Source organism: Pelodiscus sinensis, chromosome 6 (genome assembly GCF_052426305.1).
Source record: "Pelodiscus sinensis isolate ZL-2025 chromosome 6, ASM5242630v1, whole genome shotgun sequence".
NCBI classification, from domain to species: Eukaryota; Metazoa; Chordata; order Testudines; family Trionychidae; genus Pelodiscus; species Pelodiscus sinensis.
Genome location: NC_143057.1, coordinates 117,725,883 through 118,302,598, shown reverse-complemented (window position 1 = coordinate 118,302,598; position 576,716 = coordinate 117,725,883). Strand labels below are relative to the sequence as shown.

Sequence of the window (576,716 nt, the reverse complement as noted above, 5' to 3'; positions counted from 1 at the left end):
AGCACCAACTGTCATCCAATGAAATTAATAGGCAGTGGGTTTACAATGGACATAAGGAGGTACTTCACCTAGCACACAGTCAGCTTGTGGAACTCATTGTCAGCAGATACTGTGAAGGCCAAAATTATAAGCAGGTTCAAAAAATAACTGAGTACGTTCATAGGCTCATCAATGGCCATTAGCCAAAGTAGTTAGGGATGCAACCCCAGGTTCTGGGTGTTCCTAAATTTGTGACTGTCCAAGCTAGAACTGAACAACAGGGGATATCATTATCCTGTTCTGTTCGTTCCCTCTGAAACATCTGGCACTGGCCCCTGTAGGAAGCCCAGTATCTTGTCGAGCGAGATGGACCACTGGTCTGACCGAGAATGGCCATTCTTCTGTTCCTCCATCTCCATCCTAACCAGTCTCCACTCATTTCACAGAAACAAGGATCTGAGTAACTTCATTTGCAGTGCAACGAACTGCTCATACGCCACGAAGGTTACCATGGAACAAATAACTCTGAGTGCTTACCATTCTAGAAACAGCATCTAAATCAACAGGGTGCCTGAGATTTTCAAAGTCAAGATGCTCTGGATTCTAGTATCACCTCTGACACTCACTGAGAAACCATAGGCAGGACAATTCATACCTCTGCACCTCCATTTACTCCTTCCTCTGTACAATGGGTATACAAATAGGTAAGCCACTGCATTTCACAAGCAGATGAAAAGGGCCTTTCCATTATTAAACAGATAATGCAAACATTTATATAGCCTCCCCGCAGAGATGTGTCGAGCAAGCCAGGTAATCACTAAAGGGCGCACAACCATTTTATGGGTCATCTAGTGATAAAGCTAATATGCCGCTTAAGCTCCCTGGGAGGGAGGTCTCATTTGGCAGCATCACGCCATTACCCAGTGCTGTAAAAATGTAATTATTTGATCTGCCTAAATACAGGTGAGAAGTGATAAAACTCCATGATTGCACTCTCTGGCTGTGCTATGGCAATCTCTAGGCAAAGACTGCCCTTTTTATTTGCCTGCCAACAGCACTGTACAGATAACATTTACGCACGTGCATGCACACGCATAATAAATAAAGCTGCAGAGAGGATAGGAGTCTTGTGTGTGGAGGAAGTCCGAGGGTTGTGTTTTATTGTTATGATCTTTTCAAGATGAGTCCTTATAGATCAGGAATGTGTGATCAAATGAAGTTCACATCATCGCTTTCAGATTTGGGGGGGGGGGGGGTCATTGCTTAAAAGAGGGAGTGAATTGGAGGACCTAGCATCCTAGCTCCAAAAGGTCAAAGTCTACAGCAGCCTCCAATATGAAAGCACTCAGCAGTGCAGACAGAGAGAGAGAGAGAGAGAAGGACCTTGATAGTATTACATCTTGATCAAGGAATGACTGATAATATTCCAGTGCACCATCTTTCAGGCCCCTCGTTTGATGACAAAGCACGGCCTATATCCCACATCCATTATCGGCTTCCCTCCCCGAGGCAAAAGCATCAATAATGCTCCCTCTTCCTGGTGATGCTGCACCCCCCCTTATGTGTAGCAGAGAGGACACTGCAGATGGCTGGTGGGCATTTCCACAGAGCAAGTGCACATCATTACAACCCGCCAATCTTTCACAGTTCTTCCAGCGGAGCCTGCTGTTACATAGGAGCATGGGTTTTAACTGTTTTGTGGCCTTTAAAAATGTCCGTCCTGGCAGAGAAAGAGACTGGTGTGATTCTCGGCCTTCTTCAGTGCAAGATCTCCCGTGCACCTGAAGGGGAAAAGCAAGCATTCAATTACAGCAGGTGAAAAATGCTCTAGCAATTTGGCACAATCACCAATGTTTTCTTTGTGGGTTTTTTTCTTTTTTTGCTGTTAATTAATAAGGAGAGTGAACGTCCTCATTCTGTATGGTTCATCCAAGAGGGCTAACAGTTTGAATTTGAATGCAAACATCTTCAAACATCTGTTGCCATAATTTGGCTGGATTAACGGTCTAGTTTGCTAGACCATCTGCCACTCTTCAGGAACATAGTCGGTTCCTAGCATTTTCAGTCCTGTCAGCACTGTATTCTGCATGAGACGCCTGGTAAGTTCTAGGTCTCTGCAATACTGGGATTAATTCCTGAAAAGAACCAATGGGCCTGACCACCTCCCTCCCACCCCCACCCTCACCCCCCCACAAATCCATGGGTGTTTTGGACCCAGGCATTTGGTTCAAACTATGATGGGGCCAGCAACAATGGTTCCTAGTTCTCTTCTGGATTTGAATCCTTTCACAAAATTTGGGGGGAAACATCAGAGGGGTGTCTGTACCAGGCCACGAGGAGTCCTGTGGCACCTTAAAGACTAAGGCCATGTCTATACTACAGACAAGATCAAAGGTGCCAATCAATCTTCTGGGGTTCGAATTAGCAGATCTAGTGAAGACACACTAATTCGAACTGAGAGAGCACTCTCGTCGATGCCAATAGTCCTGCTTCCATGAGTAAGGGAAGTCGAAGGGAGAGCATGTGCCAAAATTCAATTTAAGATACTTCGACTTAAACTACACAATTTATGTAGCTCGAGTTGCGTATCTTACTTCAAACTTAGGATAGGCCTATGCTAGAGAACAACAGATTTATTGGAAATAAGCTTTCATGGGCAAAGACCACTGATGAAGTGGGTCTTTGCCCATGAAAGCTTATGCCTAAATAAATCTATTAGTCTTTAAGGTGCCACAGGTTGCCTCATTGTTTTGGAGGGAAGTGTTCAAATTCAAGATTTTGTTGTGTGTCCATCTCTACCAGAATGTGTTCTAAAGAAGTCAGTTGACTAGATTGATTATAAGCCCTCCTGAGACGGGAATGGGGAAATTTGCGGTTTTGCCATTGGAGGGTTCCATACAAGGAAGATGTGCAAAAAGGGCATGGGGAATGGAGTTAGTGTGATATGGGAGCACATTTTGAAGGAGCTTTGTCCAACAGCAGCAGCAGCAGCAAAATAAAATAAAATAAAATAAAATAAAATAAAATAAAATAAAATAAAATAAAATAAAATAAAATAAAATAAAATAAAATAAAATAAAAACAAACACCAACCAGCCCCTAACATCTCACCCTTCCAAACCGTTCCTAGGAATTGCCCCATCTTTAGCTAAACGTCTTCACCCACTATTTGCTAATTTAAAAAATCAGGTAGTTTATTTGTCAAATACTATTCTGTTTTCTCTGGAGTGGGTCGGATAGTGGAAATATGCATGTGCAAATAATTTATTCAACAAACAACTGAACCAATTATTTGTTATATCATTAGACATGCTGTATTTGCAGAGCATTGTTTGAGTAATGCAAGCAGACTCAACACAAGTGGGCTGTAGGCTTGGCAAAGTCTCGCTCGGACTTTTGGATTTGTAAAACCCAGGAGAATATACGGATAAGAGGTTTTTAAGTCTTGGCTTGACAAAGCACTAGTTGGGTTGATTTAGTTGGGATTAGTCCTACCGTGGGCAGGGGGCTGGACTTGATGCCCTCCTTAGGTTTCTTCCAGCTCTCTGATTCTATAAGTATTTCATCAGAGCCAAACCCTGGATGTTTACTGTACTTGGAAAATACTTCTGTGAGAGTTAATGGACCAAACCCCAAGGTTCTTACTTGACCTATCTCACTGGGCACTTTCCATGGGTAGATCCCAGGACTAGGAATTTTAGGGAAGTCCTGATGACAAGGTGGAGAAGGGGGTGGGCAGACCATCACAAAAGGAGTGTCCTCATCTCTCATGCCCATGACCAAAAGCCATCTCCCCAGTTGTTTATCCACTACAAAATTAACAGTGGACTGGTTTCTGGGCTCAATGTCTGTCCTGAGGGGTATCCTCACACATGACTAAGCCAACAGCTGCCAGAACGGTAGGGAAGCCACTTATTTATCTTGCGACTCAGAACGAAAGCAGACTATAAAGGAGTCCAGGGAGCTGCAGGAGCAAATAAAGAGCCTCCCTGAGGGTAAAGGGACCAGCTAGAAGTTCGGTCAGCTCAGCTAGTCAAACAAAACAAGTTCTGGAAATATGGTAGAGGGACAAGTTTAAGAGCAGCTGTGGCATATAAGTCAGCTCAGGATTGTGAGTGCTGACAGGAGGACTCCATGATAGGACAGGTGTAATGATACAGAGGTTTGTAAGGGCCAAAAGGAGCCAAGCCTTCAGACAATGGAGATAGGATCAGAGAACACATTAGCCAAAATAAATGGCCATTGCTGGTCAAATGGCTGTAGCTAACGGAGTTCTCTTATTTTTTTCTATCATTCATCTATTTAAAAAAAGGTTTTGTAGAAGAGGAAAAACTGATTTGGCCATTCTTGTTTGCCATATATTTCAAATGGTAGCCATGCACGAGAGATCCTTGTGTAACCAATCAGTTGCTTAATGCAAATGCTGAGCAATGGAAACCAGTCAGAGCTTTGTGCTACTCCTTGTTCCTTCTCCTGCTCAAATTGCATTTGGGCTATTAGGGGATACTAACAAGGAAGACATAAGAACATGGTCCATATATAGCCCAGTATCCCAGTAACAGTCACTAATGTCAAGTGTCCCAGAGGAAATGAACAAAGCAGGTAATCATCAGATGCTCCAAACCCTGTCACCCTTCCCACCTTCCAGCAAATGGGGGTTAGGGACACCGTTCCTGCCTATACTGTCCAATAGCCAAAGTCTAGGTGAGAGTCTCTTCTGCATATTGATGACTCTGCTGAAGGTGTAACATTTGTCAGTTTCTCATAGACATTGGGTTGAGGGTCAGTCCAGACACGAATGAGAAAACCACTTGTAGCACAGAAGAAGCAAACAGAGGCACTGTAACGAGTATCCACATCCCTGCTAGTGGAGCATAGCCTATCATTTTCTTACATTGAAAGTTTTTCTGGGCTTGGCCATCTTTTTGTTATGTTTTCAACATCAAGTACAATGGGGTGCTGGCTTCTAGCCACTACCACCATACAAATCATAGTTGTTAATAATTAATACTTCCATGTTTCTAAGGTTCTCAATTTTGAGGGGGTAGAATCTGCAGCTGCTTCTGGATTCCCAGGTAACAGTGGTTTGTCAAGAGCACAACTTCTTACCCACCTTTGGCAACTAAATTGCATCCTTTACTCTTGCAATTTCTCATCTAGAAAGCATATCACACATATTGGCTACTGGTTGACTTCCAGAAGATGTTTGTAGAGTTTCAGAGCCCTAAATGACAGAGGCCCTTGCCATTAAAGGGATAATCTCTTTCTATAGGTCTTACCCTGACAGTTGAGGTCATCTCAAAGACTTGAGCTAACAGCCTATTATGGCCGTCTACACTCCTATTTTCATTCTTTTTACAAGAATGTGATAAATTCTGTGCAAAGTATGCCTTGTAAAATTAGAAAACACAACCTGCTGAATATCATTGTCCTGGTAACATGTGTCAACACTGTAGGTAAAGTTATAAGATTCTACTATACGATGTGGCTGAGATGTTCTGAGATTAGAAAAATAGCTTCAGACCACTTCCCCAGAGACAACATCTCAGCCATGTGCCAACAAAATCAAGCAGACTATCATCTGGTTCAGTGGTCATTTTTTGGGCAGGAAGAAGGAAATGAGCAAAAACTTTACATATTGGCACTGGAACTGCTGGGGATTTCCCTGTAAATAGACTGGCTGGTGCCTGAACTCCAGCTGCATCTGAGTGTCAAAGAGGAGGAAAAGATAAAATGAGGAACGGAGGCCCTAAATCACCTGTCTCCCTTCATCTCTACTCATAGCATCAACGTTTGGAAAGACAAAAGCAGCAGCATTGGACTGGGGGAGGCATCCTGGTGAGAAAGGGTTTTTTTTGCTTTAAATTAAATTTAATTTGTTAAGGTGGGTATTAGTTTGAGTTTTCCCTTTTATTTCCTTGTAGCCAATTCTGGCTTTCGTACCTTATTACTTGAAATTGCTTCAAATCTGTCTTTTTGTAGTTATGTGACAGGGTGTACTAAACCTGCACTAGCAGTGGAGGGGTTAATCAGATTTGCTGGGCTGAAAAGGCCCCTCCCCCAGGCCCTACTGGGCATGCTCCAGTTGCTGGGTCAGTATAAAGACTGGTAGAGCAGCTCAGTCAGGGCTGACCACCAAAAGGGAAGGCTCTCCTGCCCCTGCTGGACCAGGGGGAACCACAGCTGCACCAGCTAGGGCCACAACAGCCACTGCCACATCAGCCAGAGCCACTGCGCCAGCCCTGGTCCAATGCCACTGCTGCAACACTGATCGCCACTGCCACGCCACCTACAGCAGCCATGCCAACCGCAGCTGACAGCACAGCAGTATTCGCCAACCCAGGTAGGGACGGGGCCAGCCAGCGGACGGGGGTTGGAAGCAGCCCAGGGCAGGAGGTATTCCAGAGAGCTCGGTGTGCTTCGGGGGCAACTCCCTGCCAAGCCAGTGGTGGGAACTACTATCTGCTGCTAGGACCCAGTGGAGAGGGAGGGCCTGGGTCCCCCTAAGCTCCCTCACCCACCCTTGCATCCCAGAGAGGGGAGCCATTCTTGTGCATTATGGACTTGGCCACTGGGCCATATTTGCCCCAGGCAGGGGGATTTGTAGACTCAGCCATTGGGCCATATCTACCCCAGACAGGGGACAGTATAGAGTGGGCTGCTGGGCCAGACTTACACAGGATGTGCAACCCCATGACAAGTTAAAATAGTTAAGCAAGTTTATTATCTAAGCAGTGTATTTGGACTGGAGTGTTGAGGAATCTGCATTTGAGGTAATAGGGTTTATGCATATTGTTTTCTAACAACAAAATGACAGACCTTTTATGAGTTTGTATTGGCCAGGAAGTTGTTTGGTGGTACAAAACACACATTTCTGGGGACAAGTCTGGGACTGAGAGTTTGCAAGTATCACTCTAATATAGTTCAGGAGTGGCTAGCTAGAAGCACTTGTAATTTTGCATTCTAAAGGCTGTGTACAAATAGACCAGCTGTGGTAGTTCACACAGCAATGCTGTGTAAGAGACCGTGCAAGAAGGAGAATTATAGGGACACCTCTCCATCAGGCCAGATTGTATCCCGGGGAATGTCTCATACACTTCTCATGTAAATGGCAACTATTCAGAGGGCATTGTAGAGGAGTCTGACAAGGAGAGAGATGGCTTGATCATTACCTGTTCGGTTCACTCCCTCTGGGACAACTGGCATTGGCCACTGTCAGCAGACAGGGTGCCGGGTTGGATGGACCTTCGGTCTGACCCAGTACAGCCGTTCTTATATAAGAGGTTCCATTCCAAGTTCCAGCCTTCTAGTTTCCAAAGTACAAAGAAGCCACCTGGATAGGATCCTTCTTACCTAGAGGAGATGATCCTCTTATTGGGATGTTTGAGCCACTGATTGAGCAGTCACTGTGGCTCAGAGGAATACAAAGTAGTATGCCACAGCTGGTCTCTGTCTCTTGCTGCTGTTGATGTTAAAAGCAGCCAGGATGAAAATAACAAAGGTTTGAGCAACCACATCTATTTAATAAACAACAAATTCAAACGTTGGCCGGGCCACTCAGCCTTCTAAAGTAAGTGCATTAATTTAATTGGGTGGGGAAAATCATTCAATGAAGACGTTCAAAAACAGAAGTAATTTCTGACCTGCCTGAACATGAACGTTTCCCAGCTCTTTTCATAAGGAAACCAGTGCCCTCTTCCAAATTACCAGAGGCTCAGTTACTCTGCTGTAAGTGGGAATGGCAAAAGGTAAGCAAAGACCCATGATCCATAGTGCATCCTTGATATTGCTGCAAAACTCACATTGACATCTCTGGGAATTTTAAGGGTAAAATATGGCTCATAGAGAAACAGAGGCTATTAATTTGCCTAAACCTCCTAAAAATGGACCAACTTTTGCTTTCTGTAGCAGTTATATGAATGGAATGTGTACCTGTGAATTATGAATAAAATTTGGCCTATTGTTCTTTGGGCCATATCTACTCTGTTTTACGCTTTCAAAGGGATCTTCTGAGCACAATAATTAGAGCCAAAAAGAAAAAAAAGGTTGCAGTATCATTCTTTGCCAGTGAGATAAGCTAAGAGATGGAGAATCAATGTCCACACTGAATCTGTGTGTGAGGGTTTGTCTGCCTAACACCTGTTGCCTTCTCCAGTATCGGGGCAAGGAAAGGTCAGTTTCATCAAAGCAGTGAGCAAAGAAAGCCAGTTAATAGAAAACCGGTTTTTAATTGCTTTCTGTATTATAGATATACCTTCAACCACCTGAGACCACCTGAAACCCATTCAAAGCCTGGCTGCCCAGCTTACACACAAGCCTTTCATGTTTTGTTATAAGTCTGTTGATTTTTGCTTTCATTTATGCGTGGAAGAAAATGGGTGCTTTTCTCTCACCAACTCACGAGGGCCATTTTTAACCTTCTTTATACATGCACCAGGCTTGCTTCAGGGAAAAGGATACTCACTGTTCTATGGTTTGATGTTTAGCACATACAGACATCGGAGGAATACACTTCCAGCATGTTCAGAGGTGAAGTTCAATCCTCCCGCTCTTGTTACTATATAGTGATGAAAGAAATAATGTTAGTGTTGTTCATCTCTCTGGAAGTATTTTAAGTATTATGTACATCTTCCCAAAATCCAGCTTTCAGGAGGATTCCAATGAATGTAATGAAAGACTAGAAAAAGGTCAGGAATAAGACATTCATGAGCAGGGCCCTCCAAGAATTAGCTACAAACTTTCTCCCAACCTAATAGCTGTAGAATAATGCAGTGCACCAGGAAACCAGGTCAAATGAAATCACAGCTTTGTCAATGGAATCAATACAGCCACATAGGGTCCCAGACTACCAATAGTCTTGCCATACACACAATATCTGACCTGACAACCATAGCCCCTTCTTCAAGATCCCAACCATGGCCCTGAGTCACACTAGCAGGTCACAGGCTACATTTCCCCTATGACAGTTATCCGTCCTGCTTGGAGAATTGTACTTTAATTACACCGTGGGGCTGATGGTCCATGTCAATGCTCCTTCCCCACTCTGGCACGATGAATGCAGAAGTGGGGGGCCTGCAAAAGTACCCCAAAACCTTATCTTTCCAGGCTTTGGTAAAAAATCTTCCCCCCAAAATCTTAACCTAAATTTTGAGGATAAAAGCTTCACTGCCACCACCCAAGTAATGATAAGAAAACCAGGGGAGAGATCACTTGGGAAACCTCACCCCTAAAGTAAAAACCAGGACACAAAAATTAACCAATACCAGGTTAATAAAAGAAACGAGAACTTTTTTATCACCACAATATTCCTGTTGCAAGCATCATGACTAGAGGGAAAAGTCACGAAGTAATACTGGCGGGGAAACTCCACCATGGGCCAGGAGCTTAGTTCCAAAGGAGAGCAAAGCCCATTTTTAAATGCACAGAGATCAGATCCCATTTCCCAAACCATAAAACAATAAAACCTAATGGATTTATCTAAACTTTACCCTGCTTACAGAAGACTGAAGAGTCTATTCTTGGAGGCAGACATTCTGTCTGACTCCCTCAGTAGCTGGAGAGAAACTGCCCAGGACAAAGGAGGGAAAAACCAAAAATTCCTTTGTCCCAGTTTGAAATTCCTGCCTACATTCCTATTGGCTCAATCTACTTGACTTCAGTAAGGTTAACCCCTTAGTTCCCAGGCTGCTGGCTAACCCCCATGATCATGACAGTCCATGAAAGGATTTTTAGATGCTGCAGAAATTCAAAAGTTGAGGAAGTGTTGTCACCACAGCCTGTAAGGCTAAGCGGTGCAGTAGCAGTAGTCAGCTAAAGAGAGATGTAGGGAGTAGGACAACATCTTGGTTTTGCAGCTGAGGCACTGGATGTGGATGCAGGAGCTGTAGGTTCGATTCCCAGCTCAGTCTCAGACTGTTTAGTGTGATGTTGGACATATTACAATCCCTCGATGAATCACTTTCTTAGCTGTAAAATGGGGCTAATTATCCTTCCTTTCTGCCACACCTAGGGCCAGCCTTCTTCCAGGCTTCAAGCCTCTTTCGAAAGAGCATCAACAACCAGTACTTTCACAAAAGCAAGCCGCTTTTTCGAAAGGGAGCACCCATGCAGTCTGGATGCTCTCTTTTGAAAAAAAAAATCAGTTTGCATTACATTGCGCTTTTTTCAAAAGAACGCTTTCGAAAAAAGGCATTCTTCCTCGTAAAACAAGGTTTTCAGAGGTAAAAAAAACTGCCGCATTCTATCGATTTACTTTCGAAAGAACGCAACAGCAGTCTAAACGCAGGGGCGGTTTTTTCGAAAAAAGGCTACTTTTTTCAAAAAAAAACCTGTACAGTAGTCTAGACACATCCCCAGCGACATCCAGCTATGCCTGCTGGAATTTTAATTCCAACAGGAAATGCAAGCAGCAGCCTGTCTACTCCTTGTTGCCTTGTATACATGTGGTGGCCCCAGCCAGCTACCACACTCTTGAAAAACCGTTCTTGAGCTGGAGCCAGTGACCTTGCACTGTCCTTGAGGCCCGCTGGAATGCAACCTCTTCTCCCTTTGCCAGCTGGCCTTGAGGAAGACAGCAAAAATGTTCCACTTCAGTCCACTGACATTGGGGAAACTAGTTTCTACCATTCCCTTCAGCCAGATGATCTCAGGGAAAGTCACCACCAGCTCTTCAATCTGGGCAACCTACGAGTCTAATTGAGACCAGAGCATTAGCTCTATAGGACAGAACCAAATGTAAATTAACCAGCCACATCTACTGAGCTGGATTAATGCTACAGTCAGATCTTTAGCTGGTATAAATCAGCATTGTCCAAAGGAGCTATGCCAGATTACTCCAGCTGAGAATCTAGCCTGGCCTGATTCATGTTTCCCATGATAGCATATACTTCTGCTTGTTAGTTTCTCATCACTGGCCATTCATATTTTTATACAAAACAACTAACACCTTGATACCAGTGATGGGTGATTTAGGTATGTAGGCCAACTGTCTTTCCACATATTCTAATCCGTAAATAGGTTAGGATTTCTCCCAGAGGTGCTGGAAACAGGGATGTAGGGGATAATATAGCACCCTTTGCTTCAAGTGGTTTCCATTATATACAGGGATTTACGGCTTGGTAAAATGGCTCACACCACCACCCATTATACAAGTTGTTCCAGGGCCCCAATTATTCCTGGTGTCTTAAACCATTTCCTCAGCATGTGGCAAGGTTATTCCAAGAAGCATCCTGTATCCAAAATGTGCAATATTGGCTTTTAAGGCTGATGCAGTAGGATCGTATCAGAGCAAAGGGTAACAGGCTTTTGGGCTTTGCATATTTGGATTACACTTCTACCGTCTTGTCACTCAGCTGGCACCTAACTTTTTTTCCCTGTTATTTAAATGGTTTTAAACGTGAAAGTAGGCCACAAAAAAGGGGGGTAACATTGTTTTAATAATTAGCAATTATGCTCACTGCAATATTAATTGCATATTTCCATAGCAAACACCCCCCTGGAGGGGACAGTGAACAGTGGTTAGAGACTGTCGAAGCCTAAAACTGGAATTCCTAAGAACAGAAGAAAAAAAGAGAGAATGAACTTCTTACATTTGAGTAAATTACTACAGGGATTCCTTAGAAACCTTTAATTAGCCCTGTTCTGCTGTAGCATTGATTGGTCTGCAGCTCATCAATTATTCAAGGACTGTGCTCTTTATTTTCCTTGATTCACCCCTCGCCCCATTATCTTTTAGGGAAAAGAGGATGTTCTTAATCTGCTGGGGCGTTTCTGTTTCTATGTCATGAAGCCACAAGACACACGCCAGAAAGCCTGTCTGTTTCCTATAAATGGCCCAAACCCTGCTGGGATCCAGTCTGATTTTCACAGCTTTCCGACAGTGAAGCGATGAAATGCAGTTCCCATGAGTGCATTTATTTTGCACTCACCTGGATTTTTGTCATGCAGTGAGAGAGTCTGCTTGATAAGAATTGTGTGGTTAACAGAAGATAGAAAACATGCATCTTAAGGACATAACAGCCATACTGGGTCAGACCAAAGGTCCATCTAGCCCAGTATCCCGTCTTCCAAGAGCAGCCAGTGCCAGATGCTGCAGAGGGAGTGAACAGAAACAGGGAATCAAGTGATCCCTCTCCTGTCATCCATTTCCAGCCCTTGTCAAACAGAGGCTAGGGACACCATTCCTACCCTGCCTGGCTGATAAGTATTGACCTAACCTCCATGAATTTATCTAACAGGGTTAGAAAAAACTAAAGTCCTGGTCTTCAAAACATCAACACCTTGTTCCATGCTGGCTATTAGAGATCTCTTAACACTTGTTTTCCTGGTGTTAACTGTGTTGTCCTGGCCAAATTCCAACTCGGAAAATTGTATTTTTCCTCCGATTCCCTTCTACCGCTTCCAGTGAAGAAGGTATTCTTTACTTCCTCTTCTGACCCATGCAATCACCCTGCATAGCAAAACAGGTCTTGAGGTTCTTCCTAAGAGATGGTTTCATTTCTGCTGGAGGAGTGATTCTTGGGTAAGTGTAGATATGGATCCCATTCAGCTGGCAGTCACTGGAGCAAGCATGTCCAGCTTCCACTGGACTCACCTGGAGCTGCACTCTACTCCCGTGCTAAATTTGACCCAGAACATTTGGAATCCTTATGAATGAAAAACTATTCTAAATGGGGGATTCCATTGCACTTATCCCAGGGAAAGGAAAAAAATGACAAGAGCTGTCAGGCACTGGAGCGAGATGCTGAAAGTTAAAACCAAGACTTCTAAGTCTCAACTCTGTCATGGGCACATTGACCAGTTACAATCTGTCCATGGCTGCATCCTGTGTAAAATGGGGAGAATGCTACTTACCCACCATTGATTCTTACTTGTACTACAGCAGTGGTAGAGGCAAGGACACCACTGGGCTAGGCTCTATACAAACATAAGGAGACAGTCCCTAGACATCATACTACTGTCTTATTTGCAAAGGAGGAGATACATGGTATAGAAGTGCAGAGTTTATTATTATTAGTGTGGACTAGCACTCTGCAGTACATGTGGCAGAGTCTGGGGATTTTATAGGCTAAGATTGGCCTCTTACAGAGACTGTACCACGCAGTCCCCTGATTTCTAATGGGATTTACACGTGTTATGGAAAGAACACCCATCCCAGGGATAGGTTCTCCTGTGTCTAGTGCAATGATCACATGCTTAAAAAGGGGGCTAACCAATGGGTTGCAATCCTCCTTCCTTTGGAAACAATGTCAAAGCAGAATTTGGGAGTTGGGGTGATATTGTCCAAAGTGCTTATGGCCCAGATCCTCACAGGTATTTAGGTGCCTTCTGGGTCCAAGTGCCTCCCAAACTCAGCATCCAAATTCCCTTAGCACTTTTGAAAATCCCACTGCAGCATTGGAGGGTTGGCTTCTGCCCTCAGCTCCGTCAGTGCAAATCAGGAATGAATCTGCTGAAGTGAATGGAATTGAAGCAATGCAAGTGAGATCAGCACCAGGCCCTCAGTCTCCAGTGTCAAAATAGCCTCATGGGTTATCACACTGAAGTCAAACCAATAGATACTGCCCAGAATGTGTGTTCAACAGGCTACAGCATTCAGAGATTTCACGACCAGCAGAGACCATTGTGAGCATCAAGTCGGAGCTCCTGTATAACATACGCCAAAGCACCTCACCTAGTGGTTCCTGCATTAAGCTTCTAATGCCCTTTTAATCAGAATATTATGGCCTTCAAAAACAGTCTGTGATGCCCGCATGCTCTCTCTTCCTCATGTTAACCTGGGTTCCAGTCCCAGAGAAGCATTCCGAAAGGGTCCCAGACATCACAGAAATCTGAATCCCCTACCAGATTCTGTACTGTACTATACAAATCCAATGGAGCCATTTCAAAACTGCAGCCTTGAAATGAACCCCCACCATCTCACATCTTTAACCAGCCACTTTTTCCTGTAGAAAATAGGACCTGCAAGAAGCCATAAAAATTCAGTTCTCTTACTATCTTCCACATGCTCAGACAATGGCTTCACTCACTGTGTGCATGTACACATATTAGCCAGAGTATTTCCTCTCCGACTTACCTGTGTGAATTTATTCCAAAAGCTAGCTTTTGGAAACCCATAATTATAATACAGCAAATAATCTAGTAGCACCTTAAAGACTAAACAAAACATGTAGATGGTATCATGAGCTTTCATGGGCATAACCCACTTCTTCAGATGACTGGAGTGTTGGAAGTCCACAGATTTTATGTAAGTGTCTTGCAGTGTAGTTATTCTACAGTAGAGAAAAATACACAGGAGTAGAAGTATGTGTCTATAAATTAGATGCTGGGAAATTACAGCAAACAGCTTACTATGAAAAAAAAATAGGTAGATCCAGGTCTGAGAAATGCCAGCAAGTTTAAGCTTCCACCATTCCCCCACATTTTAAAACTTTGAAAAATGTTGGCCAAGTATTCCCTGCCTTTAGCTGCTCTGTTGTCTAATTCCCTCTGCCAACACACCATCCTCCCACATGTACTCCCATAGAATGCAGGAAGGATAAAATACAACAAGCAGGTGAAGTTTTATAGGAGGCTAAAGCATGAGGAGAAAAGCAGAATCCAGGCCTGAGAATCAGCTGATTGTTTTGAGAGAACGGAGGGAGCAGGATCAGGGTAATATTTTACAATTAACTCTAACATTGCTTCCCATATTCTTCATAGAATTATTATAGGATTACAGTACAACTATGATGTATTTCAATTGCATTTTTACGTATTTGCTCAGAAATCTACTTTGATCCATTAACTATCCCTTATCACTTAAAATGCATCTTTTTGTAGTTAATAAACTTGTTTAATTTGGTCTAAAAAGTGTGTGGCAGTTATAACTTGGGACAAAAAGCTTTTGTACATCCCTTCACACTGACTGAGACGGTGAATTTCATGAGTTTATGCTGCACAAATTTACAGATGCTGTGCAGAGCAAGATGGCATAATATTAGGTTTACACTCCAGGGGGAAGGGGATGCCTTAGGAACTGGGAGGTGCGTTTCAATGCAGAGCTGATCACTACATCTGATGTTACCAGCACACAGAGAAGTACGGTCACACTCAGCTCAAGTAAAGTCTAGTGAGAAGCCTCACTCATCCCCAGGAGAAAAACTGTCAAACAACTCTCCAAGTGAACCATTTTGCTAAGTCAACCCAGTATACAAACCACTAAAATTCAGCTACCTCAGAGTCTTTGGGAGGTGCGGAAGGAAGGGGTTTGAAATGAAAATGTTCTCAACTGCCTCATTTTTCAAAATTTTATTCAATTTTTCTAAATCAAAACATTTTTTGTAGGCCAAAGACCATTTCATGTTTTTCACCCAGAGTTTCTCCTAAAAATGAAAAATAAGGCATGACATTTTTGTTGGAAGAAGTGAAACTGTTAATCCTCCCTCCCCCAAATAAAAATGTTCTTTGGCTATGGTTATTGTCTTGAACTGTCAGACACAGAAACAAGGTGGGTGAGGTAATGTCTTATCAGACTAGCTTCTGTTGGTGAAAAAAATAAACTTTCGAGCTGCACGTCTTTCTGACCTGAAGAAGCGCTCTGCGGGGATCAAAAGCTCGTCTCTTTCACCAACAGAAGTAGGTTCTATATACGATATTATTTCTCCCAGGTCTTGCTAATATCTGGGCACCAACTCAGCCACAACAGCACTTCAAGAGTCATAGTCATATACAGAGCAGAGGCAGCACACAGGACTGGTCCAGGACTCCGGGGGACAGCTCGTCATGAAAGCCACAATTTCTGGCCTTCTATTAGAAAAGATGGGTAAATACTTTGTAGAGGGAGTATTTGGGCTATTGCATGATAATTTAATAGCATTTTGGCTCAGTGTGGGGGAAATGGCAATAAAATGTACAGGATACATGCTATATTTGTGAGAAAGCTTCCACGTGTTCAACCCTCAGTTCATGGGCCTCAGAGATAAACTAATTTGGGTTATACATCTTTCAAGGGAATAACACTCTCCTGTACTTCTGCACCCAAGCCACCTGGACTGATTGGGTCCAACCACCTGAAGTGATTGGGTCCAACATGCCTGCTTACCCTCTCCCAGGAGCAGGTGAGGAAATAGACCATGGGAGGGCAGAACCCTGCTCTGATCCCATGGACCAAACCATACAGCCTGTGAGATCCTTCCATAGCGAATGTCTAGGATTCTGTAATAACAAACCTATGATTTCTCTTTGGCAGCACCTTCCTTTTTTACAGTAGCCTTCAGCATAAAAGGAAGGCAAACAGAATCCCCCCTCCCCAAAATAGTGAGTGCAATAAAGTGTGTCCAAGAATGTCAGTTATGAATTTAACATGTGTCCAGTTCCAGAAACACTAAGCTCCACACACGTTTTAAAATGCATCCTGGATAGTCATAGTGGAATATCACACAGTCCTTCGGTTATTCTCACATCCAGCCACCCCTTCACAGACATTGCTTCCTTCCTACAGAAACGCTGAACCCTTTGCCCCAAGAGGGGGATGAGGGAGATAAGAAATGATCTGTTGACTATGAATTTCATTTATCTTTCCACCTTCCTCTATTTAAACTATATGGGGAACAGCTTTGCTTACTATGTGTGGACACACATATTAGCTTGTGTATTTCCTATCCTACTTATCCCTGGGAATTTATTGTAAAGCTAGCTTTTGGAAACCCAAAGTAGGATGCAGTCTTGTGGATTTTATGTTCTGTTCAATGTTTTGCAAGGTAGTTATTCTACAAGCCCCGATATCTTAGAGGAAAAAATGAAAAACAGAAACCTTACAAAAATAAAAACGTTAGAAACACAGACCACGTGCTTGCCTTGGATACTTGTGCTGCTCTAATGCAGTGACCCTAAATGCATTTGATCCAACAGTAAATACTCTGTTTAGTTGCTGAAGTGAGGATCATGGATCACAAACAGTCCTCGGACTGCAGTTACTCACTACCCCTCAGCTTGCTGGTACCAGCAGGCCGCGTGGGCTAGTGCCATGTTTCTCAAATGTGGCCACTGAGGGGGGTTTCCTGCAGCCACATCAGCTTCCTGAGATGATTGGGGGGGGAAAGGGGAGCATTGGCCCCTTCTTCCTCTCTGATCCTCCTAGATGCACAGCCTTGAATGGAGACATGTAGGGCACAATGCTGCAGGAGCATCGTGAGTTCTCTACCTGGAAGTCAGGGGGCAATGAGATTTGGGGTGGTTGGGAAGGAGACTCCAGCAGTGGGACTTAAGGACCGTGCCTCACAGACCAAGGCTCCAGCCAAGGGGCTTCAGGTGTCAGCGCTAGGCTCTGGCTGCAAGGTTTCGGGCACTGCCCCCCAGCTCGGGATACATGGCCCCAGTCTTTGGCCCCAGGGCTTCAGTTCAGGCTTCAACCCTTGGCCATGTGGCAGCAGAGTCCAATCCCCAATTCTGGCTATGTGGTGCTGGCCCTGAGACATGCTCCCTGGTGGCAGTTGCCAGTCACGGGAACTAGCCACTGAGCCTGGCAGCAGTAACTGGCCCTGAGCATCACCCTGGACCTCACTGCCTTCCTGGCCTCACATCCCCCCCAACCCACACCCATCCCACTATGCTCCCCCTCTCCACACCGGGCTTAATGTGCCATGGGACTCGCTGATATTAACAAACATACAAATATTCACAGTAACATTTGTATTATTGAGTCTGAAAGAACCAGCAGGAATCAATTACAATGACATGGACGTGCTATTAATTAACCCAAAATATTTTAGGAAAAAGTTGAAGTTCAGCCATCAGTGTGGCTACCAGCAAGAGTTGGTAACCACAAGCTGAGGCTACCAAAAAATTTGTTGAGAACACTTAGGCTAGCGAACCCTAACTCACCATAGAGCAAGCTCCCACTTGGAGAGGTCTGGCCTCTGACTGGCTCCCACTCACGGATGCCAGAAAGCAGCATAGGATGTTGTCCGATGAATTAAGTGAATCCCTGCACTATACTGGCCCCTGCATTCTCACCCAACACCTGAGCAATAGTTTGTTTCTGATTAGCGCCCTCCTGTCCTGTTCCAGGTCCCTGCGTTTACGCTCCACCACACAGCAGCCAGGAAATTCAGAGTTGGTGCACACACCAGGGCCCAAATCCATCCCTCCAGCAGAGCCAGCAGAACAGAGCTCATGTGGAGCCATGATGCCAGTTACCAAAATCTTCCCCTCTACCAGCGAGCCTGGAGCTGGTCAAACGCAGAAAACGGGCACGGCTGGCCAGGGAGGGAGGGAGCCAGGATAAGCAGGCAATGCACTTTTTCAGTTCATCACCCAGCAGCCTCCACCAACTTACGGAGCCCAAAGAACTGCAGCTGCCCTGTTAGGCCTTTCGCTAGAGGAAAAAAGTGTGTTCTCAGCTCAAGGTAACGTGAGGTAAAACCCAGTGAAGGCAAGGCCATAGTAGAAGCACCAGAAATAGGATGTTCAGATTTTCAGGGCTCTCTTATATAGGCACCTGTTACCATGCCAACCAATGGGCGGCAGTGGTGGCCAGAGCCATAGGCCCTTTAAATTGCCATGGTAACGATGCACCACACGTTCTAGACAATGCTAACGGGGGTGGAGGTGCACCCTTCTGGCCTAGGCCCTGCCCTTTCTGGGAGCATAGAGCTGCCTCCCCTCTTCCCTGCCCACCCGCTCCCCCCTCCCACACACACACACACACACACACACTTTGCCCCAGTGCCCTACCTATTACCCCTCACTGCTTGCCCCAATTTTTCACACTTGCTGTTTGGCCTAGGGGATACAGATTGGATTACAACCCTGGGGGAGGGGAAATTCTGACAGTCTGGAGCCTATCCATGGGAGTGCAACTTTCATATACCATGGACATGAATCGCAAGAAGCTCATTAACTCATTACATTTGCCAGGGTCTGTAGGGGGCATTTCACAGAGTTTGTCGTCATAGCTGTTATTTCTATTACATTTGTACTGTCCCAACCAAGACTGGGGTCCCCTTGTGCTAGGCACTGTCCACTCACACAGTAAGAAAGAATCTCTTCCCTGGACAGCTTGCAATCAAAATAGACAAAAGAAGAATTACTGAGATAAACAGACCAAGAAACTTGCCCAAGGGCACATAGGAAACCTGTAGCAGAGCCGGGAATCGAGCCTAGGCTCTTGCAAGTCCCAATCCAACACCTTATGCAGAGAGGCCATCTCCATCTCACAGCGCTGTGCTGCACAGCCTACACGCAAGAGGGTATGAGCAGGGGCAGCGATTCAACCTGCCAGAGTTGAAGGCAGACTCAGCAGTCCTTGACAATGGCTCCTTGCAATCCCAAATTTCAGTACCTGCAGGAACCATATTACCCAAGCAAACAAACAGAAAGCATTCCAGTTTAAGGTCGTCTTTGGCTATCTACGCCAAGACAGACTTCAAGGAGAACATACAGCTCATAAAAATTTAATACTATATGTAACAAAGCAAAATGAATATTTAATCGGTGCTTTTATGTGAAACCAGATAAGAAAAACAGTCCCATAGAAAAAAAATAAAAACCCACTAACGTTTGATAAAAACTGGTGCTGAAGCAGTTAAGCTATTGGCAACAAGCGGCTCCTAATAAACACTCAGCTAATTCTGTAGGAAAAGCACTAATTAGAAAAGCAATAATAATCGGTGTAATTGCTCTAAATTACCCTCCTAACAGAGAAGTGTGTTTGGATACGGAAACGCAGCTGCTCCTACTACATACAGTAGCTACTCGCCAAGTCAGCTTTTCTTTTCTCTGCTGCCCTCTTGAGGTCCACGGGAAAAAGTCGCCTCATCCTGAAGAGGACGGAGAGAGACCCTCCAGTGTCCAAACAACTGACTTTAAGAAAAGATGGGTCATGGGACTGCATGATTCACATTAGCAAATTTCCAGCCAAGCAAGCAAGCAAGCAAGAAGTTGATAACATCATTGCTACATTTCCTAGCTAAATATGCACATCTGTGTCTAAAAAGAAGTTGAGATGAACTCCAGTGGGACCTGCCGCTTGAAAATCCAGTTCCTTATATATGTACCTAATATCAGGGTTGGCTTTAGTGCGCATCCCTGGATTCAGTTGCATCCACAGAAAGAATAAAAGCAAGGGGGCCCAACCTGTGATCCTGTGCACCAGCCTCCAATGTGGCCAAGCTGCCCTTTCGTCACAAGAATGTGCCTGACACTGGAATGCCATGCACACAGCACTGGTCACAACACGCGGAGCGGGGAGCCATGCTCAGTCCTGCAGGACGGGAGACACTGCCATAGGCAGGGGTCCTGGGGTCAATTTTCAGCTCTGCCCATGAGCTTCCTGCATGACCACTCTTTGTACTTCATCCTTCAAATGGGACTAATAGTACTGCCCTACCTACTGGTACATTACAGATTATGAGGTGCACTTATATGGGGACCATATAAGGGTCTTTGAGGCACAATTGGATTAGCAGGAAATGGTAACTCATTACATTGGTGAGCTCTGAACTTTTCATCTCTCACATGAGAGACCAACAGACAAGTGGACGAGAAATTCAGAAAAAATGACTTGCGATCTGGACAGCTGGATCTTAGAGGATGGAGATGCATGCCTTTGAGTTCCTGGCCCTTCTAAAAGCTCTCTAGTTAGAAGATATGACAACTTCTGAATAGCTTTGTCATATGTCTATCTACCATGTTTATATCCTACCTCTGACTTGGGGGAAGATTGTCAAACGTGTCTAGGATCTACGTATTAAACTAGAATGTGTTCGTGCTTTCCAGAGACACTCAATTCAGTAGGAGTTTGGGTTACAGAAGGCATCCAGAGCCAGCTCACATCTGCAAGCACAGCACCATTTCAGCATCCAATCTCAGCTTTTACCTGTAGAGTATATGGCAGGAGTGGGAAACCTAAGGCCTGGGGGCTAGTTGCGGTTGCTGGCTTGCCTAAGTCTGGCCCCTGGGGCTCAGGGCTTTCTCCCCCGGCCACCCCTCCAGCATTGGGGAGCCCATCCTGGCACTCTAGTCCCCACCACCCTCCTGTGGGGCTGCACAACATAAAATCTACTAGTCTGGGGTCCCCAGGCTCTGGTGGGGAGTGTCTTTTTCCTTCTCAGTTGGGGGCAAAGCCAGTCCAAGCTACAGGCTGACCAGGCCACGCATGCACCAGGTGCCCGGGGGCGCACAAATGGCTCGGGTCGGCCCTAGTCGGGAGCCATGTCAGTGTAGCCTTTTTTGTATGCATGTATTTTTCTTCTCACTCTTGTGTGTGGCCCAGAGTGATTTTTCTATGGGTCAGCAGCCCCCAACACAAAAAAGATTCCCCACCCTGATACATGGGCAGGACTCATTGAAGGCACCTTGAAGTCAATGACTTCAGTGAGCATAGGAACAAAACCTGACTGAGCAAGTCTTCTCTCTCTCTCTCACCACTAGGATACTGTAGCATCAGAGACACAGCCAGGTCGTCCCACTGAATTGAATAATTTGCCGGAAGGGTTCTATTTTGTGTCCTTCCCTAAACAAAAAAATAGACAATGAGAACTGCCACAGAATGGAGAACTGTTTCCACTGCATGTTTTAAAAAATTGTGATGGTTGGTTAGAAATTTAGCCCAGTCAGTTTCTTTGTAAACAAAGAATCCCCTAAGAAAAATTTAGTACTGGACATTAAGACCAATATCTCAGCAATGCACAAGCAAACCTTGCTGGACTAGTGAGAGCTTATGACAATTTGAATAGTTGATTAAAAGGGTAAGAAGAGCCACAACATACAAAAATATGCATTTTCCATTAAGATTCAGCTGAAAATAAGATCAAGATTAGCATCAGTTCTAGAAGCCTGTCTACAATGCTGCGTTATACAGCAGTGACAACTACTTTATTTTGGACTTTAAAATAAATGATGATATAATCACAAAACATTGATTACAGAATGCCATTAATTGACTTTTTTCCATTGGCACATTTAAGTAAAGAAAAGAAAGTGAGTAAACTAACTTTCACTGATGTTAGTTTATTTTTATTTTCTTCTTTAAGAACTTATTTTCTTCTTTTTTAAAGCATTTGGATAAACAGTGAAATACTTATCAATGTTGACGTTTAGAGGGACATCATTTGCATCTGCATTAACAAGTGTTGCTACAAATGCAGCAGTACACATCTAAGAACAATTGTTTCAGACTTTCTGCAAACTCAGGTGAAGGTATGCGTCTTGGTCAGCTGTTCCAAGGGAAGGGGCTGCTTAATTTGTAAAACCAGGAACTTTCGGATGATGCTAGGAAACAGTCTCAAACCCAAAGCACGATTAGCTTAACAGATTATTTTCTGACAGCATAAACTTAATATCCTCCTGATGAAAACTTGGTAGGCATGTCTGGAATTCCCCCCTCTCCAATTCACTCACCTTGGGTCAGTGGTTCTGAAGTTGTGGGTTGGGACCCTAAAGTGGATCCCATCCTCCTTTTAATAGGACCAGCATTAGACTTGGGCTCCAGCCTCATTCACTGCCCCCAGCCAGGGCAGTGGGACACTGGCTCCAGCCCCCTCTCCTCTGGGGTCATGTAGTAATTTTGTCGTCAAAAGGGGATTGCAGTTTAATGACGTTTGAGAACCCCTGGCTTAGGAGAAATAAATCTCTTAAGGCAGGGGTTCTCAAACTTTGCGATACTGCAACCCCCCTCTAAGTTGCTGCAACCCCCCGGGAGGTCGGGACCCCAGTTTGAGAAGTGTGGTCTTAAGGTGATTAATTTGATTTTTTTCCAAGTCCTCCTCTGGAGTCTTAGGGGCAAATTCTGCCCTGCAATACCACACAGATTTCAATTGCATTGCATAATTGCAACAGGGGGTAGAATGGAGGTTAATTAACCATTGGGACTAGTTAGCAAAGGACAAGGACTTCAAGTGTTGGAGAATCCACCATAAGTCAACTCAGGAATCCCTAACTAAAATCCTACAGCCTGTCTCAGGTAGCTAGAGTACAAGATCACAAGGGGTTATTTTAGATCTTGAAATGCACAAACGCCAAACAGAACAGGGACTGCATGTAAAAAAGAGAAACACAAAACTTAACTCAGACATTCCAAATCTGAATTAAGTGAACTTAAAGCAGCTCCTGAGACAGTTAAAAAAAAGGGGGGGGGGGGTAGACTCATTTCCACTTACATCCATGTAAAGTTAAGTAACTCTAGTGATATCATTGGAGTTATTCCACTTAAATAAATTGAGAATCTGGCCTAGAATTATTCCAATACACAGAAAGGACATATTGTCGAACAATGAGTCCAAGGCTCACCTGGGTTTTATTTCCATGCAATTGTACTTACTTCAGTGGCATTACTCCTTACATACTCGTGCATAAATGAGAGGAGAATGTGTAATTATGTTTAAATCCTTTCATGTATACTTCAGGGTTATTTATCTTGGTTTAATGAGCCATTAAACAAATACTGTACTTTGGGAAGTACAACTATTGCTTATGAAGAGTTATAGTTTCTTTCGTGTTCAACAATCACCATGTGCTCTAGGGCTCATCTGGCTAGGTACATTAAGAGTATACAGAGCAAGGGCAGAGAGGGGCAAAAGTGGGACAGGGTTAGTCAAAGGAAGAACAGAGTGGTAAAGGGATAGGGGACCAAAGGATGTGGAGAAGAAGGAAGAACGGGTAGGGTTATGAAGGGCAAGTGGAATGAAGTCTAGTAGTAGATTTCTTCTCTCCTAATTTATTCATTCATCGGGAAGGTTCCAAAGCCAGATACATAAAATACCAAGAGGCAACTTTGAGCTCTCTTTTGTTATAGGTAGACAGCTGAGTTGCTGGCCTCCGTGCGTTTCATGCGACTGACACCGAATAGAAAGATCAGCAGTGTTATTTTTCCTTTGGCTGACATTTGCTAAGAGAGGTAAGGAGGGGGAAAAAGAAAAAGAGGGACTAGATTCTCTGCTGGTGTAAATGGGCTTTGCTCCATTGGAATCAGCTGGATTTCACACTACCTGAGGATCTGGCCGATAGATAATTAGTCCTAGCGTAGGTCTGTAGTGCATGCTGATTCTTTTATTTCCTTCCTTACCCCCTCCCCCTTTCCAAAGGCCTCTTGTGTCTTAAGATCCCTCTTATTGTGCTTGGTCTGGCAGAGTGGAAAATTTAATTTAAACTAATTAGTTTTAAGTTGGTGAATATCCTCAAGTTACCTGGCTTCACCTTTCCCGAAGGGAGAAAAGAACTCAACTCACCTGTATCCAACATTTGACACTGCTGGAGTTATGAGAAAGAAACAAAGGATTCAAGATTGGTTATTGTCTTGACTCAGAGGTCGGGAATAGTTTACGACCAAGCTCTAATTAATAGTTTATTACCCGTAAATGACCAGGTTCTCCTTTGTTGCCATTTAGTATTATTAGCTAAAGGTTTATTTTGAATGCAGAATAACCTTATCTTTTAAATCAGCTTGTTCTGCTTTCTCTGGTCTTCAAACAACATTGCCCTTAAGGCCTTTACTTCTAAGTTATCTGAGCTCTGACTTACTGATGTCAACATTTCATCGGAAACTGAATCATTACTGTGCTGTCACTCTGATCACTTGGTCACTGAGCAGGCACTTATAAACAGGAATACCATTTTCAATCAGATTATTCTGATAAATGGCTCAGTGCTACCTGGACAAAAGTTCAGTGTAATCTTTAAAGCTAAGATTAGTAGCAATAACCAGCATTTTCTTTTTTAAATTCAGCTGGAGTCTGAATTACTTTGCCTGTAACTGGCCAGGCTAGACAGACTAGGTCCAGAGAGCCAAATGCTAGTGTAAGAAAGTGGAGACTGGCCTAATCTAGCCTCAAATCTAGAATGCAGTCCAGCATGAGGTTTGCATTCTAGCACTACATGAATCAAAATCTTAGTCTGGTTCTTGGATTCTAATCCAACTAAATTCAGAGTCAAGGAGTTGGATTCAGAAACCAGCCTGCAATTTAGATTCTGAATTAGGCCTCATTTGGGGATTCTAAAAATGATTTCAGCCCCCAACGATTAATTAAATCCTCACAAATCTCTCTGACATGCAAGAAATTTGAGATATTAAGCAATGCAAAACCCAAGCAAGTTTTACCTTTGAACTGGTAAACGGAGTCTTGGATCAGCACTCCAGTGTGGTAAGTGCTTTGTAAAACATAGAACAAAGAGGCCATCCCTGCGTGAGGGTTATCATTAATACTGTGTGTTCGGGGCACTATTCAAATTCTCCTACAGTGTCCGAGAATGCAAGTAGGTGCAACAATTTAGAATCGTCGTGCTACAAACAAACATCTGAGCACGAGATGTTAACTAAATGGGCCTGATCCTTCCCTTAAATCCAGGTGGCCCAGGTATGCAAGACACTTTATGTTTGTTTTGACCATTCAGCCAGAGGACAGATTCAGATGCAGCCAAAACCTGGTTCAAGTGTCAATGCCTGAATGGAGGAGGATATGAATTAAGGATGTTAAATTGAGGCTCTGCGCTAATCATGTAGTCGATACAATTTGTATCGATTACATGATTAGTCGATAAGGACCGCTATGCAGAGCTCCAGGAGCCTGGCTTGTGCCAGCTCAGGGAACCACCCACTGCTGCTAGGCTCTCACTACATTTAAAATGCAGAGACGTAGCATCCCGGACGAACACGAGCTGAGACTGCTCAGTCCCGGCTCGCGCCGAGACCAGCAGCCGCCCCCCCCAGCGCTACCTCTGATAGAGGAAACGGTGCTGGAGGGAAACTGATTTTTAAGATGGCTCCCCCCCAGCACTGGGTCCAGTCAACTACCCAGATAAGTTTATGCTTATCGACTGCTTGCTAACATCCCTAGTATGAATCAGCTCATCCATGAGGAAGCTCAGACCGGCATTATACAATGTTCCTGTCAGCAGCACATTGTCTTTCCAGCCAGAGTCCTCACCAGCTCGTCACACTGCTCCCAACCAGTCAGTCCTCAGTCACTGGCATTTAGTGCCAGATGAGAGAATTTTGAAGCCCTGTCCACAATGAAAATTGCCCCCCTCCAACCTCCCTCTGTCCCAACAAGTCCTGCCCTCAGGGGGAGGGAGACGCCAGATGTGGGGACTGGAAAGCCAACCTACCTCTCAAAAGCTCCTGTTCCAAAGGGCTGGTGCAGTTCTCCACTTCAGTCCATTCTAATAATGTGAGGGGGAAGGATAGCTCAGTGGTTTGAGCACTGGCCTGCTAAACCCAGGGTTGTGAGTTCAATCCCTGTGGAGGCCATTTAGGGAGATGGGGCAAAAATTTGTCAGGGATGGTACTTGGTCCTGCTGTGAAGGCAGGGGACTAGACTTGATGACCATCCCTTCCAGTTCTAGGAGATAGGCAATCTCCCCTAATTTTAATTTAATTTAATGTGCAAGTGTGAGTCTCCCACCACAAACCACGATGGCCCACCTCCTCTTAAACCTACATTGGTGATGTGTGTGTGGTGGTGTTCCCCCATAAGCAAAGTACATGGTTTATCCAGTCCTGCTGGGATCAGATGTGCCCTCAGGGAAAAAACATTGGTCATACCTGGGTCTAAACTCTACCTGATTTAAAATGCACAACATATCCCCTGTGAAATCAATGCCCAGCATATAATTTGGGGGCTGAATTCAGCCCTTCATGATACATAGGAAAATACTTCCCTGTGTATTTGTACGTTGCGAACATGAGTGTCGTTTCCTCTGGTTCTCTTGAGAATACCAACTATGTGCAGGTCAGTCCTCTCTCATTCAGTCCCTTAGGTATTCTGCTATACCACCTTTTGGGGAAGTAACAAGGACAAAAATAAATAAATAAAGCCTTCTCCTTTCTGTATTCTGCTATAATACTTTCTGGGGGAGAGAGCCTGCAAAACCCACAGTTGTGAGTTCAATCCTCAAGGGGGCTATTCAGGGATCTGGGGCAAATCTGTCAGGGATGGTATTTGGTCCTGCTGTGAATGCAGGGGACTGGACTCAATGACCTTTCAAGGTCCCTTCCAGTTCTGAGACTTAGGTATAGGTATTTCTCCTGGGGGGGAGGGGAAATCACATCCTACTCATTTTACCATCTATTTCCCTTGGAGCTTAGACCATGCCCATCACCTTCATGAGCACCTCTAATATTGGTCTTCCATTGTTCTGTCTCCCTAGTATCCCACTCTGGCATTGTCTTAGCTACACACAGAAGACAGGAATTACCAAACCAGATCAAACCAGGGGATCCATCTAGTCAAGGGTCCTGTCACTAGCAGATGTCTCTGAGGCAAGGCAACTAGGAAAGGTTTTTCCACCACCTCAAATTGGACCAAATAGTCAAAACCTCAAAAATATTAGAAAAATGTTTTTTGGTTTGTTATTTTGGGTCAAAATTGTGTTTCAATGATTTCAAATGTGCTTTAACCTAATTTAGACTTTATAAACTAGTTGGATTGGGAGCATTTTTATTCTGACAGAAAAAGTTTTAAACCAGAAAACCAGCATTTTGTAATGAACATGTCAAAATGACAATTTTATGAATTGCTCTGACATTTCTTTAGGTCAGGAAATTCACTAAACCTGATCTAGTTTCCCCATAACAGATTGTTTCCACAAATCAACATTTTTCAATTAAAAAAAAATAAAAAAAATTTCCAACCAGCTTTACTTCGGAGGAAAGAACAAGAGACCCTCTAGTGGTCAATGATGATGTAACCTGCCCATACAGTGTCATTTCTTCCTCAACCCAACCAACAACAGGATTGTTTGGGATAGACATTTGAGGTTTCATAACCCTTAGGTGTCTGCGATTGATTTAGTTTTAAAGCTGAAAACAATGAAATTACACTAATGGTAATAATGTATCACATTGTCAAAAAAATTAAGAGAAAATGGCAAAATTCCATTAAAGGAACTTTCAGTGGGATTCTTATCCTCTGAAAGTTACAGCACATATTGCTTTTTCTATACATACACCCCTGGTTAACTCACAAGCCATCTGCAGCAATAGGGCAAGCATCACTTATGTGCTTGCTCCCAATGTAGAAACAAAGGATGCAAATAATAATTTAAACTTATTTAAAAGGGCTTAGGGCATTTTTTTTAACCTATTGTGCTTTACTGTTAATATAAAACTAGTTCTGCTCAGCTTTATTTGGTCACAACTTCAATAACCCTACATAAAACAATCTTTCTAGAAAGTTGCAACACTTTAAAGTAGCCCAAATAAGTAATGAAAATGAATATTAGAAACTGAAATCTGCAATTCCAAGCCCTCTGCATGTACTGGATTGCCTTAAAAATGCCATGCATATCTGCGTCATTGAAAAAAATAAAAACCAAAGCAGTAAGTTAGCATTTTGGACAAAATTGCATTCATTTCTACTTATGTGAATTACCCATTGAAATGCCAGAGAAAATACTGTTAAATATACCCATGTAAATCCAGAGCCACTCTAATATCCGTGAATTTGCTCTAGGTTTACCATAGTATAATCATGAGCAGAAATTGTGCCTATATTTTGCTGTGTTAACAGTTTTCCTGCCTCCCAAACCCCTTTGTTCCCTTTTTAATCAATTCAGCCTTGATTAAGGGAGATCTGATGGATAATTTGGAAGGGATCTTTCCCTTAAATTTCCCACTGGGTTAAATCCCCTCACTTTTGAGGTCAACCAGCGTTTTGCTAATGACATCACTCGGGCCACCACTTCATCCATTGTGTTCAATTTACTCTCATGTGCCACTACTTACAATGCATTGAAAGACAAAAGTAAATAGTCCCAAGAAAGATTGGTGCTGTTTAACATTTCTGTGAATACATCAGTCCTCTAACCCACCTTCCATAGAAGGCTCTCAAAGAACTTTCCAAATGCTAGGAATTGAATTCCCAACACCCCTACGGGCTAAGTATGAATATCATCTTTGGCTGCAGATGGGGAATATGAGGGAGGGAGGAATTAAGGCCTACTTACACATCTGAAATAAGGTATCTACATGCACTACCTTAGACACAGATAGAAGTGGCCTGATCTTAGTAATTAATGGAAGTCGCTGATAGTCTGTACCACTTTCAATTAAGTACCTCAATCTTTAGATGTCTTCTTTGGGTAGCCAAGTTTGAAAGCGTTGACTTCCTTCTCTCATACACATTCTTTGGCCTAAATTATTTGCCCAGCATGAAACAGCACGTCAGCAGCAGAACTCAGGTATTCCTGACCTCCCAGTCCCATGTTTAGTCCTCTAGCTACTCACCCATCACCATCATATCTGAACCCCTCAGACACTTTAGTGTGTATATTTATCAACACAGCATACATGTGAGGCAGGGCACTGCTATTATCCCCATTTTACAGACAGGGAACTGAGGCGCAGGGAGACCAAGTGTCTTGCCCAAGGTCATACAGGAAGTTGTGGCAGAGCAGGAACCAAGATCTCTCAAGTCCAAGCTTAGCGCCATAACCACTGGACCATCTATGCTGCCTCTAGTTTTCAAAGACTCCCAAAAATATTAGAGAGACCACTACAACTGCGCTGCTTCCAAAATGAGAATTCAATTTCTGGGTGTACATATTGGCATGTGTGCATACACACAAAATACCCGACTGCCATTTTTGGTCCTATTTGTGTGCACACATTTTGTGGGGCTTCACTGGGACTATGAAAATTTGGCCCTTTCCATTCAAAGTCACGCAAATAGCATAGCTGAAGCTGACACACTCACCATGGCAGCTTGCATGCAGTAAGGTCGGCGGGGGCTGCTCTCCCATAAACACTGGTTACTCTTGTCTTGGTGGAGTTTCAGTGTTGATGGGAGAGCTCTTGCAGATCAATTTATCCCATCTACGGCAGACATGATAAATCGATGGCCAATGGATCGATTGCTACAGTATCAATCCCCAGTGGAATGTAGACAAGGCCTTAAGTGAGCAAGTAACCACACTAAACTCAGAGTAAAAGAGACTATTCCATATAAGCAACAGTAACAAAATTGGGCCTGCACCAAGAAAAATCTCACACCCATTGATGAAGATATTGATGAAGAAATTACACCCTTTGCTTCCTGCATCAGGCAAAGGTGAAAACAGCATTCTGAGAGTAGCAAGTTTTTATACTGCCAGATTGTAAACACTCCTACCCTTGTTTGTTCTATTCATTCCCACTAATCATCATGGTATCTGTTTGTACAGGGCCTAGCACACCTTAGGGTGCTGAATAACGAATTAATAATAGATGTGTGAGCTGAAACTCCATATTGAAATATTCCAGATGTGCTGGAGAACTATGGACAGTTCTCTCTCCCTAGGCTAGACTGCAGCACTCTTACTGGAGTTGGTTCAGCTATCCCATTGAAAGTAAGTCAGCCGTTGTCTGCATAAAAAAGAATTGTGCAGCCTAGCTCTGTATGATTAAGAAGGGAATTTGGAGGAACAGCGCTGTAACGAACCTTGGGAGCATTCAGAATGGTGCTGTGCTTAGACGCGGGCTAATCATCAGTGATCAGATGCCTGTAAATGACCAAAATTGCTTTTATACTCTGAAATACATCAGTTGTATGTGTAAGGAGAGGATGGACATTGTAAGTTTTCATTCCCTGCTTGTCTTGCTGGAGCTGCTGCAGACTAAGCCTTTTTGACATTCACTGTCATTATTTGCTGTGCCCCACTTTATTTCTATAATGCACTAACACGATGTGGAATATGGCTGGTGTCAGGAAAACAAAAGGGAGCAGTACCTCTCCTAGAATAGAGGGAGCACCACCTAGTGGCATTCTTTAGAACTACATAAGAGCCCCCACAAGTAGCCCTGCTTGCCTCAAGAGAGGAGGTCCTTCTAGGCCCAGACAGTAGCATGAAAGTGCCTGCTTGCCCCATAGTTTCTGAAAGGTTTAACGTGCCCCCCCCCCCCCATTAGAGATTTCAACTTTCCCACGAGCATTTATTCAGCACATGTACCTGGCTATTAGTGCCAGTTACAATAAAGCAAATATTAAAAAGAGAATAAGGGGGGGGGGGGACTTTTTCAAGGTAAACTTGAAGCAGCAGCCAGAGGAAAGGTTCCTTATGAAGATACCAATCCAGCTTCAGACATCGTTCTGATCAAGGGGAAAGACTCTTCAGTGCTACCTGAACTCCCCTTATCTCCTACCGCTAGGAGGTCCCTTGCTGGTTGTTATAGATCTTTGTGGTAGTTAGATTGCTTCCTCCATTCCTACCCCCAACCCCCCCCCCCCCCCACACACACACTCAGCTTCTTTTTCAAGCATTTCCTAATGGCCCAAAAGATCTACCGAGGGGCCAACTAGAACCACAGCCAGAAACAGGCCACAGGGGGCTAGTATACTCCAGTTCTAACCTTCCAAGTGCTATAACCACAAGCAGTAGGTTTCCTCTCGCTCCAGAGGCCCTGTTCACAGCACGTTCAATCCTGGCAAGTGTGCCTAACAGCAAACAGAAGCTGTCCCAAGTTAAGAGACATTAGATAAGTGCCCCAGTGAGCACATGTGAAGTTAGGACATAATCAGGACTCAGAGGCCAACATGTAGGTTTCCATCAAAAAGATTTGTCTGAAGGGTTTAAAAACTCACCTGGAAGTTAGGGGTACAGACAGTGCCATGGTTGGCAGAAAAAGCTTTTACTCCTAGATTAGCAAGAACTCTTTGTATTCTTTCAACAAACAGCCAGCCACTATGGTGGAAAGGCCCTCTGGTCCAGTCCTACAGTAACATCCACAGGAAGCTAAGAGTAGCCCACATATAATTTCTGAGCTATGATCCACATTGTGGCAAGGGATGTTTTGTTGCCAGGTGGAGGGGGCAGAGCGCCCAGCCCACTAAGTGTATGTCTACACTACTCCTGCCCCCTCCCCCCTCCCAATCGTGAGTCTCCGAGCCTTGGTCTACAGACTCAGGCTTACAAATCGCACACTCGTGCACTGACAAGAATAATAAAAGGTCTGGTAGCACTTTATAGACTAAACAAAACAAGTCGACGGTATCATGAGCTTTTATGGCACAGCCCACTTCAGATGATCGGAGTTATGAGTTTAGGATATGCAGACCCAAAATAAATAGGGGAGAAGGGAGGAGGAAAAAGAGAAGGGAGTGGGAAACAAGGAGCAGAGGGAATAAAAATATTAAAGGGAAAAACAAGCAGGCACAGCTGGTGACATTCCTGCTTGGGCTGGAGCTTAGACTCCGAGACCTTGTGAGGGGGCGGTTCTCAAAGCCTGAGCAGGAACATCTATACTGCTATTTTTAGCACTACAGCCAAGCCCTGAGTCCACATCTATAATCCAGATTTCCAGTGCAGTGTAGACATGACCATAAAGAGTGCCTCCATTGTAAAGAAGGAAAAAACCCAGGGATCTGTTTCTGCCCATTGTAAAGCTGGCTTTACAGCTGCTGGACTCCGGTCTCACAGCTATGCGAATAAGTTCATACAGCGCTATACAGGCTGCCTGATTCAAGTCAGGGGTTTGAGCTGCATCCATACTGCCAAATGACAAGGCCTGAACCAGAGTCTCAGGAGGGCTTGATCGCTGACCTAGTCCCCTGGTTGGTTCTAGAACATCAATGGGCAACCTAAGCTAGTGAGTGGTCTGCAAGATTGTCGTAACCAAGACGGTCTCACAGGATAGGGTAGTTTTGCTAACTGTGCTTGCGTACTTAGAACCTCTGGGGTGTGCCGATTGAACCAGAACAGCGCTTTGATTGCATGCAGAGGGAGCACCTGCCTCTCGCAATATTGTCTGCAATCAGCATGCATCTCACTTCACGCACTCTTCCTTTAAGTGTGTGTCACTTTTGTAAGATCAATAGGAAAAAAAAACTAGGCAGATGAAAACCAGCGAAGTCTGACAAGCCTGTGCATGGGCAACAGTAACCAAAACATCTCAAAGGCCACAGAACATCAATGGACTGCAGGCGACCCTTGGGCTGCAGGTTGCCCACCACTGTCCTAGAACATAAATTCTGAATGTTTGCTGACTGGAGTGAGACTGATTTGTGTGTGGGTGGAAGAAGGGTGTGATTTCAAACCCGAGTCAGACTCCAGACATAATGTGCAGTGTAAACGCACCCCAAAGGTGTATAGTTACTCCAGAATCCAGGCCCATTTCTAGCTATGCATCTATTTATAAACAGGCAAGTATTTTGTTACAACAGGGACGGGGAACCTTTTTTGGGTCAGGGGCCGCACACAAGTGAGAAGCATGAAAACCCAAAACAACCCCTCACGGATGTGGCCTCCAAATTGAGAAGAAAGAAAGACACTGCCCATATTCCCCTAGCACACCAGAGTCTAGGGGGCCTCAGGCTAGTAGATTGTGTGCGCTCCAGCCCCAGGAGAGAGGGGGCTGGAGCATTAAGGCAGGCTACCCAATACTAGGACAGGGAGCTCTGAGCCTCAGGGGCCACATTCGGCACCCAGGCCTGATGTTCCCCACCCCGTTACAAGAAAACAGACAAGTTATAATCAAGAAGAAAGTAATAGATGCAGTGAAGGAGCAGAAAAGCTTACTTGGGTGGCAAAGTCTTGTTCCCACCACATGGCAGTCCAGTGTGAAGATATAACTTTGAGGCTGGCATTTGCCCAGCTGCTAGAAAACTGGGCTTCATTATTACTGAGCCCTTGTGCTCCATTTCCAGCAGAGGGTGTGAATCCACAAGCTGGCCGGCAAAAGCTGTAATGGCCATCTTGAGGGTCCAATTCTCCCTCCCACTACATAGGTTTGCTGCCACTGAGGTCAAAGCTGCATAACCAAGGGGAGAATCAGGCCTCCAAATGGGAAGTATGTATAACATGCCCTCGGCCTCCAAAAGGGAAGTATGTGTAACATGCCACTCACACATTATGTCAGTTCATTTGTGCAGGGAGAGGCACCGACGAAACGAGCTGCTGGAAAGAATATCATGCATCCCTCCCATCTGAGAGAAAGGAAAGATGAATTGATACTGGCACTCGCTGAAAAATGAAGAACTGAGGAGGAGGAATGTTGGCTAAGAACTGTACAAAACGGACATGCGATCTTTTATGTGCAGACATAACCTTGGCTTTCAAGGTTTTGTCTGCAAGGTCTCTACTCAATGAGCAAGCAACTCTTTGGATCTAGTTTGAGCTGCCAGCCATTGGTGCTTGTTATACATTTTTAAAAGCCATTTGGTTCTCTCTCTCAAGTATGTGTTTTAAGATAGTTTCCCAATGATTGGTTCTTGGACAAGCACCAGTCCCTGAGTTTGCCCTGACAAAGTTTAAGGCAGCAGCAAGCCTGATTCTTGGAATCAAAAAGGTTGAAAACACTGTGCTAAGATACTAATTGCGTCAACTCTGTCTTTTTGATCAACTAAACAGAATGAACTTCTTCCAGTCTCTCACTAGAAGGCATTAAAAAGCTGGGGAGCCCAATTTATACCATATGGGCCTAATGCATCCCAACAAATCCTCAAGTGTGCTCTTAAGTCACCCTTGCTATGTTCACTACATTGTAGTGGACTGGCATATATGTGTACCAATGCCTTCTGCTGGACAGGAGCAGAACTGCTCTGAGCTCATGCTGTTGGAGCAGAGTTTTACTCACACTGCCACCTGGAAGTTCTGAGCCGTCACCGTGGGACAGACAACTGTGAAGCCCTTAAGGTGGCTGCAGATTTGTTGAGAGATCTGAAAATATGAAGAACACCTACCAGCCACTGCTTTTAACAGCTGTAGTCCAAGTCAGCTATTTCTCTCTACTGGCAAGACGAGATCCTGTGTGTGGTGTTTCCACTGCTCATTGTGAGCTCAGCCAATTCACGAAGCCCATTCACTTTTCAGGCAAGGAAGAATTAGAAGTAAAAGTCACAGGTCTGGGATTATTTTTATTTAAGAAAAATGTAGGTGTGTGTACGTAACCATTGGTCTTCTTGTGCCCCAATGTCGGGCCAGTCCATTGTAAAACCAAAGAACTTTTCATTCCTTATTCTCTGCTGCCACCATGTGGCTATTTCATTTCACTCAGGTGAAAGCTACAGACATTTATTTTTTAAATTCCCACCATTTCCCTCCCATATCTGTAGATTTTAACCCTTTCAGGTAGGAGAGGTGGATTACTTTGACCTTGGCTCTGGGTTTGCTTTCCCATGAACAAAGCGGCTGTGTCTACACTGGCAAGTTATTCCGGAAAATCAGCCGCTTTTCCGGAAAAACTTGCCAGCTGTCTACACTGGCTGCTTGAATTTCCGGAAAAGCACTGACAATCTAATGTAAAATCATCAGTGCTTTTCCAGAAAAACTATGCTGCTCCCGTTCGGGCAAATGTCTTTTTCCGGAAAACTGTTCCGGAAAAGGGCCAGTGTAGACAGCACAGCAGTGTTTTCCGCAAAAAAGCCCCGATCATGAAAATGACGATCGGGGCTTTTTTGCGGAAAAGCACATCTAGATTGGCCACGGACGCTTTTCCAGGAAAAGTGCTTTTCCGGAAAAGCGTCCTGCCAATCTAGATACGCGTTTCCGGAAATACTTTTAACGGAAAACCTTTTCCGTTAAAAGCATTTCTGGAAAATCATGCCAGTGTAGACGTAGCCAGCAAGTTTAAGATACGGCATGATTTATGAACATAGGAGTTAAAAGACTAAGCTCTTGGGGGAAAGGTCATTTATTAAATGTTTGTATAACATCCCTAGAACACACTGCTGGTTTACAAAACTCTAGACATTTCACTTGACCCACCATCAAAATGCAGCCACCTGCAGGAAGGAAGGCAGCAACTGTGACAGGAAGTGAAAGAAAATACATCTCCTTAATACTCCAACAGGCTTTTTTTTTTTTAGATCTACAGAATGGCATCATTATACACAACTGGTCAAGGCACATAAGGCAGTGGTAGACAATTTGTGGCCCACAGGCTGCACATGACTCATCAGGGTAAGCCACTGGCAGGCCACCACAGACATGTTATCTATCTTGTGTTTGCAGGCATGGCCGCCTGCAACTCCCCCCGGCCATGGCTCAGCATTCCCAGCCAACGGGAACTGCAGGTAGCCGTACCTGTGTACACAAGGTATACTGCTTATCTGGGGGCCTGCCCGTGGCTCACCCTAATGAGCCATATGCGGCCTATTGGCCGCAGGTTGCCCATCACTGATACAGGGTAACCATCTTTGCTTGCTCAAAATAGATTGTTTGAGCAATCTCATGTTGTCAAGGCCTCAGTTCTACATCTCATTGAAAGAGAGCCCCTCCGAGCAGCAAAATGTCCCAGGCTCAATAAGACTCAAAGAGAACAGTGTCGTGTACAGAATCCTGTCATTGCCTTCAGATTTCTCCCATCTGACCTAGTTTGATCCTTCTCAGTTCATCTTGTGAGACAAGCACAGCTCAACCCAGAAAGCAGAACAGAGGAGGGGAATATAAGCTGGCGGAATTAGCTTTCTATGCACAACAGGGTAAGGATGTACAGAGATGGTTGAAATCATTAACATTAAGGTGGCAGCTTAAAGAGCAGGGGAGTTGCACCAATATAAGCAGAGTCCTAGCTTCTAAGAGTATAAATTACACCTATATGATGGGTGAATTACACCTATATGAAGACTATATGATGGGTCATATATTTTTCTCTTGGCTTTTGCTATTCCTTTGCCCCTAATCAAATAGGCTACTGAAGCACTGACAAGAATATCAGGGGAAAGCAAGGTTAAAAAAGCAATAATTCAGCCCGTTAACTGCCCTCATTGTTCCTTCCTATCTCTGCATTCTTGATAAACAAATTCATAACAAGATTTTACTGCTCTATTCCCTGAAGCAGTCTATTAGCCCTTCGTTCAACACGTACGACCAGCTGAAGCAGAGCTCCTGCAATACAATATCCCTTAATATGATCTGCTTTGCATTTGCTGTGATGTAATTATGCTAATTATCCCGCCTGCTTTGATAGCCTCCTATTTTCCAGGAGCTTTATGATCAAACCTGTTCCTTTAATTTACTGCCATCAAAGCTAGTACGTTTTTATGTGCTATTGCCACATGTAAATTTCACTGCAGGCTGTTGCTACTTGTCAAGGCTGTTGAAAGCCTAGACATAACTTTGTCCCAGCTGACAAGAATTTTTAAAATCACCTCTCCTGACTAACATTGAGCTGCTTTTGACGGCTTCTCCCTTCTATAACACTGCACTGATAACATTTGTGCATTTCAAGGCTTCATAATTCTGCAGTGTAGTAAATTTCCCAGGAAACCTTCAGCATATTTACTTTACCCTTCCACATGCAATGAGAAACAGCACTGCATTACACTAGATATACATGTTAATGGGGAAAAAGAGCTATGAACACTTTGGGCCAGGTTCTCAGCTGGTGCAGCTTCATTAACTTTGGCTGAGCCAAGTCAATTTTTACATAGGCCCGGATCAGACCTTTGAGTGCTGGAATGAATTGTTGAAATACAATCAAAAAATTGTTTGACATAATAGCAGCTCCTAGCCAACAGCATCAAAGGGTATTGTTCAGGCTGTACCACAGTGGCAGAGAGAAAAATCTTCCTCTTCCAGTAAGTATTAGCTTACTTATGAACACTTCCTTTCATGTTTGTAAAGTTTCAGGGCACATGCTTCGTGAAATACAGATGCAATGCAAAAGCCAATGAAAAACTACACGTGTTTTTCCCCTTTTGAAAAAAAAAAAATTCATTCCAAATTTTCATGAGCTGGAGCTACTGCCATTTTTTCTTCAAACTAAATATAAATAGGAAAAGCCAAGTCCACAATAAGTAAATGAAGTACAGCCTAATGCTAGTTTGGGGCTTTTTTGTTGTATGGGATTGTTTCCTGAAAATCCCTGTGCGCTATGGGAATGGTGGTGGCCTCTAGTACTTCCTCCTTTAAAAATACAAAACCTTTTCCTGTTTTTTCCCCCTCTAGAGTTACTGTTAAATGGAATGACCTCCATCTTTCTGTTACATGGGCAAAGGGAAACATTCTGTTGGCGATCATTGTAAGAACTTACAAACAGTGCTCTGCAGTGCCAGAGTATCTCCCAAAGCAGTCCACATTCATATTCTTCAAGTCAATCTCACATCGCCTTTGTGCATGCCATGTTTAAAAAAAAAAATGGAGAAAGTGAAGCACAATCAAGGTAAGTAATTTGTTCAAAGTCCCCAAGTGAGCAAATAGAGCCAGGAACAGAACAGACAATTTGATTGCCAGCCTCCTGCTCTAATCACTGGCTCACACTTTCTGCAGAGAAAGGAATTAGATTATCAGAGACAAGAACAGCTCTTGTGCAAAAGGCGACTTTTGCACAAAAAAATGGAGCCGTCTACACAGCGATTTTGCACAAAAACCTCGCGCAAAAGGGAAAAGAAATGCAAATGAGCGCTCCATTTGCATTTGCTCTTCCGCTAGAGGATTATAGTTTAGATGTAACCTAGGTGTGGTAGGTAGATGCTTACTTCATTGCCTACATACCTTAAGGTTAAGAAGGGCACAATTTTCTGATCAGGAATCTCAAAACAGTTACAGAAAGAGAGGGAGAGGTGAGAACAAAGAGCCACTGAACAAAACTATCCATTGGCCTCCAACTGATTGGGATAGATAGATTCTGATAAGGGAGCCTTGTACAGTCTTGTCTACAAGACAGCAAATACAGTGTAGTGGTTCCAGCAGGAGTAGCAGCTAGGTCATGAGAAATTTTTTGGTGGCATCAAGACTGCATTCTGACAAATTTTCCTGAAATATTTCTTTAACTCTAGTAAAAAACAAACATGTTCCTGATGCCCAAGATTGTAGCTGCTCTTCAGCTCCCACCCCATTTGACTGCTCAGACAGCAAGAGCCACTCAGGCAGAAGGAACCTGCTTCCCAGGCAGCTAAGCTCTCGGGAGCTGCAACCACAAGAGGGCCTCCCAATGCACAGACCCAAACTATGCCCTCCCTGTACCCTGAGTGGTTTCAAACTTTGAGCTGAGCCCTTTCCTTGAATTATAATTTGTTTGCACCCCTCCCCCCAACCCAGATAGGTTGGGTGGCCTGCTGAGATGAGTCAGGGTGGAGGTCACCTCCCCGGGCCTGGTCCTGCAAAACAAGAATCAAACTATGCCCATGCCTGCCATGATCTAAACCAGTGTTTCCCAATTGGTGACTCTAAAGTAAGGGTTCCACAAGGAACCCCACCCCCGCTTTCATCAAGCAAAAAAGAGACTGAGCTTTTTTGCGTCGGGAATCTTTTTTGCTTTTGAAAAAGCGGCAGCAGGGTTCCCCCACACCTGACAAAAAAGCGGCGGCAGGGTTTTTTTTTTTTTTTTTTTTTTTGTGTGCTTGACAAATCACACCGGGGAGGGGTTGTTTTTTTTTTAGGCAACCCTAGGGGTTCCGTGGCAAATAAAATTGGGAAACACTGATCTAAACAAACTGGAGAAACGGTCTGAAGTATATAGGATGAAATTCAGTAAGTTGAAATGCAAAGTACACCACTTAGGAAGGAACAAAGAGTTGAACACACAAAAAATGGGAAATGGCTGCAGGAGGAGGAGTAATGTGGAAAGGGATCTGAAGGTCACAGTGGATCACACACTATTAAACTCATTAGCTTAACTCTGCTGCAAAACTAAATCCCAGAACAAGGTTTATATTAGGAGTGCCAGAAGCAAGACAAGTAGTAATTCTCCCACTCTACTCCACACTGAGAATTCCTCGAATGGAATACTGTACACCACATCTCAGGAAAGATGTAGAACAATTGGAGAAAGTCTAGAAGAGAGCAACAAAAATGATCTAGAAAACATGACCTGTACAAGAGGATTACAAAAACTGGGTTTGTTTAGTCTGGAAAGACTGAGGGAGGACACGATAAACAAATTTTAAGTATATGAAAGGAGGAAGAAAAATTGCTCTCATTAGTCTTTGAGGACAGAACAAGCAGCAATGGGTTTAAGTTGCAGCAAGGAAGATTTAGGTTGGACATTAGGCATAAACTTCCTGTGTCAGGGTAGGCAAGCACTGGAACAAACTACCTAGGGAAGATGTGATAGTTAGACAACACCTGAAAGGAATGGTCTAGTTATTACATAGCCTTCTTCTGAATGCAGCAGACAGGAATAGATAACATCTTGAGGTTCCTTCAGTCCTACATTTCTATGATGACCTCGTGTTAAGAGAAACACTTGAGAAAAGTCTCATTTGGACAAGTATTCTGAGAACTGGTATTGTTTTGAGCACTCTCTGGTGAGCAGAAACAACAGCAAAATTCTGTTCTTCAGGACCGGTGGTCCTACAGGATTGTAACCAGATCTCTCCTCACACTGGGCTCTACTGGGGATGGATGCTTTGTGAAAATCCTCTGCTTAGGATGGGGAGCACAGATCCTTTCCATTAACAAGTTATACTCCCCTCGCAAATTACAATTGCACTTATTTTAACGTTCTTTAATTAGTGTAAGTTGTTTTTAAGATACTATACAGTAAACTTCCGATAATCCGGCACCTTTAGGACCCAGGGGGTGCCGAATTATCAGATATGCCATACTATCGGAAGGGGGGCTATGAAGGGGCTGGGGTGGAGTGTGGGGGGATGCGCCCCTCGGTGCTGCGAGAACAACCAGGCAGCACCCCAGCTGCTCTGCCCCAGGCATCCTCAAGTCAGCTGCTGCTGAAACTGACCAGCAGCTACTCTTCCCCTGGCTTCCCGGAGTCAGCTGCTGGTCAGTTTCAGCAGCAGCTGAATCGGGGAAGCCGGGGGCAGAGCAGCTCCAATTGTCTGGCTGCCCGGAGCACTTCCGGGTTCCAGATGGTGCCAGACCATCAGGAGTGCCAGACCACTGGAGTTTCACTGTACTTACCCATTTCTGTACTAGTATCTTCGGTTTTTCATTCCCAGACAGGACTGGGTATGCCAGTGAGAAAAATGTAAATTTGTTTTCCATTTGCTTCAGTTTGTTATTGTTTTGTGAACTATATTCCTGTTGCTAGCACTGAAGAGACAAGTTTTGTTAATTCTGTAACTAGTACATGCCAGTTAAAAAGGTGCTCAGGTACTGGAAAAGGTGCTCTGATTTGATTAACCTAGAGCAGAAGTGGTAAATGCACAGACTTGCTGCAAGAAAAACTCCATTCAGCTTCCTTCAGCAACTATGCCACCTTCTCCTCTGCTTTCTTTCAACCCCATCCCTCCTCTTTGACAATTCTGTTAGCCCTTTCCAGTTTCCAACCTGGTTCACCCCCCACCTTCATATTCTATGCTTCATAGTGCCTCTGAGTCCGGGCACATGTTCTTACCTCATTATGAAGGTGTTCTCTCCCCCACCAGTTCTGCCATGCACCTTGCTAATCACTAGCTGTGATTTTCCTCCCCTTGGACACCTGGAGCTGGGGCTCAAGGAGAAATAAAATAATCAGGTAAGAAACTTACAATTCTGCTAATAGCATGTCCCACAAGTCTGTTAAAAATGGTCTATTTGTACTTTCCAGAGGACTGACCTTCCAGAGCAAAGCCGGATGGTTTCTGGCTGCAAAGTAGGAGGCTATGGCCGTGATTGGAAATCTCATTGCATCCATTGTAGCATCTGCCCCAAAGGTCTGTCGCTAGGTCAATTTTCTTAGCATAGAACAGAAATCTGGAAGATCTTTATTCCTGATGGCCTTCAGATCATTTAGCCAGGACATTGCAACTCTTGTGCATACACAACTGCCAGGGATAAGGGTGGCTGGCAAATTGTTCAAGTTCCTTCTGAGTGTGGCTTTCACTTTTCAGTTGCTCTGGTCACACCGCCCCCTCCCAGCAGCAGCGGCCACTATAGAAGTGCCACCTGCACATGTGGAGAGGGAGGAGGCTGCACAGCACCAGAGGCCCCATGGGACAGGGGCCATCCTGCAGGCTGGAGGAGATGGGGGCATCTGCATCAGGAGCGGTCTACAGTCTCTGCAGGTGGCGGGGGAGCAGAATTTTTTCTGTTCTCTGTGGCACACCTCTGACTTCCTCTGGTGTGCTGCGGCAGAACACACTAAGAAATGCTGGTCTAAACGCACCCTATTTCATTATCAAGGAGCAGGAATCATCCTAGCAAAATCAGTGTTATACCTCTGACAGCAATTCACCAGTGATGCCTCCAATGTGAAGTCGTAGGCAGGTTCTAAGCAAAAAAGAGTTTCTCCTCTTCCTGAAAACTTCCTGCTTCTGGCTCCTCTGGTGCAGGGGGAGGTGTCTCCACAGCTGCTGGCTGTGCTCTTTTCTTATGGCTTTAGGGAAACATACCTGGAAGCACACCCACACCTCAAGAAGGGCTGCATATTGAAAGAAGGAACAAGACTGACCCTTGTGTGATTCCAGTCTTTTTAAAAGCAGCTGTCCCTCACCACGCTGGCATTTGTTTGAAAACAGCAATTGGAGCCAATCCGGTTCTTTGCTAGCTACTTCAAGACTCCTAAGGAGGTCAAAAGATCCTGTAATGGACTAGAAAGAGCACTGTGGTATGACCAAGAGGCTATCAACCTCCCTTCTTATTGCAATTGCCTATGCCAGGTCCGGAATTCTGAATGTGACCACCACATAACATCGAAAACGGTTTTCGGTTTTGAAGTCCAAGGTCCATTTTTTGTAGATCCAGTGATTTTTCCAGTAACTTCTACAATAGCCTGGGTGCTTTCCAAACAGAAGGCACATCCCTACCTTGTGGAAATCACAATCTGAAGACAGACAAGATAAAGGTAAGTAGTACAATACCAGCATTGGTTATATGAACAAGAACATTTTAACTGGGAGCTGACAGCAGAGCAAGGAGCCTAGCAGTGGGGCTGCCGCCTGGCAGCACAACCACAAGACCAGCAGCCCCCCCTCTCATCCGCCAGCAGAACTGGAGCCCAACAGCTGGGCTGCCACTGGGTGGTGCAACTACCCAGTGGGACTGGGAGGTGGCAGGACTGGGAAGCATCAGGGCCAGGAGGTCAACAGCTAAGCTGCTCAGTGGTGGGGGTGGGAGCACTCCTGCTGCTGCCTGGCGGGGCTTGAGTCCAGCAGCAGGACTGCTGCCTAGCAGCACAGCTGAATCCTGGCCATGAGGCTGCCACCCAGGGAGCAGGAGGCAGTGGGGATGTCCTAGAGGTCCAAGAGCCCTGTGTGTGGAGGGGCTGGCAGCAGGAGGAGCTGGACAGAAGGCTGGCAGCCAAGCCACGGCTGAGGATGCTGGTGGTGGGGAACAAAAATGACCTCCCAGGGTCAGGCAAAATTCCTCATCCAGGACCAATCAAGCCCCAAGGGTGCCAGACCAGGGAGGTCCAACACATACCAGTGTAAACAGGGATTTGAAGCTGCAGCTTGGGCTGCTTCTCAGGCTCTGAAGCCCAATCCCCAACCTGAGCTGCAACTACAAAGCATTGTCTATATGGGTATTTTTAGAGCAAAAGCCAGTCATCTCATGCTGTCAGGCTCGCTATCCACTGGCTAGATTGATGTACCCCTGGAAGTTCCAATAAGGACAGCAGATCCCTCTTCTCCCCCCCTTTGAGCAAGGCACTACAGAAAGCTACAGTGAGAATCCCTGCTGAAAAGTTTACAATATACATGTAGCATATACAAAGGGAGGGCACAAAGATAAAGCTGTGTTGCTGGTGCTTACAAATTAAATTGAGACTCTCAGGATATTTGATGTTTTTCCTTGAAACGCCAGCTGCAACTACTGGAAACATGTGAGTACATGAGAGTCTAAGCTTTCATTTCCGCTTCCTAGGTCCACTGATAAATTCCTTGTACATTGGATGGGAGCATGTCACCCTCCCCCCCACAAAAAAAAGACTAATCAGTGTTCCTATAATGCAGTTCAAAATGAATTGAGCAATAGTTGTATAAACAAAAGCTGAAGGAACAAAAATACAAACAAACAGCAAATGACCTTAGCATCAGGTCACATAGCTTATCCAAGTTCCAGACCGCTCCCTAAGTGCAATTTTAGTCTTTCACCCAGAAAGTCATTCTTCTTTAGCTACTTCTGATCTAGTACTTGTCTTTTTCAAGAGATATTTTAATCTAATTTGTATTTGGCACAAGGTAACTAAGTTTCCCTTTTATTCACAGCTTGGAAAGCTTTTATCATTAAATGCAGACTAAAAAGAAATCCAGAAATTCTAAGTGGATGACAAAAATCTGAGTAAGTATGACAGCTTGTTCAATGAGATAGTATCCTAAAATTTACCTTAAGCTGTCTAAAACATCCAGCTGGTGTCACAGTGAGAATTCCCCTGCCATTTATTCAGGTTACCTTATATTTAGTCCTCGCCCAGCACAATATATAAGATAGCAATTTTGCTTTTGAACTCATTTTGAATGCTGCATTACTTCATTTCCTCCCAGAAGGAGAAAGGTCATGAATTACAGCAAGTCTGGGCCAGTGTGTATGTTGAGACTCAATGAGTTCTCTTCCATAAGATAATACAGTAAGTAAAGCAGATGAAGGAGGTGGCTGTTGTCAAACATTAATAAAAAACACCATCATGAGAATTAGAATTTTTATTAGTGTATTCACATATTAGGCAAATGCAACACGCATGAAGCTTATTTTCTTAGGTTCACATGTTCTACCAATACATTAGTCTACTGGTAAAACTACCACAAACTGGTAAATGCATTTCCAATTTTTTTTTTTTAATTGCCTGCCCCACTTTTTTCAAGGCTTAATTTTTGGTATTGCTTATATGCCCTGTTCATTCTGGCATAAAAATATCCATCACTATCTTCATAGAATGAACTGATTAAAAGCTGTAACACTGGCCACATTTTGTTCTCAAAGCTAAGTTATCACTAGCTGTACTTACAAAGTACAGTACTAGTGTAATGAAAGAAAACGGGGGGGAGAAAAACAGACAAAAGGCAATCCTGCTACTGCCACAATAACAAAAGAATGACAGACAGCTAGATCATAAGATTGTTAGTAAGATGTATATTTTTCAAGTCAGAGTAACCCTTCTATACAGTTTCCCAACCCTTCCCCAACCCAGACTTATTTGTAGAATATAATTCAGAATATTTTTAGTATGGTGCAGATGTAGTGTCCAAGGGTTCACAATAACATGCACTGCATTGAAGAACCTAAAAATCCTCCTTTGCTGGTCATACCTCAGCAACCACTATCCTATAGATTTTGCAGAAGCACCTACTTTTACAAGGCTCATGAATGCATATGATCTGGTATGTAACTACAAAGTCACTCAGATCAGAGAATTTTACATTCCATCACTAAATATTTTAAAAAGCTGCATCTATTTAAAACCAACATGGAAAGTCTAGTTTGACCATGGGAAAGCTGTTTAAAAGTTATTTGGGTCCAAAATTAAACTCAATATTTAAGTGATATTTAAAATATAGGTGTAAGAGGTAAGCCAATAGCCTGTAGATTTACATAAGTCCATTCAATGCTATTATAAATTTTCATTTCATGAAAGTATTTGCTCTCAATGATTTGAAGTACAAAATAAAAATTCAAACGCCTCAGTGCTGGCTGTGTCAATGCATCCATTGCCAGCAACAGATGCATTACTTTGGATGGGGAGAGTGAGAAGTAGGCTCCTAGTGTGATAGGTAGACTCAGAATTTATAAATATAAATTCAATTTGGGCCCCATTAAGCATACAAAGTGTTTAAGATTTCAGAGATGAAACTTAGGCATTTCTTTCCCCTTTCAACAGAGGGATTTTTCAAGAAGGCAGCAAAAAGTTAAGCTTTTTTCTACAAGGAAAGTCGGCTTTTTTTTCTTTTCTTTTTTTAAAGGACAACTTTAAAACCTGCATATATAAAAAAATATAAAAAGAATATAGGATTAGAGAGAACTTGCAATTTTATCAGACGTTTGCCCAAAACTAAAAAGAGCACACATCTGTTTAAGGGAACTAAAAATTTAGAACAGCACAATACTGTGATATTGGAGATCATGATACATTACCTGTACATATACGTAACTATTCATGTTATTGATAAACCTTTAGGACACTCAATTATACACCCAATGAAAACACCATTAAGAGTCTTTAGAACTGTCCCTTCCTCCTTCAGAAGGTGTTTTTACACACTAAATTTTCATCTAGTTTCAGAGTACAGGAAACAGAATCCACAAGGTGCTTTAACTGATGAGACCTCAAGTGCTGTTTTTTTTAAAAAAAACTTTTTGAATAGTAAACAGTTCATGGGAACCACACACAAATACTAAGACAGACGAGCTGTTATATTAAGTCTGTTGAATGGACTTGATATTTAGCCCACTGGCAACGAAGGAAGGTATTTTACGACATGCTGGAGCAGCGTACTGAAGGAGAGCCCATTTGAGTCAATACTTTGTCCAACCATTGTAGAGGTCCATTCAGATGCAGTTCAATCCAGCAAGGAGTGCTTGTTACTGTTTGCCGTCTGGGGAAGAAGAAAAAAGGAGTTACCAAGAGATTTGAGAGGCCACTAAGGGTGTGTTCCCTCTCCCTTCCTTCCCCCACCCAAAAGAAACCGTCCAAAACAAAAACAAAACAAAAAAAACACACTCCCTCAAGCAGGACAACAACAAAACTTCTTGCTGAGTCTTTGCAAATATGTACAATATACATCTTTAACTGAAAAGGAGATTAATATGATGCTCTCATGTGACAACAGGAGCAAAAGCCACAAAGCCAGTTTAATATGGGTGCAAGTGATCAGCTTTACTTAGAGATTTTTTTTTTTTTTTAAACAAAACTGTCCACCCTACAAACGCAACCTGATAACCACATTTGAGTCAAGCTGATATTTAACTTCTCAGACTCACTAATATTAAAGAGTCTTGCAGGGGACATTAAGCACACACGGAAAAACTTAAGTAATCCCCTTGTTTTCAAAAGGTTTGCACAGGTATGTGACTAGAACTTGACAAACTTTTATTATTTTATCCACAAAGAATAGCTATATTAGCTCTCTGGTTTTAAGTAATAGTAATACTGTCCTCAAAAGAAGAGTAAGCTCTGATGATTATAAAAGTTGCTTCAGAGAAAAATTTAAGGAAGCTGTGCTAGATTTTGTCAGAAACAAGCGCATCATAACTGAGCGTGTGGTTAAAGAGGGCAAATGTTATCTTACAGAAACACCAAACATCATCTGTGCTGATTTCCTGTAGCTTGTCTGTAATGTATTGTGTAAAATTTTCAAGTTGCTTGAAGAAATTACATTATCCTAGTTTACTAAAAGTATACATTTCCACATGGCAAGCTTTTTTTTTTTAAATGTGTAAATCTGTAAAAAAGAAATGCTGCCATTGCTTCGTTTACTTTAAAAGTTGTCATCTCTCAAACCTCACCACTCCTATTTTAGATACCTGCTATTCCAAAGATATGTTCTCAAGAAATTCTGTACGAGAAAAACAGTGGTATCATAGTACTGGATGTACTTATACGTGAAACAATGCTCCCTGTAAGCTGTGAGCTTATGTGGCCACTCAAGAGATTCAAATGCCAGTCAGCTGACTGTGTTTCAACTGATGCTGCACATTCAAACATGTCTCGGTACCCAGACATTAATTTCCAATATGGATGGACAATATCTGCACACGGATGGTAAAAATTAGAGGGAACACTGCCTGAGAGAAGCATTTATTTATTTCACTTCATAGGTCTCAGGCTCAAGTGGATGGAGGCCAGTCTCCATGAGATCTAAGTTTTCCTGACCTAGGACTACAGGATTAGATCCATTGATTACACTGTATAGCTGTAAATATTCTCCTGCCTTAACCATACCACTTCAATTTCATTTAGGGATGTTAAATTGCAGGTAACTGACTAATCGATTAGCATCAACTATTTGACTAATTGATACGGTGTCTCCACCTTTGAAGTGTACAAACAGCCCTAGAGCTGTTGCTACACTTTCAAGGCAAAAGTGCCACATGGAGCCCAGAATCAGTGGAGATGCCTCATCAACTTTGAATTGCTGCTGCAGGAACCTGGCACTAGGCTCCCATGGCAGCATTTCAAAGCAGCAGCATCATGTGGAGCCCGGGGTCTGGCCCCAGGCTCCACGTGGTGCTGCCACTTTGAAGTACTTCCTTCTCCACCTGTTGCCTCTTCCTGAGGGAGGCAGCAGGTGGGAAGCAACTAGTCAACAAGTTTGGCAACTATCAGATAGTCGACTATTCCTTCACATCCCTAGTTCCATTACTGAAGAATTACAGAAAACCCCAAAAGACTTCTCCAAGGCAAATAACTCACATTAAATCCTGTTTTTCCTTTTACTTACAAATAGTCCCAAATAGTTAACTAGTCCATAAACTGGAAATGGCTTAATTTGCTACTAAACAGGGATTAAAGGCTAGATCTGTTCTAGACCTCGAAGGTCAGCTTACGATACACAACACCGACATAAATAACATAGGCCAGAATTGATGTACCTTAAGCCAAGCTTGGTGGCTTCTCCACAGGGGGCAGTCCAGTCGACTTTCCTTACTCACAAATCAAGGAGTACTGTGTCGACTGAGGGTGCCCTCAGCGTTCAATTTAGTAGGTCCCCCACTAAACTGAATGCCAAAAGATCAATCCCCAGCATGGTAAGTATAGATGTGGCCTGAGTCAGTTATCTTGCCTAGAAGTATTTCAATAATCTTGGTATCTTCCCCTTCATATTTATTATCCACATGCCACCAAGAATTTAACATTCTCTGTCAAATATACAGATGCAGAGAAACTAAACTGGAATCCTTTCCAGTAAGCCATTCTCCCAATAACTCTACTGGATCACATAGACCTAAAGTTTATTAGCATCTAAAGTTCAACACACACCCTTTAAAAAAAAAAAAAACCCCACACACCACAGCAACCTTATGAACACCCTTCTCTCTATCAAGTTCTGTATGCTTCAAGTTTTGACTCTCTGTAGCTTGACCTCTAAAATAGTCTTATCTATACTGATTTTTATGTTGTATTTTATTTTGCTTAAGTATACACAGGCCTTTAGACCAACTCCCCTAGCTCCCTCCCTCTCCATACTTCTGTGTCTATCAGAGGCAGCGAGGTGGGGGGCAGGTGGGGTGTTGAGGGAGGCTGCCACAAAGCAGTCTCTGCCCACAGTAGGCCAAGGCTCACCACAGGCAGAGGCCGCTATGGTAGTATCCACAGCCAGCTCCAGCCACCATGGACAGGGGCTACTACTAGAGCAGGTTCTGCCTGTGGCCAGCCCACCACAAAACAGGGGCTGCTAGACGTGGTGTGAGCTGGGACCGATCAGTCCCAGCTTGCACCAGTCCGAGATTGCTGCGGCTCTGAATTCCAAATATATTAAGAGCCAAGCACCTTCCCTTACTGACTAATCATATAGTCGATACAAATCGTATCGATTACACAATTAGTCAATTACCTGCCTCTTAACATCCTTGGACTGGATATGGGAAAGCAGTGGGTGTGATTTGCTTTGACTTTGGCAAAGCTTCACCTTCTCCCACAGTATGCTTGTCATCAAGGTTAAAAAAAAGAATGGATCAGATGAACAGTCTATAAGGTGGACAGAAAGCTAGTTAGATCAGACTCAGTGGGTGGTGCTCAATGTCTAGCTGGCAGCCGGTATCAAGCAGAGTACCTCATGGGTCAGTCCTGAGGCTGATTTTGTTCAACATCTTCATTAATGATCTGGATCATGGGTTGGGTTGCACCCTCAGAAAGTTTGCTGATGACACTAAGCTGGAAGTAGAGGTAGTTACACTGGAGGGTAGGGATAGGGTCCAGAGTGACCTAGACAAATTGGAGGGATTGGGCCAAAAGAAATCTGATGGCGTTCAAGAAGAAAAAGTGCTGCACTTAAGACAAAAGAATCCCATACACTGCTAAATACTGGGGACCAGCTAGCTAAGTGGCAGTTCTGCAGAAGAGGACTTGGGGATTACAGTGGACAAGATGCTGGATATGGAATCAGTGTGCCCTTGTTGCCAAGAAGGCTAACGGGCTGCGTTAGTGGGAGCATTGGCAGAAGACAGAAGGAAATGATTATTCCGCTCTTTCACCACTGGTGAGGCCACATCTTGAGTACTGCATCCAATTTTAGCCCCTCTTGCCATAGTAAGGATGTGGATAAATAAAGAATCCAGTAGAGGAGAACAAAAATGATTAGGGAGCTGAGGTGCATGACTTATAAGGAGTGGCAGACGGAACTAGGGATCTAAAACCCAATTAAAAAGTTAACTGGATAAAATAGAATGTTTAAACACTTAACCATGATCCTGTGGGCGAGGGGCTACTCTGGCTGGGCCTGCCGTGGTGTGCCATGGGCAGGGAGCTGCTCTGGGTGGGCTGGAGCAGTCCCCTGCCTGCGGCACAGTTGGCCCAGCCAGGCTAGAGCATTCCCCCTCTTCTCTCCCCCCACCCCCCATACAAACCGTGCAGCAGTTGGGGTGGCTGCTCCAGCCAGGCCAAGCCATAACAGTCCCACGCTGGTTAACCTGTTACCCAGGTAAGCATAACAGCAAGGCAAATGCTTAACAGATAACCCTTCACCTCCCTAGAGGGAACTGGGCTTTTGTAGTCTTCAGAAAAGATGACTGGAGGGGGGATTTGACAGCAGACTTCAGCTACCTGTACGGATATGGAGGTATGGCAGAACAAGAAGCAACGGGCTGAAGTTGCAGTGAGGGAGGTCTAGGTTGGATATTAGGAAAAACTATTTCAGTAGGAGGGTGGTGAAGCACCTAGGGAGATGGTAGAATCTCCATCCTTGGGAGGTTTTAAGGTCTGGCTTCCCAAAGACCTGGCTGGGATGATTGGATTGGACTAGTCCTGCTCTGAGCAGAGGATTGGAAGGGGTCTCAGGAGGTCATCTAGTCCAACCCAATGTATCATGTACACAATAACCCAAACGGGAACAAAATATCAGTATAACCTATGCAGCATTAAATATACGCCTAAGCCTGAAATAATTCCATTTTACAGTAATTACACTTCAGAGATGTGTGATATATCAATTCCCTATTCTTTTCTACGGACAATTTCAATAGACATTTGAGGTGTTTTTTTTAAAACAGTCACCCATTTTCCATTATAGCTTCTTACCTCATACATGTCAGATACTATTCCTTTTGAATTCCGATATTGTACTTTATAAAAACCCCTCTCCTCTATAAATTCAAATTAAAAAAAAAACCTTTCCCCATTTGTAAAACGGTTCAGTTTAACTACAAACACACAAAGTTATCATTCATATCATAACAGTTGTGCTTTCCACAATGACTTTCAATAAGTGTATTATAAAGAATAAAACAGTTAGGGAATAAATTTGGAATGACTTTCAAACTCTTTCCTATCTCTGATTACCACCATTTGAATTCAGGATTACATCTAAGCAGCTCATCACATTCCATATAGAGCAGCACTAGACAATAGCTTTATGTAGATCTCACAAAAAAGCAAGTAATCGCAGAACAATCTCCAAAGTCACTAGCAGGAACCACTCTTTCCACCACCTTGGTACACACGATCAAATGTAAGTAGTAAACTCTAATATACAGAGCATCACACTTTTGGCAGAACAGTTGGTTTCCAGCTACTTGAGAAATTCAGAGGGGTAGCCGTGTTAGTCTGAATCGGCAAAAGTGGCGAGGAGTCCTGTGGCACCTTATAGACTAACTGAAGTGTAGGAGCATAAGCTTTCGTGGGCATCTGACGAAGTGGGTCTTTGCCCACGAAAGCTTATGCTCCTATACTTCAGTTAGTCTATAAGGTGTCACAGGACTCCTCGCCGCTTTTGAGACAAATTAGCATTGTTCCATAAGGGCTTTAGAACACTCATATAAACAACTGTATTCTCTTTTTTATCTGCTTACAGTGTATTCTTATAATTGATGGCAGTGTAATCTGCCTTTCAAGATGGGGATTAATGTTTAAAAGTAACAATTAATGTTTCATACCTGTATTCAGCCCCCCATCCTTTAACAAAACTCATTCTTATGGTACACATTCTAGTTAGTTGATACACTGCTTCGAAACCCTGATTCACAGATTGAGCCAGAAGAGCAGCAAATTCCTGGTTGTTAAAGATCTTCAGGTTGCATCCTATGAAGAGAAAACAAGTTTAGACTACAGCCTATATGTATTTGCAGGATTTACTATAAGGGCAATGTGAAGAACCAACTTTTAGATGTTAAAAAGACAAAAAATGCATTTCAATTTACTGTCTTTCTTGATTAGTATGCCTTGTACTTGCGCTCTTACCTGGTGGAATTTTGCACACTGTTGCAGGATGCCAGCCATATCTTTGATTACAATTGGGGCTTTGAACAAAGATTGCACTATCACTTAGGCACTCGGCAAAAACTTCCCCACCAATGTAATACAGACGCACTCCCCTTCCTGAAACAAGATTAATAGAAGCTTCACTTGGGACATGACCTGAACTGGTTAACATATTAGAAGTCTGCTTTATTTCACGGAGGGCCAACTTTTTCTTCCTCAGCAATGCCAGCTTAACAGATTTCCCTTGCAGTGTGGCTACATTGCCAGGTGACACCTGTAGCAAGAGCAGGATGTGGTTTAAGAATAATTCCTCCACCCCTAACCCCAGAATATGCTGGTTAGAATGAGAAGAATTTCTTTGTTAAGAACAAGACAGACTTTCTTCCTTCTATCTATTTAGTACTTTGAGACAGTGGTTTGGATTCTGATTGCTTTCTCGAAACAACAATTGCAATTAAAAGATCAGATCTAATAAGAAAGTTAATTCTGTTCATTTTAGCATAAATATGAGTGTGGTAGCTGAAGTAGCACATAGCAAAGTACTCTGAAGACAAGGCTCATGAATCATCTGCTACTTACACTTCCAGGGCCCTCCTCACGCTGCACTGACTCTTGGCCCATCCTACCCCAATGTACCCTTGCTCTTTGGCAAATTTACCAAAGGAGTTCATTTGTCTTACAAAAAGACAGCCCCTTCCTGCTTGTACTTACATATAAACTAGCCCTCCTGTCTAGGAAAAAAAAAGATCTGAATTTTAGTATGAACCAAAATACAAATTTCGAATGTAATAGCTCATTCAGTGAGGAGACTCACTATGAAAAACTGATTTTATTTTTTTTGGAAAATGGAATTGCAAGTAAATAGTTAATTTATTGTTCTAGGGTAGGAGTTCTGAAACTAGGGGTCATGACCCACAAGGGGCTCAATCGTGAGGTTTTTTTACATGGAGGGGGGTCATGAGCTGTCTGCCTCCACCCCAAACTCTACTTATCCTCCAGGATTCATAATAGCATTAAATATAGTAAGTGGTTTTAATTCATAAGGCAGGGGTCACACACAAAGGCTTGCTGTATGAAAGGGGTCACCAACACAAGTTTGAGAATCACTTTTCTAGGGAACCCCAATTGGATTTTTTTCGAGTGATCATTTTGCTTGAGCAGTTACATTGTATGTTGGTGGTTCCCAAAAATCCAAAGTTTTCGAAAACAACTAACTTTTAAACAATTGCTTTTTGATTCAACATGAAGAATTTCACAAAAAATCCACACTGGAATCCAGCAAAATGGAAGTTTTAGTTTTGCAAGTCTTTCCTCCTCCCGCCAAGGTACAACTATCAAAAGGAAGACCACAATCAAGATGGTATATGCTGTACACTTCAATAATTGTTCCTGTGAAATCTAACAATCATGTCAAATTAGCACAGTTAAGACTAGTTTCAGTTTTATTTGAAAGTAGTAAATAATCATTTTACATTCCAAAACTAGGCAAGAATACAATACAGTTCAATACTGCTAGTATTACTTTAAATACTGCTTTAGTGTTGTGCTTTTATATTTTCCCATTCCTATGTTGATTCAATGCAAGTTGTGTCAAAATTTAACTGAATAAATCTGGGTGATTATTGCTAAGTGTCATTACTCTTAAAGAATTAATTATAAGATTTGAAAACATACCTATGTGTCGCCTTGTCATTTCCACTGTGGCATTTCTGTTAACGTTGGAGAGCAAACCTAAACAAAATCTTTCTGAATTTGATGGATCTGTGAAACCATCTACTGTCAGTGAAGGCTGTGACGCGTGGAAGGTTTCTCCCACTCTCTGATTCAGTTCATAATATGCTATTGAACACCAAAATGCAGGCTCTGAATAAGTAACTGGCTGCAAGTCTGAAAAAAAGAGATAGAATGAGCATTCCTGTGATAATGAAACCAATGTTTAAAAAAAAAAAAATCTATCTTTATTGATTCTAACTGATTAGTCTTGGCTGTAGCTCATGAGCTATAATTAATCAGTAACTAAGTTTTCATTTTCCATAGATCATGTTCTGCACAGGAACATAAAAATTTATACTGATCAGACCACTGTCTATCGAGTCCAGTATCCTGTCACTGAGGGACAAGAAACAAACGTTACAAAATTAGGTATAGGATAGCCTGTCCACAAACAAAAAACCAAACAGTTTCCTCTTAAACCAGCCTCAAACTATTGGTGGTTATGTCCTGAAGCAAGTGCTTTTAGTAGCCCTTCACTACGACTATGATTTTCAAGTATGAGAAGTAGCTATCATTGGCTAATCCGGTTATCCATGCGATTGGGTAATACCTTACTGATTTAAAAACTTATTTCAGTTTAAATATCCTCTTTCCCTTGTATTATGAGGAGATAATAGACCCTCCCAATATAGATTCCATGCAAAAAAACACCCAAATCCTTTTATCACATATAGTGTGTATCTTCAAGAATAGGCCCAGTCCCATCAATCTCTTCAGACTCATATTTAATGTCTCACTTTTCTGAACCCTCTACTACTCCAGGTGAGGGAACAATGCTTACTCAATAGAGTTGAGCAATTTTTTTATAATAAAGGAAATAAACACTGGGGTAAAATTTTAATCCAGTAGAGTATTAGTTTACAATTCTATCCCGAGTACAGGGCTACAAGGGTCTTCTGGAGAAACCTTTGCTTTTCACTAGTTTTCCCTTTCTATCCTATTCTTCAGGATCCAAATCTTCCCTTGTACCCAGGGGCGGATATAGGGCAGGGCGAACGGGGCGGCCGCCCCGGGCCCCGCGCTTAAAAAAGCCCCGCACATGTGCCATGGCGCCACCGCGCATGTGCATGGTGTCACGGCGCATGCGCGGTGGCAAAGGGGGGGGGGGGCCGCGGAGTTATGCTGCCCGGGGCCCTGCAAAACAGTCATCTGCCCCTGCTTGTACCTCACAAATCATCTCCCACAGTTATTTTCTCTTATTTCCATATTATGGGGTTGCTCTTCCCAATACAGCTTTTTTATTTTCCTGCCACATGCCTCTTCCCACGTCTGGCCAAGCAAAAGTCTGATACACTCTGCAATTCTTCCGAACGGCTATACAGCTGAGAGATGATGATCCTCCTTAACGCAGTGGTGGTGGGAGGAAATATACCCTTGTGGCCAAAGGCGACACTATTGTGCAGGTGTACTAACAAAGTAGCAGTATGATAACAGTCATGTCTAGGCAGCTAGCACAATGTTGGAGATATTTCTGGCAGACCCTATTACCTGGCAGCTATACCTATATGGAAACATTTCAGCTACCGACACCTTGAAATAATGTATCCTTGTAAGTAAAATCCCCTTCTTGTTCCCACCATTCTTGCATACTCTCAGCCAGTCTATTGTTTCCCTTTGCGAAGATCCCAGCAGTTACAAGGGAACAAAGTACCACAGTTATTTATATTTAACATCTTTGCAATTAAACTTGAGTTTTGGCTAAAACACCATTAATGAAAACGGACCATGACAGCACTTCTGCCACAGATTCCATCCTTCACCCTCCTCCCCCACATCAAAAAGAAAAGGAAGACTTACATGGTCTTACACTAATACATATAGGAAGCACACAATTTAGGAAAGCAATTAAAAGTGAAGTATTTCTAGCTTACCCAGACTATGATTAACTGGGGAGAGTGTACTAGGAGATAACTCTGCTGGAGATCCTGTAGAAATAATTCAGATAAAAATTTTGAGTGTTTCATTTACATTACAGAAGACCATTCTTTTCCATACTCTAGCATTATATCAGGCTATTACTCTTTGCAATGAACTACAAACACTTCTGATATCTTGCAACCAGTTTTCTAGACTAAAATGGACCAGCCTAAAATAACAGACATAATTGCCCAACTACAGTCTATATGCATTTTAGACTCTACTTTTGCTTTGTTAATACAACAAAACTATCAGTGCAATCCAGCCCTACTCCCAGGGAGACATGTATTATAGGCAGCAGCAAGAGTGCCAGGTGGGAGCAGGTCCAAGAGAGGAGCCAGTTTAAAAACTAGCTCTCCGTGCAGACTGGCTGCCTGTCCTGCGCTGCTGCCTCCAATGCAGAAGGATGGAGAAAAGAAACATGAACTCTCCTGTACAGTCTGCTATGGACTGAAGCAAAATTAGAGGAAGAGGCAAAGACAAAAAAACAAGATAACTTCAACTTCTAGCAGGTTGGCCTTCCCCTAAAGCAGGAGTGGGCAATAATTTGACAGGGGCCACTTCACAAAATTTGAAAGTGGCTGCAGGCCAGCTCCGAAAGGGTAGGGCCTTGGGCAAAAGGGGGCTGGATCTCTATAGGTGTAGCCCACCCTGGCAGGGAGAGGAGACTTTGCATGCTACCCCACTCAGACCATGATTGGTCTGGGGATGGGGAGAGCATGCAAAATCTCTTGTCCCCTGCCCCCACACTGCCAGGGGCACATAGCATTTTGAACAGCAGATGGTTCCTTTTAGATGCTGCACGCCCCTGGGGGCAGGAGGAAACTTCGCACACTCCCCCGTCCCAGGTCTCAACTGGCCTGATATGAGGGAGCGACAGGGGGCTGCAGGCTAGAGGAAACAGCTTGACAGGCCGGATACAGCCTACAGACCCCATCTTACTCACCTGTATCCTAAGGCATCAAGCTTGGACTGATGAGGCACTACAGTCTGTACCCAGACTAGAACAGTTGAAGTCCCATTTAAGTGGAAAGGCTTCCAACTTTAGAGAGACAACCTACCATGATAGTCTACTATCATGGAGCTGCTCGTTTATAGGTAATAGTGCTGAGTGCATATTGTCCAAGAGGAAACAAGAAAGACTGTGTAGAAAAATGTTTAGACCTAGACAGTCTTCAGTAGCTTACTTAAACAATAAACTCTATATAATTCAAAGGTTAGACACAGGGCAACAACTGACAAGGTTATTCAGATTATGGGATGGTTCTGAAGCAATAGTGTCACTGACACCAAGTGCCATTAAAGGAGGAAGATTAGTGATTCTCAGTGGACCAAAAGCTTCCTTGACAGTCTTCAGCAGAAGGCACAAGGGACCAGCCTGTAGAAGTTGGCTATTTCATCATATCCTAGGCCACAATTATTCCTGAAGGAAATCTGCATTTGTGCAACCATTGTGCAATGCAAAATTTGCAGAGAATTAATGTTCTGTGCTGTGCCATATTACCATCCCTACTCTCCTACAGAAGGTACTGCAAGAGCTGCTGGTCACCACTAGCAGCTGCTTGACTGCCCCCCTCCCCCGAGCCCAGCTGCCATACTCACAAATTGGAAAGACAGGGGCTGTGGGTTTAGGAGGGGAAGTGGAGGGTAGGGTTCCTGTCAGCTACCATTCCCGTCATACCCTAAAGGAAAAAGGCAGCAAGCAGGAAGCTCCAAACAAATTTAGCACTTAGTTCAGGCTATTTCTTGCTCTAGATTAAGGATGTAAAGAGGCAGATAGTTGGGTAATCGTGTCCTTCATACAATTTGTCTCAATGACACGATTAGTAAATAAAGGAAGGTGCTCAGATGGAGCTGCCCCTGCTGCAGCTTTGCAGTTTAAATATAGTAAGAGCTGGGTGTGCAGGTAGCCCAGACAGAGGCTGCTGCCAGAGCAGCCTCCCCTGCTATCCCCCACCTCCACCTCTGACAGAGGCAGCAGCAAGGGGGTGGGGGAGGGGATCATGCAAGCAGCACAGGAGGGGGTGGGGTGGGGGGTAAGGAGGAGCGAACCGGATTTTAAGCTAGCTTCCCTCAGCACCAGCTCCCGCTCCCCACGCCCTCTGATATAGAGGCAGCAAGGTGATGATGGGGGGGAGGGAGAGGGGGTGCAAGAAGCCAAGTACTCTTTTACATCCCTACTCTGGATCCCTGATCTCTAGGGGAATAGGCAGTGTGCATGCTTGAATTAAGAGTTGTTCTACAGCGAAGCTGTTGGGGTGGGGGGGGGGGGGGGGCACAGCACCAGAAAGATTATAGGCAGGGCTTGACAAACCCCGGCGAGAGCCACTCACCGGCCCTGCACTACGCATGTACCAGACCAGCACTGCTCATGTGCGAAGCGCCGGTGAACAGGGCTCACGGAGCCACCGGCTAAAGTCTACTCACCACAGGCGAGTAGATTCAGCGGTTTGTTGAGCCCTGATTATAGGGCTTTCTTTACATGCTAACCCCAGGGGAAAAGGTGTCTGTATTGCTAAATACATAATTGTTGAAAGGTATTTTGAAATAAATTACCAAAATAACTGAGAAATGCAATCTTATGTTATTTTGATAAAATACGCTAAGATTTAAAATACTGTATGCAGAATTCTCTTCTCTCCCACTCAGCACAAGAGCAAGACTGGATTAGCTTTATGCCCTTTGTTACTGGCCAAATGAGATTAGTGATTGATTTTTCAAATATTCTGTCACCAGCACTGGTAGCATCAAGCACTAATCATACAAAGTTAAGGAGAGGTCTAACAGCCAGTCAAGGAATCTTACAGTTAAGGCAATGTACTTGGACCAGGGAGATCAGAGTCTCTCTCTCTCTCTCAGTTCTACCCAGTCTTCCCACGACACATTGGCCAAATTCACTTAATATCTGCCTCAGTTCCCTATTTAATGGGAATACTTCTCTAAATCAGAGGTATTTGTGAAGACATTCATTGCTGAGGCTGTCACACTGGGGTGATGAGCACAACAGGAAAAAAGCAGCAAATCAGGCAGCCCCCCAACCTTCTGGAAACAAAAGCAGGATGTGTCAACTCCTTCAACTAAAACAAAATTATCTACAAAGATGCTCTTTTCAGGATGGTCTGGATATTGGTAAGTATGCTGCAGTGATTCATCCCTGAAACTACTTGGAATAGTCTAATGTTCATTTGTAAATACTGTAAATGTACTTGAATGAGTGGGAGAGAGAACTGGTATGGAAATTTCAGCAGTCCAAAGAGACTGTACCAGCATGCTTGTATATACCATGAGAACGCCATAATGATTTCTGTTGAAAAGGTGGTTCTTTAATGAAAATGGAATAAAGGACCCAAAACAGCAAATGTGTCAACATGATCCTGAAACTGTCCAAGGATGAACAGTTTTAAAACAAGGCTAAAGGATTTGGCTGGTGTAGACCACAGCTTGCTTTGTACCCTAGCAAATAGAGTAAAATTTATTCTGTAAGACTGAAAAATGTAATGATTAACATATAAATTCAAAAGATTTAAATCAAGGCAAAACAAATTGAAACTGATATTGAGCAGTGATACAAAATAAGCAGTCAATCTACCAATGCCTTTTTTTTTTAAAAAAAAAAAGAGGGTGGAAGAAAATAGTTGTTAGTCTTTCATTCTGCCAAAGACCTCCTTAATGGGGGAGGAGAAAGTAAATTCTGTTGTACAAATCTGAATTCCAAATGATCATCCCTTTCCTGCTTTTGACAAACAGACAAGACAGGAAACTGGAAAGTATAAATGGGGAGAGGAGAGAATAAAGCTTTAGTAGATGTAGGGCAGGATACAGGACAATTAGCTACTCATTCAAACAGATGTTTTTGATTGGCAGATTGGCCACAACTCACATCCCTAGTCAGGAGTATCAGCTGGGTGGTCTAGTCAGATCCCTTTTCTTCATTGGTCCTTTTCAAGCCAAGCAGAGTTAGCTGGAACACCCCATCTCAGCAAGCTGGTGTCAAGCAGCACAGTTAATTTTACAATCCGATGAAAAGTCAAGAGAGTAAGATATAGGACAGGCAAAAGATAGAAAATGGAAAAGGACAAATGGGGGGGGGGGGGGGGGGCGGCAAGACAGCAGGATTTCACAAGTATCAAGCTGAGTCCTCCAGTGATGATAGTCAAGTGTTCCCCCACAGTATTACGGTCGGGTGTCTCAATAATCCTTTTCCTACTGCGACAGTGACGGTAAAGTCGCCTGTCCCCTTGCTTCTTTTTAAAGGGGCTCCAGAAAAAGATGAAGGGAAGAATGGTTTATTCTCATTTTGCCACATTAAGTCTAATTTTTGAAATATGTATTTTAGTCCATTACTTCTACTCCTCATGTATGTCAGACTCTGAAACAATCCTTGAGTGGCATTAGAAAGCCATTTATTTTTAAATTAAGTTCACTAACAAATCATTAACCTATACCCACTTTCCAATTAGGCTTACAATTAAAGTAGGCCTGCCAGTCGGGTTGCCAGGTGTCTGGTATTGTACCGGACAGTCCGGTATTTGCATGCTCTGTCCAGTAAAAAACAGAAAATACCAGAGAGGCTGGGAGTCCCAGATGGGAGGCGGGGCTGCGATTGCTGCCAGGAGCTCTCAGTCGGTTGTGTGAGAAGGAGGGGAAGCCTCCTCCTTGTTCGTGCATCGCCAGGAGCCTGCACAGGACAGGCAGCAAGTGCCTGGGTCAGTCCCGCTCCCTGCCAGCCAATTTGCTCACCCCACTCCCAGGCCAGTTCCCCCCACTTCCCCTTCCTCACTTCCCCGTCGAGCCCCCCTGCACCCCCTCACCCCCAGCTCTGCTTTCCGCAAGCCCATTCCTCTTCCTGATCTCCCACAGCCAGCGCCGCTGCACCTCTCCCGGCCCCTGCCAGCTCTGCTTCCCGCCCCCCCTTCCTCTCAGCCAGCGCTGCTGCCGCCCCCCCCCCGCCCAGCTCTGCTTTCCGCTGGCCCGTTCCTCTTCCTGATCTCCCCGGCCAGTGCCGCCGCATGCCCCCCTCCCCCCCAGCTCTGCTTCCCGCCCCCCTCCCCCTGACCACCCAATCCCCCCCAGCTGTGCTTCCCCCCCCCCCCCACTCCCGGGACAGCACCACCCACTCCCGGCCGGTCCCCCCTCCCCCGATATCCCATGGCCAGCCCCATTGCCCCCCTCTCCTAGCCAACACTGCTCCCTTTCTGGCCGGTCCTTCCCCCCCACCACCCACCCATGAAGCGTGTCATGGTTTTTTTTTTTTTTTTTTTGTTGCGCTCAACAACTTTGGTCTTCCCCCCCCCCCCCTTTTTTTTCCTTTCAACCAATTTTTCTCCCCAGTGGGTTTTTTTTTGGGGGGGGGGTTGGTATTTTTGTTTCAGCCATCTGGAAACCCTACTTGTCAGACCTCCATTACAACCATGGTTGAAAGAATTCATTCCATTGTGTTAGATGATCACACCTAGAAATCCTCGCTCTGAACACATAAGGAAGAGATGAACATTTTTTTACCTGTATCCATGCTTTGGTTCAACTGCTGGTCACTTGTTTCTCCATCTTCACTGATGTATCCTGGTGGTGGTGTTTCTACCAAAAGCAAACAAGTTCTATCAATATTATGTGCGTTAACCCATTGAATACTTCGAAGATTGAGTTTAGGATTTTTATCCTAGACTGTCTGTGCCATACATTTTCTGAGTAGTGACTTAGGATTTCATATTGGTGGGTGTTGTGCGTCACTGCAGCATTTGGAACACCTTCTAGCCTTAAGGATGTGTTTCATGTGAAATGTGTGTAATCTTGTCTATGTATAATTTCTTACACAGATCAAGTGTTCAATGCATAAGTGTATATATAACATCATATGCAACTCTTGTTTGTAGCACATTACAGCATGCTTGCATTTCAGCCAGCTGCAAAATTTTGCACTATTGATCAGCGACTTTCATATTTACTAGAATTATGAGTGAGAAGCCCTGTGGTGAGTTCATCCAGGAGGCTAAACACCTTCATATAAAAAGGTAGCCATAAAGATACCCAAATCCCGTGTTAGAATTTTTTACATTACAGAACCCCAAGCCTCCCCACAACAGTACAGTTTCACTCATCTCTCTAACATCCAAAAGAAGCTTTTGTTTCCCTCCTACTATACCTTCCAATTGACAATCCCATCTATGCCAGTTCCTTTGTAAGATTCTAAGCAATTCCAACTTGTTTTCAAAACACCACAAAATTCTTATGCTTATTATCTTCCTTTGAAGTTCTTAAAAAAAATTAACTTTTTTTCTTTATGTAACATCTTAAAATGTAGAGGGGGTTTGATACCTGAAACAAGGTTTAAAATTTCAGAGTGGAAAGAGTTAAAAAACCACATGCGACTATGGCTGGCAATATGTTTTCTATACTGCTGTGAAAGAATTATCTCCCACACTTCAGGCAGTCATTTTCTATGTGAAATCCTTGAGTTGGGCAAGCCTTCTGCTATCAAGGTACCTACTGATGCCTTTCCCTTTTTAAGGTCTACAAACGAAAGAAGAAGAAAAAAAAAAAATTTCAAAGCAACTAGTTGAGTCACTACTCAACTAGTTGCTTCTCTCCCTGCCGCACCTATCAGAGGCAGTGGGGGGGGGGGGGGGCGTGGAGGAGATGTACAGGAGCCAGTGCTGAGGGTTCCCCCAGTACCATCTCCTTGGGGGTGGGGGAGGCAGACAGTGGGGGACCAGGCATAAGCCAGGACAGCTGAGTCCCAGCTTGTGCAAGGTCCCCTGCTGCGCTTTTGCCTTTTTAAAGGTAGAAAAAGCTGCCCGGTTCTTACTACATTTAAAAATGCAGAACTGCAGTAGGGTTAGCATCTGGGGTGCTAACCCCACTGCAGCTCTGAAGTTCCCCTCTTATCGACTAATCAAGCAGCTGAAGGAATTTCCATTGACTATTCGATTAGTTGATTAAACGCAATTTAACATCCTTAAAATGAACCTTAAATCATTGTATTTGTATTTGATTGTTAAAAATAGATGCATTACTGAGGTAGTGGAGAGATGTTTAACATTGTAATTAGGAATGTTAGCTGTAATTTACACAATTAACTGATAAGCCAGGGCTCCCTACTGGCTCCGAGGAGCTCTCTTCTCCCCCTCCCCACCCTCATCTCTGTATGGGGGGGGGGGGGGGTGAGAGAGTGAGAAGGGGGAGGGAGCCAGTGCTTACAGGGATCCAGCTTAAAAGCGGCTTCCCATGAACATCAGCTCCCACTTACACATTTACATGTAAGGAAGGGGGGCAACTACTGAATTTCAGTGGTTACAAAAATAAACATTTGCTAAATGTGTAACACCCCTAACTGTAATTAAATGAATAGTAAAAAGTTAAGTTCTACTTTTTTTAATAAGCATTGCAAAAAAGATTTCAAAGTCTTGAATTAGTTATGATTGCACTTGGGAGAAATCAAAGGAATCGAACAAGACTAAGTCTGAAATTAAATTTTGACAAATACTAACTACATTTACAGTGAAGTCATAAACTGCTAACATGCATCCTAGAAATCTCACATTCTTATTTCTATGGGACCACAGTTGTAGATATCAGAAACAAAGATTCTACTTGCACACAATAAAGTACCCAAGGTATCTATTTTCTGAACTGTACTATCATTACTACATCAGATCACTAGCAATATTTACAAGGTTAGCAGTCAGGGGTGGCCAACCCATTACAGACAAAGAGCCAAAATAGTTGTGAATATAGCTCAAAGAGCCAGGGGAGGGAAAGAGGTGGGTGGGGGGGGGGGGGGGGAAGAGTTGTCATCAAGCAAAATAAAAGGCCTGCCCCCCTTTAAGAAACATTTTTCCTATTTTGCGTTGCTAACCTTCAACTTTTGTCATTCAAATATTCTATACCTGGTCTTTGCCTTAGAACACAGATTCTACCTAGCACCCAAGTGGTCCAAAACAGCCAACTTAAGTTTGGTATTGAAGATCCTTATTACTAGTCCGAGTGTGAAAGATGAAGTCTTTGCACATGCAGTCATTTTAGAATACATGCACCTATGACTGATCACACAGCCCACATGATCCAGCTCTACCATGTGTCAGTCAGATTTAGGAACATCCACAGCATGGGGTTGAATCTTCCAACCATGAACTTACTTAATTCTGTTATGAACACAGTTATAATTCTGGCTTCCACAATATCCCTTAGCAAATGAGATCCACTGGTTGACAGTGTGCTGGGTGAAAGAACCTACTGCCTATTACTTTAATTTGGTAAATATTCGCTCTTGTTATCTACCCCTGCACATACCACACTTCCCCTAGTTACTTTCTTCACACAATTCATGAGTTTATAGACTTCTACCTTATCTCCAAGTCCTTTTCTCCTTTGATCCCTAGTCATCTATTTTTTACTTCAACAATCCCAGTCTTCAGTTTCTCCTTACTTCCAGTTTTATACCCATAATCATTTGAGTTTCCCTTGTGTACCTTTTCTAATTCTAAAAATATCATTGAGGTAGAGCAACTAGAACTATCTGCAGTTGTGGCAGCCGCTCAATGAAAAGTGGTTTTCACACAACTATCCACAGTGACTCTAAGCCTCTTAAGTGGTAGCAGCCAATTCAGACACCGTCACCTTGAATGTACAGGCGGGATTATGTTTTCCAACATGCATTACTTTGCACATAGCAAAAATGAATTTCATCTGCCATTTTGTCACCCAGCAGTATTAGATTGCTTTATAATTCTTAGCGCTCAACTTTGGACCTAACTATATTAAATTTGTATCATCTGCAAACTTGGACATTTCACTGTTCATCATGCCCCTTTTCCAGATCATTTATCAAATCAGACCATTGTCCTCAATAGCATCTCAAATCCTAGACATGCAGTCCAATAATACATATACGCTGTCCTATCTGCATTGACAAAACTGGCTTAGTTTACTAAAAGCATATTTATAAATATTTCCACTAGAGTTAATATATAGCTTCAAAAAGCTGCACTTTGAAGTTTACTAGAAAGATATGGATATGTTCTTTTATCTGAACACTTAGATAAGCCGAATATCTTTAAAAAATCCTACCTGGTATATAATTGCTCTGTGGTTCAATTCCAGCTGGAAAGTTAGTGTTTTCAGGAATGGAATGAGTATAGTCGTCAAGAGGTGGAAGTTCTGTTAGAATCTCAGTATGTCGTGGCACTAGTACAGGAGGCAAAACTGGGAAAGAACATAAAATATTAGTGAGATCCTGTAAAAACCATTTTACTTCTCTGTGCTATGTGCACCAGATCTTCAGATAGGCTGAGCTGTTTTGAAAATCTCAGGCAAATTACAGAGCAGTTCTAAATCAGTTATCAGAAGCATCAGATTTGCAAAACGCCTGTATAATACTGATCTATGAAAAACCAAGTTGGAACATGGTCATTTATGTTTTTAGTAAAGGCAGGTGATTTCACTACACTAATTGCAGACATTTTCATGATGAACTGGGGGTTACCAGCTTGAAACAATCCAATTCTAGGGATGTAAAAAAGTAGTCTTTAAGCCGAGGCTTATCGGGTAGTTGCCCTCGCACCTTGTTGATTCGACTACTCACATCCCCCCCACTCCCGCTGCCTCTATATCAGAGGCGCAAGAGGACAGGGGAGCACCAACTTAAAAGCTGTGTCCCCTTCCCTCCCCCCCCCCCCCAGCACCGTCTCCGCGGTGGAGACAGGGCAGCAGAGGTGCAGTAGTGCTTCAGCTCTGACTTTTAAATGTAGTAAGAGCCACCTGGTTCTTACTACATTTAAACAGTAGAGGTGCAGCATGGGATCTGGCTCCTACTACATTTGAACTGCAGAGCCACAGCAGCCACTTAACTAACCATGTACTTGATATACATTATATTGAGTACACTATTAGTTATTTATGCGTTACTTAACATCCTCATCCAAGAAAGATTTTTTACAAGATTTACTATACAGCCAGTCTCTGACTTACGAATGAATTACGTACCAAACACTAGGTCATAACTCGATCTGTTCGTAAGTCAGATTACATTCACGTACGTACAGCTGCGCTGTTCATAAGTGTGGATTTTGATCTTAACTCGGGGACCGGCTATATAGGAGGTTAGTCATAAATACAAACGATCGTAAGTCGATGTGTTCGTAACTAGGGCACCGGCTGTATTACAATGGCTGAAAAGTTGCCTAAAAGTCAAATTACTCAAGTTTGCAAGATCTATGCTACGTTTTCATTCAAATCTTGTCACTCCTGGCAACGCAGCATGGACAACCCAATTCTGCTGACTTTTTCCACCTTAAATATTACTAACAGACTCCAACTAATCTATTAAGAGTTTTCTGAGTAAATATTGTGGTGAAGCATCTTTAAGAAGTCTAAGACAAATCTTCCTACCTGGTGTCTCCACTCTCTGGTAGTGGTATGGGTTTACACATACTTCATCCTTTTTAAGATTAAAAGCATATTCACAGTTTTCAATTGCCTTAAGTTCATGGTGACTGTGAAGATCTGGCCAACGCCACAAGCGGCAGTAAATAACATGTGGTAATCCTTTACGATGAGATACTTGTAGGCGGCCATCGAGAGACCTATATAGGGAAGATGTTCAAAAATGTTTACAGATTGTGTCTTAATCATCATAATCAAAAGGTTGGGTAATGGGGGGGGGGGGGAAATGTTTCAAGAATGTTTTCTCCCCCACGAGAAAACAATAGGATTACAATATTTGATCTGCTGTTGCTAGAGAACTTCAAATAGTAATACTTTTAAAGTAGCTTGAGAAGCTCTAGAATAAGTTAGTACCTATGAGTTTGGGGTTCATTAAAAGCCATTACAGCTCTAAGCACATAAGATGAATACTTCATGTGTATTTGACACATACAAGACATGCACATCTTTAACACTCCCTTAATATCTTCCCTCCTTAGGGCTATGCTACAGCATGGATGCTTTAAGCAGAGTACTTTCCAGAAGACTGCAAATGAACAAAGCAGTCAGCTGCTCAGGTGATCCACATGGCAGTACAACGGTAATGCGAAAAGCATCAAAACACATCTTGTAAACGTGTACAATTTAATTATGTTCTTGAGTATTCATGTACCTTGCTACCAGTTGAAAGTGTTTTGCTAGTTTTAAGACAGACTGCATAAGCTTACACAAATGCAGATGTTTATGATTGTTATGGGATGGGAGAGACAAACCTCAATACAAAAAGTAAAGGTGACATGAAAAAATGGAAGCCTATTTAATTTAAACAATAATTCTTTAAATCTTGCTAACTGATCAGCCAATGTGCTTCTAGTTCAAATATATATCTAGCACACAAAGCAATTTAAAAACTTTGTAAGGTTAGGCCTAAAGAGTTACGTGTGCTACCTATTATAAAACACCAAAACACATTAGCGCTTGCATTTTCCAATTCTTCCCATTCTTTCAATGGCATTCATGTGGAAGGAGAATGTTCCAGAATTAGAATTTTCATTGGTCAAAACATCAGCTGAGAACTTTTAAAAGAAATAGTGGCAAGCAATTGTTTTAGAATGCTATACCGTATGACAATTAGGAAGCATTTTAGTATAATTTACAGCAAAAGCATCCCTGTACAGTCCCTCCAAAGCCAATCCCTCCCACAAGATCTCTATGATGAGACAGAGGGCAACATATTCACCTGGTTTGTTCAGAGAAGCTGTAAAGGCCTGTTGTATCCCACTGATCTATCGTATTTGGTGTACTCAGTCCCCAAATTTCAGAGCAAGTGCTGTGCATAAATTGAAAACAAAACAAAAAAATTGATGTGAATATGGAAACATGGTTATTCAAAATACCATGATGTAGAACATGGAAAAATGTACATAATACTTCCTTTCACATAGAAGATACAGCATTAGATATCAGTTAAACCTAACACAAATGCTCTATTTTCTATATGAAGGAGGTCAATAAAATGGAACATGTGACTCAAGGTAAATGATAATGTTTTTAAAAGGTGAACAATTTCTCTGGCTTGAAGTAGTCAGCATAGCTGTAATGTCCCTTAAAACACGCAAAACTTCAACCTGGCTGGAAACAAGATTTACTTTAAAACCAATTTTTAAATAAACCTATTTAAGGAATTCAAAGAAAGGCCATGTGCATCTTAATTTGAATTGCCACAGCATAAGGAAAACAACTTTTAGACATCACCATGTCAGTACCAATCTAATATTGCTGCTCATCTGCTAGCTTACTGCTTTTTCTAAGTTAGAAAACTTCAGCTTGTTTCAGAGAAGCACCTGTCTTCTTGTTAGGACAATTACAGAAAATGGTGAGTAATCTTAAGTAAAGCATATATCAAAATAACGTTTCCTGCTACCAGTGTAGACAAGAAAAACAGTATGACAAAATAGCTTCAAAGTAGCCCATCTCAGGGTTAAAATGTAACTAATGACCGCAAACAATAAATAAATTGGGTAGAGGGGTGGGGGAAAATACCTTTCCTTACCATTCTGTGAAAGACAGTATTTTTTATTAAATCAGTTCTGAGACTTCAATGGATGGATCCATACCAGTGTAATAATAATTACAAGAGTTTTAAGTGAAGAGAAGACAGTGTGCTGTTGTAGACTGGACAGCATAGTTCTGGGAATGAACTATTCCGTCTTCCAGCTCTATCAGATTCGCTCTACAGCCTTTGGAATTAAAAAATTTTACTTTCCCATCTATAAAAACAGAATAACCTTGCACCTCAAACTTAAAGAGAATGTCAGTGTTTGGACACACTGCTTTGAAATGCCAAGCACCAGTTATAAAGACAGTCTGAAGTTTGTTTGCTGTAGTTTTGACGTTAATGCCCCTTAAATATTACCATACATGAGAAATCCAATATTTCCAAACCCTTAAGTATCAAAGCTTGTGCTTGTAACTTAAAATTAGTGTGACATTCTATACTAAGTCAAAGGTAAGTGCTAATAAACAATTTAAAAATAAAATTGCTGCATTTTTACACAAGTGGTTTGTATAGGAGTTCTCTATTTTGCATAAACTCAAACAGCTATCATTCACATACATGCCTTTTACAACCAACTAATTCAATTTATTGAAATTTTATTATCTAGGTAACAGAAAAAAAACAACAAGATGAGGAACTTGAGTGAACCATGTTTCATTTTGTGATCACTTACTCTACTAATGAAATACTGCAGTTTTCAGGCGAAATCATTACCTTTAATATGCATCACTGCTGCTTTAAAGATTGGCCAAGATGCCTGGGTCTAAAGACTTATGAGTACATACTAGGTATTAAGTGACATATGACGTCTTTATGGTTTTATAATTGGTGTTGGTCATCTTTGAGATATGGCTCCTTCAAATTCAGCAGTAATATTTCAAACTTTACACTGGATTACTTAGAGCAGATAAATGCAAGCAGAACTTTAGTCTCTGTACCCATTTAGACTGGTCTGTAAAAGTATTTGGAATATCAAGTTATTAGCTCATCTCAAGTGGCTCAGAAAACAGTGTTCATCAACTAATGTCAGGCAAACACCACTCCAGTTTGATCACATATGGGTCTCTATTTTGCAATGAATCCTGAGACACCATCCTAGAAGGGAAGGATGCTTTTATTTAAAAAAAAGTGAGAATACTTAATCAAAGGTTATCAAGTTTTTCATCTTTCCAACAGATCCAGAATGCAGGGAGTATGTCACTCAGGATCCAGGACACACAGTGGCTTAGATCCGAGGTAATGCCAGTGTGAGCTTTAGATATACTGGGTTTTCATCCCAACTCCAACAATATATGGATAAGCCACTAATGTAGATGTTCTAGTACAAATGTACTATATATTTGAGAGAGTAGGTCTCATGGTCTATTGAGCTTCTCCTAAATGGTAAGACCTAGGACCACCAAATTTGATATTTAGCTTGCTCTTAATTTAAAGCAGGGTTTCCCAACCTATGAGTCGGGACCCAAATATGGGTCGCCATTATATTTCAAAATAGTCACCAAGTGTCTCCCCAGGTGGCTCTGCCCTCCCTCCTCCCTGTGTTTTTGAATTGCCTTGGGTCACCAAGTCTTCCTGAATTGTCAAAATGGGTCCCCATCTAGAAAAGGTTGGGAACTGCTGATTTAAAGCAAGGAAAGAGTTTGGGCCAAGATAATGGGATGTGTCTGGAATGCAAATGATTCTCATAAAACAGAAAGGGAGGGCTCAGGTAGCAGGGACAGCTATAGTGTAATGACCATGGGGGAGCAGCAAGGGGCCAGAGATAGGGACCAGGAGAGCTATCTACTATATACTGGAGAGAGTCTGTCCCCAAGACAGACACACAAACTCTGATATGTACCTCTCCCCCAGTTGTGCCTGCTAGAACTGCAGCAGCCATGGAGAGGTGCTTCTCAGCTGGCCCCAAGCTGCTGCAGAGAGAGATCTGGGGTTGTCCTCTCCTTGGGGCAGCCTACATATTGAACTCTTCATCCCCAGCTTACCTCACAGCAATGATATAAAATGAAGAAAAACAAAAATTGACATAAAGACCCAAGCACTACTGGGTAAAGCCCCAACAATCAAATATAATCAAGGAAACCCATGGCTTACAAGGATGGAGCCTGCTTGAAAACAACCTGTATGATCAATACAGTGGATCATTGTTACCACATCTATTACTGTTCACTGTAGCAAACCTATACTGATATACCACCAAAGTTGCGTCCAGAGGACTTCCCCTTTTTGTGCTCCACCAAGTGATTTCAGAACAGATGGTGTACCAAAAAACACCACTCCAACAAACAGTAAGATTCTAAAATGTTCACTCTTAACCTAGATAAATTAACAATAAAAAATCTTCTTAATTGGAACAGAGGTTTAAAAATAAGACCATTCTGAAGTAAGCCTTGATAAATAAAAATCTAAGATAATCCAAACTGCTAGCCTTCTTGGTTCCAATACCATAAAGTTGAACCAATCCCACAAATAAAACAGGATTAGACTGGAACAGCCCAGTGTTTTTATGGTGTCAGTGCTCTCAACTTTTTGGATGAAAAACTGCTTATAGTCTTGGTGAACAGGGTTTGGTCCACAAAATCTACTTTACTACTGGAGACTGCAAGACAGTTGTTCCTGTAGAAGGCATAAAACATTCTAAACACCAATTATATAAAGCTTGTTATGGGTGTCATCTATAATAATGTCTTGGTTTGGTTTTAAAAGGTTTCAAAGGAGCTGTGGCCAAACATTGCACTGCTTTAGTGATCCATATTTGTTAGGCCACTTAATTTGATTTGAATGGTCTCACTTTTTGGTATATGGTGGTTCCATCTCCACCTTCACCATCCCCATAAGATTAGAGATACAAGTTAGTCATAATGCCATAATTGCTATCACATGTGGTACAGGGGGATGCCTCTTTAAGAACCATGTTTTTCTAAAGTTCTGTTATGTAAACTGATTGCCCCAATGTCAACGCCAATCTTCTCTTTACAGTTACTGAAGGACTTCTCTATTTATAATCTGAGGCATAAATTTAAATTAATATAGCACCAGAATCCAGGCAGATGCATCTCCTGGAAAGGAATTTAAATTAAAACAAAAAGGCATACTTGTACCTTAATAAAAATATCCACCTAGGGGGCTAAATATAATGTTATAACTGCTCACGAATATTTTGATAAGGCCTCATGGTCATCCTTGGTCAGAAATGTAGCTATAAGCAGGCAGAAGCTGAGCTGGTTTCCTCATGGCTTTTAAATTGACCGTATTTTAGAGATTTGCCAAGTGTATCTTTTAGTCTTCATGGAAAGTCCTCCTTGAAGAAACTGGGACTGCTTCTTCTGCATGTAATTGAGACTCTCCATCATGGAGAGAGGGAAGCCAAATTGAATTGCATGACATCTCTTAAATTCCAAGGATTCTGGAGTAGGAGCAAGGGAAAGTACATCCTCAGAGGTTAGCATATTCCTCATATTAAGATAAATTATCCCATTACCCAAAATTCATGGGACAGCCTGGGACATTACCCTGTCTAACATCTGGTTAACCACACTATGGACAATCTGATCCTTTATACTCAAACCACCAAACTGAGCAGAGAACAGATGTGGTTGATAATTGTTACACCTCTTCACCTCAAGATCTCCATTCTTTAACTCAGAAACCAATACACTTTTCACTTGAGGATATCTGTATATCAGAATCTTTCCCCAGAGTTACAAAAGCTGCAAGCTGCCTCTTCCTCTGACTACGAAAAATAACAGTGGTCAGTGCAGTGAGATTTTTTTTTTTAAATGTGTCCACCTTTCTATTACCACTTTCAGCCTTTCCACTTCCTCATTTCCTCCTAAGTGGACATCAGAGTTCCAAATAAAGTTATTCTGGCCAAGAAATTGTCCAAAATAAGCCAACAATTGCAACAAATCTTCCATAAATTTGAAACAGAATGCTAAACCCGCTTCTTTCAGAGAGAAAGGTACACTGCAATGTAATGCAAGAGGAACTGGTAACAGAAGAACGTAACTAGAAAAGAAAGAAAAGCTTCTAATTGGCAAAATTCCGACACGGGGAAACTACCATTAGTCTGCATCAGTGGAACAAATCATGTCAAAAGAGATTGCAATCTGCAGCTTGTAGGAGAGCAACGGATGGAAGAGAATCATTTTGGGCTTGAATACCATGAATGATTTAGCACCAAATAAGAGAGGGGAGTGTTATGATTTGACCTATAATGGTAAGGTGGGAAAAGTTGCCTCCTCTCATTTAATGAGGTGGGCAGGTGTACAGCCCTACATCATATTTAAAAAAATCCATTTTGCATTACCGGATATAAATTGTATAGGAAGGTGGGATTAGTATTAGGGATGTTAAATATCAATAGTCAATTAACCTCATGAATTCTTATTGGTTACTCAAATATTCTATAGTCCCCAGGAATGGGGCCGGTAGCCAGTGTTCTCCGGCCCCACTCCTGAGTAGCCGCCTGCCACTCCATGCTGCTGCCTCTCTACCAGAGAGGCAACAGTGCAAGGTGGGAGCTGGCCTGTGAGGGGAGCCAGTTTAAAAACAAGCTCCCTTTGCAGACAGGCTGCCTGTCGCCCTATGCTGCTGCCTCTGATACAGGCAGCAGTGCAGGGTGGCAGGAGCCCGTTTGGGGTAAGGGTCTGAGCTCCTAGATTCAGCACAAGTCAGAACTGAGCCAAGCTGCCTGCCCACCTTGCTCTTAATATACTTTAAGTCAGTGTCTCAAACTTTTTAAAACCGAGGAACACCAAACAATTTTTTTTTTAAATGAGGAACACACAAAAAGTCAGAGGGAAGTAATTGAGCAAAAAAGTCACCTGTCCCTTTAAGGGCGGCCATTTTTAATGGTTCTACACAGCACACCTCCAACTGCCTCGTGGCACTCCGGTGTTCCCTGGAACACAGTTCAAGAAACACTGATTTAAATGCAGAGCCACAGTGAGGAAGGTCCCAGACCTGGCACGAGCCAGAACTGAGCTGGGCTGCTGGGCCAGTCTGCTGGGGGGCGGGGGGGGAGGGGGGTGGTAAGAGAGCATGTAGTCTATAGCATTAAGCTTTTTCTGATCAGTTAATCGACTACACTATGACATCCCTAATTAGTATGAGGTGGAAAAGTAGCTCTTACCCAAGAGTCCACAGACTCCAATACAAGTTTTGGAATGAACAGACCATATGTAGATCTGGCTCCAAAACCAGGTCATAATCCAAATATTCTAGTAGGGCCATACCCTACCTGCCTCTGTACCAGGAAAAAAAGTGATCAAGTGCAGAGCTGAGAGATTATATATATTGCCTTTCATTTGAAAGGCTCAACAGAACATTACAGGTACTTTCAGAAGTATCTGCATATATACTGGCTATAAACACAGGCGCATGAGTAATAACTAGTAAGTATCCTGAGAGAAGGCTCATGCTAGTGTTTGGTGTTGTGATCATACAATTTAGAAGGGGAGGTGGTTGTAGAAACAATTTTCTAATGTCTTGCCATTTAAACAGGAGTCCTTCAGGACTGAAAGCCAGCTGAAGAAATAACCAACAGAATGCAACAAACAGAAATAAGGAAGGAAGGAAAAGAGAATATGGGAAAGCAATTAGTAGGATCAAAAAAGCTGAAGTAATTCCTAGCATATCAATAGTAACCATGCAAAAATTGTGATGAACATGCCACCATCCTGCAGGGATTTAGGAGACTATGACTACTAAGAAACAACTTTAACATCAATTCCAGACTACAAATTATGGAGTGAGCACACAGGACTTTCCTGCACATAACTGGACAGAAAAGATGTTGGATCTTGCTATTACTTTTAAAAGAGCCTGCAGTCAACATAGCGTTGACATGTTTTGTACACACCCAAAGCGATGGCAAAGTACTGGGGGAGGCAATGATTGTGATCATGTAGTTTAACAGATTTGTCCTTGGGCATTACATAAATATCACTTACAGTATATCAAATCTGTAAGAACCTAGGGTAAACTGTCAGAAGCGACAATCCAAATCAACATTAACATGCCATCACTAGATTGATATGGTGGCAGCATTTGACTTGATGGTTTTAAGCATTTCTGTATCTTATGCTTTAGTCATGATTCGCTAGAGGTGCAAGAATGAGGTGGTTTTGGCATTAGAACAGAGCACAAACTTTAGGTAAAGCTATAAACGCCTCTTTTCTATAAGTGTCATATATATGTATATGAAGTTAAAAGACAGCTACCATACCAAGCAAATTAAGTACACTTCAATGGACTAGATCTCTTTAGCTGAAGTGGAAGTATTGAGTAGGACAGACATAGGCCATTGGTATTCCTACAGTCCAGCCATGGCCAACCCACAGTTCGTGAGTCGCATGCGGCTCTTGCCTCGCAAAAGTGTAGTTTGTGAAGCCGCTCTTAGACCCCCCCCCCCACCCGCCCCCGCAGTGGCCACCGCCCCCTGCCAGATCCCCCAGGCCCTGTGCTTACCAGGTCAGAGCTGCAGGATTTTAAAAATAGCGCCCAAGATGGTGGCCATCTTAAAGGGGTAGCCTCCTTTTAATTTTTTTTTGTTTGTTTTGGCTCCACAAATCTGTTCTGGGGGCTTTTTTTGCACTTGAGAATTCTGGTGTGGCTCTTTGCATTATTTCTGTTGCTGTTTTGGCTCTATTTGTTAAATGGGTTAACTATAGTCATTTGTTTCCCAGCATGCTTGTTACCCAGATTGCTAATTTGTTAAATCTCATTTCAGAACAGAGGTGTCCATTTTATTTCTTTTCTACCTAGAACAATCCTGCATAATTTACTATCATGCCTGAGCTTGTTGTATCCTTTGAAGAAGGGGTGTTAAGAGGCGGGCAATAGCTTACACAATTAGTCGATAAAGAAAGGCATGCTGTCCTGGCTTGCACTGGGTCCAGGAGCAACCCCTGCTGTGGCTCGGTAGTTTAGAATGTAGGAGGAGCTGAGCATGCAGGCAGCAGGACATGCGACAGCCTCTGCTTGGGGAAAGCCTTGGTCTGCCACAGGCAGACGCTGCTTGATGGCAGCCTACCTTGCCTCTACTACACCTACTCCTTTAAGACAGCTCCCCAAAACTGGCTCCTGCGCCCCCCGCCTCACTGACTGATAGAGGCTGAAGGGGGGGGGGGGAGAGGGAGCAGAGAACAACAACAAGTAGTTGACTTGACTACCCAATAAGGCTAGGCTTACCAGGTAGCTGACTATTCATTTAAATCACTACTTTAAAGGTGACCCTTTTGTTCATCCTGAACCTATACATTCAGTAAACGTCTCAAGAATAAGGATGTTAAAATGTGGTTAACTGACTAGTTGATAGGCACTTCCACATGCCTCCTTCAAAATATACAAAAGCCCCAGCAGGGGATCTTGTGCATTTCAAAGCCATGGAGCCCGGGGTCAGCAGGGGACTCAGTCCCCCCCTTGACCCAGAGCTCCATGCTATGCTGCCTGCCACTAGGAGTCCCCAGCTGATCCCGGGTTCTAGGCAACCACCACGGGGAGCCTGGGATCACCAGAGGCATCCTCAGCTAACCCCAGGCTCCACAGGAGCTGTCCCTTTTAAATGCACAGAGGCAGCATTTTGGAGGGGCAGCCGCCACACAGCTGATCTATGGATCAGCTATGCAGTGAGCCACCCCATTATAATGCCACCTCTGCCCAATTCAAAGGGGCAGCCCTGGAGCCTGGGGCCAGTTAGGGACTTGCCAGCTGATCCTGGGTTCCCTGCGGCATTTCCCCAGAACCAGCTGGGGAGTCCAGGCTCCAGGGCTGCCCCTTTAAATTGAATTTGCATTTAAAGGGGCAGCCCGCCGCACAGCTGATCCACGTATCAGCTGTGCAGCGGCCGCCTTGGGTTTCAAAGTGGCAGCACCACTGTGCGGCACTGCCACTTTGAAGTATCCCCCCCTTTCTCCCCCCCCCCCCCCGCCTCCTTTGCTGCCTCTCATATACAGGTAGCAAGGGCAGGGATATTGAGTGGTCAAAAGACTATCCGATAAGCAAATGCTTATCTGATTGTCGACTAGTCTTTTACATCCCATGTAATCAAGAATAGTTTTTGCAGGCTCTGACTTTTCCCAAACATTATATTCATGCCTCTCCACCAGCGTGAGTCTAGTCTGCTTGTCCACACATCTGCATCTATAGTGTTGGAGCAGCAATGAAAATAAAAATAAGTTAACAGTTAACCCAGTAGTACCCTCTCTCTCCTTTTAAATAGTAGAGACAGAATTGAAAAACAACAGCTTGTTAAAGTTCTCATTCCACTCTTCTCTGAAGGGTCCTCACTGGCCAGAGATGGTAAGGACATTAGAATTCACACTCTCTATAATGAGTTGGGACATGGAAGTCCTATATTACTCCAGTAGTAGAATAAAGAAGGCTTGTAGCTATCACTTTATTTCAATTAACAGTTACTAGCTGTAAGCAAACAGCCACACAGAACTTTGCGGAGGAGATCAATGTGAGGCATGGGAGAAGACATCTGTCAGAAATGGAAAAGCTGATTAGTTTGCTGTATTTACTCTATCACTTCACTGCTCCAAAATTTGATTGCAATGCTGGAGAATTTGATTTGAGTTTGTTATAAAACTCCGAAGAGCTGAGAAGACAGTAACCATAACCAACTGGTGTCCCACAAGATTTATAAATCCCTGAGTCACAGACAACAACATCTCTTGCATGGAAAGTCTGTTCAGGCCTATTTTCATACATTAAATAGTAAGATAATAAAATTTAATTCCACAAAGAACAGATAGATGCCAAGAGCAGTGTAAAAACGTAGCCATGTAACCACTAAAATTCCTAGCTGTTACATGCTTACACACCACTGCAGGCTCTGAACTATAACTGTTACAAGTTATACTGCAGCTCCCGCAGCAAAGCCTCCCTGGATGTGGGACCAGCCCACACCAAGGAGGCTTTGCTGCAGGCTGCAGATGACAGCTAGCTCCCCAGGAGTGGGGCCAGTAGCCCCTGCCAGGTCCACTCCCAGAGAGCAGGATACTGCAGAGCTGTAGCAAATCTGCCTCCCCAGTAGTGGGCCAGGGCTTCTTCCAGTCCTGCTCCCAGGGAGGAGACTTCACTGTGGGTCCTGCAGTCAGCTCCCCAGGACAGCAGCTACTGCTGGCCCGCTCCCAGGGTGCGGGCATGTAACCTGCAGGGGAAGGAGAGAGGAGACAGGCTACTCCAACAGTCCAGGCAGGGCTGGAGCGCGCCCCTGCACAGAGCAGGCGGGGAGCTGCTTTATCCCTTACCGGTTAACCTTTTACATCCCTAATAGTAATTATATTTCCTGGTTCCTCATATCGGTTAAAGGATATACAATGAATACTTCATCCATAGTACTCAGTGTATTTTTTTAAAAAGAAATCAAGCATATAGCAAGAAAACAAAATTGTTACTAGGTATAAATCCCTACCTTTATCTCAATATACCTTTATAATTTTTTTTTTAAATTAGTCATTGCTCAGCAACCCATCCAGCTGAAAGGGAGGTCACCATGGGGTATGCCAAGCGTGGAGGGGGAAGGGGGAAAGACTGAATGGAACAAGGAGTTTGGTAGATGCCTGATGTGAGAGAGAGAGATGGAGAAAGAATATTACGAACTGAAGAAGCTACTGGAGAGCAAAAGAACTCCAGAATGGACTACTCCAAAAACACGGTGCAAAATCAGCCCACTTAAATAAAAGGCTGCATATGCAGAGTGTAGAACCAACTATCTGAACTCCTTCCAAAAACACAGCTGGACCACCCTCTCACTTCTTGCTATCTGATAGTAGATATCCTCATACAATGCCTAGTATCTTCTGCTTCCTCTTCTAACCCACTGGTCCACTCAGTGCACTATCAACATTCTCCCAGTCAATTGTCACTTTCTACATGGTGCTTCCACTCTATCCAAGAGCGCCGCTAGGTGCTTCTTGGAGCAGCTGGTACAGGAACCCACAAGGGGAGAGGCAATTCTCGATTTAGTCCTGAGTGGAGCGCAGGATCAGGTCCAGGAGATAACTATTACAGGACCGCTTGGGAATAGTGACCATAATAGAATAACATTTAACATTCCAGTCAAGAACTCTGGCATTCAATTTCAAAAAGGGGAATTAACTAACCACCTTATTTTTGTGTAAACAGAAATTAAAAGGCACAGTGACTACAGCCAAATCCCTGCAAGCTGCATGGAAACTTTTTAAAGACACCATAATAGAGGCCCAACTTAAATGCATATCCCAAATTAAAAAACATAGTAAGAGACCTTTAAAAAAAAAAAAAAAAAAAAAAGGTAGTCATGGCTTAACCACAATGTAAAAGAAGCAGACACACAAAAAGGCATCTTTCAAGAAGTAGAAGTCCAATCCTAGTGAGATAAATAGAAAGGAACATAAACACTGTCAAATCACATGTTAAAATGTAATAAGAAAAGCAAAAAAGATTGAGGAACAGCTAGCCAAACACTCAAAAAACAATAGCAAAATGTTTTTTAAGTACATTAGAAGCAGGAAGCCTGCTAAAAAACCAGTGGGTCCCCTAGACTATCGAGATACAAAAGGAACAATCAAGGATGATGAAGCCATTGCGGAGAAACTAAATGATTTCTTTGCTTCAGTCTTCACGGCTGAGGATGTTGGGGAGATTCCCAAATCTGTACCGTCCTTTGTGGGTGATGAATCTGAGGAACTGTTCTGGACTGAAGTGTCATTAGAGGAGGTTTTGGAACAAACAGAAGAAAAAAAAACAACGTTAACAAATCACCGGGACCGGATGGCATTCATCCAAGGGTTCTAAAAGAACTTAAATGGGAAATTGCTCAACTATTATCCGTGGTTTGTAACCTATCCTTTAAAATTGGCTTCTGTACCTAATGACTGGAAGATAGTTAACGTGACACCAATATTTTAAAAGGGCTCTAGAGGCGATCCTGGCAATTACAGAGCGGTAAGCCTAACTTCAGTAATGGGAAAATTAGTTGAAACAATAGTAAAGAATAAAATTGTCAGGCACGTAGAAGAACAATTTGTTGGACAAATTTCTATAAAGGGAAATCATGTCTACTAATCTATTAGAGTTCCTTGAAGGGGTTAAACATGCAGACAAGGGGGATCCAGTAGATATAGTATACTTAGATTTTCAGAAAGCCTTTGACAAGGTCCCTCACCAAAGGCTCTTGTGTAAATTACATGGCCATGGGATAAGAGGGAAGGTCCTTTCTTGGATTGAGAACTGGTTAAGACTGGAAACAAAGGGTAGGAATAAATGGTACATTTTCAGAATGGAGAGGGGTAACTAGTGGTATCCCCCAAGGGTCAGTCCTGGGACCAATCCTTTTCAACTTATTCGTAAGCGATCTAGAGAAAGGGGCAAGCAGTGAGGTGGTAAAGTTTGCAGATGATACTAAGCGGTTTAAAATAGTCAAGACAGAAGAAGACTGAAGAACTTCAAAAAGATCTCACTGATTGGGCAACAAAATGGCAAATGAAATTTAATGTGGATAAGTGTAAATAATGCACATTGGAAAAAACCCAAACTATAATATACGTACAGTATGATGGGGGCTAATTTGGCTATGACAAATCAGGAAAGATCTTGGAGGTATCGTGGATAATGCTCTGAAAATTTCCACACAGTGTGCAGCACAGTCAAAAAGGCAAATATGCTAGGAATTAAGAAAGGGATAGAAAATAAGACACAGAATATCTTACTGCCCCTGTATAAAACTATGGTACGCCCACATCTTGAATACTGTATACAGATGTGGTCTCCTCACCTCAAAAAAGATATTTTGGCCTTGGAAAGGGTTCAAAAAAGGACAACTAAAATGATCAGGGGTTTGGAATGGGTCACACATGGAGAGGCTAAAGTGACTGGGACTTTTCAGTTTGGAAGAGAGGAGAGTGGAGGCGGATATGAGAGAGGTATATAAAATCATAAGTGGTGTGGAGAGGGTGAATAAAGAAAAGTTATTTATTAGTTCCCTAAATAGAAGAACTAGAGGACACCAAATGAAATTAATGGGTAGCAGGTTTAAAACTAATAAAAGAAAGTTCTTCTTCACACAGCGTGTAGTCAACCTGTGGAACTCCTTGCCAGAGGAGGCTGTGAAGGCTAAGACTATAACAGAGTTTAAAGAGAAGCTAGATAATTTCATGGAGGTTAGGTCCATAAAAGGCTATTAGCCAGGGGATAAAATGGTGTCCTTGGCCTCTGTTTGTCAGAGGCTGGAGATGGATGGCATGAGACAAGTCACTTGATCATGGTCTTCGATCCACCCCCTCCGGGGCACCTGGCACTGGCCACTGTCGGCAGATAGACTACTGGTCTAGATGGACCTTTGGTCTGACCCAGTATGGCCATTCTTATGTTCTTAAAGAGAGAATCCTAAACAGAGTCCAGCAATCACCTTTCCTGCCAAGCTAGAACTACTGTCATTGTTCCAACCGTATCGTGTTGAATCTGCTTGTTGCTCCAAGTAAAAGCTCAGCCACCTCATCATATGAGAAAGTATTCAAAATGAGTTTGTGGGACTGGGTATGGTGCTTCTAGTTTCCCATAAAGACCACCAGCATCTGCATGTGTCTTCATATTTTTTTGTTCCAGAAAACAATGAATGTCAGACAACCTGAAGAAGTCAATCTCTGAAAAAAGCATGCAATTAATCTTTATGGGACATATTTGTACCCAAATGAAGTTTGTGCCATCTAGAAAGTAAAGCAGAGAAAGATTGCCTTAAACAAGAGGTAGGGGGCCTTTTTGGGTCAGAGCCGCTAACCCACATGAGTGGGGAGGGGGTCAGGTGTGAGGCAGCAGGGGCTGGACTGCCAGCATGGGCTCTCCAATGCTGGGGTGGAAGAGCCCTGAACCCCAGGGGGCAGATCCAGGCAAGCTGGGGACCGCATCTGTCCCCTAGACCTTACGTTTCTCACTCCTGCCTTAAACAATGAGCGATGTACTGTGTGATAAAATGTCCCCTGAGTTATCAACTTCCCTTATAATTGCCATTACAAAAGACAGTTACACATGGCTTCAGCCTTGCTCAAAGGAATACCCGTACCTTTGAAAACACGTGTGTTATTGACATGGGAGTTGTAAGAAAATGGAACACTAGTTAGATCAGTTTCCACAATACAAAAAAATGCCACCGTGCCCCAAAATGCCAGATAGTATAAATTTAATTCATGTTCTTACCTATTTTTCCTATCTAGAGGTTATAAACATTTTATTTACAAGTATAAGTGAACTTCATGTAGCATAGAACTGCTACAAGAGACACCATACCTAATGCCATTTTCCATTTGCTAGGGACATTTTCTGTGCTCTGATCCCAACAGTCGGGACAGCTCCTATCGAGTTCCTAGTAGCTAGTGAAAGATCAAGTCAGAGAGCTACTTTACTTTATTTCTAACCACCAGATACTCCTAGAAACAAAGGAACTTTGATCCCCTCTCCCCAGCTATACTAAGACAGGGTAGGAAGGATGGCATTGAGGCTAAGGTCATGAGCTGGATTTCAGAGATCTAGATTCAATTCTTGTTCTGCCACAGACATCCTTGGTAGCCTTAGCCAAGTCAATTAGTTTAGTCCTCAAATTCTGTATCTCTAGAAGTGAGGGTAATACGTTCCTATCTCACAAGGTTGGAGTAGACTACATTCCTGTCTGAATATCACAGAATTATAGTGATGAGGACTACCTAAATGCTTAAAATAGCATCCACAATTTGTACTTTTTTGGAAATGCATTTAGAGTCCTTTTAGAAGTGGCATCTTAGTCATCTGCTCAACTGAGTCCTTGCTAAACTTCCAAAGTAGGTATTGCCTTTTCAGCATATCACCAGGTGGTTATGGGACTGGGCTTTTGTATTTTAGTGGGAGGCCATCAGCCATTGAACAAAGATTCCAAATGTCATTTGGTGAACCTTCTCCCTGTATAGAAGAATTAAAAGCCTGTGTCACTGATTATAAATTAGTTCATTTAGACTAAATTTAGGAGGTGGGAGAGCACTTCAAACCAACAGGAAGAGGAAATATAGTTACTTCTCAGATCAATGACAGTCCTAGAATACCTGTGGCTTTTAACCAAACTAATGAAAACCCCTGCATTAGCACTTAGCTCAAACTAAGTACTACTTTTCAGGTAACTTTAAATCTATTTCCTAACAGACAGCTATCCTTTTTCTTTTGAGCACCACCCCCACAACTTAAAACTCCAGGGCCTAGAAGATGGGTCCCCTCTCAGAACTCTGGGCTTCAGCCACTGGAGGTTCCAGACTTCTGTCCCAGAGGGCTCTTGGGTTTGGGCATAGTTGTAGTTTGACTTATGGGGGAAGGGTAGGGCCTGGTGAAGCTCCATATAGCAAGGCCTGGGAAGGGAGTGGCTCTTCCACTCCCTAACTCAGCAGGCTACCCAGCTTATCTGGAGGGGAAGGATGTAACCAAAATCATCATACAAAAGGAGTAACCTCAGTTCAGAAAGATGGGGAAAAAATTGCTCAGGGTGCACATAAGAGAAATCTAGGGTATGCAGTGAGGGGTCTAACTGCATGAGCAGCCCAAATGAGCTCCAAGTGCTGGCACCAGCAAAAGATCAGGGGGAGCATCGTGGCTGCCCACTTCATGGTACCACCCACAAAAAGAGCAGACTTGCCCTCCTAGGCTTCAGCTCCCCACCTCCACCGTTGCCAGGAGGCAAGGAAGACAAGGAGATATTGATTGGGGGGTGGCACTATCCACAGGACTGCCCCTCACTGGTTAACAATGAAGTGCCCTAATTTTCTTTTTCTACAATTAAAGGGAAATACTTAAACACAAAACCTAAACCAGTAACAACTTTTAGTTCTTAAATTGGTGCTGAAGAATATAAACAGAAACACCTACACAAACTTTCTGGATTGGCTTCTGTGTGAACTCTGAATTCACATTACTATGCTGCATTCTTTCAAGCAGTATTTCCCCAACCTGATTGTTCTTATACTACTTAGAAAGATACAATGAGCTGCGGACACATAGCCGCTCATAATTGTTCTTTTATATCCTGCTGACCTCTTTCACACAATGCTAAATGACAGGAAAACAGATTTAAGTCTTTCAAGATAATAGGCGTTCAATGAACTTTCAAGTTTTCCATCAGTGGATATTGCAGTGGTAGCAAGTAACAGTCCAGTGAACACAGGTTTTTTTTTTTGTTTGTTTTTTTTAAATGCAGTCAGTATTCTAATACTTTTGAATACACTTCTAACACCACACTTTAAAGTGCAAGTATGGCCACAGCATGATCACCTCCATGAGGCGAGTAGCTAATAGGACTGGGAGCGCGACCCAGTGCTGAGAGCCCATTTACAGTGGTGATTTATACTGCTATAATTTGCTGCAGTCAGGAAGGAGGGTTCCATACTCCCTGAACTATGCTCTAACTTTTTGGCTAAGTGGCAATGTAGACTAAAGATGTTACATTTAGATTAATCAACTAATCCAATAGTCAATGCAATTTGCATTGACTATTTAGTCAGTCAATAAGGGCACTTCCACTACTGAAATGTAGCAAGAGCCCTACCAGCTCTTGCTATATTTCGAAGGTGGAAGCGTGGGGGGAGGGAGGAGCAGGAGGCCAGCAGGGGACTGCTTGAGTCTCCTGCTCACCCCCTGCTCCCGTGGCACTTCTGCTTTTGAAATGTAGCAAGAGCTCTCCTCATGCTAGATTTCAAAGGTGGAAGCACTGCCAGTTCCCAGATGCCCCCCATTCCCCCAGAACAGCTGACTAGTCACTTACATCCCTAGTGTAGACTTACTCAAAGTTTGCTATAAACAAAATTAGATAGTGGAGATAATTTTTAAAAGCATAGATTTTACAAGCCTGAATCATTGGTGCCTTTACAATATCAGTATTGCAAGTATCAGTGCCTTTTTTACATTACAACTGCTTTTAGCCTGAGGCCAGGTCTACACTACCACTTACATCATCCAGGGATGTGAATAAGCCACCCTCCTCAAACACAAGTTACATCAACTTATGCACCAGTGTGGACAACAGTAAAGTTGGCAGGAGACGCTCTCCTGCCAGTGCATTCCCTCCTCGGGGAGGCAGATTTATTGTGCCAATGGGAGAGCTCTTTCCCATCAGCAGGTCTTTCTCTGAGGTGTTGCAGTGGTGCAGCTGCATAGGTGCTGCTCCCTGACAGCACTTCTAGTATAGGCTAGTCCTGGGGTGGGCAATAATTTTTGCAAGGGGGCCACTTAATTGTGTTATGTGGTCATGGGCCAGTTTCCCTCTTTCTGGAAGGGCAGGGGCTGGCAACTAGCCTCCCTCAAGAGTTCTGTGGCTAGAGGCTTTGAATTAAAAACATAGCAAATGGCTCCTGGCTTTGCCTCTACCATGTTGCCTGACAGCCACTCAGGGTTGCTGCAGCTATTTAAAAGGCTTGTTGCTCCAGCCCCTGCCAGGGAAGCGCCATGACCATGAGCCATTTAAACAGGATCCTGCTGCCAGAGCCATCACCTGTAAATTCAGTGGCATGGGCAGCAGGATACTGAAAGAAACGGCTAGATGTATTCCATGGGCCAGATCAAAGTGTTAGGAGATCCAGATCGTGGGCTGCATTTTGCCCAGCCCTGGACTAGCTCTCACATTCGTGGAGCTACAGAGTTGGGAAGATATTATAAAACACTAACATTTTTCAATGCATCCTCTAGGGATGTGAGTGAGTCGTTGAGCACTCAAATACACAATTACCCGAAAAAGCATAGGCTTATCAGGCATTGAGTGGAGTACTCGACTACTCCCTCCCCCCAACCCTTGCTGCCTCTATCAAGAGGCAGCAATGGGGGGGGGGGGTGGCAAGAGAGAGAGACTGCTTAAAAGCTAGTTTTCTCCAGTACCATCTCCAAGGTGCTCTCCCTCCTTCACTGTTGCCTCTACCAGAGGCAGCAGAGGTAGTGGGGGGAGGGAAGACTGCCACGAAGCAGCTTCTACCTGAGGCAGCCAGAGGCTCACCTCACACAAAGGCTGCTCCAGCAGCAGACCCTGTCTGTGGCGCAGCCCCAGAGCAAGCTCCCAACCCCAGGAGCAGTTCTTACTACATTTAAAATACAGAGCTGCAGTGGTCCTGGATACAGCATGAGCCAGGACTCCCTGATTCCAGTTCGTACCGGGTCTGTGTACTATCCCCGCTGTGTGTCTGATTTTGAAAGTAGTAAGAGTCAAGCTGCCTGTGCCCCCAGCTCTTACTACCGTGGTCACCAACCAGCAGATCGCGATCTACTGGTAGATCTCGGAGGCTCTAAGAGTAGCTCTTGAGCCCTCTCTGAACTGCACACCTGCGCAGTACATTTACATTAAATTTCCTCATTTGAGGAGCAGCTACTCACCAAGCAACTGCACAGGTGAGTAGCTGCAAGGAATGGTGGGATTTTTTTTTTTAAAGTAGCAGTATAAGGGGATTGGGAATAGCAAGTGATGGAGAGGAGGAGCAGAGAGAGGGCGGAGCTTCAAGGAAGGGGCGGGGCAGTAGATCTTGGCTTGGTCGGTCATTTAAAAAGTGATCGTGAGTGTAAAAAGGTTGGAGACCACTGTCTTACTACATATAAACTGCAGAGCTGCAGCAGGAGTAGCTCCTGGATTGGTGCAAGCCAGGACAGAGTATATTTCCTTATTGACTAATTGTGGAGTTGATACAAATTGTATCAACAATTTGTATCAACAAATTGTATCAACTCCATGATTAGCCAATTACCCACCTCTAAGATCCCTAGCAACCATACAAGCAAAAGCAAATGCATTAGCATAGTTAATGCTTAAGAGTTCGTGTCATGGTATCATGACAATTTGAGCAGCTAGTTTTCATGGCAGTAGTGTGAACACTAGAATCCTGTATACACAAATGTCTTCGTATCAGCCTCAACCATTCACTTGGCCTATGATACAGGTACTAATTTAGTGTAGATACACATTGAATATAAAGATCTAACCCTAAACTACAACAAAATAAAGTTATTTATGAGTTAATTTGGAGCTCCTGTATGGTTTTTAAAGCACAATTTGACAGCCAACTTCTGAGTGAAAAATTGACCTTACATTGGTCACAGTTTGAAGCTGCACTTACACTTCTTCCTAGCTAGAGTACAACTCCCTCCACTAGCATGTGTTAGGAAGACACTTGTCACTAATGGCATCACAAGTGATTTGTTTTCGTATACCTAGCCAGTGGTCTCCAACCTTTTTAAGCATGAGATCACTTTTTTAATTTAAGCGCAATCCAAGAGCTACCTCAAACCCAAATACCATTGCCCCGCCTCCTTTATACCCCTTCTCCGAGACCCCGCCCCTGCTCACTCCATTCTCCCTCCCTCCCCCAACCTCCCTCCCTTTCACCAGGCAGCAGCAATGAGTTGGGGTGTGGGCTGTGGTCTTGGATTAAGGGATTTGGAGTGCGAGAGGGGCTCTGACCTGACCTTGGGGCTGACAGTTGGGATGTAGGAGGGGGTTCTAGGTGCAGGCTCTGGGAGGGTGTTTGGGTGCAGGGGTGCTTGGGGCTGGGGCAGGAGCCTGGGATGTAAGAGGGGGTTCATGACTGGGATAGGGTTTCAGGATGTGGGCTCCGACTGGGTCCTGCTTACCTCAGGTGGCTGCTGGGTGATGGTGCAGTGAGGCTAGGGCAGGCTCCCTGTCCTGGCCCTGCACCACTCCCCAAAGCAGCCAGCATTCTTCATCCCAAGACCCAATATGCCCCCTCTCTGCTCTGTAGTGATAAGGATACCGGGTGGGAGAGGTGTGCCTCTCTCCTCCCTTCCCTGCCCTGCCCAGAAAGCAGGAGGCTCCTAGGGGTGTGGGAGGCAGCTCCAAGGCAAAGGTAAGGAGTTGCGAGGCAGTGTGTGGGGGGAGGGGGGGAGGGCAGCTGAAGTGCCAGCACTTAATAGTTTCTTGGCCAAACTAGTCAAGATTACCTCTCAGAGGCTCCAAGATCTACCAGTAGATCCCAATCTACTGGTTGGTGACCACTGACCTAGACACTTCCAAGCATTTATCTGTACTGAAAGACATGAATTTTTATATTTTCCAGTAGGCCATCTTGTCAGTCAAGTGTTGTTTCTCCTGTCTGACCACCCTTTTGGAGGCTAAGTTTATACTGGCACTTAAGAGCGCTGTAACTTTCTGGCTTAGGGGAGTGAAAAAAATCAGTGAGCACAGAAATTTACAGACCTGTAAAGCATCAGTGTGAACCAGGCCACCATGATAGGAACTGTGTTCCTAGTGCTGTTAGCTGCTCCCCTTGTGAAAGTGATTTATATAGAGCACTGGGCGATCTCTCTGTGCTTGTGCTTAGTTTCAAGGGCCGCCGTGGCTGTGCTTTAAATGTGTTGACAAAGCCTTAGTAATGTGAAAACACTGTCTATTCTCATCTCTCCAGATAAAATTCTAAGTTGGGGGGAAAGTTTTGGGTTCTTCAAATAGGAGAGTGCTCCCTTTACAAGCAACTCCAAGTCATGGGAGGCAGAAGCAGCAATAATACTCTGAAGCCTCTTAAACAGTAACTGGTATTTTGCCTTTGAGGCAAAAGAATGGCCTAATCCAGAGGTGGGCAAAAGGGCCTCTATACTGTCCATCCAAGTGGACTGCAAAGGGCCTGCCACTCCCCCCCGCCCCCAGGCCAATCAGAGCTTCTAAGCATCACACGCTCCTTGCAGGGTGGAGGCAGGGAGGGAGAAGACTTTGCGTGCTTCCTCCCATCCCCAAGCCCTGATTGGCCTGGGGTAAGGGGCAAGCGTGTGAATTCCCTTCCCCCCTCCCCCCCTCCCCCCGGCAAGGGGCTCAGCACAAAGTCAACTACAGGCAGTCCCCGGGTTACGTACAAGATAGGGACTGTAGGTTTGTTCTTAAGTTGAATTTGTATGTAAGTCGGAACTGGCTCCAGATTCAGCCGCTGCTGAAACTGATCAGCTGCTGACTACAGGAAGCCCTAGGCAGAGTTGCTCTGCCCCCGGGCTTCCTGGAATCAGCCGCTGATCAGTTTCAACAGCGGCTGAATCTGGACTCCTGGGACAGAACAGCTGGGGCACTGCCGGGTAGATCCCCGCAGGACCAACCCGGCAGCACCCCAGCTGCTCTACCCCAGGCGTTCCGCAACAAAAGCCTGGTCTGCTGGGGGGGGGGGGGGGGCGCGCACTAGCTGTGTCCCTTTCCCCCCCCCCCCAGCAGACCAGGGAGACCCGAGCAAAGCCATGGAGGCGCAGAGGTCCTGCCGCCTCTGCGGCTCTGCTCCCGTCTCCCTGCTGTGCTGGGGGAGTCCCCCCCAGCACAGCAGGGAGACCGGAGCAAAGCCACACAGGCGGCGGGGTCCCCCGCCTCTGCAGCTTTGCTCCTGTCTCCCTGCTGTGCACAGCAGGGAGACAGGAGCAAAGCCACAGAGGCGGGGGACCCCGCGGCCTGTGCGGCTTTGCTCCGGGGCAAAGGAGCAAAGCCGCATGGGCAGCGGGGTCCCGCGGCCTGTGCGGCTTTGCTCGGGTCTCCCTGCTGTGCTGGGGAGTCCCCCCCAGCACACCAGGAAGACCCGGAGCAGCTTTTCTCACCCCAGAGGACGCGGTGGCGGGACCGCTGCGCTCTGGGCAGTCCCGCCGCCCGCAAGCTCCAGGGCGAGAAAAGCCCCGTTCGTAAGTTGTCGGACCCACTTAAGTCGGGGACTGCCTGTACCAGCTGCTGCTCAGCTGGCAGCTGACTAAGCATGGCGCTCCCTTGCAGGGTGGGGACAGGGAACAAGAGACTTCACATGCTCTCCCTCCCCAGGCCCCAACTGACCTGGGGACAGAAGCGGGAAGCATGCAAAGTCTCCCATTGCCACAGGCATGGGTACCTATAGGTAACCTCCAGCTGGGAGGGAGGGGGAGAGAAGAAGAGTGGCAAAGTCTTTGTGCGCTTCCCCCACCCCCTGACCAATCCGTGTCTGTCGGTGGGGAAGCCCGGAAGTGTCCTGGCCCTGGCCTTTCTGCCTGAGGCCCTGCGCCTTCCAGGGCAACCCACGGCCGCTTCAAAAAATTTCTGAAGTGGCCCCAGTCAAAAGTTATTGTCCACCTCTGGCCTAACCTTTCACTATGAAATATCAGACCCTTGCTTCCTCTGACAAAGTTCTTTTATATGAACAGTGCAAGGTAAGACAGCTAAATGCTAACTCAGATTTACAATATATTGGCATATCAATTAAACTTCATTGCAAATGTCTTTTCGTTCATTTGGTACACCAGCTTGAGAAATCGCTCATCTGCATTACAAAGGAGGTCAGACTAAATCAATGGCTCTCAACCAAAGTAACATTCCTCTTGGTTTGCAGAGGTCTTCCAGGAGTACTATCAACTCAGCTAGATATTTTCCTAGTTTTAGAATAGGCTAACTAAAAGGCACTAGTGAAGTCTTACTTAACTGAAATACAATATTTATATTTATATTCTAATTCTATAATTATGAGAAAATGAGAAAGCAAGCAATTTCAGGTATAGTGTGCTGTGACACTTTTGTACTTGTGTCTGATTTTAAGTAAGTAGTTTAAATGAAGTGAAACTCAGGGATACGCAAGATGAAAATCAGACTCCTTAATGGGGTACAGTACACTGGACTAGGTAACCACACTGGCTTTTTCTGGCCTTGGAAAGTCTATTACTCAGCAGCAGATGCTGTGGTTAGATCACATGACTTCCTAGATACCAGAATCTTAAAATGGGCAGATTTCAGCCTGATAGTTTAACACTAACATGGGGGGGGGGGGGGGGGGGGCAGGATTACCTCAACAGTGATGTCACATGAAGCTTTAACTTTAAACTGTAATTTCAGGGGGTAGCTGAGTTAGCCTGTTACAGAAAAAACAACAAATGGTCTGGTAGCACTTTATAGACTAACAAAACATGTAGATGGTATCATGAGATTTCGTGGGCACAACCCACTTCTTCAGATGATTAGAGTTATGAGTTGGGGATATGGAAACTCAAAATAAATAGGAGAGGGGAGAGAAAGAAAAAGGGAGGGGAGCGGGAGACAGAGCATCATTAAGTATCTGGAGAATAGGTACTTAAACCTAAGCAGATAAAAATCAGTCAATAGATAGATACCTAAAACAGGAAGGTTACCACCCTGGGAGCTGTTAGCACCTTCAGTGGTTATTAAGTAGGTAGAGTTCCCACCAGCCCATATCACAATTGAGTCCATTTGCATGTGAATTGAATTTGGGGAGACCCCTCCAACATATTAAAACACGATCTACAACCCATCTTGGAAAATGATCCCTCACTCTGAGGCCTTAGGGAGAAAAGCTTATTCTTGCTTACAGAAACCCCCTATCCTGAAATGTATTCTGATAACCATGCCAAACAGCCACAACATAAACCTCCAGGAACCCAGCCCTGCAACCAAAAAAGATGCCAACTCTGCCCACATATCTACACTGACGAATTCGTCACTGGAGCAAACATAAGCCACAAAATCAAAGGGTCATTTGACTGTACATCCAGTAATTTGATCTATGCCATCAAATGCCAGCAGTGCCCCGCTGCTATATATTAAAAAAAAAATTTAATATATATATATATATATATATATATATTACACACACACACACACACACAAAACAAAAAATTTTTTAAAACAAAATTTAACACTAGGCGTTCCCACACAGTGAACCTTGGACACAACACATCCTCGCCCCCTCCTGAGGGTCAACCAAGACTGAGCTTGAAAACAAAACTATAGCACAAGTGCAGAAGGCAGAGCAAACTGAAGATACTGACACCATGAATTTCTTCAAGTCAACTCCTATCATCCCTCCAGATGCAGTTTTGAACTTTGACATTTAGTGGTATCTACTCATTATGCCTCCTGTTCTTTTCCTTTACAATTTCTGACTTCTTGTCAGAGGCTGTTAGAGTAAAGTCTATCCTTCCTGCAGGATAACACAGGGAAAGCTGACTGAATACTAGGAACCTCTGCAATAGATGGACGTGATGACGGGGGAGAGGGGGGAGGGACTATGTACAACTTAGTTTTTTAATAAGCAAAATCCTATGTACCTATTAAGACTTAAAATTGCAGTTAATCAGTTAACTGGTTAAATGAAACAGTGTGGTAGGCTTAGCCGGGCTGGAGCGCTCCCTACCCATAACCCATTCGGGGCCTCCCTGCCCCAGCCTACTTGTTCAGGTTCCTGCCACTGAGCCTGGTTCACTGGTTGTCTATCAAGTAAGCATTATGCTTACCAGATAAGCATTTACATCCACAGTACCTATATAAAAGGACTACAAACTCCACTTTGATTGTAAGCAGTCTGCTTTCTCTTCTGTCTTTTGACTTCTGCCTTAGACTGAAATTCCAGCATGTAGTGAAACCATATAGTGTTGTCTATACAAAATGGAAGCACTCTTCGTCACAAGGTCTAGGCTTCTGGAATGATATGGGGCAGGTTTCAACTAAGGATGTGCCAATGTAGTTGAGAACACAGTTAACCAATGAGCCTGTGCTTTTAGGCAACGGGCTCCCACCTCTCTCTCCCCCAGCATATAAACATGTTACCACTGAAAGTTTCAGGAAATACACATTTACAAACACATTTTAATGTCCCTAGTCTCCATTGAGAAAAGGGTGCTACTGAAGTGGAAGTTTACTGTGAGGAACACTGCAATGTATACATAGACACTTATCTGGCAATGACCAACCAGCTCAGGTTTGCAGGACTAAGGCTAAGGGGTTGTTTTAAAGGCAGTGTAACCATTTGAGCTCATGCAGGAGTCTAGGCTCTACGATGCCTCCCCACTCCACCTCCCACTCACACACACTTTGCAAGGTCCTGGATCTATAATGGACACAAGTTCAGAATTTAAGCTTCCCGGCAATTATAGAAGGCAAAACCTCACATAAAAGATTGCATAGTGTTCCTACCTGAGGTCCACTCCACACTTGTAGATGTTGTCACATTCGGGGTGCAATCCAAACCAGAGAGAGGTTGTGTCATCTGTCCTGTAACCTGGGGTAACTCTCACTGCTTTGCTGCTGTAACTCTAAACCTGGACTGCTCAAACAGCCACTGAACACACTGGTCACATTCCAAGTGTCTGTGTATAGCTGTGGCCTCCAGCATACTCATCTCACTCTGGCTAGTGTAACCAGAAGGGTTTCAAAAAATATCGGACACATGGATCTCAGAACTTTTGGGGGGTGGGGAGGGAGAGACTGGCCAGGAGGGGAGCAAGGCCTACTGGGGGAGCCCAGCTGGCATGAAGCAGGGCTGGCCGGGCAGGGGGAAACTGGCCAGTAGAGAGCAGGGCTGACCCGGGTACATGCAGATCCCACGGTGCTGCCTGTCCCGTGCACACTTCCAGAGGGGCACACAGGCAAATCTGGCCCCTCGGATTCCATTCCGTCCTGCCCCGCCCCCCTTCTCTCTACTGCATTGTTGTGTACTGCCTGGCTGATAGACACGCTCACGCAATGTGAGCATGTCTACCAGCCAGGCAGTACACAACTACGTACTGATGCTCATGATACTCAAATTGCATCAGCTATTCAATTAACTAATTAATCTAAATTTAACATACTTACCTCCCTCACCCCAACCAAAAAAAAAAGGTTTCCCACCCCTGCCATAAAGAAAAACATTGAAACCTTGTGTGTTGGACATAATACTTTATTTAAAATGAAGTATGATAAACATGAGTTAACACTTAATCTGTTTAATAATTCAAATTAAACCATTTTCCCCAGCTGTAGCACTAGCAAAATGCCTCAGGTGTAATTATGTAATTAACAGAGAATTTCCATTAGCAACTGGTAGTCCACAGAAAAGTTTGCATTAACCCAGGTGGTCTACAGGATGCATGGTGGAGAGACTCTCTCCCAGGAGAGCAGTATTGCCCAGGCCAGGAACATTAACTCTTAGCATGCCACTTTGGAAAGGTTGCTGACCCCTAGTCTAAGGGTCACCTCCCTCAGTGAAAGAATTACCCCCAAAATCCTCACCATACAGGTATTAGTGCAGTGGCCCAGGAAACTGAGGCACATGCACATGGTTATTGTAGGACAGAAGAACTCACATGCAACATAACAGTGAATACAATCCCCACTTCATCACATTGGGGAATGAGCAACCTGCTCCCTTTCTTATGCTTAAATTTAAAGGGAAAAGATTTGAAGTTCTCTTTACTACTAGAAGGGCTATAGACATCAACTGATTGTAAACCAACGCAATGTTTTTTCCACACACCAGAAAAAAAAGCCAGAAACAGGTCCAGAGAGGTGTCAAGTACTCTATTCATGTCAAAGCCCTGTGGCCTATGTAATTTTACAGCAATGGAATCTGCCATATCACACACACCCCCACCCCAACCCACAAATGTGTAATAATTCATTCAATTTCCCCCAAGGAGCTTCGGGGGAGGGATAGCTCAGTGGTTTGAGCATTGGCATGCTAAACCCAGGGTTGTGAGTTCAATCCTTGTGGAGGCCATTTGGGGCAAATATTTGTCAGGGATGGTAGTTGGTCCTGCTGTGAAGGCAGGGGACTGGACTCAATGACCTTCCAGCTCTAGGAGATAGGCAATCTCCATTACTTTGAAGCCTGTGACTCAGCGACCAGGGAGAGCGCAACCAGTAACAGGAGAGTTTGGAGGGAGTTTAGAGAGAGTTTGGAGAGGGCACTAGTGACTTTGTGTCCTTCTTTAAAACCTAACTCTTAGAATAATCTATACTCCAGAAGTTTAAAAAGAATCCCAGTTTGTACTTACACTTATTCATTACAAACATGGAGACAGAAGCCCGGCAGCAGAATGGGGGCTATCCTGTTTATTGCGTCGAGTGTAACATGTATGATTACCTGCCCTGTGGGCGGGTGGCGTATGTGTGCACCCGTTGCAAGGAGCTCCTGACCATCAGACCGAGTTCGGGCTTTGGAGGACAGGGTGGCTGAACTGGAGGAGCTAAGGGAGGTAGAGAGCTATGTTGATGAGACTTTCCGGGACACTGTAGTACTATCCCACCTCCAGTCTGAGAGCCCCAGTGCTCTTAAGGAGGATGAAAGTCTCAAGGGAACAGAGTATTTAATGGGAGCAGAGGGAAACCATCCCGTAGTTGGGACCCTCCTCCCAGAGGATGTTGCGGTATCCTCTCGCACTGAGGATACCTCTGATGGGGAGGGAATGCCAGTTAGGAAGAGGCAGGTGTTAGTAGTGGGTGATTTGATCGTTAGAAACATAGATAGTTGGGTTTGTGATGACCGGGAGAACCATATGGTCACTTGCCTGCCTGGTGCGAAGGTTGCGGATCTCTCAAGGCATCTAGATAGACTTATGTGTAGTGCTGGGGAGGAGCGGGTGGTCATGGTACATGTAGGTACCAATGACGTAGGGAAGGGTAGGAGAGATGTCCTGGAGGCCAAATTCAGGCTGCTAGGAAAGAGACTGAAATCCAGGACCTCTATGGTGGCATTTTCGGAAATGCTTCCAGTTCCACACGCAGGGCCAGGTAGGCAGGCTAAGCTTCAGAGTCTCAATGCGTGGATGAGACGATGGTGTAGGGAAGAGGGGTTTAGATTTATTAGGAACTGGGGACACTTTTGGGACAGGGGGAGCCTATACAGGAAGGATGGGCTCCACCTAAACCAGGGTGGAACCAGACTGCTGGCACTAAACATTAATAAGGCCGTAGAGCAGTTTTTAAACTAAGAGATGGGGGAAAGCCGATTGGTGCGGAGATGCACGTAAATCGGAGAGAGACTTCTCTTAGAGGAGAATCCATTGATAGAGATTCTCTAAGCTGTAATCGGAAAGAGAGGAGGGGAGAGGCTGCAAACCATGGGCCAGAGCTGACAAACAACCGCATACAAAGGAATCCAATGCATCAGGGAAGGGCAGACAAATAAGCAGTGGCAAATTTTTAAAGTGCTTGTACACAAATGCTAGGAGTCTGACTAATAAGATGGGTGAACTAGAGTACCTCGTATTAAATGAGGAGATAGGCATCACTGAAACCTGGTGGAATGAGGAAAATCTGTGGGACACAATCATACCGGGATATAAAATATATAGAAAGGATAGAGCAGGCCGGGTGGGTGGCGGAGTGGCACTGTATGTGAAAGATAATGTAGAATCAAATGAAATAAAAGTATTAAGTGAATCAACATGTTCCATAGAATCGCTATGGATAGAAATTCCATGCTCCAATAATAAGAAATTAGCAGTAGGGATATATTACCGACCACCTGACCAGGACAGCGATACTAACATAGAAATGCTGAGGGAGATTAGAGAGGCTACCAAAATAAAGAACTCTATAATAATGGGGGATTTTAATTACCCCCATATTGACTGGACACATGTCACTTCAGGAACAGAAGCAGAGATAAAATTTCTCAATGGCTTAAATGACTGCTTCTTGGAGCAGCTAGTGCAGGAACCCACAAGGGGAGAGGCAATTCTCGATTTAGTCCTGAGTGGAGTGCAGGATCAGGTCCAGGATATAACCGTTACAGGACCGCTTGGGAATAGTGACCATAATAGAATAACATTCAACATTCCTGTGGTGGGAAGAACACCAGCAGTCCAGCACCCTGGCATTCAATTTCAAAAAGGGGAATTACACAAAAATGAGGAGGTTAGTTAAACAAATTGAAAGGCACAGTGACTAGAGCCAAATCCCCGAAAGCTGCATGGAAACTTTTTAAAGACACCATAATAGAGGCCCAACTTAAATGTATACCCCAAATTAAAAAACATAGCAAGAGACCTCAAAAAGTGTCACCGTGGCTTAACCACCATGTAAAAGAAGCAGTGAGGGACAAAAAGGTATCTTTTAAAAAGTGGAAGTCCAATCCTAGTGAGATAAATAGAAAGGAACATAAACACTGTCAAATCAAGTGTAAACATGTAATAAGAAAAGCAAAAAAAGATTGAGGAACAGCTAGCCAAAAACTCAAAAAGAAATAAAAATGTTTAAGTACATTAGAAGCAGGAAGCCTGCTAAAAGATCTGTGGGTCCCCTAGATGATCGAGCTATAAAAGGAGCAAATCAAGGACGATAAAGCCATTGCGGAGAAACTAAATTATTTCTTTGCTTCAGTCTTCACGGCTGAGGACGTTGGAGAGATTCCTGAATCTGCACCATCCTTTGTGGGTGATGAATCTGAAGAACTGTCCTGGATTGAAGTGTCATTAGAGGAGGTTTTGGAACAAATAGAAAAACTTAATGTTAACAAATCTCCGGGACCAGATGGCATTCATCCAAGGGTTCTAAAAGAACTTAAATGGGAAATTGCTGAGCTATTATCTGTGGTTTGTAACCTAGCCTTTAAATCGGCTGCCGTACCTAATGACTAGAAGGTAGCCAACGTGACACCAATATTTAAAAAGGGCTCTAGAGGCGATCCTGGCAATTACAGTCCGGTATGTCTAACTTCAGTACCGGGCAAATTAGTCGAAACAATAGTAAAGAATAAAATTGTGAAGCATGTAGAAGAACATAATTTGTTGGACAAAAGTCAACATGGTTTCTGTAAAGGGAAATCCTGTCTTACTAATCTATTAGAGTTCTTTGAAGGGGTTAAACATGCGGACAAGGGGGATCCAGTAGATATAGTCTACTTGGATTTTCAGAAAGCCTTTGACAAGGTCCCTCACCAAAGGCTATTGTGTAAATTACATGGCCATAGGATAAGAGGGAAGGTCCTTTCTTGGATTGAGAACTGGTTAAGACTGGAAACAAAGGATAGGAATACATGGTACATTTTCAGATTGGAGAGGGATAACTAGTGGTATCCCCCAAAGGTCAGTCCTGGGACCAATCCTGTTCAACTTATTCGTAAGCGATCTGGAGAAAGGGGCAAGCAGTGAGGTGGTAAAGTTTGCACAAAAACATAAGTTTTTAAAAAAACAAACACACTGAATTCCTCAAGAAAGTCTTATGGTTTTAAAAAACTAAGGCTTATTAGTTGGCAACACCGGTCTAGTCTAACTGCAAGAACACATTTTTGGAAGGCTCCAGTTTCCTTCCTGAAACGCATCCTGTTAGTGGACAGCAATGAACTCCTCCGACATCAAAACTTTCCAACTCAACAAATCTTAAGTTGGGCAGAAGGTGTGCATTTGTAGTTTCATCCAGTCGTAAGGAGAACCACTAGATGTCCTGAATTGCGGTCTTCAAACATTTTTTACAATCGTGTTATGAATCTGTCAGCTGTCTGAGTGAGAGGACAGGACTGATGACTGCTTTGACTTGGCTGGTCACATTAGTTTCTGAAATAACATTAACAAGATCACAACAGGAGGTGTGAACAACTACCCCAGTTACTACCTATGGTGTTTGGAGAACTTGTACTCATGGTACCCAAATTGACACTTTTGGTATTAGAAGTGTCTCTCCGTATTGCCCAAAATCAGTTTGGGATGTGGAACTCCTGACTCCATCATTTCCTTCTCTACTATAGAGCTCCATAAGTCAAAGGGGGAAAGGGCAGGTAGTGAAGCACCCACAGGGAAACACCTCTCAAATAACCTGTTGAAGAGAAGGTTACTCACCTTGTGCAGTAAGTGATGTCCCTGAAGGTTATCTAGCTGACTGGCAAACAGTGCATCTATGGCTCGGGGGACTTTGGAGTGGAGTCACTGGTAGCAGTAGACAGTAAAGCAAATATTGTGGTATCTGCGACAAACTGCATAATGTTTGGCAAATGTAGGATGACATGCTCATGTAACTTTTTTGCATATGTCCGCCATAGGTACCTTGCGGACGTGCATACAGTGAACCCAGATGCCCTCAGGGACTTTGAGATCCTAGGCTCAATGGCAGGACCTCATGCAGTTTGATATTCACCTGTATCAGCATGGCTTTGAAACAGCCATACCTTTGTATTAGTTTGTAATGGATAGGAAAGTCTTGGAAGTTTGCAGGAAATTTTAGTTCTTTTCAAGGATAATGTCTCATGTCAAGAGTATGGAGCTTAGCCTCTAATGGGCTTTTGTAGGGTTCGGAATAAAATGTAGGAAGGCATAAAGGCTTGTTGAGGTGGAAAGAGGAGATCACCTTTAACAGGAATTTAGAATGCGGTATCAGTGACCTTGTCTTTGGAGACTATAGTAAACAGAGGGCAAGCCATTAGTACAAATTTCACCTTGCCAATGTGACAGTCACAAGGAATGTGTAGAAAGGGAACAGGTGGCTAGAAGTTCAAAGGGATTTTCCATAAGGCTCTGAATGACTATGCCCATATTCCTTGAGGGGAGCAGGTGTGTTTCTCTGGAGAGAAGTTTTGGAAGAATTCCACAGCAAGGTGAGTGAAAATGGAGGTATGCAGTTTATCATGGAAAGCGTAACTGCCATGAGATTAACTGATGAAACTGAGGGGTAGTCCTTTTTTGGAGGCTTAAAAGATAGTCAAAGACATCAGGAAAAGGAGCCTGCAATTTTCTAGGGCCAGAAATGAAGAGGCCAAAAGTATCTCTCAGAGCTAGGTTTTAGAAAACTACACAGAAATAGAGAAGACTAAAAGCGCTGTCTGGGTTCTAGATTCTGACTCTTAAGATAATCGGAAGGGATCAAGCACTTATTGGCATCAGTCTTTTTTTTTTTTTTTTAAATAGAGACAAGCAAATAACAGTCTGAGTGCACTGCATGTTCTGAGTTGATGTGCTAGGGCAAGTCAGCAGCACAGAAGCAGTATAGTCAAGAACAGATCTGGGACTTTCCGAATATGCTAGGTGAACAGCAATACAGAAATTGCACTTCAGTTTGACTTGACAACTGCATAAGGGAACAGATTGAAGAACATCGGAATAGACACACTGGGTCAGAACACCGTCTATCTAACCCAGTTCCCTCTTTTCTAGCACTAGCCAGTGCTAGATACAAAGGGCAATCATCAGGTGATCCATACCCTGTTATCCTGTCCCAACTTCTGGCAGTTAGAGGTTTAGGGACTCTCAGAGCACGAGGTTGCATTTCAGACCATCTTGGCTAAGCCACAGACTGACCGATCTTCCATGAACTCAATTCTTTTTTGAAACTAGGTATAGTTTCAGCTTTCACAACATTCCCGGTCAATGAGTTCCACAGGTTGACAGTGTTGTGGGAAGATTTCTTTATTTTAACTCTGTTGCCTATTAATTTCGTTGAGTAAGCCCTAGTTATGTGAAGTAAATACCACTTCCCTATCTTCACACCATTCAATCATTTTGTAGACACTTCCCCCATCATACCTGCCCTTAATTATCTTTTCCAAGATTAGCTCCATTAGCAGTATTTTTAATCTTTCCTTGGAGAAGATTTTCTATACCCCTCATGATTTTGGTTTTCCTTCTCTTCACCATTCTCCAATTTTAATATGTTTTTGATAAGGGGCAATCACAACTGCATGCAGTATTCAAAATGTGTTCATCCCATACATTTATATTTGTCTTACCTATCCCTTTCCTAATGGTTCCTAACATTGTTAGCTTCTTTGATTGATGCTGCATATTAACCAGATGCTTTCATAGATGCTTTCATAGAAACATCCATAATGACGCCAGGATCTCTTTGAGTAGTAACAGCAAATTTAGACCATTATGCATTTATAGCTGGGTTTATATTTGCCATAGTTCACTATTTTGCATATACCAACTCTGAATTTCATCCACTGTTTTGTCACCCAGTTTTGGGATCCCTTTGTAACAAGTAATTTTGTATCTGCAAACTTCCCCACCTCAAAGTTCATCCTCTTTTCCAGATCATTTATCGATATGTTTCACAGCATTGGCCCCAGTACAGATCCTCAGGGTACCCTTGCTATTTACCTCTCTACATTCTGAGAATGGACATTCCTATCCTTTGTTTCCAAACCATGATAAATCCTTCCCCTCTTATCCCATGACTGCTTACTTTGGTTAAGAACCTTTGGTGAAGAGCCTTTTATCAAGGTCTTCTGAAAACCAAAGTCCACGATACCCGTTGGATCACCCTTTTAAGATTGGTGAAGCATGACGCCCAGGAACGAGAGCAACGCCAACCCTTCTAACATATTGTGGTCATGTGTGCGTCTGATAATTCTGCTTTATCAGTTTCCACTGATCTGCCAGGTGATGAAGTGAAGCCTACTGGCTTTTAATTGCCAGGATCATCTTGAACTTTAATAAATCAGATTAGTTATTCTCAAATCAGCTGGTACCTAAGCTGATTTAAATAGGTTACGTACCAGCATTGTCAGTACCGCAATTTCATATTTGAATTCCTTCAGAACTCTTGGGTGAAAAAAATCATCTGATCTTAGTGCTTTATTACTTTAATTTGTTCCAAAATCTCATCTAGTCAACACTTCAATCTGGGACTGCTCCTCAGATTTGTCACCTAAAAAGTGGCTCAGGGGTTGGGGAGGAAGAATCTTTCCTACATATTCTGCTGTGAAAATTGATGGAAAAAATTCATTCTGTTTCTCTATAAAGGTCTTGTCTTCCTTGAGCACCTCAATTGTGTAGTGCCCCACTCACTGTTCAGCAGTCTTCTTGCTTCTGATATGCTTAGGAAAAAAAATTGCCGGTAGTTGTGTCTCTTGCTAGCTGCTCTTCAAATTACTTTTTGCCTGCCTACTTATGCCTTCACACTTGAAGTGCCAGAGTTCACGTTCCTTTCTATTTTCCTCAGTAGGATTTGGGGTCCAATTTTTAAAGGATGTCTTTGCTTCCAGCCACCTTTTACTCTAAATTTAAAAAAAAAAAAAAGCTATATAGTTTGAATCTCTATTAAATGATTCTTAAGACATTTTCATGCAGTTCAGACATTTTACTTTAATTTCTATTCAACTAAAATCCTCATTTTTGGCAGTTCCCTTTTTGTGCTAAATCTTCTCCTCCAAGGATGTTTACAGGCAGTCCCCGACTTACGCGGATCCGCATTTACGAACGGGGCTTTTCTCACCCCGGAGGACACGGACTGCGGGACCTCGTGGTCCCGCCGCCCGTGTACTCCGGGCCGAGAAAAGCTGCTCCGCATCTCCCTGGTCTGCAGACCAGGAAGACACGGAGCAAAGCTTCCCCCGAGGCTTTGCAAAGCCGCGGAGGGGCTCGGGCAGCCAGGCAGCCCAGGCGCGCCTGGGCTGCCCCGCTGCCCGAGCCCCTCCGCAGCTTTGCTCCTCGTCTTCCTGGAGACCCCCCAGTAGACCAGGGAGACACGGAGCAAAGCTGGGGAGGATGCGGGTGGGACCGCGGCGCATCTCCACAGTCCCGCCGTCCGGGTTTCCCTGGTCTGCTGGGGGGCGCAGCTAGTGCGCCCCCCAGCAGACCAGACTTTTCTCGCCTGGGGTAGAGCAGCTGGGGCTACTGGTTGGTCCTGCAGCGCCGCTTCTCGGCGCTACTGGACCAACCGGGCAGCACCCCAGCTGCTCTGCTCCAGGTGTCCCCAAGTCAGCCGCTGCTTAAACTGACCAGCGGCTGACTACAGGAAGCCCGAGGCAGAGTTGCTCTGCCCCAGGCTTCCTGGAACCAGCCGCTCATCAGTTTCAGCAGCGGCTGACTTGGGGACACCTGGAGCAGAGCAGCTGGGGTGCTGCCCGGTTGGTCCCCGCAGCGCCACCCCTGCGGGGACCTACCCGGCAGCACCCCAACTGCTCTGTCCTAGGCGTCCAGATTCAGCTGCTGTTGAAACAGATCGGCGGCTGATTCCAGGAAGCCCGGGGCACAGCAACTCTGCCTCGGGCTTCCTGTAGTCAGCCGCTGGTCAGTTTCAGCAGTGGCTGAATCTGGAAGCCAGTTCCGACTTGCATACAAATTCAACTTAAGAACAAACCCACAGTCCCTATCTTGTACGTAACCCGGGGACTGCCTGTAATTACAATATAGCTGCACAATTCAGTAATAACAACTATCTTCATCTCTTGACCCAGACCCCAGGCTCCACTTAGGAGAGCAATTCTCAGTTTAGTCCTCTTCTGGGTTCCAGGACTAGCTGTGCCAAGTCATTAATGGTCTTTACTGCATCCTGACCTAAGGTGATATTTACATGGTCAATAAGGGAATACAGGCAGTCCCCGGGGTTACATGGATCCGACTTACATCGGATCCCTACTTACAAACGGGGTGAGGCAACCCCGCGCTAGCTGCTTCCCCCCAGCAGACCAGGGAGACGCGGAGCGGCTTTTCTCAGCAGACACCTCAGCTTGAGAATAAAGGACTGAGGGAAGTAAGGTGTGGGAGAATAAAACTGAGCTCTGGAGAAATGTTTGGCTAGAGAGTTTCCCCTATAATATGTACCAGTTCCGACTTACATACAAATTCAACTTAAGAACAAACCTACTGTCCCTATCTTGTACGTAACCCGGGGACTGCCTGTACTGAAATCCCACATTTTTTTTCAGTTAATCTTAAATGAATCAAACTGTGCCAAAATCTCTATTTAGAAGTCACATGCACACACTAGTATAGCAGTAGGAATATTCTAGTGATCACCTGACCCTGAAGGTGTCTCAAGTGTTCCCAGAGATTAGAGAGGCTACAAAAACAGAACACCCAATAATGGTCAAATATAGTATAATGCTACTCCCTACCAGCAGAGTGTATTTTGCTATACCTGTATACAGGGGTAAGCAACCCCTGGCACGCGAGCCTATTTCCCATGGCACAAAGGGCAGAAGCTCAGCCCCACCCCTCTCCCCTGCAGCCAGGAACTTGTGCTGCAGCTTCAGCCGCAGCCATGCAGCTGCAGGCTAGAGCTGGCTTCCTGCTTGGAGGGGTTTGGGGGGGGGGGAAGAGGAGAGAAGTGCAGCTCCCAGGAGCTATAGGGATTAACTCCTCCTCTTCCTGGCTACAGGGAGGGCACAGGGCTGGGCAGCCAATACACAATGGTACACAGGGCTGCTCCCCACAGGATGTGTGCTGCGTCAGGGAGCCCCTTCCCCAGCACCCATCTGCACCTGGTCTCTTCCTGCTCCAGCCCTGGAGTCACAGCATGCAGGCAAAGGGTTGGTCCAGGCAAGGAAGAGACTTTCCCCTTCCCCACAGGGATATGGGGGCAGGATGGGAGGGGAAAGAGGCTGCACTGAGGGGCATGGGGCAATGCAGAGGATCAGGCTGGGGAAAATAATGGGGCTGAGAGGAGCGAGGATAGAGCAGAGGGCAGATGTGAGGGGGTTAAAGTTTTACTTTGCAGAAGATACACTTTCCTTTTACTCCCCACACCTTTGCCTCCTCTCCACTAGCTATTTGGCAGCACTCACCCTCTCACTACTCTCCCCGACTCCTTCCCACCAAACTCCCTCTCATACCCCCACCCCACATCCTCTCCTACTGCCAAACTCCCTTCCAGACCCTGCCCTCCTCACCCCGTCAAGCATTCCCAACCTGTTCTGCACATCAAACTCCCTCATTTGTTTCCCCTTAGGCTCTGAGGTGGGCTCACAAAATCCATTAACTCTGGAACCCCAAAAAAGTGAATCTGGCCTATTGGAAAGCCCTGAACTTCAGCCCCCACAGGGTGAGGGAAGGAAAGGGCCAGGGAGGACTGGAGTGCCAGACCCGTGAGGTGTTTCAGTTGAGGGTCTCATCAGTGAGGGTTGGGGGAGTTTTTTCTGCTTCTCACTTGTGTGGTCTTCAACTGATTTTCTGTAGGTCAGTGACCCCTGACCCAAAAGAGGTTCCCCACTCCACCATAAAGAAAACAGTGAAACCTTGTGTGTTTGACATAATTTTACTTTATTTAAAATGAATTTTGATAAGTATTTTAATTTTCTCATGTTAGTTTAAGAAGAACTTAAGAATGGCCATACTGGAGCAGACCAACAGTCCATCCAGCCCAGTATCCTGTCTGCCTACAGTGGCCAATACCAGATGCCCCGGAGGGAGGGAACACAACAGGTAATCCTCATATGATCCCTCCCCTATCACCCATTTCCAGACAAACAGAAGCTAGGGACCTGATTCCTACCCTCCTGGCTGATAGCCATTGATGGACCTAACCTCCATGAATCTAGCTAGCTCTCTTTACAAATATTTATTAAATAATTACATTTAATAATTTAATGTTAATCTATTTAATAATTTAAATTAAACTGTTCTCCCCAGCTGCAGCACTAGCAAAATAGTATGGGCATAATTATGTAATTAACAGTGAGTTTCCATTAGCAACTGGCAAACTGTGGAAAGGTTTGCATTGACCCAGGTGGTCCATGGGACATGCCGTGGACAGCTCCCCTCTCCCCCCCACCCGTCTCCTTGCCCTCCTGGGAGGGCAGCATGGCCCAGGGCAGGAGGGTTAAATCTTGGCACGCCACTTCAGAAAGGTTGCTGGCCCCTGCCTATATATTTTACACAGTGTTACTATGGAATTTCAATAAGCACTGATTAATAGAACCCTATGCAGATACAAAATTGGTATCTACAAGAATGAGCTGCGGATATCTGCAGCCACATCTATGCATGCTGATACCATGAATACAAAGTGGATATCAGCAGACTTGCACGGCTGAACAAATTAATTTCAGTTACTACCCTATGCACCCTGTTGGGGAAGACAAGAGAATGGGGAATAAACACAACCTAAGCAATGCAGTGATAAAGTTGATATGCTATTTATAATTGTCATCTTGCACAAAAGTACATAAAGCCACTGCTAGAAAATGCAAGCTAGTTCAAGAGGAAGTTTCCCCAAGTATTAGCAAATCCCCAGTTTGCAAACAGACATCCTACAAGAACCCTGGTGTGAATTCTATCCACATCTATTAAAGCCAAAAAACACCACTTTGTGACTACAATACATATTTAATTTCATTTCGACTAGAGTGCATGATGAAGGGGGTGGAAATCAAGTCCACAGAAGTGAGCTGATGCAGGGAAGAAAAGTAACAGTAGTACTAAAAAAAGGGGAGTATCTTTCCCAAAAGGTTTGCCATATGCAACAAGGGATATAAAAGGTATTCTATATTAATAGCTATAATCTATGCTTGAAATTTGAAAGCCTTGTATTAACAGGCAGAGTTCTGCTGTGCATTATGGTGTTACACAATTTTAAGTTTATATCTACTGCATGAACCCTAATTGAACAGAATTCAACACTTAAACAGGAGCAACACACTTGCTTTAGCAGCTTGGTCTTAAAATAGCTTATGTGCCTACAGACTTCCCATTTCATAATAATCTGTAGTAAGTTTTTCAGAGCAAGAAAAACAAGATATCTGTGAACGTTCCCATATTTAAGTTTCAATAAAGAGTTTAATGAAAACAATGCACATGCCTCAGTGGTATTATGCATAATATAGATCTATAGTAGGCCAGAGTAATATCTACAACAAAATGTGATCCTTTCATGCAGCAACTGCTGTAAGCAAAGCTGAGAAACTCAAAAGGGAGGAAATGCAAGTCATTTCACCTATACAGCAATATAAAGCACAGATATGTATGTCAAGTTAATAACTGCTTTCCTTAACAGCTAACAAAGAATAAAGTATACAGTAAGTTATTCTCATAGCAAAATGCTTCAGGACATAAGATTTCCCATCCAAGGAAGGATGGAGGGCTGCAGGCTGATATGAGTTTACCATATATTTAAAGATGACCTTTACACATAAGTAAGTAGCTGACTGAAGTGTTGACCAAGGAAAAACATACGATTTTACACTGGAAGTACAGGTTCTGTAGAGCCCTCCAGGGCTGTTAACTGAATCAGAAAGAAAATGCTACCAACAGTTCACTGTACCATTCTGCAAAAATGGGAATCAAGACAGTAATTGTAATTGGCATGTTTTAAAATATTTGTCCTATTGAAGATCTAGAGACTTTATGAAGAACATTGTTCAACTAAGTTTTAAAATAAGTACTGAGAGACCAAGTTAAGCCACTAGATTTCAAAGTTAAATATTTTGAAGCATGTTATTTAAACAGTTAATACTTCCTATAGGTACGACTTAAAATAGGTGTTTGATCAGTCATTTGTTAAACCATTTGAAATAATTTCAAACCAGACAGCACTTACCTTGGTATTGTAACACATTTTGTATTGCAGTTCTGAGTGGTGATTGCTTTCTCAAGCTCATCTAGTTGTCCTGTTTTCTTGAGTTTCTTGACTAAGCTTTTCACGGCCTTCTCACACCATTTTTCCTCTTGGCCATTCTGCTCACCACCACCAGCCCCTCCAGAACCACCAGCTGACTTCTTCCACCCCAGCAGTCTCTTCACTACTGGTGGTGTGAATGGCAATATGGAGGACATGTTCTCAGATACAGCACACTGTGTCCAATTAGTTAGCTGCTGTGTCCAATCTAGGGAAATGAAGAAGGATACATTAGCAATTAGTTTAGCAGGGTAGGTGACTGGTAAAACTCTTTACTTCCTGATGCAGCAGAACTTACAAGGCATTCTAGAAGGTCCCTAAAGAACAAAAAACATTTCAGTTTTCTTAACTAGATGGCAGCATTAACTTTGTTAGCTTCACAGACTAGATTCCAGCCAGGTAACAAGTTTCCCTTCTTCCAATATGCAAGTGGTAGCATCTCACCCATACTCTCCCTTCAAACCCACACAATGTATGGCATTTTTACACTGCATTGTAAGAGTTCTAAACCTAAGCAATTTAAAAAAGGCATGAGTTTAACAGAGAAGTGTCAGTTCTGTAACAGTCTGATTAGTGCAGCAATCAGTTTGGTTTTGCATCAGATCTATAGTTTCCCACTTGTGATACTGCTTGTTGATCACTTTTTAAAACAAAGTTAAGCCATTTATTTTAAAGGTAAATACTAGAGATGTAAAATCCTGTTTCACCAGTTAACCGATTAAAGGGAAGATAAGGAGGTTGAAGCTGCTATTCTCTCTGAGCAGTGTCTTCCACGGGCGGGGGGGAAGGGGGTCTGCCATGGACAGAGGCTGCTCTGGAGGCCAGAGTAGTCGGGGCCCACCATAAGACAGGGGGCTGCTCCAGCTGCCACAGGTTGAACATGGACATCCCTAGCAAATACAGTGAGTTTAAAAGGTGAGACTCATCTAAATTCTACTAAAATAATCCTCTGAAACAGAGTAAGTTATACAAACTCAATTAACTGATTATACTTTAAGTGTTGATAAGTTTGACAGCAATTTTGCACATTTTGTATACCTTGGAGTAAGACATAACTAGTTTAATTCATAGACTTGGACATGTCACTGGATCACTGTTGCAGGAAGAAGTCTGCCAACTCTTTAGCTGGCTATGGCTGCCATACCAGAGTATTTAAATAGCTACCACATTTAAGAACATAACATAAGAACGGCCGTACTGGGTCAGACCAAAGGTCCATCTAGCCCAGTATCCTGTCTACCAGGTGCCCCAGAGAGGGTGGACCGAAGACAATGATCAAGCAATTTGTCTCCTGCCATCCCTCTCCAGCCTCTGTCAGACAGAGGCCAAGGACACCATTTTATGCCCTGGCTAATAGCCTTTTATGGACCTAACCTCCATGAAGTTATCTAGCTTCTCTTTAAACTCTGTTATAGTCCTAGCCTTCACAGCCTCCTCTGGCAAGGAGTTCCATAGCTTGATTACACGCTGTGTGAAGAAGAACTTTTACTAGTTTTAAACCTGCTACCCATTAATTTCATTTGATGTCTTCTAGTTCTTCTATTTAGGGAACTAATAAATAAATTTTCTTTATCGGCCCTCTCCACACCACTCACGATTTTATAGACCTCTATCAAAACCCCCCCCTCAGTCTCCTCTTTTCTAAACTGAAAAGTCCCAGTCGCTTTAACCTATCCTCATATGGGACCCGTTCCAAACCCCTAATCATTTTAGTTGCCCTTTTCTGAACCCTTTCCAAGGCCAAAATATCTTTGAGGTGAGGAGACCACATCTGTACACAGTATTCAAGATGTGGGCGTACCATAGTTTTATACAGGGGCAGTAATATATTCTGTGTCTTATTTTCTATCCCTTTCTTAATAATTCCTAGCATCCTATTTGCCTTTTTGACCGCTGCTGCACACTGTGTGGAAGTTTTCCAAGAACTGTTCACTATACCTCCAAGAACTCTTTCCTGATCTGTCGTAGCCAAATTAGCCCCCATCATACTGTACGTATAGTTGAGGTTATTTTTCCCGATGTGCATTACTTTACACTTATCCACATTAAATTTCATTTGCCATTTTGTTGCCCAATCACTCAGTTTGGTGAGATCTTCTTGGAGTCCCTCACAGTCTGCGTCTGTCTTGACTTTCCTAAACAGTTTTGTATCAACTGCAAACTTTACCACCTCACTGCTTACCCTTTTCTCCAGATCATTTATGAATAAGTTGAAAAGGATTGGTCCCAGGACTGACCCTTGGGGGACACCACTAGTTACCCCTCTCCAATCTGAAAATTTACCATTTATTCCTACCCTTTGTTTCCTGTCTTTTAACCAGTTCTCAATCCAAGAAAGGACCTTCCCTCTTATCCCATGGCCATGTAATTTACACAATAGCCTTTGGTGAGGGACCTTGTCAAAGGCTTTCTGAAAATCCAAGTAGACTATATCTACTGGATCCCCCTTGTCCGCATGTTTAACCCCTTCAAAGAACTCTAATAGATTAGTAAGACAGGATTTCCCTTTACAGAAACCATGTTGACTTTTGTCCAACAAATTATGTTCTTCTACATGCTTCACAATTTTATTCTTTACTATTGTTTCGACTAATTTGCCCGGTACTGGAGTTAGACTTACCGGTCTGTAATTGCCAGGATCACCTCTAGAGCCCTTTTTAAATATTGGTGTCACGTTGGCTGCCTTCCAGTCATTAGGTACGGAAGCCGATTTAAAGGCTAGGTTACAAACCACAGATAATAGCTCAGCAATTTCCCATTTAAGTTTTTAGAACCCTTGGATGAATGCCATCCGGTCCCGGAGATTTGTTAACATTAAGTTTTTTTATTTGTTCCAAAACCTCCTCTAATGACACTTCAATCTGGGACAGTTCCTCAGATTCATCACCCACAAAGGACGGTGCAGATTCAGGAATCTCCCCAACGTCCTCAGCCGTGAAGACTGAAGCAAAGAAATCTTTTAGTTTCTCCGCAATGGCTTTATCGTCCTTGATTGCTCCTTTTATAGCTCGATCATCTAGGGGACCCACAGGTTTTTTAGCAGGCTTCCTGCTTCTAATGTACTTAAACATTTTGTTATTTCTTTTTGAGTTTTTGGCTAGCTGTCCCTCAAAATCTTTTTTTGCTTTTCTTATTACAGTTTTACACTTGATTTGAGTGTTTATGTTCCTATCTATCTCACTAGGATTGGACTTCCACTTCTTAAAAGATACCTTTTTGTCCCTCACTACTTCTTTTACATGGTGGTTAAGCCACGGTGATTCTTTTTTAGGTCTCTTGCTATGTTTTTTAATTTGGGGCATACATTTAAGTTGGGCCTCTATTATGGTGTCTTTAAAAAGTTTCCATGCAGCTTTCAGGGATTTGGCTCTAGTCACTGTGCCTTTTAATTTCTGTTTAACTAACCTCCTCATATTTGTGTAATTCCCCTTTTTGAAATTAAATGCCAGGGTGCTGGACTGCTGGTGTTCTTCCCACCACAGGAATGTTGAATGTTATTCTATTATGGTCACTATTCCCAAGTGGTCCTGTAACGGTTATATCCTGGACCTGATCCTGCACTCCACTCAGGACTAAATCGAGAATTGCCTCTCCCCTTGTGGGTTCCTGCACCAAGTGCTCCAAGAAGCAGTCATTTAAGCCATTGAGAAATTTTATCTCTGCTTCTCTTCCTGAGGTGACATGTATCCAGTCAATGTGGGGGTAATTAAAATCCCCCATTATTATAGAGTTCTTTATTTTGGTAGCCTCTCTAATCTCCCTTATCATTTCAATGTCAGTATCGCTGTCCTGGTCAGGTGGTCGGTAATATATCCCTACTGCTAATTTCTTATTATTGGAGCATGGAATTACTATCCATAGCGATTCTATTGAACATGTTGATTCACTTAATATTTTTATTTCATTTGATTCTACATTATCTTTCACATACAGTACCACTCCGCCACCCACCCGGCCTGCTCTATCCTTTCTATATATTTTATATCCCGGTATGATTGTGTCCCACAGATTTTCCTCATTCCACCAGGTTTCAGTGATGCCTATTATGTCAATCTCCTCATTTAATACAAGGTACTCTAGTTCACCCATCTTATTAGTCAGACTCCTAGCATTTGTGTAGAAGAACTTTAAAAGTTTGCCACTGCTTATTTGTCTGCCCTTCCCTGATGCATTGGATTCCTTTGTATGCGGTTGTTTGTCTGCTCTGGCCCATGGTTTGCCCTCTCCCCTCTTCTCTTTCTGACTACCACTTAGAGAATCTCTATCAATGGATTCTCCTCTAAGAGAAGTCTCCCTCTGAATTACGTGCATCTCCGCATCAATCGGCTTTCCCCCATCTCTTAGTTTAAAAACTGCTCTACGGCCTTTTTAATGTTTAGTGCCAGCAGTCTGGTTCCACCCTGGTTTATCTGCACAAGAGATGTTGTCAATTTGAAGTCTTTTTTAAGACTGCTTTATAAGGGGGAAATATAGCTTGCAGAAAACCAGAGCTATCTGAAGTGTCTAAATATGGCAATGGTGTCTTTCAAAATTCAGTAAGGATACCAAGAACCTTATTTGCATGTAATCGAATCTTTTGTCCACTGGAGTTTGCAACACAAGTAGTTAGATTTATTTTTGCATCATATGGTCTTTCATCTGATATCCACTATCCGTTCAGAAAGAAGTCAACAGGATGTCTGTGGGTTTATATAGCTGCAAGACTGGAAGTGCCAATACAAAATCATCAAACAGCATCAGGCAGGGTATTTAAGCCAGGCATACGTTTCAGAGTCTTAACCATTGTAAATAATTCTTAACTAACTGTAACAAATACAAAAATTTTGGACAACCCCATATAAACACAGAACCAACTTCAGTTTGGGGGAAAACACTGGCCAGTGTGACTTTAAGGACAGCGGTCTTGTGAATAAACCACAGGACTGAAGAGAGTCAGAAGCAGGTTTCTAATTGTGTTCTCAGTAGGGACCTGTTTGAACTTCAGCAAACCACTTCACCACTGCCAAGCCTCAAATCCTTCAACCATGTTTACTTATTTCAGAGACCTTTGAGACTTCAGCATTTCCTCCTGGCTCCTCCCCACCAAAAAAACCTCTGACTTAGTGAACTGATTTAAGATCATCTATATCCTTAGTTGGGGGGGGATGTAGATTAACTGTTAATTAGCTAATCAAGTACTTGATGGAATATCCATCAACTACTCAGTAAATAAGAGGAAGCACTCGCTACTGCCACTGTAGCTCAGCATTTTAAATGTAGCAAAAGCCGCTGGGTTCTTACTACATTTAAAGTGCAGAGATGCAGCTAACAGGGTAACACAAGCTGGGACTGAGCCTTCCTGGTTTGCGTGACTTGGATTGCTGCAGCTCTGCCTCTCTTGCCCCCACCCTGGAGAGAATGCTGGGGGGGGGGAACCAGCTTAAGCCGACTTCCCCCAGCACCAGCTCCTGCTCCCTCCCACCTTTCTGCCTCTGATACAGGTGGGGAGAGAGCATGAGTAGTTGCTTACATCCCTAGCCTCAACCAGCACTTGCATGCACACCCTCTCCCTAGAAGGGAAGACTGATTTTACTTAAAAACAAGATTTGTACCATGTGAGCTACCATTATTTGATTTCTTATGCTTCAAACATGAGAGCTTCACATCTCAAATTTAGAAAAAAAACTTTATGAAGATATGGAGAACTGTTGCTTTCACTGAATATGCATGGTTTTTAAATGTAACATTGTTCACAATTCTAACCCAGTGAATATTCACTAAAAGCAATTTCCCAACACTTAAGATTATAATTTTCTAATTTATTTGAATTACACAAGTATCATTGACTAGTTTTGCTGACATCACTGGGTTAAACAAATGTATTTGAAGAGAACTCGGTCTTCAAACTTTGGCTTGTACACACTGAACTCTGTATGAAAAGTATACAGACTCTTCCCGACTTACGAACCAGTTATGGACCAAGCAATCGGTCATAACTCAGTTCGTTCGTAAGTCGAACCCCGTAGAGTTACACACAACCGTGCTGTTAGTAAGCACAGATCACATTCGTAACTCTGGGTCCACCATTTACGACAGCTTTGGTAATAACTGTGAATGGTCGTAAATTAACCATTCGCAACTCAGGGACCGGCTGTATATGAAACTAGGAGAATAGAGGAAAAATGTTCTTTATTAGTCTAGTCTTGATCTGAAATGATAGCACTAATTTTGCAAAACTACCTCCTTCCTGGATTATGATAAAGCCATTCAACTGGAAATCTAGCTCCAATGAAGACTGAACTCATTTGACATTAAAAAAAATTCCATAGAACTGGGCACTTAGGTGCAGAATAAAGAAGGCCAAACTAAGAAAAGAGGTTCCTCACATTATGCAGTAACTGGAGTTTGAGAGGGGTGTCCCTGTGGGTGCTCCACTGTAGGTGTCTTAGCGCTCTTGCGCGTATAAGGGAACTTTTTAGCAGCATTTCCCCCAGGTGCCACCACACACACGCGGCACCACCCATGCTGCAGTAAATGTGCCGACACGTGCGCAAGCCGTCAGCTGTCCCTCAGTTCCTTCTTTACCACAGAGAGATGTGAACTCCAAAGCAGAGAGGAGATGGGAGGGAGGTGTCCCTGTGGGTGCTCCAATACCCCATCTCGAAGAACACCAGCTACTGCACAAGGTGAGTAGCCTCTCTTTTCTTCAAGAAACACCCATGTACACTCCATTAGAGGTGACTCTAGAGCAGTACTGTAAGAATCTGGAAGGATAGGCTTTGGGCCTGACCAGTGGGTGTCAGAGAGAACTGCCACCCCAAACCTGATATGCTTCACAGTGTAAGTATCTACTGTAGAGTGTTTTGTAAACTTATGCGCAGAAGCCCATGTTGCAGCCCTACAAACGTCCACAATGGGCATTTTACAGAGGAAGGCCATGGAGCGTGCTTGCAAATGAATCAGTAGTGCCACCTTACAGATGTCATAGCAAGCTTTAATACAATTTGTTATCAATTCTGAAAGCCTGTTTCAAGATCGTGTGCCCTTTGTAGCAATCTGCTATGGAAACAGGGAGAAGCATCTAAACTGTTTGTTTTTACCTAGATAGAACAAATCTCCCAAACATCCAAAGAGTGGAGTTGTGCCTCAATTAGCATCAGGATAAGGCTTTTGGTGGAAAACAGGTAAGTATATAGGTACGTTGAGGTGGAACTGCAACACTACCTTTGAGAAAAATTTAGGGTGTGGTCTTAGCATGACCTTGTCTTTGTAGTTTGTGAATGGCAGATCCACCACAAACGCAGCAAACTCACTGACCCTTCTGGCTGTCGTGATAGCGAGCAAGAAAGCCACTTTCATAGAAAGGTGACAAGGAGCATGTCACCATCCACTCAAACAGAGCAGGTCAAGGTGTTAAGGACAAGAGTGCCATCTTGAATTTCAACATCAGTCTTATGGGTGGAAAGATCTTAGAGTCCCTTTAAAAATTCCGTGAAAAAAAAAAAAATGTTGTCAGCGGCTATTTCTAGTGAGCATAAGTGGACTTTTATCAATGAATTTGAAAGGTTCTGTTTCTTTAATGAAAGAAGGTACTCCAAGACCATCACCAGCTATGTCTGAAGCTGAAGAGCTCTGTGGGTGTCCCACTTAAGAGAAATGGTGCCATTTCTGCAAATGGCCTTTCTTCTTCTCATGAACTGTTACAAGGAGAATACAATATGGCATTCTCCGAACAGGTGAGGTCCTGCATAAGGAGCCTTGGAGGAGCCAGGCCTTGAGATGTAACTACTAGACATCAGGATGGAAAACCCAGTCCTGAGATAGGAGGTCTGACCATTGTGGAAGAGGAATTAGAGGAGCAGACAGACAGTTGGGACAGGTAAGGGAACCAGGTTTTCCTGGGCCATGCAGGTGCTATTGTGACTACTCTGGCACTGGCTAGTTTTCTTTTTTGTATAACTTTTCTGAGGAGGGGCATGGGTTGGGAGGTGGATAGGAGATTGTAAGACCAGCTGATCATCATGGCATCTCCCATGGAACTCTCGCCCAACCCCGCTCTGGAGCAATACCTGGGGCATTTGGTATTGTGGGATATGGTGAATAAGTCTATTTCTGCAAAGACCCTCTCTGGAGTACAGTATGTAGAGATTGGGGGGGGGGGGGGAGCGCACGCTATCTCCTCTCATACTTTTGATGAAATATACAGTTCAGTTGGTCTGCAGTGACCTTTTGATTGCCTGGGAGATATGCTGATCTGACAATGCTCCACTGCTGCAGCGCTGTGGCTTCCTTGCCAAGATCGTACGACCCGTTTCCCCCCCCTCACCCTTGCCAATTTATGTAAAACATGCAAGAGGTGTTATCTGTGAGAACTCTCATGGACTTTCCCTGAATTAAGAGAAGTACTTGCATGCTCATCTTACCACAGGGGTTCTAGGATGTGGATGCGGAAGCGGAAGCCTGATTCTGAAGGGGTCCATCTTCCCTAGGTGCTGGAGCCATTGATGCATGCATCCCAACCTCTAGGGAAGCATCTGTAGTTATGCATAGATGGGGATGTTTGTTGAAAGGGGACTCCCGAGCAGAGATTGTTGGACTGCAACCACCATTTGAGGGATTCCCTGACCTTGTTAGGACTCAGCAGTTTGCATAAAGGGTGATTGTGAGGCCGAAAGCATGTGTGAAGCCATTCCTGCAGGCATGGCATGTGCAGACATATGACCAAGAAGTTGCAGGCACTGTCTGGCAGATACTGCAGGGCTATCCATAACCGTCTGCTAGTATGGCCAACGCGTGGAACCCTAGTATAGGTAGTTGTGCCTGAGCTTGTACACAATCCAATACGGTGCCTATGAACTCCAATTTGTGAGATGGGGTAAAGTGTGAAGTGTGCATGTTCATCTGAAGGCCCTGAGTGCTGAACAAATGAATTGATTCTGCGGTGTACTGAATGGCCGTGTGTTCCGTAGGAGCTACTTCTATCAGGCAGTTATCTAGGTAAGGGAAAATGACTATTCCTGATTCTTAGATGAGCTCCTGCCAGAGTGAGGATCTTGGAGAACTGAGGATAGGCCAAAGAGTAGGACTCTGTATGGATATTGTTGATCCTTTAGAGAGTCAGAAGTTTTCTGTATGAAAATAAGCATCCTGTAGGTTGAGACATAACATCCACTTGCCTTTTTCCAGAGCCAGAATTATCTTTGCTAGGGTTACTATGCTGAATTGTTGCCTTTAAGTACCTGTTCAGCCTGTGTAAGTCCAGGATGGGTCTCCAACCCCTTGACTTTTTTAGAGTGAGAAAAATACCTGAAGTAAAAGCCCTTTCGTCTCTGAAGTGCTGGTATGAGCTCTATTTCCCCCATCTGGAGTAGTTTGTGAATCTCCTGTTGGGAGCAGAGACTTGTGAGAGGGGTCCCTGAAGAGGGACGCATAAGGGGTTTGGAGTGGAGAAAAAGTAAGGCAGGGAAGCATGAGGCCTTTTGCTATGACTGCTAAGGTCCATCTGTTGTAATCCTGGACCATGCATGGTAGAAAGGTTGAACCAGTACTGATGGAAATGATGTTGAACCCTCGACCAGATGTTCAAAACATCTCCCTACAGCTGGAGGACTGAGGCTATGTCCACACTACAGGGTTTTTGCATAAAACCCCATGCAGCAGCCACACATCAAGTGTTTTTGTGCAAGAGTTTACAGTAGAACAGAAGAACATAGGGTTTTTTGCGGCATAGGTATACCTCTTTCTATGAGGAATAACTTTTGTGCACAAGAGTTCTTGTGCTAAAAGGTGAGAGTGAACACTCAACAGGGGTGTCTTTCACAAAAAGAGCCTGCCAGAAAAAAGACAGGTGCCCTGCTGACCATTCTGTTAATGGCAATCAGAGTTTTCTTATACAAGAGCACCCATGGAGTGTGGCCACTCTTGCACAAAAGTGCATCGCTTTTGTAGTGTGGACGAGCTTTTGCTTAAGACGTTTTTGCAGAAGATCTCTTCCACAAAAAGCTTCTTGTGCAACAAATCCGCAGTGTAGACATAGCCTGGGACGTGGCGGGTTGCTCCTGAGGCTGCCTCCACTTCTGTTGCCTCTGCTGATGTCATAACTATTCTGGGAGGAGTACGATGATGCTCTGCTATGCGGTGTGTAGAGGCAGTTCAATTTCTTTTCGGGCTGAGGAACATACATTAAAAACCTTGGGCATGTAGCATGCGAGTCCTTGAGCAAATGCAGTGAAGTGTCTATGGTGGCAGAAACAAAGCTTCTGTCCCTCGAAGGGTAGGTCCTCAGTGTTCTGCACGTCCCTCAGGAATCCAGAGAGGTGCAGCCAGGAGACCCAACACATGACGACTGATGTGGCCAAAGATCTTGGGGAGCAGATCATGCTTGCAGTGTTGTTTTTCCTATGAGAACTCCATCTATGCTAAACTTGAATGAAGATTTTAGTCCTCAGGCAGCTAACTGAGCAATAAAGGTTTTAGTCTCCTCAAAATGGTGGTATGTGTGTTTTGCTAGTAATGCTGAATAATTCGCTAACCTGATCTGGAGAGATGCTGAGGAGTATCATTTCCTACCCAAAAATGTCTAGTTTCTTCCATTCTTTGTCATAAGGAGTGGATTTATATTGGGTCTGCTTGCCCTTGGTATGGGCTGCATCCATGAGAGAGTTTGTAAACAATAATTCAGCCTCTAGGAAAGGAACATAGTACTACTACCTGTCAGTCCTTTTTCAGGGTGGGGAAATAAGACTGGTGTTTGCTACAAAATCTTTGAAGGGTCCAGCATGGCATCGTTGACCAGCAAGGCTATTGTAGACTATGGGGAAACCTGTAAAATGTCCATCAACTTGCGCTGAACCTCAAACCTCAACCAGGGACATGTTGAGGGAATCAGCCACTCTTGAAAAGACTTGTTGCCCACTGTTGGCAGTGGCAGCATTATTGACTTGTCAGAAGACAATGATATATGTGGAGAAGGCAAGGTGTCTTCCTCTTGTGTCCCCTCCAGATCTTCTATCACCTCCTGTGTAATGTTGGATCTGGTGGATGCAGATGGCTTAGGAGACACTGCCTGAGGTCTTGCTACTGCTGTCAATTGAGGTGCTGGTGTTTGAGCTTTCAGGGAGCTCCAGGGATCCCACAACCTTGTCAGGGATGGAAGTGGGGAGGGAGGGAATCAGGGTCGGCTCTGCTGTTGCTGCAACTGTGAGGATGGCTTCAGGAACAACTGTCGTGGGGAAAAGGAGATTTCTTCCTCATCCTCATTATCAGTGGAGAAGAGAGGGGCCAAGCTTGATGATGTATCCAGTTTGCCTGGGCCCCCCAGAGTAGGTGTAGCATTAGTACCCACACGAACGTCAGCTCGAGTGGTAAATGGCCTTGGAGGAGGCAAGACCAGTGCCACTAGTGTGGAAGGCTGAATTCATTGCAGTGCCGTATCACCCTGTGCCTTCAATGTGATCAGTGCCAGAACTGACTTGATCGACATCTGTACCAGTGGTTCCAGTCGGCCCTTAGCCTGATGTGGTGATTTGGATACTGATGGTCTCAGCTGGTACCCACCGCGCAGGGGCTGTCTTTGGCTTCAGTACTGAAACCGCAGGTTGTATATCTTGAGGACACTGCCCCTTGGGGTTTGTCTGTACTAGACTTCCCTGGTGCCTGAACATCCCCTAAACCCTGTACCTTGGGGGTTGAGGAAGACTTCAGCTGAGGAGAACAACATTTTGGGTGGCCTGTCTGTAGAGGGTGAGGTATGCTTTCTCTTAGCTGTTTTCTTGGCAGGAGGATCCCTTGGTGCACATGACACTTGGTCAGAAGCTGTGTTGGTGGGGTATGGGTTAGAGAGGCCTGGGATACTGGTTCCAAGGCTGGCCTCTCGACCTTCTCCATTGTGAGGTGTTGTAACTGCAGCGCTTTTGCTTTCAAAAACCTTGCAGAGAGCTTCTTACAATGTTAACCGCTCTTTGGAGAATGATCTTGCCCCAAATAACAAATACACTGGGCATGCCCATCAGAGGTGGGAAGAGGAAGTTGCTCACCTGTGCAGTAACAACTGTTCAAGATGTGTGTCCCCATGGGTGCTCCACTGTTGGTATCGGGACATCCCAGCACTGCAGATTAGAGTCATCAGCAGAAGTCAGCTGGACCATACATGTGCAGCTCACGCCTCGTGCCGTTCGCACCTTCATGTGTGGGGTCCAGCCCTGCCAGTACCTCGAGTCCACCTGGATATCTGAAAGATACAACAACAAGCTTCGAAGTGGGGAGGAGGGTGGGTTGCGGAACACCCACAGGCACACATGTCTAAGAACAGTCGTTACTGCACAGGTGAGTAACTCTCTCCTCTGAGTAATGTGCCAGAGGGTGCTCCACTGTTGGTGACTGTAGCAGTACTCAAGAGCACATAGAAGTTGAACCTCAGACTCATGACTTGATCACAGTAGAAGCCACAGTAGTTTCCTTAACTTGAGCCTGAGAGATAGCGTAATGTGTCATAAAGGTGTCATTGGTGGAACATATAGCCACTTGGCAAATGTCTCTGAGGGGGATTCCCTGAAGGAAAGCTGTGGAGGTCATTCAAGCCTTTACTCGAATGCAAGACCTCATCGGTCTTTTCAGCAAACAGCTTTTGCTTACTAAAAGGAGATCCTCCACTTTCGTTTATAGCTTGTGAGGGATCCCGGCGGATTGTAGGCTCTCATAACTAGCCATGTTGCCATAGCTTGAGCTGCTATATTGACCATATCCAAAGCTATTTGAAGGGCCATCCTTGACAAAGCCTACCCTTCTTGTATAATGAATTTCAGTATTGGCCTCTGAGTCTAGCAGGTAGTGAGCTTGGTATAATTATCAAAATTGTTGTTTGACAGCAGCACTGCATAGTTAGCTATACAGAGAAGCAGGGTCGACGAAGAGTAAAGTTTTCTGCTGAAGAGATCCATGCGCTTGTTCTCCTTATCCACAGTGGTGTTTTATAGTGTGGAAGCTTGGATCTTTGTTGAGCAGGGTCTATCTCTAACGAGTTAGGTCGTGGATGGGAAAACAAAGTCAATTCCCTTTGGAGGGACAAAGTACTTCATCTGCATGCTGGTTGGTTGGAGGCACTGATGCTGGGGTCTGCCAAATCTCATCAGCAGCCTGCTGTGAGGGCTGAAGGTTTTTAAGAAGTCAATGTTTTTCTTGCACCTCAGTTAACTGTAAGAGTAGCTGCTAGTCAGGAGAAACAGATCCTGAAACTGCTTCAAGTCATCTGGGGGAGATTGATCACCAGGGATAACTGCTTCACAGGCGATAACGAAGAGTTATCAGTCGGTGAATTATCTGGTGGCTGCTCTTCCATTTCAGATAATTTACCTTCCTCATGTTCAGACTGCTGAGCCATGGAAGGAAAAGTGGGGAGGTATGGCTACCACCCCCTATCTATGAAGTGGTCAGAGAAAGATTGTGGATGCATGAGCTCCTGGATGGCTGTGGCAGCAGAGTGGGCAATATTCAGGTTGTCCATAATGATGTGTCGAACCATAATGGATCATCTGACTCCCATGATGGTCACATTCTAAACACTTAATAGTGTTAAACTTTGAAGCATGAGGTATTATATTCATTTCAAGACGTATCTAACTGACATTCAAATATGGCTCCAATCAGTAGGGAGTTCCAGTGTATTTACAAATTTTATGAAATTTCCTTTGAACATTTTTAAATTTACCATCTTTCAGCAGCTTGAGTAAGAGTATATGGTACAAATGACCTGTGTTTGAACTAAATACAGACTTTTTAAAACCCATTAAACAAAGGAAACTGTGTTCCCTCTAAGCCACAGGGCAGCACAGCTTTACAGGTGATTAGCCAGCCCCACCCACTCAGAAGCACAGGACTCCAGAGCACAGAGCTGACTAGGTGGGGCTGATTAAAGCTGTGCTGTCAGGCAGCTTAGAGGGAATACTGCTGACAATTCAAGTTGATGCCTGAATGTACTAGACAGATAATATTGAACATGTTCACTGCTGAAGTAAAACCACTGAATTGCTGGGAGTTACAGGCTAAGCACCAGGAACTAAAGCTTGTGGAAGTACTAATATAGCTTTTTTGCCAAGTATAGATTCTACTGAAGGTGCTAGGAGAAACTCTTCATTTCAGTTTATTCAACTGGTTCAATTCAATGACTAATTTGTTCAAAGTTAAGAAGCCAATAGGGATCTTAAAAAGACAGGAAATCTTGTTTTCCCCCTCCAACATATGCATAAAAATTGGTGTGATGGTAAGATTAACTAGAACATGACCACCATAAACCATCTGTTCAATTCACTAGCTACATCTCTTGTTATGCCAGTTAGCTAGCTATGCAAACCATAGCTTTGATAAACTTTAATATGCTACATTAAATAATGTTTAAGGGTTTTTTCCATATATTTGAGCGTTACTGTTATCAGACACGTGGCTAGCATTTTGATTTGGCTGGTTGAGTGTGGTTAGTTTGCTTCAGAACTGATTGGACACCACAGAAGTAGAGCCTGACAAGCCACAATAAAAAAAACAAACCATTCACTATTTATTTAAAAAGTTAATAATCTGAAAAAAATAAGTTAAATCTATGTGTGTATTGTCCCCATTACCCAATACTCTCTCTCCTTAAGCATGATGGCTGTATTCAGCTGCAAATCAATACCACGCTTTAGGGAAAATACAATAGTACACATGCAAAATGAGACTGAAATCAACAATTTTCATCAAGGTTTCTTGCTTGCAGATTTAAATCAAAATCAATTTTTATTGCTTTGATTTAAACCAATGTACCTCCCTTTCAAGGTCACTCAAATGTCCCCTTGTTCTTATGTTACATAACAGGACTGAATTGAAGGTAGGTAGTTTGTTCACTATCTACATGCTCTTATGGGCCCATAAGGCAACAAACCCAGTATGTTCCATCTCTTCATAAAAAGTTTTCCAGGTCCCTAATCATTCTTGTTGCTCTTCTAGGAAGCTTTCCCCAACTTTGAAACATCCTTTTTGAAATGGGTAACCATTACCGCAGTGTTTGCCATCAAGATATATCATTTGTAGAGCAATGCTATCACAGGATCAAGAAACTGTATTAGGTCAGAGCTCAGTTGTCTTACTAGACCTATAAAAAAGTTCTTCCCTGCAGGAAGACAGAGTGATGTCAGCACATCACTGTGTCCCACAGCCCTTCCCCTCTCAGCCACCGAGCCTCCTTCCTCCCTGCTACTAACCCCATAATGGGGTCGGCAACCTATGGCTCATGAGCCATAAGCTCAAAAGAGATATAAATATGGCTAATGCCTCAACAGAAGCCCTCACCTTCCTTACACTTTACAAGTAAGCTGCTGCTGGGCTTGTGTGGAAAGGGGGAAGGACCACATGGTGAGTGGGCAGGTGGCGGTGAAGCCCATGATCAGGGTGGGTACTGGGGTACACCCTGGCCCTCTGAACAACTGTACAGTGGTTGACTGAAGCTCCAGCAGCCACCACATGGGAGGGCAGCTGCCATTTTAAAAAACAGCTGATTGGGGTGCCTGCAAGTGGGATTCACATGGGGGAGGTGCCGTGGCAGGACCCATACAGGGGGGCAGGAGGGCTGGGGTACACCCCTGTGGCAGCACATCAGGGTTCCCCCGGCTCCTGCACCCCCGTAGTGGCACAGACTCTGCCAGCCAGTAGAATGAAGGGAGTTTATTGCTTCTCCAGGATACAGCACAGCATAGGTGTCATCTGGTTACAGGGCAGGCCTAGGATGCCTCAGCCCCCCTTGAGATAGGGGAGACTGGGCCCCTAAAATCTCAGATCATTGCTTAGGCTGCTTCCTCCATGATACCAGACAGAAAACTAAAAACCCTCTTACAGCCCTGTCCCCCAGCCAGGTGTTGGTCTCCACCCTCCTTCCTTTGTCTCCCTCCCTGGGAGGCTGAGCCTGGGTTAATACACATTTGGGAGAGTCAGTGAGAATCTCCCACAGTTCAGGGGGACCCTGGGTCACAGAGCAGACAGCACCCCCATTTCGTCACAATCCCAGCCTCCTAAGCCACTGCACAGAGGCTTGATGAAGCTTCAGCAGACACCACATGGCGGGCACTGCTGGTGTTTTAAAACAGCTGATCTATTGTGCCAGCGGTGGAACCTGCATTGGGAGAAAGTACTGGGCGGGGGGGGGGGGGGGGGGGGGGGGGGGAGGTGTCCAGGGAGCCAGGATTGCCTATTCTCCCCTCCACCCTCCAACAGGGGATGTTGATGAGTGCAGTGAGCAGGGATGCAGCCTCCTGGTGTTTCAGTAAAACAGTTTGTCTACTTGTAAGTAGGCATGTTAATGCATTTAGCGTGTGCGTGGAGTTATCTTCTTGGGAGCCCGTACATGCAGGGAGCCAGCATTCAAGTTGGCTCCTGCCTCCCCACACCTTCCCCCCCCCCCCAAATGCTGATACAGGGATCAGGGGGCTACGTGTAATCATGCACATGAGTGCCCAGGCTCATCAGTTAACCATGTACAACAGTTACACCACTTTCACATCCCTACTTGCAAGTTATTCCATCTGTGACCTGCCTTGTTTTTTATACAAAGCACAGAAGTGTGACAAAAGTAGGGCATGAGCATTAAAACAGATCCTGATTTAAAATCATTTTTAATATACTCAACCAACATCTTTAAAGTTATACTCTCCCTCAAATTCAGCAAATACACCACAAAGCAGAGGTCAACACATGAAGTCTTACATCACAGAACTCAACTCTGATAGGAGGGATGCAAACAAGGAACTTGCAGTAAAGGGGGGGGGGGGGAAGTATATTTACTACCATCAAAATGGCTGAAAGTCTGCAAATTTAAAAATAAAAAAGTCATCTTTTGGCTGAGACCAAGCTTTCAGAAATTCCCCTTCTGATATGTTAAAATGTTCAAAGGAATTCGAAGTATGGTTATCGACAAAAGTTCTGCAAATTCTGGAATAGAGCCATCAAATTCTGATCCAGATATCTTATATGTCATTCTCCAAAAGTTACGTTTAATTCCTATTTGGATCACTCACTCACATTCCAAGCAAGAAGCCACAAGTAAAGAATTGCACAACTGTGTCTGGAAAACCGATGCAAATAAAAGTAACAATATGGATGCAGATCCCATACTGTGCTGATGATTATTCTGGCAAAAACTCAACTATAAGTTTTATTCTGTTCCCTTTTACATTGGTTCACGTGGAATCCATAGGGCTCTGTTCTAGATCACTGCCACTTCACAATTCACCCTGCTGAGTACTCTCATCAAGCCACATACATAATAATGTTTATTATGCTAATTATTCAAGTCTACTACCCCCACCATCCTGTCCACTGGATGCTTCGGGGAGATCCCCGGGTCCAATGCATTGGGGTGCCTTGTGCTTCAGGGGGACCTGGGATCAGTGGCAGCATAACCAGCCGCACTCTGCTGGCTCCTGGTGTCACTCCGGAAACAAGGGATCAGGAGCAGGAAAAGGTTGAGGGTTCTCAGGCCCTGCATCACCTCCCCAGATATTGCCCTGCGTGCTATATGCCAATCCACTGCCAATCCCTTGTCAGCACTCTCTCTCCTTGAAGTCCTGTTGTCATCTTAAATATGATTTAAAATAGAAGGTCTGATATTTCCTTTTAATGCAGTCTCATTCTATACAGTCACTGTTGATGTCAGTCTGTCATTTGCTCATGATCTAGGCATCACTTTCAACTACTCACCCCACCTCGAAGTGCAATGCTCCAACTACCACCCTAAGCCTGGGCGGGGAACCTAAGGCCTGAGGGCCAGATCCAGCCCCTGAGGCTTAGGGCTCTCCCCAGCATTAGGGGGCCTGCACTGGTGCTCCAGCAAACCTCCCCCCCTTTGCCCCCCACAGGACTGGAGCACAAAAAAAAAAAAAATCTACTAGCATGGGCTCCTCAAGACTCTGGCATGTGAGGGAAATGTCTCTCCTCGGTCAGGGACCGCTTCAGGTCAGGTTACTTTATTTTATTTGTTTTTCTTACATATGCTTCCCCCCCCCCCATCTGATTTTTCTGAGGGTCAGCAGTTCAAAACAATGAAGGTTCCCCACCTCCAAGAAAATTTCATAAAGCTTCTCTCCAAAGAATCTCACTTATGTCCACACATCTAAAACTCAACCATTTCACAGTTGATTGAAAAATGCAACTAATGACCTGCATAATACTGCAGTCCAGGTGCTGAGATACTTCCCCCTTGATGTGTTTCAGAGCTCATGCTTCAGCCTTAGAAGACAGAGCTATTTTTAACTAGGGATGTTAACATTTGTTTTGGTAAACATGTACCGGCTGAAAATTTCAGTGGGTACAATTTTGCATGCCCAGAGGGTGAGGGAAGGTGGCTCCACAGGTGCTGGTGCACACGAGGAGACAGCTTTTATGTGAGCATTGGCCCCTGCCTCGGATACCATTTACACTGTCATTTTTAGCTCCAGTGCCCAAGCGCTGTGAGCCCAACTCAAATGACTCAGGGTCGTTGTTGAGTCTGAGTATTCCTTTGCAGTGTAGACAGCCAGGAAATTACAATGTAAGGATAAAAGACCATGTTCCTGCATAGGCAAGACCTAGAAACACTCTGCATGCTTCCGCAGTAACAAGCATTCCTCAAGGCTATCTGCTGTAAAACCAAGTTACCAGGAGTTTGCCTACTCGAGGTAAATTATCCATCTTGAAAGTAGTGTTCAAGCTAGTTTTATCTAGCAGCTTTCTAATGTGTACATGAATTAACAGTGCAGACTAAAAGCTGCTAACTGTGGTACTTCTATATCACAAGTTTGAAGTCAAGTCTGCTATTCTAAACTTCAGTTTATTCTGTTGTGCGGATGTATAATTATACAGGTGTTAAAGTCAAGGACCTGGCAACAACCAATCACAGAAGATGAAGAGGGACACCTATAGCTGACATGCAAAAGACCTTTAGGACAATGGCTGTAAATACCTGAATGTCTAGAAAGTGTTTATTAATAAAATTACCTCATTTTTACCATGTAATGGTAAGTTTTGTGGTAAAAAGTGAGAAAGTAAACAACTTGAGTAATAGTGCTCTGACACTTGTGTTCTTCTGTCTGATTTTGTAAGCAAGTAGTTTCAACTCACTTAAGGTTGGGTATACAATACAAATTAGACCTCTGAAAGGGATACAGTAGTCTGAAAAGGCTGAGAACTATTCTAATGTAACCAAGTCTAAATCAATTCAGCTACTCTGGCCTCAAGATCTGTAGTAACTGTCAGTGAGAGAAGCACTACTAGATAATGCAACATTCGAGGGAGAGATGTTAAAATGCCTGTAATTAAGTAACCATGTAATTGCTGAAAATTTCAGTGGTTACACAAAGGGCAGAAGTCTGCTCTGCCCACTCCCTGCCTCTGTATCAGAGGCAGAAGCACAAAGGTGGCTGGTGCACATGGAGAATTGGATTTTATACGGCAGAGGCTGCAGCAAATGTAACCACTAAAAAAAATCTTAGCGGTTAAACAGTAAGGATGTGAAAGTGTAAACATGTACATGGTTAACCAATGAGCCTGAGCACACTGGTTAACATTTATGGTTATACACAGGCTCCTGGTTTGAGCTGGCTTCCCGCACATAAGTCAGCTCCTGGCCCACACTGGCTCTTGGGAAGCTGCCTGCTGTCCTATGCTACTATCTCTGATACAGAGGCAGCAGCACAGGGGGACAAGCAGGAGCTGAATGCCGCCCCGCATGTAACTACATTACTGCTGAGTTGCACAGTTACACACATTTCAACATTCCTATTACACAGTTACCTAATTAAACACCTTTTTAAATCCCTAGTTCACATATGCAATAAAGGAGAGGTGAAGTGAGCATGAGCCAATACAACACTAATTCATGGCATCAGGAAAAGCTCAGCCTGGCTAAATAGGTTTTGAACAGCAACTACACATGCAAGGACAGACTGATGTTCTAAGCAAAAACTTCAGCTCCCTCCCCCTGTCCTCACATTCTGGGCAGGTGTAACAGCTTCACATCCTCCCCTCTTAGTTCCAGCCCCAGTTCAGCTCTTGAGCCAATTAGGTCAGCAATGGGGAGTGTCCCTAAAGCTGCTCTCCTCCCAACAAGCACCATCTGGTTAGCAGCACCATCTGGATAGTTAATGGGCACAGCCCCAGAACCCTGCTCAGCTTTTACATCAGCTGATGAAGGTTAAGGCAGGGTCCCCTCCAGCTCTGAAGGCAGTTTTACTTACAGTTAACCTTAAAGGAATGATTCTGTTTTGGTGGCACTTGCAACTGCCCATGTTTAAGTGTGAATTTTGCATTCCTATTAGGGATATTATATTGTGTAATTCACTAACCATGTAGATGACACTTTTCCTTGATTACCCAGTAACAGGGATGTTAAGTCTTGGTTAATTAACTAATCAAGTAGCCAATGCAATGTAGTCCATGGGGGCACTTCCACTGCAGTGCTGCACTTCAAATGTAATAAGAGCCTGCCATGCTCTTACTACATTGGACATGCAGAGCCACAGTGGGATTCAGCCCCAGCTTGTGCCACACCTGGCACCACTGCTTCTATGCCTTCTCTGCCCCTCTCCACCTCACACTAGGGATGCAAGCAAGTAGTCAAGTGTTTAGGTTTATCAATACTCAAGTCAACTACTCACTTCCCTTCCCCCCTTGCTGTCTTCCTTCCTAGATCAGAGGCAGCAAAAGGGAGAAAAGCAGGAGCCAGTGCTGGAAAAGACAGCTTAAAAGCCAGTTCCCCCCAGCACAGTCTCTGTGGTGCTGCCGCCCCATGTCCCCAGGATGTTTATTCCCCAGGTTCAGGCAGCATAACTGCAGTGGGGAGAAGGCATGCCAGTCAATAAGCACAGGCTCAATATAAGTTACACCAGGAGTGAGGTTACAAGCTCTATGCTGCCCACATCTTTGCACCCGTGCAGCTAGCCACACAGCATGGAGGGGACCATGCAATGCAGGTTTGGTCCCTGCACCCTAGCTAGGCACCCCAAAGCACTCCACCCCAGGCATTCTCTCACCCATCATCTTCCCCTCTGCATCCTTCCCCTTCTCTAGCACCTGGCTAGCTCTCAGGTGTCTGGCTGCTCTCAGAGGGCTGTCTCCTCCTGCCTCTGCCACCCCCATGTAGTTTTTATTAATGGCTGCATTGAACAGTGCCCAACTTTCCTTCCAGCTCCCACAGGCTTGGTGGGGAGAAGCAGATTGTCATGCAAAGTGGCCCCAGCATCAGTTTCCCAAAGTTGCTCTATTTTAAACATGCATGCAGAATATCATAATGCAAATTAGAATGAACTGAATTAGAAGCCAGGCCTGGGCATCCCGAGGAAACCTACATCCTCAGAATGAATAGCCTGATCTTCCCCCTCAGTCTGGCAAGTGAAGGGCTTTCTTCGGTTCCTCACACTTGCTGCAATTTTTCAGTTACTGACTGCACCTGGATAACCAAATCCACACAGGTCAGTTTGTTTGCCCGTGTTGGAAACAAGCCGACCCCCCCACTGTTTGCTCCCCCAGGCTTGCTCACAGCAAAGTTTGCACAGAAGTAGGTGGTTACAGTTCAGAAGTTACAGGCAGCAAGCAAGCCATGAGTGGCAGATTTGCAAGTCCAGTGGGTCAGTATCTCACCACCACCACCACCAAGACTGATCAGGGATGCTGGGTTTGTACCTGCCAGGAGAAGCACAGGGAGGGAAGGGAACAGCGTGACAAAAGAGGAACAGGCAAAGGGAGCCAACCTGCCCCAGCCCACAGTAGCTCGAATCTTTCTTCTCTGCCTAGTATCAGAGGGGTAGCCGTGTTAGTCTGAATCTGCAAAAGTGACGAGGAGTCCTGTGGCACCTTATAGACTAACTGAAGTGTAGGAGCATAAGCTTTCGTGGGCAAAGACCCACTTCGTGGGCAAGACCTGACATGCATCTGACGAAGTGGGTCTTTGCCCACGAAAGCTTATGCTCCTACACTTCAGTTAGTCTATAAGGTGCCACAGGACTCCTTGTCGCTTCTCTGCCTGGTTCTCTCAATAGGGATTTTTTCCCCACAGAGCTTGCAAGGTAAAGGGGAAATGGACAGGGCTGGCGACTGAGGTCTGGGGAGCCGAGTAAGCAGCCAGCCCTCCCTACTTATTCAGCTGCTCCTTTATTGTTTAACAGTGCTCCCAGACTGGAAGGGCCAAGAAAAAAGAAACAAGGCTAAAGTGCAGAGCCACAGCAGGAGCAATCTCTCCTCCCCCACCCCATCAACTAGCAGATGAAATTTCCATTGGCTGCTCAATTAGTTAAGTAACCAATTCTTAACATCTCTACCCAGCACCACAAAGGGGCTGCATCTAGACTGGCATGATTTTGCAGAAATACTTTTAACGGAAAAACTTTTCCGTTAAAAGTATTTCTGCAAAACAGCATCTAGATTGGCACGGATGCTTTTGCGCAAAAGCATCTGTGCCCAGTATAGACGTGCTTTTGCGCAGGAAAGCTTCAATGGCCATTTTAGCCATCGGGCTTTCTTGCGCAAAAAATTAAGGTGCCTGTCTACGCTGGCCCTATTGTGCAAGTATTCTTGCACAAGAGGGCTTATCTCTGAGCCAGAGCGTCCAAGTATTTGCGCAAGAAGCACTGAATACTTACAGTAGAACGTCAGTGCTCTTGCGCAAATTCAAGCCAGCAGCCAATGTAGACAGCTGGCAAGTTTTTGTGCAAAAGCAGGCGCTTTTGTGCAAATCTTGCCAGTCTAGACGCACCCACACTGTGCTGGGGAGAACTGGCAAGCTGGCTCCTGCTGCTTGCCCACCCCCTTGCTGCATACTGGGAGAAGCAACTAATTGAGTAGCCACTTGACTACCCAATAAGCCTATGTTTATCGGGTAGTCAACTACTCACTTACTGGGTAGGGATGCAAGTGGCTCTGCCTGAAAGTACCTAAGGAGTAGGCAGGCAGGTAGGCTGGCTCAGTCCCAGCTAGCCAGCCCACGAAAAAAAATTCTCTTGCAGAGCTGGGAGAGGGGAGAGAGAAGCATCTGGGAGGGGGAGTATACATGTAGACAGGAGTATTATTCATTTAACTGGATACACTATTACATCCCTAATTCTTATACAATGGAGCATTAACTATACCTCCCAAAAACTTGTTTATTATTAGAAACATTGGACTTCTGTAACTCCTGTGAAAGTCTCGAAGCACATTCTGCATTTCCTGTTAAGAGATGGTCCAACTATACTTTTGGCTTAAGTGACTTGACCAAGGACCCAAAGCAAATACTCCTGTGCCAGATCTCCTGGCACATTGTGGGTTGCAGCTCTAATTGGTGCCTCAGGAAACTACTGTGGCAAGTCAATCTCAACCCTACTATATCTCTTCAAAGACATTCTTCATTAATATCTTGATCTTCCTGACATGCTGCAAACTTATGTAATACGTACATGCCTCTAAAGCCTTAAAAAGTGTCAAAGTTAAGCAAGGGCTGGGCAAAATACAGCCCAAGGGCTGGATCTGGGCCAAGGACCACCCTGCCAGGATCCTCTGGCATATAGCTGCTGCAGTTTGAAGTGCAGTCCCTATGTTTCTCTGCTCTGCAGGATGGGGGAAGCTTCCAGTGATTTCCTCACCCCCAGCCCAATCCTCAGCACCTATTAGCCAGAAAGAGCCGGCCAATAAAAAACTGACATCAGCCACTCTCTGCTCCTATTGGCTGGAAACAGCCAGCCAATCGGAGATGAGAGATTGGCCTGGAGGCGCGGGGGAAGGGGGGCGCGTCTTGGGGGGGGGGGGAACAGGGGAAGAGAAGAGGGTGCAGCATAAGCCTCTTCCATCCAGGTAGCTGTCAACTCTGGATTGGGGAACAGCCTGTATTTTCAAGCTGCCTGAGGGTGCAACAGTCAGTGAGCCTGGCATGCCTTGGGGGTGCTGCAGGTTGGAAGATGCTTAGCTAAGTGCCTCCCAGCCAGAGCCTGCCCCTGGCAATCCCTGCCCCTCCCACACTTCAACACCCTCCCCCAGGTGACCATCCAAGCCCTGTGCACCAAGTCACAACTCCTTCCCAGATGCAGTAGCCCATCCTACACCCCTCCCCCAGGCCAGAATCCTCTCTTGCACCCAAGCACCCTACCAGACCCTGCACCAGGTCACAATCCCCTCCTTCACCCAAACAGCCTTTCAGACCCCACACTATCCACTGCACCCCTGTCCCTTACTCCCTGTGCCCTTCTGTACCCAGCCTCCATCCTATACGCCACACCCTCTCCACAGAAAAATGCAGTCCTTAACCATTTACCAAAGTCTTGGAGTGGTCCCCACCAAAAATTATTGCCCATCCCTGAGTTAAACTCTCCACTCTATGTGGGGTTCAAGACATCCCTGTCTTGTTACTGTTTCTTTGAAAATCAAGACAGCTTGTTTTCCTTATCACCCATTCTATGAGCCAAATTCTTGTAACACTTGATATCTTCATTCTAAATATATTAGAAACGCAAGCAGCTATTACAGATGTGAAAGCATAGTCATGCCTACATGCTCGAGTGTAACCAATGAAAAATTTCAGGAGTAATCAAGTGAACATGCAAGACACGTTCTAACATCTAGTTACAGGATACAGAGAAAGTAATGAAGTTTATGATTTATCTTATAAAAGAGAAAAAGTCCTCCCCACCAACACACACTACCCTAAACTTAAGTCTTCAGCCATTAGAGTGTTATGTTCCAGGTTAAGCTGAACCTGTTCAGATAGCAAGAAAAAAAATCCCTTAATTGCCAGCTGTTGTAGGACACAGTATAATCAGTGTTACTGTCAGTTATCAATAAACCATAGTAAAACATCAAAAAGGAATAAAACCTTAGCTTATGTAGGGTACTTTTTCCAGGGATGTGTCAAAGAAAGCAGCGCTTTTCAACTTTCAGAATTACTACCTATGCTTACTCAGTTTCTTCTAGCAAGGAGTACTGAACACAGGACTGTCTGTACTCTTGGTACTACTGAAAAAAAAAAACCCACCACCACACGCTAATCCCATCACATGACCTGCAGCAATTCTGTTTAACAAATTAACAGTTACAAATATTTTGGCAAAGTAAGCTTAGGTATTGTTTGCCTCTAAGCACAGTTGACAAGTCATTACATCCAATCAGAAAAGCAGAATTTACAACTCACTTAGCAACTCAGTCCTATAAATGGATGCTTTCAATTAGAGAATTTACATATACAGCCCATTAAGACAGTGTTAATACATCTGAAAACCTAAAATATTTGTACAATAACTCAAGTTTTATCCTGTACTGTTTTTAGAAAGAATTTGGAAATCTCTTCTCCCTCTGGTACAGCGCTCAAACTCATCACCCTTCAGACATGTTGCAAGGTTTGTTCAAGCCTTTCTTTTGATAAGAGATGAGAAAAGTTTACATCTCTCAAACTTTCAGCAATACTGAACATTTGTAAGCTCCAATTAAATTCAATGGTAACTACAGGTGCTCAGCACTTTGGAAAGATCGAGCTGACATAAGAGGATTGAAAAAGATCCAGCAGGGCCTTTACTTTGGAAATTCTCTTTGTATGAGCAAATTAAATCAACAAAGCGGGTGTTGGGGAGGTTGGAGTTAGAAAGAAAAGAAAGACGTCAATTTAGACAGAACTGAACTCTTACAAATGTAAGCTTTTCAATTACCCTATGACCTTATAAACTTTGCTAGAATTGATTATTCCTACTATAAATTTGACATACAACATCTTTAATTCTTGATAGAGAGGACAAGACAACTCAGTTTAAATTTCAGCACACCATTTTTGATCTGCACTTCCAAGTAGGGATGTAAAACAGCATTTAATCAGTGAAACATACCATTTAACTGGTTAATCACTTAAACGGGCTGCTCTGGACAGGCAGGAGCTGCTCTGGCCTTGCTGGGCCACTGGTTAACTGGTAACTGATAAGCATCGCCCAATAAGCGTGATGTCCACCAGTTAACCATTGACATCCGCAGCGGGTTACTCCCAGATCCTGGACTAGCAGCGACTAAGCAGGGTTGCCTGCCGAATTCAGTAGAAGCCAGCCAGGAAAAGGCAGCCCCGCTCAGTCCAGGCTCTCACTAGGACCAAACCCCACAGCAACTTTAAAAGGCAGTAAGAGCCAGGCAGCCTATCCCCTGACCCCACTGCATTTTTAAATTGCAGAGCCACTGGAGGTAACCTCATGATGAAGTTAACACCAAGATAGCAAGCTTCACAGTTTAAGATAAGCAGAGTAATGTCTCCAACTGATTTTTTTACCTCCCTTGATACTTAAAGGCAGATAATTTTGTGAAAGTAACATGTTAAGATACACTGAAAAGCTAAAGAGCTAAATACAACTTGAGAGGAGAAACAAAAATATGTGAAGGAAAGCCTACAAATCATTACAAACTGGAATCTTATTGGATGGAAAGTTTCTCATTTTTACTTTACACGTGCAAAGCAAAAAAACGTGCATTTTGCTAAATTTGCTACTATAACCACCCCACAATTAACAGTCTGTCAATTTTAAACAGTTGGCAGTATAATCAAGCTGTCCTCACTGCAGCCTATTTTGTTAAGAAGGCAGAAGTTTAAGATTTTAAAGATACACTAAACAAATGCAAAAATCTAACTGGCTTATCTTACTGTAAGCTTTTTGATACAAAATATATCTTCATTATTTGTATACTCAGGAACTGCTTACTATAATCTGAAATAAATTGCATGAGTGATATGTACATCTCAGCACTCACTGAGGGGAGTTTAAGAGTTTCCAGTCATCCACAGAACAGAAACAGAATTTGGCTGCAGTTAAAAGCAGCTCTTAACTGTTAACTCTTTTCTAAAAGCTACAACCATGGTACTCTCCTGCTTCACAAGCCAACATGAACTGAAAACAAGGTATTCTACATTTGAAACTGGATCTCAAACAACCGTCCTACAGACTATGAACTAATGAATTCACTCAGCTGTTTTTCCTCACACATATGCTACACACAGCACTACAAGTGAAAGTTTTGCAAAATTGCTAAAACAATCGCTATTTGCAGTCATTACAGTGCATCAATTATAGCACCCACTGGGTATGATGCTTGCTTACATCCATACAGTTCAGTTACAGGAGAATGAAGAGGATGAGCAGTCACTGGCTGCCAACAGGTGAGGGAGGGTTAACCCCCTAGGAACACTCACTGAAGTTAAGGCTGAATCACTTTCCCTCCCCCTATTTTCAGCTCACAATTTTAGACAATACTGGCTCTCTCTCAGGCAGTAGTTTTCCACTTTTAATCTGTGTGAAGCTCTTCGGGAAAGTCTAAGATCGAGTTTTTCCAAAGGAGGGTGGGGTGGGCAGCGAAGTAGTAATACGCCCACCTCTAACCCCACATCGGTCCCCAGAGAGAAGCTGCCACGGGCCCACCCAGCCACCCCTCCTATTGATATCCTGAGAGCAGGGCCCAGCCTAGGACTGCCAACCCCACTGAAGCTATTCCAGGCGACCCCCCCCCCCCGCACCCCCAAAAAGGGGATGTCACGCCACTGTCGTGGAACGCCCCATCACAGCCTCCAGGGTCGCTTTCCCCCCCGTCCCCGGGAGACTGGTGCTGATTCCGGGAGACTCCCGGCCAAGCCGGGAGGGTGAGCAGCCCTGACCCGGCCGCTCACCCCACTAGGGAAGAGGCGAGAGACTCGGGCCCAGCACCAACCCCCCACTCCCCGCCGGCCTGAGCCTCCGCCCCAAACCTCGCCCCCCCTCACGCGAGCCTCCCCCACAGCCACCGCCTCCCACAACAAAGGGGGGGGGGGCGCTGCCTAGGCCGGCGCGTATCCCTCCCCCCACACACAGGCAGCACCCGCCGGGACTGGCCGGCCCGGCCGATGCCAAAGCCGCCCAGAGACCAACCTCTTCGCCTAGCTACGCCGCTACCACCTCCTCCTCCTCTCCCTCTCGCTGGCTTCCTCTTTGCCGCCGCCCACTCCGCCCGCCATTGGTTAACGAAGGCGAGGCGGCGCACGCCGCGAGCCCCCCCCTGATTGGCTCTGCCTTGGGTCAGTTGTGAGGAGAGCGGGCGGCGAATGGCTAAACGAAGGCTACGTCCCGCCCAGCCAAGCGATTGGCGCGCCTGCCACCCAATCGGCGAGAAACGCCGTGGTGGAGTCCTCGCGACGGAGAGCGTGATCCGCGCGAGGGCCACGGCACTCGTTGATTGGCCGACACTTGTGTCGCTCCCCGCCGGGGGAGGTGGCGCAGGAAGGCGAGCGAATAAAAAAAAAAAAAAAGGCAGGGGGGAGAGCGCCGATCCTTCCGCCAAGCGGCCGCTGAGTTCGCTTAAGAAAGTAGTCGCCTTCCGCGCGGCAGCGGATTCCAGCAGCGAGAAATAGTCCCGTCCTTCCCCGTCACTAGTCCAACCACCTCCCATCCCACACGCCTCCCCCTGCAGCATGACCCGGCCAAGGGTTAAATGAGGGACCATGCACGGGTTAAAAGCCTCCCCCAAGCACCCCCCCAGATTCAGTGCAGTGGGGGGGGCTCTCTTCTGCTTTACAATCTCCCCCCCCCCTCCACACACACCTGTGGTACCAGGGCCACAGCACCTCACAGACCTGTGGCAAGTGCCCATCCTCGTGGCCCCTGCCCACGCTCCGGGAGCCCACCACGCTGGCAGCTACATGGCCCCTCCGCAGGCAGCCCTCCAGCGTCCCATCCAGCGCCCCGCGAGGTGGCGAGCGTGCAAATGCATCACCCACGGGCGGTCCCACGGGGACATGCAAGCGCCCTGCAGGAGATGGAATCAGGATTCAGCCAACTCCACTCAGCTAGGGACCACCTCGGAGCGCGGGCATTGCTATGCCCGATCCATCTCGTCTCTGCTGCTGCACGCAGCCAGATGCTGGAGGTGTAAATCTCCCACTCTTGGCAGAGTGCAATAATCTGCCCTCTTCCTCATCTTACTCTCCATTTAAGACTGGTACAGCCCCCACAACGTGAGGTTTAACATCCCTCTATTTGTCATTAAATATGATAATCTTGAAAAACGACTAACACGGTTAACCCTCTGAGTAGGATAATCGTGGCTATTCTTGATATCCAGAAGGGAGTGCACCCCTTTCTGAATCTGGTTTAAATTACATTAAATAATATAATGTATGTTGGACAAGATTTACATTAGGAAGCTACAGGTGAAAGGCTCTACAACTAATTAATAATGCCTGAATGTGTATGGTCTCTCCCCCCATAAACCCAAATGCAATGCCTTCATGAATGAACCTTTCTGTCTTGAAAGATAAATGTATTAATTTAAATTTTGACCTTTTGTAAGCTTGCATACACAGGGAGGGTCTGACGCTGGACAAACAGGCAAAGTCTCCCACAGACTGCTCTCAAAGTCTGGTACACCCTGCTCTTAAAGAGAGCTCTCATTAACCAACTACAAAAGCTAAATATTAAAGTCAAGGCCCGCTCCTGTATAGCATAAGCCACCAATACCAGCATGCCAATCAAACAACCAAAGTGAGATCATAGTACGATAATCCACAGTGACTACTACTATTCATTGAACCAGTGGAGGGAACCTAATTCTCCTACACTTATGGGAGTACCCTCACCATGAGGCTATAAAGTCAATTGCTCTGGCTACATCCTCAATATGTAATTGCTTGTACAAACTGGAACAGCTCAAACAGAAGAGACTGAAACAGACCCACCCCTGAATAGCTAATAGCCAGGAGATTAAGGCACCTGCACTCAGATCTTGGATATCTCAGGTAAATCCATAAATCAGAGATGTCAACCTTGGTTTTATGAGATGAGGGCCATAACCATTATGCTAGTGAATACTTTGGGTTCTCTGTCTAACGTATATTTTTATACATCAAAATTTCAGTTTTGTCCCAGTGCAGAATGGGAAAACTTGAAAGTTCAAAAATATATTTGGACAGGAAACAAATTTGCCCTAATGATGTGTTTGGCATTTAATCTCTAATCATGTGTTTGGCATTTAAATTCACACCTATAGATCCCCCACAGAGTCTGCTATTTCAGCTCTGGGAGGAACTGACTTGGGGGTGGAAGGAAAGCATGCTGTTACTGTTTCCATTCCTGGCACTGGGAGCAGATTGTGATCTAATGATTACAAACAGCATAGCTAAAATGTAGAAACATCCCTGTATGGGTCATATGTGAGGATGAACTTGGTATGTAGAGATATAAAGAGTCTCTACTATTTGAGGTAAAGAACCAGCTCTTTTACAAAGCAATGTCAGTGTCACAAACTTCTATACGTGATGCAACTGCTTGAATGTCATGCAGAGCCATACTAGAAGTGGTTCATCTGAGGAAGTGGGTTGTGCCCACGAAAGCGCATGATACCATCTATGGTTTATTAGTCTTTATGGTGCTACTAGGCTATTTGTTGTTTTTTAAGTTTTTCCAATTACAGACTAACTAGGCTATTCCTCTGAAGCTCTACACCAGGGCTACATCTAGACTGGCATGCTTTTCCTGAAATGCTTTTAACGGAAAAGTTTTTCGTTAAAAGCATTTTTAGAAAAGAGCGTCTGGATTGGCATGGACACTTTTCCACAAAAGCACTTTTTTGCAGAAAAGCGTCCGTGGCCAATCTAGATGAGCTTTTGCGCAAAAAAGCCCCGATCGCCATTTTCATGATTGGGGCTTTTTTGCACAAAACAAATCTCAGCTGTCTACACTGGCCCTTTTGTGCAAAAGTTTTGCGCAAAAGGGAGTTTTGCGCAAAAGGGACTTTTGCCCGAACGGGAGTAGCATAGTATTTCCGCAGAAAACACTGATTTCTTACAGTAGGAAGTCAGTGCTTTTGCGGAAATTCAAGCGGCCAGTGTAGACAGCTGGCAAGTTTTTCCGGAAAAGCGGCTGATTTTTCGGAAAAACTGGCCAGTCTAGACACAGCCCAGGTGTGGGCAATAATTTTTGCCCAGGGGCCACTTCAAAAATTTTTGAAGTAGCCCCGGGCCCCCAGAAGGGGCAGAGCTTAAACAGGAAGGGCTGGGTCTACCCACCCCCAGACCAAAATTGGTCTGGGGGGTCAGGGAGCCCCTTTGCCCCCCCTTCCCACTATGCTCCCATGTCCTGGAAGAGGCTTGGCATGCTGCCCCACCCCGAGGCCAATCAGGGCCTGGGGGCAAGGGAGCGCAGGTAAGCCTCCTCTCACCCTGCAAGGTGCCGTGGGCTCCTCTTAGGGCCAGGGCAGGGGAAAGGAAGCTTCACACGGTTCCCCAGGCCCTGATTGGCCTGGGGGCCAGGGAGCGCAAGAAGCCTCCTCCCTCCACCGCGAGCAGCGTGCAGCGCGCAGCGCTTCAAAGCACCACATGCTGCTGGCAGGGTGGGAGGAGGCTTCATGCACCCCCTCTCCCCCCGCACCCAAGCCAATTAAGGCCTGGGGGCGGAGGGGGGGGAGCACACAAAGGCTTCTCTGCTCTGCTTCTGCCCTGCGAGCAGCGTGCAGCGCTTTGAATCGCCATGTGCTGCTTGCAGGGCAGGGACAGAGCAGAGAAGGCTTCAGGTGCTCCCCCACCCCAAGACCCTAATTCACCTGGGGGCGAGGGAGCAGCAGGGCCTCCGCAGACTGGATCCAGCCTGTGGAGGCCCTTTTGCCCACCCCTGCTTTAGACGCAGTTAATTTGGCATGTTCCTTCTCAAAGACTAAGGGCAGGTCTTCACCAAGGTGACGTGATTGTATGGATTCACAAAAGGATTCTTCCACTGACCTAGTTACACTTGCATTGGGTCAGCTTAACTATAGCAACTGGTGGTGTGAATTTTCCAAATCCCTGAGTGACACAGGTAGTTTGCTCTAAATGTTAAAGGTATATCTACCAGATGGAAACTGTATTAGCATCGCTATAGTGCCATAACAATGGCAGTGGTACAAGATGCAGTTCTGCCTGAAGCAGGGAAGAAATGTTAGGTCTTCTGGCACTGTGGAGAGAAGAACAATAGAAATATAGACTTGTGCAAATAGATTGCACAAGGGGTGCTGGCAAAGGGGAATAACAGGGTTCATCAGCAGTGCTGCATGAAAGCAAAAGAACTTTGCATGGCATACCACAAGGTGAAGGAGAGCAAGTTTGTTGCTACCAGCATACCTGCTGTTTTTACAGTGAGCTGCATGCCATACTTGGCAGTGATCCTGTGATGGGGTGCGGTCACAGATGACCCCTCGGGGGTGCCTTCTGGGGTGCTGACACAGCCACTGCCACTCGCCTTCCTGCTCTCTGGGGCTCCTCACCACCATGTCCTGCTGTGCCAGCTCCGCTGGACTCCCCCAGCCAAGGCCCCGAGGTGAGGTCCCTGCCCCACCGAAAAGCAGTACAGACACTGAACCACTTCAGGTCCAAGGAGAATGCAGGTTAGGGCCCAGCCACCTGGGATATCACTCCCCAGAAGGGATCAAACCCCAAAGAATTAGGTAAGCCCCCTTTAGCAATGAAAGGGGGAATGCGCACACTGGTTGACTCCCCCCGCCCCCCCCCCCCGATAACAATCGCTTATACTGGGTTTGAGAGAAAATAAAAATGGTTTTATTAAGTTGAAGCAGTAGGATTTAAGTAGTAATAAGTGAAAGTAGGCAGAGCAAAGTAGGTTACAAATCAAAAGAAACAAAACCGCTTGGCTAATTCTCCACTGAAACCTCAGTGCAAACTTAAACTCACCCTAAAACCTCTTTTCCAGCTGCCACTCTAAACCAGGGCTCTCTTCCCCACCCTGGGGTCTCCGGCTCCTTCCTCCAGGTGCAGCTCAGCAAAAAAGACCAAGGCCTCTCCTTTCCTATTCTTTTTGTTAAAGGATTGAGGCCCCTCCCTACCAACCACTGCTCAGGCTGAAGGACAAAAGAGATAGTTTAACAGTTAAGGGTAACCCCTTCCATGTCTCTCATTCATACATTTGAAACTCACCAATTATTCCCCACTCCCTGTGTCTAATTTTACACACACAAATGATACATACAACAGAGTAAGATAAAGAGAACCAGTGGATCGTGACATAAAGATTGATGGGTTACACAAAATGATTTGCTCAAAACACTTTTGAGATATGTATATTCCTGTCCATGAGTCCAGTTCATAAAGCATGGGAGTGGGGGAGTCCATCACAGACCCCTCTAGCATCTTCAGACAACTTCAGACATAGGCAACATTCTCTTCAGACACAGGCCATGGTGGGCTGAGCCTCCCTGAACAACAAAGTGTGGCCTCACCTACACTCTATCCTCTCCTGCTTCCTGTTTTCCCCTAGTCTGATAGAGGGACCAGGCCACTCTTTTTCCTGAGGTGCCAAAGCCATCGTATGTGTGTTTGCACTTTGATTTTGTGCACTAATTTTTCCTCTCAATGAACTTATCTTTTGAGAAATTTCATAGCCTCTGAAAAACTCCCAGTCATATTTATAAGTGTACTGCAAGCACCACAGAATTCATAGTGGCAGACAAAGCTCTGGGCCCGGCAGTGTTTATAACTTCCAGCAGGCACAACAGAATAGATACTCATGGCAAAAAAATCAAATAGTACATAATTTACGGAACACATGACAGAATATACCTCATGGCAGAACATGACTGTGGCTGACTGTAAACCAGAGGTGGGCAATAATTTTTGATTGGGGGCCACTCCAATATTTTGGAAAGTGGTTGAAGGCCACACTCTTTGATTATATTAATGAAAGTGCGGAGTCTGGGATGGAGGTTGGGTGCAGAGGGGAGCTTGGGATAAGGGATTGGGGTACAGAAGGGAGAGTGCGGTCTGGGAGGGAGTTTGGGTGAAGGAGGTGGTTGTGACCTGGGGCACTGGACTGGCCAATACTCATTAGATGATTTAAAGTAACTTTAATTCAGAGAAGTGGCTGAGTGGACAAATAAGGGGCTGACCACTGAGAGCTTGCATATATGGATAAAAGAGGAGGGCAGAGGGTTTGGGTATGTGGAGTAGGGGGGCAAGAGTTGGGGGCAGACAGTTGGAAAAGGGAGAGGCTGGGGTGCCAGAGACAGGCTCTGGCACGAGACTTACCTTGGTGACTCCTGGCCATCACATTTATCAGGCAGGAAGGAAGCCTGCCCTGCCCTGCCCTCACACAGGCTGCAGGGCCATGTGCATATGTGAATAACTATGAGCTGGGAAAGGGAGCATGGTGCTTCATGTGCAGCCTGTTATTCAAACAGGCAGTTCCCATTGGCCAGTTTCTGGCCAAAAACTGGCCAACGGGATTGTGCTGGAGGAGGGGACAGCACCAGAAGCCTTCCCCCTTCCCATCGAGGCTCACAGTTTTAAAAGGGAAACTCCTGGCAGCTGCTTTTCTGAGCAGCGTGCAGCTGGGGTACAGCAAGCAGGGAGTCTGCCTGGGGCTCCCCACAGTGTCCACAGGCCAGATCTGGTGGCTTAACGGGCCATATTTTGCCCAGGACTGGTGTAAACAAACCTTTGAAACTTCTTTCAAATGCATAGCTTTTCCCTAGGCTCTTGCAACAGCCCTGATGTCTAGCTGCTCAAATTCAGATAGTGCTGCTCCACCTCTATTCTGGTAACTGCTTCCCCCACTTTGCCTCACATATGTTATGCAGTACACCAGTGGTCCCCAACACGGTGCCCATGGGCACCAGGGCGCCCGCTGGGCCATTTCTGTGCGTCCGCCAAGTGATCGGAGCCGGCCCCTGGGCGCAAGGGCGGCGCTGGCCCCAGGTGTGCGGCGCTTAGGTAGCCCCACCCCCGGGTACGTGGCGCAAGGGCTGTGCCGGCCCCGGGCTTGCAGAGTATGGGCGGCGCCGACCCGGACACACGGCATAGGGGCGGTGCTAGCCCCGGGCGCACAGCACATGGGCAGCTCCGCCCCCGGGTGAGCAGTGCGAGGGCTGTGCCGGCCCCGGGCTTGCAGCGTATGGGCGGCACCGACCTGGGCGTGCAGCATAGGGGCGGGGCTGGTCCCGGGCGTACAGCACATGGGCGGCCCCACCATCAGGTGTGCGGTGCATGGGCGCTGTCAGCTCCTGGGTGCGTGGCACAGGCGCCAGCTCCAGGCATGCAGCGCATGGGCGGTAATAGCCCCACTCCTGGGCGCATGGGACATGGGCGCCAGTTGCGGTGCCAGTCCCGGGAGTGCGGTGCATGGGTGGATCCCTGAGCCCACCTTGCAAAGAAAAGTCCCCTTGCTACTGGCCGCATGACTGTGTACTGTTCTCCTGGGGGCTGGCTGCTTGGTCCTAGGGGGAGGAGGTTCCTGCTGCTCTCAGAGGGTCAGGTGTGGGCCAGGAGCCATCAGCCTCCAGGGTCTGTGGCTTTGGGGGTCCCCTGGCTCAAGGTCCCCTCCTTTCCTAAATTTTCTAAATTTTGTTCCTCCGGTTTCCCAAGCAACGCCAAGTAAGTCCAACTAGTCTCAAATATATAGTAGAAAGATGTAATGTTACATACCTGTATACATTTTGGCAGGATTGCACCCTGAGATTAAAAAAGCATGCCTTTCACTTATCTATAATGCACTACATACACATAAATAGCACAATATAATAATGTATTAATAACAAATAAATTTTTTAATTTAAATAATTGCATCATGATTATTTTATGTATTTAGAAGACAGACTTACTTTATTAAAGTTCTGAAATATAAACCAGCCAGAGCCTAACAATGCACAATAAGCCCTAAAAAAAGTGGTGACTATCAAGTTATTAGACTAACAGTTATACAATATCTGTAAAAGATGGCATCCATTAAAAGAAATACATAATATATCTTTTAAAAAATCTGTATATTTATTCACCTTTACCATTCTTACTGTAAAATTCTCATGGGTAAATTAACATGACCAATTTAAGATATGTAGATAACTTAGTTCCTAAGACCACATCTACACACACATTTATACTGGATTAACTAAAGGTAATTCAACCGTATTTTGTGAAACCAATGCAACAGTATGTGTGGACACTTTAAATCAATTTAAACAATTTATTTTGATTTAGCTTAAGTCAGCAAGGAACTGGTTTCTGCTAAAGCTAAACCAACATAAAACCACTGTTAAACATTTCACTCTACATAGGGGGTTGCACTGGTTTTCCTAAATCTAAATAAATCAGTACAAATTTGTGTGTAGCTAGGGCCTATGGGACAAATAGCATCTCTTGTGAAATAATATTAGGCCTCAATACTGCAAATAATTATGCATGTTTAACGCACATGCATAACTAGTTCTGCTGAAGTCAGTGTGACTACCCACTGCACAAAATTAAGCATATGCATCAATCTTGGCATGATCGGAGTTTCAGCTTGATTAATCTTTATCACATCTTTATTACTTTTCTATTGCTCCCTTCAGTGACTTGAAATTAATTAATAGTTACAATTAAGTCTATATGATAAAGGAATAGCTTCTGCCTCAGTCGGAAGGATCAGAATAATCCAATTTATGCTGTGATCAGTCAGTTATTGCAATATACTCTATTTCTATTTTATAGTGTGTAAAATAAACTATGCTAATTAAGCATATGTTTTTATGGATTAGTCGTAATTAGATTTACCCCAATTTTCTATACCATCTGGGACAGACTGGTAGTTGAGGTGGATGGAATTGATTTTTGTGTACTGTACATAGTTTGTGAAGTGTTTAGAATTCTTTGTGCTGTTTCTTTTATATTATTAGTAGTATACAAAACTTTAGTTGCAGCTTTTGTGTTTGTTTATTTTTCAAACACCAGCAATTTCCAAGAATACATTGCTTAGAATGATCACTTAAACAGTGTCATTTAAAACACCGTGTGGACCTGGGCACAAGATCTGGAGACCATCCAGTGAGAATTCAAAGACCCACAAAAATATCTTCCCTGCATTATTTGAGCATATTACAGCCCCAGCTAGATGCTGTTAGTTCTTCTATCTTAATGTAAAGACTTCATGTGATAGAAAGTGTACCATTTCCCTCTGGTAAGTTGTTCCAATGGTTAATTAACCACACCATTAAAAATGTGCACCTTATTTCTGTGAAGAATTCATCTAGCTTCTGCACTGAACCATTGGAGCATGTCTTTTTCTGCTAGATTCAAGAGTTTTCCGCACGCGAGTACTTGTTGACCATGAACGAGTCACCTCTTAACTTTCTCTGATATAAACTCAGGGGCTGCGTCTAGACTGGCATGAGTTTGCGGAAATACTTTTAACAGAAAAAAGTGCTTTTGCACAAAAGCGTCCGTGGCCAGTCTAGACGCAATTTTGCGCAAGAAAGCCCCGATCACCATTTTAGCCATTGGGGCTTTTTTGTGCAAAATAGTTCTTCGCTGTCTACACTGGCCCTCTTGAGCAAGTATTCTTGCGCAAGAGGGCTTTTTCCCTAAGCGGGAGCGTGAAAGTATTTGCGCAAGTTCAAGCAGCCAGTGTAGACAGCTGGCAAGTTTTTGAGCAAAAGCGGGTGCTTTTGTGCAAAATCTTGCCAGTCTATGCGCACCCAGGGCTTGTCTACACTGGCAAGTTTGTCAAGGAAAAGTGCCTTTTGTTGACAAAAGTGCATGAGCGTGCACACTGCAATGTGAATTTTGTTGTGAAAAATGGGTGTTTTCACTGATAAAAAAACCTCAAAGGACTTTTTTTCTTTTCCCCTCCCCATGTTGTCAACAAACACGCAGTGTGAACACCTCAAAGCATTTTGTCACAGATTCTGGCCTCCAAGAAGTGGCCCACAATTTCCAATCAGCCCCTCCGGTCAGCAGTTTCCCTGTAGCTAGGTTAGCATAGTGACTCTCAGCCAGGAACACTCTTTTCAGTTAGGCACAGAGGTGAAAGTAAGAAGGCGCGCCCTGGTCCACAGGTCCAGTAAGAGCAGCCAGCACTCCAGCAAGAGCCAGTTGGGGTGTGCTGCTCTACAGGATGCACGCAGGTAATTTAAAGGGACCGGCTGGGGGCGCACTCTGGAGGATGCGTGCACGCTTCCAGCTGGGCTACTGGGAGGGGCTGGCAGCAGTTCTCACCTGGCCACGGTGCCTGGCCCTGTTCCTGCTGAGGGGTGGGGCATGGAATTGACTCTGGTCTGGCCGGGCCATGGCTATGGCAGCAAGGCCCTGGCCCCGCTCTGCTGCAGGAGGGGCTGGCGGCGGCCCAGCTCCTGCTGCAGCAGCCGGGTCATGGCCTCACTTCTGCAAGTGGTGGGAGGGGAAAGAGGTGGACTTGGCCTGCGACAGCCCGACCCCATCCCTGATCATCGGTCAGGCCCCACGGTCTTACCCCCATGTGGCTGCTGCCCCACTCCTACCATGGTGGCCCAGGCCCAGCCTCACTCCTTCTTGGGGGTAGGGCACAGAATCAGCCCCTGTCCACCTCCAGTGGACCAGTTCCAGCCCTGGGCTAGGCCCCACAGTCTGTTCTGCATATGCCACAGGAGGGACTGGAGGCAATGGCCTGGTTTGGGCCAAGTAAGTTAAGTCTCCATACACACATTCTCCCTCTACACACCTGTCTCCTGCACCCCCCAAGCTCCTGCCCTAAGCCCCTAATACACCCCAACTCTGACTCCTGCACTCCCATACATCCCCAGCCCTCAGTCCTGTTTCTTGCACCCCTCACACCCTAACCTGCTGCCCTCAACCCCCCTCACTTTACCCCACACTTACATTTCTTACAGGTACTGTGGTATCACAACCTTCTCTCCACCTTTGAGTGTCCCCCCCCCCCCCAAGATGGAGCAGGTTGTGATAATACAGTATCTGTAAGAAATTGAAGCTATTTTCACCCCTGTTTAGGCACCTCCCATCAGGGACCCCTATTCCCTGTATTACAGAGTATTGTCTTTCTGGCCCTGTGACTTTATGAATTTATCCTTCTACTATGGATAAATTGTCTGAGCACTCCTACCAGATCAGGCCCTGCGTGTTAGGTGGCTGAAGGCCTATATTCCCCTGCTCCATGATACACTCTGGGAGTTAGGCAAAGATAGGTATATAAATGCCACAGGGAAGCAGCAATGTTTATGCCCAGATATGGAAACATAAGCACTCAGGCATATGTGACTCATAGTAGCACTCACTAGGTGCACCATCCAAAATTTTAATTGCTAAATGGGGTATCCCCACATCCTCCTACCCCTCTGGGTGGCCTTCCCTGCACCCCCTCCCACACAGGCACTAGCCAGCCCTGTACCCAATGAATTTTTACCTTGAAAGTTTAGCTGCTAAGTAAGTTTAGGTACATATAGAGATTGGGCAGGAGTTTTGTGCATTGCTGGAGAGCCAAAAAGGCAACATATATAGGAGACCAGGTGCCTAACTTCTTTTGCGCATATAGGGACTTGAATGCTTAACTTTTTTGTGCATTCAGTCCTTTGCTGATATAAGATTATAAGTGTATTTTCCAAACTGAAACTATAGACCCGTGCACACCCAATCCATGCTAGTTAGCCTCCTCATGCAAATTTGGCAGACTTGCAGACAGACTTATTACAGATTATATAGTTTTAGGCACCAAAGATAATGAAGCCAAGAACATATCTGCTGCAACAATCAGAGACAAGGTGGGTGAGGTAAGGTCTTTTATTGGATCAGCTTCTGATGGTGAGAGAGACAAGCATTTGAGCCACACAGCCAGGTATTCAGAGCTAAATGCAAGGTAGAACAAATTGTTTAGCATAGGTAGTTAGCACATATTCTAAGAGATCATTCAAGGCAGACTGGCCCATTAACACCTCTGCAGTTAGTGAGTTATATGGATTGTTATGTGATAAATCCAGTGACTCCATTCAGTCAATGATTTTTAGTGGCTAGCAGAGTTATCAATTTAAGCTCCCAGGCTCGTCTACTTACAACTGTTGTACAGATTTCTGATGAAGATGAGAACTAAGAAGTCAGATATACAATGACCACTCTGTGAAAAGTGTCCAATAAAAGAAAAACAATGAGGTGCCACAGGACTCTTCATTGTTTTTGTGATTACAGAGTGACTCTGCTACCCATCTGAAATATAGCACTTCATCCATCCTGCCTATTATCCTGGGACCAATACCACTACAACTACATTGCATGCAGCAATCAGAATTAGACTAAATCAAGTCATTAATAGATGCTAGACCAGCAAACAAAGAAACAGCTATAAATGTTGGAAGCATTTCAATAGTTGGAAGATGTACACTTCACACAAAGCAAAGAGAAACAGACTTAAAGACGATACAGAGCAATGACCTCTAATGAAGAAGCTTCAGGGAGTAGCCAAGTTAGTCTGTACAGAGTACACTTGAAAAACAAATGGTCTGGTAGCACTTTATAAACTAACAAAACTTGTAGTTGGTATCATCAGGGCTCGCCAAGTGGCGGTGAGCCCCTCTGTAGGGTCTGTGCCTCATGATGGGGAAGATCTGGGCACGTCTAGTGCTGGGGCTGGAAACTGGGGTAGCAGCGTGCAGTACCCTGGCAGGAGAGTGATGTGTCAGGGCTGTTTGCTGAGCAATAAGAGGGTTGTAGGGAAGCAGGTCCCCCATTACTCTTGCTTGGGCCCCAGATTCCTTCTGCACCCTCTCCCCTTTCTGTCCCTCTCCTCAGAGCCCACAGTCTCCTCTGCACCCCTCCCCCTTCCTGCCCCTCTCCCCCATTCATCCTGGCCCCTCTTGCCATGGGAGGCATGCCTCATGGGTCTGGCCAGGGCTAGCACTGGGCCTGGAAACTGGGACCGCAGCACACAGCATGCTGGCAGGAGTGTGGACATTGAGCTGGGATTGGGTGAAGTTCAAGAGCCTGTGGGGTGCCCCTCTGCCTCATGGTGCACCCTGCAGCCTGTGTGCTCCTGGTGGGGGGGAGGCAGGCCCCCCCCATTTCTCCTGCCCCCTTTTGCCAGGGCCCCAGATCCCTTCTGCACCCTCACCCCAGAACACCAGATCCCTCACCTCCCCAGGACACTGGATCCCTCCTAAATACTTGATCCTTCCTGTCCCCCCAGGGCCCTCCATTCCTCTCCCCCCCATCATTGCCCACCCACCTGAAAACTGGGCTCACTCATTTTTCCTCTCCTAGCTACACCACTGCTCTGCACTGATTTAGTAACACCAGCCGATAGATACTGCATTGCTTGCATCGACTGTTACTGGCTTTCAGGCGCCATCCCACAATGCTCCACACAGAGACTAAAATCAATACAAGTGTGCACACACACAAGAAACGTACTAGTTGTGATGGCTGTATATCAAACTGTGCTGGCTGTATATCAGTATAAGTTAGGTCGACATAATTTTGGAGGATAGACAGAGCATGAAGAACTCTTCAGTCAAACTAGGGCCTTCTATGCCATGGATTAGACCAGTGTTTCTCAACCTTTTTTTTATAAAGTACCCCCTTTAAAATATATATATATAAGCAGGGCTCAACAAATAATGTAATCTACTCACCATGGCGAGTAGATTACGACCCGGAAGAGCTGGCGCAAAGCGATCTGCGCATGCGCAGAGCGCAGAACGGCGCGAAACCACGCAGTTGGCAAGCGGGGCTCACCGCCACTTAGCGAGCCCTGTATATAAGTACCTCCAGTACCTACAGTTTTCAGACACAACATTTTTTTTTCTACCATTGCAACACATTTTTTTAAACAACTTCATCGGGCAATGAAATTTTTGGGTGTAAAACGTACAAAAATAATAAAACGCTGTAAAACTTAAAACAAAATTCCATTTTCTCCAAATTTCAGTTGTGTTGACGTACCCCCCAGACTTCTCTCGAATACCCCTAAGGGTACTCAGACCTCTGGTTGAGAAATACTGAATTAGATCAACTTAACTATGTCGCTCAGATGTGCAGGTTTTTCACCGCCCAAGCTTTTTAGTATGGAATTGTCTTTACTCTGGCTACTGGGCAGGTCCAGCAGCAATACCAACAGATGTGGTGGGGGTATCTCCTTTCCCGCTGAACAGAGATGTTGCCTGCTGATTCTTTTCAGTCGTGCTATCTCTTTTACTGATTAACATGTCTTGCAGAATCTGCAGAACAGTATGGCTACGTCTACACTGGCATGATCTTGCACAAAAACTCTTTAGCGCAAGAGTTTTTGTGCAAAAACTCTTCCAGAAGAGAGCATCTACATTGGCATGTGCTTTTGCGCAAGAGCATCCATGCCAGTATAGACGCTCTCTTGCGCAAGAAAGCTCTGATGGCCATTTTAACCATAGGGCTTTCTTGTGCAAGTAATTCATGTTGCCTGTCTACACTGGCCTCTTGCATAAGAACAGTTGTGCAAAAGGGCTTATTCCTGAGCGGAAGCATCAGAGTTCTTGCACACTGATTTCATACATTAGAACGTCAGTGTTCTTGTGCAAGAACTCACGGCCAGTGTAGACAGACAGATCATGCCAATGTAGACACAGCCTATATGTAATTGTTGCAGGAAGCATTCAGGAAAGCAAAACAACTGCTCATCAGCTAAACTCTGGAATTGTCTAGGCACAATGAAGTCCTGTGAAATGCACGAAGGGAACAACATGCAAAACAGAAAACTATTTTTCTCTAATCTCTTCCAGTCATCTTCTCAAAGTTTACTTGTGATAGTGGTGGGGACAATGTTTTCAGTTGGTAGTGACTTCATTCAGTCCCTTTAAGATGTTTTGGGTTGTTTTCTTATGTCCATCTAGGGAAAAAGCTCAGACTTGCAGAAGATTCTAAGACTGCATGTTTTGTGGGTATGAACAAGTATTTTGCAGTTATTTAACAGATAATGTCAGTAGATAATGGCCTCCTGCTGCTAGATAAATTCAGAGGCAGAGTTAAGGTATTTTACACTCCCTCTGATCTGGAAATGAAGTTTAGTTGCTTGGAGAAACAGCTGTTTTGAAACAGCTCCTAGGCAACTGCTTTTTTTTGGGGGGGGGGAGGGGATGTGCACCCAGAGGAGGGGGCATGAGGAGGGGGACCCCATTTAGCCATTAACATTTTGGCAGGGGACACAGTGGGGTGGTGCACTTCACAAGTGCTATCGCAAGTCACCTATGAAACAGGTCATTGGTTTCTTCCTCAGCTCTACAATATCTTCAAAGGGTCTCTGTCATCAGAGAAGGGGAGAAGGAAGTAGAGGCTTGAACTGCCAGAAAAGTTTCAAAAATTATTTAACATTCAATAAGGAAAAGGCTGTCCCCCTATATCTGCCTTTTTATTGCCCTTTAATGAGTACAGTAATACAGCAGTGACTGACATAGCTAAAAATCATGAACAGTGACATGCCTGATTGGAGTCGCAGATGGAACAAAATCAGGGAAGCTTATTTTTTCAAGACCATAAAAGGAATCACCAGAAAGGTTTCTGGGCTTTAAGTTATAGGAACTACATTAAAGAGCCATTGCCTGAGAGAGTGTACAAACCTGTGGATATGGAAGATCAGGGGAACTAGAGGCAGCCTCCATGGCAAAGGCCAGAGTTAGCCCTTCTCTAGGCATAAAAAAAATTTCTGGATTTATTTTACTTTCTATTATAACTTGTATGGAATAGCTATACCAAAGGAATGCAGCCATACATTTTGTTCATTCCAGTTTAAGACACTAACCTTGTGAATCATTGTGCTCCACTCCCAACTTCCCAAACTTTTTTCAATCTAACCACACAACATTCTAGACAAATATCCCATTTAAAATATTCTGCCCCCTAGCTTCCACGAGGAGTAACAGTTAATTCGAACTAAGGGGTTTATCTCGGAATCCCGCTTCTCTGCCTCATATAGACGCGGGCAGTTACTTCGGGCTAGTCAGTTTCCAAAATGGTGACAGGCCAGGAATATGCTAATCAAGCACGGGATATTTAAATCCCACACTTCATTAGCAATTTCGGTCGCCCTCATTAGCCTCCCTAGTTCGAACTAGGGGGCTAGTGTAGATGTACCCTCAGTGATTTTTCTCACAGGATATTTTGGAATCCTTACCAGAATCGACTGGAATTTTCAGATTTAGGCTTAAGTAAACAACTCCCCTGATTCCTCTCCTAGTATCCTATAATTCATCTCTCTTTTGTAAGTAATCCAAGGTCCTTTGGAAAGGTTTACTAGGGCACGTCAACTCAGGAGGGCTAAACTCAAAATACGATACGCAACTTGAGCTATACTGATTGTGTAGCTTAAGTTGAATTAGCCTATTTCAACTTTTGGTGCTGTCTACACAACAGTTATTTCGAAATGGAACATGCTTTCCCCAACATCCCTTACTCATCATGAAATGATGGAACGCATGCTCCTCCTGGGTGTGGTGTACTTTCCCATGGTATAGTGCAGTGGTCCTCAACAATTTGAGGCTGCCGGGTGTCAGAGGGCGGGGACACTTGCGGGCCTGGGGGCGGGGCTCCCCCTTGCGCACCCGGGGGCGGGACCCCCCATAGCCGCATACCCGGGGGCAGGGCCCCCCACATAGCCATGCGCCTGGGGGCAGGGCCCCCCCCATAGCCGCGTGCCCGGGGCCAGTGCCCCCCCCCAAGCACCACGTGCCCGGGGCTGGCACCCCCTCTAAGCGCCGTGCGCCCGGGGCCAGCGCCCCCTGCAAGTGCCACGCGCCCGGGGCCGGCACTCTCCCCCCCCAAGCGCTGCGCACCCGCAGCCAGCCATGTGCCCGGAGCTGGCTCCAGCACCATGGATGCGCCACGTGCCCAGGGCCAGGCCAGCCCCGAGCACTTGGTGGGCGCACACAAATGCCCCCGCGGGCGCCATGGCACCTGCAGGCACCGTGTTGGGGACCACTGGTATAGTGGCACGGAGATCACTTACAGAGAGTATAATGAGTCTGCTCTGCAACCTTAACTAACCTTAACTGGCTTTGAGCTCATGTGGTAGAGATTCATACACTAAACTCCAGAGGTTCCAGGTTAATTCTGCTGATCTGTGTTACACTAAGCATATATATTACATTCCCTAGAATCACAAGTTAAAATCCTAGTGGCTTAATTCAATCCCTCATCCCCTCTATAACAAGTAATTGAGTGTTAAACTTGAAAAATTTAGGCAAAAAAGATATTCCAACCAGTTCTGCTGAATACCAGGAAGTTGATTGAGTCTCCTGTATAAGACTTTCTAAAAGGTGGTCATGTGTCCCCATAAAACATTGTGGCACTCTTTATAGGCATTTGGCCAAGAACCTCTAGCCAAAGTCTCCTTTCCTGTCATGCTTATGTAACATCCTATGTGCCAGTTATCCACCTGTTTCCTGCCCTCCACCTCAAAGCTGCCTGCCTTTCCGTAATGCTGTTCAGTTAATGAAGTGTTCTGTGATCCTGCAGGATGAAACGTCCTGAATAAAATTCTTTGACTTACACAGATTGTGAATTTTTCCATCAACCTAAGGCCATATTACAACTGCCCATCCGTGAGAGCACTGAAGTGAGAGTTCTCCAGGAAATCTTCCTCTCCTTCAACCGGGCACCAGTCAGAATGTTGCCGTTGGCGTTCCCTGAGTGGAAGGGAGTTTCCACTGCCTACAACACCCCAGGATGTTTGAGTTGAGGTAGGATGGTGGAGTGGATTATCACTCTAGTCTGTATTTAGTTTCTACGCAGTAAGGGTACATCTAGACTGCATGCCTTTGTCGATCGAGGCTTTGTCGACAGATACTGTCGACAAAGCCTCTGTTGAAAAAGAGCATCTAGACTATGATCAGTATTGTCGAAAAAGCACGCCACTTTTTCAAAAGAGAGTCTAGACACTCTCTTTCGAAAAAGCACAGTTTCCATGCAATAGCGCCTTTTTTCTAGAGTACTTTCGAAAAAAGGCGTTATTCCTCATAAAATGAGGTTTACCACTGTCGACAAAACTGCTGCGTTCTGTTGACTCATTGTTGACAGAATGTGGTGGTAGTGTAGATGCAGGTATAGTTTTGTCGACAAAAGCCAACTTTTGTCGACAAAATCCTGTAGTGTAGACACACCCTAGGAGTCCACATTTAAATAAAAACAGCAGTGTTTGTTAGCTAAAGAAATTATATGCTCTAGTGTCCGCCTGTTAATCGTTCTAATCTTATATCCAACCACCAGTGCTTTAAATGTGATTAAGGAGGATTAAAGCCCACTTACGGCTTAATCACTTGTCTTTACCTAACTAGCCTTATTTCTGCATGGGTAGGGAAATCTGACCAAACATATTCCACAAGCACAAAATGCCAATTGAGTAAAGAACATTTCAGTGAAATGAGGCAATAGCTGGAAATCCAGTCATGACAGAAAAGATTTGTAAAAATGATAGCCGCTGTTCATAGGAGTTCTAAGGAGGAATGCCAAGTGAGTCTCTTTTTAAGTTGACCATTGAAACAGCTAACCATTTTCTAGCACACTTGTTTTCTAGGAATAAACTCATTATATGCTCCCCTTCTCTCTCACTGGGCTATTTTTTAGAATCATAGGGTTAGTAATGACCAAAAGGGTCATCTAGTTTAACTCTCTGCCCAGATGCAGGATGTATTGTGTCTAAACCATCCAAGACAGATGGCTATCCAACCTCCTTTTGAACACCTCCAGCGAAGAAGCTTCCGGAGGCATCTGTTCCATTGTTCCACTATTCTCAGAGTTAGGAAGTTTTTCCTGAGATTTAATCTAAATTTGATATGCTGAAGTTTGAACCAATTGCCTCCTGTCCTGCTCTGTGGCAAAAGAGAACAACTTTTCTCCATCTTTATTATGGCAGCTTTTCAAGTTTCTGAAACTGCTATCCAATACCCCCTCCCCCCCCCACACACACTTAATCTCCTCTTTTCCTTTAGCTTTCCCTCAGTTGGTACAAATCTCATCCCTTTGATCATCTCTGTTGCTCACCTCTGGGTCCTTCCCAGTTTCTCTATATCCTTTTCTATGTAACAGTGACCAAAATTGGACATAGGCTCCAGCTGAGTGTTAATCAGCACTGAGTAGAGTAGTACTATACATCCTCAAACTTGCATGCTATGCCTCTGTTAATGCAACCTAAAATTGCATTTGCTTTGTTTGCAATAGCATCTCATGGCTGACTCCTATTCAGGTTGTGATCCACTACAACTGCTAGATCCTTCTCAGCAGTGTTGCTGTCAAGCCAGTTTTCCCCCATTCTGTATATGTGCATTTGGTTTTTCTTCTCTACGTGTAATTCCTTACATTTGACCATCCTGAATTTTGTTTTGTTTTCTATAGCCCAGTTCTCCTATTTATACAGATCCCTCTGAATTTTATTTTTTTGCTCCAGAGTATTGGCACCCCCCTCTAGCTTTGTATCATCTGCAAACTTGATCAGTATGCTCTCTCTAACTACATCCTGATCATTAATAAAGATGTTGAATAATACTGGACCAAAAACAGATCCCTGAGGAATGCAACATCATTCCATTAATAGTTACGCTGTGACTGTTTAACCAAATTATTTATCTACTTCATGGTAGTTTTGTCAAGCTCACATTTCTCTAGTTTACTTAACAGAATGTCATGTGGGATTATGTCAAAAGCCTTGTGGAAGTCCAGGTATATTATGCTCCCCCTGTTCCCCCATCCACCAAATCAGTTATCCAGGCAAAGAAGCAAATCAAGCATTATTTGCTCTTGGTAAATCCATGTTAGCTATTAGTGATCATCTCTTCATTCTCCGGGTATTCACAAATTGAGTATTTTATACATTGCCCTAGTAGCTTCCTAGTGATTGATAGGCTATCTAGTCTACCATTCCCCAGCCTCGTCTTTCCTCCTTTTTAAAAGATGGGCACACAGCAGCATTATTTTGGAATAACTGATGTTATTCCAAAATAACAAAAGTGTGTCCACACAGCAAGCCATTATTTCAAAATAATGGAGAGCTGGAGTACTATTGTAACTTCATCTACGCAATTGATGTCGCTGAAGTTGCGTAGCTTAATTCTACTTTTGCCCTGCTGTGTAGACATGCTCCCAAGTTAGCTCTTCTCCAGCCTTCCATGACCTCTCCTGTCATGTATAAGTTTGCAGATATTATTGCCAGTGGCTCTGTAATTTCTTCAGTTAATTCCTTTAGTACCAGCAGGTGGCTAGCATTTGGCCCTGCTGATTTGAATTAATTCAAACTGGTCAGAAGATCTGACATATTCTTGACTTATCCCAAGCTGAATCTCTACTCCTTTATTGCCTACAGTAACTTTGCTAGCCATCTAATCACTTATTTTTTGTGAGAAGACTGAAGCAAAGTAGACAATAAGCAGCTCTGCATCGTGTCATCTTCCTTTATCATCCCTGATCTTTCTTTTTTGTCTCACATATTTGAAGACCATCCTTTTGGAGTCTCTAACTCATTACCACCAATAACTCATTCTTTGCCTTATGTTCTTATGCTTTGTCCCTTTACGCTTATACCATTCCCATGTATATTTACTTGGTGACATGCCCTTCCTTCCATTTTCTGTATGTATCCCTTTTGGGTTTTAGATAGCTAACAAGCTCCTTGTGCAGCCACATTGGCCTCCGGTGGCACTTCTCATCTTTCCTTTGCATCAGGATAGAGGTGATGCTGAGCCTCTAGAATTACCTCCTTTAAGAACTGCCAGCTCCTCACAGTGCCACATGACCAGGTCAGGAGGTATGGGATATAGCAGATAGGATTGTTGGGGAGTGATACACATTGGGGTTCAAAAGGGCTAGTGAGGAGGACAGACTGGGCAGCAGAAGCACAGGCACTAGAGGGGTGACAGCACTGAGGCAACAGCTGAATGGGAGTGGGAATGTAGAGTCACATGTGGATGGGGGGAATCATGGGGCTTTTGCGGGCTGGAAAAGATGGTGCTGGCTGAGTGGGGTGCAGGAACACATGGGGATGGGGTAAATGTGCCTGACTGAATGGGGAAGACTGCATGGGGGAAACTCTCCAACTTCTCCCAAGAACCCTTCAGGCTCATTGTTACGTCCCTGCTTCCCTTACTCTCCCAAGCCTTCAGACTGCTTCTGAAAAGTGCAAGAAACATTTCTACACTAGGCAGAAACATTTACATGAATTATTATTCAAAATTCTGCATTAATGACTAGCAGGAATCTATTTGTCCAAACCATTCCCTGGCTCCTTTTTCCTGTGGTCACAGACATACTCACTGACCTGTATTTTGAAATAAATTACCAAAATAATTGAAACTGGTGTGATTATATTGTATTATTTTAAGAAATAAAATATGAAGAATTTTAAAATGTTGTATGCAGATTTTTTTAGGCACTGTATTTCCCCAGCCATATTTAAAGTTAACGCCCATCCCAGTAAAGGCTAGCTCCTTCGCTGCTGTATGTCAGCATATATAGCTCCATTAGCTTAATGGTGGTAGGCCAGATTAAGCATCTTTGGATTTGGCCTGGTATCCCTGACTAGACATTCCATGGAATGCAGGCATTCCCCTTGTTCCTTCCCTTTTCTTCATACATCCCTCAGTCTGACAACAAGCAAAGCTCTCTATTAGCCAGAGACAATGTGGCAGAGCTGGGTTAAGGTGGTACTATTCAAGCTATTAAATGGAGAGCTGTCAAGTCACAATTGGTCCAAATTTAGTTTTTTTTAAAGTCTTTTCATGGTTGTTTTTATTCCAGAAGTAGTCTTTAAAAACAGTTCTCTTCACAGTTTGTACATGTAGCATTAAATTACAATTCTAGGGCACAAGAAATAGAAAGCAAAAATTATTAGAATCCAGGCATTTAAAAAAATAAGCAAAGCTCACCTGTTTATTTGCATGGCCAATGCTAAGAGCACAAGCATAAGGGTCTGGGACACAAGCAGTTTGTCCTATATCACAGCTGGGGTGGTTTTACCAAGTCAAGGATGTTCATGAGGTGGTAGCCAGCATGAAGGGATCAGAGTAATCACTAGAAAGACAGGGTCAGACTGGGGAAATCAATGAATGAGGCAAGATCTGTCACCAGAAGTCAGAAGCTTACATGGGCGTCCAGAGAATTTCCTGGGCCACCCCTCGGGGTTAAATAGTGAGCACGGGCCAAACAAAAGGCCACAGGGTGCTGTCACTCTGGATACTTTGATTAGTACTTCCTGTGGTGCCCACTGTCCACCATGTTCCTTGTAGAAGGTGCTGCATGACCTCCTTGTGATGCTGTGAGAACGTTAATTACAAGTGCTCCAGTTCATGTCCTGTGGATCCTTACATTACTCCTTACCTTCAGAAGCACCATTCCTCAGGACTGGCACTAGGTCTGGTTTGTCCCGAGGAAACTGTTTTTACCAGGACAGCCATGGCTATGGGAAACAGTCTCCCAGGATCACTCTTCAGAAACAAAGCCCCGATCTATTCAGTAATACAGATTTCCCCTCTTCAGTTTAAAGTGGAGGATAGCATGGATTATACTCATGCCCTGGACCAGGATGACTAGGGGTGACTATTGGACAGACCAGGAAAGGGGTCTTCATAGTGCAGCGTCTGCTGAGCAAATTGCAGAAAATGTTTGCAGGAGTTGATTAAAACTAGGACTCCGTGACTGTCATGGAGGTCGCAGAAGTCACAGATTCTGTGACTTTCCACAATCTCTGTGACTTCTGCAGCGGCCGGCGCAGCTGACCCCAGGGCTGGAGACAGACACCTTGGCCACTCCTGGAGTGGCTCTGCAACCAGCAGGTCAGATGGTTCTGCAGCCAACTGCAGCGGCTTCTGCTAGAGAAGCTGACCCTGGGGATTGCTCAAGCAGCAGCTGGCACAGCTGGCCCCGGGAATCACCTGAGCAGTGGCTGGTGCAGCTAGTCCCAGGGACTGCCTGAGTATCTGTCCTGGGGGATGGCTGGAGCAGCTGCCACTCAGCAGCCCCTAGCAGCTGGTGCTTCTGGCCCTGCCCCACACTCCATGCAGTAGCCTCTGTGGGGCCTTACCCAAAAGTCCCCCTCCCAAGATTTAGTCAGGCATATTTACAGTGTAAATCTTGCTGTTAATTAGGACTACGATTTAATCATGGGTATTTTTAGTAAGCGTCATGGATAGGCCAGGGGCCATGAATTTTTGTTTATAGCCCCTGACTGGCCCATGACTTTTGCTAGAAATACCCATGACTGATTCATAGTCTTAATTAACACCAAGCTGTCCTGCTCCAGTGAGGTGAGGGGCCAATCCAGCACTTCTCCAGCTTGAAAACAGGCCACTAGTCTCACCCTGGCCTGGTCAGTGGGAGGGAAGTAGACCAAACACTCCTGTCCTACCCTTTCTCCAAGGCTCTACTCTGCCCCTTCCACACACACCCCCATCATCTCTTGCTTTCCCCCACCCGCACTCAATTTTACTGGGCTTGGGTAGGAGGCTGGAGTGAGGGAGGGGGATTGGGACACAGGCTCCAACTGGGTGGCGCTTACCTCAGGTGGCTCTTGGTCAACAGCATAGTGGAGCTAAGGCAGGCTCCTGGAAGTGACTACATATTCAGCTCCTAGGGCTCTACGCACTGCCCATGCTTGCAGCTCCCATTGGCCATGGTTCCTGAAGAGACAATGGGAGCTGTAGAGAAGGCACTGAGGGCTGGGGCAGAACACTGCACTTCCCTGATCACTCCTCCACCTCTGGGCTGCAGGACATGCTGGTTGCTTCCTGGGAGCCATGAGGACCCAGGGCAGGCAAGGGAGCCTGCCTTAGCCCTGCTGTGCCACCAACCAGACTTTGAATGGCTTGTCACTAGTGCTGTCCAGGACCACCAGGATCCCTTTTTGAATGTGTGTTCTGGTAAAAAACCAGACACCTGGCAATCCTAGCCACCCTGCAGAGCTAAAGAGTGAGTGTGGGCCAATCAGAAGGTCACAAGGTTCTGTCGCTCTGAACCATTTGGTATGTCCTGTGGCACCTAATATCCACAGAGCTCCTTGGAGCTATGTTATGTGGCTTCCTGGTACATGGGCATGTTAGCTATCCTAGGCTCTGCAGACCTGGGCTCTACTTCTGAGAATCGATAGGGCAAACAGCAACATCAATGAAAATTGTGATTATACTGCATGAAAGAATTTTAAATATCTAAGATGGCGCAACACTGAAGTCAATAGATGCCTTTCCCTTCAGGATCAGAACCTAGGGAGCCAGTTTAGCAAAGGATTAAGAATGTGCTTAAGTGAGGACTAATGATTTCCTCCTCCTAGTTCCATTCTTTTGCTATGTACCATTGTTGACAACACAGCTGAAATGAATGGAGAACATGCAAGAATATCATTTATGGCATCAATTGGTTTGGCCTCAAGACTGTAAACACCTAAGGACCTGCTTTTTTCATAATAGTAGACTCATCAAAATACCATCCATCTCTTATCCTTGCTAATCAAGTGAGTAAACATGAAGTGTGCATAAGTGTTTGCCTCTGAGATGTTTTTGTTTTGTTTTTAAGTGAAAGGAATGTCTGTGTAGTGTAACCAGAAAGTATGCAATTGTGTCTAAGAGAAAAAAAGAATTCAATTGTGTTTAAGTGAAAAGAAGAATTCATTTGCAAAAGAATTGAGATTAAGTCCTGAACATAGAGATGGATCAGTAACAAAGCATAATAATGGAGAAATAGCCAAGGATTTAACGATTCAGGATTGTAAAGAGGATTTTAGTCATTTACATCAAGCCACTAATCCCGAGTGAGCAAGCAATTTAAAGCCATCTAATAACGATGAATGAAATTATGATTTGGATAAGTGATTACTTTATTTTTCTCTCTCTGCCATTCAGGATAGATTTATTTTTCACTGCCTTTCCTTGGAACATTATTTTAAATTGTGACAATTTTAACTGTTTAAATTTAGCAATCTCTCATCCTTGCTGATTAAAAGAAAAATTTACATTAACCTTTGACATTGGATATTGTAAACCTCACTATGTGGAGTGGTTCTAATATAACCCAAACCTGTACTCATCTTTCCGACCCTGATTTGTGGATTTAATATCTTGGCCTTTTCAAGTTGCTGAAGTCTGACACTTGACGCTGAAGCTGTCAGCTCAGATGGACATTTAATTTTTTCCCTATTCTATCATTTTAGAAGTGTAACAAATTTGTTTGTACTATGGTTCTGCTTATCAAGAAAAGTCTTTTAAAAAAATAATATCTAGCAAATAGATTAGAGCTGTTAATCATTGGTATTGTGAAGGCCTCAGTCATGGATCAGGGCCCCATTGTGCTATATGCTGTACAAACCCACATCAAAAGGCAGTCCCTGCTCCCCAAAGAGCTGAATTCTTCGAAGAGCTTTAAACACATGAATGGCTCAATTCTGCTACTGCTACATTAAGCAATACCTTACTTCCCAAATTTATTTTCACACCTTCTCTTTCCCGGCTAGATTCTGACTTTGAGTATGAGACCAATCAGTCGTGGATAATCTAGATCAGTGGTCTCCAACCTTTTTAAGCATGAGATCACTTTTTGAATTTAAGTGCAATCCAGGATCTACCTCAAACCCAAACACTCTTTCCCGCCTCCTTCCCGCCCCTTCTCCAAGGCCCCGCCCCTGCCCACTCCATCCTCCCTCCCCAATCCTCACTCACTTTTGTAGGCTGGGGGCAGTGGTTTGGGATGCAGGAGGGATTCAGGACTGGGGATGGGGTTTGGAATGTGGGCTCCATCTAAGCACCACTTACCACAGGTGGCTTCTGGCTGGTGGTGCAGGTGGATAAGGCAGGCTCAGCCTACCCTGGCCCTGCACCACTCCCAAAAGCAGCCAGCAAACTCCCTCCATCTCTGCCCCCCTTTGCTCTGTGGAGATGTAGTACAGTGTGGAGGGAGGGACACCCTGACATCAGCACCCCTCTTCCTCTTCTTCTTGTGCCCTGCACAGCAAACAGGAGGCTCCAGGGGGTATGGGGCATCTTCAAGGCAGAGGGCAGGAGCAGCACAGCAGTGCTTAGAGGAGCAGACGAAGTGCTGGCATTTGATAGCCTCCCGGCCAAACCAGTCAGGATCACCTTCCAAAGGCTCCAAAGGTTGGTGACCACTGATCTAGATGATGCTTGTTCCTGCCATGAGGTCAGGGGACTGGACTTGATGACCTCTCGAGGTCCCTTCGAGTTCTAGAATTCTATGACTCTATTCTATGATTCTAATCAAAGAAGATACCAGTGGAAACCAGAACCTGGGGCATTTGAGTCACTGGAACTATTCAACTGCTTATCCCCCTTCTAAGCAGGTGAGGTGGTCAATGCGTGAAACGTTGGCCAGCAAGTAAATGAGGTTGAGTCAGAGCATGGAAACCACCCCAATGGGGGATAGTAATTTAAGGTCAGTGTATGAAAGCAGAAAATTAGCCCAGGAGCAAACATGAGAGTGTGCCCATGGCATAATGCTTCCTGTGACTGCTTTTGGGTTAGCGCAGCTCATGCAATTATATCCCCCTTGCTCAGGAAGGTGCCTGCCATTGAAACTAGCCACAGCATAGGTAAGAATGCTCTCCTTTCTGCGAGCGTGAAGGTCTTTGTATGCTTAGTGATGGCTCAGGCAAGCAGTACTACAGCTGCTAGCATATCTGCCTGTGCTCATACATGTGTCTGAGCACCAGGTTCTCCAGTCTGAACATTCCCAAACTTTGCACAAGATCAGAACGTTGTGACTTATCTCTATCTCAGCCTGGGAGGCTAACTGGGAGGGGAACAGCTTCATGTCTTGACCCTATTCAATCTTACTGTCCAACTGCAATTTCTCTGTCAACAAATCCATGACCTATTCTTTTCTAATTAGGGTCAACGTCTCCTGGGCATGTTGTTAGCTTACACAGGTATTCAAGGACAGGAAAATTGTTGTGCTTAAAGAGTTCACTAATTGGGACTTAAAGTCTCTGAGGGAAGAGAGAGTCAGGAAAGGAGACCCGGGAAGTGGAAGGAAATGGGACAAAGGGTTTGGGAGCCCCACAGGGAGTGAGTTTGGAGGTCAGGTCCTGACACAAGTTCAAGACTCTTTATTCCATGCAGCTGCCCAGTTCCCTCCCATGGTGTGTGTGGGAGGGAAAATGCCCAGCTGCCATAGTCACCGCGAGGTCCTCCAATGGGGGGGGGGAGGAGAGGAGAACAAAGGAAGCAACTACCCTGGGACCTAAGGTTTCAAAAGGGCCTTGTGCTCTCAGCTGCCGCCACTGCTACAACGGCAACGGCTGGAGCCCCAGGTGGTGTGCTCCGGGCAGTGCTAAGGGCTGCCTGGGAGAGGCTAGCCCCAGCCCCGCTCCTTCTGCCTGAAGCCCTTCTGGGGCGTGAAGGTGTCTCCCCTCCCCCCACCTTGCCTAGTGGCCCAGAGAGTCTGTCAGCTTCCAGGGAGGGGATTCCAATGGAAAGATGGTGCATTCCAGCAATCTCTGAGCAGTATCATAACCATGAAAGCTTTTACCTTCCTGCACAAGTCAGAGCAGCTGTAGCGCCGTTCTGATGATACCGCAGAGGAAAGGAGAGCGCAGTGACAGCATTCAACCACTTCTGCCAAGTGCAAGTTGGCCAAACCAGAGGACTTGGATGAAGAAGAAGAAGAAGAAGAAAAAGAAGAGATCACGTGATGGGCAAAACAGACCCAAACTGTTTTGTAATTGTTTTTAAAAATGGGGTCGGATTTTTTTCCGCCCCTTTTGGTAGTTAGCTATGTCCGGAATGTGAAGATTTATTCCTGATTCTGCTGGGCGCTTCAGCAATGTGGATTGGGAGCTCCCCGCACACCACAGTCAAAGCCTGTTGAATCTGAGGACTTGTCTTATACAGCAGTTAGCTTTTGAACATAGCTGTGCCAGTGCCAACCCCAAGTGTAGACTGGGAAAGCGGCAATTTTCCCTGGTGGAGCTTGTCCTGACTACAAAAATTGTGCCTTTTCTGATGTATCCTATAACAAGGTTGCCAGTATAGCTAAACCTGTAGAATGATACCAGCAAACATTCCTAATATAAACCTGTTAATACTGGCTTACAGGTCCCACTGCTTCCTCATCTGCACTTTTAAGCTAGTATAAATACATCCACACTGGGGCTTTTGTTGGTCCAGAAATACTGTAAGTAAACAGAAATCAAGAATCACTTCCCTCACCCTCCATACTATACCAGCAAAAGTTTAGCGTCTACATGGTCTAGACTTTGGCCACTCATGCAGCTTGACAAGTGGCTGTGACTGGGACCAATGCCCACTGGAGAATGTCTCTGAGGCTCCTCTTTCACCCTAGTATTTCAATTCACAAGGGTTCAACAGACCCCAAAGAGTCTGAATCAAAACCAGTCCCCAGCTCAGATCTGAACGAGTAAAATAAAACAATAAAAAAAAAAAAGCACAACTTTTTAAAATATTTGATCACGAAGCGGGGAAAATGGCACAACCCTGTTTTTTCCCTTTGAAAGCTGCCTACTACAGTATATAGGCTTACTTCTTGGGTGCTGAAAACACTGCCTTTGTGTGGCAAGGATGTGGCATTGCAAGATTCTACTTTCTTCAAAGACTGGCCCCTAATGCTTTTGCAATCCTTCTGCCAGCAATAACAAAGGCCACGTTCTTACGGGGGGGGGGGGGGGGGGCGAGGTGTCCCTTTTAAGGCTAACAGACACCACTGGCTCAAGATCCCACCCAGAATTTTTGTGATCACTATCCCCTTTCCCAAGACACCCTTAATTGATGACACTCCCCCTCTAGGTTTGCCAAGTGTCCGGTTTTAAACCGGACAGTCCAGTATTTCAGCTTTCTGTTCAGGAAACAAATTGAGAAACTATAACTGAGAAAATATAAATGTCCAGTACAGGCAGTCCCCGGGTTACGTACAAGATAGGGACTATAGGTTTGTTCTTAAGTTGAATTTGTGTGTAAGTCGGAACTGGCTCCAGATTCAGCCGCTACTGCTGAAACTGACCAGGGGCTGGCTGACTACAGGAAGCTGGAGGCAGAATTGCTCTGCCCCCAGCTTCCTGGAATCAGCCACTGATCAGTTCCAACAGCGGCTGAATCTCGAGCCTGGGACAGAACAGCTGGGCTGCCAGGTAGGTCCCTGCAGGACCAACCCGGCAGCACCCCAGCTGCTCTACCCCCCAGGGTCCACAACAAAAACCTGGTCTGCTGGGGGGGGGGGGCGCACTAGCTGCGCTCCCCCCCCCCAGCAGACCAGGGACACGGGGAGCAAAGCCGCAGCGGCGGCGTGGTGCCGCGCCTCTGAGGCTTTGCTCTGGCAAAGCCTCAGAGGCGCGGGACCCCTCCGCCTCCCCGGCTTTGCTCCAGGTGTCCCTGGTCTGCTGGAGACGGTCCCCAGCAGACCAGGGGCACCGGGAGCAAAGCGGCAGCGGCGGCAGGGTGCCGCGCCTCAGAGGCACGAGACCCCTCTGCCTCCCCGGCTTTGCTCCCGGTGCCTCTGGTCTGCTGGGGACCGTCTCCAGCAGACCAGGGACACCGGGAGCAAAGCCGCAGCGGCGGCGGAGTCACGTGCCTCTGAGGCTTTGCCAGAGCAAAGCCTCAGAGGTGCGGGACCCCTCCGTCTCCCCGGCAGACCAGGGGCACCCGGAGCAGCTTTTCTCGCCCCGGAGGTCAAGGTGGCGGGACCGCTGTGCTCTGGGCGGTCCCGCTGCCTGCGAGCTCTGGGGCGAGAAAGCCCCGTTCGTAAGTGCGGATCCGCGTAACTCGGGGACTGCCTGTATTTTCTAAATAAGATGTAATGTTGATTGTGATGTAATGTCAAGCGTATCCAGTATTTTTGTTGAAACCATCTGGCAACCCTATCCCCCGCTTATAAAGGCTAAGCATGGGTCTATATTGAAAAATTAGATATTAGAAAATATGAGGCAGGGGACTGAACTTGATGACCTCTCGAGATCCCTTCCAGTTCTAGTATTCTATGGTTGTACAATTCTATACACCACTGAGCACCGTATTTAGGTCAGCCTCTCTCCCTCCGAACCACTCAGTCAAGACATGGCTATGTCAACAAAAGAATTCTTCTGTCAGCCTAGCTACTCTCTGGTTGCAGTGTGTGTGGAATCTGTAACTGTTTGAATTGCATGTGTGCTGAGAAACCTTGAAAGTAAGGACTCCAGAAGGAAAAGCACAAAGTTCGCCATAGTCTTTTCAGGAAAGGAATAGTGAAACAATGGGAAAGTACATAATGAACAGCTGAAGAAAAAGCATCTGTCTTAGTTACGCAGAGAAAGGCAGATTAATGCTGAGGACGGGATGAAATCGCAGCTAGTAAATTTGCTGTATTTTAATGACCTGTTGAGGAATGACGGTCCTGGTTTGTAAAGAACCTCAAACCTGCTGGCAGCGAGTCCTGCGGATTGGGTTATTGGCTGAGGGGTGAGTCTTGGAGCTAATGCCCTGGAAAGAAAGAGGGAAGAGGCTGACAGATGCAGTAACTAGGTTCCAACCAGACCATACACTCGACTGCAACATTAGTGGGGGACAGCTCGACAGCTGAAGCAGGAAGAGCTGCAGCTGGAGAGGGATCCTGTTTCTGGAAATCCAGCATCTTACAGATTGGAACCAGCAGTCAGGGGCGGCCCTAGACTAGGTGCCAGCAACTGGTGCCCTAGGCAAACCATGCAATCGGCGTCCCTCCTCCCCCCCCCCCCCTGCGTTCCTCCTCCCCCGGGACTTACCCCCCTCCTGGGCACAGGGAAGCCGTGCTCCAGGTAAGGCACCAGAAAGGGAATGGGAAATGGAAGGGGAAGGGTTTGGAATTTGGCACCCCGTGCAACTTGGCACCCTACGTGGCTGCCTAGTTTGCCTATAGGCACAGGCCGCCCCTGCCAGCAGTATCAGAATGCAAGAGGAAAGAAAGAGGAGCAGCGTTAGCATGAAGAGGGAGTAAGGGACAGGGAGCATCAATATGGCTATGTCTGCATTACAGGGTTTTTGTGCAAAACCAGCCATTTTTGTGCAAAAACCTGCGAAGCGTCCACACTTCAAACGCGTTTTTGCACAAGAAAATTTACAGTAAAATGGCAGAACAGAGGGATTTTTGCAGTGCAAGTATACCTCTTTCTAACAGGAATAACTCCTTTTGGAGCAAGAGTTCTTGCACAAAAAGGTGTGGGTGGACACCCAACAGGGGTTTCTTGCACAAAAAGAGCCTATCAGAAAAAGCACAGGCGCTCTGATGGCCATTCTGTGAATGGCCATCAAAGCTTTCTTGTGCAAGAGTGTCCACGCCGTGTGGACGCTCTCTTGCACAAAAGCACATCGCTTTTGCGATGCGCTTTTGAGGTGTGGACGCACTTTTGTGCAAAAAGTTTTTGCGGAACATCTCTTCTGCAAAAAGCTTTTTGCGCAAAACCCCCGCAGTGTAGACAAAGCCTATCAGATGGAGAAACAGCACCAGCAGAATCATTGATCAGTAGGTGAAACTAGTCCTTAGGTATTTGCTCCACAAAGTGTTGCAGGCTCCAGATTACCTCCTTCTTTTAGGGACGGAGATGACATGGATATGCTTTTGAAATAGGGTATGACGGTAAAATACATGGTAAAATACCTGGCTTCCCCGTTGTCTGGGATGAAGGCCTGAAATTTTCACCCTTTATGGGAAGACAGAACGGTGAAGATTATGATTGTTATAAACTGATCCCAGAAGCATGTAGGAGAATGTTTGGGGAGTTCAGAGAAAAGGGGACATGCTGATGAGGTTTCAACTAAACTGAAGGTTTCTGTAAGAAAGGTGATTAGGAGTTACCACGATCAATGAGGTCTTTTTCTTGATCCAGCCAATAGACAGAATCTCTGGGCCACAGAGCGCTCCAGTCCTTCGGGAATGATTGGAAGACCTTGGCCTACGGAGGCCCTGTAAGACTGGATGTTCGGTCTGAGCTGCAACTGTGATGAACTTGTAACCACCAGGAACCCCCAGAGTGGAGAGCTGACAGACTTCTTCAGCCAATGTCTCGGGAGCAGGAACAAACTCTGGTAAGCTTATTAGCATGGGTATCTATTTTCTCTGTAATGGTTTGTGACCTAAGAATAAGTTTAGAACGGGGTGGGGAACCTTTTCTGGGCTGGAGGCCACTGACCCAGAGAAAAATCAATCGGGGGCTGCACACAAGTGGCAGTAAAACCCAAACAAACCCTCAATTATGTGGCCCCCGAGGACCCCAAATGAGAAGAAGGAAGACACTCCTCACATTCCCCTCATATACCAGAGCCTAGGGGGGCCCAGGTTAGTAGATTTTTGTGTGCTCCAGTCCTGCAATAGGGTGGTGGTGGGTCTGGAGAGGGAGACCCAGTGCTGGGATGGGGGATCCCTGAGCCTCAGGAGCCAGATGCAGGCAAGTCAGGGGCTGCATCTGGCCCTCAGGCCTTTCGTTCCCCATCCCTGATTTAGAAAGAACCAACCATGTGATAACGTAGATCTGTAGCAATGAGTGTTGTCGGTCTGCGAAGCAGGTGTGTTTAATAGACTGTCTTTGCTGGGAGTAACACAGTGAAAACAGTTAACTCTTCAGCCAGGACACTTCCTGGTCAAGAGGCAGTCAGCTGTGGGTTTCAGCCTAAGAGAAGCAGCACCTGGATACCTGAGAGTGGTTGTCCTTGCTTGACCATTGAGAGGAAATACAGATACAGTTGCTCTGAATTGTGACACTGCCTCTGAGGGATGAATTAACTATATCTATGGGAAAACCATTTCTGTCAGCGTAGGAAACATCTAAATGACAGCACTTCAGCAGCAGCAGCCTGACTCAGCCTTGCATCTGTAGTGTAGGCCAGCCCTGAGTCTGTGTATGAAAGGAGAAAAGGCTTTGTGAGAGGAAACAAGAACACAGTAGCAATGAATGACAAATGAGATACTGCCTGCCCTCAGAGTAACTTTGGGAGTAGCCCATTACCTTGGCCCTTATCCAATAGGCAAATGTTCCTTTAGTTTGTCACTTTCCTCTTTCCCTTCTACTAATCCCCATGCCAATGTGGGGTCAATGGATATCAGCCCCAGAGTCCTCAGGCAGGCCAGTTTCCAATTACTTGGAAAGGGTTGCCTAATCCAGTCCTGAGGCTCCAACTATTAGCCACGCACTGGTGATTTCAGCTTTATTGGCCAGTCAGGAGGGACTGTTGTGACTATTGAGGCAACAAAGCATCCCCCGTTCTTGTGAACTCCAATGTTAAATAGTATGTAAACATTCATAAGATGTTACGATAACCATGAAAATATAGGTTGAGTTGTTAATGCTGTTGAATGTTGTAGCAAGTACAGAAAACCAGACAAAGAAGCTGGATTAGTCTAAACCAAAAAAGCTACTCTGATATAATCCAAGGACTGTTGAAATTATACTTCGTCCAAACAAAAGATATGGAACTGGAAGTTAATAGACTAAAATTGACCTTATGGATATTGGGCCTAATTGGTGGACAAAATAAGAAGGACAATTAATTGTGATGCCCACTTTTCCCCCCTTTGGGTTCATTAAAAAGATACTTTGAGTGAGTTTAAGGCCAGCTGACTTTCCTCTCAACAAAACATCCTGCCAACGAATTGCTGTACTGCTAGTTTGGGAGATGGGATAGAATCAGAAATGAGAGAGTGAGAAGAACTCACAATGTCTTTTTTTTCAAAGAACTTTGTTTTCACCACCACGTGCTGAAAATCACAACATTTATCGTGACCTTTAGTATTCAGCCATCACAGGGAATTTCTAATGACCACCACTGCAGATGCACGTCCTGCACTGGTTTCCCTTTTCTTCTTGTGCTATTTTCTGCCCCTCCCCATTCTATCCTCTCTCACACTTTCTTGGCTTGTCACTAAATGCTGAAGTCAGTTATGCTGTATTCATCCAAGCTGGCTCTTTTCTCCTTAAACAAGGCAGATTAGGTGACATCCCTAATCAGACTGTAACCAGGATCTAAGCAACAGATGTCATGGTTGATTGGCCAACCAAAATCATCCACTTGTAACTAACCAGCGATCCAGTGTTCCAAAAAAAGCTGTATTTCATCCACTGTTGCTATCCTGCCTCTCTTCTACCTTGTGTCTGTCAATTTATCAACAACAGAATAATTAAATGCTCTCTATGCATCAGGAATAAGAGAAAAATTAACCCTTTCCTTTTTATCAAAGATTGTTCTGAAAATGAGAAACAGATATTTTGTCTCCAAAAGGACAAAAGCTGTAAAAATTTTGACTCTTTGTTTTGCATACTCATTTCCCCAGTTTCAATATAAATGTCCGTTCAGATATCTTATTCTTTCTTGTGAATAAACTTCTAATTTAAATGGTTTTTTAAAGTGTTTGTCAAATAATTGAGTAAAACCAAAGCCTATGTTTAAATAACTCCAAGTCTACTTTCATTATTTAGCATGAAACAGCTATAAAAATTTATAAACACCTTTTATTCTTTTGGCCTCTGAAACTAATATCCATACAACAGGACCTCAAAGTACACTCAGCTTCTCTGCTGTTATTTTCTGCAATTTTTTAAAGAAGTCCTCCAAGTAAATTTCTAGACAAGAGTCTCACTGGAAGGGAACCAGTGACTAGGGATACATGCCTTACTGTAAGGGTGCACTTTTCACCCTCTATTTTTCAGTCCTACTACTCTACCAATTCTGAGTAGGTTATTGTGACTGTCAAAGTTTCACTGGATAAATCCTGGGTAGAAAGCTTATGCAAATGAAGATTTCTGTAGCCATTCTTAACCCTGTTCGCCCACAGATGGGAGCAGAAAGGTACGTCTACACTACAGAGGAGATGGAAGCTGCCACTGTCAATCCTCCAGGGTTCAAATTAGCGGTCTATCTAAGACAGCTAATTCTAAGTGAGAGAGGCACTCCGGTTAATATCGGCAACCCTGCTTTCACAAGGAGTAAGGGAAGGCAAAGGAAGCGTATTCTTCCTTGACTTCCTGCAGTGTAGACAGCACCAAAAGCCGAGTTAAACTACTTCAACTTCAGCTACACAATTAACGTGTAAATGTACCCAAAATTCCCACCCCATAAATCCTTAGGCCGCATGGCATAAATATCTGAATAACATGTTATAAAAGGGTGCCTGAACAGTTCCAAATACAAATTGCATAACTTGTGAAGATCTCTCAGGCAGTGTTGTTCTAACCTGTTTTTTCCCCCATATCTATAACGTTATAAACTGCACTAAATTAAGTGGGATTTTCAAGAGCACCATTGGCTTCCCTGGGAGCAGAGTTAGGCCACATACTTGTAAAAATTCCACCTCTTAGGCATTCTAATACCCTTGGTAGCTGGGCAAATCATTAAGCTCTCTCCTTTAGTTTTTCCATCCACAGAATGAGGATAATAATGCTGACCAGAACTGGACAGGAACCAGATTTTCCATTTTGTTGAATATTTAACAATTCCATTCCAAAAGGGAACAAAAAAAATCAAATTTTCCCCCAAAATAAAAGTCAGAAAGAAGTTTCTGATCCAAGCGTTTCAGTTTTGAAATGTTAAAAATATAATGTATTTTTTTAAATTGAGACCAACACATTTTAAAATAGAAAAGTCAAAACATTCCATTCTGATCTTATTTGAATGAGCTGTTCTAGAGCACTGTTTCTCAATCAGTGGTACGAGTACCGTTGGTACTCAAGAGAAGTCTGGGGGGTACGTCAACACAACTGAAATTTGGAGAAAACTGAATTTTTGTTTAAAGTTTTACAGCGTTTTATTATTTTGTACTTTTTACACCCAAAAATTTCATAGCCTGCCCGGCTATGATTAAGTTGTTTAAAAAAATGCTTTGCAACGGTAGAAAAAAATTTTGTGTGGCTGAAAACTGTAGGTAAATGGGATACTTATAATTTTTTTTAAAAGGGATACTTTATAAAAAAAAAAAGGTTGAGAAACACTGTTCTATAGTTATTGTGTCCCCTCTCCTGCTTCTGTCAAGAAAAATTTTATAGCAGGCTATATGTTTCTGCAAAACATTTACGTTTTAACGAATCATCATTTTCAGATGGAAAACCATTTGGTCAGAAATATTCTGACCAGCTAGAAATACTGGCCTTGCATTTTAAGGGCATATCTCTGAAACACTTAACTTCACTTAATAATAGCTCCCCAAAATAGGATTCCCTTAATCAGCCAAAATAAAGGGGTTTTTATTCCTTCAGGGATGCAGATACTTTCCACTATGAATTCTTATGTCCCCCACTCACTGTCCTCATTTTGTTTAGAAAAGAGTTACTAACGGATTTTTCTGTTCAGGCAAAACCAAATGTTTTACCTTTTTAGATCATTGAAAACACCTCCCCTGTAATACTCTTCAAAGGTTAGCACCTATTGCCATCCCAGCTTGGCTTTGAAGCTATGGTGTCTTACTTCCATTATGTTTTTTCCTTTTGTGAAATAAAGGATCAGCTGACAGACACAAATACATGCCTATTAGTTTGTTCCTGTTTCATTTCAGAGTACAAGAAGGCAAAGTTGATCAGACTAAAATCTATTTAGATAAAATATTAGTCACCAGGGCCTCACAAATTTCACCCTATGTCATAGGCACCAACTTCCTCTCTACTCTAGTGGTGCTTGACACCTTCCCTCTGTGTTCCAGGCCATGTTTCACCTCCACCTCATCCCCCAAATACCTGTCCCCACTCCTTCCTCCAAGCCCCCACTCTGCCCCAATCCACTCCTTCCTCAAGCCCCCGCTCTGCTTCTTCCTGTACCTCATCTGAGTGCACTGGATCCCTGCTCCTCCCGCTCCTTCCTGGAGCATCCTGAATTCTGCAAAACAGCTATTTAGCAGGTGGGAAGCTCTGGGAGGGAGGGGTGAAATAGATTTGCAGGCCTGCAGGCTGGTGAAAAGGTGCTGGGTTCTGGAGGTGGGGAAGGAAACTTGGCTGCTGATGGTTGCTGAGCACCTGATAATTTTTCTTTCCGTGTGCACCAGCCCTGGAGCACCCATGGAGTTGACACCATGCCATAGCATATTTAAGGTATTAGCTGAAAAAGTCTGGGAACTGTTAGCTACTGTCTGCAAGAAATGGAAGAGAGGTGAGATTCCAGAGGACTAGAGAAGGGCAAACATAGTGCTCATCTTTTAAAAGAGGACCTGGGAAAAAAATACTGGCATAATTTATCAATCAATTTGTAAGTGCTTAGAGGATAATAGGGTGTTAAGTAATAGACAACAGGAATTTATCAAGAAATAATCATGCCAAATCAATCTAATTTCCTTTTTCCACAGGTTTACTGGCCTAACAGATGGAAAGGTATTTCACAGGGTCCCACTTGAGATTTTCATAAAGGAGGAAATGTGGTCTAGATGAAATTACTATAAAATGGATACACAACTGGTTGAAAGAATAGTTATCAATGGTTTACTGTCAAACTGGGAGGATGTGTAGAAAAGACTACAGTACTATTCAATATTTGTATTGATGTCTTGTATAATGGAGAGAGAAGAGTATGTTTATGCATTTTTGTGGATGGCCTTAAGATAGGTGAGGTTTTGAGGACTTTGGAGGACAGGATTAGAATTCAAAATAACCTTGACAATTGACAATTGGAGAACTGGTCTGAAATCAACAAGATGAAATTCAAAAAAGACGAGTGCAAAGTACCTCACTTAGCACTTTCATGTAGGTATTTAGATTATTTCCCAAGACTGTTGCACTACCTTCCGACATGCCTCTTTCCTCTGCACACAATCCTTGCAAAATCCTTTTGAGTGCACTGTGACTTTGCTTCTCACTGGGTTGATCAGTATCAAGCATCTGAGCTGCTCTTTCCCTTTTCTCTCCTCTTGACCTCCATTATACACCTTCTTGGTGGCAACTGGAGTTCTTGGTTATAGGAAAAACTCCTCCGAGGACAACATTAAGAAGAGATGAAGATAAACTCATTTGACTATGAAACAAAATACAGGACTATGTAGCACTTTAAAGACTAACAAGATGTTTTCCCCCGCCTTACAGTTGTGTTGTTATCCACAAACAACAAAACGGGACAGTGACATGTTTCCGTTCTGAGTTTGTAGTGAATGTATAACAACTTTTCTCCAAAATACATAACTAAACCAGGTGGAAAATATGGGAGAATCAGGCCCACTGGCTTTGTGCTGTTTATTTCTTCTCCCGGATTGCAAGTCACATGCATACTCCCCCTCTTCCACTGCTATTCATGACGGAAGAATTCTGACTTCCTCTGTTGCTAAAAATCCATTCCGTCACTTTCATCCCTGCTAATAAACCCTGATCTATCCATTTAGCCTGCTCTCCCCTTGACTATCACTAACATCTTCTCTCCAGGTTTCCTCACACCTCATTTTGCCTCCCTGCAGGGCCACTTCTTCAGTCATCATCTGTTCTTGCCACATCACTCTTCTCCTTCACTGGTCTTTTACTGTATTAAGTGGAAGTTGTTTACCCCCCGTTGTCAAGGTTTCATTCATGATGATTCTGATATGTGATTTATTGGGTTGTTTAGTTTTGCTGGTTTATTTTATTTGTTCTATTTCCCTACCAACCAGCATCTTCAGGGCTTGTAATCTTTCTCTGCCACTGCCAGCAAGGGTCATGCCTTTGGCCAGCAAATAATTTGGTTAGTCATGTTTTTGTGTACTAAGCCGAAATAACTTTCCACTAAACACTTGAACAGTGGATTCACAGTCACTAATATTATGGAAAAGCATTTGTGCACATGCTTTCCAAACTTCATCATGGTGTGGACAACATTTGAATAACGAGATTGACCTATGGACAGCTGGCTTCCTGTTAACAATAGGGATGTGAACGGTGTACTCTTGTACACGGTTAATTAATGAACCTAGGCCAACCCCCCAACCTTCACTGATGTGGCCCCCAACTGAGACACCTCACTCCCCTAGTGCTTCAGGCCCATGTGGGAAGGGAAAGGACAGGGAGGACTGAGGTTCAAGGCCTCAGGCCAGATTAACTCTGCTGGGGTTCCAGAGTTAGTGGATTTTGCGGGCCCTCCCTAGACTCTGGGGTGGGGCCAAAAATAAGGGATCCAGTGTGCAGGACAGAGTGGTTAGCGAGTGGGATAGGGACAGGGGTGCAGGATCTGAGTGGGAGGTAGGTGCAGGAACAGGCTGTGGGTGTTTGGCCAGGGAGGATGGGCAGAAGAGGGTGGGGGTGGGTGTCTGGCCAGAGGCAGGGGGCAGGAGCAAACTAGGGGTGCAGGATCTCGACACAGATGGGTGAAGGATCTCAGCTGGGGAGGAAGGGGGGATGGTGCAGTGCCTGGCTAGCATTTATTTTTTTCCCATTGTCTGTTACAGGGTTTATTCACTGTAACAGTTACTCTCACATGGCAGCCATCCATTGCTCCACAGAGGTCACGGAATAAGTTAGCAGCCCAAGAGATGAGTGTGGACTGGAGGCCGCGCCTCACAAGGAGCGCAGGGAGTCCAGCCCGCCGGCACCAGGAAGAGGGTGCTCACACCGATGACGGACTCCAGTGGCCCCACGGGGCTCTCTGGCGAATGCAAGTGCGCAGTGGGGACTCAGCCTTGGCAGTAGCAAGTCCTTGTGGGCAAGATGACGGCCAGGTCTGCCTTTGCCTCCCATGTGGCTCTCAGGCTCCCTGTCCCAGACATGGCTTCCTGCTGCTCCATTGGCTGGAGTCTGGCCAATGGAGCAGCGGGAAAAGCCTGCAGGCAGCAAGTCTGTGCACTGCTTTGTTCCTCCAGCTGGGGGAGGGGGAGCGTGTGCTCCAGCTTTTTCCCTGATCACACAGTGAGGCTTCGGGCTTTCTCCACCCCCGCAGGAAGCCGGCACTGGCTAAAATCTTGCAAAGTGCACAAAGATGTAGCGCCAGCGTGGGCTCCCCATTGAGGTGGGAATTGAGGGGGGCTGAGCTTGAGCCGTGAGCCATATTTGGCTCCTAAGTGAGCCATCTATGGCTCATGAGCCATAGGTTGCCAAACCCGGTACTATATGTTTGAGAGAGCGTCTGTCTATTTGTTCAAGAAATCTTCCAAAACAGTAAGAACTAGGATCACCAACCTTGGCATACAGCTTCCTCCTGTCATTACTTAAAGCAAGGGCAGGGTTTAATTGTGCCAGGAAAATGGGATGTGCCTGGAATGGGATTGCTTTTCATAAAGAGACAGAATCACCAGGCAGACGGTGGCTGGGGTACACCCTCCCCTCTCCATGTGGGACTGCCCAAGCCTTCCACCCTCCTCTCTCCCCCCCGGTGCCCTTAAGGACAATTAGGGGGGCTGAAGCTCACCTCCCCAGGTTCCAACAGGTACATTGCAGGGAGCGAGGTGAAAGTACACAGTTTGCTGCATGCCTCATTCTGGTTGGGGAGTTGCAGAGGGCAGATGAGCTGTGCATTTTGCTCTCCCTCCCTGACAGGAAGGGGAAGAGCAAGCAGTCCTGGTATGAATCTGGGAAGGGGAGGGGACTTTGCACCTCCCCTTCCCGCCGCCGCCTACTCATGCACACAGCTGTCCTGAGGCCTTCCCTAAGGACCATGCACTAGTACCGAGTAAAGAGAAGAATGAAATCTTTTCGGACAGTTTACTGGTGGAGACATTAAAACAAGCCACAAAGGTAGAGAGAACAATACGTGGAGATGAGTCAAAAAGCTAAGGTGGAAAAAATCCATTCCCCTCTGAAGTTTTGATTAGCAGCTTCAGCCATCATCCCAGAGTTAATCTGCAGCAGCTGTGCACAGAGTGCCGGGTCTGCTGCCTAGCAGCCTAATTGGGAAGGCATGTTTAAAGGTTAGGGACAGATTCATATTTGTGCTCATGAGTTTTTTGTTGGGCATGAACGGAGAGCTGTCCGTTCTGAAGCCCAGGGAGCAGCTTGCCAGCTGCTGTTTTAACTCCCTGTGTGCCAAGTAACAAGCTCACTTGTTAGCCAAGATCGTGTCTATGATTTATATAGGGAAACACTGATGAACAAGGATTTTTTCTCCCTGCCTCCCATCCATTGTGAGTGGGGGGGGGAGGGGAGAGATGGGGAGACAGTAGTATTCTGCAGAACCCACAACCCCGTTGTTTTCTTTGAGGATACTTCAGAGACAGGTCAGACGTGGAAATGATTGCTGGTGAGCTGCAGCTAAAAGCATATCTGTTATACACTATTTCAACCTTTCCCAGACACCTGAGATAGAGTTACCCTCAGGCTGGGATTTGACTGGTCTGGCTTATGGGGGGGAAAGTATGAATTTGTCAGCAGCCAAAGGGAGCTGTATCACAAGCAAGGATTTGTGTGAACTAAGCAGCAGGGGGCACTCACCTGTCCAGGACGGCACCTCTAAACATTGCAGTGAGGATGGGATTCAAACCCACACAGGCAGAACACATGGGATTAGGAACCCATCACTTTAACCACTCAGCTATTTCATCTCATTGAGTGGAGGCTATTTCACGCTTCCAAAAGCCAGTGCTGCAGGGACTCTTTTTGCCACTAGTTGGCTAGACAGCAGGGCCATCTGGAGGACAGCATGGGGCCATGGCCAGCACCTTCCCTTCCCCCAAGCAGAGCCTCAGGCCTGGCACAGGAAAGGCCTCTGTGTTGTCAGGAACAAGCCCGCGGAGTCCTGGGAAAGGAGCTGTCTGAGCTCAGGGTTGCGCTTCTGGTCATGTTTGTTCGATTTCCTGGTCTGAGGGGGAGGGATGGGCCTGATGCCACCTCAGCTTGGGTTGTAGCAGCCCCTCCCCAGTTTCCAGTCTCTCTGCCACCCTGTGTGTGCTCCCAGCTGACAGGCGGCCTCTAGCTCTCCAAGCCTCTCCATGCTAGAGAACAAAGCGTGAGTCATTTGGCTAGTGCCTGGGAGAGCTGGTAACCAGGGGAAGCTGCCTCTTCTTGTCTGCTTTGTACCACGCTCGGGCCTAAGGTAGGAATTGGAAAGGCAAAGCTTTGTGACAATCTTTGAAGCTACAGGTTCCTCTTGTGTCACAGTAATAATGATATGGGCAAAGTGACAATGTGGAGACAAGAACAATGGCTATAGACTGGCCATTGTTAGCAGAATGTGAAGTAAATAGGGTAGAGACTCATAATGTTGTTTTGGACCTTGCTTTTACTGTGAACAGGCTGGAGAAGCAAGACAATGTCAGGGAATGCACAAGACAGCCCTGAGGAGAGGGAACAAATCCAGCCAGGGGTCACTATGGGAAAGTGGCAGCTGGAAAGGAGGAGAAGGTGTAAGAGAAGAGGCCAAATCTGCAAAGCACTGAGCATGGCCAGACATATCCCTGCTCCATACCCTGGCCAGCAGGTGGAAAAGGAGCTGTATTGCCCCCACATGAGCAGGGAGGACTCACTAAGCTGAGCTCTCCAGGACAGAGCGGCCAAAGCACACAATGAAGAACACACCTGCAGAACCAATGCCTGCAGAACACACCTGATTAGTAATCCATTGCCTTAACCACTCAGCCACCTCATCTCAGCTGTTGACTGGCATTTTGCACTTCCAAAAGTCAGTGCTGCAGGCAACCTTTTTGCCACTGACTGACTGGACAGCAGGGTTATCTCAAGGACAGCACAGGTCCTTAGCCTGTCCCCCCCAACCCAGAGGCGTAGGGTTGGGGGCAACTCCCCCTTGCCATCGATCTACCCCCATGCCCAGCCCCTACCCTGACTCCGTCCCCATCCCTAAGCAATGTGGCCTGGGGTTTATGGGAGGCCTAGCACGGAGGCAGCAGGGGTCGTACCCACGACATTCTCCACAGTGGCAGGAGCCGGAGTGGCCTGGACTATGCTGTCATTAGGCAACACTACCTGTCACGTTGGAGATAGCTTAGCAAGTGTTGTCTCTTCAGTTGTGTTTGCACAGCACCTGATCAGGGTTCCTGGGAATAGACTGTAAATAGCTCGATCCACCATGATACCTGTCCCTGCTTGTACTGTGGCATTCTCTTTTCTATGGTGACAGGCTAGCTTTTTCATACGTGTGATGGAATCCAGCGTTCAAAACCATTTGCAATGTCACTCATGTTTTCATGCCAGGGTAGAATTTTTCCTGGAATGTTTGAGCCTAGCAGGCCGAAGTTCTGAGTTTGTTCTGAATTCCAGCTCCTCATACCGCAAACCCGGCCTCCCTTCCAGATGTGAGTAGGGCTGGAGTCCACAAATAGCCCTACTGATTTCAAAAGCACTTCTGCAAGTGCCAGGTCCTACTCAGCAGGTGGGAATGTGGCAGAATAGCCCTTGCAGGCTTAGCCTCTGTTGTGCGCACAAAAACTGCCCTAGAAAGTACAAATCAAAGGGTAACGTCACTTTGTCGCCCAAGGAAATTTCACTTCTTTTAAGAAAAGGAGGAGGGGAGGAAACAAAACTGCACCTATGTCGACATTTTAGATCCAAACAAAAATGGGCTGAATCCCTAGGGGGAATTCTGTTTGCTTTTCAATAACTCTGTTCTTCTGGAAATCGGATAAAGAGCCACACTGGGTTAGTGAGGACTGCAACCTCATCTATGGGCTGGTGGTAGCATGTTGGGTATGTCTGTGTGGCTACATACAGTGATGCCCTAGGAAAAGGTATGCTGCATCCACGCGGGAAAGGCTGTGGCGGAGAGGAGGCAGCGAGGAAGCGACAGGACATTACATGGCTTAAAAGAGCAGCATAGACAGGGGAGGTGCTGCTTGCAGGATGCAGAGAGACATGAAGGGAACATCCGGTCAGGTTCTGGCATGAGCAGTGCCTCCCTGGATACTCTGCTATTTATGCCTGTGGTGAGGGTGTGGGTATACCATGTATGCATTAACAGGTGTGTTGTGAGCAAGACACGAGAAGTCATTCTTCCGCTCTACTCTGCGCTAGTTAGGCCTCAGTTGGAGTATTGTGTCCAGTTCTGGGCACCACATTTCAAGAAAGATGTGGAGAAATTGGAGAGGGTCCAGAGAAGAACAACAAGAATGATTGAAGGTCTAGAGAACATGACCTATGAGGGAAGGCTGAAAGAATTGGGTTTGTTTAGTTTGGAAAAGAGAAGACTGAGGGGGGACATGATAGCCGTTTTCAGGTATCTAAAAGGCTGTCGTAAGGAGGACGGAGAAAACTTGTTCATCTTGGCCTCTGAGGATAGGACAAGAAGCAATGGGCTTAAAGTGCAGCAAGAGAGGTTTAGGTTGGACATTAGGAAAAAGTTCCTAACTGTCAGGGTGGTCAAACACTGGAATACATTTCCCAGGGAGGTTGTGGAATCTCCATCAGTGGAGATATTTAAGAGTACGTTAGATAAATGTTTATCAGGGATGGTCTAGACAGTATTTGGTCCTGCCATGAGGGCCGAGGACTAGACTCGATGACCTCTCGAGGTCCCTTCCAGTCCTAGTATTCTATGATTCTATGATTCTAAGAGGTATGGACTCTGAGCTAGGAGGGTGGGCTCTGGGGTTGGGCCAGAAATGAAGGGTTCAGGGTGCAATAGGGCCTCTGGACTCCAGTAGGGCATTGAGAGAGGGTAAAGGTTCCACTAAGGGTGCAAGCTTTGAGGTGGGGCAGGGAATGAAAGGGTGCATGGTGTGGGCCCTGGGCTGGGACTGAGGAGTTTGGCGTCTCAGAGGGAATGTGGGTTCTGGGAGGGAGTTTGAGTGATGAGGGAAGTTCAGGGCTGAGGCAGGGATTTCGATGTGGCAGGAGGTGAGAGGTACAGACTCCGGGAGTTTGAATGCAGGATGGAACTCAGGCAGGGGGTTGAGGGGCAGGAGGGGGCAAGGGGTGCAGGTTGCAGATGGCACTTACCTCAGGCAGCTCCCAGAAGTGTCTGGCTTTTCCCTCTGACTCCCACGCTGCCCCATCTGCAGGCACTACCCTCACAGCTCCCATGGGTTGGGGTTCCCAGCCAATGGGAGCTGCAGAGCCGGCCCTTGAGGGGCAGCATTCAGAGTCCTCATGGCCATGCTCCACCTAGGAGCTGGAGGGAAATTCCAGCCACTTACAGGAGCCACACGGAGCCAGCGCAGGCAGGAAGCCTGTCTTCGCGCCACTGACCAGACTTTTAATGGCTTGGTCAGCAGTGCTGACCGGAGCTGCCAGGATCCCTTTTCAACCAGGTGTTCCAGTCCAAAACTGGACCCTTGGCAACCCTACCTCAGAAAAAATAAGGCTTGAGAACCCCCACATTGCCACAAGTGTAGACCAACCTTAAACCGTCGTTAAAACAGACCCAGGACTTCAGTAAGAGCTTGATCCTGTGCAGCATGGGTGGGGGCGGGGGGCAGTATGTTGGGAGCAGAAGAGCATAGTAAACAGTGTTGTGCTGAAGATGGAATGCAGGGCATTCTGAGCCTGCATTCATGAGAGCACTGCTAGGCAACTGCCAAATTTCTCCTGCCTAGTAGCAAGAGGCATCAGCCTCAAGAGGTAGCAAGGAGCGTTGGCCTAGATTTTTAAAGGTATTTAGGTATTGTGCCATTCAGACTTGGGAGCCTATCCTAAGTCATTTTCAAAAGCAACTTATGCACTTTGGAGCCAAAGTTGCTCTGGCATCCAAGTCCTAGAGACTGGCGCTTTGCTCTGAAAAAATTGAAACATTCAAAACCAAAAATCCCTGACATCATAATGTGGCTTAGATGGGACTTCACACAATCTAACCCCTGCCAAGATGCAGAGTTTGTTGGATTTAAAGATGAATGTTTTTCAATGGTTTAGGCAAACTGAAAAAGGAGGGAAAAATGTGTTTCTTTTACTTTTCTAGATTTGTTTTAACCTTTACAAAATAAAATTGAAGTAAAATTTGACCAGAAAATCACTGATACGGAAAATTGGAAGCTTTTCCTTTAGACAATGTAGAAACAAAATGTTTCAATTTTTTAAAAATTTACTGATTTTTTTTTATTGCACCAATTCGGCGAATTCAGTATGACTGCCTGAAATGTTTTAGTTGATCCTAAATTGCATTTGTTTGTGAAAAAAAAGTTTTGTCTGCAAAATCTTGTGTCGCTCTCGTTGCAACGCCTAGCTGTTACAAAACTGAAGTCTGAGTGCCTGAGGAACATGAGGCTGGTGCTTAAGTTCTCTCAGAAACACCAGTTCTTGCCTCCACCCAAACCTTTTGTGTCCTGTACACATGAGGATGGGAGTGGGACTTCCATTCAGTGCATGCTTCGATGCTTTGCAGAATAAGGTTTGTTTTCTGAATAGGGGCTTGGATCTGCAGGGAGTTTGGGATTTATGATCATAGAGTCATAGAAGATTAGGGTTGGAAGAGACCTCAGGAGGTCACCTAATTGAAACTCCCGCTCAAAGCAGGATCAACCCCAACTAAATCATTCCAGCTGGAGCTTTGTCAAGCCTCTTCTTAAAAACCTCTAACCAACTCTCAAAACTACCCATTCCAGTGCTTCACCATCCTCCTAGGTTTACAGGAGCGGTCGACAAAGGCTTCCCTTGTTGACTGATCCGCATCTTGACTCGCGCGCTGTGCCGACGATCAGCTGAGCCGGCACAGCGCGGCGGCCATTTTTATTTTAATGAAGCCGGGGATATTTAAATCCCCGCTTCACTGACTATGTCGGGTAGCCTATTTTACATTTCTCTGTGGGCAGAGGCATGTATTCTAGACATACCCCTAGTGAGGTCTGGTCTTACCCTAGCAACTTATGTTGATACAGTTACATCAGTCAGGGGGTGGAAAATCCATACCACTAAGCAACGCAGTTATACCGACCTATCTGCCAGTGCAGACCATGCTAAGTCAAAACTACAGCCTCTCAGGAAGATGGATAGAGATTACCTATGCCAATGGGTGAAACTCTCCTGTCAGCATAGGTAGCATCTTTGCTGAAGCACAACAGCAGCATGGCTGCAGTATTTTAAGCGTAGACAAACCCTCAATGTAGAGGACTTAGCTTAACCCTTAAGGCTATTGAAGCCCACATAGGAGCATCTATTGCACCTTCATGGGAGGCTGTACCCTAAGTAAGGACTTGCAAGCTCAAGCCCTAGGTATTGCTGGGTGCTGAGTTGCTCTGCAAAAGGAAGCGGAATGTTCCATGGTGCTGACTGGGGTATTGGGATGCAATGTGGCTATATTCAGACTTATCTAGGATACTGGGTGTTTCAGGTTATATTTTATTTTGTCCAGGGGTGTAAAATGTGCAACAGGTATGTTTGTAGGACTGCCACCTCATTAGCCAATAGGGTTACAACCAAAAATAAATCAGACCTAAGAAATCTAACAATATACTGCTCTACAGCAATTAGTGCAAGTCAAGTAAAACATTGGTTCAACACATAAAAAAAACAATTAAAAAGGCATTTCCAGGCCACAGGTATTATACACTGCGCTGTAAGGAGGTCACATTTTTCAAGGGGAAGAGAGCGTGGGAAAGCACACAGTAAGCATATTTAAGCTTAGCCTGAATTACATTTTTGAACCTTTCCATCAGCCTCCTCCACCAGCCCCCAAAATCACAAATTTGGTTTAAAAAGCACAGGATTTTCAAAGAATGCTAGAAGGTGGGGACTTTTACTCTCTGGTTTCTGAGCCTTGTAGGCAAGGACATTTTGACACTTTTCTCTGCAAGCCTGAACACTACAAACTTGCGGTTTTGATGCAAGCCGAGAGACTCCTGCAATCACCTGACTCCAGGAGCTGGGGCTTCAAGTAAAACACCAACTATCTTGAGACACATGATAAAAGAATGAGCGTTGGAAACATTGGTTCCTTCACCATTGTCTGTGCAGTAGCTCTCTACCTTCATGCACCCGGCCAACTATTCTACCCAGCCAACGGGGAAGTGGCCTGGTGGCAGAGTTGCTCTCACTCTCCAACTGTCCCTGCCCATTTGTGGGGGCTCATGAGAAACTCCTGTCTGTACAGAATGAAACATTCTGCAGGTAAGTTCTCTCTTTTGCCTTTTCACAGAGACAAAAGAAATATGATGACATTACCATTATCAGGCTTACAAAAGTAGTGGAGAGTGCTCAGAAGTTGGCAGAACTGGCTCTCTCTCTCTTTGCAGCACCTGCTTTTAAAAACCGCGGCCTCACGAGACTCATAGACTTTAAGGTTGGGATGGGTATGTTTATACTGCTGCCGGAAGCGTGACTCCCAGCTCGGGGAGACAGACATGCGCTAGCTCTGCATGAGCTAATGTGCTAAAAATAGCCTGGGCCTTTCAGCACAGACTCAGTATAGACCTGGGGAGCTGAGCAGACTTGGATTCGGGTGGCTAGTCTGTGACACAATTTCTATGCTGCTACTTTCTGAGCAGTAGCTCAAGTAGAGCATATCTGTCTACCCGGGCTGGGAAACACAATCCCAGCGGCAGTGTAGACATATTATGCTAGAATGATCTGTCCCATTATATTGTGTAACTATAGTGCTAATATGTTTTGTGTGTATGACTTATCAACCAGTTTATCGATATCTTTCTGGTACTGAGGAGGATGGCTGCCTGAATGAAATTACTGCATGCTTTTTTTAGGAGTTTGTGGCCAACTGGGAAATTTGACCAGCACTTAGCACTTATCCTTTCACCTTATTAACTGAATATCCGGCTACTCAAACATCTGGTGTCTCAAGGTGATTCAACTGGGGCTCTACCAGTTGGACAGAGTTATATGTGGTTTTCTGTATGATTTCTAGTCACTGCTCTTATGAGGAATGTCAAACACTCTGTTGGTTTTAGACTTTTAATGTCTTAGTCCCATTTTTCAGGTTTCTGGCTTTTTCTAAAAAATTGAGAGCTATATCGTTTTTTAGCTGTGACAAGAATGATAGGCCATGAAGTCAACAAGACTATACTACATGTGTAAAGTTAGGCATATGCTTAAGTACCTTTATTATCTGGGCCATAATAACAATGGTGAGAAGTGGAAGAAGATGCTACCTCACTAGCATGACCAGACATCCCAATATTATTGGGACCATTCTGACATTAGGGATTTTTTTCTTAGATACGCAACTATATTGCCTTTCCCCCGATCCCTGAATAAAGGTCCCACTTTTTGACACTTGCTATCTGGTCACTCTACACCTCATCAATAGTTCAGAGAGAATGTCCTCAAACCTATTTCCTGTCCAGGCAAAGGGCTGGATTCAGATCTCACACCAGTTGAAATCAGAAGGGACTTTATTGCAACTAACAGAATCACACTGCTATAAATGCCATCAGCCTCTGACTCTCCAGAAACAGCTGAAAAGAATTTAATTGACAGACACAATTGACATGCAGTTCATGATTAGGAGAGCAGTGCAGAGTTATGGAAAAGTCATGGGGAACGCACAGTGAGTTGCTCACTCTAATGTTTCCCTCCACCTGTATATATATACCTGTGGCCTGACATCACTGCACAACATTGAAATGTAAAGAAACTGCAAGGCAGAGATAGAGTCTGTTATATTCCTCCCACCATGAAATGATCTCAGCCAGCTACATATAACCAAAATGAGCTCATTCGGGGAAAATCAACCTTAACTTCTTACTTATTGTAAATAATAAGAGCAATGGTTTCTGCTAACCATAAACATTGTAGTTAGACAATTAAATAAGGAGTGACTATCTTACAAAAAGCCTTTGGACACAGCCAAATTTGTATAATTCTGCAAACAAACTGGCATTTAAATGTTGCTGTAAATACTTGCCATTGGTTGAACTTCTGGGACTTATCTTTCCAATGTTTTCCACACACACACAAGAACCAAGTCCTGCTCATAATTTAAGAGACTCAATTAATACTGTTTAATAAATATGCAAAAGTAGCTTGTCTTTTTAAAAAATCTATAGGGTCAACAAAAGTTAAGGATGATTGTCCCATGATTAACTAAGGCAAACTTGTTTGTGAATCTTTTTTTTCCCTTTCTCTTTTTGTACATAAAGCAATCACATAAAAATAGTTATAAATAGAAAACTTCCAAAGGTTTTTGCCCCACAGACAAACAGGAAAAAAAATAAAAACAAAAAAACAAAAACAACAAAATTAAAAACAAAACCACACCTTGCTTCAAGTTCTTGTAGATTATACAGTACTCAGCATCTTTGGATACTTTACAAGACTCCAAATCGTAGACAAAAACACCTGAAATAACCAGTTGTCTGCAAAATGTAGTTTGTATAAGAAGTCGGTACATATACAAAAAAAAGTCTGATGCAGTTTTAAAAAGTTTTCTTTCCAGTCCCCCTGTTCATTTCACAGAGAATCTCTGAATTTATTTTTGGGGGGAAGGGAAGGGGGAAAACTCCTGTCAGGCAGTTCATCAGAGTAATTTTTTAAAATGTGTTCTCAAAGCAGAGAGGAACTATTTAGGCTTGAAGTGCTTCTTGACAAAGGGAATCATATGTGAGAATGACTCCGAAAAGGCTACTCATTTTGTCCTCTGGATGTAGCAATGTCAGTGCTCCAGTAGAGAGACCCCCTCATTGAATTGTGACTGAAGAGCAGCACCTTTGATGAATGAACTGAAATTTAAAAAAAAAAGGTGGTCCTCTGCTTCCCTTTGATTCTGCTAAACCCAAAAGATAACAATAAAAAGAAGAGAGAACACACCCTAGTTTTTAAAATTTACATTTTCAAACCTTGGTTAAACTTAAACCAGTCTCTGTATTAGCATCAAACTAACAGCAGCAGACTCTTAATATGAAGTTATCACCACTGTGTAAAAGGTGAAATAAGAAGCGCATTGTTATAAGCTCTGTATTTCTGAGCTGACAAATGCTGAAACATGATTTCTACTAGCATGCAGTGACAGTCTTGTATTGGGGACTCTCTAGAATAATCATTTTCAATCAGGATCCTCGGAGCAATATCCGAATCCTTTTCCCAGGTGATCCTGTACAGCAGGGTCTTTGTATGCGCAGAACTCAGTCAAGAGACATTTGCTAGTAATTGTGAAAGACCCGAGACCAGACCTTCAGCTGCAGTAAATCACCATAGCTGCACAGTGCGGCATTCATTTGCACCAGCTAAGAATCTGGCTCTTTCAGACTGTTTTTGTCATTTGATTACGGGGTTAAAAACACAATTCTTATACCCAAAAGCACCAAGGAATTTAGAAGTGACAAAAAAAAAAAATGGTTTCCCATCTTCACTGATGTTCAAGCTGACCATCTGGAAAGTCATGGAAATCTCCTTCTGAAGTGCTGTCGTGGCCTCCACACTAAGGCCCATGGCTTTCAGAAGCATTCAAAAGACCAGCAGCCTGCAGCCTGAAGCTTGACCCTTCCCACTCCCTCAAAATTGGATTCCGAGAGTTAAGGGGAAGCTCTAGTGTTGGGAGGTGACAAGCTTGTCAGCTGATATGCCAAGCGCTGTACAAATGGTCTAAAGGGACACCGACAGCAGACTGTTGCTGGTGGAGCCACTGATGCACTCAAACCCCATTTCCTAGTGTAAGCATCAGTCACAGACTAATATCAACAGCAGCACTTCTCTCGGAATAACGTCCGTTGTTTGTTTGGGTGTAGCGCTGCAGCACAGTCTAGATTCACATGGGCAACCAATCATTTATTTGGCGTGAGATGATGGGAGACAGCAGGCAGGAATCAGAGGGAGTCATTCACTCTATAAGAATGGTACAGAATGTACCACACCCAATGGATGGGTTGAATTGGTTTAATTGCTAGCCTCAGAAATTGGGGCTACATGGTTTAGTCCAGGCAATCCATTGAACCCTGTGCTCCAGGGGTCCGGGAGAGGGAAGTATGGCCGTGCTGAGATGGTCTCGTTATGGCCCAGGGCAAAGGTAAAGATGCCCCCGTTCCTTTCCATGTCCAAGTGTGTCCTCCCAAACAGCTTCATTTGGGTTTCTTCAAACTGGCTCTCTAGATCTTGCAAGTTTAGCGAGTTCTTGGCCCCACTCATGAAGTGCTTGTGGCTGGGGCCTGGAAGGCACACGGCTGTGGTGCCGAGATGGCTGCTCATCTCCTCCAGAGTCGGAGGCATCATGAAACCTTTCTCATTTGACTGGCCGTTCTGTGCAAACAGTAAGCTGGCCGCCCTCCAGGCTGCAGGCTTGCGCCCTCTCCTGGGCCTGGATATTCGACAGCTCTGTCGCTTGATGTGGCGGTGGAGGTGGTCGGAGCGAGTGAAACTCTTGTAGCAGAATTCGCACTGGTAAGGTCGGACGCCCGTGTGAATGCGCATGTGGTTCTTCAGGTCATAGTTGTGCACGAATTTGGCGTTGCAGTGGATGCAGAGGTATGGCCTTTCTCCTGTATGTTTCCGCATGTGGATTTTTAGCTTGTCCTGCCTACAAAACAAAAGTCAAAGTCACCTGTTGTCACTTGAGCATAAATGCTTAAAGGTGCTGTTACTCTAAGCCCCAGCTTTAACTTTTTTTTTTTTTTTTTTGGTCTCAGAGGGTTATCCATGTTAGTCTGTAACTGCAAAAACAACAAGGAATCCTGTGGCACTTTAAAGACTAACAGATTTATTTAGGCATAAACTTTTGTAGGTAAAAACACTTCATCAGATGCATGACCCAAGCTCCTCTGCTGTGGCTAGCAGGGCTGGCTAAGCTTGCAGTATAGTACCTGCATCCTTTTAAAGGATGCAATGCTGTCTCCCCTTCTAGCAGTGGTTGGGCTACATATTGATGCACCTACTGCAACTTTAGCTTACAGAGTCTTTTAGTTCAAGGAGTAGAGGCTTTAAAACCCCACAGTCCCAGGTTCAGTCCCCCCGGGCTCTCTAGCATGGCACATGCAACAGATGAAAGGTTTGACTCTACCCTGTTACCATCAACTCTGTCTATGAAATTCTGCCTTTCTTGTGTTGTTCCAAAATGTACTTTGCACTTAATGTTTTCTAAGTATTGCATGTTCTGCTACAGCCCCACAATCACATCCTTCTACTTTCAGGTCCTGCATCCGGTCCCTACACCTTCAAAATAAATTGTTTGATTAAAACAAAAAAAAAATCCTTTCCTATAATCAAAGATAGTTTATCTTTTACTGGAACAACCTCCATTGTTGAGAGACAAGTTTTCGAGCTACTCTCAAAAGCATGTCTTTCTCACTAACAGAAATTGGCCCAGTAAAAATATAATCTCACCCTGCTGGTCTGTCCATTATCCTGGGACCAACATGGCTAAAACTGACCTTGGTGAGACTGGCATTGCTAATTAATGCATCTTGGTAAAATATAATTTGGTGCTAAATCATCCCTTCCTGTTATACTCCTAATGACCACTAGGTGTCTCATGAGCTTGCTTTTTAATATGATTCAGTTTAAGATTCTGAGATTGTTGTACAATAGGATATTTACATTTAGCACTAGCTGTTTACAGTGATATTCCAGGTGCTTGCACAAGGATTTACAATTTGTCATATACATGATTTAAATTAAATGGATATTGTGCAGCTCCAAAGTTAGAATTCAGAGAAGATTTTTAAAAGTGCCTATTGGATGTATTATCCAAATGACATTTATTTGTTAAAAGAAAAATATATCCTTTGAAAAAATCTAAGACCAACAGAAACATTTCCATGATTTTTAAAAAATTCCATTGATTTTTAAAAAATGAATAATTCTCCTGCAATGTTTGCAGCATAACTTAAGATCCTAGAAGGGGAAGCTGTGTAGCCCATTTAAATTGGCCAAAGGGAGAGAAAGGCAGAAAGTAAACAAACTGCATAGGAGTAGAAAGTAAATCTGATTTCTGAAATCCTTTTGCTTTTATTTATCTAAAATGTGTGTAACGTGATGAAGATTAAATTATATTTATATATTCAAACAAAAACATGACATTAAAAGAACATTATTAAGGCTGCAAAGTCAAGCACCCAGAAAATTAGGAAATGCCAGAATTAAGGTTGGCTGAGCTAACAGAGTAATTGAGAGCCGTAATTGGCAGGGGCGTCATTTCAGAAAAATTCTCAGAGAGAGGGAGGGGGTCAAACTTATGTATATAGAACATGTATGTGACTATATTATCAGATGTGAGGGGGCACAAAATAAGAGCATATAGACCTATGGAAAATCAGGGGCAAACCAAAGTTGGAAGGGTAGTTGCTCTTTTTGTCCCTTGCAAGTGAGGCCCCTGGTAGTCAGTTATCATCCTCGCATGGACCGGCACTACAGAGCTATGGGCTTCTTTGCCTGGGTTTCACAGATTTTTGCTGACTGCAGGGGAATCTTAGGTTCCCGTGCAGTCTCTGGAGGGCAGTGCGTTCCAGCGGTCACAAACTCTTCTGCCCTTTCCCCACTAAGGGTGACCCCTTCTGCCCAGTTCCCTCCAACAAGTCCCTGTGCTAGTCCTGTTCACCCTCTACCTCAGCTCCTTGTCCTAGCCAGTCGCAGTCTCCGCCCTCAGGCTTCTCATCCTGGCCCCATTCTCCGTGCCCAGCCAGGCTAGTCTCACCGCTCTGGATTTTTTATCTCACCCTACTCCCAGTCTCCTTGCCAAGCCATTCCCAGCTCCTCCCACCTTCACAGCTCCTGTGCCCAGATAGTCTCAGTCTTCCCCTCACTGTCCCTCATCTGATCTGTCTCTCTGTCTCCCACATTCACCATCTCAGCCCCAATCTCCTTGACCACAGTTCCAGTCCCCTCCCTCCCAACTCCCTGTCTGTTTCCCTCTCTTCCACACTCCCACCAGCCTCCAGTGTCTCCTCTACTTCCAGCTTCTTGTCCCAATCTATAGAACTCTACACGGATACAAAATTTTTATCCTCATCCGCATCAGTATCTACAAAAATGAGCTGCGGATAGCTGTACTGACATCTGCAGATGTGGATACCCATGGATATAAAGCGGATATCCACAGATTTGCAGGGCTCTCCCAATCTGTCCCTCAGCTCTCCTGCAGGGCCAACTCTTGTCTCATTTGCATTTGAATCAGGCAACTTCCTCCTCTGCCTAGCAGAGAGGGTCACTGAGAGCACAGGAGAGAAAAGCTCCCTGTTTTCAGTTCAGATGCTCAGCCCTTCACAGTCCTGTTGCGCCCTGGTGGATGGTATCTTTCGGGAAATTTAGCTACCGATCACATATACATTTCTATTTTTCAGAGGCTCGTAGCTTGGCCAAATTGGGGTAGATTTTCATGGGGAAGGCAAAACGCACATCCCTGACAAAAATGCCAAATTTCAAATCCCTCCTCCAAAGCCCAGGGACACTAGAGCTTTGCAAAGAAAAGGTCATCGGAATTTCTTAAAAGAGCAAAAAAATGTATTTTTCCCTAGCCTCATTCTCAGAAATGGCTGGATCATTCGGCTGACATTTTTTCAAAGCTGCCTGAGGCAGACTTCCAGCATGGAAAACTTCACCTCGAGTGTTTAAAGTTGTGCAAAGTTATAAACAATTGAAAATGGGGTCCTATTTTGGGAAGTATCAGGCAACAGTAACAAACAACCACATATCAATTTGGTTCAAATGTCATCGATACTCCTACAACACAATATAATTTTAAAACAATACACTTTAAAAAATATATAATTTTATAGGCTAACCCTAACTCTAACCCTTTTCTTGGATGCTATAATTGCATAATATAGATACAGGCACAATTGATTCAGAACATTATGAACAACTTTCTGCAAGACACAATCTGGATCATTTAACACAATGTGATTGTGAAACATTTAACAGCTCTACAATTACAGGAGAATGTTATGGACAGCTGTTATGGTTGCCAACCCTCCAGGATTGGCCTGGAGTCTCCAGGAATTAAAGATTAATCTTTAATGCAAGACTGTCATGTGAATAATCTACAGGACTACATCCAACCAAAACTGATACCCTAACAGCTTTGAATAGAAGCCAGAGTTTTATACAGTACGGGGGGTTTACAGGCTTCTTTTTCTATTTTTTAACAAAAATTATCAACTTCTTTTTTTTTTAAAGCACTTTCAGATGATTTGGAAGCATTAAGAGATGCACAAACGTAACTTATGGAACCCCATGATCTTACCTTTCTTAGACACCCTCTCCCTTTTTGGTCTGCTAGCACTTTATAGACTAACAAAACATGTAGATGGTTTTGTTAGTCTATAAAGTGCTAGCAGACCATTTGTTGTTTTTCCTGTATAGACTAACTCCGCTACCCCCTGAAGCTTCTCCCTCTTTGGTTTGTCACACTCGCTGGGTGCACCCTTGTTTAAAAGAGGCCCCAGTCCTGCACAGACTTATAGAAGGGTTTGCCTGTGAATAGTACCCTTTGAAGTCAATGGGAATACTCAGTATGTAAAGTTAAGCATGAGTCTTTGAAGAACTGCGGGCTTAAGTTACATAAATTCTCTGGGACAGAAACGTGTCTACCTGGTTGTGTATACAGCACCTCGCACAGTAGGGCCTTGTTTGCTGCCACACCACCATTAATAACAACAGATTAAAACAGGGGTTTTTCTGGCTTGAAAAGTCTGTCCTTGAAAACCGTGTGCCTTGCTGGGAGCAACATGGCTACAATAATTCTGCAAATGGGACAGCTAACACTTTGGCAGTTTTCTCCCCACCTTCAAACCTTAAAAAACCAGACTAGAGACTAGGCGATCTTCCTTTTAAACAACAAATGTCCTATTAATTAGCCCTGTTCCTTGCAATCAGATTTACACAGGAACAAGGGGTCGTAGATCCAGCTGTAGAATCGGGAGCTTAATCTATTCTTTAGCTGGAGGAGAGTCTCTGAGTTCTGCAGTGTTCCCTGAATTCTACAGCACCAGGTGGCAGATGTCTGTTAGGAATCGCAAGAATCATTCGTGGGCATCACACCCACTGTAATCTAGGTTTAAAAAGTCATTACAATCGGTCAACATTAAGCCAATATTCCACTGAAAACATACCTTGCTTTCTTTGTAACAGACCAAAAAAAAACCAAAAAAAAAACAAACCACCTGCATGAGTTAAAGCTGTTTTAAAATTCTTTACAAATATCTCAAGGCTTTTAAATACCCGCTTTATTTAGTGAATCAGAGTGGGAGGGGAAGCCTTTAGTGTTGTGATTAGATAGTATGATCTTGGGGCAGATCCTGCAAAAATTTAGGCCTGTGAACTTAATTCATATGAACAGCAATCAAAGTGCGGTAAATTTACATGCCAGCATAATTCTAGGTAGGATCGGGGCTTTAGTTTTGCTGGACTTTCTTTGTTACTCCTTTAGTTACTTTCTGCTTCTTGGATATTAATTTAGAAGCCATGTAATAGAGAAAATCTGTGTGTGAAAGCAGAATGTGTAATACAGAACTCTTATGCTGCAGTGGTACAGAATCAGAACCATTCATCCAAGCCCCTTTGAACTATGAAGTTGGGATAACCGGGTTCTGGATCAGTTGTACAAAACCAAAGCAGTCTCAGTATGTCTGGATTTAATATCTTCTGAACTTGTCTGTATTAGTGTGCAGAGTACAACATAAGAAAACAGTTAGGGCCCAAGTCCTGAGTTCAATGAGAGTCATACATTCAGAGGGTGTTCAGAATCAGGTCCAAATTGAAATCTACCTTTCACCTTTAAAAGGACAGGTGAGATTTGCAAAAGCACTCAGTCCTGGCCTAATCCTCTGCCCACTGCAGTTGGTGGAAAACACCCTGCATTGACCTAACTCTCTCTGCGTATGTCTCACTAGCCCCCTAGTTCGATCTAGGGAGGCTAATGAGGGCGACTGAAATTGCAAACGAAGTGCAAGATTTAAATATCCTGCGCTTCATTAGTATGTTCCCGGCCGGTCGTCATTTTAGAAATTTACTAGCCCGAAGTAACTGCCCGCGTCTACACGCGGCAGTGAAGCGGGATTCCGAATTAAAGCCCTAAATCGAATTAGCTGTTATTCCTCCTGGAATGAGGTTTCACAGCTAATTCGATTTAGGGCTTTAATTTGGAATCCCGTTTCACTGCCGCATGTAGACGCGGGCAGTTACTTTGGGCTAGTCAATTTCTAAAATGGCGACCAGCCATGAACTTACTAATGAAGCACTGGATATTTAAATCCCGCACTTCATTTGCAATTTTGGTTGCCCACATTAGTCTCCCTAGATCGAACTGGGGGCTAGTGTAGATGTACCTTCTGTTATCAATGGAAAAGCTCCCATTGTCTTCCACAGGGCTGGTGACAGACATAGCAGGGGCCTGGGCAATATGCGTGTGTGAGGCCTTGGCTCTGGGCCCTGGGAATAGGGTTGCCAGATGGTTTAACCAAAAATACCGAACATCCTCCTTCCCAAAAAAAGAAATCACTGGGGAAAACATTCTGTTGAGGAAAAAAGGGGGAGACCAACGCTGTTGAGCAAAAACAAAGGACCCCGAGAGTTATTAAGCTAAAAAAATTAAAAATTAAAAAAATATGTGGCCCCTTTAAGAAATGCTTTAGAGGCTTTTTGGCCCTAACAAGCTGTTCACAGCTGTCCGCCATCTTGTCTTTCTGCTCTGGGCCGGACAGCTCCCCTGCGGAACCAGGTAAGCACCCGGGATTTTCGCCTCTTGGCTGGGGAAAAAATCAGAAAATATCAGACATTTTAGATATCCAGTATTTTCTGAATTTTTTTAATGGACAGGAGGTGAAAATACCGGACTGTCTGGGTCAATACTGGACACCTGGCAACCCTACCTGGGAAGGGGCGGAGTCTTGGGCAGAAGGGACAGGCCTAGGGGCAGCCAGTCCTCAGCACCACCCAGACCATGCCAGGCCTCCCCCAGCCAGCCCTCAGCATGTCCTGGCAGCAATTTAAATCCCCCCCCCCCCATGCCCCGGCAATCCTGGTCTTCTATGAGAGCAAAGTCAGATCAATGCTAAGCACTTTTGAAAATCTCACCCCACAACTTCTGGAAAAGCTACATCCATATTTAAGTGCATGCAGCATGCTGGGACCTGGACTTGGCTGAGCCCTCTAATTGCTACCACACTATAAATGATTAATAACAATAAAGAGACCATTAAGTGTCATGTCTCATTTTACGGGAATTGCTCACTGAAGGGACAAATTCTGTCTCGTCTGTATGCTTAGCTCCCACTGGCATCAAGGGAGAACCGCAAGAGCATCCCAGATCAGAATTTGTCCCAGAATGTTTTTCTAAGGTAGTATCTTCTCCATGAACAAAGCGCCCGGGATGGCACATAAGCTGCCGCAAGCTACAGCATACCAGTTAGGATCAATTGTCACTGAGACTCTTACAGTTGGCTGCAGACAGGTGCGAGTTTGGGGAGAGGTGTGGAAGGGGAAGCAATATGGAGCTTCTTCATGGCTGGCTGTCGGTTCCACCCAACTAGTGGTCAGAGCACTATAACTGGGATGCAGAATCCATAGCTTCTATTCCCTACTCAGCTGCAGGCCTGTGAGGTGACCTTGGGCAAGCCACTTCACCTCTGTTTCCCCATCTGTAAAATGGGGACAACAATCCTGACCACCTTTGTAAAGTGCTTTGAGATTTATGGTTGGTACAGCACCTTGCACAGTGCTGGTCCATGACTGGGGCTCCCACATGCTATGGTACCATAAATAATAGAGATGAAAGCAACGAGTAGTCCTGTGGAACTTTAGAGATTAACAAAAATATATAGGATCATGAGTTAATGCTATACAAGAGCAAGTTATGTCGGATGGTGCATGTGAGGTGTGTCTGAGGTCTTAGCTATCCACAGCACCAGTGCAACCACACCTGGTAGCAAGTGGCATTAGTGATAGTGGTCTAAACAAGAGCCTGGCCAAACACTGGGCCTGAAAATGTAAACAGTCCTGGCAAGACAGGGGTGTGGCATATTTGTAGAGCACATTGGGGAAGTTCGCATTATTGCTCCCTATTTTGTAGCTAAATGGAAGCGGTATGTGTCCAGTGCTAATTCAACATTGTTCAGTAGCACTGACATGTAAATAGGGATGGGGTGACACCAACAGCAGGAACAATGACCCGGACTCATCAATTAACACAGGCAATCAGCCTTCCCTTTAAATGTCAGGGTTAGCCAGACCATGTTGCCAACACTGGCCAGAGGGGCAATGTGCAACCCAGCTGAGTGCAGTATCAGCTGTGTAAATGCAGCATGGCATGGGCATTTATTTTCAGGGGTGAACGTAACTTAAATTTCTTACAGGTACTATTCCATCACAACCTGCCCCCCTTGGAGGGGGGCCTTATACCGGGGGTAGGGGTGGGGATTGCGATACAACAATACCTGTAAGAAATTTAAGTGTGGGGTGAAGAGCAGGGGGCTCAGGGCAAGGGATTACGTATGGGGGATGTGGGGGGGCTGGGGACATGGGGGGTGCAGGAATCAGGGTTGGAGTGTATGAGGGGCTCAGGGCAGGGGATTAGGTATGGGGGGGCTGGGGACATGGGGGTACAGGAATCAGGGTTGGAATGTATGAGGGGCTCAGGGCAGGGGATTAGGTATGGGGGAGGTGGGGGGCTGGGGACATGGGGGGTGCAGGATTCAGGGTTGGAGTGTATGGGGGCTCAGGGCAGGGGATTAGGTACGGGGGAGATGGGGGGCTAGGGACATGGGGGGTGCAGGAGTCAGGGTTGGAGTGTATGAGGGGCTCAGGGCGGGGGGGTCAGATGTATAAAGGGCTCAGGGCAGGAGGTTGGGGTGTGCAGTGGTTCAGGAGTCAGGGCTGGGGTGTATGAGGGGTTCAGGGCACAGGGTTGGGGTATGGGGGATTCAGGAGTGTTAGGGAAGAGGACTGGGGATGTAGGGGTACAGGAGTCAGGGTCGGGGTATATGAGGTACTCAAGGCAGGGGGCTGGGGATGTGGGGGGTTCAGAAGTCAGGGCTGGGGTGTTTGAGGGACTCAGGGCAAGGGGCTAGGGTGTGGGGGGGTTCCAGAGCTAGGGCAGGGGGCTGGAAGTGGGAAGTATTTATGTGTGAGAGCCCTGGGGCAGGGTTACTTTACTTGGCTGGGATGGGGCTGCTGAAAGAGAGGCCAGGCCAGGATTGCCACGGATGGATCGTGGCCTCCCCGTCTACGCCCCACTGCAGCGGGAAAAGGGCAGTTTGCCGCCAGCTGTTCCTGCAGCCAGATGGGGGCCGGATCACAGGGCCTGCTTCAGGATTGGGGCCAGGGAGTGGTCACTGCAGCCAGATAGGAGCCGAGCCCTGATTGAGGCCTTGTTGGCTAGGCTACCATGGCCAGAACTGTGCTACCGCCGCCGAAACCTGAGGTGGGCCACCAATGCCAGGGCTGGGCTGCCGGGCAGGAGCTGGAGCTGGAGCCCGAGCTGGGCTACCAGGGCAGGGTCACTGGGGCCAGCTGCAGGGTCTGCCCCAGGAGCATGGTGGCTGGGGATAGACTGCGGCTGTCAGGTGGAGGCCGGAGCCAGGTCGCCACAACCAGATGGGGGCAGCTGCCGCCACCAGCCCTTCTCACAAACCTGGCTGGGAGTGCACATGCGTCCCCTACAGCGCCCCCAGCCAGCTCCTTTACAAGCAGAGTGCCCCAGCCAGCTCTTGCCGGAGCGCAGCCGGTTCTTAGCCAAGCAAAGCACCAGGGAGCACAGCCTTACCTTCCCCTCTGATAGCCTGCATTTGAATATTAGCACAGGGACAAAGGAAGGAAAGGCAGGCTGAGTGTTGATGCACACCAGGTATCTGCCCATTGTCAGGCACTCTGCTCTTTTGACTGTTCATGTTATTTTCAAACAGCACACTTGCCAGAGCCTAACAGAGATTTCTCTCCCTCACAGCCAGAAGCTGAAATACCATCCTCTTGTCAGAAAGCGTTATTATGGTAAAGATTCTACTTGTGAGATATTAATTATGCCCAGCAAGAACAGATCCAGGAATGTATTTCCTCTGCTCATGGATTTAATTTGCGAAGCTTTTCAGAGAAGAGCTGCATGGTGCAGCATCAATTCTGTGTCACCGACTTAGAGCACAAAGGGCCTTATTCCCCACTCCCCATTCATTTATATCTTCCTAGGGACTTGTTGACGTCAAGGTGCAAAGGGTGTGCACCCAGTCTTTGCTGATTTCATCCTTTTCTCCACTGGAAACATGCACCCTGTTAGAAAACCTGGTAAGTAACATGTTATAATTAGAGAGAGAAGGTGGGTGGGATAATATCTTTTATTGGACCAACTTCTGTTGGCGAAAGAGACAAGCTTTCTAGCTACACACAGCTCTTCTTCAGGTTTAGGAAGAAGTCCGTCTATGTAAGCTCAAAAGCTTATCTCTCCCCCAAACAGAAAGTTAGTCCAATAAAAGATATTACCTCACCTACCTTCTTTCTTTCCTACGACCATCACAGCCACAACATCACAGCAAACAATGTTACAATCAGCATAATTTCAGCCTTCGTATGGACAAGGACAGTCGTGTTTGAACATGTGGTAGCTGGCTGTGGTCCACACCCAAGCCATAATCATGTTTAATCTGGTTCCAATTAGCATGCTTTCTGACATAATGTATAAACAAGGCTTCCTGGGGAAGTACAAGAAAATAGGGTCCTGATCCAAACTCCACTAAATCAACACAAAGACTCCCATTGATTTCAGTAAGTTTTGGATCAGTTTCTAGATTATCCAGATAGCCAAAAACCTTTTAGCCAGAAACATCCATTGATTTGTTTCAGCGACCTTGGTCACACACTTGTTTCTGCAGTGCTTCCCCAGTAGATTCCACATCAGCAAACAATAACCTGGCGGGAAAATGTTATATGCTGTTATTTACACTCTTGACTAGTTAGTAGCTATCTTGGGGTACGTCTAGACTACAGGCTTTTGTCGACAGAGGCTTTGTCAACAGATACTGTCAACAAAGCTTCTGTCGACAAAGAGCATCTAGACTACATCCAGTTCTGTTGACAAAGCAAGCCGCTTTGTCAACATGGGTGTAGACGCAAAGGACAGTGTAGATGCAATAACGCCTTCTATCGACAGAACTCTGTCGACAAAAGGCATTATTCCTTGTAGAATGAGGTTTACCACTGTTGAGTTCTATTGACGTTATGTCAACAGAACTCGGCGGTAGCGTAGACGCAGGTATAGTTTTGTCGACAAAAGTCCACTTTTGTCGACAAAACCCTGTAGTCTAGACAAACCCCTATAGATAACCAGAGGCAGATCCCAAACCCATTAAGATCAATGGGAGTCTTTCCATTGACATCAGCGGGATTTGTGACAGCCCTGTTTCCTTGATATTCACTTTATTCTGTAATCAAAGGCAACATGCCTTAAATGCCTGTGTTTCTATGGAGCTGCTTTGCTGAGATCTTTCTCCTCTTCTGCTTAAGGCCCTAGCGTGCCATAGGCTCACACGCAGGAAGCAGCTGCTGTAAATAGCATTTATGACTAACAACCTGTAGGGCTGGATTCGATAAATCCACCAGCGCTTTATTAGGGTGTTGGCCCCCTTTTATTGCCGCATTGCGAAATCCAGCAATACTACCCGCTGCACACCTGGTAAAGCGAACTTCACAGATAGTGCACATGTATGGCTTTTCTCCCGTGTGGGTTCTCATGTGCCGTGGCAACTTCCCTGCTCCCATGATGACTTTGTTACAGATGGGACACTGCTGAGATGCCTTAGGCTTTATCTTCCTTTCTTCTTCCAGGGGCCATGGAGGAAACATTCCTCCCAGGTGGGTGGCACTTAGAAAGTTGAGATAAGCACTGTAGTCGTTCTCCGCCTTAATGTGCTCTAAATGACCTCCCGGAGTGCCCGCAAACATGTCCTTGAAGAAGTCATTAGGGAAAGGGGCTGGAGGGAGCTCCTCCTTCTCTTCCTCTTTAATCTTCCTCTTTTTGATCACCAGGTCCAAAGGGCCATTGTCCACTTGCTGCTCTTCTAGCGGGGAAAAGGAACTGAAATTTCCATGCCACAGGTGGGGAAAGAAGCCTGGTGGGAAGGGAGATAGGGCTGGCCTCCTTTCTGGAATGTTTGTTTTAGGGTACAAATTTTCCCTTAGTAAGGACTCGATGGAAAAGTCTCGTATCATGCCCAAGTGGCTGGCAGAGCTATTGGCTGGGTAATGGTTTGGGAAGTCTGTAGGTGTTTCTGTGTAGGCTTCCTCAGTAAGGTCTGACTTTGAAGGGCTTTGGTGACAGCGTACTTCTTGGACATCTGGTAGGTTCTCCCGATTCACAAAATCTTCCACTTCTTCCTCCTCCTCCTCCTCTTCCTCATCATCCTCATCGTCGTCATCATCCTCATCTTCCTCCTCTTTATCATCTTCCTCTTCGGCTTCTCTGTCGGGCTCCATGATTTCTAGGCATACATTGATAATGCACTGGATTTCCAGCATCTTGGCCGCATTGAGGATGTGCTTGACGTTCGAGGCGGTGATGGTGAGGGTTGACGTGTAGGCAAACTCTAGGATAGCGGAAAGTGCTTCAGGCTTGACAAAGTCAATCTCATAAACACAGGGCTGGTCTGTTAAAGTGCCAGTAGTGAAGAGTTTTTTAAAGTACTTGCTGCAGGCTGCAAGGACAGACCGGTGGGTCCTGTACTCCTGGTCCTGGACAATGAGGATGACGTCGCAGAGTAGACCATCGTGCCGCTGTTCATTTAATCCGCAAAGAACTTCACTGCTGTGGTTTGGGAATGGGATCCCAATAAGATCTTCAATGCCATTGGCCATATTCTCATTTAGAGCCCTAAAACAAAATACAGACAGCAAGGAATTAGGGAGCAGATATCTTAGTGTCTGTAAAGCTGACTATGCCATAGTCACCTCTTCTTCTCTCTTGCTTCCCCACTTCTCACTTCTCCTCTCTCCAAAAGGCTGCTCACAAAATCATCTGCTTCCACTGCTCCCTACCTGGTATCTGAGAGTCAGGATCTTCACAGCCCTCCATGATCTGGTTTCCACTTCCCCCTGTACTCGCCACTTCCTTCTCCCAGTCCTCTCTCCCTTTGTTTCCCCTCTCCTCCTCCACTTCCAATCCTTTCCCACTGATTTCTCCCCAGCGATGTCTCCCACACCCTCCCAGTCCCAATTTCTTGCCTGTGTTTGTGTTGCCTGAATTACATGCTAAGCTCTTTGTGTTTTGCTAAGCAATATGACTATTTATGTAGCTATCTGAATAAATAGGAATAACAAAAGCATGCCCGGGATGCAATGACCAGCATGGTGTCACCAGTTTTCTTCCTCACATGCAGTGTTATTAGCACTGTAACACTCACCATTACTGAGCCTGCACAGTCAGCTATCCCATACTGCCCAGGCATGGGATAGACAATCCAATGGACTACACAAGGAGAGCAAACAGACACACATTTGGGATGTCCTACCGAACAAATAGCTGGGAGAGAGGAGGACTGACCAACTGGCTAAGCAGCAAACCCAGTTAAGCAATCCCATCACCTACAGTGTATACAGGTGAACATCCATGCACCTGCTTTGCCCACTGGCAAAGGTGCAGCATGATTAGTTGCCCTCGATAGTAACTGAGGGTTAGCTAAGTGGCTTGTGGGCATGCACCCTGCTTAGAACCAACTTAGAATCAAGGAACTCAGATCAGAGTTGCAGCATCAATGGGGATAAAGCTTTTCTATTTGGAGTGATGGCCACATCTCTCTCCCAGAGTGTTATCAAAGCCTCTCTGCTACTGTTCCAAGGCCTTTGTCACCTCCCCCTATGCAGCTTGTGTTTCAAAAGGGCATTTGGGAGAAAAAACCTACACGCCAAACTGAAAACCTGATATGAATAGGTTCCTCAGAGTGTTATCTGTCAGAGATTTCCTCTTTCAAATGGTTCCAATAGAGCCTGGACTTGCACTATCCTAGAAAATAGGAGACACTTCCTCCAGCGGGCTCAAGATATAGTAACACTGTCACATGCAGAAAAGATGTATAAAACAACCAGAATCACTTTGATGCTATTAACCCTTTAGAAACTTGAGAAACAGAGAGAGAGTTAATGCTCCTTCATTCCCAAGGCCCCAACCTTTCAGTCACTCAGGCAATATTTCCAACCACAGGCAGGGGAAGACAATCTGGGGAACTGCTGTCCCACTCCCTTGTTGCTGGACAGCTGTAGAAATGCGGGTGAATTGGAGGTTTCCTCCAGGCACTTTTCCCATCCTGCCTGCACTGACTGCTCTGTCACTGGATTTCTCTCGCAACCTGTTCCTTACCTCCTTGTCTCTTCTTCCACCTCCAGCCAGCCAGCCTTGAAATTCCTCTTCTTCCCTCCCTGCTTTCTATCACCACCCTGTTCCATCCTCATTAGTGTTTCCCCCTTAGCTCTCTGCTAGGTTGACCGCCTCTTCAGCTGCCCTGTGGAGCACTAGGGTCCCTGCTGGCTGTCACTCCAACTCAGCACAGCACCTTGTGCTCCTAGCGCTACACAGCTGAGAGGGTGAGGCTGAGGCTGGGAGGGCAGAGGGGAGCACTCGGCAATCAAAGAAGCTGCTGGGCCTTCTGCCTTCTCCTCACGTTGGCTTAAATTGGTTAGCAAAAGCCTGGGCAGCTGTGGCCCAGCCAAAACTGTTGGCTTTGCCTGAGGAAGGACAGCTGGATCCGGCCACCCGTAACCTTGACCAAACATTGCTTTTTGGGATGTGAACCCAGGGATCAGACTCCCAGCGTGTCTTCCCCTAAGGAGGGGAATTCTCATGCAATGCTGCTTTCCTCCTCCCACCCAGGGGGGATCAATAACCAGTGAGACCTTGTGGTTATCTCTCCCCTCTTTGTCCAGCCCCAGGCCCAAGCCAGTGTTTGGTGGTTACTATGTGGGAGCAGGCAAGCCAAGGCCTTGAGAAAATGATGACACCACTGCTAAGCACACAACAGCTGCCTCTGGACCACCTCCAGCCCTCAGTTCCTTCCTAGTGCCAGCCAGCCTGCTCTCCAAGGCCTGTTTTGGAGCAGGCAAATCCCTCACATCCTCCCAAACTCTTGTTTATATGCGGGGCTGTTCTTTGTCCATGAAAGAAAAGCCATTGCCAAAAACGGCCAGCCCATAGGAAAGCACTGTTGGGAGAGTGCTAAACTCTCACTGCAAAATCTGTAACCTCAGAGCACTTCACTGTTGTCACCAAGCTGTGGCCAAATGAAGCCTCTTGGCAGCAGTGGGGATAGACTTGAGTTCCATCTGTCTCAAAGAGCACAAGCCCCTGCCCTTCAGCTACAGGAAAAGCTCTTTTGCTAGTTAGCAAAACAGCACTGATGACATGAGTCGCAGGGAGGGGTGCACCAGTGTAACGCCAACAGATGGAACCAAACCCGGGGCCTCTGGAACTTAGTGCATGAGCCTCTAATGTTTGAGCTAAAAGCCAGCGGGCTCTCAGCTAAGGCTATAAAGTAAATTCATTCATTCATTCACTCGCGCTCTCTCTCTGTAAGTGGTCTAAGTGCCCGTGCGTGGGACAGTGAACTATACCCAGTAGGTATGTAAGTTACCTCTGCACCAGCCAGGAACTGTGCAGTGCTGACACATCTTCTCTCCTGGAATCCCAAAAGCCTTTAAAAGCATCAGTGGCATGAGACACACAACGCTGCTACCCTTGTCCCAGTTTTACAAACAGGGAAACTGAAGAACAGTGAGGGTGACGCCCAAGATCATACAGCAACTTGTCAGAGCCGGAAATAAAATCTAGGTGCCCTGCTTTCTGGTTAATAGTTTTTAAGGCCAAATGGGACAATTATGATCTTGTAATCTGACCTTCTGTGTCACCCAGGCCATAGAATCTCACAAACGAATTTCTGTATCAGCCCCATAACTTCTGTTTGAGCTAGAGCTACTCTTTTAGAAGGATCTCCAATCTTGATTTAAAGGATGAAAGTGATGCTTGCAACACACTGGCATATCATATGTATGAGTGAATAAGTGATTTTGCTCTGAAGAGGCTGGGCAAAAAGAGAAAACAGGAGTTAATATCATCAAGTGCTACAAGAGGGCTCGTTAGCTCAAATGACAGAGGCTCGTGTTGTACATCTGAAAAATAAGGGTTCTTGTCTGAAATTCCATGATGTTTGTATGATCCAGACAGATCCATGGCTGTTTTTTGTAAGAAATTGCTTTGTTACACAGTTCTGTTTGTAGCCATGTTCAGCTAATTAACTTTCCTCATAATTAACCCAATAATAGAGCCTATATGACATGCTACAAAATTGCCATTAAACAAAAGTGAATCTGCCAAGTTATTCAAACAGGTGTATGATAATTATAGTTTTTAAGAAGGTTGTGAAGATATGGCTTCCTTCTCAGGAATTTGCATGCTAATAACAATTACAGGTAATGAAATTTCTTTTGCCCCATTACATTTTAAAGTTTTGCTTTAAAGAGACACCATCATCTTAAAAAAATCACACTTGTCTAATTTTTTTTCACCTACAACTGGTAACCACTAAGATTACTGTAGCTGAAAGAAATTGGAAAAACCTATTTCAGCTTGTTTACTCGGTTTATTTCAAGACACTGTGTGTAGTAAGTCTCACTGTTTTTCCTGGACAATCCATCAGTTTTCCCTATTTGTGCAGGTCTTTTATGTAGCAGAGAGAGAGAGAGAGAGAGAGAGAGAGAGAGAGAGAGAGAGAAAAAAAAAACAATTAAAGGATAGAGAAAATGTAATTGCAAAACTATAAAAGTTAGCAGGGGGAAGGAGAGACAGATGTTGTACCTGAAACTTGTTATAACTCGCTTTTTAGGAAAGAGACTAGATTTCATTTATTTTAACATTGCATTTCTCTCAAGCTTCATTCCATTTCTGCTTTACTGAAAGCATGTAGGAATGCTGATAACACTTTAGGATCCTGGGAGAGTAGAAGGGGAGCCACATAATTTAAAAAAAAAATAAATGTATAACGTTTGTAGAAATAGCTCTCTAATCCAGCCTGGTAGTTCGACAGTTTTGCAACTCTGCACTGTTATACAGAACACCAATCCTAGAAATGACCTTAAGAGTCTCATGCTCCAGGGGGAACTGACAGAAGCTGGAAGGGTCTGAAGTTGATGCTTTCAGTGAAACGCTTTCCTTCCTAGAGCTCCCCTCCTATTCCTGTCTCTTTCACACACCCCCACCCCAATTAAAGGGTGTTTTCTCCAAGAATAACAGATCCAAAAATAGAATCAGCAGCCTCAGCATATATTCCAAACTATGAATGTCACCCCTTTAAAGAAATGAAAGTGCACACACAAAGGAAGTGGGAGAGAAAGACCAAAAACTGATTACGTGGAGTTTAACAGAAAAATACATTTTATAATAGAAAATTATAGCATTGTAAAAATAGTGAGTTGACTGCTTAAAATAACTGCATTCCAATTAAGCTCTAACTGGTATCTCCAAATACTCTATTTACAAGAGTGCTCAATACTCATTCATCATTTTATTACAACAAAAGCTCAGCTTCTAAAAGCATAATTCTATAATGATTATGTGTCACAGAATTACATTTTCTCCCTGGTAAACAGGTGCATTGCCATCAAGGGATCCCTAGGCCCTGAAGAATGGCTTGTAGTAAAAAGGGCCAAACCCCATTGGGGCCATTCATATGAGCAAGGTTTGGGGTCTACCATCCCCGAATCTCAAAAGTAAAAATATATTCTTTGCCTAGCTAGAGCAAGGCTCCTCTTAGCACCTTGAGGTGCTTCACAAAACTGATTTCTGGCTGACTCCTGCAAGAATGCAAGTGACTCGGATTAAAGGGAGCTAAGCGAGTGCAGGTAGCAGCTGCTGCTACTGGCCACAGTTTCAGACACCCAGCATCACTTTGCTACCTGGCAGCGTGGTTAGTGCATTGGGACCCAGGAGACCTGGTCTCCATTCTCCATTCTACCACCAACTTTCTGTGTGACCTTGGGAAGTCACTTAGGCCCCAATCCTCCCATGGGAGTTAGGCACCTAAGGCAGGGCTGTGGAGAGATATGCTGGATTCTTGCACAATGTAGGAGGGGGCCTGGCTGTCCCTGAAGAAGTAACAGTGCTGGGAGTAGCCTCTGCCAGCCAGTTCTTTAGGAGTGCCTGGAGCTAGGGTTGCCAGATGGTTGAAACAAAACTACTGAACATGCGCCCCCCGGCCCCCAAAAAACAAACCACTGGGAAAAAATTCTGTTGAAGGGGGAAAAAAAAGGCAGGGGAGACCAGAGCAGTTGAGGGAAAAAAAGGATTTTAAGACTTATTAAGAGGAAAAAAAAATTAAAATAAAACATCATTAAAACAGCATGTCCCCTTTAAAGCGTGAGTGCAGGGATAGGAACAGGAGAGCCATTGAGCACTAAGACCCAGGAGAAGCATTGCTTCTCCTAGGTCTTTTTGCCGGCAGCCATTTTATGTCGGCAGCCTTGCGGAACCAGGTAAGCATGGGGGCTGGAGGTGCTGGGGGCCAGGGGAGGTTCGGAGCGAGGGGGAGGCTGGGCGCTGAGTGTTTGTAGGGTTGCCAGGTGCCCAGCATTTTCGCTTCCTGGCCGGGGGAAAAATCAGAAAATACTGGACATCTCAAGTGTCCGGTATTCTCTGAAGTTTTTTTACCGAACAGGAGGTGAAAATACCAGACTGTTCGGGTGAATTCCGGACACCTGGCCCCCCAACCCGCAGCATGCCATGTGGGGCTCTGGTGATGATTTCAAGGGCCCAGGGCTCCAGCTGCTGCAGCAGGAGCCCAGGCCCTTTTAAATCACTGGGCCCTAGGGCAGCCGCTCCCCGCTCTTTCAGTTGACAACCCTGCCTATGAGGATCTGAGCCTTAGGACAAAGGTGGCCAATGTGATGGTAGTTGTAGAAGCTCTGAAAATTAGTCCACTTATATAGATGCCTTGTAGATCAAAAGCATAGCCAAGTCTGAAAAGAGGGTCCTTACTCTCTGTGCCCCTGTTACACAAATTTCCCTAAGGATACCTCTCCATCTTTGTAACACACACTATGAGCCTCAAGCTGGAAGGTGCTAAACAAGTGCACGGCAGTATTTATTTTATACTGGATCCAGAGTTTGTAAAGGCGCCTTAGCAGGAGCCATCTCATCTCCTGTGGTTAACTGCATTTGTGTTACTCTGTGCTTTACTGTTCTAAAGGTGTCCGTGGGCATTAGGAGTGGTGCAAAGAGGCTTCATCTCCAAGCAAGGTCGGCAGTAATACTCTCATGGGCAGGACGCTGAATGCCAGGCAGACCTTCAATCTTCCCTGGCTGTCAAAGTACCTTTCGCCACATCTGCTCTACATTCTGGGCCTCTCCAAAATCAAAGTCTGCTGCCTCAGAGCCTAGCATTCATAATGGCTTGGGGGATTTTAAAATTCAGATTTAAGAGGTAGCTGGGTGGAGACTACCTGAGCCATCTGTGAAACTGCTGCTGTCAGGTTGGAAATCATTTCGGGTCAGTTTGATCTGGCTTAGGTCTGAAATTCAAGCCTGCCATGGGAAAGCCCATAGGCCATTAATCTGCCCTTAGGTTCCAAAGTTTTCCAAATGAGGCGTGCTTTGGCTTGGGATCCTCTTGTATCACTTTTACAGTAGTAGAAGTCAACCTCCCCCCACCCCGCACCCACCCACCCTGCCACACAAACACAGGCAGTGCTGGCGGTGAAATCTAGCGATTGTCTCTCCTTTCAGCAGGCAGAACTCCGGCCAAGCCAATGATTGTAAACCTACCCCAGCCACACCCTAGAAACTATATTTGTGAAAGCGCAGCCAAGCCCATGTCTTGGCACTGACAATCATAGCGTTGCAATCTGCACTCTAGAAGATTTTCTTTTGATTGCTTGCTTCCCCCTCCTCCTATTAACTTTTGACTCTCCACCGCAAAGTATTCTATTAAAAAAACAACAGTGCACAAAAAGGAGACCCCAGAGAGAAAGAGAGAGAAATGTCGTCTTAGCATTTGGATTATTTAAAAAGAAATAATACAAAAAACATCAACATTTACTAATGTTAATATTAGACAACAGGAACGTTTCTTCCCTGCCAAAGTAGTAATGGTAGAAATGGTCTAGACTCTGTGAGGTGAAATGGAAGTCTGGGTTATTCTGCAGAGTTTGCTTAATAGGTGATTATGAGATATCCCGCTTGTGTTCTGCAAGACTGTACATTCATTGTTAATGGTGCCTGGTAAATCACAGATGACTAAATTGCTGAGTGTTGTAAAAGGGCACTTGGAACTGGTCCGTTACCTTACTTATGTTAAGAAAATTTATACTATCACTTTTGTTTCAAGGAGGCTGAAGAATGAACTGGCTAGTGTGTTTGAGTCTGCTGCCCTCTAATGAATCAAATCGGCATTGATCAGCCATGTCTCATATCCCTGTACAGCAAACAAAACAACAAAGGGACTGTTGTACCACCTTTACAGCAGTAGAAGTCAAACTCCTCCCACCCTGCACCCACACACCCTGCCACACAAACACAAGCAGTGCTGGCTGTAAAATTTAATGATTGTCTCTCCTTTCAGCCGGCAGGACTCCAGCCAAGCCGATGATTTTAAACCTACCCCAGCCACACCCTAGAAACTATATTTGTGAAAGCGCAGCCAATCCCATGATTTTTTCTGAAGTAAAAATCTTAAATGAGCCAAAATGTTCCATAGAATCACTATAGATAGTAATTCCATACTCCAGTAATAAGAATATAGCTGTAGGGATATACTATTGACCACCTGATAAGGACAGTCATAGGGTATGTCTACACTAACCCCCTAGTTCGAACTAGGGAGGCTAATGTAGGCATTCAAAGTTGCAAATGAAGCCTGGGATTTAAATATCCCGGGCTTTATTTGCAACTTCGAATGCCTACATTAGCTTCCCTAGTTCGAACTATGGGTCTAGTGTAGATATACCCATAGTGACTATGAAATGCTAAGGGAGATTAGAGAGGCTATCAAATTTAAAAATTCAATAATAGTGGGGGATTTCAACTATCCCCATAATGACTGGGTACACGTCACCTCAGGACAGGATGCAGAGATAAAATTGCTTGATATGTTAAATGACTGCTTCTTGGAGCAGCTGGTTCTGGAACCCACAAAGGGAGAGGCTAGTCCTGATTTACTCCTAAGTGAAGTGCAGGATCTGGTTCAAGAGATAAATATAACTGGACCACTTGGAAATAGTGACCATAATGTAATACAATTTAACATCCCTGTGATGGGAAAAACACCTCAGCAGTACAACACTGTGGCATTTAATTTCAGAAAGGGGAACTACACAAAAATGAGGAACTTAGTTAAACAGAAATTAAAAGGTACAGTGACAAAAGTAAAATCTCTGCAAGATGTTTGGAAACTTTTCAAAGACACCATAATAGAGGCCCAACTTAAATGTATACCACAAATTAAAAAAGTCAATAAGAGAACCAAAAAAGTGTCACTGTGGCTTAACAACCAGGTAAAAGAAGCAATGATAGATAAAAAGATAACTTTAAAAAGTGAAAGTCAAATCCTAGTGAGGAAAATAGAAAGGACCATAAACTTTGTCAAATTAAGTGTAAAAATATAATAAGAAAATCCAAAAAGGAGTTTGAAGAACAGCTAGCCAAAAACTCAAAAAGTAATAGTAAAATATTTTTTAAGTACATCAGAAGCAGGAAGCCGGCTAAATAACCAGTGGGGCCTTTGGACGATTGAGATGCTAAAGGAGCCCTCAAAGATGATAAAGTCGTAGTGGAGAAGCTAAATAAATTCTTTGCTTCAGTCTTCATGGCTGAGGATATTGGGAGATTCCCAAATCTGAGCCATTCCTTTTAGGTGACAAAGCTGAGGAATTGTCCCAGATTGAGGTGTCTTTAGAAGAGGTTTTAGAACAAATTGATAAACTTAACAGTACCAAGTCACTGGGACTGGATGGCATTCTGAAAGAACTCAAATGGAAAATTGCAGAACTATTAACTGTGATTTGTAACCTACCCTTTAAATCAGCTTCTATACCTAGTGATTGGAAGATACTAATGTGACGCCAATATTTAAAAAGGGCTCTAGAGGTGATCCTGGCCACTACAGATCGGTAAGTCTAATGTCAGTACCGGGCAAATTAGTTGAAACTAAAGTAACGACAGATAGATGAATATAATTTGTTGGGAGAAAGTCAACATGGTTTATGTAAAGGGAAATCATGACTTATTAATCTGCTAGGCCAGGATATGTCTACACTAGCCCCCTAGTTTGATCTAGGGAGGCTAATGAGGGCAACCGAAATTGCAAATGAAGCACGGGATTTAAATATCCCACGCTTCATTAGCATGTTCCTGGCCGGTCGCCATTTTAGAAATTGACTAGCCCAAAGTAACTGCCCGCGTCTACACGTGGCAGTGAAATGGGATTCCGAATTAAAGCCCTAAATCTAATTAGCTGTTATTCCTCCTACAATGAGGTTTAACAGTTAAATGGATTTAGGGCTAGTCAATTTCTAAAATGGCGACCGGCTGGGAACATGCTAATGAAGCGTGGGATATTTAAATCCCATGCTTCATTTGCAATTTCGGTCGCCCTCATTAGCCTCCTTTGACCGAACTAGGGGGCTAGTGTAGACATATCCCTAGAGTTCTATGAGGGAATCAACAAATATGTGGACAAGGGGGAATCCAATGGATATAGTATACTTAGATTTCCAGAAATAGTATACTTAGATTTCCAGAAAGCCCTTTGACAAGGTCCTTCACCAAAGGCTCTTAAAGTAAAGTAAGTTGTCATGGGATAAGAGGGAAGGTCATTTCGTGGATTGATAGCTAGTTAAAAGACAGGAAACAAAGAGTAGGAATAAATGGTAAATTTTCTGAGTGGACAGAGTAACTAGTAACTAGTGCAGTCCCACAATGGTCTGTCCTGGGACCCATCCTATTCAACTTATTTATAAATGATCTAGAGAAAGGGGTAAACAGTAAGGTGTCAAAATTTGCAGATGGTACCAAACTGCTCAAGATAGTTAAGACCAAAGCAGACTGTGAAGAGCTTCAAAAAGATCTTACCAAACTAAGTGATTGGGCAACAAAATGGCAAATTAAATTTAATGTTGATAAATGTAAAGTAATGCACATTGGAAAACATAATCTCAACTATATATACAATATGATGGGTCTAATTTGGCTACAACTACTCAAGAGAGAGATCTTGGAGTCATTGTGGATAGTTCTCTGAAAACATCCACTCAGTGTGCAGCGGCAGTGAAAAAAGCAAATAAAATGTTAGGAGTCATTAAAAAAGGGATAGATAATAAGACAGAAAATATCTTATTGCCTCTATATAAAACCATGGTACGCCCACATATTGAATACTGTGTACAGATGTGGTCGCCTCATCTCAAAAAAAGATATATTGGCATCGGAAAAGGTTCAGAAAAAGGCAACAAAATGATTAGGGGTTTGGAACAGGTCCCATATGCAGAGAGATTAAAAAGACTTTTTTCAGTTTAGAAAAGAGGAGACTAAGGAGGGGATATGATAGAGGTCTATAAAATAATGACTGGTATGGAAAAAGTGAATAAGGAAACGTTATTTATTCCCACAATATAAGAACTAAGGGTCACCAAATCAAATTAATAGGCAGCAGGTTTAAAACAAACAAAAGGAAGTTTTTCCTCACTCAGCACAGTCAACCTGTGGAACTCCTTGCCAGAGGTTGTGGTGAAGGCTAGAACTTTAACAGGATTCAAAACAGAGCTATATAGATTCATGCAGGTTAGGTCCATCAATGGCTATTAGATAGGAGAGGTAGGAATGGTATCCCTAGCCTCTATTTCTTTGGAGGTGGGTGACAGGGGAGGATCACATGGGGATTACCTGTTGTGATCCCTCCCTCTGGGGCATCTGGTGCTGGCTACTGCCGGCAGACAGGATACTGGTCTAGATGGACCTTTGGTCTGACCCAGTTTGGCCGTTCTTATGACTGAGGTCCCATTGAGGTCAAGTGACAAGGGGCTGTATTAGAAAAAGGAGGATATGAGTTCTATTCTAGGTATTACCTAGAGGTTCAGAGTACCCTGATGTGCAAAAGTCCCAGGTTGGGTCCTTCAAAGTATTTGAATGCTTCAATATCTTTGATATAGGTGAGAGGATTATTCTAAGAGGGGTGGTGAGATTCTGTGGCCTGCACTGTGCAGGGGGTCAGACTAGATGATCATAATGGTCCCTTCTGACCTTAAAGTCTATGAATCTATGAATCTATAGCTGTTGGCTTGTTCTGCTCTGTCAGATTTCAAACCTGGCTCTGAATTTTCGCAAAGCTTGGGGTTTTGACAAGCAGGGCTGAGGGTTGTTCCTCAAAGTTCAGTGCTGAGTTGGTTTGGGCTAATCTGTGGGATGACTAGAAGCAGCTATGTGTAACTAACTCCCTGTGAGCAGCACAAGGCGAAACAGCACCACCTCAGCATTCTCCTTTGTTATCTTCTTCCTCATCTTCACCATCTCCAGGGTATACATCCTAGAAAGCCAGAAATGAGGCAGAGATAAAAGGCTACCAGGAGCAATTCAAATACAATGCACAGCACCGGTTAGCAGCTAAAAGCTGCAGCAATGGCTTTCCTTGGCTCAGGAGCACTGTCAAAGCTGACAGGCAGTATATAAGACTTCTCATCAGCGTACCATGGGTGGTGAGTCCTGCTTCTTTCCATTTTGCCCGTCTGCTCCAACCCAAAGAATAGGCAAGGTATAAAAACATCACACAGCATCCCGTTGAGTTCATCCTCAAAATACCTGAGACTGGGGAATTTTTCTTTTTTCTCTATCTTCATACCTGCCCAAATTCTGCTTCTCTACCATCCATCCTGTCTAGGCAAGGCAGGATCAAAACTGAATCTCAATGCTGCCTCTTTAAGTACACAATGGTTAAAATTCTAACGGCATGATCCTTTGCCGGAAGTTTGCAATTTTCAAACTTAATAGCATGTTTGCATGTAATATTATTATAATTCAGAACATTTTTTTTTGCAAGCAAATTGTCCAAGAATTCCCTTTTCCAAATTTATATTTCCTGTCTTCTTGTTTGCTATAATTTTACCCCTCAGATCCTGTGAGTGCTGACAGCTGTTTCATTCGGGGAGCATTTTTTATTGAGAAAATGGCAATTAGATGGAAACCAGTTTGTCATGAGACGTTCTTCCGCCAGTGACTATTCCTCCAGGAGACCACATTCTACGGAATACATTCTGTGCAGCAAAGCAAAACCACCAGCAGAGTGAGATGTTAGCCACTGGCCACAACACACACTCATTCTGAATGCTGTTCAGCATATTAAAGAGTCTGACAGTATCTGTGAGAAGTGTCAAAATGACATTTCCTGGCAAAAATGAAAGTTTTCTGTGATTTCTTCCCACCTCTGACCTTCTCCACCATGTATTGCTAAGTCAAAAGCATCAAAACTTTCTCCAAATATAAGAACAAATCATTTTTCAGTGGAAGCAAATGACCGGTCATTTTGGACCTAAATTCCACCCAATCCTTGTCACACTGGGGCTGTGTCTACATTGGCAAGATTTTGCGCAAAAGCAGTTGCTTTTGCGCAAAATCTTGCCGCCTGTCTACACTGGCCACGAGTATTTGCGCAAGAACACTGATGTTGTAATATACAAAATCAGTGCTTCTTGCGCAAATATTCTGACGCTCCCGCTCGGGGATAAGTCCTCTTGCGCGAGTGTTTTTGCGCAAGAGGCCAGTGTAGAGAGGTACATCAATTTCTTGCGCAAGAAAGCCCGATGGCTAAAATGGCCATCGGAGCTTTCTTGCGCAACAGAGCGTCTACACTGGCACGGATGCTTTTGCGCAAAAGCAAATCTTTTACGCAAAGGCACATGCCAGTATAGACATTCTCTTGCGCAAATACTTTTAACGGAAAAACCCTTCTGTTAAAAGTATTTGCGCAAAATCATGCCAGTCTAGATGCAGCCTGACTCTGTATGGTCCTGACAGAACAAAGAGATAAACCAGGGAGAGGCAACCTAGGCTAGTGAGTGGGCTACGTGAGTGGCCCTCCATCTCAGTGGGCCGCAAGATTGTTGTAACCAAGATGGTCTCCCAGGATATGGTAGCTTTGCTAACTGTGCTTGTGTACTTAGAATCTCCAGCTGAACCAGAGCAGTGCTTTCATTGGATGCAGAGGGAGCACAGGGCTCTCACCGTCAGAGTTATGAGCAATCAGCACGCACCTCACTTCACACGCCCTTGCTTTAAGTGCCTATCACTTTAGTAATGCCGGTAGGAAAAAAACCCAAACCTACGTGGACAGAAACGAGCAAAATTGGCAACCTTTGTGTGGGCCACGGTAAACAAAATGTCTCATGGGCCCCACATAGAATCCCAATGAGCTGCATAAGGCCCTTGCGCTGCACATTGTTCACCACAGGGATAAACTCAGCTACCTTGCAGCCGCTCCATATGCCAGTGCTAAAGGGAAGGGTTATCCCTTGGCTGCTTGGGAGAGACAGTGGTGAGAATTCCAGAGGAAAGATTATGGGCCAGACCCAGAAGTCAGAGATCTGGAATGAATCCCCAACTTCAGAGGGGGAGTTTCTTTTTTGTTTGCTCATATTCACTTCCTTTGCTTTCCTCATTAAATAACCTCTCCTGAGGAGAAAACATTGCTGACTAGGGTTTCTGCTGCTGAGTCATGCCACTGTCCTATACACCATCAATCATTCTCAGTGAGTAAGAATTAGAAATACGGCCTCAGCAAGTTGCAGGTCTAAAACCCCAGATATAGACACATGGTTTTAAAAACCAAAACAAACAAACAAACAAACAAACCTGAATCCCACCAATCTGGCAAAGCACTAGGCTTAGAATGTACCTTCCTCACCCTGGCTTTAGCTTGCATGCTGCTGCTGCTGTCTTCCTAGCTCCTAGGGGTAGGAAGCTGCTCTAAGTTCATCTTCCTTCACTGTGCAATGTTGTGGACACTGGTTGTGCCTCATAAATAATAATAGCAGCAGTTCAGTCGCCCTAGCTCTGCCTCTCATTCCAAAGCCTTTCCTCCAGCGTTGAAACTGACTGCTAGATGCAGAAGTGGATGGACTTTCTGAATGCTTCTCCTTCTGTTGTTCTCTGAGCAGACTAGGTTGTTTCTCTACTTGGCCTGTCCCTTTGCTTCACTCCCTGTTACACCTATCAGCCTACAAAGGTATGATTTTGTATTTGTTCATTGTGGTAATGAGGCAATTAAGACATGAATGCAAGAGTAGGCTAATCTGTCAAACTGCAACAGTCACTTTCTAAGGCTATGTCTCCACTTGCCATGCTGGGGATTGATCTTCCAGTGTTTGATTTAGTGGGCCTAGTTAAGACCTGCTAAATGGAATGCTGAGGGCAACTCTGGTCAGTGCTTGTACTCCTCGTGAAGGGAAGCACCTCCCTCTATGAAGACAGCACCAAGGTGGCTTAAGGTAAACTGATTCTAGCTACATACTTTACGTAGCTGGAATTCTGTACCTTAACCCAACCTTCCAGGTATACTGCAGATCTGGCCTAAGAGATATGTTGACTGCAGCTTAATAATTCCTGGTCATCACTTTTAGATTAGCTATGCTGTTGTCCAGGATGGCGGGAAATAGAATTCTGGAGATCTATTCCTTGTTCTGCCAGTGATTTGCTGGGTGCCCTTAGGCAAGTCAGTTCACCTCTCCTGCCTCAGTTTGCCCCTCTGAACAAATAAGGCTAAACACAAGTACAAAGGTGCATTGCTTTGGATAATTATTATAACACTATGAAAACAGTTGCCACTGAAGTGATATGAACGATCTTTGGATGACAGTTTTCATAAATGTGGGCCAGATTGTCACTGGGTATAAACAGGTGTCACGGCATGGAGCAACACTGATCGACACCAGAGGTAAAGCTGGCCCTCTGCCCTTCAAAAGCTAAAATGACAAAGCTCCCTCTGCTCTTTGCTTTCTACACCCTCCCAAAATGCATCTCTTGCCTTACAGAAAAGTATCTTGGAATTTTAAAACACACACCATGAAAGATATTCAGAAGTTATTCAAAAAATCCCCCCAAACGGCAAATATTTCCTTGAGCACACCTCTCTTCTGAACATCTTGTCTCTAGGATAACCTATTATTAAAACCACCCACCCTAATTCCTACTGGTTTTCCCTTAAGGCAAGAAGGTGGTGCAGAAAGCGCTACCTGCATGTTTTTCGCTTACCCGCTGACAAAGAAAAGAAATGGGATAAAACATCGTCTCCCTCACAGCATAAGAATCAGATTTTTAAAGGGATTGATCAAAAATACAGAGATGGGGGGGAGGGGCTGAGGGAGGCTGCATTTAAATCAGCACATTGCTAGATATGCTACCACAAAGTTTTATTGCTGGGTAGGAAGAGAGCAGACTAAAGAAACTGTAATAATATAGTCCAGCCTCCCCCTCAAAGACCAGTTCATCTTTTTTTCCCCCTACGTAGGATGTAATAAACTCATGGCTCATCCACCCGATTATTTAGGTCAAACAAAATGAATTTTAGTGTTTGGCTCAGAGCCTTTACCGACGGGGTGGGTGGAGAAGAGGAAATGAAGATATATGAAATGATGCCTTTGAAGGAAAGGAAGAGAAAACATCGGGTCAGCTGATGAGGTGGTTGTCTCCATTTTCTTTTTCTTAACCTTCAGACTTCAGCACCTAGTCTTTGACTACCGGACACATTCTATATCTGTAGAAGGTGAGAAACAGATTGAGAACTTTCCCCATTGCAGGTATAGAATGCGTCTGGCCGCCAAAGGGTAGTTGCTGAAGTCTCAGTCCTGTGACCAATATCTCACAGCTGCCCTCTGTACCCATACACAGCCCCACTGTATGTGGGTCCAACCACACAGAGTCAAGTGTGTAGCCATATCTGGTAACTCTTTGGGGTGGAATGCTGTTTTCCTATGTGACTGGGACCGATGGACACTGATGCAATAATCATAATAATTAATAGGCGTGGTCACCTCACAAAAACTTCCATCGTTAATTAGCACCATTGCTTTGAGCGGCTCAGGGAGATGTTAGGGTTAAGCATATTGGTAGAGCTGTGTGGATGAGATTATACTGTGTCTGTCTATGTCAGACCTCTCCTTCACTTTCAAATGCCTTCTGCCTGGCCTTTCTCCTAAGCTTTAAATTCACTTTACAGGAAGGCTAGGTATTCACCAGATAGGAACGCCCAGCATAGCTAGAGTACAGGGTTTTAAAGTCAACTCTAAAAAGTTACTATGGAAATCTGGCACTGTCTCCCTCAACCCTTGCTTCTTCATGCCTCTCTTCAGAATCCAACTTAGAGACATTAAGACTAAAATAACGTGTATTATATTTTAATCCTGTTAGCCCCACAGAGCCAACATGACTGAGAGAGAGACAGCAAGCAAGCTGGATTTGATTCTTTCTGTCACAGATTGGTCAATTTTATGGGCAGAAGGGGCCATTATGGACATCTCAGCTGTCCTCCTACATAATACAGATCACAAAAGTTTACTCAGTAACTCCTGCATCAAGCCCATCAATTCAGTTTAAGCTACTGTATATCTTTTTTATGCTTTCCTGTTCACTCAATGATTGCAAGCAATGGAGAATCCACCATGTTCCTAGGCAAGTTATTGCAATGGTGAATTGGTTCTTGCACATCATCATCATTGTGCACACTGTTTCTGTGCACCATCAACAGAATGGCTTGCTATGGTCCAGTGACAGCTCTGCAAATACAGTGAAAGTACAAAGCTTGTACTGTTATCACTGAAGGCATCATTTAGCCTGCTTGACTTTTACCATAGGTGATGATGCACCCAGGGATGAACCTACATGGACCGTCATAGACTAGCTAGAGTTGCCAGGCAGTGCATTCAAAAACACATATTTGATATGGAAATAACTGACATACAAACAACATGGATGCCCACGGTACTGTTTTAACATGGTCACTTTACAGAGTAGAACCTCACTTTACTATTACACACATGCACACACTCCACCCAAAAGCATATATACATACAAAAGCTATGTTAAAAGAACATCGTTATTAAGGTTATAGAATCAGGCATTTAAAAGTCAGGACATGTTAAGAAGTAAACACTGAGAAGCAATATTTGCTATCTACTGTAAGCAACTCTGATCATATAACCCAACATAAGTATATGCTATTTATAAGACTGCCTTATGTTTTCATCCTGCCACTGAAATGCAGCCACCTCTGCAGCAGAGTATGCAGCTTTTTTACCATGCACAACAGCAATGCATTGCAGTTTAGGACAGGAAATGAAGAAAGGTAGCCTGCTTATCTATAATTCCACGGAGAAATGTAGATATGCAGAATGTAATTACCCAAACTGGAATTAGAATAGGACAGAGGGGTGAGCATGTGAGTTTGAAAAGCACGGGTGACCTCCAATGAACGCAGTTGGTCAGAGCTTTGACTGTATCTCTCATCCAAAGGATGACATTGTTAATTGCTTTTCAGTTTTAATGCCTATGATTCAATACAGTTTTCTAACTTCATAGAAAAATTATACATGTAGAGAAGGCAAAAGGCATGTCAATATTGAAGAAGATCTAGATTTTCTATTATAACAGCACCTTGGAAGTATTAGGAGAACTATTTGTTAAAGAAGACAAATAGTGATTACAAATGCCACTCATTCATCCACTAAGGCACGGAGACAAATATATCTGCTATGTCCTTCATAAATTCATCTTTTGGAATCCTTAAAGGCTAGTTAAAGTGATGATGAAACAACATTACATACAAATGACTCTCACCTGCAAATGAGCTGGTGTGATATAGAAGCGCACACAGTATATGCCATCAATGTGTTTCTTTGCAACCATTAAGGCCATAGGTTATCTGAAGATAAAATCAGGAGAACAGCAAATTATGAGCCCAGATCTGCTCAACTCACCCAAAAAGGGCCTGATTTTGCAAGAGGCTGGTCTGGCCTTGAAGAGTTCCGAGGGCCCCAGTCGCCATTGGCTGCAGCCAGATTTAGGAGGCGCTTAGCAACCAACAGGACCTGGCCCCGAGTTGAGTTTATTTGAGTAAAGGTCATGCATTTTGCAAAAGTGACTTACGTTTCTATTTATTTTTATTGATGTCTGTTCCTTCGTCCGTGCATGGAGATTTATATGTTCAATTCCAATTAGCATTCGTCTAGTGTGCCTCTCACTTTCAGACTATTGTCTGAAAATCTTGCAGGCACCCATGACGGCGTACCTTTGCCTTTACCTAAATTTTTCATGAACAATCATTACAACCAAAGGGAATCAATATATAATAAAGTTGGAGTGGATGTTATGACTATTTCGGGTCAGATCACCTGCTCTGTCCCCATCTCCTTTTCATCAGTCCAGAGGCATATTTTAAACAGCTAACTGGGGATTCACCTTCCATCAATGTTCCCTGTTAGCTGAGCACTTTGGCGGCCACCCAGGAGAGATTCAAATGCCGCCCAGCTGATTAGCAGGATGTCCACAGTACCCACAGCTGGTAGCATGTGTTTCTACTGGTGGTGCACATCTGCACATTCCTTGGTGCACATAAGATTACTTATGCTACACATGGATGGAAAACAATTAGAGGGAATATTGCCTTACATGGGGAAATCCGTAGGTGGTAACAAGCTGGCTTAATACTAGACAGTATGTCTGCAGCAGTACGCTGGGGGCTGTTACAAGCTGGAACAATTAAAGCTGCTCTACTTATGTTGTTATTGGGCAAACTAAGGTTGCCCTAAGTTACGACCCCATGAGTAGCATAAAGGTGCCACAAGGCCGCCTGCCCTGTGCTGAGCGTAGCTTTGCCAGACTCCAGGACCTAGTTCCTTGGCTCTCCCTCTTACTCAGAAGTTCCACTGGAAGAATGCAAGGCTGAGATAATCCAGCCGCAATCCTGTACACTTCAATGCCTTCCATAATTGAAGGTTTATTTTTTCGAGTTGGCTCCATCCTACAGGTTTGCTTCCATTACCCCGCTCTCTTGCTAGTTTCTGAGTTTATATACATCTCTGAAATCACTGCCTGTGGGTCACTTGCATTACACAGCTGGATGGCATCCGAGATCTGCTTTGCAAGGGACACTGAAAGTGCTAAACAATGTTTTGGCAAAGGGCGGTCAGGCAGATAAATGGTACCAAGCATACACAGGAAAAGAGGAACAATTAATGGAGATACAGGGATATTACAGTCAGATTCCACATAGCGCTTCAGAGGCTGCATCTACTCACAAGAAAAGGCATAAAATTAATAAATCCCAATTGGAGGAGTCAGGGTCAGTGATGACTGGATTCAGCATTTGCTGGTCATAGTCACATCCATCCAAAGGGCTTTTTCTGCCAATAGCCAAAGTCAACTCCCCGAGGCAGAACTGCAGAGTCTCAACATTTTAATGACACAATGGTGAAGGGAGGAGGGATTTAAGTTGAGTAGGAACTGGGGAGTCTTTTGGAGAAAGAAGGAGCTTCTACAGGAAAGATGGGCTCCACCCAAATTGCAATGGAACCAGATTTCTGGCATGTAAAATTAAAAAAGTCATAGAAGAGTTTTTAACCAAAGGCTGGGGGAAGTGGCCCAGGTGTAGAAGAGCACCCAGTCAGGACAAAGAAATCTCTCAGTGGAGGATTTATTAAAGGGGATACTCTATATCCTAGTAATGAGAAGACAGATGTTGATGAAGGCAGTAACTGAAGAGGAAGGGTTAAATGTAAAAGATCCCATTCAAAAATATTAGCAAAAATGACACAAAGGCACACAACTAAATACTGGCAAATAGTATAAGGGGTTACATGCCAGTGCTAAAAGTCTGAATGCTAAGATGAGGGAACTTCAATTAAATGAAGATATTGATATGAAAGGCAGCACAACTTGGGAAAGGATGATAATCAACGGGACATGGCGATACCAAGGCATAAAATATGCGAGAAAGGCAGAATTGGTTGTGCTGATAGGGGAGTGGCATTATATTTGAAAGAAAGCATAGAGTCAAAGGGTACGTCTACACTACAACGTTAATTCGAACTAACTTAGTTCGAATTAGTTAAGCTAATTCGAACTAACGGATCCAGACTAGCGTTTTGCTAATTCGAACTAGCATGTCCACATTAAGTGGACCCTGAACCAGGCTTAAGGATGGCCGGAAGCAGTGCCGGCAGGGCATCAGAGGAGGACTTAGAGCGTGGAGATGCTGTCTCAGGCTAGCCGAGGGCTGTGCTTAAAGGGTCCCGACCCCCACCCCAGACAGACAGTTCTCAGGGGTGTCCCGCTTGCAAAGCAGTCCTGGCTTGGATTGCCCGGAGTACCCACACTGGGCACATCACAGCACTCGGCCATCAGACCAGCTGCACTTGCCGCAGGCTGCCATCTGGGGAGAGGGGGAAATTGGGGGGCTGCAGGAGAGCTTCCACCCCCAGAAGCCAGCAGAGCCAGCCCAATCCTCCCCATCGGGGGCGCATACCCCATTCCTCCCTCACCTCCTTCCACTTACCCTTCCCTAGCCCCTCTTCTTGATGTACAAAATAAAGGACAATTGTGTTCAAAAATGGAATCTGTCTTTATTGAACAAAACTGGGGGAGACTGGGAAAAGGAGGTGGGAGAGGGGAAGAGAGAGGGTGGGAGAAGGGAGGGCAACTACAATGCTCAGGGGTTGGGAACAGGTCCCATATGAAGAGAGGCTAAAGAGACTGGGACTTTTCAGCTTAGAAAAGAGGAGACGGAGGGGGGACAGGATAGAGGTCTCTAAAAGCAGGAGTTGGGTGGAGAGGGTGCATACAGAAAAGTTCTTCCTTAGTTCCCATAAAGAAGGACTAGAGGACACCAAAGGAAAGGAATGGGTAGCAGGCTTCAAACTAGTAACAGAAAGTTGTTCCTCACAAAGCAAAGAGTCAACCTGTGGAACTCCTTGCTGCAGGAGGCTGTGAAGGCTACAACTAGAACAGAGTTTAAAGGGAAGTGAGATCAAGTCATGGAGGTTGGGTCCATGGAGTGCTATTAGCCAGGGGGTAGGAGTGGTGTCCCTGCCCAAGGTTTGTGGAAGGCTGGAGAGGGATGGCACGAGACAAATGGCTTGGTCACTGTCTTCGGTCCATCCCCTCCAGGGTCCCTAGGGTTGGCCGCTGTCGGCAGACAGGCTACTGGGCTAGATGGACCTTTGGTCTGACCCAGGACGGCCATTGTAAGCTCAGGGCTCAGGGTCGGGGGTCTCAGTGGACCACCTTGATTTTCATGCACACCTGCTCCTGGGTGGCCAGGCTGGCAGCTCTCCTGCCCTAGCCGGCCACTTTCCTGTGCCTAGTGCGGAGGTCGTGGATGAGGTGCCCGCCTCTTGCGGTCCCAGGCAAGCTCCTGGGAGCCGCCAGCTTGGTCCCAGGAAGAGGGAGAGGGCTGGGGGACATCAGGTGGGTGGCTCGATCCGTGCCAGGTGCAGGGTCTGCTGGCTGGGTGCTGGCAGGCTTGCACCTGGCACGGGCACCGTAGCCAGCCCATGCCCCTTTAAGGGGTCCGGGGCCGGGAGGGGGGCATAGAGTTTCCCTGGTGTTGGCCAGAGTGGCCACCAGGGAAACCTGGGGAGGGCTAGCCTCCCACTAGTTCAAATTAAGGGGCTACACACCCCTTAATTCGAACTAGCTAGTTCAAACTAGGCTTAATCCTGGTAAAATGAGGTTTTCCTAGTTCGAACTAAGCGCTCCGCTAGTTCAAATTAAGTTCGAACTAGCGGAGTGCTAGTGTAGCGCCTATGAAAGTTAGTTCGAACTAACGTCCGTTAGTTCGAACTAATTTTGTAGTGTAGACATACCCAAAAGTAGTTTAAACCTTAAATGAGTCAAACAGCACCACAAAATCTGTACGGATAGAAAGCCCATGCTTGCATAATGAAAGCACAGCAGTTGATGACATACAAAATCCTCTGGGAGAGGGTGTACGTCATGCACTGTGTAACTGAGCTTCCATTTATTCAGAGCATCCACATTCATGAAAACTCACACTAAGGATGTTAAATTTAGATTAAACAACTAATCGAATAGTCAATGTAATCGATTAGTCGATTAGGGCTATTAGTCGATAAGGGCACCTCTGCCTTTGAAATGTGGCAAGAGCCCTGGCGGCTCTTGCTACGTTTCAAAGGCAGAAGCGCTGCGGGGAGGACGGCCAGTGGGGGACCCGTGCTCCCCAGCTCACTCCAGGCTCCCCGCAAAGGTTCTGCTTTTGAAGTGTAACAAGAGCCCTGCTCTTGCCACATTTCGAAGGTGGAAGCGCTGCCAGTTCCCCGCTATGCCCCTGCCACTTCTCCCCACGGAGACAGTGCTGGGGGGAGCCAGCTTTTAAGCCGGCTCCCCACAGCACCAGATCCTGCTCCCCCCAACTTGCTACCTCTCTTTGATAAAGGCAGCCAGGGGGAGGGGGCAAAGCGACTAGTCAAGTCACTAGTTGAATATGTGATAAGCACTTGCTTATCAGATAGTTGACTAGTCGCTTACATCCCTAACTCACATGCTATGTGATGCATGTCTCCTCCCGTGTAATAGTCTGTGGAGGGTGGGGTGGGGGAAGAGAGAAAATCCTCAGCTACTTGACCAGGGAGTTACATTTTTAGAAAAAATGAACTGTCCCAATTCATGGTCCAGGTTTGTTCCTCAAGTATCTGAAAATGCACAAAACCACAAGGTAGGCCTTGAAACAACGGGTGGTACGTTTTCACAATACCTGACCCCCTGCTTACCTGACCACTGTACCTGCCCCTCAGTAGACTGGTCACCCCTTACCCTTATTTCATCCATGCTGGAGAGAGACCGGTGTCTCCAATTAAATGATTGCGGATTTGAAAGGACACAAGCGAGATCAAAGTCGGGAAGATCTGAGGGCAGGTTCACAAAGCTGCTAATACAGCAGAAATGGGGCCAGTGGGCAAAAGGGCCAGGCTGCATGTCTCTCAGCAGAACTCTAGAGAAGCTCTGCGCACAGGGTGAGCAGTAGGGGATGTGCTAGCTGTCCTCGGGTACGTGTACACAGCAGCATTATTTCGAAAGAACAAAATGCATGTCTCCACAGCAAGCCATTATTTCGAAATAATGTCGAGCTGGAGGACTTCTTACTCCAACTCCTGTAATCCTCATTTCACAAGGGGTAAGGAAAGTCGAAGGATGAGTGTTCTTCCTTCAAGCTCCTGCTGTGCAGACAGTGCCAAAAGCCGAGTTAAACTATTTAGACTTCAGTTACGCAATTGACGTAGCTGAAGTTGTGTAGCTTAATTCGACTTTGGCCCTGCTGTGTAGATGTGCCCCTAGTGACCAGCTGCATATGGTGGGGAAAGGCATGTTTGTGTCACTACCAGACAGAATCAGGAGCCTTTGCAGATAGCATCAGTCGTTTAGCTTGACTAAACTTCCAGGCTCTTTAGGAAAGGTCAGTAACACACTCAAACCCTCTGTGGAGCAGGCACACAGGGGTAAAAACTGGGTTTTGCTCACATCAAGCTGCCCCGTGCCTTCAAAGTCCAGTTTGATTTCAGAACTGTGTGAAAGGAGGGCTCTCTCTCTCTCCCTGGCTTTTTCTCTCTTCAGAGCCAAAAAAGAGGAAATGGAATAATAATAACACAAATATCCTATTTAGCAGCATGCACTGGGTAGCTTTACTTCCTGACAGAAAACATTACAGGATGTGCCCAGTGTAACCATGGAAAACTGGTTTGGCTCACATCCCTCCAGAATGGACAGGACCAAGGGAATGTGGACAGCTTGCCGGGCCAGCGTGTCACCAGGCTTCATAAAAACTCCATTCTAAAATAACGCCTGGGCCAAAGAAAAAGGAAAGGAAAAAAATCTTAGGAGAGAAAGATGCTCAGCGAAGGTCTCCAGGAGCAAAAATAAAAGGATCGGAGTGTTAACACATTAAATCAGAAACAGATGGGTTTGCGTCATGGCGGCTGCTCACAGTCCGTCAGCCTGAGTCACCAAGAAGGAGGAGGTGCTGGGTGTGGGGGGCAGGAACCAATGCAAACAGAAAGCTGTGCACTGTTTACTCAGGCTTAATATGGGACCAAGGGCAGATAGAGACAGGCAAGAAGGAGAAATGCAGCTCCTTAATCATGGAATTTAAAGATGCATCCACGTCACCCCCGATACGTAATCCCCTGCAGACCTTTCCTCTTTCAAGCATCTGAACAAGTCCAGCTTTAGGGACCCCCACACTTTCCTCGGAAGGGAAATCTTTTTGATCGTACTGTCAGGAAAGTTTTCCCGTTGTTTTCACTTGCTTCTTTTCATCCCATTATTCCTACTCAGCCTTCCCCGACAATTCTTCCTTCCCACCCAGTGATGGGCGACTCCCCTTTAAAAGTAGCAACGGTCTGATTCTAATCTCACACCCACGTGACCTCAAGGAGTCACTTCTAATTTGTAACGCTATACGTAAGAGTGGAACCAGGTCCTATACAAGCTGGTGTCTGTTTGGCTTCACAAGGGGGATGTAGGTGGGATGGTCACTCCCATTCCCATGGCCAGCACACTGAGGCTTATACTAGAGATCTCCATCAAGCATGAACCACTCCAGCTTGAGCTAAAGGCTGTGACAGACTCTCAGCCTTTGTGGATTGGGGACACAGAACACACGCCAAGCAGGGGGGAACCTCAGAGCCTAGCTTTGTAGCCTTGCTGTTGGGCCATTTGCACCACTGAAGACAGGGGAGAGGATGAAATGCTGGAACTTCTAGCTCTCAAAATCTTCATGCTTACAGGGTATCTGATCCATGTGGTGCTCATAAAGAGGGATGAGATGGGCTGCAGAGGCACTGCCCGAGGAAGTATTTGGATACCTGGGTTTTACCAACCATTCTGCCGTTGATTCACAGTCACATGTGATGGTCCTGCCTACACCAAAAAGGCCCAGGTAGAGGCCATCAAATTATGGAGATACATGCGTGGTTGCACAGGTGGTGTCGGAGAGAGGGTTTTGGATTCTTCGACCTTGAGATGTTGTTCCAGGAAGAAGAGTAGCTAGCAAGTGATGGGAACCACCTAATGAAAAGAGGAAAGAGCCTCTTCACAGGCAGGCTTGCTAACTTAGTGAGGAAGGCTTTAAATTAGGTTCTCCGGGGTATGGCGACTCTGCATCCTCAGAATTTTTTAAAACCAGGCTTGACAAAGCCCTGGTTGAGATGATTGAGTTGGGGTTGGTCCTGCTCTGAGCAAGGGGTTGGACTTGATGACCTCCTGATGTCTCTTCCAAGCCTATGGTTCTATGATCTTTATGATGCTTCTTTGTGCCTCAGTTAATCGATCTGCAAAAGGAAGATAACTAGCTCACTCCTGTGAGGTGCTGTTTGAAATTCACAGAAGCCAGGGCATTCACAGCTGAGACTAGTGATCCAAGATTGATATTGCAGCCTAGCTCAGGACTCTTACCTCTCACTATATACTCAGTTGCTTGTGTGACTTCATTACATTTTTGATTTTAGGTTTTAAAGACACATGGGCACTAATGCGGGTCAAAACGCTAACTCTGTTTGCAGAGTTCACCGTGTCCCTCTGTTGCCACAAAACAACATTTTTTCTGCTTGGTTCCCTTTGGATTTTGTTCAGTTGTTTCTTTTTTTTTTTTTTTTGAATGTCATCTCAGGCCTTGTTTATATGGGAAATTGACTAGCTTAGTTATAGCAGATGTAATCGAGATAAGCATCCCATGAGGGCACTCTATTTTGAAATAAAGTGACTTTTATTTCAGAATAAAGTATCCATGCCGGCAGTACTCTGGAATAGCTACAGCAGGATGATTTATTCTGCAATAGCTATGCCAGTTTTCCCATGCAGACAAAGCCTATGTGTATGAAAGTCAGCATTTTAGATCAGAACAGCAGCCCTCTGGACTTGCATGGGCATTATGTAAAGGAGATAACAGGTTTGACACACTTAGAATCATCCTGAAAACTGCAGTCAGGCACAACTTTTGCATCTGGATTTGAAGATCCCCAAAGTTTGGGGATATCTTAGCTCAGGGTTTTGTTGCAGCACATTGCAATGTTAAACACAGTTTAGACCTGGAACAGGTCTATTTGCAGCAAGAGATGGATGCAAAACGGCTTCCATGGCTGGGGATGTATGGAAATAGGGCTTTCATTCTGGGTCCTCTGTAGTTTAAATCTCCCTGTCACAGGTTCTCTAGTTTTTTGTTTGTTTTTTTTTCATTTAAAATGCAATTAACTCATGAAACTCATGTGAATTATTCACAGGCATGGAGGAGAAATCCACACTGGACCTGATACAAAAAACTTTTATAGTCATATGAGTATCCTTCCACATGCAAGTAGTCCTGCTGACAATTCACAGGATGCAGTACGGATGCTATACAAATCCAGGATAGAGAGTCATTGGTAATAATGTGTTAACATCTATTTTCCACCCACTTTTAATAGGAACAACAATCCAGGCCATTTTCCAGCCAAGCAATGGGATCCCAGAATCACACCTCATCTGCCAAATGTCAGTGAGGAGCACAATGCTTATAACCCCCTTGCACGTGGGGTTTCTAATGGAAATGCTGACAGATCCCCATAACCACCCACAGCCTGGGGATGGTGTCACTATTCTTTATAATTTGTATATACACAGATCGGGGTGCCAAAAGAATTGCCAGACTCCTGGGCAAGGTGGGGAGGGTAGCTCTGTGCTCCCAGAAGGGGCAGGGCCTCAGGAGAAGGGGTGGGGCTAGCTTCCCCTTGCCAGCCCGTTAGCACCACCCAGCACCACCACTGGCTGCTGCCATTGCCACAATAGACCAAACAATGAGCTCTCTGCGGGCCACCAACTTGCAGATCCTGGCCTGTCTATTGGTAGATGCAATATTTTCTTGTAATCACATACAGGCAGTCCCCGGGTTACATGGATCCAACTTACATCGGATCCCTACTTACAAACGGGGTGAGGCAACCCCGCACTAGCTGCTTCCTCCCAGCAGACCAGGGAGACACGAAGCTAGTGCCACCCCCCCAGCAGGCCAGGGAGACGCGGAGCGGCTTTTCTCAGCAGACACCTCAGCTTGAGAATAAAGGACTGAGGGAAGTGAGGTGTGGGAGAATAAAACTGAGCTCTGGAGAAATGTTTGGCTAGAGTTTCCCCTACAATATGTACCAGTTCCAACTTACATACAAATTCAGCTTAAGAACAAACCTACAGTCCCTATCTTGTACGTAACCCGGGGACTGCCTGTATAGTGGATGAAGGCCCAACGGACAAGTCCCTCTCTTAAGGGGCAAACGTTAATCCATTCCCAGACTGACAGTGCTATATTCGTGAAAGCTCATGTCCTAATATCTCTGTGAGTCTCTAAGGTGCCACAGGACTGCTCGTTGTTTCTAACGATAATCGGTCAGTTTTTATCTCAGTTCTGTCTTGACCGCTCCTTTGAGGAAAGCTCCGATTTGGATGCCTAGACACAGAAGGCCAAAAGTGTAGCAGAGCTGTTCTTTTAGCCCCAGTTCTGCAATTGGAGCAGTTCCTTTCATTCAACGAGACTACTCATGTAAGTGAGGATTACTCACACCACAAAGTGTGGATAGCACTAGACACACAACTATTGACCATCAAGAAGAAAACGCACCCTGAGAATTATTTTTAGTTAATCTAGAACTGATTGTGAAGTGGGTGGGGGAGGAAGGGGAAATAAATCTAAGGCCCTGATCTTGCATCCCTGACTCAAACAAGAAATTGAAAATCAGTAGGATTACTCACATGAGGAAGGATTACTTACGTGAGTAGGGTACTGCAGGATCAGGCCCCTAAGCCATTCAAACCATTTTTAAAAGCCGGCCAGTCTGCACCCCAGCTGACAACTAGCATATGCCAACTTTCAGCTCAATTCGATTTAGAACAGCTGAGCTGTAAATGAGGCTTATAATGGAATTGGCAAATGATCCTTAAATATGGGATTGTAAACCAGTGGCATAAAAAAATTAACTTGGCTGAAGTTTGTATTTAACTTGCAGTCCTTCCTTCCAGTCCATGCTATAAGCAGAGAGAAGATCACCATGGGCCCTTCACACCACGGTTCTTGAGTGCAAGAAAGCAAGAAACATGCTCTCGGTATTTTAGAAGAATCCACCCTTACAGATAAAAGAGCTGCCTGACTGTGTAGAGCCCAGAGACAGCTTGGTTGATTTATTTTGACATATATTGAATCCCAGGCAGTTTCCAGATGGAACCCTCGAACTGCTGATGGTGTCTGAATATTCTCTGGATTCTTCCCATGACACACAGAGCCAGCGAAGATAAAGGCTTTTTTATTTTTCCCCCTATCAGTTCTATTAACCGCTACATTTGGAACTCACCACACTGTCACTACAATGTCAGATGAAATCACATGTGCAACACCACAACATAAATATACACACAAAATCAATTTGAATGGCTCACAAAGGACTTTACAATAAGAGGTTATAGGGGGAAGTGGGAATTGCTTGGGTGTCTTCAGGCCAGATTCAGAGGGGATGGGCAAGTGAGTCTTGCGATCAATGGAGGCACTCCAGATTTACACGAATGATGGTCAGAATCTGACCCAGCCAGTCTAAAGGCATTTAAACTGATGTAATATGCACTTTCTTCTGGCTCAATTTTGTTTTCAGTTACTGTGGTGCAAATATGGAGTGAGTGCTTTAAATGAAGTCGCTCTGGGTATGTCTACACTACCCCGCTAGTGCGAACTAGCGGGGTAATGTATGCATACCGAACGTGCAAATGAAGCCCGGGATTTGAATTTCCCGGGCTTCATTTGCATAAGCCGGCCGGCGCCATTTTTAAATGCCGGCTTGTTCGAACCCCGTGCCGCGCGGCTACACGCGGCACGGGCTAGATAGTTCGAACTAGCAAGCCATTCCGAACTATCTGTAAACTCGAGGCGTACAGATAGTTCGGAATGGCTTGCTAGTTCGAACTATCTAGCCCGTGCCGCGTGTAGCCGCGCGGCACGGGGTTCGAACAAGCCGGCATTTAAAAATGGCGCCGGCCGGCTTATGCAAATGAAGCCCGGGAAATTCAAATCCCGGGCTTCATTTGCACGTTCGGTATGCATACATTACCCCGCTAGTTCGCACTAGCGGGGTAGTGTAGACATACCCTCTGCGTTTACACCAGTGTAACTGAACATACGGAAGTTATACCTGTCACAGTTCTTGGCAACTGCTGTATTCTCTATCTATGATCTGGTGAGGGCACCCACTCTAGGTTGCTGGCACCTGAGATGTCATCTCTCTGGGACACCTATAGGGAAATAAGTGACTAGTCGACTATCTGATAAGCTTGAATCCCCCGCTGGCCCCATTCACCCCACCTGGCTCCAGAAGCAGCTGGCAGCCCAGTGGGGAGCAGCCCCAGCCGCACAGCAGAGAACTCCTGCTCCAGGGAACCCTGGCCAGGCCAGACCAGCAGCAGGGGGCTAGTGGGGCCAGGCGCAGGCTGTAAACAGCTGTCAGTAGGGAGGGGCAGGGGGCTAGGAGGCTAATGACAGGGAATCTCCCCTGGTCTGGCAAATCCCCTTGTTCAGAACCAGTCAGGTCCCAAGAGTCCTGGACCAGGAAGGTCCATCCTGTATAAATATGCAAACCCTACCCTTTGATTCATGTGAGGTCTATCAATGGGAGTGATATCCATATATCTGAGGACAGGCTGCGTGCTACAAATACATGCACTAGCCATAAACCTTACTTAATGTACCCTGAAAAAAGTCCTGAATTCTTTCAATGCTTCCTAATAGTGCAGAGTGCAATTCTGGGTGTATGTTTATAGAACAAATAACAACTATTAGAGAATTGTTCTATGGGTACAGTATATTTATATGTAATGTGTGTGGGTATTTGATTATATGTATATACACATACCATTATATACATATATATATATACATGTGCAAAACTCAGATTCCATCATAATTTCAACAGCCATCACCCATCCATTAAACTCTCCCTGTAACACTTCCACCCTAGCATCAATTGCCTAGACATCACAATCAGTTTCAGCAATTGGAATTTACAGATAACTATATACAAAAAAAACCATACATAACCATACAGACCTTCACAACCCAGTAAGCATGCAAAACCCACCAGGAAATCTGTGATCCACAACCAGACACTTAGAAACTACTGAATGAGCTGTGAGGAGAAAGTCCAGGATATACAACTTAGCCAAAGCAAAACCGTCAGTGTATCTTTTTTGATGTCACAGATGAGCGCTTTGGAATATACTGAGTGTAATATAGTGGAATCTGATTTTCATGGCCAGCAGGCAACTTTAATGGCAGTGGAAGTACATGTGTAAATCTCTTAAAACAGTTTTCAGCAAGCAAGGACTCTCTACCAGAGAAGTATTTCGGATCATCGCATGAACCACCCAAATACCTCGAACCTGCTTCAGCACAAGCATAAAGTGTCCTCTGCTTGCACACCGCTAATAGTCGCCTACCACCTCACACTGGATCCCATATGGGGGTAAAACCAAACAGTGGCAACCCATCCTTGATGGGCACTACATCCTGAGAGAAATCTTCCTTGTCCCTTCCTCTTCTGAGCTTCAAACAAGCCCAACCTCTTCAAGCTCATCATGAGAAATAAGTTCCCCACAGACCAGGAGACACTAACTCAAACAAGCACCAGACACTGCCAGATGCAAAACCTGCAGATGTACGTCCACTGCGACAATGATTACACCCACACTCACACCTAACACGCTTTTCCAGATTCCTACACACAGCTACCACATGTGGTGTACCTCACCCAGGATGTGTCTAGACTACATGGCTCCCAGGTTTACCGGAGCGGTCGACAAAGGCTTCCCTTGTCGACTGCGCTGCATCTAGACTGCCGCATCAGCTGATTGTTGGCACAGCGCAGCAGCCATTTTTATTTTAATAAAGCGGGGATTATTTAAATCTCCACTTCATTGACTATGTCGAGTAAGCTACTTTACATGGCTCTGTCGACATAGCCATGTAGTTTAGACACACCCCCAGTGTGCCACATGCCCCCATAACAGCCATCTGGCTGAAACCAGACAAAATCACTACCCTCTCAAATGAACTCGCACAGAAAAATGATAAAAGACCAAAACACCCTATCGGCTGAAGCAAAATGCAGGACAATGTAGCACTTTAAAGACTAACAAGATGGTTTATTAGATGATGAGCTTTCGTGGGCCAGACCCACTTCCTCAGATCAAATAGTGGAAGAAAGTAGTCACAACCATATATACCAAAGGATACAATTTAAAAAAATGAACAAATATGAAAAGGACAAATCACATTGCAGAACAGAAGGGGGATGCGGGGGGGGGGGGGGTGGGAAGGGGGAGGAAGGAAGGTAAGTGTCTGTGAATTGCTGATATTAAAGGTAGGGAGAGTGGGATGTTTGTGAGTTAATGGTATTACAGGTGATAATTGGGGAAACTGTCTTGGTAATGGGTGAGAAAGTTCAAAGTCTTGTTAAGTCCTTGTTGGCAAGTGTCGAATTTTAACATGAATGACAGTTCAGAGGATTCCCTTTCGGCTGTGTGTGAATACTTTCCTCAAAGATATCATTCTGTCTCTGGCCTCTCAGTCCTTGTAAGAAATCTGCATAATATCTGTAAAATACGAGCCTTTGCTAGAAACTAAAAATCATAGAACAGAAACACCGGACTTATGGCTTATTACAACAATCTACAGCTCACTAACCCACTCCTCCCCAGCCACCTTTCTCCCCACTCGCTTGAAAGGCTCCTTGAAATAGGTGTTAACTATACATACTAAGCAATCTGTTCCACCTTGCATTTAGCTGTGACATCCGTCCAGGGTGGGTCTTCACCAGAAATTTACATCTTGTGAAGATGTGCTAAGCCGATGGGAGAGGGATCTCCCATTGGCTTAGTAAGTCTACCTCTGCACAACGTGGTAGCTATGTTGGTGAGTTAGATTCAGTATAACTAAATCACTCTAGGGTGTGCATTTTACCACAGTAAGGGCATGTCTACACTGGGAAATTATTTCAAAATGACTAAATTCAACTTAATAATTCCTGATTCTATAAAATCGAAACAGTGTCCCCACTCCAGGGAAGCCTCAAAATTAGTCTGAGGCAGGCTCTGTTAATGTGGATGCACTACCTTGGACTTTGAGCCCCAGGAAGCACTGGGGAGTAACTTCTTCAAATTATTCTGGAGATGAGCTATTTCGAAATAGTGGCACTGGAATGTCCATATTCACACTATTTCGAAATAACTATTTCGAAATTAGCTTTATTCCCCAAGGAAAACAGGAGTACGGATTTCAACATAAACAGCAATAACGGGCTTCGAAGTGTGGACTCTTGGCTTATAAATTCGACCTAAGAGGGGGTTATTTCAAAATAACACCCTACTGTCAGTCTGGGCTAAGTGTATAGTTTCAACCTGACCTCTGAGCAGCGTTCCGTCTAATATTTCCCACCCCTTTGTGGAATGAATTTTGTTATGTGCACCAATATGGTGGTGATGTGGAACATATCACCTTCATAGTCATAGAATCATAGAACTGGAAGGGACCTTGAGAGATCATCAAGTCCAGTCTCCTTTACTCACGGCAGGACCAAGCAAGTCCTATTGGTGCACATAACAACATTCATGTGGTGGGGGTGGGTTCCAGGGGTTCTGAGTGCGGGAAGGGGCTCAGACCTGGGGCGGAGTGTTGGGGTGCTGGAGCGTGAGGGCTCCGGCTGGGGCGCAGGCTGTAGGTGGGGCTGGGGTTGAGGGGCTCAGAGATGGGACAGAGAGTTGGGTTGCAAGGGCTCTGGTGTGGGGCTGGGGCAGAGGGTGAGATGTTGGGCTGTGAGCAGGGGCTCTGGGGCCAGGCTGCTCTGGCTGCAGCAAGGGGGGCTCTGGGGCCAAGCCAAGGCCGGGGGCTCTGGAGCTGGGCCACAGAAGGGGAGCTCCAGTGCCGGGCCGAGGCAGGTGGACACGGCCTCAGTGGCTTAGAAGACTCTTATAGGCCAGATCTACACAGGCAGAGAAAATTGATGCAAGATACTCAACTCCAGATACGTGAATTACACCGGGGTTTTTTTTGGGATGCCTCACAATGGAAGGCCAATGGGAGAAATGCTCATGTTAACTTCCCTTATTCCTTGCAACAGCAAGGAGTACCGGTGCCAATGCCCTCAGTGTTTGATTTAGCAGGTGTTTACTAGGCCCACTACCCCGGAGGATTGATCGCCAGAGTGTCGATAAAAAAAAAGGGATAGAAAATAAGACACAGAATATCTTACTGCCCCTGTAGAAAACTATGGTACTTGAATACTGTATACAGATGTGGTATCCTCACCTCAAAAAAGATATTTTGGCCTTGGAAAGGGTTCAGAAAAGGGCAACTAAAATGATTAGTGGTTTGGAACGGGTCCCATATGAGGAGAGGTTAAAGCGACTGGGACTTTTCAGTTTAGAAAAGAGGAGACTGAGGGAGGGGTATGATAGAGGTATATAAAATCATAAGTGGTGTGGAGAGGGCAGATAAAGAAAAGTTATTTATTAGTTCCCTAAATAGAAGAACTAGAGGACACCAAATGAAATTAATGGGTAGCAGGTTTATAAAAGAAAGTTCTTCTTCACACAGCGTGTAGTCAACCTGTGGAACTCCTTGCCAGAGGAGGCTGTGAAGGCTAGGACTATAACAGAGTTTAAAGAGAAGCCAGATAATTTCATGGAGGTTAGGTCCCTAAATGGCTATTAGCCAGGGGATAGAAATGGTGTCCCTGGCCTCTGTTTGTCAGAGGCTGGAGAAGGATGGCAGGAGACAAATCGCTTGATCATTGTCTTTGGTCCACCCTCTCTGGGGCACTTGGTGCTGGCCATTGTTGGCAGACAGGCTACTGGGCTAGATGGACCTTTGGTCTGACCCAGTATGGCCGTTCTTATGTTCTTATGATCCTCCGGCAAGAGGAGACATGGCCTTAGGTAAGCTGTTGGTCAAGTTCTGCTCTCACCTGCACCTGTACATCACTAATGAGGTTGCAAAAGTGTGACCAAGAGCAGTGTTGTGATGTTTGTCTCTAACAGGCATTTCTGGACACTGACTAAAAAGCAGCGGCAGGGGTTAAGGGCGGGCAGGCCAACCCCAATCCTTGGGGCCCACTCAATTAGGGATAAAAGGCCCAATGCAATGACCACTTGGGACAATGAGTACTGAATCAGGTCTTTTCACAGTAGCCTCCTCTGTCTAGAGCAGTATTTTTAGAGGGACTGGGAGAGGAAACTGCCCATCCAGCTCCAGAGAAGCAGGAGATATTTCATTGGGTATGGTTCCCCACCATTTCCTGAAGTAGCAGGATCTTTGGAAGGCTTATTTGCATAGGTTTTGTCAGGTCATCAGGTAAGGCTGCTTTCCAACCCACCTCCCAAATGAAAAGGTTGAGTAGGAAATGAACACAGTTGCTGGCAAGTTATCTTGGCTGCATGACTTCAGGTCTTTCCCCAGCTTTTTAAAAGCAGCTGATATATGAAAATACATAGTGTAGTTAAATACACATACATTCCTCAGTGCTGCGCTTGTGTGTCTATTTTGTGTGCCCTGAATGCAGACTGCACACAAGACTGAATGCTTTATTCACCACTGCATTTCTCGGTGTATTTTAAGGTGGTTTCCTCTGCTGTATTTTCATGTTATACTTAAAAATAAAAGTTGAATCTACATCAAACCAAATAGCTTCTTGCTCCAGGTGATAAAAAAGCCTCTTCTATATTGAAGCATTGGAAGGGTAACTAAACTTTTTATTTGACCAAATTCAGCCTTTAAAAGCCAAAGCAAAACCATTAGTGTATCTTTTTTGGTGTCTCACTTGAGCACTCTGGAATATATGGAGTCTAATATAGTGGAATCTGATTTACACTTCCAGCTGGGCACTTTAACGGCAGTGGGAGTGCATGTGTAAATCTCTGTGCCTGTAGATAAAAACATACAGGCCTGACCCTTTACATTCCTTCTGCTTTGAATACCATTGAATGAGTTCCTATTTTAGAGCCCTGCAAATCTGTGGATACCCACTTTATATTCATGTATCTGCATCTGCAGATGGGGATGCAGATATCCAGTTCTGTTTTGCGAATATGGATGCGGATACAAATTTTGTATCTAGAACCCTGCAAATCTGTGCATATCTGCTTTTATCCACAGGTATCCACATCCACGGATGTCAATGCAGATATCCACAGCTCATTTTTGCATTTACAAATATGGATGCAGATACATATCCACGTAGTGCTCTACTTATTTTAAAAAGGAGGACAGACACTCCTATCTGCAGAAGATAAGAAAACTACTACTTTGCACAAGTCTTACATCATTCCACAATAATACACAGACCTATGGAAAATAGATATGGGAAACCGACCATTTTTTGGGATGCCTCACAGTCGGACCATTCTGAGGAATAGTGGACATGATCTTCACCGCTCGGCAATTGCAAGAAAAATGTTGTGAACAAAATGAAGCTTTATACGTGAGTTTCATCGACCTGACCAAGGCATTCAATTCAATCAATCGTAGCACCCTGTGGACCATCCGTCAGCATCCTGAGGCTGCTTCATGACAATATGGCTGCCACAGTGCTGAGTAACAACAGATCCCGAAGCAACCCCGTTGAGGTCAAAATGGGAGTCAAACAAGACTGCATCATTGCCCAGTGCTGTTCTGCATCTTCATTGCCATGACCCTCCATCTCATTGACAGCAAGCTTCCAGATGGTGTGAAGAATGCATGAATGGGAAGCTTTTCAACCTCAGGAGATTGAAGGCCAAAAGCAAGACCTCCACGACTTCGATCATGGAGCTCCAGTACGTGGATGACAATATAGTTGCTGGTCTTTCACCATCTTAAGCGCCTTTACTGAAGCATATGAGAATCTCAGCCTCACACTGAACATCAAAAAGACCAAGGTGCTCCATCAACCCTCGCCAACGGGACAATCTCATGTACCATCTATTAAAGTCAGCAGAGAACTGCTGGAAAACATGGAGCATTTCCCGTACCTTGGAAGTCATCTCTCCGCCAAAGTTGACACTGATGCGGAAATCCAATAGCCACCAGCACCTGCCCCTTCTGTGATAAGACCTGCGGCTCCAGAATCAGGCTGGTCAGCCATCAACGAATCCACAAATAGAGGGTGACAGGAAGACATCCTACTCGTTATCAAGTGACCAATGAGAAAGAAAGACATGGGAAAGCTCTTTGGGGCTAAATCTGAATTAGTGCAGGCTATCTTACCATAGGGAAAAATGGGTGTGTACCACAACCTCCCCTTTGTACATTCAATCTTCACATTTGTACCCTTAACCCATGAAGTAACTTGTGCACCTCTGTGCATTGGAAGGTATAATCAGTCATGCAAACTGTCTCCACAAATTCAGTGATTATATACACAACTGCTGACTCATCATACTTGTCCATTCAAAACTTGAATTAAGTTGATCCTGATCTCAAAAAAATTCCTGTAAAAATGGAGTTTGAGTTCTTTAAAAGAAACTTGAATGCTCACCCCTAAGCAGTCCACCCCTACATAGTCCTGTATTTTGTTTCAGCTACACCAGACTAACACGGCTACATCTCTATCACACCCCTAAGCAGAGCATCCTGCGTCCTGAACTGCCACAGATGAACTATTAATTCTGTAAGGCCACCATCTGAGGCTAAGACTAGACTACAGGCTTCCTTCAGAAGAATAATTTTTCGGAAGAGATCTTCCGAAAACACTTCTTCCGAAAAAGAGTGTCCACACTGAAAAAGAGCGTTCAGATTGAATGGACACTCTCACATGTAAGCTATGATTGCTATGGACAGAATGGCCACCAGGCCATTTCCTCTTCTTCCGAAAGAACTCCCTCTTCCTCATCCACACACGCCTTTTTGTGGAAGAGCTCTTTTGCAAAAAGGCTTCTTCCTCATAGAATGAGGATTACTTATGCCAGAAAAACCCCTCTGTTCTTTCAATGTTCTTGTCGAAGAACGCAATTGCAGTGTGGCCGTTTTTCCAACAAAACTCTGTAGTGTAGACATATCCTGAGTCAGTATACTAAGGATGAGCACGCCTTTAGACCACGGAAAGTCTTTTTTTGGGGTGTTTTGTGCTCTTTCCAGTACTGAATAACCCAGGATAAGATTTTGTCCATATAAACAGGGGAATGCCATTTTGAAGAACAAGCACGATGCTCATGTGCAGTCATGCCAGTGGGGATAGAAAGATACGCACTACAGTGTCCTCCATGCAGCGTGACCATGTACGTACTGTGCATGCCAGGGCACATCTGGGGACAGTGGGGTCGCACTGCAGGAGGTGAACCTAATCCTGGAAGGTCTGGGATGTCCTGTGTGCTAGGAATGCATGAGTAGCCACCCCACTGAGAGCTGAACGAGAGACTTCCAAAGCTAAAAGCATGAGCTGCCACAGTTTCGGCTAAAGACTCAATGGTTTCAGACTCCTGGCCTATGCAGATCAGCACAGATGGGGATTGGTAACACCTACTCAGCAGCGGGTTACAATTTTCATTAGCAGCAATATGAGCAACCATAGAAAACGTAGAATGTGTCAGATGCCAATAGCATATAAATTTCTGTATCTAATGCCGAGAAAGCCAATCCTAGTCCCAAAGAATTTACAAATACCAGACAGACAAAGATGAGAAAAAAGGTAACACACCTGGTAGGTGCAGAGGAAGAACAAATGTTTTGTTTAGCCTGGATGGGAGATGCCGTAGGTTAGCATTCGTGAATCCTGAGATGCAACTGTAATACAAATAAATAATATACAACAAGAATAATAAATTCCTGCCAGCTAGTGCCTATGCCTCTCTCCAAATTCAGAGACCTGGCACCTCCAGCAGCCACAATGGAGCCCTAACTCAGTTTTTACTGTCTTCTCTTTCCAGCTTTATCTAGTGCACATGGGCATATCAGAGCATCCACACAGAGTCTGGAAGCACCAAGTAAATGTTTTCAGTGATTGCTGAGGTAATAAAGGTAAGGCCAATTGTGAAAATACATTTTTTCCCTTTGATGGAAAATAAAAGGCATGACCAGCCCTGAAAGAGAAAAATCTTGCTGTAGATTTTTAGAAAAATGCTGTTATACTGTGCTGCTTGCTAAACAGGCAGACGGGGCGTGTATTTCTGCTCTCAAACTTTAATGGAGAAGATCTGATTCTGCTGCAAGCTCATTTTACATGCCCAGTGATTAAAAGGGAAGGGAAGGGTATAATTTATATAATTGTGAAATACACAGAATAGCTTTCTAGGCTACAGTGTTTCTTTTATTTTCTTGTTACTGCTTTTGTGTTCAGAGCTTGTGAAAGGTGATGGACTGACAATGCGGAGAACAGAAATCTTCTATTTACATTTACACCATGTGTAATGACAGCCCCCACACACTACTGAGGGAAGTAGGGTGCTGCAGTTTATCTGAGGGTTTTCTATAGTACTCACCAGTCCATATACTTATCTGGCCAGCATTGCCTCACAATCAATACTGTGAAGCAGAACAGTATTATTCCCATATTGCAGACAGGGAACTCGGATACAGGGTGGATTAAGGAATTTGGCCAAGGGCACACAAGGTGTCCGTGGCTGAGCCAGTAATTCAACCCAAGGCTTCCTGAAATGTCCATTTAGCTATGATTACTGCCATTTATTATGTATACTGCAATAATGCCTAGTCAGGGCCTCATGGTCTGCTGGGTGCTGTACAAACACAGAAAAAAGGCATTTCCTGCTTTAAAGATGTTACAGTCTGAGGCTATGTCTACACTACAGAGTTTTTCCAGGATACATCCAGTATCCCGGAAAAACTCTGCCGCATCCAGGGAATGCGTCTGCTCTTCCGAAATTTTTTTCAGAAGAGCAGATGCACTTTTTTGGTATCCCTGTAAACCTTGTTTTACGAGGAAGAAGGGATGTTCTGGAAAAGGATTTTTTCCCAACATTTGGCCCAGTGTAGACGGGCCAAATGTCGGAAAAGTCTCCTCCGAAAAAAGAAGCGGAAAAAGCTACGCAAATTGCATTTTTCAATTTGCGTAGCTTTTTCTGAAAACGGTGTAGCGTAGATATAGCCTAAAGAAAAAGGAAGAGCAGGCTTGGGTAAACAGGCATAAGAGAAGGTGAAGCTATAGTGGGGGAGGACAGACATATGTTAGTCCTTATCACCAGTCAGGCCACAAATAGTTCTCAAGCCCTATCATTAACAGACAGGTAATACAGTTGTTAATTATAACTCAGTCCAGCTTCTGTTGACTTGAGTGGGAGGAGACACCAACTCACACAATGTTGTAAGTGCAAATATGGCACATTACCATCAGAGAGTAAGATGTGTTCCTTGCCCTGAAGATCTTCCAGAGACAAGAACAGTCAAAGAGAGATGGGAGACAATTAAGATGTAGAGAGATACAAGGTAGGAAGGAGTTCAGGTAAAGAGCTTGGTGAAGAAAACCATAGGAAGACTTTCTAGAAGAGTTGTTTCCTAAGGAAGAGTTGCCAGGAGGAGAGGGGGTATGTCTACAGGATGGGATAAGGTCGAATTAAGAGATACAACTTCAGCTATGTTAATTGCGTAGCTGAAGTCGAAGTACCTTAACTCGACTATTGGCGCTGTCCACACTGGAGGAAGTTGAAGGGAGAACACTTTCCCTTCTACTTCCCTTACTCCTCGTGAAAGCAGGACTACTGCCATCAACCGGCGGGCCGCTCTCAGTTCGAATTTGTGTGTCTTCACTAGACCTAGTGTAGATGTACCCAGAGAAGCTGCCCAGTGGATAAGAAATGACTGTTTCAAACACAGCATAAATGAAGACCAAGAGCAGGGTGGGAAAAATGAAGGGGGCAGTAAAATGAGATTAGAAGTGTGTAAGGATCAAGGAAAAAGATGTGAGAACAGAGGGGAAATATGCAGCGCCTCAAAGGTGAAGACAGTCAGCTTCACATAGATGCCACAAAAGACACAAACCCGACACTTCCAGGTCTGATTATTTAATGTTTGTAGAAAGTTTTGTGTTGTCCATTTTCATACATTCCCAATCCTAATTTGGCACAAAGAAAGCTGAGGTGGAGAGGTGCAGAGAAACGATCCGGCTTCCTTCATTTAGCTCTGGAATGGATTGGAACCATGAGCTACTAAGCCCAAAGGGTAGGCCTGGCCCGGCCCAGCCCCCTGGGCCATTCAAACGACCACCAATATGGTTTTAAAATCATTGACAGCCATGTGGCAACCACCCCAAGGTGGGACACCTGTGTGATGATGCGTACACAGAGCTTCAGTGCATCAGGCTCCAGCCTTTTGGAATGGTCTTTGGATTTTGTTTGTCTCAGGGAAATAAAACATCCAACACTGTGTCACTGGTTTAAATTGGACACTGCCCAGGAATGTGTTAAAATTGCTACAATGGGATGTCCTCCAAGACCTACCAGCCAATGTACAATGACTTTGGCAGTCTTACTCCCATCCTGGCCTTCAGGAACAAATATCTCTGACATGAAAACTAACTCTCGGGTTAACCCTCTCAGTGGGACCATATAAGCTATTTTTCTTCTAGATCACAGAGAAGGCAGATCATCAGACAAGCAGGCAAAGTCCTTGCATGGATGTTGACTACGGGGCACTGACTTTGTCATCCTGAGAGTGCACTTGCCTGGTACAGTCAGTCTAGCAACTTTTCCTTTTCTGCTAATCTCACCCATAAATGGAGCACATTTTTCCATTGGAGTCTCCATCGCTGGCAATTTTTCATCCCTGGCACTTTTAAAATCAACACTGGCTGGTTTTCCTCAAAAATCTACTTTAGGAATTATTGTGAGGAAGTTCGATGGCTCATGCTATCCAGGAGCTCAGATGCCATGATCACAATGGTTCTTTCTGGCCTTGGAATCTATGAATCTATGATTCAAATGACAATATGCCCCCACTGAAGTTGATGGAAGTTTTGCTATTGGGAGCTGGGTTTTAACAGAAGAACTCCCAAAATTTCCTGCTGGGTCAACTTGTAGTCCCCATCTTGGCTGGAGTGGGCAGGGTTTGGTTTTTTGGGAGGAACAGACACTGTCTAAAATTCATTTTCACAACCATATCCTGGATCCATCAGAGGGTTCTAGCTTTCTTTGATCAGTTCTGCCCAATGGTAATTGGCATTATAGCCAATGGCACTTAAATAATTTAGCCTTTAACCCTCTTCTTCAGTGTCTGTTTCTGGAATATGGAATAATAACACACCCAAGTGTGCTACCTTACAAAGGGTCTCCCTTCAAATTTTCAGAAGTTCTTAAGTGGTTTAGTAGCCTAACTCCCATACTCAGATGAGACGTAGGCACTCCGGCAACTAGATCCCACTGCCTTTCAATGAGGCTGAGGCTTCAACGTGCCTTGGGTGATTCTGAACAGTTGACCCCCAAGCCTTTTGCGCAATGGCTGGCAAGAGACGAAGGTGCTGAGAGTGGTGGACCAGATCAATGCACGGAAGAGATACCTTTGGCCAAGTGAGGTTGAGGATCCTGAGGAAGTCACGGTCTTCCCTACTGAGCTAGGTGGAGAACTGTACTGGAAAAATCTTGTGGGCGGAAAGAAGGAACTAAAGGGAAAACAGGAACTTTAGGAGGGAGTTCATTGCTCAGAACTTCAAGAGGGTGTGGCTGGCAGGGGAATGGCTGAGGGACCCAGAAAACGGTATTAAGAGGGGAATGCTGCTACTTTACTATTTCATTCCTTCCTCTCTGCAAATGGCCCTGGTTTGAATTCCAGCCACCCCTCTCCATTCTGACCAGTGTAAGCTGAGCACTTGGGCAGCCACCAAGGAGAGATTCACGTGCCACCCAGGTGATTAGCAGAGCACCCACACCCACCCACAGCCAGCACCAAGTGTTTCTATTGGTGGCACATCCACACATGCTTTGGTGCACATAACAAAATTTATTTTAAACATAGATGGAAAAATTAAAGGGAACTGACTCTGACCATTAAAAATTTGCTCAATGAGGAAGGTTTTTCATACAATTCAAACCCTTTTCCTTTCTTTGAATGCAAATAAGTAGTTTTCTGGGCAAATCCTATCAGTTCCATTTAGCAGTGGTTGCATATTTTTTACATATGTAAAGTTTGGCAACCTTTAAAAAAAAAAAAAAGATCCATATAAAGACACAAAGGTAATAAACAGATTTCCTCCTTCCTTGACCATGCTAGTCATGTGGCCTTTAGAAGGGTCAACACAGGACAATCTGTAACAATTCACATCAAACTAGATTCTTTCAGGCTCTGCCCATGAGGCAAAACAAAACTCTCAGGCTTCATCCTCACATGGTGCCAATCAACCTGATGTTAACAGAGCTATCCGGATGGATTTATGACAGGTGGGGAGCTTTTGTATGTATTCTGCACAGCAATTCCTGCCAGTGGAGCAACAGGTACACATGCAAAATTCTTTACCTGGAATCCTGCCTGGCCAGGACTCTGAGTGCTGCACTTTTCACTCTGTGAGCACTTGCTGACATTCTTTATATTATAGTAGTGAGATCAGGGCTCCATTGTGCGAGGCACTCAAACAGAACCTTTGCCTCAAACAGCTTATCATCTATTACAGTGTTATTTAAACTTTTTAAGACTGAGGAACACCAAACAATCATTTTTTTTTAACAAGGAACACCAAGAATTTTTTCTTGAGAAGAAAAAAAAAAAAAAAAAAGTCACTTGCCCCTTTAAGGGTGGCCATTTTGAATTTGAATTCTGTTGTTCTCCTTGGCACACCTCTGACTGCCTCGTGGCACACTGGTGTGCCACAGAACACAGTTTAAGAAACACTGGTCTATTAGATTAGACAGGTGGAGGGAGGCAAAATAGAAAGGAAATGATTTGCCCAAGGGCACCCAGCACAGCCAGTGAGTAAATAGGAGCCAAGTCTCACAAATCCTTGTCCCATGGACCATCCAACAGACCCTACTGCTCCCAAGTATTTATTATTGTACTCTGCTCAGTTTTGACCTTACAAGTACTCTTAACCTTCTACTGGCTACTTCTTAATGGGAGAATAAATCTCAGGAGAGTATCTTAAATTCTTTTTTATCACAGACTGTATCAGTGTGATAATAAGATCAGCCTTCAGACTCCCCATTAAGTCACCGTAGGTGTGGTCATCAGTCATACTTTTTTCAGCCTTAATTGCCAGACAGACACTTTAAGTGGAAAGTCGTCTAACGAGCCCAGTCATTAAAACATCCCTGGTTCCTATCTGAGAGAGAAATGATATAATTTTAATAAGGGGGTTGCTTCTCTAGCCCCCCCCATTCAATCATGTGCACAGAGAAGGTGAAGACTTTTCCATAAATTTGCCTTGGATGCATTTCATTTAAATACATTCCCGCACACGGCTTAAAAATTAGTCTAATAAAATCATCTGCAGAGTCAGAATTGGGTGGTAAGCAGTAAAGAAGAAAGAGTCTGGACATTAAAAAGTATCTCTTGGAGGGCAACCAGATATAGGAATGGATTAGCAAGCAGGGGCAGATGACCATTTTGCGGGGCCCAGGGCAGCACAATTTCGCGGGGCCCCCCTTTGCCATGGCACATGCGTGGTGGCGCCACGGCGCATGCGCGGGGCTTCTTGAAGCGTGGGGTCCGGGGCGGCCGCCCCGCTCGCCCTGCCCTATATCCGCCTCTGTTAGCAAGGATGGTTGAGATCTCATCTCAGTAGAATTTTAAGACAATGATGCATGAGACCTTAGTGGCAATGAAGTAATGTGTACTCATGCAAGAAGTCAAACTGGATGATCTCTGTGGTCTCTTCTGGCCCCAGTTTCAGGTCAGACACAAGCCCCAAGGCATATTTTGCAGGAACAGTCCCTATTCAACTGATAGTCCTTCAATTCATTAATACCACACAGCACTGGCACAGCGCCTGACAGGTTCAAAGCACTTTGCAAGCACAAGTAATAAATGCTCACAATATTTTAATGAGACAGATAGGTAAGTATCATTATCCCCACTTTAAAGGCAAGGAAAATGAGGTAGGCAGGGTAGGTAACTTACTTAAGGCCACACAATGAGACAGTGTCAGAGATGTCTCAATCGAAGTGAAATTCACCCCCATGCAGAAAGCCAGCACAAAGACTGTGCACGTTGCAAGTCCAACTCAAGTCCTGAGAATAAGGCTCCCATTGCTAGTTTTCCACGTAATGATAGAAACCACCCTGCTAGGCTTGGTCATCTAAATGCCCTTCGCTTAAAATCAACAGCGCCAGCTAAGTTCCTAATGGACATTGTGGATTCTTTTCTCAAAAAGACACCTCTGAGGTTACTTAGGCTGTGTCTGCACTTAAAATCCCACTGCAGTGCTTCAATGTAGATGCTTACGGCAGCCATGGGAGAGGTTCTCCCATTGCTGTAGGGAATCCAACTCCCCAAGAAGCATTTTAGATGGAACCAACTCCTTGCTTCACAGGGGAGATGTAATAAGGCACCTTCAGCTCCCACTATGGGGTAGAGATGTACTTGATTTTCCTCTATGGTAGAATATGTGAGGCTTTTGTGTGTGGTGTTTGCAACAGAGATTCCATATAAAAGCAGAGATACATCTGAGTTGCTCAATTGGGTGCAGATCTGGATTCCTCAAAACTTTAGGGCTGTGTGGAATGGGAATTTTGGTCCAGGCCCATCTTTCATAAAATATAGTGAGACATGGCAAGGTGTCCAGCCAGTGTTCTCTGTAAGCTGAATGCTTGGAAGGCCACCCAGAAGATTCAGATGCTACCCAGATGATTAGCAGAGTGCCCATAGTGCCCACAGCCTGCAGCGTGTGTTTCTACGGGTGGTGCACATCCACACATGTCTCAATGCACATAACAACATTTATTCTGCACATGGATGAAAAACATTGAAAGGAACATTGGTGTCCAGCTATAATGTAATAACACACCCATAACTGCACTGTGAGGCAATTGACAACGTCACACCTCAAGCCTCAGGGAGTGGGCATTCTAAAATGATCAGCATACACCCAAAATCTCCTACTACAATGAAAATCTAGCCCCGTTTAAGAACCAACAAAGACTTTGCCTAAGCCCAGACAACATCAACATTTTCAGATGCATTTAAAAAACTCTGAAGATGTGTCTTAATTTGAACCTACTTTGGATCAAATCTAAACAATTTCAGTATTTTATGCAATTTTTTTATTCCATGAAGGAAGCCTAATTATGTTTTGGGAACAAAGGGCTGTTTAGACATTGTTCTGCTCTACTAGGCACTGATGAGGGCTCAACGAAAGTACTTTATCCAGTCAAATTGCAGAGAATCTGGAGGAAAGAAACTAAAATAACAAAGGATTTAGAAAACCTGATCTATGAGGAAAAAGTGACCCAGGTATATATTTAGTCTTGAGAAAAAAGACTGAGGAGGGACTTGATACCTGTCTTCAAATATGCCAGTGGCTGTTATATAGAGGAGAGGGATCCATTGTCCTGTCCTTCATGTCCACTTAAGATAGAACAAGAAGAATTGAGCTTAGTCTGTGGTGAGCGGTGGGGTTGACAGCGACCAAGGGCCCCCGGGCAAGACAGTGCAGTGGCTCTGTGCACCTGGATGGGGCAGGCCCTTGGGTGGATGGGGTGGAGCAGTCAGTCCTCAGTGGTGACTGGAGCGTGGCATGCCCCCTCATCCCGGTCTTTGGAGCCGCGTGGGTGCCAGGTGCAGTATTTTGGCAGCAGCAGCGGTTGTGGCGTCTGGAGCCCCATGCCTCTTTGAATTGCTGGGCCCTGGGCAATTGCTTCCTTTGCCTCCCGTCAGTGGGCCTGGCCATGAAGGAGATTTAGAAAACATTCCAATTAGAAGGATAGATAATCAGATTACCAAGGGAGGTTGCAGCATCCCTATCACTGGAGGTTTTTTCAGAACAGATTAGACAAACGTTTGTTAGGGATGGTCTAGGTATTCTTAGTCCTCGCTCCACAGGGGAGATGGACTAACTGGTCCCTTCCAGCCTGACATTTCTATGAATCTGAGAGGCAATATTTTCATCATTTGCAAAACTAAAAGTATGGAAAAATAATTTACAATTTATTTTTTATTATGATTATATACAGCACCACACACTTGTAGTACACTTTGCAGACATCCAGACAAGATCCCAGCCCCAATATCATATGTTGTTTAGGCCTAAATCTATCTCCACTTACATCAGTGGGAGCAGAATTTGCTATTCAGGAATAATAGAGGCACAATCCCATTTAGCATGAAGGGGGAATAGAAGCAGAATCTGTTTGTTATTAAGAGATAAAGAGAGGAGAATCTCTTTGTTATTAGAAGATAATGGGAAAAGGATCAGTTTAATATTAAGAAAGATCTTGATATTTTCCCCCTAAAATACAATGTAATTACAAAGTGATGCTCACGAAAACACTAATTAAACTGGCAGCTCCAGGATTATACCTGCAGCAGAAAATATGTCTTAGAAGGAGGAAAAAAATCCTCAATAGAATATTTTCATGTCTAGGATTCTAAATCATCCATGGATGGTAAAAAAACCCAGATTTGCTGCTTAAATATGAATTCACCCGAAGATGAAAAGTAACATCTAGCGATGAGGAAAAAGAGGAGTTGACAGAGGATCTGTCCAAATTCCAGTTTAATTATGTAGGAGGCAGTAGGTCTGATACTGGAGGCCCTCCGTGCCTGGGTAAAGCAGAGGAGAAAGGGCTGGTGGTGTACATTCCAATCAGCACAGGTAACGAAAGGCTGCTGAACTGTAGTTCTATGTTTCCAAATCTCAGAAGGATATTATTGGAACAGCAGACATGGTCAAGGAAAATAATTGAAGGCTGAAAATACCAAGAGTCAAAGCTGACCAACGCAAAACAAGAGGTGCGCGTGTCGCCTTTTTAGCAAGGCAGATGGAGTCTGCAGAAACAAATTCAATCATGTTTGTGGCTGGTGCAGCAGGGATAATTCGGAGAGAAGTTCAGAACAATGGGGGCAGTCAGAAAATCCCTTCAGGACAGTTAACACAAAGAGATCAGGAAATGTGTGCACAGATGAGAGCATCTTGCAAGAATTCCCAGAATCTGGATTATGGTCGGGGAGGGGAGGATTTTAATTCTACAGCGATTGATTAAGATAACAGGAGCTAGACACAACCTTAGTAGTAGGAATAAAGGTAGCTTTAAGTAGCGTGTATATTGCTGTAGAACCTAAAGGAAACAAATTAGGATGGGCCTCATTGTGCTGGACAGTGTAGAAATACAAAACCCACAACAGAAAATAATCTATGCTCCTAGGAACTTACAATCTAAATAAACATGACAGACAAAGGGCAGACAATACTATCTCCATTGTACAGATGAGGAACGGAAGCACAGAGAGATACACAAATTGTCCAAGCTAGAGGTAGACTCACACACCCTAACCTTTTTTCATCATTTGTCCCCCAAAATCAGTTGGGCCTGGGTCTAACTGTCCCTTCCACTAGGCTGGGGGAGAGGCTTTAGAAGTGGGTAGGCTTATGCTCGCCCACTCCCCGTGTTCAAATAGTGCCAGGAAATGAAATTACATCAGAGTCACAATTCACTGTGTTAACTATAAGATCATCTTCTGCTGGGCCTCTGCATAGACCAGAGCAAGACCAAAAACAACAGGTCCAGTTCTGTAGACCGTTCACTGATAAATTTCTAGAATTCAGTGAAGTCAATGGGATTTTGCCAGAATATGGATAAGCAACAAACACAAGCAGAAACTTCATGGTATCCATTGACATCACTGGGAGTTTTGAATTTTCATGAAATCAAACCATTTTTGACTTTAGGGAGGAAAGCAATAAACTACCAGGGAATCCCAGACAGCCCGTGGAGATTGGCTTCAGGAAAGGGGGAAAAGGTGAAGAGGCTTGCAACTGAAAGTCATCCCTTTTACAGCCTCAGTGGAGGAGGGAGGATAGTAAGAATGTACAGCAAAAAGTAGCATAACAACAAAAAAAACAAAACCAGTCTGAAAAGACCAGAGCTTGGGAGAGAAGTAAAAATAAGTAGCGGCAAGTAAAAAGGACTGAAGGAGCCCAAAATAAATAGCAAACAGCAGATTGCAGGGAATTGTTCCGCAAACAATAAAGGCTTCTTGCCATCTCCCTGCAATAGGCGGGTAGCTAGGAAGAAAAGTGGCGCACTCAAAATGATAGCAGCGAATTGGAGTCAGGGAAATTCAGACAGGGCAGATTTGTTAAGCTGTTATTTTCCTTCTGTCTTTGTGGAAAATGAAGCGGCTGTGGAGCTGCTTCAGACAGGCATTGTATTTCACTGCACAGAGGAGAAGGCTTTAGATCGTCTCAAGATAGCAACAGAAAATGGTTCTAAAAGATTAGTTGCTCTTAAGGAAAGGCAAAATGCTAGATCCAGGCAAGACGCTTCAGTTTTAATGATAGTGAGGAGAGAAATGGGTGAAGTATAGGCTGCAGCTTTTAGGATTCCTATGTCAACTTAATTTGAAACCACATAAGTTAGATCTGGTCTCCTCAGAGAAAGGGTTTGCTCCTGTCCATAAAGCATTATTTTTACCCTTCCCAAATATTTTTCTTGTATCGTGTCTACAAATGATCAATCGCCATGAAAGTCAGGAAAGTGGCAATAGCACATGTGCAGAGCAACATCATAACGCAGTCCCTGAGGGCCTCATTTTCCATTGGTTAAGCATGCGACCCACACGTATTGCACACCTAATATGCACACATTCCACTCATCAACATTACCAGTGCAACTGGCAATTTGCACACCCAAGGGAGCACTGTGGATATATGGGCAGTGCACAGTCATTCCCAATGAGTGTGCAAATGCCCTGACTGCACTCACATTCATGCATGTTTCCATTCATGAACCTGCGTGGCTAACATATTGAAAGCAACACCCAAATATTTTTCTCCTGGCCTCATCAGGTCTGTGCAAAAGCCCTGATTCAGCAAAGCACTTAAGAACATGCTTAAATGTAAGTATCTAAATAGTCTCACTGAAGTAAATTAAACTCACATACTTAAGTTAAGCCTGTGGTTTAGTGCTTTGCTGAGTGGGGGCTGAAATAGTATTTGTTACAGTTATTTGGTTAAGTTCTATAACCCATTTTAGTATCCTAGGAAAGCATTTTCTCTTTCTACTAATTTTATTCATATCTTCACAAACAATGCTGACAAACCAATACAGAAAGTTAAAATGACTCTGTCTTGCATTACAAACACAAGGTGAATCCCACATCCTGAGGAAATAGCTGCAATGGTATTTTTCAAAATAAAGAATAGGCCCTTGTAGATGACCTATAACCAATTCAATGGAATCAGTCTTGGAAAGCATATTTTTGTTATAGGAGATTTACATAGAGTTAACAGAGGTCACCTGTCTTTCAAAAGTCTTTATATTGGTCTCATGACCATAGCATCTTGAGCATCTCATACCCTTTAATGTATTTATTCTCACCACCCCCCAGTGAGATAGGAGGGTTATATTATCCCCATTTTACAGATCGGGAACTGAGGCACAGAGAGGCTAACTGACTCGCCCAAGATCCTAAAGGAAGCAGGGCATAAAACCTGGTCTCCCAAGATCTAACCACATGACCCATCCTCCCTTCCGTGCTCTTACATAGCTAACTAGTGACCACTGTAGCTGGAGGACATTAAGCACACTGGCCAGACGCCAGCTGGGTTTAACTGGCATCTATTGACTTCAGACGTAGTGATTTACACCAATGGAAGATCTGGTCCATTATCTGCATGAAAGACAATAAAAGGAATTTTATATCGGCAGCTGGACTGGCCACATTCCAGTACTATAATTATATTCTGCCGACCCAAATCCACTGGAAGTTTTGATTGGATGTGAGATTCTGCTTGACTTCCTCTCATAAACTGTTTTGTGCTGTCATTGTGCACTGAAAAACACCAGCTGTCTTCCACCTCAGGCTCACTTAGATCTTTCTACACCTATCTACTGATTTGGGGGGTGGCACTCAATGTGGACACCCAGCTGCTCTAATTGACTTGTTAGCGCTTCACTTCTGAATCTGGTCCACTATGTTGAACAGAGGTCATGCTGAATAGGAGGATTATGGTAGAACAGAGGTCATGCTGAACAGCTCAGAAGGATTATGGTAGAAGAATCTTTGAAGGCATCAGCCAAAGGGAGGTGGGGAGGGAGGAGTAGGTGCAGTAAAAAATAGTCTCAGGAGATGCACAGAGACAACCAGAAGAAGCATCACTGCTAGCATGGATCAAAGCTGCAGCAGTATGAAGCAGTGCTTGGGTCCTATTTTAGGGGTGGGAAATGCTTTACTCCCCTTCTCCGCTCCTTCCCCGATCAAACCCAGAGCAGATTTGCATCACTTGCATTTTTTCTTGATCCTGAAGCACTAGGGATATGCCCACGCTCAATTGTAAACCTGTGTCTGTGGGACCCGGACTTGTAGACTTGGTGGCTCTATGTCCATGGCTGATGTAAGCCTAAGTTTACCATGGTTGGACCTGGGTCTCAGAGGTGGCGAATGCAACGGAGACTGTCTGACTCGGATCTGTGGCTTGAACGCATCTATACTGTGAAATGACAGAGCTTGGAACTAAGTCACAGTGGGACTTGGGGTCTGGTCCCCCACTTCTCCAGCAGGCTCCTAAAATCTAGGACCTTGTCTATACTTACCGACGCCATCAATCTACTTCAGCTATAGAAACAGTGTAACTCAAGTTGACATACTCATTATGGAGCCTTGTGTCTGATACGTTCGGCAGGAGCTGCTCTCCCATCAGTGCCAGCTACTGTGTTCATGTTGGTGAAATACCATTGTCGATGGGAGTGCGTTCGGAGAGCACAATAAATTGATGGCCAGTGGATCAATTCCTTCAGTGGTGATCTGTCACACAGGGTGTGTCTAGACTACAGAGTTTTGTCGACAAAAGTGGACTTTTGTCAACAAAACTATACCTGCGTCTACACTACTGCTGAGTTCTGTCGACATAATGTCGACAGAACTCAGCAGTTTTGTCGACACTGGTAAACCTCATTTTACAAGGCATAACGCCTTCTGTCGACAGAGTTCTGTCGACAGAAGGTGTTATTGCATGTAAACTGTCCGTGCGTCTACACTGCCATGTCGACAAAGCAGCTTGCTTTGTCGACAGAACTGAATGTAGTGTAGACGCTCTTTGTCGACAGAAGCTTTGTCAACAGTATCTGTCGACAAAACTTCTGTCGACAAAACCCTGTAGTCTAGACGTACCCACAGTGTAGACAAGGCCTGGGTCTGGAGAGCTTGCTGACCTGAGTCAAACTGATCTGTGTGTGCACAGAATGGGGCCTTGGCACAAACCTGAGCCAGAACCTGGTCTTAGTGTGCAGAGTAGACATACCCTACGAGGCTGGCCAGGGCCTCCCCTGGGCCTATTCCAGAAGCACTCAGCATTCTTAGGCACATGCCCAAGGAACAACCACTGCTCCCTGGAGTAGGCAAGGGGGATTAGAGGTCCCCAGAAAGAGGCGAGAGTGAGAATCCCTCCACCATCAGCTTCCCACTCCCTGAACTCTGCTCTGCCGAAAAGGCAATTTTCCCCAGCGCCACCTCACCCACCAACATGTTTCACCAGGGACAAATGTGATTCAGTATTTTGGGATTTCTGGTGAAACACTGAGTGAAGCCTTAATTGCCTTTGCAAAGGGTAGATGTCCTTACTACAGACAGAAGGTAGGCCGAGTGACGTGAATCCAGCTTTAAGAGTAATGGGTATGAGGACACAGGGGGTATGTCTAGACTACATGGCTCACCAGTGGACAAGCTGGGGCCTTTGGGCTGCATACGTCCTATCAGGGTTGTGTGTGTGGCCTGCGGGACATTTGTTTACGGTTGACCATGTGCAGGGTTGTCTGATTTCGCTAGTTTCTGTCCAGGTAGTTTTTATCATACTGATATTTCTAAAGAGACATGTACGTGAGGTGAGCTGCGTGCTGACTGCACACAACACTGACCGTGCTGCCGTGCGCTCGCCCTGTAGCCAATCAAACCGTCACTACGATTCAATTGGCTCACGCTGCAAATTCTAGGTACGCAAGTGCAGTTAGCAAAACCGCCCTATCTCAGGAGACTGTCTTGCTAATAGTCTTAGGCCCACTGAGATGAAGAAGGGCCATTCAGTTGGCCCACTCATTAACCTAGGTCATGCATTGCCGCACAGTAAATATTCCTTTATTATTACTGCAGCTCTTCTCAGTAAATTCCTACGGAAAACAATTCATCTCCTGCCATTCTCCCTTCTGCCACAGAGTGGTGGTGGGAAACTGCCACACTGAACTCAGACCATGTGTAACCAACATACCAACGGGGTGTGGTGTACTGCTCCATGTAGTGGTACTTAGACCACTTACAGAGCCAAAAAATGCGTTCGCTCTACAGCCTTAGCTGAGAATCAGCTGGCTTTTAACTCAAGCTGTAGAGGCTCATGCACCACGCTCCAGAGGTCCCAGGTTCAGTTCCGCCTGTTAGCATTACACATGCATTTGGCAATCTCATTGCCTCACCAGAAGAGGCTCTGCTCTTGACTAAACTGCTGTTCCCAGCTTAGCCTTGCTAATCTAACCACCCAGCATGTTGTTCCTGACAGACGTCATTTCATAGGTCTCACCGCTCTTGGCTTACTGCAGCCCATGACGTTTCAATCAGGTTAAGAGCTACAAACAGCTGCTAGAGTCGCAAGATGCTCTTGTTTTATTTTGATGGTAGGGCCGGGCACGTCAGTTAATTAATGTTAATTAACTCTCCTAATCCCTTTAGAAAATGGAGGCAATGTCGCTGGGCCACATGCCTCCCCGTCGGGAGAAACCAGCCAACGACTGTGCTTGCTACAGCCTGAGAACGCTGGTGCTGGCTTTTGCCGCTGCACCTTGTGCTTAGAAGGGAGGGGATTTGCAGCCTCACAGAAGGGGGCCAGTTCCGTGTCCCTCAAGCTGTGCCTAGCTCAAGGACCCATGGGGAAACTGGAGTGCACATCTGTGGGTTCCAAGCCCTGCCTCCCCAGTGCCCACAGCCTCATCTTTCCTCACAGCATGATTGACTGATGCCGTTAGCGCCCTCTGCCATACCTGCAACCTCCCCCTCCAGTGGGTGCAGACAGACAGATGCTTATGTGGGAAAGATAATGCCGGTCCAGGCAGGGGATTAACTCCCATGTCAATTCTGCTGCTAGAAAAGCTGCTTCTTACTTCTTAAACCCCTGTACTCTGAGTGGAGTATAGGTCATCTACAAGTCTCCTCTGCTAAAAGGCAGCTTCCTGGCTCCTGCCCACAGCTGCAGAGCCACAACCACAAGGTGGCTTTGTCCAAGGGTTCTCTGCTGCTGTGGAGGGGTGCTCCATTAGTCTTCTCCTCTTGGCTTCCCAGCACCCACATGTTGTGCAGTGAGGGGGCCCTGTGGCCCATTCTTTAGATTTTTGTGTCTTTCAGGCACAGGGAGAAAAGCAGAAGGAAGCCCCCTGCCAGTTACTCTGGAGCTAAGAATAAAGCGTTGTGGCACTCAGCTCCGCTGTGACTGCCTCCAGGGGGAGATAATTGTACGGCCACTGCCGCTCTCACCCCAAAGACAACTGTAATTAGCTGTGGGCCTCTTTCTGCTAGGTTCACTGTGCTATTAACCTTTCACCAACAGAAACCAAATCTACCTTTGCAGAGGCGGCCTGGCAAGGCGTGAGATGATGCTCATTTCAGCTGAGGCGCTGTGACCGAGCATCCGTGGCGCCGGAGAAATATCGCTGCTGTGCTCACAAAACCCTCTGCACTTTGCCGCTGCAAGGACTGACTCTGGCTATGACTTTGGGGTGCCCTGCTGCTGCCACTGAAATCAATGGCCAAACTCCTGCAGACTTTGTAGGCAGCTGAGTGGAGCCCGAGGTTGTTTGGAGCCCAGTCTGCAGTCTGTCCTTTGAGGCTCGCATTCTCTGGGGCGCCTACGGGAATTAAATGTCCAAGTCCTAAGGTTATGATCCAAAGACTGCTGAGGTGAGTGGCAAAACTTTTGACCTGGACCCCATTCATCTTTGAATCAGACCCTGAATGGATAACAAAGAAAAATGTAGGCAAAGTTCCTCTTCCTTTGTCTTTTAGGGTATGTCTACACTACCCTCCTAGTTCGAACTAGCGGGGTAATGTAGGCATACCGCACTTGCAAATGAAGCCCGGGGTTTGAATTTCCCGGGCTTCATTTGCATAGCGGGGAGCCACCATTTTTAAAACCCCGCTGGTTCGAACCCCGTGCAGCGCGGCTACACGGGGCTCGAACTAGGTAGTTCGAACTAGGCTTCCTAGTTCGAACTACCGTTACTCCTCATGAAATATGCTTGCTCAATGAAATGAGGAGTAACGGTAGTTCGAACTAGGAAGCCTAGTTCGAACTACCTAGTTCGTGCCGTGTGTAGCCGCGCTGCACGGGGTTCGAACCAGCGGGGTTTTAAAAATGGTGGCTCCCCGCTTATGCAAATGAAGCCCGGGAAATTCAAATCCCGGGCTTCATTTGCAAGTGCGGTATGCCTACATTACCCCGCTAGTTCGAACTAGGAGGGTAGTGTAGACATACCCTTCTTCTGTGTATACAGATGACATTTTTTCCATTACATAGGATGAGTCTTTTTATGGTTAGGTAAGAGAATCAAGTCTCAATACCGCATCTCTTACTCCCATGTCTGGGGCCCAATCCTGTGTCCCTTACTCCCACACAATTCTGTGTGTCTTACTCATACACCCTGGACCTAATCGTGGGTCCCTGATTCACGCAAGTGGATCTGATTCTCCTCCTTGCATACACCGCTGTAAATCAGGGGCCACATTCTGGGAGGCAGCAGGACTAACACTAGGTTAAAACAAGTGCAAGTGAGATCAGAATCAGCAAGACTGCAACTGCTTGAGGAAACAAGGCTAGCAGGATTTGGCCTATTACCTATCTCATCCTTATAATGTGCTCGCAACGTAAGCATTAACTCCATTTGACAGAGGGGCAGCAAGAGTCTAAGGGTCTCATTCTCCTCCCACACTGGTATAGCACCCACTGGGCCTCATTCTCCAACACCTTCCCCCTTCTGTTGCCTTTTAACTGTGCAGAGTGAAAGCTAAAATTCTACTACCAGGGTGAGTGGAGAATTCTAATGTGGGAGCATTTTCCACCTGCTTTGCAATTGGCTTCAGTGGAGTCACTTGTGCTTTACACCAGTGTAAGCGAGTAGAGAATCAAACCCAGAGTTCAGGTCCAGGATGACAGTTCAGAGCCACCTTGACCTCAAATATAAATGAAAAGAACTAAAGCAATAGTAGGGCATCACTTCAGGAAAAGCTGGATGTAAACAAATGCGCAGATTGCTACAGAAGATGGTCAAAGACAAAATCTGTCCCAAAACCTAGGCTTTTGTACAAAGCAACTTTTACAAACTGTAAGACCGAATGATATGTCCCTTGATATGGGGCAGATTGTGAGACATCGCAACAATGAGGCTACGTCTAGACTGGCATGATTTTGCGCAAATACTTTTAACGGAAAAGTTTTTCCGTTAAAAGTATTTGCACAAGAGAGCGTCTATACTGGCATGTACCTTTGCAGAAAAGATGTGCTTTTGCGCAAAAGCATCCGTGCCAGTGTAGACGCTCTCTTGCGCAAGAAAGCTCCGATGGCCATTTTAGCCATCGGGCTTTCTTGCGCAAGAACTTAACGTAGCTGTCTACACTGGCCCTCTTGCGCAAGAATACTTGCGCAAGAGGGTTTATCCCTGAGCAGGAGCGTCAGAGTATTTGCGCAAGAACCACTGATTTTGTACATTACAAAGTCAGTATTCTTGCACAAATACTCGTGGCCAGTGTAGACAGGTGGCAAGATTTTGCGCAAAATCATGCTAGTCTAGATGCAGCCTGAGCGTTTTGTTTAGTCAAACCTTCCCTGCTGTGTGTGTTTGCAACCCAAACACTGGGTTAGAACAAGAAAAGCTTGGTACACATCACTGGGCTCAATACGGAGGTAAGTGGGTGAAATATATCCACCCATGATGTACAGAAGGTCCAACTAGATGATCAAGTGATCCCTTCTGGCCTTAAACTTTATGAAAGCTGAGAGTAAAATCGACTTGAAACTGAGCAGACTCACCAATCACAGTGATCAGTTTGTTTCCATTGACCAAGCTGAGACGAACACAGGAAGTAAATGGTCAGCATTAAAATGGGAAAGTAAATCAGACTTTAACACCGGACAACATTTGCGTGAGGAACCCCTCATAGAGTTCCTCCCTTACATCTGTTTCGGGTGGGAGAATAGAATCATAGCATCATAGAACACTAGAACTGGAAGAGATCTCAAGAGGTCATCGAGTCCAGTCCCTCATGGCAGGACCCAGCACCATCTAGACCATCCCTGATAGATGTCTTTAACACCGGACAACATTTGCGTGAGGAACCCCTCATAGAGTTCCTCCCTTACATCTGTTTCGGGTGGGAGAATAGAATCATAGCATCATAGAACACTAGAACTGGAAGAGATCTCAAGAGGTCATCGAGTCCAGTCCCTCATGGCAGGACCCAGCACCATCTAGACCATCCCTGATAGATGTCTATCTAACCTGCTCTTAAATATCTCCAGAGATGGAGATTCCACAACCTCCCTAGGCAATTTATTCCAGTGTTTGACCACCCTGATAGTTAGGAAGTTTTTCCTAATATCCAACCTAAACCTCCCTTGCTACAGTTTAAGCCCATTGCTTCTTGTCCTATCCTCAGATGCCAAGGAGAACAATTTGTCTCCCGTCTCCTTGTGACGCCCTTTTAGATACCTAAAAACCACTGTCATGTCCCCTCTCAGTCTTCTCCTTTCCAAACTAAACAAGCCCAGTTCATGAAGCCTGGCTTCATAGGTCATGTTCTCTAGACCTTTAATCATTCTTGTTGCTCTTCTCTGGACCGTCTCCAATTTCTCCACATCTTTCTTGAAATGTGGTGCCCAGAACTGGACACAATACTCCAATTGAGGCCTAACCAGCGCAGAATAGAGCAGAAGAAAGACTTCTCATGTCTTGTGTCTATGGTTTTCTCGTGTCTTGTTTTGTGGTTTGCTCCCCATGCAGAACATGTCACAGGTCATGCCCACAACCTGTCTGAATCTCCATACAGTTACCAGAGATATGTCAGGAAGCAGAACCATCAGAGTATAAACTCTGTGCCTCCCTGTCAGCTCTGGCCCCAGTGGTCTGGCTTCTGGACCATGTGGCGCTCTATAAACACAAAAGAGAGCTCAGTCTCAAGCTGTAGTGGGCCCGAACAAGCACCCTGGATCCAAAGAGCCCTCTAAGCTTAGAAAATTCAGATCCGGGTCTAGCTGGATTCGGCAGCTTGGGCCCCTCTCCAATCCGTCTTGAACAGCCTACCCCCATTTATTTCAAGTGCATGTGCATGTGCAGTCTACTTAGTAATTTGCCATCAATATTCTGTTCATTTCCTAGGCTAGATGCTGACAAACAAACTGAGGACATGGCCTCCCAAATTAACCATTTTAGGATTAGAACTCACACATTTCTAAAAGCATGCCTAGGTGAGGGAATTAGCCTCTTTCCAGGATTTCCAAGCTCGCTTGCTTTTCATTCCCCCTCCCTTCCACTTCCTATGTTGATTGCAGACATTACCATAATTTCTTAACTTGCATCCTAGAGGATGGGAAATCAGGCCCTGGCAGAATGACATCGGTCAGCACAGATGTGCTAGAAACTGTCCAGATGGCTCCCTCCCCCTGAAACACGGTATGTCTCTTCTGCTCCGATGCTGTGGTATTCTGCTAGTTAGAGATGGCAGGGGTAAGTCCCTCCCCATATGGAATGCAAGAAGCCATGGCTGTAAGATGAAATGAGACCGAGGAGACTCCCGCATTCAAATGCATTTTGAATTGATCAGAGCTTTGCCATCATGTTGTAAAAGCAAATCACAGCTACGGTCCCATGGAAGAGATGACAAGCAGAAGTGAAAAATAAATGTCAAAGTATGTCAAAGGCAGGACAAGGCCACTTCTGAGATATATTTGCCCTCCCCCAAGTTCACTTTCAAATGACCACCTGTTATGTGGCACCACATGGAGTGAAATGGAGTTGCTGTACAATTTGTTGTCACATAGTGTGTTGTACGGGAGGTCCAAGCAGGTGTTAGAAACCTTAACAGCTGGGATTAAACTTCCTAGCTCCTTCCTGCACTTGCTGAAATTGAACCAGTTTCACAGCTGATTTCCACAGGATCAATATTGATCTCCTTTTTATGTAACAGAACGTGGGTGCTTCAGAGACATCCTTTCAAAGCGTGATCAAAACCACTGACCAGGCTGCAATCAAAAGTTCCAGAGCCAAGGAAAAAACACAGTGCCAGCCTTAGAGGACCAAAGCTAATCAGCACTCTCCACATAGCACACCAGGAAGTGGTAGTGACGAGGGCGGGGTGGATTGACACCAGACAAGGATTTTTCAGTCACTGGTGCAGGAAGCTGAGGGTGTGTGAAGAAAAGCTGCAGATGCTGCTCCCCTCTCTTTCATAAATATGCCATAATGATAGGTGTGACTGACCATTGAAAGAAACACCCTGCTGAGGCCAAGTGGAGTTCAAGAGCAGAATGGGACCCACTGTGCATTTCAAAGGAAAGGGTGGTTTTTTTTTTTTGGTGGTCTCTCCACCTTTAGACACAAGGAAGCCATAGATGCAGGCTGGAGTGTATGGTCCTAAGAATCTTCATTGGTTCCAAGCATACCCAACTGCCATGCAAACTCACAAATGTCTTTGCAAGCAAACACATAGCCATGTTCCACTCTGGGAGATAAAAGTTCCAGGGAGCTATGGGTGGCGGGTGGACCCCCTTCTCTGGGAGGCTAGCGCCAGGGCTCTGCCCCTTCCACACAAGGCCCCACCCCTAGCCTGATCCCTCCACACTTCCAGAAGAGCCTTGGGCTGGCTCCAGCAGGCCGACACCGTTCTCCCTCCCCCCATGCTTGATGAAATGGACTTATGGACATAAATATACATAACTCAAAGATGAGTGGGATAAATTGCCTCATGCAACGTATCAATCTTAATGTCTTAATCCGCTTGGTCTGTATATCTTATTGTGTATGTATCATTACTATGTGTAAAGTTAGCTATATGGAATATGGAATGGTTTATGCTTTTAAATGTGCAAATGAAAGCCATCAAGAGTGTTACCCCCAGGCTATGTCTAGACTACAGCCCTCTTTCGAAAGAGGGACGTAAATTAGACACATCAAAATTGCAAATGAAGCTGTGGTTTGAATTTCTCATGCTTCAGTTGCATAATAGCCGCCGCGCGTTCTTTTGAAAATGGGTATTTTGAAAGTGAAACCGCCATCTAGACACGGTTCTTTCGAAAGAAAAACCCTTTTTCAAAAGATCCTGTATGCCTCGAAAAATGAGGTTTACAAGATTTTTCAAAAAAGGGTTTTTCTTGCAAAAGAACCGCATCTAGATGGTAGTTTCACTTTCGAAATACCCATTTTCAAAAGAACGTGCGGCCACCATTATGCAAATGAAGCATGGGAAATTCAAATCCCGGCTTCATTTGCAATTTCAATATGTCTAATTTACATCTCTCTTTTGAAAGAGGGATGTAGTTTAGACATGCCCTCTGTCTAGATGACCAACTGTAAACACCCTCTTTTATTCTGTAAATCTTAGCAGTGGTTGGTCTTAGGAAGTCAAATGTCCACCCAAACTGGTAGGGGTGGAACAAGTAATTATTCATGGAAAAGTGGTATCTATAAAACAATAGGAGTTTCTTTGTCCTTGGCTGGCATGGCACACCCCAAAGAATAACTAAAGACCTCAGGGAAAAGAAGACTTCCTGGTTTGGAGGCTTAGCTGGAATAGGAACACTTTTCAGGTGAGTTTGTAATAAGTTTGTACTGAGGTTTTAGTGTTAAAAGCAGCTGAGCATTTTCTCTTATTTTAAATGTGTAATCTGCTTTGCTCTGCCTGTTCTCACTTATAACCACTTAAATCCTATTGCTTGTGCTTAATACAATCATTTTTATTTACTATCAAGCCCAGTGTAAATGATTGTTACCTGGGAGAAAAATCAGTGTGTACACCCTCCCTTGATAGTTAAAGGGGGCTTACCTAAATAATTCATTGGGGTTCTGATCCCATTTGGGAGAAGTATCCCAGGAAGCTGGGCCCAAACTGCATTTTCCTTAGACCTGAAGAGTTTCAGTGTCTGTATGGCTCCTCTGGGGGGTGGTGATCTCAGCTCTGTGCCTTGGCTGATGGAGACCAGGGAGCCAGCCCAGCAGAACAGGGTGGTGAGAAATCCCAGAGAACGGGAAGGTGAATGGCAGCGGCTCTGTCAGCACCCCGGGAAGCACCCCAAGGGGCCTTCTGTGACTGTACCCTGTCACATACCCCCAACCACGTGGTCAGGCCCGGGGCTGGAGCAGCCCCAGCCCAGTACCCCATAGCAGCAGCTGCAGACAGGGAAGAAAGAGCTGTCCTTGGCCTATTATACCCACCTCCATGCAGAGAAAATGGTGAGCTGGGACTGTTTCTGTCCCGCAGCAGCAGGGGTGAAAACAAGCTTGTGATCTTCTAGCTCCAATCAAATCAAGACAACGAAAGCTGGATCCTAGATGCACTGTCTGTGTGCAAAACAGTCCCTGAGCTTATGCAAGTCAGAGTAGCCCTAAGGCTCTGTGGCTGCTGTAGTTTTCGCCAGGAGCCGAACTGGCACTCAGCTGCCCCCAGGACTGCAGGGAGTTCTGGTTGGCACAGCTGAACATTTAGTCCTTAATATTAACCCTTTCAATAGGCTGTAGATCTGTGACACTGATACAATGATCTTATAGTCCTTCCCTTCTTCCTACCCCGTCCCCATCCCTTCCGTGTTGCCGTCTCCTCCTGTTGCCATTTATCATGTATTTGCATTGAGGTTACACCCAGAAGCCCCAGTGAGAAGCTGGCTCCCTTTGTGCTAGGTGCTGTACAAATATATAAGACTGGGGGGGGCTGAGTCTCCATTGCCCTACATATTGTGTAGTCATTCAAATCAGGACTGCTGCTGTAGGGTAGGGAGGGGAGGCAAGTGGGGCAACTGCCCCAGAATCTAGTGAGACACAAGGGCCTGGACCTTCCAGCCACTCCTGCTGCTACAGTGGCAGCCCCCTGAGCCCTTTAAATCACTGTCGGAGCACCAGACGGCAAACCCCAGGCAGCCCAGAAGGCTGCCTAAGACTAGCCCCACCCCTTCCACCTGAGGCCCCACCTCTTCTAGGGGCCCAGAACAGGCTCTCTCACCTTGCCTATGGGCCCAGCAAGCCTGTCACCCCCACGGTTCAAACCAGTGCAAAATGAGCACCAGAAGCCATCCTTGCTATGGAATGGTCTTTTACCCCAATCTGCAGGGACGTGAATGACTGCAAAAGGTGCAGGATGACAGAAACGCGGGCTTACAGTCCCTACTCCAAAGAGTTGAGGCCAATCTAGCAGCGAAAGGTAGAACACGGTCCAGCTGCTAGACACTGAGGCTAGACAAATCCACAGCTGGAAGGAAGCCGTAAGTTTTAGACAGGGAGGGTAATGCATCATTGGAACACTTTACCGGGGTTCTGGTGAAGTCTCCATTACTGACAATGTTTATGTCAAGATGGGATGTTTTGCTAAAAAATCTGTTCAAGGAATTACTTCGAGGATGTTTTATGGCCTGAGTTATACAAATATGAATCTCTAAATAATGCCCCTTGACTCTTCCCAAGGGAAGGAGTGGTTACAAAGAGCCCCTTCCCTTTTATGCCCCCTTTGGGGGGGGGACGACAGACTTGCCGGGCTCCTGGACAAGGAGGGGGGAGATGGCTCTGCACTCCTGAGAGGGGTGGGGCCTCAGGCAGAAGGGGGAACCCCGGGCCCTTTTGAATCACTGGGCCCTGGGACAGTTGCTCACTTTGCTCTCTCCGTCCGCCCCCCCCCCCAACCCCTATTGGCAGGCCTGCCCCCTGTAGCACACTGTTGCCCTTAGAAACCCAAGGATTCTGAATGGTCATGAGGAGGCAGTGTGATGTAGTGGATAGAGAAGTGGCCTGAAGCTCAGGAGGCATTAATTATATGCCTGGCTCTTCCCCTGGCTTGATGTACGATCTTCAGCAAGTCACACAAGGCCCTGTGCCCACCCTACAGATGGGAATAATGGTACTTACCTCCTTTGTAAAGTGCTCTGAGCTCTACCAATGGTTATTATGGTACCATCATTTGCCACAGCCTCATCCCTCTTCTGCATTTCCCAGCATTGCTGGGCAGGCTAAGAACTGCAGCTGGCTGCAGGGTCTAACGGGATGGGGCAGTGACCAAGGTCTCCCAGAACTTATGCTGAGGAAATAGTCTTAAATGCAACGTGACCATGCCACACACTTAACCATTAAAGAACAATGCACCATGCTCCTCGACCTCCTCTGAAAGGGTCCCTTTATGTTACAACTGGAACTAGCTGAAGGGATTTGATAGCAGCCTTCAACTTACTGAAGGGAGGTTCCAAAGAGGATGGAGAGAGGCTGTTCTCAGTGGTGACAGATGGCAGAACAAGGAGCAATGGTCTCAAGTTACAGTGGGGGAGGTCTAGGCTGGATATTAAGAAAAACTATTTCACTAGGGATGCTGAAGTACCAGAATGAGTTACCTAGGGAGGTGGTGGAATCTTCATCCCTAGACGTTTTTACGTCTCAGCTTGACAAAACCCTGGATGGGTTGATTTAGTTGGGATTGGTCCTGCTTTGGGCAGGGGGCTGGACTTGATGACCCCCTATGATTCTATGATTAGCAAACTGCTTGAATGATATATATTGTATATAGGCAGACATGCACCAGCATTTGGACTGGTTATTCGTTTTATGTTACATGAGATCACAAGGGGCTTTAAGTTACCAGAAAGAGATGGAAAATACCCTCGTAGCACAAAAACACTGGGGATGATTGCTAGGAAATGCATGATTCATCCAATACTTACTAACCAGACCCGGTTTTGAAATTGACAGAATCCACAGCCAGCCTTTCATGTGGCACATTATTAAAGGCTCTTCTACTGGCTCTGAAAGGAGCCGGCTGGCAGATCAAAGGTCAGACATTTCAAGGAGTAAATTGGTTTAATGTGGCTACAGATAGCCTCACAAAGCCTAGTAAATATGCAGTGAAATGTAAGGAGAGAAAATTGTGGACAAGAGAGACAATTACTTTGAAACCAGGATAAGAGCATCACGGGCTCACATTAATCAGTGTAAGGGCTTTATATTCGTGTCGTAGATTTAGTATTCAGAACAGGTGCCAGGTTGTCAGCCCTGGAGACTCAGGGTCTCCATTTGCACACAGAGTGAGTACAATGCAGACACAGGCACTATAAGCATCTTCCCACTGCCTCGCTAACACCTCTAGGGTGAGTGGTGAGGTCAGCCTCTGAGTTCATTCAGACCTAGGACTCTTTGCCAAGCTGCGTCTATGACTCAGTATTAATCATGGGGGTAGAGGGAACTCAGTGCTGTGGTCACCTACAATAGGACGAAGATCATGAACATCTTCCAGTCACTAGCCAGCAATAGGTTTTAATCACAGCTGACCTAGTTTACACTGGAATTGGTGGCCTGGAAGTGAAAGGTTTTGGAGACCCATTACCAAATGCCTGGATTGCTTTATCCCTTTTCCTCGACAAAAGATTATTTCCACAAAGGGGGACATACACTTGTGTTCTTCTTTGTCCGCTTAATCAAAAATGTCAGGTGTTTTTCCCCTGGGGAGACTCTACAGATGACTGCAGAACCAGCAACATTCTGACATCATTGGGGCAAAGGAAGTAAAACCTGAGCAACTGAAATGGGAAGTTATTTTTACGTTCACTGATTTAAACTCAGTGTCCCTGGTTCTCGCAGTGTAATTGTGAATCACATGATATTTGGTGTTTTTTGAGACCTCAGCTGCCAGAATCACATTTTTACCTGAAAATTTCAGCTTTCAGCAAAAAAAAAAAAAGTAGGTTTTTAGCCTTCAAGAGTGAAAAGAAAAGCTTGAAAATATAAACCTTGAATGTTCCAATGCTCAAAGGCAAATAAAAAGAGCCCATAAAGTATTATTTGTTAAATCTCATGGCTTTTAAACAAATCTCATGATTTCTAAGGATGTGACTCATAATTTTGAAACACTTAAAGCTGGCAATCCTGTAAACTCTGTGTCTTGTTTGCTTTCGTTACAACTTATCTAACTCAAATGTCTTATTAACAGTTGGGAGGAAATATCTCCTAGTTCAAAAGTCAAAACTCCAGGCCTTTTAATTAAAGCTGAGAAAGTGCCCACTCTATTTCGCTAAGCCTCCAAGGAGACCCCCGTCAAAACCAGGGAAGACAAAACCTGATATATGGTAAAAGATTCTATAGCCAAGAGGGAAAGATCCTTTAAAATAAAGCTCTCAGTCCTCCTTAAAGAAGCAAAAAAGGGAACTACCTCTTTTTATTCCCTTGGCAGATCACCTGTAATTGATGACTCAGTGCGCCACAGCTCTGCTTTATCACTGCTCCACCCCATAGATGGATACAAATTAAGTGCAGTCATCCACTTGAAGGAGTAGTAAACCATTTTAGCTGAACCTCTGCTGGTGCGTCACCGGGGAACTTTTTGAAGGGATGGGCAATAACTTTTGGGGGGGGGAAGGGATTCCACGAATGTTGGTAAGTTGTCACTGGCCACACATTTCTACTATTTTGATGAAGGGGTGCAGGCTCTGGGAGTTTGGGTGCAGCAAGAGCTCCCGACTGGGATAGGAGATTGGGGTGCAGGAGAAGGTGAAGACAGCGGGCTCTGGGAGAGAGTTTGGTGCAGGATGGGGAGGTTGGGATGTGGGAGGGAGTGGGAGGTGCAGGCTCTGGCTGGGAGGCACTTACCACAGGCAACTCCCAGCTGGCGGTGTAGGACTCAGGTAGGGCACCTGTATGCCATGGCCCCACAATGTACCTGGAAGCAGCCGGCTGCTGCTGGTATGTCTCTGCATACCCATTGTGGGGTGGAGACATCAATTCTCTGCCTGTGCCCACAAACAGCTCCCATTGACCAGTTTCCGGCCAATGGGAGATGTGAGGATGGTGCTGAGGGTGGGGGCACAGCATGGAGCCATCTCTTCCCACCTCTCAGCCTGGGGCGTGCAGAAACATGCCAGTAGCAGCCAGTGTGGGGCCAGAAGCGCCCTGCTGCGCGGTGGAACTTTTAGCAACCTGGAGCTCATGAGGGGGCAGCCAAAGAGCCACATGCAACTTTGGAGCCACAGGTTGCTGAACCCTGTTCCAATAGTTTCCTCAATTGCTGGGAGTCATAGCAGGTTGGAGAGAAAAGTTAGAGTGACCTGGCTTGTGGGTCGTATTTTATCCACCCTGCAGTAAGAGAAGATATTTTCTGAGGCTTAAACAGTGCTACCTGCCCTGTGTAAGCAAGAATGCATAGCTGCACTGCCTGCAGCGTAGGTAGGAACAGTGCCACGGAGAAACAGACGAGGGATCCAAATGCAACACAGAGTCCCAATTCAGTGCCCAGCTCCCTCTTGCTTCATGGGCAGAGGAGTAATTTGTGACTAGGAGTGGATTACCTCCCACTCTGTGCTGGTTCGGCTGCACTGTTCAATGCATTGTGGGCTGGGAGGATGGAGTTAAATCTTGGTCATTTCCTGTCCCCCTGCCACCTGCGCCCTCCTGATTTGCACAGAAAGAGCAGTAACCTAGCAGCATAGGACCAACATGGGTAGCTTGTGCAGGGAGGGAAGGGGAAAGGAGGAGCTCTTCATTCATTGCTTCCTTGCAGAGGCACACAGATCGAGCAGCAGCCTCACCCTAAATTATTTGTGTATATGCTTCTCCCATAAATTAAAAATCCTGACACTCTAATTTGTATCTGGGGAACCCAGAGCAATTACAAAATCAACCCAAGCACTATTTTGTTTCACAAGATTTTGCCCCCAGTTAGCATCATCACTCTGGTTTAATTACACTATAATTAATTGCAACAAAAGTGTTTTGAAAGTGCCTGCGTGCAGATGAAAGGTTAGAATATTACAAACGATCCTGCTTCTCTGCTACAATAAATGTAAAAAAAAATCTGCCAGAAATGTACAGCTCTTTTTTAATATCATCACACTGGGCATTTGCTTTACCACTTTTCTTCAAAAGGATCTCAAAGCCCCTTTCCAGCTGTACAACATCCTCAAAAGGTAGATATTAGACTGACTTTATAGGCAAGGTAAACCAAGTCTCAATGAGATATTTTTTTTATTTAGAAGAGGGCTCTAGGCATATTAAGACTAGAAAAAAGGGACTTTTTTTTTTTTTTTTACAATGAGGATAATTAATCATTGGAACTAACTACCAAAGAGTTGGATGGCTTGTCCACCACTTGACGTTTTTAAATCAAAATGAGATGTTCTCCTTCTTACAGCTCTGCCAGATATGATGGGCATGATGCAGGAACCACCGGGCAAAATTCTATTGACTCTGCTGTGTAGGCCAGCAGACCAGGTGGTCACAATGACCTTAAAATCTACAAGCTTGCCCAAGGCCAAGCAATAGGTCAGTAGCCGAGCTGGGAACAGACTCTTAAGATTTCAAATGCTAATCGCTGGACTACACTGCCCTCTGGTATCACTAAAGATAGGGCCCAAGTTCTGAGTCATGCTGAGAAGTGCTTTAATCTGCTACTATTCCCACAATAAGGCGGAGTGAGGGTGGCAGAACAAAAACCACAGTTCAAAGCATTTTTGATAAAGCTCAGGGTGGGAGGGGAATGTTTATAATTGAGCTCTGTTGAAAGAAATCCATTCAAACTGCTCCCAACTGGCTGCTTCACATGTCATTCTAGGACTCTTTGGATCCACTCATGCAAGGTCCTGAGCACCTCCTGCAAGGTTCTGGGCAATTTCAGCTCCTCCAGAAGGACTGGCAGGCAGGATATAGGGCAGGGCGAGCGGGGAGGCTGCCCCAGGCCCCGCACTTCAAGAGGCCCTGCGCATGCACCGTGTCAAAGGGGGGGGGCCCATGAAATTGTGCTGCCCTGGGCCCCACAAAACCTTCATCCGCCCCTGAGGCAATGAACCACACAGACAAATCAGAGGGACCAATTCAAAAGGTCAGGGGGATCGTCAGGTCTCTATGTCCATCCAGTCCTTGGGCCCTCTGTTGTGACTCTCCGTTTGTGCCAGATGAGGTGGAGTTTCACTATTTGTCAACTGGGAGCAGGTGTCCACTGGGAACAGATATGACCGTAGGCCACTGAAAATATTTATGGTAATTACAGAAACTAAATTAGCTCTTAACACCTGAGATGCTAACAGCAATCTGAGGAAAAAGAACTATTCAGGCATATTTTTTCCATGCAAGTAAACTTAATGCTATTAAGGTTTCCAGGGATCTCGCTATAAAATCAGGGTTCTGAAAAAATGAATGTTGTTTAGAAGTGAATTTCAAATCCAGAAGCCAGAACAAAATTTCAGCTACCAGAGATCTGTAGAATAGGGCTTCCAAAACCTCATGGTTTACTTGCAAGTGATTTGTGACTCAACACTGTCACTGTATTGGGTCAGATTCTGCTTTCAGTTACATGGCTGAAAATCCAGAGGAATTACACTAACCCAGACTGTCCCCTTTACACGGTGAAACCCACAGCAATCAGGTTCTGAGGATGATATTTCTGCGAGGGTGCTGGGTGCACTTGGTAGCCTGTGATATACAGGCCAGACTACACAAACTGGTCATCTCTACTGTGAGGGGAGCCGTTGGCAAATAGAGGCGCTAGGAAATATCTAATTTAGAAATCTATTGAGAAAAAAAGGGACACATTTTTCCACAAAAATATTCACTCACAAAAGTTCTCTCATTTTTTGACACTCTGATCATAAAAACAAAAAAGCAAATAAAAACAACACAACAGAAAACCCAATATGCTGAAAACATGTTCAGTCAAATTTTGAGGTGAGAACCTATGAATTACAAACCCCTTCCCAGAAATCAGGAGTTTGGTCATGAGTCACAAACACTATCCATCAAAGGCCCTTGGATGGCTCCCGTAACTGAACTATTTGAGCACCTCACAATCTGCAGTGAATTTATCCTCACAACTGTTCCGTGATGTAGGAAAATGCCCCGTGTTACACTTTGGGAACCAAGAGGGCAAGTGTCCAGCACAGACTGGAACCCAAGTCTAAATTCTAGGTTCTGGCCATGCCCTGTGGACTTTCTCTCAAGGTGCTATTTGCAACACGAAATTCAGCATGGGACTCTGTCTCCTGGCATGGGGAGATTTCAGGACCTGGCCAAAGTCACAGAGGGAAAATCTGAGAGAGCCAGAAATGAACCCTGTGTCTCCTGGCTTCTAGGCCTGCCCTTTAGCTATAGGCTACATTTCTATTACTTTAGCTATAGTGTGCCACTTGCCACTCCTTTGCCCTTTCAGGCCTTCAATCACAGGACAATGGCATTTTTCGAGAGTGGCTGGAGAGAAAGGTAAAGGCCAATCACACAGGAAAATGTCCTGTCGGAGAAATCAATGGCGTCTGTATCTCTTGGGTGATCAAGCACATAGCCTCGCATGTTCTGGATGTGCCGCTGTTGCTCAATTGCGTGGCATGGTTCTCACTCTCCAGTCATACATCAGATGACACCCTCAATCAGCCAAGTGAGACAGAAGAGAAGCAACTGTTAGCTATAAACTTGCCTTGATGTGGCTTTGGGCATCTAACATACAACAGGTTGCAAAGCTTTTGCCACAGGTTCACTTACCAGTAATGATATTTAGTATTTAGGGTGCTCTTCACCGCCAAAGCATGGTGCAGACACAGACTAATTAACCCTCATCAGAACATAAAATAGGCAACACTGGCTCCATCTAGACCAGTATCGGATCATCCAACAGTGGCCAGTGCCAGATGTTTCAGAGGGAATGAACAGAAAAGGGCAATTCTAAGTAATCCATCCCCTATCATTCAGTGCCAGCTACAGGCAGTCAGTGATTTAGGGACACCCTGAACATGGAGTTGCATCCCTGACCTTCTTGGCTAATAGCCATTGATGGACCTATCTTTCACAAACTTGTTTAATCCTCTTTTGCATCCAGTTATACTTTTGTTTTCACAACATCCCCTGGCAAGGAGTTCCACATATTGACTGTCTATTTCATTGAGTGACTCCTGGATTTTGTCTTATGAGAATGGATAAATAATACTTCCCTATCCACTTTCTTCACACCACTCATAACTGTATAGGCCTCATTATATAATCCCTTAATTGTCTCTTTGCTAAAATAAACAGTACCAGCCTTTTAATCTCTTCTTGTATGGAAACTGTTCTGTAGTCCTTATCATTTTCATTGCCCCTCTCTGCACCTTTTCCAATTCTCCTATAACTTTTTTGTATGCAAGCTGTGAGCACACCATGGACATAGATAGTGGCATTGTGATGTTGTCTTATTTTCTACCCCTTTCCTAATGATTCCTAACTTTCTGTTTGATTTGTTGACTGCAACTGTACATAGAATAGATGTTTTCAGAGACTTAACCACTATGACTTCAAGGTCTCTTTCTTGAGAAGAAGCTAATTTAGACCCCATCATTTTGTACATATAGTTAGGATTATTTTGTCCAACGTGCATTACTTTGTACGTCCCGACATTGAGTTTCATCTGTCCCTAAAAGAGGCCAGATTTCAGTTAACAACATTATTAATCAGAATAAATCTTTGTATTGTGCTAGCACTCAGAGTTCCCATTGAGCCACACACTGTGCAAATACACAAGGAAAAGACAGTTCCTCCTTCAACAAGCTTCTGATTGAAATGTGAGACAAGAAACAACAGGTGGATTTGGCAAACAGCTGTGGGGCGCCCAAGGTGGCAGTGAGGACGGGTGGACTAATTTAAATCAAAGCAATTTAAATCAGTGATTTAAATCACCATGTACAAAGCTTGACTTAAATCATCAGTTTTGATCAACTTTTCTGGCTATACTTCAATTATTTTCTAAATTGACTAATATAAACAGAGTGACATATTGATTTATAACCTGTACATTAGATCTGGTACATCTTTTTGTTGCCTAGGAGGGTGCGCTATAACTATATAGGTTTATTTAAGCAATTATATAGCTTAGTGTTTTCCGATTCTTATTCCATGTACATTTTTATATAGTCAAAAATGCTGACTGATACATTTGCTGGTTTACTAGATAATTAGCTTACTGCTCATGATTTGTGTCAAGCTGCATTAGGATGGTAACAGGAATTCAATTAAACACACTAAGCAGGTAACATTTATTTTTATTAAACAAAACCGCATTAAATATTTCAGATACATAAATGTATCACATTTACAACTAAATGATTTATTGAAAGAACCAAGAGATTAACCGTACTCACTGAATTAAACTGATATTTCAGATCAGTCAGGCAAAAATTTCAAATATGCCTAAAGGGATAGTGACCAGAGCTTAAGTTCCTACGTGCATAAGTCTCTTGAAAATGAGACAATGGTCTCCTACATTACCCAGGCTGTCCTTCAGATTTATAAATCTACTCAAGCTCATCCCCTCCATCCTCACTTGTATTCATTAATGGAGGAGAAAAACAAGTGATTCTACTTTTTCAACTCCCGACTGACTTTCTCAACTTTGCACATCTTTTGTGCCTGCAGTAGAAGACACTACTGCTGAGAAACACTGGTTTAGCACTTCATCAACTATGGTTCCAGTATGCTCAGCTAGTGACGTCCATCAGTCCTGTGGAACCAGGATCAGCAAACATGTACTACTTGGATGGCTCATCTTCAGCATTGCAATTTATTAGGCATGGCATGATTGATGGGTGATTATTAGATCCCCGTGTCATAGAAGCATATTGTTCTTCAGCGGTTAGGCATCTACACTGGTACTTTGGGTTGAGAATATTGGCAAGAAAATTAGGTGGAATAAATGTTTGATCCATCCACTTCTTTACTGCCTGCAACTTAACTTTGTTGTTGGGTATTTCTTTCTTTACTGTCTCTTGAAGTTCTTTCCACATTTCAACCGCATCAGCACTCCAGCAGCAACCTTTCTATTTGTCTGAGGCCATGGAAATAGATTTCAGTGTATTCAATGTATTTTCTACAGTTCTCTTTAGCCTGATGTTGACTACTTTGGCTGTGATAGTTCTGTCTATTTTGTCACAATTTTCTTCATGTATTTTCATCAGAATAGGCAGGTTCTTAATAAACAGCTCAAAGCAGTCTACCACTGAATTCCACCATACATCTTGGGGGAAGAATTAGTTTGTGTCCTCCTGCTGTTTTCAGTGAATGGGAAGCAAAGTGCTTCTTACAGAAGTATTTTGCAATTCCAACAATATTTTCCTTTATTCCTAGAGTTGCACTTAAGTCTTTGGGTAAAAGATGCAGCATACCCATATATTATAAGTTTCAGGTTCCCTTCATTATCTTTTAGACTTTTTTCATCTGTGTTCATTTCTAGCATTGTCTGCGACAAAGCTTACTGCACCTTATATACTTGGAATTTTGCTCACAAATTGTTATAGCTTTTATTGCGACTTCTTTTTAGCATTCAGGCACATGGGCCTCTCCTGATGTATCTTTTCCATAATGTAGCCAACCCCATTTTCTACTATCATACCAGCATATATTACTGGATTGTTGTGTATATTGGTCCACTCATCAAGACTCAGATTACTGAATTTTCCATCAGTGTCTTTTGCACGCAGTTCAATTTCCATCTCAGACACTTTATCCAGCAACCTTTCAGCAGTATCTGCTCTGCTGGGGGGAGTGTAAAGTTGTAACAATTGAACCATGTCAATGAAATGGTTTGTTCCTAACAAGACAAAAAGGAGAATTTGTTGCATAAGTGAATTGTGAAATCTTTTTTCATCTATGGAGTCTTGCTGGAATTTGCTGGTTTTCATTACAAACGCATCTATGATTTTATTGGGCGATGAAGAAATTGTTTTAAAAAAATACAGATAATTTACTATACAAAATATGTTTAGTTGCAGCAGTGAGAGCGGACACTATAGATAATGGATATTCAGAAACCTGTATGTCTACACTGGCACTTGAAACAAAATGGTAAAAGAGGTCACTTTCACTCACAAAATATTACTCAGTAAACTTTGCTGTAAGAAAAGAGATGGTAAATGAAAGATTCCTTCTACTGCAGCTGTTTGTGCCTCTGTTTGAATTACACAATTTATTCTAAAGCCAGTTTTCTAGGGAAAATGATAAATCACAGGGAATAACTAAAACATATTTAAAACTTCCTTTCTAGGAACACACTAAGCAATTTGAAATTTAACCAAAAAAAGTTAAAATTCATAATTGCCTAACAGAACTTTACTTTTAAACAGGAAATGTTAAGTTAGGATGTTTGATTATATTGAGCAATAAAAAATCATCTCAGAAGTCCAGCAGTAAAAATGATTTGATAAATACTTCAACAACTAACATACCAATTATATTGTAACACAATCATTTTGAAATTCATAGGTAAGTCACCTACTTCAAACACAAATATGTGACCATAATCAAAATGATAATTTACTAGGATAGGAAGACATAGCAGGCAGTCCATAAAAATGGTGCAAAAATAAGTTTACTAACCCATTGATCCAGGTTGTTCATGCTTGTCCATTTCATCTTCTTCAAAGCTATTGCTTTCTGAGCAGCATTTTTAATAATGTTGTTTCATTCTTACAACCAGATCTTCCATTTCTTTGTTGCACTATGATATTTGGCACAGGTTTCTTTTTACCCAGAGGTACAGGAATTTGTTGAAAATATTCCTACATAGGGTCTTTTTTATGACCTGCAGCCATGGCAGGGTTTCTTCCTTCAGTTTCCAGGTGTTGAAATCAAGATTAAAGGCAGCACCTTGAAGAATTCTGCTTCTTCTTCCCACCGTGTCCTGCTTTGACACCAGCGTTGCACATATGGCTCATTTTCCCTTGTTACATAAATCCCCCGTCCCACCCCAAGAAAACAAAAGAACTAGCAACAGTCCAAGATTTCTGCTTGTGTAACCGACATGCCTTTTGTACAGCAGTATTATATTTATTTAGAGACAGAGAAAGGCAATTCAAAAACTCATGGATTTCTGTCTTTCTGTCCTCTGTGCATGCAAGGAGCCAGAGTAAGTCCATTTACTAGCCATATCGGGTAAGACCAAAGGTCCATCTAACCCAGTGTTCTGTTTTCCAAAAGCGGCCAGTGCCAGGAAATCCACAAGTGATCCATTCCCTGCCAGCCACTCCCAGCCCCTGGCAAAAAGAGGCTATGGACACTCTCCCTACCCATGCTGTCTAATAACCATTGATGGCCTTATCCTCCATGAATGTATCTAGTTCTTTTTTGAACCCTGTTATAATCCTGGCCTTCACAACATCCTTTGGCAAGGAGTTCCACAGGTTGACTGTGTGTTGTGTGAAGAAATGCTTCCTTTTGCTTGTTTTAAATCTGTTGCCTATTAATTTCATTTGGTGACCACTAGATTTGTGTTATGCAAAGAAGTAAATAACACTTCTTTATTTACTTTCTTTACCATGCAGAAGCAAGGTAAAGCAGATCAGTGTTTTCCCATGAACTAGAAAGTAACTTTTCATGGTGTATGAGGAGTCATAAATATTCATCAGTTGAGAAGCAAGCCAATCAGAGCTCAGGTAGGGAGAAGCTATAAAATAGGAGTGAGACCACCCAGATGGCCTCAATGGTGGATCCTGCTGAGGTACACAAGGTGGCAGCTCCTCAAATGAGAGGCCAAGTTACCCTGCCTGTATGACTTTGCAAGTCTCCTGTACCCAGGAGCACAGACCTTAGGTCACCCACAGGACCAAGCCATGAATACAATAAGTGACTTATTGTGCCATATTTATAAAGCTTGCCCTTAAGAATTTGACAGCCCCCCCCCCATGCTTTCTTTGTACAGAAAACAAGCCTTTAACTACACATTTTTGAAAGAGATCTGTAGATTCGTCACCTTTATTTTTTATTTAAGCATTTTAAGAGATTACAACACATTTTTCACCTTAACGTATATTGTATTACATTCAGATTTCATTTCAAACCAGTTTATTTTTAAAAAGAAAAACATTTTAAGTTAAACAACATTAAAAATCCAATTTAAGTAAGAAAGCAATTTAAATATTAAAAATCCATTTTAATTCCCCCTTCCAAATCATCAGTTTTTATTCACACTGCAGCGAGATGATTAGAATTACCATATTAAGCGGCTTTCGCAGCATATGCTCTACCTAGCTCTTGTCAGGACTTGAAGGAAGGGAGGCTTAAGTGACTTCTCCTATGCCACAAGGGCAATGTCAGAGTCAAGATTAGAACTCAGGAGCTCCTAGCAGAGCTAAACGCCCCATTCAAACCAAGTCTAGGATGCAGGTGGGACATACTCACAGAACCTCAACCCACTTTTGCAACAGGTGCCCAGATACCATGGGGATGGGCTTTTGGGAGGATAAACAGAAAGTTCAGCTAACGTGGGTGTGGACTGTTTGCATAGCTGGAAAGCTGGCAAACCTCCATCCCTCCACCCTGTCTCCTCCCAGTAAGAGTCAGGATTTCTATGCTTATTGTCTTTGGGCCAACCCTGTGGTCTCCTCCACCTCCTAGGGTGGGGTCGTCAATGGGCAATAGGTGGCAACTCCCCAAACGTGTATATTTTGAGGGTGGGAGTAGGGAGGGAAAGGAGGACAGTCCATCAGAGAGAGCCTTTGACTCCTGGCCAAATTCTCAGAGTCTCCTGAGAAGTCTAGAACAGTGGTTCTCAAGCAGGGGCCTGGGACTCTCTGGGGGACCGTGAGCCAGATTTTAGGGGAGCTGCCAAGCAGGGCCAACACTAGAGTAGCTGGGGGGGGGGGGGGGGGGCAGAAATCTGATGCCGCACTGCATGGAGCAGGAGCCTGGGGACCTGAAACATGCCCTGTGGGACTGTAGCCAAAGTCTGAGCAATGTAGCTTCCTGGGGGTCCTAGGCAATCGCCCAGCTTGTTACCCTCTGACACTGGCCCTGGTTTTAATAAACAGAAAACCAGTTGCCACGGCACTGCTGGCCTGTGGAACTTTTAAAGCATGTTGGGGTGAAGTCTGATCCTCTACCCATACACACAGGCACCCTGTTCAGAGCCCCCCCAAAGTCAAACGTGCCCTCTTTTCTTCAGCACCTGGCAAGCACTAGGACAGAAGCAGCAGTCTGACTTTTTACAGCTCTGACAGTTTGAAGGAGCCGTAAATTATGGGTAGCGTGGCAGCTGGGGGGACTGCAGAGAAACGCCCCCTGCCATCCAAGCACTGCCAAGCAGGAAGCAGCAGGAAAGGGAATGCCCCCAACACAACAGGCAGCAGCAATCAGGATCCCAACAAGAGTGTTGGTGCCCGGGATGCAGCTGGAGGTAAACCAAGGAGTGAGGTAGGGACTGGAGTTCTCACAACTTGACCCACCCAATAGAGCTTCACTGTTTGTTCTCTGCCCTTTCAAACCCCCATCTGAACCAAACCCTGCAGCCCTGACACATTTCTAGTCTCTGGCTCACAGAGCTGAGCTGAGGGCACAGGACCCTTTATCCTCTCACACACGGGAGAGGGGCTTGCTCTGGAAAGAGCTTACAGTTGTCAGGAACCAATCAGAGATGAGGAGCGAAATACATTGTTAGGTAAGTTGTGCACTGGAGTGATATTTTTTTAAAGTGAAAGTTACTATGGAGTACAGAGGAAGAAATAAAAAGAGCGCTGACTAATCTGAAAGAGCCTCCCAATTGCTCTGGGCAGAAATAGCCATCACCAGATCCCCTCCCTCTATTCATCTCTAAAGCTCACTGCCAAAAGAAAATAAACCATCCAGCTATCTCACTGCCTAAACCTGCATTGTTGCGTAGCTGGATCAGAACAAACACAGCAAGCATTTCTGTACAATTATACACCTGTGTAATTACTGTATACACAGAAGGGTCCCTGCTATATGTTGACTCACCTTTTCCCTGTATTAATCTTTATATTTAAAAGGAAAGGGGGAAAAATCAAACTTTCTTGCCATCATTGAATTTATAATGAAGTGCACCTGATCTACCGACAGCCAATGTGCTGGCTAAAATTACCCGTGTAACAGGAGTTGGGTTGTCCATGCAAAATAAAGCCCATGTTTATTAACAGCATTAAGGCTGCATTCTGTAACTTAGTCACTTGAATGATCCTTACTCAGCTGAGCGAATGGAGTTTCTCTCTTGAATTAGTCTTACAGGATTAGACCTTTCAAATTAAAGCCAAAATTTACCACTCTGCTACTTCAATTCATTTTAGGGACAGATTCAGTGAAACATGTAAAATGCTCAGTAATTCTAAAGGATGGCTCTCAAGCAAAACAACCCAAAATATTTATTGCCAATAATTTTTAAAATCACTCAGAGTTCCCTGTGCTAGAATGGAACTGAGAACCCAGCAAAACAGGGACAGGTTAGAACAGTGTTTCTCAATCAGTGGTACGAGTACCCTTAGGAGTACTCGATAGAAGTCTGGCGCGTATGTCAACATAACTGAAATTTGGAGAAAACTGAATTTTTGTTTTAAGTTTTACAGTATTTTATTATTTTTGTACTTTTTACACCCAAAAATTTCATCGCCTGCCCGGCTATGATTAAGTTATTTAAACAAATGTGTTGCAACGGTAGAAAAAAATTGTGTGTCTGAAAACTGTAGGTACTGGGGATACTTACTTTTTTTTAAAGGGATACTTTATATATATATAAAAAAAAGATTGAGAAACACTGGGTTACAATATCAAGAGATTTCAGTACATCAGACTTAACAATGTTTGCTAAAATCATCACACATCTAGGTTTTTAAGGCTAGACCTAGTCTATAACCCTCTGTTATCTTTAATGTTATCTGTTAGTTGATTTGTGAGACTCTTGCATTCTGAAAGCCTTTACACTGGTGACATGTTTTTGGAATAGTACAGTGACTACGAAATCTCAAAGAGGACCTTCTTTGCTTTAAAAAGAGTTCAATGCCTTCCCATTTATTACATCTACTATATATATATTTGAGAGAGTTTGTCTGTTTTTCTGTGTGTCTGTGGTTTTGCCTCTTGTTCTAGAACTCCTCCTAAACATAAGATCTAGGACCACCAAATTCAGTATACAGCTTCTTCTTATCATAACTTAAAAGCAAGGTCGGGTTTGGTTGTGCCAGGAAAATGGGATGTGATTAGAATAGGATTGCTTCTCATAAAACCACACAGAAAAGAGAATCACTAGGTAGGTGAAAGGGGATGACTGTGGGCACCCCGCTTTGGGACTGCCCTTAGGGTTTCCAGGTGTCCAGTTTTGAACTGGAAATCCAGAATTTTAGCTTTCTATTCGGGAAACAAATTGAGAAAATATAAATGTCCAGTATTTTCTAAATAAAATGTAATGTAGATTGTGATGTAATGTCAAGTGTGCCCGGTATTTTTGTTAAAACCATTTGGCAACCCTAACTGCCCCAGTTCCCAGCCTCCCACCCCCAGGCTCCCTTTAGGCAGAGTGGGAGGGGACTGAAGCTCCCCTCCCCCAGTTCATTCAGGAACATTGCTGGCTGTTCCTCTTTGTCAGGGAGTGAGGGGAAAGTGCACAGTTTGCTGCATTCCTCACTCTGGCTGGGGAGTGCAGGTCGCAGACAAACCTGGACCTGCCCCAACTAGGGGACAGGCACTCCTCTACCGGCTGTGGCCTCTGGAGCTGCAGCAGCTATGGAGAGGCGCTTCTCACCTGGCCCCAAGCTGCTGCAATGAGGGTGGGCTGGGGTTGTCCTCTCTCGGGAGGCAGCCTGCATCCTGAACCCCTCAGTGCCACCCCAGAGCAATGATTTAAATTAAGCATGTACATGTTCATTTCATTTTCCAAAAAACAAAAATTGAGTTAAGGACCCGAGCAACACCCAGTAAATTTTCTAGTTTTATATACATATATATATGAATGCAAATGATCATTTATATCTGTTTGTAGGGTAGGATTTTCAAAGGGAGTTAGACTCCCGTAGGAGTCCATGGAAAATTGTACCCTTACATGATTAAATATTCATAAAGTGCTTAAACATGTAGGGCCAAATCTTCACTGCCTGGCACCTTGATTAGCCATTTCCACCACTACCTTGCAGAATTAGGTCCACATAAGTCAGCTTACATCAACCTCTCTCAGCAGGCGTAGACTCTAAAATGTAGCTCTCGCCAACTACACTGACTTAATAACCCCACCACTGCGAGAGGCGTAGTTCTTAAGTCTACGGAGTTAGGTCGACACAATGTCAATGTCAGATAACGAGGCCTGGTCTACACTACATGGGAAAGTCCAAGTAAGATACACAACTCTTGCTTTTCATGTGTAAATTAACTAGAGTTGACATATCTTACATCACATTTCTGCACCATCCATGCAGCAGGAGGCCAATGGGAGCAAAAGCTCTTGTCTGCTTCCCTTATTCCTCCTGAGAAGCCGATGGGGGTGCCCTTTGAGTTTAATCTAGCAGGTCTATACTACACCCACTAAAACAAAAGCTGGAAGTTCAACCACAGCAGCGTTGATATTCCGTGTAGTGTAGACGTGCCCTGAGTTGCTGACACGGACTGTTGCTGCCTTTCAGAAGCCATCCCATAACCCCCTGACTGCCAATGCCATCGGTCCAAGCACTCCTGGTGAGGACATGCACTGCCAGTGCTGACACAAGGAGAATCGTGTGGATGTACAAAAGTGATGCAATTACTGCAGTGGCTGTACATAGATGTAACTTAAGTGAACTTAGCTTTGTAGTGTTGACTTGCCCTAAGAAAAGAAATAGGCATGGAAAGCAAAAGATAAAGGCCTGATCTTGCAAACCCTTCTTCACAGGAGCAGTGAATATTATTGTTGCTATTACCTGTATTACTGCAGCACCTATGAGCCCGTCATGGACCAGAACTTTATTGTACTGTACAAACACAAAAGATGGTCCCCAGCGCAAGGGGCTTAGTCCCATTTATTTCATGGAGACTATTTTCATTGGCAAAGACTGTTTATATGAAAAAGAGTTTGGAAGCTCAGGCACGGAACACTAAGTGCTAGTATTGTTTCATGTGTCCCCAAATGACATGCGTATTTGTAACACGGGTACAAAGGTAATGAGCAATTCTGCTTTGAACTACACCAACTGCATCTAATTAGAGGTTGGAATTGATATGGTTGAGGCCCAGGACAACTGGGAAAACTGACCTGCTCAATCTGAACTGCATTAGCTAATACACAAATCTAATTATATGAGCTGATTTGTATATTCTAGGACTCTCATGGCTGCTGCCTCTTGTAGTAAGTAAGTCTATACCAGGTGTTTGGATATGCACAGTTCAACTCATGATAAGTCACTGCTGGGCAAGTAAGCAACCCCCATGTGGGGACGGAGCCAGATGTCCCAAAAGCACCAGTTTTTCAATAGTAACGCTGCACTCTTACATTGACTATCTTATTTATCCTCTTAATGTCCCTGTGAAATAGGTCAGTACTTATTATTATCTACATCTCACAGAAGGGGAAACTGATGCACATAGAAGAATGACTTGCCCACAACGGTCTGTGGCAGATTTTCAGCTGGGGTAAATTCTCATAGGGAGCATATTGAATTATGCCAATTTATCCCAGTTGAGGATTTTCTCATGGTGTAATGAGTCTGGGATCAGAACTCAAGAACGATTTTTTCAACAGGGAATTTCATCATTATTGAAATCTTCATTTCCAGGGACCTGGATTCAAATTTGACTTGGTAAAATTTATACCATCAAAGTCAGTTTCATAACTATACCCTAATGGGCATTCATTCACTTCACAAAACCACACACTGGTAGCTCTGCTTAGAAAAGATCTGTAATCGCTGAGGTGTACTGGCACAGACAAAATATATAATTGCCCCGTTACCATGGTACAAGTCACTAATAGCCCCATAATCCAATAAAGAAAAAAAAATTATCACAACCATTTGCATTCCCCTGTAATAGTATAACTAGAGGGATTAGACTATAGCAGTATTGTGCTTATACAGAAGCAGAACAAATTCTATTTCTCTGCACAATCATATAACTAAGACATTTCTGAACTGGTTTGTGTCTTTAAAAGCACAGACCATATGAAAGAGACAAAAGAACTCAAAGATCAATGAGTAGTGCAAATAAAACCTTTAAATAGCCAAGTCCTGCTTTAAATAAGACCATCTCAAATATAATAAGCAAGAAATCATGCAGACATATAGAACGTTAGGTATCTCTTAGCTATTGGAATTACTCTCATCACAAAGTCTGGTATAGCTATTCCTGTTACTAGGATTTAGGAGGAATTTTGAACCATCAAAACAGCACTTTCACTTGCACTTACAAAATAAACAACAACAAAAAAGTTGACTCTGTAACACCACATTGGAGGCATATAAGCATTGGACTAGTTGAAAAAGAAGCAAAAAGATCCACACAGACACTCACCAGCTTTTTAACCTGAGTTTCCAAATAGGGATGACTCAAGGTTTTAGGATAAAGTACTTCTTGTTTCCCACACACAATTACTGCTTTCTGCACAAACAACAGAAAGCAGATCAGTTTGAACCTCACTAAAACTGTACCAACCAGTTGTATAATGATTACATTCCGAATAAGCACTTGACAATTATTCTATAACTATTCAGTTTACTAAGACATTTCAAAGATTTTATAGGATTTTTTCCCTCAGTAATGTCAAACAAGCAAAAGTTGCTACAAAAATTAATACAAACAAAATAAGAATGTCAATTATTTTACACATTTTTCCTGTGCTCAGAACCCACCTGCCTAACCAACAGGAGAAGCAAAAAGATTCCTTTTAACACTGATAAAAAAAATCTGAACCAGACTTGTTAAAGCCACACAAATTGAGACACTCTGCATTATATCTGTCTTTATGTGGAGCCAAGATTTCCACGCCTGGTAAAGAGTCAAGGAGCTGCACAAGTAAATCACAAAGAGAATTGCAGGTTCTGGTTTGAATACTAATTAAAATCCTTGTAAGCAGTGATAGATCATAACAGAGGACAGCAACCGAAACATGCTACAGAGCTCTAGGCACACTGGAGATCTTTTTGAAACAAACTAGATAAGCCGGAGCACATGAAATTCAGGCTGCTTTCCCTTGATTAAATAAACCACAAACACTGCAAGGAAAATCAGATCTTTTGGTTGGAAACCCGCCACAGTGTGGAAAGGTAACAGTGTCCAACCCACCTTTTTCTCCTCGTGTATTCTCCCTTTCCCCCCACCTTGTGTAGTCTCTCATAAAACTCGCCGCTTGCTTTTAATGGGAAACTGGTAACGTTGCTCCGAGGGTGTCTGCAGCAGAGTGGAGATTGTCATTGATTTGTGTGAGGAAAGTTAAGCCTTGCAAGGAGCGGTTATGAGAATTCACTCCCACCACTCCCTCTAAACCAAAAGTATTTGGCAATGAGCCTTCGCTGTCCACCTGTACTATTAAGGTCTAACCAGCGTGTGGGACATGTACCAATTTTACCCGTAGCTTTTCATGCTTCAGTTTCAAAACAAGTAAATTAAGTTCCTTTGAAACAGTCTCTGTTTTAAAAAGCTTGATGTTTAAAGATGTAGCATACCATTAATGACAGACACTCTTTGGGACAGATCCTCCCCTATTTTAATCTGATATGGCTCCAAGGAGTTAACTCATTTACACCAGTTCAGAATCTAAGATCAGAGTTCTCTGGATGGGGTTTCTGGTTTTTGTTTTGTTTGGTCCATTTTCAATGGTGAAACTTGCTGAAATGAAGCAAAACTGTTAGGAGTCAATGTTTTCACCTCTTTTTAGAAGGATCTGGATATCACTTAAAGCATCAAGTACTGTGCATTAATTTGCAGAATAGGAAAGAAAACAAAGGCAAGAAGCACACAAATGAAGTTTTATTTAGTTAATAAAACCCAACAGGCAGTACTGGTCAGGGTGATTATCTCACAAGTCAGGCGATGGGTAAGGCACAACGTGGGAGACTACAAGACTTTACCCACCAGTAGATACAGTAATCCCCTCCACGTGCACAGCCTGGAGTTTCTCTGAGCCATTAAGGGAATTTATTTATAGTCAAGTGAAAGACAGAAAGAGAGAGAGAGAAACAATTAGACATACGCATTTTCAGGGCACTATTCACGAAGGAGTGTATCACCAACAGACAATCAGAAATCCACATTTGTGTCCAGGGTTCAAAAGCCACCACAGAATAATATTCATTCATGCCAAGGGCTGTCCTGCATCAGCTCTGTTCTGATGAATTAGGCACCCACCCGGAATGGTTTTGCTCAGGTGATGTAGACTTATGTGAGCAGGCCCATTGGACCTCGCTTATTTTTTCCATCTCTATACAACAAGATCAGAAGTTGCCGAGTGCTGCAAAAAGCAGCGAGAAATACCCTTGGCAAATGTAGGTACTTAGTGCATATTAATTATTATTGTATTAGTAACAGCGATGATGAAAATAATAATGGTAATAATAGTGGGAGGCGGGGTGGGGTGGACGCACTAAGAAAACAGCCCTTTATTTTGAAATACAATGTTGGCAACCCTAGAGTCTGCCTTCCTTCTCACAAGAATCACTCCTGATTTACACCCATGTGAGAGGAGAACCTGCTCCGTTATTATTATTTATTTGTATCACAGCTTCATAGGATTTAAGGATAAAAGAGACCATCTGGGCAGGGTTGCCAGATGGTTTCAACAAAAATACTGGATACACTTGACATTACATCACAATCTATATTACATCTTATTTAGAAAATACCGGACATTTATATTTTCTCATTTATATTTTCTCAATTTTTTTCCCCGAAAAGAAAGCTCAAATACTGGACTGTCCAGTTCAAAACCAGACACCTGGCAACCCTACATCTGGCCTGACCACCTGTACATCAGAGGCAGTTAGCCCCTGCGTACTAAACCCAACACACAGTATCACCTACAGGCCTCAGCTGAGACTAGACCCAATAGAACAAATGCATAATAAGAGACAGGTCTGCACTGGATGGCTTACAATCTAAATAAACAAGATAGACAAAGAGGGAGGAAAGCAAAGGTAAAATGAGGTGAAGCAGCTTTCACAAAGGCACACAACAGATCAGTGACAGAGTCAGGAATAAATCTTTAATCTTATCTTCTGACTCTCCAGCCAGTACCTTAGCCACTAGGCCACATTGCCTCTGGTATCTAGAAAGGATCTATTTGCTGTTCACCTGTGCAAGGCTTTTCAGGATGGAACCCTTGTCATCTGTCACTACCGAGAAAGGTCCATGTAGCACAGTATTCTGACAATGCCCAATGCCAAGTGCCAGGGCTGGCCCGAGGTATTCTGGCACCCCGGGCGTGGGCACGTGGTGCCACCCCCGGGCACACGGCGCATGCGCAGGCCCACCTGTGGGGAGCGGGCCCACCCCCCTAGGGTGCGCAGGCCCACCCCTGCGGCGCATGGCGCATGCGCGACCCAGCTACAGCCGCTGGCACGCAGCCAGGGGTCATGGGATGAGGTTTACTTGGGAGGTCGACAAATGCCTTTGATGTTGACCGCGGAGCGTCCAGACTACCGCGCTGAGCTGACAAACAGCTGATCAGCTCAACGCGGCAGCCCTTTAAATTTAAATGAAGCGGTGATTATTTAAATCGCCTCTTCATTTTCCTATGCCGGGTAGCCTAATCTACATGCCTCTGTCGCTGGAGGCATGTAGTCTAGATGTACCCTCAGTGAGGAAAAACTTCCTTTTGTTTGTTTTAAACCTGCTGCCTATTAATTTCATTTGGTGACCCCTAGTTCTTACATTGTGGGAATAAGTAAATTACTTTTTCTTATTCACTTTTTCTATATCAGTCTTTATTTTAGAGACCTCTATCATATCCCCCCTTAGTCTCCTCTTTTCTAAGATGAAAAGTCCAAGTCTTTTTAATCTCTCTTTATATGGGGTGCCTTCTACACCCCTAATCATTTCATTGCCCTTTTCTGAACCTTTTCCAATGCCAATATATCTTTTTTGAGATGAAGCAACCACATCTGTATGCAGTATTCAAGATGTGGGCGTATCATGGTTTTATCCAGAGGCAATAAGATTCTCTGTCTTATTCTCTATCCCCTTTTTTAATGATTCCTAATATACTATTTTTTTTCTTACTGCTGCTGCACACTGAGTGGATGTTTTCAGAGAACATCTGAATAATTACATTCATGGAGGTTAGGTCCATCAATGGCTATTAACCAGGATGGGTAGGAATGGTATCCCTAGTCTTTGTTTCTCTGGAGGTGGATGACAGGGGAGGGATCACCTGTTGATTACCTTAGGATTACCTGTCGTGATCCCTCCCTCTGGAATATCTGGTATTGGCCACTGTCGGCAGACAGGGTAGTGGGCTAGATGGACCTTTGGTCTGACCTAGTATGGCCATTCTTATGTAACTATCCACAATGACTCCAAGATCTCTCTCTTGGTAGTAGTTAAATTAGTCCCCGTCATATTGTATGTATAGTTGGGATTATTTTTTCCAATGTGCATTACTTTACGTTTATCAACATTAAATTTCATTTGCCATTTTGTTGCCCAATCACTTAGTTTTGTGAGATCTTTTTGAAGCTCTTCACAGTCTGCTTTGGTCTTAACTATCTTGAACAGTTTGGTATCAGCTGCAAATTTTGCCACCTCATTTTATACATCTTTCTCTAGATCATTTATAAATAAGTTGAATAGGATTGGTCCCAGAACAGACCCTTGGGGGACCCTCCTTGTTACCTCTATTTACTCTGAAAACTTACCATTTATTCCTATGCTTTGTTTCCTGTCCTTTAACCAGTTATAAATCCATGAAAGGACCTTCCCTCTTATCCCATGACAATTTACTTTACTTAAGAGCCTTTGGTGAGGGACCTTGTCAAAGGCTTTCTGGAAATCTAGGTATACTGGATCCACTGGATCCTCCTTGTCCACATGTTTGTCGAACCCCTCAAAGAACTCTAACAGATTAGTAAGGCATGATTTCCCTTTACAGAAACCATGCTGACTTTCCCCCAACAAATTATGTTCATCTATGTGTCAGACAATTTTATTCTTTACTATAGTTTCAACTAATTTATCTGGTACTGATGTTAGACTTACCGGGGAAAATCAAACTTTTCCCTCTATCCCAAAGTATTATGATGACAAGGAGATACTGCTTTTCTTTGGAAGATATTTTTAAAACACAGGAGTACCAATATACACTACTTCATGCTGGTTTTCACTATAAAATTATATAATTTCCCGCCACCAAATCACAGTCTTAGTCTAATTAAAAATGTCATACAGGGCGAGTCTTCTAATATAAGAGGTGAAACCAAGTGTCAAATTGCCAGATGGCAACACAGCTACTTTCAAAGCACTGATTTGAGGAGGCTGCTACTTAGAACAATTTGATGTTTGAAGTACTTACTGTATGCCCTCTGTATTTAGAGAAAAAATGAGACAGCTTCCATCCCCACACCCAAACCACTATCTGCAATTTCTCTGACTACCGGGTTTCTAGGGAGTGACTGGTAAATTAATAAGTGAAGTCAGTGCTAACAATACGTGTGGCCCCAGATAAGGCAAAAGCAAATCTTGGGCATTATCCAGTAAATGCCAGCCTTGCAATGGAGAGGAACAGAAATTGCCAACCACTGTTTTTCCTGCAGGGTAATAAAGCTTAGATTTTTAGACCAGAAGGGACCATCACATCCTCTAGTCTGACCTGCCTGTATCACAAGCCACCACCACCCAGCACCTGCTCACCAAAGCCAAACACCCTCTTGTACACTCCATATCCACACTGATTTCTAATGAGAGTGTGGGGTGTGCAAACAATGCAGGGTCAAGCTCACTGAACCAACTTCCCTCCTGGCACAATCCCAGTGGAGTTACAAGAGTGGAGAATGTGACCCCTTATATGCACTGTGTTGTCTGTTCTACTTTGGACAGACAAAAGCAGAATGAAGAGGAAGCTAGTCTCACCTTCCTCTTAAGTACTGGCAGCTGTGGCCAAAGTCAGCTAGACTGGGGTAGGGATCCCAGTTAAGCAGTTAACCTGTTAAACATAACATTTAACCAGTTAACTGATTAAACAGGGTTATACATCCCTAGAATAGGGGTCATTTGCTAGACAAAAGTGAGAAGTCAGGTTTGAGATGGGGAGTCAGAGTAGGTATGCTCCAAATTAGAGCTGGTCAATGTTTTTTGCACAAAAAACTTTTTTGTCATAAATGGCCTTTTCCTCTGACCTGTTAATAAAACGTTATTTTACTGAAATTTTCTCTGTTTTCCATGACATTTTACATTATGTTTTAATTGATATTTTTATCAATGTGCTTACCAATATTTTTATCAAAATCACTTCCAAAATGTTTCATTTGCATTTCTTCCTGAAAACAGAGGGGCTGGCAAATGAAAAATCTCTAAAGCGATTATGATAAAAGATACTGCAAAAATAGCACATAGTAGAGAAAATGGGTCAATTTTGAATCCTGAAAAATGGAAACTTGGATTTTTTTCAGAAAATTGATTTCTCATTTTTACAAGCAGCCCTACTTAGAATGAACCAGTCTTCCAATCTATAAAGGACTTTTACACGATACTTAACTACTTCTAACATGGCAGGGAATACAGTAGTAGAAGGAAGAAGCAAAGTGCACTGCCAGACTCTATCTACAGGTGGTTCGTTCGCATAAGAAATAGCACTTAGGAAAGTAATATAGTCTACTAAAACTAGAGAAGTAATATAAAAGGCTGAAATTCTCAGTAATGTCAGTGCAGTCCTAGAATTGAAGTTTATTTGCATCCCCATGCACATCAGCAGCAGATTACATTTGACTGAAAATTACGTAAGGAAGCTGCGTTTAATTGAAAAATTGGGTTTTGCCAAAAATTAAAATCTTTTTGTGGAAATGCTTTTTTCAAAAACATTTTTTCTTGAATTGTTCAAAATAAAAAATTTGTAAGGGGAAAGGAGAACCTGAAAAAACTGCTTTCTGAAATTTTTGGTTTTCCACAATTTTGTTTGATGTTGTTTTGTTAAATTTGTTTTTGGAAATAATTTGTTGTGAAAAAAAAAGATAAAAAAGTCTCCCAAGCTTTTCAACTAGGGATTATTTTAATTGTTATAACTTTTTATTTGACAATTCAAGGGTTTTCCCCACTTTCTGAATAATCTCTATCTTTTGACAGCTAGAAAACAGTAACGAAGTATTGAAAGTATTGCAAGTATTACTTTAAGAGAGAAAGTAATGCTTTCAATTTTAAAAGTAACACTTTTCCACAGCTGATTGAAATTTTTCAAAGAAAAATGTAATTTGTTCAAAATGTAACTATATGTTTGAGTGAAATTCTGATGAACTTTTTAATTTCATTTCATTTTTTCACTAATTTTGGTGACTTTTTAAATAAAAAATGCTATTGAAATTTCTACTGAAATGGAAATAGAAGCTCCCTTTCCCAAAATCTGTGAACTCTAAGTCAGTGATCTGTGAACACTTTATGCACATACTCAGTTTCAATACTATGAGTTATTCCATTGCAATTTCATTGGGATTATTCTTGGTAATAAAGTCAAGCAGATATGCAAGTGCTTGAAGGAGCTGAGCCTAATTTTAGATGGGATACAACAAGTGAAAAGAAGCCACAGGAGGGAGGAGATGTGGAGAAGAGAATGGACAAAGCCAATAAAAGAGTGTTCATTTAGTCACACAGTTTGGCATGTCCATATACTGGCAATTCAATTGACAGTGGCTGATTTTTGTCTTATATTTTAAAAAAACTTTATTATTGGTTCCCTTTTTGTGGGCACTGGAGAAGAGGTAGGTCTTAAGGACCAGTTTTTCATAATAACCATATGTTTTGCAGTATCAAGAGCCATTTCCAACAAGTTCCAGAATTAGAAGCTATCTATTCTGAGTCATAGAAGATTATTCTCTGTGGCATCCATATGAGATTTATATGCAGAATCTGAGTCACCTGCTGCTAAACCATTCTCAACCAAAAAACAAGGACTATAACAAACGAGCAAAAATCCTTTTTAAGGCAATTAAGTGCTTATTAAATAACCTAGCTGGAGTTTAAAAGATTTTAAAGGGGGTATTATTCCAAGTTGTAATAGACGTAAACCAGATTTATCCTAAGGGATCTCAAAGTACTTTTTCTTGAATACCAGAATCTCAGGTGTAGATGAATAAAACTCCACTGTGGTCACTGGAACTGTGGTCATTTAGAGTGCATCTAGACAGTGGCGCTATTTCGAGATACTTCCAGTATCTCGAAATAGTGTTTTCTGTGTCTTGACCGCGCTCCTATTATTTCGAAAGTTATTTCGAAATAATGGGTGCGCTATTCTGACGTCCCTGTAAACCTCGTTCATTTCAAAGTTAAATATGAGCTTAAGTGCTTTCCCAAATTGGGGTCAGAGTGCACAGCCTGAGGTCAGCACATCCCCCTTTACAAGGGCCCTGACGCACAGTCATTATTCCACAGCCAAGTTATGTGTTGCACACTTCAGGATGCCCAACGTGGCAGCACGAGGAACTCTGGGCATTGATACATTGCAAAGTCTGTGCACCACAAATTAAATTAATCCTTAAGCTACACCTCTTTCCCCTCTCCACAAATGACCCAGCACATGTGAAGCCGTGGTGAATCCCTGCATTGCGTAATGTGCTCATGTCATTGCGTGGAGTTGCAATTAGAGCTCAAAAAGCATTGGGATAACAGTGTGAGCTCTGTATCTCAGAGAAAGGTGGTGACAACTGCTGCTCCCAACAAATCAAACCAATGCACACATAGCTGCTTAAATGAAGACATATATAAATACTGGATAAATTGCTTAATTATATGCAAGATTATCAGTTCCTTAAGGCAGCAGTAAATTCTTTCTGCTTGTTTTTAAAGCTTAAAGTATTTTTTCTCTTTTTTTAGAGCAGCGTTTCCCAAAGTGTGGTCCGCGGCCTGGTACCGGTCCTTAAAAAAAAATTACCGGTCCTCAGAAAAATTCTTGCAGAGAGTCCGCCGCCGCAGCGTCTCTGCTGAGCATGCTCCCGGGCGGCAGGGCTAGATCCGGTGGGCGCTAGGACTACCGGGGTTTTCTTGCGCGAGAAGGGGCAGTATAGACAGCTCCTTCTGGCGCAAGAGCCTCTTCTGCAAAAATTGCGGCTCATTAGGTATGCAAATGAGGCTCGGCGATATTCCATGCTTAGCCTCATTTGCGTACTTCTCACACAAGAAGCCACGAGTGTAGGCATAGCCCAGGTGTGTGGGTTATATAGGCACCACCCCCAACCTCCCATTGGCCAGAAAAGGTGGGAGACCTGCATTAGCACCCCTGCTGGTCACCTGGTTACCCTACAGCAAAGTGACCTAGTACCTGACATTCCGCGACCCAACACTCTTAGTCTGTACTTTGAAAACCACTGCTCTTCTCTGACCTCCTGTATAGCACTACCCAGCACCCGCACAGCAAACCCAGCAAGTGAATTTACACCGCAGTATTACAGTTCAGTTGGCAGGAAATCTTCTCTATACACCACAGGGTTATTTTATTCACGGAGACAGAGATTTTCAGCTCAGAAGGTACCATGGTGATCATCTAATCTGACCTCCTGCATAATACAGACCCACAGGAGACTAAACTATCATGTGCCCCAGGCCAAGAATAGCAAGTGGAGAGGTACACTGCTGCCCTGGGCTCCTGCCACAAGGGCAGTGCCAATACTAACCCACTCGGGGCCCTACAATGGAATATCGGGTCCCAACACATATTAATAATTAATATGGGCCCCCCCTGAGCTGCCTGGGGCCCTAAGCAATTGCTCAGCCTGCTGATACTTAGCACCAGCTCTGATTAAAAGAGATATAGCCGGATAATCCTGGCAAGTGACCCTCGCCACATTCTGCCCTCAGGTCTCTGCCAATCTGACCTGGGGGGAAATTCCTCCCCTCTTCATATATTATGATCAGCTAGACTAGTAAAGCTACAGGAGCACCAGAAATTGATCTCCCGTCTCCTAAATCCCACGGCTAGTGCCTTAGCCAAAAGATCTTCCTTCCTGTCAATGGACTGAACAATATTGCAGCTTCTATAAGGGCCCCTGAGCCCTCCTGTTCCCAGTGAACTGTTATATGCACCTCTGAAATATGGCATAGTGCATGAATCCCAACTCCCTTACAGAGGGTAGGTCCTTGCTTTTTCTCCCCACTCCACCCTCTCCATGCAAGGACAATCCAACTTTAAGTGACTTTCCCAAGGGGAATCAGTATCAGATTTCAAATAAGAGCTCCGGAGTCTCTAGCTACAACTCCTATGCTCAGGCCCAGACGGTGTGACTCAGTACACAAGCAGCAGCTATTCCCTATTATGGAAAAAAAGGACCTGATCCAAACTTGCTGAAATAAATGGAAAGACTCCCACTGACCTGCATGAGCTTTGGATTAGGCCACAGATGTCTGCAGAATTTCATGTTAATGGCTAGAGGCAAACGTGTCATTTGCTTCTCCTATATTAAAAATATGATCGATGTGATTTCCTTCTCAATATCATGTTTAAAAAGTGCTCAGAGGCTGAGAACTTACTGTGTTGCTATCTGAAATGAAACTATTTATGTCCCAGCCACAACCCTGTGAAAAATGCCCTTTCATATGGAAAAGCTGACAGATTCTTAGCTCTAATGGGCTCAGCTATACAAATAGCTGCATTTCTGCAGATTCATTATCTGTTCCCTGACCCTGACGAACTGCCCGGCAAACTGCTAGAACATACAATGTGAAAAATGAAAATGTTGAACTTGTATGTGCTTTCAGCTGAAATTGACATCTTGGGTCATTTCTTTTTCCCTTGGAAAGATCCAGACTTTTATCTCCTCTTTTTCCAACAGCATTATATAATCGGAATAGCTGTCCTATTTTTATTCTTTTATAATTTCAGTGGCTAGTATCAATGCTTGTTTTTAGGCTTTTTTATTTTTATCCGTTTAGATTTTCAGAGTTGCACCAAATTATGGGCTTTAGGGATTTTTAATTTTTGTGTGTATCAATTTTAATTTTCACACACGTGGGAGATTATAAGGGGGCTCAGAAAACAGGGAGGCAGACAATCATTATTTAATGACTGTGAATGCCATTTAGAGATTCAGAAATGTAAAGCTTTATAACCATTAAAACACAAATGGTCCACCTCTCATGTCAAAATATACAAAGCAAATATCCTAACTCAAATAAATTCTCAAGCAGCATTTTTTCTGACATTGCCTATCTGTAAAATTCATCATCATCAATGGAAATTTTTGTTGGTTTGTGTATGTGCAATGAAATCATTTACCAATAATTACAGATACAAATCTAATCCTTCAAAGCCTACCAATATTCAATATAGCCACAATTTTCCTTCTGTTGTTGCAAGAACATTCTCCTCTTCAATCTTTACTTTCCTTTGCCTCAAAAACCCTTCACATCTTTTCAAATGTCATCTGAAAATATCTTTCCTCCCTTGTCGATAGGTCTTAATGCCCCTGTGTTATTCAGTATTTAAATATTTAACTTGTATTATTAGTTAACTTTTGACAGTGATTTGGGATTCAGTTTGCAGGAAATCTTCTATATAAAACACAGACTTATTTTACTCATGGAGACACAGATTTTAAAGTCAGAAGGTTCCATGATGATCATCTAATCTGACCTCCTGTATAGGGTGGCCCGTGAGCCTAGGCAAACTAAGCAGTTGCCTAGGGTGCCACCTGCCCGGGTGCCCAATGATGATGTCATGGCCATTGACGGCCATGCAGGCGGGGGCGCCGATCGCGCCTTCCACCTAGGGTGCCAGCTGCCGCAGCTGGCTTCAGCCACTCCTTCCTGTATAATACAGCCCAAGAACCTCACCCAGTAATTTTTGCATCCAGCTCACAACTTCTGCTTGAACAAGAGCATCTCTTTCAGAAACATATAATCCTCCTGTCCCATGTTTGTCCAGCACAGTGGGGACCTGATCCATGACTGGGGCTCCTTAATGCTGCAATAATACAAATAAATAATAATAATCCCATGTAGATGTAAAGAATTTAGATGATGGCGAATGATAAATTGCTTTAATGGTTAATGACCCTCACTCCTAGCCCTGATCTACACTAGGACTTTATTTCCAAACAATCCCTCCAAGGTCAAATTTATAAGCGAAGCGTCCACACTATCAAGCCCATTGTTTCAAAAGAACAGGCTGCGGAATTAGAAATCTGTATTCCTGCTTTTCATCAGGAGTAACGCTAATTCTGAAATAGTTATTTTGAAATAATAGTAGTGTAGATGCCCTGATGCCGCTATTTCAAAATAATTTCTCCCCAGAGTAATTTGAACTAATTACTCCCCAATGCTTCCTGGGGCTCTAAGTCTGAGGTAGTGTGTCCACCTTAATGGAGCCTGCCTCAGACTAATTTCGAGGCTTGTCTCTAGTGTGGGCACACTCTTTCAAATTTGTTAAATTGGGAGTTATTAAGTCAAATTTAGTAATTTCGAAATACTTCCCTAGTGTAGACATGGCCCTCGATATTTGCATCTTATTTCCAGTTTGAATTTCTCTAGCTTCAGCTTCCAGCCACAAGATCTCATTGTGCCTTTGCCAACTAGCTCTCTTCTCCATATAGGCTCTTGTAGACCATGATCAAGTCACCTCTTAACCTTCTCTTAGGTAAATGATATTGTTTGAGCTTCTTTACTTTCCCACTATAAGGTGAGTTTTTCAGATCCTCATTTTAATGTAATGCATTATGAAGAGTTGCTAACAAAATTATGTCAAGTCTTAACATTTCTCCCAGCATGGTTTGGCAATGGATGGAAATATGAGAATACTGTCTGGATGTCATATTAGCACAGCTTGCATGAAGTGTACACTATATATAGTATAAACACCGATCATTTAGTTAATCTTTATCCCTGGGTTTAGACTAGCTCTTAGAATATAGTTTCCTATGGGCTATGCCTGCTCCATCACATTTAAGGCATGGTTAAGTTCTGGTGCTCAGAGTCCATAATTTAAAAGTGCAGTCTAAATCTTGGACAACCACCCTGGCAGCCAGCCCTTTGGGTGACTTCGTTCAGACAGTACCTCCAATCTTGCTAGTTTCACCTTCCCGGGATGGGTGGGAGCCACTGAACTGTACCGTGGTGATTAAAAGGGAGCAAGCTGGAAAGTCAAAATGCAATTAAAATGCAATTGCTCCTGGAGAAATCCAGCCCAGTTCCTGCAGGCTCAGAGACACTACAAAAGACTTTACGTTCACTTCTTTGCTTTCTGAATGACATCTCATGGGCAGATCATTTCACTGGATTATGATTTATGACTTATATTGTGCCCAGATCATCTTTTGGGGCTCATGAAGCCAGTGCCCACAGACCCTCTAAAGCAGTACTTCCCAACCTTTTTTATACTGCGGACCAGAAAACTCATTCAAAACTGTCATTAGACCGGCACTGAAATATTTGCATATTTGTGATGGTAATTAGCTTATTCCATGTTTGCATATTCATTATAGTGATTTTAGTCCATGGAATCTCAGGCAAATCAAAGGAGGGAGACATGATGGTTAACAAGAATTTGAAAAACTGCTGCACACACATAAATTTTAAAAAAAAACAATAAAATAGTTGCTAATACTTGTTAAAGAGTATTCTCCAGTTCAAACCTTTGCCTCAATTGCACCAGAATTACAGAGGCAGTACTAACATATTCTGCACATTCATATTTTCCTATGCACTTAATAATGCATGGTAATAATGTGAGCACCTGCTGGCTGGGAGCAGCTGGAGGTCAGGGGCAGGCTCCTGCTGAGCGGGGAGGGAGGAGAATGAGGTTGCAAGATGAGCTGCCCTTCACCCAGCGCTTGGCCCCACCAGCCTGGCCATGTAGCAGTTGCTGGAGCTGGAATTGGGGCCACAGTGAGGCGGCCCCAGTAGGGCTCCAGCCACAGCACACCTAGCTACCAGCTGCTCCACTCACCGGGCTCGTCTACACTGGCCCCTTTTCCGGAAGGGGCATGTTAATTTCAACTATCGTAGTAGGGAAATCCGCGGGGGATTTAAATATCCCCCGCGGCATTTAAATAAAAATGTCCGCCGCTTTTTTCCGGCTTTTAGAAAAGCCGGAAAAGAGCGTCTACACTGGCCCCGATCCTCCAGAAAAAGCGCCCTTTTCCGGAGGCTCTTATTCCTACTTTGAAGTAGGAATAAGATCCTCCGGAATAGGGCGCTTTTTCCGGAGGATCAGGGCCAGTGTAGACGCTCTTTTCCGGCTTTTCTAAAAGCCGGAAAAAAGCGGCGGACATTTTTATTTAAATGCCGCGGGGGATATTTAAATCCCCCGCGGATTTCCCTATTACGATCTCTGAAATTAACATGCTCCTTCCGGAAAAGGGGCCAATGTAGACGTAGCCACCCTGTTGCTGCATGCTGAAGTGAGCAGGAAGGGAATTCCCTGGGAATCCCAGGGGTGGAACTAAATGAACGCAGGGGGCGTGGCCTGGCAATGTGCCATGATCCGGCAGACAGGGGTTCACGGACCAGCAGTTGGGAACCACTGCTCTAAAGAGAAGGAATAGTTCAGTTTCCTAAACAGTTAAGTTCGGAGCTCCTTCTCTTGCTAAGACAGCCTTGAAAACAGAAACCAAGTATTCGGCCTCAAAGGAACAAGCTGCCAGGCAACCCGCCTGCCGCAGGACTCCTGCGGCAGGAGGGTGGCAGGGATCTAAATATAAACAACCCTACATGCATGAACCCTATCAGTATGAGCCTCTATCTTTTGAGTGAAAGCACTGGTAATAGACCAAAGGCAGCGCCAAACCAATGGTAGGCAGGTTCTGAAGACGGAGGCAAAACATGTCTGTTGCCGACACATGTTCCACTTGCTTGGACATTTTCTCTCTAACGCAAGGTGATGATACACAGGCCATTAGATTGAGTTTGGCAGACTATGTCAATGGAGAGTTCAAATCTAGTTCTTGAGGTGTCTTTCTTTTTAACCATGAGGATACAGGGCTCCATCCTGCTTACTCCCCACATGGACCAAATTCCCTCACCTCCAATCTCCAGTAGCTAACAATCCCCACCTACCAAGGAAAGGAAAGGCTACTTGGGCAGACACCGCTATTATAACTCATGCTAAATTGATGGGAGCTAGCACGAGCATGTGCACACGAGCAGGGGGAATCACCCTTAGCTTGTAGTGTAGGCATAGCTTTAGTATACCAAAAGCATCCCAGACAGGTGTCTGTCCTAGCCTATTCTTCAAACTTCCAATGGCCAGGATCCCATAACCTTGCCTGGTAACTGTTGCACTGCTTAGCTATCTTTATAGTTAGAAAGCTTTCCCTACTACCTAACTTAAATCTTCCTTGGTGCAAACTAAGCAGATTCCTTCTTGTCCTATACTTGGTGGACATGGAGACCAATTGATCACTGGCCACTTTTGAACACCTTGTACATATTTGAAGACTTAAGCCCCTCCCCCAATCTTCTTTTCTCAACTCTTGATGGTTCCTCAGCTCCCTCAATAAATCCCCATGAAACATGTCCTGTCCCTGGTGCTCAGGACTGCACCGCTGCAGTGGGAGATGGAGGTGCAAGTTAAGTTCATGTCCCCAGAAGACCCTTGGAGGCAAAGAGAAAGAGAGAGGGTATGTCTACACTACCCCGCTAGTTCGAACTAGCGGGGTAATGTATGCATACCGCACTTGCTAATGAAGCCCGGGATTTGAATTTCCCAGGCTTCATTAGCATAAGCGGGGAGCCGCCATTTTTAAATCCCCGCTGCTTCGAACCCCGTGTAGCGCGGCTACACGGGGCTCGAACTAGGTAGTTCAGACTAGGGTCCTATTCCGAACTACCGTTACTCCTCGTGAAACGAGGTGTACCGGTAGTTCGGAATAGGCACCCTAGTCCGAACTACCTAGTTCGAGCCCCGTGTAGCCGCGCTACACGGGGTTCGAAGCAGCGGGGATTTAAAAATGGCGGCTCCCCGCTTATGCTAATGAAGCCCGGGAAATTCAAATCCCGGGCTTCATTAGCAAGTGCGGTATGCATACATTACCCTCCTAGTTCGAACTAGGAGGGTAGTGTAGACATACCCAGAGAGAGAGAGAAGGGCGGGGGGGATGTTTGTATGTGTGCATAGAGAGTGGCCCCAGCTCTGAATCCTCCCACCACTAAGACAGAAAGCAGCCAAATGGTACCCTCTCTATTTAATGAGGGCTACTGTGCCCAGGTTCATTGGAAGGGAGGGGGTGTCAAGAACATAAGAATGGCTCTACTGGGTCTGACCAAAGGACCATCTAGCCCAGTGTCCTGACTTCTGACAGTGGCCAATAACAGCTATTACAGACCTAGTATGTGCCAGAGGAGAGGAGGAAGGTGGATGGGATGTTCTCATGGAGGACTCAGGATAGGGGTGGACTCACTTGCCACCTCTGTATGCCAGCGAGTAAGGCTTGGCTCACAAACTGAACTCTGCAGGTTTGCCCAGCTCAGGCGGTGTCACTTAATTAGCTGATGCTAGCAAAGGCCTTGGAGAAAAGCTCTGCAGAAATTCAAACCATTAATTATTCCTATGTTCATTCATCACTCCTGTTCTTCCACTGAAGCCAATGAAGTTACACCAGAGGTGAATTGGCCTCAAATGTATTTTTCATGCGCTGGCATTTTTAAGGGCTGTTCAGAATTCTATGTGCCTTCTGAGCCGTGTCCTCAAGCATTATGAGTTCACCAAGGGCTCCGTGCAACTTTCTGATGCTCCGGATATGAACTCTGGCTAAGAGCATCTCCTTGCCTGTACATGGGACTTTGCTGCTAAGCAATCGCTAAAAACTCTCTGTTGAAAATCTGACTCTAGGGCTACTTGGAGGGACATTCAGCTCCCGGATGTTTAACCCAAAGAGGCCCCATCTACACCCCACGCTGGAGCACAGCATTGGAATGTATTGTCAGCGCTGAATTCAGGAGAAGACAAGGCATTAAATCAAACTCTCATCTGATGACAAGACATTACAGGGAGCCCATCTCATCCTCAGAGGAAAGAAGTCCCTTTTGACTTCATCCTGCCACACATTTCATCATCCTATCCCCAGGAGAACTGACAGAAAGGGTGGGACCTCGGCTACAAGGGACAGGGCTGGGGCAGCCAGCCCCTTCAGCCCTGCCCAGTGTGGCACTGCCTCTCCCGCCGGCCCTCAGAGCTGCCCAAAGCGTGTGGTGTGGGGCTCTGGAATGTGCGGCACTCTGGTGGCTTTTTTAAAGGCCCTAAGACTGCCAGTTGCTGCCACTATGACAGATGGAGCCCTCGGCCCTTTAGAATCACTGGGCCCCAGGGCAATCGTCCTCTTTGCCCCGCCCTCCTCTCCTTTCCCCATGAACAGGCCTGCCTGTCGCGAAACTCCCTCTGGCCTTGAGCAAGCCATGAAGACATCTTTAAAGTGGCTGCTGATGTTGGTTTTCTCTTGTTTTGGATGCTCCCTCCAAGTTAAAAGCCCCCCAAACTGAGACACCCAAAAATCAGTTGCTACTTCTGAAAATTGTGGCCTGAACCTCTCTGTACTTCCATTTCCCCGCCCACAAAGTGAGGGTGATCATGCTTTCCCACTGCTGTGAAACCCACTGGGCCCCACTACAATATCCAAACACAGGCTGAGCAGTGGCTAATTTCAGGACTGGTCTCGTGGGTTCCAACGGGATGAGTTATGAGTCAGCCTGCATTATGGTAGCAAAAATCTAGCCTTTTGAGATGTGCTGGTGGAAAAATGCTCTGCTCCTTAAATATTCTTGCCATTGAAAATCAGGTTAAAATCCCACTGCGCTTTTCTCTCCGCTTTAGCCAAGGAGAATAAACAAGTCTGTTTCACCTTTTGCTGGTCCTCACGCACCACTGTAGGATTGTTTGTAAACACTGCAAATCTAAATTAATTTTAAAAATGGTTGCCCTCCCCAATTAAAGAAATAGAAAAATAATTTGTTGGTTTTTCAGGATTTTTTAAAAAAGATCTTTGACATTAACTTTATGGTGTCCCTTTAAATACTTGAGTTTTATATGAGGTTCTGAGAGGGTTCACAGTGCCAGGATGCTTGGTGAAAGCCATGCCAAGAAAACGCCCCTTTTGCTGCCAGGCCGGTTTGGACTGGCTTACCCCACCTCTTCTTTCTGTGCCAGTCCCCATAGCCTAATTCATGAGAAGGAAGATTCAGGAATGTGATGTAACCACAAACACTAAAAAAGATATTACCTCAACTTTTTTCTTGTGCTCTCCCCCTCCAACCCAGCCTGCACCCCCACCCCAATCTCTGCTTAGGCCGGAATGTTTTTCTTAGCCTCTCCTACACATTTTCACACAGCTAAAGCTCCAATCTCTCCACCGGCCGCGGTGCAGGAGAGCCAGCTGCAACTTCATTCAGCTGCAATTAACGCTTTAGGAGACGGAACATTTTCCCCTCTGTTCTAGGCAGGGATTGGACTACTGAACTAGAGCAAACAATATAAAGGAGACAAGGGCCTCTTATCTTACTGTCCTTACTCTGGCAACATACCCGCAGACTGGAGTATGAGGCCTAAAGAGTACAGGATTTATATTACAATCAGAAGCTGCTGTGGAAGGCTCCAATTCAGCACAGTCGATTCACAGGCCATTAAATCATGTGGTCTGACCTCCAGTGTGGTACAGATCACAGAACAGCATCAGTACTTCTGTGCTGAACCCAATATCCTGTTTGACTAAAGTATATTTTAGATACTGAAGCAGACGCCTTCCTTTAAAGCAGTGTTTCTCAAACTGTGCTCCGCAGAGCCTCAGGGCTCCGCAAGACATCTCCAGGGGCGCCGCAAGGTGGTCAAACTGGAAACATCGATAGGTACAACACATACCATCCGTGGACTGCTGGGGCTCCGCATAAATTTTTACTCATGTAAACGGCTCCAGAGCCCAAAAAGTTTGAGAACCGCTGCTTTAAAGCCTAGGAGTGGTGCCCCTAGTTTTATGAGATTAAGGGTAGGCACCTGTTTACGCAGGGCCTAATTCTGAGATAAATCTGTTGACTTCTGTGGAATGGCTGGATATACGCAGTTGTCACTGAGTGCAGAATCTGGCCCACAAAGCATAACCCTCACTTCAGGGGAATCCGACACAGGGGGAAGCCAGAGCGGGGTGCAAGGAAGCAACGCTGCATTGCTTGAAAGCGATGGAAACCTACTGTATACAGGCCCTCCAACGGAGGGTGGGCAGGAAGAGGGCAGTTGCCCCAGAGACTGGCGAATCTAAAGGGCCCAAGGCTCTCAGCTACTGCTGCTACCGCAGGAGTGGCGGTAGCAGCAATCCCTGGGCTCTTTAAATCACCGCCAGAGCACCACGTGGCACTCTCCAGGCACGGTGGGAGGGGGCAGCACAGTGTGCTCCAGGCAGTGCTGAGGTCCTGGCTGTCCCCGCCCCACCCCTTCTGGGAACGCAGAGCTGGGCCCGCCTCCCCTGATCTTGCTCAGGGATCCAACAAGTCTGTCGGTTCCACCTTGACTGCATAGTAGCGAGGCAGACGACAGCTGAGGACCTAACAATCTCTGGGGAACTAGACGGTAGTTACTTTCTTCCTACACTTGACTTTGTTGTCCATGTGAGGTGCTCCCTCAAGATTTCACTCTGATTGCTCCTTGAGGGCTGATTTTAACAGCATGAAAGACACTACCGTGCTAACTGCATATATTGTGCCACGTTTCAAAAAAAGCAGCAAAAAGTGCTCATTCATCATGTGTGTGCAAAACTGTAGCCTCGTCTCAGTGAAATGAAAATGAGTCACTGACATGCTGCATAATAGCATTCCAGGAGGGTCTCTTAAATAATTTGTATTTTAATGAATCCATTTCACTCCTGCGCTTGTCTATAGCCCCAACAATTTATTGAGCTCCTCTGTGCTCTAATTTGATTTTTAAATTCCCAATTTGCCATTTTTATTCAAAGAAGCAGCAGCCCCCATTCCTTTCCTGGCATATGCAGTAGAAGGTAACAGTATCGTGCTGTACATATGCCGGCTCTTATCATCTTACCCCGCTGCTCCAAACTAACTTATTCAAAAACTCCTCCACTTGTGAGATACTGGACACAGCAATGGCAAGGAGAGAAACTAAAGGACAATTGGATGCATGCTTGATGCACGTTACTGCTACATTTCTCATCTGTTTCCCCCACTGTTGTGAGATGTCTTTGGGTCAAGATCTTACAAACCACACAGGAGTTCATTCTAATACCTGACCATCAGAGGGAGGAATAGGCTCTATCTCTTGTCAATTACTTTACACCACACATAACTGATCTGGGGTTTTCTCTATTTTGACAGGAGTCCAGATTCGGCAAATACTCAGCACTGTAACCACAGCAGAGGTTTGGCTCTCTCACTCCAGCCAGTCTATTGGAGGGAGGATTCTTTCAAATGTCCCGTTCCACTTTCCGAGAAGTGATCAGAGTTTTTTGCCCCGGTTCCACTACAATGACACATCTCTTGTTATTGCCTGCAGCAGGGGAGCTGACAGCCATGACAGGCCCCTGAGCAAAGTGTGTGTGTGTGGGGAGGGAAGGGGGAAGGAAGAAGGTGGCTCCGTGCTCCTGGAAAGGAAAACACCAGAGCACACTAAGCCAGTGCCCTCCACCCCTTAGAACAGTGTTTCCCAATTTTATTTGGCCACGGAGTCCCTAGGCCCATGCCAAGTTTCGGCAAGCAAAAAAAAAAAGCCCCTACCGTCTCTTTAAGAGGGACCGGGGGCGTGCCGGCTCTTCACGGAACTCTTCCTTTCCAACCCCAGTGTTCCGTGGAGCACCAATTGGGAAACATTGCCTTAGAGCTTCCTGGAACACGCCACACAGTGCTCCAGGCTCTGGAAGGGATTTAAAGGGCCTGGGGCTTTGGCCGCCATCTCTGCCGGAGTAGCAGCAGTGGCCGGGAGCCCTGGGCCCTTTAGAATCACTGGAACCCAGGGCAGCTGCCCCCTTTGCTGCCCTCGCTTCATCAGCGGGCCTAGCCGTGAGCTTTAGAAAAAGCAGTTTGGTGCCATGAATCAAATCTACCAGAGAGAGAGACAAAGGAAGGTCCTGTGAGTAAGGCACAGAGGAAGTGAGGACATCTGGATGATGCCACCAATAACTCACAATGTGGCCTTGGGCAAATCTCTTACACTGTTGTGCCTCCGTTTCCCTGTTCCCACCCTTCATATTAGAATAATACTTATTTACAATGTACTGCAGAGATATGTTTGGAAGTTAAGTTCATTATGTTTGTAAAGAGAATTGAGATCCTTAGATGAAAAAAGTGACAAGATAAAGTAGCATTACTATGGAATTGCTGAAGAACGTCTCGCCCTTCACAGTGAGAAACAGCAGAGTCTAGTAGATACAGTAGGGGGCTCAGTTTAGAATCTATTTCTGACTCTGTCCCTTGCTCACTGTGTGAACATGAGCAAACCCCTTAATTTCTGTGCGCAGGGTTTTTTTTTTCCATCTGTGAAACAAGGAGGAAGGATTGTCCAGTGGTTAGCGTGTTTCCATGGGACTCTGGGAAACCAGTTCCTTGCTCTACTACAGACTTCTTGTGTGACCTTGGACAAGTCATGTAGACCCAGATTTTCAAAACTATTTAGGTGCCTAACTCCCATTATTTTCAGGGCCTTACTTGTTTCTTTGTTCCTTCTCTGTAAAATGGTGGTAAAAGCAACCTACCTTGCAAGGGTGTTGGAAGGATGAACTGGTTAAAAATTATGAGGAGCTAAGATAGTATATGGGTCTGAGAGCTGGAGGTCACTGCTTTGTTGACAGTTGGATGTACAGTGTTTGAACCCATGAAGCTGCATGCAAGTGCCGGGTATTACCAAAATTAAATAGCCTGTAATGCTTTGAAGAAAACTGTAATAAAGAGAAGCCATTTAAAGAAGGAGGATTATGATGACAGTGCAGCCAGCCACGCCCTCATCTGGAACCTTCTACCCAGTTCTGTCTACTCTTAAGAAAGCGACATCAAGGCCTGAAAACGTTCAGAGAAGAGAACTAAAGATTCTTTAAATTGCCGCCAGAGTGCCACACGCTGCACTCCAGGCGGCTCTAAGGACTGAGAGGGGCTGGCAGAGCACACTCTGGCCTACCCTGCCCCTTCCACCCAAGGGCCTACCCCATCGGGGAGCACAGTGGTGGCCCCCCACACACACTTTGCCCAAGAGCCTGGCATGGCTATCAAAAGAGTCAGACTATGTCTACACTACAGCGCTAATTCGAACTAACTTAGTTTGAATTAGTTAATTCGAACTAAGCTAATTCGAACTAACGGAGCTAGAACTAAAAACTAGTTCGAATTAGCGTTTTGCTAATTCGAACTAGCGCGTCCACATTAAGTGGACCCTGAAGCGGGGTTAAGGATGGCCGGAAGCAGTGCCAGCAGGGCATCAGAGGAGGACTTAGAGCGTGGCGATGCTGTCTCAGGCTAGCAGAGGGCTGTGCTTAAAGGGTCCCGATCCCCACCCCGGACAGATAGTTCTCAGGGGTGCCCCGCTTGCAAAGCAGTCCTGGCTTGGAGTGCCCTGAGTGCCCACACTGGGCACATCACAGCACTCGGCCATCAGCCCGGCTGCACTTGCCGCAGGCTGCCATCTGGGGAGAGGGGTCAATTGGGGGGCTGCAGGAGAGCTTCCACCCCCAAAAGCCCGCAGAGCCAGCCCAGTCCTCCCCATCGGGGGCTCGTGCCCCATTCCTCCCTCACCTCCTTCCACTTACCCTTCCCTAGCCCCTCTTCTTGATGTACAAAATAAAGATAACGTGTCTTCCAAAATGGAATCTGTCTTTATTGAACAAAACTGGGGGAGACTGGGAAAAGGAGGTGGGAGAGGGGAAGAGAGAGGCTGGGAGAGGGGAGGGCAACTACAATGATCAGGGGTTGGGAACAGGTCCCATATGAAGAGAGGCTAAAGAGACTGGGACTTTTCAGCTTAGAAAAGAGGAGACGGAGAGGGGGTATGATAGAGGTCTATAAAAGCATGAGTGGGGTGGAGAGGGTGCATACAGAAAAGTTCTTCATTAGTTCCCATAAAGAAGGACTAGAGGACACCAAAGGAAAGGAATGGGTAGCAGGCTTCAAACTATTAACAGAAAGTTGTTCTTCACAAAGCAAAGAGTCAACCTGTGGAACTCCTTGCTGCAGGAGGCTGTGAAGGCTACAACTAGAACAGAGTTTAAAGGGAAGTGAGATCAAGTCATGGAGGTTGGGTCCATGGAGTGCTATTAGCCAGGGGGTAGGAGTGGTGTCCCTGCCCAAGGTTTGTGGAAGGCTGGAGAGGGATGGCACGAGACAAATGGCTTGGTCACTGTCTTCAGTCCATCCCCTCCAGGGTCCCTAGGGTTGGCCGCTGTCAGCAGACAGGCTACTGGGCTAGATGGACCTTTGGTCTGACCCAGGACGGCCATTGTAAGCTCAGGGCTCAGGGTCGGGGGTCTCAGTGGACCCCCTTGATTTTCATGCACACCTGCTCCTGGGTGGCCAGGCTGGCAGCTCTCCTGCCCTAGCTGACCACTTTCCTGTGCCTAGTGCGGAGATCGTGGACAAGGTCCACGATGTCCGCACTAGCCCAGGCGGGTGCCCGCCTCTTGCGGTCCCGGGCAAGCTCCCGGGAACCGCCAGCCTGGTCCCGGGAAGAGGGGGAGGGCTGGGGGGCATCGGGTGGCTGGCTCAAGCCGTGCCAGGTGCAGGGTCTGCTGGCTGGGTGCTGGCAGGCTTGCACCTGGCACGGGCACCGTAGCCAGCCTGTGCCTCTTTAAGGGGTCCGTGGCCGGGAGAGGGGCAGTAGAGTTTCCCTGGTGTTGGCCATAGTGGCCACCAGGGAAACCTGGGGAGGGCTAGCCTCCCACTAGTTCGAATTAAGGGTCTACACAGCCCTTAATTCGAACTAGCTAGTTCGAACTAGGCTTAATCCTTGTGGAATGAGGATTACCTAGTTCGAACTAAGCGCTCCGTTAGTTCAAATTAAATTCGAACTTACGGAGCGCTAGTGTAGCGCCTATGAAAGTTAGTTCGAACTAACTTTGTAGTGTAGACATACCCTAAGCGGTTACTGGATTAAACTAATAACAACAAATACACAGAAATGATTCTTCACCAAAGAACTACTCACCAATATTGCGGATTTTAGATTTCCCAAAGGATTGGCCCATTTTATGACCAATAACGTTTATACGTATGGAGACTAAATAAGGGGGAGCCACTTTCATGAGTCAGTTCGTGAGTGAATCTTTTTCTTAACCTATCTATCACAGTGTTGGTAAGGAGCATGAAGCAGGAACGGCAGGAGAAGTGTGTCAGTTGCTTCTGTAACATTAGGAGTTGTCAGCTTCTATAAGTAGAATACCAAGTTTGATGGCCAATGGTCTGATCAAATCCTAAGATGTCAGCACTCTGAACCACTGATTGGATTTTTAATTATAAGGTCCACAAGGGGCTAACATTTCACAATAAAAGAGCCCCCAGCAGGCAGAGACTATATTTGGATCAAATCTGCATCCACCTTTTTAACCTGCAGCTATTGGAATCAAGTGTGCTGGATCAGTTTGCTATTTCAAAATTACAGTAGCCTAAGGAGTCTCATTAAAGGGAGCTACTTTCTTCTGTCATTCTGTTAACCTTTGCAACTGCATTTTGGATGCAGATAGAGGGAGAGGTTTTTTTTTTTTTTTTTTTTTTTAACAATCACCAGGACAGAAGGAGCCAGTCTGGGAAGAAGACCAGCTGTTTAAGGGGCATCTGGGCCTTGATAGGGTCAGTTCGTAGCATTTGGAATAAGGCTACCAAATCTATCAAGATACATATATGGCTCATTACCACAGGATCTAAGCACTTCACAACATAGTTCATCCTTACAGCACTTCTGTGAGGTAGGAAAGCATTACAAATGTTAAGGAACTTGCCCAAGATAACAAAGGAAATCTGTAGCAAAGCAACCATTAGTGTGAAGGTCTCCTAAATCTTAGTGTCTCGATCTTCCATCTCTTTCTGGCAAAATCTATTCCCAAAAGGGGTTGCCAATAAGAGAAGAAAGATCTACATTTAAGCTGGAGAAAGTAAATCCCTGTACATCTTAAAATAAAACAGCCTTTTTCTTCATTCCAAGCACTTCTGATAGAAGTTGATCAAGCCTACAGCCCGCATGTATCATCATGTCATCGGGCTCTCAGTGACTGCTGCCTTCTACCCAACCTCACTTTGTTCCTACTGCATCACTTTGCCTTGCAGCGGGCACATCTGTTTCCTCAGATCAGGCCCTCATGCTGTTCTAGGCAACACACTGTTTGCCAGGCACAGAGCTGGACAGCTGCCCCACTACACTCTAGTGGCAGTAAGAAAAAAGAAAGAAAAAAAAATCTCCCAAACTATCCCCCAGACACAAGTGAGTAATGGTCTGAAGTGTCTTCTCTGCTAACTAGGAGACCTTGGCTGTCTCTAGAGTACACCTCTCTGTCGACAGAGCGATATAGATTAGGCACGTCAAAATTGCTAATGAAGCAGGGATTTAAATATCCCGTGCTTCATTAGCATAAACATGGCCACCGCTTTTTTTCAAAATGGAGCTTTTTCAAAAAAATGGCAATCTAGATGTGGATCTAACAAAAAATAAAGCCTTTTTCGAAAGATCCTGTATTCCTCAAAAAAAATGAGGTTTACAGGATCTTTCGAAAAAGGCTTTATTTCTCAAGAGATCCGCATCTAAACTGCCTTTTTTTCCCCAAAAAGCTCCGTTTCAAATAAAAGCGGCGGCCATGTTTATGCTAATGAAGCACGGGATATTTAAATCCCTGCTTCATTAGCAAGTTCCACGTGCCTAATCTACATCTCTCTGTCGACAGAGAGGTGTAGTCTAGACGTAGCCCTAGAGATCAGTCCCAGTCACAACTTTTGCATATGGATTGGCACATCATGGGTTCCAGGTTCTGGTTCAGGTCCCTCATACAGTTGCACAATTCAGATCTGGCTCAGAATGGTCCCAAAGTTCAGATGACTGGTTTTTGGTCCAAGCTTATCTCTAAATAAAAAATACCCCAACCATACCAGCCACTGTGCAACCTGTAGATCTCAGCTCCAGATTTGGGGGGTTTCAAATGTAACATTTTAAATACTTTTAAAAATCTCTATATTTAATACAAATCACATTTTTTTCCCACGTCCCTACCTCATTAGTTCAGATTTTAACTTTGCTTCAAAGCCCAAACTGTTGAAGTCGTTCCTGACCTCCAAAATTATTTTATTTTATTCTCCCACCTCTCTTTGGTCAGTTAATCTGCCTATTATCACCTCTGGAGCGCTGCCAGACTTTCTCTTTCCCTTGAGCCTGTCTCTGCTGCAACATTACTCGTGCTTTAATCTTCTTTCACCTTGATTACTACAGTTCCTCATTATGTGGCCTTTCTGTTGTACATTTTATCTTGTCTAATCTTCAGTGTGTCCCAACTGCTTTGGCCAGATTACTCTCTCAGTGCAGGAGTTATCTCTGTTCCTTTTTGTTGGCTTCCTATCCATCCCAGAGTCCACTTCAAAACTGTCCACTTCAAAACTACCTTCCTGATTTTCAGAATTCTTGGCAGCTGAGGTTCTCTCATTCACATCTGCAGGCAGCTTGGAGCCTGCACAGTGAGGAAAAATAGGAATTGCAATACATGTATCAGACCAGTGTTCCCTCTATTTTTTTTCCCATTGTGTGTGGGATAAATTTTATTATATGCACCGCAGCACGTGCAGATGTGCACCACTAATAGAAACACATGCTGCTGGTTGTAGGTGCTCTGCTAATCATATGGACAGCACGGGAATCTCTCCTGGTCACCTGACTAAGCACTCAGCTTATAGGAAATACTGCATCAGACCATTAGTCCATCTAATCTGGCATTTTTGCCAACACCACGTGCTTTAGGGAAAGGTGCAAGAAATGCCTCAGTGGATGTGGGATAATTTATCCCATGAAGTTCTCGTCCTAATCCTTAACACTTAGAAATCAGTGTAAACCCTGAAGCACGAGTTAGTACCCCTTCCAAAACTCTCTTTGCAGTCATTAACAACTCTGGATCGTTGATTTATAAACATCCAAACCCTATTTCAATCATACTAAATTCTTGGATTTAATGGCATCTTGTGGCAGTGAGTTCCCCATTCTGATTACATGGTGAGTGAAGAAGTACTTTCTGTGATGAGCATTGAATTTGCTGCCTTTCCATTTCATCAAAGGTCCCCTTGTTCCTACGGTATGAGACAGGAAGAACAGAAGCTCCCAACCAACCTTCTCTAGACCATTTTTTATTTTATACGCACTTACTTGTTTCCTTTCTAAGGTAAACAACCCCAATCTTTTCAGTTTTTTTTTTCCATGCGAGTTTTTCCAGGCCCATAATTATTCTCGTTGCCCTTCATCTGCGGACAGTCCTTGCAGAGATGGTTACTGACATGGTGCCAGTTCTCCTCATTTCCAGCTGCTTAACTGCATTAGAAGACAGCTCAAATACATTAAGTGCTTTTCTAAAACTGCTTTTCCGTCCAAGCGATGGCTGAGGCTGGCCCGAGGATGTTATGTGACTGTGAATGGAGGAGGAGGCACTCTCCCTATTAAGATGGGGTCCACCCACGCTATGAAAAGGATCGTTATGGGGAGCCTCCTCAACGTCACAGTCTTCTCCCCCACTTCTCACACACACTGATCTTTCAATCTGTCCCCCCCAAACCCTGCAGCAATGGGAGGGGCCATCTTTTATTCAGGCTGCCCTCCCATCCCTGCCACCCCCGTCTATCTGGAACTTTTTTCCTCCACCCTCCCTTCCTCCATCTTCACTTCCCGCCAAGCTACTGAGTCACTTCCCCTCTTTAAATCTCTCCTCAAAACTTTCCTGTTCTCTTTGGCTTGTGATCAGCTCTCTGTGTAGAGCTCTCTGGGCCTGATCCTGAAAAACATATACACTAAGTCGCCTTTTCTTACATGATCAGTTCATATGACTTCAATAGTCCTGAGGGCTGCAGGATCAGGCCCTTGGACAATTGTGTTTAACAGGGATTATAAGCATATGTGTATATATACATACAAATAAGATATTACAGTACAGCTGGGTCACAGATGCAAGTTAAAGAAAAAAAGCATTTCAGACTAGACACGAGACAGGAGCAGCTCTTATTTTTCACTGGACCAAGTTTTTTTCAGAGGCACAGACACTGGGTTCATTCAGAAAGCAGCTATGTGGTGGGTTTTTTGATGGAAACAATGAATTAGTAAGGATGAGCTTCAAAAGGATTAATGCCCCTTTTCCCAAAGTTTCTTGTTTCTTTCCAGACCCAGCAGCCAACTGTTCTCTGGACTCCTCTGAGCAGAGACACTGCTTACAATTACAGGCGATCCAGAATGGCACTTAGAAAAGATCATTCTCTCTGTTCTCCATAGTTTAGAGTTTCTGGGAAAAGCTGCAACACTAACACAGGAGAATGCGCCTAACCTCATTACTGTGCGTTAGAAGCTACCTGCACAACCTTGCTTCTGCAACAAAAACTCGCTTGGGGGTGGGCGGTCAGAAATGCAGTGCCTAGGTACATCACACTTATGGCCTTGGTGACCCGTGCTAAGCGTGATATGCAATTCGCAGCAACCAGTGATGATAATGCCTGGAGCTAAAAATAACAGATGTTATAGAACAAAAGTGGGAGAGCAAGTGGCTCGGGGGATTGGTAAATACATATAGAAGCCTTTTCTCACCAGTTCAAATCCAAAAGAGGTTTGTGATGGCTGACTAGCATCTGCCTATCTGCGTTCCAGGCCCCATTACCATAGTAACTGAGCAGTGCAACATCGTGATGGAAATTATTCTCGCAGCATCCCTGGGAGGTAGTTGAGTAGCATCCCCACTTTATAGGTGGGGAACTCAGGCATAGAGAGGCTAAAAGGCCAGCCGAGGACTAAAATACTCACATAATGTTAAGTATGCGGCTAGATCAGGGCTTAAGAGACATCAACAAGCTCTACCATGACACGAGCAGGAGGTTCTCAGCCCAAAGTTCCATGATAGAGAGATCACAGTTGGCCCCTTCATTGGCCATGACTGTAGAGAGAACAGAGACTGAATGGGTCACATGGTGCAAACTGCTCTTTCCCGATGAGCTGAGGCCCCTCCGAAAGGAGGATAGGAGCCCCCCACTACACTGCAATTCAGAGTTGCACATGATCTCACCCTTCTGCTGCTGACAATTTGTGTTTCCTGGGGCCTGTCCCAAACCAAAATTTGCTTTAGAGAAATAAAAAAGGAAGTGGTTTGACTGTTTGGCTCTGGTATCTTAAAATCTATCAGCTGGATATGTTGCCGTACACTGACATAATGGATTAAAGCAGAAAATAAAATGCCATTCCATTATCTATTTAGTAAAAGCACCACTTGAAAAGCTTTTTATTCAGCTCACAGCTCCTAGCAAAAGGACACTTCCTTCAGTGTGTAAATCAGTGAGCAATTGTATTTTAACAGTGTTTCAAATAGCATTTACCCACTGTTTTAGATGGACTATGCGACTGAAACCATCTTCCAAAACTCACTTATAATAGGCAATAATATAGGGATATTTACATCTTCTGCAGCACCAAGACAAATCAAGCATGGGATTGTAAAACCCACAAGATAATTACTAGCATTTGCACCAGGACATGAATACCTTTCATAATTGGTCAAAATTAATTATTTTTTTTAAGTATAAGAGGATATTCTCCTCCCATTTTGAAATGGAGCTTCTTCCAATGTGCAGGAAAATGGAGATTGGAGCTCTCAAAGTCTATATTTATTCTGGAATAATCAAACCTCACCAAATAAAAGCCTAAAGAGCAAAGCTGATCAAAGAAGGCCACTTGTTTTTCACAGGGTTTTAAAAAATCATTGTAGAAATAATAATAATAATAATAATAATAATTAGAAGCACCACTTCCACTCAACAGAGGCACCCCAGGTACTGAATAGCAAGCATAAAACAATTTCTCATTAATTAATGCAAACACATTACCAAATTACAAACAAGTTGGATAAACAAATCAGTCCCCACCCCAAACGATAACACAGCAACAGCAGTTGCCATTTCAAAACTCCCCTTGGAAAAAAAAAAAGGTTTTAAGAGTTTAATGAAAGAGGGGAGATATGGAATGAGTTGAGTTTGAGGAGTTCCTTGCTGTCCACCCTGTTGTAGCAGATGCTTGATTATCTCTGACTTCCAATACGATGGTGGTGCCTCTAAATACCAGGTAGTATTTAAGTGGTATATGAGTATACCAAATGAAGGGTCAAGGAGGAGGTCTCAGATATAACTGGAGTCAGTCATATTCAGACCTTTATAAACCAGTCAGGCCAATTAAAACTGAATCTGCCACTGAACAGGCAGCCAGCTTAAAGAACGCATAAAGGACGAAGAGTGGTCATGAAGCCACATTCTGCATGAGCTGTAAATGGATCATCATCTGTGATAACCCAGCAAAGAAAGAATTACAGTAACTGTCAAGGTCACAAGGCATGCGTTGCCATCACTGGATCATCACAAGATATATAAAGGCACAACCTACACAGATTGCCTAGATGAACACCATATTTCCAAATTATTCCTGACACAGGGTTTTCCACAGGTAGGGCATGGGCAAAAATATCAATGAAAAACCCAAACCACAATAGTGTCTGATTTCTGAACAACATTTTCAGTAACAAACAGAAAATCAGTTTTCAGTTTAAAAAAAAGTGCTAATTGCAAAAGTTAAATATCAAGAACTTGAAATATTTTATTGAACACTGAAAAAAACCCAGCCTTTTTTAATGTCAATTCCCCCCCCCCCCCCCCCCCCCCCCCATTTTGACCATTTTGGGGGGAAAACTTTCATTTTAGTTTGGAAGCATTTTTCGTGAGAGAAAAACTATTTGAATGAAGAAACTTTGATCAGTTCTGCTATTGAGTTAGCAACATTTTAAATAAAAAGAATGTAATAGGCATACACATGGGGCTTGATTCTGACCTATGAAAGTCAATAGAAGCTTGGTGAGTTACATTGGTAGACGTCGGATCACAAGATAGACTAGAGAATGATGGACAGATGCAGGCTCACACAGATACAGAGATTCCTTTTGTGTTATGTAGGGGAGCCTGGACTACCCTGCCTTGACAATAAACAGTGATGTCTGCCTTGTCTACAGTGCGGATCTCTAAAAAGCAAAACCCAGGCCTGTCTCAAGTCTGGTGCACATAAGCACACAGGCATGGTTTGGGAGGGAGAAGCTGTGAGAGGCAGGAATGTTTTGAATAACAATGCAGATTAAGCATGGTATGTAAGACCACATAGATTCATAGATTCATAGGCTTTAAGGTCAGAAGGGACCATTATGATCATCTAGTCTGACCCCCTGCACAGTGCAGGCCACAGAATCTCACCCACCCCTCTTAGAATAATCCTCTCACCTATATCTCCGATATTGACGCCTTCAAATACTTTGAAGGTCCCAAGATGCAGGGTCCCAAGATGCAGAGAGTCCTCCAGCTGTGATCTGCGCCCCATGCTACAGAGGAAGGCGAAAAACCTCCAGGGTCTCTGCCAATCTACCCTGGAGGAAAATTCCTTCCCAACCCAAAATATGGTGATCAGCTAAACCCTGAGCATGTGGGCAAGACTCACCAGCCAGACACCCAGAAATTCTCTCTAGTAACTCCTATCATCCCTCCATTGACATATTTCCCACTGAAAATGAATGGTCAATTAGTTACCAAGATCATATTCTCTCATCAGCCCATCCCCTTATCATAGAATCATAGAACTGGATCAAGAACACAAGACAAGCAACCTTGTACTGAAGCAAAAATTACAGATGCAGCCATACAACTGTCAACTACGCGCCAAGCAGAACATCCTGTGCAGGATGTACTCCAAATAGGGGCATTGGCATTTTAGGTATCCTACACAATACAGAATCAATTGGTAAATATTATTAGAACGACCAAGTCTCACTTTGCTATATCGATGTGAGGGAAAGGGCAAGATTGACCATAGATCCTGCTCAATGTAACTAGAAGTAAATACCGTATTTTCCGGCGTATAGGGCGACTGGGCGTATAAGATGACCCCCTAATTTTTTAATTAAAAGATAGGGTTTCATCTTATACCCCAGCGCCCCTCCGCCTCCTTTGCTCCCGGTGTCCCTGGTCTGTTGGAGACGGTCCCCAGCAGACCAGAGGCACCGGGAGCAAAGCCGCAGCAGCTTTGCAAAGTCTCGGGGGAAGCCGGCGGGGGGGGGGGGGGGGGGGGGGGGGGGGGGGGGAGCCCAGGCGCGCCTGGGATGTATACCCGGCGTACAAGATGACCCCCGATTTTTGGGGGATGTTTTTTAACATCAAAAGTCATCTTGTACGCCGGAATATACGGTAGGCCCTTCACACTGGTGACCCAGTGCATGGCATTCTGTTGCAGGGGGAGAAAAGGAACCACTACCTCCTGCCTGGAACCGTAGGTAGCATATGGGTGAAGTGTAAGGGTACGTCTACACTTGCTCCCTAGTTTGAGCTAGGGATGCAAATGCAGCTGACCGAAATTGCTAATGAAGTGGGGATTTAAATATCCCACGCATCATTAGCATAATCTCGCCCCTGCGTTACTCCGCTTAACAGCTGATTCGAACCAGGAAGTGCGCTCTGGGATGCGTTAGTTCGAATCAAACCTCTTGGTTCAAGCCAACGTTACTCCTCATTCTGTGAGGTTTGATTCGAACTAACGTGGCACATTTCCTGGTTCGAATCAGATAGCAATCGGAATAGCGCGTGGGCAAGATTATGCTAATGAAGGATGGGATATGTAAATCCCTGCTTCATTAGCAATTTCGGTCGGCTACATTTGCATCCCTAGCTCGAACTAGGGAGCAAGTGTAGACGTACCCTTAGTGAATTAGGCTTTATTATTGTATTATAGTAGTTCTTCTATTAATTGCTTTTGCATTGCTTTGTGCTGTATTAATTGCTTTAGAATTTATAGTGTTTAAGGTTTAAATTGTATAGTAATTGTTTTTAAGGCTTGTAAAACAAACAACTGTATTAACTGCTTAAAGCTTGCAATAAATAAGAAAGTGGTTAAGTTTCCCTGGAGTGTCCTGGTTTCCCTTGGATCTAAAATAAATCAAACCACACGACAGTGTGATTATCCAGGAAAATAAGAGAAATATGCACAAGCAGTCTGGCTGTGAGCAGATAGGGGTGGGAAATGGGTAGAGTCTAGAGTCCAATCCCCGGCGCACCAGTGACACAGCTGAGTGGGCACAGATGGAAAAGCCAGAACTTGAACTGTGATTGAGTCACAATTCAGAACCTCCCCTGCATCCCAGTCAGCCCAGCTACTCAGGCTGGATTGTAAAGCGCCAATAGATCAGATTGGCCTGAGATGAGAAAATGCTGAGCCCCTGCAGCTGGGTTCAACAGGCACTCAGCAGTGCTGATATTCAAGTCATTGCATGCAAATCAGCCTCGAACTCCAGCCTTAGCTTAAATGTCCTTGGACTATGCCTACTGGTAATAGATAGGCCTCTGTACATTGTTTCCTGGTGGCCCTTCCCCTTTGCCACAAGGTCCCCTTTCCCAGCTGGGAACATTAGAAGACTGATTTCTGTGGTCACCAGCAGGCTAATCAAACTCCTCTTCACCCTGGACAAACAGAGGTAATAAACTGCACTCCTGCCCACAAAGCCAGTACGGGCACTAGACACGTTAATGTGGCTACCAGACCTGTAATCATCCCCCCAATGTTGCAGGTCTTTCCTGGAGGCTGCTCTTTCTCACCCTGCGCTAAATACTGAGTGATCAAAAGAGCTTTTGAAGAATACAATCCTAACTGAGTTGTCCAACCCGGAAAACCATTACAGAATCAATTAGTTGGGATTGGTCCTGCTTTGGGCAGGGGGCTGGACTCGATGACCTCCTAAGGTCTCTTCCAGCCCTAGGACTCTACGATTCTATAAAACACAATTACTTCAGACCCCAGCTTCCTTCACTGTGATCCTCTTAGCAGGATCTTCCTTCAGCGCTCCAGCCCCAAACAGGAGCTGACAGTGTTTACCAACCTTTGGCGCTAGCACTAATCTCCCTAGTGTACGTAAGTAAGGATTCCTCTTCATAACATACCTAACCCTGGTATTGACAATTGTGCCACTGGCCAGCCTGAGAGGGAAACGGCACCCCTGCTCAGCCCTGGTGTCTGAAAGTTCAGACAGTAAGATTCACTTGTCGTCAACAATAAACAGTGAGATGTAGGTTTTGTTTCACTTCTCCACTGACTTCCGTGAGCTTTGGAGCGGGCCCTGAATACAACATTTGAAACAAAATACCCAGACCAATGCTAGATTCCAGGACCTATGGATTAATTCTGGTTCAGAAAGACAGGACATATGTAGTTTTGCAAGGACTTGCCACAAATGTCTTATTAAAGAATGTGATCAGCCCTGGGACCTGACAGTGTGGAAAGGAAATGATTCTCAGTACATCTGCAGAAATTAACCCCCATCCCTTCACTTGCTTTTGCGGGACATTATATTCTAGAGCAGTGATGGGTAAGCCAGTCTAGTGAATGAGCTGCAGGAATGGCCTTCCATCTCAGTGGGCCACAAGATTGTCATAACTAAGGCAATCTCCCGGGAGAGAGTAATTTTGCTGACTGCGCTTGCGTACCTAGAAGTTGCGGGATGTGCCAATTGAACCACAGCCGTGCTTTGATTGGATGCAGACGAGCGCATGACTCTCACCGTCAATGTTGCGTGCCATCAGCACGCACCTCACTGCATGTGACTTGGATTTACACGCGTGTCACTTTAGTAACACCGGTGGGAAAAAATTATGAGGCCAGAAACCAGCACAATCAGGCAAGCCTATGCGTGGGCAACCGTGAACAAAATGTCTCACGGCCCACAGATAGAACCTTGATGGACTACATGTGGCCGGTGAGCCGCAGTTTGCCCACCGCTGTTTTAGAGCTATGCAAAAACACAAACTACTGGAAAGACTCAGCACTGGAAGCCATATCCAGGTATCATCAAATAATTGCAATCTTTACTTGATGAGGATCTCATCCTAAAAGAAATCTTCTCTGACCCCCATCTTCTGGCCTTTAAATACCCTCTCCCCCCTCACCAAAGACATCACCCAAAGCAAGCTACTCACAGACCAGAGCACATTAACTCAAAGTAGCCCCAGACACCGCTAAACATGAGGTGCAAAACCTCCACTGCTCTGATGATCAACATCCTTCAAGGTCTGTGGGTTCTATGCATGCTGTATCACAAGATGTGGCGTGCCTCCTCCAGCGCATTGAATGCCTGAGTAAGAGCAGTGATAGAAATGTAGCCGTGTTAGTCTGGTGTAGCTGAAACAAAAAACAGGACTATGAAGCACTTTAAAGACTAACAAGATGGTTTATTAGGTGATGAGCTTTCGTGGGCCAGACCCAATTCCACTATTTGATCTGAGGAAGTGGGTCTGTCCCACGAAATCTCATCACCTAATTAACCATCTTGTTAGTCTTTAAAGTGCTACATAGTCCTGTTTTTTGAGTAAGAGCAGTGTGGGTGAAACAACACCACCCCTCCACTTTCAGCTGAACTCATGCAAAGGAATAACAAAAGGCAGAGCCACCCAATCATGGGGGAGGGAGAGGGAGCACAAACACTTTTCACAAAATGATCACTCCACATTGGACACTTCTGTCCTCATCCTCAAAAGATGCAGCTGGAAGCATAAGTTCGTAACTTCGCTAGACACTAAAATTCATGGCCTCAGTAGAGATCCTGGTTTTATGTCTCATCACAACAGTCTGTAAACCACTAACCCTCCTTTTCCTCTGACTGCAAGGGTGTTAATAGTCCACTTCATTTTGAATGGCCCCTTGCAACATGTATTAACTCCCTGTATTTAGCCCTGTCACTCTAAGTACCTGTCTCAGAAGAGCTCTCTGTGACTCAAAAAGCTTCTCTCTCACCCCAGCAGAAGTTGGTCCAATACAAGCTATTACTTCCCCCATCTTGTCTCTTTAAATAATAATAATCAGCTGAACACTGCTGCCAGGTTGAGCAGAGAGAGGAGCAGCTGTCATTTCCTCCTGAGCTCCTAAGTTCAAGTTTTGCAGCATCGGAGGAGTTTATAACTCTGAAAGTCCCCTCTAGCTTCTTTGCCATTCACCCCCACGGGCTCTGTGTTCTTTCACATCACAGGCTTGCGGCTACACCCAGCCACTGAAAGAGTCCCAGAGAAACAAGAGACCCAGCCCTAGGATTTTCATGTGGGGAGCAGGTTTTAATTCCTTACTATAAAAAGCCTCCTTCTCAGAGATTTTAATCACTCGGTGGGGTCTGTGCAAGGTTCCAAAGATTTCCTCCCTTGCCAACTGTCACCTCCCACCTGCAGCAGCTCCCCCCATCCACAAGTGACCCATTAATATTCCCTTCTTCTTGTAAATATTGCCTGAGCAGCCCTGCCTGCCTCCTGGCCTCAATTAATTGTGGCCTGGGGGAGAAGGAGATAAGTGAGCACTAAAATTTAACTATGTCTCCACAGATGGTAAAAATAAAGTTTGATGTGACAAGTGAGGGCAGCAGGAAATGGAGCTGGCTCGGAGCAGCCCCTTGTTCTGCAAGGCAAAGGGGGGGACAGAAACCCAGCTAACCGACTTTCCACTTTTCCTTGATATTTTTGTGGCTTGCCCGGGTGGGACAATTATGCAGCCTCTTTGCCCTGCCTGTTTGCTGATGGGGAGATAGGAAGCCTGCCTGCCGTGCTTGTCCTTTTTGTTCTGCTCCTCTTCCCTAGACACTTTTCATGATATATTTGCAAAGGCTCGTGGAAGAGGCCTCACTGACAATCTGGGAGATGGATGCCCTGCGCTCCCCCAGCAGGAACGCGAGCTTCTCCCCTGGGGCAGCCCGAATGCATCTCAACTCCCACCCGCCGAGGTGAGAGGTTAGTTCACGCCGCGTCTCCCTGCTGTCAACCAGGCTGGGGCACTTGGGGTGGTTTTGTCACGTCCAGTGGAATGTGGAGGAAGGCCGGCAGTAGCCTACTTCCCAGGGGCCAACAGAGCCTTTGGGTAGCATACGGACAGCCAGACTGGGGTCAGGCCACAGGTCCATCTAGCCCAGTATCCTGTCTGCCGGCAGAGACCACTGCCAGGTGCCCCAGAGGGAATGAACAGAACAGAGAGTCATCAAGTAATCCCTCTCCTGTCACCTATTCCCAGCTTATGACAACAGAAGCTAGGGGCACCATTCCTGCCCATCCTGGCTAATAGCCATCGATGGACCAGTCCTCCATGAATCTATCTAGTTATTTTCTGAACTCTGTTAAATCCATGGCCTTCACAACTTCCTCTGGCAAGGAGTTCCACAGGTTGACTGTGCATTGGGTGAAGAAATACTTCCTTTTTTTTGTCTTAAACCTGCAACCTATTAATTTCATTTGGTAATCCCTAGTTCTTATGTTTACTAGCGGCTTCCCCTCATTACCAATCTCATCCAATTTCCAATGGGCAGCCCCAACATGATAATCTCCTTAATGCCCTCAGCCAGCCCTTAACCCAGGCCTGGGCAAAATAAGGCCTGTGGGCCAGATCCGGCCTGCGAAGCCACCGGATCCAGCCTACGGACGCTATGGGAGCCTCAGGCTTGCTTCACCCCACCCATACACCACTCAGAAATGTGGCTACAGGGAATTTTTTCTTTAAAAATGCTGGAGGGGGTAGGGGAAAGCTTTAGGAGCTGCTCCTGCTCCCAGCACAATCCCATTGGCCTGTTTCTGGCTAGAAACTGGACAATGGGAGCTGCCTGTTTCAATAACAGGCAGCCATGAAGCACAAGGGGCTCCAGAGCACATGGCTGTTGCCTGTGTGGGGGCAGGGCAGGCAGTAATGTTCCCTCTAAGCTGCAGGGCAGCACAGCTTCACAGGTGATTAATCAGCTCCACCCAGTCAGAGGCTCAGGGCACTGAGCTGACTGAGTGGGGCTGATTAATTACCTGTGAAGCTGTGCTGCCATGCAGCTAAGAGGCAACACTGGCTGGCAGAGAGGCTGATTCAGGAACGGGCTGCTGGCTGGTAATTCTCCTGGCCAAACTCTGCCTCTGGCACCCCAGCCCCTCATGTCTCCAGTCCGCTGCCCCCCACTCCTGCCCCCTACTCCACATACCCAAATCCTCTGCCTCCTGTACCCATATCCCTCCCATATCCGGCACCCCAATCTGCTGCCCCAGATCACAACCCAAATCCCTGTACCCCCTGGTGTACCCCAATTCCCTGCCCTAGGTCACAATCCACAACCCCTGCACCGCAGTTCAGTGCCCCAGGTCATAACCGCCTTCTTTACCCAAACTCTCTCCTTTACCCCAAGCTCCCTTCTGCACCCAACCCTATCCCAGACCCTGCACTTCCTCCATTAATATCATGAAAGAGTGCGGCCCTCAACCACTTTCCAAATGCTTGGAGTGGCCCCCCATCAAACATTATTGCCCACCCCTGCCTTAACCCACCCACCGGGTCACCTAGCTCACGTCTCGACATTAACACAACATTCTAGTTGGTGATACTGGAGATTCCATCCGTGCGTCTCTCAAGCATTGACCCTGTGAGGCCTGGTGACCCTGGAGAGGCATGGCGCTCCCAGTTTTATACTATTATGGGCGATCAGGAAATTCAGCATCTCATGGGATTTGGCTCTCAGGGATGTGACACCCAACCTGAAGTGAGCTATTTTTAAGGGTTCGGGAAAGAAGGGCTCTACCCCCCCCCCCTCATTTTAAGGTCCAGATTCTGCCTCCTTCAGTGCCACTGAAAAAAAAGGCTCAATGACTTCAAGCTCCGGTGTGTTAAGGCTCAATCCAAATCCCACTGATGTCAGTGCGGAGACTCCCATTGACTTCAGTGATGCTGGATTGGGCCCTAAGTCTCCTGACATAAGGTGAAATTCAGGCCTACACAAACCCCACTCAGGCTCCACTCAGCCCCTCTGGATTGTATGGGCTGTTGCAGAAGGGCCAGCCTCACCTACCATGCCATTATATTGCTGGGTACCACAGGTGCAGAATGCTTCCCCTAGTAAGGATCCTTGGAACAGTTTCTTGTTTAAAAGACATTTTCTGCACGACAGCAACACCTGCAACATAATTGGTACCTTCAGCTTTGTGCAAGATTTTCAACTCCTGCTGCAAAGAGCAACAGGTTATCCTGTACCATGTCTGAACAAAACAATGGCGCCTCCTCTGGAACAAAAGCTAAGACCATGCAGAAAGAGTGATTCCCTCCCCTTCACCCCCCAAGACACCTCCCCATTCCCTAAGAATGAAATGTCTAAGACAAATAAGAACCTGCCCCCGCCCCTGCATGCTAATATATGCCTCTGCATCCTAAGGACCCTATTACTGTACATTGCATGCAATACTTTCAATATTTAAGGAACAAAAATGGGTGGAGAAAGGAAATGAAGTGGAATCCCTACTGGCGCTAGAGTTTCTTTTGAAACACGCTGCTTCTAGCACAGACTTTATTTAATCTTTTCATAAGTAACTCTTACCAGGAGACATTCAAAAAGGGGGGCATTTAAAGGGAGAAAACTTGGTCTCCAAATGCATTTTCTTTCGCAAGGGACTCTTTTGGGGAGAGGTTCAGACTGGAGCACACAGTGCAATCTGTACTTCTAAATTAGCTTCCAGACACTCTAAGTGCTTATTAGTCATTCTATCAAAATATTAGGCAATGTCTTTTGCCCCTTTCAATGTACAGACTAAGGCTCTTTGATGCATTGTGCGACTTGAAAGTTTCATGCCTAAAGAAGAGTCTCTTTTAAGTCTGCACTTTTATCAAGCGTATTCTGTTCTCTTCTCTGTAATACACACAATGACATAAGAATCTTGACCTGCTTCATGTCTGACAGGCTGAAATCTCAGGCACATAGGATAAAACATCCGTGTCCATCAATACAGTTTAAACACTTACAGTTCTATTCGGTCAGGTGTTACCTAGGGCCTGCCATGCCACAGAAAACTGCAGAAATTGGATCTATAGACAGCTGACCAACCGAGCAGCAAGAACTGACCCTTTCCAGAGTTGCTTTTCTTTTTTGCTTTGCCTAGTGCTTTTGCCTAGGTTCGGGGTTGGAGTAATTCACAGCGGGAGGCAAAGGCCTGTCCAACCTAAATTTGTTTTCTTTTGTTAACTAGATTTTTGCACGTTGCCCTCCCTACGTGAGGGCATAATCATGGAGGTCAAAGGAAGTTCTGCCATCATATTCAATGCTAGGCCACATCCTTAATCTCAGACGGAGCAGTGCAAGAGGTAGGATGGCCTTGTGGTTAAGGCACAAGCCTGGGACTTAGAGGACCTGGGACAGGAGAAGGCCTCTGATGTGTGGAAAGTTACTTGATCTCTCTTTGGCTAAGGGAACATTTACATAGTCAACAAAAACAAACTCACTGAAGTAAGTCTCAGAGCGCACTCAACCGATCAACAGTATTACCTAGGGGGGTCTTGCAGGACTTTTGCTACGGTACTAAAAACAGCAGCATAGAGGGTCCCACTTGGGCTCTGAGACCTTCCCCTCTCACTGGATTTCAGAGCCTGAGTAGGCTTGTCTACACTGCCTTTCTAAGCTTGTCTGCAATGCCGTGGGCCCAAGTCAGTAGAGCCAGCCCTGAGACTCAATGGCACAGCAGTACAGATGTACCCTGAGTGCCTCTATCTGTGAAATAAGGACAATAATACTTCCCCAGTCTTGTCTGTTTACTCTGCAAGCTTACTAGGGCAGGGGTTGTCTCCCACTATGCAATATACAGTGCTCAGCATGATGGGGCTCTATATGCCACCAGGAAACAACAAGTACTTCAAGGGAAATTCAGAAAACGTATCTGACTGTCAACTTAAAGGGGGGGGGGAGGTTAAGATATTTGCAGATCAGGGCTAGGCACTTTTCTTAAAATAATCTTGAAGTATAGGGGTGAAATTCCAGCCCAACGCAGCATGTCTCAGCTGGATAAAGGAGTCTAATTAGAGGGGAGCCTTTCTGTTAGGGACTGACCCTGCAGGATGGTGAGGATTGGAGAGAGGGCTTCTCTCCTACTGACATTGGCCCCCAGGCTTTATGCAGAAAGTGCTATCTGGTGGCTCTAGAATTCCCCGGGAGTCTACATCAAGTGCATATTCCAGAACCGCCCCCATCGACATGTACCACTGCGTGATACCACTCGCCTTGAGCTTCCCTATGTAGGATCTCACCTTCCCTGGTATGCCTTGCACTGCTATCTGAGGTCCATTGCAGGACAGGTAGGCATAGCTTTAGCTGTACTAACAAGGCTAAAAAGAACAGTGGAACCCAGTTGTACGGGCTCAGTGCAGGCTAGCAATATGCGTCCATTCCTAAGGTCTCTGCTGTGCTTGTATAGCTTGCAACGAAGCCAGTGGCACCACAACTACAGTGATACTTTTACTATGTAGCACTTTAAAGACTAACATGATGGTTTATTAGATGATGAGCTTTCGTGGGCCAGACCCACTTCCTCAGATCAAATAGTGGAAGAAAATTGTCACAACCATATATACCAAAGGATACAATTAAAAAAAAAAGAACACATATGAAAAGGACAAATCAAATTTCAGAACAGAAGGAGGATGCGGGGGGGGGGAGGGGAGGTAAATGTCTGTGAGCTAATGGTATTAGAGGTGATAATTGGGGAAGCTATCTTTGTAATGGGTAAGATAACTGGGGTCTTTGTTGAGACCTACGCGTAGAGTGTCGACCATTAGCTCACAGACATTTACCTTCTCCCCCCACCCCCACATACCCCTTCTGTTCTGAAATTTCATTTGTCCTTTTCATATGTGTTCTTTTTTTTTAATTGTATCCTTTGGTATATATGGTTGTGACTATTTTCTTCCACTATTTGATCTGAGGAAGTGGGTCTGGTCCACGAAAGCTCATCATCTAATAAACTATCTTGTTAGTCTTTAAAGTGCTACATAGTCCTGTATTTTGTTTCAGCTACACCAGACTAACACGGCTACATTTCTATCACTAGTGATATTTTTAGTCATGCTAGCTCAGGACAAGCTAGTGTGGGTATGTACATCCATCTCAGACATGCCTAGATTGATACAAATGAGATCGGATGTCTTGAAACCATTGCCAGCTGTTTTGCCAAGGAGATGATTCCTTTAGGCATGTCTATATAACCCTGCAACACGGATGATGGAAGAGTGAGCTGCAGCATGCACTGAAGTGTTGCCATGTAACTCAACAGTGGAGACCGTGCGAGTGCAAATGAAATGTTACTAGGTCACGTTAATGTAGTCCCCTTTCAAACAGATCTGTGTAAAAGGGGATGAGCTGTTTTGCACCAGCGTATCAATGATCAGTAGCCAAGCCTGTCTTTCACAATGGTATCAGATCCAAACACACATCAGGAGGGCCTGATCCTGCAAACTCTCTCTTGAGTGTATGGTCCTCACTCATGGAAGACTGACTTCTATACAGGCCAGTTAATGAGCAATGGTTCAATTACATCTGTTAATTTAAGAGACTTCAGTTTTAAACCTGATTCTCTCTGGATTTGGCCGAACATTTGGAGCATCTATTAACTTCAAACGAAGTTGTGTGTCCATCTGCACCCATAAAAATTAGGCCCTTGATGTTGGGCTCCCCAAAACGAATATAGTCTAAATGAGTGGACAAAAGTTTGGACTGGAAGTTTGCAGGATCGGGTGCTAATAGTGGTCAAACCTGAAACTGGGTTATGAGCTGCCAGTCTGTAACCAAATTGAAAAGTAACAGCTTTAGTAACTCAAGCCAGCATATTTCTCTCTAGTTAGCAAGTCCTGAACACCCAAGATATACGGCTACCTTAAACTTAGCATAAGTGCAGATTCTAGTGTAAATACAGTAGCCTAAAGGTACCAACATAATAAGGGGCTGTAATAAAATCTCAGCTCTCACATTACCCATCTAGTTGTGAGGCTTATCAGAAGTCCTCTTAAATACCCTTATTAAAATACCATCAAGACAGCGCTAGATTTTGTCCTACATTTTGTGTAGGGTCTGCGTGACTGGTGCAGAGCTACAGAACAGGCCCGCTCGAGGCAAGCTGACAGGTCATTATTTTGTGTCCTACAAATTCTATGAGCTGATAAGAAAACTCCACCAATTTGATGTTTTATCAGTTTGTGGGCTTGGAAAAAGAAATTATTTCAGTCTAGATAACGATTCTATTTCTTTGCAGCAAATTAGAGTTTTACTTCTCATGGGGACTCCACCAAAAAAATAATAGCAGGAGCTGAGACAGGCCAGATCACATACCCATCAGCAGAAAGATTGTGTCACAGCTTACTGAAATGTCTGTGTAAATTGTAAGGAGACTAAAATGGCTCCTTTTGAGAAGGCGGGGGGGGAGGGAGGGGGGAATATGAACAAGGTTGCAGGAGAAAAAAAATCTAGTTGGGGAGATTTGCAGACCCCAGGCAAAGTAAACACATGGAAACTCAAGAAAGGCTCATGAGATGATTATAAAGACTGGTGGATAGTTCAGTAAATCATTAAACAGTATCCAAGTCAAATATGCCAACGAATGCCATTAATTTAACACTAACTACAGTATAAATGTATGTTTAATAGGATGAACCCACGCTCAGGATTTTATGATTTCTGGTTGCCGATTTCAGCTAAGGGACAGGGCCTCAACTGGCATAAATCAGCTTCGTCCCTCTGAGGCTCTTGCCTCTCTATCTAGGTTCTCATATAAGGTCTCAAATTGTGGTATATGAGCCTCACGTCTATTAATTCATTTACCTTCACATGTCTGGGACCGGGGTGGGAGCTGGCAGGCTTCCCGGGCCCCTGGGCGAAGGGGCGGAAGCAGGCTCTGCACTCCCAGAAGGGCTGAGGCTGAGACCAGCTATTGCTCAGCACTGCCCAGAGCACTCGGAATTGCCCCTCTCTTCTCTCAGCTCTCCCTCAGAGCTACCGGAAGTGTGCTATGTGGGCCCCACCCAGGGCCGGCTCACGGCATTCCTGCGCCCAGGGCAGCGGGCGCGCGACACATGCGCAGCTTCGCCCTGGGTGCACGGCGCATGCGCGGCCCCGCCCCCGGTGCGCGGCGCACCTTCCAGCTGCAATCAGGCGCACAACTCTAAAGGACGCCGCGCAGCCAGCTGCCATAGGTTGGCACCCCGGGCAGCTGCCTGGCTATCCCACCCGTTAATCCAGCCCTGGCCCCACCAATGACTTAAAGGGCCTGGGCCAGCAGCCATCAGGAGCATTGGGCCCTTTTGAATCGCCAGGCCCAGGGGCAACTGCCCTTTTTTGACCCCGTCAGAGGGCCTACCTGGGAAGCATCACCACACCCACCTTAAAGAGAGGGGCTGAGGCTCAGAGAGATTAATACAGCCTGATCCTGGGAAGCGCTAAACTCACAGTGGAAGGAGGGGTCTCTGCACCAAAGCTCCTTGTGGTGCACAGATCCCAAGGGTGCACGCACTATTGTTATGGCAGGTGACACTGTTACACACACTCTTCTGAGTTCCTTTGCTTAGCGTGTGAGCAAGTTGTGGCACTTGGGAATATACACTATGTTGTTATTAATTTTGGGTTGTGCTTTGGGTTATGTGGAGACAGCTGTGGGAGAAAGGGAGCTGTGTGAGCCCCAGGAGAATTTGCGTCTCTGGCTTGGCCTCTGACTGGAGTCAGTCCTGGAGACAGGCTGAGATTGCTAAGCATGCTGTTGGACCTCTCAGTCCACCCTTGCGATGATCAGTTCTTTACTCCATGGGCAGCATTGGTACTGTCCATAGGCTAGATTGTGCCACAGCCCTTTTTTTGCTGTGGCATAAAGCAAATTACACTTAGACTCTTAGGGTACGTCTAGACTACATGCCTCTGGCGACAGAGGCATGTAGATTAGGCTACCCGACAGAGTAAAATGAAGCGGCGATTTAAATAATCGCCGCTTCATTTAAATTTACATGGCTGCCGCGTTGAGCTGACAAACAGCTGATCAGCTGTTTGTCGGCTCAGCGCGATAGTCTGGATGCTCCCCTGCCGACATCAAAGGGAGTTGTCGACAACTCACTTTGATGTCGGCAGGGGAGCGTCCAGACTATCGCGCTGAGCCGACAAACAGCTGATCAGCTGTTTGTCGGCTCAACGCGGCAGCCATGTAAATTTAAATGAAGCGGCGATTATTTAAATCGCCGCTTCATTTTACTCTGTCGGGTAGCCTAATCTACATGCCTCTGTCGCCAGAGGCATGTAGTCTAGACGTACCCTCAGGCTACGTCTACACTGGCATGATTTTCCGGAAATGCTTTTAACAGAAAAGTTTTCCGTTAAAGCATTTTCGGAAAAGCGAGTCAAGATTGGCAGGATGCTTTTCCAAAAAAGCACTTTTTGCGGAAAAGCGTCCATGGCCAATCTAGACATGGTTTTCCGCAAAAAAGCCCCATTCGCCATTTTCGCGATCGGGGCTTTTTTGTGGAAAACAGTACTGTGCTGTCTACACTGGCCCTTTTGCGCAAAAGTCTTTCAGAAAAAGACTTTTGCCCAAACGGGAGCAGCATAGTATTTCCGGAAAAGCACTGACGATCTTACATGAGATCGTCAGTGCTTTCCGGAAATTCAAGCGGCCAGTGTAGACAGCTGGCAAGTTTTTCCGCAAAAGCGGATGATTTTGCGGAAAAACTTGCCAGTCTAGACACAGCCTTAGGGTATGTCTAGACGACATGCCTCTGGTGACAGAGGCATGTAAAATAGACTACCAGACATAGTCAGTGAAGCCTGGATTTAAATATCCCTGGCTTCATTAAAATAAAAATGGCCGCCGTGCTGTGCCGGCTCAGCTGATTGTCGGCACAGCACGAGAGTCAAGACGCGGATTGGTCGACAAGGGAAGCCTTTGTCGACCGCTCCCTTATGCCTCGTAAAACAAGGTTTACAGGAGTGGTCAACAAAAGCTTCCTTTGTCAACTGATCCGTGTCTTAACTTGCATGCTGTGCCGATGATCACAGCGCGGTGGCCATTTTTATTTTAATGAAGCCGGGGATATTTAAATCCCGGCTTCATTGACTACGTTGGGTAGTCTAATTTACATGCCTCTGTTGCCAGAGGCATGTAGTCTAGACATACCCTTAGTTACCCAGACTCCAAGTCACTGTTTTCTCCATCCTGGGAAGCCAACTTCCAAGGTGGTGGACACCATTGGCTACTGCTTGGCAGCAGGGTGACACTAGTTTCAGAATGATATGCTGGTGTCAGAAGAGACAAACCAGGCCCTGCTACTTTCTTCCTTGTCTGTAAGAATTCAGGACCTTCCAACGCCAGGATTTTGATACAGCAGGGCAGGGCTCAGATTCGTGAGAGGACGTGCACCAAGAGGTGGATGGCGTTATCCAACTTCTTAGCTCCAAAGCAGCCATAATAGGTGGAAATGGGAGACGGGCATCCCCCTCTATAGCCACCAACAACAGAAGAAGTGGAGTTAAAGAACAGAGCTTGCCAGGCAAGCTTCAGGTCTGCCTCCTTTTAGTAAAAACTGTCATGTTGCGGAGGAAGGGCAAGTGGTAGATGGACCTCTTTGGATTTTATTAAATCGTTCGGCCTAGTCCTTCACAAAACATAGCTCAGAGTTCATACTAGTCGGCGTGGCTTTGAATGGAGGCGGGAGCACTTGGAGTGAAGGGTCAGGATGAACATCCTGTACCAAACTACTGGGAGGTGTGCAATGGTGGGGACAGTGCAAGAATGTGAGTTAAAACTTATTTTAGTATTGTCATTAGCAATACAGGAGAGGGAGTAACCAGCTCGTCACACATCATAAGGCAACTGGGGAAGAGCTGAGCACACGCAGGAGGAGAAAGGAAAAATGCAGAAAAGGTCTAGAGACCTGACTCGAGTATGTGCAACAGAGGACAAACCAGGCCAAATCCTGACAGGTTCTGAGCATCCTCCACAACTCTTGCTATGTCTCTCAGCCAGATCCTGAGCTCTCCCTCATGGATGGCCCAAGGCACTTGTGGATCGGGTCCGAGGGGATCCGTGAGGCTAAGGGCAAGACCTCTATCCAATCTGAAGCAAACTGGAAAACTCCGCCCTGGTTGGCACAATCCAGAAAAACCCAGAACAAGATCCTGGCAAAGCTTCTTCCTCCTCTACCCCCCGCCCAAGACACTCCTCATAGGTATTTCCGCAGATGGGACCTGCGGGGCTCTTGGCATTAGACCCACTCCCATTTTCTTCAGTATGGAGATTGCTTGAAGAAAAGCCCAGGGCCCAGTTTTGCCCCCTCCCTTACTCATGACCATTAATTCTTTATTTACTGGGCTAGGTTATGCCACACCCACCTTCCTGCACTGCCAAGGAACATCCCAGAGATTACTCAGAGGAGAGGAGGTGGGTAGGTAGGAATTTGCTTTTGGCCTATATACCAGTAAGCCCTCTGCACCAGCTCGCTGCAGCCCTGACACCATTCCATACCTCTCCTGCCTACTTGTGCTTGGATGGAGGGGCAGTTCAAGGCACTGTCATTTCTAAACAGCACTCACTTACTTGTCCACACCCAGACCCCAGGTGCAAGCAGCTCCTGCAGGTATGCAAGGGGAGTTCTTACTCTCTCTTATGCCCCTGGGCAGCCATGTGGTATAGGAACCAATCTAACCCCGTGGGACTACTCCAGGAATGAAGGCATTTCACAACATGTGTAACACTGGCAGAATGAGGCCTGAACAAAGGACAATAGGACCTGGCCAATTGTTATCAAGGTGCTCAGAGAGGGCTCAGTACTTCTCAGGATTCATCCCATACAAGCAACAGAGTCAGCAACCCGGCTGTGTGATGACACAAAGTCTGAGCAGTAGCTGATACAAATCAGAGTAGCTCAGATCAATGGATTGGAACCAACTTACATCACTGGGGGATCTCCCCCATACTCTTCAGCTCATTTAAATCATAAACATCTGGGCTACGTCTACACTGGCCCCTTTTCCGAAAGGGGCATGCTAATTTTAAACTTCAGAATAGGGAAATCCACGGGGGATTTAAATATCCCCCGCGGGATTTAAATAAAGATGTCCGCTGCTTTTTTCCGGCTTGTAGATAAGCCGGAAAAAAGCGTCTAGATAAGCCGGAAAAAAGCGTCCTACAAAGTAGGAATAAGAGATCCTCCGGAATAGGGCTTTATTCCGGAGGATCGGGCCAGTCTAGACGCTTTTTTCCGGCTTATCTACAAGCCGGAAAAAAGCGGTGGACATCTTTATTTAAATCCCGCGGGGGATATTTAAATCCCCCGTGGATTTCCCTATTCTGAAGTTTAAAATTAGCATGCCCCTTTCGGAAAAGGGGCCAGTGTAGACGTAGCCCTGAGGTCCTTTTGTTCTGTCAGTGAATGTTGGGTTCTCTGTCACCAGGCAGGTCTGCATTAGGGAGCCAGGCATGAGGAAATTGCGAGTCATTCATCAAAGTGTTAAGCAGAAATCCTTTGGCATAACATAGATCTAGATAGATGGTAAAATATCTGTTTCTGCTTCTTACAGATAGGGTGACAACATAAAAGGAAATACAGGCATCTATAAAGCACGATAATCTTCTCAACAGACTGATGGAAAGCAACATGTTGCAGTTCCGTCACCATACATTTTTAAAAAAATATTTTGTTCTTTTTTGGAGGGGTTTAGGCTTCTACTGACTCATCAGTTTCCCAGACTGGCAGTCGCTGCACACCCTCGAGTCTTACTGAGGCCCATAGTGGCTGATGGTGCTCAGCATTTCAGAGGAGATGCTTCGTGCCTTGCAAGATCAGGCCCCAAGAAAGGCTAAAAAGTCAGAACAGTAACATTTTTCTGGTAAACCCTGTTTCCTAAATCCCCTAACTCTTCTTGCAGGTAAACAACCTCAGAGTAGCAGGAATTTATACTCACAATTCCTCTTGTCTCCGTTTCAAATCTCAGACAGATGTTCCCTGTGCACCCTGGACCATCTCCTGAAAAATTAAAAGAGGGGGAAAAAATCAGACCAGTTGAAGATCTCAGCCTGATGGCCACAACCTGCCTTTCCTTGGTTCCCTTGAGTAGCACTTCACTCTGCAAGTAGCCTGGGAATCTGGCTAAGGATGAAGGCCTGATTATGATGTAAACTGGTTTAGCTCTACTGGCTGATTTACACCAGCATATTGGGACTGACAACCAGAACCAGGCCTGAGACCCTCTCAACACATACCCCAGCTTCATGAACTCACTTTTTTACTGTAAAGGTATAGCACAATTTCATATCCATTGCCTCATGGATCATGCTTACAATGTCCAGATCAGCTGATTCCCCTGCATCTTACCCTTCTTTGTGTTCCACTACTATACCTGTTGTTCTGTAGCATGAAATTACTTAGCAGAACCACACAATGGACTCAGAGGTGCTGCCTAAACTGGTCTGGCATCTCCTGGAACATTAGCTGCACCCTAATAGTCTGGGGTCAGAGAATATCAAAGTGTGCAAATACACTCACACACTTGGAACTATGTTCACTTCAATGTGAAGGCTGTGTTGCATGTAAGGGCCTTATGGATTCTGAACTGTATGGGACTTTGTGTATATGAAATACCAGCAAACCACAGAGTAACATATACACACAGCCCCAACCTGGGACCTCTGGAGCTTAGTGCATGAGCCTCTACTGCATGAGCTAAAAGCCGGTTGGCTCTCAGCTAGGGCTGTAGAGCAGACTCATTCTCCCAGGCTACGTCTAGACTTCTGGTATCCCGGAAAAGCAACACCGTCGAAGCGGACACCCTCTTTCACCATCCCTAGAAATCTGGTTCTATGAGGCATAAGGGATGTGTTGAAAGAGCACTTTTTTCCAAAATTTGGAGCCATGTAGACCCGCCAAATTTTGGAAAAGCCTCTTTCAAAAGTAAATTAGAAAAAGATATCCAATTTGTATACCACAAATTGCATTTCTTTTTCCAATTTAACACTGCAGTCTAGTCGTAGCCTCAGTGAGCCCCCACTTGTAACGTCAACAGACTCCAGTCATCTGCAGACGGAATCAAACTGAGGACCTCTGGACATTAGTGTATGAGCCTTTACCACATGAGCTAAAAGCCAACTGGCTCTCAGCTAAGCTGCTATACATTCATCTAGCCTGTCTGGGGCTGTAATAGACTCCTGTACGGCACAGATCAGCCACACAAGAGAATCTGTAACACTTATTCACCAACAACAAACAGTCTGGTAGCACTTTGAAGACTAACAAAACATGTAGATGGTATCATGAGCTTTCATGGGCACAGTCATCTGAAGAAGTGGGCTGTGCCCACGAAAGCTCATGGTACCATCTACATGTTTTGTTAGTCTTTAAAGTGCTACCAGACTATGTGTTGTTTTTTAAGTGTATCCTGTACAGACTAACTTGGCTACCCGCTGAAGCTTTTGAACATATTCACCAGTCGGACACATTAGCAAATGGTCAAGCCACCACTTACATCTTGTTTAATTTTGAATACTCTGGTTTGCTAAACAAAATGTTGCTTACCATTATTTAAATGTAGTATTTCATCAGTGACTATATCTGCCATTGTGTGGGTATAAGCCAGGTAGTTTACGTTCATGATTGCCTTTGTTTTAATAATACCATAGTGAAGATAAGAAAAAGCAAAACATGGTTCAATAGCAGCTAACAGTGCAGCAATAACTTGCAAACATTGCACTCCTACATTATCAAGATATTGACTGTCTATTTCAAAACAGAGAACAAAGCACCTACATGCCACAGAGACAGGGTAATTAGATCAGATTAGACAGGTATCTAAGATGCTAGATTAACTAATGGAATATACAGAGTCTAAAATGTGGCACACTTTAATTCAAGGGATTCTAAGTGGACGGTAGTTGTGCTGAAGTGGAAGTCATAGAAATGTAGCACTGGAATGAGCCAACCACATAGTATTTGGAACAGAGTGGGTAACTGTATTATCTTCATTTGAAATATGTGCTGATATCCCACTGCTTTCATATGTGTCAGTGTTTCCCTGAATCAGAGCTTCAGTGTTTTGCCTAATTGGCACATTGCATGTGCATTTACCTGATTTGCATGCACAACCATAGGTGCACTTCTGAAAGCACATTTTTTTAATCACCTTTTCAATATCTGGCCTGGTCAGAACACAAACATCTTCACTAAAACAAACCAAATAATTTTTTCTCATGGAAAAATCTTTTGAGTTTACTACTTGCTACAGTACACTGTTTTGTGGAACTCAAACCTAGCAACACTGTGGCAGCAGTGAAAGCAAAACTGATTAGAAACTAGAAATGGATGAAGAATCCAGATAGGCTTAAGTCTTCAGCTTAACATGGCCTGAAATTTGGATTTGAACAGGAAGATATATTTTTTTTAAACAGTGGATTTTCAACAGTCAACGAAGATACAACACAATTGGTGTTTCTCTAGGATCTAGCAGAATGCGGCAGAGTTGGAGTCATTCAAATAACAGAAAATAGTCATGCACTGTGCTTAATCTAGTTGTTTACATTTGACATAGGCAGATAAAATTTGATTTTTTCATATTTGCTAAATTTTAAATTAGAAGATGCCAACAGAACATAAAAGATGATGGCTCTAAGTAGTCATTTACAGCTGGAGTCTCAGTCAACGGTGGAGACAACAAACTACTGGGTGAATCTACACTACAGCATTTCTCTGGAAAAACAGCTGCTTTTCCAGAAAAACAATACTTGCGTCCAGACTGCCATTGAGTTCTTTTAATAGAAAGTCGAAAGAATGGAGAGGTTTTTCCGACAGCAGTAAACTTCTTTCTATGAGGAAGAAGCCTTTTTCCAAAAAAGCTTTCTCGGAAAAAAATCATGTGTGGATGCAGAAGAGGGAGTTCTTTCGAAAGAAGAAGACTCCAGGAAATAATACGGGGGCCCTGGTGGCCACTCCGTCCATACTAATCACAACTTAAATGCGAGATAACGTCCGATCAATGGGGATGCTATCTTTCGAAAAAGCAGATCTCTTTTTCATTGTGCTTTTGCTGCGTGGACGCTCTCTTTCGAAATAAGCTTTTCTGGAAGATCTAGAAATCTAGATGTAGCCTGAGACTGCTTATGTGCATTTCCTGGTTGGTTTCCTCCTTCCTCTTCTATTGGAATCCTGAACCAGCCTCTATGGGACATTGTGTTATGAAATGGTGCCAATTCCATTTTCTCTTCAAATCTACAAGTAGGCTAATGTACCCAAATAAACAAATAAGGGGCTTCAAGTATTTTAAAAAAATATTAAATGTGTGCAATAATTATAGTTTACACAAGTTCAAGTAGTGAAAAGGGAACAGAACCCCTTCAGTGTGCTGTATTTGCCTTTGTCACACAGCTCAGGTCTTAAATAATGACATTTATTTACACAGTAAGCAATGCCTGCAGTCACAGGTAACTTTTATATTGCACAGAGGTTTGTGCAACATCCCCTTGGCTGCACTGTGTTCAGTGATCTCACAGTACAGACTGCAAAGCCAGTGGTATAATCGCACAGCAAAAGCGAGCCTTTTCTGTCACTAATGATGCTGTTTGCTTTTGAGACTCTGGAGCTCTTCTGACCTTGTGCACTTAAAGCCTGACCTCCTTTCCTAGCCCCAGCCCCAGTTCAGATCATTAGCTGATGAGTAACCACTCTGCTCTGGACTAAATGGCTCATTTGGTGCTAAATAGCAGAAAGTCAACAACAAAGGGGCAAAAAGCTTAATGTGGTCCATTGTCAACATAACCACAGGTCTTATCCCTGCAGTCCCTAGTCAGGCAAATCTCCCACTGAAGTCAGTGGGTACCTGCAACGGACTGGTTTGGCGTATGAGATCATTGGGTGAAATCCTAGCCTGACTGAAAATTCCCATTGGTTTGATCAAAGTCAGGTTTTCCTCTAGTGGCTGACAACAGCAACGATAACACCCCAATAGAATTCTCCTTTCTATTTTGGAGATGGGGACCTCTATATTTGCTGATGAAGGTCCCAGATACAGTCCCCTCAGACAACATGGTTTGCAACAAAGTCCAGGGTCACCAATTGTAGTCCAGAAGGAGCCTCCTAGGAGAGTCAACATAATGTGCTGGGCTACACAAGAGGCTGTGGTGCATGATGGTTCCATTCTAAATAGGCGTGATAAGCGACCTGCGTTTCAAGAGCAGATCGGGACATTTTCTGAAGACAGCAAACAAATCATCACCCTCTCCGCATAACTACCAGACTAGAGCACAGCCAGCAGAACAAAAGAGGCACTGCTTCCTGCTGTCCTTCCAGAATGGGAGGCCATTTGCTTTGAGCCAATCCAGAAACGTGTTCTCTTCTTGTATTCCCCAGAGTCTGAAAGAGATGATAAGGCCTAACAACTGGGCTGTATTGTGGCTTTTCTTGTAGCCACAAGTTTCCCTTTTAGCTAGCTGGGCTGAATTCTGGATGAACCAAACACCTCCTACTGGACATAGAGTCAGGTTTCTAATTAACCTCTTTTGACTCTGAATGCCTCATTAACATGTCACGGCAGATGTCCCATGAATTTATGCTTCCTAGCACAGAATTGCTATAAGGGAAGACTTTGCCTCTCATTAGCACGCTGAGCTCTGTGCCCTTCCGCCTGGTGTGCCAGACCGGGAATCATCTGCAATATTTTGCATGAATATTGTCTATGCCTCAGTTTCCCCTATGCACGGCTAAGTAGGTGGTGGGGAAAGGTTGTTTACCCAGGTGCGACTGATGCCTGCCTATCTGAGGCCTTGGCCCCATGTCCATGGGGGAGTCTGACAAAGCAGACAATGCCACTGCAAGTGCCAGGACATTTGGCACTTAGCAGCTAACAGCCATGGATCACCTATCCTGCCGTAAGAAGGCAGCCATGTTTGACCAGCTGGAGAACAAAGGGCTGAGAAGGAGGGCCACGTGACTGTGTTTGTCAGGGAACAAGAACAAAGGACAGGGGCAGTGGGGTGCAGTGAGTGTGGAGGTATTGGAAGGGGGGAAAGACTCTCCTGGTCTGGGGAATAAGGGACCAGAGGGCGCTGAGCTCTGGGCTGAGATTAGGGTTGCCAGATGGTTGAAACAAAAATACCGAATACCCTCCCCCCCCAAAACAAAAAAAACACTGGGAAAAAATTCTGTTGAAGGAAAAAAAAGGGGGGGGGGGGAGACCAAAATTGTTGAGCAAAAAAAGACTTAAGCAAAAAAAAAAAAAATTAAATAAAACAGCATGTCCCCTTTAAAAGTGAGTGCAGGGATAGGAACAGGGGAAAAGTTGAGCACTAAGACCCAGGGGAAGCATTGCTTCCCCTTGGTCAGCTGCCATTTTATGCAGCAGCCTTACAGAACCAGGTAAGCATGGGGGCTGAGGTCGGGGGCTGGGGGTGTTGGGAGCCAGGAGGGGACTTGAGGGTGGGGGGAGGCCAGGCGATGAGCGTTTGTAGGGTTGCCAGGTGCCCGGCATTTTCACCTGTTGGCCGGAGGGGAAAAAATCAGAAAATACCGGACATTTTAGGTGTCTGATATTCTCTGAATATTTTTACCGGACAGGAGGCGAAAATACCAGACAGTCCGGGTGAATACCAGACACCTGGCAACCCTAGCTGAGATGGACCACACTGTAACATTTTGTTCTTTGTGCCAACCAAGGACTTTCTATTCTGTGCACCAGGAGCTAATGAACCCTGCAGCTTTCGCCATGCTGGCTAGGAGTTACTGCAGTTTGGGGCAGGTGGGGGTGCAGGGTTCCCTTTTGGGTGTACAAGTCACTCTCAGGTGTCCAACTCAAGTGGACTCATTGAAGGAAGCTTACAATGTGAAGCAGGGTCACTCAAGGTCCATGACACCACTCCCAGGCTATGTCTAGACTGCATCCCTCTGTCGACAGAGGGATGCAAATCAAGCTTGTCAAAATTGCTAATGAAGCTGGGATTTAAATATCCCACACCTCACTGGCATAAATACGGCATAAATCAAGCACATCAAAATGGAGTTTTTTCGGGAAAAAAAAGGTTAGGCGCAGATCTGTCAAAAATAAAGCCTTTTTCAACAGATCCTGTAAACCTCATTTTTTGAGGACTACAGGATCTGTCAAAAAGGGTTTATTTTCGACAGATCCGTGCCTAGACTGCTTTTTTTTTTTTTTAAATCTGTTTAAAAAAAAACGGTGGCCATGTTTATGCTAATGAAGCCAGGAATATTTAAATCCTGGCTTCATTAGCAATTTCGATGTGCTTGATTTGCATCCCTCTGTCGACAGAGAGGTGTAGTCTAGACGCACTCCCAGGGTGGTAAAATCAAGTGCCTTACCTTAATGAGAGAGCGTAACCCTAACGGGTTGGCACACTCAAGGGTTCTTCTCAGAGACTTTTCAAGAGCACTGGCCCATGGATCCATGCCCCACCTGACGTGAATAGCTGGAAGGAGCTGCCACTGCAAAAACCTGCAAAAGACAAGGGGGCTCTCTATCTATCTCTATCTGACCATCTCCGGCTGATGAGTATATTAAGACATGGAACTTTAAGTCATTAATTTAAGAACTGGGAAGTAGAGGAGAGGCTCTGTTTCAATACACAAAAAAGTTTACAGCTGTGTAGGTGTCATGCCTGTTGCTATGCTGCAGGATGTGGGTAATCTGGAGTCTCCTGGCACCAGAAGGAATAAAATTCAGATTCTCCTGCTCCAGATACAAAGACCCCTACTTGATTTAAAGGAGGATCTTCGTCAGGTATTTGCAGTAAAAGGCCTGACACACAACTGAACAATGCTGATTTAATCTAGCAAAGGACAACAGCATGCATACACAAACACATGGAGCATTATTGCAATATGTGTGGGTGCATTGGCTAATGTTATAATTCAAGAGCTACTCTGATAATGAGAAACTGGAGGACTTACTTCCACCCAGAGAAACCACGCAAATCACTCCCTGACAGAGATATTTTTCCTATCTGTTAAATAAACCTCTCCTGGCTAGACAGCATTACTGAACAGCTATTGGATTAACACCTTTTGTTGAACTGGAAAGCAGATGCTGGTACAGGCTGGCTAAGAGTGTCTCCATTCTGCTCATTACCGTTACAACCATCTACTCATTTTAGTTGCTCAACACTTTTAAAATCATTTTTTTTCATCTTCCCTGACATTGCCAGTTATGGGAATTGCTGTCTTAAAGCCAACAAACACAAAGGCACTTTCTTGGGGTTTGGCTTCATTAGCCAAGAAATCTCCACGGTGACAGAATTCAGCTCAAACTTTCCCCTCAGGCACAGCTTGTCCCTGGGGTCCTTTCCTCAGCCCTGCTTTCCCTATGTCCCATATCCATGCTCTCTGTAAAGTCACTGCTAGCCAGATGACAGAAGGAGTCACCATCACTAGTGAATCAGCAGAACCCACTTAACCATGTCCCAGCAAACTTCGCACCTGCTAGCAATGTAGGGAGTTAAAGGCAAACACAACAAGACTTTTACAGAAAGAAAGTTGCCACGGGGGTAAAATCCTGGCCCAAGTGAAACAATAAGGCCGTGTCTATGCTTACACAGAGATCCAACTGTGGTGGTTGATCTTCTGGCGTTTGATTTAGTGGGTCTAGTTTAATCCCGTCAACTTCCTGCTGGGGAGATGGCGCCAAAGTTCAAATTAAGGTATGTCAACTCCAGTGACGCGATTAATGTAACTGGAGATATATATCTTAATTTGAACTTCCATGTAGATGTGGCCAAAGAAAAGCCCAATTATTCTCTTTAGGATAAAGAGTTCATGTTCAGAATTGCCATTCAGCTACTACTGTGATGAGCATCCTAAAAACATAAGAACGGCCATACTGGGACAGACCAATGGTCTATCTAGCCCAGTATCCTGTTTTCTGACAATGACCAATTTCAAATGCTTCAGAGGGAATTACCAAGTGATCTATCTTTTATCCTTCAGTCCCAGCATCTGCGGTCAGAGCTGAGGGACACCCAGAGCATAGGGTTGTGTCTAAGTTTGCCAGCAGTGTTCCCTGTAAGCTGTGCTTGTGTGGCCACTCAGAAGAGCTTCAAATGCCGCTCAGCCTATTAGCACAGCTAGGTTTTGTGTTTCTATTGGTGGTGCACATTTGCACCTGTCTTGGTGCACATACAAATTTATTCTCAACATGCATGGAAATGCTTAAAGGGAACATTGGTTGCCAGCTCTCCAGGATTGGCCTGGCGTTATGTGAAGGGGTAAATAATAGTTCCTTATTCCTTTTCTTTACATCATTCACAATTTTATAGACCTCTATCATATCCCCCTTTAGTCATCCCATTTCCAAGCTGAACGGTCCCCTTTCTTATTAATCTCTCCTCATCTGGAAGCTGTTCGATACCCCTCATCATTTTTGCTGCCCTTCCTCTATATCTTTTCCATTTCTAATATATCTTTTTTTGAGATGGGGTGACCAGAACTGCACTCTGCATTCCAGGCGTAGGTGTAAACCACAGATTTATATAGTGGCATTATGATATTTACTTGTCTTATTATCTGTCCCTTTCCAAATGGTTCCTAACATTCTGTTAGCTTTTTTGATTGCTGCTGCATACGGACTGTAAAAGACCGACTATGTCATATTCACCAGCCCTCTGCCAACGCAGGGTTACTCTTTGCAATGGAAATCGAGAGTCTTATTATCAGAGTTATGAATAGTGAAGGACTGGCAGCAATGAATAATAATTAGCAATAAAACAGGAAGTCATCATCCAGACAGTGCAGTGACACAGTTTAAGGTACAGGTTGGATGCTGAACCCTAAGTAACCTTCTCAAAATCCAACTTCAAAAATAGTTCTGAAAATTAATTCTAATATGCACTGTTATTTGGTCATTTATTTATAATACCTTAGGTATTATTCTTTATCTTTCTAACAGATCTCTGCATTTTACCCCAGACATTTATGGGAATTTATTACTGATTTATTTCTTAGGCTTTGTTCCTACAACTACTACATCTAAGTGGAGCCCAGCTGAAGTGATAGGGGTTCAGACAGGCATAGCAGTCTGCTATCGATTGCAGGATTGGAGCCATGGGTTGTTAGAGATAATTTCTTCCTGTGTTTTTATATGATGCTTAGAACAACAAAGCCCTAAACCGAACAGAATGTCTCAGCACTCCCACCGCAGAAATAAGCAAACAATCATAATTCAAGGAAAGGGACAGCCAATAGGAAAAGTCACTAGATAATAGTGTATGAACTATAAAAATTGAATGCATTAAAACCAGTCTTGCAAGGAGCACCTGCTTTGTTCCTTAATGTGGATAGCATCGACATAATAGTGAAAATTACCATGTTGCATTCTGCAAGACATCAGAATGACTCTCTTTTATAAAAGTAGCCCAATTGGCAAGCCAATTTAAATTTTACCATAATCTGCAGATCTCATAAAGTTTACAGCTCCAATCATACGCACTCAGTTCAGTGCTTCAGACTGAGTGCATAGACAATTTTTTAACAACTCAAGGCAGATATATGTCAACAGATCAAATATAAGCAGAGATTGATGCTGCAGACAATGTATGGGAGCAGAGATCTGATCATTACAACCAGAAGTCTGCTCATTGCAATCACCACCCGCACAAGTGTAATGATACTTATCTGTATACTAGAAGATTTACCTGGAATTGCTCGGGTCCTTAACTCATTTAATTTTTGTTTTTCTTAATTTGAATCATTGCTCTGGTGGGGCTAGGGGATGAGCGGTTCAGAAGGCAGGCTGCCCTGGGGACAGAGCCCTGGGGACAGCCCTCTCTCACTGTAGCATCTTGAGCCAGGTGAGAAGTGCCTCTCCATAGCCCCTGCAGCTACAGGAGGCACAGCCTGGGGAGAAGTGCATGTTCCCCAGCTGGGGGACTGACACACAAACTCTCTCAAATATATAATAGACAGCTGTTCCCTTCTCCACCACTGTCCCCTACTGCCCCAATGGAGTTTCTGCTGTCCTGGTCCCCATCGCTGGCCCCTTGCTGCCCCTGTGGTCATTATACAGTACAACTATCCCTGCTAGCAGATCCCTCCTTTCCATATTATGAGAAACAATCACATCCCAAGCACATCCCATTATCCTGGCACAACCAAATTACTGTAAGTTGTGATAAGATGAAAATTCATACCAAATTTGGTGACCCTGGTTCTTACTGTGTAGGAGGGGTTCTTGAACAAACTAATAGACACACAGACTCATTTACTCATTCACTCCGACACAGATAAACACTCTCAAATATATAGTAGACTAGAAGCATCCTTAGAATTGGACAAGCACATCCACACTATTAATCAGCCACGGCTCCTGCAGTCCATTAAGTCAGAACTATGTTCCAGATTACCTGTCTAGCAGGCCTCAAGCACCAGTCTAAGATGCCAAAGGGGATGTAACTAGGGAAGATAAGCACACACTTAATCCCTTTGTATTGAAACTTCACATTGGGGGTGGAGCTGAATAAAAATCCTGCCAAACACCCCCACTCCACAGCCCTAGTTGTAGAGTGTTTGAAATTCTCCAGCTTGAACTCCACTCTGGGTTCTGATATGCAACCCTAATTCGTCTCACTGAGTGAAAATCTGCTCCAAAAGTTCACATTTTAATAGATCTTTCAGTGAATCATATACAAGAAACCAGCCATGAGTTTCTTGACCTGGGGCTTGATTGCAAACATCTTCTGTGGTTCTTGTGGAAATGTAACTCCTCTGTCTGACCCTTACGAGAAATGGTCTGAGGTAAATAGGATGAAGTTTAATTAGGACAAAGTAGTCCATTTAGGAACGGTCAGTTTCACACATACAGAATGGGCAGCGACTGTCTAGGAAGGAGTACTGCTGACAGGAATCCAGGGGTCATAGTGCACCACAAGCTAAATATGAGTCAACAGTGTGACACTGTTGCAAAAAAAGCAAACATGATTCTGGGATGCATTAAGAAGAGTGTTATGAGCAAGACACGAGAAGTCATTCTTCCGCTCTATTCTGCACTGATTAGGCCTCGACTAGAGTATTGTGTCTAGTTCTAGGCACCACATTTCAAGAAAGATGTGGCGAAATTAGAGAAGTTCCAGAAAAGAGCAACAAGAATGATTAAAAATCTAGAAAACATGAGCTATGAGGCAAAGCTGAAGGATCTTAACTTGTTTAGTTTGGAAAGGGAAGACTGAGAGGGGATATGATAGCAGTTTTCAGGTATCTAAAAGGGTGTCACAGGGAGGAGGGGGAAAAATTGTTCTCTTTGGCCTCTGAGGATAGGATAAGAAGCAATGGGCTTAAACTGCAGAAAGGGAGATTTATTTTGGACATTAGGAAAAACTTTCTAACTGTCAGGGTGGTTAAACACTGGAATAAGTTGCCTAGGAAGACTGTGTAATCTCCATCTCTGGAGATATTTAAGAGCAAGTTGGACAGACATCTATCAGGAATGATATAGACATTGCTTGGTCCTGCCTTGAGGGTAGGGGATTGGACTTGGTTTCTCGAGGTTCCTTCCGTTCTAGTGTTCTATGATTCTTAGTGGGCATTGTCCATTCTTTTAAACGGGGATGCAACACAGTGACTGACTAGGGAAGATCATTAAGCTGCTAGTGTTGCTTCCTGTGTAAATGCTTCCTGTGTAAATGTTTCAAAAGGAATCATGTAAAACTGTGAACTAGTGTGAAGTGATTTGGGCTGAAATGGTAGGAGGAGCAGCATACTTTCAGATAATTCTCTCTAGCAGTCCAGTTTCCATGACAGATGCAAAACTGTATGGGATTTGGCTTTGTGGAGTGTATACTTAATTCTTCAATTCTCAATGGGATTGCTGTCAGCTTCAAACTACCGTATGTACAATATAGAGGAAGAAGATGCTGATAATAGCACTTCTCTACTTCACAGGATAGTGAAGTGAGGATAAATACATGAAAGACTGTGATGGGCTTTGAGATCTACTGATGGAAAGTGCTGTCGAAGAGACAGGTATTGTTATTATTGTTATTTAAACTAGAGGGCAACACACTCAGCACTAATGGAGGAGATCCAGGGTATCCGTTCAGCCCCAGATTGTGAGAGGAGATTTGCCATGTTTCACTCTTTGTGACCAATCAGGGTAGCTAACCCACCCACCTAGGTACCTGGTTAAGGAGCAGTGAGGAGACAGAGGAGTGAGGAAGGGAGAAGAGTTAGACACTGAATGAGGAAGAGGAGAAGGGAGAAAAGGGGATGAAGCAATTGATCAAAGGGCAGGTTTGGAGTGATTTTAAAAACAAGCCAGCGAGCACGGCATTCTCAGGCAAGTGCTGCTGTAATTATAATGTCGACTAAGGAGCCACAGTGCCGTCAGGTTACTTATATTTTCCTAGCAGCTGTATTTAATTCATTTAAACATTCAAAGCCATCAAGTCAGATCCCATTAGCAGAGCAGTGTTGGAGAAGTACAAGAGGGAACCCATGCTGGGGAGCAATGTAGGCCCCGTGCACTGACTAAACACAGCAGATGGAAAACAAAAACCAGCAGTCCCAAACCAATCCGAGAGGCTCCTCTGTTAGCCAAAAAAGAATGTGCAAGGCTTTTTCCTTCCCACGGCCTGTAACCAGCCTCTGACATTCACAGTCCTCATTGTTCAAGAGACTTCAGTCCTATTCTTCCACTTTATGATCTGAAGAGGTTTGTGCAGTCCTGTGATAAGGACTGGAAGGGCGAAGTGAGACAAGCTTTCTAAGCTCTTTGGGGGCAGAGACCGCCTATTACTATGTGTCTGTACAGCACCTAGCACAACGGGGTGCCATCTTGACTGGGCCTTAGTCATTACCATAATAAACACAATTAATAAATAAAAAGAACAGCCAAGTTGTGGCCAGAGACTAGTGACGTTTCCTCTGTGTTTAGCTCTTGAAGGTGAAGAAGATGCACAACATGCGAGTTGTTATGTATGCAAACTGTTCCATTTGGTGACACAGGTGACCTCACGGCATGCACAAAGCTGATTTTTTTGTGTGTGGGGGTCAGAAGGGTAGGGAAAGCTTGTTTGTCCCAAGCTTTCTGCTCAAAATCTTCAGTGCAGTCTTGGCCCACGGAAGTCAATGGGGGTTTCAGTGGGGCCAGAACTTTTGTTCATGCAAATGGATAAATAAAGTAAAATAAGCTTCAGAGGGGTAGCCGAGTTAGTCTGTACAGGATAAACTTAAAAAACAACAAATAGTCTGGTAGCACTTTATAGACTAACAAAACATGTAGATGGGATCATGAGCTTTCATGGGCACAGCCCACTTCTTCAGATGACCAGAGTTTTGAGTTTAAGATGTCCAGACCCATTTTATTTACATGCATATCCCATTTCCCCTTTATCCCCCCGACAGCTTATCCCACGGTAATCACTATGAGCTGTTCATACACTCTGCCCGCCTCTCATTATTATGCCTGGAACACCATAAAAGACAGTCCTGCAATTTGATGCAGTGGGCAGATGCCTATTGTCTTCAACGGGGCTTTATGCAGTCACAGGTGTCTGCTGAAGTACATCAAGAGTACAAGATCAGTTCCGTAGTCCCCAGTGCTGAGCAGGAAAAGGAGATTAAAGGTTACATCCCACCACTGTGGGGAGTGAGCCCCTGGGCAAGATGTCCGGCTCTGCACCCTGGAAGGGGCGGGGCCTCATGTAGAAGGAGGAGGGCCATAGGCACCCAGCCCTTCCCCCCAGCCTTTAGAGCCACATGGTGCTCCAGCAGCAATTTAAAAGGCCCAGGGCTGTATCAGTGGCAGCTGCCAGGAACCCTGGGCCCCTTTGATTCACTGGGCCCCAGGGCAACTGCTCCTTTGCTCCCCCCTGGCATGGACTGTGGGAAAAGCTCTTACTGAAGTAAAATTCCCCATTCAAATTTACCCCATTCAGTGGTAAATTTGCCTTAGTAAGGGCTAAGGGCCAGATTTTTTTTAGGTAGACAGACAGCTAGTATTTTCAGAGGAGCCTATGTGCCTGGGTAGGCACCAAAATACCTTTAAAAATCTGGGCCAAAGTTATAAAAAGTAGGTTATGTTGCCCCAAAAGATTACCAAAAAATAAGCTTATATATGTGTGCGCATGCGCGCACGCACACACACATATACACACACACATGAACATTCTAGCCTGCTGCTGTTCTGGATCTGTTTTAAAGGAACTTGCAGTATAAAGGGTCAGCTTGCAATACACCTGTTCATGTTGAATAGTATCTCACCCCACGAGAAGTCCCACTAAAGTCGATAATTACTTGTGGAATAAAGCACCGTGAGTCATATCACAACCTGGCCCCAAAGTTACTTTGAGCAGCTATATTCACTATTTGGAAGTGTCCTAATCTTTCGGGTTTTGGAGAGGTGTGCACTTGTTTGCATAATAAATGTCAGGGCAGAGATACAGGTTTTCCATGGATGCACTCCCCCCACTCCTTTTGAAAGAAATCTATTTATTCTGAACAAATCAGCTCTTCCCCAGATGAATGTTGTTTTGTAGTCAGTTTAGCTCTGCTGCAAGATATTCATTCTTTTGCATGCTGGTAATGAATTTTCACAGCAAGAATCCTAATCCAATCCAGGCATGGAGTGTTTTATCAGGACCTCTTCTTTATTTCTGCGGGTAAATGGGAATTGCTTTCCTTATCTGTATCTAGAAGCACCTGAGTGGTTTTTGCTCCATATTTCCTATCCTGCTGGAATTCAGGTTGTGTCGCTATCTGATACTGTATAATTGTCCCTTCTGTTAGTTGCCTTTTATTTTCAAATGTGAGATTTATTGATTTTTTTTTTTTTTTTTTTGCTATTAGTGATTTTGCTTTCAGATTCACTCCCTCTCTTCCATTCGAGTTATGTTTGTTGGGTAGATTTTCTGGAAGCCTGGGCTGAGGTTAGTTTTGCTTTCTAGCTGCCCAATGCTTCTACATGTTGCGATCTGAGGATATTTTCTCTGCACTGGCTTCTCCCATGTATCTGTCAGGTCCCAGGCACTTTGGCTGCCACTTGCACTGTGCAGGAGCCTTCAAGGGCCTTTACAGACTTTAAGAAACAAACCAACTGCACCCCAAGCACTGATTTTATACTCTGAACAGGGAGAAGAGTTAGAGATCCCATGAATCCCACTAGGGATCTCATTCCTGCCAATCCATTTTCCATGGAAGGTGTTCAGATACCGCAGTGACAGGTGAGAGTAAAACACCGCCCCCTTCCAACATTTCATAGAATAATTCTTCATTTCTGGTTTTAAAGTAAACAAAACAGGAGCCGATCACAGGTGATAGATGGACAACAACTGGGCAGCTGTTCATCACAAGAAAATAGATAAATACCCCTTATCCAGCAATTAAAAAGCATTGCCAAAGAGGCATGAGAAGTTATATAAATTCTAAAGATAAAATGCGGGTCAGCAATGGCATAGCATTAACCTTCACTCTTGAAGAGACACCAGAAGGATAATTTATGAGTGACATAATTACAGGTGAGTTATCTCTCTTGTCACTCGTGAAGATAAATCTATCAAATCTAAACCATTCCTTATGCTCCCTTTAGCTTGTTCTATCTTCCGATAGACAGATACATATTCCTTACATAGGGAACAATCAGAAAAGTCTCATCTAATAATCAGTTGTGGACCTGTCATAGTAAGGCTCTCAAGGAAGCCATATGTTTGTGGGATGTTAGGAAACACAGCAGGATGGAAGTCAGTCCATAGGAAAAAGGTACCTGTCAGTGACAACTTACAGAACAGAAACAGCTATCAGGACCCTAAGAAACCCTTCATACACAGGAAAATGTAACTGAACCAAATCCAGTTGAAAAAAGTATTTCTCCACTTCAGATACTGCAGAGAGTGAGTGGAGGAAGAAGAATTAAATTAGCTGTAAAGAATTAGAGACATAAGTAATTTCAGTTCGTACATAAGGAAATACATTGCTAAAGTCTCATGGAAAACAGTTTGTGGTGTGCTTCCTAACAGTGGTGGCCCTAGATTAGCTGCCAGCAACTGGCACCCTAGGAGAACCATGCAATCGGCGCCCCCACCTCCAAATCCCTCAATGATATTGCACCACCATTTGGCACCCCATTTAACTTGGCGCCCTAGGCGACCACCTAGTTCGTCTATATGGACGGGCCGCCCCTGCCTTCTAATGAGAAGGCTCATCTCAAGGTACTACATAACCTAAGTAATGATTAGCAGGAGGTTCCAATATGGTCTGAGGTTCTCAGCAGTGAGAACGGGGGATGTAGCATCACTAATATCAAGGGACATAGATTTATACCAGATGAGGAGCCGGCCCAATAATGCATTCCTTCTGAGACCCTAGTGACAAAGATCTGGTGCTCTATCTCCTCTTGCACATGTTCAAAGGATCCCATGCTGCAGCTGTTCAGTATGCTGCTGAAAAAGGTCATTTCCATAGAATCTTGCATATGCATCATTAATACTTTGGCTGACTGCTTCCCATTATGTTTTAGTCCAGTGGTCACCAACCAGTAGATCAGGATCCACTGGTAGATCTCATCGCCTCTGATAGGTGATCCTGACTGGTTTGGAAACTATGAAGCGCTGGCACTACAGTTGCCCCTCCACCCACTGTCATGCTGCTCCTGCCTTGGAGCTGTGCCCTCCCACCCCCACCCAGAAGCCTCCTGCTTGCTGTGCAGGGTGTGGGAGTGAGAAAAGAGGAGGCACTGAGGTTGGGGTGTCTTCCCTCCATGGCTGGCACGAGGCATTCGCGCGCCCCAGGAGCGCGGCGCCACTCCTGGGAGCGCGACACATGCGTGGCTCCGCCCCCGGGTGTGCGGTGTTCCTCGCCCCCGGGCACCCAGGGCATGCGTGGCACTGCCCCCAGAGTGGGGCGCATGCGTGGCCCCGCCTCTGGGCACGCGGCGCATGTGTGGCAGCACCCTGGGCACGCGGAGCATGTGCAGTGCCGCTCCCGCCCAGCCCGGCAGCCCCGCGCACCGCCCCCTACAATGGGGCGCCCCAAGCGGTAGCCCTACAGGCTCTGCTTCCCTCCCCCAACTCCTATACCCTGTCTCCACACAGAGGGTATGTCTACACTACCCCGCTAGTTCGAACTAGCGGGGTAATGTAGGCATACCGCACTTGCAAATGAACCCGGGATTTGAATTTCCCGGGCTTCATTTGCATAAGCCGGCCGGCGCCATTTTTAAATGCCGGCTTGTTTGAACCCCGTGCCGCGCGGCTACACGCGGCACGGGCTAGATAGTTCGAACTAGCAAGCCATTCCGAACTATCTGTATGCCTCGTGGAACTAGGGTAGAGTTCGAACTAGGGTGGTAGTGTAGACATACCCAGAGAGAAGAGGATGGAGGGAGCTTAGCAATGCAAAATCTCTGTCACTCTGTCATTCTCACAAACACACATTGTCCTCCTCTCCCGACCCAACACGTACATGGGGGGTTGTGGTTACTTCTGTTACTGCTTGAAAGTGGGTTAGTTTTGGGTTTTGACCAGTGCATTTCATCATTTTCATTTCTCTCTTACACTTCCATTTAATTCCTTGAGTAGCGAGTTCTAAAATGCCGAACCTGAAGTGGCTGGAGTCATTATCCCTGTGGTAATTGCTACTCCTGGATTTAGCTGGCATGTCCCTGCAGCCCCTGAGAGAGGCAGAGCAGGGGGTCCCCACATGCTCTCTTTGCCTGCAGCTCTCATTGATGAGTAACGGGGAACCGTGGACAGTAGAAGCAGCGGGCTCAGTGCCTGTAGGTGAGGGGCAGCACATGGTGCCATGGAGCCACTGCTGTACATGCCAGCTGCTCGCAGGAGTGGTGCAGGGCCAGGGCAGGAGTAAGCCTGCCTTAACCCCACTGCTCCACCAACTGGAAGCTGTCTCAGTTAAATGATGCCCAGCCAGAGCCTGCTTTCTGAACCCGTCCCAGCCCTGAACCTCCTCCTGCACCCAACCTCCTGCCCCAGATGTGAGTCCCCCTGCACACAAATTCCCAGAGCCTGCACCTTGAATCCCCACCCTGGGCTAAGCCCAGAGCCCCTCTCACACTCCAAACTCATTGGCGCAAGACCAGAGCCTGCACCCCACCTCTAACCCAGCCTGATGAAGGAAGTGAGGATGAGGGATGAAGTGGGATGCAGTGAGCAGGGTGAGGCCTCTGAGCAGGGGCAGGGCCTCAAAGAGGGGTGGGAAGGAAGCAGTGCAAGGTATTTGGATTGAGGTAGATCTTACATTGCACTTTAATTGAAAAGTGATCTTGTGGTTAAAAAGGTTGGAGCCCACTGTTTTAGTCTCTCTGGAGTGCTGGACAGTGGTGGGAAGAAGGGAACTAGGAGCCAGTAATGAACAGGGTTTAGTCTCCACTCTGCCCCCGACCCACTAGGTGACATTGGCCAAATCACTTTATCTTTCTGTGTTTCCCCTCCTGACCTGTAAAAAAGGAACAATTAAGGCTGTGAGCAAGTTGTGGCCACTATTTGTTGACGTTGTGGTTTTGGTGAGGTCAGTTCCAGTTCCATAAAAAATCCAAAACAAATACACATGATTCATGTATATACAATGGAAACGGTAAGAAAATACTGTGTAGACAGCAGATCCTTTTCACTCTTTCTGTTGTTATATAGGTTCATGGACCATTACCCGCTTCCTGCTGAAAACAGGAAACTACTCCAGGTGCTCCTACAAGGAATGCCAACCCTGGGTACACACTCACACCCACCTAAGGGCAGCAACACAGAAGAAACACTGAGTGTTCCACACGGCCCTTGAAGACGAGCAAGATGTAGGGATGGCTGGACCAAATCCCTATGGCCTTGTGACCCCGAACATCAGGTTGGAAGGCAACTCACTCAAATTTGTGGCAACTATAAAAAGTTGCGGCATGTGGAAAAAGCTGTATTTCACAAGAAAACTGCAGCCCCCCATTTTTCTTGCAGCCCAAGGAACAGGGGAGACGACCGGCTCTGTGGGCCCCTGGGCAAAGCGTGGGTGGGCCCAATTTCATGCTCCCGGAAGGGGCAGGGCCTTAGAAGGAAGAGGGGCAGCCAGCCCTGAGTGCCATCCTTTCCAGCCCTCACAGACTCCCAGAGCACGTGGTGCCTCCACTTCCCCAGGCAGCCCTAAGAGCCACATGGAACACACCGCATGGAGCTCTAGCAGTGATTTAAAAGGCCTGGGGTGGCAGCAGCAGGGAGTCCCAGCCCCTTTGAATTGCTGGGACCTGGAGTAATTGCCCCCTTTGTACTCCCCTGTCAGAGGGCAGGCAGAGGAATAATGATTCCAACACAAGGGTGTGGGGAAGCTTGTCGGTGATATGAATGTCATTGTTATTACTTCAACAGTGTGAAGATTTCATGGTGACAGTCTCCTTCTCTAGACTGTGGAGAAGTACAGGGCAGGTTACCCACAGGTGTATTCACGCCACAGGAGATGTACCCCTCGATGGCAAGGCAGACAGTGCAGGCCTGTCCAAGGTGCTGCAGTCTTGGGCAAAGTTCTCTGCAGGATGCAGACACATCTGTGTGACCCCCGTGTACATTTCTATTTCCCTCTTGTTCCCTGATGGGCAGCTTTTGGTTGCTGCATTAATGTGCATTTCCCCACATCCAAAACCTTTCTGGTTGATTTGACTAGTGCCTGCCCTCCTTCCAGAAGGAGGCCTTTACACCGCCTGATTTTGCCCAGCACTGCGAGCAGTCATGACAGAGCAAGGTATGCATTCTACCAACCCGCTGCAGTTCCACGTCCCAGAACTACATTTGAGACCCAGTCCTGTGTCTCCCCTCTGCCCCTGCCCCCAAATTGCCAATTAGTCATAGAATTGTACAACACTAGAACTGGAAGGGACCTCGAGAGGTCATCAAGTCCAATCCCCTGCCCTCATGGCAGGGCCAATCACGGTCTATATCATCCCTAATAGATGTCTGTCCAACTTGCTCTTAAATATCTCCAGTGATGGAGATTCCACAACCTCCCTGGGCAATTTATTCCCGTGTTTAACCACACTGACCGTGAGGAAGCTTTTCCTAATGTCCTTATTAAACTTCATCCTATTTATCTCAGATCCTTTCTCCAGATCACTTTGAATTATGATCCTATCCTACAAAGCAGTTGCAACCCCTCCCAGCTTGGTATCATCTGCAAACTTAATAAGCGTACTCTCTATGCCATCATCTAAATCGTTGAAGATATTCAACAGAACTGGTCCCAAAACAGACACCTGCATAATCCCTCTTGTTATGCCCTTCCAGCGTGATTGTGAACCGTTAATAATTATTCTCCGAGAACAGTTATGCAGCCAGTTATGCACCCACCTTATATTAGCCCCATCTAGGTTATATTTGCCTAGTTTATTGATAAGAAAGTTATGCGAGTCTGTATCAAATGCCTTACTAAAGTCTAGGTATACCACATCCATCGCTTCTCCTGGATCCACAAGACTCATTATCCTATCAAAGAAAGCTATCAGGTTGGTTTGGCATGATTTGTTCTTTACAAATCCATGCTGGCTGTTACCTATCGCCTTATTATCTTCCAGGTGTTTGCAAATTAATTCCTTAATTACTTGCTCCATTATCTTTCCTAGCACAGAAGTTAAACTGACTGGTCTGTAGTTTCCTGGTTTGTTCTTATATCCCTTTTTATAGAAGGGCACTGGTATTTGCCTTCTGGAATCTCTTCTGACTTCCATGACTTTTCAAATGAGATAGAGGAGGTATCTGAGCCTTTAGCTATCAGCTCCTTGAGTTTCCTAGGATGCATTTCATCAGGCCCTGCTGACTTGAAGACATCTAACTTTTCTAAGTAATTTTTAACTTGTCAATGGAAGCTGAGTTTGTGTAGCATCTCATAGGAGGTAGCTTCACCATTTCTTAGAGATACCACACCCCACAGAGCTCCTTGGCAGCATGGCTCCACTGGAGAGGTACTACCAGACGTCTCTCCAGCACTAAGTTCCCTGGAAATCCCCTGCTCCAGGATGACAGCACAGCAGACAGCTTTGGCTACAGGGCACACTCTTATCCCCGCCTCTCGGTGAGCACCGGCTGCCTGAAAATGGAGACTGAGCAGTGATGGAAATGCAGACTTTGGACCAGTTTGTCTGGTTCCTGCATCTCTTCCTGCTTGGAGATTTGTCACAGAGTGAGCACAATGCTAATCCATCCCAGCAATGAAGCTGTGAGGTCCCTGGGCTTCCGGTCACACCAGGGTTCTAGGAAGAAGCTGTGTAGATGAACAGATGCAATTAACAATTACATCCTGCAATTGACAGGTACTTCTTGCTGTTACATCTATATCTATCTTGGTTTCTGCTCTTTCCACTCCAATTCATCTGAGGAAGTAGGTTTTTCCCACAAAAGCTCATTATTCTGCGTATTTTTGTTAGTCTCCAAGGGTGCGTGGCATGGCACCATTATTCCAGAAAAACAGCCGTTATTCCAGAAAAACAATACTAACACCTACACAGCCATTGTATTATTTCGAAAGAAAATTGAAATAGTGGAAGGCTTTTTCCGACGTTGATAAACCTCATTCCACAAGGAATAACGCCTCTTCCGAAAAAGCTCTTTTAGAAGAGGGTGTACATGGACACTCCACTGCTGCTATGTTGAAATAGCTCCTCGCCAGGGCCATTCTAAGTTATTCCTCCCCCTGCCTCCTGGGGCTCTAAATCAAGATAGCATGTCCACATAGGGAAGCCTGCCTCGGACTAATTTGAGACTTCCCTGTGGTGTGGATGCTATAGCTTGTTCCAAAATAAGCTTGCAGAGCTAATGTCCCTCCCTTTGAGGGCTGAGCTGCACCATTGAACTCCAGTACCAGGCTCTGGTTTGCAAGGCTACTGATAAATGAGCACAGATGATGAATACACCTATGAGTTAAGCCAAAGAAGCTGTTGTGCAAACCTGCATGGGAATAAAAGGAGGAAGGCATGCATTTGTGCATTGTGTGGCAAGTCTGGGCTAACCCCCCCGGATCCTGTGCTTCCTGGCAGGGTCTTTATATGTGCCTCAGTGGCTCGCTGTGTCCCTACCACTGCTGAGAAGGCAAGGGTACCCCCGCTCCTTACTGGCAGCCCACCAACCAGGAAGAGGGTTGGGGGGAACCTTGTCCCACCTACTTGCTCTGGGTTCCAGCCCAGGGCCCTATGAGGTAGCCCCGAGTGGGGCTCTGAGGCTTGGCCCTTGCCCCACTGAATAGAGGCCCCTCCTAAGCCACCTCCCCAACCACTCCCTGGGTACCTCTTTCCTGGTGTCTTGATTGTAACAGGCCCGGTTAACATGCTGCCTTCTGGGTTTGTCTTCCACTCAGTCTCTCTCCTCTGGTCCGTCCCTTTTCTTCCTCCCCTGCTTTGCCTGAGGGAAGGGTTTTTACAGTGGGCCTATAGGCCTTAACTGGCAGCAGGTGTTCTAATCAGCCTTCTCTCTGAGCTGTGGGCAAGTGCTTCATAGAGAATGAACAGAACAGGGAATCACAGAACAGGAAGGATCCTTGCGAGGTCATTAAGTCAAGTCCCCTACACTCATTGAAGGATCAAGCACCATCTAGCCCATCCCTGACAGCTGGCCGTATAACCTGCTCTTAAAAATCTCCAATGATGGAGATTCTACAACCACCAGAGGCAATTTATTCAGTGTTTAATTACCTTGGTAGTTGGGATTTTTTTCTACTGTCCAACCTAAACCTTTCTTGCTGCAATTTAAACCATCGAGTGATCCAACTATCCTCAGTTGTCCATTCCCAGCATCTCATCTGCCTATTTAAATATTGATATTACATGCATCAACTACAGTCTCTCAGACACATCCACTCTAGCAAAAACTCTTTACCTTCATCCCAACCCTGTTATAGACACAATGCAACTTTGTAACAGTCACAGCTAAGCCCCTCACACCAGGATGTTTACAATGATCCATTTGTGTTCAGTGGTATGCAGGCATAGAGATACCCATGTATAGCAGTGAGGGCATGCATTACATTGAGGCCCATTCTGACCATCTCTGATGACTGTCCAATGCATGAGCTAATGGTATTTTTTTTAAAATAAGGTGTTCTGGATAACTGCCATGTCCAATATTCCCTCTCTGTGAAACAGGTTTTCCTCTAAAGGGATGTGTGTGAGCTATTGTTAAGCACATAATGAATGCTCCATTTGGCCACACAGTCAGTATTCAGCTCATTACTTTGTAAAGTGCTTTGAAATACTCTGAATATGAAAGGTGTTCCATAAGATCAAGTTCTGCTCTGTTTGATATTACAATACGGTGTGTTTTGTCATGCATCTTTTGTCTGTATCTCGTGATGGTATACAGTGGTTCCCAAAATTCAGTATTCTGCAGGGAGTCATTAGTTTGAATTAGCAAAGTTTTGCCATACCCCTTTTTGAAAAGCCACAAATATTTCATTGGAGTAGTTTTGGCATCACTTAGCAGAAACACTCTTTCAAGTGTATTTCAAACTTAACTCTATAATGCAAGTGTATAAAAGAGCCACGCTATGGCAAAATGGGAGTGCACATGCATATTCATAGATACTGAGGGTACGTCTACACTAGAGCGCTAATTCGAACTAACTTAGTTCGAATTAGTTAATTCGAACTAAGCTAATTCGAACTAACGCGTCTAGAACTAAAAACTAGTTCGAATTAGCGTTTTGCTAATTCGAACTAGCAAGTCCACATTGAGTGGACTCTGAACAGGGCTTAAGAATGACCGGAAGCAGTGCCGGCAGGGCATCAGAGGAGGACTTAGAGCGTGGAGATGCTGTCTCAGGCTAGCCGAGGGCTACGCTTAAAGGGTCCCGACCCCCACCCCGGACAGACAGTTCTAAGGGGTGCCCCGCTTGCAAAGCAGTCCTGGCTTGGATTGCCCGGACTACCCACACTGGGCACATCACAGCACTCGGCCATCAGACCGGCTGCACTTGCCGCAGGCTGCCATCTGGGGAGAGGGGGCAATCGGGGGGCTGCAGGAGAGCTTCCACCCCCAGAAGCCCGCAGAGCCAGCCCAGTCCTCCCCATCGGGGGCTCGTACCCCATTCCTCCCTCACCTCCTTCCACTTACCCTTCTCTAGCCCCCCTTCTTATTGATGTACAAAATAAAGATAACGTTTCTTCCAACATTGACTCTGTCTTTATTGAACAAAACTGGGGGAGACTGGGAAAAGGAGGTGGGAGAGGGGAAGAGAAAGGCTGGGAGAGGGGAGGGCAACTAACATGATCACGGGTTGGGAACAGGTCCCAGATGAAGAGAGGCTACAGAGACTTGGACTGTTCAGCTTAGAAAAGAGGAGATGGAGCGGGGACAGGATAGAGGTCTCTAAAAGCAGGGGTTGGGTGGAGAGGGTGCATTCATAAAAGTTCTTCATGAGTTCCCATAAAGAAGGACTAGAGGACACCAAAGGAAAGGAATGGGTAACAGGCTTCAAACTAGTAAGAGAAAGTTGTTCTTGACAAAGCAAAGAGTTAACCTGTGGAACTCCTTGCTGCAGGAGGCTGTGAAGGCTACAACTAGAACAGAGTTGAAAGGGAAGTGAGATCAAGTCATGGAGGTTGGGTCCATGGAGTGGTATTAGCCAGGGGGTAGGAGTGGTGTCCCTGCCCAAGGTTTGTGGAAGGCTGGAGAGGGATGGCACGAGACAAATGGCTTGGTCAGTGTCTTCGGTCCATTCCCTCCAGGGTCCCTAGGGTTGGCCGCTGTCGGCAGACAGGCTACTGGGCTAGATGGACCTTTGGTCTGACCCAGGACGGCCATTGTAAGCTCAGGGCTCAGGGTCGGGGGTCTCAGTGGACCCCCTTGATTTTCATGCACACCTGCTCCTGGGTGGCCAGGCTGGCAGCTCTCCTGGCCTAGACGGCCACTTTCCTGTGCCTAGTGCGGAGATTGTGGACGAGGTCCACGATGTCCGCACTAGCCCAGGAAGGTGCCCGCCTCTTGCGGTCCAGGGCAAGCTCCCGGGAGCCGCCAGCCTGGTCCCGGGAAGAGGGGGTGGGCTGGGGGACATCGGGTGGGTGGCTCGATCCATGCCAGGTGCAGGGTCTGCTGGCTGGGTGCTGGCAGGCTTGCACCTGGCACGGGCACCGTAGCCAGCCCGTGCCCCTTTAAGAGGTCCGGGGCCAGGAGGGGGGCATAGAGTTTCCCTGGTGTTGGCCAGAGTGGCCACCAGGGAAACCTGGGGAGGGCTAGCCTCCCACTAGTTCGAATGAAGGGGCTACACACCCCTTAATTCGAACTAGCTAGTTCGAACTAGGCTTAATCCCCATAAAATGAGGATTACCTAGTTCGAACTAAGCGCTCCGTTAGTTCGATTCAAATTCAAACTAGCAGAGCACTAGTGTAGCGGCTATGAATGTTAGTTCGAACTAACGTCCGTTAGTTCGAACTAACATTGTAGTGTAGACATACCCTTAGACTTTAAGGCTAAAAGGGATCATTAGGTCATCTAATCTGACTTCCTGTATATCAGCGACAACCAGTAATATCACCCAGTTACTCCTGTGTTAAGCCCCATAATTTGTGTTTGGATAAAGTGCATCTTCCAGAAAGGCATCCCGTCTTGACTTGAAGATGGAGAAAGTACTCCTTCCCTTGATACATGCTCCACTGTTTAATCACTCTGGGTATGTCTACACTACCCCGCTAGTTCGAACTAGCGGGGTAATGTAGGCATACCGCACTTGCAAATGAAGCCCGGGATTTGAATTTCCCGGGCTTCATTTGCATAAGCGGGGAGCCGCCATTTTTAAAACCCCGCTGGTTTGAACCCCGTGCAGCGCGGCTACAAAGGGCACAAACTAGGTAGTTCGAACTAGGCTTCCTAGTTCGAACTACTGTTACTCCTCGTGAAATGAGTTCCTAGTTCGAACTAGGAGGGTAGTGTAGACATACCCCCACAGTGTTAAAAAAATTTGCCGTTTCCAGTTTGAATTTATCTGGCTTTAAACTGGCACCCATTGACTCCTATTTCACCTTTCTCTAGTACATTAAAGAGCCTTTTACTATCTCATGTTTTTTCGTTGTGACGGTACTTATACAGCAAATTAAAGTCACCACTTGACACACATATCTTGGGCTTTGATGACTATGATCTACAGCTGGAATGTGACTATTTTCCAGTTCTATTTTGATCCAGTCTATATTGTGAGCTAGCAAGTGCCCTTACAAGATTTAGGATGCAGATGACCATGACTCTATCACCTCATCTGTAGCTTAACCATAATCTGAATTGTCCATCTCTTCCTAATGGTTGTCAGTATATACTTGGGCTCTGTGCTTAGCACCTTCTCCTCTCTTCCACCCAAGGGAAAAGTTGATCGGTTTACAGCGAGGACCATCACCTCTGAATGTGCACTCAGAGCAAAGCAGGATGGGTTAAAGAGCACGAGGGAGATTGCTTGTACCGTCACTTGTTGCTGTGCCTGCATGATGGTAAGCCGCTTGAAAAGTATGTGACTGCATCCAGAACTCATGAAAACAAATGTCCATGGTTTTACATGGTCTAGTGTTGCTATCAGATAGGCCCTGATTCTTCTGTGTAACTCAATAGCTGAGTTCTGCTGGAGGGTGCAAGAGAGCAGGGGAAGAGTGTCCTTCTCCTTGTAGATTTGCTTAGGGGACAGCCACCATCTAGCCCGTCCACAACAGGGGCCATCATTAGAGCCATGTCCCACAGAAAGACCATTTGTTGGGCCTGCACTGACTGTCTCGATGCATGCGTCTTGGACACAGCTCCTGGTCAGTGTCAGGGCCAGGAGACAGGTGGCTGGGCCTAATGGCTCATGCAAGGCTGCCATGGATCAGAACCAGGAGCTGAACTCAGGAACCAAGAGTGAGATCCCAGGAAGAGACCAAGTCAGAGACCAACCAGAAAGTCAGGGTTAGGAGACAGCACCAGGTGGCACCGGGTGAGCAGTCTGAAGCAGGGCGGAGCCTCCTTCTAGCTTTAATAAAGAGAGCAGGCTGGTCAGCATCTCTGCTGTTCCAACAATCAGGGCCCCAGCGTGGAGTCTTCTATCTGAGCTGGGCTTCAAGGTGCCCCACTTACAGCTGATGACAGTAAGCCAACAGGTAGAGAGGGCTGGAGCATGATGACCTCCAAGCACACTGCAGAGCTTCACCCAAGACCCACACATCAAGACAGTCAGTGCAGACCCAACAAATAACACTCACAGCGGTGTGTTGCCACCACCACATGCGGATTGTAGCTGGTGCGCAGTGCCTCTAGCTTCTCATGGTATCTCCCATGGCACACATCACATCAGCATCTCAAATTCTGCACAGGTGTCCAGTCCATTGCAATTCAATGGTTTTAATGGAAAGCACCCTAAGAATGCTGGGTCCTGGGTACCTTACAGTGAGCACTACTTCTGTCCTCCTGGGTCACTGGATCAAACTGTTATGCTCCAGTTAACTATCACCTGTTTTAAATGGGAGGAGGCAGCTCTAAAGGCATAGCCAGTAGAGAGCCTAGATTCTGGGCCTTGTGTCTCTGCCATGGCCCAGCAGGACCTGAGTTTGTTGACTTTCCAGGTTTCGCAAGGCTTTTGCTTAGTGGGTAGCTTGTAGAGACTGAACGTGGGTAAGCTATTAGTGCGGAGAGGGGAGCTGGCTTGGGGAGGTTTGGCGGCAGCTATCGCTCTCCATTTGGAAACAGACGATTTTCTCATCAGAAACATACAGTCCGAGGGCCAGTCCTGGAGAAAGGCAAGTTCTCGTGAACCAGAACAAATAAATAAATCACAACGCTGGTGTAGAAGGCTTTACCACAGCCAGACCGGACAAAGCCCTACTCTCCTCCCCACTGACGCAGGAACTCCCCTTCTGTTTCTCTAACAACCTCGCAGGCCAGCAGACATGCATTACACACGCCCTTGTTCCAAACCAGTCTGTGTTTTGGATCTCATTTTATCATCCCCTTGCCAAGAGCAACTGCTTCGTGCTTAGCGACCATGTAGCTAATATGTTCCCCTGCCCTCCCTCCCCATTAAAGATGATGCACAAAACAAAAAACACGTCCTCTGCCGTGGCAGTTAGCATCAGGTCAGTGGCTTATTCACTGTGCAATAGAGCATGGGCACTTATCCGTGCTCCATTTTACCTACAAACGTACATCCAGCGTGTACACTAATGAGTCACACACAATAATGGAAACTACACTAAGACAGAAGGTAACAATGGCCTCAATCCTGCAGTGTGGCTATAATTAGCCACTAACCACAATGAGCTTGATTTTTAATTGTTTTACTGCAGTGCAAAGTGGGTGTAACAATGGCATCACTTTATCCCTGTTTTACACTTATACTGCACTAGTGTAAATGACTACACAAGGTGCAGGGCAATGGAGACTCAGGGTCAATAGCAATGACTAATTATTATTTATTATTATTATAGTGCATGGGTAATACAGGAGCAGGCCCGGCGCTAACTCATTCTGACTTTCAGAACAATGTTTAAATCCCATGTGGACCCTCAGATGCTCACATGCTGAACTCCCTGAAATCTACAGCTGACCCACTGGCTGGAGTTGAGCCTCAGCGGTTTTATTCAAAAACAAGATGTTTCACGCAAGTCTTTTCAACCGCCACCTCTGCAAAACTCCATTATACAATGCTTTACACAGGTCCTGGGCCTGAACTGTGTGGTCAGGCTCTGAAAGCCTGACGGAATGGCTCTCGCTCCCCCTGTCTATTTGCTCAGTGCCAAGCATGCTGTTGGTGCTCGGTAATAGTGTGCCTTGTGCTCTGACTCAGATCTTGGGCAAGCCAGCTGTGCACTCACAATTTCCACAGGGCCCCTAAGAAGTCAGATTATTGGGGCAGTTCTCCTCTCACCTGTGCTGGTGTAAATCAGGAGTAATCTGATTCTACTCCCCTGAGTTACACTAGCTCAGAGTAGTGTTAGATGCTCACTTTTATTTAAAAAAAAATTCTCTCACCTCAAAACTATTCTATTAATTCTTCCCCATCTCCAGTTTTCCCAATTGTACCCTGTCCGCTATGGCTAGAAATAAATAAACCCTTTTTCAACAGATCCTGTACACCTCATTTTTTGAAGAATATAGGATCTGTCGAAAAAGGGTTTATTTTCAACAGATCCGCATCTAGACTGCCGGGTTTTTTTTCGAAAAAGCTCCGTTTTGAAAAAATAGCAACGGCCATGTTTATGCTAATGAAGTGCGGGATATTTAAATCCCTGCTTCATTAGCAATTTTGACGTGCCTAATCTACATCTCTTTGTTGACAGACAGGTGTAGTCTAGACACAGCCTATGTGTCCACCTTTTAGAGCATAAGGATCTGACCTAGCAAAGCATGAAGATACGGCAAGTGAGCCATCCCATTGAAGCCAATGAATAATAAATCTACTTAGCGGTTTTGGTGAATTCTGAAATTAGTGGGAGTATTCACCTACTTCAAATTTATATGCTTATGAATGAGGACTAGGATTGCAAAGCAGCCACTGACATTCCTAGATGGGTCCACCATCCTCAGTTGTATGTTCAAATGCCTAGACCGCACAGGCAGTTGCAATAACTGCGCATGCAAAGCAAGCACGTGCGTGCGTGCGTGCATGCGTGTGTGTGTGTGTGTGAGAGAGAGAGAGACTCGGCACTCTGAAAAACAAGCCATGAGTAACAGTTGCTGGAGATTCAAATTTCATGCATTTCTTTGCTGATTTTTATTTAACTTTGGAACTGGGAGGCTATGATTTTAGCTTCTGCATCATGCCAGTTGGCAGCTTTTCCTTACTTCCTTGCACCCCTCCCAATCTATCTTCCCCTCCCAGTGCTAGAAAATTAGTGCCACTGCCCAGTGTATAAACAAGGAGAGGTACAAGGGTATAAAGATTAAAAGAAATTACACCGGAAGCAATGAAGAGGGACTTTTCACCTTATAGCTACTTTGAATTCTGTGATCTTTACCTGACATGATCTTAAATAGCAAAGACACATTGAAATACAAATCCCAGAGCAGGGTGCCTATCCTCCTGTTAAAATGTATACCTAATTTCCCAGCCAAAGCTAGGCAAAGTCAGACTGGAAGCAGGCTATACATTTTTGAGGATGAGAGTCATTAACCATTGGAATAACTTACCCAGAGGCATAGTGCATTTGCTCTCACTGGCACCTTTAAAATCAACCGTGGAGTTTTTTATTCTAAAAGATCTGCCTGAGGAATTGTTTTGGGGGAAGTTCCATGCCCGGTGTTTTGAGGATGATCACTATATTTCCTTCTGGCTTCATCTACAGTCTATGAAATGTTTTGTATTACTCAAAAAATAAAGGTTCCTTGTGACGGCAAGTCGGGGTTCCTCCGATCCTACAGCCCCATAGCAGCAAGAACAGACTCCACCAGCCAGTAGAATAGAGAGGGTTTATTGCATCTCCAGGATACAGCCCAGCATAGACGTGGTGTGGCTACAGGAGTCAGGGCCAGGATGCCTCAGACCCCTTGAGATGGGGTGCCTGTGCCCCTAGACTCCCAGCCCCCTCCTTAGTCTGTCTCCTGCATGGTTCCAGCCCAGCACTGGCCCTTCCCCCAACACTCACTTCCTTTGTTCCGTCCCTTCCCTTTACCAGTTGGACCAGTTCTGTCACTGTCACCTCAAGGTGCCCCCTGCTGGGCCATGCTTACAGAGGCCACTAGGGGTCATCCACAGCCCAAGCATAGCGCCCAGCAACGTACTGACACTACATCACACTCCTCCTACAGGATTCAGCTGGGAGAAGCAGGAAACTCTCTGAAACAGGAAACATTCTGTAGAGCTCTCTATGGGTGTGTCTAGACTACATGCCTCCTTCGACGGAGGCATGTAGATTAGCCAGATCGGAAGAGGGAAATGAAGCCGCGATTAAAATAATCGCGGCTTCATTTAAATTTAAATGGCTGCCCCGATCTGCCGATCAGCTGTTTGTCGGCAGATCGGGGCAGTCTGGACGCGACGCGCCGACAAAGAAGCCTTTCTTCATTGGCACAGGTAAGCCTCGTGAAACCAGGTTTACCTGTGCCGATGAAGAAAGGCTTCTTTGTCGGCGCGTCGCGTCCAGACTGCCCCGATCTGCCGACAAACAGCTGATCGGCAGATCGGGGCAGCCATTTAAATTTAAATGAAGCCGCGATTATTTTAATCGCGGCTTCATTTCCCTCTTCCGATCTGGCTAATCTACATGCCTCCGTCGAAGGAGGCATGTAGTCTAGACACACCCAATGAGACCAGTCAATAGGCCTCCTCCTAAACCCACTGGCACTCATGTAAATCAGATATAGCTTCACTTACGTCATGAGTATAAAACCAACGTAAGTGGAAGTTGCCTCATTACTAGTAGCAGCATTTACATTAGCATCCAGAAACCACAACTGGCTTCCGGGACATAGCTGTGTTAAACACTGTTCAAACATAAGAGGCAGTTCCTGCTCAAAGGTACACAATAGGTGGGAGAGAGAGTGTATTACCATCATCACCCTTCACAGAGAGGAAACGTTAGCACAAAGCGAGTAAGTGACTTGCCCAAGGTTACACAGGAAATTTATGGCAGAGCCACACATTGACCCTAGCCCTCCTGAGGCCAAGAAAGACCATTCTACCTCCCTTCAAACCCAAATGTTGGAAAACTATGAGGTCAGGTCTATACTAGGGCTATGTCTAGACTGCAGGCTTCTTTCGAAAGAGGCTCTTTCGAAAGCATCTTTCGAAAGAGCCTCTTTCGAAAGATCGCGTCTAGACTGCAGGCGGATCTTTCGAAAGAGAAATCCGCTTTTTCGAAAGAGAGCACCCAGCGAGTCTGGATGCTCTCTTTCGAAGACGGCCTCTTTACATTGAAGAACGCCTTCTTTCGAAAGAGGAACTTTCGAAAGAAGGCGTTCTTCCTCGTGAAATGAGGTTTACCGCCATCGAAAGAAAAGCTGCGTTCTTTCGAAATAATTTCGAAAGAACGCGGCTTGAGTCTGGACGCAGGGGAAGTTTTTTCAGGAAAAGGCTACTTTTCCCGAAAAAACCCCTGAGTCTGGACACGGCCTAGGGGAGAAAGTTGACCTCAGATATGTAACTCCAGTTACAAAAATAGCATAGCTGGAGTCAACACAACATACATTGGAGTCAAGAACACATACTCTTGAAAAAATGAGGTGTATGGGTTCTTTCGAAAAAGACTGCGGTTTCTTTTTCGAAAAAGTGCTCTCACGCGCTTCATTTACATTTTCGATCAGGCTCATTTACATTCCTCTTTTGGAAGAGTAGTTTAGACATAGCCTGAGAGAGTTTCCGGGTGGTGAAGCAGTGGGGTTAAGGCAGGCTTACTCCTGCCCTGGCCTTGCACCACTCCTGAGAGCAGCTGGCATGTACAGCAGTGGCTCCATGGCGCCATGTGCTGCCCCTCACCTACAGGCATGGAGCCCACATCTTCTACTGGCCATAGTTCCCCATTATTGAACAATGGGAGCTGCAGGAGCGGTGTCTGCAGGCAAGGAGAGCATGTGGAGACCCCCACTCTGCCTTTCTCGGGGGCTGCAGGGACATGCCAGCCACTTCCAGGAGCAGCAATTGCCACAGGGATAATTACTTCAGGTAGGCATTTTAGAACTCGCTACTCAAAGAATTAAATTTAAGAAAAGGGAGAAATGAAAATGATGAAATGCACAGACCAGTGAAAAACCAAAACCAACCCACTTTGCAAGCAGTAAAAGAGTAAAAGAAGTAACATGTGTTGGGTCAGGAAAGAGGAGTGAAGGACAGTGTGTGTTTGTGAGAATGACAGAGACAGTATGTGAGTGTGTCAGAGATTTGCATTGAGAAGTGGGGAGAGGAGGCACACCTTAACATCAGCCCAAACCCCCGCCCCCCCCCCTACCTCCCACACCCTGCACAGCAAGCAGGAGGCTCCCAAGTTTGCAGCTCCAAGGCAGAGGGCAGAAGCAGCATGACAGTGGGTTGAGAGGCAACTGAAGTGCCAGCGCTTGATAGCTTCCTGGCCAAACCAGTCAGGATCACCATAAATCCCAATCTACTGGTTGGTGACAACTGATTTAGCGGGTCTTTTCTAGACCCGCTAAATCAAACATGGAGAGATCAATCTGCACTGCGTCAATCTCCTGGTAAGTGAAGACAAGCCCTTAGATTGCAATACAGGATTTCAAACAGTATTGCCTCAGATCATCTCAAACAAAAGAGTCAATAGCACTTTTATCCTAACACAACCAAAAACTGGACAATTCATACCTCATGCTCTGCCTTCTCTTAAATAATGCCATATAATTAAACTCTCTGCTCAGATTCCAATATAATCCAAAACCAACTTTACGGCTTCTAATTTTAGCACTAATCTTCCCTTGTTATGGTTGTGTGATTTCTAATTATTTTATCCCTAGCCTTGCTTTGATGGATAGTTGTACCTTTTCCAATATACAGTGACTTGTAAAGTGCCTTTAAAAAATATGTTGATCATTTCACATTGTTAATTTCCAATTCCTATATAGAAATCTACAGACTATATTCTCCTATATGGTTTCATTAAGTTTTTTTATTATTATTATAGCAATAAAATAAAAAGGAAGGGATGGCTCTGTTTTTAAAGAAATTCCCAAACTGGTCTTGAAAACATTATATATTTTCCCCTAAAAGTAGTTAAGGGGCGTAAATCTATTATCCAGATACAGATCACTTAATAATTTAATGCCTTTGGCTTGGCATTCTTCCCAGAACATTTTGCCTTTATCTGTCTTTATTTTCAGGTTATAACAAATTGAGGAATAATCAGCTGTGTTGAAATCTCAAAGACAATTCATGAAGGATTCTGAGACGCAGAGTTGGAGGTCCAGTTACTGTGGATCTCTCAGAATGCTTGCTCCATGTGTGAGGGTAGGAAAAGGTTGACTAATGCCCTCTATTCGGTTTCCACTCAGCAGGAGAATTTTGAATGTCTTGTCACGTCGCACAGCTCATTAAAAGCCCTGAAGGTACATGAATCAATGTGAGGCTAGCCCCTCACTCTGCTAACACTGTGCAACATGTAGTCACTTTTGCTTTCATAAATAAATGAGGAGAAGGGTGTGGTCTAGTCTTTTGCCAGTGCAGGAGAAGGTACAAGTTGATTCTCTCTCTTTCCACTCTCTTCTCGGGTGTTTCCTTCAATTAAACCCTCACTCTGGTATTAACCCAGGCTAGCACTGAAAAGGGAGGGACCATGGCCAACTGTGAGGAGGAATGCACACTGTACCAACCTAAGGAGTGTAGCAGTAAGCAGCAGGTATTACCCAGCCAAAATCTCCTGGAGATATTGTGCCTCCTAGCGTTCCCACAGGAGTTGTGCACCTCCACACCTACCCCACAGTGCAGAGCTGAGGCCCAAATGAGTTCTCATTGAATTGGCATCATTTCTGCTTGTTTCAGCAGTGCTGGAAACACAGGGCCAGCTCCTAACCTTGTCCATGGAGCTGTGGCCGGTGTATTCCAGCTGAGGCTTATAACTAAGGAACAGTGAGTCATAAGAACCCATTTCCAGTAAAAGGAGCCAATTCTGATCACTTTTATAGGGGTGTATATACTCCAGATTTCTGACCATGTAAATGAGATAAGAATTGGAGATGCGCACATGCTATCTCAATATCAAACTGATTTTCTTAACCCTTCATCCTGTATATATGGGGCCTAGTTCTGATCTCACTGAGGGCTACAAAGTTGCACCTTTTGAACAAAACTGGATGAGAAACCGATTTAGTTATATTGGTGCAAACCTTTCATGTGGCCACTCATTTTGAATTAAGAGTGCCCTAGAGCTTAATTCGATGTTCAAATGGTGCATAAACTACTCCTTGCAGGGGCTTTCCCTAACCGAATGCAGATCAACAGTCTGTGCATGCACAGGGGGAGGAGATGTTCAGAGGTTTATTCTCTCTTCTAGGAGACTTGTGTTGCAACATCCTAATAAAGCAGGCAACTGGAAAACCACCATCTGACCTCCGACATCTTTGTGTCAATTATGTTCAAAGCTTTGAGAGCTGCATTAAAAACACAGAGAGAATGAATTTAGTTGCTTGTTTAATTCAAGAAAAATCCCAAGACCAAAAGGGGATGTAAAGGAATAGCTAATTGCAATGCTGCTGCTTAATAAAGACTCACGCCCTTTCTTCCTTCTCGACCCCTCCTCTTTCCCTGCTTGGTCCTTTTCAATGTAAATTAATCTCTTCTCTTCACACGGGAAACTGTAGCAAGGCTCCTATGAAGGAAGCTACGTCCTCACACCCCGGTCCCCACTATGATTTACCAAGGGAGTGAGCTGTCGTTTCTTTTTTTATAAACAGCATAGTGCGTAGCATCTGTAGCAAAAGGACTGCCAAAACAGGACACAGCCCAGTCAAAACCCTCAACCCCTGATCCTGGAAATGTCACTATACAGGCAGTCCCTGGATCCCTACATCCTTACATCGGATCCCTACTTACAAATGGGGTGAGGCAACCCCGCACTAGCTGCTTCCCCCCAGCAGACCAGGGAGACGCGAAGCTAGCGCCCCCCCCCCCCCCCCCAGCAGACCAGGGAGACGCGGAGCGGCTTTTCTCAGCAGACACCTCAGCTTGAGAATAAAGGACTGAGGGAAGTAAGGTGTGGGAGAATAAAACTGAGCTCTGGAGAAATGTTTGGCTAGAGTTTCCCCTACAATATGTACCAGTTCCGACTTACATACAAATTCAACTTAAGAACAAACCTACAATCCCTATCTTGTACGTAACCCGGGGACTGCCTGTACATTGTTGTGCTGGAATAGGACCAGTCTTGTGGTACTGATGGATGCCAGTCTAGGATTGTGAAGCCAGTACCAAGGTTATACATTACCCATTTCATCCAGTTGTGACAGTATTTCTTCTTGTCTCCTAAAATAAGGGCTCATCCTGATACATGCTGAACACCTACAATTTCCACCGAAGGTAATGGGAAGTTGCTTTAATTAATCTTCCTCTTATGGAAACCTCTCCCCACCCCAGAATATAATAGATATGATAGCCTTCTACAGACTTTTAAAGTTAACCATCATATGGAATTTAATAGAGGCAGATTCACCTGCTATACAATTCTATTGGATGTTTGAAACCTAAATACCCTACAGAAAGAACTTCATTCTCTCTTAAATTCAGTTGGGTTTCAGAGCAATTTCTGTAGCACCCTGTTAGTACCAATCCTATTAAATTCAATTGGATTTTTGCATAAAGGGTCAGCACTTTTCAGAATCAGGCCCTTAGAGTTAGCTTCAGTTTACAGTGGACTTTTTTACTTTGGGGTCACTGAGGTGTAAGGCAGAATCTAGACCACCAAGGGGAAAGAACTCTGGACCAAATTCTGTCTATGCACATAACCCAGGCAGCCCAAATGATAATCCTTTTGGGGGAATTTTGTGCCACTATGCATGTGCAGAATTCACATGCCATGCAGAATTTTTTTTCCCAGCAGATAATACATTCTGCTGACAAGATGCTGTGGTTACTCCTTTCACCCACCAGGGGCCATTGTGGCACCAAAACAGCCATTCCCTAGAAGGAGTAGCCCCAACTTCAGATGAAGAAAAGGGGCTGCCTTCTCATAGTGAGGCTAGGATAGGAGGCATGAGGTACATGGAGGGGGGGGGGACCAACAGCATGGGGTACATGAGGCTGCTGGGGATCACAGACTGGGGTTCAGAAGGGCTAGTGGGGGGACAGACTGGAGTAGGGGTGAATGAAAGTGTGCATGCAGGGGCACATGGAAATGGGGAGACAGGATGCAGGGACACATGGGGGCAGAGACAGATGTGCCTGACAATGAGATAGGCTAGGGGTCAGCCAGGGTCTGTATGGGGGAGGTTGCATAACAATCCCTCCTCACCCACAAAATACCTATTCCATACTTCTCCCACCTATGCCAAACAACTCTCCAAGTCCACATGCTCACTTGTTCCCAGTAATTACTTCCCTCTCCCTCAGCTCCTCCCTTACCCTTGACTTCCCCCAAGCGTCTGCATTGCCTCTGAGGGGTGTGGGAACTACAGTTTTGTACTGTTGTTTAAATGAATCATTATACCGAGTTTTGTAATAATATGCCTAGTAAGGAATCTGTCAAAAAACATTTCCTGGATCTTTTTTGTTGTCTGTATTGCTACAGATTTATTTGCTGACAGCTACTTTGAAATAAATTGCCAAAATAATTGAAGCTGGAACGATTACATTGTGTTATTCTGACAAATGAAATATGCAGAATTTTGCAGAATTTTAAAATATAAGCTTGCAAATTTAGTAATTTTTTGATGCAGAATTCCCGCTGGAGTAATCTGGTATTAGTGGAGATGTACAGGGTGCAAAGCAAGGTGGAACTGGCCCCTCTATATTCTCATGTCCATCTGTGCACCTAAGAGATTTTTAAGAAAAAATCAGGGTGAGTGAGAGTCCGGGCTAGATAACTCAGCTCCCATTTAGGCACCCAAACATAGGCTCACCCCCCGTATTGCAAGTAAGATGCTACACTCTGGTATGCCATACCACCAAGCTATTTTAGCTGGTATGATGAGTACCAGAATAAAACAGGAGGAGGAGCCAGCTGTCCCTCTCCCCCGCATCTCCTTTCAGGCATGGCTGTCGGTCCTCTACCCTTCTATGGATCTGCTGTGTCTATGGGCAGGGGGGCGGGGGGATCTGCTCCTTTCCCCACCTGAAGGGGCTGCCCCTCCCAACAGGGAAGGGAGAAGAACCACCAGCTTCCCCTCCCCCAGCCCTTAGACACGGCAGCTCTGCAGAAGGGCAGCAGTGGCCGCTGGGAGTTTTGCTCTGTCTTTTCCCTGCCCCGTACACAGGTGCAGCATCTCTGTGCAGAGTTGGGAGGTTCTGATCCTTTCTCCACTGTCTCCTTTCCATCTACCATACTGCCCTGAGCACCTCCTCCTCCAGGTAACGTGGGGTGGGATGGGATGGGGAAGGGAAGAGCATGCGGGTCCTGGGTTGGGGACGAAGTAGAGTCATGTGGGGGGAGGAGGGAACATCACATAAAGAGGTCACATGACTCTCCCTCTCCCTTACTGGCAAAACTTTGTCTTTGCTTACCACATGACCAGCCTACAGACCCCTTTTAAGGATCTAGCCACGTTGTGGTGCCTAAATGAGATCATTTCCTGTTTCTGATACTGGGAGGAATCCATACAACTGGTGATGTCATCACAGTGCCTTTTGCCAAGAAGACTGCCTCTACCATAAGAATATAAGAACGGCCACACTGGGTCAGACCAACAGTCCATCTAGCTCGGTATCTTGTCTGCCGAGAGTGGCCAATACCAGATGCCCTGGAGAGAGGGAACACAACAGGTAATCCTCATATGATCCCTCTCCTGTTATCCATTTCTAGACAAACAGAGGCTAGGGATACCATTCCTACCTCTCCTGGCTAATAGCCATTGATGGACCTAACCTCCATGAATCTATTTAGCTATTGTTTGAACCCTGTTAAAGTTATAGTCTTCACAACATCCTCTGGCAAGGAGTTCCACAGGTTGACTGTCCACTGAGGCTGTGTCTACATTGCGGGTTTGCATGGTGTGCTCATTTGCATATCTTCTTCCGATTCTTTTTTGTGGAAGAGGTTTTGCTGCTAAAAAGCCCCGTGTAGACGACCATTTGTCGGGAAAAAAGCCTTTTTCCACAAGATCCCTTACTATCAAAAAACGAGGTATACAGGATCGTGCAAAAAAGGGTTTTTTACTGACAAATGGCCCCGTCTACAGGGGGCTTTTTAGCAGCAAAACTTCTTCCTCAAAAAGAATTGGTAAAAGATATGCAAATGAGCTTGCTATTTGCATGTCCTCTTCCACAAAAAACCCACAGTGTAGATATAGCCTGAGTGAAGAAAAACTTCCTTTTGTTTCTTTTAAACCTGCTGCCTATTAATTTCATTTGGTGACCCCTAGTTCTTATATTGCGGGAATAAATAACTAACTTTTCTTTATTCACTTTTTCCACATCAGTCATGATTTTATAAATCTCTATCATAGAACCCCTTTAGTCTCCTCTTCCAATCATATTCTGAAAATCTGGCCTCTAATTGTGGGTCCCGCACTCTTCTGAATATGCAGAATCTCACAGGGTTCCTCTGCAGAGACAGCTAACACACTGAGCCTTGGATGGTTTTTGATGGCGTAAAATAATTTTTAAAAACATGTTTTTACAGCTTTCTCAAAGTTAAGTGCTCTTTGCTAAACAGGATGCATGGGAACACTGCCAGAATGGTGATCAAGAAATTCCCACTCTGGAAGTAAGGGTATGTCTACACTACCGCCCTAGTTCGAACTAAGGTGGTTAATGTAGTCATACGGAGTTGCAAATGAAGCTGGGGATTTGAATTTCCCGGGCTTCATTTGCATAAAGCCGGGCGCCGCCATTTTTAAATGTCCGCTAGTGCGGACTCCGTGCCGCGCGGCTACACGCAGCACGGACTAGGTAGTTCGGACTAGGCTTCCTAGTCTGAACTACCATTACTCCTCGTTTCACGGAGGAGTCTGCACTAGCGGACATTTAAAAATGGCGGCGTCCGGCTTTATGCAAATGAAGCCCGGGAAATTCAAATCCCCGGCTTCATTTGCAACTCCGTATGACTACATTAACCACCCTACTTCGAACTAGGGTGGTAGTGTAGACATACCCTAAAGGATTAATTTTATTCTTTTGGATGGTGTTGAGGTTGTAACTGGGAACATTAAACATCAAATCACTGATCTACAGTGTGACAGCATTGAGAAATGGAATGCAGTTAGCTGGGAAAGTTCCATTCATGGACTGCATCTGATTTTTAGAGTCAACCTAAGCTTAACCAATTTCCAGGTGAATTAGTGGGCAGAAGATTTGTTATACGGAATAACACAGTGAGTGAACTCAGAATCAGGATCCAGCCCTTTGAGCCAACCACTAGTGCAAAATTTCTTATGCCATGAAGCAGCTGTTTCAGAGTCCTGGTAGGATGAATTCTGGAGCTTTTCACGTATGGGTCAATAGGTGTGAAACAGCTGAAGTCAGTAGTAACTGAGGCACTAATTTACTTAGTGCTGGTTGGACGATTTGAACCTAAATAGAATAGATTCACAGGTTTTAAAGTTAGAATGGACTACCATGATCATCTAATCTGATTTCTTGCATAACACAGCATAGGATTCCACCCAATAATTAATAAATAGAATAGAATAGAATAGAATAGAATAGAATAGAATCCTACTGAGGATCTGATCCTGAGACATGCTAAGTGCCTCCTACATGGGGTTCAGAGCTCTCAGTTTCCACTGATATTAGTATCTCTGGAAAGACTCAACAATTTGCAGAATTAGCTTTCAGGCAAAGCAAACTGGTGGTCTTAGTTCAGTCCCTAATAGATAGGGCCCTACCAAATTCATGGCCATGAAAAATACAGCGTGGACCATGACATCTGGTCTCCCCCCCGCCCCATAAAATCTGGTGCTTTTGTGTGATTTGAGACTACAGTATACAGATTGCTCAGAGATCAACATTTCTCAAATTGGGGGCCCTGATCAAAACAGGAATTGCAGGGAGGTCCCAGGATTATTTTAAGGGGGGGGCGGGTCATAGTATTGCCACCCTTACTTCTGTGCTGCTGGCCTTCAGAGCTAGGCAGTCAAGGAGCACAGCTGTTGGCCAGGCACCCAGTTGCCAGCAGCAGTACAGAAGGGTGGCAGTACTATACCATGCCACCCTTAGTTCTGTGCTGCTGCTGCTGGTGGCTCTGCCTTCAGAGTTGGGCTCCCAGCCAGCTTTGCAGAAGTAAGGGTAGCAATACTGCAATTTCACCTACAGTAACCTTGAGATCTCCTTTCCCCCACTCCTTTTTTGGTCAGGACCCCTACAATTACAACACTGACATTTCAGATTTAAATAGCTGAAATCATGAATATGTATGGCTCCTAAAATCCTATGACTGTGAAATTGACCAAAATAAGCCATGAATTTGCCCTACTAACAGAGAAGTGATGATAAAACACACATTAACAGCTACATCAGTTGGCTCCTTCACTGGCCACTTGAGAAGAGAGGCCTACAATCAAATAGGCCAAAGAGATTAAAGACGTTTCTTAGTCGTAAGGTGGTCTCTCTGGCTCAGGGTTGAGACCCATTCTGGCATTCGAGAAATAGCGGAGAGAGACAACATAAGGAAAACTTCCATGCAACTACCGAGACTGTACAGATGCTATTGTCTGTCTTCAGAGCTGCTAAGCAGGCACCTTTTGTGAATGCTGAATTCATACTATATAAATAACACTAATCCAGGGATGTTTTATTTGCACAGGAACTAACAGAGTCAAAGGTCTGTGGCTGTTCCACAAAGAATATGAAAGAAAATTACTCAGTACAGACTGTGCCTGAGTTTCTATAAAAGAAGCTCAGGAACCTTCCTTTGTCTCCCCTTCAGAGAGGCCATGAGAGGAAGTGGCTAGGGCATAGAACCTGGATTCAGTTCTCTGCTCCGTCATACTGCTTGTGTGACTTAGTGGAAGTCACTCCATCTCGCTGTGCCTTGAGCTCCCCAGCTGTCCTCCGGCAATAACAGCCTTGCCTGGGGTGTGATGCGGAGAAATCCGGTGAAGGTTGTCAAGCCCTCAGATCCTGTGGTGATGGGGTCATACGTCCGGAGTAATTGTCCTGATGGTGGTTGTGGTCTTGGAGGTGGCTGGCATGTCCCTGCGGCTCCTGGGAGGGTCAGCACAGGGGGTCTCCATGTGCTGTCTCCTTGCCTGCAGACCCTGCTCCTGCAGCTCCCATTGATCAGTGATGGAGAACTGTGGCCAGTGGGGAGGCTGTGGGGTCAGGGCCTGTCTTGGATGAGGGGTGGTGCCCTTCCTATCTTACCCAGATAGGAGACTTAGTTAGTGAAGCATCACTGAAGGGAAGCATCATGCTTAGGGAAGCCCAGTACACTTGACAGAAAGGGGAGTATTGCGCTGGTGCTTCTGCATGGATGGAGATCCCCAGCATTCTGAGTAGCCAGTCCCCCTTCTTATTTTCCAAGGGGAAGGGATTTGAGAAGCAAACAGTCTGCTCTTCCCCCCACTTCCACCCCTGGAAGGACTTGAAAGAAGCGCTGCAAGAAGAATACGCTGGTGATTCCCTCCCTCTCCACAGGCTTCCTGCCCCAGGTATTTCCACAGAAGGGTGGTGGTGATCAGACACAATGCTTTTTTAACCTAGGATGTGTAACCTGGCACTGTCCTTATATCTGCGCAGTCGCAGCATTCAGAGGAACACTGAGCTCACCAGATTGCCACATCCTGTTTTCCTCTATTCCACTTCCTGCTCGAGCAACACAGGTTTGGATTGTCTCCATGTCTCTTTGCCACACAGAACAGTACAATACATGGGCATTAACGTCCTACACCGATGATGAGTGCACAAAGGCTGGTCCTCTGAACCTTTGCGGTGGGCTAATCCCTCTGCTTCAGAGCAGTGAAAAGGCAGGTTAGCTAAACTGGCAGCGATCAATGTGACATGGGTTTGCATACCTGGACCCTGTTACAGAAATGTTCACCTCCATATGCAGGGCAAACATCAATCTATCTCACCCAGGCATAAGGGCACTCAATCATGGATCTAAAAGTAGCCATTCTTTTACAAAGGAATTTCACAAGCCAATTACAGAGAGTGCAGAATTGACCTTCCTATGCAAATGTGACACTGTTTCCTTGGTCTTGAACAAAGACATTAACTTTATGTGCCATTATAAAGCCAGATTTCCATACATTTAACACCTCATTTACATCAAAAGCTAAGTATGGGACGCTTCCAGCCCACTCAATTAGCCTCGTTAGCATAGGTAATACAATCGACAGGTATTTTTCTCTCTCCTTTCTTTTTCTGTTATGAATTCAGGGTTTCCCATTTTTCCACTCCAGCTCATCTGAAGAAGTGGGGTTTGCCCTTGAAAGCTTGTGATTGTACATATTTTTGTTAGTCTCAGAGGGTATGTCTACACTACCCCGCTAGTTCGAACTAGCGGGGTAATGTATGCATACCGCACTTGCTAATGAAGCCCGGGATTTGAATTTCCCGGGCTTCATTAGCATAAGCGGGGAGCCGCCATTTTTAAATCCCCGCTGCTTCGAACCCCGTGTAGCGCGGCTACACGGGGCTCGAACTAGGTAGTTCGGACTAGGGTCCTATTCCGAACTACCGTTACTCCTCGTGAAACGAGGAGTACCGGTAGTTCGGAATAGGCACCCTAGTCCGAACTACCTAGTTCGAGCCCCGTGTAGCCGCGCTACACGGGGTTCGAAGCAGCGGGGATTTAAAAATGGCGGCTCCCCGCTTATGCTAATGAAGCCCGGGAAATTCAAATCCCGGGCTTCATTAGCAAGTGCGGTATGCATACATTACCCTCCTAGTTCGAACTAGGAGGGTAGTGTAGACATACCCTCAGGTGCCACAGGACTACTCGCTGTTTTAAAGTTAGGATATGTCTACACTACAAAGTTAATTCGAACTAACGGACGTTAGTTCGAATTAACTTTGATAGGCGCTACACTAGCGCTCCGCTAGTTCGAACTTAATTCGAACTAGCGGAGCGCTTAGTTCGAACTAGGTAAACCTCATTCCACGAGGATTAAGCCTAGTTCGACCTTACTAGTTCAAATTAAGGGGTGTGTAGCCAACACCAGGGAAACTGTATTGCCCCCCTCCCGGCCACGGACCCCTTAAAGGGGCACGGGCTGGCTATGATGCCCGTGCCAGGTGCAAGCCTGCCAGCACCCAGCCAGCAGACCCTGCACCTGGCACGGCTCGAGCCAGCCATCCGATGCCCCCCAGCCCTCCCCCTCTTCCTGGGACCAGGCTGGCGGCTCCCAGAAGCTTGCCCTGGACCGCAAGAGGCGGGCACCCGCCTGGTCCAGTGCAGACATCGTGGACCTCGTCCACGACCGCCGCACTAGGCACAGGAAAGTGGCCGTCTAGGGCAGGAGAGCTGCCAGCCTGGCCACCCAGGAGCAGGTTTGCATGAAAATCAAGGGGGTCCACTGAGACCCCCGACCCTGAGCCCTGACCTTACAATGACCATACTGGGTCAGACCAAAGGTCCATCTAGCCCAGTAGCCTGTCTGCCGACAGCAGCCAACCCTAGAAACTCTGGAGGGGATAGACCGAAGACAGTGACCAAGCCATTTTTCTCGTGCCATCCCTCTCCAGCCTTCCACAAACTTCGGGCAGGGACACCATTCCTACCCCCTGGCTAATACCACTCCATGGACCCAACCTCCATGACTTGATCTCACTTCCCTTTAAACTCTGTTCTAGTTCTAGCCTTCACAGCCTCCTGCAGCAAGGAGTTCCACAGGTTGACTATTTACTTTGTGAAGAACAACTTTCTGTTATTAGTTTGAAGCCTGCTACCCATTCCTATCCTTTGGTGTCCTCTAGTCCTTCTATTATGGGAACTAATGAAGAACTTTTCTGTATGCACCCTCTCCACCTCACTCATGCTTTTATAGACCTCTATCATACTCCCTCTCCGTCTCCTCTTTTCTAAGCTGAAAAGTCCCAGTCTCTTTAGCCTCTCTTCATATGGGACCTGTTCCAAACCCCTCATCATTGTAGTTGCCCTCCCCTCTCCCAGCCTCTCTCTTCCCCTCTCCCTCCTCCTTTTCCCAGTCTCCCCCAGTTTTGTTCAATAAAGAGAGATTCTATTTTTGAACACAATTGTCCTTTATTTTGTACATCAGGAAGGGGGGCTAGGGAGGGGTAAGTGGAAGGAGGTGAGGGAGGATTGGGGCACGAGCCCCCGATGGGGAGGACTGGGCTGGCTCTGCGGGCTTCTGGGGGTGGAAGCTCTCCTGCAGCCCCCCAATTGACCCCTCTCCCCAGATGGCAGCCTGCGGAAAGTGCAGCCAGGCTGATGGCCGAGTGCTGTGATGTGCCCAGTGTGGGTACTCCGGGCAATCCAAGCCAGGACTGCTTTGCAAGCGGGGCACCCCTGAGAACTGTCTGTCCAGGGTGGGGGTCGGGTCCCTTTAAGCACAGCCCTCGGCTAGCCTGAGGCAGCAGCTCCACGCTTTAAGTCCTCATCTGATGCCCTGCCGGCACTGCTTCCGGCCATCCTTAACCCCGGTTCAAGGTCCACTCTGTGTGGACATGCTAGTTCAAATTAGCAAAATGCTAATTCGAACTAGTTTTTTAGTCTGGATGCGTTAATTCGAATTAGCTTAGTTCGAATTAACTAATTCGAACTAAGTTAGTTCGAATTAGCCCTGTAGTGTAGACATACCCTTACAGACTAACATGGCTACCCCTCTGAGTCTTAATAGGGGTATGTTACTCCTCGTGGAACGAGGTGTACCGGTAGTTCGAATTAGAGAGCCTAATTCGAACTACCTACTGCGTGCTGCGTGTAGCCGCAGGCATGGAGTCCGCACTAACGGGGATTTAAAAATGGCGGCCCCCGGCAAGATGCAAATGAAGCCCGGGATATTTAAATCCCGGGCTTCATTTGCAACTTCGAATGCCTACATTAGCCACCCTAGTTCGAACTAGGGTGGCAGTGTAGACATACCCTAGAAAAGTGAATGCCCCCACTCCCTCCCTTTCCATTCCCGATGTGAAGAAAGCAGTCAAGGACCTCTTGTGCCACCTGGATTCTTGGTGAAGTAAAGGACTAAACTCTACTCCTTCTCCCACTTTACATCTCTGCCTCTGGCCAGGTACCAAGTACAAGTTGCAACAAGTGTTAGGATACTCATGGATTACACGGGACAGCAAAGGAAAATTCTCATCATGAGAGCATCCTAGAATCAGAGCCATAACTTTCCAGATCAAGCTGCTACCTGCCCCCCAGCGAAAAGGTGGGGTTAGGTGTACAGGAGTGGAAGCAGCACATACAGTTCTTTTTTCATTGACTTTCCCCTGGAATTTCTCCCACTCCCAAACCTCTCCGAGTGAAAGGGAGAGCTGTGAGTCAGTCTAAGGAGCATTGTCTGAGCTTCTTCCAAGGACCACCCTCACCCAGGTCACTGGCCAGCAATCACAACGTCAGTAACATATATGGTAAGCAAGGGAGTGGAAGGAGTGGGAGGTGAGGCGTGAAGACAGCCACAGGCAGAGGTGGGGAAAGGATAGGGGAAGGAGTCACCTCCAGTGTGGGGAGTGACGGGGTTAGGCGGGTGGCATGTCACCAGGGTGCAGTAAGGAGTGACATAATGAGGATGGCATTTTGGGAGGGTGACATAAAAGGAAGGGCATGGAAAGGGAACCATGACAACGCAGCACTACTTGCGCGGAGAGGGTGGGGAACCGCAATCTGAATCTGTGCTTGGGCAGCCACCCAACTATGATTGCAACCCTGGTTTTACTACTTACAGTGCCTATACCAAAACCAGTTCCTGAATGGCCTTCCCCTCCCCAGAGATCCAGAGCCTAATTCTATTCCCTCTTCTGCTAGTGCAGATTGGGGCTAATCCCACTGGCACCAACAACCACAAGAAAATAGAATCAGGCCCATGGTGGGATTTGTGCAGAGAAAGGTGCCATCATGCTATAGGTGTGAATATAGAAATGGACATTTAGTACCTATTTGGGGGCAGATATCTCCCTCTCCCCCCCCCCTTGACTGGTTAGTACAATTGCTAGCTGTTGTGCTACTGCTCGAAATAGAAGCCTAGCAAATCTCTTCATTCTTACTGCTTTCCAATTTCCAAAAACTTTCTTTACATTATTTTTTTAATTTAGAGAAAAATGCACCATTTCAAAGTGATAGCTCAGTTCTCTGGAGTAACCTGCTAGGAATTAATGCAGTAGCATTTTTATACGGGCAAACATGGAAGGTTTATTGGTATTAGAATTAACACAGGAGCTTTCATTTATAATGCAGAGAGCTAGGATGTTTTTAAAAAAAAAACTTACCCAAAAGGTATAAGGATAGCCTTTAAAACTTGCCCAATTGGCTTAGATAACTGAGTATATAATTACAGTAGTAAACCTCAGGATTTGTAATATGTAAGGTATTTGCAAGGCTAAGTGTAGAAGAGTACAAAGGGATACTACAGATAATGAGGTGTCCTAAATCTATTTATCTTCAGTAAGGCTGATGAGTTTTTAATGGTTGCCATGGTGTTTTTCCAACTCCACTATGAGAAATTTCACCACTACTAGCTTTATTAAAAAAAAAATCACAAAAGTAATTTTTAAAAGAGAGAGAGAGAGAGAGAGAGAGAGAGTAAAAATCCTGCATATTCCCACTGTGAATATATGTTATGTGCTGGGGTATTAGAATAGTTTTATTTTATTTTTTTAGTAAAGTTATTGATTCCAAACTAATGTAATTGACTTTTTAAAAAGTTGTACCGGCTGAACTGCTGATCAGGAATGGCTCCTCATTTAATTAATCTCTTTGGGTGACCCACAGATTGCAGTGTACAGATCTTGCACTAACTTGGGGGTCCATACCAACTGTGATAGATGCGCTAAGTCATGATGGACATTTGACAAAAAGGAAGGTCATGAGTACGATAGAGTTGTAGGCCCTGATCGTGGCCTGGTGTGAACTGGCAAAGCTCCTTTGAACTGTGCTGATTTACACCAGTTGAAAACCTGGGCTGTAGTGTTCAAAAGGTTTGTGGAAGCAGGGAAAGAGGATAAGGGACTTGTGTGTAGTCATCTTAGGTTGGTCAGTAGCAAAGCAAGAGTCAGGCTCAGTTTGAGCAAAGTCAGGTTCACGTTTAGGCCTGACAATGCAAGAGTGAAATTTCTAAAGAAACGCTTCTCTGCTTCGCACTAAAAGATAAGAATGAAATGCGGACTCTAGTGAGAATCCCGAGATAAGGTGGCGTCTGAAGGAAATTATTATGGAAAGGAAAATAATTGTTTATTGTTATTATATGCAACGGGAAAGTATATATATTGGCTTTAATTGTTTTGTTTTTTGAAGATCTGCCTAGACTGCAGACCCTTCCCATGCAATTGCTCGTACTAAACTGCCTCTGGGCTTGTTGCTCACCAACACTAAGTTAGGACATTGTTTTCTTCCACAGGTTAATCAACAGTGATTAGCAATTTAACATCAATGGAAAAATGAAACAGGTGCATCAATCCCATGTAACGCCACTGAAGTCAACAGCATTTCTTCAGATATAGAAATAATTTAATTTGAGAACCAGCTTGTCCCTATAGCTTCAAAATATACCACTTACATGTATGGATATGATTATATGAACATAAAAACCCCTCCTAAAATAATAAGACAGATCGACAGATCATCAGATGTTAAAATCAATGGATTTACCACACTTAAGATCTTCTCCACACAAAGGAATAAATTACACCCAAGGTCATCCAAGGTTTACATTCAGTGGATAACTGAAAGAAATTGGCTCATGGAATCATCTCTCTTCTCCACTTCCACATCTCTCCTCTCTGTCCTTCAGTCTTTCCTGTCCCTCTCTCTTCTCTATCCCTCCATGGCCTGGCTCTCAAAATGGCTAATCCTGTGGACCATAGGAAGCATTCAGGGACCCTTGGTGGAGCAAGGATGCTGGCCTGGGAAACTACCAGTTACACAAAACTGTTCTCAAAATCCTGCCTTATCGATAAGGTAAAACAATGGGACTCTGTGTGACAGCTTCACATAAACAAAATCTCCAATTCGAAACTTGAGGTTTATCACCTTTCTTACAATCTACACACTATCTGTATTTCTCATGCTTGTTCTCAACATATTCACAAATAATGCCATCAGAAGGTTTGGTTTAAAAAGGAGAACATATAACCCCTTGACAGGTTGTAAGTCATATATTGGTGTTGAATCTTCTTAGCAGTTCAAAGGGTGATACTCCTGTTGTTGAGTGGTAAGTGGTCCTATTAGCAAGCAGTGTTCCAAGTAAAGGTGCTTTCCGTGGTCTCATTTGCAACCTAGTAAGTTGCAAACTTTCTTTTAGTAACCTGTTTACTCTCTCAACTAGACCATTAACTCCCAGATGGTATAAAGAAACAGTTTTGTGTTTGATACTTTGCTACTAAGGTAGTGTTACATTTTCAGCATATGTCTGTTGCATTTCATTGTCTGATACCAACTCCTTAGGAAATCCTTCCCAAGGGAAGGTTTACACATGAACTTAATCATGATTTCAGAGGTAACCTTTCTAAGGAATGTAACTTCTGGACACTTTTGATAGTCTACCATAAGTAACTATGGCAAACCTTTGTGGAACAGGCTGCTCTTTAAATGGTCCCATTATGCCAAGGGTCAGTTTCTTCCATGCACAGTTGGACTAGTTTACTGGTGTGAGAGGGATGCTAAAGGTATTTTCTGACTTAGTATTACTAGCACAAGCCATGAAATTCTTATTTCTTCATTTGTACTTGTCCATCCTTAGCCACAAGAAGTCTTGTCCCAGATGTTTTTCATGTGCAGGTGCATAAATAATTGTCCCAGAAGTGTACACATAACAAAATGGTCAATTCTCAAAATCCAGTAATTTACAAAGGGCAGCTCATATGATGTGTGTATATATGGATGTATGTATTTTGGTATCCTTGAGTTGTAGCAAAGCTCCGTGCAATGATAATCTCTTCTTGATCTTGATTGCACCCTCATGATAAGGCATGGGCAGGTGAGAGGGACAATCTAGAGTGATGTTCTTGGCACATGGAAGATACATTGATTTCCAGACTCAGTTAATTAGTTTGGTGGTCCATTTGGCAATTATTAGTATTGCTTCTCCAGAACCTCATGTGGTGAATAGAGCAGAAAAGGTTTGTGAACAGATATTCAGATAAATCTCCTAACCCAGGTAGGTTATGAAACATCTTACTGCTTAGAAACATGCTAGAGCGTCTTTCTTAGCAACACAATATTTTGATGGATTAGTCAGAGTTCTGGGGGTGAATGTAATGGTGACTGCTCATCTACTTTTTAGCTGGATCAAGACAGCACTAAGGTCACATTCATGAGCATCTGCTCTGACAACCATATGCTTCTCAAAAATCAAGCTGGTAAGAGCTGCGCTGATGGAAAATGCATATTTCTTCTCGTTGAAGCTGTGTTTCCATGCTTTATCCCATTCAAACCTCACATCCTTTTCTGGAGGTGACACAAATGAATTACTCTCATAGCATATTGCTGTACAAATTTAGAATTGTATTTGCACAATCCGAGAAAGGATCAAAATGTGTCTTTATTGTCATGCTCTGGTATGTCACTAATGACTTTCACTGGATCTGGTGCTGGGGGAGGGCAAAGGGGACAGGAAAAAGCAGAAGCTTGGAGAGGGGCGTGGTGTGGGGTTCGAGCACCCCGTAGAATCTTAGTAATTTGGTGCCTATACCTCTGGGGTATAACTCTGGAGGATGCACCATAGATTGGGAGCACAGAGTAGAGCTGGTTAAGAATTACAGTGCAAGATGAAACAAAATCTGCTAAGATCCTCATCTCATGGCTGCTGACGTGCACTTGGCAGCATGGAGTGCTCAGTGATTTCTTGTCACATTCAGAACACCCTCAGGATCCAGTTGGCCACCATCCTCATCTGTGAGAGCTCCAGATACACCACAGATGGCAACCTGTCCTTTTCTGTTGCCCTTCTTGCATACTGATTTCTTAGAAGGACACCCTTGGAAAGTCTGCCTTCTGTCACCACAGGTGTAGCACTGGAGCAATGTGACGCATAGGAAAGTTGAGGCACCGAGTGTGTAGGCGTATGAGTTTTGTGGGTTGCTGTCTTGTATTGGTTTGCATTAATCTGCACAGGCTGATGTTGTGGAAAGTGACTTAGCACAGTGGATGACATTTACAACTCGAAGGATGGTTGCTATGATTGTCTCTATGGCACGGCCTTTCCTCATGAAGAGTCCTTCGCAAATCTTGGAACTGGTTGTTTTTATGACAATTAGACCCCTATTCATTTCAAATTCATAGGCTGCACTCAGCCTAATGCAGCTGCATCGTGCTCAGTGGGCTCAGCATGAGGCCTCTCTAGCCAAGAACAGAACTTGAAGGGGTTGGCAACATTTATCAAATGATTAAAATGATCAGGGCTTGACAAATCACTGAATCTACTCTCCTGTGGCAAGCAGATTTCAGCCGGTCGCCCCGTTCACTGGCGGCGTGTGCATGCGCCATGCAGGTCTTGTGCATGAGCAGTGCGGGGCTGGCAAGTAGGTGTCGCCACCATTTGTCAAGCCCTGAAAATGATCATCTGGGGCTCAGAGGAGTATAATACAAAGTCACATCTTGCGTAGCAAGGCTTAACAGGAAGGAGATGCTTGAAGATTCATTGCCCTTCAAGACCAAAGCAATGAAGCAGTTGGGCATTCCATTCTTCTGGAGTGTGAGCAGAAGGATCTATAACAAGCATATAGTAAGAGAAGTAAAGACTTCCATGGTTCCTATGGGAACGAAGGATCTTCTGAGGTAGACATGAAGAACGGTGGAGGTGGGCCTTGTATCATGATAATAGGTGTAGAAGCAAACTGGGGTACTCAGAATGGCAGAGGAACGTGCCAGGTGGGGAAAAGGAGTATTATGGAAAAAAACAGGAATTGCCCCTTTAAATTGCTCTCCTCAGCAAGCTGCCTAAGGCTGGAGAGTTTTACACTTGTGCATTCGTGTTGCCCTTGAACCCCTCTAAGGAAGATTCAAAAGTGAAGTTAATTCCCCTCAGTCTTTCCCAGAGCTCCCATTTATCCTTTCCTTGTCCTCTCTGGCTTCTCCCTTCTGGTGCATCCTGGGAATTGCAGTTCCTGGACTCTCTGCTATAGGAACCAGTTAAGAACAAACCTACCAAAACAAACCAGGGGAGATATCTGCAACTAGCAAGATACAACAGGAACAAAGGCAATGCTGTGAGCAGAGGGCAGAGTTTGAGGAACCTGACTGGGTTAAGCACTCAGAGCTCTGTCCTGTGGGGGATACCCATGCTATCCTTATCATGGAATAGGGAACAAAGAACTGCATGGTGGATCAGCTGCTAGGTGGATCCCTTTGGCAGCTTACTCGCCCCTTGCATTGGCCAGGCATAGTGGCTGCCCAGCACAGTCTGAGAATTTCTTTGTCCCAGAATGATCCCAGGGAAGCCTGGCTGTCAGGACACACAAGGGCTACGTCTACACTGGCCCCTTTTCCGAAAGGGGCATGCTAATTTTACAGGTCGTAATAGGGAAATCCGCGGGGGATTTAAATATCCCCTGCAGCATTTAAATAAAAATGTCCGCCGCTTTTTTCCGGCTTTTAGAAAAGCCAGAAAAGAGCGTCTACACTGGCCCTGATCCTCCAGAAAAAAGCCCTTTTCCGGAGGATCTCTTATTCCTACTTCAAAGGGCTTTTTTCCGGAGGATCGGGGCCAGTGTAGACGCTCTTTTCCGGCTTTTCTAAAAGCCGGGAAAAAGCGGCGGACATTTTTATTTAAATGCCGCGGGGGATATTTAAATCCCCCGCAGATTTCCCTATTACGACCTGTAAAATTAGCATGCCCCTTTCGGAAAAGGGGCCAGTGTAGACGTAGCCAACATGTCCCATGTACAGAGACAAGATTTAGCCTGGAATTTTCAAAGGACCCTAAGGAAATTAGGTAACCACACACATTGAAATTTTACAGGAATTGTGTACCCACTTCCCTTTGGCTCCTTTGGAAATCCCAGCCTTAGCTCTTAGGCTATGTATGTATATACTACAAGGTTTTTGCGCAAAAAACCAGTGGAGCATCCACACTTCAAGCGCGTTTTTGTGCAAACACTCCCCCCCTAAAAAAAAAACAGTAAATTGACAGGACAGAGGGCTTTTGCTGGTAGAGTTATTCCTCTGCCCACGAGGAATAACTCCTTTTTGCACTACAGCTCTTGCACAAGAAGGCATGTGTGGATGCTCTGCAGGGGCTTCTTGCACAAAAAGAGCCTATCAGAAAAAGCACTGGTGCTCTGATGGCCATTCTGCTAATGTCAATCAGAGCTTTCTTGCGCAAGAGCATCCATGCAGTGTGGATGCTCTCCTGCACAAAAGCACATTGGTTTTGCAATGTGCTTTTGAGGTGTGGATGTGCTTTTGCTCAAGAAGTTTTTGTGGAAGATCTCTTCTGCTAAAAGCTTCTTGCGCAAAAACCCTGCAGTGTAGACAAAGCCTTAGTGTCATAGAATCATAGGGCTGGAAGAGACCTCAAGAGGTCATTGAGTCCAACCCCCGAGCAAAGCATGACCTACCCTAATCCATGTCATGGGCCAAATGCATCCCTTACATAGTCCTTGGAGTGACACGAGAACAGGATTTGGCCCAGGAGGTATTTCTATTCCTCCCCTAGGCTAAATTTCAATAAACCATACATTCTAGTAAAACCATTTCTGCTCTTACTGCTGTCACATAACACCCCTATGCGTAGGGTTCATGTGTGCTGAATGAAATCCTCTCGATGCCAAAATGTTGAGATGCTCGTCCACAGTTACAGCTAAGAAAAACTCAGATAAACCTGGTTATTACAGTAAAATATTCAGCCCTTAGATCACAACCTTTCACAGCCTCCCTAAAATACCTACATCTTGAATGTTAACTGTGAGCAAGTCTGTGCTTTTAAGCTGTCCTTCAAATCAAAATATTGACTATACCAACTCTTCCCCATTCTCATTAATCCACCACTTAATCCTCTGAAAAAGGTAGTTCGGCACTACTCCTTGATCTATACAGCTGAGGAGCTGTAAGCTACTTCTCACTGGTGGCTATTAAAGATGTTTTCACCCTTGATTGGACTAAGAAAACATAACTCAAGTGGCGGACACACAGTGCTATTTTTTCCATGCAAACAATATTGCCTTATAGCACTCTTAGGACTGAGAAATCAAACACACAGACAACATGTTGATGACGGATGAAAAACAGAACACAGTGATTGTGCAAAGTTCAGTTTTCACTCTTCTGGGATTTAGAATATAAAATATATTTTAAATGATCAATTATTGGCAATTACTACAATATATCCATAAAAAACACCATTAGAACAACATTAAAATTGCATGATGGAGCCTTTCTGAGTTAGGAAATCTCAGAGATAAGGTTGCTTATGAGCAATGTTAACTCTTCCCTAGGGTGTATCCCTTAGCCCCTTACTTACATGATTTTACACTATTTACAATAAAACAATTGAATATTGTGCATTTTTCCTTACCACGCTTAAATATACAGTAGCTTGCCTTGCAGTACTATATATTACCATGTGTTTGCTCCATGATCACAGCTTTTCATTCTGACTTGTTTGGTGTCATTGTTTCTTTGTGCTACGTCAGTTTGTTGTCTCCAGCTGTTCTCCTTTGTCTTGGAGTGTAAATCCCCTGGGGCAGGGATTATCTCCTTGTTATAGGTTTGTACAGCACCTAGCATAAAGGGGCCATAATACCAAGGATGATACTGCAATCCAAACAGCAATCCCCATACACATTTTGCAGCTTACAAGATGTTAGGAAACAAGAGTATGTTATTATCCAGGGCCCATGGGCACTTTTGTGCACTGGAATGGGATTTACACATTGCGAATTGCACACGGTATACTGCACACTCACAAAAGCGGCGAGGAGTCCTGTGGCACCTTATAGACTAACTGAAGTGTATACTTCAGTTAGTCTATAAGGTGCCACAGGACTCCTCGCCGCTTTTGCAGATTCAGACTAACACGGCTACCCCTCTGATACTGCACACTCACAGTGAATGTGTCAGAGTTCCTTCCCCGGCTATTCTCTTCTCTTCTGCTTGGATTCTTATGTTGCCCTCATCACCATGGTATCTTAGCACCTTCCACTAGAGCAGGAAGCAATGTGACTACCATATGCCCTGTGTGACAGAAAAGCCAGCCTTTCTGAAGAGTTCAGTGGTTGCAAAGACTCCCAGGGTATGACTACACACTCAGCAGGGCTAAACTTGAATTAAGCTTCATAACTTCAGCTACGTCAATTGCGTAGCTGAAGTCAAAATAGCTTAATTCAACTTTTGGCGCTGTCTACACAGCAGGAAGTCGAAGGAAGAACACTCTTCCTTTGACTTCCCTTTACTCCTCTAGAAATGAGGGTTACCATGTGTCAGAGTAAGAAGTCCTCCAGCTCGACAGTATTTCAAAATAAAGGCTTGCAGTGTAGACACACACTATTCTATTTCTGAAAAATGTCAATGATCCCGAAATAACTCTGCTGTGTAGACATAGCCCTAGACTCCTAGGAGAATCCCTTTAAACACCCAATGATTATTCCAGTGGTGCAGGGCAATGAGGGGGGGAGCATGAAGGGTGCCGTGGCCCCCAATGTCATGGGGGGAGGGGCAAGTGGCCAGTAGCCAATGGCCAGAGCTGTCCTTTTTTATGGACAGTTTGACCCACCACCCTGGGACATTTCAGGATTAGCAGGAGCCTGGTGTCAGCAGTAGGAGTTACCCTCCTCCCCCAACTCACTGGCAGCAACAGGAAGCTGAGTGACCCAGCTCCGGCCTGCTCCACTCCCATGGACACTCATGCGCAAAAGCACATCTCCTGTGCAAGATGCCTGCAGCGTAGACATAGCCTATGGGTACATGTAAACAACAGCGTTATTTCTGAATAACTGCATTATTCCGAAACAACATAGTCCACATCCACACTACAAGCAGGTATTTTGACATAATATCAAAATAATGTCGAGCTGGAAGCAGTGTTTTCCCCAGGAATTGAAATGGGGGGGGGTTCGAATTTACGCAGAGTGGTCAGTGCCGATGAGGGGTGAAACAGTGAGGGTGAAGGTGGGCTGAATGGCACAATAGTAAAAACTGACAAATGTTTCATGACCATTTTATTAGATTTAACTCATGTTTTAAAATCACACAAATTGAAGTTGGCTATACAAGCCTTCTTTGAATCACTACATCTACATCTTTCTTAGTTTCTTGTTATAATTTTGCACAACTCTGTTAATGAACTTCTCAAATGCAATGCGTTCATCTTTGGTGACTTCTTGTGTGTCCAGCACTTCCATTCCTTCAGTTGATATGCTCATTAGTTCATTCACATGATCAGGCAGAAGGTGACTTCTTTCAGAACACAAAATTCTATTCAATGATGAAAAAGAATGCTCAGCTGTAGCTATTGTGACTGGGAGGAGCAAGAGATGAATTCCTATTTCTTTCATCCCAGGAAACATAGCACAAAGATCTGGTCAAGCCACTAGTGATGATAAAAAAGAAGTTGAAGTCAAATCTTCATTCGTTCGTCGTATGATATTCCACTCTGTGTTCAAATTCTCTATTCTGTTCTGTACAAATGGCAGCCGCATTGCTGGTAGTGCCTCACTCCACTCAACTGTCGGTGTTTTATAGGACAGGCATCTGTAAAAGCTACACAGAGGTTGAGTAGAACCTAGAAGTCATTGTGGTACATTTTTAAGAATCAAGTCTGTGTACTTTTTCAGTTGTCTTCAACACTTCTTATCCTTGTCACTTAAGGATTCAATATAAATGCCTTCATTAGTCAACTTCTAGACTGAAATCTTTGCTTCTTCCAGTACTTTTTCAATGGATAGATCTCTGATTAATCCAAATGTAGCTTCTATTGCTGGACAAAGATCTACTACTGTTGTAGCAGATGCCTCGATGGCATTGTTTAATGACCCAAATGGTTTCAACAGTAGATTTACGAGAGAGAATTGCAATAGTCTTCTCTGAACGTAGTAGCAAAAGTAATCCACCAGCCTCACTACTTAGATCCATCCCATCTTGGTAGATACTTTCCAAAGCCAGTAATAACGGCGGGAGTAGTTTTAAGACAACAGTCAAGGATCACTTATGAGAAAACCAGCAGGTTTTCCCAGGATGGACTAATTTGAAATTCAGTCCCAGTGTATCTTCTATATTTTCCAAGATATTCCGTCTTTTTGGACTCTTACTGAAAAAAGAATATAATGAAGACATTAAATGTATAGCTTTTTAAATGTCTTTTGAAGATTCTGCAGTTCGTACTAATGCTAGTTGGAGTAGATGGCCTCTGCAGTGGAATTGCTAACCAATAAATACAACTATGATATCATTGGTATTACAGAAACCTGGTGGGATGGGACGCATGATTGGAATGTTGGTATGGAAGGGTACGGCTTGCTCAGGAAGGACAGACAGGGAAAAAAGGGAGGAGGGGTTGCCTTGTATATTAAAAATGTACACACTTGGACTGAAGTGGAGATGAATGTAGGAGATAGCTGTGTAGAGAGTCTCTGGGTTAAGCTAAAAGGGGTAAAAAACGAGGGTGATATCATGCTAGGAGTCTACTACAGGCCACCTAGCCAGGTGGAAGAGGTGGATGAGGCCTTTTTTAAACAATTAACAAAACTATCCAAAGCCCAAGATTTGGTGGTGATGGGGGACTTCAACTATCCAGACGTATGTTGGGAAACTAACACAGCGAGGCACAGGCTATCCAATAAGTTTCTGGACTGCATTGGAGACAACTTTCTGTTTCAGAAGGTTGAAAAAGCTACCAGAGGAGAAGCTGTTCTGGATTTGGTTTTAACAAATAGGGAGGAACTAGTTGAGAACTTGAAAGTGGAAGACAGTATAGGGGACAGTGATCACGAAATAATAGAGTTCATGATCTTAAGGAAAGGTAGAAGGGAGACCAGCACAATTGAGGTAATGGATTTCAGGAAGGCAGATTTTGATAAGCTCAGAGAACTTGTAGGTAAGGTCCCATGGGAAGCAAGACTGAAGGGAAAAACAACTGAGGAGAGTTGGAAGTATTTCAAAGGGACGTTGTTAAGGGCCCAAAAGCAAACAATTCCGCTGTGTAGGAAAGATAGAAAATATGGCAAAAGACCAGCTTGGCTTAACAAGGAGATCTTGCACGATCTCAAAATAAAAAAGGAGTCATATAAAAAATGGAAACTAGGACAACTAACAAAGGAGGAATATAGGCAAGCAACACGGGAATGCAGGGGCAAGATTAGAAAGGCAAAGGCACAAAATGAGATCAAACTAGCTACAGGCATAAAGGGAAACAAGAAGACCTTTTATAAATACATTAAAAGCAAGAGGAAGACCAAGGACAGGGTAGGCCCACTACTTAGTGAGGAGGGAGAAGCAGTAACAGGGAACTTGGAAATGGCGGAGATGCTCAATGACTTCTTTGTTTCGGTCTTCACCGAGAAGTCTGGAGGTGTGCCTAACGTAGTGAATACAAGCAGAGAGAGGGTAAGTTTAGAAGATAGGATACACAAAGAATAAGTTAAAAATCACGTAGGAAAGTTAGATGTCAGCAAGTCACCAGGTCCTGATGAAATGCATCCCAGGATACTCAAGGAGCTGATAGAGGAGGTATCTGAGCCTTTAGCTATGATCTTTGAAAAATCATGGCAGACAGGGGAGATTCCAGAAGACTGGAAAAGGGCAAATATTGTGCCCATCTATAAAAAGGGGAATAAGAACAACCCAGGAAACTACAGACCGGTCAGTTTAACGTCTGTCCCAGGGAAGATAATGGAGCAGGTAATTAAGGAAATCCTATGCAAACACTTGGAAGGTAATAAAGTGATAGGGAATAGCCAGCATGGGTTTGTGAAGAACAAGTCATGCCAAACTAATCTGATAGCTTTCTTTGATAAGATAACGAGCCTTGTGGATAAGGGAGAAGCGGTGGATGTCATATACCTAGACTTTAGTAAGGCATTTGATACGGTCTCGCATGATATTCTTATTGATAAACTAGGCAAATATAACTTAGATAGGGCCACGATAAGGTGGGTGCATAATTGGCTGGATAACCGTAGTCAGAGAGTTGTTGTTAATGGTTCTAAATCCTGCTGGAAAGGGATAACAAGTGGAGTTCCTCAAGGGTCTGTTTTGGGACCCGTACTGTTCAATATCTTCATCAATGATGTAGATATTGGGATAGAGAGTACGCTTATTAAGTTTGCAGATGATACCAAACTGGGTGGGGTTGCAACTTCTTTGGAGGATAGGGACATAATTCAAAATGACCTTAGCAAGTTAGAGAAATGGTCAGAGGTAAACAGGATGAGGTTTAATAAAGAGAAATGCAAAGTGCTCCACTTAGGAAGGAACAATCAGTTCCATACATACAAGATGGGAAGCGACTGTCTAGGAAGGAGCATGGCGGAAAGGGATCTAGGGGTCATAGTGGACCACAAGTTGAATATGAGCCAACAGTGTGATGCTGTTGCAAAAAAAGCAAATATGATTCTAGGTTGTATCAACAGGTGTGTTGTAAGCAAAACTCGTGAAGTCATTCTGCCACTCTACTCTGCACTAGTTAGGCCTCAGCTGGAGTACTGTGTCCAGTTCTGGGCGCCACATTTCAAGAAAGATGTGGAGAAATTGGAAAGGGTACAGAGAAGAGCGACAAGAATGATTAAAGGTTTAGAGAACATGACCTATGAAGCCAGGCTTCATGAACTGGGCTTGTTTAGTTTGGAAAAAAGAAGATTAAGGGGGGACATGATAGCGGTTTTCAAATATCTAAAAGGGTGTCACAAGGAGGAAGGAGAAAATTTGTTCCTCTTGGTTTCTGAGGACAGGACAAGGAGTAATGGGCTTAAAGTGCAGCAGGGGAGGTTTAGATTGGACATTAGGAAAAAATTCCTAACTGTCAGGGTGGTCAAATATTGGAATAAATTGCCAAGGGAGGTGGTGGAATCTCCCTCTCTGGAGATATTTAAGAACAGGTTAGATAGACATCTGTCAGGGATGGTGTAGACGGAGCTTGATCCTGCCTTGAGGGCGGGGGGCTGGACTCGATGACCTCTCGAGGTCCCTTCCAGTCCTATTATTCTATGATTCTATAGGAGAGATTAGGGTTACACTTTTCTCTGAGCAAAGCTTGTACTGCACCATGTCCTCCAGATAAGTTTGCAGCTCCATCAGATGCACAAGCAACCATCTGTTTGGGGTCCAAATGACAAGCATTCAACTCTAAGGTGTGGGTTGTCACAGAGGCAGCCGATGTGTTTGCTATAACTTGGACATCTAGAAATGCATCTACTGGCCTACCACTGACATCAAGATAACATACACAATGACTTAATACTTGATGCCTATTTGCATCGGTGAATTCATCAGCCATGTATGCAAATTTTTTGAATGTGGTAAGAGAGTCCTTCACTTTTTCAACTGTTGAGTCTTTCACTGTTGCATTGCATGCTTCTAGCCAGTCAGTTGAGTTTCAGATAGTGAGCATTTGCTGGTTTTGTTCGGAACCAGTGTTCAACTTCAGGATGAACAAGTGACAATGCACTTAACATTGGCCTCCAGCTTGTAGTGTGTGGTATCTCTTGATTAAATAGAAAGTATGATGCCACAGCCATGTTTGTTCGCATAAATTGTGTTGTGTCTCCAGCATTCTTAACAGACTCATTAAGTACTTCTAAAATTGGCTTTGAAAGTGGGCTTATAAAGCTTTCTGCATGTTGATGCAGTCCAGAGGCCTGGTGTTTTGCGGCCTTTTCACATAGTTGGTCAGCATTGGCTTTGCTGATCGGTCTGACAAACCAAGCTCCCCCACTTTTACCAGTTATAGCATTGGAAAGCTTTCCTTCTTCGTAGGCTTTTTTCGTGCACCAGTAGGCCTTCGTGCACCAGTAGCCATCTTTTGTAACTTCAATAAATGGGAACACTTTGATCAACAAACATCAGGAATTGCCTTTAGGTTTTGGAGACACTGTTTCTTCAGTAGGTAGCTGTATTTGTGCTTCGGGCTGGTCGCATGTAGATACACCACTTGACCCTTCCGATGACATGCTGATATATTCTTGGTTCTTGATGTGTTCTTCACCTTGGTTAGTTTTTAAGGCCTTTGAGTGGAAAAATTGTTGTATTTTTTTTGTCTTTTCATTTTCACTTTGACCTGAAACATATAAAAGAGATATGAATAAATTAAATGTTTTGTTAGGACAATGCAAATTTTACATAAGGATAATGCAAAATACACCAAAACACATAATAGAAAATATCATATTGCCTCTATATAAATCCATGGTACATGCACACCTTGAATACTGTGTGCAGATCTGGTCAGCCCATCCCTAAAAAGTTATATTGGAATTGGAAAAGGTACAGAGATGGGCAACGAAAATGATTAGGGGTATGAAACAAGAGGAGAGATTAAAATGACTGGGAATTTTCAGCTTAGAAAAGAGATGACTAAGGGGGATTATGATAAGGGGTCTATAAAATCTTGACTGGTGTGAAGAAAGTGAATAAGGAAATGTTATTTAATCCTTCACATAACACAAGAACTAGCAGTCACCCAATGAAATTAATAGGCAGCAGGTTTTAAAAAAACAAAAGGAAGTACTTCTTCACACAACATAAAATCAACCCGTGGAACTCTGTGCCAGGGGATGCTGTGAAGACCAAAACTATAACAGGATTAAAAAAATAACTAGATAAATTCCTGGAGAATAGGTCCATCAGTGGCTATTAGTCAGGATGGGGAGGGATGCAATACCATGCTCTGAGTGTCCTTAGCCTGTTACCAGAAGCTGGGAATGGGCAACAGGGGATGGATCACTTGATTACCTGTTCTGTTCATTCCCTCTGAAGCACCTGGCCTTGACCACTGTCGGAAGACAGGATACCGGGCTATATGGACCACTGGTCTGACCCAGTATGACCATTCTTATGTAAAAATTAATTATAACATAATAAAAATGATTAGTACAGAAACTCCCCAACATAATGACCTCTCAAGATAGCAACGATGTGAGATGACAACGTTGGCAAATGATACATTTTAAAAATCTTGGCCTACTAGGAAACACATTTATATAAGTTTCCATTCCCAGTCACAAATTTAGCATTCTGGAGCAAAGTCACTAAAATAGAGTCCAACAAACAAATGTTCATTTAACATGCCCCTCATTTTTCCTTCCACCTCACCCCACTCACCGGTGTTGTCCTTGGTCAGTGGAGACTCAGAGTTCAGAGGTGCTTTCACGTGAGTACACCTCCCAGCTGGGGGGCAAGAAGGCACCTTGCTTGTTCCTCCAGCTGCTCACTGTTCGCTCTGGCCACTGTTGTTCGTTGTGCCACCGTTCACTCCATCGCTCTGTTCACTCCTGCGCTGTCATCTTCTGCTGCCACCTGCCACTGTGACCTCTGTGAGTTGGGCTCTTGAGGTTCCACCTCAAGTGATTTCAGCTGAGCTCTCAGTGGGGGAACCTCCCTGCTAGTGCAGTCTGAGCTGTCTCTTACACAAAAACACTGTACCCACAGAAACACTGTCCCCACAGCAGGACTAAGCACTTAGATCTGATTATCAGAGATTTCAGCTGTAGTGGTCACTTAACAAAACAAAAGACTATAGATGGAGCCTAATCAGCTCTGTCTTTAAACAGTGGATAGGGGCAGGTCAAACAGTACTTGTGACTCAGACAGACCATCAAGCAAAACACCTGTCCCCACCCTCTCTCTTGATGCCCTCAATCAGTACAGGTTAAGTACAGTTCCACTGCCCTTTACTCATACAATAAGAACAACAACATTTCATTTCCACCCCACCCCCCTCTGCATTCAAGTGATTTGTAACCCAACCCCAGCCAAAATCTATCACTTGGGCAACACAGCTCTGTTTGCTGGATACCTAGGTAGATTAGGTGTGAATGTAAATACAATCTGGTCCTGAAGCCTTTCCCCCCATCCCCCAGCTCATCACTAGTTGTCAGGAAGAGCTCATTTTGACTTTGCTTACAAATCATAATTTGAAATTATGAGGTTGGCCAACATCACCAAAATGAATGCACTGACATTGTCATAAAAAACAACAGCTGTATAAGGAAGCTAGTCTGTGCTCATACTTTTCAAACCTAGTATACTTTTTTCTATATCTTATCATACACTGTAGATGCTTTTAAAATGTGTATTAATGTTTCAATTTCAATTCAAATTTCCAAACAATCACTAAATTGGCATGTAACTACTTCACAAAAGGGGGGGGGGAGTGTTGAGGAAATTCATGGGGGTATGAGGGTGTAGGGAAATACCTGTCTAGAAGATTTCTGACTCCGACTCCTGTAACCCTCATTGTACAAGGAGTAGAGGAGTAAAGGAAGTCAGAGGAAGAGTGCTGTTCCTCGGACTTCCTGCTGTGTAGACAGTGCCAAAAGCCAAAATAAGCTATTTTTATCTAAGCTACACAATTGACGTAGCTGAAGTTATGCAGCCTATTTCGGCTTTAGCTCTGCTGTGTGGACATGCCCTAAGAAATGAGATTATCACACAATATAGCTTAATGGGGCCAGATTACCATCGCATGTGCACCATCTGCAGATATATCTACCGTGTGTGCAGTAGCCTTGGAAGTGGCGGAGCCAGGACACATCCGTGCTCTCCTGCCCACAGACCCTGATTGGCCTGGGGGTGAGGGAGCGCCTTGCCCCCTCCTAGAGAGAACTCCCAGCCATTCCTTCTAGGAACCTACCCCCTGGAGGCAGGAGAAGACTTTGAATCAGGTGAATCAGGGCCAGGGGGTGGGAGAGCGTACGAAGTCTCTTGGTCCCAGCTCCTGCCCTGCAAGGAGTGTGCATTAGCGGTTCACTCTAAGTTCCACGTGACCCTGGCGGCGGTGGAGGCCTTCATTGGCCTGGGGGCAGGGGAGCAGCAGGGTGTCTGCGGGCCAGATCAACCCTCTTGGTGGCCCAGATCTGGCCTGCAGAAGCTCTCTTGCTCACCCCTGATTTAGCTGTTTCGACTTGGATTGCACCTTGGGATCTGAATTCCATCCTCCTCCCCTAGCTCTGTCTACACAACAGATGCCCAAATCTACTGATGGGGCTCTGAGACTCACTGCCAGAGGGCTTTTTACTTCTGGATGTGTAGATGTACCCAGCGAGTCTGTGACAGAACAGGGAACTGAACCCAAATAGCTTGAGTCCCAACCCCTTGGTTTACCCACAAGCCCATCCTTCCTCATTATGAGACCCTATTGGAGCCTCTGCACACTGCTATAAAGTGTATATGATTCCTACTATTATGCATGCCACTGATAGTGTTAGCGCTAGTTTGCATACATCCAGCCTAGGAAAGGGGAATTGGCAAGCACAGCAGGGGCACACCCACAATTTGTTGGACCCCCAATTTAAGACATTCTGGCTAATTTGCTGAATTCTGGACATTTTCAAAGATGAAGTATTAACTTAAGCAGAGATCTAAAGAGCGTCTGGCTGGCGGGGCTTCTGCTTTGAATGCATGAAGAAGGCTATTTCTTTTCAAGTATATCTGAAAAGGTAGAAATTCCTGACTGTCTGCAGCACTTAGCCTCTCCACGACTGTAATTAGAACCATCACACGCTCTGCTTTTCAGGGCTCCCCAACCCAGGCACCTGAAGGAAACATTCAATTTCTCAATATAAAAATGTCATTGCAGAAAAACAATCCATCTGCCCTGCCTAGGTAGAAAACTGAAGGGTGAATGATCTCCCTGCACTGACTTGAGCTGCTTGTCAGCCATAAGGCCAAAACAAGGCTCAAAATGTCAAGCTGAGCTGAGGAAAGGGGTAGGAATCAATGGGCTGAGTTGTGGTATGTCCAGGCCAACCCACAAGTGTTCAAAAATCTCCTTTCCTCCAAAAAATCATGAGATTGGCTTAAATACCATCAGCAGTTCATAACGGTACGGTGCGTGTCAGGAGAGGTATCCAACTTCCAATTTTTCAACAACAAGTTTGAGGGCTAGAAAGTAGAAATAAAATAAATCAATCAATAAAATAAAGAAAGTAAAAATAAATAAATAAAAAATAAATAAAAGAGGCCAAGATTTGGGTTTGCACATGACTCCAAGAATTGGGACTTTAAGAAAAAAACCAAATCTTTCAAGACTCATGACAATACCAGAAGAGCTGGTGACACCAGGGTCATACAAGGTGACTACCAGGCATTTTATATTTCACAAATTTTAAAGAGAGACACAGAACAGGATTTATCCAAAGCTCTTAGTATTGATGGTGCTGCGCCTCCCCCCTTGAAATCAACAGCATTATTAATTAGTGAGATTCATTATTTGTATTGCAAGAGCACCTAGGACTGCCAGTCTTGGACCAGGACTCGTGTGTGCCAGGTCCTGTACAGACACAGAACACAGAGGCAGTCCCTGCCCCAAAGAGCTCACAACTGAAGTGAAGGTTAAACCAGTCATGGGCAACCTGCAGCCCATGGGCTGCAAATGGCCCATCAGGGTTATATGTGTGGCCCCACAAGACATTTTGTTTACCGTTACCTTGCAGGAGGAATAATGGTAGTTCGAATTAGGAGCTTTAATTGGAACTACCTAGTCCATGCCGCGTGTAGCCCTGGGCAGGTAGTTCGAACTATGGGGCATTTAAAAATGGCGGCGCCCAGGAACATGCAAATAAAGCCTGGAATTTCAATATCCCGGGCTTCATTTGCAAGTTCGAATGCTTACAGTGTAGACATACCCAAAGGGAAAAGTGGGCCATAGCTCCAACCCATTATACTGAGTTAACGTCTTGATAACCATGTTACTACTCCAGCATCTAAGATTTTCAAAAGGGACTAGTGATTCTAGGTGCCTCAGTTTTGGGAACATCTACCCAAGGACCTGAAAAGGGCCTGGTTTCCAGAGTGGGCTTAAAAACCTGTCCTCTGAAAAATCAGGGCCCTTCTAGCTGGCCACCCAAAAATCACTAGTTACTTTCAAAAACTTTGCCCTAAATATTTATTTATTCTTTCAGAGAGAGAGAAAAAAACCCAGTCACTCTTTTTGTAGGACCTATTTTGTGTACACTTCCATGGACCTAGTACCCCAGCCATCAAAGGAAGCACAAATTATCTCCCAACCTTTTCACACTGACCTCTTTGCCCATGTCCTATTTGACACATAAGCAAGTGAATGAGGGACTTGTTTTGTGTCCCAAAGGAAACATAAGGAAGGGAACTCTTGTCAAACAGGAAATGATGAAATGGGCAAGGAAACATTTATTTCTTAGTTACCAAGAGGGCAAATTGTTGCCTTTCTGATCCAATCTACATTCCTCATAGTCGTATTAATTATTTATAATGGCCTAGACAACATCCCCATGATCCACGCGCAAAGGAGAAATTTCACACAGTGATCATCCTGTTTCTGAACAGAGAGTGCAGTGCATTGGGGGGATCTTAGCCAGCTCCACCACATCACCCTTCCCATGAACAAGAGCTGCCTGGGCTGAAACTCACATGGGGGAAGGGAAAAGGGAATGGAGCTAGTGGGACCCACTTTGATCCCAGCCAACCTCACAGGGATTCCAGGAGAGACAGCTGATACTGCTGGAGACTCTATTAGCTTTTAAGTGACTCCCGCTACACGGCTGAATCATTTTATCCCACCCACGTCCCATGGTCAGGGCCAGTCCAAACCAACTGGCAGCCCCAAGCGACTGCCGGTCAAAATTTGTCAAGCAAAAAAGGAGCCAAAATGCGATTGCAGCCCCTTTAACTGCCACATGTCCCGAACGGGCTTCCCTCGGGCTCTGTCAGCAGCCCCTTGAAAATGGTGGCTCCAGGTGACCACACGGATTGCCCGCCTCTAAGACCAGCTCTGCCCATGTGTAGCGTGAATCCACTGGACCTGTTGTCTCAGAGTAGTGGGACATTCCCTGATAGCACAACTCCAGTGGAGTCATGCTGCCAGGAAGGCCAACAGTGGATAGGGGATCCTGGTGCCCGTGAGAGACACAGAAGAGCCAGACAGATCTCTTGAGATTCACAGGTTGTTGTAGGTTGTGGGGCATGAACCTTATTCCACAGGGGGCAAACCTCACCCCTAGATAGAACGACCTAGCAATGAAGAGCACTTTGAAGATTCTTCCTCCCTCTGATCCCACCCCATGGACTTTTCTAGGGGATGCAGTGATTTGGCCAAGACTTATTTCTGGGTGCCGACAAGGTGACCATTCCCCCTAAAGAAAAGCAGTTTAAACAAACAGATCCTTTGCATGCTATCTTTCTTCTTCTATCCTTAACTGAAACTGGTGCCTAGCAGTGTTTAATAATGTTCCAGTCTTCAAGGTTAGGGAAAGCTGCGAACAGCTCCAGAGGGACCCAGCAATGCTAAGCAACTAGGCAGCATGATGGCCGATTAAATTTAATGTTGACCAAGGCCAGGCAATTCCCAGGGGAACGGATCCTTTGAACCCCGCCTACACACTGCTGCTTTCTAAATTATCTGCAACCACTCAGAAAAAAGAAAAAAAATACCACAGCAGACAGTACAGTTAAAACTCCCAGCTCAATGCAGTCAAAAGAGCAAATAATTAGGGAATGAGACAGAAAACACTGCTAGTGTCCTTATATACATCAATGCCACAGCTGCACCTGGAACTGAGCATACAATCCTGGTGGCCCCTTCTCAAAAAAAGATACAGTAGATATAGAGGAGTTCATGAGAGAGTAAGAAAAATGGGCAGGGTCAGGAAGAGACAGTTTAGTTTAGACAGGTGACAAATGAGAGGGTATCTAAAATAATTAGCAGTCTAGAAAAGGTAAATCAGGCAATTCTAAGGACAAGAACAAAGAGACTATCCTGTGGAACTAAAAGGCAACAAAGCGAAACCTGATAAAAGGAAATACTTAAAAAAAACCACAATGCATATTAATAACCAGTGAAACTCACTGCCACAAGATGTTGAAGCTAAGAGCTTAGAAGTTTTCATAACAAGCATGGCTCAGGAGAATATTATAGTATTACATGAGAATATTCATAGGCATTGCAGCTAGTAGGAAAGTTTCTGATTACACATTTCTCCCTCAGAAAATGATTCCTCAAAATTGAAACATTAATGGAAACGTGTAGTTTTCCACAACATTCCTGATAGAATTCAGACTTGGGTTTCCTCTGGAGCAGTGGATTCCAGAGCTTCCAGGATCCTGAGGAGCACATTTCATTCTGGGAAACACCAGATCATATTTCATACTTGTGGGCATGTTTTGGCATTTCCAAAATAAAACACTGCAGAATATCACTACCATGGAAAATAAGGAGTTTTGGGGGGGTTATTCCCTTTCACAATGAAAACTGTTCCAAAACCTTGACATTTTCTGCAGAAGTATAGTTTGGTTCCCTGGACATCTCTAATAGCTACATTGGACAGAATTTTTTAAAAAATAGAATATGAGCTTCAGGACATAACCAACCAGCAAATTATGGGGATAAGAAGAAAACTTCCGCTTTGGTAATTACACAGCTCTCTCTTATGGGGTTTCTTGCACCTTCCTCTGCAGCATCCAGTATGGGGTCACTAGCAGACACATTATTCTGGACTGTGTGGGCTCACCAATGCTGAGGTGGGAGCCCCGAGCCTCGGGGGCCGGATCCAGGCAAGCCCCCAGGTCTTAAGTTTCACACTCCTGATCTAGTCCAATTTGCTATAGTCTGTCCTGTGGTCCGAAGAAACCAGCTTCTAAATGAATAATGGGAAGTTAAAATTAAAACCTGAATCTATTTTAAAAGAGAACTGCCAATAAATAAAAGCTGTTACTCTTTGTTCAGTATGTACTTTACAATGTTAACCAATAGTTCCCATAGCAATGGGCTGACTTCTCGGGATGTTTTTACACTTTAGCCGGCATCTTGGCAAGAGCACTAAAGGATACTTAAGAGGCGATGATTTTCTAACAAGCACAATAAACACATAGGAGAGAGAAACTTTATTCTCTTAGGATAACAACAGAGCTAAATACTTAACCATTGTGATACCGGCTCACATGCACAGGATGAATCAAATGGGGGGAGGGTGAAGGAATTTCCCATTCATTGGGCTCAGTCCTGCTCCCTGCTTTGAGCCTGAGGACACAGACTATGGGGAAGACAGCTCATATTTTCCCTTGAAGACTACTCTGTACCAGCCACTGCTGTGGAGTGCCTGCACAGAGAAAGGTTTGGCCTGGGATCGGTGCAGCTGCAGCCTCGCTGACCACCCTGGACCCCGTCGTGTTCGAGCAAAGCAGAGCGCCATGGTCTATCTTACCATGATTCCTGGACAGCAGAATGTCCTCTCCAGGCTACGGGGCAATCTGTGCCCACAGAGCTGTGGCAAGAAGGACTGTGCCCTTTGGTGCAAATCTCAGGTGGGTTTCTTCACCTTCTTCTGGAGCATTAAACAGGAATCATCCAGCAGGGTATGTCTACACTAGCCCCCTCGTTCGAACTAGGGAGGCTAATGAGGGCGACCGAAATTGCAAATGAAGCATGGGATTTAAATATCCCGCGCTTCATTAGCATGTTCCCGGGCGGTCGCCATTTGGGAAATTAACTAGCCCGGAGTAACTGCCCACGTCTACACATGGCAGTGAAATGGGAGTTCGAAGTAACCACTTAACTCGAATTAGCTGGTAAACCTCATTACAGGAGGAGTAACAGCTAATTCGAGTTAAGGGCTTACTGTGAACTCCTGTTTCACTGCTGCGTGTAGACACGGGCAGTTCTTCCGGGCTAGTCAATTTCCAAAATGGCGATCACCCGGGAACATGCTAATGAAGCGCGGGATATTTAAATCCCACGCTTCATTTGCAATTTCGGTCGCCCTCATTAGCCTCCCTAGTTCGAACGAGGAGGCTAGTGTAGACATACCCTGCTGGATGATTCCTGTTTAAATTATCCCACACTTCATCCAGACTGCCTGAGTGCTCTCTTTCGAAAAAGTGGCTTGCTTTGTCGAAAGCACCATTTGTAGTCTAGACGCTCTTTTTTGAAAGAGGCTTTTTCAAAAGTATCTTTCGAAAAAGCCTCTTTCAAAAGAGGCTTGCAGTCTAGACGTAGCCTCTAACACTTACTTTTCCACAGGCAGAAGCCAGCAGCTTCAAGCCTTCGTGGTACGACACCTTCTGCTTTTCCATTCAAGTAAATCGAATTTTCCTTCCCCATTTTGACCCGAATCACAAAAGCTTCAGAGTTTTAATAAACTGCAGAGACTGCCACCACACACAGTACAGCATCATTTGGGTAGCTTCTGGATGCTCTTGGCTCCAGCCAGCCAACAGACAATGGGAACTTTGAAGGCAGAATGGCATGTGACTCAGAAAACAGGGCGGAGTAGAGGATTGATAGGGAAAGGCTGAAGCAAGTAACATAAGCACCACAGGGACTTGTAAGTGTCATGCAGTTTCATTAAGAGGATTGGAAGAGCAGAGGGAAGGGGAAACACATCTGAGGCTGGAATTGGGACCAGAGGAGGAAGAGCAAAGGACCTTATATTTGATCAATGGTGTCACTGGGGCCTGGGGCAGAGTCTTAATTAAATTAAGTGGGGACTGGCCTAGTAGCCCAAAGGATGAACTCTCAGAAGAGCTAAGCCCATGCTGTCATCACAGAACAGGGGAGGGCAACACGGTGGAAAGGAGACTAAGAAACCAGAATGGCCACTTCAAAGCCATTGTTAGGCTCAATATTATGTATTACACTTATAAATAAATAGCTTCTTTTCAGCCACAAATTGTTTTCCCACAAAACTAACCCGGTGCGGGGACTCGGGGGCATGGACATCTATGCCTAATGGTTAGAGTCAGGAGCAGGCGTCAAGAGGCAGGTGCCAAGCTATAGGTCAGAGCCAGAGTCAGGGCGTAAAAGCAGGGATCTGAAGTGAGGCTACAAAGCAGGAGCCAGGGTAGACAGGGGTCTGGGATTAGAAAGAAAGGAGGGCTCTGGAGTCTGGCAAGAGGGTAGGGTCCATAGTAGCTCCTGTACCTCTTACTGGTTAAGTAGTACATCCCAGCCAATCGGTGGGGATAGCTCCCCCAATCAGGAGCTTTGTGGACAGGGCTCTTTCTGAGCTAAAGCTTGGCTAGCCCTCTTCTCCAGTTGTATGGGTGAGCCACTAGGTCAGGGGTGGGCTAAGAGCCCCCCGTGGGCTGGATCTGGACCACCAAGTGGGTGTATCTGACTCATGGATGCCCTGCCTCTCCCCTGCTCCCAGGCCAATCAGGGCGTGGGGGGAGGGAAAAGCGTGCAAAGTCTCTTGCTCCCTGCCCCCACCCTGCAAGGGCCGCATGCCCCTTGCAGGCGGAAGTAGGGAGCGAGACACTTTGTGTGCTTCTCCTTCCCCCAGGCTCTGATTGGACTGGGGGTGGGGGCAGCTCACGAAGTCTCCTCCTGCCCCCACCCCCAGTTGACAGCTGGCAGTTCTCCCTAGGTGTGGGAGGGCAGGGGCAGGGGCAGGGGCAGAGACTTCACCTGCTCCCCCACCGCCAGGCCAATCAGGGTCTGTGGGAGGGGGAATAGGAAGTATCCTGACCCCACCCCTTCCACCAGAGGCCCCACCCCTTCCAGGGCAGCCCGGGGCCACTTCAAAAATTAGTGAAGTAGCCGCCAGTCTAAAATTATTGCCCATCTTTGCACTAGTTGGAGGCGATTGCTTGATGTGTGGGCCCATGGTTGAGATCTATGGTCCCTCACAACTGGCCAGAGGTACAGGATGGGTAATAGTCCCTCCTACACCAGGAAAAAGGGTTGTATCTCAGGGCTACACAGAGGAGTGTTATCTGACTGGAAAAAGTTGTTTTCCAGACACACACTGACTTCTAGCCCTGGGAATCCCCCAGGACATTGCTCATTGAAACTTCATCCTTATTACATGTGAATTGCTCTCCAGTTGTCCCAAGATGCAGAGGGAATAGACCCATCCCCAACTGACTCATGAAAAGAGCAGCCCCCTTGCATCTCCAATGGCCGAGCGTGAGGATGGCTCTCGCAAAGACTATGAAGAAGGAGGAAGGCTCCCCCCAGATGTGCTCCCCTACACGGACTAGCAACAATCTGACTCATAATGACTGGCCTTTGTTCAAAGTCATATTCTAGGGCCTACACCCCTGACAGTCAAGCTACCTCATGATTCACACCCTGCTGCCATGAACCTGGCCGTGCTCTCACCAATCAGCGTTCCGCACTGGATTGGTGCTGGCTCATCGACCCAGCACAAAGGCTGCGTGAGGAACCCGAGTCCCAACACACGGAGCTGAAACCCTCAGGCTTCTGCTGAAGGCAGAGGGGCTGGAGTATTGTCTTTGGCTGTGGGCCTCTAAGCCAGCCCTGGCTACCCCATTAAAATGGAGCTGCGACCCATGTTGGGTCCTGATCCACAGCTAGAGAACCACTGCTCTGGAGATGTGCCCTGGCAGCCAAACTCTCCGGGTATGTCTACACTACCCCGCTAGTTCGAACTAGGGTGGTAATGTAGGCATACCGCACTTGCAAATGAAGCCTGGGATTTGAATTTCCCGGGCTTCATTTGCATAAGCCGGCCGGCGCCATTTTTAAACGCCGGCTCGTTCGAACCCCGTGCCGCGCGGCTACATGCGGCACGGGCTAGATAGTTCGAACTAGCAAGCCATTCCGCACTATCTGTACGCCTCGTTCCACGTTCCACGAGGCGTACAGATAGTTCGAACTAGCAAGCCATTCCGCACTATCTGTACGCCTCGTTCCACGTTCCACGAGGCGTACAGATAGTTCGAACTAGCAAGCCATTCCGCACTATCTGTACGCCTCGTGGAACGTTCCACGAGGCGTACAGATAGTGCGGAATGGCTTGCTAGTTCGAACTATCTAGCCCGTGCCGCATGTAGCCGCGCGGCACGGGGTTCGAACGAGCCGGCATTTAAAAATGGCGCCGGCCGGCTTATGCAAATGAAGCCCGGCAAATTCAAATCCCGGGCTTCATTTGCAAGTGTGGTATGCCTACATTACCCCACTAGTTTGAACTAGGGCGGTAGTGTAGACATACCCTCCCAGACTTTGATAGGGCACAGAATTCAAACCCACGTCTGGCTCTGACTGTCTCTGCTGCTCCCCGTCTCCAGAATAATGCGTGCAACCAAAACCCCTGCTGTGAATAGGCCCCTACTCCGAGGCAATTAAAATCTACATCCCAATTCTGCAAGCTGGGGTCATCTCTGTTTCCCTGGTTCCCACCCCTGTAGCCCTGATCTTACATCAAGGCTTTCTCCTGGAATCAATTAACCTAACCGGTCAAACTATTATCCCTGTTAATTCTTCTTCTGCCACTTCAAGGCCAGGATATGAGCACTTGAGACTGCAGCGGTGCTGATTGTCCTATTGTTCTGCAAAGTGGCTGCTCCACAGCTCAGTGAATGCTGATAGCTGTTAGAGCAAACGCTGTACAATTGAACCAGCTCATGCTCCTGGGATTATTAATTGGGAACAGACAGAAGCCGATATAAGGGGCTTCACAGCACTTAACATGATGGCTAGGAACAATGGGCAGGACAGAGCCAAGTTAATTTCATTCTGAGTCACCAGGGAACAGTGGGGCTTACTTGAGTTTCTAAATGAGTTCTGCCATTCCCAGTCACACATTCTCACTCGCACAGGCACATCCTCCCAGCCCAAGGCACACGTGCGTGCGCATATAACCCACACACCTAGGCTGCGTCTACATTGGCACCCTTTTCTGGAAAAGGGATGCTAATGAGACAAGTCGGAATTGCAAATGCCGTGGGGGATTTAAATACCCCCCCGCGGTATTTGCATGAACATGGCTGCCACTTTTTTCCGGCTCGGGGCTTTTAAATCCTTTTCCGGAAGATCCCTTATTCCTGATTTTAAGAGGAATACTGGGTGTGATTCACTGCCCTCATGTAGTAGCACATTCCCCTCATGCAGCTGCTTGGATTGTATGGAAGTCACCTCCACCGGCAGGGCACGGGTGGGGCAAACACACAGCCACCCTCAGCCGTGGTATGGCTGTCTGCATGCACTCCATGCACTAGGAAACCTGGTTTAGATTTCCCTGTGCCAACCAACCCGACCAGCCTGGTAGAAGCCTGGTAGAAGCTGATTCCGCTCTTCATTGTTTTCTGACAATGATGGACAGAGTGATAAATTCTAAATATCAACCCCGGTGCGGGCCGGATCCCGGTCTGGTGTCAAGCAGCGTCCTTCCACTACTGTCACAGAACTAGCCCACTTTATACCAGCTGATACTCTGGCCCCAGGAATCCTTGCAGAGTCCCCGCCAACATTTTCTCCAACAGGCTGCAGATTCCTGATGCAAGCCCCAAATTGCCTTGGGTCGTTTGATGTGGCAGCCCCTCCTCCAGGCTTTCATTTCTTGGCTGGCTGGCTACCACAAGCGCAGCTCCGATGGATCTACCCTTGCCAAACCAACACACGGCAATGGAGAATTCTGTCTCTTTGCTGTGGCTCCCATGGCAAAGCAGGCCCTTACGCAGCCTTAGTGGTAGGTCTATCACAGTGCCTAGTATGTGCCACGCCATCTCCTTAGCTGCTGAATATAGCATCCCTGTTTGCCACACTCAGGCATGGGACCGTTGCCCCCAGGACTTTGCTCGATGTGGTCTTGAAAAGGCTGTTCTGAGTAGATCCTGCCAGCCTACGTGTCAGGAGCAGCTGCGAGTGAGCTGGTGTTCTCTTCCCTCTATCCATGGGACTTGAACCTGTGGCTGAAGGGTGGAGCCATCGGAAACCCACTTTGTGAGATCAGTAGCACCATGCCCATCTGCTAGGAGGCAAGATTCCTCCCACCACAGTGAGTTTATATCTCCTCTGGACCTTTCTAATCCCAGGCCTATTGGTCACTGGGCTGGTTCTCCAGCACATGCCTGAGAGTTGCTTTCAATTTCATGAGTCTCAAGAGGCCATTGCAGCAGCCAAGGATTCCCTTGCCAGACCCTGAGCAAAAACACCACTGCCACAGGAATAAGGGGGGCTTAGGAGCCACTGCACCAGCTCAGCTCCACCACTGACTCCCCTGAGCAGGAGAGAGTCCCTGAGGCTAGATTTGCTAACACTGGGTCTGGTCTGCCCTGCAGGATCTAGCTGTAGTTTATTCGTGAGTATTGAAAAGATGCATCAGACATGTAAAAAAAAATTCACGTTTCTAAATGGAATAAGAGTAATACCTGAGCGTCACCAACCTATATACCCCCCATCCACAACATGCTTGTCTCAAATCTACCTGTTACATCTTTTCTTCTAGCCTGTAAGACCTTTGGGGGCAGGAAATGACTACCACAATGGGGCCCTGTGCAGATGACGTTTTGTCCTCTAGGTGCTGCCGCAATAGAAATGTTCGTCATAATAAAAAATGGATGAGGATGTTATGGTGATGGGTGTGATAGAGAGACCACCTGGAGGGTCTCCAAATGCTTCAAAATCCTTGTGAAGCACAGCAGCCATTAACCATTTTCAGAGCATTTATGTTAACCACTGGAAGAAATAACAGCACTCTAAAGAGATTGCCAAACTCTGCGGGAACCAGTAAGAAAGACACAAAAAATAGGTAAGTGCTTTCTCCAAGCACTGTTATAATTTTGGGGATTGTTTTTGGATTTAGTATCCAAATCCCACAGACCAATCCCATAGCCAATAATCTTGTGAGCACATGAGTTTTAAAATCAGAAGAAGCCATGTAAATAACATCTTCTGAGCAAGTCCTGATGACTGAAGGATCATTGATTTTATTGAACAAAAGGTAGGGACCTAGGATTCTCCTTGCCTTTGAATTCAGCCTTAATACAGTTTGTAAATGCAGAGCCATGCCTAGATCACCATGTGGGTGCTCAGCATGGCACGAGACCACAGTATTGGTTTCTCCCAAAACAGTTAGTAAAATGGCTGACCTCTCTGGTAAGCACAGATAACTGCTAAAAGAGAGAAGATGAGGGAAAGTAAAAAGCCCAGACATGATGAGGGGGAGAGCACTAGGGAAACAACAACGAGACATTTTCTTGAACATAGAAACACCAAGGCAAAAGGTGCCTATAATGTGAACGAAAATGACAGGGGAAAAAACAACCCCTTCTCTCCTGTTCTCTCTTGTGCCTGCAAAGCGTATGTGGTTTTCCTTTTAAAAATGTGATGTGGTCTGTGAAGGTGGATCGGGGGAAGCTGGAAAGGAAACCACAGGTGGTGTGAAAGTGGAACAAGACGACATCTGTTCTGGAGACTCATAGCTGGTATGCTTGTAACACCTCTCAGGATGGTTTCAAGAGACATCCCATTTCCATAGTCCAAACAGCTTGAATCTGAAGTGATGACTGTATCATCTTCTGATGGCAAGAGTGCCTAGAAACTAGGAGAAGTGCCTAGAAACTGGGAGAATCTTTTATCTGCATCAATATAAATTTAAATCAATTAAATGAAGTTCATAGGAGTGGAAGTCTGGCTCTGAAGAGCATGGTCACTTGGCTCAGGATTTAGTAACCATATTACCATAGTTCTACCTACCCCCTTGTTGTTTATAAAAGCAAAGATATATGGTAAGGAGTAAGCTAAGTCCAGAGGTATATGACGCCATTTACAGTGCAGCGGGAACAGAGTTATTCAACTTACTATTTTTTTTCCATCAGAAACAATGTTGATTCTTTGAAACCAATTTTTTTTCAGGAAAAGGTGAAAAAAAAAATGGAATACAATTGTTTTGAAGTTATCAATGAAATGTCACATTTTTAAATGAAAAGTTCTGTTTTTTCACTTCCAAATTTTTCATTTACTATAAAAAAATAAATAAAAAGGGTCAAAGTCAAAACAAAACATTCTGTTCGACCAGAACTGATTTTTTCTTCAGATTCAGAGTTTGAAAATTCTTGAAATTTTCCTTTGTCCCAATTTGGCAAAGGAAGATCTTTTGAAATTTCATTTTTTCCCCACCCAGCTTTAATATAAGGCTACAATTTCATTCCCAGAGTCTCCATTTTTGAGTTTGACACTTGACACAGGTTGGGCCTGATTCTCAACAGTGCTGAATAGCCACAGCTCTATGTGAACTTGATGGGAGCTGCTTGGTGACTCTGGAAATCAGGTCACAAGTTTAACACCCAGAAATGGAAGCACCTAAGATGAGTAGTCTTTCTGGAAAACGTAGGCCTTAACATTCAGCCTCATGTCTCACAACAAAACCTAGGCGTATGTTTGTCTAAAGCATCTTGTACTTGTCTCTGTTGAAGACAGGGTATCAGCCTAGATGGACCATTGGTCTGACAGGAGAGAGAGATGAGGGCAAGGTACCAATCTGGATGACCACTGATCATGTGGTGATGGATCGTGGGAAATAGAGAACCAAGCTAAATGGACTGGTGGGGTACAGGTGGGGTGGAGATGAGCTTCCAGTCTGTATTGTACTGAGAAAGGTTGGAGGGGGAGGGAGGAGAGAGGAAGGGCAATTCCTATGTTCTTTGAAGCCCAATTTAGACATTTGCTATTTGAAGTCATCTAGATATTACAACTTCGAAAATTTACTGAAATGGATCTGTTATGTTACTGCATGTGTGTGAGTGAGAGCATGCATGCAAGTGAAATAATGTATCTTGGGTTTTTCTAGCTTCTGAAACCAAAATAAAAAAATGAAAATTATTACTTTTTATTACTTTTGGCTGAAAACCTCTTAAGCATTAAAATGCTAGAGTCAATTAGAATTTTAGTGCAGTAAATTCTCAAATGTAATTTAATGTGTATATCAAGGTATTCAGATGAAATGCCTCACTGTCTGTAGATAGTCTGTAGATACTCAGTTTTAACCTGTTTTTCTAGTCTAGTAGAAGAAGTTTCTTTACAGACGAAATAGATAGCCCCCCCCCATTTTTCTCTCTCTCTAAGTTGCCAGCTATTCAAGAACCAACCTAAGCCCCAAGTCCTTTCTAATAAGATGCCTAACAATCTGTGAAGTGTAAGTTTAAATATATTAGTGGCCATCTGAAGGCAGAACACTGTTATATGGTAACAGACAGATACATAAGATACAAAATTACCAATGGGTAATTTGTAGAATGCATAATTTGCTGTTACCAAAATAGTACTGGGGGGTGGGGGGAGAGGGGAAATGGCAGGAGGTTGCCCTTTCTAGTCTCTAGTCCCGCAGTACCTTTTTGTTTAATCAAGAGAAATCCACTCTGTACAAAATGAGCAAAATTAAAAAGCAGGTGAGTGAACATCAGAGCAAACATCACTTTAAAAAATAAAACAGGAAGGAGTCCTATGGCACAATAAAGACTATAACAGATTTATTTGGGCATAAGCTTTCATGGTCTGGAACCCACTTCATTAGATGCATTGAGGCTACACCTCTGAGACTTTTAAAAGACAGCTGATAAATCGGCAAACAGATTCTTACTGAAGAAGAATGGAACAGAAGGGGGAATTAATAGCTCTTTCAATAACAAAACGATAGATGATTGAATTGACTAAACCATTAAGCACACTGTTTGAAAATACACTGACACCAGCTCCACACCTTTTACCAATATACACAATTCTAGTTTAAAGTGTCTGTCTCTACCGTAGAGCTAGCTGCTCAGAGATAATTCACCGGCAAGCCGAGAACCGATATACCTGCTTTACCTATCGTCAGCACAGTTGAGTGATAACAGTCTGTAATATTCTGAGAGATGTTTTTAAGTACAGCAACATATTCTGGTAAACTCTTTTATAACAATAGCTGCATAAGGGACAGATAAGGGAGCACAATACACAGATGAAGGTGAGATTTGATTTCCGCTAGGTCCTGCTCTTTTAGCTTTCTGTGGGTGACAAGTAGGTAGAATAACTCTGCCTGCATGATAAAAGACCATTATTTTAAAACTTTGGTTATTTCATGGTTGAGATGAAGGGGAGGGAGGCAATCCACCACTCCCGCCTCCTCCCCAAAAAAGCCTCAGTTCTAACAAAACTGCAGGGTGGAGTTACATACCCTTATACTTAGCTGCCGACCAATCCTTAAGGACACAGCATTTATTTTCTATGAAATCACATCAAAACTACAAGATCAAAATATAGAAAGCTACTGCTGTTTGGCCAGTTCTGCCTTTTTAGCAGCAATTTAGGAGCTGGAAGGAATAGGATGGATCGGAGAGTCCTACAAACTTTTAAAATAATCAGCACAGGTCCCCTACAATCCTGAGCTATCAATGCTCTGGAAGTGGTCTCATTTAAATCTAGCTGGAGGGGGGAAAGCAGTATCCCACTTAAATTGTGCCCCTAAATATTCAGACAATACCTAGGGGTCATCTTAAATCTTCAAAATCAGAGATATTCTGACTTAATTTTGTTATTTATTGTCTGGGTTATAGCAACACCTAGAGGCTCAATGGAAATCAGAGACCGCCGGGCTGGGCCATTCATGTGCACATAGTGAGAGACAAGCCCTGTCCCAAATAGCTTACAGTCTAGTGGACAAAGGATAGAGAAAAAAGAGAGCCACAAAGAGGTGAATTGACTTGAGTGAGGTCACACTACAGGGACGGGTCCAGAATCCTAATTCAATGCCCTCACCACTAGACCATCTCCTATTGTATTGCAAGTCAATAACACATGCAATATGCCACGGGCTGTAGATTGTATTACAGTTTATAGATATGAGAAGTCTGAATCTACCTCGGGTAATTCACCACTTATGCAGCTGCGCTAGTGGTGGCTACCAGGGCAACTGTGGTGTAGATAGTACACAGGTATTTTTAACACTTTGGCGTTTAGCTGTGCTCTGGTGGTGAGTCAATTCTGCCACTGTAGAGGCAGCCACACAATCGGGTTCTCAGTGATACCATCTGTAAGTGAAAACTTTATGTGAAAATATAGAACTTCATAGAAGATGGCACCACTCTCTAGGGCTGTGTCTAGACTGCAGGCGGATCTTTCGATAGAGGAAATCCGCTTTTTCGAAAGAGAGCACCCAGCGAGTCTGGATGCTCTCTTTCGAAGACGGCCTCTTTACATTGAAGAACGCCTTCCTTCGAAAGAGGAACTTTCGAAGGAAGGCGTTCTTCCTCGTGAAACGAGGTTTACCGCCATTGAAAGAAAAGCCGCGTTCTTTCGAAATAATTTCGAAAGAACGCGGCTTGAGTCTGGATGCAGGAGAAGTTCTTTCGAAAAAAGGGTACTGAGTGTGGACACGGCCTAGGTGTTTTTAATCTTCTTATAGAATTTGAGAGAGAAAAAGAATAGGATGGTTCAAAAACCCATGGCACAGTGATCATTCACTTTGACATTCTTTAAACTTTTCAAGTAGCGTCTGCAGATTCCTACTGAAATTCTCAAGAATCCACTGTGAGTTTTTGAGATGGGGACATGCACAATGTGAAAACAAGAGAACTTTGCCTGTTTCTACAGGGCTGTGTTGCATTTGAACAGCCTGGGTAAACACTCATTTAAAATATCCATAACAAACTACAGGTTGAACCTCTCTGGTCCAGCACCCTCAGGAGCTGACCAGTGTCAAACCAGAGAAATGTCTAGCAGCATTACCGTCTTTTAGCGAATATTCCCCGCACCCGAATATACCCCACGGTTTTTGCTTTGAGTTAAAAAAATCTTGTATACCCTGCACACGAGTATAACCCGTGGGATGCCAGGGGTATATTTATGGTGTAGGGGGGAAGGAGGGGGGAAATTAGCCAGCCACTCACTACCCGGTTCCTGTGCAGCCGTCAGCCTCCAGGCAGGGGAGCACTCACTGCCTGGTTCCTGCACAGCCGGATGAGCGCTCCCCCTGCCCCTTCCTATGGCTGCGGAGGAATCGGGTGGTGAGCACTTCCCTGCCCGGAGGCTGGAGGCTGTGCAGGAACCAGGAGGGGGAGCGCTCATTGCTTGGAGGCTGGAGGCTGCACAGGAACCGGGCGGTGAGCTGGTGTGTAAAAAAAAAAGTGTTGTATACCCGGCACTCAAGTATACCCTGTAGTTGGGGTGCGGGGTTTGTAAAAACGAATATAACCCGCGGGTTATATTCACTAAATTACGGTACCAACACTGTCACTGCTTACTGGACTCTTAGAAGACCTTTAGGGGTAAATGAGAGCAAACTAACAGCACAGAACACAAAGCCAGGACTGGAGGCTGTAAACAGCTTTATGGGACCACAGGAAACTTGGCCACTGGTTTAGCACCTTAAAGCTGAGCTATGTGTGCCGATAATATGCATGCAAGAGGGATAGTTAATTATTATTCAGTTAATTATTATTTTATATAGCACTTTGATTCAAAGCACTTTACCATAGTTAGCGAATGGTACAAACAACATTTGGAAAGATATTAAGTTGTCCACCAAGACCCTCAGCAATTTCGAAGTGATCCGTGAAAAAACAAAAAAACCAAAACAAAACAAAAATGTTGAGAACTACTGAGAACTACTGCTCTAATAGAAGTGCTCCTGTAACCCAGAGGCTCTTGAGAAGGAAAGACAACGCTAAATTTCCAGCTGATCTAGCCCTTTTTTGTGACATGTGCATTTTTTTACTGTCATTCCCTGCCAGTCAATTTTTGGTGTTTCTGTTTTCACTGACAAGCAATGCACTTACTGAGGCCGGGCAGCCTAAGGTTCACCTGCCAGGTGAGACTTTGCCTCCCTCTGAACTACCTACTGCTGATTTATTCCTGGCAATAGAAACTCTATGGCCAATTGTTTTATTAAAATGTCCTCTGGGTTTCCTTTTCCTTTCAGTCTCCCCTCTCCTTGGTTTTCTCTGCAGTGGCCCAAAGATGGCAGCAACTGGCCAACAAGGCCCTGCAGTTGCACCTCTTCTGATGGAAACAAGATCCATAACTGGGCAGTATTCTAGCTCCATGAGTGCTGGTGGAGAGTGGGAGCTGTAGCATCGCCACATGGCTCAGAGTGGTAAGAATCTCTGAACCCAACTAACCTTTGTCTTCACTCACTGTCCTCCCCCCACACCTAGGTGTAGGTCCAATGGGACAAAGCCTTTGCTGAGGGGGAAATGGAGAAGAGAGGGGACAACCCTAATTGATCAGCCTTCCCAGAGATCTTACCCTCCTTACTCAATGGTGACAAGTGCCTTGTATTCAGCCCTGTGTAAGTTGATTCTATTCCAGAAAGGGATGGTTTTAAAATGTCATCATAGGGTTCCACGTTTTTTAGGACTCCCTCTGTTTCTGTATTAGCTAAGGCAGTGCTGAGTGTGTCTGAAAATCCCACTAATTGGCAGTTGGGGAACCAACTTAATCAACAACCCCCCCGGTCTGAAAGTGAAGGGATCTATTCCAGCCCTGAACACTGGGTATCAGCAAAGAGACTCTTTAGGACTTGATATTTTTATTAGGGGAAGCTTGTGTTCAGCTTCCCCTACCGGCATGGCATCCAGTTTACTATGCAGAATAGGAGACAGGAGGTACTGAGTACCCACACCAACTACACCTCACAGGAGACATTAAAAACCAGAGCATAGGGCAAGTAGTGCCAGCTGGTGAGCTGGACTTGAAGATGGGAGAAAAGTCTGAGACTAGGAATCCTAAACCTCAATTATCAAGCGGAAACCATCTGCACAGGAACTAAGGGATGTGATTTCCAGCGGGGGAGATGGACACACACACACACAAGCTCGGCTCAAGTTAGTGCCACAGCACCACAGGTGGCAGTTTGGGCTAGTCCCCAAGTACGTAGACAAGGGATGGGAAAGAATATACTAGGTGGCTGACCTGAGCAGCGGCCTGTGCTATAACAGTCACACTACTACTGTTAGGTGCTCATTCAAGCAGAATTAGCACATCTCTGTCTATCCAGATCTGTGAATTACACCTCCCCACTGCTGTGCAAGAGACTGCCCCGGCACCACCAATATGCTCCTGTAGGGAGAGGCAAATGTCAAAAACACCCAATAGACAGGCCCTGGGACGGAGCATGCTCACCACAATGCGAAGGAGAAGCAGTGACTTCCACATCCATGATTCATTCTGCAGAGTGGCTCTGATGGACACAAGAGGGTGGAGTTTCTGGCTCTGTCTCCACTACAAGGTTTTGGTGCAAAAACCGGCAGAGCGTCCACACCTCAAGCGCATTTTTGCACAAGAAAATTGGCAAAACAGAGGGCTTTTGCCAGTAGAGTTATTCCTCTCCCCACGAGGAATAACTCCTTTTTACGCTACAGCTCTTGTGGAAAAAGGCAGGTGTGGACTCTCCGGAGGGGTTTTTGCGGAAGAAACTCCTATTGAAAAAAGCACAGGTGTTCTGATGGCCATTCTGCGAATGGCCATCAGAGCTTTCTTGTGCAAGAGTGTCCATGCAGTGTGGATGTTCTCTTGTGCAAAAGCACATCACTTTTGCAATGAGCTTTGAGGTCTGGATGCACTTTTGCACAAGAAGTTTTTGTGCAAGAACTCTTCCACAAAAGGCTTCTAGCACAAAAACCAAGAAGCAGAGCCAAGCTAGGGGAAATTCTAGCTGAACATTTTCAACTGCCTCCACGTAACAGCTAGGTTTGGGGACAGATCATTGGATGGGTGTGTTTGGCTCCAGGTTAGGGGATTACTGGTCAGCCAGTTAGAACTCCCAAAGATCAGCTGAAGGATTCCAATGGAGTTTTATGGAATTGCCAGTCATGTAGCCTTTGGAACGTAAGGGAATAAAGAGGAGTAGCAGAATACATAGCATCTTTATCAGAATATACAGCACCTTTGTGCAACAAGGATCCCCTTAATCAGAAAGGCATCTGACCATAGGAGGGAGTGGGGTCTGACTCATGCTGATTTGGGGGTTTGGGGCATAGAGAGGAGGGGATCCTGCTGTCACTCATTGAGGGATTCTGAGCACAGCTGTGCAAATCACAGCAGTTCTACCTCCTAAGGGGATAGGCTATGCCCAACTCAGGTTCCATCCATGGGGGCTAGTGTCCACGCATGCACCTCTTCATCCCTCAAATTTATCTCTGAGTCTTGTTTGATGGAATCTGAAAACTCAAAGCAAAATTAATTAAACTAGAACAGTTCACCTGGTTTTGAATCTAAACAGGAAACCATAGACAGACCCAGATTTCAGAACCCCTCGCTGTTCAGGTAGAGATCCTGCACTGTCCTACAAAGCTGATCTGAATGACTTGCCAGCAAACCCAGAGCCCCATGACTTCTGTGGGTTCCCGGCCTGTAAGGCAGACATTTTGCATAGTTCTAGTTCTGAGGCTTTGCTTCCTACTGAGGTCCAGGGAAGGAACATCAAGTGTCATTGTGTACTTGAATCTAGGCCTGAACCAAAACCCTAGATCCACATACCCTGGAACTTTGAGGCTTTTGAAACCTGAATCTGAATTTTGCAGCTCGAGTCCTTGGTCTGTAACAGACTGAAAAAAACTACAATGAAAAACGGCAAGCTTCCTCCAAGCCCAGAGGTAGAGTACCTCTGCTACTTGCAGAACTCAGGGAGCGCTGGGGTTGGCCAGGTAGGTGGGCAAACAGAAGCAGGGAATAAGTAGGAACCTCAGAGGATGCAAGGGGACAGCACTAAGAAATGGCGAACAGTCAGCCTCTATGCAGGAGAAAGAAGGCCAAGCAGCCAGAAAAGGCACAGGAAAAATGAGGCCAGTTGAGCAGCAGCCAGGAGGCTAACATTTCAGGCACCTCAGAAATGTGAGGATAAACAGATGGAGGAATAGGGGCCCCAAGCCATGGGGCAGAAGGGCACTACTGCAGATAGCACGGTATCCATCGCACAGTTCTCTCACCAGCATGTGTAACGACGCCCCACGGCACACACGAGGCACAGAGGTTTCCCAACTGGAGCAGCAGCTCTCCCGAGAATATGTTTCCAAGTGGAGAGTCTCACCACTCCTAGCATGGGTGGTGGGTAGAATAGGCCAGGTGAGACTCAGCCTCCCCAAATCCAGGGTTAGGCCCCGCCCACACTCTGCTCTGAGGGTCTGGCCTTGCTCCCTGTCTTCCCTGACGCTGGTTGGGGCTCAGGTTGGGCTGGCAGCCTAGGGGTCACAGCAGGACTTAGGCCGGGCCATGGACCAGGGGATGGGCTGGTGTTCAGGGCAGCCAGTGGCCTGGGGGGTCAGGGTGGTTCAGCCAGGGCTCCTCCTGCCGCTGTGTGGGGGGAGCCCTTCAGTGCATGAGGGGGGCAGGGCCAGTGAGCTAACCTCCATTAAAGGAGGCTGGGGGCTCTCACACTCTCCGTGCAGCCCTAGATATAGGTTTCCTTTGAGTAGCCGACAGACTTGCTGGTCACTCTGCTTGACAGTGGAAAGTTGTGGTTATCACAGCAACATCACAAGCCTATGAGGAATCTCTTCCCTCCCTCCCCCTCTCCCACACCTACCAACACATTTGAAGCTTCAAACTTGGATAGTGCCCCTACCTCAAGACTTCCAGTTGCCCCCCCCACAGAAGGACACTGCTGTCTTAAGCGCCCACGTTCATATTGCTGACTGTCGAGGTGTCCTACCACTGCCTGCTGTAGAATGTCATTAACGCTGCTTTGCCAGGTTTGGTACAATTTTGTCTTATTTCCCCCCCGGCTTTAAACACTTTGCAGGCTCCTTGTCTGCTCTTGTTATTCAAACAATTCCCATCGGCAATCACTATGAGTAACACAACACGCTGGGGGAAAAATTTTGCTCCCGGCAAATCTTAACACCAATAAACAGTAATATCATCTAATCATTAATAATGAACTATCTATTTATTCCCTCCGGCACCTTTACAAACAGTAATGAGCCACGGCCTGTTACAGCCCTGTGCCGTGGGTATTATTATTCCCATTTTTCCAAAGGGGAAAACTGAGGTGCAGAGAAATTCAGTTAATGGTCAAGAGATCACAGAGCAAATGCGTGGCATGGCCTGGAATGGAACCCGGATTGCTCATTCCCTGCTCTGAGATGGTAGATCCCGGCTCTATTTTGCACGCTGTACACTTGTTATCCACACAATTTCCAGAACCGCGTCCTCTGGCACAGGAGCTGCTTTTTGTTTTTACTGGTGCATGCTCCTCTCCACCCTTCCTCTCCTGGATGAGCAAAGGGTGGGACCTTGTGGAACAGAGACTGAGTAGGGGCACGGCCTCAATGGGAAGAGGCCAAGCAGGGGTGGAGCCTCAAGACAGAGCGAAATGGGGGGTGCCAGAATCCACAAAAGATTCATCCAGCTGTGTGGGTGCTCAGCAGCCCCCCTTTCTTTGTGGGTACTTGAGGCCTGGAGCACCCATGGAGTTAGTGCCTCTCTGCTCTGGTACATGAATGAAACCCAGCTTTCTTCCTTACACCTACAATAAGTTGTTGGAGCAGCTTTCGCTATCAAGACAGGGATTTTCAAAGGGATCTAGGAAAGGATTAGGTGCCCAATTCTCATTGGCTTTCAGTGGGAGTTGGGCACTTAACATGCTCAGGCCCTTTGAAATGCCAGCCCCAAATCCCAGAATTACTTGGGCACGTGTATAGGATTATTCTCCTAGCTGAGCTGTTGAGTACATACATAGCTGTGGGTACGCCTGTGAGTGTAGTTACATAGCACTGGGCCCTGAGTGAGTGTCAACATGCACATGAGTAACTTTACTCCCTCAAAAACCACAGGATGGCTACAGAGATAAGATTAGTAGCATGCATATGTACAGGATCAGGTCCTTACAAACTATGGTAAAGGGCACTTTAGAAATGAGAACGGAATAGCATTGCCACATGCATTCTGCCTCAGAGTCAGTTTGCTTCTGCAGAGAGAATGACTTTCTGTGTCAACACAGCAGTTATTAAACTCCTAACTCACTGCTTGCCTTTCCAAAGGCGTTCCCTGCATTCTGAACTTGCAGAACATTAGCACGGTCTCTTCTCTAGTCCCACATACCGCTACACATCAGCAGAGAAGTGAGTGCAATCATGAAGCAAGTAGATTGTTCCATATTTCTGAACACTTTTTCCTTTTGCCCCTCCTCCCCCCCAAACTCGACCAGGAAACACAGAACGCAACAAACATCATTTGCTGATCTGACATTAACCAGAGAGCCTCAGCGGCTAAATCAGGCCAGTTGCGGTGACTGGGGGTTGAAAGGGAGGAGGGTGGGGAAGGTAAATTGTGCACGATCACTGGGTTACCACGCAACCAGATCAAGTGGTTATGGAGGAGGATGTTGAAAGGAGGCAACACCCTTTCTGAGGCTTTGTTGTGTGACAGGCAGAGAGCCCACCCTAGAATTCCATTCCCTATATTTGGCCCTGAACACAATTACACGTTATGAACTGAAATAAAAGTGGGCAGGGGCCCTAGCAAACATTGCTTCGACAGCACCAAGAAGAAAATGAAAGTGCAGCAGGAAACAGCGCAGCTCCTTTTATTTTATTTTTCATAAAAGTGAGGATCTAATTTCAGTGTTGGGTCAAACGGGTCATATCCAGGAGCAATGTGTAATGCTGTGTAAGTTTCATTTTGGAACATGTGTGCAAGGTGGTCTCAGGGCTTTATTAGAAAATTTGCACTAGTGCAACTAAATCAATTTTATATTGATTTCAAACTCCTAAAAATGCAGTACTTATACTTGGTTAGTTGAATTCAGGAAATTACTGGATTATGCTAACCTAGTTTAGATGTGGCTTAGACTATTTTAAGTATTCAGTTTAAACCAGTGCAAAAAACCTTTGCGTAACCTGCCCTAGGTTGATGTAACATATGCTGTGTGTGATATGGAAACACTTTTAAGGAGCTGATTTCCAGGGGTACTGATTACCCCCTACTCTATCTGAAATCACCATGAGCTGCAACTGGCAAGCAGCTCTCAAAATCAGATGCCTCTGTCTCATGCTGAGAACTCAGGGTACATCTACACTACAGAGGAAGATCGAAGCTGCTGCTGACGATCTTCCAGGGTTCGAATTAGTGGTCTAGTGAAGACACGCTAATTTGAAGTGAGAGGGCACTCCAATCGATGCCCATAACTCTGCTTTTACAGGAGTAAGGGCAGTCGAAGGAAGAGTGTTCTCTCTTCAACTTTCTACAGTGTAGACAGTGCCAAAAGCCAATTTAAGCTACTTCAACTTCAGCTACACAATCAACATAGCGGAAGTTGCATATCTTAACTCAACTTTGTCCTGTAGTCTAGACGTACCCCCTGAGAGTGAGCCATGCAAAATTAATAGAGCTATAAAAAATTCAGCCACTCTTTCCCCTGCTACAAATACTAGTGTGGAAAGAGTTAATGATATAAAAGGGAGTTAAAGCACTGGCATCCCAATAAGACCAAGAGGGGGCAGGTGAGTTCACACTTTCCATATCATCTCAGGCTGCCTGCAGACTCAGGAAGATGACACTGCATCAACAGCACTCACATTTGTAAGGTTAACTCTTCCAACCCACAAGACTAGAAATGTACTGACTGAGATTTGACTATCCTGAATATGAATATATGGAACATATGTTTCACACCCTCCTTTACAATAAGGCTGTGTCTACACTGGCCACTTATTCCGGAAAATCAGCCGTTTTTCCAGAATAACTTGCCAGCTATCTACACTGGCCCCTTGAATTTCCGGAAAAGCACTGACGATCTACTGTAAAATCATCAGTGCTTTTCTGGGAAAACTATGCTGCTCCCGTTCCGGAAAAGGGCCAGTGTAGACAGCACAATAGTGTTTTCCGCAAAAAAGCCCTGATTGCGAAAATGATGATCGGGGCTTTTTTGCGGAAAAGCGCGTCTAGATTGGCCATGGACGCTTTTCTGGAAAAAGTGCTTTTCTAGAAAAGCATCCTGCCAATGTAGACGCGCTTTTTCCGGAAATACTTATAACGGAAAACTGTTCCGTTTTAAGCATTTCCGGAAAAGGGTGCCAGTGTAGACGTAGCCTAAGTGTTACAAAAGACAGGCCTGTTTTTTCCAAAAGATTTGGTCCTGGGGGAATCCAATTCTGATGTCAGTTACACTACAATTTCTTCGCAATTAATGGAGTTATTCTGTAATTGCCCAGTATCCATGAGAAGAAAATACAGTCCTTTCTTAGGTAATTGGTATACTGAAAACAGAGGGTGATAAATGGGGAGGACGTGAGAGCTAGTGATGTAGAAGTGGCCTAATGAGTACAAACCACTGATCTCCATTCAGAAGCTGAGCTTGTACTTTCTTTTGCTTAAATTCATCCCCTTACTCCTCATATTTCTCCTCTCCCCCACTCTAATCAACCTCTCTTTATCTTTGGTTCTTATACCTCCAGTATCCATAGTCTGCAATTACGCCCCTGTTACTGTCACTTATCCACAACAGAGGCATTTACCCTTTTTAATCTTTCCTCATGAGTCAAACCATGCAGCCTACTCATAACGTTTGCTGCTCTTCCTCCATTGCCTTCAAATTCATCACTAGCCATGTCAGACTTTGACCTCAAATCTTCTAAGTGCTTGACTAAACCACTGTTCAAAGAGCCCCCCTCCCCACGCCAGTGTTAGAAATGAGGGGGCAGCAGCATCTGCTTATCTTATTTGCTCATCACAGCACTTCTGTGGCTAGCACTTCTCTTTACCAGAATCCAGCTGTGTAACAGGCTGGGGCTGCGGTCCCTGTTACTGTTGCCTTTAATTAGGGGAGATGATTGTAATGCTTTATTTTTATGACTTTCCCAGAAAGACACTGCACCAGCCTCTGGCTTGCACAAAATGCTGCCCCCTGAATTCTAATGAGTGGACCCAGCATGTCACTCTGGTCCTGTGGGAGCCCTGCCGCCTCCCTGACAGACATCAAATTGATTTTCAAATTGCCCTGATGACATAAGGTGGCGCACAGTTTCGGACCTGTGTGATTACCTGAGCCGTTATCTCTACAGGAGCCTAAGGTTGCCACTTGAGAGCGACTGAAGCTGCCAGATTGGTCATTCCAAAATGAAGGTTAAAACACCTCTGGGCTCCACGCTTCCTGGCGAGGTACATTATGAATCTGGAAATCACTCCAGGCTGAAAGGCAGAATGCAGAGGCTAATTTATAGCTGAACCTGAACAGCATTTTTATACCCTGCCTCATTCTCGCTTTGCTCTGGGTGTTGCTGGGTTGCTCAGTGAGCCAGAGTTGCACGGACAATACAGTCGAAGGGGATTCTTGTGCATTGCTGAAGATTTTAGTTCCAAACAGCTTTTTGCCCAGCTGAAGAAACCATGGGCTAAATTGTCCCCTCACTCTGCTCCTACAGGACTCGGTTTGTGATGTCAGAATGAGACTCGGTGGCCCAGATTCCTTCCTGTGCTCTAAGCAGCATAGTGCAAGGGAGGGCAATCAGGGAACAGGTCATGGATGCTGATTCTCAAGATGTTCCAAGCCCAGCATGTCTTAGAGGAGCACAGGGGCTGCTCTTGCTTGTACCACTTAACACGGTATCCAAGGGACACGACAGCCTTTGAGCAATAGTGGGGCGCACCTGATCCTGGCAAATCCTTTCCTGTTCCTCATGTACCATCTCTTTTGGGCTGGTTCAGCTTTTTTATGGCAGCTGCACAGACTGAAAAAAAGCTGGGCAGTGAAGACCGGAACAGGGGGAGAGAATCTGGCCCAGTGTTAATAAATGGAAATGTCACAGTATGGTGCAGTGTTCCTCTCCAGTCATCCCCTCTGCAGGCGAGAAGGAAGCAGCATGGGCTAGGGCAGGGAAAGGAAGAAGCCAGGGAACATGTTACTGACCAGTTCTACAGGCTTAAACATGGACACGAGTCATGCCAAGGGCACTAGTTGCTACTTCACCGCCTCAGCTGCTGGGTGGTAGGTCCTCTGAGCAAAGGCCATTGCTGGGGGTTTGCACCAACCATGGAGGAGACAGTGGGAGGAGATGAGCATGTGGTTCACCAGAGACTGAACTGTGAGCTTCTAGAGTTAGAAGTATGAGCTGCTACTGCTTGAGCTGAAGAGCCATGCCCCTGTCATACAGCACGTACTAACCACTGGGTTACGTATGTATTGGCCCCAGCAATTGTACTTAGAGTGCAAGCTCTCCTACTCCAAACTAGGGCTCTTAGGAGCTACAAAAAGACACCCAACGAAAATACTATTATAGGACTAAGCTCAACAGCTGGAAATTGAAAGGGTGATTTGCATGGATGCAATTTATGAAGTGCTTTGGGACATGTCAGGATAAATGGCGCTTTAGGAATACAAGATATGATTTATTATGGGCTAAATACTATTCTGCATTAACAGAATATTAATATTAGTTACAAATATTAGTTATTTGTAAGTATCCTACATAGTACAATTTATCCCCAAGGATTACAGAGCATTTCATTAAATATGGACCTGATCCAAAGCCCACTAAAGTCAGTTTTATCTACACAGCACTTTGTAGGGAGGGAAGCAGACCGTCAAGTTCAGGTCAGATTCAAGCTAGTGGGGCTCAGGCTAGCATGCCAAAAATCGCTGTGCAGAGAGATGGCCCTTTGAACATGCAGCTCATTCGGGAGTTCAGGCTCTGAAACCCACCCCCTTCCCTAAGCTTCAGAAGCTATTTTTCTAGTGCAGATCTCTCCACCTGTGTTAAGAGGCTTGATCCATAGGTTTGTGTAGGCACAGGTTGGGAGTTTCACCACTGACATGAACGAGCTTTGGATCAAGTCCTGGATACATCCAGCAGCCCAGAAAGGCAAGTCACTTTAAAAAAAAAAAAAAAAAAAAAAGTGAGACTGTTTACAGTGTACAGTCCCTGCGGACGAGAAACAGAAAGCTTGTTTCCCCACATACGGGCAAGCTTCTGAAAGTTCTGCTGTGCCAACATGTAGGAATAACCAAGCAAATGTTTGGTGGCACTTTCCTGAGTCGTACTGTTAAATGGCACACACCATCTGCACTGTATAAAGAAAAAAAGAATCACAAGCACTCAAAATAGACACAAGTGATTTTTTTCAGCTAAACAAGCTAGCACTCATTCAGGACAAATACTGTATTGCTATATCTGGAAAGTATAAATTAGGAGAATGCTCAAAAGGTCACAATTATACAGTCATTTTATATAGAAAATTCTGTCCTCCACAGTTAGCCTTTAAATACAGCTAAGCACGTGCTTAAATTTAAGCACGAGTTGCTTCGCTGACATCAGTGGTGTATTCTTCCACTTAAAAAGTTAAGCACATGCTTAAGTGCCTTGCTAAATCAGAAGTTTGGAAAGTTAGATCCAGATTCCCCCAAACTCTTTGGCATGTACTTAACCTTAAGCAAACGAGAAGTCAATGTGAATATTTACATGATGAGCAAGTTAAGCACATGCTTAAGAGTGTGCAGAATTAAGGCCTTATTGAGTGAACTGGGAAAGTGAAAGAACTTAGCCTTAAGTCTTCTTTGAAAAGCAGCCACACTTTTGCATAACTTCTAGTCATGAAAGCCTCTTTAGAAGCAGATACGTGTGATAAGCAACTGGGTTTTTAAAAGTCCTGATTTTGTGCTTGTTAAATCTAGCTGGAGAGTACATAAATGCTCAGGAGTCGGCTGGAAAAATAAAAGCAAGTCAGCCAAAAATGCGAGGTGAAGAGAAACGCCCAACTCACGTATCCTTGGCCTTTGTTTCAGTTTTGCCTTATTTATTTGAACGTAGACCTTTTTTTTTATAAAGCCCATGTGAGACTGACGTCATTTGAGCAGACCTGGCTCGATATCTTCTTGGCACCTGCTTTCAGTATTCTCACTCGCAGTAAGCTAGCATTCCATTAACATTTACCAGGCAGAATTTTCAAAGGCCCCCAACATTGGGCTAGCTCTGCTCCCACTGAAGTCACTGACAAAACTCTCATTCAGCTGAGTGGAAGCAGAGGTAGCACAACATGAAGAACTCTTGGGAAGGGGGAAATAAATCACACTTTCTCAACACAGAAGCCCATTTGTGGTTTACTAGTCTGTGTCAGCAACTCTTGTCAGGCCTGACATACTTACTATACTAACACACTGTTGTCATTATATATACACACCCTGTAATATATGTCATTGATCACGAATATTCTTGTGTGATATATGCACAAGGTTCAGACAAGGAGTTGTGTATATGATAGAATTATGTGCTTGGCAAGCAATGCATAAAGCCAATCTGCCCCTACACAAGGGAATGTGTTTGCATGCCTGACCAACCTGGTCATCACATTGAGACAATGAAGGTTCATTTACATAAAAGGTAAAACAAAGCCATCCAGCTAACAAGGGGAGGAGGTAATGACTCAATCATCATCAGTAGGGGAGGAACCCAGCATGAATCTTCACCAGAACACATGACATCTCTTCCCAGGAGAAAAGCATCTTCATCTGAGAAGAGATTTCAATGGCTTACTGGGCTATAAAGACAGGGAGTCTGAATCTCAAATGATACATAATTTAATCAACTGACTGTACAATATTGCTGCATTATAACAGAGCACCAAAGAGCGTCTGTTATGAAAGCTAATGATACTTGGGTAATAAATATCATTGTGAATGTAAGTATTAGCTCTACATCAGGAGTTATGAAAACTCACTGCTATTATGGTTTAAAGTCTGTGACCAAATGAAGGGAGAAACAAGTACTCACCTAGACAGGAGGGAGAGCAGCTACCTATCTGTTGCCAATGAAATTATACTAAAGTGTGACCAAAAACAATGGAGGCCTTATTTACTTAGACATCAGCAAGGAGCTGGGAAGTACAACCACCAGATGTGAAGAGCAGCATGAGGCCACTCTGAGTTTGGGGAGGGGGGGGAAACAGTGAGATGGGGAAGCTGCAAGGGAAGAGAGAAGAAGCTACCTTGGCCTCCATCACTGGAGAGATACAGAGCTCTTGCAAGCTCAAAAAAAGAGATCCTTCAACCAAGGAGGTTGAATTCTCTGGAACTGCATATAGGTGAGAAATCTGATTAGGAAAAATCTTTTCCCAAAGGAAGACAAGGAAAACTAGAATCTTGTACTTCTGCGGAAGGTCCTGGCTGAGAGAAATTCAGCCATGGTTGGAAAAAAGTGTTTGGTAAGAAATTTCTCTTGAACCAAGGCTGTATCTTATTGAGCAAAGTCGTAGCCATTAGAAAGTGTATTGTATTAACCTCTTTGTTAATACATTTGTTTTACTTTTAATCTGAACTAACCCTGCACTGGTTTGGAATGGAAGAGATTGTTAACTCCAGTTAAAGTAACCAGCTGCTGCGCTCTTATCTCTTTAAAAGGAGCAACAGACCTTATTATTCCCCTGAATGTTCCAGCAGCGGGATGGATGTTACAGGGCAGATGGTGTTCAGGACATTTGGGACTGAGGGTGCACGTGGGGTAGTAACCAAGGCCAGTGGAGGCCACAATGGGACTGTTGTGTTGTAGGCAGGCTGCTGTGGGCAGAATACAACACCTGGACACTCAGGGAATTGCATGCTTGTCTGCTGGTGTCAGAGTCGTGACACAAAGCAGCAGAGCATTTAAAGCTCCCAGGTTTACAAGGCAGATAGTGACAACCCCTTACTAGCCTGAACTGAACCCCCAATATGTGACACCTTCGCACTCCAGAGCATTAAGCACTGGGCTCTCTCTGAACACCACTGGTATCAAGGAGAGATCCATCACTGGATTCAATGGGAGCAAAGGAGAGCTCCCCTACTGAGTTAGTACTCACAAGGGCCCTGGGAGGTACTGTTGCCTCCATCTGATGGAGGAGGAAACCAAGGCAAGGAGGTTAAATATTTTGACCCGGCTGCTGTTACCTACTCAAGGCTGTGCCTAAAATGGTGCAACTGAGCTCTTAGCAATTAAAGAAGCAAATAGCAATCGGATGCCACCTCCACAGATGGCTGTTCTCAAACCTCTGCTTTAGCTGAAAGCTGATGCCTCAAGCTGTGAAGAATATTCATCCAGAGGTTCCTGATGCCATTCTAAAATTGCCCGGAGGCACCAGAAATCTGGTGTTTAGACTACATCACTAGTGCACTTCCCTGTCTAGCCACCTCTGGTACTATCCTACTCTGATTCACGTTTGGATGAGGTTTTGCAGCTTGCCTCTTAAATTAAGACAAAGTGAACAAGTTACAGACCTCTCTTCTCTTTTGCCCAAGCATGCTTGTTCTGCAACTCCATATGCTGATGCACATGTTGCAGCCACCTCTGGGGAAAAGCCCTATAGAATTCCATGGAGCATGATGACTTTTCTACAAGTTTTTGGACCATCCTATAGAATTATATTCCAGTAGTAGAATTCCAAAAGATAGTTATAAAAAATACACAACAGAAAGAATTTCTTTAACAGAGCATGGATCCTAAAAGAGTCATTCTGTAGAACCCTAGTACCTTTCTCTATGAGTGGGTTGGTTTCTCCCATTGCATTTTATAGGCTTTTTCCATAAGAGAACACTTATGAGCCATAGTTTAGATTCTGGATCCTGACTTCTCCCATCTCAAGCTCAGGGGCATAACAGGGAAAACTCAGATGAGAATAACCAGAGTAAAATTTAGGCTGAATATGGAGGGGAAATGTCCGAGCCTGCTCTATTAGATAGTGGAATATTCTTCCAAGGGAAGTCATGCATATCCCATCACTTAGCTGTTTAAAATGATGCTAGACAAAGTGCCAGGAAACATACTGAATAAGACTAGCCAAGGAGGCAGGGTGTGGGGAAAACGCTCAAAGATCGATAGGTCTTTCCCATCTCTATTACTATTTTGAACTCCAGGCTTCCAGCGTAAGCATCCTGTAGCCCAGAAGCTATGGAAAAAACAAATCAAGCATTTCTCTCTAAAGGCAGTAACTAGTGACCCGACCATCTCTCAATAACATCAGTGAGAATTCAAAGAGAAGCTGGATCAGGCCCTAAACTACATGAGATAATTAAGGTTTGCCACAGACTAGCACTTGATGAGTTTCATTTTATTTAGCAGTCCCCTGAACTCGATCCACAGGAAGGAGTGTGAATTGTTTACAATCATTCTTGAAGCATGTGGGAAGGTGTGAAGGGGTTGACTCAACTGGTTGCACCACCTTGTGGCCAAGTCTAGTGTAGCAGCTCTCCCCCATCCTGGCTTGGTGTCTTCTACTGACAGGCATTCTGCCTGTGTAGTGATCAACCTCTTCCTACGACCTGGCCGTCCCGTCAGCCCACTTTAAAGTCTTGCTCCTTCAAAGGTCTCCGTGAATAGACATCAAGAGGAATTAATGCAAACAGACTGAGCTGATAAACAGAGGAGAAGGACTCTCCCAGACATCTGGGAAGCCTTGGGATTGAAAGGAAGCATTGCACAGTGGTTAGGGCACTAGGCTAAGGTTCAGGTTCCTTTCATTGCCACAGACTCCTTATGTGACCAGGGCAAGTGACCAAGTCTCTCCTTTTTCTGAAAAGAGATAACAGCCACCTCACAGGAACACTGAGAGGATAAATACTTTCAAGACTGCAAGGTCCAAGCACTGACACTGAGGATCTGTAACACGGTGGCTTGAGGGGAATGCACCCCGCCTGAGGGGAATCAGGCTATTTCCTATAAAGAACAGGAAGTGGCTGCTGTGAGGGGGAAGCTCAGGAGGCTGTAGTGAAACTAGTGAGGTTCTTGCTGTGAAGACCCAGAAACTGGCTCCAGCTAGGATAGGCTGGCAGAAGCTTTCTAAGGAACCCGGACTGTACCAGGGGAGTTTGGGCTGTGCTGAAGGGAAATCTTGTGTTTAGTTATGACCTTTAAGTTACTATATCATTCCCACAAGCAGGGTTGCTGTGATGGGACAGAAAAAAACAACCCAATGTGGAGTTTGTTTGGGGATCCATGAAAGGAAACTGAGGTGAATGACTGTGTTCATGGCTGCCCTGTGGCCACCAGGGGGCACCTTGAAGGGTCCACTTTATGAGGCCATATAAGTACAAAAGGGAAAAGTTCAGTATTTCAGCATATTATTTAAGATTTCCTGACTCAAGATGGACCCTTTCAAAGGACTGAATTCTGCTTCAGTCACATATTTAGGCCTTCCTTTTAATTAGTTATCAAGGAACCAGGTTTTCCATTTTGTGGGAAATTTCTGTAATTTAAAAACATTTTCTGTTCCACAACAGAACAAAGAAAGTTTCCCACAAAAAGAATTAAAATAATTTTGGGTCAACTGAACTGTTTCATTTTGATAAAATGGAAACAGTTTGCTCCAATTTCAACTTTATATTCAAATTGCCTCAATGTCATTTTGAAACAAAAAATTGAAACATTCAGTTCTGAAAATGTTGAAACGGGACATTTTAGCTTTATCAAAACAATGTCTTTTTGCCAAAAGTTGAAGCTTTTTTAAAATGTTCCAATTTTGCCCCAAAGCCCTCCATTTTGGGGCTTAAAACCACTTTGGTAAAAAGGTGGCTCAATTTGTACGCCTAGTTTCTGCAAGTTACTGTGGAAGGCACAGCTGGAAGTGCATGTGGAAACTTATGAATTATCCTCTACTCTACACAGGAGTGAGTCTCAAGCTTTATATGGACCCTCTCCCATACTCATAAGTTTGTGCATAGAGAATAACAGTAGGGTGTGTGAAAAGAACAGGCATGTCTGGACTCAAATGCAGCCCTCGGCATGCAAGAGGGATTTAGCTACATGTTACTTTCCTGACCTTCCTGCTACTAGATGGGAGTAACTTGGCAACTGCACATCTCATTAATATAGGATTAAGTTCCTGCTGCTCATCAAATTTCACCTTGCACTGATACATGCAATACCCTGCCCCATGGAGGGTCAAGTCTATGATCTCTACCTTACAGCCCTGGTCACTGGAAGAAGCAGAAACATACTAAAGCTAAAAGTAGATTAGATGCATCTCCTTTCCATGAAATCTTACTTTTAGGAACTTCACACTTCATAGGGTTATGTTGGATTACCCCACTCCTGCACCCTGCTATGTTTTAAATTGTGGCTCTCAACCAGTTCCTTACTTACCTTGGATCCCCTTCCCATCTAGCAATACTGGAAGGGCACATTAGGGGTAGCCACGATATCCAGGCTGAGAACCCATTTTGTAAATCCTCTGTGTGCTTGTAATTGATCTGTCTCTGTCCATGCCCTTAAACCCCAAACATTGGAAACGTCTCAGCTTTGCAAATAGTTCCACCCTGTGAAAAGATATTTATATAGAAAGGGAAGAGGCCTATGACCTGAAAATAACCTCTCAATTTATTTTGACATGAGGCTCACTCATAATACACTACTGTCATTGGTGGGAAATAATTGTAATATTAATCACCAGATTTGAAGGCACAGGGAAAATAAAAAAAACTGTCTCAGCATTTGCACAGCAGAGGAAGTCAGAAGCTTCTTTGTTTGCTAGCAATCATATATGATATCTATAGTTTTTCAATAATTCCTCCTCCCCCACGCCGCCCCATACACCGACCCCTGACTAATTTTGAAGGTTTTTGAGTGATGGGAACAGTCCAGCAATGGCAATGAAGGCTATTATTTAGCAACCTCTGTCTGTGATCTCAGTCAGTACCCAAACACCATGTGACAGGTTGGGAACAGACTAGAAGATTTGCAGGGTGGGGCTTCTGCGTTCCACCCTGTTGGCTTGATTTCAGTGGGGCTACAGACTATGAGTTATGGGTATTAGAATCTGGCCCAAAGACTTACTCCAAAATCCTAACTCTTCCCTCACTGCAGGAGATCTAAATGGCGAGCCCTAATCTCAATGTCCATTCCCCATTTTGGCCTCGCTGTGATAGCACTAAGGGTGTGTCTAGACTACAGAGTTTTGTCAACACTACTGCTGAGTTCTGTCGACATAACGTCGACGCTGGAAAACCTCATTTTACGAGGCATAACACCTTCTGTCGACAGAGTTCTGTCTACAGAAGGTATTATTGCATATAGGGTTGTGTCTAGACTACAGGGTTTTGTCGACAAAGTAGCTTGCTTTGTCAACAGAACTGAATGTGTCTAGACGCTCTTTGTCGACAGAAGTTTTGTCGACAGATACTGTCGACAAAACTTCTGTCGACAAAACCCTGTAGTCTAGACGTACCCTAAGTGTTTCTTAATACCAGTGTTGTCTTCAAGTCGTCATTGTCAAGTCCAAGTCGAGTCTCAAGTCACTACAGTTCAAGTTGAGTCCCTAAAGTCACTTTTGAGTCAAGTCCCAAGTCGAGTCTCAAGTCTTAATTTAAAAAATGTCAAGTTACTTTTGTACAAGCCATCAATATTGGCATTTTCGGACCATTTTTTCACCAAGTTGATTTAACAAAATTAGCAAGTCTCAAGTCAAGTCTCAAGTCACAAACAATGAACCCGAGTCGAGTCTCAAGTCGAGTCACCTGGGCGACTTAAGTCGGACTCGAGTTCAAGTTGTGGGACTCGAGTCAACAACTCTACTTAATACTGTAATTTTCCTTGACTGAAAGCCCATTGCACCAGTGATGAAAATGGGAACAATGGACATTCCAGCCACAGGCACGTCCCTTCACCCAGTTTTCTAAGTAAGGGTCTGAGACAATAAGAAAACAGGCCTGCTTCTTGCAATGAGGCTTTTGATCAAGCTTGCAGAGATCTGACACATTGAGACATCTCTTCTCCCCACTCCAAATTGTGCCACTAAAGGTTGTGCACTGAGCCAAGCACTAAGAGTAACGTCCATGTTTATGTAGCAGCTTTTACAGCAAGGTGCTCCACAGGCTGGGGGGTCCATTCTTTTCTGATTTACTCCTCGTCCTGTGATCCCTGTTTCCTGGGGCCACACTAGATGCAGGTCAGTTCAGAATTTGCCCCAATGTCTGCACTAATTGTATCATCCACCATTTAAGTGCAGCTACCTCTGGAGCGGAATGAGTCAGGCATAATGCAACATGGCAACAGTGCTTTTAGGAGTTGGCAATGAAGAATAATTTATGCAATTGAATCTTTACAGAGTGTAGATGTAGGTCTGCTTTCTCTCTCCTGTCTTCCTCTTTTCTTTCTTTTGGATCTCTCTACAGCTTCTTTTTGGATGGTGGAGACAGAGAATAGATTTCTTCCCTTTGAATCTCTCCTCCTCAAATATTTTCAGTCTTTGGCCAATGCCCTTCCACTGATAGATAACCGCCAAGCCTTAGTTCCTGGTCAATACTGTGGGAGGACAGGTGAAATCTACTCCTACAGTTAAACAAAATGTCTACAAAGCTAAGTTGGCCATTAAACTAGTTAAGAATTAATGTCTGCATAAAATAAGGAGCTAGTCGAAGACACACAGTCCCCAGGAATGGAATACTTTTTGGGTACAACTGCTGATCTTGTCTGGTCAGTGATGCCACAGAACTCACGAGGTTTTTCTAGCTGTAGAGGGTCAGACCCGGGCAGTTCTCAGCCAAGTGTCTCCAACAGAAAACTCAATGTAGTGCAGGAAATGACAGCACTGAATCAACATGCATGAGTTGAGATACTAATGCACCAGGCTGGCATCCAAGTAGGCTATGCTCTGATGGAGGTACTGCCTTTTAAGGGTAAGATGTAAAAAAGGAAATCATGTCCCCTTGTGGTAATGACAGTTCCATGGCTCTTAGCAAGAGATCAGGTACTAATCCTGACATCTTGCACAGATTTTAATTTGGGTAGGTATTCTGCTTAGGTATCATTCCCCTCATAATTTCAGTTGAATGGAGTATTATCCTGCACTTCCTGTACTGTGCGGACTACATGCAATAAATCTTTACTCAGTCCTCATTCATATAAGTAATATTACTGACTTCAACGGGACTATTTCCACGAGGAACGATTTAAAGAGTCAACCTGCTATGCTCCCTAAAGTGACTATTTTAGGTGGTGAATGAAGAGATTCCTGATGCAGTTTGTAAAGCACTTTGAAATTAAAGGTGCTATAAATGTATGACATCACTAGTATTACTTAATGAGACCTGTTAAGATTTCATCTAAAGAAAAAATGGCCCCAGGCCTTAATAGCATATCAGTGGGCTCTAATAGGGTATTTGCCATTTGCATTAGTATTTTTATTCACTCTGTAGCTACACTGTGGTACTGGTGTAAAAAACACATGAAATTCCTTTTCCTCCTCATAGCATCAATGGAAGTTCAGCAAGTAATCTGCACCAAAATGAATGTATCTTATGCATAATGGGAACTAGCACAAGGATTTAATTGTATTTCTTCCTCCAAGCAATGCTGAACTTCCTCTATCAGAAAGGAGAGAACCATAAAATGTAACAGAAAGCACATTACGTTTCCATGTCGTGGAGTGTTTCCCTGTTTATTTCCTAAAACATCTGCCAGGGATCAGAATGGGTTTCCATTCTGAAACTGAAAATTAGGGATATTTGTGTCATGAGCCCACAGGTGACAAAAGCTCACAGGTAAACACCAAAAAGGTGATCTTAACAGAAGGCTAAATATTGAGGGAGAAATGGGAAGACATGAAAAATTACAATATCATCATAAGAGCAGCCAAAGGAAATATGCTTAATATCGTAGGTGTTTATAGAAGAAGTATGGGAAATAAACAGGAAGAACTGGAAGTATCAGAACACAAGCTAAATTATGACTTAATTGGTGTCGGACTTACTCATAGACTTATAAACTTGAAGGTCAGAAGGGACCACCATGATCGTCTAGTCTGACCTCCTGCACAATGCAGGCCACAGAATCTCACCCACCTACTCCTGGAATAATCCTCTCACCTATATCTCAGATATTGAAGTCTTCAAATGATGGTTTAAAGACCCCAAGATACAGAGAATCCTCCAGCAAGTGATCCGTGCCCCATGCTATAGAGGAAGGCAAAAAACCTCCAGGGCCTCTGCCAATCTACCCTGGAGGAAAATTCCTTCCCAACTCTAAATATGGAGATCAGCTAAACCCTGAGAATGTGGGCAAGACTCATCAGCCAGACACCCAGGAAAAGTTCTTTATAGTAACTCCTATTATACCACCATTGGCCTATTTACCACTGATAATGAAAGGTCAATTAGTTGCCAAGATCATGTTATCCCATCAAACCATCCTCTTCATAAACCCATCTAGCTTAATCTTGAAGCCAGATAGGTCTTTTGCCCCCACTACTTCCATTGGAAGGCTGTTCCAGAACTTCACTCCTCTAATGGTTAAAAACCTCCATCTAATTTTGAGTCTAAACTTCCTGGTAGCCAGTTTATATCCATTTGTTCTTATGTCCACATTGATATTGAGCTTAAATAATTCCTCCACCTCCCTAGTATTTACCCCTCTAAGGGTGTGTCTAGACTACCTAGTTTTGTCGACAAAAGTGGACTTTTGTCGACAAAACTATACCAGCGTCGACAAAACTGCTGAGTTCTGTCGACATAACGTCGACAGAACTCAGCAGTTTTGTCGACGCTGGTATACCTCATTTTACGAAGCATAACACCTTCTGTCGACAGAACTCTGTCGACAGAAGGTGTTATTGCCTGTAACATTGCGTCCAGACTACGGAGTTCTGTCGACAAAGCATCTTGCTTTGTCGACAGAACTCAATGTGTCTGGACGCTCTTTGTCGACGGAAGTTTTGTCGACAGTATCTGTCGACAAAACTTCCGTCGACAAAAAGCGGTAGTCTAGACGTACCCTAATATATTTCATAGAATCATAGGACTGGAAGGGACCTCGAGAGGTCATCGAGTCCAGCCCCCCGCCCTCAAGGCAGGACCAAGCTCTGTCTACACCATCCCTGACAGATGTCTATCTAACCTGTTCTTAAATATCTCCAGAGAGGGAGATTCCACCACCTCCCTTGGCAATTTATTCCAATATTTGACCACCCTGACTGTTAGGAATTTTTTCCTAATGTCCAATCTAAACCTCCCTTGCTGCACTTTAAGCCCATTACTCCTTGTCCTGTCCTCAGAAACCAAGAGGAACAAATTTTCTCCTTCCTCCTTGTGACACCCTTTTAGATATTTGAAAACCGCTATCATGTCCCCCCTTAATTTTCTTTTTTCCAAACTAAACAAGCCCAGTTCATGAAGCCTGGCTTCATAGGTCATGTTCTCTAGACCTTTAATCATTCTTGTTGCTCTTCTCTGGACCCTTCTCTAATTTCTCCACATCTTTCTTGAAATGTGGCGCCCAGAACTGGACACAGTACTCCAGCTGAGGCCTAACTAGTGCAGAGTAGAGGGGCAGAATGACTTCACGAGATTTGCTTACAACACACCTGTTGATACAGCCTAGAATCATATTTGGTTTTTTTGCAGCAGCATCACACTGTTGATTCATATTCAACTTGTGGTCCACTATGACCTCTAGATCCCTTTCCGCCATGCTCCTTCCTAGACAGTCGCTTCCCATCTTGTATGTATGGAACTGATTGTTCCTTCCTAAGTGGAGCACTTTGCATTTCTCTTTATTAAACCTCATCCTGTTTACCTCTGAGCATTTCTCTAACTTGCTAAGGTCATTTTGAATTATGTCCCTATCCTCCAAAGAAGTTGCAACCCCACCCAGTTTGGTATCATCTGCAAACTTAATAAGCGTACTCTCTATCCCAATATCTACATCATTGATGAAGATATTGAACAGTACAGGTCCCAAAACAGACCCTTGCGGAACTCCACTTGTTATCCCTTTCCAGCAGGATTTAGCACCGTTAACAACAACTCTCTGATTTAAAGAGAGCAATCATGTCTCCCCTCAACCTTCTTTTGGCCCAGGTAAACAAGCCAAGCTCCCTGAGTCTCCTTTCATAAGACAGGTTTTCCATTCCTCGAATCATCCTAGTGGCCCTTCTTTGTACCTGTTCCTGTTTGAATTCATCCTTCTAAAACATGGGAGACCAGAACTGCACACAGTATTCCAAATGGGGTCTCACCAATGCCTTGTATAACGGCACTAACACCTCCTTATCTCTACTGGAAATACCTCGCCTAATGCATCCCAAGACCATATTAGCCTTTTTCACGGCCATGTCACATTGGCAGCTCAGTCATCCTGTGGTCAACCAGGACTCCTATGTCCTTCTCCTCTACTGTCACTTCCAACTGATGTGTCCCCAGCTTATAATTAAAATTCTTGTTATTAATCCCAAAGGGTATGTCTACACTACAAAATTAATTCGAACTAACAGACGTTAGTTCGAATTAACTTTGATAGGCGCTACACTAGCGCTCCGCTAGTTCGAACTTAATTCGAACTAGCAGAGCACTTAGTTCAAACTAGGTAAACCTCATTCTACGAGGACTAAGCCTAGTTCGAACTTACTAGTTCGAATTAAGGGGTGTATGGCCCCTTAATTCGAACTAGTGGGAGGCTAGCCCTCCCCAGCCAACACCAGGGAAACTCTATTGCCCCCTCCCGGCCCTGGACCCCTTAAAGGGGCATGGGCTGGCTATGATGCCCATGCCAGGTGCAAGCCTACCAGCACCCAGCTAGCAGACCCTGCACCTGGCACGGCTTGAGCCAGCCACCCGATGCCCCCCAGCCCTCTCCCTCTTCCCAGGACAAGGCTGGCGGCTCCCGGGAGCTTGCCCGGGACCGCAAGAGGCGGGCACCCACCTGGTCTAGTGTGGACATCGGGGACCTTGTCCACGACCTCCGCACTAGGCACAGGAAAGTAGCCGTCTAGGGTAGGAGAGCTGCCAGCCTGGCCACCCAGGAGCAGGTGTGCATGAAAATCAAGGTGGTCCACTGAGACCCCCACCCTGAGTCCTGAGCTTACAATGGCCATACTGGGTCAGACCAAAGGTCCATCTAGCCCAGTAGCCTGTCTGCCGACAGCGGCCAACCCTAGGGACCCTGGAGGGGATGGACCGAAGACAGTGACCAAGCCATTTGTCTCGTGCCATCCCTCTCCAGCCTTCCACAAACTTTGGGCAGGGACACCACTCCTACCACCTGGCTAATACCATTCCATGGACCCAACCTCCATCACTTTATCTCACTTCTCTTTAAACTCTGTTCTAGTTCTAGCCTTCACAGCCTCCTGCAGCAAGGAATTCCACAGGTTGACTCTGCTTTGTGAAGAAGAACTTTCTGTTACTAGTTTGAAGCCTGCTACCCATTCCTTTCCTTTGGTGTCCTCTAGTCCTTCTATTATGGGAACTAATGAAGAACTTTTCTGTATGCACCCTCTCCACTCCACTTGTGCTTTTATAGACCTCTATCCTGTCCCCCCTCCGTCTCCTCTTTTCTAAACTGAAAAGTCCCAGTCTCTTTAGCCTCTCTTCATATGGGACCTGTTCCAAACCTCTGATCATGTTAGTTGCCCTCCCCTCTCCCAGCCTCTCTCTTCCCCTCTCCCACCTCCTTTTCCCAGCCTCCCCGAGTTTTGGTCAATAAAGAGAGATTCTATTTTTGACCACACATTTTCTTTATTTTGTACATCAGGAAGGGGGGCTATGGAAGGGTAAGTGGAAGGAGGTGAGGGAGGAATAGGGTACGAGCCCCCGATGGGGAGGACTGGGCTGGCTCTGCGGGCTTCTGGGGGTGGAAGCTCTCCTGCAGCCCCCCAATTGCTCCCTCTCCCCAGATGGCAGCCTGCGGCAAGTGCAGCCGGTCTGATGGCCAAGTGCTGTGATGTGCCCAGTGTGGGCACTCAGGGCACTCCAAGCCAGGACTGCTTTGCAAGCAGGGCACCCCTGAGAACTGTCTGTCCAAGGTGGGGGTCGGGTCCCTTTAAGCACAGCCCTCGGCTAGCCTGAGACAGCAGCTCCACGCTCTAAGTCCTCATCTGATGCCCTGCCGGCGCTGCTTCCGGCCATCCTTAACCCCGGTTCAGGGTCCACTTAATGTGGACATGCTAGTTCGAATTAGCAAAATGCTAATTCGAACTAGTTTTTAGTTCTAGATGCATTAGTTCGAATTAGCTTAGTTCGAATTAACGCTGTAGTGTTCGAATTAACGCTAAGTTAGTTCGAATTAGCGCTGTAGTGTAGACATACCCTAAATGCATAATCTTACACTTCTCACTATTAAATTTCATCCTATTGATATTACTCCAATTTACAAGATCATCTAGATCTTCTTGTATGATATCCTGATCCTTTACTGAATTAGCAATACCTTCCAACTTTGTGTCACCCACAAACTTTATTAGCACACTCCCACTTTTGGTGCCCAGGTCAGTAATAAAAAGATTAAATAAGACTTGGTGGGATAAGACTGATGACTGGAATATTGGTACAGAGGGGCATATCATGTCTAGGAAAAACAGGCATAACAGAAGCATCCAAGACCTGGTACTAATAGGGGTTGTAACTATCGAGATATCAGCTGGGAAAAATAATACCGCAAAACTAAAAAAATTTCCAATCCGTTCTTGGAATATGTAGGGACAGCTTTTAGTTCCAGAAAGTGGAAAAAGTAACCATAGGAGACAGCCATTTTAGACTTGATTCTGACCAACAGGCAGAAATTGAAGAAAATCTAAGGAAAAATGGTATTTAGGAGGGCTGTCAGTTTTCTCAATGAGATGACATTAATGGCACAAATGGAAACCATCCTGATATGAAGGAAGGATAGGAACACTAGTAAGAAGCCCACATGACTTCATCAGGAGCTCTTTAATGACCCTGAAAATCAGAGAGAAATCAGAGAGAAATCCTCCCTAAAGTGGAAACATGGACACGTTGCTAAGAAGGAGAAAGAGCAGCACAACCATCTGGGGACAAAGAGAGACTAAGGCACAAAGTGAGTTGCACCTACCAAGGGACATAAAAGGCACCAAAAAGAGGTTCTGTAAATACATTAGAAGTGAGGTGAAGAAAGCCATAGTCCTCTACTTAGCATGGAAGGAGAGTTCATAACTGATGATATCATGTGTGGTGGGTGGAGTTCCCCCTGGCTCTGCCCCTTCCATCCACACATGCTCCCATAGCTGAAGCCTAGAGACCTCCTTTCCTCACCTGTGCTGAAGCCCTGAGACCCCTAACCTTTCTCCCCTGCAGCTGGAGCTCTGAGACCCTGCCACCTGACCTGAGGAGTCCCAGGTTAGCTGCAGCCTCTTTTCTCCCACCTGTCCAGAGGACTTATGGACCAGCTGCAGCCACACAGTGTCTAGCAAGCTGCCAGAAAAGTCTGCCTCAGGATCTAGTCGCTCATCTGGAAGAAGCTTTTCCTGGGCCCCAAGTGCTACCCAGCTTCCTCAGTAGTCTCCCTGGACTCCACATACAGCCTTCTCACCTGTCCCAGAATCTACATGAGATATACTCAGAAACTCCCCCTCCAAAAGTAGCCCATGGATGACATAAAGAAATATAGGGATTCAACACCTCAGTTTGCTTAACCTTCTCTAAAAAGATTAGTGGTAACCAGATACTCAGTGCAAATTAATATTAACGACAAGGGGGAAGGAATGCAAGCCAAAGATAGGGAAAGAACAAGAATATTTAAGGTAATTAGATTATTCAAATTAGCAAGGCCTGATGAAATTCAACCTATGGTACTCAAGGAAATAGCTGAAGCAATTTTGGTGCCATTAGCTATTATCTTGAGACTTCAGAGGATAGGTGGAGGTCTGAGAGGACTGGGAACTGGCAAACATGTATCCATCTTTAATAAAGGGAACAAAAAGGACTCCAGGAAGTATAGATCAGGCTATACTTTAAAACTGGAACAAATTATTAATCAGCTCGTAAGCAGCTATTGGATAACAGGGTTAAGGAATAGCCTGAAAAGGATGTGGGGATTATTGGTGGATCCAGGGCTCAGTTTGTGCCTAGGCTTGCCACTTCAGTTATGAAAGTAAAAAAATAAAAAATAAAAAATTGCTTGAGCCCTGGCATATAATATCTTGAACTCTAGCACCTCTTTCATTCCATTCAATTCTTCATTTCTATCACAAATTGAAAGAATTTGGAAGTCCGGAAAAAAAAGCAATGCAAAGGCCTGGTTCCATGTGATCTGGAGTACCTCTTGTGGGATGCTGACCACTCCGTTTTTATTGAAGGCAACTGAAGCTGAAGGCACTCAGCACCTCACAGGATCAGTCCCACAGAACTCTACTAAGGAACACACCTGGAGAGGGGGGTAATCTGATAATACAGCAGTACTTTTTTTTTTTTTTTTTAAAGGAGAATAAGAGTTGAATGAAAAGAAGGAAAATAAAAGGATCCAATTAATCACTGCAGAAATGGGAATGAATCCAGGTGCAGCTGAGCAAGGGCTATGAAGACGTTTGACCTCCAGAAAGGCCTAGAGAAAATGTTCTTGTTTTTTTAAGAGAAAGGGAAAACCGGAAAGGGTTGTATCAATTTGCTTTTTCGCTGTTCATCTGTCAGACTGTTTACAAGGTAAACTATCCAAAGCAGGGACTACCTTTTATTCTTTGCTTGTACAGTACCAAGCATCATGGGGCCCGAAGCTACACGATGGGCACTGCCAGAATGCAAAAAATAAAGAATTGGGCTGCACTGAGTTGGGTCCCAAATTCACTATACTCTTCATATGACAAAGTTCCAAGATTTCCCTTCTTGGAATTATGGTGCAGATTAGGGATGATGCATGCCGGGTGATGCTTACTGGTAACTGGGTTAACTGGCACCTGGTCCGGCCAGAGCAACCCGCACCCCAGTACACTGCAGGAGGGAGGTGGGGAGGGCTGCTCCAGTCCAGCCATGCCCACTGCACCTCCCTATGGGGCTGGCAGCTGGCAACTAAACCCCATGGTTAACCATGTAACTGATAGGAGTTTTTATCTGTTACGTGGTTAATTTTTTTAAAAATATTCTTTTAGATTCCTAGTGCAGCTCTTTATGGTATATCCCATACACTATTTAATTCAGCTTCCCTGTCACCAAACACTACACAAGTGTTGCCAAAGTGTAAGAAAGGGACACGCCACCCTGTTCCCCTAAACCTGCATGTGTCAGAGGTAAGTACAATGCACGCTGGATAGCACTAGGAAGTACATCAGATCTTCAGTTGCTGTAAACCAAAGCTCATTGAAAGAGCAGTGACAGCTTGCACAAACTTAGGATCTACCCCTACACATTTGGGGTTTGATCCATTCCTGATTTGGCAGCGAAACACTACGCAATACAACATGGTCTCTCTCGCTCTGTGCCAGGCACAGTTCTGATCTCTTCACTTTTGGATGAAAAGTCTCTTGTGATTCTTGATAATTTAACAAAACCTCTTCCAAGCTCTGATTCAGCAAACCATGTGGGCACAGGATTAAGCTGAACTTGGATTTCAATGGGATTTAAGCATGGGCTAAAGTGCATGTGGTGTCTGATTTTGGACATGGAATGTGCCACGCAGTCCCTACACAGCTCACCTGGGGAAGGAGTGCAGAATATTCATTAGAAATCTCAGAGGTGCACAGATTACTTAGGCTGTGTCCAGACTGAGGGGTTTTTTCGAAAAAAGTAGCTTTTTTTCGAAAAAACGTCACCTGCGTCTAGACTGCAGCCGCGTTCTTTCGAAATTAAATCGAAAGAATGCGGCTTTTCTTTCGACGGCAGTAAACCTAATTCCACGAGGAAGAACGCCTTTTTTCAAAAGTGCTCTTTCAAAAAAAGGCGTTCTTGAAAGCAAACAGGGCTTTTTAGAAAGAGAGCATCCAGACTCACTTGCTGCTTTCTTTCGAAAAAGCGGCTTGCTTTTTCGAAAGTTCCGTGTGCAGTCTAGACGCTCTCTTTCGAAAGAGGCTTTTTCGAAAGTATCTTTCGAAAAAACCTCTTTCGAAAGAGGCTTGCAGTCTAGACATAGCCTTAGGGAGAATTTTGCCCTTAGGCGGTGTCTACATTGGCAAGATTTAGTGCAAACGCGGCCGCTTTTGCACAAAATCTTGCCGCCTGTCTACACTGGCCGCGAGTATTTGCGCAAGAACACTGACGTTCTACTGTATGAAATCAGTGCTTCTTGTGTAAATACTCTGACGCTCCCGCTCAGGGATAAGTCCTCTTGTGCAAGTGTTCTTGCGCAAGAGGCCAGTGTAGACAGGTAACATCAATTACTTGCGCAAGAAAGCCCGATGGCTAAAATGGCCATCGGAGCTTTCTTGCGCAATAGTGTCTACACTGGCACGGATGCTTTTGCGCAAAAGAAAATCTTTTGCGCAAAGGCACATGCCAGTATAGATGCTCTCTTGCTCAAATACTCTCACGCAAAAACTCTTGCATTTAGAGTATTTGCACTAAATCTTGCCAGTCTAGATGTAGCCTTAGTGTTTCCTGCTTCTTGTATCAATTGGAAACTAAATCTACTGGAAAGAGTAAACCAAACAATGTTTTCCAGCAATAATACACAATGACACTGCCAAAAGCACAGATCTCAATCTAGTGGGAATTTAGAGACTGACCATTAAATAACAGAGCACAGAGCACATCTCTTTCCAAATAATCAAATTAAACACTCGGTTGCTAACCCATGACGAATTCTTCTTTGCTGCTCTTTAAACCACCCTTGGGAGTGGATGGAAGCAAAAACGACTTTTTTTTTTATCATAAAATTGACAACTCCCAGGTTGACACTTCTTTAAAATATGTCTTTAATATCAAAAATAAAATAAATGTCTGCATTCCCTACTGCACTGAAAGGAATGTAGTGTATCTCCCTGCTCCTTCCATCTCCTCAACATGATAGGAAGGAAAATTCCTCTCAAATGATGTTAGGTTGTTCAAATTGCATAGCAAAAGCACATGGCTCTGGGATGGATACAGATTTGTTTTAGTTCATTCTCTCTATGATAGCTTTACCTGTCTTTGTCTCTTACGTGGCACCCATTATGAGGTAGAGGTGTGCTAGGATCCCTATTTTACAAATTAGGAACTAAGGCATAGAAATACTCAGCAATCTGCTAAGGTCACACAGGAAATGTATTGTGGAGCAGGGACTTAAATTTAGGTTTCCCCAAGTCTTAAGCTAGTGCCATAACCACTGGACTATCCCTCTTTTGTGACTCTGGGTATGTCTACACTGCACCATTATTTCGAAATAATGTGAATATCTATACAGCCATTCCATTATTTTGAAATTATTTCAAAATAGACAGCTTATTCTGAAATCTGTAAACCTCATTCTACGAGGAATAACGCCTATTCCAAAATAGCTATTTCGAAATAACGCATGTTCCCCTGCTGCTATTTAGAAATAGACCCTCACCAGGACCATTCTAAGTTATTCCTCCACCGTGCCTCCTGGGGTTCTAAATCAAGATAACACGTCTACATTAGGGAAACCTGCCTCAGACCAATTTCAAGGCTTCCCTGCAGTGTAGATGTGCTATTTCGAAATAAGCTATTTCAGAATAACTTATTTCAAAATAAGCATTCACTGTAGACATACCCTCTAAGTCCCTACCCTGTAAAAGAAGGAAAGAAAAGGACTTAAAGATGTTACTCACACAGTATCCTGCCTTGAAAATGAGCTACAAGTTACAAAAAAAGAGTCTCCAAGGATTTTTTTTTTTTTTTTTAGGGGCCCATCCATTTTTTTGGTGTGTTTTAAAAAGAGATGGATTAGGCCCTATGCACTTTACCTTTGTATTTTTCTGGCAGTTATTTTAATTATGGTCCATTGCTATCACATGTATCTATACACTGTTATTTTGATTATAGGGAAGGCCACACATGCAGGACTCACAGTCTAGCTAATCTTGAGGTAGAAAAAGAGTCAGTGCAACTGATATGGGGCTTTGCTTTAAAGTTATAGACCCGATGTAGTGGGGTGATAAGGGACCACATGGGCAGTCCAGGGACAGAACTCCAGTCTTGGGGTCTACTAGAGCTAGGAGTGCAACCCAGCTGTCATTTGCACTCATTGGCTGGGAACCTGTAGCTTATTTGTAGCATCTGGCAAAGACCAGGTGCTAGGACCCTGAGAGGTGAGGGTCACAAAGCTCAAGATGCAGTATGAGCCTGAATGTCTACACCACAATTAAACAGCACCTTAGTCCGAACCTGAATTGGCCGACACAGGACAGCCACGGATGTCTAGTTGCAGTGTAAGCCTGCCCAGAGAAACTAGATGACAAATTAAGAAGGCACCTGCCACTCATCATGACAAACATTGCCTTGCAGGAGAGTAAAACTGCACATGCTATGGCACAGGAGTCATGGTGTATGCTTGCTTCTGATGACTGCAGCTGGTTGGGAAGTCGATCACAGCCATGGGAGGAACACTTGCAAATGTATTGTCATGGGGCCAACAGCCAGAGTGAAAGGAAGAGGGAATCTTTCTAATCACACATGCACACTCAGAAACGAAGGCTAGAGGGAAATGTGAGAAACTGTGCAAAATGTTTGTTCTTTTGCAGATAGAATCTCCTTCCCTCAGTGCAAATTTTCCAGCTCATCTGAGCGCTGGCTTCACCAAATATAAATCATTGAATAGTGAATATACTACATCATGAGGCGCTGCCTAACTGAACCCATTTTAAGAGCCTGCCTCTACGAGTTCCTCCCATTGCAAGCAGTAGGAATTGAGGGTTCTCAATAGTTTGCATTCTGGCCCCATCTACAGATGTTGACTGATTGTCAACTGGTGGAACATTTCTGCAGAAGACAAACAGGAAACAAAGTTTTCCTCTAGAGATAGTGTTTGCTATCTGGAAGCAAACTAAGTTAGCATGCAGAAGGGACACAGAAAGATGGGGAGCACAGCAATGGCATGCTTCCTCCACTCTTACAACCTTTCCCGAGGACAATAGAGTCAGTTTCTTGTTCACCAGGAGTAAATCTCGTCCTGGAACCTTGTATCCATGCTAACATTGGATGGCACTCTACTCACTTAACAGACAAGCAGAAAACAGGACAGTTAAAATTACTTTTCGCCAGCCAAATATTTCATTCATGTACATGTACCCTGTATTTCACAGAATACTGGGAACTGCTTACAACTTACTGTCCATATATCAAACAACTGCTATGCAATTCTTCAAGAATGATCTCAGAGGCTGGGTCTGATTTATTACAAAGGGGAAGAGAGCTGGCTGTTTGAGAGACAAGTAGACTTAGAGGCATTTGCCACCCTTTGGGCCAGATCCGGATCCTCATTACATGCTATGGAGATCGCCAGTGACTGCCATGGAGCTGCTGAGATCTCAGAACTGAGTCTCTCTTGCAATTCTGTAACTCCAATTAATAACAATTCAGCACTGACTTTGAAGGCATTATTTCAAATGCATTGGGTCAATGGATATCAGAACTTAGCCCTAACCCATTATTCTCTCTCTGGACTAGTTTCACAGACTAGTTTCACAGTCAAAAATTTAAACTAAGGAATTCTACAGGGAAATACTTGCACAAGCCTATAGCTAACGACTATAATGTATTTATATTACAGCAGCTCCCCAAATCTCCAAGCAGGATCAGGACCCCATTGTGCAAGGTCCTGTACAAAAAACAAAACAAAAAAAAACAGAGGACGGTGCTGGCTTCATAGATCTCCTGATTAAACAATTATTTTCCCCCATTCACCAAGTAACTCTAGCATGTGTACACATGTATATAACAAAGAACACAAGGTGTTTCCATTTCCTTTCTCCTCTGACTATATTATACCTGCCCTTACTATTTCTAAGCTGTGATATGGTTTCACACAGACAAAATGCTTACAGGCCAGTACGTACTATGACTTATAAGCCACAGTGTACAACTCAAGTCTCTTGAGAAGCAGTATTTCCTCCACTGGCTGGCAGGTTCTTGTCATTTGTATACAGTTTGCACTGTCCTAAAGAGAGACCCATACATTGCAACACAACTCTGTGCTGCATGTGAAAGGCATAGGGTATATATGCAAAGCCAAATTTCCAAGTGTTGTTTTTTTGATGTCTTCGGTTATTGCTGAAAATTGGCCAGCTGACTTGTTTCTGTGGGAACTAGCTGTTCAGGATAACAGTCAGCTTTTAGCTCACTTGGCATTTCTTTTCTCTACCGTGGACTATGTGCACAAAACATGGCCATCACAGGCTATGTCATAGAATCATAGAACCATAGAGCTGGAAGAGACCTCAGAAGGTCATCAAGTCTAGCCCCCTGCCCAAGGGAGTCGAAATCTGCTTTTCTGAAGTTCAAGGTGTGTATTTTACTACTCTCTTTTCTTCCTTTGGTCAGGATCCTGAAGTCTACCATGTCTACACTGCGGAACTATTTCGGGATATTTCCAGTATCCCGAAATAGCTATTCTGCGTCTTCTGAGCAAATCCGTTACTTTGAAATATAATGGGCTCACTATTCCAACACCCCTGTAAACCTCATTTCACAAGGACGAAGGTATGTTTCAGAATAGTGCTCTATTTCAAAATTTGGCACTGTGTAAACACAGCACTATTTCAAAATTAACTCCAATAAGCTATGCAATTTGTGTAGCTCAAATTACGTAGCTTATTTCGAGCGATGGGTACAATGTAGACACACCCATACGGTGGCGAGGTGAGATATGAGAGAGATCTATGTACGCTGTTATTTACTAAAAATCATAATCTACCAGAAGGAAGGATGGATTGTAAATATCTTGTTTCAAAGTTTTGGACATGAGACAAGCTAGGAATTATGCTTGGAATAGGAGATAAAAATCCCTCTGTTACCATAAATGAGTAACACTCCTGTTGAAGTCAATGGGCGTTGTTCCCTTGTAATTGACAGTAGAATTTGAATCACTAACTTTTAAGAGTAATTAACACCAAGAGATGTGCTGCCAGCATTTTAACAGGCTACTTCAAAAAAACAAAAACACAAACAAAACAAAACAACCCAACCTTCCCCTTAGTAAGTGACAAATCCCATGTCCCAGCTGTAAAAATGCATGGAAGGAGAAGGCAGGGATTGGGGAAATATATCAGCGGCATGAAAACAACTCCAATCTACATTTCAGCTGTATAACAAAGTTTTAACAAGGAGTGCCTCATGGCTGTCCTTCTGCATGTTGCTGCTTATGTTCCCTTCCCTATAACTCCAGCCAGTTTACAGTGCTAGTAATATCAGTTGCTTTAATTCATATTTTCAATACTGTAAACTTTTTAAATGGATCCATACTAATTTCTTGGATCCGTACTAATATTAAATATGCACAAATATATACACATGTCCCTAAAAATGGAATAGGGTGAGTTATTTAATAGGGAGTGGATTCTGATGGGAAGGAGGAAACAGGAGGAGATGTGAGGCGGAAACGGAAAGGAGGGGAAGAAATGGAAAGGGTGTGGGGGAAGAGTAGTTCTGGTTTGTTCTTTCAAAAGAATACATTTCTTTATTAAAATTTAAAATAAGCAACTGTCTAAAAAAAAAAGACTCTTGTGCCTTCTTGACATTTCTAGCCACTATACAGAACACTGGTGCTTCGCTACCATGGTGATTCATCAAGGACCTGATTCATGGCCCAGATCCAGATGAAACCACTAGGACTACTCACATAGTTAATCACAGGTGTGTGTGTTCTGCTGGGCAGAGGACCAGGTGAGGACTGTTTCAGACCTGATGGATAGGAGGAGTGCTGGACAGCTCTTGGTGACTAAAGGGTTAAACTCAGGTAGTTAAAGGTGTTGTCAGGGGACCAGAAGAACCAATGGTATATCTTCTTCTGGGATATACCAATTATCAACCGTGCTGTAATTTGAATTGTATATACAGGAGGCACCCGACTTGCGACATGATTGGTTCCAGGGAAAGCGTTGCAAATCGGGGGCGTCATAACTTGAACCCACATTTACGACAAGTGCCATCATAAATGTGGGCCGAGGACATAAGTCGGGGGTTTCCGACCCCTTCCATGCTTACAAAAATGGTTGTAAGTGAGGGGGAGGGGGTCGGAACTCGGGCAGTCGTATGTTGGGGGCCGCCTGTAGATACCTTGTCTGCTCTCTTTGTATGTGAGTTAAAGCCAGAAGTTAGGAGACAGAATGACTTAATCCCAGGCAGGACTACCATGCCACCAAGGAATTCAGGGCATGGAAGTAGACTGAACCATGAAGAGATCATGAGTAAATAAAGGGAAAATGTATACTTAGTTGCAATCAGGGTATTTTTCTTTGTTTCGGTTGTTTGGTTAAACTTCTCAGTGTGAATTCCATGTGCCTCCCCTTCCCCACTCACCATATTTGTGCTATAGCCCAAAGAGACTGTTCTTTGTGTTTTGATCTGTTCTTTTCTTAGTTCTATAACACCTAGCAATCAAGTAGGCTTTATCAAGTATATATTTTTGTTTTGTTAATAAAATCCCCCCTTTTAAAGCAATGATTTGATTCCTGTGTCCTGGAAGGTAACGGGAGGTCTGTATGTGTGTCTGCCTAGCCTGACAGGTCAGCTGTCAGAAATAGTTTGCTTTCTGTGCTTTTTTCAAGCTCTTTTAGAGCAAAAGAGCTTGGGGTACCCGTGGGGAAGAAATTCAACTATTCCTTCCTGGTTTTTTCAGGGTCTAAATTACTTGATCGTGGCAGCCTGGTTTCCAGAGCCCGTGCATTTGGGGATTTTTTTTTTTTTTTTTTTTTTTTTGTAAACAGAGCCTACAGAGGCAGGGTATTTAAGGTTTTTTGCGGGCCCCCACCTTCTGCACTCAAGTGTCAGAGTGGGGAAACGGCCCTGACACAGGGTATGTAGGTTTCTTTGTTCCCTTTCCAGATGCACCCCATGCCAGCGGTTCCCACATACTTTTGAGTTAGAAGAATTATCTTTTCGTTTTTTGAAATCCACTTTTGGCTCCTTAGACCATTGTTGCTATTAGCTTGTTCAAATGCACCTTGTCCTTCCCTACCTCTGTTTGATCATTCCTCCATTGCTCTTTATCAAAGCCCGGTAGTGTGAGCTCTCTGACTTTCTTTGGGTTGTGAATGTTTCTGGCTATGGAAATGGCAAAGTCTGAAATTAATAATTTACAAAGTCATATCCCAATAAGAACAACTAAGCAAGAACACAGTGAATGGGTGGAGGTTAATGTTATGATTTGTCACAGTTACTATTAATTTGTTATTATTGGAGGTCCTATCATGCTAGGTGCTGTACAAACATAGTATTGATAATCCCTGCCCCCAACAAGTTTACAATCTAAATAAACACAACAGACAAAGGAAATGCTTTCCCCATTTTACAGATAGGAATTGAGAGCAAAGAGACTAAGACACCAGTTCTGCAAATGTTTGTGCACATACTTTACTTTAGGCACCTAAGCTGTCCCGTATGGGGGTATTCATGTGCTTCAAGTCGGGCATGTGCCCAAGAGCTTGCAGGGCTAGGGCCTAAGTAACAAGATCAAAAAAGAGTTTGTACCAGAGTGATGAACTGAAGACACACTTTAAGTCCCAGTTCAGCATCTTAATCACAAGACCACCCTCATTACCACCTCCCAAAAAAGTTGCAGATTCAGAAAACTACTGCTAGCAATATCAGTATTAAGTTTAATAAGGAGAAAAATCATCCCCCTTTCAGAATCTGAGCCTTTTCCACCACTCCTTTAAACATAGTTCATCTACTAAGCACTCAAAAGTCACCCCCTTCATGGTATTTTGCCCCACTTAACAGAAATTAACTAAATTCAGCTCAAGCTTTTCCCTAGACTTAGCTGCTCTGAGAGCTCCCCCCTCATGACTGCTCACCTCACACCTTAGATCCCTCTTGTTCTGTAAAGCACCATTCCCATCTCCTTTTTATCCAGGCAGAATTACAAGCCTCCTATACCAGCGAGTCATAGCAGGATCATATTAACTTCTCCCTGCACAATCAACACCACTTGACAATGGTTCACACTCATAGGAGGACACTGCTTGCCTGCTACAATAAAAGAGCCAACTAGTCCCTGATTGTGATATAATTAGAGTTGGAAAGATTAGGTTTTTAATTAATGTTGATTTCACTGTACACATACAAGGGGATGAAAAAGTATTTTCATCAATAATAAGTTAAAGCTACACAGAGGTAAAGTAAGAAAAACGCTGCTGATAACTTAAGTTTGACTTAAGGTTCTCTACTTCATATGCTTCGTTATGTGATGCTGATTTGTATCTCAAAATCTATTTCATTAAATAATTGTCTGGCCCTCTATAACTTTGCAGGCTATGATCATTTAAATTGAAAAAGTTGGGGAAAAAAATGCTTAAAATGTTGTTAATCAGTCAAAATGATAAAAACAAACACAAATTGAGTTCTCCCAAGCCTACATATAGTCCCTCAGCACTTTATTTCATTCCATCTGATTTACATAACCCAGCCAAATTTCTCATTAACTCTCAATAAAATTTGCAAAAATACATGCAAAGGTCAAAACAACAACCTTCTATGATCCTTTGACTAAGGACAAGACGATGATAAAACTCCAGCCGTTTGTTATTTTGCCCTTTGCATATATTTTTGCCAAGGTTCTTCAGAGGAAATGTTGGAGTTTGAATGGGAAGTGCACACTGGGTGGGCTGAGCGTGGATGATGAAGGCTTATATGTCAGGAGGAAGCTTCCAGATGTTTAAATCTTTCAAGTGGTACAGAATTTTTGCAAAACAATAAAAAGTGTCCTATCGGTTTGGGGATTAGTTGGACTCTACGGAAACACATTCTTAATTGTTTGTAATACCAGCAGCCCAACCAGTACCGGGGCTCCCTTGTGGTGTGCACAGTATGAACATGTAATTAAAGATAGTTCTTATACTTCTCATGTTCCCACTAAATCTTGTCTTTTCTAGACTAAACAAATCAAATATTTCAGTTATTTCTCTCACAGCTCAGGTTTTCTACACCTTTAATCATTTTTGTTGTTCTTCTCTGAACTTTCTCCAATTTGGTCCACATCTTTCCTGAAATGTGGCACCCAGAACTGGACACAATACTCCAGTTTTGGCCTAATCAGTGTGTAGTACAGCAGAAGAATTGCCTCTCAAGTCTTGCTTACAACATTCCTGTTAATGCATCCCAAAATGGTGTGTGTGTGTGTGTGTGTTTGGATTTTTTTGCAATAGTGTTACACTATTAATTCATATTTACCTTGTGGTCCACTATGACCCTTAGATCCCTTTCACACTATTCATTCCTAGGCAGTCATTTCCCAATGTTGGTGTGTATTTAATGGATTGTTTCTTCCTACGTGGAGTACTTTGTATTTGTCATTATTGGATTTCAGACCATTATTTACTTCAGACCATTTCTCCAGTTTGTCCAGATCATTTTGAATTTTCATCCTATCCTCCAAAACACTTGCAACCCTTCCCAGCTTGGTGGTATCATCAAGCTTTACCAGTGTACTCTCTAGGCCAATATCTAAATAATTGATGAAGTCATGGAACAGAACCAGACCCAGAACTGACCTCTGTGGAACTCTACTCCTTATGCCCTTCCAGCTTGACTCTAAACAACTGATAATTACTCTCTGGGGATGCATCTACACTGCACCCGTAGCTCCACATTGCGTAACTTATTTCGAGTCAATTTCAAAATTTGGTGCGGTCTACACAGCACTTATTTTTAAATCAATCCTATTCCGAAACGTGCCTTACTCTATATGGAATAAGGTTTACTAGGACGTCAGAATAGAGAGCCCGTTACATTTTGAAATAACGGGTGTGCTCAAAAGATGCAGAATAGTTATTTCGGGTTACCTCCAGTATCCTGAAATAGTGCTGCATGTAGATGTAGCCTGGAAATGTTCATACTGAAGAACATTTACACCAGTCAAATTTTCATAGCGTTTTGATTCCCCACCCTATGAATTTTCCAAAAAACTATTTTAATAGGTCTTCCATTTAGCAGAGCCAGAAAAATAAATGCAGAGCCCCTACTGAAGCAGGAAGGATGAAAAGTGATTTTTAAAAAAGCTGGTTTTTTGTTTTGTTATTTAAGTTACAATTAATTTAATGTTTAAAAATAAACTTGCTTAAAATGAAATCTAAATTTAAATATGAAATAAGTTAAAGCCGAAATTTATCATATGGTCTTTAAAATAATAAATATACTGAATACCTGAGCTTCTATAAAAAACCTGAGTTAAAGGCTGTATTACAGGTAATGAAAGAATTGGGAGAAAAAGAAAATTTCATTTTTGAGGTCAAAACTTCATAAATATGGCACAATGGGACACATGCTGCATTAAGGGCTTGTTTAGTTTAATAAAAATAAAATGTATATGTTGTTGTATGTTTAAATTCCAGTTACCATCCTATTGAAGTGTGACATAAATCATAAGCAAAACTAATGATTTATTAATGATGATACCAAGGTGGGAGGGGTTGCAAGTGTTTTGGAGGATAGGGTCATAATTCAAAATGATCTGGACAAACTGGAGAAATGGTCAGAGGTAAACAGGATGAAGTTTTATAAGGACAAATGCAAAGTGCTCCACTTAGGAAGAAACAATCCATTAAATACACACCAAAATTGGGAAATGACTGCCTAGGAAGGAATAGTGTGGAAAGGGATCTAGGAGGACCACAAGCTAAATTTGAGTCAGTGTGACACTGTTGCAAAACCAGGGAACATGATTCTGGGACGCATTAACAGGAGTGTTGCAAGGAAGACATGAGAAATAATTCTTCCACTCTACTCTGTGCTGTTGGAGTACTGTGTCCAGTTCTGGGCACCACATTTCAAGAAAGATGTGGAGAAACTGGGGAGGGTCAGAGAAGAGCAACAAGAATGATTCAAGGTCTAGAGAACATGAGCTGAGGGAAGACTGAAAGAAGTGGGCTTGTTTGGTTTGGAAAGGAGAAGACTGAAAGGGGACATGATAGCAGCTTTCAAGTACCTAAAGCATGTCAAAGAGAAGGGACAAAAATTATTCTCCTTGACCTCTAGTGACAGGACAAGAAGCAATGGGCTTAAATTGCAGCAAGGGAAATTTAGGCTGGACATTAGGAAAAACTTCTTAACTGTCAGGGTGGTTAAACATTGGAATAAATTGCCTAGGGAGGTTGTGAAATCTCCATCATGGAGATATTTAAGAGCAGGTTAGACAGACATCTGTCAGGGATGATCTAGACGATGCTTGGTCCTGCTGTGAGGGCAGGGGACTGGACTTGATCTCTCGAGGTCCCTTCCAGTTCTAGCATTCTATGATTCCATGATTAAATAAGAAATATATTGTTCACTATTTTCTAGAATATTACATTTACAATAAATAAGAATCTGAAAATTTGAAGCTAAATCACCACCTAAATAAATGCAAATGCAAAATAATATGGCACTAGGTCCTGCACTGATGGGATTACCCTTGTGCAAACTAAATTGTCAAGTATGCATTCAGCACAGCCACACAGATTAGTGTTGGGGAATAAAGTACAGGCCCACTACATTAAGTTACATTTTAAAACTGCTACAATAAGATGAGCCAGAGCAAATATTGCCCATCCCTGGGGTTGTTTATAGCAGTAAGCAGGATCAAAATTATATTGTAGAGGAGCACATAAAACCATTTGTTTCTAGCTCCTTCCATAATGAATGTATCCCACTAGGATTTACCATTTACTAGTGGGCTGTGAAATGTTGTTGCTATTCCGTATTTATGCCTTCAATATAGAATGATGGAAATATGGTGTGTATGAGGGTTTTTTTGCTGGGGGAAGGGAAGAGGATTGTTTCATTGCAGTATGAGAATTTTGACTCTGTTTTGCATCAGATGCTACAACAGGGATGGGCAAAAGGGCCTCCATGGGCCGGATCTGGCCTGCAAGTGGGTTGATCCAGCCAGGGGAGGCCCTGCCTCTTCCCCTGACCCCAGGCCAATTATTGTCTGGGAGCAGGGGGCAGCGCTCAAAGCCTCCTCTGCCCTGCAAGAAGCACGTGGCACTTCTAAGTGCCACATGCTCCTTGCAGGGCAGGGGTAGGACAGAGGAAACTTCACGTGCTCCTCCTGCCCCCAGGCCTGGTGCCGCATGCTCCTTGCAGGGCATAGGAAGCTTTGCACGCTCCTCCCGACCCCAGGCCTGGCGCCACATGCTCCTTGCAGGGCGGAGGAAGCTTTACACACTCCTCCCGCCCCCAGGCCTGATGCCACATGCTCCTTGCAAGGCAGAGGAAGCTTCGTGTGCTCCCTCCGCCCCCAAGCCCTGATTGGCCTGGGGATGGGAGAGCACGGGAAATGTCCTCCCACCGCCAGGGGCATGGGTGCTTAGTGGGAAGGAGGGACAAAGGGGCTCCCCCACCCCCAGACCAATTATGATCTAGGGGTGTGGAAGTCTGGAAGCATCCTGGCCCCCTCTTCCATTTGAGGCCACACCTCTTCCCCATCCCGGTGCTACAATGTTCTTCTGTTTCCCAAAAGCTGTGCCAACACAGTTTTGTGGTGACTCTGTAACAGGTTAATTCTGACATCATTATGTCCTTTCTACATTTTAACAGTATCTCTACACACACCTGCACTAATCTGATTTGCTGCTGTTGTCATATTGTAGACATGGCTGTTCACAGATTTGCCTAAGCAGAATTTTGCCTCATCAAATTATCACTATTCGCTGAGCATCATCAGCTTACTTGGTCCTGTACAAAAAAGAAAGACATGGTCCTCGAACCAAGGAGTTTACGTTCTAAATTTAAAAAATGAATGTGTATGAGGGTTATGTGCTGCATCTGACAAAGTGGTTTTGGCCCATGAAAGCTTCTGCCCAAATTAATCTGTTAGTCTCTAAGGCCTGGTCTACACTACAGTGGAAGGTTGAATTAAGATATGCAACTCCAGCGATATAACTAATGTAGCTGGAGTTGATATAACTTAAACTGAGTTTCCACAGCAGGAGGCCGACGGGAGTAAACGCTCCTAGAGGCTTCCCTTACTCCTTGTGAGGAGCAGGAGTACTGGCACCAACGGGGTCGCCCTCTGAGTTTGATTTAGCGGGTCTTCATTAGACCCATTACATCGAATCCCAGATCAACTGCAGCAGTGTTGATCTTCCACGTAGCGTAGACATGGCCTAAGGTGCCACAAGACTCCTCGTTGTTTTTACAGATACAGACTAACACAGATATCCATCTGAGCTTCACTCTAAATTAGACAAACAATTCATCAGCTAATGAAATGGAGGTAGTTTTAACTATGTGTAGGTCTTTTTAGTGTTCTCAAAACAATAGTTTCTAAGATCAGAAGTCAGGGTGGGCAATAAAATGGAGATGGTTCACCAGGGTTAGCCCTTAGCGGGTGGCTGCTGGTTTCTTTACCTGCAGCTCTGCTTCTGCAGGTATGGAAGATTGCAATTCCCATTGGCAGTGGATCACCATTCTCGACCAATGGGAGCTGCAGAAAGTGGTGTGGTCCTGGACACTGCTTCCTGCATCTCCCGTTGGCCTGGAATGGATCCATGGCCAGGGAGCTACAAAATCCCATACCTGCAGAGGCGCAGATAAATACAGCAGAGGCAGCCTGCCAGGGGCTAGTCCTGAAGAACTGCATTTGGCCCACAGGTTATTGCCCATCGCTGTCATAGGTGCTGGAGGTGCTGCCACACATCCTCGCTTGAAAGGGTTTAATTTTGTATCGTGATGGTGCTGATAGTCATTGACCCAAATTCTGCTAGCACCGCAATTTAAGGTTCAGTATAAACTTAGTGCAGAGTTCCATATTTGCACTGATATTCCAGATTAGATTCTCAGATGGTGTACGCTGAGAGAGTGTGACAATTTATAGCTGCTGATCTTACCCCCGCCCCCAGCTCACCGCATTTGTGCTACAATCTGTGTGTCTGGATCACAGCTAACAAGGGTGTGATCACTTCTCTTACAACTCTGTTAAATACACACAGATTCACACGCAGAGTCTGGAATTTCTGGGATCTTAAAGTTCAATTAATCAGAGAAGCACTCAGCTCAAAGTCGGGTTTAGCACAGAAAACTAAACTCAGAAATTGTTCTATACTTCCTTTAGGCAACTAGAACAGATTAAAGCACACAAAGGCTAGTTAAACTCTGACTCACAGGAAGTAGTAATGTATCATGCCCTGCTCAAAATCTTGAAGGATTAAAAATATATAAGCAAATGTCAATTTTAAGATATAACTCTTTTATGAAATCTGGGGTTTGGCTAGTCTAGATGCACAGAGATGACGTTTTACTGCTCAGGTTCTAAACTTAGAAGTTTACAAAAAAACAAAAAAACAAATTCAGTTCTTCACCTCAAGATTCCAGGAATGCTACTGGCCCCCTAAGTCTCCATCAATGACTTTTCTATGTACCAAACTAACAGGGTGAACATGTTGTGGGCATGCATAATGTATGCCTCCTGGTATGAGTGCTCGTTAGGCGGTATAACATTAGGTTTAACAGCCAGAAGAATAAGCTTGACATGTTGTAGGATGTGGTTCATAACATTTGAACAATCAAGAAGTGCTCCGACTGTTTGCAGTGCTCTGTGAGCTGCGTAAGAAACAACTCCATCAGGCCAGAGTGATAATGGAAGGCTTTTAAAAAAAAGATAACTTAAATGAAACTCTAAGGAATTAACAAGTCAAAGAAAATTTGCATGTAAACACCATAAGTCAATGCTCCTCTCCATAACATTAAGAAGAATGCAGGAGTTACCATACTCATATTTAGTAGATTAGAGTAGTTTATCAATTGTAAACAAGATTAAGGACTGCTAGGCTGATTCCTGCTACAATCCAAAGGCTCACTTGCTCATTCATTTCACAAGCCAGTTCTACTTGCTTTGAAAAATCCACAGGATTGCACCACTGTGTGGACTTGTATCCCATCTCGCTCTACTCTCCTTCCCACTGGGTATCTCGTACTGGCCTCCCCGTCACATTCTTTCCCATCACTTCTGGTGGGAGAGGCTTCACCCCCGCCACTCTCTCCAACTCATCCACAAAGCACATAAGCTCTCTTAACATAAAAGGTCTGGGTGGCCATACAACTAGACCTCACCTGAGAGCACCTACCTTCTCACCTACCTTCTGCTCCTCAGTTTCTCACTCCCTCGGTGTGTTGGGGTTCAATTACTGGGGGGGGGGGGAGAGCAGCCCTCTGTGGCTGCATCTAGGGATTAGCTCTATCCAGTCAGATGCCCCCTTCCTTTGGTCACTGGTGCTACAGCTCCTCTTGCTCTCTGCTAGTCACAGTGATTTCTCTTCATTGCTCTCTGCTAGTCACAGTGATTTCTCTTCATAGTGAGGCCCATTGGCCAGGTCACTATACAGTTTTCCTCTTCCAGAGTCTCTCACCCGGCCAGCTGTTCGAGTCCCATTGCTGGCTGTCTTCCCTTTCAAAACCCAGCCACTTTCCCAGTGGCCAGCAGAGGATCTCAGGCCCACATACCATTCCAGGTTCCAGCCCACTAACCAAACAATCCACGTCAAAATCTGCAGGATACCAGCCCTTGCTTGCTACCAGTGCACTGGGACTCTTCCTACTCCTGGCACCTGAAGCTTTCCTCTCCACCCTCTGGGTACAGCTTTGCTGTAGGGTTAGGATCCCAGTACCTCCCCTTTCTCTCCTCCCTGGGCCCAGAAAATGATTGCAGATATCTGACTTACAGCCCCTTCTGATCTCACCTCTTTGCTCTACACAACCCCCCCCCCCCCACTCTTGCTCAAGATGGGTTCCATCTTCAATTAGTGCTTGTCAGTCAAGCCTAAGACTCCCCCAGGTGCAGCCCACTACATTAATTAGTCTCTTCTGAGCCACCTTAACCTCTTCAGGAGTGGTGCGGAGTGAACAGGCCATCACAAGCTGCCATGAATCCTCTAACTCTGCCAACTGCGACTCAGGAAATTGTTTGCGGGAAACATGCGACACAGGACAGAGCAGTCATAGTTTATATTTTTCTACCAGCATTTCAGAGACTGAACAAAAGAGAATCATTCAAATATCTGACTTCAGGGAAGTCAGGGCATCTTACGTCTAATTATTAATACATCCAGGACAGTTTTAATGTGACTTTGCTTAATATACTGGCTTAGAGCCCAATCCAGCATCCATTAACATCAATGGGAATCTGTCCATTGACTTTAGTGGGCATTGGATTGAACCCCTAGAGCACATGATCACAGCCCCATGGAATGGTTGGTCCCTGTGACTACAACAGAATATTATCTCCCCACAGCCTGCTGTCTGCCTTGGCTCAGTGCTAGGGGCCTGGGGGTTCTGCACTGAAGGTCCCTGGTCGATTTCCCATTGTTGCCTGTTTCTGTACATAATCCATGGATGCTACAGAGGGGAGCAGGATAAAATCTTCCCAGGGTAGAGAGATTCCTATTTCTTCTCTAGGCCATATTTATCACAGCCTAGTTTTCCTTACCCATATTTCACAACCTCAGCCCACCTTTGGGAGCACGCCATGCCGGGTACCAGGAGTATAGTGCCCACCGGGGTCCAGCTGCACTAAGAAGGGTTGGCTAGTAGTTAGGGTGCTGGGAGTCTGGGTTCTATACCTGGCTACAAACTTCTTGGATGATTTAGGAGAATGTTTTCAAAAGTGCCTCAGTCCTCTAGGCTGTGTCCAGACTCGAGGTTTTTTTTGAAAAAAGTAGCCTTTTTTCGAAAAAACTTCCCTGCGTCTAGACTACAGCCGCGTTCTTTCGAAATTAAATCGAAAGAACACGGCTTTTCTTTCGACGGCGGAAAGCCTCATTTCACGAGGAAGAACGCCTTTTTTCGAAAGTGCTCTTTCGAAAAAAGGTGTTCTTGAATGCAAACAGGGCTTTTTCGAAAGAGAGCATCCAGACTGCCTAGGTGCTCTCTTTCGAAAAAGAGGCTTGCTTTTTTGAAAGTACTGCTTGCAGTCTAGACGTAGCCCTATTGAAAAGTAACTGAGACAGTTATGCCACTAAGACCCCTTGACTGTCAATGAGGTTCTGGCTACTTAGGGCCAGATGATCAAAGATATTCAGGCTACTGTGATTTACAGAAGAGCCTAAGTAGGTTAGGCATCAATCTCCCATTGAAACCAAGGGGATTTAGGCACTCTTGTGACTACTATTAGGGGCCTATCTACCTCTTTAGGCACCCAAATCCCAAATCTGGCTCTTTGTCACTTTCCCAAAAGGGATGTAGGCACTTTTGAAAGTGTTGCTCTTATTGTACATGATGCTTCAGCAGCTCCTCACTCAAAGCAAGGCTAATATTTCCCTCCCCAGTGGGGTGCTGGTTGTGAGGAAAGAGTTCATTTATGGCTACAAGGGGCTCAGATGCCAGGATAGGTCTTAGATCATGTGTCTTCTCCAAGGGAATATTTAGCTAAGCTTCTCTCTTTGGACTTAACTGTTTGTAAGTGAAAACTGCTTCCTCAAAAGTTCCATGTTCTCTTAATCCAAGTAAGTTTGTTGTGACAGCTGCAATGCAAGAGAAAACGGTAGAAACCAGCTATAGAAAAAAGGACAGCAAAGCAGCTCATAAAATGCCCAGAAATCTGAAAAGATGATATGTCTGGGGCCTAATCTTGCAGCTTCCAAAATAGCTGGATTTCAGTGGGAGCAGGAACAAGCCCTCGGTCACTTCTAAAAGCAATAATCATTTGGGATGAGAGAGTGCAATCGCATAAATATCAGCCTTAATTGGACTTCATGGGCATGACATTTACCAACAGGACGTAACCTTTTAACAGAGCTCATGCGAGCGATTACGGTTTAACCTACTTAGAGCCATTTAGTCACTGCCACCGAATGATGATAAGATTAAGTCATGACAGTTCTAACAAAAAATATGTTAACCCAGTGTGTTTAGAGCACCACTATGAGTCAGGAAGGGAAGCACTGAGAAAAACAGTGGTGCGATCCATGCTAAGGTTGGGATCTGTGTTTATCTGGATTCAGTGGTCCTGAAGCCTGTGCAACTGGCTGCAATAAAACCCTTTCAGTGCATGAAAAAAAAAAAATCCATGATAATCTCATGCATCAACAAAAGTAAAGGCAGATGGCAGAAGTACAGGCCCATTTTACAAATGGGGTTACCGAGGCAAAGAGATTAAATATGGTTACACAGGTGAGATGTGTCAGACACAGAATAAATAGGGATGGTTGGAAAACTTCTGTCAAAAATGTTTTTTGATGGAAAATGGAGTTTTCAACTAAGGGGTTTTGGTTCGTGTAGAGAATATGCTTTGCATTGACATTTTTAATTTTTGTTGTTGAAGAAACCATTTCTTAAAAACAGATACAATTTTATTTGGAAATAACAGAATCATAAAAATACAGGGCTGGATGGCACTCAAGAGGTCATTAAAATCCAGCCCCTGTGTTGAGGCAGAATCAAATAAACCTATACAATTCCTGACAGGTGTTTGTCCAACCCATCTCTATAAACCTCCCTTGGAAGCCTACTGCAGTGCTTAACTACACATATTGTTAGAAACGTTTCCCTAATATCTACCTAAGTCTCCTTGGCTGCAGATTAAGTGAAGTGAAATTTGAGGTATTTAAGACAAATCAGATTTATGAAAGGGGCACAATAATCTGGAAACATTGAGAACCTCTTTCTTAAATTACTGAGATGTCTCCAGCCCACTGTGTTTAGCTCATCCCTCACCAACAGTGTCTCCCTCCACTTAGTAAGCACAGAACATTTTTGTATGACTTAAACATCGACTCCTTCCATCCCGGTCAGAAAATTAAGTCCTTAGAACCGCATCCCAAACCTCAAGTGAACGCTGCAAGAATGGGCATCTCCGTCAGTCCATTTCTGTGCCCCAAGACATGGGGAGACTGTCAAACTCAAAGCAATGCTTCTCGTTGGAACCGGAGACCTATATCTTCCAGGCAAATCCTCCCATGCCCCCTTTTCCAAACCTGACTAGAGGGACTTTGAATAAGGGGATCCTCCATAAGGCCTGGGGCAAGGAGACCTTTTTCTTTGAGTCACAAAGCTGAAATAGAGCCAGCCTGAAGACACTAGTGCAGCCCTGAGGAGCCCCCAGTGTTTCTCTTCTCCTTGGGGAGCAATAGTGACCACATGCACAACTCCAGTGCTTGTTCTTCCCCCAAACCACCCTAAACAAAGATGCAAGGATATCCCTGTAGAGAGTTGGGATCCCTGTGAGGACTGCACGGAATGCACTGAACCCAAGCACCGCACTGAGCATAGAAATCATGCAGTACTCTCCATGCACACACACAGCAGAATGACAGTAGGTCCTCTGCAGTCACAGAAGTTGGGGTAGATTATTTGTCTCACTCCAGTTAGTACCAGAGTCATACATGGTTCAATCTCGAACCTTTGTGAAGAACATCTCCAGCACCAACAGGAAAAATACCTCTGGCTCTTATTCACTATCATCCTGCATTGCAGGAATCTCACCTGAGTTACTATTAAATAACTTTCCATTTTGTGTGTCAGATCCACCACGAAAATTAAAATAAAATTGTGTCTTACGCTTGGCTGATCCTGGGATCAGATGCCATAACCTATTATTGATGATGTGCATTAGACAACAAACAGCTGGTAATGTCATACAATAAGAACTGTGCCTAGATCTTCTCCCTGAAAGCCCTTCAGCTCTTGATTTCAATAGCATCCTCCCTCCCCACAATCCTGCAGTCTCACCAGATTCAGAGCACTCCAGTTCATTTCATCAATCATCTCCGCACCACGCCCCTACGTGAAAGGCAAAGCTGTGTTCAAGTGCAGCCTGCTGATTGGACTAACGCAGAGCTCTCTAATTTACCCAGAGAGGAAGGAAGCATTTTGCTGGCTTGACGTATATATAAAGACGAATATCCGTAAATACTCTAACTTCACAATTTGTACCTGTAAACTCATTACAGCCTGAGAGAGAATCTTAAATTGATTCAAGGGGAAAATTCCTCTATAAGAATTTTTTAAAATACTAAGAAAGACAAAGGCATGTAGTATGTATTTCAGGTGCAGTTAGGAGTCACTATTTGGGAAAATCTTATTGGCGAAGCAAAGCAAACTGATTGTGTTTTTCGTCAGCATAGGGGAAGGCAGAATTCAGAAGCCCTGTGCTATCTAATCTCACTATAGCAACAGAAAGACCTTGGCAACCCTGATTTTTACAGTTATTAAGACAGGAGTCTAGTGCCAAGAGATGCACAGTAAGGAACCTGGCCTGGTTCCTGTTGAGGCTTGTGAGTTTAAGGTGACTTGCCTGGAAGCAAGTGTATAAAATGATTTCATTGCAGAGTTAACTTTGGCTAATACTCAAGTGTTACCCTCACCCACATACTGTCCACACACAAAAAACTCTCTAACCCAAAGCATGTCGGTACTGTATATCCAGACTAGCTGGCCCAGAAGGGAATGTAAATTAAAGACCAAATGAGGCAGGCTGGTAACTGACCCACTTGCAGTGAGGATGCAGGCTAAAGCATTTGCATTCTGGTAGTCCTCCAGTGCTTTCCCACAATTCCGCAGTGTGCTGAGAAGGACAGACAGTCTTCCCCCCAATTAACCGGGAAAGATTAAGAGAGCACCTCACCTCACCTCACCTCAGGGCCAAGAACCATGAGATGTGCCCTCAGAAGTCCCAGCAATACATGGGTGAGCACAGTGCCAGTGAGGGCACTGTAACTCCAGTAGGGGACTTTGCAGGCTGCTCACACCTGGGCTAACCTGGGTGCTCAGACCCCGGCGCTGATCCCCGAGGGTATGTCTACACTACAGCACTAATTCGAACTAAGCTAATTCGAATTAGCACATCCATACTTAAAAACTAGTTCGAATTAGCGTTTTGCTAATTTGAACTAGCATGTCCACACTAGGGGTGTGTCTAGACTACATGCCTCCTTCGACGGAGGCATGTAGATTAGCCAGATCGGAAGAGGGAAATGAAGCCGCGATTAAAATAATCGCGGCTTCATTTAAATTTAAATGGCTGCCCCGATCTGCCGATCAGCTGTTTGTCGGCAGATCGGGGGAGTCTGGACGCGATGCCCCGACAAAGAAGCCTTTCTTCATCGACACAGGTAAGCCTCGTGAAACCAGGCTTACCTGTGTCGATGAAGAAAGGCTTCTTTGTCGGGGCATCGCGTCCAGACTCCCCCGATCTGCCGACAAACAGCTGATCGGCAGATCGGGGCAGCCATTTAAATTTAAATGAAGCCGCGATTATTTTAATCGCGGCTTCATTTCCCTCTTCCGATCTGGCTAATCTACATGCCTCCGTCGAAGGAGGCATGTAGTCTAGACACACCCTGAGTGGACCCTGAACCGAGGTTAAGGATGGCCGGAAGCAGCGCCAGCAGGGCATCAGAGTAGGACTTAGAGTGTGGAGCTGCTGCCTCAGGCTAGCCAAGGGCTGTGCTTAAAGGGACCCGACCCCCATCCCCAGACAGATAGTTCTCAGGGGTTCCCCGCTTGCAAAGCAGTCCTGGCTTGGAGTGCCCTGAGTACCCACACTGGGCACATCACAGCACTCGGCCATCAGCACGGCTGCACTTGCTGCAGGCTGCCATCCGGGGGGGGGGGGTCAATTGGGGGGCTGCAGGAGAGCTTCAACCCCGAGGAGTCTGCAGAGCCACCCCAGTCCTCCCCATCGGGGGATCATACCCCATTCCTCCCTCTCCTCCTTCCACGTACCCCTCCCTTGCCCCCCTTCCTGATGTACAAAATAAAGGACACGTGTGTTGAAAAATAGAAACTCTCTTTATTGAACAAAACTGGGGGGGGGGATTAACCTCTTGGGAGACAGGGGAAAGGAGGTGGGAGAGGGGAAGAGAGAGGGTGCGAAACGGGAGGGCAACTACAATGATCAGGGGTTTGGAACAGGTCCCATATGAAGAGAGGCTAAAGAGACTGGGACTTTTCAGCTTAGAAAAGAGGAGATGGAGGAGGGATATGATAGAGGTCTATAAAAGCACGAGTGGGGTGGAGAGGGTGCATACAGAAAAGTTCTTCATTAGTTCCCATAATAGAAGGACTAGAGGACACCAAAGGAAAGGAATGGGTAGCAGGCTTCAAACTAGTAACAGAAAGTTCTTCTTCACAAAGCAAAGAGTCAACCTGTGGAACTCCTTGCTGCAGGAGGCTGTGAAGGCTAGAACTAGAACAGAGTTTAAAGAGAAGTGAGATCAATTCATGGAGGTTGGGTCCATGGAGTGGTATTAGCCAGGGGGTAGGAGTGGTGTCCCTGCCCGAAGTTTGTGGAAGGCTGGAGAGGGATGGCACAAGACAAATGGCTTGGTCACTGTCTTTGGTCCATCCCCTCCAGGGTCCCTAGGGTTGGCTGCTGTCGGCAGACAGGCTACTGGGATAGATGGACCTTTGGTCTGACCCAGTACGGCCATTGTAAGCTCAGGACTCAGGGTCGGGGGTCTCAGTGGACCACCTTGATTTTCATGCAAACCTGCTCCTGGGTGGCCAGGCTGGCAGCTCTCCTGCCCTAAACGGCCGCTTTCCTGTGCTTAGTGTGGAGGTCGTGGACGAGGTCCACGATGTCTGCACTGGACCAGGCGGGTGCCCGCCTCTTGCGGTCCTGGGCAAGCTCCCGGGAGCCGCCAGCCTGGTCCCGGGAAGAGGGGGAGGGCTAGGGGGCATCGGGTGGCTGGCTCGAGCCGTGCCAGGTGCAGGATCTGCTGGCTGGGTGCTGGCAGGCTTGTACCTGGCACGGGCATCATAGCCAGCCCATGCCCCTTTAAGGGATCCGGGGCCGGGAGGGGGGCAATAGAGTTTCCCTGGTGTTGGCCAGAGTGGCCACCAGGGAAAGCTGGGGAGGGCTAACCTCCCACTAGTTCGAATTAAGGGGCTACACACCCCTTAATTCGAACTAGTAAGTTCGAACTAGGCTTAGTCCTCGTACAATGAGGTTTACCTAGTTCGAACTAAGCACTCCGCTAGTTCGAATTAAGTTCGAACTAGCGGAGCGCTAGTGTAGCGCCTATCAAAGTTAATTCGAACTAACGTCCATTAGTTCGAATTAACTTTGTAGTGTAGACATACCCTGAGTTAGCTCTGCAGGAAGAATAACCAAAATGTGGTTTAAGGTTTTTCACACATTATCAAAAACCATTGAGTCACCCAGATGACTGGATTTTAATCACGCTGGGTTTTACTGTGTTATGTCACCAGTAAGATTTAAAGAAAAAGGCCCACTCCGTACCCAATCCCTAAACTGGGTGTGTTCAAGACAGGTCCATGATACACTAAACCACCTTGATCACTCCCCAACTCGATGACAAGTATAAGCAGGTGCCCTCGTCTCCAATACAAGACAGAGCAGACTCAGGACTGACCGGTCTTACACCAGCTGTCAGTAGACCAGGTGGGGTTCTTCCAGCATCTAGGAATAAGCAAGGCACAATGGTCATATGCCCTTTTCCTTTGCCAAATCTCATACTCAATGGGCATGCATCATTATACCATTCCTGTACTGCCCAGGAATTCCCATATGGCAGGGGAATCTCAGTGAGCCTCAGTGCAAGTGAGCCTCAGCTGCGACCAGGAGCTGGCCCAAAGCATTCACCTTTTAATCTAAAATATCCTAATTCTCTTCATCCATTCTCCTCCCCTTACACGTGCCGTTTCATTCCTTCATTCCATTTTCTCCCATCACTGCCTTCTTGTTGCTTCTTGTCCCCCAGGCAACTCAGCAACTCACGTCAAGTTCCCATTGATCACAGCATTGCTCTTGTGACAGCCATGAAAATCTACCAGCAGTCGAGGCACAGAACCTACTCCCCTACCTTCTGCCACAATGGCTGCCCAACAAAACAAGCCCCTTGTGGAGGGTGAGACGGTAAGGCTGCATTACTGTTATGCTTAAGGGCACCAGTTTTGCTTGCAGGCATTCCTGGTCATTTCGTTACATGACATAAACTTTAATTAAAGATCAATCTTCAATTCCTAGAGACTCCAGGACAATCCTGGAAGGTAAGCAACCCTCATTATTATTACTCAACATACTAATATGGAAAGAAAAGCAGTACTAAGCAAACAGGGCAGGCTGATGTGTTCTGTTTATTTTTTTAAAGGCGAATGCCATATTTCCATGATCCTTTTTGTCTCAGCCCAGCTCACCTTGGCATTTTGAAATCCTACAATCCTGCTCCTGTGATCTCCTTTTTGCTCATCCCTGAATCCCAGCTTGAACCCAAACTCTAATGTTCTTGGGGTTTTTTGCCTCTTATCTGCCCACCTGGGCTAGCTGCACCAAATCTCCCACATAACCTCAGCAACATGACCTACTGATGAGAAGCGCTACACAAGAACTAGGTAATATTACTGTTCTTGTCCAAGGGCTAAACCTTCCTGTTGCCTACTTCCACTCCTGGGGAGCCAGCATGTAATCTGCAGTGCCGGGGGAGAGGGAGGGAGCGGAGGCTGTGCCCACCATGGACAGGGTCTGCTCCAACTGGAAAGCTAGAGCAGCCCCTGCCTGCAGTGGGCCCTGCGGGGCTGGAGCAGCCCCCTTCCTGCATGGGGGCAGGTGGGGAACTGCTCTAACCTAACATTAACATCCCTGCTGTCTGTATCCATTATGCATATAGAAATGATCATGTGGAAATGTCGGTTCTTTTCAGGCCTGCTGCAGAATAGGTGCATCCACACAACATACATTTCAGAATAGGGCTCAGTGGGTGAAAATGCAAAGCTAAGGCAATCAGAGTGGAATTAATTAAGCCAGCCTGTGTGTCATGCCACCGGCCTTTACAGCCCCAGAAATCTGCCAGGATAAGATTCCTTTTCATTGTGGTATTGATGACCTAAGAGCATTCATGTTATGACAGTGCCACAAAAGTGCAGGTGATAGAAACAGGAACAGTGCCAAGCAATTTGCTCTTTTGGTATACTTTGCTTGGTTTAATAAAAAGAATGCCCTGGAATAGGTGATTCTTTTGGGCCTTCTACCTTGCAATACATGCAGATTTGATCTCTGTTGTAATTTACATGTCACAAGTTAGGATTAAAAATATCATTATTATTAAAAGTCGCAGCTGACTTGATACGAAGAAAAGCAGTAGCTTCTGATCCCAGGTGTCAGTGAAGAGTGATTTAAAACTAATTAACTCGTCTGTGCTTTGAAGTTAATTGTGATTGTTTTTATATATCACTCATTCAGGATGTCATGAATGCTCTAGGTCGTGGCAGTTTATTTGAAAGCTCACATTTATTCAGCATTAAGAGATAAATACATTTTATAACCACACCAGCCATCGGCCTAACGCCACACAGGAAGAGTAATTTTACCCAAGAGGTGTAAATGGAAAGTTCTGCAACATGGGGTCAGAGTCTGCTCTTAATTACACCCACATAAATCTGAAGTCAATGGAGTTACAGCAGAGTAACTGGCAGCAAAAATGGGCTTGCTTTATTTCAGAAAAAGAACTGTAGTAAATCTCACTTTGCCAGCACATAGCGTTTGGGTGGGACCAAAGCAAAATAGCACTGACAATGCTAGAAATTAAACACTACCAGACTGCTTTCCACTTAACATTAATTTAGTTTTCAGTGTCTTTACTGAGGGCTAGATTGGGCTTCATCCTTTCCACACCCTGGGTCTGGGCATGTTGCAGTCAGATACCACAGGAAGTGTATGCCCCTGGATTCATTCCCCCAAGCCTGGGGCTCTGCAGCTACCTACGTATTAACATTATAATTACATCTCCTTCTGGATGTCCAGGGGTCAGCTCAAACCCAACATGGCTAAAACAGCTCTTAATATCTTCCTCCAAGCCTCCCCACACCTCCTCTCTCAGTCTGTGGACAACACATCCTGAGTTGAGTGTAGATTTATCTGTCTCACACAAACAAAAGACTAAAAATGGAAAAAGCTCTTTTGTCTCAAGGTGATTGCCATGTGTACTGTAGCTGGAAGTAAGTTAACATCCAGAACAAATGACTCTTGAAGGAGTCTAACTTGAGGCTGACAGCAGCCCAATGTACAAATGACCTTCATTTCCTTTTCCCCCCACATGCCTGAGCAAAAGTTATTTATCTTCACATTTTAATTAAAAGAGAATAGGGTCAACAGCACAGTGCAGAATTGTTTGAGAGGTGCAGCCACTTCATATACTGCCCTCGTGCCACATGAGCACCAATGTCGGCAGCTGGAGGAGAAAATTTCTTAGTCCAATTCAGAGCAAACCCCACACTGTAGTTCTGCACACAGAGACACTGAAAGGACAGAAGAAGCTGCATAGCAGGGTAGGATTGAAACTGCTTGAGATGAATGACAGTTCTGGCTCATTGCTGAGTTAATGTTAGTTGTCAACAACAAGAAAACTTCTCTCAATACTGGGAGAGGACGCAAGTGCTTTCGAGGATAGGGTCATAATTCAAGATGATCTGGACAAAGTAGAGAAATGGTCTGAGGTAAATGGGATGAAATTCAACAAGGACAAATGCAAAGTACTCCACTTAGGAAGGAACAATCTGTTTCACACATACAGAATGGGAAGCACACATACAGAATGGGAAGCGTCTGTCTAAGATGGAGTACTACAGAAAGGGATCTAGGGGTCATAGTGGACCATAAGCTGAATATGAGTCAACAGTGTGAACCTGTTGCAAAGAAAGCAAATGTGATTCTGGGATGCATTAACAGGCGTGTTGTGAACAAGACACAATGAATAATTTTTCCACTCTACTCCATGCTAGTTAGGCCTCAGCTGGGGTACTGTGTCCAATTCTGGGCACCGCATTTTAGGAACGATGAGAACAAGTTAGAGAAAGTCCAGAAAAAAGCAACAAAATAGATTAAAGGTCTAGAAAACAAGAGCTATGAGGGGAGTTTGAAAAAATTCAGTTTGTTTATTCTGGAGTTACAAAGACTGAGAGGAGAAAAGGTAAGAGTTTTCAAGTCTATATCAGGTTGTTATAAGGAGAAGGGAGAAAATTTGTTCTCTTTAACTTCTGATGATAGGATAAGAAGCAACGGGCAGCAAGAGAGGGTTAGGTTGGACATTATTAGGAAAAGCTTCCTAACTGTCAGAGTGGTTAAGCATTGGAATAAATTGCCTACAGAGTTTGTGAAATCTCCATCACTGGGGATTTTTAAGAACAGCTTAGACAACTGTCAGGGATGGTCTAGAAGGCAGTTGGTCCTGCCATGAGTGCAGGGGACTGGACCAGATGGCTTTCAAGGTCCCTTGTAGTCCTACAATTTTATAAATCTATGATGGTCAAAGATATTCATTGATTTTGAGAAGGCATTTGATAGCATCCACCACCCCTCACTCTGGAGGATTCTACAAGCATATGGGTTCCCTGAGAAGGTCATTAACATCCTGAAGGACCTGTACGCTGAGAATCAATGCTGTGTGCGACATGAAGGACAGCAGAGTGACTGGTTTCACGTGAAGACAGGGGTCAGACAGGGCTGTGTAATCTCACCTGTTATCTTCCTTGTGGTCATCGACTGGGTGATGCGCAGAGCCACTGAGGGCAGATCAAGGGGAATGCTATGGGGACCGACTGCTCGGCTTGAGGACTGCGACTTCGCAGATGACCTGGCGCTTCTTGCGCATGATCAGCAGGACATCCAAGAAAAGACCGATGTTGTTGACCAGACAGCCAGAAGCGTTGGGCTCAGAATTCACCCTGGCAAGACCAAAGTAATGAAACTGAGGACAACTAATACCGATAAAACCACCGTCATGGGTGAAGAGTTAGAGGAAGTAAATGACTTCAGGTATCTCGGCAGTTACATCTCGGCGGACAGCAACATCGACAAAGAGATCTCCACTAGAATTGCCCTGGCAGCGCAAGCCTTCCAAAAGCTTAACAACATTTGGAAGTCATCACTGTTGCAGACCAGGACTAAACTGAAGATCTATAGGTCGAATGTGCGCTCAGTCCTGCTGTATGCCGTAGAGACTTGGAGGACTAACAAGAAAATTGAGAGCAGACTCAGAGGCTTTGAAGGATGGTGCCTTCATCATGTCCTCAGAGTCCGCTGGGAACAGCATGTTACCAACAAGGAGATAAGCCAACGCTCTGGCATCAACAATGTTGTGGACGAGATCAAGCAGAGATGTTGGAGATGGCTGGGACAAGTCCTTCGGATGAGCGAAACAAGACTCCCTCATATGGCACTCAGATGGACTCCACCTGGAAAGCGTAAAACAGGGAGGCCATTGGCCACCTGGAGGACGACTGTGGCGGAGGACATGAAAAGGAAGGGCACAACCTGGGAAAAAGTCAGCTGGCTTTCTCAGGACTGTGAAGACTGGAGAAGATTCGTTGGCACCTTATGCTCCATCAGGAGTGAAGAGGACTAATAATAATAATAATGATGATGATGGTCAGCTGTGGCCTATGCCCCCTCTCAGAACACCCAACTCGAGTGAAAAGCACCCTCTGCACTTGAGTTATGGATTTTGAGAATGGGACTTGAGTTAGGGGATATACTTGAGTTAAAACTCGAGTTAACTCTGCATTGAAGAGATGTTCACTGATTTCCAAAGGAGCATGATCAGGCTTTAGTTGTCTGGAAGCCAGAATTGATTTATTTTATCTCTTTCTAAAAGGGTACAAATTTCAGGCTGTCTAACTACAAATTCTAAAGGCAGCAATTAATAGATTGCTAGTATATGCCTTCCGCTGCATGATTTCTCCATTCACAAAATAACTATGAGCCCTTTTAAAATATAGACTCTGAAGAATTATTTCACTACTGTATTTCACTGGGTTTGCAGTGCCCTATATTTGTTTCCCAGCTGAGACAATTGCAAGTTAAATGTTCATTTTTGTTACTGGTAAAGGTAGCTGTGCAGCTAAATAATTCAGTAACCAATAACACTGTCTACCACTTTAGTGGAAATTCAGAGTATAGGCCACTGATATTCCAACACAGGAGTTTTGCAATAAGCCTTTATCGGATGTGAAGAAATTATCTTGTGCCTTTTCATCTATACAATACACAACTTAAAGAGTGACTAAGAGTAAAAGAGTAAGAAAGAGTAATAACAGTAGTGCCATATATGAATAGTACGAACTCAGACAGACACTGGAACAGTCTACATTGTATTACACGTTAGATACAGAATTCAATCAAAAAGTCGTCCACACATTTAATTCCAGGCTCAGTCAGTAATGAACAAGAGATATTCAATGATGACCTTAGTGAAATGAGTTGGTGACTTAAAATCTGCTCTCACTGGAGTTCTGCCCATGCCAAACTCTGGATCTAAAAACCCAAATGGGAGAGAGAGCAAATGGGGGTCAAATCAGGACCTGGATCTGAATTCAGATTTCTCGGTGATTGTGATTGGGCAATAGCACCACTATACCTGGCAATGTTAGAAAACAGACCAAAATCAGACAGGACCATGGAAACTGAATGATCCTCATCTGCATATCAGGTTGCTCCTGTTGTACAGAGTGAGGAAGTTTGCATCACATCTGTTCTGGGGATATGCAAAGGTCTGAGGTCTTCTGTGCTCTGATTCTGACACCCTTCTCACACATAAAGATGAGATGGTAAAAGTTAAGAAATTAAATGTATAGAACAGGAGAAGACCACAAAATAGCAGAAACACTAAATGCCCCATCATCCCCCCCACATACACACACACCATGCCTGAGCTCCGTGGAGAATCAAGCTTGTTTTCAAGAGGACCCTCTCGTGTGCTCAGCTACCAGGCTTTGTGACTTTAAAACTTTCTTCTACACAAATATAGCAGGGTGTGAGAAAACTTGGAAAGGAAGCCCTGGGTGGTACAGAACATGGAACAAGGAGCAATCTGTGCAAAAGGGCGTGGGGGTGGGGGTGGGGGAGGCAGAGCCCAGGGGTGGCACGCTGAATGCTTGCTGGAAAGGAAATGACTTACCGCACTAGCCTGCTTTTGTCAACGGTAAGATTACAAGGGTCCAGAAAAACAAAACCCCACATGGATTATTCTGGCTCAGTGTTCTGTGTGCAGCTGCCTCCTGCATACGAGGATGGAGGGATACCAGTCAATATGTGCCACTAGTTTCATGTTTGCACAAGGGTCTGGTTATATAATTTTACAGCCATCCTCCACCCGCTCTGGCCTCCATAGGAGAGTGCTGCTGCTTCTTTGCCGTTTGTTAGAAATCATCCCTGAGAACTCTCTGTAACTGATTCTTCTATTTGTACATTAAACATCCATTATATTATTGACCAATACATGTCTCCAGCTCCACAGCATTTCACAGTGCCAAAAGCTGTGGCAGCTGCACAGAAGCCAAGCCAAGTGAGCCCTTCACACTTCATCAAAAGCAAATAAGCTGGGCCCAATACAGCTGACCTTGCTCTACTAGGAGCTGGGATCTCCATGCATTGAAGCAGCTCTGCACTAAGAAGAGGGTCTCCTGGTGCTGAGGCAATGAACATTGGCAGGGCTGCTGAGTCTTGCAACATTTAGTGTCTTTCTTAAAGCCCCAGCTCCTGGAGTCCGGGGATGATGAAGGAATTGCATCTTCCATTAAAAAAAAGTCTCCAGCCCTTCTAATTGCACAGAAAGACTTTAAAATGTGTAGAGTCCTGCACGGATACAAAATTTGTATCCGCATCCTCATCTTAGCTGCAAAAATGAACTGCAGGTATCTGCACTGATATCCATTGATATACCCAGGGATATAAAGCGGATATCCACAAATTTGCAAGGTTCTAGATACAAAATTTGTATCCACCTCTGCACCTGCAAAATAAGGTGCGGATATCCACATTAACATCCACAGATGCAGATATCCACGAGTGTAAAGGAGATGTCTGCAAATTTGAAGGGTTCTAAAAATGTGACCCAGAAAAGCCCCAAAGTCAAAAAGAAAATGAAAAGGAGACAAGAGTTGTTAGTTTTAAACTAGGGATGTAAGCGATTAGTCAAGTCACTACTCAACTACTCACTCCTCCTTCCCCCGCCTCTGCAGTACAGGGGGGAGAAGCAGGTTCCCCCCAGCACCGTCTCCTCGGTGTGGGGGACGGGGCAGGGGAGGCAGAGGTGCAGTGGTCCGGGACCTGGCGGGAACCAGGACTGCTCAGTCCTAGCTCATGCCAAGTCCTGACCTACCCCCTCTGAGGATCTACCGTTTAAATGTAGTAGGAGCCAGTCTGACTGCGTGTCCGGCTTCTACTATATTTAAACTGCAGAGTGGCAGCAGAGCCCTTTATTGACTAATCACGTACTCGATACAAATTGTATCGACTGCACAATTAATCAGTTACCCTCTTTTCAACATCCTTATTTTAAACCTTATGATTTTTAAGCCCATATTACAGTGTCTGGGGAGAGGGACCTGACTCGTTTGTGAATCTATACGGTGGGTGGTAGAGCATCAGGCTCAGCTGTGTGAGCTTGAGGAGCAGAGGAAATTCTGGGGTGGATCCTGCCTTCCTGAGCTCCCTGACATCCAGTTTCCTTCCTCCTGCTTGCTAGCTCATAGCGGGGTCACACCTGCAGCTATACCCTGGCTACTCCCTGATGCACAGCTGGCAAGAGCTGATGGCTGATGCAGAGGGACTCCTCTGTGCTGACGGGTGCACTAGGAAGTAGAAGCATGTAACTGTGCCCAGCAGCCACACAAGCCAATCGCATCTCTCCTTGGATCACAAATACGGCAGAAGCTCACCGAGGCATGTTTCACCAATACTGTGAGTGCACAGGGTTGCCCCCCACCCATCTCTCTGGGGTTTGTCACTGCAGCTCTATTCTTTGGGCAGCATCCTCTTGTCCTCTCTGAAACCTTCCTCCCAGCCAAGCTACTCCTCCACACCCCTCCTTCCCCCAGATCTTGCCTATCTTATTACAGAGCAAAACATTAGGAAATCTCCTTGACCTCCCCTCCCTGACCTTTGACCTCAGTCCCACCCTCTCTCCATCTCAGACCCTAAGTCCTCTAACTACCCTCTGCATTTCCCTGCACAGCCTGTCTTCAGAGCTCTAATCCTCCCCCTTCTGCACTTCCTTTGCTCCATCTCTCCTTTATTATCTGTCTCGCTGCATCCGCTTGGCTCCTTTACCCTCTAGCCACAACCTTGCTTCCTTCAGTCTCCCAGTGCTATCCTATTCCCCACTTCCTGTCGCTGCCACCATCCTAAAATGTGTGTCTGCTCCCACAGCATCTCCTGGTTCACTCCCCTGCAGCCTGGCTCCTCTCCTCCTCCCTCCAGAGTCTCCAGTACTCTCTTCCTAGCTGAGGCAACTGAGCTCTTCTCTATTCTCACTGGTTCTGGTCTCTCGGTTGCCCTAGACACAGCAGTTGCAGTATACTCCCACTCCCCTTGGCTTCCCTGGTCCTATGCTCTCCAGATTCTACTCTCACCTTGGCGATGGCTCCATCAGCATCCCCAGTGGTAGCTGTTCCTCTTCCCCTAAGGCATGTGTCTTCAGCATCATCCTCTTCTTCTGCTCTCTCTCTCTCTTTGCAGTCTGCTCTTCCTCCATGGTTTCAGCTGTCTCTTCTACACAGATGATTCTCATGATCAGCTCTCCTCTCCCAGCTGCCACCCCTCTGCCCAGTCCCGCACCCTCAGCTGTCTCTCACATGATACCTTGCTCTAACCTCCCCCAAAACAAAACTTCATATTCTTCTTCCCAATTCTCCTTTGTCACCTCCCTTTACCATTCCCTTGTTCTCCCCCATCTCCTGTTCCTTTGACCTCACTCTTTCATTTCCTGTCCTCCTACCAGCCTGCCACATTTTCTTTATAGAGCAAAATCTCACCCTGCCCTTACTACCCCCACTGCTATAATGCTATTCCCTGTCTTGGTCACCTCTCTCTTTCATTACCACAGCCTTTTTCCTTCTGGCCTCATTGTAACAGTGATAATAAGCAGGAGTTAGATGTAGGTGTAATCGTATCTATTTTAGAGAGTTTGTTGGTCTGCCTGTTCACGAGTCCATCCCTCTGTTGCGAGTCCATTTCTTCAAGGTCTCCCCCTAAAAGGCAAGAGCTAGGACCACCAAATTTGGTGTGCAGCTTCCTTTTATCCTAACTCAAAGCAAGGTCAGGGTTTGGTTGTGCCAGGAAAATAGAATGTGCTTGGAATGCGATTATTTTCCATAATATGGAAAGGGAGGGGCTGATAGGAGGGACTATCCCCAAGGACCATGGAGAGCAGGGAGTGTGGGGGACAGTTATACTGCAGTGACCACAGAGGGATGGCCACACCAGGAAGAGAGTGGTCAGCTGAAGCTAGGGCTCTCCATAATGTCAGCCACCAGCCCAGGTAAGTGCCCCCCCCCGTCTCCAAACTCCTCCCTCCTGGCCCTCAGCCTTAGTGCTGGATGGGAAAGAGCCCTGGCAGCCAGCAGCCTGGCCTACCCCCCGAGGAGTTACGGGTGGGCCAGGCAGCACAGCCCCATCTCTCCCATTCTCCCCGTGAAGAGGTGCTGGGCAGCCCAGGCCCAGCCCCCTCCCCCAGCAAGGAGCCACTGGGGGGCCAGGCAGGCTTGCCCCAGCTCCCTCCTTCATGTGAGGTGCTGCTGTGGGAAGCTGAGCAGGGAAGCCTGCCACAGAAGCAGCGCCATCCTCATCATCACTGGTGGCCCCAATAAACCTTCCAACCCCCTGGCTAAAGTTCCACTGGCATGACTCCTGCACCCCCTGCTCTGAATCCTCCCACACCTCCCGTCCCCTACCCTGAGCCCTCCACCTCTCCCCTGACTCCTGTACTATCACCCTTTGTCCTGAGCCCCCCACATCTCTAAGTCCCTGCCCTGACTCCTGCACCCACCACCCCCTCGCAGCGCCCCCTGCCCTAAAGGACCCGAGCAATGCCAGGTAAATCTTCTAGTTTACTTATAAGTCAAAGTCATAGGGCTGGCAGGAGAAAGAGCAGAAATTCATTCCCACTGTGAGATGCAGAGAGCTGGAATCCCCATTACTGTGGGAAGGCACATGTTATTAAAAACAAGACCCCATAGGAACCAAAACTAAACAACTGTTCACAGACGAATTCCAAGCATCTCCTGCTTCATCAGAAAGGCAATTCAAAAGAGATTACACAAGGAGATGAATTTTAGCTCACGAAAACGACATGACAATTTCGTGGGCCAAATTCACCCCTGGTATGATTCCACCAAGACTTACACCCGGCAGGGGTTGTGCTCTGCATCTGAGTTCCAAAAACACGATTCTGCAATTATTTGGTCTGAAAGCTTAAATACAGGAAATGTCACTTGCTTCCTCTAGACAGTGGGAGTGATGGGCACTGAAACTAGAGCTGATGTCAGGCACTTCTGGGCCTTCGCCGCTGACATTGAATTGCTGTGTGGTTCCCCCTCCCCCACTTCTTTCATATCAAGCAAGAGAGGTGCCTTATCAAGCAAGAGAGGTGCCTTTTTTTTTTAAGCAGCCCACAGATACTTTGTTTGTGGCTGAGAATCTCAAGCAAAGACACTGAATCATTTTTTGAAAAAGATAAAGGCACACAATCCTATGTTCTTCATCTGCTAACAGCGGATTTGGGAGTGGGAAACAAAGTGAAAAGGTTTTAACCAGACAAGGGAACATCATCAGCAGAGCCTGTGCTGATCACACTTAATCTCAAAAATCCTGGTTCAAAAAACTCAGTAGTCATCAGCATATATACAGATTTATAGATTGTAAATCCAGAATGGACCGTTGTGACCATCTATTCTGACCTGTATAAGAAAGGCCATAGGACCTCCTCCATAGGACCATAGGACCTCCCTGAATTAACTCCTGTTCACACTAGTTAGAAAAACATCCAATCTTGACTTGACCCAAATTCATTCTAGTGTTTGTGCAGGTGTGCCAGGCCCACAGTAGACAGTGGGTGCTGAGATTCAAAAAGGCTTATCTGCAAACACCTCCAACTTCTGGGGTCACTGGCAGGGGTAGCGGCCCTGCAAAAATAGGTGGAAATGCCCCCAATTAGTGCATCTTTCTGCTGCAGTCACCAACAGCCAGGATCCCATGGGATAGATCATAAAGCTGCCCTCACCCAGTGTGACCCTTCAAGGAAGCACAGCACTGAAAACACCTCCTGGCTTTCTCTGGGAATGAATCACAACAGGCCACAACAACCTGAAGTTGCACTTCACCCTAGCAGAGATAAATAATGCCCTTATCAAAAGGCCTGATCCTTTAGCTCCTGCTCTTACGAGTCATCACAGTCCAATCAATGGGACCATGCGTATGAGTGAGGGCTACGAAACTGGGTTGCCTATTCAGTATTGCTGTGACACTCCACAACTGACCCAAGAATCCTGTGGTTGCTCCCAGTTATAGCTGTCATGCTTTCTCCACCGCCCCTCACTCCAACTGCTCACACGTGACAACACTCAGACTTGAAACCTTTCCAGAGACTTAACCAAGCACCTGTGTTCAGTCTGAGTATGAGCCTGAATTAGACACAACTTCCTGTAACACAGAAATCATGACAGATCCCCCACATCCCCTCACTGGCTCTGTGGTGTGACAGCACAGATCCTGCACTGCATTCCACAGACCAGGGTGTCAGCTGAGCCCAGCCCTCAACTGGACTGAACCAGCTCCACTGAAGTCTGTGGCATGGCAGAGGTGGACCCAACAAAGGCCCACAACCATTCTGTCCTGCAGCAGGTCGTGCAGCCCATCCCTGCTGCTTCCTGAATGGACTGCAGCCCTCACTGGAAGAAGTAAATGGAATCAAGATCTGCACCAAGTATCTATTTATCTGTCCATCTATGGCTCCCATTATTGGAGTGTCTGAGCACCTCACAATCTTCAGTGTGTTTATTTTCTCCACCCAGGAATGGCCTGAGGCCGGCTGCAGCAGCTGGTGCCCCAGGCAGAAGGCGCGATCGGCGCCCCTGCCTGCACGGCCGTCAATAGCTGTGATGTAATCACGGGGCGCCCCGGCACCCCGTGACGTCATCATCAGGCGCCCGGGCCAGCGGCGCCCTAGGCAACTGCCTAGTTTGCCTAGCCTCATGGGCCGCCACTGTCTCCACCCCTCTATTATCCACATGATCAAGTATCTCAAAGGGTGTTACAAGGAGGAAGGACAAAAATTGTTCCCCTTGGCTTCTGATGATAGGACAAGTAGCAATGGGCTTAAGTTGCAGAAAGGGAGGTTTAGGTTGAACATTAGGAAAAACTTCCTGTCAGGGTGGTTAACAACTGGAATAAATTGCCTAGGGAGGTTGGGGAATCTCCATCACGAGATAGTTAAGAGCAGGTTGGACAGACATCTATCAGGGATGATCTAGACAGTGCTTGGTCCTGCCGTGAGGGCAGGGGACTGGACTTGATGTTCTCTCAAGGTCCCTTCCAGTTCTAGTGTTCTATGATTCTATACATGGAGCACAGAGCCTCAGAGAGTTTCTACCCTGGGTAAAATTTCAAAGATAGCTCAGGAGCCTACGCGCAAGTCTACACTTAAATTAAAACACTGCTGTGCAGCTACTCCGCCGACAGGAGAGCTTTTCTTGATGCTGTAGTTAATCCACCTCTGTGAAAGGCAGTAGTTATGTTGATGGGGAAAGTCCTCCCATCGACATTGTGCTGACTTCACCGGGGGTAAGGTCATTATGCCTCACACCCCTAAGCAGGGTCATTCTTAGGGGGATGCAGGGCCTGGAATTGTCCATCCCGTCCCCTCCCCGCTGCCTTCATCTCAGGCCCCACTCCTGCCCCGCCTCTTCCAGCCATAGTAGGTTCCAAATATTTGACCTAAAAACCACAACATCATTATATACAGAAAAGCTATTTTAGGCATTTTAGCTCTTTTTAACTGAGTTTAGAATGTATAATTTCCCTTTCCTTCCAAGCCTGTACAGTTAGACTCATTCCACAAAGACTTTTGGCCTTCTCGGGGAAACTGAACCAATAAGACATCCAAATACACTGACAAATTTCTAAAATGTTCTCTGTAAAGTTGGTGGCACGCCCATTGTATATGATGGCTCAGAGCTGGCAGAAAGGGTTTAATGGCGTTGTTTGGGACAACCTGCACAACCCAACCGTGGCCCAGTCAAAACATCACTGTTGAGCACTACCCCGTCCATTATTCCATACAAATGGAAGTGCAGTAGGTACTTAGAAGGCAGGGGAATATTTTAAAGCCCATTTGAGCAGCCCTGACTCCTACAAAAGAAAAGCCTCAGAATGCAACGATCTGCAAATGATAACAGAGAATTATAGTCTACACCTAGTGTAAACTCTCAAGAGTAAATCAATAACTAAGAGTCCTGGAGCATATAAAAAGTAAAACTTGCATAACTGCTGCTCCTTTGGACAAACAAAAAAGGCCAGGATGAACCATGCATGACCTATGCCGTTTCCAGTGCTTATTCTGAGCATAAATTAAAAGAGCTAGTGACCACTTAACAGACTCAGAGGAGCCTCTTCTGTTCTCCCTCCAGACTCCCTTTTATATATCGTAATACAAGATGACCAGCATTCCCTAAATAATGAGAAACATTTGGGGATCTCTCATGAGTGTCACAGTTCTCCCTACGGGTCATCAGTTATATATGAGTTACTCCATGGGGAGGAAGTGAATGGCTGTGCAAATCCTATGGAGAAATGGGCTCATTTTCATCCCTGTGTGTTTCAGTAGGTCAACATGTTTCAGAATTCAGGAGAACCATTTTTTTCCTCTTTTTTGGTGACTGCTGATATCACAGAGTGTTTGTATGTATCAGGATAAATCGTGCAATGCATATGCAGAATAAATGCAAATTGGGCACCTAATCTGCATATGCAGTTATTATGAATGGGCATGCAGTTGGCTAATACAGGCATGCATTTTCAGTAAATTCAAACCCATGACTGTCAAGGAAAGATTATTTTTATTAAGATAAATTATTTGATTGGTTTGATTAAGGAATTATTTCTAGGTTCTGTTCCTAGCCTGAAGACCTGACCACTTTGTAGCCTTGGAAAAATCCCATGCCCTCTGTGTCCTGGTTTTCATCTGTAAGATGGGCAACACATATTTTTCTGTTTCATAGGGTACAGAATATATGCCAGAGAACTTCATGTAGTGATTCCTGCATTGAGCCGATATCTTGTCACTGAGCTAGTTGTATTTTTTTTAGAAAAATGTGATTTTGATTTAAAAGAGATCATATGATGAAGGCTCCACCACATCCCTTGGTAAACTGTTCCAGCAGACTTAACGGATATTTGGGAAGAGTTTAGGAACACTCAACTGAATGATGCTCTAGAAATGCAAAGAGTTATTGCTACTCCTTGCAATAACTGTGGAACTATTGTGGAACTCCTTGCCAGAGGAGGCTGTGAAGGCTAGAACTATAAGAGAGTTTAAAAAGAAGCTAGATAAATTCATGGAGGTTAGGTAGGGGGTAGGAATGGTGTCCCTGGCCTCTGTTTGTAAGAGGCAGGAGATGGATGGCACGAGACAAATCGCTTGATCATTGTCTTCGGTCCACCCCCTACGGGGCACCTGGCATTGGCCACTGTCGGCAGATAGGCTACTGAGCTAGATGGACCTTTGGTCTGACCCAGAACAGCCATTCTTATGTTCTTATGTACTTGTTTATAGTGAGTGTATTTGTGTGCTCCATCATTGTCAGAAACAGACACAACATCCCCATTGACTCTGGACAGGTAGCAACCTTGTTCTTACTTCCCTCTCTAGCCCTGATTTTACAGCCCTTACTCAGTCCATGTCTATACTTACTGCACTGGATATCGGTTTTCTGGCATTCGATTTAGTGGGTCTAGTTAAGATCCGCTAAATTAAACACTGAGGGCAGTTCCAGTCGGTGCAGGTATTCCTCACAATGGTGAGGAATAAGGGAAGCATTTGCTCCAGTTGATCATTCTCTGTGGAGACGGTGCCAAGTTTGGCTTAAGGTAAGCTGACTCCAGCTATGTATTTTACGTAGCTGGAACTGCGTTCCTTACCTCAACCTTCCAGGTGCAGTGTAAACCTGGCCTCAGAAAAAGCCCCCCACAGACTCCATGGCTGTGTCTACATTGGCACCCTTTTCCGGAAAAGGGATGCTAATGAGACACTTCAGAATTGCAAATGCTGCGGGGGATTTAAATATCCCCCGCGGCATTTTCATGAACATGGCTGCCACTTTTTTCCGGCTCGGGGTTTTGCCGGAGAAAAGTGCCAGTCTAGACGGGATCTTGCGGAAAATAAACCCTTTTCCGGAAGATCCCTTATTCCTTCAAGTTCCACGAGGAGTAACGGTAGTTCAGAATAGGAAGCCTAATCCGAACTATCTAGTTCGTGCCGCGTGTAGCCGCGGTCACGGAGTCTGAACTAGCGGACATTTAAAAATGGTGGCGCCCGGCAACATGCAAATGAAGCCCGGGAAATTCAAATCCTGGGCTTCATTTGCAAGAAGCCAAGGAAATTCAAATCCTGGGCTTCATTTGCAAGTTCAAATGCCTACGTTAACCATCCTAGTCCGAACTAGGGTGGTAGTGTAGACATACCGTTAGAGAGTACGGGAAAGAGACATGAAACAACTGTTCTTTTGTGGTACACTCTTCTCAGGTGTAAACAGCTCTAAGTGAAAACTGGCCTACAAGTTACTGCTCCCTGCATGGTTCCATCATTCCCAAGGAGGCAGGGAAGAGCCAAGGGAGCTATGTAGAGATGGATGTTCCTCTCCTTGTAGGAGCTCAAAATTCCAGCCGGATCTCAGGACATCAGTAGGTGCAGGCAGACAAAGTGCCTGCCATTGCCAAAGCCCCATGAGGGAAAGCCCAGAAGAGACATAACATGTGGCCCAAGGTCAGCAAGTGACTCCCAAAGAGGTAAGTTATTTCATATCCTGGCCAGCTAGAGGAGTCACCTCTGCTTGCCACAAAGGTTCTCTGGCCTAGGAGAAAGGAAGGAAAGGAAGGGTTGTGGTTTGTTTGGTGCATACAATGAAGGTCATAGTAGCCATCTCTTCTCAGTTTCGTATCTCCTTCATGGAGCACCATGGTATTAGGCTCCCTGCTGCTCATGGGAGTACGATGTCTTGAGAAGGCAAATGAATTAATTTCAACCTAAATAATCCTCATTTAAAAATGTACAAACCTGAAAAACAAATGGTGTGTGTGACACACATGAGATATACCTGCCCATAACTGGACAGTGTTGTAGGATAAGCCTCAGGGGGTTAATAGAAGTATTATCTCCCCATATTTCTACCAACAGTTCCCCACCCTAACCCCTACCTCATCCCAAGTTCCCTTTATCTTGTATCCACGGGCAGGACAATGGGCAACAAGAATGGAAAGTTACAGCAGATTTCCCCTGGCGTGCTCTGCCAATTCTTTCAAAAAAACGCATAACACAGGAAACTAGTTCAAGACTGGAAGGTTACTTTAACTTCCTTCTCTGCTTTTTCTTTTAAATAAATATGTGCTTTTGCCATTGGGCCACAACTCCCAGGAACAAATTCTTCATCCAAACTGCCTGGTAATAGCCAAGGAAAGCGACATCTGAACATATGGTCTGGCTATTCTGGTAACATTCTGCAGTTGCCCATTGAATGGCATGCACAAGGGAAGGAAGAAATAACGAATGATACTGCATGGTGCTCAGCACAAGCTTTATGCATTGCTTTAAAATAGCAGAAGTCCCCAATGCCAACCAGACCTCAGTTCAGCTTGGTTACGAGGATGAAAACCATTAATGCAAACGTTGTTTAAGGTTCCGTCTTGTTTCACAGCAACGCCTCCACTTCAAGTGGGGGTAATATGATAAACACCATTCCTATCACGTTAACTGCCACGGGTATGGCTTAAGGAAAGAAAGCAACCCAATGTACTCAATTATGAGATTGCCTAGAGGAAGCGGGTATGGTTTTCAACACCATACATTTGTTGGGCTGTTTTGGTTGCGAGGAATTAAACGCCTGAGTTAGCAAAAATCATTATGCACGCAGCTGAAGCAGCAGTTGGTAGCTAGGCCTTTGCTGCTGCGCTCCAAGTGACCAGATTTTCAGAAGAGCTCGGCTCCCTTTTAGGCACTGCTGGAAATGGCCAGATTGTCAAAAGAGATCCAGATGTGGAGTGCACAGCTGTTTAGAAAACTGAATATTAGTGTTGCAAAGCTGCTGAGCACTTTGGGAAGATCTAGTGCCAACTGTGATTGGTGAAGCCTTGACAGTCTGGCTCCAAAAGCTCAGCTCTCTCTCTTGCCGGCACAGTTCTGCTCCCACAAATACTTGCATCCAAAATTAATTATTACTGCAAATGACAGTATTTGTGGGCTAGAATCCTTAGCTGGTGTAAATTTGCATAACTCTTCTGAAGTCAACAGAGCTACATCAATTTACACCAGCAGAGACTCTGGCCCTATGTATTTTGCAGTAGCACACTAAAATCAAGTACCTATAGCCACACTCCTGAGAGCTGACCCCAAGAGAGTCCCACTCAGTTCAGTAGGTCTCTGAGCAGGCAGGGACATGGGGTCTGTGAAGGCAGATCAGATAGCAGGATCAGGGCCTACATGTGTAAAATGCTGTTGTTTGTACCCAGTTACAATAGCGTGGTTCTAACTAAAAGAACAAAAGAATATATGATGCAAATGCAGTGTCCTTATCTGTGGCCCTTGCTCAAACTCCCACTATATTCAATGGCTGTTTTTCATAGAAACTGCAGGATCAGGTATTTATACTGAGCATGGGGCTCTGAAGAAACTCCAGATGAAATGCACGGAGGCTGCTACTTGATTTTAAAGTTGAACCATTCATGAGGTTACAAAGAATATAACCCTTTGGTTCCCTCAAATGGATATGAATGAAAAATATTCTGCGGAGATTTGGATTTAATTTCTCTACTTTTCCTTTTGTTGACAGCAGTAGTAGAATAAAAAAACTGGTATTTTACTAGGGAAGACATACACATTTCCACCTGGATCTCACCGAAGCAACAAGTCAAGACCATTACATTTTTTTTCAAGTAGAATTCTCTAAGATTGGGGCTTAAGAAGCATATTTTCCCCAGCTATTACTATTGCTATTAACAATATCACTGTAGCATAGGGTACGTCAAAAAACGAGGAGTAACATTAGTTCGGACTAAGGGCTTTAGTCCGAACTAACGCGTCCCGGCACGCACTTCCTGGTTCGAATCAGCCGTGATTCGAACTAGCGCGCCGGTGAGATCATGTTAATGGAGCACGGGATATTTAAATCCCCACTTCGTTAACTACTTCGGTCGTCTCCATTTGCATCCCTAGTCCGAACTAGGGATGCAGTGTAGACATACCCATACAGTATTTCACAAATGAGCAGAGGGCCCCATTGTGCTGGGAATTCTGCATACATATGGATAGGGTCTCTGCCCCAAAGAGCTTAAAATATGAATTAGAAAGACAGACAAAGGGTATAAGAGAGGAAATAAGATTATCCCCACTTTGCAGATGAGGAATTGAGACCCATAAAAATTAAGGGTTAAAGTTTTGTGGTTTCTAAATCATGTAGACATTTTGAACATGTTACCCTAAATAACTTGCCCAAATCACATATGGAAACTCTGGCAGAGTTGCAGTTTGAACCTACATCTCCCAGCCCAGTCACTTATCACAAGAACATACTTTCTCACATTTAATCTCTTGGGGTATGTCTGTATTACATAGAAGATCAAAACTGCCACTGTTGATCTTCCAGGGTTTGAATGATCAGGTCTAGTGAAGACACACTAATCTGAACTGCGAGGAGCATTCCGACTGATGCCAGTAGTTCTGCTTCCACAAGGAATAAGGGAAATTAAAGGGAGACTGTTCTCCCTTCAGCTTCCTGCAGTGTTACTTCCTGCAGTAATTAACGTAGCTGAAGTTGTGTATCTTAATTCAACCTTATCTTGTAGCGTAGACATACCCCTGGGTTATTTTAGACTGTTTGAGGGGTGGATTTGGGGTTTATTTTTTGTTTTGTTTACTTAAGATAAGAACACTAGAAAAATTGTAGAAGCTTAAGGTAGTTGCTGTTGAAAATCTGAAAGAGGATCTAAATGCTTCTTCCTCTGAGAAATCCTTTAAAGATTTTTATTTGCTAGATTATGCATAATCTGGCAGCTCTGGGGATGGGGACGATTGAGTTTGCATGTGATTTCTCTCCTCTGATGGCCTAAATGGTTACTGGCTTTGATTCTTAAGGTAACTGCATTCCTGATCATTTTTGCTAATAATTATTTAAACAGCATTCAAAATCTGGTTTCTACATACAAGTTACAGACCCAAAATTTGAAATATGATAGTAAAAAAAATCTCTAAAGAAATGGAGTTACTAGTTAAAATGAGGAATGAAAATGGAATGAAAATTAAGTACCATCTCACAGCTCACTACTTTTCAATGCATTTGCTGAGAAGGGGTTGCCTGCCTGAAAAGTTTCATTTAAAAGAAGTATAAAAAACCAAGAGCAGCAAAATCCATGACACTGGTTTAAATCCTGTTCACTAGTCACCACTGATCTGAGTCAATTCACTTGAGAAATACTAGCAGGATGTACGAAGTCCTTTGACTTTTGTATTTATATAACTTAAAAATGACCCATCCTTTTTTATTTGAAATCTGATAGCAGACTGAGGCCTCCTCTACGAGATTTCAGCCTGGAGAGAAAATTTGCCATCGGGTTCTGAACATCTGAAAACAGCGATTTATAATGGAAAGGCTGACAGCTCGCAACTACAGCATGCTGGCAGACAACACTGCAGTAATAATGCCAACACAGCTACAAATCCCTACTGAGCAACTTAAGTGACTATCATCAGTCATGTTTCTCTTCTTCTCTATTTCATTGACAATCAGCATGTTTAAAAGTGACAATGAATATACAGAATGTTTTTTCTTTATGTCACAGAGACTGGCTTCTGGAAGCCAAGAGAGGAAATATAATCCTGAAACTGTAAACAGTTACAGACTTTCGTGTCTCAGGCCCTTTGGGACTTTAACCTCAAGCCCATTTATGGTCTATTTGAGGTCACTGTGTTCCTGCCCACCCTTGTTTATTTTTACTTTGGGGTTTTCATTTTAATCTTGTGTTTATCATCAAGCCAGCCCATGTAAAAAAAATATACAATGAAAAAAACCCACACAAAATAGTCTTCTCTTTCCTGGCCTTTTTGATCAGGTTGTTTTATAAGAGTTATAAATTAACTCTTTTAACCTTCTCTGTAAGGATATGCAACTGATCACATGATCCCCATTAATACCATCAAGTCTGTCTGTATCTTTATGAGGCTATTATAACATAATGGGGGGAGAATCACTACTTCCTTATGTGATTACGCAGCAGCTTGTATTTGAAAGCAGAACCAAGTAATTTGGACTTATACAGCAAGAGATCCCAAATCACACTATGAATGGTTTACAGAACAAGAATCCACCCAATATTCCTACAACTGCTTCTAGAGTAGAACACCGTTAATGTTTAACCCCAGAAGTTATGCATTCACACTTAGCTGTCTCCCTTCCCTCCATATCGAAGTGCAAGTGTAAAATAAAAATTAATACATTGGGCTAGAAAATACTACAATCAAATAGCCATAAAAAAGGAAATGCAAATTTAAGGTGAACATTTTCGCACCATATAAAATATAATTAAGCCAACCTACACCCCAGTGCAGAAACCAGTCACATTTCCCCATCAACATAGCTATTGCCTCTTAGGGTGTGTCTAGACTACAGGGTTTTGTCAACAAAAGTGGACTTTTGTCGACAAAACTATGCCTGCGTCTACACTGCCGCTGAGTTCTGTTGACATAACATTGACAGAACTCAACAGTTTTGTCGACTGCTGTAAACCTCATTCTACGAGGAATAACGCCTTTTGTCGACAGAGGTCTGTCGGCAGAAGGCATTATTGCATATACACTGTCCTTTGCGTCTACACTGTCATGTCGACAAAGGGGCTTGCTTTGTTGACAGAACTGGATGTAGTCTAGACGCTCTTTGTTAACAGAAGCTTTACTGACAGTATCTGTCAACAAAACTTCTGTCGACAAAAGCCTGTAGTCTAGACATACCCTTAGAGAGGTGGATTTACTACAGTGATGGAAGAACCTCCTTCCACCACTGTGTGTCTACATTACAGTTCCACAGTGGTGCTGTAGTGTTTCTAGTATAGACTTGCCCTAAGTGAACCGGGCATTAAATACAATCACATACCCTCCCACATACTGTATGTAGGTTAGACTGGCTGCTAAGGGCTGTTTCAAACTGCACAGTTGCCCTGTTTACAAGACAACTAATCAGACATACTATGGAGGCTGCAAGAGTGCTGCACAAGCTAAGCAGAGGTAAATCAGATGTGCAGCTGTATGGGGAAACCCCAAGAGTTGCAGGAAGTGGTGATGGCAGTTCAGAAGGCAGCATTTTACCCTATGATTCAGTACCAAATGACACTACCCCATACATAATACAGCACCAGTCCACACAGGCTCCCAGAAAGCCAATGCCCCTGCAGGGGTCACTATGCTGCAGAAGGTGAAAACTTTCAGATGATTCATAAAATCAGTGCTGTGTCCACTAGTACAGTGTTTCTCAACCTCTTTTTTTTTTTATATAAAGTACCGCTTTTTCAAAAAAAAAAAAAAAAATAAGTATCCCCAGTACCTAGAGTTTTCAGGCACAATTTTTTTCTACCATTACAACACATTTTTGTAAACAACTTAATCGTAGCTGGGCAGGTGACGAAATTTTTGGGTGTAAAAAATGAAAAAATGATAAAGTGCTGTAAAAATTCAGTTGTCTCCAAATTTCAGTTGTGTTGACATACTTCTCTCGAGTACCCCTAAGGATACTTGTACCACTGGTTGAGTGGTGAGTCAGACTGCCCCAAAGTCTTGTAACATTGGGATGTTTGTACTTCGTCATTGTACCAGCACACAGAAAGTGTGTGTTGTAACAGCTCCAGCATCATGACAAGCACAATACAAGAATATAAGTCCACCTTCTGTAAGATGCTCTGCAAACCTGGTCACTGAAAAAGAGGCTCTCCTGCTATATACCCATGCGGAGAATTGCTTTCTGCACACTAGAGAATCTCTCCCCAAAGTCCTGCTTATTTCCATATTGGCCACATCCCCCCTTCGGGTTCGGTTTTTGTCTGTTTAGATGGGCATCAAAGTGCCTCATTGCAGATCTGGAACATTAAAGAGTTAAACACCTGAAGCAATTCTCCTACTCCAAGAAAAAACAGGCTGGTTCCCTATTTCTTTGGGCCTGGGTTTGCAAGGTGCTGAGCATCCTGAACTCCATTTGGCTTCCTCTATACAGTTTTTCTTTAACAAAAGCGGTCGGGTCAAAATCCTGCTCCCTTGGAGTTTTCTCATCATCTTCACTAGCAGCAGTTCCTGAACCCCAAACCTCCCCTCTCCAGCTGAGCTCCACATTTCATCTTGCTCTTTGAAGTCTCCCTTTGTAGGTCTTTTGTAGCCACTTCCCCATGATCCAGCAGAGGAAGCGGGCAGCTTTACAAATTAGCGTATTTCCCACAAACACTACTGCCTACAAAAATGCAAACTTGTGTTCTCTAAGGCAAGAGCCCTTTGTTCCATAAATCTTGGGCCTCGCCCTTGAAAAAGCACAAGAGACAAACTAAGCTCTAATTAATGTAATGAGTTGATACAAGTTAAAAGAATGACTAGTGTTTCTTAAAGTGTGTCACAAGGAGATTAAAAAAAAATAAAACAACCAAATCTTTTTTCTGCAAAGTGCGGTAAAATCAGTGGCACTCAACTTCCAGAGCTTAAAATACATTTGATGGCACGCCCTTCCCTCCAAACACACCTGCCACTCCTCCCTCCCCTTTCTCTCCATATCCTCTCTAAACTTGCCAAGCTTCATTCATTAGAGAACTGAAATATTTCCTTTTATATTCTAATACTTCCTGGATGGAACCTTCCCTTTTTTATAGCCAGAGTCTGTGGCCATCCAGGACGGGGAGGCGAAAGGAAACCCCAGAGCTTTACAAACACAATGAAAACTTATCTCGTTTGAAAAACAAACAAACAAACAAACAAACAAGGTACCTAAAATAGTAGCTTACAAGAATCTTTCCTGGAGAAAATAATATGTGTGAGGTTGGTCTTCATTTGTGTTTATGGGAGAGGAGAACAGCAACTCTTCATTCAGGCCTGGTCTCCTTTAGAATATTGGATTGGCATAGTTATGTCACTGGAGGGTGTGAAAAAAACCCACCCCTGAGTGGTGTAGATAAACCAACCTAAGTCCCATATAGATTGTGCTTAGCTGATAGAAGAATTCTCCCATCAAACTAGCTTCTGCCTCTCAGGAAGGTAGATTACCCCTACAATGAATGACAAGAGAATCCCTGCTTTTGGCATAGGCAGTATCTAAAATGATGCATTGCAGCAGCAAAGCTGTGCTGTTGTATCATTTAAAATGCAGACAAGTTCTAACTGGCAAAGAGTGGTCTAGTGGTAAAAACATAGGCTGGGGTGTCCTGTGGTGTGGCTTCCATTTCTAGCTCTTCGATACCCTGCCTAGGCAAATCACTTCAGGGAAAATTTAAAAAATACATGAGCCAGAAGTTAGACTCCTACATCCACATTTTGGTACCTACACATAAGTAGTTTTGAGACTCTAGCCACTTGTATTTAGGTGTCTAAATCCATATTTAGGCATTTAAATTCAAGTACTAAGATTTTCTACCCTAAGTGAGATGTTGAGGACATTCAGCACCTCACTAAATGAAGCCCTTTTAACACCATTGTATCCAGGTCTTCCCAGTCTATAAAATGGCTATCATAATGCCTGAAAGAGTTATGATTGCAGTTTACTAATGCAGTATTGCTAAACGCAAGCATCCAACAATAATGAAATTAACTTAAGAAAACTAAGAAATGTTAATAGGATATGATCTTTCCACCTTGTATTTTGTATACCTTTGAGATGCATTAGGGTGATGTTTTCAAGATTTTCTTTATAGGATACAAAATTTAAAAAAAAAAAAAGCTGAAATTTTCATATTCCCATTAATATGAAAACCCAGAAAATGTTGCAAGACTCAGGATAAATCAGGAGATCTGGCTCGATACCTAATGCTTGCAAAGCACTTTGAGATTCTCAAATAGTAAGCACTGTGGAAGTACAGTACAAAGAACTGAAATACACTGACTGGGTCTTGTTGTCCAAAAGCATGCTGAATTCCCAGCGCCTTCAGTAGGAGTGGCATTTATGGAAAGAATGCAGGCTAAGGCCAATTCTTTATTTTGTTAGGAGAGTTAGTGTGATTTAATTTAAAACAAATCAATGAAAAAACAAACAATGCATTATAGCAGCGTGTGGCAGGGCCTGCTCGCTCCTGCCCCTGCTCGTGTTCACAAGCACCTCAGAGACCTTTTTGCTGGTAAAACACCCTGTGCAATTTATTTGACTACACTGGTTTCCAGAACCCTTGTACACTATGCAGCCTTATACTTACAGCCGTACACCTAGGCCTGCCAACAAAAGGGTGCAAAGGGAGCATTAGCCCCCAGGGCCAGCAATTCTAAAGGGTCTGGGGCTCCGGCCGCTGCCACCACCACCACTATGGTGGCTCTAAGGGCTGGGGGGCAGGGCAATGCGCCTCAGTCAGGGCTGGCTACCCTGGCTCTGCCCCGCCCCTTCCAGGACCCCAGAGCTACCCACACCCCTTGTCCAGGGACCCAGCATAGCTAGGAAGTCTTTCACTCCTGAAGTAAGCAGAGATGAGTAATCTCTCAGTTTTCTCCCATCCCATTTCCTTCCTATGCCTTTTATATCATCCCCTAAAGGTCTTTTTAGCTCTCCCAGCCTATCAATTAGGCACAGCTCTTCATAACAAGGTCGGCTCTGGAGTAACTAATTTAGCTGTAGTGAGTAGAGTGCTGGTTCAGATGCTTTTGCCTAGCACTCTGTCATGGAATCACACATGCCAGTCCATAATGCTGTAACTTCCTAATGATCAAAGGGTTTTCCTCCTTCCCATTGCCTGGTAATGTTCACATTGAAGGTAAGACACATCTACACTGCAAAACCAAAACCAGACAAACCCCACCATACCTGTGAGAGTGAGTCTCAGGGCCTGGTCAACAGATTGAGGCTCATGCTGTGCCTGCTAAATACAGCGGCAAAGAGAGAGAGATTCCCTCTTGGGCTAGAGTTCAAGATCTGAGACCCACCCTCCTTGACAGGTTTCAGAGCCCATGCTCCAGCTGGAGCAGCAAGAGCTACACAACTATTTTTAGCACCATAACAACAAACCCTGAAAGCCCAAGTCCACAGGCCCAGGTTCTGAGACTCTTTGCCACAAGTATTTTTTTAAGGGGGTTGGGTTTTACAGTGTAAACATCCAAAGTAATCCAACACCTACCAAAGGCAATAGGTATCCTTCCATGGATTTCAGTGGGTCTTGGACCAGGCCTTTAAAAGGCTTTGCTTTCTTCCTGGATTATTTCCATAATATTTTTCATGCACATAGCATGGTATACCTGAGCATCCCAAATACTTCACAATGACTAATGAAGGCTCATAGAACCCATGTGAAGTAAGCTAGAGTAGAGCTGACCATTTTACTGCAATAAAGTATTATTATTATTGATTGTTGTATTACCCTAGCACCTGGGAGCTACAGTCATGGGTCAGGATTCAGTTGTGCCAGCCGCTGTGCAACCACAGAATAAAACAATGGCTGTAGGTGCTTCTAGTTGAATGCACCTGGTACATCACTAAACGTCTGTACCGGTGAACCTCATCTAAATGACAGGTGCTGGAGAATGGTGACACTGCGAATGTGACAAAGGTCTGGCAGGAAAAGAGGATACACGAAACAAAAATATCAAATGTAGGTGCTTAACTTTAGGCTTTGAAAGCCACGTGTAGGCACCTAAATGTAAATGGCCTGATTTTCAAAGGTGTGAGCACCCACCGTTCTCACTGGGTTCCTTAGGAGCTGGGAGTGCTTAGCACCTAGGAAAAGAAATCAGGCCACTTTTATTTAGAAGCCTGAATCTGGATTTAGGTGCTTAACTGTAGGCAGCCATGTTTTCAAATGTGGGCGTTGAAACTTTAAAAGTAGCTGAAAGTGATTATGGTCTTCGGCCTCATTTCTAAAATTCTCAGTTTCGCTTTATCTTCAAATGTTCCTTTGTCAGCAGATTTTAGACAAGACATGTAAAATCTCTGGCTTATTATAACTACAGCTAAGAAACTTTGTTTGCAGCAAGAATCTGAAGAGTGGGCAGGAAATCATGTAACTTTCCGGGTACAGAGCAGTGACAAGTGCTTGGAGAATTCATTCTGTCATTTCCTTATGACAGAATCCGATTTCCATGGTCACCTAAAGAATTTAAGTGCCCATCTCCCATTCAAAGTCAATATATATTCATGGAAGTTAGGTCGATCAATGGCTATTAGCCAGGCTGGGTAGGAATGGCGTCCCTAGCCGCTGTTTCCAAGGCTGGAAATGGACAACAGGACTGGGATCCATTGATGATGACCTGTTCTGTTCACTCCCTCTGAGACATCTGGCATTGGCCACTGTTGGCAGACAGGATTCTGGGCTAGATGCACCTTTGATCTGACCCCGTATGGCCGTTCTTATGTTATGTTTTTTTGAAAATCTCTTTCTGACCTCTTTCCATGCTGATTAGTGAATAAAGATGTGTGTTTGCAGGCCTGTAAAGTTAATCACTCCTTTGTCACTCACCCCGGTGCTATGGCTATAGAACTAGCAGTCCTAAATATGTCATGATAAAAAAAAATCTCAACTTCAGGACCTTTATTTTGTATTTCTTACTGTTTGTAAAATGTGCAGGAACACTATTAAGAGATTTACCTACCACCCAGATAAGAGACAGTCACTCCAATTAAGCCATCTCCCTACTTTTCATTCGTTTTCTAGACGGCCTAGCTTATGCAAGACCCATTTTTGCTTTATGGCTTTGCCATTTTCAGTGTAGCCCAAGGTCCAGTGTGTTTCAGCAGCAGCCCTGGGAACTACAAGTTGTGGACTACAAACTGCGGCATGTTGGGAGAACTTCCTGGTTCCTTCCAGGATGTGCTCTCTGCCCCCAGCAGGGTCTCAGCAAGGACGGTGTTAGAAGCAGCACACAGGCTGCATGCTGAGAGAAGGGGGCTGCTGAACTGTTTTCCTGTTCTATGTTTTTTACAGAATAAAGCCTGTTCCTGGTGATTTGTTGGAGTGGGTCTGGTCTGAGGTGCACTCACACACACACACACACAACGCAGAGCACACCAAGCAGCCTCAGGCCTAGCCCTCCCCCCACAGTGGTGTAAGAAGTCACAAGCTTCCCCTATGCTGAATAACCTCCCACTGGGCTAGCCAACAGGAGGGGTTACATCAGTAACAAGAGTGTGATTCAGATTCCAAGATCAAATAGGAGCAATGTGATCATCTAGCCCAGGCCTGGATCCCGCCTGCCTAACACTTTGATCTGGCTGGCAGACTGCATCTGGCCACTTTCTGTTTATATCCTGCTGTCCATTAACACCAAATTTCCAGGCAGCGCCTCAGGCAGAAGGATCCTATTTAAATGGCTCAAGGTTGTGGCACTACTCTGTCAGGGGCTGAAGCTGCAAGCCCTTTAAATAGCAGCCAGACAACGCGGTAGCAGTGAGGCCGGTAGTCGTGAGCCCTTTACTGTGTTTTTACTTCAAAGCCTTGGGCCCCAGACAACACTGGGGGGAGGCTAGTCCCCAGTCCTGCCCCCTCTTTCCCAGGTTCTACCCCTTCCGGGGTGGAGGGTGGAGCTGGCCCACGACCAGGTACCAAAATTCATTAAACAGCCGCCTTACGAAAATTATTGCCCATCCTGATCTAGCCTGACCTCCTGCAAAACACAGACCAGAGATCTCCCCCAATACAATCCCTGTTTCTCGAATTTTTATTTTAAAATTGACAGTGCTGGAGAATCCACTGCTGCCCTTGGTAAGTTCTTCCAGTGGTTAATTACCCTCATTGTCACACCTTATTTCCCACTTTGATGTATTCTCCTATAATTACAGATTGTCAGGCCATGTAACTATCCCCAATGAAATAGCCCCCGGATTTTATGCTGTGTGCATTCGTCCATTCTGAAGGAGGAATTTCTCACATAGGTCCCAATCCTGAAAGCCTTAGCCTTGTGAAAAGATACTTATTCCCCCAAGCAGTCCCAGACCCCTTTCTGGCTAAGTCTATACTGCAGGCTTCTTGCACAACAACAGCCGTTCTTGCGCAAAAACTTGCAGAGCATCCGCATGACAAGCCCGCTCTTGAGCAAGAAAGTTTACAGTAGATCGTCAGAAGAGAGGGCTTTTTGTGCAACTGTTATTCCTCTCCCCACAAGGAATAAGCCATTTTGCGCAAGACCTCTTGCGCAAAAAGGCTAGTGTGGACGGGAACAGAGGTTTCTTGAACAAGAAACCCCTATGTCTAAAATGGCTATGAGAGCTTTCTTGCTCAAGAGCGCATCCACACTGCCATGGATGCTCTTGCGCAAAAACCACATGGCAGTGTGGACGCGCTCTTGGATTGTGCAAAAAGTTCTTGCACAAGAAGCCTGCAGTGTAGACATAGCCATTATGAGTAAGGGTTACTCACAGGAGTAAGCAAGATTTACTTTATTGGCACCACATTCTTCCTAAGCAACCTCTGCTTTAAGCAGCACCAGGAGCCAAGCTGGCCTCTGGCTGACAGTCAGTGCATAAAGCCATTATGCTTTACCTCATGTTGTCCTGCTTGGCTCAGGCAGATCAGAATTATCAGCAGTGTTCCCTGTAAACTGAACACTCAGGTGGCCACCCAGGAGAGATTCAAATGCCTACCAGCTGATTAGCAGAACACCCATGGCCAGCAGCATGTGTTTCTACTGGTGATGCACAGCCACACATGACTCAGTGCACAAAACAAAATTTATTTTGCACATGGATGGAAAAAAGAAGAGAGGGAACACTGGTTATTATCAGCCCCTGTGCTCAGGGCTAAATGCTAATAAAGGGACAAGAATTGACAGGAATTCTGTAGAGATGGCAAACCGAGACTCTCATCCTGAGAAGTGCTGAGCCCTCTCAGCTCCCACCAACAAGAGAGAGAGTTAAGGGTGCTGAGCATGATCTAGTCCTACTAGTGATCTTCAGTTCCAAACAGCCCAGAGGCTAGCCTGGAAACAGCTATCTTCAGAGTAACAGCACTCTCCTTTGGGACGAGTGCTCCAGCAGCACATCCATGGTCCACCGGGAGGAGCAAGATTTTCCCCAGCTGCAGGTTAGGCCTGGAACTAGCGCTTCTGTCCAAGTGGGGAGATCAAGTCCCTCGTGCAATCCCTGGTTTGAGAGAATGGCTGCTTCAAGAGGGTGGATTTTGTTATGCCCGCTAGGGGAGACCAGGGATGGGCAGGAAGCTGTAAGAAATTTGAAGGTGCAGGTATTCCACTACCACTCCCCTTGGTAGAAGAATAGGAACCCTGAAAACAGTGGGGTTCATGAGCCATCTCAGGTGGTAGGACAAGAAAACTGTGCAGCACTAATGTAACTGTAGCACTGGGGGCCAGGAACTCAATTCTATGAACAACACACACTTTCTGCAGCTAAAGAAACTGAGACAGCAAGTAGCAATGACTTGGCCAAGGCCACACAGCAAATTAGTACCTGGTCTTCATGATTTCTAATCCCCACTCTGTCACCCACCAGCTATGTGACTCTCAGGATTACAATCTCTCCACCTCAGAAATTATGAGATTAGAAAAAAATACATTTCAGGCTCACAGCACTCAATAAATCACAATAGTTCACAACACTCAACCTTCATGATCTCAGCTGAGAAGTGGCACTAATATATACAGGCAGTCCCCGAGTTACGCGGATCCGACTTACGTCGGATCCGCAGTTACGAACGGGGCACTTCCTCTCCCTGGTCTCGAGCAGACCAGGGAGAGGAAGCAAAGCGGCGGGGCGGAACGCGAGGCCAGCTGACAGCCCAGACGCGTCTGCTCTGCTCTGCTCCGCTCTGCTCCGCTCCCCCTCCCCCTGGTCTGCAGACCAGGGGGAGGGGGAGCAGAGCGGAGCACGCGGCCAGCTGACAGCCCAGAAGCGTCTGGGCTGTCAGCTGGCAGCGCGTTCCGCCGCTCTGCTGTGCTCCGCTCTGCTCCCCCTCCCCCTGATCTGCAGGGGGGGGGGCAGAGCGGAGCACGCGGCCAGCTGACAGCCCAGATGCGTCTGGGCTGTCAGCTGGCCGCGCGTTCCGCCGCTCTGCTCTACTCTGCTCCCCCTCCCCCTGGTCTGCAGACCTGGGGGACGGGGAGCAGAGCAGAGCAAAGCCACAGAGCCCGAGGGCAGCAGGATAGCCACGGCGCGTCTGGCCTGTCCCGCTGCCCGCGTGTTCCGCCGCTTTGCTCCCCGTCCCCCTGGTCTGCAGACCAGGGGGACGGGGAGCAAAGCAGAGCAAAGCCACGGAGCCCGAGGGCAGCAGGATAGCCACAGCGCGTCTGGGCTGTCCCGCTGCCCCCGTGCTCCGCGGCTTTGCTCCGGACGCCTGTGGTACAGCAGCTGGGGCGCTGCCGGTTGGTCCCGTAGCGCCGCTCTGGGTGCCACTGGACCAACCCAGCAGCACCCCAGCTGCTCTGCCCCAGGTGTCCCCTAGTCAGCAGCTGCTGAAAATGACCAGTGGCTGACTACAGGAAGCCCCTGCCCCGGGCTTCCTGGAATCAGCCGCTGATCAGTTTCAGCAGCAGCTGACTTGGGGATGCCTGGGGTTCTTAAGTTGAATCTGTATGTAAGTCAGAACTGGCGTCCAGATTCAGCCACTGTTGAAACTGATCAGTTTCAGCAGCGGCTGAATCTGGACGCCAGTTCCGACTTACATACAGATTCAACTTAAGAACAAACCTACAGTCCCTATCTTGTACGTAACCCGGGGACTGCCTGTATCTACCTGTTAAGGGTAAACTAAGCCATCGTTTTTCCAAGTTACAGTACCACACGATAATGGCCAACCCTGAGGGATTCCCTTGAGGAAAATGCTACTGTTACTAAAATAGCAAGCTCGTTCATTCCAGAAACTGTCTCTGCACAAGCAGCGAGAGCCATAACGAATAACTCACCACTACAGTGAACGTTAACTATTTTTGGTTTAAAACAATACATAGACCCCTTTCTCCACATTCTAGGGCCTTCAAAGAGGAGACTAGAAAAGGGAACCTCACAGAATTGATTCTCTTCTTTATGTTTTCGTAAAGAATAGCCTGGTAAAGCAGTGTTGACAGGTAGATGGAGCAGCTGTGCGGAGGAGGGGGCATTGTCTGAGCATTGCAGAGATGTGGAACACAAATCTGAGCTTAGACTCTGTCCTTTCGTGTTGATTAAAAGTTATGTTGCTAATAAAAGACCATATTGTACCATCAATTTTTAAGCTTTAATGATTTCAGTGGGGAGTTTGACTTAAAAAAAAAATCAATGGCATAGTATGGCCTGTAATATTTACATTAAAAAAAAACCCCTCTTTCTTCAGGCTTAATAGTAAAGCCAAAAGTAAAGAATAATATTTCTTAGTATACAGCAGGTTAAAGTAAGGGGAATCGAGCGGGGAGCAAGGGGGAAACCAGGCCGCTATATAAGGAGGGGCAGCTATGAGCTCCTGGAAGGACGGGCCGTCGGGCAAAAGAGGTGAAGCTGGGGCAGCAAGTGCACTGTACTAGCCACCCCCCACAGCCTCAGCACTACCCAGGGTGTGGTGCACTCCCACCAATAGCCCGTAGAGCTGGTCAGAGCATGCCGCTTCAGCGGCAGTTTAAAAAGCCTGGGGCTCTGGGCACCAACGGGAGCCCCAGGTCCTTTAGAATCACTGGGCCCTAGGGTAGCTGCACTCTTTGCCCTCCCCTCACCCCCATCGGCATGCCAGAAGGGAGCAAATCTGCCCCTGGGGGTAACATCAGGCATGTGTAGGCTGAACTTCTGCCCAGCTCCCCCAGTTGAGTGGCTGGTGCACTAAGGGTGCGTCTAGACTGGCAAGATTTTGTGCAAAAGCAGTTGCTGCCTGCCTACACTGGCCGCAAGTATTTGCACAAGAATACTGACTTTGTACTGTACAAAATCAGTGGTTCTTGTGCAAATACTTTGATGCTCCCGCTCAGGGATAAGCCCTCTTGCACAAGTATTCTTGCGCAAGAGGGCCAGTGTAGACAAGCAAGTTAATTTCTTGCGCAAGAAAGCCTGATGGCTAAAATGGCCATTGGAGCTTTCTTGTGCAAGAGAGCGTCTACACTGGCACGGATGCTTTTGCGCAAAAGTATTTGAGCGAAATCATGCCAGTCTAGATGCAGCCTAAGAGTTCCCACTCCTGTTCCAATCTATTTTAACCATTGCCTGTCCATCCTGGTCATTGCTAACACAACCAGGCCTGTCAAAGGCCAGGTCCCTCCTCAGCAGCCCTGGAAACTGCCCACCAAATTCCCCACTCCTTTCCAGGGTAGAGTAGGGCTGTGCATTCACTGTCCAACGGGAGTCCACTCCAGTCTTTTCCTCACTTCCCAGCCAATCCTTTCCTCTTTTTAGTAAAACAGTGATACTGGTATTACACTAGTGCTCAAAGATTCCATTAGGGGCCTCATGATGCTAGATGCTGTACGTATACCCAGTACCTGAGACAAGGAGTGAAATCCTGGCCTTACTGAAGTCAGTAGCAAAACTCTCTTTGACTTCAGTGAATCCAGGATGTCACCTAAAGTTACTGCCCCAAAGAATTTGCCATTCATGTCCGCAATCCAGCACTCACATCTAAACAGGAGGGCCCTGGTGCCCCTGCAGCACTCCTCTGGCCGTTCCACCCATATGGATCCAATTACAGGTCAAGAGGGAACTAATAAGTTTGTATCCTGGGTCCTGCCATGTAATGAGCCACAGCTGTATCCCTGCTCTAGTCACTTAATATTTTATAGCCTAGGAGCACTTTCCATTAAACATCCTGGGTAAATGTAGCTATGGACTTTGGCTCAGTTGGAGCTTCCCTTACTTCCCCATGGACACCAGGACAGTCCCCTGCAGAAGATGTTCTGGCAGCAATCTTAATTATGTAACCCACAGGCACTGAACCTGCCAGGGAAAGCAAAGGCTGCTCTATGCTATTTGCTAAGAGGCTTTCGGCTCATGCAGCAGAGGCTCATGGTGTTAGCCCCTAAGGTCCCAGGTTCAATCCCACCTGCTGACAGTCTGAGTTGGTGGGTAATGCAATTAGACCCATGCAGATCTCAGGTAAGCCACTGCATTAGTACCTGTACCAAGCACCAGGTGTGGCCTGGGAGCTTGAAGAGGGAGAAGAATAGAGTGGCATGCAGTTGCCCCTCTATTCCTTTTTAGGGATATAATAGTGTACTTGATTAACTGATAAGCAAAAGCTTATAGGTTAATGCTATAGACTACGTGCATTTCCCTCCCCCCACCAGTAAATTTTTTAGCAGACAGGCAGGCAGCCCTTCTCAGTCCTAGCTCATGCTGGGGCCAGGCCCTACCCCTGCTGTGGCTCTGCATTTGAAGTGTATTAGGAGCTGCACGGACAGCAGCCCAGCTCAGTACCGGCTCGGACCAGGTCTGGGCACTCAGGCATCTCTTCGATAGGGGCTGCTGCCACCCCGTACTGCTGCCTCTGATAAAGAGGCAGCAGCACTGAGTGACAGGTAGCCAATCTGCAAGGGGAGCTGGTTTTTAAACTGGCTCCCCTCACGGACCAGCTCCCATCTGGCACCCCATGGATTGGCAGAGGGCTCTTCAGGAGTGAGGCCGGAGTGCACTGGCTGTTAGCCACACACCCAGGGACTATAGAATAGTCGAGTAACCAATAAGAATTCATGAGATTACTTGACTATTCAATTAACCGATATTTAACATCCCTATTCCTTTTTGCTCCAGCCAGTCTCCACTAGGAATGTGAATGCATCAGACTTACTGGGTCCTCAGGAGCTCACTTAGTCAGTTAATTGGTTAAACATAATGGTTAACAGGTTAACTGATTAAACAGGTTTTTACATCCCTAGTCCCCACCTTACCCATTTGGCTGGAGCCCCATAAGCTCCCACAAAGAGGCTTGTCCTTATTCAGGGGGAATATCCTGCAGCTTTTGCTCCCTCCCTCTGCCTCCCAATTCAGATCTATGGATTCAGCCTCCCCTCTCACAACCAGAAGAAAGCATTTGGCCTGCAGGCATAAGTTACTGGTGCCTGCAAGGGAAGGGGATGCAGGGATGGCCAGCTAGAGGGGCAGAGAGGGGGAATGAAGGAGCACCCCATTTAGAAAATATAATTTTGGCAGGGCACTAAGGGGCGGTGCACCTCTGGAGTTCTACCATGAGTCCGCTGTGCCTGCAGAGAATTTGAGAAGCCACCAATAAACAAAACGAGGTACCCGTCCTGTTCCCACTGAAGTCAAGGTATTCTTGCAGTGGGTTTCAGTGGGAGAAGGATTGGGCCCTCTCCACTGCAAAGAGAGTTTGTGAAATTAGTGCTGAGAGGATGAGTAAGAGAAATGTGATAGATAATTCATGGCAGCAATCTGCTGCAAGAGAGATACCTCCCCATAAACACAAAATTGGAGGGCATAAAATAGGAAGACAGTGTCATTTGCAAGTAGTAAAAGAACATGTTGTAAGTTACAGGATGCTCATAGGAAGCTATATTAACTGATACAGACATTCTCATTCAGCGTTATATTTACTTGAGCATAAGAGCTATTAAATTAAGTAGTCTTACCAGCAGCTTCAGCAGGAGTATCATCTCAATAAAGACTGCAAATTGAGCTGGGGGTGGGGGAGGGAGAAGGAAGAGAACATCATAGAGTTAAAGCTACAAGGGACCACTGTGATCATCTAACCTGACCACTTACAAGAATCACTGGGTGAAATTCCACAGCCTATGTTATGCATCTAGCCTATAAGGTCTACTTGAACTAGAATGTATCTTTCAGAAAGACTTCCAGTCTTGATTTAATGATCCCAAGAAATCCAGAACACACCACATGCTCTGACAACCTGCTTCCAATGGTTAGTTACCTGCACTGCTAAAAAAAGGTGCATCTTCTAGCTAGTTGGCTTGAATCCAGTCTTTGGCTTCCTTCCTTGCTGTCTGAATCCCCAGGAAAATACTCAAGAATACTGCAAGGTGTACTTTCAGGCAGCTGGGAGATTGACACCATAACATCCTAAGAGTCCTCTGCCTTCTCTGTTATCTGTGATTCAGGGTCTGCAATGTAGTTTGATAATCTTTAGGTGAGAATAATGTTTCCTGTTGTTTTACTTATGTGTTGGATTATTATTCTTTTATATTTTCATGTTGTTAGCTACAACGTAAGCTATAGCTACAATAGCCCTGGGAAAGGGTAACCCCATCTTTCTTCATTTGCAAGTTTCTAAACTACTGCAAAAAGGAATCCGGAAAGGTGTCCAAAACTTTGGAGTTAACATCAGTGCCAATAATAAACAAATCCATGAGGCTGACACATTCCTCAATCCCCGCTGGAGTACTGAAACGGCAAGACTTCCTTCTAAAGGGCTTTGCTTAGGAGTAAATTTTTGCACAGTAAAGTCTAGGTGTCAAGTTTCTCCCTACTCCCCAGACACAGTATTCTGTTCCAGAAGGTCTCAAGGCAGCTCTCATCACTGACCTAGAAGTTCTTAACCTCCATGAACAATGACTGCAAGTTTGATCCCAAACAAAACAAGAATGTAAAGACTTCAACGGTCTCTTATAGTTCCCTAGGAAGATTTCCATTCCATGACATTTCTTTGTCTATAAAGGATAAGAGGGAAATGCAGTTTCAGTTGTATCTAATTACACAACCTCCTCAGAGTGCCTCACAAATAATAGATTTATCTTTGCAGCATGCCCAAGAGGTAAGGAAATATTTATTAAACCCATTTTCAGAGAAGGAACTGAGGCACTGAAAATGAAGCAAGTCCAAGGTCACACAGGAAGAGCAGGGAACTAAACCTAAGCCTCCTGAGTCACATTCAGTGTCTTAACCACAAGCCCAGCTTTTCCCTCCTGGATACGAATTTACAGTCAGAGCCTGTTCCATTTGTTGTAAGTACAAAAGCACATTGCATTAGCAAAGTTTTGATGGGTTTCTTTTAACATTCACATCAACTTATGGAGCAAAGCAGAGAAAGAAAATATGTATCTTTTCATTTTAGTCCTAACTGTGGCATCAATATTGTGGATGCTTTAAAGATACACAGTAAGTGACAAGATCAAAATCTGGCAAAAAAATTAGGTTTTGTAAAAACAAGAATTTACAGAAGCTAAGAGCAACAGAAATATTTCCATGTTTTTAAAAACACCCCAGTATAAATACGGTTTAAACATACATACACACACCTCTTTCCCAGTGTTTGCTACCAAAACATTACAGGACTATGCTAGAACATAAGCTCCTACAAGTAGAACTAACTAAAAAAGTAATAGCCAGTCAGATTTTAAAATTGATGATGTTATTAACAGCATAGGTAAGGGCAGGTGGGATTTGCTTTAGTGTGTGGTGTTTAAGCTGAGAGACTGGTTAAAGCAATTCCTTAGTTCTGTATTTTTTTCACTTAACCAGCCACTACACATTTTAAGTGTCCATCAAGGCGTCTGCACTGAAAACAAGTATGGATCAAATTCTAAACTTGTGCTGTAAAATGTAATAAGTTGCCAATGTTTACAGCCTGTTGGGTGCCTTGGACCCCACGGACGTGCTGAACGCTTTGTCCTCTCTCCCTTCCTCAGCACTTCATCCCCACCTTCCCACTAGCCATCATCAGCCCAAGGCGCTGCTGTGCCACTGCCCAGCTGCGGGCAAGCACCATAGCTTCGGCCACAGCCTCGCTAAATAAATAAACGCCAATAGGACAGGGCAGGAAATCGCCTTCGAATGCCAGGCAGACTTAGGGAAACTGGGGTTTCCACGCAAACTACAGGAAAACTTCCCAATGAAACCACCTGTCTGATTGCTCTGCAAAGGCTCCCCCATCCACCCACCCACCCTGCATCTCCCCTGCTCCCAGCAGCAAGCTCCTGCCTCCCGTTCCTCTCCGCTAATGCCAGCCCAGCGCCCTCCCCCAAGGACCTGAAATCACCACGCCAGCCTCCTCCCGCATGGCAGCATCCCCCTGGCGGGCAGCAGCTCCGCACCCGCGGGCGGGACAGAGCGGCGGGCAGGTGGTTTGGGGAACGCGCGCAGCGCGCAGAGCGCAGCCGGGGAACAAACCTGGCAGGAGTGGCGGGGGGGTTGAAGGCTCCTCCGCCCGCTGCCCAGCTGCGGGCGCAGCGCCCCCGCCTCACTTGGCGCCCAGCTGCCGCGGCTGTCAGCGTCTCCTGGAGGCGGCACCGGCTCAGCTGTCAGCGTCTCCCCGCCGCGCAGCCGGCACCAGCTGCAGCTCCGGCCGGGCTGGCAGCGTCGAGCAGCTGCTGCACCGCGGGGCTCGAGCCGTGCCGGGCTCGCTCTGCTGGCGGCTGGCAGCGGCTCCCGGAGGTGGTGGCTGCACAGGGCTGTGGGACTGGAATGTGCAAAGGGCCCGGATGTCTGTAGCCTGCTCCCTCCCTCCCCCCCGCTCTTCCTCCCCCCTCTCACACATGCACTCGGCGTGTCTCCTCGGCACACTCTTCCCTTTATATGGCTCGATTCAAACTGTTGCTGGGAGAGATTGGACGGGGAGGCGCCGTCCACCCCTGCCCCTTCCAGGCCCGGAGGAGGCTGGGTGCTTCTTCTCCTTCCCCCTCCTCCCAGGCGCGCCAGATTGGGGCACGCCACAGCCTGGGGGTGCCGCTCTGCCAAGCCCGGGTCCCAGGCGGGGCGCACGCCCACCGGCTGGGCTGCGTTCCAAAAGTTTGCCCGGCGCCGCCTTTGCCCCGTGGAAGGTTTGGTGGAACGTGTGCCAGCCGCACTGTCAAGGCAGGAAACAACCAGCAGAGCCGGGGGAGTCCCGTAGCCCCGGGCACACACTTGGCAGGGGCTCCCATGTTTCCACTGCCCGCTGGGCGGGTGGCGAGGGAACCTCCCTCAACCACTGCGTAGTGACGAGGGTCCCTTTGAGTCGCTGCGCGCCTGGGGTTCCCTTAATCCTCGCTGTGATGCGCGCTACGCAAGGTTTCTTTTGGGAGCCTGGGTTCCTGCACGGGAGGTGGGGGCTCTCCCAAGGATTGCACTGCTAATTGATGGCAACGAGGGGAGGGGTCCCCTTGCATTTCGTTTAGGAACCTGCGCCCCGTGCATTGCATTCCACGGGGAAGGGCAGTAGTGGGGGAGACTCTCCCAAGCATTGCACCGCTGATTGATATCAACAAGGGGAGGCTCCCCAGGCATTTCAAACCGAGGGCTTCCCCGCCCAGCGGGAGGGAGGCCCCGTTTGCTCCCCATGCAGGGAGCAGCACAGGGGAAATCCCCACTGATTCAGGCCAAGCAGCAGGAGCTTCCTAGTTCAGCGCCCAGCGCCGCGGGATGGATCCCTGGGCTGCGCTGATTCAGGCTTTCCGCTGCCCCAGCCCGGCTCGCAAGCTGCGGGAGACCTGGCCTGGGAGGCGCTGCCTGCCGGTGCCAGCCCGCCTGCCACGTGGGAGCAGGGAGGGCCGGTCAAGCCACATCCAGCCTCCCCGCCTCAGCCGGACTTGACAGGTCCACGCGACCAAATAAACTCCGGCCGACTGACGCGGGAAGGAGCCAATCAGGGGCCGCGGATGGGGGCCAAGCGTGGGAGAAAGCGAAGGCGGAGCCAAGATGAATGAGTGGCTGGCCTGGCAGTGCCCCGGGGGGAGCCGCCGTGCGCCCAGCCGCTGGTCTCCAGTCTGCTGCAAACCAGCCGCGCACCGGGGTCCCCTTGCAGCCAGCGCGGCCTGCACAGAGCCAGACCGAGGTGGGTAACCCTGGGGGCTTGGAGCCTTCCCACGTATCAAGCACAAGTTTCTTATCTAGTCCTGACCTTCAAAGCCCTTCCCAGCTTAGCCTCCCTCTCTCTGTCCTTGCTGCTCTGTCATAGCTGGCTCCCGTCTTCCTTCTCCCACCCAGGCTTGCCGGCTTCTTCCCCCCGTGCTTTATTGGTGGAGGGCATGGCTCATGCTTAGAGGTGAACAAGTCTGGGTTCAAATTCCTGAACTCCTCGCTGCTTTGTTGCTGTACCTAGTAGTGGGGCTTAGCCCTTAAAGTAAGGATAATTGCAAACTGCGCCCCCGAGGAAGGACCAATCAGTTCCATGCAACTAGACTGCAATCCTCTTTCGAAAGAGGCTTTTTTCGAAAGATACTTTTGAAAAAGCCTCTTTCAAAAAAGAGCGTCCACTACAACCAGTACTTTCGAAAAAGCAAGCCACTTTTTCAAAAGAGAGCACCCAGACAGTCTGGATGCTCTGTTTCAAAATAGCCCTGTTTGCATTCAAGAACGTCTTTTTTTGAAAGAAAAAACTGGACTATGTAGCACTTTAAAGACTAAGAAGATGGTTTATTAGGTGATGAGCTTTCGTGGGCCAGACCCACTTCCTCAGATCAAATAGGAAAGAGCACTTTCGAAAAAAGGCATTCTTCCTCATAAAGTATGGTTTTCCGCGGTCGAAAAAGCTGCCGCATTCTTTTGATTTAATTTCAAAAGACTGCGGCAGCAGTCTAGATGCAGGGGAAGTTTTTTTTTAAAAATGGCGACTTTTTTCGAAAAAACTCTGTAGTCTAGACACAAAGAAAATAGGAAGTGACTGTTTGGGAAGGAGCACTGCAGAAAAGGATCTAGGGGTCATCATGGCCCACAAGCTAAATAGGAGTCAATGGTGTGCCAAAAAAGCAAACATCACTCTGGGATGTGTTTACAAGAGTGTTATAAGCAAGAGAGGAGACATCATTCTTCCCCTCTATTCTGAATTGCTCAGGCCTCAGCTGGAGTATTTTGTCCAGTGCAGGGCATCATGTTTCAGGAAAGATGTAGACGAATTAATGACGGTCCAGAGAAGAGCAACAAAAATGATTTAAGGTCTAGAAAACATGAGGTATGAGGGAAGATTGAAAGAACTGGTTCAGTGGGGTTGCTGGGTTTGTTTAGTCTGGGAAAGAGAAGACTGAGCATAATAGCAGTTTTCAAGTACCTAAAAGAGTGTTATGAGGAAGAGGGAGAAAAATTATTCTCCTTTACGTCTGAGGATAAGACAAGAAGCATTGGGCTTAAATTGCAGCAAGGGAGGTTTAGGTTGGACATTAGGAAAGTCTTCCTGTCAGGGTGGTTAAGCACTGGACTAAATTGCCTAAGGAGGTTGTGGTATCTCCACCCCTGGAGATTTTTAAGAACAGGTTAACTAAACATTGTCTGGGACAGCAGGACCACCAGCAACCAGGGATCCGGGCAAGGTGGGGAGTAGGGAGGGCAGCTTCGTGCCCTGGAGTGGCTGGAAGGAGCAGGGCCAAGGACTGCTAACCCTCAGTACCACCCAGACAACAGCATGCCCACCCCACCTCAGCCACATGGAGTGTCCAGTGCAGTTCTCTGATGGCAATTTAAAGAGTCCAGGGCTACAGCCACTGCCAAGGCCACAGTCGCCAGGAGCCCCGGACCCCTTTGAATCGCTGGCCCCAGACAACTGCCCATTTTGCTCCCCCACCCCCTGTCAGCAGGCCTGGTCAGGGATGATCTAGATCCATGGTGTCCAACCAGTTCTGAAGCTAGTGAACTAGCCACACTCAACTGGCCAGATAGCCACTTGTGATTAGTGGTTAACCTGTTGAACACCACGGATCTAGATGGTGCTTGGTCCTGCCATGACTGCAGGAGACTGGACTTGATGACCTCTCAAGGTCCCTTCGAGTTCTACTATTCTATGATTCTATGCTGCCCTTTCTGCCTGGGGAAAAACTGCCTGCCAGCATCTGTAAAGCCATCATGTTATTCTCCTTCTAATCGCTTTGCCATAGTGCACAGGGAAATAGTCTCTGGTAATGGATTTGCAGGTGACAACGTTGGGATTGGCTGGAACTGAGAGACTAAGATTTGTGCATGTAAACTGTGCAAGAACAAAGCTGTTCTCCTGGCCACTCTTCTTCACCTCTCCCCTCTCACTTGTTTCTCTCATCCTCCTGTTGTCTTTTCTTTTCAGCCTGTAAGTTCTTTGAGGTGTGCTCTGCCATTGACAGTATGTTTGTACAGCGCCTAGCACAATGAAACTGATTTGCTTGTGATTTCCAGGATTCACTGCAATGTAAGTGTTAGACAATAAGAAAATTGACCTTACGATTTTCACTCCAGGAATGCTCAAGTGGGAATTTTGCCTGGGCACAGTGGGGCAGCTGGATACTATGCCAGGAGTAAGTTCACTAAACAGATGGCAGGGAAGAGAGGCAGAGAGAATAGAAACGGAAACATAAAAGTGAGGAGGAAAGAGCCTAGGAATGAAAATTATATGAATGTAGCCATGTTGAGAGGGGTGCTACCAGTACTGGGAGAAGACTTAGGCTCCACATAAGACCCCTTCTGTTCCACAACACCTGTGCCAAAGATAGGGATGAGTGAACATAGTAGCACATTGCTGTCTTTTGGTTAGGTGCATAGACATGTTGGCCTGGAAGAGCCCTTCTGGGTCTTTGCATTCAGTTCCTTGCTGTGGTTGGCAATCCTGCCATGTAATCCCCCACACACATTTACCAAGCTGTATCTTAAAACTTGTTAGCTTGTTTGCCCTCATGCCTCCTAAGGGAAGGTTGCACCAGAACATCACTCCTCTTGCTCCGGGCAAGGGGGTCAAGCAGGGAAATGTCCCCAAACAGCAGAGGCACAAAACTCCTCTGGGGTCAGAGCAGAGGAAGCAAGTTCCTCTGGCCAAGACCCAGGGCCATGGCAGGAGAACCAGCTCCATGGTCCAGGGGCTTTGTGGGGAAGGAGGGAGACCCAGCTCCATCAATCTGGGTGAGGGGATGGGGAGAAAGGGGGCAACTGCCCCAGAACCCAGCAATAAAAAAGGGCCCAGAGCTCCCGGCAGCCTCAACTATGGCAGCAGTGGCAGCCAGAGCCCCGGTCCCTTTAAATCACTGCTGGAGGACTGAGCTGTGCGTTCTGAGCAACACTAAGGGCTGTCCAGGAGCGGCACAGATAAGGTGCTTCCCAGGAAGTGCTGAGGACTGCCTAGCCCCAGTCCCGCCCTTTTCTCCTGAGGCTCCGCTCCTTCCAGGGGTGCAGAGCAGGGGCCCCTTACTTTCCCAGTGGCCTGGTGAGTCTGTTGGCCCTGCTGGGGGGATATGATGGAAGGCAGTTCCTCCACCTGGTGTGGAGGAGGAGAAAGAGTCAGTTCCTCCATATGCCAGAAGAGGCAGTCATACTTTGGGGGAAGGATGCAGCTCATCCATCTTTCCAAAAGTGGCAAAATATTCATAAAATATTAGAATATTCATAGAATCATAGAATAATAGGACTGGAAGGGACCTCAAGAGGTCATCAAGTCCAGCCCCCCGCCCTCAAGGCAGGACCAAGCTCCGTCTACACCTCCGTCTTCATTCCTGTGCACACCCTTACCGCTGATATTTAGAAATGTACTAAATTCCAGCCTGAATTTCTTCATGGCCAGTTTATACCCATTTGTTATTGGGTTGGTATTGTTCTTTAGTGTAAATCATTCTCCTCCCTTCCATGTCCCCCGCCCCAAAATATGTTTGACCGTATTATCACCCTCTACCCAACTAACTTTTTCTGACACAATTTCTGTAAGGGTTTCCTGGGTTTCTTGGTTTAGTGTCCCAAACTGCTGCAAACACAAAGGTTTCTAGTCCATTTCCATTCTCTGGTCAGCTAGCTGTGTTGAATTTCACCGTGAGTAATGAGCTGTGCGTTTCACTACCCTGAAAGATGGACAAGCTGCACTGCCCGTAAAGACGCCTTCAAACACGTAGAAGACCATGAAATACCCCAGGTCCCTGCTGGCAGGGGAGCCACTGCACTATAGTAACATTATCTCTTTGTCAGCAGGTGACTCTCAGGGATTCTCCTCAATTAGCTCTATGCATGTAGATCTAGAATGATATGCAAAGTTGCAGAGCAAGGGAATCCGCATTATCCCCTGCTGACCTTATGGATTTTTGCTGTGAAATCTCATTGGGTATTAGGAGTGTTTGAGCAGCATGAGTTCCCGCAGAGTTTCTTTTGCAGCTCCTGCTCCCTGGCGTGAGGATTCTTTATTGTGCTGGCAAAGGAGGTTCAGAGAGCCAGAACAGCTGCATGGAGAAAAATATCTTCCATGGGAGCCAGGCATGTCCTTTTCCATGGACCTTAAGAGCGGGAGGATACACTTCCTGCATCCTTCGCAGATGTTAATGGCACCCCTGAAGCCTCAATGAGATAACTCTTGCAGAATTCCTGGGCTGCTCTTCAACTTCCTGCAGGGGAGGCTCTCAGAAAATAGATAAATAAAATAAATCCTGTTTATTCTTTAAAAAGAGAATAGTGATAAATCAATACTGTCCCTCCTCTTGTTGAACCAGGTTCAAGTACAGGTTGAACCTCTCTAATCCAGAACTCTGTAGTCTGGCAACATCCATGGTCCGGCATGTTTTTAGTTCACCAGATGTCCACTTATGGGTGTGGCCAAGTTTTCTGCAGTTCCATTCAATTTGTTTACAGCTACCAGTCCTGGTTCTCAGTGTTCTGTGTTTGTTATTTAGCTCTAATTTACCCCTAAATGTCTTCTAAGAGCCCAGTAAGCAGTGGAAAAGTTGGTAATACTGCTAGACAATAGTGACCTCCTGTGATTTGGCAAATTCTCTGGTTTGGCACAGATGGTGCCGGACTACAGAAGTTCAACCTGTTCTCATTTGTTTCTCCTGCAAGGGGAAGAAGTAGTGAGCATCTGACAGCAGTTTTGTCTGTTTGTTTGTTTTTCATTTGAAATGTAGCCAAATCACAGTCAGAAGGTAACCTACATTGCCTTTCATCTGGTAACTCTGAATGTCATCAATTTCCTCCCTTCCTCTTCCTTCTCTTCCGCTCTTTTCTGCTCTCTTCCTCCCCACCCCACACTTTGAGAGAGAAGTAAGCACATGATGAATCATACAAAAGTGCCCTGAACTTTAACAGTAAGCAGTTGCTACTTACTCCATCCTTCATATCAACAATTGCTGTGGGGTTTTTTCATGCCTAAATCAAAATCCAGGAAGTTTCCAAGATATTTTCCAGCACTATTGGGTCAGAAAACAAGATTCCCTCATATTTTACAGTGAAATTTAGTATCACTGTTTTTTAGTAGTTTTTCTCGAGAGTACATCTTCTGCACCTACCACAGTGGGGCCCTAATCCTGTCTGTGGCTTTGGGTACTACTGCAGTACTGGTAATATCAATCATTTAATTATCTCATCTAGGGATCTGATCCTGCATGCCTCACCTGGGCAAAACTCCCACTGATTTAAATGGAAAGCTTCCATATATAAATAGTATAGGAATGGATCCTGGGATTGAGATATTGGGTTTCCCATTGGAAAGAACTGGAGGGTCAAATCCTGAGTCTCTTCCGCTAGTGCAGAAGAGTGCCCGAAGGATTTGGGGACACCACCAATTCTATACGTCATGAATATCTGTTCTGCCAGTGTCCCCTGAGTCTCAAGGATTGGGAGACAGGACTAGTGGATAGAATCTAGATCAGCTGCTAGAAGTGGGCCTCATCCTCCTTGATTGGATCCACCTGGTCATCTCCAGCCTGATCCTGGCCTGCATATTTATTCCTGCCTCTGGAAATTTCCACTACATGCATCTGACGAAGTGGGTCTTTGCCCACGAAAGCTTATGCTCCTACACTTCAGTTAGTCTATAAGGTGCCACAGGACTCCTCGTTGCTTTTGCAGATTCAGACTAACACGGCTACCCCTCTGATACTCTCTAAGAATGGTTATCCAGCCAGTTATGCACCCATTTATAGTAGCCCCATCTATGTTGTATATCCTAGTTTATAGATAAGAAGATCATGCAAGATCATATCAAATGCCTTATTAAAGTCTAAGTATACCACATCCGCCGCTTTTCCCTTGTCCACAAGATTTGTTATCCTATCAAAGAAAGTTATCAGACTGGTTTGACATGATTGGTTCTTTACAGATTCATGCTGGCTGTTCACCTTCTTATCTTCCAGTTGTTTGCAGATGACTTCCTTAATTACTCTTACCATTATCTTCCTTGGCACAGAAGTTAAACTGACTGGTCTGTAGTTTCCTGGGTTGTTCTTATTTTCCTTTTTCTAGATGGGCATTATATTTGCCATTTTCCAGTCTTCTGGAATCTCTCCCGCCTTCCATGACTTTTCAAAGATGATAGTTAAAGGCTCAGGCTGTGTCCAGACTCAGGGGGTTTTTCGGGAAAAGTAGCCTTTTTCCGAAAAAACTTCACCTGCGTCTAGACTGCAGCCGCGTTCTTTCGAAATTAAATCGAAAGAACGCGGCTTTTCTTTCGACGGCAGTAAACCTCATTTCACGAGGAAGAACGCCTTCTTTCGAAAGTGCTTCTTTCGAAAGAAGGCGTTCTTGAATGTAAATAGGGCTTCTTCGAAAGAGAGCATCCAGACTCACTGGGTGCTTTCTTTCGAAAAAGCGGCTTGCTCTTTCGAAAGTTCCACGTGCAGTCTAGACGCTCTCTTTCGAAAGAGGCTCTTTCGAAAGTATCTTTCGAAAGAGCCTCTTTTGAAAGAGGCTTGCAGTCTAGACATAGCCTCAGATTCCTCCTTTATCACCTCCTTGAATATTCTAGTATGCATTTCATCAGGTTCTGGTGACTTGAAGAAATCTAACTTTTCTAAGTAATTTTTAACTTGTTTTTTTTATTTTAACTCCTAAAACTACCCCATTTCCACTAGCATTCACTATGTTAGGCATCCCGTCACCCTTGTCTTCTAGGCAAAAACCGAAACAAAGAAGTTATTACGCATCTCTGCCATTTCCAAGTTTCCTGTTTTTGTTCCTTGCTCTTCACTGAGCAATGTGCCTACTCTGTCCTTGGTCTTCCTCTTGTTTCTAATATATTTGTAGATTATCTTCTTGTTACCCTTTATGTCTCTAACTAGATTGATCTCGGTCTGTGCCTTCGCCTTTCTATTCTTGCGCCTGCATTCTTGCGATGTTTGCTTGTAATTTGACCTAGTTCCCACTTTTTATACGACTCCTCTTTGATTTTTAGATCATGCAAGATCTCCTGGTTAAGCCAAGGAGGTCTTTTGCCATATTTTCTATTTTTCCTACGCAGCGGAATAGTTTGCTTGGGGTCCTTAATAATGTCCATTTGAAAAACTGCCAACTCTCTTCAGTTGTTTTTCCTCTTAGTCTTGCTTCCCATGGGATCTTCGGCTGTGATGATTCACCAGCCAGTTTCCTCCATGGAGAGGGAGCGCTGGTTGTGATGCCGCTCCTCTGCAAGCCTCGTGGGGAGGTTTCTTCAAGCCCTGCTGGAGAAGCTTTGCTAGCTACCCTGCTCACTAGTTCCCACCTTTGGCCCTGATGATTTTCACCATAACAAGTGCATGCACAGGACACCCGTTTGACTGGCAGAATATTCTGTCGAAAGCACACAATGGCAGTTTGGACGTAAGAATTGCGTTTTCCGGAAAAACGGCCATATTTCCAGGAAAACGCTGCAGTGTAGGCATACCCTGATTCCACTGAGATAGGTTTCCAATATAAATTGAACACAGGGATCACCCTTGTATACTGAGGACAAATCGACAACACAGACTGGAGACAGTGCCTCTCCCCCCCTACATATACCATGCCACTCACTGCCAGCAAATTATAAGCCTCATGGTGGCAATGACCAGGGACCCTGATTTCAGGTACCCCTTCATGGCCAGGTCAGTAGACTAAGAACTCTTAGCTCAGGCATTCCTCAGGGCTCCATCCTGACCCTGATGCTTTTTAATCAGTACACTGGAGATACTCAGTCATGGAGACAAGGAAATTCACATATGGAATATGTGTGAGTGACAAGGAGTCCTGTGGCACCTTACAGACTAACAGATGTATTGGAGCATAAGCTTTCGTGGGCAAAGACCCACTTTGTCAGATGCATGTCTGGAGTATGTGGATGACGTTGCCCTAGTTGTTCAGCGTACAAGCCTCCAGACTATCAGCTGCACGCTAACCCAAAGTCTTAGCACAATGGCTGATTATTTCCAATGCTGGAAACTTAAGCTTAATCGGAGAAAAAAACACACATGGTGACTACTTCCCGTCTGATCATTGAAATGGCTAATACCAAACTCAGTTCTGCAGTAATCATCCACAAGGCTAACCCCAAATTGTCTTTGCATTACACTGGATCAGAGTTTCACCTTTTGACAAGAACACCCACGATAAGGTCAGGTCTCATGTTGCACTTATCAGGAAATTGGCCAGAACATTAAGGGGCTGCAGTCCACAGAGCTGATGAACCACAGCAGTTGCATTGGTATATTCTGCAGCAGAATACCATGCACCTGTGTAGTCTCGCAGAAGTTATTCTAAACTCCTTGATAGACGACTCAATAACTAGGGATGTTAAAATTCAGGTTTTTAGGTAAACATGTTACATGTTTACATGTGGAGAGCAGGTGGATCCCACGGAACTGCCTGTCCTCTCCCCTAGCTGCCTCTGTATCAGAACCAGCAGCATGAGTGGGGACCGGCACTTAAAAGCCAGCTTCCTGCAAGCAGTGGCTCCCGCCTTCAACCTCCCCACTACTGCCTCTGATACAAAGACAGTGTGTGTGTGGGGGAGGGGGGGGTATAACCGTGAAGATTAACCATTTACACGTTTACACTTTCACATCCCTATCAATAACATGATGAGTACCAGGTAGGGATGCTCAAATCAACTCCCCTGGCTCCTGGTACTATTTCATGTATTACACAGGCTTCATAGATGAGAGCAGTGGTCCCCAACTTTTTGATGCTCAGGGTCACTAGGGCAACCCTAGATTTATCCTCCCTCTTACCTGAGGGTTCCACGAAGCCCTGCCCCACTCACTCCATCCCCCGCTCCCCATAGCTTGCTCATCCTCACTCACTTTTACCAGGCTGGGTCATGGAGATGGGGTTTGGGAGGGAATGTGGGTGTTGGATCTGGGGAGGGGTCAGGTTTGAGCCAGCAAATTGAGGCACAGGAAAAGGTTCAGGAGGGGATATGGGGCTCTGAGAGGGTGATCAAGGTTGGGGTGTTTTTTAGTTCTGGCTCTAGGAGGTGGCTTGGAGCTCAGGGCTAGGGCTTGGGTTGCAGGAGGGGCTGCAGGGTCTGGCTCTGGGAGGGGGCAGGGCTGGGGTTTGGGATGCTGGAGCAGGTATAGGGTGCTGGCCCCAAGAGGGGTGTGCGGGTTGGTGCGCAGCCTCCTGCTGGGTGGCATGTACCACTAGTGGCTCCCAGTTGATGACGGAGTGAGGCAGAGGCAAGCTGCCTGCCTGCCCTGGCCCCACGTCACTTCCCACAAGGGGCCAACATGCCCCTATAGCCCTGGGAATGGCGATGGAGGCCACATGGCTCCACACTCTTCCCCTTTCTGCCAGCACTGTGCCTATCTGCTCCCATTGGCCAGAGTTCCCTGTTTCCAGCCAATGGGAGCAGTGCTTGCTAGCAGCCCCCCTGTCTCCCTCTCCACACACACAGGGTAATGGAGCCAAGCTGGCCACTCCCAGGAAAGGGCTGGTGGCATGGGGCTGGGACAAGCAGGGAGCCTGCCGAGTGCCGATTGCAATCGACTGGGAGTTCCCCAGGATTGACTCAGTTGAACTCAACCAACCAGCAGTGACCACAAGACTAGAAGAGCTGCTCAGAGATCTCGCTTTCTCAACCACGTCAATGCCAACATGAGTCTCGCGTTGCATGGTGAGCTACAGAACCCACCAAAGACCAGATTAAAATCCCGCAACCCTCTGTGGGGCTGAGATGGGACCTTTACTCTCACCTTTGATGCCAAGATTTAATGGAGCACCACGTGGAGCATCGATACTGCTTGTCATTGATCCTGACAAGGAAAGTCCGGTGGAGACTGAATCGCATCAGGACAGCCCCTGGAAGAGGTGGACAAACTCCCTTTAAATGGAAAATGACGCAAATGCCTGTATGCAACTGTGATCAACATGCATAAACGATGGAACACATCACATCCGTGTCCCCTTCATTACTTCGCCAGGGACCTGAAGGATATTCACCACCTCACTGCACTGACAATGTGCTGGCTATGAATCTAGATTTACATTTGTAATCATTGCTTCCTACCCAAGCAGGAGGAAGAGGATGACCCCTGAATTTGTATAGCTATCTCCACTACAGACACAGATCGCTGTTCCTAAAATGTCTGCCTTTCTAAACATGGTATGCTGCCAGTTTAAGCGCTCACAGTTCAAATGTGGGATTCTGCCAAGAAATCTAATGGCCTTTCCCTTTCCATTATAACATTATTTGCTTTACTCAAAGAGCCCAGTAATTGATTTTGCTCTGGATATGACAGTTCAACAAGGAACAAAACTGATTTTTATGTATTTATTTATGTATGTATCGGTAAATCATGAAGAACTCTCCATTGATAACTTATATTCTTTTCTCCCTTACCTGACATCAGTGGAATTACTCCTGATTTACTGGAGTGCAAGAGAGGTTAGAATCAGGCCCTCGAGGAGGGGGGATAGACACCTGGCTATTGGAAAATTAGGGGAGAGAGAAAAAGCACAGCAGAAGGATGGGCTTGTGGTTAAATCACTGGGTTGTGATTTAGAAGATGTGTCTTCAATCTCTCTGTTTGCCATCGATTCTGCATGTGACCTTGAGCAAGTCACTTAAACTTTCTGTGCCTCAAATCCTCTTCCATGCCATGGAATAATAATGCTCCCTTTGTCTTGTCTGTTTATATTGTAAACTTCTGGGCACGGGATTCAGCACTGTTGGCCCCAATTCCATCTGGGTCTTCATATGGCACTGTTGGGGGGCTGCTTCAGTGACCCACTACCAGTCTTCATCTAGCCCGTCTCAGGGCAAACTGCAGTCTGTAAGGACCGCTCATCACCGGCGACGGGATGTGGACCTACCACCCCCACTTACCAGGACTGCCTCGCTACAGCCCTCCTAGCCTCGGGCCTTGCTCCAGGCCCTACAGCCTGGGAGCTCGCTTGGCTAGAGCAACCCTAGCCCTGCCTTGCTGCCCCAGCATTGCTCTAGCTCCTGAGAGCCTCCTGCTTCCTCAGCTGCCAGCCCCTTGCTGCTTTCCCCCCAGGTGAGAGACTACTCCCCTTTATATAGCCCCCAGTTGGGCCCTCATTAGCTAGAACAGCCTCAGCTGGGTCTTTACTTCCACCCCCTGCTGCAGGCCTGGATTTTGCCCTTACAGGGCCAGTGCAGAGCGCGTGCCCTGTCACAGGCACATTAATACATTAATAATAATGGCAGCATGTCCTTAGACAGGATGAAAGAACCAGGAAAACCAGGGATAAAATCCTGGCTGCCCTGAAGCTAATGACAAAACTCCCATTAACTTCAGTAGAGCCAAGTATTTATTCAGAGAGTTCAGACAGATGCAGTGCGGCACGTATGCTGGTGGTTATAATACAAAAACATAAATAGAAGAGAATGGACAGGATCTCAGTTCTGAAACTACCTGACCAGAGGGGTGGGGTGATGTGAATTAAACAGTAGAACACCTCACGGAGCCCTAGTCTACACTAGGGACTGATTGCAAAATAACTCCCCTTATTTTGAAATAACAAGTGGAGTGTCCACACTACCAAGCCCTTTATTTCAAAATAAGGAGCTGGTTCTACCAAACTAATAACTCCTGCTTTCCACAAGGAATAATACTTCTTTCAAAATAGTTATTTCGAAATAGCGGTAGTGTGGACACTTCACTACTGCTATTTTGAAATAACTATTCCCCAGTCATGCAAAGTAATTACTCCCCAAGTCCTCTTGGGGTCTAAGTCGAGGTAGCACATCCACATTAAGGACACGTCTACACAGCAGTGTTATTTCAGAATAACTAACGATATTCCAAAATAACACAGTCCATGTCTCCACTACAAGCAGTTATTTCAACATAATGTCAAAATAATGTCGAGCTGGAGGACTACTTACTCCGACTTCTGTAACCCTTATTTTACAAGGAGTAAGGGAAGTTGGAGGAAGAGTGCTCTTCCTCAGATTTCGTGTTGTGTAGACAGCGCCAAACGCCGAAATAAGCTATTTCGACTTACGTTATGCAATTGACGTAGCTCACATTGCATAGCTTATTTCGTCTTTAGCCCTGCTGTGTAGATGTGCTCTAAGGGACCCTGCCTCGGACTAGTTTTGAGGCTTCCCTGTAGTGTAGACATGCTATTTCGAAATCGTTATTTCAGGAGTTATTATTTTGAAATAAGTTATTTCAAAATAATTTCCTAGTGTAGACATGCCTGAGAGTGTATATGGGCCCAGAATTACTGAAGCTTATTTCATAACAGCCACATCTCTGCTGCTGATAGCATGTATGTGTGTTTTGCCTATGAATAGTGCCAGTTGGGTTGCATTGGTATAGCTGACTCCAGATGCTTAATTTAAGATCTCAGAAAGATTGACCAGATGGCTCGTTTTCATTTGTATGCCATGTGGTTTTGTGAACCTAGCAGAAAAATAGCTTAGCTTTTTGACATTTTATTTGTCCTTAGAGCCTCGCACTTCCTGTGACTCTGGCATTTGCATGAGCCATGTAGCTTTAGGCATATAAACCTCCCTGGCTTTATCTCCAGCGTGAGCAAAATGCTTGAAGCTATGGGCCACGTCCTTCCCCAGGTCTCCTGTGCAGTTAATTTCCTTGCCAAGTGACATCCTACTTACACAGGCACCAAAAGAATCAGGAGAAAACAGTCGTTTGGGGCTTGCGGAAGGAAAGCACGGGTTTTGATTTCAGCTGGCCTGGAAAATGTACCATCTATAGTCATGAAATGAGAGGTTGTTTGTAGATGAGGTTTACCTACAATTAAAAATACCCCTGCTTACCCTGTGCATTTCAGTTCAGGCATAGCACAGAGGATAAATTTAGCAGATTCCTGGGCCTGAGGACGTATGCTTAAGAGAAAATAATAAAGATGGCCAATGGGGAGCGTCTGCTAGCTAGTTAAAAGCACTGTGGATTGTACCAAAAGCAACAATTGCCATTACTAGTCATAATGCTGTAGGCAAGTGTGGATGGAACAGACCCCTCTACTAATAGGGATGTGCAGGAGGGGATACAGGGGGTGGCAGAGGGGAACACACGGGACAGAAGGGGGGAAATGTGCAGGGGCAGCAGCCTCTGGAGACTCCTACCCCCCCAGGAGGTGTTGCTAAAGGGAGGTGTTCCCAGATAAGTGTGGCACCCCCAATCACCCCGCTGTCCCTCTTGTGCTCCTCACTCCTTCTAGAGCCTTCACCCCTCATGCCCCTGTCCTCAACCTCCCTCGCCCTCTAGCCCCCAAACTTCCTTGTGGTGCCTGCACCCAGCACCCCCACTCCCTGTCCCAGACCAGAGCCAGCACCCAGATTCCATCTCAGAGCCTGCACTTCTCACCCTGCTCTGCACCCACATTCCTGGCACACTGGACCCCCACCTGCACCCAAAGGCTCCAGAGCTCCACCCCTTGTATTTCCTGTATCCAAACTCCCTCCCAGAGCCTGCCCCCCAATTCCCTGCTTCAGTCCAGAGCCTGCACCCAGCACCCAAACTTCCTCCCAGAGCCCACACCTGTCCCCCACCCAAATTTCTTCTCAGAGCCTTAGGCAGCGGGTGGTGGTGGTGGTGGTGGTGGTGGTGGGAGAGTTTGAGTGGGGGAGGGGTGTGAGTGCTGGGCTTCCTGGGCACCGCCAAAATGGTTGCAAAACTGCCACCCCTGGCACAACCAGATGTGTTCTAAACCTATATCTGCTGATCTGAGTGGTCAGAGTGATACATGATATCCTAGAATGATGGGCATGGTTTGGACCATAGCTAAATAACGAATACCCCTAGACAAGAATATAGGGCTAAGTCCTCAGGTCCCACAGAAACTTGTGAGGGTTTTGCATGAGTGAGGACCTCAAGTTTTGGCTGATATACGTGCATGTTGTTAAATAAAATGCATGTAATACGTGGCACCAGGGTATACTCTGGATTTTCCAGTGGTTCAAATGCAAATAGACTTGCTCAAGACCACACTACAAACAGAATTAGTGCTGGAGGAAAGCTCTTCACTCAGCATATCAGCTGCATGTCAGTTTATGGCGTTGGTTAAATCTTTCTCCCTTAATGGGCTATGAATTTTGCAGCTCTGATGTTTGCTTGGTAGCTTCCCGTGTTTCTCTTGCCTTCATGGAATACTGTGATCTCCCTCTGGTGGCTAATTTAACTCCAGCAGATTCCTCGATGCTGCTAAAGCTGTGTGGTTAGTGAATTAGGCATCTGTTTCATATGTAATGATTTAAATCTGGTTGTGAGTATGGTTTTGTTGTAAAATCCTATACACCTAATAGGTGTATTCCTTCTTAAGTGTAAGGCACTATAATGCCATTATCTAATTAAGCTAATGACTCAAACACATTGTAGGCCCATAGTTCAAAGATGGGTGCATAAGTTAGGAATTGTGGGGTGAAATCCTGAGCCCATTAATGTCAGCAGTTTTGTCATTGACTACATGGAGGTCAGAATTTCCATGAAGCCTACATCAGGCTATTAAATAGCCATATTGGCCCTGATCCTGCAATTAACTCGGCACAGATATCTCCTTGTCTTCAACATTGACAAGAATCTTCTTTGCAGGTTCAGGGCCCTAGCGCCCGTATAAATGGGAGAGCTCCAGCTTGGGACAGGGATGTTAAGAGGCGGGTATTAATCAAGTTGCCTTGGTTCCTACTGCATTTTAAACTGCAGAGCTACAGCCAGGTTTGGACCCCGACTGGCATGAGCCGTGACTGAGCCAGGCTGCCTGCGCACCCCACTTTTACTACATTTTAAATGCAGAGCTTGGGGCCAGTTGACCGGTTGTTGAAACACTGGAAAGTTATGTCAAGTTACTTTCAGAGTTTATGTGAGGATGAGTGCCCCCAAAAAACTGTGGAAATGTTTCAGCGATGAGGAAAATGCCAGTGAATTGGCTGAGTTTTACTTTCTCATTCACGCTATGAAATTATTCACAGACTGTACTGAAGCTTTAGAGGCCAAGTCATTCAGTGTCATCCCAGTGTATGAGCTAATGACTGAAATCTATGAGCAACATGGGAGAAGTATTCAAGACACGGTTTTTGGGTTTGCTGTGAATATCAGACTAAAGCAATTAATACAAGTTGTGGCTAAGAAACGTGAGAGTGATTTTCTAAATGTTTATGAAAGAGCCGAAATATGCTTAAGTGTCAGATATGACTTCTCTGAAAACAGATTTCATAGTAAAGTGTCCAAATTAGACCTTGCAAATGCTGTGCCCTTTGAAGAATTTTGTGATACAGGCCAGGCTTGCAAGTCCTAAAGAGATTTACATAGATATGCTGTATGACGAATTTGCCATTGTGGAATGTGTTATATGCTCTCTTGAAATGAAAGACTGCCAGATGAGTGAGAAGAGGTATTAGAAACTTTTCAGCAAACCCAAATACCCTTCAAGACCATGACGATAATTAGCTCCTACATATTCTCATTACCATGCAGTAATGCTCACACAGAATAGGTTTTTTCAAGGATGACCACCGCTTGGAGCAATGTGAGGAACAGACTGGAGGTGAACAGGGTAAAAGCAAAGCTCTAGTCCTGCATTAATTTTTCAGAAGAATGCAAAGACATGTGCTTTCATTTCCTGGGAAACAAAAAATTCTGAATGATGCTAGAAAAAGACATAAATATCAACAATAGTCTCTCTCAGAATTGTGAGTAAGCTTTCAATGTTTTGGTAGTCTTTATAGATGTGGTTATTAGCACTACATTTAGTTTAAAAAATCACTATGGACTAAATGCAACTGTTCTCTATTCTTGAGACACCTTGATGGCCACCTTATCCTGCTGCTGTTTGGACTGTAGCCTTGTGTCATTGTTCTGTTTGGCAATTTGATGGTTGGACCCAGACCTGCTACCCTGCTACCCTCAAGTCCCTAGCTCCTTTGTTGTTGAGGGCTACATGCTTAGTTTGGCATCTCCTAACTGTTTGTATGTGTGGTCCATTGTTCCTCTGCAGGACTGCAGCAGACTGCTCCTCATAGGAAGCTATTGTCTAATCCCTGAGAGGATTTTTTGGTGCAAGCCAGGTAGGAATCCTTTCCGGTCTTTAATTATGGAATCATGAATGTCTCCAAAGTTGTGTGTGGATGGCAGAGTTCTCAGCTCTGTCACATAAGTATCTGTTCCTGCTTACTTTTTTTCATCTGAAACTAAGAAACAAATGATTCTGTGGTCACCTCTGTCTGGAATCACAGTACTCATCCAACTTCTTTATCAGCTATTCCACAGTACTGGTCATTATTCATGACCATGTTGTCCCATTCCTCTAGGACTGGTCCCCATAGCGGATGGCAGTCTACTACAGCTGCCACTTACTAAATTAACTCATATTGTAGAGCTCTGTAGTATGGCCCTAAAGGTCTGAACTAGGGATCAATATGATTCTACATAATGGAATTTTTGTTTTTTTTAATATTTAGGAAATTGCATTAAAATTACATTAAAAGAATGTTAATGTTGCAAGTCAAGCAGTAAAAAAACTAGTAAATGCCAGAATGAATGTTGCTTGTGTATATTTAATTTGAACCCCCTTGTGCATATGCATTATGATACAGTCTTTAATTACATGATCGCATACTAATTTTTTTCAACAGGACCACTACTGATTTTACAACCTTAACATTCTTTTAATGGTATTTTTATAGTAACAGTTAATGCTAGCAAAAGGAGGGGGATAAAACTTCATGTTTCGGGGCTAAATCCAATCTCTTGCTATTAGGGATTAGAATGAGATCTTTGCTTGGGACAGATTACCCTATAGTGGGTGTTGGCCACTATTGGAGACAGGATACTGGACAGTTGAACCAAGTCTGATTCAGTATGGATGTCCCTATGTTCATTGTCTTTGACAGATTTACACCAGAGATGAAACAAGGTATTTTTTTTTAAATCCTCCTTGGTTCACAGACTTTATATGGCATGTACTGGCTTCTCCTCTGTCTCTGCAGGCCCTGATAATCTCCAATTATATTAAAGGAATATTAAAAAATAATAATATCCAAGAATATTAAAGGAACTGGCCCATAGATTTTTAAAGACTCCATAAGCTCGGGGGCTATATCCTAGGACTGGAGAATTGCTAATATAATGCTTGTTTTTAGGAAGTGTGTTGGGGGGGAGGAGAGGGAGTGATCCAGGAAACTACTGGCCTATTAGTTTGACCTCAATTGTATGTAAGCTCTTTGAACACATTTTGAAAGAGAAAGTTGTTAAGGATATAGACATTAGGATAAAATACAACATGGTTTTATAAAAATTTGACAGTGCCAGACCAGTCTGATTTCTTTCGTTGAGAAGATAACTGATTTTTAGACAAAGGAAATGTACATCTAATCTACATGGATTTCAGTGAGTCATTCGATACAGTTCCACATGAGTAATTGTTAGCTAAATTGGATAAAACAGGGATTAATATGAGAATTTAAAAGTAGATTAGGAACTGGTTAAAGAGGAGAGTACAAGTCATACTGAAATGCTGGAGAAAGGTTACTAGTAGAATTCCTCAGTGATTGGTCTTGGAACCAGTAGTATTTAATATTTTCATCAATAGGCCTCGCACAAAAGTGGGAATGTGCTAATAAAATTTGCAGATGACACAAATTTGGGAGGAATTTCTAGTATGGAAGAGGACCAGAATATCATATCAGAGGGGTAGCCGTGTTAGTCTGAATCTGCAAAAGCGGCGAGGAGTCCTGTGACACCTTATAGACTAACTGAAGTGTTGGAGCATAAGCTTTCGTGGGCAAAGACCACTTCAGTTAGTCTATAAGGTGCCACAGGTCTCCTCACCGCTTTTGCAGAATATCGTAGAAGAAGATCTGAATGATCATGAAAACTGGAGTAATAGAAATGAGATGAAATTAATGGTGTAAAGTACAAGGTCATGCACTTCTGGACTAATAACAAGAATTTTTGCTGTTGGGTGGAGATGTATAGCTGGACGCAGCAGGAGAAGGAGAAAGACCTGAAATGTATTGGCCTATCACAGTGTGACTGAGCCACTACTGTGATGAGACATTAAAAAGGCTAATGCAGCCTTAGGCTGCATTACATGAGGCATTGCCATTAGAAATAGGAAGTGTTATTACCATTATATAAAGCACTGGTGAGATCTCATCTGGAATACTGGTGCAGTTTTGGTCTCCAGTGTTTTAAAAGAAATGAATTCAAACTGGAGCAGGTGCAGATGACTGCTAGGATGATCAGACAAATGCAAAACTTACCTACAAGAGGAGACTCAAGATGCTTAGTTTGTTTAGTCCAACCAAACTAAGCTGGGGGAGATCTGATTGCTCGCTATAAATATATCAGAGAAATAAATACCAACAAAGGAGAGGAGTTATTTAAGTTAAACACCAGTGATGATAAACTGGCCATTGACAAGTTTTCGTTGAAATTGAGCAAAGGTTTCTAGCCAGGAGGAATGAAGTTCAGGAACAGCCATCCAAAGGGAATAGTGGGGCCAAAAGCATCCTCCAAGACTGAGGGTACAGCTAGACTGCGAGGTTCTATTGGAAAAAAATACGCAAAACGCACTCCGTATTTTGCATATCTTTTTCTGATACTTTTGTTGGAAGAGGCTTTTCCAAAATTTGGCCCATCTAGACTGGGCCAAATTTTGGAAAAAAATCTCTCTTTTTTGGAAGTCCCCTTTTTCCTCGTGGAACGAGGAACGCAGTTGCTTCTGAAAGAGCGTGTTTGCTCTTCTGCAAAAAAAAGTGGAAGAGCAAATGCGTTCCCTGGATTCGGAGTTTTTTTGAGATACCTCTGGTATCCCAATTCCTTCCAAAAGTGAGGGAAGGGAGCGGGGTGTAGGAAGTGCAGGGCTTCAGTGCCCTGGTGCATAGAGTAGGGGGGCAGACGGGGTGTCCGTGGCCACAGGTGGGCTGAAGACAGCTGTGGCCCACGGAGATGAAGGAGGGCCTCTCATGGTGGCTCATCGCTACTTTAAATCATTATTTCAGGGCTTCAGTAACTCAGCCAGAAATTATGGGTCTATTATAGGAGGGTTGGGGAGGGTCTGTGGCCTGTGATGTGCAGAAGGTAAGACTAGATAACAACAATGGTCCCTTGTAGCCTTAAAGTCTATGACTATGGGTTTGTGATGGCTCTAGTCTGAATCCTCCCATTCCAACCCTGCTCTAGTCTGAATCCTCCCATTCCATCTCTCCTCCCTTCCACTCTGTCCTGTCTCTGGGGAGTCTAATGTTACCTCCATGGCCTCGTCTAGCCCAAAATCACTTTGAAAAAACTCTTTGCTCTTTGTCAGATTAATTCAGTTTCTCCTTTACCCTCTCTCAAGGGATAAAGATTGGGGGCTGCTGGCAATCAGTTTGGAGTGGGTGACGCAGAGCAGCCAGTAAGTGACCAGGTCCTGCATAACAGGTCTTGTGCCCCCTTGTCTAGTCATGATCTTTACATGACTAGAGCAGCAGTACCTACCCGAGTACGGGGGCAGAGGAAGGGGCAGAGGGAAGGGTGTGTCAAAACCCCAAATTTTCATTTTGCGTGGAACTTAAATGTTCTTATTCTGAATGGCAACAAATCCAAATATTTTCAAGACTTCATGTGAAAAAGAAATTCCAAATGTTTTTTGTTTCCGAAGAGTTTAATTTTTTTTAAAATTCATTTTGAAGCAATTTTCATTTTTTACATTAACTTTATTTTTTCATTTTTATATTACTTAGTCACATGATGTATCAGTAGTAGCAAGATACACTGAGATGCCAAGACATGCCATGTTATGTACTGCTGACATGCCATATTATAGGTAGGGCTCTGTGTTATCTCTTTGTAACATTATGAAACAATTTAGCTCTTTGACAGTTTGAGCAGACACTTCTTATGCTAATTAGAGGAGCAGATGTTTGTCTATCCTGCTGTTGAAAAATGATTCTAGGCTAACATGAGGATGTCCAGCAATGTGCTACTACTATTGACCTGCAATAAAAAAAAAAGTAAAAATTATAGTAAAAATATACAAATTTATTAAAAAAAAGTTTTCAATTTTAATTATAAAAAATCATGGAATTAAATTTTCCAAATAGATTTTAAAGGCATTTAAGTGCTTGAAAATGCCCATGGGGACCAAGGGGTATTTTCAAAAAGGTCTAGGTGCTTCTGAAAAATCACACCAGGGACTTATGTCTTAAGGTGCCTAAATACCTTTACCGTCTGGCAGTCAGCCCCCAGCTCTCTCGTGGATCTTGGGCACAGCTAAGAAGCTGTTTCGAAAATCTTCTGACTCCTCAGTGAGCCCTTTTTGGAGAGCACAGAAGATGTAAGCTTTCAAAAATTCTAACTGCAATCGCTCTGTGCCTCAGTTTCCCCAGATGTAAAATGGGGATTATGATGGGATGTCTGTCCTGAAATGGGACTAGATGACAGCTGGCAGTGAGGCAACGTGGATATTGGGGCTTGGAGAGTCTCTGAGGAGAACTCCAGAGTGTGGGGGCACTGCAGCAGGGCAATATCCAGAGGGGAGGGTGGCACACAGGTCCTAATGTCAGAGGCTGAACCATTAACACATATGCAGGTAACAGTAGGTGAGACACCGGCTGGAAGGGGGGGCTCCCGCACTGAATGACCAGCAGGAGGCGTTGCCGTGGTGAGCCACACCGTGTTATGGGGATAGTACTTCCATCACATGACCTGACAGTGTGCTTCTGGATGGGTTACCCCAAGCAGGCCGAGGCCGTACGAGTTGAATAAACAGAAAGGCATCCAGAAAGTACAGAGGCATCTGTCTTCTTGCTGCTGCTCTTTTAAAAACAACTTCCCTTTCTCCCAGAGGCAGAAAGCACATAAACATTCCGAACTTCCTCTGTTATAATTGAAATAGGGCTTGTTCCCATCTGCGAGCAAGCCCCATTATTTAGGGGATGTCTGAGATAAGCCAAGAAACACCTACTGACCTGAGCAAAGTCAGGGTACGTCTACACTACAGCGCTAGTTCGAACTAACTTAGTTCGAATTAGTTAATTCGAACTAAGCTAGTTCGAACTAACGCATCTAGAACTAAAAACTAGTTCGAACTAGCGTTTTGCTAGTTCGAACTAGTAAGTCCACATTGAGTGGACTCTGAACAGGGCTTAAGGATGGCCGGAAGCAGTGCCGGCAGGGCATAAAAGGAGGACTTAGAGCGTGGAGATACTGTCTCAGGCTAGCCGAGGGCTGCGCTTAAAGGGTCCCGACCCCCACCCCGGACACACAGTTCTAAGGGGTGCCCCGCTTGCAAAGAAGTTCTGGCTTGGAGTGCCCTGAGTGCCCACACTGGGCACATCACACCACTCGGCCATCAGCCCGGCTGCACTTGCCGCAGGCTGCCATCTGGGGAGAGGGAGTAATTGGGGGGCTGCAGGAGAGCTTCCACCCCCAGAAGCCCGCAGAGCCAGCCCAGTCCTCCCCATCGGGGGCTCGTGCCCCATTCCTCCCTCACCTTCTTCCACTTGCCCTTCCCTAGCCCCCCTTCTTATTGATGTACAAAATAAAGCTAATGTTTCTTCCAACATTGACTCTGTCTTTATTGAAAAAAACTGGGGGAGACTGGGAAAAGGAGGTGGGAGAGGGGAAGAGAAAGGCTGGGAGAGGGGAGGGCAACTAACATGATCAGGGGTTGGGAACAGGTCCCAGATGAAGAGAGGCTACAGAGACTGGGACTGTTCAGCTTAGAAAAGAGGAGACGGAGGGGGGACAGGATAGAGGTCTCTAAAAGCAGGGGTTGGGTGGAGAGGGTGCATTCAGAAAAGTTCTTCATGAGTTCCCATAAAGAAGGACTAGAGGACACCAAAGGAAAGGAATGGGTAGCAGGCTTCAAACTAGTAAGAGAAAGTTGTTCTTCTTCCCAAAGCAAATAGTTAACCTGTGGAACTCCTTGCTGCAGGAGGCTGTGAAGGCTAGAACTAGAACAGAGTTTAAAGGGAAGTGAGATCAAGTGATGGAGGTTGGGTCCATGGAGTCCTATTAGCCAGAGGGTAGGAGTGGTGTCCCTGCCCAAAGTTTGTGGAAGGCTGGAGAGGGATGGCACGAGACAAATGGCTTGGTCATTGTCTTCGGTCCATCCCCTCCAGGGTCCCTAGGGTTGGCCGCTGTCGGCAGACAGGCTACTGGGCTAGATGGACCCTTGGTCTGACCCAGGACGGCCATTGTAAGCTCAGGGCTCAGGGTCGGGGGTCTCAGTGGACCCCCTTGATTTTCATGCACACCTGCTCCTGGGTGGCCAGGCTGGCAGCTCTCCTGCCCTAGACGGCCACTTTCCTGTGCCTAGTGCGGAGATCGTGGACGAGGTCCACGATGTCCGCACTAGCCCAGGAAGGTGCCCGCCTCTTGCGGTCCAGGGCAAGCTCCCGGGAGCCGCCAGCCTGGTCCCGGCAAGAGGGGGTGGGCTGGGAGGCATCGGGTGGGTGGCTCTGTGCCGTGCCAGGTGCAGGGTCTGCTAGCTGGGTGCTGGCAGGCTTGCACCTGGCACGGGCACCGTAGCCAGCCCGTGCCCCTTTAAGGGGTCCGGGGCCGGGAGGGGGGCATAGAGTTTCCCTGGTGTTGGCCAGAGTGGCCACCAGGGAAACCTGGGGAGGGCTAGCCTCCCACTAGTTCGAACTAAAGGGCTACACAGCCCTTAGTTCGAACTAGCTAGTTCGAACTAGGCGTTAGTCCTCGTAAAATGAGGTTTTCCTAGTTCGAACTAAGCGCTCCGCTAGTTCGATTCAAATTCGAACTAGCGGAGCGCTAGTGTAGCGCATAGGAAAGTTAGTTCGAACTAACGTCCGTTAGTTCGAACTAACTTTCTAGTGTAGACATACCCTCAGTTACTAAATCTGTTACCGTTCCCTGCCTTGTCGAGTGTTATGCAGGTGAGGTGACTAGATGCTATCGTCATGGAGCCATATCCTAGACCTGTGTAAATCTGCATAGTAACAGCTGAAGTCAGTGGAGCAGCACCAGCTGAGAGGATGCCCATGGCCACCTTAGAAGAACCTACATAGATTCACGCACACATAATGGATTTCCCACAATAACTTCCCTGAGCTGACATGGCAGCTGAATTCATTCTCAGTTCACGCAGAAAAAGAGCCAGATTTTCAACTGGTGCAAATCAGTAGCATGGAGGTCCACTGAATTACACCAGCTGAGAATCTAGCCCTGGGAATGTAGCAATTTCCTGGCAATTGAGATTCCAGAGGAAACAGCATCTGAAACTCTCTGGCATTGACACAAGGATCATTCTCTTTGATGACTGACATTTAACGTAGCTGCCAAAAGGGCTCCAACCATCTAGTGTAGGAATGGACGTGACCTGGCTTTGAGGGAAATGATAACGAACAATATCCCCAAGTCAGCAGGCTACCAAGGAAGTCTGAGCTTGGAACAGACTCCTGACTCTGGGCCAGGAAAGATTGGCTGTCCTGTGACATGAATGAGGATGAGCCTCCAGGAGAAAAGGAGTGTAGCACAACAGTCCAGAGAGTCCCTCGTCAGCTCATGCACAGAAAGGAACTGGCACAGTTCCATGGATGGTCTTATTACTCATCTGCCTTCCTGGATGTGAGGGAAAGTATGTGACAACTACAGTCAGCAGGCACAATCAAATACCATGGAGGATATGTAGGGAGGGGAGAGGAAGCAGCTAAGACTAGAGACCCAGATTTGTTCTTGCGAATTAATAGTGTGGGTTGATCCAATAGAATATGGTTAATGGGGAGGAGGAAGGATGGGGTGGAGGATGACACTGTGTCTGGTCACAAACACAAGCCAAGATTCTCCACAGGGCCAAGTTTTCTCAGGCACTGTGCAACAGCTGATCATAGCCAGAGTGCAGTGCACTTCTGTCCCAGCTCTGGATACATCTGCTATTTCGGGACCAGCTGGCAGGTGCTGCCGGAACCAGATAGGCTGGTTTTGAACTAGATGGGAGTTCCTTCATCATGCCGGGAGACTTCTCAGCTGGCCAGATCCATCTGTTTTCCAGCCTGTCTAGCACAACAGAGAATCCCTCCCCCATTGTCAGTCTGTCACCCTGGAACACAAATCAGGCATTCCCATTTCTTATTTGATACATGCAGGGGCACCATTTATAGGAGCTTGGAGGGCAGTAACCCCCTCCTCCTGAGTTTGAATCCCTGGATTTCATGTTGAGGTCTGCTTAAAGCTGCATGCCCTGACCAGTGCCGGACCGATCCATATTTGCGCCCCGGGCAGCGGGCGCGCGGCGCATGTGCGGCCCTGCCCCGAGGCACGCAGCGCCTGATTAACATGGTAAGGGGCGCCACATCCCTGGGCGTGCGGCACCCCTTACCACTTCAATCAGGCACCCCCCATAGGTTGGCGCCCTGGGCAGCTTCTCTGCTAGCCCCCTCCTCCCCCCCCCCCCCCGCTTAATCCAGCCCTGGCCCTGACTCCAGAGGCAGTTCTTAAATGCAACAGTTTGGGTTGCTTGCAGCTTTGCCTTTGGGGCAGGGAATTTGTTATAAAAAGTGGGAGGGGCAGGGTGATTAAGAATAACAAAAGGTGAGTTATTCAGGTAATTGAAGGATCATTAAATCATCATGAAAACATTGCTGGGTACCCCACTTAAAAAATACGGGGGAAAGTGTAGGAATGAGTGTTGTGCTGCAGGAATCTGCATTTGGATCTCTTCTGTTAAACTTCTCTTAAATGCTCTTGAAAAAGGGGTGAACAATGACTAATCCAAAGCTGACTGGAAAGAGTTACAAAGAGATCTCACAAAGCTGGGTGACAGGGCAATACAAAGGCATATGGAATTCAGTGTTAATAAGTGCAAAGTAATGCACATGGAAGAATATAATCCTAACTATAGAGAAAAAAGTGATGGTGTCTAAAATACCTGTTATCACTCAAGAAAGAGATCTTGGAATCTTTGTGGGTAGTTTCCTGAAAACATCTACTCAACATGCAGTCGCAATCTAAAAACTAAGAAGCTAACAGAATATTGGGAATCATTAGGAAAGGAATAGATAAGACAAAATACCATATTGCCGCTATATAAAATCATTGTGTGCCACATCTTGAATACTGTATACAGAGCTGGTCACTCCATCTAAAAAAAGATATATTGAATTTGGAAAAGGTACAGAAAGGGCAATGGAAATGATTAGGGGTAAGGAACAGTTTCCATATGAGGAGAGATTAACAAGACTAAAACTTTTCATCTTGAAAAAAAATGATTAAAGGGTGGAGGGATATGTCGGAGGTCTAGAAAATCATGAATGGTGAGGAAAAATAGAATAAGGAAATGTTATTCATTCCTTCACTAACATAACACAAGAAGCTGACCAATTAAATGTATAGGCAGCAGATTTAAAACAAACAGAATGCATTATTTTTTTCATGGTCAACTTGTGGAACTCTTTGCCAGGAGATGGTGGAAATGCCACACTATAACAGGATTCCAATAAAAACAAAATAAGTTCAAGGAGGCTGGGTCCATCAATGACAACTAGCCAGAATGAGCAGGAATGGTGTTCCTAGCTTCTGTTTTCCAGAAGCTGGGAATGAGTGACAGGATGGATCATGATAATTGCATGTTCTGTTTATTCCTTCTGAAGCACCTGGCATTGGCCAGTGTTGGAAGATAGGATACAGGTCTAGAAGGACCTTTGATCTGACCCAATATGGCATTCTGATGTTTTTGTATAGAGCTGAAATGTACATGCCCCCTTGCTCTAACTCTATAGACCCCACTTTCCTTCCAGAGCTGAGAGCATGCCCAGGAGTCCTGACAGGGTCTCCTTCTTCCCAGAGTTAGTAACATAGTAAGACTAGACATTAACATTTTAAGGCTAACTAGTGTCCCTTAAGTGACTGTCCACAAGATGTCAGAACATGTTAATTTTAGAGCTGAGTGAGTCTAATATATTTATTTAATTTTCTTTCTTTTATATAGGAATTAGATACAGTGCTCTTATCAGCTAACTGTTAAGTTGTCTGCCAAAACCAGCAGAGTTTTCCAGTGCTGTGGTAGACCTTCGATAGAGATGTGGGGGGGGGGGAGGCAAGGTTCCCTGTAAGCTGTGTGCCCGCGTGGGCACACAGCCCTTTTCTGAGCCCTACAGAGGTTCAGAGCTCCCCACGTAGGCAGGGAGCTCAGCTGATTGGCTGGGAAGGGGAGAAGGTGCATTCACCTTCTCAGAGGAGCAGAAGCTGCTGCTGTCTGATCTGGCTGTGAAAGCCTCAGCCAGCTCCCTGCCTGCCCTGCACCAGCTTGGCATTCCGGAAAGCCAGATGCAGGGCCATGTGTGTGTTTGTGAATGCTGAGTCCCTGGAAGGAGGGGAGACAGGCTTCTCATGCTGCCCCTGCCCCCAATAGCTCACATTGGCCAGTTTCAACCACTAGCAGCTGCCTGTTTGCAGGACAGGCAGGATGAAATGCGTCCTTCCTCCCTCATCCCCATGGCTCACAGCATTCAGTTCAGAACAATAAACATGGCTCCTACAGCTCCCCTGAGCATGTACAGGGGCTGGAAGGCAGGGACCTTGGCTAAGGAACCTGATGGGCTGCTGGCTGGGGGCCAGGTAACCTCCAGCCTCCCCCTCCTTTACCCCCTATCCCCCTTCTGCCCTCCTACCCCATGTAACCCAAACCTTCTGCACCCCTGCTCCAGGCCTCATACACCTTCCCAGACACTGCATCCCCTCTTACACTCCTCCTCAGGTCACAATCCCCTCTCAGACCTTGCACCCCAATCTGCTATCCCTGCTCACAGCCCAAATCCCTGCACTCCTGCCCCAGGTCACTCCCTCCCAGGCCCTGCACCCCCTCCTCACCGCAGTCCATTGCTCCAGGTCATGATCCCCTACTTCACCCAAACTCCCTCCCAGATCCTACACACCAATCCCATATCCCAATCTCCCTTCTGCACCCAACGTCTATCCCAAACCCCTGCACCTCCTCCATTAATATAACGGAAGAGTGCAGACCTTGACCACTTACCAAAGTGCCACCCCCCACATCAAAAATTATTGCCCACCCCTATGTTAATGGCTTAAGATAAGAAAGACAAAGATTTTTTTAACAGAATTTTTTTGAGAGTTGCAGATATCTAAAACTCTGATCTTAATGATTTTTTAAAATCCTGTGTTACTAAGGCTATGTCTAAACTACATTCCTCTTCCCAAAGAGGAATGTAAATGAGCCTGATCGAAAATGCAGATGAAGCGTGGATTTACAAATTTCGCACTTCATTTGCAGAATAGCATGAGAGCGCTTTTTCAAAAAAGGGTTTTTTGAAAAAGAAGCTGCAGTCTAGACGGGGTTCTTTCGGGGGAAAAAAAGCCCTTTTTCGAAAGAACCCATACACCTCATTTTTTTTCAGTAGTACAGGTTCTTTCAAAAAAGGGTGGGTTTTTTTATAGAACCCCGTCTAGATGGCAGTTTCTTTTTCAAAAAACCCTTTTTCAAAAAAGCGCTCTCATGATTATGCAAACGAAGCGCAAGATTTATAAATACACGCTTCATTTGCATTTTCGATTGAGCTCATTTACATTCCTCTTTCGGAAGAGGAATGTAGTTTAGACATGCCCTGATTAATACATGGTAAACTGTATTGCGTTAAGGCCAGATATTTGCTATCTGGTAAAGTTCTGGCTTTTATGTGTCAGAGGTCATAAGTACTAGGTGGGATGCTAGCTATTTTGTAGGATGAAACCTTATTTGCAAGATCTTTAAAACATGTATCTATCTGTTAGAAAGGATGAAGATACATGGACTCCAACGTCTCAGAGGAGTAGCCGTGTTAGTCTGTAACTAAAAAACCAACAATGGTCCTGTAGCATCTTAAGCTAACAAAAATATATAAATAGTATCATGAACTTCTGTGGGCGCAACCCACTTCTTCAACTAAGGGTAGTGTTAATTTTCTTTTTATTTGATTTCATATTAAATAATAATAAGCACTTCTCTTTGTTAATTATCCCTTGTTTTAATATGTTTTCTTTCACACCAATGGACTATTTAAAATATATATTTATACCTATGGTTTGTATTTGTACTGGTGAGTGCACATCCACACACTACCTCCATATTGGTGTTGCACATAAGTAATTTCAACCCACCCAAAAGAAATTCCATTCCTCCCCAAGGATGGAAAATCTTAGAGGGAAAACTGGTTGGGAGAGGGCGGATGCGGTTGGTTCCCCCTTCTCTTCTTTTGGTGTTTGGTTTGTGCTGACCATACTTAGTAACACTGCTGAAGCAGCTGTGCTCAGTCTGCCTCCCCTGCTCTTGCTCTCTCTCTCTCCTCTTCCCCTATCACAGCATGCACAGGTCATATCCTTTCCCTCCCCTGGATACTATACATAGTGAGCCAGATTCATTAGTTTCTTCTGGCCACTTTGGCATTGCTCCCGTCATGCACAGCAGCTATAAACTTGTAAAATAGCCCGTTAAAATTGGTTAACATTGCTGGAGAATCTGGTCTAAGGTCTTTTACTACAACAGTATTGTAACAAAGCAGTTTGCTTTTCAAAGTTTTTTATCACTAAAATAGAATAGTTTTCTAAGTAATTCTTATTGTACTTGCACTTTGCACTCTTTGTGATTGAGACCTTAAAAAAAAAGCTTAATTTTTAATAAGCCTAAGGAGATACAATCTGACAGACAAATGTTTAGACCGAGTGCCTGCTTTTATGTTGGGAAGAGTTGGTCTTTTGTCTCTTTAATTACCTTTCTGACCTTTTGGAACACTGCCTTTTACATAAGCCATAGGAGAGCTGCACAGAAAATCTGCCATTGAAGCAAGGGCTGCACATCTCATACAGATGATCAAGGTCCTTAGCTATTTTGAGGGTAACCTTTCAGCATATTTTGTTGTTCATCTTATAAGACCTCTTTAAAAGCTCCAGTGAACAGTTCTGGCATTTCCAAAATATCTGTAAGGAGACCCAGTTGCAATTTTAAAGAAATGTTAGTTTTGCGATTCTGTTGTTCAGCCTGTACAAGGTTATTACTATGGCATTTCATAAATAGATGAATACTATATAAAATAATCCTAGTGCTATGTCTTCTTACCAATTTTAGGCATCTCGAAGGCACCTGTCACTTTGGTACTGAAGTACAGCAGGTGAAACCAGAGGAAGGCTTTGCTGCCCCCCGACCATTAGGTAAGAGCCATAAGTACCCACATCCATGTTATTAGCACACATCTCTACTTGTCAAAAAAGCAACCAGAATGTTGAGAATCATTGGAAAGGGGTAGTTAATGAGAGAAAATATCATATTGCCTCCATAGAAATTCACGGTATGCCCACATCTTGAATACTGCATGCAGATCTGGTTGCCCCGTGTCAAAAAACGTATTGGGATTGGAAAAGGTTCAGAAAAGGGCAACAAAAATGATTAGGGTATGGAGTGGCTTCCATAGGAGAAGGGATTAATAAAAGTCAGTCTTTTCAGCTTGGAAAAGAGATCACTAAGAACAGATGTGATAAAGGTTTATAAAATCAAGGAGTGGTGTGGAGAAAGTAAATAAGGAATTAATATGTACTCCTCATAACACAAGGACTAGGAGGTACCCAATGAAACTAATAGGCAGCAGGTTTTAAACAAACAAAAGGAAGTACAACTCAGAGTCCACCCCTGGAACTCCTTTCCAGAGGATGTTATGAAGGTCACGACTATAAGAGGAGTTCAAACATGAGCTAGATACATTCATGGGGGATAGGTCATCAAGGACTATTAGCCAGGATGGGCAAGGATGGGCCCTTAGTCTCTGTTTTGTCAGGGCTGTGAATGGGCGAGTGGGAATGGATCACTTGATCGTTACCTGTTCTGTTCATTCCCTCTGAAGCACCTGGCATTGGCCACTATCGGCAGATAGGATACTGGGCTAAATGGACCTTTGGTCTCATTCTTATGTCCCTCCCTGCCTTTGGCAGCGTGTCTTCTGCAGATGCTGTGCTACCATTGCCTAGGGGTATGTCTAGACTACATGGCTCCATCGATAGAGCCATGTAAACTAGTTTACCCAACATACTCAATAAAGCGGGGCTTTAAATAATCCCCGCTTCATTAAAATAAAAATGGCCATCGCGCTGTGCCGACAATCAGCTGATCTGGCAGTCTAGACACGGATTGGTCGACAAGGGAAGCCTTTGTCTACCGCTCCGTTATGCTTCGTGAAACGAGGTTTACCGGAGCGGTTGACAAAGGCTTCCCTTGTCGACCGATCCGCATCTTGACTGCCACGCTGTGCCGGACCAGCTGATTGTTGGCACAGCGTGGTGGCCATTTTTATTTTAATGAAGCGGGGATTATTTAAATCCCCGCTTCATTGACTATGTCGGGTAAACTAGTTTACATGGCTCCGTCGACGGAGTCATGTAGTCTAGACATACCCTAAGTGCCTCTGTGCTGCTGCTTAGTAACAACCTTGGATCCTGGTTGTTAAATCCCACTCAAGTTGATAGAAAGTCTCTCATTGACTTCAGTAGGCTTTGGACCATGCCTCTGGGGAGGGTTTATTCAACTCTGAGCTTCAGGAGCATTTCCCAAAGCACAGAGAAGATTGCTCATTTGTAGGTTTGCCCTTATTACAAACACAGTGTAGCCCTGGCTGCAGTATGACCTTCAGGTGAGTGGATATGTTTCTGTGCTGCCTGCCAGCATATTGTGGTGTGTTTATCGAACCTTTGTTCTCGTGTTTCATTAATTGATCTTGATCAGAGCACGCATAGCTCATTGTTAGAAAAGCGGTCATGAAAACTAAAAGCATCCTTACTTGAAAGTGTTGTGGTTCTTTTCTTGTGGCCTCAAGCAAGTGTCTTACAACGGAAAGACTCATTCAGCCCTATTCATTAGGTTAAAAAAATAAGAAGACATAAGTAAAAACAAAGAACACAGACAGGTGTGGGACAGGGAAGAAAACACAGCTATGCAGGCAGGGCTTCCCCCCACTTCTGTTCCCACAAATGCGAACAAAACACTAGGAGCAGCAGAGCTGTCTACCCATTGGGACCTTGCTCCTGCTCCCATTAGAGCACTGATATTGATGTTAGTGGAAGCAGATGCTGGTCCTAGGATATGCAGGAAGCCAGAGGGGTGAAGAGTTGGTTAAAAGGAAAAAAAGACAATGGCAGAAATATGTAGGGGACCCAATCCTGCGTGACTTGCCTTCCCTAAATGCGCACAGCTGTCACAGTTGGATACTACCAGTATTTTAAGAAAGGGCTCTGACAAAACCTTTTCCCCTTATTTGGTGTGTGGTGAGGGGCTGGGAATCTGAACTGCCTTGATTTGCTGTCTTGGCCAAGGCACTCTCAGGGCAAGTCAAGCTGGAGTAGACACACTTTTTGCGCACACCCCAGTCTTGGGCTGGCTCCACCCTTTACATAAATAAAGAGCCACTGAGAAACTTCTGTCAGCTACACAGGTGGGCGATAGCCAGAAGGGGAAATTTTGGCTGCTGGGAATCTCTGGGGCTCAAGGTGCTCCAACCCTGTCCCCTCTTCCAGGTTATGTCCTTTATGCTAACTGCTGTGGCTTTTCTAGGCAACTGTTTGATGTCAATGCATCTGTGTAATAATTTAGTGCTGGTGAAAGGTACTGTCCTGTCAGTCCCAGAAAGTGTCCATTTCTTCACAGGCCACATCCAACATGAGAGCTGGCTTTTTGGACATCTGTGGCAATTTTCTGCAATATTCTTGGAAAACCTTAATTAACTTAGTTCAAATATCTTTGGAGTTCATTGTATAGGAAGTAATGTGTGCTGGGATTATATGTAACTTCTCTAGGTGGCAGATGGGATGGGAACCCTAGGAATCATTGTGAATGTCCAAGAATGGCATTCAACAATAGGCCAAACAAGAATGGACTTTGGCGGGAGGGGGCAAACAGTGTTGAGTGCTTTTCCTGGGATCTGTATGGTGAGGTGAATGCAAAAGTTGAAGCTATGCCTTGAAGGAGGAGCCCATTGTGGGCCGAGAATCTGAAAATGCAAGGCCCCAGACAGGGCCAGCTTTACGAAGTGCGGGGCCCAATTCAAACCGTTTTGGTGGGGCCCTGCCACGCAGGATTTTTTGTTGAGCAAAAATTAAAAAAGCACCCCCACAAAAAAAACCACAACCACTCACAAATATCACATCAGAAGTAGATCTGATCAAAATGTATATCAATATAGTTGAACATTTTCCAAAAAAATGCCATCCTTTATTATGCAATATTTTACACAAAATTAAATCAGTTGCCTTAAGTGTAGGTCAAATATTTTCAATTGCAAACTATCCAATCTTTTCAATAAAGTTTAAAGTTTGATTTTTAAAAAGTTACCAGAGAACGTTGCAGTTTTCTGTTACATTGATTTACTTTTTAAATAGCAAAAATGGAGTCTTTGTTAAGAAAGTGTCAGTTCTGTAGTCAAATTCCAGTCCTTAGTGATTTCAGCACCACTGATTACACTAGGTAAGATGGTATCTCACCACCATTGCCTCCTTGCACTGCCCTTCAACACACTGCCTGCATGTTGAGTCCAAGGTCAGTCTACACAAGATTTTATCAATGATTTTTGCTCAAGCGATCACTGAGACAAGACAAGGACTCTCAATTGATTCTAGTCAGCTCTGCCTTTAAACACTGGATGTAAAGTGTCAGATATAATTGAGGACTCCCAAATAGACTCTACACCACCAGAAATAAAACCAGTTTCCATCTTCTGTGACTTTCAGTTAGATGTGACTCACTATCCTCTGCTTAGTGTTCAAGTTATGGTAGACCCTAAGCCAGGTCATATTAAGTTCAGGTCTTTTACCTTTTAATCATACAATATGGATAACAACATTTCATTCTCCAACTCTTAAGTGAATTCTGGTGCAGTGTTGCTTCAGGCACGCTGAAATGCAGTTGCCTCTAGGGTGGGCTGGACAGCTGTTTAACAACTGCACAGGATTTCAGGCAGGGGGCAGTGCGGGCTACCTTCTTGCAGAGCCCCCATCAGAACTACTGTGTCCTCCTGGCTTAGGAAAAGAATAAACAGAAGGATTGGAAATTAACTCACCAGTCTCACGTCCCGTAGGCAGGAAATGAGCCATCTACATTAGGCCCCAGCTGGAGTATCATGGCCAGTTCTGGGCACCACATTTCTGGAAATGTGGGGAAACTGGAGAAAGTCCAGAGAAGATCAACACAAATGATGAAAGGTCTAGAGAACATGAGATATGAGGCAAGGCTAAAGAAATTGTCCTTGTTTACCTTGGAAAAGAGAAGACCAAAAAGGGACATGAGAGCAGCTTTCAAGTATCTAAAAGAATATCATAAGGAAGAGGAAAAAAATGTTCTGCTTGACCTCTGAGGTTAGGACAAGAAGCAATGGGCTTAAATTGCAGCAAGGGGGGGGGGTTAGATTGGACATTAGGAAAAACTTCCTGCCTGTCAGGGTGGTTAAACACTGGAATAAATTGCCTAGTGAGATTGTGGAATCTCCATCACTGGAGATAATTAAGACCAGGTTAGACAGACACCTGTCAGGGATGAGCTAGGGCAACTCAACTTTGGAAGCCCCAGGGGCCACACTGATACTTACAGAACATGCTGAGGGCCCCAACTTAAGTGTGGTTGCATATGCAAGCAAATATATACAAATAGCTTCTCTCACACTGACAGGCATGAATACAAAGATTAAGGCAAGACTACACAACACACAGGCCCCATTTAAGTCAGTTCTGCTGATATTAATAAAATGCAATATTTACCCGATTTCTACCCATGTGACAGCACTTTTCATGAGCAATGACAGTCCAAGAATTTAACTACGAAAACACATATCAACAGAAGATCATTACACTGACTACTTTTTTGTTTTGGCTCCCACTCGCCAGTCATGTGTTGATCCCCACATAAACCCAAACTGCACCACGGGGCGCAAACAAACTGGCCGTGGGCAGCATATCAAGTTATTAATAAATATTTTATAAAACTTTATCTTTTCTCTCTGCTGCCATGTCTCCTCTCCTTGCTCCATCATCTCCCCTGGTGCTTGCTGTGCCCCAACTCCTCGCCCTTCTCTGCTGCCCTGACTCCTGCCCTTCTCACTGCCCTCAGCCCTCCTGTGACTTGCCCCCCTCCACCAGCCCTTCTCTCCCCCCTGTGTCCACTCCCCCAGTAGCTCCACTCTGATCATGTGAGCTACCCCTCTTCTAACACCTCCCTCTACACACCTGCCCTGCCTCTCTCCTCTGGTGCTGGTCCCTTCCCTGCAGGTGTCTGCCCTTCTGCTTCACCCCAGAATCCCCTGGGACCTGCACCTTCCCTTAGCCCTGCACCCTCCTGGTGCCTCCTCCTTCCCTTACTGCCCCTGTCCCCTTTGCCCTCTTTTTCCCTGATGCCCACCCCCTCACCACTCTCTGCTCCATTCCCCTCCTACCCTTCTGTGCCCTCACACATGACTTGCTCCATCCCCACTTTTCTCATGCCCACCCTTTCTTTCAAGCCTTCTCCCAGCACCTCCCCTCCCCCTTCCCCTCTATCCCCCAATGCCCTTCCCCTCTCCTCTCCTCTCCTCTCCCAGCATCACCCTGTCCCCCCTCCCACTGACACCTCCCCTCCTGCCCTTTCCCTCATTATCTTCACTTGGCCCCTTGCCATTTGTCTCTCCTCCACCCTGTCTCTTGATGCCTTCCCCTTTCTTCCCCCTCCCCCCAAACTCCTTCGCCCAAGCACCTTCCCTGCTCCCTCCCCTTCCGCCCAAGCCCGTTCCACCCCTTCCTCCGCCCAAGCCCCTTCCCCTCTGCCCCCGCCCCCGCCCTACCTTCTGCCTTCCACGTTGCGGGGCCAGAGTCTGCACTCAGGTCCCGGAGGCCGAACCCGGAGGCAGCCCCGCAACGTGCCTCCAAGGAGTTTTAAAATCCCGGGCCGTGACGTCACGTCTTGTCCAGGCGTCCTCCCTACCCATCTGCAATGCGCATGGCGGCAGCAGTAGCAGCCGGCGAGGGGGAGCCGCACTGAGCCGCACACGGCAGGGACGGTCCAGGGCTGAGGGAGGACGCGCAGGGGGGCTGGCAGGGAGGGTCCGGGGCCTGCTCCAGACAGAGCTGGGGGAGAGACCCAGCTCCACATATTGCTGGAGCAGGGCCCCCGGTTCTGTAACTAGTTGGCGGTTCCGGGGTGCGGAGCCCCCTTAGGCGCAGGGCCCAATTCGGCCGAATCGGCTTAAGGCCAGCCCTGGCCCCAGATGTAGAAGTTAAAACTGAACTATTCAGGGAAGTCACTGTTCTGTGCAGGACTGTTCTGAACTTGTAGCCACAGAAAAATCCCTTTGTTAGGTTTGAAGGACTGATTCATCCCAGACCTTTTGTTGGAATTTATGGGTGAGCTCTGGCAGGCTTATTTGCATGTGTGTAGGGTTTCTGTGTTGTTTTTAACATGTCTTTTATGTAATGCTTTCTGTTTAAGAATAAATGTGCTTGCTTACAAAGAGCTGTGTGGTATCTAATAACTGCTGGCAATTACATTGCTCACAGCCTTCATAGTGAAAGCCAACGGCAGGGACTGGCCTATCTAGGCAGTCTGGCTTACAAGGAATATTAGGATGTAGGCAGGGAACTACACAGCCTGGCAAAGAGAGATGGGTCTCCACCCAAGAGAAGTGAAGGCTGAGGAGCAAAGAGCTTTTACAGTGATTGCCTTTGGTGGATGATGGAGGAGGAATTTAGGAGCAGCTGCCCTGAACTGTGAGCATTCCGGGAACGCTTCTAAAGCACTCAGGGTACGTCTACACAGCAGTGTTACTTTGGAATAACTGCCATTATTCCGAAATAACATAGTCCACATCTACACAGCCAGCCATTACTTCAACATAATGTCGACATAATGTCGAGCTGGAGGACTTACTCCGACTCCTGTAATCCTCATTGTACAAGGAGTAAGGGAAGTAGAAGGAAGAGTGCTCTCTCTCTTGGACTTCCTGCTGTGTAGACAGCGCCAAAAGCCAAAATAAGCTATTTCGACTTAAGTTATGCAATTGACGTAGCTCAAATTGTGTAGCTTATTTTGGCTTTAGCCCTGCTGCGTAGATGTGCCCTCAGTCACTTCTTCACCAATGTAGAAGCCAAGCTGTGCAATTAGTTGGCTGGACAACAGCCCACTAAAACCAGAGCCAGGTCAACTTGTTTCATCCAGGTCACCCCAGAATAAGTCCCCATTTGTTATGAAACTGGGCTTGGTGGAGACCAGCAACTTGCAGCTGCCACTAGGCTTGCTAGTCTGTTAACACCTCCAGGGCATTTGCTCTCCCTCCCCAATGTAACATGGTCAACATTTTCCCTACCACAGCAGTACCTTAATTATACTAATTCTACCTTGGTTAGAACGAGACTATATCAGGGCCGCCCTCTCTTCCTATGGATCAATACATAGAGCAGGAGTTTATACTGGGAAGATTTCTGCAGCTTTTCTTTGATTTTTTTTTAAAGTGCTCTCATCCTTTGCAATGAGATGGACTCATTGTCTTGAGTTCTGATTTCATTGGGCTTTTTTTTTTCTAGAAAAGAGATGTGTCTTCATATTTGCAAAGTGAAAGTATTGTTTTTGCGCTTCATAAATGTGCACATGTCACAACAATAATTATCTCTGAAATGTAGCAAAACATGTCTGCTATTGTTCAGCTCCATAGGGAACCCTGTCTCCTGTGCACACTTTACTCCTTGCTGAATACTTCTAAAAGACATTGTTTTTTATATCTGTGATGTTACTAGATTTTAATATGAACATGTGGATCATTGTTGCATGCCCTGTTGTGTGTTTGCCCCAATTTCTGTGCAAAGCGAGATGTTAATTGAATGCTTATGCTTTGCTAATTCTGTTTATACCATTCATATACCTGTGTGATTTTTGTATGTGACATTATGAGTGTGGGCTCTGTACTGGTATTTCACATGTTTGCTTCTGAGAGACTGCAACAGGCATCGCTCACCTATTGTGAAGGGTGACAACAGAGTGAATCGCATTACTCCTCTGACAATGGGCCTCAAGTGTGGCTAATAGTCATCTGAGCAATTCTGCTGCAAACCTGCAGTCAAGCAGGTACGCCATGACCGCTTGCATAAAACGGATTGAATTATGCATGGACAGGTGACTTGATAATGTGACAAACTCCATTTTGGGAGGTACCTTCACACAGCGAGAACAATGGATTTCCTTCCACATGGGCAAGGTCATAAAAAGGACCGTAGAAGCTCCTCCATTTGTCTTCATTCCAACTCATCACTTCAGACGCATCTTTGCTATGAACAAAGGGCCCAGAAGGTTTGTTGACCCATCCTAACAAAGGATGTATTCCAGAGACTTTTAAAATACCAGTTTATTACATCATTATTATTTGCTACAAACTGGCACCAGGAACTTTGGGATTGGTGTATGTAATGTAATTTCTTTAACAATTCTACTCTCAACCTTTTCTTTCTTGCTTTTAATAAACCTTTAGATTTTAGATTCTAAAGGATTGTCACAGCGTGCTTTTTTGAGTAAGATCTAAGGTATAAATGGACCTGGAAATGTGGCTGATCCTTGTGATGGGAATAACCCGTTCAGATTTGTGGAGACTGGTTTTCATAACCTCTCCTCTGTGTAAGGTGTGGTACTGATTGAGGCACGGGTAAAGTTGGAGTGTCTAAAGGGGTTGCTTGTGTGACTTGTTGCTGGCCAGTGTGGCAGCTGAAGTGTTCTTTGTGACTGGTTTGGTGCCTTATAGAGGAGGAGCCCCAGTCTTGGGCTGTAAGTAGCCCTGTTTCTAAGCAATTTGCCCTGATTTGACCCTCTCAGTGGTACCCACAAAACCTATTATTGTACAATATCTCCTTGCACTTACTGCTTCACTACGTTTATGTGTTTATGCATCACTGCAGAGCCCAGAGGTCTGTCAGGAATTAAGGTTCTGCTGTGGCAGCTGCTGCATAGAAGAAAGTAAAAAGACAGTCCCAGCTCCAATCAACTTATAGTATCAGTGAATGACAAGAGGCAACCGGCAGCTAAAGCCAAACAACTTGAGTGGATGACAGCCCCCGCTAGTTAATGTAATTTGGACATAACAGGATCTGGATGGCCTTTTTTTAATGGGACAAAGAACATTTAGGTTTCTGCTTTAAATCCAGTGCAGTACTGACTGAAATTTATCATCTGATAGATGGTCTTGGTGATGTGAGTCTGCTTCCAAATGGACTCGTGTCCATATCATAAAAGCCAGTATTGGCTGCCCCAGCTGGTTATAAGCAGCAATAGCAGTGACGGAACGGACGTGGAGACTTATTTCCTCCAGGTCGGGCTTGGCATACATTGGTTGGAGGACTTTGTGGGTAAGTTTGCATTGCTGCTGCTCACTTTTGTACCTGTTGTGTGTATAAATGGAGGATTTCACTCTTGGAGCTGTGTGTGTACACATTTATAGCGCTCCTCATACTAGTATCTAAGCATCTTTCACAAATCATTAAATGCAGAGCAGAAAGCAGTGAGTAGTCCAGACAGTATCTGATATCTTTCCTCAGCATTACATTAATGCATACAAAAAAAGTCCCTAAAATTTTCTTTTGTGGCGTAGAAAGTATCTTATGCAATCCTCTGCAACCACAGTCATATTCATTTCCTGTAGGACTGAGCAAAACCTCACCAGTGGGTAAAATTTTCTGAAAGAGAAGTAGTAACTTAGGAGCTTAAGTTTTATTGAGAATCGTTGGGCTTTGGACTCCTAAGTCATGTAGGTTCTTTTGAAAGCTGTACCCATTGTGTTTCTTGCACACATTTGGCTACGTCTAGATTGCATCCCTTTTTCGTAAAAGGGATGCAAATTAGACGTATCGCAATTGCTAATGAAGCGGAGATTTAAATCTCTCCCGCTTCATTAGCATAAAAATGGCTGCCGCTTTTTTTTGGCACGGAGCTTTGCCGGAAAAAAGCGCCAGTCTAGATGCAGATCTTTCGGAAAATAAAGCCTTTTCTGAAAGATCCCTTATCCCTCTTAAAATAAGGGATAAGGGATCTTTCGGAAAAGGCTTTATTTTCTGAAAGTTCCGTGTCTAGACTGGCGCTTTTTTCTGGCAAAGCTCCGCGCCGAAAAAAAGCGGCAGCCATTTTTATGCTAATGAAGCGGGGGAGATTTAAATCCCCGCTTCATTAGCAATTGCGATACGTCTAATTTGCATCCCTTTTACGAAAAAGGGATGCAATCTAGATGTAGCCTTATGTATCGTTTGAAATAAACCATGGAGGGCTTGGGACCACTGATACGAGGACTGTTTCACCTTTCTTTTCCTCGTGTTTAAATGCCTGCCAGAAGAGTAAAACTGGTCCAGGTCTAGCCTGGAACTGAGGAGACCAGACTTAAATTCTCTGCTGTGCCACAGATTTCCTGTGTGACCTTGGGCAAGTCACTTGAGCCCAGATCCTCAGAGGTATTTAGGCTCCTAATTTCCACTGAATCCAGTGGAAGGTAAGAACCATTGAGGATCTGTGCCCTAGCCTCTCTGTCCCTCGGTTCCACACCTGTAAAATGGGGATAACTGCACTTTCCTAACTCACAGGGTTCTTGGGAGGGAAAATAATACGTTACTATAGTAATGGAGGCCACGTAAGCACCTCAGACAGATCGCAGAAGGCAGGTGCCCATGATGCACCATTTTCTTCCTTAGCAATATCAACCCCCCCTTTTGGAACCTTCCCTTAGCTGTTGTGCTGGCAACCTCTGAGTAGCCCAGGCAAGCCGACAGACTTGTGGGGCCCCTGAGCAAGTTGTGGGTGGCCCCACTCTGTGCTTGGATGGAAGGAGCGGGGCGTTGGCTGGAAGGGGTGGGGCTAGCCCTCAGCATTGCTGGGACTGTGCTTCCCAACCACCACCTCAGAGTGTCCCGTGCGTGCTGCTTGGGGCTCTCCAGTACAGGGCTCGGGTGGTGAGTTAAAGGACCTGGGACTCAGGGCACCCCACTGCTACAGTACCATAAGTGGCGGCCAGGAGCCCCAAGCCACTTTGAAATGCCAGCCTAGAGACAGTTACCCCCTTTGGCTCTCCCTCTCCCCCTCCAATCAGCGGACCCAGGGTTTGATAACAAAATGATTAATGAGGTTCTGAGGTGCTGTTATTTTGATGCAAGGGGATTTGCATATTACATAGGCTCCCAAATAGCTACATGCAGCTTGAGTCTGTTTCAGCTGTCAGCTATGAGACTGGTTTTTCCCCCGTGCTTTCATATAGCCAAAAGGGAGCAGCCCCGTTGGAGCCTATTACAGTTTTTTCTCTTTCTTTTGGTAGCTGAGAGAGAAGGCAGCAGAGTGGGAAGGGGGGCAGGTTGGAGTGGGACGGTTGTAGGGAAATGGAGGTTCATAATCCGTGTCTCTCATCCCCACATTTTTACAGGGGTTTGCCCAGTGCTTTTCCTTCTTGCAAGTTGTGGATGAATGTTAGTGCTAGGAAATATGCAAAACTGTAGGAAGTGTATAAATACTGAAAAGGTTTTCTGGAGTCCAAATCCACAGCTATGGAATTTGCTGCAGAATCCACACCTCACCACAGAACTGTGCTGCAGCATCATAGGGGCTTGTCTCCATAGCCTCGCAGGTCAGAGTAGGGGATGTGCTCTGCAGCATACACAACATGCTGTGCTGTAACTCCCCCATGTGGATGTTGCTGGTATAAACTAACATATACTTTGTGTTAATGTAGTCAGTTCCCTTTCCAACAGTGGCCCTATAGACACAGGACTGTTCTGCACTTGGAATTGACATTAGCCTCGCTATGTGATCACTCCACACCCCTGAGCAACATAATTAAGCCGACCTACCCAAGTGTAGACAATGCTAGGTTGACAGAAGAATCCTAATTGTGACCTATCTACTGCCTCTCAGGGAGGCAAATTACCTAGGCCATTGAATGAGTGGTGTCTACAGCACAGCTGCAGTGGACAAGCCCATAGTCTAAACTCTGTGTTAAACTGATGCACTGTTGTCTGAATCTGCAGGCAGCTTAAAATGTAACTTTGAGAGGTGCAAAGTGCCCTATTCGTCTTAATAGAGTATCAGTGCTAATCATCAATATTTCTACAGATTGATTTCAAAATAACAAGGTGAGTGTCCACACAGCAAGCCCAGTATTTTGAAACTGTTTCAAAATAACAGGCTTCTTATTCCGAAATAATAAACCCTCATTTCACAAGGAATAACGCCTATTTTGCAATCGCTGTTTTGAAATAGGGTGTGTGTGAACAGTGCAGCTGTGCTTATTTCAAAATAATTGGCCTCCAGGACGTCTCACAGCTGCCCTGGTGGCCACTCTGTCCACACCCCTCACAACTCTATAGTTTCCCTTCCCCTGCAGCCTGTAAAGCTGCAGGCAGAAGGGAAAGTGCTTGTGGCACGATGCAGGCCCAGTTCACACCTTGCTACACACTAGCACTCTGCCCGGCCTTCCCTGCTGCCATAGCAGACCCCAGTGCTCCCCCTGAGCCCTCCACAGCAGCAAACACACTGGCAGCCAGCTCTAAACCCCTGGCCAGGGGTGCAAGTAGGGTTGCCAGGTGTCTGGTATTGTACCGGACAGTCCGGTATTTGTGCTCTCTGTCCGGTAAAAAAAAATCAGACAATACCAGACACGTGCAATGTCCAGTATTTTCTGATTTTTCCGGCTGCGCACCGGATGGAAGCCTGACGTAGGCGGCGGGAGTGGCTGGGAGTCCCAGCTGGGAGGCGGGGCCACGATTGCTGCTGGGAGCCCTCAGTTGGTTGAGTGTGAGGAGGAGGGGAAGCCTCCTCCTCACTCGTGAGTCGCCGGGAGCCTGCACAGGACAGGCAGCGCCCCGGGATCTGCAAGTACCCGGGTCAGTCCCACTCTGCGCTGGCCGATTTGCTCACACCCCCCTCCCTTCCCAGCCAGCCGGTTCTCCCCCACTTCTCCTCCTGATCTCCCTCAGCCAGCCCCTTTGCACCGCCCCCTGCTCTGCTTCCCGCCTGCCCGTTCCTCTTCCTGATCTCCCCCGGCCAGTGCTGCTGCACTGCTCCCTCTCCCCCGCCAGCTCTGCTTCCTACCCACTTTTCCTCCAGGCCCCTTTCCTCCCGGATAGCCTTGTGGCCCCTGACCTCCAACCCTCCCCCCAGCTCTGCTTCCCACCCATTCCCCTTCCTCCCGGCCAGCCAGTGTGTCCAGTTTTTTTGGGGGGGTCTATCTGGTAACCCTAGGTGGAAGAGGCAGCACCCTTGTGGACAGATGCAGGCGACAGGTGGTGTGCAATGACCGCACAGTCTTCTGCAGCCAAAGAGCTGTTTGTTTTAACAGCAAGAACCAAGCTTATTGAGGAAAAAAAGGATTTTAAAAGAACAGTCTGAACAGAGTCTAAAGGCTTGTCCTCCTACAATGGTGGTGTAGGCAGGTCTACCTCCTCCATCCCCAGTGTCTGTCTCCGTCTGGGTCTCCCAAAAGAACTTGCTCCAGTGTCCTTTTAAACCCTGCTAGTTCTAGTGGTCACAGGTCAAGTTCTGTCCTGGTCAAAGCCAGTTTTGTAAGTTGGCTGGAGATGTAGGCAGAATGTAAGCTAAGCTTTCTGGCATTGTCCCTTACTAGCTCTGACGTGTTTGTAGAGGAGTGCCACTAACCCTTACCAGCTCTGAAGTATTTGCCAAGGGGTGGCTTTCATTCCTTTCCTGCTTGTCAGTCTTTCCACACAGACTCCAACTTAGTTAAACTTGTACAGTCCACCCTAATAGCCAATTTCTGTCATCCAGGAATTATTACAAAATAGCCCCCAAACACGTCACACCCTGCTGAACTCATTTGTGTTTCCTGCTGTGATGCCCCATATGCTTTGAAAGTATTCCCAGTAAATATCCACCAAACTAACTGCCCTCCTGCAGCCTTCCTCAGAACTCCCCTTTTGCTACAAAAACTTGACAAGGCTTAAGCTGCTGTTTGCTAGGACCACTGCCTGCCATGCTGATCAGTACTGAGTCACTGTTTAGTTGCACTATCCCATCTGTGTGTCTCTATCTGTTGTCTCTTGTTATATATTAAGGGTATGTCTATACAGCACCACTAGCTGGAAATAAGCTACGCTATTTGAGCTACACAGCACCAAATTTCGAAATAGACTGCTATTCTGACAAGTTTCTTAATCCTCATGGAACGAGGTTTACTGGAACATCGGAATAGCAAGCACATTATTTTGACTGCATTTTGAAATAACTGGTGCGCTGTTAAGATGCGGAAAACACTATTTGGGGATACCAGATGTACCCTGAAATAGCACCGCTGTACAGACATACCCTAAACTCCTGAGGCATGGGCAGTCTTTTTGTTCGCTACTTGTACCGCACTTAGCACAATGGGCTACTGCTCCAAACTGGGCCTCCGAGGCACCCCTACAGTACAAATAATAATCTTGCCTGAGCTGCAGAATGGAACATCCCCAGGGTCTATAATAATAACCTTCCTTAATAATAGCTGAGAACTGACAATCCGCTTTAATCTGGTGGAAATAATGAGACATCTGAGACATCTGAAGGGTTATTAGTCAGGTCCTAAATAACATTCAGAAATTGGGGAGCTTCTTAGCTTGGCCTGTTTCTGAAGCCCTGCTTGACTTATTTTTTTCAGTGAGATCCTACAGGCTTCCCTCAATGTGGGACTCAGGCTATTGTGATTGCACTGAGCAAGGCATCCAGTGTGAACTACAGGCAGTCCCCAGGTTACGTACAAGATAGGGACTGTAGGTTTGTTCTTAAGTTGAATCTGTATGTAAGTCGGAACTGGCGTCCAGATTCAGACACTGCTGAAACTGACCGCCAGTTCTGACTTACATACAGAATCAACTTAAGAACCCCAGGCGTCCCCAAGTCAGCTGCTGCTGAAACTGATCAGCAGCTGATTCCAGGAAGCCCGGGGCAGAGCAACTCTGCCTGGGGCTTCCTGTAGTCAGCGCTGGTCAGTTTCAGCAGAAGCTGACTTGGGGACGCCTGGGGCAGAGCAGCTGGGGTGCTGCTGGGTTGCTCCAGTAGCGCCGCTCCTCGGTGCTACTGGACCAACCCGGCAGCACCCCATCTGCTCTGCCCCAGGCGTCCTGATTCAGCCGCTGCTGAAACTGACCAGCAGCGGCTGAATCAGGACCTGGGGCAGAGCAGCTGGGGTGCTGCCGGGTTGGTCCAGTAGTGCCCAGAGCGGCGCTACAGGACCAATCGGCAGCGCCCCAGCTGCTCTGCCCCAGAGTCCAAAACAAAAGCCTGGTCTGCTGGGGGGGGGGAGCACACTAGCTGCGCCCCCCCCCCCCCCAGCAGACCAGGGACACGGGGAGCAGAGCCGCAGCGGCAGCAGGGTGCCGCGACTCTGAGGCTTTGCTCTAGCAAAGCCTCAGAGGCGCGGGACCCCGCTGCGGCTGCGGCTTCAGTCCGGGTGCCTGTGGTCTGCTGGGGACGGTCCCGTGCAAAAGCTGGGCGGGTCTGACGGGGGGTGGGGTGGATGGAAGTCTCGGCCCCCGCCCCACCCGGCTTTTGCATGCAACCACAGGGCTCCCAAAGCCAATCGCGCTCTGCCTCCCGGTTGCTCCCCCGCCCCCACCAGGCTTCCCTCTGGCGCCCAGCCAAAAATTCACAAAATACCAGACATTGCACGTCTCCGGTATTTTCTGCATTTTTCTACTGGACAGACGGTGCAAATACCAGACTGTCCAGTAGAAAACTGGACACCTGGCAACCCTAGCCCCGGCGTTGCACTGCTCAACTGAGCCCTGGTGGGACGGGAAGGGGGGCGGGGTGGTGACGTACACGGCCAGAAGGCAGGGTCCTGTACATCACCGCCCCCCCTTCCTCCTCCCGCCGTGGCGCTAAGTGATGCGCCCCTCAGCCGGGCCACCGCGGGAGAGGGGAAGGGGGCGCGGTGACGTAGACAGCCCCACCCCCTGGCCATGTACGTCACCACCCCCCCCCTTCCCCTCCCTCCGTGGCGGCCTGGCTGAGTGTGCAAGACTCAGCCAAGCTGCCAAGGAGGGAGGGGAAGGAGGTGGGGCAGGACGTACACAGACAGGGGGCAGGGCCGTGTACGTCACCGCCCCCTTCCCCTCCCGCTGTGGCACTCAGCTGAGTGCTGCGCCCCTCAGCTGGGCCGCCGGGGGAGCCAGCAGCACAGGGGGCTGTTTGGGCTCCCCCGCGGTGGGAGGGGAAGAGAGGGCGGTGATGTACACGGCCCCGCCCCCGGCTGTGTACGTCACTGCCCCACCCCCCTCTCTTGCAGCAGCCCGGCTGAGCAGGCAGCACTCAGCCAAGCGCCACGGCGGGAGAGAAGGGGAAGAGGAAGGGGGGCGGGGAGAGATGGAGGGAAGAGAGAGTCAGGAGAAGGAGGAGAAGAGAAAGGGAGAGTGAGAGGCAGGAGGGAGAGAAAAGAAAGAAAGAGACGGAGAGAGAGGCAGGAGGTGGAGGAGAGCTGAGAGAGAGGGGGTAGGCAGTAGGAGGAGAGAGAGAGAGAGAGAGACGGAGCGAGAGTACTCAGGAAAGAAGACCTGAAAATCCCATTTTATGACGGGCTAATTGGCTAGTTTCGAAATAATAAGGCGAGTATTCACACTATCAAGCCTGTTATTTTGAAATAAAGGGCTTGTTATTTTGAAATAATAACTCTTGCTTGTGAAGCGGTATAGTGCTATTTCAACATAGTTACTTTGGGAGATATTTTTTTTAAACAAAATAATTTCCTAGTGTAACCATAGCCGTAGAAATACATGAGAGATCCTTCCATGCACTTGGTCTAATCCTCAACTGGTATAAATGTACATAGCTGGTGTGACAGCCTCCCAGCAGTGGAGGGCCTGGTTCCCTTGAATTCTGAGTGTACACGGCTTTCGGGTTCAGGTCTTTAAGAGAACAAAATGGCTCAGGTACACTGGGCAGTGGGTTGCCAGATGCTCTGGTCACAAGGCAGTGCCTGTATCTTGAACTTATTTATATATGAACAATCAAAATCATTTGATACGCAACCTGGGGGTTTTGAAGAAATCCTCCTGGGGTATTTTTAAACTACGGAATGCAGACAGCACCTGTGGGAAGAGAGGTGCCTTGGCCATTAGCAGCAGAGGGTTGACATTTAGGGTCACAGTTTTGGAGCTCAACCCCTGCGTGTATCTTGTAACTCCCCGTTGCTCAGACTCTGGGTCCTGCTAACCCATGTTCCTTCAAACCCCGTCTGGATCCCCCAAGAAGCACTCTTGTGTTTTCTCCCAAGCCCAGAGCGGCCTCTCTGATCCAGGGTGCCATGCAAACTTCACCTCTGAAGCCCACCCCATCTAGAGTCCCTCCAGCCATGACATGCACTCTCAGGCCCTCTTTATAAAATGTGTCAACTGTGCAGTGCAGGCAGCGCTTACCTGATCTCCCTCTTACCCGCCCTCCCTGCTTCCCACCTGGCACAATGTCATCTTTCCCTTGAAGTCAATGGCAGTTTTGTCACTGACTTCAATGTAAGTGTAAGCAGGCTCTGCCCTGGTAGCTAGCTGGAAGAGGGGAGAGACCCTGGGTGTGTCTATCTAAATACAGTTTGCTCCTGCTGTGCTTAGATTTGCTAGCTATTCAGCAGACGGGGTGGTATTTTTTGCTGCCTGTAATCACATTAGCTGGTGCTGAGTAATAAATTATGTCAGCCCTGAAAGCCAGAGCACACTGGAGGCTGTTTCAGATGAAGCACTTTTTCGCATACTCACCAAAATAGGCTGGGGGATAGTGCACAGGAATGAAGCCCCCTCAGAATTCTGCCAGCCAGGTTCTCCCCTAAAGCAGATGTTGCTCCCTGCTGCTGCCCTTTGACCAGCTGGCACAAGCCTGCAGCTCCCTGCTTCTATTTAGCAAAGACATCTGGTGTGCTGACAAGCTGCTTGTGGTTTCCCTGTCCCCAAATTAGTAAGTGCTTCAAGGGAAGCCAAGCACCTCACAGAAAGGAGACCGAAGCCACATCTGCAAACAGTTGTTGAGACCCCTGTGAGATTTGAATGCATGACTGTTGGTTTACAAGGCCAATACTCTAACCCCTGAGCTATGGGGGTGCACTTTGCTACCATCTCTCTATCCCTAGGTAAGTGATGCCCACCATCCACACAGGCTCAAGGCTGCAGGCTCAGCAAGGACTTCCAGGCTATGTCTAGACTATGGAGTCCAGGCACTGTGTCAAAAACTCCAGGGAACATGTCTGCTCTTCCGACATTTTTTGCAGAAGAGCAGATGTGCTCTTTGGAAGCCCTGTCTTCCTCGTGCCACAAGGAAGAAGGGCTCTTCTGAAAGAGGAGGTTTTTCCGAAATTTGGCCCAGTGTAGACGGCCCAAATTTCGGAAAAGGCTCTTCCAACAAAACTATCGGAAAAAGGTACACAAATTGCGGAGCACAATTTGCAAACCTTTTTCCGATAAAAAGCGGCAGACTAGACGTAGCCAGGCTGGTTTGGTGATCATGTGATCAGTTCCATTTTGGGGAGGTACCATCACTCAGGAGAATCATGGATTTCCTTCTGCATGGGCAAGATTGTAAATGTATCCTGGGGGTGCCCCTGTCTTTTGTCTTCACTCTTGCTGTCTGCTCCAGAAGCACCTTTGTTAAGGACAGAGATCCCGGAAGGATAACATATGATGTACTCAAGAGAATTGTAATCTAGCAGTTTGTTACAACTCTGCTAAGCGTCTGCATTAAGAACTTTGTGATTGGTAAGTGTAATGTGCTTGCTTTATCATTTCTACTCTCAACTTTTTCTTTCTTTTATTAATAAACCTTTAGCTTTGAGATTCTAAAGGACTGGCCCAGTGTGCCCTTTTGGGTAAGATCTGAGGTGTAAACTGACCTGGGACTCTGGCTAGTCCTTTGGGACTACGAGAACCTGTCCAGAGTTGATGAGATTGGTTTTCATAACCTCTCCTCTGTGTAAGGTGTGGTGCTGGCTATGGCACAGGAAAAGCTGGAGTGTCTAAGGGGATTTGCTTGTGCAACTTCTTGTTGGACAGAGTCGCAGCTGGAGTGCTGTGTGTGACTGGTTTGGTGCCTTGCAGAGGAAGACCCCAGTCTTGTGCTGCAAGTAGCCCCGGTGCGCAGCAATTCACCCTGATCTGACCCTCTCAGTAGTGACCCATACCACCTGTTATATCACAAGGAGCGAGGCGGTCACCCCTCAGGGTTCATCAGAATGGCCGAGCGGTTAAGGACTTAGCTGGTGATCCTCGCTAAGTGCCTCCCCATACTCATGGCAGAGTGGCCCATCACACCCACACCAGGTGGCCTTAATTTTGCCAGCCAGGCTCTCCTCTAAAGCAGATACCAGTAGAGATGCTGCTCCCTGCCAAGAGGAGCCATAGTGGAAAGCTTAACAATCAAGCTGTGGGAGACCATGAGATTTGATAGCTTCTGGAAGCTAACTTGTGGCCATTGGGCTAGGACCTAGCATCCCATCCTCCCGTCCATTGGTAAATAGGCAGTGTGTCAAGCCCGGAAGGGTGCTAGGAGCAGCAAGAGCAATTCTACATCTTTGCTTTGGGCTTTGAGATTTTCCCCCAAACTCTGAGTAAGGTGAACAGTTTCGCCTCCCCTTGACTCTAAGGGTATTCCTCTTTCAAGAGAGGAATGCAGATGCAGCTGAGTGAAATTGCAAATGAAGCGTGGATTTGAATTTCCTGCACTTCATTTGCATAATCGCGTCCGGCTGCTTTTTCGAAATACCCTATTTCGAGATAAAAAACGCTGTGTAGATGCCGTTATTTTGAGAACAAACCCTTCTTTTGAAATAGCCGTTAAACCTCATTTTATAAGGAGTAAGGGTTATTTTGAAAGAAGGGTTGGTTCTCGAAATACACGGCGTTTTTTATCTCAAAATAGGGTGTTTTGAAAAAGCGTCCGGATGCGATTATGCAGATGAAGCGCGGGACATTCAAGTCTGCGCTTCATTTGCAATTTCACTCAGCTGTATCTGCATTCCTCTCTTGAAAAAGGAATGTAGTGCAGACATACCCTAAGCTCCCAGGTTGGCCTGCCACGCCACAGCTAGCCAAATACACGTGGTACACAAGCAAAGCATTTTCTGAGCCCTCCTGAGATGAATTTCCTTGGGTAGCTCTTCAAAGCCAGAGCACACTGGAAGCTCTTTGGGTGTGGTGGGTGAAGCACTCTCTGTCGTACTCAACAGAATGCATGCTGGATTGAAGTCCCAAAGGGCCTGAGCCACTTCTAGCAGGAGCCTGTTGCTGCCTCTATCTAGCCCTGTTGCTGCCCTTTTCAGTTTGCTGTCTCTATCTAGCAAAGACATCTGGCATGCTCACATGCAGCTTGTGGTCACCCTGTCCCCAAATTAATAAATGCTTAAAGACAAGAAAAGTACCTCATGGAAGGGATACATCTATAAACAGCTGTGGCAGCCCTAATGAGATTTGAACTCACAACCCCTGGTATATAAGACCAGTGTGCTAACCCCTGAGCTACGGAGCCAAGCTGATAGGTGGCTGTTCTGGCTGTCCATCCCTAGGTAATTGATGCTACACCTAGCACTTTCACAGGCTCAATGAGGACTGCCAAAGAAGCCAATCATCTTCTGGGTGGGGATGATTAACTTACCATTCAGTGTTTGCCAGGATGGCTGAGCAGTTCAGCTGGTGGCTTTGTACTCAGATAGTTGAGTGGGTTCACTCCCTACTTCTAGCAAGCCCTTATTCTCCTGGGAAGAGGCATCTGTCTTTTAGTCCTTTGCCACATCACAGTCTCTAAAAGGCAAGCTGCCTCCAACAATCCACAAAAGCCAACAAGCCTGAAAAGTTGCCCCAGCAGCCAGGCTCCACTGAGACCTACCCTCCCGGCCCTGCTTTCTAAGACCAATTCTCTATCCCCAGAGTTGCTGAGCCAACCCACCTCAGTGCCGTTGCATCTGCAAGGACTAGATGCCGGCCCACACTGAGCATGATCCTTTCAGAAGGCCCAAAGGATTCCAGGTTCCCTGAGAGAGCTTCCAGGGAGCCCTGGTATGTGAGAGAAACGAAGGCAGTGGGCTCACGTTCCACGTACCTGCATGGCTCCGAATATCACTGCGGCCAGTGTGCTGCTCTGCGAACTCTTAAGTTCCTGCCACTTCTCCTGTTGGCTCTTGCACCTCACACAAGCCTGAGCTCTCTACCATAAATTTGTGGCATGACCTTATGCATCTGATGGTGGCTGCAGAGCCTGAGGCTTGGGCAGTCGCCGAGAGCAAGAAGGCTTCAGGTGGCCAGGTAGTTCTCTGAACACCATCGTCTGTGCCTGGAGGAAGAACCAGGGATCAGAGCTTGAGAAGGAGCAGTCTCAGCTGGGACATGGACAGGCCTTCTAATGCCATGAAGCTGGCAACACAGAGGGGATGCTGCTGCTGCTGCTGGGAAAAGGCACATGCTCCCTTGGTAGAGGGATGAGGATTCGGAGGCTCCTCCATCCAGAACAAGGAGTGCAACCAGGAGTTGTAGGAAGCAGTCTGGGGAAGGAACAGAAAGGTCAGAACTGCTGGGTGGAGGGTCTCTGCACCAGATCCCAGAATAGAGCAATGGGCTGGATTTTCTTTCCAGTGTACATCATAGTCCAGGCACAGGACCGGGAAGAACAACCAGGTGCATCCCAGGCTGGGAAGAAAAGCCAGGCGCACCATGGTTCAGGACACATTATAGCACATCATAATCCAGGCCCAGGTCTGGGAAGAAAAGCCAGGCAGCTGTAAGTAGAAGGTTCCCAAAGTCTGTGCCTCCACCTTCACCATCCCAAGATCACCTGCACGGTCAGTTTCTCACACAGCACCTGGCTGGGCTGGACTGGACAAGAACAGTCCTTTGTGTCAGGAGGGCTCCGTGGCTGGAAGGGAGAGGCCACTCACTCGGAGCACACCTCATGTTCGTGGGGAAGCTGGCTCTGAAGCCTTTGGAAAAGTCTCACCTTTCAGTCACCTTTCGTGGGTAGCAGATCAGCGGCCTCGATGCCGCCTGTGGAAGCTGCGCCCTTGAGCCAAGACTGTCTCTCTTTCTCCAACGGCTCTGCTCCGAGCAGCGCTTTGGGGGGGATGGCGAAGGTGCTCTCAGTGCAGGATTGCATTGGGTTCCCTTCCATGGCTCCCCATTCCAATGGGTATGGTGACCCTGGAAAAAAGAGCCTCCAAATACCTCCTTTCTTCCCACCTTTTCTCTGTTGGCTTTCCCCTGGGCAGCCCACAGGGGCATTGGACCGGGCAGGGCAACCCTCACTAGCTGTCTCCCCGTACTCATGGGAGAAGCAGCTCATAACACCCAATGGCTTGACCTGGTGGCCTCTTGCCAGACGGGCTCTCCCCTAAAGCTGGACCTCAGTGGAGATGCTGCTTCCTGGCAAGAAAAGCTGTGGCGGAAGGCTTAGTAATCAAGTTGTGGGAGACCATGAGGCTTGGGAGCCAGCCTCTGGAGGCTAACCTGTGGGTCTTGGGCTGGGAGACCCTAGGATCCCATCCTCCCGTCTGTTGGTAAATAGGCAATCTGTCAAGTCCGGAAGGGTACTAGGTGCGGCAAGAACAATTCCACGTCTTTGCTTTGGGCTTGGAGATTTTCCCAACCTTTGACTGAGGTGATCCAGTTTCACCTCCCACCACAGCTAGCCAAACGCATGTGGTACACAAGCAAAGTATTTTCTGAGACCTGTTGAGGCACACTTCCTTGGGTAGTTCTTCAAAAGACATGCGGGAGGCTGTTTGGGTGCAGCCGGTGAAGCACTCTTTGGCGTACTCACCAAAATACACTGGACTGAAGTGCTTCTGGCAGGAGCCTGCCTGCTGCTGCCCTTTGACCAGCTGGCAGAAGTTTGCAGCTTGCTGCTTCTATTTCACAGAAATGGTCTGGTGTGCTTACATGCAGCTTGTGGTCTCCCTGTCCTCAAATTAGTAAATGCCTAAAGGGAAGCCAAGCACCTCACAGAAAGGAAAGCACAGATCCACTGCTGTCAAGGCCCCAGTGAGATTTGAACTCACGACCCTTGGTTTACAAGACCAATGCTCTAACCACTGAGCTATGGAGCCAAGTTGATGGGCCTCTATTCTGTGAGTCCATCCCTAGATAAGTAATGCTATACCCACCAGCCTCACAGGATTAAGCCTGCAGAGTCAATGAGGACTTCTAAAGAAGTTGATTATCTTCTGGACAGAGCATTCAGCCTTCTGGGTTTGCCAGAATGGCTGAGCAGCAACAACCTTGGGTTTAAGTTTTAGTAGGTGTTTGTTTGCATAGGCTCAATCCCCATTTCTGGTAAGAGCCTACTCTCCTGGAAGGAGGCAGCTGTTCTTTGCCACAGCACAGCCTCTAAAACACAAGCTGCTTCCCACCATACACAAAGGCCAACAAGCCTGAAAAGTTGTCCCGGCAGCCAGGCTCCACTGAGACCGGTTCTGTTCAAAATCTTCATCAATGATTTAGATATTGGCATAAAGAGTACGCTTATTAAGTGTGCAGATAATACGGAGATAAAAGGGGTTGCAAGTGCTTTGGAGGATAGGGTCATAATTCAAAATGATATGGACAAACTGGAGAAATGGTCTGAGGTAAACAGGATGAAGTTTAATCAGGACAAATGCAAAGTACTCTACTTGGGAAGGAACAATCTGTTTCACACATACAGAATGGGACGTGTCTGTCTAGGAAAGCGTACTGCAGAAAGGGATCTAGGGGTCATAGTGGACCACAAGCTAAACAGGAGTCAACCGTGTGACACTGTGGCAAAAAACCAAACATGATCCTGGGATACATTAACAGAAGTGTTGTGAGCCAGACATGAGAAGTCATTCTTCCACTCTACTCTGCACTGGTTAGGCCTCAATTGAAGTATTGTGTCCAGTTCTGGGCACCACATTTCAAGAAAGATGTGGAGAAATTGGAGAAAGTCCAGAGAAGAGCAACCTGACCTATGAAGGAAGACTGAAAGAACTGGGCTTGTTTAGTTTGGAAAGGAGAAGACTGAGAGGGGACATGATAGTGGTTTTTAGGTATCTAAAAGGGTGTTACAAAGAGGAGGGAGAAAAATTGTTCTCCTTGGCCTCTGAGGATAGGACAAGAAGCAATGGGCTTAAACTGAGGCAAGGGAGGTTTAGGCTGGACATTAGGAAAAACTTCCTAACTGTCAGAGTGATTAAACACTGGAATAAATTGCCTCAGGAGATTGTGGAATCTCCATCTCTGGAGATATTTAAGAGTAGATTAGATGGACATCTATCAAAGATGGTCTAGATGGTACTGGGTCCTGCCGTGAGGGCAGGGGACTGGACTCGATGACCTCTCGAGGTCCCTTCCATTTCTAGTGATGTATGATTCTATCCTGGTGTCCCTTGCTCAACAGAGTCAATGTGCTGGAAGGGTATGTCCTCTTTGCTCACAGCGAGGATGGAGTCTTTCTACCCCCAGTCAGTCAGGTAACAACAATATCACAGACACTAATATTTTCCTCTGCTTTCTTAATTGCTACTAATTCCAAGGCTGGTCTTTGTCCAAAAGGAGACACCATTCACTATCACTGGCATGCTAGATTTACAGATTTTTTCTCCTTCCATCACTAACTTCTGCTTCCACATGGAATCAAATGTGAAGTTCAATGAGAGATTACAAGTGTACAGTGTCTAGAGATAGGAGTTTACCTGCCATCTCCTGCATTCTAGAGAGATTAACCACACAGCTTTTCTACTTTGCATACTTGGTTTTCCAATCTTTCTTCTGAACCTGAGACACACACTAGCCACTTCCATAATCAACCTGGAAGCATTCCTGTCCCAACAACACTGTCCTCTCAGTAAACTGCTTAGACACAGCCACTGGGTCATCCCAGGGCTATTCCCGTTCTCTGGCTGTTTCCACTTCATCTTTCAGTCCATATGAAACCTCTTCAAAAATGTCCACACTGGAACTTTCTAAACCCAAGTCAGTAGAGTCATTTTGAACAGAAAAATGTTAGCTGTTAGGAACTGAAACAAGTGTCTTATCGAATAAACTGCTGCCTTTTACAGGCAGACCTTTGTTCTTAAATCAAATCTCTTTCACTCCCTCCAGCCACACCAAAATGCTAGCAAAAATACCTGGAGGATTCTCCTCCTTAGAAGCTTCTTTAAGCAGCAATTCACCTTTCCTGGGTTGTAAAGAAACATTGCTCTTTTGAGCCACAAACAACTCCCCCGAGTTTCCCTTACATCCAAAATCATCTCTGCCCCATCAGGTGGATTTCTACACAGGCCCCTTTCAGGGAAAAGGCACTCACTCCCTTGGAAGAGGGATGAGAATTTGGAAGCTACTACATCCAGAGCAAGGAGTGAAGACAGGAGTTGTGGGAAGCAGTTCAGGGAAAGAGAAGAAAGCCCAGATTTGCTGGGTGGAGGGTCCCTGCACAAGTGTAGAGGAAGGACCTGGATTCCTTTACCAGCCATGCAGGGTACATTATAATCCAGGTATAGTGCAGGGAAGAAAAACCAGGCGCATCCCAGGCACAGCACTTGGAAGAAAAACCAGGCACATCATAGTACAGGCATGGGACAGGGAAGAAACAATGGCAGTTGTAAACAGAAGTAAGAAAAAAAGAAAACAGGCCTCTGTAAACTGCTAGTGGTCTCCCTGTCCCCAAATTAGTAAATAGCTAAGGAGAAGCCAAGCTCATATAAAGGAGACAAGAAGCACAGCCAAATACAGCTGTTGAGGCTCCCATGAGAGTTAAGCTCACAACCCTTGGTTTACAAGACCAGTGTTCTAACGGCTCAGCTACGAAAGCAGACACCTACCCTGTTACTCCATGACTAGGTAAGTGATGCTACACCCACCACCCTCAGAGGAGAGGATCAAGGCTGTGGGTTCAATGAAGACTTCCAAAGAAGTTGATCATCTTTAGTGTGGGCCGGCATCCCTCAGGATTCACCAGAATGGATGAGTTTTTACAGTGTCGGGCTTAGATGATAGTTGATCCCCACTTCTGATAAGTGTCTACTCTCCTAGAAGGAGGCAGCTGGCTTTTAGTCCTTTGGCCACAGCACAGCCTCTGAAAGGAAAGCTGCCTCCAACAAGCCACGCAGGCCAACAGGCCTGAAAAGTTGCCCCAGCAGCAAGGCTCCACGGACACCTACCCTCCCCACCCGGCTTTCCAAGACCAATTCTCAACCCACTGGGCTGTCAAGCCAGGCTGAGTCAAGCCCACCCACCTCAGTGCAGCTGCACCTGCAAGGATCGCCTCTGGCTGGATGCCGGCCCACACAGAGCAGGAGATAATAAAGTCTTTCTGGATAGACATCAGCGCATGTTTCTGCAGGCACAGCATGCCGAAGAACCAGAGAGGGCAGTGCAGAACATGGAAGAGAGTTGGCAGCATGCAACCTCCAGGAAAAGAAAAGCAACCCAGGTATCTCCAACCCAGATAGAGGTGAGTAACAATTCTCAGGCTTTCTGCACATGTACTACAGTGGAGAATGCTTTGGAAGAGACCCCTGAGGGGAAGGAATCAGAAGGAGACCCCATCTACCCGAAGGAATAGGATGCATAGTCTTAGGGATGGGGGTGCCACGGCCATTGCTCCCAAGAGAAGGAGATAGGTGGTGATAGTTGGGGTCTCCCTCCTACAGGGATGGAGTCATTCATCTGCTGTCCAGACAGGGAAACCCGAGAAGTGCAACTGATTGCCTGGAGTGAGACTGATCACACCCTCGGATCATACCCCTTCCTACTTCTCCACAATGATCCTGCTGTAGTAAGATGAGAGCCTGAAAATATAACCCCGTGTGTCACAAGGCGGATATGAGGCCTGAGGCCTAGACAGCAAGGATCAAAACTTTGCTAATATAAAACAGAGTTCAGCTGTGAGCAAGGGGCAGGCCCTGCTCACAGAAGTTAGCAAGGACAGGGCTGACATTACAGCAACATACCGAAGAAGTGCTAGGCACAGGCTGTAATCACATTCCAGAGGTGTCGTAACAGAACACCTCGTTAAGAAACATGTTGGTACCAACAACCCCCCCCCCCCACAAATAACACACATACCGACCCAGATTCAATACAGGGTCTAAATTGACAGCATGATGGCTAGTAATTGAACCCCTCTTTGTAAGGGTTGGTAACTAGGCAACAAAGGGCAGCAACCTGATACATTAGGGCTACGTCTACACTGGCCCCTTTTCCGGAAGGGGCATGTAAATTTCATGAGTCGTCGTAGGGAAATCCGCGGGGGATTTAAATATCCCCCGCGGCATTTAAATAAAAATGTCCGCCGCTTTTTTCCGGCTTTTAAAAAAGCCGGAAAAGAGCGTCTAGACTGGCCCCGATCCTCCAGAAAAAGCGCCCTTTTCCGGAGGCTCTTATTCCTACTTCAAAGCGCCATTCAAAGTAGGAATAAGAGCCTCCGGAAAAGGGTGCTTTTTCTGGAGGATTGGGGCCAGTCTAGACGCTCTTTTCCGGCTTTTTTAAAAGCCGGAAAAAAGCGGCGGACATTTTTATTTAAATGCCGCGGGGGATATTTAAATCCCCCGCGGATTTCCCTACGACGACTCATGAAATTTACATGCCCCTTCCGGAAAAGGGGCCAGTGTAGACGTAGCCCCTGAGTGATATGTAACTTGTTTGTTCCTGTGTATAAAAGTGTACCCCAAAGGGTGTTCATCAGCTGACTGAGGGAGCAATGCTGGATCCATAGTATTGATTAGGTGTTAGTCCATTATCATGGCATACATATGAGTGGCACAACAGCGAATCTGTTCACCGACAACTGCTATTGTACCTTGCTTGGCAATAAACCTGGCCAGGCACTTTCGATCCTTATCTGATTTATGGTCTCTGGGGGCTCTCAGAGTCTGTCGTCTTGACTAATTGTGCATGGCTAACATGTTAGACAAAGGAGCACACGCACACACGCAGCTGGAAGTTTATCATCATTGACGGAGAAGAAGGCCTGTCAGGAACCCATCGGAACACCTGCCTGATGACAACTGTGAAGAATGACCTTGAGCGGGTCAGATTTGAGGTGCAAGCTGGGTTCTCATCCATCCTCCCTCTTGAAGAAAAAGGCCCATGTAGGGGTCATCGAATTTAGGAAATAAGTGCATGATTGTACAGATGGAGTCAGTGAGAGGGCTTTGGATTCTTCAACCATGAGATGCTGTTCTGGACACAAGGCTTGCTAGGAAGAGATGGTTTTCACCTAACGAAGAGAGGGAAGAGCATCTTTGCAGGCAGGCTTGCAAACCTACTAAGGAGGGCTTTAAACTAGGTACATCAAGGGATGGTGACCTAAACCCTATGGTAATTGGGGAAGTGGGATACTGGGAAGAAACTCAAGGAGGAAGGTGCAACAGAGGAGGTCCCTTGATTCATACTGAGAAAGTAGGGCAATTAGCTAGTTATCTAAAGTGTCAGGGCTGGATTACCCAATAGGCAGACTAAGCATGTGCTTAGGGCACCAGCAAAGCAGGGGCACCAAAAAAAAAGAAGAGATTTTATGGTATAGTATTGTTTTTATTTTGAATTACCTATGCAGGGGCACCATAATCTTTTCAGTGGTTAGGGCCTCTAAAGGTCTTAATCCAGCTCTGTGTCTGGACATGAACGCAAGAAGTGTGGGAAACAAGCGGGAAGAATTAAAAGTCCCGGCACTGTCAAAGAACTCTGCCCCATGCCTGAACCCCGTCTTGCAACCCAGCTCCTCAGTGCCATCCCCTTCCCCTATGCAGAATGACTTTTGTTAAATTATACAATACCTCCACATTGGTGCACATCTTGAAAGTCATTCCACACACAGACATACAAAATTATAGAGAACATCACCCAAAACCCTAATAAAGCATCACTGTTAATGTTAACCCTTTCTAGATGTACTACAACATCATCCGGGTAGTCAATAGGCAGCCCGCGGGCCAAAACCCGACTGCAAAATAATTTTGAATGGTCCTCGAAATATTTTTATTTATTATTGTCAGTTTTTCTTTAAAATCTAGACCTTGACTCTATCTTGACTGAGCAATATGGATCCTAGCAAATACTAACTGACTATCCCTCAGGGTCTAAGCAAAACTGAGGCCCCGTGTTGCTAGGTGCTGTACAAACACTTTGGAAAAAAGACATTCCCTTCCCAATAGACACGAGGGGTATTATCCTTGCTTTATAGGTGGCCAAGATCACTTGGCCTCCGTGGTACAGCAAGGAACTAAACCTAGAGCTCCTGAGTCCCCACATTACCCCTTTAATGACAAGCCCATCCCTTCTCTCCGAAGCCACCAATGGGGAATGGAGCCTATTGCGGTAAGCACTTCTACCTTTGGAAACCGAGGCAGCAGATTTATTTTCATAGGTATATAAACTCTCTGGAACAGGGGCCCTCTGTTCCTGTGTGTGGTACAGAATCTAGCACAGTGGAGCCCAAAGCTGACCAGGTATCTGGGCACTAGAGAGCCAGGAAATTCAAAGTAAGGTTGTGCTTCAAATAAATCCCAAGCCCTAGATAGTCTGAAAGTGAGTAGTCAGCTAGTTCAGACTTTAGCATGGTCCTCAAATCCCCATCCATCCTGTGTATAAGGCAGATGCATGTACACGACATCCATCACAGCTCGCCAATATGTTAAACTCCCATTAAAGTTGCCTACTTTCTAGGGTTTGGGATGTCATTAAGTGTAGGCTTACCCTTTGAATTACCTACCACTCATAAACACTGCTTTCATACATGGCTGTTTAAGCTGTAACAGTCACTTGTTCTTTTTTTTTCGTCTTCAAACCCTGATTTATGGTCTTGCACGGCTACATTTTTACATGATCTTGGAGGCTGGGAATACATTACAGTGGCCACGAGAGGGCATCTCTGCACTGGTTTAGCTGTGGGCTCTGTGCATCAAACTGCACAAAGGGGAATTCAAGAGTCTGAGCTGGATATCTGTTGTATCAGTCAGCTGGCCATAGTTAAGAAAATTACTGTGTGTTTAATTACATGGACACATACTTGGCCTGAAATGAGCAGTTGTGTCTCCTGCCTATCTACATCCTTCATGGAGGCAGCAAGGTACTCTTTTAGGTCTTATTTTAATGTCACGGTGATTTAGGCACCACATTGCTGGGATTTAGGAACCACTGCTGCAGACATACACAGCAGTCCTGATCTGGGACAGAGGTTGGTGCTATAGCACCCAAAGAGCAGGCCTTTTTATGGCCCCTGAGACTCTGCCATCAGCTGACTCTTGCAGAGCCAGGCTTATAAGGTGGATGCTGAAGGCTCTGGGTTTGTGCCACATTGAAGACAATCTGTGTGAATCAATGCACATGTAGACTAGGCTAGAGATAATTCTATTAAAGCACTCCAACAGCTGCCTAGTTGTTAAAAGTCCCAAGTAGTTTTGAATGTGTCATTTTCAGAGGCTGCCTGACCCAAGGCAGTATCAAGAGCTGATTTTCAGGACATGCTGAGTTCCTGGGGGTTCCAAGCTGGGCACTCAAAATCAAAAGTCACCACTGAAAATCTTATCTTGTAGGGTCTAAGCACTGATAATGTGGGTGAGGCACACAATTGCATGGAGCACGACCAAGATGAAGCTGTGAATTTTCACCAGCATTGGGCTAGGACCTCGAATATTCCTGGGAATTTGCCAGATTAAAAATGTAATTGTGCTTTGCTGTTTGTACCTCCCTTGTGTGCACTGGGCAAGGTATTCTGCCACCTCTTTGCCTGTGGAATACGTTCCATATTGCCAGCTAGAATATGGTGACCATTTCTTTGGCCCAAAATGTCTCTGTATACTCTACCCTTGCAGAGAAAGAATTAACTGGAGCCAGAGCACAAATCATGGCTCCTCCTTGCATCTGGAGGGTGGGTCATGCTCAATTTAGCATTAGACCCAGCTGGGGAGGAGCCAGGTGGCTGAATGACAACTGAAGAGAAGTAAGGATAGTAGGGGGCTGGAAGAAGGCTTGGGAATATGCTCCTGAGAAGGGTGAATAGGAGAGAGGCTATGAATGGACTGAGCTCCTATTGTACCAAAAAGCCCCTATATCCACGTTCTTGGGGAGAGATGGACACAGGGACCCTGGAAGAGACAGAAAAGGATGGGATCTCCAGGGAGAGAGGTGTTGTCTGGTAAATGTAGGAAAGAGTTCTGTGGAGGGGAGAACCCAAGAGCAGTGGTTCACAAACTGCAATCTGTCAACCACTAGTGGTCCACAGACACCTTGCAAGTAGGCCATGGCTGTAGGCTCATCTGCCCACCCCCTGCAATGGCTAGCCTATGCTAGCGGTCCAGCCTCTGCACTCTCCCCTCCCCCAGAGGCTGGAGTGCTGCCACCAGCTTCTTGATGCGGGTAGGGGAGAAAGCCCCGAGCCTCGCTGCTGGATCTGGATTGCGAGGGGAACAAGTGGCTCTGCATGCAGCCCCTCCCCCCAGCTGGAGGAACAGCAATGCACAGACGCACTGCCTGGAGGCTTTCCCCACGGAGACCATTGGCCAGACTCATAGTCAATGGGAACAGCAGGAGCCAGCACCTGGGACACAATGCCTGGAGTGGCATTTGAAAGCAGCAGGGACGAGAAGCCAGGTAAGTACCCCCCATCATGCGTAGACCTCACACCCCGACCCCCTCACATAGCCTCCTGCTGAGACCTTGCACTCCCAGCTTGCTCCTGCACCACCACCACCCTTCCTGGCCAGAGATCCTACCAAAGTCTACTCCTTCACCCTCTCCCCTGGCCAGAAACCCTATTCCCAGTCTGTTTCTGCACCCAAACTCCTGGCCAGACCTTTCACCCTCAGCTCCTCCTGAACTCAAATTCCCAGCCAGACCCCCACTCTCAACCCACTCCAGCACCCTACCTCCCACCCAGAACCCCCACCCCCTCTTACACCCACTTCCTGGCAGCCCCCTCCCACACACTGAACCCCTCAGTTTTGGTCCCACCCCAGAGCCTGGGGGGGGGGGGGGGTCACAATCTACTAAGCACAGGATCCCAGAAGAGTTAATCTGGACTGTAGGAAGCCCTGAAGCTTGGTCCTCCCTGCCCTCTTCCCCTGTGGGGCTGGAGCACCAGGGGAGCGAGGTGTCTCATTCCTCACATCTGTGAGGTTGTTTTTTTTTTTTGTTTTGTTTTTTTGCTTTTGGGGGGAGATTGCCGCTCTTTTTTATGTGGCCCCTGACTGATTTTTCTGAGGATCAGTGGCCTCTGACCCGAAAAAGGTTCCCCTCCCATGTCATAAATAAAGACAGCATTAGAATCTTTTGTTTTGGACATACATTAATATTTTACTTTATTTAACAGGAAGTTTGGTAAGATAGCATGAGAAAGTTAAAGTGCTTAATCTGTTTAATTATTTTGATTATTATTTCCTTTCTTACCAGTTCTATACGTCCCCTTATGTTATAGCTCCAGTAGCCTAATATGAATAATTTAGTGTATAAGGTATTTAGAGATAAACAAAGGCATTTTGTCATCATGGATGGTTAGCTGGTGGTCCACAGGTTTGCATTGAGCGGGGTGAGCTGCGGGCCAAAATGTTTGAGAACCACTGGCCTAGAAACAGACTGAGGTAAGAAGTAGTGGAGGGAGGTATAAGACCAGCCATCCTGGGTCACACTAAAGGTCCATCTAGCCCAGTATCCTGTCTTCCAACAGTGGCCAATGCCAGGTGCCCTAGAGGTAATGATCAGAACGGTAATATTCTAGTGGTTCTTTCCCTGTCACTCAGCTCCCAGTTTCTGACAAACAGAGGCTAAGCACACGATTCCTGCCCATCCTGGCTGAAAGCCATTGATGGGCCTATCCACCGTGAGTTTATTTAGTTCTTGTTTGCACTCTGTTCAGTCTTGGCCTTTATAACATCCTCTGACAGGGAGTTCCATAGGTTAACTGTGTTTTGTGAAGCAATACTTTCTTTTATTTGCTTTAAACCTGCTGCCTATTAATTTCATGGAGTGACCCCCCTCGTTCTTATGAGAAGGAATAAATAGCATTTACCTATTTCCAGCAAGGAGTATGAGGAAGCCACTTTAGCTACTTACTACCAGAGTGCAGGAGAAGGGGTCTGTGGTTTCCCTACCAACAAGTGAGGAAGATGGCATGAAAATCATCCTGATATAAAGGATGTAAGGACCATTGATCCCATAGCTAGGCAAAAGACCTGGCATAAAATCACTGCACTATTGTTTTGTGGGACAACGCATGACTTGGTTGGAGGGCTGATTCCCAAGTAAACAACTACAGGGCCGCAGCAGCTGGTGCCAGAGGAGACGAACCAGCTAGCTGAACCATGCCCAGCTATGCACGGGGATTACAGGAGAGGAGAAGCTGAGTATGAGTCAACAGTGCACCCTTGTTGCCAAGAAAGCGAATGGCACATTGGGCTGCATTAGTAGGAGCATTGCCAGCAGATTGAGGGAGGTGATCATTTCCCTCTGTTTGGCGCTGGTGAGGCCACATCTGGAGTTTTGGGTCCAGTTTTGGGCTCCCCACTATAGGAAGAATGTGGGCAAATTGGAGAGAGCCTGGCAGCAGGCAATGAAAATGATCCGGGGGATGGGACACATGAACCATGAGGAGAGACTGAGGGAACTGGGCTTATTTAGTCTTCAAAAAGAAGAGCAGAATAGGGGAGGATTTGATAGCAGCCTTCAACCAGGGAAGCCGACAGATTCATTGGGCTCCTGGGCAAGGGGGGGAGGGGTCCTGGTCCTAGAAGGGGAAGGACCTTGAGTGGAAGGGGCTGGGCCAGGACAACTAGCCCTCAGTGCCGCAGCTCCCCACCCGCTTGCTGGGCAGGGCTGCAGCAGTAATGCAAAGGTCCCCGAGTTCCAGCCACTGTTGTCGTAGCAACGGTGGCGGTCAGAAGCCCCAGGTCCTTTTGAATCGCTAGGCCGTGGGGAAGTTGATCCTTTGCCCTCCCATCAGCAGGCCTGCCTGAAAGGGGAGTTCCAAATAGGATGGAGAGAGGCTGTTCTCAGCAGTGACAAGTGACAGAAGGAGGAGCAATGGTCTCAAGTTGCAGTGGGGGGGGGGGGGTCCTAGGTTGGAAACTAGGAAAAACTATTTCACCAGGAAGGTGGTGAAGCACTGGAATGGGTTCCCGAGGGAAGTGGGGGAATCTCCATCCTTAAACGCTTTTAAGTCCCAGCTTGAAAAAGCCCTGGTTGGAATGATGTAGTGGGGGTTGGTCCTGCTTTGAGGGGGTTGGACTAGATGACCCTCCTGAGGTTCCTTCCTACCCTAATCCAGGTGTTCTCAAACTTTGTGATGCCGTGACCCCCCCTCCCCCAAGTTGCTCATGACCGCCCGGAGAGTGGGGACCCGCAGTTTGAGAACCCCTGCCCTAATCGTATCTGCCAATCCTCCTGGTGTCCCATGCCATGCTTTGCTGGTGTTACACAGGTCTGAGAGAAAGGAAGCATTTTTTTCTTAGTAAGTAACTTTCTCTCCCCCCCCAAGAAAATGCTATCCCAGACCTTTTGCAAATCACCCAGCTCTGGGACTCCCTTCCTGTGGCCTGTCAGTTGCTAGTCTGAGTGCTGGGCTAGCACAGAGCTGCTCTGTGTTGGCTTGTCATTGTGTTCTCCTAGCGCAGGGGTGGGGAACCTCAGGCCTAGGTGGCCCCCCGCTTGCCTGGATCAAACCCCTGAGGCTTAGGCCCTCCCCTGCATTGGGGAGCCTGTACTGGCTCCAGTCCCATGCTGCCCCACCACAGGGCTGGAGCACACAAAATCTAGTGGGCTGCACCCCACCCCCAGATTCTGGTGTGCGAGGGGAATGTGGGGAGTGTCTTTCTCCTTCTCAGTTGGGTGCCACATTGGTGAGGGTTTTTTATGTGTGGCCTCCGACTGATTTTTCTGTAGGTCAGTGGCCTCCGACCCAAAAAAGGTTCCCCACCCCTGTCCTAGCAGATCTGTGCCTCTGTTTCCCTTCCTCCCCTTAGTCTGTCTAGTCTTCCTAGACTGTAAGCTGACTAGGGCAGGGCCTATCTCTTACCATAATGTTTGCGTAGTGGCTAGTACACTGGAGTCAACCAGACTTTAGGAGCTACCATAGCACAAACTGACAGATAACATTACAGATGACCACCTGGTTTTTAGTATAAAATAAAAGAGGCTGAGCTGGCTACTAGTGCCCACTCCTTGCCAAAATGTAACCTCTCAAGTCATCTGCTTACACCAGCGCTGAGTTTGATCCATCAGCAGTGACTCAAAGAGCAGAGGAGCCCAACATCTGGGAGAGCAAATCCCAATTAACCCAATGTTCAAACAGGATAAGGCCATTAAATATTAAACGTTCCAGCTGGCAGAAAATAACCTGCTTACAGGACATGTGGGGAGGTTATTGCTGAGCGGCTTAGCTGACAGCCAAAGCAAGCGAAGACAATAGTGTTTTGAGACCGGAGGCTTATCATTGCTAATCTTGAGGTTTGCATTACAAATGGAAAAGGAGCAAACGAAATGTACACACTTTTCAATGTGAAGGGGATATGGCAACAACGAGGCGTGCCACTGCCATCTACTTTAACTGTGTGCTTATGACTCTGCAGTGCTCAGATCTAGGCTGTGTCTAAACTACATGGCTCCATCGACGGAGCCATGTAGATGAGGGTTGTAGGCAAAGGGAAATGAAGCCGCAATTTAAATAATTGCGGCTTCATTTAAATTTACATGGCTGCCGCGCTGAGCCGACAAAGAGCTGATCAGCTGTTTGTCCGCTCAGCGTGCTAGTCTGGACGCTCCCCTGCCGACCTGAAAGCCCTTTATCGACCTCCCCGTTATGCCTGGTAGGATGAGGTTTACCAGGGAGGTCGATAAAGGCTTTCATGTCGGCAGGGGAGCGTCCAGACTAGCGCGCTGAGCCGACAAACAGCTGATCAGTTCTTTGTCGGCTCAGCGCAGCAGCCATGTAAATTTAAATGAAGCCACGATTATTTAAATCGCGGCTTCATTTCCCTTTGCCAAACAAACAAATCTACATGGCTCCGTCGACGGAGCCATGTAGTTTAGACGTACCCCTACTGATGGATTCTCCTCGGACTTCCTCCCAAGCTTGAGGGAGCTAAATTCTGTATCCTCTGTTAATGAAGATGAGTCAAATGCTTGGTGGCATTAGCTTTGCTGCAGCGCCTGAGCAAATGAAACAAACGCTATGGGCTTGGATTTGTTAAATAAAATAATTGAAAGTAGTAGAATAAACTACTCATGATAGCTTTTTAATAGCCCTTTTTTACTAATATCCTCGCTGTAGGACCTGTGCAAATAGTAACCAATATATTTGACAAATGATTTATGTGACTGGGGCACTGCTATGATAAAACTAGTCGCAATACTTTAACTAAGGCAGGGGTGGACAAGGAGAAGGATGCAGTAAGACCCTTAGGGCGCGTCTACACTACACAGAAGATCGATGCTGCCATCGACTTCCTGCTGTGTGGATGGGGATTTAAGATACATCAACTCCAGCTAAATAATGTACATAGCTGGAGTTACGTGTCTTCCTTCGACCTTCCCCTATAGTATAGACCAGGCCTTCGAAGAGAATGGTACTGCCAGTACTTCAGCGTGTCTAGGAATGTTCAGCATTGTGCTGTGGTAGAACTATGGATGTATTGCTGGTGTGGTTCCCTCCTCCCTCAGTGGTTCTTTAGTTGTCTTATTTCTCAGACTTCTTTTGCAAAATAGAAAAAGGCTAATTCTTATCAGCTGCCACTGCAGTTCTTTTGCAAGCTGGACTGTGCTTGTCAGGGTCACATTGGAAGCCAGGGAATAAGAAGCAGATAATATGGTAAGGCAGGGGAACGGTATGTTGCCAACTGTGCAGCAAGGCCCCAATGTTTGCCTTTGCTGTACATGTGAGTGAGGGAGATCAGACCATAGTATGATGTTTTAAACCAGGTGATGAATACAAGGAGCAGAACTCCTTGCCCTTGTATATAAATCAGGGCAAGCAAGAAACTGTCACAGATGACCGCTTGGGGGAGGGAGAAAAAAAAAAAGCTGAGAACTTGCTTTGTCTGTTTGCAAAAAGATCAGGAAAGTGCATATTTTTGTGCAGCCATCTTAAATGTTCTGACTTCACACTTGTTTAAAAACTTCATCCAGTAAAAACAATACCATCGGAGTCGGCAGAGTGAGTAGGCGAACTCCCAGATGAGCTGAATAGCTCAGGAATGCACCAGAGGCTAAATTCTGTTTGTGTTAAGGACCTCGGCCAGTCTGGTGCTGAGCCCCCTCACCTTCCACTGATTTCACTGGGAGTTGAAGGCACTTTCACCAACTTGTCCGAGTGTTCAGACAACTCTGCTAATGACAAAGCTAGTAAAAAAGCAAGCTCTGTCTGTGGGTCATTTGAAAATAGAAAAAAAAAAATCCAATCCTTTGGATCCATGACTTGCTATGACTAGCTCCTGCAGCTCTACACAGGAGCGGCGATTGCTCATTTCAATGTCATTGTTACATAGGCCAGACTCAGGAAGTAATCAGGTGACGAAGGCTAAGTCTACACTGACGGAGAAAATAAATGCAAGATACGCAATTCCAGCTATGTGAATTGCGTAGCTGAAGTTGATGTATCTTGCATCAATTTTGTCCCTACAGTGGGAGGGAGATGGGAGAAACACTCCTGTCAACTTCCTTTACTCCTCGTGACAGTGAGGAGTACTGTGGTCAACTGGGGTGCCCTCAGCATTCAATTTAATGGGTCTTTATAGACCCACCAAATCAAACTCTGGAAGATCAATCGCGGAGCACTGATCCTCCAGTAAATGGAGACAAGACTTAAGGTTTGTGGTGATTTCCCTCAAATCTGTGTGTAGTGGGGGAGTGTTTTCAAAATTCAGTCTCTTAGAGCTGGGTCTTATTCAATTTCCTCTAACTTAGCTGACACCAGAATGGGAAAAACAAACACCTGGAAAGATTTCCACTAGCCTAATTAAGCCTGTGGAACTTTCTTTACCTGTTTTACACATCTGGCTTACTTACCATGATAGAGCTTTGCTCTGACATCCACTGCACTTAGATTTGTCTATTTGGGTTGTAACTTTGTAGATTGTGGAATGTGTAGTTTTCAGTGTTTTATACAGCAGCAATAGAACCTGCATTCCAGAAGTTCCAACCAAGAGCAGGGCCCCCATGTGCTTGGTGCTATACATATACTTAGGCCAGGCTTACGCATGGATCTCTGTTGCTTAGGGGGTGTGAAAAAAACGTGGCAACCGTGACTCTGTTTTTGTGCGGTTGTTTTGAGGGTTTTTTTGCTCAACCAATTTTGCTCAGCCATGTTTGGTATTTTTTGTGAAACTATCTGGCAACCCTACATAGAATTAGGTGGGGGTGGAAGGGACCTTAGGAGGTTATCTAGTCCCTACTCCACTCTCTGTGCTTGTGGAAGCTAGAGCATGTGAACCAAGTTCCTTAAACTGAAACTTTGAAGTGAGTGAAAGAAACATAATTTCCTATTTATACTTTTATTTTTTTTAAATGTCTCTGGTTAGAGTGGAGAGCAGAAAGGCCCAGATCCATAGAAGTATTTGGGCTCTTGTCTTCCATTAATTTCAATGGGAGTCAGGTTTGGACAATCTGGCCATAATCCCTGAAAGAAACCAAGCTTTTACACCCAGCGTCATTGGAGTAATAACATGTTACAGAAACTGATGATTATGTCAACGTCACCCTTTTGGAGGCTTTACCCAGAGGGCCTATGTCTATAGGCTAATTTTTTTTTCTTTAAAGTTTCCACTGTCACTGCTTTGATTGCAGCTGGTATTTAAACCTTGCTCTATTCTTTCCAGTTCAATACAGGGATTTTTAGAGTATTTTTCAGATGTGAGGCACAGCATTGTGGGGTGGGGGTTAAACCCAGTAGAACTGGTGGAACTGCCTCTGTAAACTCTTGCACCAGATCTGTGCTAATGACTTGCTCTCAGGTGTTGCAACTGACCCTTATAATTTAAAACACGGGTGCAACTGTGGCATGCAAATGCAAGGCGTAGGTCAAGTATTACAAGGTCAAGAAATAGTTCCTTGCAGTATAAAGCTTATTCATAGTGATTTGCTAGGCACTTTTGCACACAGTCCTTCCCCTGATTTCTGTCAACCTAAGCATGTCTGTGATCAATCTTCAGCTGAAACCTGTCCAGATATGCCTGTAAAATGTAGCTTGGGAAATTCTTTTCCTGGTCTCCAAACTAGAGCTGAAAGATTTCACTTTCCTTCCAATAGAGCATGCCTAAAATGTCATCACAGTCATTAAGGTTCTATAGGTACGCAACAAATCCAGACACTCAAATCCATGGATTTGATTTTTTTTATGCAAAGAGAAGGGGGGGGGAGGGAACCATCTGAAATACAGATTAAATTCTGTTGTGCTGTAGAAAAACAGACTGTTATCCCCACACCAAATAGCTTTGCATGTCATCTAGGTTTCTAAGGCTGGGTATAGACTCCACAGTTCTTCCAAAAAAAGAAGCGGAAAAAGATAGGCAAACTGCGGTTCACAATTTGCGTATCTTTTTCCAGAAGAGGCTTTTCCAACATTTGGCCATCTACACTCGGTCAAATGTTGGAAAAAACCACTTTTTTGGAACATCACTTCTTTCTTGTAAAATGAGGTTTACAGGGATGCCAAAAAAAATTCATCTCCTCTTCCAAAAAACATTTTGGAAGAGCAGATGCGTTCTTGGAAAAACTCTGCAGTCTAGACACCCTGGCTGTGTCTAGACTGGCAAGTTTTTCCGCAAAATCAGATGATTTTGCAGAATAACTTGCCAGTTGTCTACACTGGCCGCTTAAATTTCCGGAAGAGCACTGACGATCTCCTGTAAAATCATCAGTGCTTTTCCGGAAATACTATGCTGCTCCCGTTCAGGCAAAAGTCTTTTTCCGAAAGACTTTTGCGCAAAAGGGCCAGTGTAGACAGCATAGTATTGTTTTCCGCAAAAAAGCCCCGATCGCGAAAATGGCGATCGGGGCTTTTTTGCAGAAAACTGTGTCTAGATTGGCCATGGATGCTTTTCCGCAAAAAGTGCTTTTGCGGAAAAGCATCCTGCCAAACTAGACGTTCTTTTCCGAAAATGCTTTTAACGGAAAACTTTTCCGTTAAAAGCATTTTCGGAAATTCATGCCAGTGTAGACGTAGCCCCTGAAAAATAGATCTGATCCTGAGAGGTTCTGAGATGCCAAGGTTTGTTAGTACCAGCCCCTGACAAATCACTGAAGGAGGGGATCTGGAGGGTAAAGCAATTCTTTACTCCTGGATATTGATAACTTCCCTATAGTCCCTGCCTGGATGTCAGAATGTTCCATCTTATTTTCTCTCCTCTCCCATTCTTGGTAGTGTGGCATTTGCCCAAAGTTTTGTGCAGCAAGGACAATTAAGCAGCTACACCCTCTGACTTGTTGCTGAATCATGCCTCAGATTCTGAGACCCAAGAAAATGTCTCTAAACTTTGGGGTTTAGATTTGAGTTATCTGTAGAGCTTATTTCCCTTGCTCTTGTTTTACTATTGCAAATGTGCTTGGCGGTCTTAAGTACCATTAGAAGTTAAACAATTGTCTTTCCCAGGAGAGCTCTGCAGTTCTGAAAAGTGTCTTTCCAGTATGATGTGCAGACAGTAAATGTCTTGCTGGTACAGCGTGCCTGACCATGCTGGCTAACTTGCCCCACTGGACCCATGGGGGTCGGTTTAGTTTCAGTTTCGGCTGTGTGTGTTTCTTCTGCTTCTCTCTTAGCTCCTGCCTAGGGAGTCCGATTAGCTCCCGGCACCTCACAAGGGGGAAGTTTGAACGGAGGTGGTTTGTAGAGCAGGAGGTCAAACCATGGCAGCCCTGCAGAGATCCAACTCAGTGCTGGCCGTTCACTGGGCTCCAGGCCAAGGAGTTAGGGGAGGACTCTGGCCAGGAGCAAAAACGTGGCACAAGGACTGTGACGGCGCGTTGGGGAACCCAGACCCTGCACCCCGTCCGCAGCAAGATGTGACTCCACCAGCCAGTAGAATAGAGAGGGTTTATTGCTTCTCAGAGATACATGCTCAATGTAGGCATATGGGCATAGGCTGACAGCCCTAGTTCCCTTGGGGGAAAGGAGTCAATAGGCCCCTGAGCTCCCTATACTGGTTTTAGTCTGCTTCCTCCATGCTTCTCCATGCTCAGACTGCCCCTTTGGAAAACCACAGAACACTCAACCCGCCAGATATCCACACCTCTTCCTTTGTTTAAACCCCTTTCCCTGGCCAGGTCTGAAGTTGCTAGTCATGGTCTATATGCACTGCCCACAGGGACCACCCCCCCCCCCCGCCAACCGTGCTGGGCTGTGCTTACAGACACAGGCCAGTAGGGGTCACCCACAGCACAACACAGCAACCAGAGTGGACCCAGGGCTACAAGAGTATACTGCCCACCCCACGATGTCACAAGGACCCTGTTTGTTCTCTGTACGCCAGCCAGCCATCATCCTGGTGCAGTGCTGCATGCATTTTTGGACTCACCCTATGTGTTCCATCCACCCGGAGAGGGAGTCGGGGTCATGGAATGGCTGAGACTAGTGGGAGGTGGAGAATTTACTATATGAAGGTTTTAGTATTTAGTAGTTAACCTTCACCCTTTCCTTGCTTGGTTCCTGTCTCCCCTTTGCTGTATCGCTTTTGACTGTAGATTTCATTTGGTGTTTGTTTCCTGTGTACTGCTGTGAGGAGTATTCATTGTGTGCCCAAAGGACAGTACCCCTGTGCCCCAGACATGGAGAAAAGTCGCTGTGGGTGCTGGCACCAGGTGGCACAGCCAGGAACCCAGCACTTAGCCCATGTAAGGAGTCGGTGGCGGGCGAGGGTGGGAGGAGTAACTCTGTTGAGCAGTAGGGCGGTGCCCTGAGTCACACCTCATGAGAGGAGCAGCCTATAAAACCCTGGCCTCTACAGGGCATGTATGTATTACCTTAGCAGGAGGATTGACGCTGCAGTGATTGATCTTCCAGCGTTCAATTTAGTGGGCCTGGCGGGGATGCTGAGGGCACCCCCTTCGTTGTCATGAGGAGTAAGGGAAGTTGACGGGAGCATTCCTCCCATCAGCCTCCCATAATGAGGACGGCACTAAGCTCGGCTAAAGGTACGTCGACTCCAGCTACATTAGTTATGGAGCTGGAATTGCGTAACTTACGCCAACATTCCCCCCCCCCCCATAGCGTAGTCCTGCCCTGAGATGGTTGGAGTGGTGCTGAAAGCAGCAGCTTCCCCAAAGTCAATGTGCCCTCTGACTACCACTCTGGAACAACCCCCCCACACCCGGGATATCTGTGGAGACCCCGTGACAAGATAGCTCGTGATGAAAGGGAGGGCTTTCAAGGAAAAGCCTGAGAAATGACAGGGGGCTGAGGTGGCTAAGAGAGGATTCTAACCAGCTATGGACATTTGGAGGTGGAAACGCCCGTGTGAGAGGAAATGTGTAGGCAGGTAGAGGCGATCACAAAGGGTTGGCAAAAGATGCACTTCAGGACCCTCTCCCGAAGGGTGAACTGTGTTAGGTTATAGGAAGTGGGAGAAGCCCAGCCAGTGGGCCCTCTTCAAAAGTTGATAATCCAGCCCAAACAGAGAGCAGTGTGTAGCTGCAAGAGCTGGACTCACTGAGGAGTTACAAACTGGCCCCTGAGCTGATCTTGTGGGGGCGGGAAGTAATTTGATCACCCCCTTTGCTGACACAGCTTTGTCCTCCCTGCTTTGTCTCCAGCTCCTGGTACAGAGGATACCTTGGTGCTGGGGGAGGCCTGTGCAGAGTATCAAAACAGCTCCTTACCCCTCTCTGATTCCCTCATTCACGATTAAGCTCTCTCGTCCTGCAAGCAGGATGCATGAATGATGGAGAGAAAAGTGGAGGAGTGTCATGGCTCCTTCCCCACTCTGGCACGATGAATGCAGAAGTGGGGGCCCGCAAAAGTACCCCAAAACCTTATCTTTCCAGGCTTTGGTATAAACTTCCCCCTGAAAATCTTAAAAACCTAGATTTTAGGGATAAAATCCACTGCCACGCCCCAAGTAATGATAAGAAAAAATCAAGGGAGAGATCACTTGGGAAATCTCACCCCTAAAGTAAAAACCAGGGCACAACAATTAACCAATACCAGGTTAATGAAAAGAGAAAGAACTTTTATTATCACCACGATATTCCTGTTGCAAGCATAATGACTAGATGGAAAAGTCACAAATTAATATACTCATGGGGGGGAACCCCACCATGGGCCAGGACTTAATTACAAAAGAGAGCAAAAACCCACTTTTTTAAATGCACAGACATCAGATCCCATTTCCCAAACCATAAAACAATAAAACCTAACGGATTTATCTAAATTTTACCTTACTTACAGATAGTGAAGAGTCTCTTCTTGGAGGGAGACATTCTGTCTGTTCCCCTCACTAGTTGGAGAGCAAAACTGCCCAGGGACAAAAGAGGAAAAAACTCAAAAATTCCTTTGTCTCAGTTTGAAATTCCTACCTGCATTCCTATTGGCTGACTCTACCTGGCTTAGGTAAGGGACATAATTAACCCCTTAGTCCCCAGGCTTCTGGCTAACCCTCATGGTCATGACAAGGAGCAATAAAGGCATGATAATATGCAGACACACTGATGGGGGTAGGAGAAAGCGGCAATGGTGGTGCCCAAAGCTTCAGGCCCTTTAAATTGTCACTGGAGGGCTGCTGTGATGCTCCAGGCAGCTCTTAGGGCTGCCTGAGGAGGTGGAGGTGCTGCATGGTGTGCTCCAGGCAGCGCTGGGGTAGGGGCCGGGTAATGCTAAGGGCTGGCTGTCCTCAGCCCTGCCCTTTTGCTTCAGGCCATACCCCTTCTGGGAGCACAGAGCTGGGGTCCTCCCCTCCACCTTGCTTAGGGGCCTGGGGTGGCTGTCAGCTCCTCTGATAATTGGAAGATGGAAGATAGGAGAAAAGGAGGGAAAAGATGTGACATTGCTGGGCTCTCCCCTTTTAGTAAGAACACTCTGAAATCCTCAGGCTGTCTACCTAAGCATGTTTCTTCTGCCGGGTAAATGGGTGCAGGATACTAGACAGCATCTGCTGGGTTCCCAGTGGGGATCCTGGGTTTAGTTCTGCCAGCTCTAAAGCAGGGGCATTTTGGAATGATGCTGCTGCTTATTTCTCCAGATGAATAAGCCAAGTAAAGGGCTGTTGTTCTCCAGCAGGCTGGTCTCAGCGGGGTGTCAGATTGCCTTTATCATCACAACTGGAGTGAGTCTGGCTATGGAACAAAGGCACGGGGGCTAACGGGTCCCTTTTTGAGAAGCAGCTGTGCAATGATAGCCTGCTCTTATCCCTGGGGGAGGGGAGGGGTGTGGTTCAGACCTGTATAAACGAATGCATTCTACAAGTCGGTGCTCTCAGTAGAGCTATAAAAGGGGTAACTTTGGGAGTAAGACATCTAGAAACCTTTGAGCATCTGGGCCAAAGCGGTCCTGTGTCAGTCGACTTCAAACAACTGATTTATCTCTTTCAAATGCTTCTGTGGAATCCCCGCTGGATTAATCCGTGCTCTGGACTGTGTGCTGTCCTGATGCCTTTGTGTCATGCTCTGAGAATGCTGGGAAGTGACACCAGAGGACACAACTACCAATGCCTCAACCTTATGGGGAGCCTATTTTGAGTAGCTCAGCTGAAGTTTTTGAAACATTTTCTGTGTGACATATTATTTGCATGTGAACACTCAATCCAATACAAAGTTAATGCTGAATCCCTTTCATCTACTCAATCTGCACGGCTCAAACGCCAGATTTTTGGGTGAATACAGATAGCAGATTTACTTGTAGTAGGTTTGAGCCCTTTAAAATGGAACTTCACACTTTACGCCCCTCTATTCATCAATCCACACTAATGACTACAGAAATAACCAAAGTGATTTCAACACTTATCTCCAGCAATTTGCATAGTTGTCAGCTTTCTCAAATATATTTATTCTGATATACTAAGAAATGCCTTTATCTATTCCACTACAGTAACTCCTCATTTTACACTGTAGTTATTTTCCTGAACAATGCTATGTTAAGCAAAACAATGTTAAAGGAATCGAATTTCCCCATAAAAAATATTGTTAAAGGGGAGGGAGATTAGGTTCCAGGGAAATGTTTTAGCAGACAAAAGCCAGTGTATACAAATAGAGTAGACGTTTTAAACAATTTAATACTGTACACAGCAATGATGATTCTGAAGCTTGGTTGAGTTGGTGGAGTCCGAGGGTGCAATATTTCTTGGGAATGTCTTTGGTACTAAATGATGAGCTATCACTTGACTGAGCCCTCAAGGGTTAACACATTGCTGTTAATGTAGCCTCACAGGCTACAAGGCAGCATGGACTAAGGCAGAAGTGGGGAAAGGTAGTGGCTGCAAACACTTCCCTTTAGAAACTGAAGAGTATAACGAGCCCACGCTAAACTGCTGGAGTGCGCCACTCCTTGGGACAGTACGTACATGGCTGCACAGTGCCAGTGGGTGGTGGTGAGAGACACACACTCACACACACTGGCTACATCTACACTGGCAGCTCCTTGCTCAAGAACTGTTTTGCAGAAGAGTTTTTGCGCAAAAAGTCTTCTACAAGAGCGTGTCTACACTGGCATGTGCTTTTGTGCAAGAGATGTGCTTTTGCGCAAGAGCGTCTATGGCAGTGTGGACGCTCTCTTGCGCAACAAAGATCTGAAGACCATTTTAGCCATAGGGGTTTCTTGAGCAAGAAATTCATGTTGCCTGTCTACACTGCCCTCTTGTGCAAGAGCTCTTGCGCAAAAGGGCTTATTCCTCGTGGGGAGAAGAATAACTCTTCCAGAAGAAGCCCTGTTTTCCAACACTAGACTGTAAATTTACTTGCGCAAGAACACGTGTGCAGTGTAGACACCCAGCAAGTTTTTGCGCAAGAACAGCCTGTGCTCAACAGATAAGCAACGTAACGATGAAACATGTTAACCAGGATGGCGTTAAGGGAGGACTTACTGTATGCTTGGCTGAAATGCCTTTGCATGATGGTGTGAGTAGCAGCAGCTGGGCTGGGAATGGGAGGCATGGAGCACCCCTGTTCTCACAGCCATCGCCAGAGACACAATGATTGTTGGCAGGGGCACCGACAGCCTCCATGGGTTCCTAGACAATGTGTGGGGGCGGGGACTCGATGGAAGGGGCGGGGCTTGGGGCATCTGTCATGATTATGAGGGTTAGCCAGCAGCCTGGGGATTAAGGGGTTAATTACACCTAGCCAGGTGGAGTGACCAGTAGGAATGTAGGTGGGACTTTCAAACTGGGACAAAGGAATTTGGGGTTTTTCCTTTCTCCCTTTTTGTCTCTCTGGGGCTATGTCTAGACTGCAGACTTCTTTCGAAAGATCGCGTCTAGACTGCAGGCGGATCTTTCGAAAGAGAAATCCGCTTTTTCGAAAGAGAGCACCCAGCGAGTCTGGATGCTCTCTTTCGAAGACGGCCTCTTTACATTGAAGAACGCCTTCTTTCGAAAGAGGAACTTTCGAAAGAAGGCGTTCTTCCTCGTAAATTGAGGTTTACCGCCATCGAAAGAAAAGCCGCGTTCTTTCGAAATAATTTCGAAAGAACGCGGCTTGAGTCTGGACGCAGGGGAAGTTTTTTCGGGAAAAGGCTACTTTTCCCGAAAAAACCCCTGAGTCTGGACACGGCCTGGGTGTGTTCTCTGCAGCTACAGAGAGAGACAAGCACGTCTCTCTCTCTCTCCAAGACACCATTCTTCATTTTCTGTAAGTAGGGTAAAGTTTAGGTAGTTTCGTTAGGCTTTATTGTTTTAAGGGTTGGGTATGGGATCTGATGTCTGGCACTGTTTAAAAGATGTTTTGGCTTTTCTTTGTAACTAAGTTCTAGGCCCATGGAGTTTCTCCATGAGTATATTTTGTTACCTTCCTATCTAGTCATTATGCTTGTAACAGGAATATTGTTGTAATAATACAAGTTCTTTCTTTTTATTAACCTGGCACTGGTTACTTGAGTGTCCTGATTTTTATAATATGGGTGAGATTTCCCAAATGATCTTCCCCCTGATTTCTTTATCAATATTTGGGTGCTGGCAGCGGAAGTTTTATTCCCAAGATCTAGGTTGTTAAGATTTTTGGGGAAGTTTTATACCAAAGCCTGGTAGATAAGGCCTTTGGGTACACTTGCTGGCCCCCACTTCTGCATTTATCATGCCAGAGTGGGGAAGGAGCCATGACAGCATCCAACCCTGAGCACCTCCCAGAGCACCCCATGCCAGCCCCAGGCAGTTGGGAGGACCGCCTGGAGTGCAGCACGCACCCTTAGCACTGCCCAGAGTAAGTGGCATGGCACTCTGATGGAAAGAGCCTTGGGCAGCAGCTGGGACACCCTGGCTCCTTTGACTCACCAGGCCCTGGGGCAACTATCCTCTTTGCCCCTCCTCGTAGCAGGCCTGGTTGTGGGGATGCGAGGGGGGGTGTAAGAGCCACTTTGCCGCAGCCATTAAGGGACAGAGTAACATCCTTCCCAGCTGCGGCGAGTTGGTTGACCAGCAGCAGTTGGGCTGAGAGGCTGCAGCCCAGGCAGAAGGGAGTGGCTGACAGACAAGCTGAGGGCTACCCTGCCTCTGCAGCAGACTGATAGGAAGCTGCCCCAGGAATAGGATCAGAAGTCCGTAAGACTGCTGGGGGAGGTAGTACAGACCCCCCCGGTACCTGTCCCCTTGTGCTCCTGGAAGTCCCAGGCTCCTCTAGTGCTTAGTCTTTCTACCAGGCCTGGAAGGAATATGACATTGGGATTGGAGAACAGGAAGAGTTGAACTAGGTTTCAAAGGGCTGGTGCCCTGCTATG

General features: G+C 45.3%; 2 protein-coding genes, 1 long non-coding RNA gene and 1 other non-coding gene across 8 annotated transcripts; 1 reads left to right on the top strand and 3 right to left on the bottom strand.

The window, feature by feature from the left end:
- Positions 1 to 44,372: 44,372 nt before the first annotated feature.
- On the bottom strand, positions 44,373 to 134,220 carry SMAD2 (SMAD family member 2). 2 transcript variants are annotated; one of them, XM_075932702.2, is made up of 12 exons: positions 134,142 to 134,218; positions 118,293 to 118,486; positions 106,201 to 106,486; positions 67,446 to 67,535; positions 66,173 to 66,366; positions 64,853 to 64,987; positions 61,289 to 61,363; positions 55,741 to 55,794; positions 53,771 to 53,983; positions 52,076 to 52,213; positions 51,772 to 51,916; positions 44,373 to 46,277 (listed from the first exon to the last, which is right to left on the bottom strand). In XM_075932702.2, exons 2-12 carry the CDS (start codon positions 118,327 to 118,329, stop codon positions 46,154 to 46,156), a joined length of 1,491 nt encoding a protein of 496 aa, XP_075788817.1. In that variant the 5' UTR covers positions 118,330 to 118,486; positions 134,142 to 134,218; the 3' UTR covers positions 44,373 to 46,153. The 2 variants fall into 2 exon arrangements, with proteins under 2 accessions (XP_075788817.1, XP_075788818.1); XM_075932703.2 differs by lacking the exon at positions 67,446 to 67,535 and having other exon boundaries at positions 134,142 to 134,220.
- A 46,795-nt stretch (positions 134,221 to 181,015) lies between these two features.
- Positions 181,016 to 498,394, bottom strand: ZBTB7C (zinc finger and BTB domain containing 7C). Of its 4 annotated transcripts, none has more exons than XM_075932697.2 (4): positions 498,060 to 498,394; positions 327,711 to 327,772; positions 197,224 to 198,420; positions 181,016 to 186,153 (listed from the first exon to the last, which is right to left on the bottom strand). In XM_075932697.2, the coding sequence occupies exons 3-4, from the start codon at positions 198,402 to 198,404 to the stop codon at positions 185,517 to 185,519; spliced, it is 1,818 nt and encodes a 605-aa protein (XP_075788812.1). In that variant the 5' UTR covers positions 198,405 to 198,420; positions 327,711 to 327,772; positions 498,060 to 498,394; the 3' UTR covers positions 181,016 to 185,516. The 4 variants fall into 4 exon arrangements, with proteins under 4 accessions (XP_075788812.1, XP_075788815.1, XP_089635583.1 ...); XM_075932700.2 differs by lacking the exon at positions 498,060 to 498,394 and adding an exon at positions 417,170 to 418,388; XM_089779457.1 differs by lacking the exon at positions 498,060 to 498,394 and adding an exon at positions 334,103 to 334,232.
- A 1,161-nt stretch (positions 498,395 to 499,555) lies between these two features.
- LOC149524207 (uncharacterized) lies at positions 499,556 to 529,539 on the top strand. Its single transcript, XR_016349811.1, has 2 exons — positions 499,556 to 499,701; positions 529,023 to 529,539. It is a non-coding gene; the product is annotated as an uncharacterized LOC149524207 (long non-coding RNA).
- A 22,355-nt stretch (positions 529,540 to 551,894) lies between these two features.
- Positions 551,895 to 551,967, bottom strand: TRNAT-UGU (transfer RNA threonine (anticodon UGU)). Its single transcript has one exon. It is a non-coding gene; the product is annotated as a tRNA-Thr (tRNA).
- Between the last annotated feature and the right edge of the window lie 24,749 nt (positions 551,968 to 576,716).

Excerpts from the sequence above, each read along its gene's own strand:
- SMAD2 (XM_075932702.2), bottom strand. The coding sequence starts at position 118,329 with ATGGGGACACACATCTTGAACAGTTGTTACTGCACAG. Across the intron at positions 67,536-106,200 it reads AAATGTGTTACAATACCAAG|CACTTGCTCTGAAATTTGGG; the intron begins GTAAGTGCTGTC and ends ATTTATGCACAG. Across the intron at positions 51,917-52,075 it reads AGTGTGCAAAATTCCACCAG|GATGCAACCTGAAGATCTTT; the intron begins GTAAGAGCGCAA and ends TTCTCTTCATAG.
- ZBTB7C (XM_075932697.2), bottom strand. The coding sequence starts at position 198,404 with ATGGCCAATGGCATTGAAGATCTTATTGGGATCCCATTCCCAAACCAC. Across the intron at positions 186,154-197,223 it reads TGTGAAGTTCGCTTTACCAG|GCAGGACAAGCTAAAAATCC; the intron begins GTGTGCAGCGGG and ends TTTGTTTTGTAG.